This window comes from Microcaecilia unicolor, chromosome 8, assembly GCF_901765095.1.
Source record: "Microcaecilia unicolor chromosome 8, aMicUni1.1, whole genome shotgun sequence".
Lineage (NCBI taxonomy): Eukaryota > Metazoa > Chordata > Amphibia > Gymnophiona > Siphonopidae > Microcaecilia > Microcaecilia unicolor.
In genome coordinates, this window is record NC_044038.1 from 87,704,606 (window position 1) to 88,281,321 (window position 576,716).

General features: G+C 45.5%; 2 protein-coding genes across 9 annotated transcripts; one reads left to right on the forward strand and one right to left on the reverse strand.

Moving 5' to 3' along the window:
• The first annotated feature begins 180,272 nt into the window (after nt 1-180,272).
• LOC115476569 (sialoadhesin-like) lies at nt 180,273-356,338 on the forward strand. 8 transcript variants are annotated; one of them, XM_030213002.1, is made up of 10 exons: nt 180,273-180,435; nt 233,809-233,873; nt 233,947-234,288; nt 243,008-243,268; nt 258,446-258,718; nt 260,100-260,196; nt 299,579-299,651; nt 304,579-304,697; nt 334,468-334,549; nt 355,978-356,219. In XM_030213002.1, exons 1-10 carry the CDS (start codon nt 180,395-180,397, stop codon nt 356,125-356,127), a joined length of 1,503 nt encoding a protein of 500 aa, XP_030068862.1. In that variant the 5' UTR covers nt 180,273-180,394; the 3' UTR covers nt 356,128-356,219. The 8 variants fall into 8 exon arrangements, with proteins under 8 accessions (XP_030068862.1, XP_030068863.1, XP_030068864.1 ...); XM_030213003.1 differs by lacking the exon at nt 180,273-180,435 and adding an exon at nt 198,117-198,169; XM_030212999.1 differs by lacking the exon at nt 180,273-180,435 and adding an exon at nt 208,173-208,283 and having other exon boundaries at nt 334,471-334,549.
• Nucleotides 356,339-367,147: 10,809 nt separating this feature from the next.
• LOC115476643 (myelin-associated glycoprotein-like) lies at nt 367,148-483,713 on the reverse strand. The gene is made up of 10 exons (XM_030213118.1): nt 483,504-483,713; nt 440,757-440,845; nt 421,148-421,516; nt 411,124-411,420; nt 407,261-407,518; nt 400,573-400,833; nt 398,338-398,625; nt 397,547-397,643; nt 396,411-396,510; nt 367,148-369,285 (listed from the first exon to the last, which is right to left on the reverse strand). The coding sequence occupies exons 2-10, from the start codon at nt 440,824-440,826 to the stop codon at nt 369,121-369,123; spliced, it is 1,905 nt and encodes a 634-aa protein (XP_030068978.1). The 5' UTR covers nt 440,827-440,845; nt 483,504-483,713; the 3' UTR covers nt 367,148-369,120.
• Nucleotides 483,714-576,716: the final 93,003 nt, after the last annotated feature.

A 576,716-nucleotide genomic window follows, 5' to 3' on the forward strand; every position in this document is an offset into this window, starting at 1 on the left:
GGTGCGTTTTATATAGAGAGATGTGCCACCCCAAGCCCTCATGCTCAACCTTTGCCCTGTTGCAGCATGACTGACGCCACATGAGCTAATTGTCCAATAGAAACTAATTTCCAGTATTCCATGCACTGATCTATGATTTGGCACGCTATTCTCCTTCCCTTCACCACAAGAGCGGGAACAGTAGCCATCTTTGTTCCACAGACTCTTTCCGGCACTTTCTCCAGGTACTCACAGTACAGATGACACTTTTTTCCAGTTCAGTTCCAACAGTGGCTTCCACTAGATCCACACTTCTTCAATACCAGGAGAAAACTTGCAGTGTCATGCTCCTTTCTCATACAGTCTCTCCAGCTCAAACCCCATCACTCCACGTTATGGACACCATTTGTGTAACCCTAGTCTCATCAGTCCAGGCACCAGCTAGCTCATCACAAGTCAGATGCACCCGAGACCAGGGCCACAAAGAAGAAACACACACACATTTTTTTCTAGTCACACAGCTGGGCGCAGGCCAGGGCACCTTAGATTGTAAATCCCGTGGGTACAGGGAAATAACTATTGCACCTGAATTGGCCTGTTACTCAATTAAGTAGCGGTCGTAAATTGGCCATGTACACAATTTAATACACGCTACTTGCTGTGCCTTAAATAGAATCTGCTTCTTTTTACATGTATTCTAAAAAGAGGTGCGTGTAAATTCCAACACCCGTTGCTGAAAAGTCGGCATGGCCATGGGAGGAATGTAGTCATGTCAGGGGTGCCCATCACATTTACACGCATTGTTATATAATTTGGGGGAACACACATACATTTAGGTGCGGGCATTTACACAAGGTTTTCAGTGGCATAAATGGCCACACCTAAATGTACCTGCATTCCCCTTCTCTATGCACTAATCTATAAACCATGTCTTACTGTACATAAAGTTTATAGAATAGTGCTACACATGTTATTCCAACGCATCTATATTTTGGATGCCATATACAGCATCTGGCCCTACGTGCTTTTGTTGTCTGGGGGCATGGCATGGACAGGCATGAAAGGTATTTGACATTTAACACACTGTACTTACTGTGCGCTAACTGCGTAATGCAGAGTTAACACGGGACCACTTACCACCTGCTAAATAGGAAGCAATAAGTGCTCTCACATTAACACTTGGTAGGTACTGTATGCTAATGCTAACATTAACACACAGTCTGCAAAACAATAATGGACATGCCCCCAAAAGGTGTCACATAAAATTTACAGCTACCATATGATAAAATACATTAAGCTGCAGTAGCTGCCAGTTTTACCGTGTTTTAATAGAAGGGCCTCAGAATATTAATTCCCCAAAGCTGGAAAGGATCTTATAAAAACTCAAACTTGTAGACTAGTTTCTTTATTAAATATCAATTATAAAATACTAATTAAAATAATTAAATAAAAAGATTGAATAAAGTTTTAGATAAAGTAATTCATAAAAAACAAACTGGATTTATGAAAAATCGATTCATAGTAAGACTATTTTATGATCTCAATTATATTGCTAGTGAACAAAATGAGTCAACAGTGACATTTTAATGGTATAGAATATCCTTATTTATATAAAGTTATGGAATGGTTTAATTTAGGTTAGAACTTTATCAAATGGATTAAAATTTTAGGTCACACCCCAACCCCCAGATTAATTATTAACAACAACTGTAGGGAATGGTGATCCCTTAAGCGGGAGGTTTTATTGCCTTTGGGGAAGGATACTAATAATTGAAAATGCTCAGGAGCCATTCCATTTAGAATTTTGAAAATGATTAAATATCTTGGCATCATTCTCAGTTTAGATAACCATGTAGACTATAAATGTAACTTCACTGATGTCATAGGGAAAATTAAAACATTATAAGTACATAAGTAATGCCACACTGGGAAAAAAACAAGGGTCCATCGAGCCCAGCATCCTGTCCATGATAGCGGCCAATCCAGGCCAAGGGCACCTGGCAAGCTTCCCAAACGTACAAACATTCTATACATGTTATTCCAGGAATTATGGATTTTTCCCAAGTCTATGTAATAGATGGTACCATAATATGTAATAGATCTATGTAATAGATGGTAAAACCTCCCTTCATCTTTAATGGGCTGTGTAGCCACTGTTCCCTCTAAGCTGAGCAGGAGTCATCCACCTATATGGTCTTGCCAGTGGGGGGTGCTGTTTCACTATCTTATTTTCAATAGTGAGAGACAGGCAAGCTCTGCAGGACGCCAGGGAACCTGCCTGTCCCTTGTGATTGAAAACACAATATTGAAGCACTGCCCCCCCCCCCCCCCCGGCAGCAATGCAGTTGGAAGACTTCCACTCAACTTAGAGGAAACAGTGCGTATAGGACTAGTACAGATGGTATTGATTCAAAAGCTCCTATACCCCCTACAAATGATGCCTATTTGAGTATCACAAAAGGAGGAACATCAATTCCATTCTATTATAAGAACCTTCATTTGAAATTTCAAATCAGCTAGAATCAGTTACACCAAACTATCCACGCCCAAGCTTCAAGGGGCCCTAGGCCTACCAGATTTATGCCATTATAATATAGCTGCCCTCATGCAATGGATCCATGAAGCAACCACAGGCCTCTTTATCTCGCGTCACCTCCATCTGCTCGCCATAACAGAAACCTGGCTCTGCCCTGATGACTCTGCTTCAGTCGCAGCCCTGTGCCATGGCGGTTATCTATTTTCACATATTCCTCGCCCTGCTGGCCGTGGGGGCGGTGTTGGACTACTTCTCTCTCCCTCCTCCAGATTTCAACCCCTTCTTCCACCTCAATCTCACTGTTTTTCCTCCTTTGAAGTCCACTCTATCCGCCTTTTCTCTCCTCTGCCTCTTCGAATAGCGGTCATTTATCGTCCCCCTGATAAGTCCCTTTCATCCTTTCTCAGTGACTTTGACGCCTGGCTTGCCTTCTTCCATGATCCTTCCTCCCCCTCTCTCATCCTTGGTGACTTTAATATTCCTGCTAATGATCCTTCCAACTCTTATATTTCCAAGTTACTTGCTTTAACGTTCTCCTTTAATCTCCAACTATGCTCCACCTCCCCCACTCATCAAAATGGTCACTGTCTTGATCTCATCTTCTCCTCCAACTGTTCACCCTCTAGTTTCCTTGCCTCTGATCTTCCCTCCTCTGATCACCATCTTATAACTTTCACACTTAAATCTCCTCCCTCCCAGTCCCGTCCTATCTTATCTAATTTATCTAGGAATCTTCACGATATTGACCCTTCATCTCTATCCTCCCATGTTTCAAACCTCCTCTCTACTGTGGCACCATCCACGTCTGTCAACGAGGCTGTTTCTTCTTACAACAATACTCTATCCTCTGCCTTAGACACTCTTGCACCTTTGATGACCCGCCCTGTAAGGCGTACAAAACCCCAAACTTGGCTGACTTCTAATATCCGCTACCTACGTTCCTGTACCCGCTCCGCCGAACGCCTCTGGCGGAAATCTCGGGCCCTTGCTGATTTCTTACACTTTAAGTTCATGCTGACCTCCTTCCAATCTGCTCTTTTACGTGCCAAACAGGATTATTATATCCAACTGACCAACTCTCTTAGCTCTAATCCTCGACTTCTCTTCACCACATTGAACTCTCTCCTCAAGGTGCCCCCTCCCCCAACTCCCCCTTCATTATCTCCTCAGACCCTTGTTGAATTCTTTCACAACAAGGTTCAAAAGATAAACCTTGCTTTCTCTACCTCACCACCTCTCCCTCCACTAGTCCGTTCCCCTCTCTCTCCTTCCCCTCATTCCCTTTCCTCTTTTCCTGAAGTTACTATTGAGGAAACTACACTTCTCCTTTCTTCCTCAAAATGTACCACCTGTTCCTCTGATCCCATTCCCACCCACCTTCTTAATGCCATCTCTCCTGCTCTTATTCCTTTTATCTGTCACATTCTCAACCTCTCACTTTCCACTGCGACTGTCCCTGCTGCCTTTAAACATGCTGTGGTCACACCTCTCCTTAAGAAGCCTTCACTCGACCCTACTTGTCCCTCTAATTACCGACCCATCTCCCTCCTCCCTTTTCTCTCCAAATTACTTGAGCGTGCTGTTCACCACCGCTGCCTTGATTTTCTCTCCTCACATGCTATTCTTGACCCACTACAATCTGGTTTTCGCCCTCTGCACTCAACCGAAACTGCGCTTACTAAAGTCTCCAATGGCCTATTACTGGCTAAATCCAGAAGTCAATATTCCATCCTCATTCTTCTTGATCTTTCCGCTGCTTTTGACACTGTCGATCACAGCATACTTCTCGATACCCTGTCCTCACTTGGATTCCAGGGCTCTGTCCTGTCCTTTCCTGGTTCTCTTCCTACATCTCCCTCCGCACCTTTAGTGTTCACTCTGGTGGATCCTCTTCTACTTCTATCCCTCTGCCTGTCGGCGTACCTCAGGGTTCTGTTCTTGGTCCCCTCCTCTTTTCTATCTACACTTCTTCCCTTGGTTCATTAATCTCATCCCATGGCTTTTCCTACCATCTCTATGCTGATGACTCCCAAATCTACCTTTCTACCCCTGATATCTCACCTTGCATCCAAACCAAAGTTTCAGCGTGCTTGTCTGACATTGCTGTCTGGATGTCTCAACGCCACCTGAAATTAAATATGACCAAAACCGAGCTTCTCATTTTCCCCCCCAAACCCACCTCCCCGCTCCCCCCGTTTTCTATTTCTGTTGATGGCTCTCTCATTCCCCCTGTCTCCTCAGCTCGAAACCTTGGGGTCATCTTTGACTCTTCTCTCTCCTTCTCTGCTCATATCCAGCAGATTGCCAAGACCTGTCGTTTCTTTCTTTACAACATCCGTAAAATCCGCCCCTTTCTTTCCAAGCACTCTACCAAAACCCTCATCCACACCCTTGTCACCTCTCGTTTAGACTACTGCAATCTGCTTCTTGCTGGCCTCCCACTTAGTCACCTCTCCCCTCTCCAGTCGGTTCAAAACTCTGCTGCCCGTCTCATCTTCCACCAGGGTCGCTTTACTCATACTACCCCTCTCCTCAAGACCCTTCACTGGCTCCCTATCCATTTTCGCATCCTGTTCAAACTTCTTCTACTAACCTATAAATGTACTCACTCTGCTGCTCCCCAGTATCTCTCCACACTCGTCCTTCCCTACACCCCACACCCCTTCCCGTGCACTCCGCTCCAGATAAATCCTTCTTATCTGTTCCCTTCTCCACTACTGCCAACTCCAGACTTTGCGCCTTCTGTCTCGCTGCACCCTACGCCTGGAATAAATTTCCTGAGCCCCTACGTCTTGCCCCATCCTTGGCCACATTTAAATCTAGACTGAAAGCCCACTTCTTTAACATTGCTTTTGACTCGTAACCACTTGTAACCACTCGCCTCCACCTACCCTCCTCTCTTCCTTCCCGTTCACATTAATTGATTTGATTTGCTTACTTTATTTATTTTTTGTCTATTAGATTGTAAGCTCTTTGAGCAGGGACTGTCTTTCTTCTATGTTTGTGCAGCGCTGCGTACGCCTTGTAGCGCTATAGAAATGCTAAATAGTAGTAGTAGTACTGGTGATACTTTCCTAATGGTCTTTTGGATGGTTGCCCCAATCCATCTTCTTTTCTTAATTACATTAAATGGGCCGGGGGCGACAGACACAACTCCACTTTTGCAACCCTTCAGAAGAGCCTGGAAGTGGTGGGAAACCTGAGAATCTAAGAAAGCTTGTGCATCTCCTTTCTTAATAATAACACATAGCCCAGACTTTCTCCCAGGCATAGATAGTAATCTATTTGCCATCTGGGAGGAATCAAGGACAATCACACTGAGGGAGCCACTACACTTTAGGGGAGGTCAATTCCCTTCCTTCCCTCAACCGCAAAGTGGCATATCCCTACTATCCATTTTTTTACACTATTTGCAATTACACCATTATTTCAATAGGTTAAATGCTCAGTTCGCCTTCTTAGCCGCCGCAGCACATTGAGCTGAAGATTTCAACGTCCTGTCCACAATGACTCCCAGATCCCTTTCTTGGTCCATAACTCCTAAAGCGGAACCTTGCATAACATAGCTGTAATTCGGGTTCCTCCTTCCCACATGAATCACTTTGCACTTGTCAACCATGAACTTCATCTGCCATTTGGACGCCCAATCCCCCAGTCTCATGAGGTCTTCTTGTAATCTTTCACACTCCTCCTGCGACGAGACGACCCTGGATAATTTTGTGTCATCTGCGAATTTAATTACCTCACTAGTTACTCCCATCTCAAGGTCATTTATAAATATGTTAAAAAGCAGCGGTCCCAGCACAGACCCTTGAGGGACCCCACTAACTACTCTTCTCCATCGAGAATAATGACCATTCAACCCTACTCTCTGCTTCCTATCTTTTAACCAGCTCTTAATCCATAATAATACACTGCCTCCGACCCATGACTCTCCAGTTTCCTTTGGAGTCTTTCATGAGGCACTTTGTCAAATGCCTTCTGAAAATCTAGATATTCAACATCCACAGATTCCCCTTTGTCCACATGTTTGTTCACCCCCTCGAAAAAATGCAGTAGATTTGTGAGGCAAGACTTCCCTTCACTAAATCCCTGCTGACTTTGTCTCAGTAGCCCATGCTTTTGTATGTGCTCTGTTATTTTATTCTTAATAATAGCCTCCACCATTTTTCCCGGCACCGACGTCAGACTCACCGGTCTATAATTTCCCGGATCTCTTCTGGAACCCTTTTTAAAAATCGGCGTTACATTGGCCACTCTTCAATCTTCCAGTACCACACCTGTTTTTAGGGATAAATTGCATATTACTAACAGTAGCTCCCCAAGTTCATTTTTCAGCTCTATTAATACTCTGGGATGAATACCATCCGGTCCTGGTGATTTACTACTTTTCAGTTTGCAGAACTGCCCCATTACATCCTCCAAGTTTACAGAGAGATCATTTAGTCTTTCTGACTCGTCTGCTTCAAATACCTTTTCTGGCACCGGTATCCCTCCCAAATCCTCCTTGGTGAAGACCAAAGCAAAGAATTCCGCTACGGCTTTGTCTTCTCTGATCGCCCCTTTAACACCACAGTCGTCCAGCGGCCCTACCGATTCTTTAGCCGGTTTCCTGCTTTTAATATACCTAAAAAAATTTTTGCTATGTGTTTTTGCTTCTAATGCTAACTTTTTTTCAAAGTCCTTTTAGCCCTCCTTATCTCCTTTTTGCATTTGGCTTGACATTCCTTACGTTTTATCTTACTGTCTTCAGTCGGTTCCCTTCTCCATTTTCTGAAGGATTGTTTTTTGGCTCTAATAGCTTCCTTTACCTTACCGTTTAGCCATGCCGGCTGACGTTTGGTCTTTTTTCCTCTTTTTTCTAATACGCGGAATATATTTGTCCTGTACTTCTAGGATGGTGTTTTTGAACAGCATCCACGCCTGATTCAAGTTTTTTACCCTTTCAGCTGCTCCCTTCAGTCTTTTTTTCACCGTTCTTCTCATTTTATTGTAATCTCCTTTACTAAAGTTAAATGCTAGTGTATTTAATTTCCTGAGTTCACTTACTTCATAGCCAATATCAAAACTGATCATATTATGATCACAGTTATCAAGTGGCCCTCGCACCGTTACCCCCCGCACCAGATCATGAGCTCCACTAATGATTAAGTCTAGTAATTTTCCTTCTCTTGTCGGCTCCTGAACCAGCTGTTCCATGAAGCCGTCCTTGACTTCATCAAGAAATTTCACCTCCCTTGCGTGTACCAATGTTTCATTAACCCGGATATCCAGTTTTTACCACATCTGCAAAAAAGGGTTTTTTTTTTTTAAAATGGGACGGGAAAAGGGCATGCAGTAAAACTGAAGCCAGCATGCGCCTAAAACTGGCCTGAGCCCTTAACACCACCCAGTGATCTAGCAGTAAGGGCTCACGTGCTACACATGCAGTGACCAGTCAGCGTGCACCAACTGCCGATTACCGCCGGAAGTGCTGTGCATGGGAGGAAATAAAGAAATAAATCATCCAGGCATTATAGGCATGCGGCAAATCTGAAATTACCGCCAGGGGGCATGGTAGCCTGGAGGCAGTCTCATTTTGGTGCATGCTGCACGTGCATAGAGCCTAACACACCTTTGTAAAAGGGCCCTTAAATAAAAGCACTTAAATACCATAGTATCAGTTATGCTCCAAAGATCTGTCACTAGACATAACTATAACTGCAAAATATATACAGAATCAGTTTCAGGGACTATATGAAAAGGTAAAATATGAAAACCTGCAGGAAATTCAGTTTAAATAATTACACAAGAAGTACCTAACCAAACAAAAAGGGGCAAGATGGTTTTATGGGCAGACAACAACTGCATCAGATGTCAATCTGCTAATGGCACATTGCTACACACCTTTTTGGAGTTTCCCAAGCTGACAAAATGGAACAGAATTTTTACTACACTAGAGGTAATCAATAGAAATCAAAAAAAATAAAACATGGAAAAGAAAATAAGATGATACCTTTTTTCTTGGACATAACTTAATACTACTACTACTACTATTCAACATTTCTAAAGCGCTACCAGACTTACGCAGCGCTGTACAGTCAAACATGAAGAGAGAGACAGTCCCTGCTCAAAAGAGCTTACAATCTAAAGGACATAACAACAGAGACAATCAAATTTGGACAGCATAGCACATCTGATTACACAATAGTTCATAGGGACAGACTAATAGATCTAAACAGCTAAAGACAATTAAGGTATGCAAATGCATAATACAGACAGATTGGTAGTGGTATTGAATAGAAGAGTAATGGTAAGGTTAAGTGCCAAAAGCAGAGTCGAAAAGATGGGCTTTGAGCAAGGATTTGAAGATGGGTAGGGATGGGGCCTGACGTATCAGTTCAGGAAGTCTATTCCAGGCAAAGGGTGAAGCGAGGCAGAAAGGGCGGAGTCTGGAGTTAGTGGAGGTGGAGAAGGGAGCAGAAAGGAGGGATTTGTCCAGTGAGTGGCGGTTCCGGTAGGAATGTAGGGGGAGATGAGGGTGGAGAGGTAAGGAGGGGCAGCAGAGTGAGAGCATTTGTAGGTTAGTAGGAGAAGCTTGAATTGTATGCAGTATCGGATTGGAAGCCAGTGAAGTGACTTCAGGAGAGGGCTGATGTGAGCATATCGGCTCTGGCAGAAAATAAGACGTGCTGCGGAATTCTGAACAGATTGAAGGGGGGATAGATGGCTAAGTGGGAGGCCAGTGAGAAGCAGGTTGCAGTAATCTAGGCGAGAGGTAATAAGAGTGTGGATGAGGGTGCGTGTGGTGTGCTCTGAGAGGAAAGGGCGAATTTTGTTGATGTTAAAGAGAAAGAAGCGACAGGTTTTGGCCATCTGCTGGATATGAGCGGAGAAGGAGAGGGAGGAATCAAAGATGACCCCTAGGTTGTGAGCAGATGAGACAGGGAGGATGAGGGTGCCATCTACTGAAATAGAGAATGGAACATCAAAGCATTTCAGAGATATACTCCAGGAGGATGAATTACTGAAAGAGATATTCCCATCCCCACCAGTACTGGCCTTCCGACAGCCACCCAACTTAAAACACAAGCTAATCAGAAGTAAACTTCCATCACAGACTGAAAAGGAACAGAAGGGCACACGTCCCTGTAATTTATCCAGTTGCAAACTATGGCAAAATATTTCACAGGACCCCACAGTTATCCACAAAGGAAAGATATTCAACATAAAGGGATCTTTCACTTGCTCATCTTCCAATGTGGTATATATCATTCAGTGTAAAAAATGTAACGAAGGATACTATATTGGAGAAACAGGCCAGATGCTTAAGACAAGATTCAATTTACATAGACATCACATGAACAATACAGCCAGTAAGGCCCCCACCCCGGTGAGACAGCACTTCACAGAACCAGGACACTGTACCAGTGATTTCACAGTGAGAATACTGAAAGGTAACTTTAAAACCATACAAGAACGTAAGACCTTTGAAGTCAGAATGATTGAATATTTTAACACCCAACAGAAAGGACTTAACAAGGATCTGGGGTTCCTAGCCCATTATAAACCATAAAGCTGTATGTCTCTGTTGATCACCCCACCCCTCACCTAGCCACACCCATCCTGTTAGAATATCAATGATATGCTTTGATGTCCCCATGCATACCTCCGACCCACCCCCATCCTCCCACCCTGTCAGACTGTCATAGTAATGCTTGAATGTTTTCACTTATATACACTGTCAGCTAGCACATTTGCTTATTTCCGATCTGACGAAGAAGGGCAACCTTCGAAAGCTAATCAAGAAATGTATTAAGTTATGTCCAATAAAAAAGGTATCATCTTATTTTCTTTTCCATGTTTTATTTTGTTTGATTTCTATTGATAACCTTAAGAGTGGACTAACACGGCTACCACACTCCTCTACTTAGAGATATCTCTGAAATGCTTTGATGTTCCCATGCATACCTCCTACCCATCCCCACCCTGTTAGACTGTCAATGAAATGCTTCGATGTTTTACTTATCTATACTGTCATCTACCACATTTGCTTATTTCCGACCTGACGAAGAAGGGCAACCTTTGAAAGCTAATCAAGAAATGTATTAAGTTATGTCCAATAAAAAAAGGTATCATCTTATTTTCTTTTCCATGTTTTATTTTGTTTGATTTCTATTGATTATCTTTAAAACTGGACTACCACACCTCTCTGCTACACTAGAGGAAATCTTACAAATATTAGAATGGAACTACCAGGCCCTCCTGATGGGGGATAACCAGATTTTCATTGATCAAGGTCTCCCTAAAGAGATTTTAAAATTTTCTTTATATAGCAATCTCCACTGCCAGTCTTCAGGAGGAGATCTTAGGGTACTTTTCCCTGCTGTGGCCCAGAATACCAATGTAGATTATTTTCTAAAATCTACATTGATTTTAATTTCAGCCAACTTTTTTCATTCTTAACTGCAGTCACCTGTTTATTTATGGTGTCTCTTTCAGAACCTTCCTCGTTCCATCTGACATACTGTGTCTATTGATGCTGTACTACTTTCTTAGCTTCCAAGGTTTTCCTCAAATGTACAAGAGCATCAAGTTTAAAAGTGCCTTCAACTGGAAATCATAAAGGTGGGTTATCTCTTGTGAAAAATGCCAATTAAATGGCAGACCCCAAAAGTGGGTCAATACTACCCATGTTAGATTCAGGGGGTGAAGCCTCTGATAGCCTGTGCCTCTATGCCCTTTACCGAAGGACACATCTCCTGGCCCCAGCCACCGGGAGCCTACCTGATCCCAACACCTCTGGAGTATATTCAGAGTGGAGCCCACTCACTCCTATAATCAGGATGTATCTGCCCATACGTATCAGATTCTATATTTGGTATGGGTCTGCCCATGTCCACCGTATCCTGCCCAGAGTGGGTCTAATCCACTTCTGTCAGATTTGGTCTACCTTTGGTCTCATAAGCTAGAAAGCCACATGAGAATCTGCTGCTTGAGTCTGCTCAATCATTACTTAGAGTCTGTCCTAAGCATAGGGACTCTTTTTTAAAGGCCCAAGCAATCAGAGTCCCATACCACAGCTTAACTGTATTTAGCCCAATGTTCCAAATAGATAGTACACTTGGAGGGGCATAATCGAAAGGGGCGCCCAAGTTTTCCTGAGGACGTCCTCACAGGACGTCCCAGCGAAGGGGCATGGAAACCCGTATTATTGAAACAAGATGGGCGTCCATCTTTCATTTCAATAATACAGTTGGGGATACCCAAATCTCAACATTTAGGTCGACCTTAGAGGTGTCGTCCTTAGAGATGGTTATTCCCAGTTTTCGGCGATAATGGAAACCGAGGACGCTCATCTCAGAAACGACCAAATCCAAGCCATTTGGTCATGGGAGGAGCCAGCAGTCATAGTGCACTGGTCCCCCTGACATGCCAGGACACCAACCGGGCACCCTAGGGGGCACTGCAGTGGACTTCAGAAATTGCTCCCAGGTGCATAGCTCCCTTACCTTGTGTGCTGAGCCCCCCGACCCCCCCCCCAACCCACTCCCCACAACTGTACAACACTGCCATAGCCCTAAGGGGTGAAGGGGGGCACCTACATGTGGGTACAGTGGATTTCGGGTGCGTTTTGAAGGGCTCACATTTACCACCACAAGTGTAACAGAGGGGGATGGGCCTGGGTCCGCCTGCCTGAAGTGCACTGCACCCACTAAAGCTGCTCCAGGGACCTGCATACTGCTGCAATGGACCTGAGTATGACATTTGAGGCTGGTAAAAAATATTTGTAAAGTTTTTTTTTTAGTGTGAGAGGGGGTTAGTGACCACTGGGGGAATAAGGGGAGGTCATTCCCAATTCCCTCCAGTGGTTATCTGGTCATTTCGGGATGCTCTTCTTTATTCCATTATCGGCCGAGGACGCCCATGTTTTAAGCACGTCCCAGTCCCGCATTCGTTATGCTTCCGACACGCCCCAGGGAACTTTGAGCATCCCTGCGACGGAAACCAGTTGAGGATGCCCAAAATCAGCTTTCGATTATGCCGATTTGGTTGACCCTGGGAGAAGGACACCCATCTCCCGATTTGAGTCGAAAGATGGGCGCCCTTCTCTTTCGAAAATAAGCTTGAAAGTAAATAAAACCAATCAAAGAACCTTTAACTAGGCTGCCAATTACAATTTGGTTGAATTTTTGTGCCAGTGAGAAACTTAACAAATAAGGTAAAATTATGTATCATACCTGATAATTTTCTTTCCATTAATCATAGCTGATCAATCCATAGACTGGTGGGTTGTGTCCATCTACCAGCAGGTGGAGATAGAGAGCAAACTTTTGCCTCCCTATATGTGGTCATGTGCTGCCGGAAACTCCTCAGTATGTCGATATCAAAGCTCCATCCGCAGGACTCAGCACTTAGAGAATTACACCCACGAAGGGACACTCTGCCCAGCTCACCACCGCCGAAACGGGGGAGGGGAATTAACCCAGCTCATCCCCACACAAGTGGGGGAGGGGAATCCGTCCAGCTCATCCCCGTGGAGCGGGGGAGGGACACCACACCCGCCGATGCGGGGGGATCTGGCTTATCCTGCAACCGCAACCACGGGAGGAGCTGACTGACCCTAACACCGCCGAAGCGGGAGGGGTACAAAGCTGCCCTACAGCCGCACGAAGCGGGAGGGAGTGCCGGCAGAATTTATGTCTCAATCCAGCCCCGTAAAACGGAGGGGAGAGGAATGCAGCAGCTCACTGTAACACAAACTCGTCTCAACTCTTGAAGAATCCAAGTGAAAAAACTTGAACACGAAGTCTTTCTGAAGTAACTGAAGACTAAACTTGAACCTGAAATACAACCAGAATAAAAACAGTACAGATATCTGGGAGGGGCTATGGATTGATCAGCTATGATTAATGGAAAGAAAATTATCAGGTATGATACATAATTTTACCTTCCATATCATCAAGCTGATCAATCCATAGACTGGTGGGATGTACCGAAGCAGTACTCACCCAGGGCGGGACATTGAAATCCCTGACCGCAACACTGAAGCTCCAAACCGGGCCTCCGCCCGAGCTGCCACAGTCAAGCGGTAATGCTTGGAGAATGTATGAGCCGCAGCCCAAGTTGCCGCCTTGCATATCTCTTCCAAGGAGACGGACCCGGCCTCTGCCATCGAGGCCGCCTGAGCTCTAGTGGAGTGAGCCTTCAGCTGGATAGGCGGCACCTTCCCCGCGGCCACATAAGTCGCTGCAATGGCTTCCTTGACCCATCTTGCCACTGTAGGCTTAGCAGCCTGCAGACCCCTACGAGGACCTGCAAACAGGACAAACAGATGATCCGATTTCCGGAACTCATTGGTCACTTCCAAGTATCTGATGATGACTCGTCTCACATCCAGATATTTAAGAGCAGAGTACTCCTCTGGGTAGTCCTCCCTACGAAAGGAAGGGAGACAGAGCTGCTGATTCACATGGAAGCGAGAAACAATCTTGGGCAGGAAGGAAGGCACTGTGCGAATATTCACTCCTGCCTCAGTGAACTGCAGAAAGGGCTCTCGACATGAGAGCGCCTGGAGCTCGGAAACTCTTCTGGCTGAAGTGATAGCCACCAAAAAGACTGCTTTCAACGTCAGGTCTTTCAGAGATGCCCTCGACAAGGGTTCAAAAGGCGGCTTCTGCAATGCTCTTAGCACCAGGTTGAGATTCCACGCAGGCACCACTGAGTGCAGAGGAGGGCGCAGGTGATTAACTCCCTTGAGAAAGCGCACCACATCTGGCTGCGAAGCCAGGGAAGCACCCTTCAGGCGGCCCCTGAAGCAAGCTAGAGCCGCTACCTGGACTTTAAGGGAACTGAGCGACAGTCCTTTCTCCAGACCTTCTTGCAGGAACGCCAACACTGAAGAAATTGGAGCAGTGAAGGGAGAAAGTGAGCCTGCTTCACACCACGCTGCAAATATACGCCAAACCCTGGCGTAAGCAGTAGAAGTAGAGCGCTTCCTCGCTCTTAGCATAGTGGCGATGACCTTGTCTGAGAAGCCCTTCTTTCTCAGACGCTGCCGCTCAATAGCCAGGCCGTAAGACCAAAGGGGGAGGGATCCTCCATCACCACGGGACCCTGATGTAACAGGCCCTGCTCCACTGGCAGCCGCAGAGGATCGTCGACTGAGAGCCTGATCAAGTCCGCATACCAGGGACGTCTGGGCCAATCCGGACCCACCAGGATTACCCTGCCGGGATGCTTTGCCACCCGGTCTAGCACCCTGCCCAACATGGGCCAGGGCGGGAACACATAGAGAAGCTCCTGTGTCGGCCACTGTTGGAGAAGAGCATCTACTCCCAGGGATCGAGGGTCCCGTCCTCTGCTGAAAAAGCGCGGCACTTGGCAATTGGCCGATGACGCCATCAGATCTAGGCTCGGCTGGCCCCAGCGCTTCGTGATGTCCAAGAACGCCTGCGCAGATAGCTGCCACTCTCCGGGCTCCAAGGTATGGCGACTGAGAAAGTCCGCCTTGACATTCATGACTCCGGCAATGTGGGCCGCTGACAGCTGCTCCAGGTTCGCTTCTGCCCACTGGCATAGATTCATAGCCTCCTTGGCTAGAGGGGCGCTCTTGGTACCTCCCTGGCGGTTGACATAGGCCACAGCCGTGGCATTGTCCGACAGGACCCGTACCGGCTTCAACACCAGTACCGGGATGAACTCCAAAAGCGCCAACCGAATGGCTCTGAGTTCCAGGAGGTTGATAGACCACTTTGCCTCTGCAGGAGACCAGAGCCCCTGCGCTGTCCTTCCCAAGCAGTGGGCTCCCCAGCCCGACAAAGAGGCGTCCGTCGTGACGACAATCCACTCCGGGGTCACCAGAGGCATTCCCGCAGACAACTTGTCTGTCTGCATCCACCAGCTCAGCGCCTTGCGCACTGCTGGGTCCAAGGGAAGGCGCACAGCATAATCCTCCGACATCGGAGTCCAGCGCTGCAGCAGAGATTGTTGTAGTGGTCTCATATGAGCCCTGGCCCAGGGCACTACTTCCATCGTGGCCGTCATAGAGCCCAACAGCTGCACATAGTCCCAAGCCCGAAGAGGAGAGGCTACTAGGAACTGGTCCACCTGAGCCTGAAGTTTGACAATCCGATTGTCTGGCAGGAACACTCTGCCCAATTGGGTGTCTAATCGAACTCCCAGATACTCCAGGGACTGAGTCGGGCGCAGCTGGCTTTTCTCCCAGTTGATGATCCATCCCAGGGAGCTCAAAAGAGCAACTACCCGGTCCACAGCTTTGCCGCACTCTGCATAAGAGGGGGTTCGGATCAACCAGTCGTCCAGATAAGGATGGACTTGTACTCCTTCCTTTCGCAGGAAGGCCGCGATGACCACCATTACTTTGGAAAAGGTCCGCAGGAGCAGTAGCCAACCCGAACGGGAGGGCTCTGAACTGGAAGTGTCGGCCCAGGACTGCAAAACGCAGAAAGCGTTGATGAGGAGGCCAGATGGGAATATGCAAGTATGCTTCCTTGATGTCCAAGGATGCCAGGTACTCCCCTGCCTTCACTGCCGCTATAACAGAGCGGAGAGTCTCCATGCGAAAGTGCCGCACTTTCAAGGCCCGATTGACCCCCTTGAGGTCGAGGATAGGCCGGACAGAACCTCCTTTCTTTGGTACCACAAAGTAAATGGAGTAACGCCCCTTGCCAAGCTGACTTTCTGGCACTGGAAACGACCGCACCCAGGCGGATCAGATTGTCCAAAGTCTGCTGCACTGCCACAGCTTTGACCGGAGACTTGCAGGGAGAGAGTACAAACCCGTCTCTTAAGGGTCGGCAGAACTCTAGCTTGTAGCCGTCTCTGATGACTTCCAGCACCCAAGCGTCTGAAGTTATTGTGGTCCACTCGCCCAGAAACGAGGACAGCCGTCCTCCAATCTGCACTGGGGCGTGGACCAAGACCCCGTCATTGGGTACGAGACCCTGGGGGAGGACCGGAGGGAGCACCTCCGGGACGGCGGTCTCTGCGAAAGGAATGCTGCTTGGGGGAGAAATTCCTCTTAAAGGAAGAGGGGGCAGAAGAACCCGACCTGCCCGGGCGGTACCGACGGGCTTCCTGAAACCGTCCTCTGGAGGTACCGGGACGAGCACTAGCCCGAGCCCTGACCTCTGGTAACTTCTTGCCCTTAGACGTGCCGAGATCGGTCACGATTTTGTCCAGCTCGACCCCAAAGAGCAGCTTGCCTTTAAAAGGCAATCTAGCCAGGCGGGATTTAGAGGCGTGGTCAGCAGACCAATGTTTCAGCCAAAGCCACCGCCGCGCAGACACTGTCTGAGCCATGCCTTTAGCTGAGGCTCTCAAGACATCATACAGCAAGTCTGCCAAATAGGCTAAGCCCGATTCCAGGGCCGGCCAATCATCCCTCAAGGAATGATCCGAGGGGGAAGCCCGCTGTACCATAGTCAGGCACGCCCTGGCCACATAGGAGCCGCAAACTGAGGCCTGCAAACTTAAAGCAGCCGCCTCAAAGGACGACCTTAAGGCCGCCTCCAATCTTCTGTCTTGGGCGTCCTTTAGGGCCGTGCCACCTTCCACCGGCAACGCCGTTTTCTTAGTCACCGCAGTGATTAAAGAATCCACGGTAGGCCACAGATAGGCCTCACGTTCACTTTCAGTCAAAGGATAGAGGCGGGACATAGCCCTAGCCACTTTAAGGCTCGCTTCAGGGACATCCCATTGAGCCGAAATTAAGGTGTGCATGGCATCATGCACGTGGAAGGTTCTAGGCGGGCGCTTCGTCCCCAGCATAATGGCAGAGCCAACAGGGGCTGAGGGAGAGACGTCCTCCGGAGAGGAAATCTTCAAAGTGTCCATGGCCTGTAACAACAGGTTGGGCAAATCCTCTGAGCTAAAAAGCCGCGCTGCAGAGGGGTCATCCACTCCATCCGAGCGGGGATCCGTCTCCTCCAAGGAATCCGCAAAGGACCGTTGGGAGAACTCAGATACGCTGCCCTCATCTACATCGGAGGAGACAAAGTCCTCCAAGGCCTGTGAATCAACCCGAGGGCGTTTACCTCTGGGAACCTCAACCTCTTTACCAGACGAGGGAGCAGGGGCAGCGTTTTGCATAAGGAAGGCCTGATGCAGCAGCAAAACAAACTCGGGGGAGAAACCCCCCAGACTGTGCACTTCCGCAGCCTGGGCTACAGCCCTAGACGCACCCTCAACCGGCGCTCGCAAGAGCGGGGGAGAGACATGCTGCGCATCCAAAATGGCGTCCGGCGCGACACTCCGCGAAGGAGCCGCGCGGGAAGAACGGTGCTTAACTTTAGCCGCTTTTGTGCCGTCGCCCAAATTAAGGGCGTTCATGGCATTAATGTCTCCAACCTCAAGGGCGGCCCAAGAAGAAGCCGTCCGAGCCGCGTGGCCGGCCAAGATGGCGGAGGCGAGGAGCGGGGGATGGGCGTTTATGGCGGGAAAAACCGCCACGCCGGAGGAAGGACCGGGACATTCATCGGTCACGAAACTGACACCCAACAAGGGCGAATCAGGCTTTAAGACCCCCGCATCCCCTCTAGAAGCGCTCAAGCAATCCGGGGAGCGACTCTTTGCGCCCTCGCCCTCCGACGCCATGTGCCACGAGGAGAAGAATCGGGGAACCCCCTGCCCGCTATAAAAAGGTAAAAATTACCTGCTGTCCGCTCCGAGCTGTAACGACCTGGTGTCCCAGTGAGTAGCTGCAATAAACGTTTAAATAAACGTCGAAATAAACGCCTTTAAGGACGTTCAAAATTTTTTTTTTTTTTTTTTTTAACGGAGCCAGCGGGAGGGGGGAGAAAAGGAGGGACCTGGCACCACCAGGTTTGCACTTGCTCAAAAGAGCCCTCAACCCCAGGCACTCAACAAAACCTAAGAATTAGGCTTGGAGGCCTAGCCAGAGCTGCTGCTGTGTGTGACCACCACCTGCTGAGATAGAGAACATACTGAGGAGTTTCCGGCAGCACATGACCACATATAGGGAGGCAAAAGTTTGCTCTCTATCTCCACCTGCTGGTAGATGGACACAACCCACCAGTCTATGGATTGATCAGCTTGATGATATGGAAGCCAATGTTTTTGTATAGACAAACCTCCTTGGAAGACAGTGATTTCACAGCAAATAGGTAACGTGCATTAACTCTTTTTCAGAATCATTAACATTGACAACTAAAACACTAATTGGTGGCAAAAGACACAGAATCTCCATAGGTGGGCTGGGAATATCAAGCATGTAACAATCATTATCTGTATGTGAAAGAAAATCTGTAATACATGGAATTTTAATCAACAAGTTTGGTTTATTCTACAATTTAAAAATTCAGTCTGGTCACAAGGCAGTGTTGTATAAATAATGCAGACAGCAATAAGAATTTTAAGCAGCATGGTTTAGTTACATAGAAATAAACATGACAGACACAAATAGTACGGCTCGGGCAAAATAATGGAAACTATTGTAAAGAATAAAATCATAGAACACAGACAAACATGGTTTAATGGGACAGAGTCAGCACGGATTCCGCCAAGGGAGGTCTTGCCTCACCAATTTGCTTCATTTCTTTGAAGGCGTGAATAAACGAGGATAAAGGTGAGATGGTTGATATAGAGTATCTAGGTTTTCCGAAAGCTTTTGTCAAAGGTACCTCATGAGAGACTCCTGAGAAAATTAAAGAGACATGGGATAGGAGACAATGTTCTTCTGTGGATTAAAAATTGGTTATTGGAGAGAAAACAGAGGGAAGGGTTAAATGACCATTTTTCTCAGTGGAGAAGGGTGAATAGTGGAGTGCTGCAGGGATCTATACTGGGACCGGTACTATTTAATATATTTATAAATGATCTGGAAATTGGAAAAACGAGTAAAGTGATTTAATTTGCAGATGACATGAAACGATTCAGTTGACAAAACGCATGCGGATTATGAAAATTTGCAGAAAGACCTTAGGAAACTGGAAAACTGGGCATCAAAATGGCAGATGAAATTTAATATAAACAAATGCAAAGTGATGCACATTGGGAAGAATAATCCAAGTCATAGTTATCTGATGCTAGGGTCCACTTTAGGAGTCAGCATTCAAGAAAAACACCTAGGTGTCATTGTAGACAATACGCTGAAATCTTCTGCCCAGTGTGCGGCGACGGCCAAAAAACCAAACAGGATGCTAGAAATCATAACGAGAGGGATGCAAAATGAGACCAAAAGTATTATTATGCCTCTGTATTGCTCCATGGTGCGCTCTCACCCTGAGTATTGTGTTCATTTCTGGTTGCTGTATCTCAAAAAACATATAGCGGAATTAGAAAAGGTTCAAAGAAGAGCAACCAAAATGATAAAGGGGATGGAACTGCTCCCATATGAGGAAAGGCTAAAGAAGTTAGGGCTCTTCAGCTTGGAAAAGAGATGGCAGAGGGATGATATGATTGAGGTCTACAAAATTTTGAGTGGTGTGGAGCAGGTAGAAGTGAATTGATTTTTCACTCATTCAAAAAGTACAAAGACCAGGGGGACACCCAATGAAGTTGCACGGGAATACTTGTAAAACAAATAGGAGGAAATATTTTTTTTCACTCAACGAATAGTTAAGCTATGGAACTCATTCCAGGAGGATGTGGTAACAGCAGTTAGTGTATCTGGGTTTAAAAAAGGTTTGGACAAGTTCCTGGAGGAAAGGTCCATAGTCTGTTAATGAGATGAACATGGGGGAAGCCATTGCTTTCCCTGGGATTGGTAGCATGAAATGTTGCTACTAATTGGGTTTCTGCCAGATACTTGTGACCTGGATTGGCCACGGCTGGAAGCAGAATACTGGGCTAGATGAACCATTGGTCTGACCCAGTATGTCTATTCTTATGTTCTTATAAACAGAATCTCAGAATTTATGGACAGGATGCACTTACACAGAACAAGTTAGGAACTCCCCATTCTACACAATAATAAACTAATGTACCACTGACATGTCACAGCAATATGAAAAGAAAATTTGGTTCAATTCATGCACTGTAAGCTACATACCAGCTGCACTGCCTCCCAGTAACATATCAAAGTAACATTAAAGCAAGATATATGCTTACCATGATCCATGAGCTGCAAACAAGGTGGTAGTCAGTGGAAGTGGTCCTCGAAACAACAGAATTTAGTAGATTCCCAGCCAACACACCAATTTGTCGATACCTAAGCAGTGATGCTGTCAAACAACGAATTAGTCTAACAAGTTATCAGTATGCAGTATGTTTATTCATCATAGTGTTCAATGTTATTGCCAGGCAAGGAAAAAGATCTGAACACAGAAAGAAAGACCTAGGCAAACCCATTAAGGGGAGGCCGAACACAAATGGGCTGAAGGCTAATGAAGACAGGAAAGGGGGGGGGGGGGGGGGGGGGTTGGTCAGTGAGGGAGATGAGAGCATGGCAAATGGCATAGCAATCAAGGGGAGGAAAGGGTTAAAGAAATAAGGAGGAGCCCAAAGGAGGAGTAAAAAGCAAAAGAGAAAGTGGGGGAGGGGGGAGGTGGCAGTTGGAGAGAGGAGAGAACAAAGAGAGCAGTGCTGACCCAGCCCACCCACCCTATAGGCAGAGCGGTAGTAGTCATGGTCCATATGTATCACTGTTTTTTTACGTTTCTCTGCTACACATGTTGAAACTCCTCCCATGGAAATGCATTGGGCCTTTTTGGAGAAGGTTTTTTTTTTTCTGGAACACAATCCTGCTTATTTTCGAAAGAGAAAAACGCCTATATTGCGACCCAAATCGGGAGATAGACGTTTATCTGTTAAAAACAAATAAATCGGTATAATCGAAACAAAACTGTCAGTGCGTCCATATCGCTCGTACGCTCAGCTACAGACACCCAAACAAGGGGCATGGTAGGGGCGGTGTTACGAGGTGGTCGTGTACAACGTATAACGGATAGCGAAATGGTTTTGGTTGGGCAGGAACATGGGCGTCACTGGTTAGACCCAAAATAAAAGCGACCAGAGCAAGGGGGAAATCGTCTTTAGACCCATTAGCGATTGTGTGGAGTTGGAGAGTGGCGAGATCGTTGTTGGGAGAGCTGAATTGTTGGTTGCAGAGAAAGCTGAGTGTGTTGAGTACCTGTTACGTTCGTCGGTGTGCCCTAGTCTGAACGTTTTCACCCTCACCTGCCTCTTGTGTGTCTTACCTTTTGACCTTTCCCTACTCCTACTCCTTGCTCTATCAGCCCCTTCCCCATCCCTCTCCATTCACTGTTCCCACGTGTATATTGTATTCCCTGACCTCTGTTTGTCTCTGTGTTCTCTGTACTGTTTGGCGAGTGAGTGGCTAGAGGGTGTGGTGGGAGTAAGTGTGCTGCTGTTGTTTCAGTACTACTACTAATACTTGCACTGGTGGGGAAATGGATGCACTAAATTAATTGGCGGCTTGCATGTTAGAGGAAGAGGCCACACACCGCAGGAGGTATTCACGGCCCCGAGTGTTCAAGGCCCGCACCACCTTCCTAGACCTCACTGACCAGCAGTGTCTCACAAGGTACAGATTTGATAGGCGACCATTCAGCAGCTTTGTGAGCAGCTGCAACCCCTCCTTCAGCCCCGGACCCGTAGGAATAACCCCATCCCTGTGCACCTCAAAGTCACTGCCTCTCTCTCTGTCCTGGCCACTGGGAGTTTCCAATCTGTATTAGCTGTTAACACAGGTCTCACCCAGGCTTCTATTTCACAGTCTCACCCAGTTCCTGGATGCTTTTGTAACTCACACCTCTCACTACATCACTTCCCCCCCCCCCCCCCCCAAGCCCTGCACAGCAACATGGCTGCCTTCTATGCTGTAGCTCACTTCCCCTCAATCATAGGTGTGATTGATTGCACACATGTTGCATTGAGACCACCCCCCCCGGGCATGAGAGGCCACATACAGAAACCGCAAAGCATATCACTCCATGAATATGCAAGTGGTGTGTGACGCCCAGCGGGAGATCATAGATGTGTGTGCCCGCTACCCTGGCTCCACGTATGATGCGTATATCCTGCAGCACTCGGGCATCTTCCAGAGGTTTGAGCGAGGGGAGTTCACTGGTGGATAGCTACTAGGTAAGTGCAACATGGATGTACCCAAACTATACCTCGTCCACTGGGCACTAGGCAACCCTCCGCACTGTCTTCCTCCAGCTCACTCCACAACCCACTATCCTAACCCCCCCCCCAATTTACCAGCTCCAAGCAATACACACTCATCTATCTCATTCTGCTTTTCCCCAAAGGTGACCAAGGCTACCCGCAGAGGACGTGGCTCATGACCCCCGTGGTGCACCCACAACTAGGGCCAGAAGAAACATACAACAGGAGACATTTGGAGCTCCCGTGGGATCATTGAGCGGACCTTTGGCTTGTTGAAAAACCATTTCCGCTGTCTGGACCGGTCTGGAGGGGAGCTCCTCTACAGCCCCCAAAAGGTGGCCAAGATCTTCGTGGCCTGCTGCATGTTGCACAATTTGGCCCAGCGCAAAGGACAGGCCCTCCCAGAGGAGCCACAGCCACCAGAGGCATAAGAGCCGACTCTGTGGGTGCTTGAGCACCCCAATATTGAGAAAATTGCTTGAATGTGTCCATGGAAGGATTGTTTCCATTAGGCTTAGCACCCCCAATAATTCTGAAAAGTTGGCTCCTATGACCAAAGGAGGTAGCCCCAGATGAGCAAGAAGAGGAGCCCCCTCCACCCCCTGCCCACAGAGCAGAGCTCACTGCTTACCAGCTTGGCGTCAGAGCCAGACAAAGCCTCATCAAAACAAGTTTTCTCTGAAAGTAAGTGCACATTTATTTCTATTAATGACATAAGTATTAACATAACACCCACCACCACCCCCTCCCACCAACCCTCACCCTCCAGCTTGTCCCATCACTTTCCCCATCCCCTCTTACCCCTCCCACGGAGTTCCTTTGCAGCTGGTGCTGCAGGGGAAGTCTGTTCAGACTCCTCTGATGGGCTGCTCCCACTGTCCTCCTCCGTATCCAAACAGCAGCCTGCTGCTTCAGCTGCCCTGTGGAAGTCCGGCCACCTTGTTGGCTGTAGCCTGGGCACAGGTCCCAGAAGGGGAGCTGGTGTGGTGGGTGCTGCAGTAGTGGCTGCGGAGGCAGATGATCTCAACGCCCACCTCTTAGCTGGTGGTTGCTGCCCAGTGGAGGAAGTGGATGGCAGGTCTTGCTGCAGCAGCATGGCTGGAGTAGGTGCTGTGACCTGAGGGCGCAGGCCCTCGATGCTATGCTCCAGGCGTTGGAGTTGCTGTAGCATAGCATGTTGGGCCTGGAGCACCTCCTGGTGGGCTTCCCTCTGAGCCTGGAGCACCTCCTTGTGGGCTTCCCTCTGAGCCTGGAGCAGGTCCTGGTGGGCTTGGCGCTGCGCCTCCAGTGCTTCCCGCTGCAGCTGTAATTTTTGCTGCCGGTACTCCTCCAAGTGCACATTGTGCCGCAGCAAATCAGTGGCCATCCGCAGTAGTTGCCTCCTCTGGCTGGATGGCCTCTGGCGAGGAGCTGCCCCCCCTATCTGCATCCTCCTCATCAGCAAAGTTTACCGGTGCTGGAGGTACAGGCTCTGCTGGTGCTGCTGGTGGAGGTTGAGCCTCTACTGCTGGTTCTGCTGCTGTAGGTGGTGGAGGTACAGCCTCTACTGCTGGTGCCGCAGGTGGTAGAGGTAGGGGCTGTACTGCTGGTGCTGCAGGTGGTGGAGGTAGAGGCTGTACTGCTGCTGCAGGTGGTGGAGGTAGAGGCTGTACTGCTGCTGCAGGCGGTGGAGGTTGAGGCTGTCCTGCTGGTGTACTCCTTTGTTGGGACTGAAGGCCACTAGGGCAACTCTCATCAGAGTCATCACCTGTATAGCACAAGGGTGAGGAAGCGTGTTGGTGAAAATAACCCACTTTTGTCTTTCAGCATTCATATACATTGCCCCACACTTGATGACCCAGCAAAGAGATGATGAGGAGGAATGGGTTTGACACCGATGTGAAAGAGAGCCCCACAGGCAGCTGGGTAGAGGTGGTGGATGGACAGCCAAGAGAAAGACACCACTCGCAACTTTGTGGACAAGCTGTTTGTTGTATGTTTGTTAAAGTGAAGGACATTTGAGCAATGTCTTGTGTTACTACTGACTTGCTAGGCTGCCTAGAACTGCTTTATGACCCAGATTACAGGCTCCTTAAGTTTCATGCATGTGGCCCACACTGACTAGAGCACAGAGGTGACAGAAGGAAATATGCACAGTTTGGTGATAGGAAAATAGGACGGAGTAGGGAAGGGCCCCAAAGATGTCCCACAGTAGTAACCTACACACACCCATAGGAGCCAAATGTAAACTATTATTGGGGGTGCTAAGTCCAGTGCAAATAACCCTTCCCTGGACACCTACATGATATGTTCTTAATATTGGGGGTGCTCAAACACCCACAGCACCCACAGAGTCTGCTCCTATGACACACATGACTACTACCACTAATCAAATAGAGCTTACAATGTAATTAAGATGCACAGTCAGGACAAGTAAGAGGGAAGCGAATGACTAAGGTAGGGATAGTGAGTAAGGGTACTGATCAAGTGAGTAGGAGTTAGGAGGTCAAGACAGCATCATAAAGGTGGCCTATTAGCAGGGCCAGTCTTAGCAAGTGCGGGGCCCTATGCAGACCAATTTGATGGGGCCCCACCCTAGCCCTGCCCCCATCCTAACTCCGCCCCCACCTAGCTCCACCCCCACCCTAGCTCCAGGGCCGGCCACCCTTCCCTCCGAGCTCCCGGGCCGCTCCTTCCGAGCTCCAATCCCCCACCTCCAGGGCTTCCCCCCTAGGGCTCCCAGCTCAAAGGCCCCCCCCCCCTCCCTCCTTCCCGGTCATTTTTTAACACTCCCCTCCAAAATCCAGTACTAGGCATACCAAGAATACAAAACACTCAGGACCTATAGAGCAATTCTACCATACCATAAGCAGTCATTTCTACGAATCATACAAAGAAAAGGAAAACATCTTAAAACACTACAGTGAGCACTAGAACATCAATTCACCTATTGTAAAATGAAACCAGACAGAATAGTACAGATCGTCGATCCTGCACAGTCAATGCCAACTGAAAGCCATGTCTTTTTCACAAACACAGATACACCCTAATCCACTATAGAATAAGTAGTAATATTTAAACTTTCTATTTAGACAAAAATTAAACTGAACCCCCAAGATGCCAGACTCTGCATACAATGCAACACCAAAGAAACAGAAAATGTCCCCTAGTACTGTACAAAATATAAAGACTGCAGATGTAAATTTGAAAAAAACTAACAAATACCAATCACCACTTTGCAAATTAAGAAATAGAAATAAAACAAATATAGAACATAAAATAATACCATTTTATTGGACTAATAGATTTAGCTTTCAGAGGCCAAAACATCCTTCCTCAGGTCAATATAGTATAGTACTGTTACAGTATCCTATCCTGACCTGAAGAAGGGGGTTTTGTTCTCCGAAAGTTAGCCAAAATGTATTAAAATTAGTCCAATAAAAAGACTACCTTGTTTACATGTTCTATTATAAACATTTATTAACACATCTACAATACTACTTTATCCTAGAGCAAAAAAATAAAAACATATATTTTATTTACAGTTCGTTGTCTCTGGTTACTGCTTTCCTCATCTTCTTTTCACTGTCTTCCTTCCATCCAGCATCTGTCTTCGGTCTCTCTCTGCCATCCAGTGTCTGCCCTCTCTGCTGTGTCCTCCATCCAATGTCTGCCCTCTCTCCCTGCCCCTTCCATCCACATCTGCCCTCTATCTCTGCCCCTTCCATGATCCATCCACCATCTGCCCCTGTCTGCCCTCTCTCTCTGCCCCATCCATTCACTGTCTGCCTGCCCTTTCTCTCTGCCCCTTCAATCCACAATTTGCCCTCCCGCTCCCATCCATCCAGGGTTTGCCCTCCCTCTCGCTCCCCCATCCAGGATCTGCCCCTCTCGCCGCCCCTTTTTTCAGCCCCCAGTTCCAGTCCCCACTATCCCACCAGTCCCCCATTTCAGCCCCAGCCCTTTTCTCCCACCAGTCCCGAGCTTCAGCCCCCCAGCCCCCCAGCCCCCCAGCCACTTCTCCCTGTCCCCTTTTCAGCCCCCAGTCCCCAGTTTCAGCCCCTGCCCCTTTTCAGCCTCCAGTCCCAGTACTAGCCCCCTTATCCCACCTACCCTCCTTTTCAGCCCCCAGTTCCAGCCCCATTCATCCACATGCCTTGTATTAGGGCCCCCCTTTTCAGAACCATTCTCCCACCTGACCCACGCATGCCCCATTTTCCCACCAGCCCCAGGCATGGCCCCCATTTTCCCATATTGCCCCTTCTCAGACCCCAGTGCCAGTCCCCTTCTCCCATCCGAGAACCCCCTCCCCAATCCCCTTCTCCCATCCAAGAACACCAGTCCCCTCCCCACCCGTCCCCTTCAACCATCCAAGAACCCCCACCCCACCCCCTTCTCCCATCCATGAACCCCCTCCCCAACTAAGTCCCCTTCTCCCACCCAAGAACCCCAGTCCCCTCCCCACCCGTCCCCTTCTCCCATCCGAGAATCCCCTCCCCAACCCCAGTCCCCTTCAACCATCCAAGAACCCCCTCCCCACCCCCTTCTCCCATCCGTGAACCCCCTCCCCAGTCCCCTTCTCCCATCCAAGAACCCCAGTCCCCTCCCCACTGTCCCCTTCAACCATCCAAGAACCCCCTCCCCACCCTTTCTCCCATCCGTGAACCCCCTCCCCACCTCAGTCCTCTTCTCCCATTTCAGAACCCCAGTCCCCTCCCCACCCGTCCCCTTCTCACCCATCCCCTTCTCCCATCCGAGAACCCCCTCCCCAACCCCAGTCCCCTTCAACCATCCGTGAACCCCCTCCCCACCTCAGTCTCCTTCCTATTTGAGAACCCCCACCCCACACCCTTCTCCCATCTGAGTCCCTCCCCCCCCCACCCGACCCACCTACAAGCTCCGTTCTCCTGCCGCCCAGCACCCTCACTGCCTTTAAAAAAAAACAATTTCAAAGCGCCGGAGTGACAGGCAGTGCCTCCCGTCTGCCCTGCTACTAAAAATCTCTTCGATGTCGTGACGTTGGGCCTTCCCACATTGAATCTCGCCCGCCCTCGCGGTAATTGGAAGTTACCTCAGAGGAGAGCGAGACTCAATGTGGTTAGGCCCAACGTCGTGACGTCAAAGAGATTTTTAGTAGCAGGGCAGACGGGAGGCACTGCTGTCACTCCGGCGCTTCCAAATTGTTTTTTTAAAGGTAGGACAGGGTGGGAGCAGCGGGAGCGGAGCACCCCCCACCTGCTGACATATGGGGCGGACCGCCCCCACCAAGCCGCTGTCACGCACGCGCACCGGTCGGAGGGAGGGAGGACTGCATCTCGGGCGGTCGGGGTGGGGCGACCTCAGGCGCGCCGCGCCGCGCGGGGCCCCCCTGAGCGAGAGGCCCTATGCGGCCGCCTCGGTCGCCTCGCCTTAAGACCAGCCCTGCCTATTAGTCTACATAGGAAGACAGCCAGAGACACACACTGCTGAAACTCCTCCCCCCACCTCCCTCCTCCTGCCCCCCACTCCCCACCTCTCTCCTCCTGCCCCCAACTTGTGTAACACAGTGTAGTGCAGCACAACAGATACCCCAGCTTCATAATGGTCAACCTACCTGAGCCCTCAGGTTGTGCCGAGGTGTCAAGGGATCCGATCCCGTGGATGCCCTCCTGGGGTAGGAGGGCGTGAACCATGCGCTCCATTGGGGTGAGGTTGGCGGTGTCATGTGCTGCAGGATTGGCCCCAGCCTTCCTCCTCACATCCCGCCTCAGCTTGTGCCACTTGCGCTTGCAGTCCTCCAGGTCCCTTGCACAATGGAAGACTGCATTCAGCCGGTCATGTACCTCCTCCCATTCCCGCTGCTTTGTCATTGCAGCCAGTCTCTGCCCTGTGGGAGCAAACAGATTGGCGTGTCGTTGCTCGATCTCCTGGACCAGGAGCTCCACTTCTCCGTTGCTGAAATTACCCTTCCGGGTTAGGGGCTGGCGTGGCGGCATTGTACCAATGGGATTTTGAAAATACGGAGTGGGCGTCTAAATAGTCACCAGGAATGCCCATGTTGGAACGGGATAGGCATGCCGGATATGTACGCATTAATTTTGATTATACACACAATTCCTAAACGTCTCCAGCTGAGGTAGCAATTTGGGGCGCGTGATTTCGATTATGGGTAGATAACTATGGGTGTCCCCACCTGCCTTCCTGTTCTTGATTGCCATTTAAACCACGATTTTCTGTGCTGGGACTTTTGCACTTTTGATTAACATTAGTTTACAGTGTTTTACCATCACTTATATCAACCTTTGTGTTTGGCAATGTATGCTTCGGTACATTTTGGGGAGTTGTTATTTGTGGTTGCCCTCAGCCAACAACGCTTCCGTTTCCAGTCTACCACATCCTTTGAGCCTCCCTTACTGTCTCCCATTCTCTCTGCCTGGTTGTAGCAGGCAGTCTGTGGGAGCGAAGAGATTGGTAGAATGCCACCAAATCAAGCACCCATCGGTAAGGGTCATTTCACTGAGGCAGACATTGAGCTAATGGTCCAGAAGATAGAAGCCGCACTACACATTCTTGAAACACAAGCTCATGGTAAGCTCATACTTCTCAGCCACCTCTTCTCTTTCTGCTCATGATCAAGGACTGTCCATTCACTGTATGTACTCTGCATTCAACTCATACCTCTATTTTCACCAGGTTCCTGTGCACTGGTTGGAGCCCATCAGCGCTGTACTGTGTGGTTTTGCCATAGGTCCACTATGCTGTGGGGTAGCTCTTGGAGCTGCTGTATTGCTTCCTGGTAGGTTCCATCCTTCTTTATGTGTTGAACCCCAGTCTCCATTTATGAAGTGCCCACCCATTCTCAAGTTTGCTGGGAGGGGGAGGGAGGAATAATATATGCAATGATTGTCTTCACCACATTATCAAACACAGTCCTACAATCCTCCATAGTTATGCAACAAGAACATTTCTAACATGTAGGCTGCACACTAGTTTCAGAGTGGCCACAGGTACAGCCTACTGAGCCCTGAAGTCATGGTGAGGGAGAGGGTTTGTTGTTACAAGTCCCAACCCACATTACTTGCAGGTGGCTACAGCCTGGTGGCTGCAGTGGCCTAGTGGTCCGAGCACCAGCCTTGTAATCCAAAGGTTACCAGTTCAACTCCCACTGCTGCTCCTTCTGATCTTGGCCAAGTCACTTAACCCTTCATTAGTACATAAGTAATGTCACACTGGGAAAAGACCAAGGGTCCATCAAGCCCAGCATCCTGTCCACAACAGCAGCCAATCCAGGCCGGGCACCTGGCAAGCTTCCCAAACATACAAATATTCTATACATGTTATTCCTGGAATTGTGGATTTTTCCCAAGTCCATTTAGTAGTGGTTTATGGACTTGTCCTTTAGGAAACTGTCTAACCCCCTTTTAAACTCTGCCAAGCTAACCACCTTCACCACGTTCTCCAGCAACAAATTCCAGAGTTTAATTACGCGTTGGGTGAAGAAATATTTTCTCCGATTTGTTTTAAATTTACTATACTGTAGTTTCATCACATGCCCCCTAGTCCTAGTATTTTTGGAAAGCGTGAACAGACGCTTCACATCCACCTGTTCCACTCCACTCATTATTTTATATACCTCTATCATGTCTCCCCTCAGCTGTCTCTTCTCCAAGCTGAAAAGCCCTAGCTTCCTTAGTCTTTCTTCATAGGGAAGTCGTCCCATCCCCGCTATCATTTTTGTTGCCCTTCGCTGCACCTTTTCCAATTCCACTATATGTTTCTTGAGATGCGGCGACCACAATTGAACACAATACTCAAGGTGCGGTTGCACCATGGAGCAATATAACGGCATTATAACATCCTCACACCTGTTTTCCATACCTTTCCTAATAATACCCAACATTCTTTTCACTTTCCGAGCCACAGCAGCACACTGAGCAGAAGGTTTCAGTGTATTATCGACGACGAGACCCAGATCCCTTTCTTGGTCCGTAACTCCTAACGTGGAACCTTGCATGACGTAGCTATAATTCGGGTTCTTTTTTCCCACATGCATCACCTTGCACTTGCTCACATTAAACGTCATCTGCCATTTAACCACCCAGTCTCCCTGTCACGAGTTAACGACTTTGAATAACTTTGTGTCATCAGCAAATGTAATTACTTCGCTAGTTACTCCCATCTCTAAATCATTTATAAATATATTAAAAAGCAGCGGTCCTAGCACAGACCCCTGAGGAACCCCACTTACTACCCTTCTCCATTGTGAATATTGCCCATTTAACCCCACTCTCTGTTTCCTATCCTTCAACCAGTTTTTAATCCACAATAGGACTTTTCCTTCTATCCCATGACCCTCCAATTTCCTCTGTAGCCTTTCATGAGGTACCTTGTCAAACACCTTTTGAAAATCCAGATACACAATATCAACCGGCTCCCCTTTATCCACATGTTTGTTAATCCTTCAAAGAATTGAAGTAAATTGGTCAGGCATTGCCTCAGGTACAAACTTAGAGTCATCCTGAGACAGAGAAATACCCAGAGTACATGAATGTAACTCACCGTGAGCTACTACAGAAAAGAGTGTGAGCAAAATCCAAATAATTAAACACATATTTATATGCCCTTCTGTAACTTTTGTATTATATTGCAATTGTGATGCAGTAAGCATCCATCTAATGGTTTTCCCATTGTTTTGCCTTTTCTACTCAGCACTATATACCATTGCTGATGCATAGAATGTGAAAAGATGAGCCAGCTGTTTGTAGCTCCTTCGTGTGCCCCCACCAAGGTGCTATGGTTGTGGGTAAGGGTGTGTGGTGATCACAGAGCAAACATCGTGTATGCGCTACCTAGGGTTATGTGGAAGGTTCTACTTGGCAGATCACAAGTGCTAGACAACAAATCTATTATTATTTTTTTTTTTTAGTAAACTTTTATTGGTGACAACTTCAATGAACAATACAAGCCATATCATAGTAAACACAACATTTTCTTAATATCAGTATAGTTCCCATTTCACTTCATCACACATTTTGTTATTTTCTCCCCCCCTCCCCTCCATGCCTCCCCCTCCCCCTAAGCTAATCCCCCTCCTCCCCTCTCCCATCCTATCCTACCCACCTGCCCGTCTTCCCCAGGTAGTATTTTGAAAATATGTTTATGTTTAACCATTGAGTACTCTACTCCGTGCTAACGGTGTTAAAGTGTCTAGGAACGGTTGCAAACATTGGAAGAATTTGTCGCCCTTCGGAGATGCTAAATCAGGTAAGTCTTTCCGTTCCATGGCACAAAGTGAGATCATATAAGCCCGCCATAACTGGATCAAGGGCCTCTCCTCTTTTAGCCACAGTTTGAGTATAGATTTCTTCCCTATCATCACCGCTCTCTGTATAAAGGCTCTGTGGCCTGCTTTCTTTCTTCCTCTGGTCGAATATATCTCAAACAACAGACCAGGGTGTCGGTTCCACGAAACACCCCACATCTTTGACACTTGTGTACATAATAAGGACCAAAAGGCTAATACCGGTGGACAGTGCCAAAACATATGGTCTAGATGTGCTCCCTGCCCTGTGCATCCTGGGCAGTCATCACTTTGCCGCAAAGTTGCTTTATAGGCTCTATGGGGTGAGACATATGGAGGGGCATAATCGAACGAAAACATCTATCTCCATGGGCGTTTATCTCCGAGAACGGGTCCGTGAAGGGGCGGACCGAACCGTATTTTCGCAAAAAATAGACGTCCATGTTTTATTCAACAATTTGTGAGCTGGGCGTTTTTGTTTTTCAGCGATAATGGAAAATGAAAGCGCCCAGCTCAAAAACGAATAAATCCAAAGCATTTGTTCGTGGGAGGGGCCAGGATTCATAGTGCACTGGTCCCCCTCACATGCCAGGACACCAACCGGGCACCCTAGGGGGCACTTTTACAATAACAAAAAAAAAGGTCAAAGAGCTCACAGGTGCATAGCACCCTTCCCTTGTGTGTTGAGCCCCCCAAATCCCCCTTGAAACCCAATGCCCACAAGTCTACACCATTACTATAGCCCTAAGGGGTGAAGGGGGGCACCTACATGTGGGTACAGTGGGTTTGGGGGGGTTGGACGACTAATAAGCATTAAGCAGCACAATTGTAACAGGTAGGGGGGGATGGGCCTGGGTCCACCTGTCTGAAGTCCACTGCACCCCCTAACAACTGCTTCAGGGACCTGCATACTGCTGCCAGGGAGGTGGGTATGACATTTGATGGTGAAAATAAAAAGTTGTGAAACATCATTTTTTTGTGGTGGGAGGGGGTTAGTGACCACTGGGGGAGTCAGGGGAGGTCATCCCCGATTCCCTCCGATGGTCATCTGGTCATTTAGAGCACTTTTTTGGGACCTGTTCGTGTGAAGAAAGGGTCCAACAAAAGTGGCCTAAATGTTCGCTAAAAACGCCTTTATTTTTTCGATTATCGCCCTAATGCGTACATCTCTCCTCGGCCGATAACCACGCCCCAGTTCCACCTTCGCCACACCTCTGACACGCCCCCATCAACTTTGTCCGCATCCGCGACGGAGTGCAGTTGAAAATGTCCAAAATCGGCTTTTGATTATACCGATTTATTCGTTTTTGTGAGATAAACGTCTATCTCCCGATTTGGGTTGAAATCTAGGCGTTTTTCTCTTTCGATTATAAGCTGGATGGTCTCATCAAAAATTTATTCTGGGTTTCTCTAATATCTGCATTCCTAAATTCTTTATAGCATGTCCGTAGGCAAGACTGTATATTTATGTCCCCCATGCGCAATCCCAGTTCCAGTGACCATGCCTGCGCCAATTTAGTATATTGTACTGGCAACTGTGCGTCTTCAATCTGCGCGTGATAATATTTAAGGGGGACTGCCCTCTGTGCCTCTAAATCATAGATTTCTGTCAGCTGACTGCGCACTTTGGAGGCAAGTGACAACTATGGGAGTGAGTTTATGTAATGTTTTAGCTGAGTGTATGAGAGGAAGTCCTGGCACGTTAGTCCCTGGCGGCTGTATAATTCCTCCTTAGGCCTTAGTGTGCCGTCCTTCTTCAGGACTTGGAACGAAAAGAATATTCCCTTTGTTCTCCAGGTCACAAAGGTGGCTGAGGAGTCACCCACTGGAAACTCTTTGTTTCCCCCCCAAAGGTAAGAATGGTGTCACCTTTGGATTTAACCGGAATAGTTTGCAGAACCATTTCCATGCTCTTTTCATGGGTCTAAATAGTGTCAATATATTTTTTGGTTTTTCCCCTTTTCCCAGTTCCACATGCAACCAATAACTGAAATGTGTGGCTCCCAACAACGTGCACTCCGTTTCTGGGAAGGAGAAGTGTGATGTGCCCTTAAACCAGTCTGCTATGTGCCTCATACATCCCGCCACAGACATCCACCTCACACTCAACACACCCAGTCCCCCCTTGTCTTTAGGTAGGTAAGTTTGTTTAAGTGACACTCGGGCCCTACGTCCGTCCCACAAGAATCGCTTGAGCATCCTATGAAGATCTGCCTCATCTTTGTGAGTAAGGAATAATGACAAGACCTGTACCATGTATGCCCACTTAGGTACTAGAATCATGTTGTATAACGCTACCCGCCCCCACAATGAGAGAGGCAGTTTTTGCCACATCAATAGGGCTGTCTTTGTGGTATCCCACAGCGGTTGTAAGTTAAGTGAGTGTATCTGATTCAACTGGGTTGGGATGTAAATTCCCAAGTATTTAATTGCCTTTGTGCCCCATTGCAGCGGGAAGTGGCCCTCCCACTGTGTTTTTATTGCTGTCTTGGTTGGCAGAGCTACTGATTTTTGCTTATTTAATTTGAATCCCGAGTAGTATCCGAATTCCTCAACTGTTTCTAACAACCCTGTTAGGGAGCTTTGTGGATCAGTGAGTGTGAGCAGGACGTCATCTGCAAAAGCTAACACCTTAATTTCAGCCTGTGGCATTGTTACTCCAACAATCTCCTTATTCTTGCTCACCGAGCGCAGCAGAGGCTCTAAATACAATAAGAAGAGAAGGGGCGAGAAAGGACAGCCCTGCCGCGTTCCTCTTTGTATTGGGAAGGCTGCAGAGGTCATGTTATTTACTATGACGCGCGCAGTGGGTGTTGCATACAGTGTTAAGATTGCTCTTAAGTACCATCCCTCCAGTCCCACATATTTCAATACCTCAAAAAGGTAGCCCCAGTTAACCCTGTCAAACGCTTTCTCCGCGTCTAGGCTCACTAGTAGGAGCGGGTCGTCTTGTTCCTGGCTCTGCGCTAGCGCTAACAAAGCTCGCCGGACATTAAGCCCCGGATGTCTCCCTTTCACAAAACCAACTTGGTGGTCCCCTATCAGCGATGGCAAATGCTTTGCTAACCTATCTGCCAGTAATATTGCCAATATTTTGAGATCTACATTTAGTAAGGAGATTGGTCTATATGCTTCTAAAGCTTCTGGGGGTTTACCCGGTTTGGGTATCTGAGTTATTAGGGCTTCATTCACTCTAGAGGGCCAAGCTCCACTCTCCACTGTGTCCTCAAAATATAATGTAAGGGGCCCACTCACCGTATGCCCCATGAGTTTATAATATTCCGTAGAAAATCCATCTATCCCTGGGCTTGTGCCCCCTGTAAGAGACTTGATCACCTGCTGCACTTCCTGGGCTCTTATTGGTTCTTGGGGGAGACGTGGCATTCCAGAGTCTTCTAGATAGTCCTTTGGCTCTGGTCCTATTGCTTCTGAGCCTGCCCCGTACATCTCTGTAAAATAATCTGTGAAGAGTTGTAAGATTTCTGCAGGTTTGTGTTTCTGTGTGCCATCTGGCGCATTTAATGTATGAATAAGTTTTTTGTTCATCCATGTTTTTACCATTTTTGCCAATAACTTCCCATTTCTATTGCCAAATTTAAAGTAATGAAATCGCTTATTGAATAGTAATTTCTTTGTACGTTCGTGTATCAGCGTATTAAGGCCCGCCAGATTTGCCATCATTTGCTCGTAGGTAGCATTGGTTGGGTGTTTCTGATGTCTACGTTTGGCTTGCATATATTGGCGCTCTAGCTGAATAATACCTTGTGCTATTCTCTTGTTCCGGGCAGCCACATAACTAATGATCTCCCCCCTCATCACCGCCTTGGATGTCTCCCAGAATAGTTTGGGTGTGTCCTGGTGCAGTGCATTGGTCTCGACATAAGAGTCCCACTTCTGCTCTAAGTGTGATTTGAATTCTGGATCCCCCGCCAAGTATGCCGGAAATCTCCATCGCCTATTTGTTCAATAGGTGGCCCCATCTTCATATCCACCCAAATTAGCTTATGATCGGAGACGGCCATCGGTCCCACCTCCGCGGAGTGCACTGTCGAGAATAGGGGGGCTGATAGTAGAATATAGTCAATGCAGGACCAAGTCCGGTGAACTTTTGAGAGGTGGGTATAATCCCTTTGAGTGGGGTTCAACAGCCACCAGGGGTCGACCAAGTCTAGTGTTGTACATAAGTAGTCCAGGCCTCTACCCTTGCCCATCGCCCCCCAAGCCGTGGATGATGACCGATCCAGCTCTGGATTTAAGACTTGATTAAAGTTTCCCATTATTATCCATGGGGCCACATCATATTTTAGCCCTAATTTTACTAATGTTAGAAAGAAACTTGGGTCGCGTATATTGGGCCCATAGATACCACAAAGGTAGTATTCCTGGCTCATATAATTCATGTGTATCAAAATAAATCTGTCCTCTTTGTCTTTTTCCACTAAATGGGACTCGCAAGGGAGACCTCTCTTTGTAAGGATTGCCACTCCTCCTCTACGGCCTGCAGCCGATGAGTAGTAGCATTCTCCCACCCATTGTTGTTTCAATTTTTGATGTTCCTCATCTGTCAACTTAGTCTCCTGAAGACATGCAATAGAGACCTGGTGGTGTTTTAAGCATGTTAATATCTTGGTCCGCTTCACCGGGGAGCTTGTCCCCAAAACATTCCAAGAGATCAGGCGTATAGTAGGGGTCCTAGTCATTAGCCTTTTGTAGATGTCCCCAATACAATGAGCTTAGCTTAATTCTGTGCCCCAGGTCTCCCAGCCCCGACCTGGCGCCTCTTACAGTAAAAATCAATCGTGTTACCGTTCCATACCCTCTACATGTAGTACTCATGTTCTTCCTACCTGGCGAAGACTGCTTACCCCCCAGTCCCCTCTTTCCCTCCCCTTTATTCCCCTCCCCCCGCTCCTCCCCCCTCCACTTCCTCCCATGCCCCTTGTCCCTTCTCTAACCTCCCTTATCTTCTCCCTCATGCCATGAATATCTGGCATATGGGTCTGTTTGATGCACCTGGAATCCCCCCACCAAACCGGTTCAACTTGTATACATTTCCCTTTGTGCTCTCTCTATTTAACGCTACACATTAACTTTACAAAATCAATCCCCTTATACAGTCTTTTACGGGTAGGAAGCAGTTCCTTCTATTTTCTCTATCGTGTAGATTCCCACCCACAGACATCTTCACTGACAGCAACTGGTTATCTGTTATACTTCCATCTTCAAGTCTCTCAAGTAAACAGCCGTCTGTTTTTTTTTTTTATTCCACTGTAGTTCTTGGGTTCTAGGTCGCAGCCTTCTACTATCTCACTTCGGTCACTTGGGTAGACGCTCTATCCATGCCAAGGCTGACTCCGGTGTCTGAAACAATTTCCAGCCACTAGCCGTTTGCACCCTCAGTGTGGCCGGGTATTGCAGAGTAAATCTTTGCTACTTTTCCACCAGCTTCGAGCACACCGGCGTGAACGCCCTTTGCCTTGTCGTAAGGGATGCAGAGTAGTCTTGAAATACTTTTATTAGGCCGCCTTTCATACTTCGCTTCTTCTTTGTTAGCTTTATAGAGGCGGAGTACTGCAGCTTTCTTTGAATAATCATGGAATTTTGCTATGACCACCCGGGGACGAGTTTTGCGCTGCTGCTTCTGGCCAATCCTATGTGCTCTGTCTAAATGGATGGTGTTCCTCAACAGTAATGACCATACAGGCTCCCCGCCCCCCCCCCCTGCACATATGGCCATGTAGGTTGGAAGGAACAGGTGGCCATCTGTATGGCCACAATTATCACAGACACGCATCACATTTCTCATTCACACTTCACATTTCATGCAAAGCATATTGCTGCCTCCTCTCACATCAACACCAGCATTTGATAGGCTGTAATGCACAAGGTACAGACACACACACCCTGTTATATGAACTATAAAAAAATATATTTTTTTACAAATGCCCACACATTTCCCCCACCCCCACCCCTACAAATCCCCCCCAACCCTACAAACCCCCACCAACCCTACAAATCGCCCCCCACCCCCAAACCCAACAATTCCTCACCAACCCTACAAACTCCCCCCCCCCCCAAACCACCAGAGTCTGTCAAGGGTGGCCACGCCCTCTTACTAAAGCCCTCTGTAGCAGGGTAATGAACAGCAACAGCAGCACCCTCAGTGGGCCGTGGAGCTGCTCATTACCATGCCTTATGGCTGCCAGCTCCTGCAGCACCTGGTTCTGCCCATCTACCAGCTGCTGCAGGAGGCGCAGGGCTGGAGCTGGCCCAGGGGATGGAGCTGGCTTAGGGGCTGGAGCTGGCCCAGGGGATGGAGCTGGCTCAGGGGCTGGAGATGGCCCAGGGCTTGGAAATGGCCCAGGGGATGGAGATGGCCCAGGGGATGGACATGGCTCAGGGGATGGAGCTGCAGGTGGGGAGGGGTCCTCCATAATGTCCTCATCGATGATGAGGACCCCCTCCTCCTCGTCCTCCTCCTCCTCCTCGTGGCCCTCCTCGGATGCCACCTCCTCCTCCTGGTGGCCCTCCTCGGCTGCCTCCTCCTCCTCCTCCAGCTGCCCCTCCTCGGCTGCCTCCTGCTCCTGCTACTGCTGAAGCCCTGTGTATGTAAAAGGATTGTGGTTGAGATCAGCACATGCAACATGGCTTGCAAAGTGCAGTAGCTGAGTGGCCTGAAGCGGGGGATGGGGAAAGATGTGGTGAGGCGTGGCCCATAGGTGGTCGGTGGCCCAACTGTTTGGGGAGGCTAAAGGGGCAGGGTTAGGGGGTGGGGCCAGGGGTGGAGCTTAAATCCATAATTGTCTGATAACACACAGAAAAATAAATAAATAAAAAGTCACAATTAATTCCTTTTATTAAATTTAGATATTAGATATGTATCATATGTCAAAGAATAAAGTGGTTGCTCAAAGCATATACTAACCACAATCGTAACTACAAAACACTATGCACAACTTTGTGCAAAAACACACTCAGAACCTTACTGTACCATAAATATTACACTGGGCAGAACCTAATACACCAATATACCACCCATATGGAAAATGCAGACCGTCAACAATATGAAACAAGGATCATAATATCACAATTCTCATGTAGAGCCACAAAACATCCTAATTCATGTTTAATGAGGGATAAAATGCCATACATAAGTAAATAAATATAAACATTGAATGTTGAGCACCTGATTCTCAAAGTGGACATCTTCCAAACACTATAATGAAAATAAAATTATCTTTTCTACCTTTGTTGTCTGGGGACTTTGTTTTTCTGATCATGCTGGCCCAGTATCCAATTCTGCTGCTATCTGTCCTCTTAACTCCGTTTCCAGGGCTTCCTTTCCATTTATTTCTTTACTTTCTGCCTTTCTTCTTCATTTCTTGTCCTCGCTCCTCTGCCCCCCTCCAGCCATCCATACCCACCCATTGATTCTCTCCTCTCCCCTGCCCCCCCTCCAGTCATCCACACCCACCCCACCCATTGATTCTCTCCTCTCCTCTCTGTTCCCGGGCAGATTTTCTAACAGGAGCTGCTAATCTAATCAGAGAGCTCTATTTGAATGCAGATTAAAATACAGACACTCTAATGGGAATTTTTAGTCAAAAACACTAGCTAAACCCTTCATTTTTGGATCAAAGTTCACATTTTTGATCAGAGCCATGCCCCAACATTAAGGCTGTAAGCATTTCCAACAATTTTTACCCATAAATATGCAAATGAGAACCTCCCAAAAACGGACTAATTTGCATATATGGCTTGAGCAAATTTGAGTACATAGCATACCAATCCCACTTCCTAGCACCTAAATTCTGCAATTAGATTTAATGCAAATACTTTTAAAACTTATTTTTAGCACCTTTAAAATTTCAGGGGTCAGTGCAAGTCTCTGGTGCGAATTGCTCATATGCAGCCAGGAATTCATGATACTAGTTAAATATCTCCCTGGCAACCCAGGACACCTCCAGCCAACCCCCCTCCCCTGCTCTGCTCTCCCATCAGTAAGATGATAAAATTACAACTGGTTATACACAAGGCTAGAGACAGCTTTCACTGCAGCTGCTGCTATCCCAGAGCAGCAGGACTTGCAGGAGAACTACTACTAATACTATTTAGCATTTCTATAGAAACAGCTGATCCATCCATCCCAAGCCTCTTATACCGGGCGCCTATGGTGTGGCCTATACCCATGGGGACTGAGATGTGTCATATGACATGACAGGGACCCTGGAAGCTGCTCTGACACAGAACACACAGGACATGTTGGCAGACCACGCTCATTGGTGACCAGCATGTTTGCATTCTGATATGTGACGACGGTTTGCTGAACTGTTTTTGTTCTTTGTATTGTTGGGTGGGGGGGGGAAGGGGGTTTAGCACATAACTTTTATATGAGGCAATGACATCCACTTAAAGTAGGACCTCAGGCAGGACTACCAGGAAACAGTATCCAGCCACCCCAGAAAGGGGGATACTAAAGTGAGACATGTCATCTCATTCATCTCGGGGGGAGGGTCGTTGGAAGTTGCAGCCACACTCATGGGAGGGCACCTGCAACCTGAGACCTTGATCTGGGACATAGGTGTTATGACTTACTAGTTGCCTATTATGCACATGGAACCTGATATTGTACAGTACATTTGCATTATCCAATAAATACATTTACAAATGAGTACAGGTGTCCTGTTTGCAGTGCTTTTTTTGTGCCGGTACGCAATGGTACGGCGTACCGGCACCTTTTTTTGCCTGCCCCGCCCCCCGCGACACTCCGGGCGAGTCCTGCACTTAGTTTTTTTTTTTAAGACTCAGAACGCGCGAACGATGCAGCCGGCAGCGATTGAAAGAGGCTGTCTGGGCTGGCGTCTGCGTCGGAGCTTCCCTCACCCTCTGCGAGTCCCGCCTTTGTTGTTACAACTTCCTGTTTCGCAGGACTCGCAGAGGGTGAGGGAAGCTCCGACGCAGACGCCAGCCCAGACAGCCTCTTTCAATCGCTGCCGGCTGCATCGTTCGCAAGTTCTGAGTCTTAAAAAAAAAAAACTAAGTGCAGGACTCGCCCGGAGTGTCGCGGGGGGGGGGGGGGAAGGATTGGGGGAAGAGAGAGGGAAACCAACAGAGGGAAGGATTGGGGAGAGAGAGAAAGAGGGAAACCAACAGAGGGAGGGATTGGGGAGAGAGGGAAAGAGGGAAACCAACAGAGGGAAGGATTGGGGAGAGAGGAAAAGAGGGAAACCAACAGAGGGAAGGATTGGGGAAAGAGGGAAACCAACAGAGGGAAGGATTGGGGAGAGAGGGAAAGAGGGAAACCAACAGAGGGAAGGATTGGGGAGAGAGAGAAAGAGGGAAACCAACAGAGGGAAGGATTGGGGAGAGAGAGAAAGAGGGAAACCAACAGAGGGAAGGATTGGGGAGAGAGAGAAAGAGGGAAACCAACAGAGGGAAGGATTGGGGAGAGAGGGAAAGAGGGAAACCAACAGAGGGAAGGATTGGGGAAAGAGGGAAACCAACAGAGGGAAGGATTGGGGAGAGAGGGAAAGAGGGAAACCAACAGAGGGAAGGATTGGGGAGAGAGAGAAAGAGGGAAACCAACAGAGGCAAGGATTGGGGAGAGAGGGAAAGAGGGAAACCAACAGAGGGAAGGATTGGGGAAAGAGGGAAACCAACAGAGGGAAGGATTGGGGAGAGAGGGAAAGAGGGAAACCAACAGAGGGAAGGATTGGGGAGAGAGGGAAAGAGGGAAACCAACAGAGGGAAGGATTGGGGAGAGAGGGAAAGAGGGAAACCAACAGAGGGAAGGATTGGGGAGAGAGGGAAAGAGGGAAACCAACAGAGGGAAGGATGGGGAGAGTGAGGGAAAAACAGATGGAAGGATTGGGGAGAGAGGGGAAAAACAGATGGAAGGATTGGGGAGAGGGGAAAACAGATGGAAGGATGGGGAGAGAGGGGAAAAACAGATGGAAGGTTGGGGAGAGAGAGGGAAAACACAGATGGAAGGATTGGGGAGAGAGGGAAAAACAGATGGAAGGATGGGGAGAGAGAGGGGGAAAAACAGATGGAAGGATGGGGAGAGAGAGGGGGAAAACAGATGGAAGGATGGGGAGAGAGAGAGGGAAAACGGAAGGATGGGGAGAGAAAGAGGGAAGACGCTGGATGGAAGAATGCAGAAAGAAATAGGGGAGACACTGGAAGGATGGGGAGAGAAAGCAGAGCTGCTGGATGGAAAAGGGGAATAGAGAAAGACTGGAGAATAAGAGAAAGGGGCATGGGGAGAACAAGGGTGAGGAAAAGATGAAAAGCCACAGGTAGATGAAGGAAATTAAAGAATGGATAGTAAGAATGAATTAAATCTGGACAGAGAGAGAGCCTGAAAAATATTGAAGAAAGCAAAGAAAAAGGAGACAAAAATGACAAATGGCACAGAAGAGTTAAGCGAAAACAAAGGAAAGCAGAATCACATACTAGGACCAATATGGAAAAAAAAAACAGTCACCAGACAACAAAGGTAGAAAAAAATCATTTTATTTTCATTTTAGTGTTTGTAATATGTCCAATTTGAGAATTTACATTGGCTGTCTTATTTTGCACTGGGTATACTGGAGCTGTAAGAGCTTACAGAGATTATTTATCATGAAAAAAAATCACGTTATTTTTTTCTCCTATAGTACTATAATATTTTCAATGATGTCTGTTTATATGCGCCATGGCTGGTATAGGGGGTGTGATTAATGTGGTGTGGTTATCATAGGGGTGGAGCCATATGTGGTGACCCTGCCCACAATGAGTACCGGCACCTTTTTTTCTACAAAAAAAGCACTGCCTGTTTGTAATACTTACGTCGAGCCCTCAGGTGCCGTCGCACTGCCCTGATGATGTCATGGATCTCGCGGCGTACGCACCTGAACCTCCTGCGCAGGGACTCAAGGTCCCTGTGAATCCCGAACCGTCTGTAAAATATAAGTTTGTACAGCAGGAGTCAGGGGATGGTCCTTCTTGCCTTCTGCACACACATCCATTTGTAAATCAAATAGCAGAGAGGCTCAACACTGTTGGAGGGGGGTTGAACATTCCACAGCACCCACAAAGTTGGCTCCTATGCAGATGATGTCATAGAGGTGGCCATGAGGCCAGGAAGTACCGTTTGTATGCATTATGGTAGGGATGTGGGAATTATCCTTGCATGCACACTCCAGTTACTGCTTACATTGATGACGGAGCTGTTATATGTGTAGGTACAGGAGGGGGCCTGATGGGGGGGGGGGCAAACACTTACCTTTCCAGCTTGTTCCTTATGCAGGACCAGGCTCTCATTGCCTGTATCCTGGGGGGCAGGTGGTGGTGGTGTATGAACAGCTGATGCCGGTGCCTAAGGCACAGCCGCACCAGCAGCAGGCTCTCGGCCTCACTAAAATTGGGCTCTCGTCGGAGGTGCTCCATATTTCTCAGTGAATACGCGTTGGAAAACAAGCACCTTATATGGACGCCCTTGCGTGATGGATGTCCTTTTGTGCACAGCTCCATATATGGATTACCATCCCATATATGGCCCTATCAGCACATGAACGCCGTCGTAATCATAGCCGTCCCTGACATGAATGAATGGTTGTTATGCGTGCGGGCCCTTGATGCGTGCGTAGCTTGCCTTATATAGATCAGTATGAAGCATGCGAACCTTTTCACATATACACAACATGCATATAGCTGCATGTTCCGTAGGTACCGTGCATGCAGTTCTGGACATCCAGATACGGCACATATGAGGAAAATTTGGTGGTGCAGCATGGTCCTTCTGTATTTTACGCTTATGAACATTCCTCATATTTCCCGTACCTGGATGTCCAGAGCAGCATGCACTGTACTTGCGGAACAACTATGTACATTCTTTTACTATACTTTCTGATTTGGTCGTTTTCACCTGCGATAATCAAATGTGTAAGGGCGCCCTGTTTACTAACCTTTATGCGCCCCTCATTTAGTCATTTGGAACAGGGATAATCGAATGTCGAAGAACGTCTATAGTATTTTTCGATTATACCTGCCTGATTTTGGACGATTTCGTAAGGACGTCCTAATTCGTACTTGGATGACCTTTCGATTATGCCCCTCAATGTGGTTTTTTTTTTTCACTGGTTTTCCTCACATGCAAGTTTCATCTCATTCTGCTACATTTTCTGAAAATGATTTTGCCCCTGGACAAACAGACAGACAGATGGAGAGTCTTTTTCGACCCCTTTTATATAATTATTTGCAACTTCCACTAGGATGGAAAGGAAAAAAGTACAAAGGATCTCAAAAAGAGGAACACAGGCAGGACCATCAGTTATAGCTGACAGAAAAGATTGCTAAAGATGTAAAGTGAGATGTCCAAACGGTAAAAGGATGGAAACCAAGCACTAGCTGCTTTATCTCAAAAGAGGAATGTGACAGAACAGTGTTTTTTAAGCCTATAAATGCCTTAAATAATTCTAAAGTGTATTTCTCTAGTTTGGCTAGCAAATGTTGTATCTTTGTGTTTTGAAGCTGCTGCAGAACCAAGGCTATTTGCTTTATTTAAGTCTTTTGGAAAGGCAGTCTGCAGTATACTTTTAAACTTGATGTTCTGGGCTCTGATTGGCCCAGGAGCTCATTTTCATTAGGATTTTACTGACTTTTTCCCCAGTCTTAGTCAGGAAGAAAAGAGAGTAAGATCTCTTTGCTGGGGCCCTGTAAAATAGTTATATGTGATAACCTGTGAGTAGCTATCCAGCTTATTTTTGAACAAGATTGCTGGCCATCTTCCGACACAAATTGGGAGATGGCCGGCCATCTCACAAACCCGGCCAAATCGGTATAATTGAAAGCCGATTTTGGCCGGCTCCAACTGCTTTCCATTGCGGAGCCGGCGAAAGTTCAAGGGGGCGTGTTGGCAGGCTAGCAAAGGCGGGACGGGGACATGGGGAAGAGATGGCCAGCTCTGCCAGATAATGGAAAAAAGAAAGCCGGCCCCGACGAGCATTTGGCCGGCGCTACTTAGTCCAATATTTTTCAGGACCAAGCCTCAAAAATGTGCCTCAAATGACCACATGACCACCGGAGGGAATGGGAGATGACCTCCCCTTACTCCCCCAGTGGTCACCAACCCCCTCCCACCCTAAAAAAATATATTTTTAAAACTTTTTTTGCCAGCCTCTATGCCAGCCTGAAATGTCATACCCAGCTCCATGACAGCAGTATGCAGGTCCCTGGAGCAGTTTTTAGTAGGTGCAGTGCACTTCAGGCAGGCGGACCCAGGTCCATACCCCCCCCCCCTATCTGTTACACTTGTGGTGATAAATGGGAGTCCTCCAACCCCCCCCCCCAAAACCCACTGTACCCACATGTAGGTGCCCCCCCTTTACCCTTTAAGGGATATGGTAGTGTTGCACAGTTGTGGGCAGTGGGTTTTGGGGGGGGTTTGGGGGACTCAGCACCCAAGGTAAGGGAGCTATGCACCTGGGATCAATTTTTGAAGTCCACTGCAGTGCCCCCTAGGGTGCCCGGTTGGTGTCCTGGCATATCAGGGGGACCAGTGCACTACAAATGCTGGCCCCTCCCACGACCAAATGCCTTGGATTTGGCCGGGTCTGAGATGGCCGGCCTCGGTTTCCATTATCACTGAAAACTGATGCCGGTCATCTCAAACCTGGCCATCTCTGACGTTTGGCCGGCCCCAACCGTATTATCGAAACAAAAGATGGCCAGCCATCTTTTTTGATAATACGGTTTGGGACCGCTGTTTGCGGCGCCGACCAAATAGATGGCCATCGCCATTCAATTATGCCCCTCTATATGTCCTATCTTCCCAGGTACTGTTTAGACAGTATACAAATGTTTAGTTAGTTTTCTAATTGATCCATTTTCAGTTACTTGTTACTGTTTGCTGATTGCACCTTTTCTGTTCATTGTTCTAATTTTTTGCATGATCATAAACAATCTTAGTTTGTTGCCTCTGCTTGATAAAGAATCCTGGTGGTTTGTGTGTTGGGTCTGTGAGTGCTTTCTGGGAACTGTGGGACCACTGGGAGTGTGGCCCCAATAACGTAGAAATCACTGGGGATAATTTGAGAGTGGGAGACTCACCCAGAGGCAATTGGGACCCACTCGGTTGGAGGAGGTGTAGAGCACAAGCAGCAAGTCCAGGCAGACCTGACCTGTGCTGGGGATAGACTCTCTAAGTGGCAGCGGGGTAACCCCAGGCAGGTGGCTACGCATTTCGTGAAAAGGAGTGAAACAACTTTTATGATCTTCTAAGAAGATGGGAAGAGGGTAACCTGTACAAAATAGCAGTTTTAACCAGTGCTTTTTTTGTGCCGGTACGCGACGGTACGGCGTACCGGCACCTTTTTTCTGGGGCTCACCTGCTCGCTCCCTGCTGTTTGCACCCGGCCGATCCCTGCCTCGTAAAACTTTTATTTTTTTGCGAACTGGCAGACTGAAGAAAGAAAACAAACAGCAGACAGGCTTACCTCCTTACATCGTGTCGGCCGCTTCGTTTCCCTGCATTCTTAGTGCGTCCCGCCCTCCTGTGATGTCATTTCCTTTCCTCGAGGGCGGGACGCACTGAGAATGCAGGGAAACAAAGCGGCCAACGCGATGGAAGGAGGCAAGCCTGTCTGCTGTTTGTTTTCTTTCTTCAGTCTGCCGGTTCGCGAAAACATAAAAGTTTTACGAGGCATGGATCGGCCGGGTGCAAACAGCAGGGAGCGAGCAGGGGAGGGTGAGCAAGTGGGGCTGGGGGGGTGTGTGGGCAAGTGAGGCTGGGGGGCTGGGCAAATGGGGCTGGGGTTTGAATGATCTCGGGGGCAGGTGGAGGCTGGGGCGAGTCACTGGACATTGAATGGAGGGGGAGGATAGGAGGCAAAAGAGAATCGCTGGACATGGAGGGGATGGGATAGTAGGGCAGGGGAGAGAGGAGAATGGAGAATTGCTGGACATGGATGGAAGGGGAAGGCAGGGAAGAGAGAATTGCTGGACTTGGATAGGAGAGGAGGGCAGGGGAGAGAGGAGACATGCTGGACATGGATGGAGGGGAGGGAAGATAGGAAGGAGATCCACATGGATGGGATGGCAGGGGAGGAAGGAGAAATGCTGGAAATGGATGGAGAGGAGAGCAGAGCAGGAGATAGAGGAGAATTGCTGGACATGGATGGATGGAGGGGTTGGCGGGGAGAGAGGAGAAATGCTGGACATGGAAGAAGAAAGGAGGAAAGTAAAGAAATAAATGGAAAGGAAGCCCTGGAAACGGAGTTAAGAGAACAGATAGAGAGCAGCAGAATCAGACACTTGGACCAGTATGGATAGAAAACCGTCACCAGACAACAAAGGTAGAAAAAAATTATTTTATTTTCATTTTAGTGTTTGGAATTTGTCCAATTTGAGAATTTACATCTGTTTTCTTATTTTGCACTGGATATACTGGAGCTGTAACATCTTACAGAAATGATTTATAATGAAAAAAAATCACAAGTTATTGTTTTTCTCCTATACTAGTATATTTTCAATGATGTCTGTTTATATGCGCCATGGCTGACATAAGGGGTGTGGCTAATGTGGGTGTGGCTATCATAGGGGTGGAGCCATATGTGGTGACCCCCGCCCATAATGAGTACCGGCACCTTTTTTTCTACAAAAAATGCACTGGTTTTAACCTTAATTGAAGGTATGGGGGTAACGTGTATGGAACAGCAGTTACATCCCTAAGCACCTTACTGAGCAGACAAAGGGCCCCTTTTACAAAGCGGCAGTAAGCCCAATGCAAGCTTACTGCTCCCTAAAAAGAAAGTACCGCTGGGCTATGCATCATATCTGGTGCTACAAAAATATTTTTGTAGCACTGGTGTGTACACAGAGGTAATCGGGCAGTGCTGCATGCTATCCGGTTACCGCAGGGTTAGCGCGGGAGCCTTTACTGCCACCTCAATGAGCGATGGTATGGGTTCCCCCCCACCCCACCGAAATGGCTGTATGGCAAGTGAAAACCTACCTTTTACTTGCTATGGTAAAAGGGGGCCTCGGTGTGCGTCAAAATGCCAACACCACAACACTTTTGTCACAGCTTCATAAAAGAGGCCCTAAATGAGCCATTTTAGTCTTTATCTGCCAACCTCACTATCCCACAAACACATTCTCATGATAACAGCACTATCCAAGCCCACCTCCACCACTGCATAGTTTTGCAACTGTTTCTCCTTGGCTTTGTGATTGTAAATGATTTATAGTTATTAGGGTGGTTTTATGAAGTCACTTTTGCATGTGTATGGCCATATATGCATGTAAAAGATCTCACGAAACACCAACTGATGTAAAAGTATATGCTTTGACCTGATGGTGTGTACATTGCCAGTAGGTTTGTGCAGGGGTGAAATGTGAATGGAGTGTGGGCAGAATCCACTGGTAAGCACATAGATTATAAATTATACTAATTTATATGTGTACTTGTATAATCTAAGTGTAAACATGTATACCTCCTCTTGAGCAGGTGTAAATGTCCACATCTACAAGGTGGGTACAATTTCTACTACTACTACTATTTAACATTTCTAAAGCGCTACCAGGGTTACGCAGCGCTGTACAATCTAACAAAGAAGGACAGTCCCTGCTCAAAGCAGCTTACAATCTAAAGGACAAAAAAGTGCAGTCAATCAAATTGGGGGCAGTCTAGATTTCCTGGATAGAAGTACAATGGTTAGGTGCCGAAAGCGACATTGAAGAGGTGGGCTTTGAGCAAGGATTTGAAGATGGGCAGGGAGGGGGCTTGGCGTATGAGCTCAGGGAGTTTATTCCAAGCATAGGGTGAGGCGAGGTAGAAAGGGCGGAGCCTGGAGTTGGCGATGGTGGAGAAGGGAGGCCAGTGAGGAGTAGGTTGCAGTAGTCAAGGCGAGAGGTGATGAGAGAGTGGATGAGAGTTCGGGTGGTGTGCTCGGAGAGGAAGGGGCGAATTTTTCTGATGTTATAGAGAAAGAAGCGACAGGTCTTGGCTGTCTGCTGGATATGGGTAGAGAAGGAGAGGGAGGAGTCGAAGATGACTCCGAGGTTGCGGGCAGATGCGATGGGGAGGATGAGGGTGTTGTCGACTGAAATAGAGAGTGGAGGGAGAGGAGAAGTGGGTTTGGGTGGAAAGACAATGAGCTCGGTCTTGGCCATGTTCAGTTTCAGGTGGCGGTTGGACATCCAGGCAGCAATGTCGGATAAGCAGGCTGATACTTTGGCCTGGGTTTCCACAGTGATTTCTGGTGTGGAGAGGTAAAGCTGGGTGTTGTCAGCATAAAGATGGTATTGGAAACCATGAAATGAGATCAGATAGCCCAGGAAAGAGGTGTAGATTGAAAAAAGAAGGGGTCCAAGGACAGATCCCTGAGGAACTCCAACAGAGAGCGGGATGGGGGTGGAGGAAGATCCATGAGAATGTACTCTGAAGGTATGGTGGGAGAGAAGAGGAGAACCAGGAGAGGACAGAGCCCTGGAACCCAAATGAGGATAGTTCAGCAAGAAGTAAATTATGATTGACAGTGTCAAAAGCGGCGGATAGGTCGAGGAGGATGAGGATGGAGTAGTGACCTTTGGATTTGGCAAGGAACAGGTCATTACAGACTTTAGTGAGTGCTGTTTCTGTTGAGTGTAGAGGGCGAAAACAGTATTGAAGCGGATCGAGGATGGCATGAGAGGAGAGAAAATCAAGGCAGCGGCTGTGAACGGCGCGTTCAAGTATCTTGGAGAGAAAGGGTAGGAGGGAGATGGGGGCGGTAGTTGGAAGGACAGGTAGGGTCTAGTGATGGTTTTTTGAGAAGTGGTGTGACTACAGCATGCTTGAAGGTGTCAGGGACAGTTGCAGTGGAGAGAGAGAGGTTGAGGATATGACAGATGGGGGGGGGGGGTGATAGTAGGAGAGATGGTGTTTAGTAAGTTGGTGGGGATGGGATCAGAGGAACAGGTGGTGCATTTTGAGGAGGAAAGAAGGTGGGCGGTTTCCTCCTCGGTGATATCAGGAAAAGAGGAGAAGGAGGCCTGGGTTGGTTGGTTGAGGGAGTGGGTTAAAGGGTGAAGAGGAGGAGGTGGCTTGGTAGTGAATTTGAGGTTGATCTTCTGCACCTTGTCACGAAAGTAGTCAGCTAGTGATTGAGGAGAGAGTGAGGGTGGGTGAGAGCAGAGGGCACTTTGAGGAGGGAGTTAAGGGTGGCGAAGAGACGACGAGGGTTGGAGCCGAGAGAATTAGTAAATTGGGTGTAATAGTCCTGTTTGGCAAAGAAGAGGGAGGACTGGAAGGAGGATAGCATGAATTTGTAATGAATGAAGTCGGTATGGGTGCGAAATTTCCTCCAGAGGCGTTCGGCAAATCGGGCGCAGGAGCGAAGGTATTGGATGCAAGGGGTCAGCCAGGACTGGGGATTAGTACGCCTTGTGGGACAGGAGATGGATGGTGCAAGTGTGTCCAGAGCAGTGGAGAGAGTGGCACTGTAAGCAGAGACAGCCTTGTCGACAGACTCGGAGGACATGATGGAAGGGAGGAGATTAGAGATACAAGAGGATAAGAATGAGGGACGGAGATGAGGGTTCAAGAAAAACAGAGAGCCAGGCATCGAAGTCGGTAAGGAAGGAAGGGAGGGACTTATCGGGGGGCGGTAAATGACTGCAACTGAGTGGCAGCAGGTAGAATAGACGGATGGAGTGAACTTCAAAGGATGAGAAGCAGTGAGACTGTGGTAGGAGGAGGGGTTGAAAACTACAGGAGGGCGAAAGTAGAAACCCGACTCCTCCTTCGCGGCCAACTGGGCAGGGAGTGTAGGAGAAAAGATAACCTCCATGGCACAGGGCCGCGACTGAGGCAGAGTCGTCGGGGGTGAGCCAGGTTTCAGTTAGGGCGAGCAGTTGGAGAGAACGGGAGATGAAGAGATCGTGGGTAAAGGAAAGTTTGTTGCAGACTGAGCGGGCATTCCACAGGGGCACACGAGAAGGGGAGGGAAGAGGGGGGGAGGAGGGGAATAGAGATGAGATTGGAGACGTCCCGGAATCGTTTGCATGGATAGGATGAGGACAGGTGTGGGGGACCTGGATTGGGATTGATGTCTCCCGCGGATAGCAGGATAAGAAGCAAGAGAGTGCGGAGGAGGGTGGGGGAAGTAGGGCGACGAAAGCAGGATGCGCTTTGGAGGAATGGGGATGGGTTAATGGCAGGAAGGAAGTGATGAAGGTTGAGAGCTAGGAAGGAGGAGGGGGATAGGAGAGATGGTGAGGTGGTGAGGGACGGGGGTGGGTAGGGTATTGTAGTAGTGAGCAGGATGGGAGAGAACATGGATGGGCAGTGAGTTCCTGCAGTAGACAGCGGTAGGGGGAGGAGGAAAAGATTAGGAAAGGACAGGGCAAGGAAAAGAATGTGTATAGGGGCCATGAGTAGTGACTGAGGTGTTAAGCAACTGAGAGTAACTGGGAGAAAAGTAGATGTAAAGAGAAAAATGCCCTGCGCGCCGTTAGGCACGCGGCACCTAGAGCGGAGGCCCTGAGTGGATCGGAGTGGACTGGGAGTCACCCCAGAGAAGGCTGAAAGGATATGCAGATGAGCTGCAAGTCCTCTACAGCACCTGAAGGGCAGCCGGTGGTAGAGCTGGGCACCTCTCAGCTGAGGAAAAGGCTTACCAGGGGTAAGGCCGAAGCCAGCATTCCTCCCCCTGAGGGTCGCCTGATCCTAGCCAAAAAGCACCTGGAAACACAGGGCACTTGGAGTGAGGGCCCTGGGAAGATTGGGGTGGACCTGGGAGTCACCCCGGATACAGCTGTGAGGAAAAGCAGAAGGGCTGCAAGTCCTCCACAGCACCTGGCGGGAGCGCTAGGCACCTAGAGCGGAGGCCCTGAGTGGATCGGAGCGGACCTGGGAGTCACCCCGGAGAAGGCTGAAAGGATATGCAGATGAGCTGCAAGTCCTCTACCACACCTGAAAGGCAGCCAGTGGTAGAGGGGCACCTCTCAGCTGAGGAAAAGGCTTACCAGGGGTTAGGCCGAAGCCAGCATTCCTCCCCCTGAGGGTCTGCCACTTACCCTAGTATTTTATAAAGAGGCATAGACACTTATGTGTCTAACCTTACCTTCTCTCAAGTTAGCTCATCATGAAACAACTAGAAAAGCAGCTTTTTATTTCTTGGCATTGAAACTGTAGAATGATATATCTCCTATTATTAGATCTGCATTTTCTTAATTTGCTTTCAAATTTTGTAAAAATCTTTTTTTTTTTCAATTAGCTTATAATGCTTCTCCAACTAGGTAACATTCAATTGTATATTGCCCATTCTGTAGTACAGATATCCAGTGCCCAGTGCTATTCAGATTGTATGGTAATTGTGCCTGTTTACAGCACAGCTGCACAGAGCCTAATTTTTTGGTTTTAACCTATTGTCTTTGTCTGGGTGAATGTGACTCCTATCTTTTGATATGACTGTTCTTTACTATCCCAATGGAATTTCTTTCTTACTTATATTTTTGTAATTTTAAAACTGTACACTGCCTTGACATTCAACAAAGAAAAGGTGGTATATCAAGTTCCGATTAAATGTAAACTTTGTAAAATAGCACCTACTTTCCCTCTTAAACTAGGTGCCCCTTTATAAAATTATCTCAGCATATCTGCCCAAGGATGCAATAGAACAGTGGCTCCCAAACTTTTTCAGTTCACAGCACCCTTAGTGTCCAAGAAATTTTTGCCCCCCCCCCCAGCCACACAGGTCTCTACCACCCCCCCACCCCCGCTACGCATCATGTCCAATATTTCTCCCTCTCCCCCATGCACCATCCCTCCCTTCCCTCCATCCCTATGTCCAACATTCTTTCTCTCTAGCCCCTCTCCCCTCTCCATGCAGCATCTTCCCTTCCCCTTGACCCCCATATTCAAGATTTCACCCCTTCCTTCCCCTCCAACTCATGTCCAATACTTATGCCCCTCATTCCTCCAGCAGCATCTCTTCTTCCCTCCCCCACCCCACCCACAATTCTCCCTCTACATGAACAGGTCCCCAGCAGCGACAGCGATTCCCACATGGTGCCCGTCGCTAGCCCAGGAGCCTCCCCTTGGTTTCATGATTTTTTAACTTGCCATTCTTACAGGGTCAGGATTAATTGTTCTTACTTTTGTTTATCTCTTTCTCTCTGCCAGCTGCATACAAAATCTCTCTCACTGACGGAGAACCGCTGTTTTCCTGCCACATATGGCTGGGGCACGCTATTGATCACAGCTCAGCTGTGATTGGTCACGGAACCTGTCTGTTGCCTAAAAGGGTGATCCTGATTTGGAAACAAAGAGCCTCACCCCTTGCTTCCCAATTAGGATTGCCCTTTTAGGAGCCAGACAGGCTCTGTGACCAATCACAGCTGAGCTGTGATCGGTAGCTTGCCCCAGCCATGGTGTATGTAGGTTTCCTGGAACTCTATACAACTTTGTTTAAATATGTTGAAATTAAGCGGTATCCTGGCGCTTGGCTATGAACCTCCCATCTGCCCTGCGGCACCCCTGTGAGTTTGCTGAGGCGCACTGGGGTGCCACAGTGCATAGTTTGGGAAACGCAATAGATTTTTTTTCACTTTCCCCTAGATTACTACATAGAGAGAGCTGTTAAGCTATTGGAAGTAGATTGGACTGATGGACCTGTGCTGGGCTCATATTCAGATCTTCTCTTTATTAACCTAACAGGCTCCTCCTCTGCTTTCAGATCATCAGCTTTCCCTGGAATGGGTTTGTTCCCCTTCTTGTTGGCTCCCCTACTTTTCATGAAAGGTAAACCTGTGGTTACTTATAGCAATAAAATTAATAAGAAGAAGGAAACACAGTTTTCATATTTTTTGTGTTTACTGTTATAGGTGTCCTGGGTCAGGAATGGAAAGTGCGGTATGACTTTGATCCGACTGCTAAGTTGTACTCTGACATATTGCTGAATTGTTCATTCAGTCATCGAAAGGACCAACAAGTTAGAGACATAACGTGGTTCAAAAACTCTGTAATTATATATAACATAAATGAAAAGGTGGTAGAGCGTCCCTACAGGGAACGAGCCCACTATCTTGGGGACAAAAACAGCAACTGCACCTTGCTGTTAACTAATGTCCAGATGGAAGATAAGGGTTCTTACCGATTCACTGCTCTGATTAATGAGACATTTTACAGAGGACCATCGGTGCGGCTCACGGTCATCGGTAAGTCTATATCCCAAGAAATGGTTGAGCCAGTTCTGGTTTTACACCTAGAACATCATTTAATTCATAATTTAAAATGCTCAGGATTAGTGGTTTCCACATTCTTCTAGAGTCACCACACAAATAAAATCCCATCTGGTTTGAACAAAGTGGAGTATGTGCTGTTCAATATTTTTTGTATTGTGTGTTGTAAGAGGGATAGCTCTATTAATGGGGAATACGAAATTTATGATACAGAACTGGAAGTGCCGAATTTATACTAAGATTCTGTCAAATCCTATAGAGAATCCAGACTCCACTCCCACATATAAGAATTGGTTGAATAATGGGTTCAATTATAATGGTTCTTTTACTGGGTAGTTGAAACGGGATGGAGTGGGAGAGTTTCTTTATGCATAGAAGGTTGTGGTTTGTTATACTGCTAATTTACAAGTGGGGAGAAAGATGGATATGATGTGCAGAAATGTCGCCTTTTTTTAAGGGGGAAGGGGGAAAGGAGATGGGATTTGATATACAGCCTTTCTGTGGTTATAATCAAAGTGGTTATATATTATATACATGTACTTACTTTTGTACTTGGGACAATGCAGGGTTAAGTGACTTGTCCAGAGTCACGAGGAGCTGCAGTGGGAACTGAACCTGGTTCCCCTGATTCTCAGGCCACTGCACTAACTGTTAGGATAATCCTTCACTCCACTTTGGCTTACCACCCCTATACCTAGTTTGCCCTCCTGTTGCCACCCTAAATATATCTACCTAGAGATGCCATGCCACTGCTTCCATTCCCTTCCACCCTGAAGCTGCCAGACTATTTATGCAAAGCTACAGTATCTGGCATCTCTCACTCCACTCCCCCTCTCCACCCCCCCCCCCCCCCCCCCCCCCCCCCCCCCCCGCTCTGATGTGAACTGCATGCAGTGTGTGGTTTCTGGGTGCTTCAGATAGATTTTTGTCTGCATATTTCTATTTTTGTTTTGTGGTCATTTATATTTTATTGGGTGAAGGTCAAACTGTGTTCTGTGTGCAACCAAAACTGGATATTCTGTTAACATGGAGTTTCTGTGTAAGAATGTGTAGTAATCTGTCTTGTTTCAGGGTTCTGTTAGGTGTACTGATGTTATAGGGTTCACTGTAGTATTTACGGTCAAACACTAACTGGTAAGAATGGATATTCAGATGTATTTTGTGAAAGGAGGAAACAAATCTGTTTGTATTTCTCTAGTATTGTACTGCATGCAGTGTCTGGCTTCTTGGATTTTCAGTTAAATTTTGTCTGCATATTTCTATTTTTACTTATTTTTTTATTTGGTAAGGCCAGGGTCTATCTGTGTTCTGTGTGTAACCCATTAAAAATTGGGTTTTGATAGAATATAATCTCATTATATTTGTATTAACCTTATTTGTATTCAAGCTGGCATTTTGATCTGTGTCATTTTTCTGTCAGTCCTGACGATATGTTTGTGAGTCAAAGCAGGCTATCAGTGAATGTATTGGTTTGTGTTCTGCATGGCAGCTGAGGCTGACGAAGAGGGGGAGGAGTTTCTGAGGAGGGAAGCATCAGTGGATGTTTCTTTGTTCTAGGAGGTAGTTGTGGGAAGCTAACAGGAACCAAAGGGACGTAGAGGATGACAAAATGACGACCCAACAGGGAGATAAGTCTTAGAAGTTCTTTATTAAGGGGCCTTTTTACAGAGCGGTGATAAGCCCAACGCGGGTATATCACTCACTCTTCTGGGACTACCCCCAGCCCAACGTGACTGCTGGTGGTAGTTCCGCCCTGAGTGAGCACCATTTCCAGGGGAAAAAGAAAAACTCGGAAATGGCTTGCGTGGTGGTAACTCGGCAGTAATTGGGCATCACCGCATGCTACCCAGTTATTGCTGGGTTAGCACGGGAGCCCTTATCGCCACCTCAATGTTATCCTCTACTTCCCTTGGTTCCTGTTGGATTCTCATAGAGGCTTCTTTTCCTGTTTGTGTGGTGAGTTCTCGGAAGCTGTCGGAGTGGACAGAGCATAGTAATGAGTGAGAGATATGACAGAGTTGAATTCACTGAGGTGTTTGTAGTTGACCTGAGGGAAAGGGAGGGGCATCTACCCATTAATACCAGTGTTGCCAGGTGGGCGGTTTTCCCGCTCAATTCGGCGGTTTTCCGCGACCCGCCGTGGGAAATTTTTGCCCGCGACAGGTTGCAGTTTTTTGGGCTTGTTTTGGGGTCTTTCGGCGGTTTTTTTTTTGCGGTTTTTTGGGCCGCGGGGGGCGGGGCTAGTGGCGTTTTGGGCGGGGTTAGTGACATTTTGGGCGGGGTTAGTGACGTTCTGGGTGGGGCCGATGATGGGGAGGCGGGGCGGTGGCGGAAGAGGCGGGGCCGATGACGGCGGAGGCGGGGTTGATGATGGCGGGGATGGGGTGTCAGGGGCGGGGTTTGACTTTGGGCGGGTTTTGGGCTGGTTTTGGGCTCGTTTGGGTGGGAAAAAAAATTTCCACCTGGCAACCCTAAATTAATACTCTTTATCGTTAGGTAAAGGCATCAGGGCACCAGACATATATAAAAAAGGGGGGATGACAGAATTATCCCAGGGGCACATTTTAGGCAACAACCCCCCCACCCCCTCCCCATACAGGGAACATTCCAGAGGGGGTGTTACATACGTTTGTGGAGGCTTACAACTGGGAAAAGAAAACAGCAGAGGTGGTTAAGAGAGGTGAAAGGAAACTAAACTAGAGGGTAAAAGGGAGAATGAGGGGTAAAAATCATTTCTAGGTGGATATTGGTGAGGAGAAAAGAAACATAAAAAAGAAAGATCAGTGCGAGATGATTATAGAGAAGGACAAGAGAAGAAATGGAAAGGCAGACCTGGAAAAGAATTTAGAAGAAGGCCGACACAAAAAGTGGAACAGATTGGGACCACCCAATTAGAAAAATACCCAGACAACAAAGGTAGAAAAAAACTATTATTTATGTCATGATCTCAGGGAAGGTGTGCCCTTGGGCTACCGCTGGATACCGGCTAGCGGCAGGCGAACCGCCCGAGCAGGACAGAGCACCACAGCAAAAACCAGGCAAGACAGCATTGGAGCTGGAGACAAGCAGAACTGGGCTGGAGACAGGCAAAACTGGAGCTGGAGGCAGGCAGGGCAGAAACTACAGCTGAAAACAAGTATGGCTGGGACTAGAGCTGAAGACAGGAAAAGTAGGTCAAACCCAATCAGGAGAAACACAATACCAGGCACACACAACTAGGCAGGAACCTTGTTGTGAAAGCAATGCATGACAGTCCCAAGGTTCCTTATAAAGGCCCCCACTAATGATGTTGCAACCTCTGGTGCCCTGTAATAAGGCTTGGAACACATCTTAGAACACAGCAAGGGCACCAGAGAGAGGCTAAGATACTGGGACATCAGACTGAGGCTTGGATAGTCTCTACAATAAGGATAGGAAAACAGGGAGACAGGCAGCAGAGGTATCAGTGCAGGGAGGAAGCAGTCTGGAGAACCCTTGGATCCTGACCACCGGAAGAAAGGTGAGTCTGGATGTGGGGGCACAGCCATGGCCGTGACAATTTAATTCTTTTTAATGATTGGAATATGTCTGTTTCGAGAAATGTACATCTTATCAATTTTTGTATTGTAGCAGAGTACAGGAGAAAATGCGTATCTGTTTCTTTTACCAGATTGCAGTGCTTATAGAGTCTGACTTTCTTTGGCAGAGAGGAAGGGAGTCTCCATTTCAGTTTTTGTCTGCGTGTTTTTTGTGGTCCCCTATTTTGTATGAGGTGAAGGTCTGAAATACACAAAACTAACCCATCTGACAATTACTCTGGAAGGTATGAAACTACTTGCTATCACTGTCTGTAATTTTGCCGCCCCAATATTGCATTTCTACATCTAGAGCCTGTGTATTTCAAAGGTCCACATTAGAGGGAGGAGGGAAGTGCTGGGCTTTGGAGAAGGAGAAAAGGCAAAGGTGGTGGTATCACCCAGGTCTCACCTGTGCGCTAGCTCCGGCCCCAGGCCACAAAAGAAAATCCTTACACAAGCCTCACAGTCTTCGCTCACTCTCAGACTCTCAGGCCACTCTTACTACACACCTCCTCATTTCCAGTTCACTTACAGTTGAGCTGGGGTGGGTCAATGGTCTGGAATAGCGATCTGGGGGTTTGAGAGACACTTTTCCAATTCCAGGTTTCCCTCAGCTCTACAGTCCAGGAACTACATAGCACTCTGAAGGATTTATTAACAAACAAAACTTTATTGTAACTTCTCAACAGGCAGACACTTACTTTAGTTATTCTTACCTCAGTCAATTGTATAAACTCTCCTATAGCTCACCTTCAGGCTTCTATCTTTCCTTGCGGAGCACCTTTACCACTATACTTCTCTGGGATATTTACAGGGTATTTTTCTTCCAGTGGTTATTTACATATATACCGTTTCTCCAGGTCATACCTGTCCTGTGAGTTAGTGTTAAATCCCAAAGGCTGTTTTCTCCTCTTTCTCAATCAAATTATCTCCAGCGAGCTCAGAGTCCTCACTCTCTGACCCTTCACCAGCAGTGATCTCTTTCCAGATCCACCCTGGACCTGGGATTCAGCTCTCTCCAGCTCCAATCTCACTGCTCCCAGGCTGGGACCTTTCTGTGCCCACCCATAGCACTGTTAATCCTCTGGGTGCCACTTTGTGGTGTAGCCTCCCCTCTTTTGCAGCCAGTGGTTACACTCCTTCCAACAAGACTCTCTTCTCTCCTCCTGATCTATTGGCGGGGACTTTCAGGCAACTAAAGACTCACCTAAAGGGTAAGCACTTTATCTCCTCCTAGTCTCTCCCCCCCCCCCCCCACCCCCGTCACTCTTCAGAACTAGGGCACTATTTCTCTGCATTTTGTTTGAAACTACTCTCCATGGGCTGGGCTTCCTCCCACCCAGGGACTTCCCAGTCACTCCCCCCCAGTGACTCTTTACGGGGACTCTATCTCTTAGTAAGCCCTATATAATAGGGGATTAGATAGATAGATAGATTAAAATTGTATCTATCTATCTATCTACCCATCTTCATTGTTTTGATATATTGACTTCCTATTCAATTTGTCTTTTGTTTTAGAATAACCATAATGAATATGTGAGGTGCATGTATGCAAATGAATATGCTAATATGCCACACCGTACCCTTTGCACCCCCAAAATGCAACAGTGAAACTATGCCCATGCTCCCTCCTCTCCCCCCAGATGATCAGGGGTCTCACCTCCACTCCCCCAACCCCCAGTTCTTCACTGACAGTGAGCAGAGACTTGTACCCACAGCTCGCACCAGCCCTGAGCCTTTCTTCTGATGCAAGTAAAGCAAATTCTGACCTTTTAAATTCCAAACTTCTCAACTTTCTGGCTATAGGTGAGATACCTGATATTCTCTTTAATTTAATGCTTATTGCTTAATTAATTAATTTTGCCCTGTGAAACCTCTTATTTTCTTTCTTTCTCTTCCTACCAAGCTCTGATAGAGAGGGAGGCTGCATTGCATTGTATTGAGGCTCTAAAGTGCATTTTACATTGTTGAAACTGATATAATTATTGGGAATATCTGGATTTATATTACAACAAGGAAAGGTTTTTATATTCTAGGGCAATTTTGAAAGTTAAATCATTTGAAAATTCTTTGACCAGACTGTACCATTTCTGGTCCCATCCAGAGAATTGCCTTGATAACAGCATTTAGCTGACCCATTGGGACTTATAATCCCACCCACCCCAGGGTTTTCCACTCATTTATAGACAAACCAAACCTCATTAACTTTACTTAATCATACACAGGCAGTCTTACAGACTGTTAACCCCAACTAAGTACACCTGTTCATACCCATTTCAACCAATCAGGATGACTTTTATTCTCTGCAATAATTGTGGTGCTTTAGTTTCAAGGCCAATCAACTGGAGACTTAAAGCTTGCCCTATCTGTCTTCAGCTATCTAGTTTTAAACAAGAGCTCAGTAAAGTAATGCAAGAATTGGAAACAATTAAAGCAGCTTCTAGGACTGCACAGAAAAATAGCTTCTCACCACTCCCTCAAAGAATAAAACCACGTAAGAACAGATGGTTCACAGTAGGCTCAGGCAGACTTCGTCATGTGACACAGAAGCATCCGCCCGCACAAGTGTTGCCACTAAAGAATTCTTTTGCTCCATTACAGCACTGTAATGCTCCTGAAAATAGAACTGAGGCAGAGGAAAAAGCAATAGAGTTGGAACAAAAAGACATGAAGGTACCCAAAGTTAAAAGACACCCCCAAATCACTAATGTTGAAACACATACCAAGAAATATAGATGGAAAGTGATGGCCACAAATGCTCGTAGTCTAAGCAATAAAATTCATGACCTTCAAGCCCTGATGTTGGAGGCAGACTTAGATGTTGTTGCAATCACAGAGACGTGGCTCAACGGTTCCCACAAATGGGATGCAAGCATACCAGGCTATAATCTATTTAGGAAGGATAGAGAGGGTCGTAAAGGTGGAGGAGTAGCTCTGTATGTGAGGAATGATATCATGGCGACTGAAATGACAGGGACCTGGGGAAAAGAAGAAGCGATATGGATCACCTTAAAAAGAGAGGATAGAACCTCTGTCCACGTGGGTGTTGTCTACAGACCCCCGACACAATTAGAGGAACTAGATAAAGATCTGATCGCAGATATTCAAAAATTAGGAAAGAAAAAAGAGGTTCTGTTGGTGGGAGATTTCAATCTGCCGGATGTAGATTGGAAGGTTTCGTCTGCCAAATCGGAAAGAAGTAGAGAGATCATGGATGCTTTCCAAAGTACTCTGCTCAGACAGATGGTGACGGAACCCACGAGGGAGGGAGCGATGCTGGATCTGGTGCTCACAAACGAGGATAGTGTGTCAAATGTCCGAGTGGGTGCACACCTGGGAAGCAGTGACCATCAAACGGTTTGGTTTGATATAACGGCTGAAGTGGAGGGCGGCCACTCTAAACTCAAAGTCCTGGATTTCAAGCGTGCTGACTTTAGTAAAATGGGGGAATACCTGAGGAAGGAGATGATGGGCTGGGAGGACGTACATGAAGTGGAAGGGCAGTGGTCCAGCTGAAAGAAGTAATAAATAGGGCCACAGACCTTTATGTAAGGAGAGTAAATAAAAGCAAGAGAAAAAGGAAACCGATATGGTTGTCCAAGCAAGTGGCTGAGAAAATAAAGGCTAAAGAGTTAGCGTTCCAGAAATTTAGAAAATCTCAAGAAGAGGAACACATGGAGGAATACCGGATGAAACTGAAAGAAGCCAAGAGAGAGGTACGTCTGGCGAAGGCACAAGCGGAAGAACAAATGGCTAGAAATGTAAGGAGGGGCGACAAAAATTTCTTCAGGTATATTAGTGAAAGGAGAATGACTAAAAAGGGAATTGTGAGACTAAAAGATACAGCGAACCGCTATGTAGATAATGATGAAGAAAAAGCCAATTTGCTAAATAGATACTTTTGTTCGATTTTCACTGAAGAAAATCCTGGAGAAGGACCGCGAGGGACTGGCAAAAGTACACCTGAGAATGGAATGGATATAGCACCGTTCACGGAAGAGAGTGTGTATCAACAACTTGGAAAGCTAAAGGTGGACAAAGCCATGGGAAAGGACGGGATCCACCCCAGAATATTGAGGGAGCTCAGAGAGGTTCTGGCGGGTCCTCTTAAAGATTTGTTTAATAAATCCTTGGAGACGGGAGAGGTTCCGAGGGACTGGAGAACGGTGGAGGTGGTCCCTCTTCACAAAAGTGGTGATAGGGAAGAAGCTGGAAACTACAGGCCAGTAAGCCTCACTTCGGTTATTGGAAAAGTAATGGAAGCCATGCTGAAGGAAAGGATAGTGAATTTCCTAGAAGCCAATAAGTTGCAAGATCCAAGACAACATGGTTTTACCAGAGGAAAATCGTGCCAAACGAATCTCATTGAATTCTTTGATTGGGTAACTGGAGAATTGAATCATCGACGTGCTAAAGACGTAATCTACTTAGATTTTAGCAAAGCTTTTGACATGGTTCTCCACAGGAGGCTCTTAAATAAACTAGATGGGCTGAAGATAGGTCCCGAAGTGGTGAACTGGATTAGGAACTGGTTGACGGACAGACGACAGAGGGTGGTGGTAAATGGAATTCGCTCGGAGGAGGGAAAGGTGAGTAGTGGAGTGCCTCAGGGATCGGTGCTGGGGCCGATTCTGTTCAATATATTTGTGAGTGACATTGCCGAAGGGTTAGAAGGTAAAGTTTGCCTATTTGCGGATGATACTAAGATTTGCAACAGAGTGGACACCCAGGAGGGAGTGGAAAGCATGAAAAGGGATCTGAGGAAGCTAGAAGAATGGTCTAAGGTTTGGCATTTAAAATTCAATGCGAAGAAATGCAAAGTGATGCATTTAGGGAGTAGAAACCCACGAGAGACTTATGTGTTAGGTGGTGAGAGTCTGATAGGTACTGAGGGGGAGAGGGATCTTGGGGTGATAGTATCCGAGGATCTGAAGGCGACGAAACAGTGTGACAAGGCGGTGGCCGTAGCGAGAAGGTTGCTAGGCTGTATAGAGAGAGGTGTGATCAGCAGAAGAAAGGAAGTGTTGATGCCCCTGTACAAGTCGTTGGTGAGGCCCCACCTGGAGTATTGTGTTCAGTTTTGGAGGCCGTACCTTGCGAAGGATGTTTAAAAAATGGAGACGGTGCAAAGAAAAGCTACGAGAATGGTATGGGATTTGGGTTCCAAGACGTATGAGCAGAGACTTGCCGACCTGAACATGTATACCCTGGAGGAAAGGAGGAACAGGGGTGATATGATACAGACGTTCAAATACTTGAAAGGTATTAATCCGCAAAAAAATCTTTTCCGGAGATGGGAAGGCGGTAGAACGAGAGGACATGAAATGAGATTGAAGGGGGGTAGACTCAAAAAAGATGTCAGGAAGTATTTTTTCACGGAGAGGGTGGTGGATGCTTGGAATGCCCTCCCGCGGGAGGTGGTGGAGATGAAAACGGTAACGGAATTCAAACATGCGTGGGATATGCATAAAGGAATCCTGTGCAGTAGGAATGGATCCTCAGAAGCTTAGCCAAAATTGGGTGGCGGAGCAGGTGGGGGAAGAGAGGTTGGTGGTTGGGAGGCAAGGATAGTGGAGGGCAGACTTATACGGTCTGTGCCAGAGCCGGTGATGGGAGGCAGGACTGGTGGTTGGGAGGCGGGAAATACTGCTGGGCAGACTTGTATGGTCTGTGCCCTGAAAAAGGCAGGTACAAATCAAGGTAAGGTATACACATATGAGTTTATCTTGTTGGGCAGACTGGATGGACCATGCAGGTCTTTTTCTGCCATCATCTACTATGTTACTAAGTACTTCCTGCTGAGGGGACCAGGAAGTTGTATCAGAGAGTAGGCTCAGGGCCGATGTGAGCAGCAGGTATGAGTTGCGGCATTCTGCCAGCAAACAACTGAAGAATTTTAAAGGTATTGGGGAGTGGAGTTAAAATACACCCCCTCCCGATTGCCTAGGGAAAGGGAGGGAGAGATGCCGGGTGGGGTGGGTTTCTCGTGCCCAACCACTTTGGGCTCAGAGGTGTAGGCTAAAATTGGGTGTCTGGCTACACCCCTTCAGGGCAGAAATAACCAGGAAACTAGAACTACTAAAATTACCAGAAATACAGGACTCAGCTAGGAATCGGCTGACTACAGCCACATCTTAAGAGGTAGAATAGCTGTTTCTGGAAGATAGGTACTATCTAACACAAAGGTCACTGGTTCAACACTGGCTTATGCCTGGCTACTAATAACAATAGTAGAAAATAAACTTAACCATGCTGGAAAAAAATGATATTTTGGAAAATGAGAAGGATGTGCATTTCAAATAAATGCATATCCCTATTATTTTAAACTCAGAGTTTAGTGGCAATATATGAGTAGCTGAATAGCAGGGTTTACCTTGGCTGCTGGCATTTATCTGGATACCTAGATAGGCAATCCAATAAGCTAGCCCTGCCTTTATGCTGTCCTGACTATAACCAGGCAGTTACCCGGTATGGGCCCAATTCTATTTATGGCACCTGAAAAATCAGTGCTGAAAAGATTTCCGCCTAGGCATATTCTTTAAACTGCACCGAAATCTAGACATGGTTTATAGAATACGACTAAAGGGTTTATAGGGACTAGTGGCCATGACGGCACCTACCTCTAGGCATGGCCATTTCAACCAAGTTTTACTTGGCGTAAATACCAGCGCCTAAGTTAGGCATGGAGCAGGTGTATTCTATGACCCGGTATGTAGTTTTTCAGAACACCCACAATCCATCCATTCCATAGCCATGCCCCTTTTTGGCAGTTCATATTAGAATTTACATGGACCACTTTACAATACGCTTAGCGAGTAGTGCATATTAATTCTAATTAATGCCAATTAGTGCTGATAATTGCTTGTTAACATCCAAATTATCAGGGCTGATTAGCTTGTTAACTAATTAAGTTATGCACATTGCTATGGAATATGTTTCAATATCTGCACAGAACTCTCAGAGAGATATATAGAATCCAGAGGTTAAATGTATTGATAACTGCTGTGGTTCCACCTCAGTCACCCCTGCACTAGCCAGAAGCATTATGTCTGGATTTTTAACAGCATTATCTGGATAATGCCACTGGGTATGGACCTGCTGAGCAGTACTTATTGGGGTAAGAGTCACTTCTACATGGATATCAGCCTTTTTCTTTCTAGCTCTTCCCTATTGGGAAAGAGAAATGGGACTTGATAAACCACCTTTCTGTGGTTTTTGCAACTACATTCAAAGCAGTTTACATAGTATACACAGGTACTTATTTGTACCTGGGGCAATGGAGGGTTAAATGACCTGCTCAGAGTCACAAGGAACTGTAGTGGGAATTGAACCCAATTCTCCAAAATCAAGGTCCGCGGCACTAACCACTAGGCTACTCCTCCACTCTAGTTTAGTCTGGAAAATAATTTTAATTCTAGTTTTTATTCATTTGCTGAACATGCATTTTTTATTTTTATTTTATTCTAGTTCTTGGAGACAGTGATAATTTTAGTTTTTATTCAGTTCTCTCCCCCAAATTTTAGTTGTTATTCAGTTCAGGAATCTTCCTTTTTTTTTTTTTTTTTAAATTGAGAACAGAACAGACACATCAACAGCCTTCAGAATATCACATGGACATAAAACTGTGTGAATTTAGAACAATTTAGGTCGGCACTTCAGCAGGATCAGGCACACAGACAACAAATTGAGTGAATCCAAGTGGACCAGCAAGCATGCACTCGGCAGGACTGGGTGGGCCAACAGGAGCAGGCACACAGTCGGCACTTGTGCCCGGGTGAACTAGCTGGCATGCAGCAGCAGCAGCAGATTGGGTGGGCCAACACTGCATGCAGATGGCAGATTTGGTGGGCCTGGGAAGGCCAGCAGGCATGCGGTCTGCAGATCATAGCTCTGCAGTCTGCTCTCTGCTGCATCTCTGACCTGTGCCAACACTGTTAACTGAGCATATGTGTGGTTGCCAGCGTTGGAGGTCAAAGGGAGATGCAGTAGACTGCAGAGCAAAAGAGTGTTTTGTCAGCAGCAGGCACACATGGTTTGGGTAGGAGGGGAAGACACTGTGGACAGCACTATGCACTGATAATTTTTATTCTACTGTAAGGAATTTTCGTTAAGGAGAATTCATAATTTTAATTTTTAATCTAGTCAGGACTATAAATATTTGTTCTTATCCAGTTTTTGTTCTTGCAAAAATTTATAATTTTCATTCTAGTTTTCCAGATGTTGGCAAAAAAAGTTTTTAAAGTTGTTTTTTTGAGGGTGGGAGTGGGTTAGTGACCACTGGGGGAGTCATGGGAGGTTATCCCCGATTCCCTCTGGTGGTCATCTGGTCAGTTCGGGCACCTTTTTGAGGCTTGGTCGTAAAAACAAATGGACCAAGTAAAGTCGGCCAAGTGTTCATCAGGGACGCCCTTCTTTTTTCCATTATCAGCCGAGGATGCCCACCTGTTAAGCAGGCCCCCATCCCGCCTTCGGTACGCTGACGACACACCCCCATGAACTTTGGTCGTCCCCGTGACGGAAAGTAGTTGAGGACGCCCAAAATCGGCTTTCGATTATGCTGATTTGGGTGACCTTGGGAGAAGGATGCCCATCTCCCGATTTGTGTCGGAAGATGGGCACACTTCTCTTTCGAAAATAAGCCTGATTGGCATCTGTTTTCTGTGCTTAAATATAAGCTTTTCAAGTGAATGACACTTTTGAAAAGCTTATATTCAAGGAGCAGAAGAACAGCGTTGATGTGTGCCTGCACTTCCGGGTTTGAATGGGCATGTGCTCAAGAGCTTTGTTTACCATAAAACTCTTGTGCACATGCACCAGGCACGTTCCTCCCCCTTGCACAGCACATATATAATTTGCATGCTGTTAACGTTGTGGATTGGGAAGTTATTTTTGTACGCTGGTTCCGCAGTATTTTCTGACACTGTTCCGTATAATATCGGAGTTCTGAGCATTAGCCCACTAGGTTCTAACCACCAACTGTATAATATTTGATTATGCAGGGCTTCAGAACTTGAAGGAGTAGCCTAATAGTTAGAGCAGTGAGATGAGAACCAGAGAAGCCCCATTCAAATCCGACTGTGGCGTCTTGAGATCTTAGGCAAGTCACTTTTCTTCCACTGCCTCAGAAAAAAACTTAGGGGTCCTTTTACTAAGGCATGTTAACAGATTTAATGCGCACTAATGATTAGTGTGCGCTAAATGCTAAGATGACCATTATGGGGGAGATTCTATACATGGTGCCCAAAAAAATCGGCACTGAAATCAGACTACATAAGCGTATTCTGGCGCCGATTATGGCATGCGCTTAGTTGATATTTCAGCATCTAAATCTGCGCACATCCATTTACACCAATGAAAATATGAAGTAAATCTCAGCACTTAGATTTAGGCACACTGGACCATATTTTATAACTAGGCGTGTAAATTTTGGAACGCCCATGAAATGCCCTGTTATGTTTCTGCTAAACAGGCTAGGAGAGGTTGTAACCCTCTCTGCTAAGGTAGCTGGGTGGGACTTGCATGTTATTGGTCAGCTGGGTGGGAGCTGACGTCAGTAGCCTGGATCTATTTTTACCTGCAGTTTCAGGTAAGTGCTGCTTTAGCGTTAGGGTTTCCCTGCTGTAGCCTCTTATCTCTTTTCTCCTGAGAGCTGTTGCTCTATATGCTGGAGGAGTTTGTTTCCTCCTACTTTGTGTTTGTCTTGGTGCTGGTTTGCCGGTGTTTGCTCTATGTTCCGTCCTAGTATTTGTCTGTCTCAGCATGTGGTTAATTAGTTTCCTCTGCAGCTGGGCTGGGTTCCCTGTTTGTCAGGTTAGTGTTTGCTTTCTGTATGGTTGCAGTTTGTTTTTTTTGCTGTCTGTTGTAGTCCTCTCCTCTTCTGGGGTTTGTGTGCTGTGTTAACCTCTCGGTTTCTGTGTCTGGCTGTGTGGGCTGTTTGTGCCTAGTAGTCCTGGCTCTGGCCAGTACTCCCTTTTTGTTTTTCCCTTCCCCTGTAGTGCTGGGTCCTGGCCGGTCTGGTTTGCCTGTTAGTGTGGTTCAGCTTTGCCTTCTATAATTTCTGTCTCCGCTGGTTGCCAAGTCCAGCTGGCTGCCTGCACCCAGGGGCTCAACCCCTGGGGAATGGTGGCCAAGCGCAGGTGAAGTCCAGTGAAGCTGTTCCGGTATTTTTTCCCTGTTTTACCTTGTGGGGTATCTGTTGCTGCCAGCCAGTTCCTGTGGCTCCACTCCCGGTATTTGGGTCCACCTAGCTTGTTGCTGCAGGCTGTATATGCTGAAGTTCCCTTACCTTTGAGGAGTTCTGCGCCTATCCTTGGGAGCCTGGAGTTCTGGGTGAGTACCCTGTGTTCTATTATTTGTACTTGTTGCGGTTCGGTCTATCCCAGGCCTGTCCTAGATTTCCCTTTCTGTCTGCAGCCTGGACTCAAGGGCTCACGATTCGTGAACACAAGTAACAGAACACTAAAGCCATGAGCTCGACTGAACCCTCTGCCATGGAGTTACTCCAACACCTGTATGTTCAGGTACAACAAGTTGTGGGAGTTGTTGTGGCATTAAACCAACAGGTGGACCTTCTTACTGACCCTAGGACTGGTAGGGACTTCCCAGCCTTGCGGTCCCAGGAAGCCATGAGTGAGGGTCTTGGGGCTCGAGTAGCCCAGCCCCCTCGTTACGATGGTGATAGTAGGACTTGTCGGGGTTTTATAAATCAGTGCCAGATAGTGTTCGAGCTGCAAGCCTGGGACTTCACTTCAGATCAGGTGAAGGTAGCATACATCATCTCCCTGCTTTCGGGACCAGTCCTCGTTTGGGCCTCCCTGCTTTGGGAGAAGAAAGATTCCATGCTGGATAATTTAACAGAGTTCCTGAAGCAGTTTTGTCTTATCTTCGAGGAATCTGGGAAAGCCTCCTCAGCGGCTTCTCAACTCCTGAACTTGCACCAGGGTCAGCTCTCTCTGGGCGAGTATGCCATTCAATTTCAGACCCTGTCAGCGGAATTAGGCTGGAACAATCAGAGCCTTGCGGCTGTCTTCTGGCACGGAGTATCCCCTATTATTAAAGATGAGCTTACGGGTCGGGAGATTCCCTCTGATCTGGACAATCTCATTCGTCTTTGTACCCAAGTGGATATCCGCTTCAGGGAGTGGGCCTGTGAGTGTCGCATCAGTCACCAGTTGGGAAAACCGGACTCGAAGATTTTCTCTAAGAACCCTTCAGGCTGCTTGCAGGTTTCCCAAGATGGGCCAGAACCCATGCAAGTTGACCGGGTGGTCACATCCGCACAAGATAAACAACATAGATGTGCTGAAGGATTATGTTTATACTGTGGAGCCAAGGGACACTTCGTACGGGGATGCCCAAAACCGCAGGAAGGCGGGAAACCAGCAGCCCTGATTCCAGCCAGGGGTCAAGGTCTTTTTCTCCCGGGACGCAAGTTTTGGTTCCAGTTCTGTTTTCAACTCAGGGAACCCCTTGTCTCGAGGCGTTACTTGATTCTGGTGCTGGGGGCAATTTCATCAGTGAGAACCTGGTCAGAACCCATCGGATTCCTACGGAAGAGTTACCTCACCCTATCTCCTTGTCTGCGGCGGTGGGCCTAATCCAGGGGGAACTGCGGCTTCGGACTGTGCCTATGATGATACGGGTGGGAGTTCTTCATAAAGAAATGATTTCCTTTTTTGTCCTTCCATCTGCCACTGAATCTATTATATTAGGAATGCCATGGCTCAGTTTGCATAATCCCCGCATTGACTGGGAGCGGGGTCAGTTGGAGGCTTGGGGCCCAGCTTGCCATAAGATCTGTCTAGACAAGGTCTCCCCAGTTTCAATGCTACTTCCCTTAGCTCAAGTCAAGTTAATGCTGCCCACTATGTACCAGCCTTTTAAGGATGTCTTCTCCAAACGTCGAGCGGAGACATTACCACCTCACCGCCCCTATGACTGTGCCATAGAACTAGTACCTGAAGCTGAAATTCCACGGGGCTGCGTGTACCCTTTGTCTCGTCCCAAAACCGAGGCCATGACCCACTATATACAAGATAACCTTGCTCTAAGGTTCATTCGTCTGTCCAAGTCCCCAGTGGGGGCTGGATTTTTTTTTGTGGAAAAGAAAGATGGGGGGGGGGGGGGGGGGGTTATGCCCGTGTATTGACTATAGGGGCCTCAATGCGATGACTCGGAAGGACAAATACCCCTTACCCCTGATCTCAGAAATGTTTGATCGTCTTCAAGGAGCCCAGATACTTACCAAACTGGATCTCAGAGGGGCTTACAACCTGGTGCGGATCCGAGAGGGCGATGAATGGAAGACTGCATTTAATACTCGCGATGAGCAATATGAATATCTGGTGATGCCCTTCGGCCTTGCTAATGCCCCAGCAGTCTTCCAGTCGTTCATGAATGACATCTTTAGAGACCTTCTATATAAGTTTGTGATGGTATACCTGAATGATATCCTTATATTCTCCATGTCAGTGGAGTAACATCATGAACATGTTAAGATCGTGTTACAACGTTTGAAAGAGAATCAACTATATGTAAAGTTGAAAAAGTGTGAGTTCCATCAGGCTGAACTACCCTTCTTGGGGTATATCATCTCCAACCAAGGACTATGAATGGATCCCAGTAAAGTAACCACATTCTTGCGGTGGCAACAGCCTTTGGGGCGTAAGGCGCTGCAACGTTTTTTGGGCTTCGCAAATTATTATAGGCAGTTCATTCTAAATTACTCATCTCTGTCTGCCCCTCTGACGGCTTTGACAAAGAAAGGAGCGGATGCTCGTAACTGGCCACTGGAAGCAGGTAGAGCATTTGAGAACCTGAAGCAGGCCTTTGTCAGGGCACCTGTGTTACGACACCCCGACCCGACTGAGAAGTTTTTTGTGCAAGTGGATGCCTCATCGGTGGGCACAAGGGCTGTGTTGTCACAAGCCCCCTCGGGTGGAAAACTCCTTCCCTGCGCCTTCTTTTCGAAGAAGTACACTCCAGCTGAGAAGAATTATGCTATAGGAGACCAAGAATTACTGGCCATTAAACTTGCTTTGGAGGAATGGCGGCATCTCTTGGAAGGGGCGCAAGAACCCTTCACAGTTTTTACGGACCACAAAAATCTGGTTTACTTGCGTGAAGCAAAGAGACTGAACCCCCGACAAGCTCGCTGGGCACTATTCTTTTCCGGCTTCAATTTCACCTTGACCTATCATCCAGCCAAGAAAAATACTAAAGCAGATGCACTTTCCAGGTCAATGGAGTCTGATCTGGAGGAAGAACCCTTGCAACATGTAATCGAACCTGCTGTCATCATTTCAGCTATGATACTTGCTGTACCTCCGGGTATGACCTTTGTATCCTCCCGGACGGAAAGGATACTTCAGTGGGGCCATGCTTCTCGTATGGCAGGACATCCTGGTGTTCAGGGAACTAAGTGCTTCATTGTGCAGAAGTACTGGTAGCCGACGCTGGACCATGATGTACAAGAATTTGTCACTGCCTGTCCGGAATGTGCTCAGCATAAATCTGATTGCCGGAAACCCCAGGGTCTTCTCATGCCATTACTGATTCCCGAGAAACCTTGGACTCATATAACCATGGATTTTATCACTGATCTCTCTGATTCGGAGGGGCATACGGCCATTTGGGTTGTGGTAGATCATTTCTAAGATGGCTTATTTCGTGCCCTTACCTGAACTTCCCTCGGCTGTGAAATTAGCCCAGAATTTTATCCAGTTTATTTTTTGGCTGCACGGCTTACAAGAATCCATCATGTCTGACTGTGGAGTACAATTTGTGTCCAAATTCTGGCGAGCTCTGAATCGGCTCTAGGGGTAAAACTAAATTTCTCTTCTGGTTATCATCCTCAATCCAACGGCCAAACTGAGCGTACCAATCAATGTCTGAAGCAGTTCCTTAGGCTGTATGTTACCGACCATCAGGATGACTGGAGTCAATTGCTCCCTTAGGCGGAATTTGCTCATAACTACAAGGAGAGTTCAGCCACAGGAACTTCTCCGTTCTACATAGTCTATGGAAGAACTCCTCGTATACCTTTTCCGTTGAAGATTATTTCCGATGTTCCTGCAGCTACCACAGCAGTTGCTTCCTTCCGGTCTATTTGGTCAGAGGTCCAGAAGACCCTTCAGTTAACTTCTATGCATATGAAACATCAAGCGGACAAGCACCGGAGACTGGATCATCAGTTTCAACCAGGCGATCTAGTTTGGTAGTCCACTCGTAATCTTCGCTTGAAGACCCCTTTGTCTCAGTTTGCGCCTCGATTTGTGGGTCCTTACCCCATTTTAAGGTGAATTAATCTAGTGTGCTAACAGTTGAAACTACTACCCACTATTCAAGTGCATAACGCCTTCCATGTTTCCTTGCTGAAGCCGGTGGTTCTTAGGAAAGGATTATTGCCAATTCTTCACTCTTCCCCTGCAGTCCCCCTTTCTCAGGAAGAATATGAGGTCCAAAAGATTCTAGATGCCCGGCGCGTCAAGGGACGCCTCCAGTACCTTATTGCATGGAGGGGCTTTGGTCTGGCAGAAAATTCCTGGGAGGACGCTGTTCACGTACATGCCCCGGTGCTGATGAATCACTTTCACCGTTTTTATCCTCATTAGCCTAGATCCCAGTCCCGAGGGAGGGGGGGTCCGTGAAGGGGAGGTGATGTTATGTTTCTGCTAAACAGACTAGAAGAGGTTGGAACCCTCTCTGCTAGGGTAGCTGGGTGGGACTTGCATGTTATTGGTTAGCTGGGTGGGAGCTGACGTCAGTAGCTTGGATCTATTTTTACCTGCAGTTTCAGGTAAGTGCTGCTTTAGCGTTAGGGTTTCCCTGCTGTAGCCTCTTATCTCTTTTCTCCTGAGAGCTGTTGCTCTATTCGCTGGAGGAGTTTGTTTCCTCCTACTTTGTGTTTGTCTTGGTGATGGTTTGCCGGCGTTTGCTCTATGTTCCGTCCTAGTATTTGTCTGTCTCAGCGTGTGGTTAATTAGTTTCCTCTGCAGCTGGGCTGGGTTCCCTGTTTGTCAGGTTAGTGTTTGTTTTCTGTATGGTTGCAGTTTGTTTGTTTTGCTGTCTGTTGTATTCCTGTCCTCGTTTGGGCTTCGTGTGCTGTGTTAACCCCTCGTTTTTTGTGTCTGGCTGTGTGGGCTGTTTGTGCCTAGTAGTCCTGGCTCTGGCCAGTACTCCCTTTTGTTTTCCCTTCCCCTGTAGTGCTGGGTCCTGGCCGGTCTGGTTTGCCTGTTAGTGTGGTTCAGCTTTGCCTTCTACAATTTCTGTCTCCGCTGGTTGCCAAGTCCAGCCGGCTGCCTGCACCCAGGGGCTCAACCCCTGGGGAACGGTGGCCAAGCGCAGGTGAAGTCCAGTGAAGCTGTTCCGGTATTTTTTCCCTGTTTTACCTTGTGGAGTATCTGTTGCTGCCAGCCGGTTCCTGTGGCTCCACTCCCGGTATTTGGGTCCACCTAGCTTGTTGCTGCAGGCTGTATATGCCGAAGTTCCCTTACCTTTGAGGAGTTCTGCGCCTATCCTTGGGAGCCTGGAGTTCTGAGTGAGTACCCTGTGTTCTATTATTTGTACTTGTTGCGGTTCGGTCTATCCCAGGCCTGTCCTAGATTTCCCTTTCTGTCTGCAGCCTGGGCTTAAGGGCTCACGATTCGTGAACACAAGTAACATGCCTATTTCCCCACCCATAACCATGCCCCTTTTTGTCAGCATGTGTTAGAGGTTTTGTACACATTGTTACAGAATACGCTTAGCGAGTTGTGTGCCTAAATTCTAATTAATGCTCATTATTGCTTGTTAAGTGCTGTTATCAATGCTCATTAACTTGTTAAGCTTGTTAAGGTATGTGCATTGTTATAGAATCCGCTTGGATTTTGATGCAGATCTCTAGGTACACTACATAGAATCTGGGGGTATATTCCTATAGGCGTCTTTTTAGTTAGCATTCCCTAATCGTTTGCGTACGTTAAATCTGTTAGCATGCCTTAGTGAAAGGACCCTTTAGATTGTGAGCCTTCTGGAGACAGAAAAATGTTTACTACACCTCAGTGTAACACACCTTGAGCTACAACAACTAAATCTACAAAGCTTGTTTTCCTTTTTGCTTTTATTGTGAATACTTTTTGCATTTGTTTACCTGAGACACTAGTTCTATGTCATCAAGAGCAGATAATCTGTCACTCAGGGAGAATCATAAATTTGCCTCCTACTTGTTTTACAGAGGATCTATGTTGGGTATCAATAAAGTCTCCTAATGTGTCGCTAGTAGGAAAGGAGGTAACAGTGACCTGCTCTGTACGGCAATCCAGTGGAAAAATTCCATATTGGTATGACAGCAACCTCACCTATATAGAATGGCAAACTGTTAACCAGTCTGACAGTAATACTACCCTGAAATTAATCCCTTCCGTACAGGACCACGGCAGAGTGCTGCTATGTTGGCGAACTGGATGTCCACCTGAAGAGCTAAAGCTGAATGTATGGCGTGAGTCCTTGGGCCTTTTACTCTTTAATTACAGAACTAGAGGCTGAATGAATTTCAGTTTTGGATTCAGCACTGAAACCAGCCCAAAATCTGGGTTTGGGTTTCGGCTGAAAATGCCAGTGCATTTTTGGCTAAAACCAAAACTTTCCCCCACCTCCACTCATGATCATTCTCCACCCCTCCCCCTCCTCGGACTGCCCAACAAACTGTAGGCCCTACCTGGACCTAGCTTAAAACCCCCTCTTTGGGGGCAGGATCAAACCCCACTCCTTCATGCCCGGAATGACTGCCAAGACTGCCGCGGCAAGTCCTAGCAACTGTTTTGAGATTGGAATTTTCATAAGCAGGAGCAATCTCCAGCCTCTACTGCTTATGCTAGTTCCAATCTCAAAATAGCCGCTGGGACCTCCCGTGGTAGTCACAGCCATTTTGAGATTGCTACTGCTTTTGCCAGTCCCAGTCTCCAGTCACTCCTGCTTTTGCTGATTCCAATCTCAAAATGTCTGCCAGGATCTCCCATGGCAGCCTCACAAGGCTGTCGCAGTAAGTCTCAGCATCTATTTTGAATGAGCAGCAATAGGCAAGAATAAGTGGGGTTCATTCCTGCCCACAAAGAGGCCACTAGACCACTAGGGCTTTATAAGGTAGGCCCAGGGAGGGCCTATGGGTGATCATAGGGTAGGGGCACCAGGTCTCTACCAGAGGGAAATAGCAGTGACCCAGAGGTACCTGTCTTCTTCCTGGGGGTGGGGGGGGGGGGGCATGATGGTTTCAGTTTTGGCTTTGGTTCCGGCCAAAAACAAGTAGTGGATTTCAGCAGCGGATATGGTTTTGGTCGAAACCAAAACAACTGGTTTCAATTGGCCTCTATACAGAACAAACTATGAGAAGATCTTTGATGAATTGGTCCTAGACCCAGTACTGATCAGTGCAGTGTTTCATAACTTATGTGAATTATTTTGGAGGGGAGGAGGAGGTAAGAGAGGGCTTGCTAATACTTTCTGATTGCCAATGGAAATCTGACACCCTCCTTTCAAATGGGAGAGGTCCTAGATTAATCCCCATTAATTTGTGTTTACTCTGCTTCTCAAATTGAGAGAACCCCAGATCACTATAAATCAGTGCATATCGATCTTTTTGTTGCCATGCTCCCATGATAGCAGCTCCTCCCCATGAGGTGCAGAATAATCATGTACCTATGGAGAGTCCACCCGGGTCATGACTACAAATGTGGCTTTGTGACCACATTTGGGGTCCTGACCCACAGTTTGTGAAACTCTGCTAAAGATCTAGTAGACAGGAGGCAGGTATGAAAAGGAGCAAATATCTACCTGTGGTACAGGGACACGGACAGAGCTATGATCAAGGCCCTGGGAGATGGATTCTACATGTCTAGAAAGTGTGAAAGATCCATCCCTCCCTCCGGGGTCAGCGAGAGCTTGCCTCTGCCTTGGACAATCCAGCTACAAACTAGGATTCATGTCCCAACCTCCTAGCCCACTGTAGTCCACAAGGCAGGGCTTGCAGAAATCAAACTCAAAAGAAAATCAGCAAGTCTCTTTATTTTCCTTATGGGATTCACAGTCCAGCAGTTTCAACACAAAAATAAAGCAGGCATCCAAAACACAATCCCCTTTGTTTCTCCCAGGGCACTAGCACAACAGGGGTAAACCCAACTCCACTTCACTGTTTCCAGAACTCAGTTTGTTCCACCTTAAGCAGTCTACAGCCCCATGCTCTCCTTCTTCCCCTCCCCTTAGAAAAAGGGGAAGAATGTCCGTGAAAGGCAATAAAAAAAAAACACAAGAAAAGGAAAGAAACTGCTCCCGGTTTCTTCCTGGTGCTTTGGCAAACAGTCCCAATAAACAGTTCCTCATAAACCACTTCTTCAGGCTGGAGCAAACACTTTCCCACAACCAGCTTCCTCCCGCTGTGAACAGTTCACACAGGGGGAGTCAATAATCCCTCTTCAAATAGCACCTTTAACACACAGTTCATAACAGCCTGAACTTGCTTTGGGAAGAAAAAAGATCCCACCCTTTCTTGGGTCACTCTCTCAATACACTGACCCTTCTCCCTCATGACCCTTTCTCTTTCCCCTTGCAACCCAGCTGCCATACCACGAGTTCACCTGCTTTTTCAGCTTTTTTCCTAAGGAATGAGCCCAGGCTGTGAGGTCCATCGGCTCCTCTGGGTTCTCCTCTCTCCCACTCTCCTCAGCCTCTTGCCATTCCACGGGTTCCTCGTCCCACCCACTTTTCAGCTGTTCCTTGTTCACCTGATTACCCTCCAGAGGCCCCTCCCTTGCCTTGTCAGAGTTCTCCCCTGTGACCTGCTGGGGAAGGTAATCTCTGTACCAGGGCTTGCGCCGGGGCTGCTGGGTAGTGTAGTCTTTTTCTCTCCTCCATTTTTCAGGGGGCACTACCCTTTCTCTTCTCTCTCTCTGGGGAAGTAGTAAAGGCAAGGCTTTATTCTGTCTCCTTTTGCTCTTGAACCTCCTCACTCCTTCCCCTTCCACTTCCATCTGCTCCACCCCTTCACAAAAGCTTATGCTGCTGATGCACAGAAAAGGATCAAACCTCTCCCCTCCATTAACACTGAATATTCTGTGTAAGTAAATCACCTGAGAGTACTGGGCCAATATTCAAAGTAATTTAAGTGGGCTGGAGAGGCACCTGCCCTCGAACGTTGGCTATAACTGGCCAACAAAAAAGTAGGTAGGTCAGGGGAAGTACAGGGGGCAGAGCTAGGGAGGAGCCAGCAGTTATGTGGATGCCAGCAATATTCAATGCTACTACTACAAATCATTTCTATTGCGCTACCAGTCGTACGCAGCACTTCACAATTGAACATGAAGAAAAGACAGTCCCTGCTCAAAAGAGCTTACAATCTAAATCAGGACAGACAGACAGGACAAATAAGGGAAAGGGTAGGACAGACAGATAGGATACATAGGGAACGCTGATGCCCAAATAGCTACATGGGTAAATTTCAGTGTGTTTTTTTAGCAAAAAAGGTGTTGGTACTCAAATGCTAGGCCACCTTTCAGGAGTGGGGTGATCACTGAGGGACCCACCCCATAATAGCCAGTGCCCCCTGCAACCAGTCACAGAATCTATGACAAGGCAGAATTGGTGTGTAGAGCCAGAGTTCTATCATTAAAACTTGGGTTCCATGGGTTAATTTTAGCAGACAGTGGAAAAGGTGCCGGTACTCAGTACCCCCAAGTACCACCTCAAAAAAAGCCTTGGTAATTTTAGTTAGTCCCATGAGGCTGCTGTGAGAGATTGCGGCACCATTTTGGAAGGACAGCCACCAGGGACAGGAGGGCTTGGGGCCAGCGTGAGCAGCAGGTTATAAGTCACTTCACTGGTGACAAAGAACTAAAGTATTTAAAAAGTACAAAGGGGTTGGTGGAGTGGAATTAAGAGACTCCCCGATTGCCTGAAGGAGAGAGAAAGATGCCAGAAGTCTTCAGCTGGCAGGGTTTGAGGATGTACCACTGTGCTGCTGCTAGGTGGGCCTGAGTTCAAAGTGTATGCCCACTCAGGCCCACCTGTGGCTACACCATTGGCGAGTGAGCTTTACTTCTGACCCCACTAACCACCCCCCCCCCCCCCCGTACCACCAGGGATTGCAGGTAGACCCAGGGGACCTATCCTGCATGGGGGAAGGTTACATGGGTGGGGGCAGGGCAGGGAGTATCAGGATAGTATGACAGGGGAATGGGAGATCGGTCCTGGGATCAGAGGAGTGAGATTGGGCCTGGGGGGAGGGGGAATCAGAGGATCTTTGAAATTTAGTTTGTTAGGAGGTAGGATCCAAGATGGCAATCGTGTCTACCTCCTAGATTGCCAACCTGCAGCTGCTCTCCAGATCACTCCAGTCTATTCCTCTCGGAGAGGGAAGGTTAGGGAGTTTCCCTCGGTTACTGTTGCAGTTCCAGCGATGAGGCAGACAACACTGGATTGTTTTGGAGCACGTGCGGGCACTCCGAAAACTTCATCTCCTTCTGCTGAACTGATTCTTTGGCATCAGTCAGTAGTGTGGACAGGCAGTCTCGGAGTCCCGTCGAGTTTGCGGCTTCCCCGCAGCTGTGGAGTGGAATTGCTGTCGGCATCTCTGCACCCAGGGAAGCAGAGGCTGAAGAACTGAGTCTGCAGAGAGGGAAGGCACCGTCAGAAAGGAGAATCTGGGTGAGATACTCTTATTCAGTTAGCTTTAAAGATATTGCCTCCAGAAACTGTGAGTACTCTCTCAGGTGAAAAGTACCTCCTTCTGCTATACCATCTTGGGTGATTATTAAACCAGCCATAGTGACTTTGGAGTCACTTTGGGACATTGTTTATGACATCTATTATAAGTACATAAGTACATAAGTACATAAGTAGTGCCATACTGGGAAAGACCAAAGGTCCATCTAGCCCAGCATCCTGTCACCGACAGTGGCCAATCCAGGTCAAGGGCACCTGGCACGCTCCCCAAACGTAAAAACATTCCAGACAAGTTATACCTAAAAATGAGGAATTTTTCCAGTCCATTTAATAGCGGTCTATGGACTTGTCCTTTAGGAATCTATCTAACCCCTTTTTAAACTCCGTCAAGCTAACCGCCCGTACCACGTTCTCCGGCAATGAATTCCAGAGTCTAATTACACGTTGGGTGAAGAAAAATTTTCTCCGATTCGTTTTAAATTTACCACACTGTAGCTTCAACTCATGCCCTCTAGTCCTAGTATTTTTGGATAGCGTGAACAGTCGCTTCACATCCACCCGATCCATTCCACTCATTATTTTATACACTTCTATCATATCTCCCCTCAGCCGTCTCTTCTCCAAGCTGAAAAGCCCTAGCCTTCTCAGCCTCTCTTCATAGGAAAGTCGTCCCATCCCCACTATCATTTTCGTCGCCCTTCGCTGTACCTTTTCCAATTCTACTATATCTTTTTTGAGATACGGAGACCAGTACTGAACACAATACTCCAGGTGCGGTCGCACCATGGAGCGATACAACGGCATTATAACATCCGCACACCTGGACTCCATACCCTTCTTAATAACACCCAACATTCTATTCGCTTTCCTAGCCGCAGCAGCACACTGAGCAGAAGGTTTCAGCGTATCGTCGACGACGACACCCAGATCCCTTTCTTGATCCGTAACTCCTAACGCGGAACCTTGCAAGACGTAGCTATAATTCGGGTTCCTCTTACCCACATGCATCACTTTGCACTTGTCAACATTGAACTTCATCTGCCACTTGCACGCCCATTCTCCCAGTCTCGCAAGGTCCTCCTGTAATCGTTCACATTCCTCCTGCGACTTGACGACCCTGAATAATTTTGTGTCATCGGCGAATTTAATTACCTCACTAGTTATTCCCATCTCTAGGTCATTTATAAATACATTAAAAAGCAACGGACCCAGCACAGACCCCTGCGGAACCCCACTAACTACCCTCCTCCACTGAGAATACTGGCCACGCAATCCTACTCTCTGCTTCCTATCTTTCAACCAGTTCTTAATCCATAATAATACCCTACCTCCGATTCCATGACTCTGCAATTTCTTCAGGAGTCTTTCGTGCGGCACTTTGTCAAACGCCTTCTGAAAATCCAGATATACAATATCAACCGGCTCCCCATTGTCCACATGTTTGCTTACCCCCTCAAAAAAATGCATTAGATTGGTGAGGCAAGACTTCCCTTCACTAAATCCGTGCTGACTTTGTCTCATCAGTCCATGTTTTTGTATATGCTCTGCAATTTTATTCTTAATAATAGCCTCCACCATCTTGCCCGGCACCGACGTCAGACTCACCGGTCTATAATTTCCCGGATCTCCTCTGGAACCTTTCTTAAAAATCGGAGTAACATTGGCTACCCTCCAGTCTTCCGGTATTACACTCGATTTTAGGGACAGATTGCATATTTCTAACAGTAGCTCCGCAAGTTCATTTTTTAGTTCTATTAATACTCTGGGATGAATACCATCAGGTCCCGGTGATTTACTACTCTTCAGCTTGCTGAACTGTCCCATTACATCCTCCAAGGTTACAGAGAATTTGTTTAGTTTCTCCGACTCCCCCGCTTCAAATATTCTTTCCGGCACCGGTGTCCCCCCCAAATCCTCCTCGGTGAAGACCGAAGCAAAGAATTCATTTAATTTCTCCGCTACGGCTTTGTCCTCCTTGATCGCCCCTTTAACACCATTTTCGTCCAGCGGCCCAACCGACTCTTTGGCCGGTTTCCTGCTTTTAATGTATCTAAAAAAATTTTTACTATGTATTTTTGCTTCCAACGCTAATTTCTTCTCAAAGTCCTTTTTTGCCCTCCTTATCTCCGCTTTGCATTTGGCTTGGCATTCCTTATGATCTATCCTGTTACTTTCAGTTGGTTCTCTTCTCCACTTTCTGAAGGATTGTTTTTTGGCTCTAATGATTTCCTTTATCTTACTGTTTAGCCACGCCGGCTGACGTTTAGTCTTTTTTCCCTTTTTTCTAATACGTGGAATATATTTGTCCTGAACCTCCAGGATGGTGTTTTTAAACAGCATCCACGCCTGATGCAAGTTTTTTACTCTGCGAGCTGCTCCTTTCAGTCTTTTTTTCACCATTTTTCTCATTTTGTCGTAATCACCCTTTCTATAGTTAAACGCTAGCGTACTTGATTTCCTAGTTTCACTTCCTTCAATGCCAATATCAAAACCGATCATATTATGATCACTGTTATCAAGCGGCCCTCGTATCGTTACCCCCTGCACTAGATCATGAGCACCACTAAGGACTAAGTCTAGTATTTTTCCTTCTCTTGTCGGCTCCTGAACTAGCTGTTCCATGAAGCTGTCCTTGATTTCATCAAGAAATCTTATGTCCCTTGCGTGTACAGATGTTACATTACCCCAGTCTATATGCGGGTAATTGAAATCCCCCATTATTATTGTGTTGCCCAGTTTGTTTGCGTCCCTGATTTCCTTTAACATTTCCGCATCCGTCTGTTCGTCCTGGCCAGGCGGACGGTAGTACACTCCTATCACTATCCTTTTCCCCTTTGCACATGGAATTTCAATCCACAGTGATTCCAAGGAGTGTTTTGCTTCCTGCAGAATTTTCAATCTATTTGATTCAAGGCTCTCGTTAATATACAATGCTACCCCTCCACCAATCCGATTCACCCTATCACTACGATATAATTTGTACCCCGGTATGACAGTGTCCCACTGGTTATCCTCCTTCCACCAGGTCTCAGAGATGCCTATTATATCTAATTTTTCATTTAGTGCAATATATTCTAACTCCCCCATCTTATTTCTTAGGCTCCTGGCATTCGCATATAGACATTTCAAACTATGTTTGTTGTTCCTAAGTACATCATGCTTAGTACTTGACAGTATTAATTGGCAATCTTTTGTCTGATTTTTATTGTTATTTAAAGATACCCGATCTACTACAATCTCTTTTGCAACCTCACTATCAGGATACTCTATCTTCCCTGTTATGGTGATATCTTTGAAAGATACCTTATCCCGAACCATGCTCTTTTGAGCGACTGTCGGCCTTCCCCCCATTTCTAGTTTAAAAGCTGCTCTATCTCCTTCTTAAACGCCGATGCCAGCAGCCTGGTCCCACTCTGGTTAAGATGGAGCCCATCCTTTCGGAATAGGCTCCCCCTTCCCCAGAATGTTGCCCAGTTCCTAACAAATCTAAAGCCCTCCTCCCTGCACCATCGTCTCATCCACGCATTGAGACTCTGGAGCTCTTTACAATCCTTGGTAATGGGGAACTCTAAAGATATTAAGGTTATTTCTGAGGCGGTCTTGATTCGGGCGCAGGTAACTGCCCAGCAGTCGTCGAAGGTTGAATGTTTGGAATCAAAAATTCAGACTTTGGAGAATTTGGGGACTGTCTCAATTAAGGATAATTGTATGTACATTGACAACTGGAATACCTGGAAAACCAGGTTAGAAGATATAATTTGAGATTCTTCAATTTCCCCAAATCACCTTTGATTTCTCTACTGGATATGGTCAAGAAATATTTAATTGAGGTCCTGGGGATGGCTGGTGATTCATTACCTCCCATTACACGAGCTCAATATATTTAGAGCTCAGTAAGATCTATGGGAGATTCCTCTCAAAGACGAGAAGCGGACAATCTAAATTTTACCTCCTTTTTGGAATCCTCTTTGGATGTAATTACACAGAGAACTACTATGGTGGTTACTTTTGCCTTGGAACTGGATCGAAACGCAGTTTTGAAACTTTCTTTAGACATTTGGAGACACTTTTTTTGGGATCAAAAGTTTGTATATTTCCAGATCTCTCAAGAGAGACACAGATGAGACGTAAGGCTTTCTTGGCCTTACGGCCTAGAATATTAGCTTTAGGTGCCAATTTTGTATTACGATTTCCTTGTTTATGTTTTGTACTTTATGAGAGTAATCAATTTAAATTTTTTGACCCAAAACAGCTAATTGATTTTTTAGAAGCTAAAGAGGAACTGAATGTCATACAATAATCCTGAATGCATCCTATTAGAGGCAGGCTAGAGATAGTACTCAGAGGGAGCACCTACCTGTAAGACAAGACATAAGCATCGCCATGCTGGGACAGACCAAGGGTCCATCGAGCCCAGCACCCTGTCTCCGACAGTGGCCAAAAGAACAAACAATTTGTCCCGCCCATCCCAGAAATAGTGAATTGTTCCCACGTCCATTCAATAACATTCTATGGCCTTTTCCTCCAGGAAGCCGTCCAACCCCTTTTTAAACTCTACTAAGTTAACCACCTTAACCACTTTTTCCGGCAACGAATTCCAGAGTCTAACTACGCATTGAGTGAAGAAAAATTTCCTCCGATTCGTATTAGGAATTATACTTTTTTTCCTTGAACGAATATATTTCTTATATCTTGGGTTCTTATTTTCCTGACTTGTGGATGAAAGATTAATGTTTATTTTCTTAAAATAATTGAGTGTGGTTTTTTTTCTATGTTTTCTGGTTATCTCTGAAATTTCTGAGATATGTATTTGCAACTGAATAAATAAAAAATAATAAAAAGAAATTTAGTTTGTTATATGCGTCCCAGCCGATATTCAGTTGGGGCCCACATATCTGTCTTATGCTCCATCAATGGAAAGTTAGCTCTGGATATTCAGTACTGCTGCTCGCAAATGGCTTGTAACTAAATATCTGGGGCCAACTTAGCTGACCATGGTCAGTGTTTTTAAACACTGACCGTCGCCAGCTGAATATTGGCCCATAGGTTTCTCATAACACTTTTTAAGATAAGTTCTACAGTCTCTTTCTGTCATGGCACAAGGATTTAGGAGTAACAAGCATCAGCATTTCAGCTTTGTATTTATCACACCAATGAACAGATTTGAGGAACAGGCAAAAACAAGTGGAAAAAGCTGCAGGTCTGTTTGCAGTTTTGAAATAAAACAATTTCTTAAAGGATTTTACTCCCTGCAGTGTCAGGAAGGGAGGAATCAGAGAAATAATTTGTGCTACACGATTTTTGCCTTGGCTCTGAATTTAAAATTCACATGAAGTGCCTCATAAGTACATAACTGGAGGAGTGGCCTAGTTGTTAGTGTGGTGGACTTTGGTCCTGGGGAACTGGGTTCAATTCCCACTGCAAGCACAGGCAGCTCCTTGTGACTCTGGGCAAGTCACTTAACCCTCCATTGCCCCAGGTACAAATAAGTACCTGTATATAATATGTAAGCCACATTGAACCTGCTATGAGTGGGAAAGCACGGGGTACAAATGTAACAAAAAAAAAGTATTGCCATACTGGGAAAGACCAAAGGTCCATCAAGCCCAGCATCCTGTTTCCAACAGCAGCCAATCAAGGTCACAAATACCTGGCAAGATCCCAAAAATGTACAAAACATTTTATAATGCTTATCCCAGAAATAGTGGATTTTCCCCAGTCCATTTAATAACGGTCTATGGACTTTTCCTTTAGGAAACCGTCCAAACCGTTTTTAAACTCCGCTAAACTAACCGCCTTTACCACATTCTCTGGCAACGAATTCCAGAGTTTAATTACATATTGAGTTCTCTGATTCGTTTTAAATTTACTACATTGTAGCTTCATCACATGCCCCCTAGTCCTAGTATTTTTGGAAAGCGTGAACAGATGCTTCACATCTAACCTTTCAACTCCACTCATTATATTATAGACCTCTATCATATCTCCCCTCAGCCACCTTTTCTCCAAGCTGAAGAGCCCTAGCCGCTTTAGCCTTTCCTCATAGGGAAGTCGTCCCATCCCCTTTATCATTTTTGTCGCCCTTCTCTGCACCTTTTCTAATTCCACTATATCTTTTTTGAGATGCGACGACCAGAATTGAACACAATATTCAAGGTGCGGTCGCACCATGGAGCGATACAAGGGCCGCAGCAGTACATTGAGCAGAAGTTTTCAACGTATCATCAACGACGACACCTAGATCCCTTTCTTGGTCCATGACGCCTAATGTGGAACCTTGCCTGACATAGCTATAATTCAGATAACTCTTTCCCACATGCATCACTTTGCACTTGCTCACATTAAACGTCATCTGCCATTTAGACGCCCAGTCTCCCAGTCTCGTAAGGTCCTCTTGTAATTTTTCACATTCCTCCCACGATTTAACGACTTTGAATAACTTTGTGTCATCAGCAAATTTAATTACCTCACTAGTTACTCCCATCTCTAGGTCATTTATAAATATGTTAAAAAGCAGCGGTCCCAGCACAGAGCCCTGGGGAACCCTACTAACTACCCTTCTCCATTGAGAATACTGACCATTTAACCCTACTCTCTGTTTTCTATCTTTTAACCAGTTTTTAATCCACAATAGAACACTACCTCCTATCCCATGACTCTCCAATTTCCTCTGGAGTCTTTCATGAGGTATTTTGTCAAACGTCTTCTGAAAATCCAGATACACAATATCAACCGGGTCACCTTTATCCACATGTTTGTTCACCCCTTCAAAGAAATGTAGTAGAGTGGTGAGGCAAGATTTCCCTTCACTAAATCCATGTTGACTTTGTCTCATTAATCCATGCTTTTGAAAATTCTCTGTAATTTTATTCTTTATAATAGTCTCTACCATTTTGTCCAGCACCGACATCAGACTTACCGGTCTATAATTTCCCGGATCTCCTCTGGAACCTTTTTTAAAAATCGGCGTTACATTAGCCACCCTCCAATCTTCCGGTACCACGCTCGTTTTTAAGGATAAATTACATATTTCTAGCAATAGCTCCGCAAGCTCATTTTTCAGTTCTATCAGTACTCTGGGATGAATACCATCCATTCCAGGAGATCTGCTACTCTTCAGTTTGTAGAACTGCCCCATTACATCCTCCAGGTTTACAGAGAATTCATTAAGTTTCTCCGACTCGTCAGCTTCGAATACCATTTCCGGCACCGGTATCCCACCCAAATCTTCCTCGGTGAAGACCAAAGCAAAGAATTCATTTAATCTCTCCGCTACAGCTTTGTCTTCCCTGATCGCCCCTTTTACTCCTCGGTCATCTAGCGGTCCAACCGATTCTTTTGCCGGCTTCCTGCTTTTAATATACCTAAAAAAAAATTTTACTATTTGTTTTTGCCTCCAACGCTCTTGGCTTTCCTTATCAGCGCTTTGCATTTGACTTGATATTCCTTTTGCTGTTTCTTATTATTTTCAGTCGGTTTCTTCTTCCATTTTCTGAAAGATTTTCTTTTAGCTCTAATAGCTTCCTTCACCTCACTTTTTAACCACACCGACTGCCGTTTGGTCTTCCGTCCTCCTTTTTTAATACACGGAATAAATTTGGCCTGGGCTTCCAGGATGGTGTTTTTGAACAGCATCCATGCCTGATGTAAATTTTTGACCCTCGCAGTTGCTCCTCTAAGTTTTTTTTTTCACCGTTCTTCTCATTTTATCTTAGTCTCCTTTTTTAAAGTTAAACGCTGACGTATTTGATTTCCTATGTATACTTACTTCAAAGCTAATATCAAATCTGATCATATTATGATCACTGTTATCAAGCGGCCCCAGCACCATTACCTCCCACACCAGATCATGCACTCCACTAAGGACTAGGTCTAGAATTTTTCCTTCTCTCGTTGGCTCCTGTACCAGCTACTCCATAAGGCTGTCCTTCATTTCATCAAGGAATTTTACCTCCCTAGCATGCCCCAATTTTACATTTACCCAGTCAATATCGGGGTGCTTTTGAGCGACTGTAGGCCTTCCCCCCATTTCTAGTTTAAAAGCTGCTCTATCTCCTTTTTAAATGCCTCAGTGGCTGATTTAGACCTCATATAAAATCTCAGCTGAAAATTGGAAATCTAAGAGGCCTATATACTAACCCAGGATAAAATAGTGCATTTGTGCATAATTTTATCACAGGACAATATACCGCAGGAATCACTAACTCACAGTACTTCAGTACCGTAGATTACTGAATCCCTTGGTAAATCTGATTTTGTGTAGCTGCAGTGGGGAATATTGCACATTCCCAACTGCAGCAACACAAAATTAGCAAGGCTCAGGTTGAGCTCAGTGAACTAAAAAAACACCCCTCACAAATTCTATCCTTAATAAAATTTCAAAACCCCACACTTCGCACACCCTCGATCTTATGATGATTTTAAACTTTTCAAAATCCTAACTCTTCCCCTTCAAGCCCCTACCACAGTCTCTCTCATAGGTAGTGGGATAGACAGATGTCACCCTGGCCCCAAGAGCTCACTCTGTACAAAAGTCAACCATTGACCCCAGCAATAATCTTACTGTTATAAATTGCCCCCAGATAACCTGAGAACCTATACAAAAATAGGAATCAGATTGATGAACCAAAGCTTAATTAAGCAATTTATTATTCAAATCATCCTTGCAAGAATGGGTGTGTATTCCGTCAGCTCTAACTCGGAGCTTGCTCTATACACACACACAGATTTCTATAAGATTCCACAGATTTTATAGTTACATATAAGTGTCTGCCCCTAAGTTTTTCTCATTGGCCGATGGTCCCCTCCCTGTCTGCTAGGGTTCTGTGTAGCAACAGCTGGAACTTCTCCCCCCTCTAATTTCCCCCTCCCTTTTGCTTTCTTTGTTTCATTGTTATCTCAGGCCTAGTGTGGCCTTGAGCTGGTAAGCTTGTCTGCCTGCAGTATGTGTGGACTTCTTACCAGGATTGCCAGGTTGAAAAAATTTTCCCCGCCCAAAACCAGCCCAAAACCCGCACAAAGTTATACCCTGCCCCCAGGCCCGTGCCAAGGGTCTATGCCGCCCCCCCCCCCCCCCCCCCCCCGCAGACGAACTGTTGGCACCCCCCCCCCCCGCAGAAGAACAGTTGGCGCCCCCCCGCAGAAGAACAGCTGGCGCGCACGCGCCCCTCTCCCCCCCCCCGTGAAGATGATCGCTGCACACCCTGGGGGCCTTTAAATCTTTTACTTGCAGTCGCAGCAGCGTCTGTGAAAGCGGAGCACTGCCGACGTCTCCCTTCCCTTCGCGCTCTTGGTTCCCTCAGTGTCCACCTTCTTCTGACGTCAGAAGAAGGCGGGACACTGAGGGAACCAACGAGTGCAAGGGAAGGGAGACGTCGGCAGCGCTCCGTTTTCACAGATGCTGCTGCGACTGCAAGTAAAAGATTTAAAGGCCTCGGCGGCGCGGGGCGAGGGTAAGCACTGTGGCGGCGCCCTCCAGAGGTGGGCACCCTCCTGCGGTGCTTACCCCGCTTACCGCATCGGCACGGCCCTGCCTGCCCCTGACATCATCAACCCTGCCCCTGACATCATCAACCCCGCCTCTGATGTATTTAACACCACCCCGACGTACCCTTTGACGTCACTAACCCTGCCCCCGATGTAGCCTCCGACGTCACTAACCCCAACCCCGACATCATTAACCCCGCCTCTACAGGGCTTCTATTGGACCAAATTGGACCAATAGAAGCCCCAGAAAAGAGCCCAAACCCGCACCGCGGCTTTTTAAAAGCCGCCCAATTTCCCGCAGCCCGCAGCCGGCAAAAAATGCCCGCAACCGGTCACGGAAAGCCACCCAATTGTGCGGGAAACCCGCAGATCTGGCAACACTGCTTCTTACCCCCCTTTTCCTCCCCCTTCTCCTGTTCCTGCTTCTTACAGATTCCTTTATGCAATGATTCAAACAGCTAAGGTACAGTAAAATGCTTCCTTTCAGAGACAGCTAGGGCCTGTTATATATATATATATATATATATATATATATATATATATATATATATATATATATATATATATATATATATATAAAATGAAAATGTCATATCTTTATACATTTCTTACATTACTGTACTATCACAAGAAGTCAGTCGCTGACAAGTGTACAGAGGGTGTCACAGGGCAAGAGAAAGTGGGGTTGCTTCTGCCCTCACTCCCCCTCCCCCACCATAAAGGATCAGGATTAGGGATGGGATCAAGTTTGTTTGTTTTTTTAAATACCAAGCAGATACCTTTGACAGTATTCCCAGAAGCATTAGCTTATGTTAACAACACCTCTTGAGGTGTTAACGTCCAGTGAATAAAAGTTTATAAAGATTTACACAAGCTGCATTATTCATTTTGCATAATGAGCTGCTTTGCATGCTTCGTAGCTCATTTTTATTTAACCTATGTTTATTTAAATATAGGAATGTGAGGAACAGGGCCGGCCTTAGCAATTGCGGGGCCCTCTGCGAACAGTTCTGATGTTCCCCTTCCCCCAAGAAGCACAGAATCAGAGGGCAAGGGGGAGTGAGAGAGAGAAATGTAAGAGCTGGCTTGTGTGGTGGGAGGTGTATAGAGTGACAGTCCTGAGGAATATGACTACCAAGGGAGAAGGAGATGGGATTGAAGCTTTAACGTTTGGTCAGCAGTCAGTTTCAAAACTAACTCAGTTAAGCGTAGGGCCCTTAGAAGCATGTTGGAGCCCTGCTTAAGGTTGGCCCTGGTAAGGAACAGCTTAGAGTTGCTTGTAGTCCCTTTTGTTTATTAGGACCCAGAAGGTTATTTGGGACAGAGAACACTCAAAGTAGGCAGTACTGAAATACAGAATCCATGGTTCTGTTCTTTTGCTTCTCTGTTTTAATATTTTTATGAGCCCTGTTATCTCTCTAGTTAATCCAGCATTTTTCAACTGGTGTGCCGGGGGGATATCATGAGGATCCCCTCTACAGAGATATGCTGCATCTTCCACTCGTACCACATGCCCCCCGCCCAAAACCAGCATCTTTCAACCCGTGACCCCCCTCCACCGAGGTCCGCAAACTTTTTCTTCCTTTCCTCTTCCTCCAACACTCTTCCAACCTTCTCATTCATTACCAGCAGTATCAGTGATCAAGGCAGACTGATCCTGGAAGCTTTCTTGCTGCAGCTCCCACCTCCTCTGATATAACTTGTTGTCCCCCTATAGGCGGGAGCTGCAGAAAAAGCTTCAGGGAGCGACCCACCTGGATCACCAATGCTGATAACACTGAATGAGAAGGTTGGAAGAGCATCAGGGACAGGAAGAGAGGCATAAAAATAGTTACTGGACCTTGAAGGGGGGTGCGGGTGGAAGATGCCAGTTCGCGGGGGGGGGGGGCAGTAGCAGGTGGAAAATGCCAGTTCTGGGGGAGTACGGGTGTGGATGAAAGATGCAGGCTGAGGGAGGGAAGGGGGAAAGGGAGGACGTTGCTGGTTCAGGGGGGTGCGGGCGTGGGAGGAATATGCCGGTTCGGGGGGGGGGGGCATTGGTGTGGGTGGAAGATGCTAGGGATTGGAGAGGGAAAAGATGGAAGATGCTGGTTCTGGGGAGCGGGCTGGGCGGGTGGAAGATTCCTGAACCTAGGGGGGGGGGGGAGGAGAAAAATGTTGCCTATCAGCAGAGCAGAACAGAGCAGTACAAGGTGGGCAGGGAAACAAAGATGCCTGACCACAATGCAAGGAGGGAGAGAGATGCTAGGGAGGGAGAGGTGACCTGGAGATAAAAAAAGAGATTTGGATAAAGTAGTGAGAAAGAGAGTGAGAAAGAGGCTAGAGTAATGGAGGGAAGAAGAGAGAGAGAGAGATGCTGAGGGGGGGAGGCAGGTGAGCAGAGGGAAGAGTGGGATGGTCTCTGGACCCAAAGATGGAAAGAGAAAAATCAAGAGAGATGCCTGCCCTTGGATGAGGGGAAAGAGCTGGGCAATATAAGGGGCAGGGATAGAGGGGGAGGGGTGGGAACACAGTGGGCAGGTGCTAGAAAGAACAGGACGCAGAGGGAATGATGGTGAAAATGGAGAGAGAAGAAATGTCAAATGGACTGGAGACCCTGGAAAGAACAGAAGATGGGACTCAAGGCTAGGGAATCAGAGCAGATGACTGGGAATTAGGGATTGAGTTGAGGAGTGTTTTGGGGGGGGGGGGACTATAGATGGGAGAGATGGAGAAAGACTTTTGAGGGAATAGTGAAGATCTGGTATAATTGATAAGAGTGAGGTTGTGTTGATGGGTTGGGAGAATGAGTGAGGGTGTGAAATGGGAGGGGGTAAGAGAGAGAGGATGAACTGTGGGGGGGGGGGGGGAGGCTGAGACGTAAATGACCTGGTAGACTGGAGAGAGGATGAGAGGCATTGAAAAGGGATGGGGGGAGGTGGTGGTCCTCAAGAGAAATATTGGAAGAAGGGGATGATGGGTCGCTGAAAGGGTTGAGTGGGGGTGGAAATGGAGTTAAAAATGTGATGAAAAAGAGGCAATATGAGTGGAGTAGAGAGTAAGAAATTAAAAGCATAGCGTGGAAGCAAGAGAAGAACGGAGAGACAGGGATGGAGCTGGGACTGATGAGGGGATGAGATGCAGTGCAGAGTAGGTGAGGGTTGAGAGGGAATGTAGAGGATATTGAGCAGACTGGATGGACTGTTCAGGTCTTTATCTGCTGACATCCACTATGTTACTATGAAATAGAGAACTAGGCAGAGAGACTAAGGGAGCAAGGGGAATGCTGGAGAGGGGATGAGAGGAAGATGGAAAAAAATGGTAGGCAGATGAGAGGTAAAAAGGAGGAGACTAAAAAGAGGGTGACAGAAAGAGAGAATTAGGGTAAAATCAAATAGGTATATATAAAGGCAGAGAAGAGAAAAGTGGAAAAAAACAGATCAGTGGCAGACAGATTTAGAGAAGGAAAAGAAGACAAGAGAAGAGAGAAGAAATGGCAAAGCAAACCTGGAAAATAATTTTGAAGACTGACACAAGGGGTCAAGGAGGGAGAGAGGTTCTGCATCGGGGGGGGGGGGGGACAAGGAGGGAGAGAGGTTTTGGGCAGGGAGGTCAGTTAGAGAAGAGAGAGAGATCCAATGAGTTGGGTGAAGAGAGGGGGCATGGAGAGGGAAAGAAGTGCTGGACTTGGGGGCAGGGAGGAGAGATCTTCCAGGACCTGCAGGGAAAGAAGGAGGAGGAGACAATACCACAGTGGAAAATGAGTGAAATGTTGCACATATATGGAAGGGAAGAGGGGAGACATGCTACACATAAAGGGAAGAGGGGAGACATGCTGCACATAAGGGAAGAGGGAAAGGGAAATGGGACTTGATATACTGCCTTTCTGAGGTTTTTGCAACTACATTCAAAGTGGTTTACATATATTCAGGTATTTATTTTGTACCACGAGCAATGGAGGGTTAAGTGACTTGCTCAGAGTCACAAGGAACTGCAGTAGGAATTGAATTCAGTTCCCCAGGATCAAAGTCCACTTCACTAACCACTAGGCTACTCCTCCACATAAAGGAAGGGAAGAGGGAAGAGCAGCTGAACATGAAGGGAAGATGGGAGTCAGGCTGCACATGAAGGGAAATGAAAGGGAAAACAAGATAGATTTGAGAAGGAGGCAGAGAAATTGATGAAAGCTGAACTTGAAAGATCAGTGCAGTGCGAAACAGTCATAGGGCAAGAGGTGAGAAAAGAAATTGCAAATGGAAAGGAGGCCCTGGAAACAGAGTTAAGAGCACAGACAAAGGAAAGCAGAACCAAAGATTGAGAACAAGATGATAGGAATAATAAAATCACCAAACAAAGGTAAGAAAAATGATTTTATTTTCACTTAGTGATTGAATTATGCAAGTGTTGAGAATTTACATCTTTCTGCTTTATTTTGCACGGTACAGGAGGACATGTACTTCTTTCTCTGGTGTTGCATGACATGTAGAGTCCAGTATCTCTGCTTTCAGTTTTTGTCTGCATGTTTTTTGTGGTTCCCTATTTTGTATCAGGTGAGAATCATGTTTGCATCTGCAACTGAGGTGAAGGATTCTGCTGGTATGTGGAGTCTGTGTAGGAACTTATAACAGTCCATCCAGCTCCAGTTTCCCAGTAGCAGGTATATTGGTGCTCTAATGTATTTCAGTAGCATAATTAAATGAAATAACTATTGCTGAAGGTTGAAGGTATGGGTGGGGATGGAGGAGATTAGTTGCAAGGATGGAATGGATCTTAGCAGGGACAGGCGGTATGGGTTAAATCCCAGTGGTGTGCCTTGACAATTTTTGTGCCTTGTAAGCGTGCCGTGAGATGAAAAAGGTTGAAAACCACTGGGTTAATCGGTTTGACATGTATTTGCTGAGGACATCTAGATTAAGGCCCACGTATCTCTTGATGATCAGGAGACTTAAGTCAAACTCAATGACTGTCTGGATGCTTTGGCAAGTTGTTTTGAAGCCCATGAAAAGATAATTCTGAAGGTTTATGGATGGTCCTAAGGGCCAGAAATTGTCAGTAGAGCCTACTGTCAGAGGTGTTCTGTTTAAACTCGATTCAGAAGTATAAAGGTTATGGATTTATCTAGATTCTAATAAGGAATTTGATAAGCAAATCTCTTCTGAGGTTGTTCATGCTTTACCAATATGCTTTTGTTGAAATGGCATAGACTTTTCTGCAGTTGAAGGATTTAACATTAAGGGACAATTTTCTAACAGAAGGCCTAGATTTAGGTGCCTGGAAAACACCTTATGTGAGCCTATTCTATACTAGTAAAAAAGGCCCGTTTCGGTATGAAATGAAATGGGCGCTAGCAAGGTTATCCCTCCCTCCCTCCTTCGCTCTCTCCCTCTGTCCCCTCCAAGTCCCACAGCCCTCTTTCTTCCCTTCCGATTTCCAGGCCCTCCCTCTCTCTCCCTCCCTCTCTCTCCTTCCCTCTGTCCCTCCCCCGAGTTCCAGTCCCCCCTCCTCTCTGTCTCACAGACACGTCCTTGCGATGCCTCCACCCGTGGCCCTCCCCTCCCTGACACTGGCCCCGCCCATCCCCCTATGTGCACGTCGCCCCCCTCCAAAATCACCAACCCTCCTCTGCTACCCTCCCCTCCCCCCCTCTTACCAGGGTCCCGGCGGCAGCAGTGAAGAGCCTCGCGAGTCTGCTGCCTTCCCTTCTCTTCGCTGTCAGCTCTGACTCTGATCCCGCCCTTGCGGAAACAGGAAATGAGGGTGGGATCAGAGTCAGAGCTGAGAGTGAAGAGAAGGGAAGGCAGCAGACTCTCGAGGCTCTTCACTGCTGCTGCCGGGACCCCGGTAAGAGGGGGGGAGGGGAGGGTAGCAGGGGGGGGCGACGTGCACGTAGGGACGTCTCTGTCCGCTCCTGCTGTTCTTCAATGCGCGTATCTCACTGGGATCGTAACGCCCTGCTGACGTCAGTAAAGCAGGGTTCTACTGCTGGCCAGTGACGTCAGCAGGTGGTTACGATCCCAGTGAGACACTTTAGAACGTTCACATAGCAAATTATTATATTAGATAGGAAAAAGCACCTACTTTCCTTTATAGAATGCCAGCTTATCAGGTTAAATACATATGTTGAATTTAGGCACGAGTTGTGTGCCTAAATGCAGCAGATACGAGCATATCTCATAGAATTCTATAAGACACTTGCATAGTTGTGATACCTGCCCACATTCTGCCCAGGCTCCACACATATCAACATCCACATTGAGACTATGTACTACACAAGATACAATAGTATATATAGAATAACATGAGAGGAGTGGCCTAGTGGTTAGTGTGGTGGACTTTGGTCCTGGGGAACTGGGTTCAATTCCCACTACAGGCACAGGCAGCTCCTTGTGACTCTGGGCAAGTCACTTAACCTGCCATTGCCCCAGGTACAAATAAGTGCCTGTATATAATATGTAAGCTGCATTGAACCTGCTATGAGTGGGAAAGCACAAGGTACAAATGTAACAAAAATAAAAATTTAGTGTATTTGTGTGCTCGTGCTCATGCATCGCGTCTTATTCTCTAATATGCATATGTATCTGGCATCTAAATATGGGTGACCTCTTTATAGAATTGCCCCCTAATTGTGCATATACTTGTTATAAGCATATTAGATTACTGCAACTGCCTCTATAATGTTTTTCTCTCAGAACCAACTACTGTAATTCAGAATGGCAGTACTACATTATTCCTGACTGGCAGGAATTCTATTGATTATATCTCCCCACTTTTGTGATCCTTCCACTGGTTGCCAGTTGAATACTGGGCTCAGTTCAAAGCTTCTTCTTGATTTGGCCTGCGGGGCACCTTGGGATTCCCAGTTCTTTGCCTCTGTTGCCTCTTCTATGCCCCCAAGATATATATTTTTATTTTTTTATTTATAAAGTTATATTCTTTACAAGCATTGAAAACTTGAATAGGAACAAAAAGCAGACAGGTAAAATGTATTACAAGCAAATAATGATAGCATATTATTTATACATCTTATATTAGACCACCTAAAGCAAGGGGGTAGGAGCCATAATTACTCAGGAGAGGAGTATTATATCAAAAATTATTTTCATAGAAAGGCTTAATACAAAATCCACCAAATTTTGTTTTTTTTAAATGTTTCTTTTCTTAGATCATAACCCAGACGTTCCTGCTGGTTTCAAAACCTTTTTTTGTTCTATGAATTGTCTTAGATCTTCAGGCATGAAAAAAAACATATTTTGTACCCATATATTTAACATTACATTTGCAAGGGAGTTCAAATTAAATAGTGCTCCAAGTGCTATTGTTTCTGCTCTTAAAGCCAAGAATGCCTTTCTTCTCTCTTGTGTTTGTTTATTAACATCGGGGAACACCCACACTTTCCCTCCATAGAATGGAGTTTGTAAATTTTGCAAAGCAATTCTTCTTACAGACTCCAAGTCTTGTTGAAATACAAAAGAAACCAATAAGGTTTGCCTCTCAGTTACTGCGGTCAAAGATGTTTCAAGAATATCTGAGATGTTCAATTCTTCTTGTGGCTGTTGCAAAACCTGATTATTATCGCTTGCTCTTTTTGTTGGTAGGTAATATATCTTGTTCACTGGGGGAATAGTTTCTGCGGTAAACTTTAAATTCTCAATAAGGTAACATTTGAATATATCTAAAGGAACATATACAGGTAAACGAAGGAAATTGAGCAACCGAAGATTCAATCTGCGATTATAATTCTCAAATTGTTCAAGTTTCCGATGTATCATAGTATTATCTTTTATCAATTGTACTGAGATGTCTTTAACTTTATCAATTTCAATCTTCATAGAACCCAATTTTTCATTTACCTCCGTTTTCATAGCTGTAAATTCTGAAGATAAATTTTGTATAGTACTCACAAGTGTCTCTATGGAGCCTGCAGTTTTCATCGTGGTATGATCCAAGTGCTGGAGTTTATCCCAGATAGACTCCAGAGTAACCGCTGCAACTGTAGGCTTAGTTGTTCGCCCATGCCAAGAAGTCAAAGTTCCTTGAATCACCGCCGAAGTTTCACTTTCAGGTCCCCGTCGTGGTTCACCTCCGTCTTCTGCTTGGGTGGAAGTTCCGCCCCTCTGAGCGAACTCGGCTGGATGTGGTGGTTGGAAACAAGTTGGGGGGGACAATGATACATCCAATCCCAAGGTCTCGGCTTCTCCTTGATCCTGAGACTCCGCGGGATTCTCACCGACTTCAAGAATAGTGGATAATAAATCACTCTATAGTTTGTTGCATGGGCAATGAAGTTCTGGCTGGTGGGGTACCGGCCTTCACGGAGCCCTTACGTTTTGTATGGGGCATTATTATGAAGAAAAAGTTATTTTTTAAACGCAACAAATTAGACGCGATCCTTCACAAGGAGCTCAAGGTGCCGCCATCTTCCGCCCCCAAGATATTTTTGATTTTCCCACCTGATCACCAAATTATCTAAAACTACAAAACCAAAGCAGATTGCATTTGCATATTCTGATCTCCACAGAATGCTCTCTGTCAATTTGGTCATAATTAGATTTTCTACAATTGTATAAAATGAGCAAAACTTTAGGAGGTTGTAGCAGTGTGAGAAAGGCGGGGCTGAAGCCTTAATAAACATAGTCACACAGAGGTTTAAATATGAAATAAACCAATTTATTTGTGTTCAGGGAAATGGGTGACCTGTTCTCTTCACAGGCCATGAGTAAATAAACCCCCAAATCAGTCCTTGCATTCATAAGTTTCTCTCCTGTGACCGCTCCTGCAGGGCCACGGCATGTACTACTCATGTCGCTCAAAAGGCACCACAAACAGCTTGTCTCTGGCCTAGGATCTGTTTTTTTTTTTTTTAGGGTGTATTTATCCCTCCCACTATAGTGGACCACCCATTCATACTTAGGGAGGAATAAATCATCCAAAGCTGCGATTGAGAAAGCAATTAGATACTTTTATTTCTTTTTTTTATTATTTATGAATTTTAAATTTTACATTCATGTAATACATAAACATACAGGAATCCAGAAATATCATTACTTAATCTGTCATAAGAAAAAACATATTAATTATAAGTAGATAAGTACATAAGTAATGCCATACTGGGAAAAGACCAAGGGTCCATCGAGCCCAGCATCCTGTCCACGACAGCGGCCAATCCACGATCCAAGAGCTAAGTAAATTAACTTCAAGTAAAATAAAAAGAAAAACAGAAGGGTCTCCTCAAAAAGTGCAGCCAATACATAGTATATCAAACAGAAAGTCTTATTCTACTCCCTAGTCGAGATAAGTTCTAATAATTTACTAGGCTCAAGGAATATATAATTAGAGGAATTTAGTGAGACTACACATCTACAAGGATACATGAGAAGAAAAGTTCCACCTATATTAAGCAATCTTGATTTCAATTGTAAAAATTCCTTCCTTCTCTTTTGCATATCCCTCGATAGGTCCAGAAAAATTTGAATTCTTGCTCCTAGAAAATTATCTTTGATGTGGCTGCAAAATAGTTTGAGTATATTATTACAATCCAATTTGAGGGCAAATGTCACTATCATAGTGGTCCTTTCTGTTATAACCTCCAGTGACGTCTCAAGGATTTCAGTTAGATTTAAATTTGGTAAAACAGGATTTTCTACATTTCGAATTCCAGAAATATACTGAATCCTAGTAATAGGCGGAATATTCTCAGAAGGAATATGCAAAATGTCCATAAGATATCTTTTGAACATCTCCAACGCAGATATTAATGGGGATTTAGGAAAATTTAAAAGTCTCAAATTGTTTTTCCTTATCTGGTTTTCAAGCTATTCAATCTTCTGCATTTGAAAATTTTTATCTTTGGAGACACTAGAAGCAACATTTTTTAAAGTTAGTATATCATTTTCAAGTACCTCTATTTTAGTGGTGTGAGTCTCGAGCTGGGCTGAAAACATTTCCTGGGTTTGCTTAATTTCAGCCACCTCTCCACGAGTAGTATTTGAAATCTGCTGAAGAGTAGCGTTCAGACCCTGTATTGCATCCCATAGAGTTTTGAGGGTTACTACAGCCGGTCTTTGTCCACCGAAGGCTCCAGAGAGATTCTCGTGTGACTGAGAGGAAAGGGGATGTACATCCTGTCCTCGAGATGTTCCCATAAGTGAAGAAGTTGCAACGGGGCCTCCTCCTGCAGCAGCTGGAGGTCCTCTATTTTCGGATACACCAAGCTGTTGCTCCTCCGGGGCAGCTATCACATTTCTGGGTCTTGGGGGGGGGGGGGCTGTAATCGAGAGAGGACTCAATGTGACTCCCTCGATACTATGTTCCCGTTGTTCTGCTTGGTTTACCTAAGCACTCGTTGAGATCCCCGGCATTCGGGTCACCATCTCGTCTAGGGTTGCCTGTCTCATGGTAGAGGACTTGGAACGGCTTGTGGAGGTGAGCACGTTGACTTTTGCTTTCCTTTTCCCCATAATCAACTTAGGGGAAAAACCACGGTCAGGGAATCCAACTAGCGATCAGGAGAGACTGTAGCGCACGTTCGTTAGAAACGCCATCTTGGATCCTCCGATACTTTTATTTCTTAACCACCAAGCAACTTACAATTAGTGCAATTTACAGACTATCATTTTATTTATCAGGTACAAGTTCAATCAGTAGTTCTCATTTATGAGAAATCCGCCATAAAGATGCTAATTACAATCAGATCCCAGAGTTAACGTCATTCAAAATCCAGCACAAGTGGGCCAGGCTTGCCCTGAGTTACAAAGTTACAAATTCAGTAGGGTTCCTAGGTAAACGGTCTACCAGAGTAGAGCTTCAGCAGCTTACATTTCTGTGGTGGAGGCATAAGGTGGAGGGCTTCTTTCCTCTGGACCTCCCTGACTGAGCTGTGCTGAGGGTTATAGCTTGCCTTATCCATGCCCTCCCCATGCCCTGCTGAGTCATCTCTTCCCTGCTCTGTACCCTGATTTTTAAGGTGGCTCGTGACTGTGAGGGAGTGCTGTTAAGGGGGAGATGTAACTTCCTACACAGTCCTTCATATGCCCTCCCACTCAGCTAAACCCTACTTGGTTGAGCATCCGAAGCATCAGGTTCCACCTCCCAAGATCGGAAATCAGTGTTGGCATGATCTTCACCCACCCAGTATTGCACTTCAAAACTGAAGGGTGGATGACTAAGTAGGGTTACCATATGTCTGGATTTACCTGGACATGTCCTCTTTTTGAGGACATGTCCGGGCAACCGGGCGGGTTTTGCCAATCTGCCCGTTTGTCCGGATATCTGGACAAACGGGCAGGCTGGTGGGCGGGCCGTCCTATAGGACAAACGGGCAGATTGCTAGCCTCCCCTCTCCTTACTTACTACTGCCCTGGTGGTCTAGTGACCTCTTCCGCCTTCGGGGCAGGAAAGAGCCCCCTCTTTCCTGCCCAGAGCGCTGCCCTGCATGCATCCTTCCTGTTGCTGATCTTGGCGCCGATTCAAAATGGCCACCGAGAGTTGAAGTGACCTTGCGAGACTTCAACTCTCGGTGGCCATTTTGAATCGGCACCGAGATCAGCAACAGGAAGGATACATGCAGGGCAGTGCTCTGGGCAGGAAAGAGGGGGCTCTTTCCTGCCCGAAGAGGTCACTAGACCACCAGGGCAGTAGTAGGGTAAGGGGAGGGGGTGATGGGGTGTATGACAGGGGGGAGGGGACAATGTGACAGGGGGCGGAGTGAGGGCGTGAAAGGGGGCAGGGCGGGGTGTGAAAGGGGGCGGAGTGGTGTGTGGGGGTGGGGCATGTGTCCTCCTTTTTGGGGGACAAAATATGGTAACCCTATGACTAAGTAACGTGAAGGGGCATAATCGAACGGAAACGTCTATCTCCATGGGCGTTTATCTCCGAGAACGGGTCCGTGAAGGGGCAGACCGAACTGTATTTTCGCAAAAAATAGACGTCCATGTTTTATTCGACAATTTGTGAGGTGGGCGTTTTTGTTTTTCAGCGATAACGGAAAATGAAAGCGCCCAGCTCAAAAACGAATAACTCCAAGACATCTATTCGTGGGAGGGGCCAGGATTCGTAGTGCACTGGTCCCCCTCACATGCCAGGACACCAACCGGGCACCCTAGGGGGCACTTCTACAAAAACAAAAAAAAAGGTAAAAGAGCTCCCAGGTGCATAGCACCCTTCCCTTGTGTATTGAGCCCCCCAAATCCCCCTCAAAACCCACTGCCCACAAGTCTACACCATTACTATAGCCCTAAGGGGTGAAGGGGGGCACCTACATGTGGGTACAGTGGGTTTGGGGGGGCGGTTTGGAGGGCTCCCATTTACCAGCACAAGTGTAACAGGTGGGGGGGGGATGGGCCTGGGTCCACCTGCCTGAAGTCCACTGCACCCCCTAATAACTGCTCCAGTGACCTGCATACTGCTGCCAGGGAGGTGGGTATGACATTTGAGGGTGAAAATAAAAAGTTGTGAAATGGCATATTTTGTGGTGGGAGGGGGTTTGTGACCACTGGGGGAGTCAGGGGAGGTCATCCCTGATTCCCTCCAGTGGTCATTTGGTCATTTAGGGCACTTATTGGGCCTTATTCGTGGAAACACAGGGTCCAGGAAAAGTGCCCTAAATTCTCGCTACAAACGCATATTTTTTTTCCATTATCGGCGAAAGGCGCCCATCTCTGATCGGCCGATAACCACGCCCCAGTTCTGGCTTCACCACGCCTTCGACACGCCCCCATCAACTTTGTCCGCATCCGCGACGGAGTGCAGTTGAAAACGTCCAAATTCGGCTTTCAATTATACCGCTTTATTCATTTTTGTGAGATAAACGTCTATCTCCCGATTTGGGTCACAATATAGGCGTTTTTCTATTTCGATTATAAGCAGGATAGTAACATAGTAACATAGTAGATGATGGCAGAAAAAGACCTGCACGGTCCATCTAGTCTGCCCACGATAAACTCGTATGTGTATACCTTACCTTGATTTGTACCTGTCTTTTTCAGGGCACAGACCGTATAAGTCTGTGCAGCAGTATTTCCCGCCTCCCAACCACCAGTCCCGCCTCCCATCACCGGCTCTGGCACAGACCCCGTATAAGTCTGCCCTCCCCCATCCTAGCCTCTCAACCACCAACCCCTCTTCCCCCCGCCACCCAATTTCAGCTAAGCTTCTGTGGATCCATTCCTTCTGCACAGGATTCCTTTATGCCTGTCCCACGCATGCTTGAATTCCGTTACCGTTTTCATCTCCACCACCTCCCGCGGGAGGGCATTCCAAGCGTTCACCACCCTCTCCGTGAAGAAATACTTCCTGACATCTTTCCTGAGTCTGCCCCCCTTCAATCTCATTTCATGTCCTCTCGTTCTACCGCCTTCCCATCTCCGGAAAAGATTCGTTTGCGGATTAATACCTTTCAAATATTTGAACGTCTGTATCATATCGCCCCTGTTCCTCCTTTCCTCCAGAGTATACATGTTCAGGTCAGCAAGTCTCTCTTCATACGTCTTGGAACGCAACTCCCATACCATCCTCGTAGCTTTTCTTTGCACCGCTTCCATTTTTTTAACATCCTTCGCAAGGTACGGCCTCCAAAACTGAACACAATACTCCAGGTGGGGCCTCACCAACGTCTTATACAGGGGCATTAAAACCTCCTTTTTTCTGCTGGTCACACCTCTCTCTATACAGCCTAGCAACCTTCTCGCTACGGCCACCGCCTTGTCGCACTGTTTCATCGCCTTTAGGTCCTCAGATACTATCACCCCAAGATCCCTCTCCCCGTCCGTGTCTAACACATACGCCTCCCTTGGATTTCTACTCCCTAAGTGCATCACTTTGCATTTCTTCGCATTGAATTTTAATTGCCAAACGTTAGACCATTTTTCCAGCTTCTTCAGATCTTTTTTCATGTTTTCCACTCCCTCCGGGGTGTCCACTCTGTTGCAAATCTTGGTGTCATCCGCAAAAAGGCAAACTTTACCTCGTAACCCTTCGGCAATGTCACTCACAAATATATTGAACAGAATGGGCCCCAGCACCGATCCCTGAGGCACTCCACTACTCACCTTTCCCTCCTCCGAGCAAACTCCATTCACTACCACCCACTGGCATCTGCCCGTCAACCAGTTCCTAATCCAGTTCACCACTTCGGGTCCTATCTTCAGCCCTTCTAGTTTATTCAAGAGCCTCCTGTGGGGAACCGTGTCAAAAGCCTTGCTGAAATCTAAGTAGATGACGTCCATAGCATGTCCTTGATTTAATTCTCCCATCACCCAGTCAAAGAATTCAATGAGATTTGTTTGGCACGACTTCCCTTTGGTGAAACCATGTTGTCTCGGATCTTGCAACTTATTTGCTTCCAGGAAATTCACTATCCTTTCCTTCAGCATGGCTTCCATTACTTTTCCAATAACCGAAGTGAGGCTTACCGGCCTGTAGTTTCCAGCTTCTTCCCTATCCCCACTTTTGTGAAGAGGGACCACCTCCGCCATTCTCCAATCCCTCGGAACCTCTCCCGTCTCCAAGGATTTATTAAACAAATCTTTAAGAGGACCCGCCAGAACCTCTCTGAGTTCCCTCAGTATTCTGGGGTGGATCCCGTCCGGCCCCATGGCTTTGTCCACCTTTAGCTTTCCAAGTTGTTCATATACACTCTCTTCCGTGAATGGTGCTCTATCCACTTCGTTTTCAGGTGTACTTTTGCCAGTCCCTCTTGGTCCTTCCCCAGGATTTTCTTCAGTAAAAACAGAACAAAAGTATCTATTTAGCAAATTGGCTTTTTCTTCATCATTTTCTACATAGTGTTTTGCTGTATCTTTTAGTCTCACAATCCCCTTTTTAGTCTTCCTCCTTTCACTAATATACCTGAAGAAGTTTTTGTCTCCCCTCCGTACATTTCTAGCCATTTGTTCTTCCGCTTGCGCCTTCGCCAGACGTACCTCTCTCTTGGCTTCTTTCAGTTTCATCAGGTATTCCTCCCTGTGTTCCTCTACTTGAGATTTTTTGTATTTCTGGAACGCTAACTCTTTAGCCTTTATTTTCTCAGCCACTTGCTTTGAAAACCATATCGGTTTCCTTTTTCTCTTGCTTTTATTTACCCTCCTTACATAAAGGTCTGTGGCCCTGTTTATTACTTCTTTTAGCCTGGACCACTGTCCTTCCACTTCTCGTATGTCCTCCCAGCCCATCAGCTCCTTCCTCAGGTATTCTTCCATTTTGTTAAAGTCAGCTCGCTTGAAATCCAGGACTTTGAGTTTAGAGTGGCTGCCATCCACATGAGCCGTTACATCAAAACAAACCATTTGATGGTCACTGTTTCCCAGGTGTGCAGCCACTCAGACATTTGACACACTATCCCTATTCGTGAGCACCAGATCCAACGTGGCTCCCTCCCTCGTGGGTTCGTTCACCATTTGTCTGAGCAGAGCACTTTGGAAAGCATCCACAATCTCTCTACTTCTTTCCGATTTTGCAGACGGAACCTTCCAATCTACATCCGGCAGATTAAAATCTCCCAACAGCAGCACCTCTCTTTTCTTCCCCAACTTTTGAATATCAGCGATCAGATCTTTATCTAGTTCTTCCAATTGTGTCGGGGGTCTATAGACAACACCCACGTGGACCAAGGTTCTATCCTCTCTTTTTAAGGTGATCCATATTGCTTCTTCCTTTCCCCACTTCCCTGTCATTTCAGTTGCTGCGATATCATCTCTCACATACAGAGCTACTCCTCCACCTTTACGTCCCTCTCTATCCTTCCTAAAAAGATTATAGCCTGGTATGTTTACATCCCATTCATGGGAACCATGGAGCCATGTCTCTGTGACTGCAACTATGTCCAAGTCAGTCTCCAACATCAGGGCTTGAAAGTCATGAATTTTATTGCTTAGACTGTGAGCATTTGTGGTCATTGCTTTCCAACTACATTTCTTAGTATGTGTTTTGGGTTTAGTGATTTGTGAGTGTCTTTTGTCTTTGGGTACCTTCTCCTCTTTTTGTTCCCTCTTCCTTGCTTTTTCTTTTTTTTCTGCTTCAATTTTAGTTTCAGGAACATCACAGTGCTGTAGTGGAGCAAAAGAATTTTGTAGTGGCAACACTTGTGCGGGTGGATGCTTCTGTGTCACATGAAGCATTCTGCCTGAGCCTACTGTGAGCCATCTGTTCCTTTGTGGTTTTATTCTCTGAGGCAGTGGTGAGAAGTTATGATTCTGCACAGTCCTATAAGTTGGTTTAATTGTATCTAATTCTTGCATTACTTTATAGAGCTCTTGTTTTAAAGTAGATAGCTGAAGACAGATAGGACAAGCTTTAAGTTTCCAGATGATTTGCCTTGAAACTAAAGCAGCACAATTATTGCAGAGAATAAAAGTCATCCTGATTGGTTGAAATGGGTATGAACAGGTGTACTATGTTGGAGTATCAGCCTGCAAGACTGCCTGTGTATGACTGAGGAGTAAAGTTAATGAGGTTTGGTTTGTCTATAAATGTGTGGGATTATAAGTCCCTAAGTGTCAGCGAAGTGCTGCTATCAGGGGAATTCTCTAGCTTAATGGACCCAAATGGTAGTGTCTGATCAAGGACCTTACAGTTTATTAAACTTTTAAAACTACCCTAGATATTAATAACTTTCCTTTTGAATAAATCTAGATATTGCCAATAATTCTAGCAGTTTCAGCTATGTAAAAATGCTCCTCCCCTTTATCAGAGCTTGGCAGGAACAGAAAGAAAGCAAGAAAGACAGAAAGAGAGGTTTCCCAGTGCTAATTAAATTGATTAAGCAACAAGCCTTAAAAATTTAGGACAAAATATCAGGTAGTTTCTCACCTAAGCCAGTCAATTTGAGAAGTGAGGGATTTAGGGGTCAGAATAAACCTGTCCTTTTTGCAGGAGCTTGGTTCAGTAGTCCCAGCCACCTGGAAGTTAGAAGTAAAAGTAGTATGTCCTTTAGTTTGAGGCCAACCCTGCTTGCCCCCAGCTGTGGGGGTGCTTAAGTCCCTAAGTGTCAGCGAAGTGCTGCTATCAGGGGAATTCTCTAGCTTAATGGACCCAAATGGTAGTGTCTGATCAAGGACCTTACAGTTTATTAAACTTTTAAAACTACCCTAGATATTAATAACTTTCCTTTTGAATAAATCTAGATATTGCCAATAATTCTAGCAGTTTCAGCTATGTAAAAATGCCCCTCCCCTTTATCAGAGCTTGGCAGGAACAGAAAGAAAGCAAGAAAGACAGAAAGAGAGGTTTCCCAGTGCTAATTAAATTGATTAAGCAACAAGTCTTAAAAATTTAGGACAAAATATCAGGTAGTTTCTCACCTAAGCCAGTCAATTTGAGAAGTGAGGGATTTAGGGGTCAGAATAAACCTGTCCTTTTTGCAGGAGCTTGGTTCAGTAGTCCCAGCCACCTGGAAGTTAGAAGTAAAAGTAACATAAAAGATAGTAACATAGTAACATAGTAGATGACGGCAGAAAAAGACCTGCACGGTCCATCCAGTCTGCCCAACAAGATAACTCATATTTGCTACTTTTTGTGTATACCCTACTTTGATTTGTACCTGTGCTCTTCAGGGCACAGACTGTATAAGTCTGCCCAGCACTATCCTCGCCTCCCAACCACCAGCCCTGACTCCCAACCACCGGCTCTGGCACAGACTGTACAAGTCTGCCCAGCACTATCCCCACCTCCCAACCACCAGTCCCGCTTCCCTCCACCGGCTCTGGCACAGACCGTATAAGTCTGCCCTCCACTATCCCCACCTCCCAACCACCAGCCCCGCCTCCCGATATTGACTAACCTCCTAAGGAGCCATTCTTTGGCACAGGATTCCTTTATGATTATCCCACGCATGTTTGAATTCTGTTACCATTTTCATTTCCACCACCTCCCGCGGGAGGGCATTCCAAGCATCCACTACTCTCTCCGTGAAAAAATACTTCCTGACATTTTTCTTGAGTCTGCCCCCCTTCAATCTCATTTCATGTCCTCTCGTTCTGCCATCTTCCCATCTCTGGAAAAGGTTCGTTTGCGGATTAATACCTTTCAAATATTTGAACGTCTGTATCATATCATCCCTGTTTCTCCTTTCCTCCAGAGTATACATGTTTAGTTCAGCAAGTCTCTCCTCATACGTCTTGTAACGCAAATCCCATACCATTCTCGTAGCTTTTCTTTGCACCGCTTCAATTCTTTTTACATCCTTAACAAGATACGGCCTCCAAAACTGAACACAGTACTCCAGGTGGGGCCTCACCAACGACTTATACAGGGGCATCAACACCCCCTTTCTTCTGCTGGTCACACCTCTCTCTATACAGCCTAACAACCTTCTAGCTACGGCCACCGCCTTGTCACACTGTTTCGTCGCCTTCAAATCCTCAGATACTATCACCCCAAGATCCCTCTCTCCGCCCGTACCTATCAGACTCTCCCCGCCTAACACATACGTCTCCCATGGATTTCTATTCCCTAAGTGCATCACTTTGCATTTCTTCGCATTGAATTTTAATTGCCAAACCTTAGACCATTCTTCTAGCTTCCATAGGTCCTTTTTCATGTTTTCCACTCCCTCCTGGGTGTCCACTCTGTTACAGATCTTAGTATCATCCGCAAATAGGCAAACTTTACCTTCTAACCCTTCGGCAATGTCACTCACAAATATATTGAACAGAATCGGCCCCAGCACCGATCTCTGAGGCACTCCACTACTCACCTTTCCCTCCTCCGAGCGAATTCCATTCACCACCACCCTCTGGCGTCTGTCCGTCAACCAGTTCCTAATCCAGTTCACCACTTCAGGTCTTATCTTCAGCCCATCCAGTTTATTTAAGAGCCTCCTGTGGGGAACCGTGTCAAAAGCTTTGCTGAAATCTAAGTAGATTACGTCCATAGCTCGTCCCTGATTCAATTCTCCTGTCACCCAATCAAAGAACTCAATGAGATTCATTTGGCACGATTTCCCTTTGGTAAAACCATGTTGTCTCGGATCTTGCAACTTATTGGCTTCCAGGAAATTCACTATCCTTTCCTTCAGCATCGCTTCCATTACTTTTCCAATAACCGAAGTGAGGCTTACCGGCCTGTAGTTTCCAGCTTCTTCCCTATCACCACTTTTGTGAAGAGGGACCACCTCTGCCGTTCTCCAATCCCTCGGAACCTTTCCCGTCTGCAAGGATATATTAAACAAATCTTTAAGAGGACCCGCCAAAACCTCTCTGAGCTCCCTCAATATCCTGGGGTGGATCCCGTCCGGTCCCATGGCTTTGTCCACCTTTAGCTTTTCAAGTTGTTGATACACACTTTCTTCCGTGAACTGTGCTCTATCCACTTCATTCTCATTTGTACTATTTCCAGTCTATCGCGGTCCTTCTCCAGGATTTTCTTCTGTGAAAACAGAACAAAAGTATCTAATTAGCAAATTTGCTTTTTCTTCATCATTTTCTACGTAGTGGTTTGCAGTATCTTTTAGTCTCACAATTCCCTTTTTAGTCATTCTCCTTTCACTAATATACCTGAAGAAATGTTTGTCACCCCTCCTTACATTTCTAGCCATTTGTTCTTCCGCTTGCGCTTTTGCCAGTCGTATCTCTCTCTTGGCTTCTTTCAGTTTCATCCGGTATTCCTACATGTGTTCCTTTTCTTGAGTTTTTCTGTATTTCTGGAACGCCAACTCTTTAGCCTTTATTTTCTCAACCACTTGTTTGGAGAACCATATCAGTTTCCTTTTTCTCTTGCTTTTATTTACTTTCCTTACATAAAGGTTTGTGGCCCTATTTATAGCTTCTTTCAGCCTGGACCACTGTCCTTCCACTTCTTGTACTTCCTCCCAGCCCATCATCTCATTCCTCAGGTATTCCCCCATTTTACTAAAGTCAGCATGCTTGAAATCCAGGACTTTGAGTTTTGAGTGGCCGCTCTCCACTTTAGCTGTTATATCAAACCAAACCGTTTGATTGTCACTGCTGCCTAGGTGGGCACCCACTCGGATATTTGACACGCTATCCCCATTTGTGAGCACCAGATCCAGTGTCGCTCCCTCCCTCATGGGTTCCATCACCATTTGTCTGAGCAAAACACTTTGGAAAGCATCCATGATCCCTCTACTTCTTTCCGATTCCGCAGACGGAACCTTCCAATCTACATCTGGCAGATTGAAATCTCCCAGCAACAGCACCTCTCTCTTGCTTCCCAACTTTTGAATATCTGCGATCAGGTCTTTATCTAATTCCTCCAATTGTGTCGGAGGTCACTGCATGATGTATGCATTGGACTTCTTATGGCGAGTCATCCACTTGAGAGGTTTGTGGGCTGTGATTATCAGAAAGTGACATTCCAGCAAATAATACTGGAATGTTTTCAATGCTTATTTGACCTGGGGAACAGCTTCCGGCTAATGAAGGCCACAGAGTGTTCTTCTTCCTCTACCTCTTGGGCCAGGACCGCTCTAAGTTCAATGTCCAACACATCTGTCGGTACCACAAAAGGCCAGCTGAAGTCAGGTCTCCCAAAGACCAGCTTTGAGAAAAGAGCATTCTTCAGAGTCCAGAAGACTGTATCCAACTCTAACGTCCATCAGAAGAAAAGAGGCACTGATACCCCTGTACAAGTCATTGGTGAGGCCCCACTTGGAGTGGCCGTATCATTCTAAGGATGTAAAAAGACTTGAAGCAGTCCAGAGGTTGGCAACAAAAGTGGTATGGGGCTTGTCCCAAAAGACATATGAGAAGAGACTGGAAGACCTGAGTATGTATAACCTAGAGGAGAGGAGAGACAGGGTAGATATGATACAGACGGTTGTTCTGGCAGGCAAGCCAGCTCCCAGGGGCGGCGCAACCTGGCGGTAAGTGAGGTAAGCATGGCAGGAGAGCACCACGAAGCCATGCTTACCTCACCTCCCGCCGCTCTGGGGGGTTTATATCGTTGATTTACCTCCGTCGGAGCAGCTGCAGTGAAAGCCTGTCTCTAGTCTTCCCTTCATTCCTGTCAGTGTCTCGCCTTCTTCTGACATCATTTCCTCTTTCTGCAAGGGCGGGACACTGACAGGAAATGAAGGGAAGGCTAGAGACTGGCTTTCACTGCGGCTGCTGCGACGGAGGTAAATCAACGATTTAAACCTCTCAGGACGGCAGGAGCAAAAAGAGGGATGTTGGGGGAAGAAGAGGGTGGGCAGGTGGACATTGGAGCGGGAGGGCAGGGGAGAGAGGAGCATCGAAGCCATCGATGGATATGGATGGGAAGGCAGGGCCCAGGGAGAGAGGAGAAATTGCTGGACATGGAGGGGAGAGGAGGGCAGGGGAGAGAGGACAGCTCCTGGATATGGATGGATGGAGGGGGCAGGGAAGAGAGGAGAATCACTGGGTATGGATGGCTGGAGGGGGGCAGGGCAGTATGGATGACTGGAGGGGGCAGGGGAAAGAAGAGAATCGCTGGGTATGGATGGCTGGAGGGGGAGCAGGGGAGAGAAGAGAATCGCTGGGTATGGATGGATAGAGGAGGGCAGGGGAGAGAAGAGAATTGCTGGATATGGATGGATGGATGAGGGCAAGGGATAGGACAGTTGCTGGACATGGGTGGATGGAAGGGAGGGCAGGGGAAAGGAAAGTTGTTGGACATAGGTGGATGGAAGGAAGGGGAACACAATATTTTATGTAGTAGGGCCAAAGTTCTGGAATACTCTTCCTTTAGAAGTAAGATCTATGAAGAATATGTCTGAGTTAAAAAAAAAGCTTTAAAAACTGTTTTATTTCAAAGGCCATTTTCAGCTCTTTAATGTAGGATTTCTATATTAAAAATGTTATTTATGACTGCTTCTGGATATGGTTGATGTGTATTTGTTATGTGCTTATGTTATTTTGTGTTTATGTTTTATGTTTATAATTATGGTTGTATTTTGCTACCCACTCAGATTTGTAGATGATGCAGGCTAGAAATTATATTAATTAATTAATTAATTAAGGTTGTCAAAACACATACAGATTGTGAAAAATTGCAGGAAGACCTCAGGAAAATGGATGACTGGGCATCCAGATGGAATTTAATGTGAACAAATGCAAAGTAATGCACATTGGGAAGAAAAATCCAAATCATAGCTACCTGATGCTAAGGTCCAGCACTCAAGAAAAAGATCTAGGTATCATTATAGACATTATACTGAAATCTTCTGCCCAGTGTGCAGCAGCAGCCAAAAAAGCAAACAGGGTGCTAGGAATTATTAGGAAAGGGATGCAAAATAAGACCAAGAATATTATCATACCTCTGTATCGCTCCACGATGCGACCTCACCTTGAGTATTACATTTGATTCTGGTCGCCGTATCTCAAAAAAGATATAGCGGAATTAGAAAAGGTTCAAAGAAAAATGACCAAAATGATAAAAGGGATGGAACTCCTCCTATATGAGGAAAGGCTAAAAGAGGTTAGCGCTGTTCACCATGGAAAAGAGATGGATGAGGAGGGATATGATTGAGGTCTATAAAACCCTGAATGTTTAGAACAGGTAAAAGTGAATCGATTTTTCACTCTTTCAAAAAGTACAAAGACTAGGGGATACTCAATGAAATAACATGGAAATACTTTTAAAACAAATAGGATTACATATTTTTTCACTCAAAGAATAATTAGCTCTGGAACTTGCTACTGGAGGATGTGGTAACAGTGGTCAGCGTATCTGGGTTTAAAAAAGGTTTGGACAAGTTCCTGGAGGAAACATCCATAGTATGTTATTCAGATGGGCATGGGAGAAGCCACTGCTTGCCCCAAGATTGGTAATATAGAATGTTACTACTTTTTGGGTTTCTGTCAGGTACTTGTGACCTGGATTGGCCATTGTTGGAAGCAGGATACTGGGCTAGAAGGACCATTGGTCTGACTCAGTATGGCTATTCTTATGTTCTTAAAGGGAGATAACCCCATCAAACTCTTTGAATACCTCACTAGTGGCAAACAACACATAAGGAAGGAGAGGGTCCCAGTTCTTCCCATCTTAATCCACACATTTTTTCAACATCTGTTTCAGTGTTTTCAAACAACCCATCTGTCTGGGGTGGTAAACAGAAGTTATGAGAGCAAATTAAGCTAAGTGCTTTTTTGATTTGGATTGCTGCTTTTGGTGATATGTATTTTATAGATTAGTGCTTTTTTGATTTGGATCACTGCTCTTGCTTTTGGAAAGGGACTTGATATACCACCTTTCTGTGGTTTTTGCAACTACTTTCAAAGCAGTTTACATACTATATACAGGTACTTAATTGTACATGGGTCAATGGAGGGTTAAGTGACTTTCCCAGAGTCACAAGGAGCTGCAGTAGGAATTGAACCCAGTACCCTAGGATCAAAGTCTGCTGCACTAACCACTAGGCTACTCCTCCACTGTACATTAAGTTAATAAAAATTTACATTTTGATGTTTTTCAAGCTGTGGCGAGTAAACAGTTAAGGAACAGTGACATTTGGGGTTGGAGAGCTTGGAATGGGTGCCCCATAAGAGGCTCCATAATCCAGTGATCTGTCTGTACTGTGTAAGTACTTTGGTATTCTCTTGCTTGTTAGACATCTCTATTTTTTGTTCAAGATACTGTTCCCATTTTTGTATTTTTGTGAATTACAATACAGTTCAGGCACTAACAATTACTCCACCTCTTCCGCTTCTACAGATCCCTTGGCTACCCTGTATAACAAGTAGTGTTTCAGTATAAAATATGGGGGAGCTACCTTAGAGGGATCCTGATTACCCACTGGTTTCCCATCTACTATCACCACCCAGGCTTGTTCCTCTCTAAGGGACCCAACTTATAACTGAGCCCTCTTAAAATTCCCTGGATTGTCCTTTCTGCATATTCTCTAAAGGAATCGGGGGTTTTCTGTGTGTCTTTGCCTGCACCTGGGTCCCATCCACTGTTGTTCCTAAATTTGTAGTGCAGCTTAGCTTTTCCAGGCAATGCTGTCGGTGGGTTTTGGGTAATTTTGAATTCTTCACATATAAATCTAGATCATACAAGGGAAAATCTTGGGGAAGAACTCTTCCTTCTTCTCTGGGCCAGCAGTTAGCTGTGCCTATAGAGCCTCAACCTTTGGAAAATCCAGGCCTAGGATGACTGGGTAAGATAGCCAAAACAAAATGATCTTGCTTCCAAACGGGCTTCTCCGACCGGTATTTTGAAGGAGACTTGAACAGTCGTGTATTCTCTCTGATCACCATGCACACAAGACAAAGTCACTGTCCGCTCATACAGTGGGGGAAATAAGTATTTGATCCCTTGCTGATTTTGTAAGTTTGCCCACTGACAAAGACATGAGCAGCCCATAATTGAAGGGTAGGTTATTGGTAACAGTGAGAGATAGCACATCACAAATTAAATCCGGAAAATCACATTGTGGAAAGTATATGAATTTATTTGCATTCTGCAGAGGGAAATAAGTATTTGATCCCCCACCAACCAGTAAGAGATCTGGCCCCTACAGACCAGGTAGATGCTCCAAATCAACTCGTTACCTGCATGACAGACAGCTGTCGGCAATGGTCACCTGTATGAAAGACACCTGTCCACAGACTCAGTGAATCAGTCAGACTCTAACCTCTACAAAATGGCCAAGAGCAAGGAGCTGTCTAAGGATGTCAGGGACAAGATCATACACCTGCACAAGGCTGGAATGGGCTACAAAACCATCAGTAAGACGCTGGGCAAGAAGGAGACAACTGTTGGTGCCATAGTAAGAAAATGGAAGAAGTACAAAATGACTGTCAATCGACAAAGATCTGGGGCTCCACGCAAAATCTCACCTCGTGGGGTATCCTTGATCATGAGGAAGGTTAGAAATCAGCCTACAACTACAAGGGGGGAACTTGTCAATGATCTCAAGGCAGCTGGGACCACTGTCACCACGAAAACCATTGGTAACACATTACGACATAACGGATTGCAATCCTGCAGTGCCCGCAAGGTCCCCCTGCTCCGGAAGGCACATGTGACGGCCCGTCTGAAGTTTGCCAGTGAACACCTGGATGATGCCGAGAGTGATTGGGAGAAGGTGCTGTGGTCAGATGAGACAAAAATTGAGCTCTTTGGCATGAACTCAACTTGCCGTGTTTGGAGGAAGAGAAATGCTGCCTATGACCCAAAGAACCGTCCCCACTGTCAAGCATGGAGGCGGAAATGTTATGTTTTGGGGGTGTTTCTCTGCTAAGGGCACAGGACTACTTCACCGCATCAATGGGAGAATGGATGGGGCCATGTACCGTACAATTCTGAGTGACAACCTCCTTCCCTCCGCCAGGGCCTTAAAAATGGGTCGTGGCTGGGTCTTCCAGCACGACAATGGCCCAAAACATACAGCCAAGGCAACAAAGGAGTGGCTCAGGAAGAAGCACATTAGGGTCATGGAGTGGCCTAGCCAGTCACCAGACCTTAATCCCATTGAAAACTTATGGAGGGAGCTGAAGCTGCGAGTTGCCAAGCGACAGCCCAGAACTCTTAATGATTTAGAGATGATCTGCAAAGAGGAGTGGACCAAAATTCCTCCTGACATGTGTGCAAACCTCATCATCAACTACAGAAGACGTATGACCGCTGTGCTTGCCAACAAGGGTTTTGCCACCAAGTATTAGGTCTTGTTTGCCAGAGGGATCAAATACTTATTTCCCTCTGCAGAATGCAAATAAATTCATATACTTTCCACAATGTGATTTTCCAGATTTAATTTGTGATGTGCTATCTCTCACTGTTACCAATAACCTACCCTTCAATTATGGGCTGCTCATGTCTTTGTCAGTGGGCAAACTTACAAAATCAGCAAGGGATCAAATACTTATTTCCCCCACTGTAAGTCACTTAAGTCGGGTGAGGATTCCTCTTCAGGTGAGGATTTTCTTACTGCCAGAGTCCACCAGTGCCTGGTATGGGCTCCCCTCCAGTTCAACTTGGAGCACAAAGTTCCTGAATCCTGGATGGAAGGCCTCCACAAAGTTACAGCAGTGTGGATCTGCAATATTCACATCCATAGGTTCTTTGCTAAGCCTGGGGCAGTCTCTTGCCCATTGTCCCTAATCCCACATTTTAAGCAAGTGATGGAATCCCATTCCCATACTGAGCTGGCATGTGAGTCCAGGCTCTGGGTGAGAACAGCCTCCATTGCTCCGACCTCCCCCCAAGCATTTGGGCTGGAAGGTGGATTTCTATTGTTGGGGCACTCAACCACTGCCTTTTCTTTTTGCCTTCTGGGGCTCCCACCTGGCCTTTTCTCCTTACCTGATTCAGGGACCAGTTGTGCTCAGTGAAATACTCCCAACACTTCCAAGGCAGTATTCAGTGACAACTTGGGGTGTTGCCTTACCCATTGTCTCATAGACTGGGGCAGCCCACCTAGAAATTGCTCAAGGAGAACAATTCTTGCTATTTCCATGCTGAATTTTCTTTCTGGTTTCAGTCACCTTCATGCAATCTCCTTCAATCTGTAGGAAAACTACGGAGACTTTCTTTTCCACTGAGAATGCTTTTCCTGAACCATTGCCTACAGGTTTCTGGGGTGCACTCTGTCCACTCCAAGATGGCTGCCTTAACATCCTTGTAGATGGCCTGGCCATCAGGGTTGGCACTTTGCAATGCAGTTTAGTTGTTGCTAGTCAACAAGTTTCCCAAATATGTAGTCCATGTGGCCTCCGACCAGATAGCCATGTAAGTAGTCCTCTCAAAATTCACCAGAAAATTATCTGTGTCATCCTCCAGAGCCATTTTAGGCAACACAGAGATAGGTACATTCTCATGAGATGCTAGTCTCTGTAGTGTCAGGGTCATCTGGGCTAGAGAGCTCTGTTGTAGCTCTACCAGCTTCTGTAAAGCTTGTTGCTGCTCATAGTATACCTGCATAAATTGTTGCTGTTGCTGTTGCTATTTGTGACAGGATCTAGGTCCCAGTCCACAAGAAACATCCGGCCTGGGAGGATGATGAAGGTGGGGACCAAAACCAAAGAACCAGCTTCAGTCCTGCAAGAGAAAATAGAGCTCAGCAGCCATGTGAACCACAAGATCAAAGAAACAGCTAGAACAAGGAGATCACATGACAGTCTAAGTGAAGTCCTCTGGCCCTTCCAATAGAATCTATGGATCAGCAGGGTCTCCAATCAAGCTGGGGTGGTGGTGCATAAGGGAAGAGTCTACTGCCCTATAAAAAAAGAGAAGTGAGAGCAGAACTCAGACTCCCTGTGAGGAGGTCAAGGAGAAGGATACCAAAGTCTAGTCTGAAGCCTGCTATGCTGACATAAGATACAGGACTCTCTTGTTTGTTTTACCTATGTGGGGTATTTATCTCTGTTGGATTTGTATTTTTATTTCCCTACAAAGTGCCTTGTTTTTGAAGTTGTTTTGGAAACCCAAGTTCTGTTTTTCCTACCAGCAAGAGGTTGTAGCCACAAGTGGAGCTACATGGGTGGTGGCAGGTGAGCAGGCGCCAAAGCCAGGCCTAGTCCTAACCTGAGACCTAACCTGAGACCTTTTTGTCTTGGTTATATGTTTGAGCTAATAGTGCACTTGCTATGAACATTTTTTTTTCCTTTTTGTTTTTGATACTCAAGCCACTAATTGTTTGGACTTATGCTGATGAATGAGGTTTGATTTAGACCGTTTTGGGATCTGAAAACAAACTGGAGACTCAACCCACTAGGATGACTGGGCAGCGGAGTGAGTGTGAACTGTTGCTGCTGCTGTTACTGTTGTCATTTCGGTTCATTCTGTACCTGCATAAACTGCTGTTGTTGCACTTGCATGAATTGCTGCTGCTGTTGCTGATCCTCCACTAGGACCTGGAGCAGTTTCTCCATCTTTTCCCTACAGCCATTATGCACATTGAGTAAAGAGGGGAAAAATCCTGCCTGTCCAACAATTGCTAGAACTCCTTCCAGTCCCTATCTAGGGCAGGCTGGTTCCTTTAGCTGAAATTCTGTTTGGTACTGGTTACGAGGCCCAGAACCCTGGAAACTAAGGATTCTGGCTTCTTCTACCCAGAGAAGCTCAGATCGCACCACAAGATCCATATGTAGCAGCATGAGCAAGGGCCTGGGGCCTGGAGCCTTGATAAACACAGTTAAACAGAGGTTTAAATGTGAAATAAACCAATTTATTCATGTTTAGGGAAATGGGTGACCTGTTCTCTTCACATGTCAAGAGTAAACCCCCAAATCAGTCCTTGTATTCATAAAGTTCTCTCCTGCGCCTGCTCCAGCAGGACCACACTTGTACTAGTGTCTCTCAAAAAGCAACACAAAATAGCTTGTCTCTGGCCTGGAGACCCAGAGATAAAGATCACTTTCAAAATCCACCACAAGTGGGCCAAGCTTGGCTCTGAGTTCCAAAGTTACAAATTCAGCAGGGTTGCTAGATAAACTTGGCCTACCTGAGTAAGCTTCTGCAGCTTACACGTCTGTGGTGGAGGCATAAAGTGGAGAGTTTGTTTTCTCTCCTCTGGGCCTCCCTGACCAAGCTGTACTGAGGAATGTTATCCTGCCTTGACCATGCCCTCCCTGATCTGCTCCTGCTGAGTCATTTCTTTCCTGCTCTGTAGTCTGACTTTTAAAGTGACTCTGTGAGTGTGAGGGAGTACTGTTAAGGGGGAGCAGTAATTTCCTATAAACTCCCTCACTCAGGGCTTAATAAATTAGTTGAACAAATTATTAAGGCATGTTGGAAAAAAAACTAATAAAGATAAGACAAGAGACTGTAGAGGTTTGGGGTCTGGGCAAAGGTAGAGAGAGGGCACAGAAGTCTTTTCTTAAGTTTCTTTTAACAGTTGAGGAAGAGGTAATAGTGTGGGAACTGAAGGTGTTTGTAAGTGGCATGGAATAAAGGTTGCAGCTATAACCATAATTTCCTGTAATTTTGATTCCCCGTACATTTTTATCTTGCTAGTGTGTTTCATTTTACTTAAGCAGAAGTAATTAATCTGTGTATCACTTAATGTTATTATGTAGATAAACCAAATGGTGTCCAACTGAGCAGCACTGCAAATATACAGAACTCCTTGGATGAAGGGCAGAATATGACCCTGATATGTGAAATGTCCAGCAGTAACCCACCAGTGATCCAATACAGCTGGTATAAGAATGGCATAGAGCTGGTGACACCTTCACAGGATCATCTTCTCTTTGAGAACATCACAACCTCTGACTCTGGGACTTACCGCTGTGCTGCACAAAATAAGATGGGATTCTCAGCATCCCCACTAGTCTCCATCCATGTGGTTTGTGAGTTCTTCCTGTCCCCTGAGCTCTCCTCTGATCATCCCTCAGCTCCATGAGGAAAATCCACCTGTGTTAGTTTAACAATTTTCATTCAAAGGGATCCCAGGATACAGGAAAGGCAGAAGGTTTCATATCAGACTCCAGCTTCGTGCAGAGTTTTTAGCCTGTTAGAATCAATGATTCCACTATGCTGTGGTTCAGCAGACCTTCTCAGACAGTACTAGTATTTGCATGTCCAGCTAAGAAAGTCGTGGATTGTGAGCTTTCCACAAAAGTGCTGGGTCAATCCATGAGCCCAGATCTAGTCCTACTTTTCTGATACCTAGACATCATTTTTTGTAACTGTAACAGTACCCTGTACAAAAGCATACAGCTTTGATACCTAGATATGAAACATCACTGTTCGTAACTGTACAGTGTATGGTACATTGATGGCATGCTATAAATAATACACTGTTGTGTGAGAGCTTGCCAATACGGGCTTTATAAAAACAACTTTTTTTTGCTTTTTTACATGCACACAGCATGGGGAAAGTTCTTTTTGAATTAGGCCCCTTTTCACCCAGTTGTTGCCTACTACTCCTTTTCATTCCCAGCTCACTTGGAAACAGGGCTGGGATGTGGCATCATATGTCTTAATTTGTAACTAGTTTTATATCCATTCCCAAGTCCCAATTCTTTTTGTCCAGCCATATTGCAGTGATGACCTTCAACTTTGATGTTTTCTCTGGCTCATTTCAGGTTCTTCCTGTCCATTTGCTTTCCTGACTCGCTCTGCTGTTCTTGGAGCTGTGGCTGTGCTCTTTGTACTCCTGACCATAGGGATCCGCACTTTCTTTTATATCAGGTACACAAATCAACTTTATTTGTGTATTCATTTATGTTTGATTTATCTATTTTTAATTGTAGAACTTCAAAGTAAACTACAGTAAAAAGAATAATATTTTAGCTATATCTAACAAAAGTCCAACACTCTGAGGAGCATAATCAAAAGGGAGGCCCAAGTTTTGCTGAGGACGTCCTCGCAAAACATCCCGGTGGAGGGGCGGGGAAACCCGTATTATCGAAACAAGATAGACGTCCATCTTTCGTTTCGATAATACGGTCGGGGACGCCCAAATCTGGAAATTTAGGTCGTCCTTAGAGATGGTCGTCCCTAGACTTGGTCGTTTCTGATTTTCGACGATAATGGAAACCAAGGACACCCATCTCAGAAATGACCAAATGCAAGCCCTTTGGTCGTGGGAGGAGCCAGCATTCATAGTGCACTGGTCCACCTGACATGCCAGGACACCAACCGGGCACCCTAGGGGGCACTGCAGTGGACTTCATAAATTGCTCCCAGGTACATAACTCCCTTAGCTTGTATGTTGAGCCCCCCAAACCCCCTCCAAAACCCACTCCCCACAACTGTACACCACTAACATAGCCCTTACAGGTGAAGGGGGGCACCTAGATGTGGGTACAGTGGGTTTGTGGTGGGTTTTGGAGGGCTCACATTTACCACCACAAATGTAATAGGTAGGGGGGGATGGGCCTGGGTCCGCCTGCCTGAAGTGCACTGCACCCACTAAAACTTCTCCAGGGACCTGCATATTGCTGTGATGGACCTGAGTATGACATTTCAGGCTGGCATAGAAGCTGGCACAAAATATTTTGAAAGCTGTTTTTTGAGGGTGGGAGAGGGTTAGTGACCACTGGGGTAGTAAGGAGAGGTCATCCCCGATTCCCTCCGGTGGTCATCTGGTCAGTTTGGGCACCTTTTTGTGCATTGGTCGTAAGAAAAACAGGACCAGGTAAAGTCGTTCCAGTTCTCATCAGGGACACCCTTTTTTTTTCCATTATGGGTCGAGGACGCCCGTGTGTTAGGTACGCCCAAGTCCCACCTTCGCTACGCCTCTGACACACCCCCATGAACTTTGGTCGTCCCTGCGACAGAAAGCAGTTGGGAACGCCCAAAATCGGCTTTCGATTATACCGATTTGGGCGACCCTGTGAGAAGGACGCCCATCTTCCGATTTGTTTCGAAAGATGGGCATCCTTCTCTTTCAAAAATGAGCCTGTCTGTGTACTCAAAAGACTGTTAATTGTGTACAGCCGGTAGTATTGGATATTTATTACCCTTCTGATTTATTGGACCTCAGGGTATTTCAATATCACCAGAGCCAACTTGCTCACAGTTCACCTGCTTCTTCATTGTTCCATTTTGTGCTTTATTCTTTTTTCAAATTTTTAATTTAGTTAAAAGTTCATTTAACTTGAGCATGAGTAGTGCTACGACTGCTCGCCAACATGCGGCGTGTTTCGCATAAGCTGCATCAGGGTTTAGTACGTGAGTCACGTTTCTTATCACGATTATGTTTCACATAAGCTGTGTCAGGGTTCGGAATGCCAGTCATGTTTCTTATTTAAATTTCCTTTAAATGTGATAAGGAAATTTAAATAAGAGACATGACTGGCAGACCGAACCCTGACGCAGCTTATGCAAAACATGCTGCATGTCAGCGAGCGGTCCTAGCAGCACTCATGCTCAAATTAAGTGAACTTAACTAAATAAAAATTTGAAAAAACAGGACAAAATTATATGGAAATGTGGAATTAAAAAGATTAAAATGACCAATGAAGAAGCAGGTGAAATATGAGTGAGTTGACTCTGGTGATATTGAAATGCCCTGAGGTCCAATAAATCAATAGGGTAATAAATATCCAATACTAGCTGCTGTATACAGTTAACAGTCTTTTGAGTACACAGGGCATTGACCTTTTGTTAGATTTTTTTTCTGTGTTGCCCCTGCTATTTCTGAAGATAATTGGGTCAGACAAATAGGATTTAACATAATAAGTACATAAGTATTGCCATACTGGGACAGACCAAAGGTCCATCAAGCACAGAATCCTGTTTCCAACAGTGGCCAATCCAGGTCATAAATACCTGGCAAGATCCCTAAAAAGTACAAAACATTCTATACTGCTTATCCCAGAAATAGTAGCTTTTCCCCAATTCCATTTAATAATGGTCTATGGACTTTTCCTTTAGGAAGCCATCCAAACCTTTTTTAAACTCCACTAAACTAACTGCCTTTACCACAGTCTCTGGCAACTATTTCCAGAGTTTAATTACACATTGAGTGAAGAAAAATTTTCTCCGATTCGTTTTAAATTTACTACATTGTAGCTTCATCGCATGCCCCCTAGTCCTAGTATTTTTGGAAAGCGTAAACAGACACTTCACATCCACCCGTTCAACTCCACTCATTATTTTATAGAACTCTATCATATCTCCTCTCAGCCGCCTTTTCTCCAAGCTGAAGAACCCTAGCCACTTTAACCTTTCCTCATAGGGAAGTCATCTCATCCCCTTTATCATTTTCGTTGCCCTTCTCTGTACCTTTTCTAATTCCACTATCCTGCTTATAATCGAAAGAGAAAAACGCCTATATTGCGACCCAAATTGGGAGATGGGCGTCTTTCTCCCGTGGGCGCCCAAATCGGTATAATTGAAAGCCGATTTTGGGCGTTTCCAATTGCAATCCGTCTCGGAAACGGGTAAAGTTGACAGGGGCGTGTCGGAGGCATGGTGAAGGTGGAACTGGGGCGTGGTTATCGGCTGAGGAGATATGGGCGTCTTTAGCTGATCGAAAAAAAAAGGCGTTTTTACCGCGATTTTGGGTCACTTTTTGTGGACCCTTTTTTTTTCACAAACAAGTCCCAAAAAAGTGCCCCAACTGACCAGATGACCACTGGAGGGAATCAGGGATGACCTCCCCGGACTCCCCCAGTGGTCACTAACCCCCTCCCACCAAAAAACCCCACTTTAAAAACTTTTTTTCCAGCCTCTATGCCAGCCTCAAATGCCATACCCACCTCCATGACAGCAGAATGTGTTCTATCCTGTGACAGCCTTTCCCTTGTTCTGATGTGGCTCTCGGGTGAGTGTAACACCTTTTCTGTTATGCGCACTGCAGAGTCACATCAGCAATGCATTGTGGTGGGTGTAGGGTATTGGGCTCCGTGATTCCACTAGCTTGTGGCAAATGCTCACGATGTTGGTAGTTGGTAGGCTCTACTCCCATGGTGCTTTTCCCCCTGCTTACTGGGTCAGAGTGTGCCCTGTTTTGTTTCCGGTAATCCATGAGGTAGTGGCCATTTTTGTAAGCCAGTTTTAGATCCCTTTCACGTGTTAGCCACGTTACAGAACTTAGTTCTTACCTTGAATGTGGCTGAAAGAGGGCATTGTACACCATTCTGCCAGCTCTGACCTACTGCTACCCTGTTTCCCCGAAAGTAAGACATCCCCTGAAAATAAGACCTAGTAGAGGTTTTCCTGAATTGGTAGATATAAGGCCTCCCCCGAAAGTAAGACCTAGCAAATTTTTTTTTTTTATTTGCAAAAAACTTTTATTAGCAACTCAAGATAACAAAATCAGAGAGTCTTAGCCTCTTGTAATATACAAAAGATGTAACATCAACATATAAACTCCCCCTTGATCTGATTTTTCCTTTTATTTCCCCCCTTCCCCATCCCCTCACTTTATCCCCCCCCCCTGTCATTCCCAACCTCCCCCTCCTCCCTCCCACAGTGTTCCTCATGTAGCTGCATCCTTAGTCCCTTGTCCATCCCCTCCCAAAACCCTTTCTAGGTGTAGCCATTCTTCTGCCTTTGGATTATATTGTCCCCGGCGTCTATCAGTTAGTTTTTCTAAACCCATCAACATATGCAGTTTTGATTTCCAGTCGTGACCTGTGGGACCCTGCTTCTGCTTCCATTTCACTGCTATGGTTGATTTTGCTGCTGCTAGGCATAATCGTTTGAGTCTACATTGCCATTTCTTCCCTTTCCTATTCTCGTAACCCAGTAAACAACACTTGGGATCGTGTAAAAACTGAACCCCTGTTGCTAAGGTTATATGTTCTGAGACCAATTTCCAAAACTCCTGTATTTTCTGGCACTCCCACCATATGTGATAGTATGTCCCCCTCCCTCCCTCACAGCACCAGCAGGTATCTAGCGTTCCTGGGTACATAGCTCTTATTCTGTCTGGGGTATAGTACCATCTGCTCATGACCTTATAAGCATTTTCTTTGACTAGTACACATACTGATACTTTTTTAACCTCCAGGCACATTTTCTTCCACTCCCCCTCACTGAACTCTGTGTTAAGATCTTGCTCCCAGGCTTTCATATAAGACACCTTTACAAATTCAGTTCCTCTGATGTGCTCATACAGTTTGGAGATTCCTTTACTTCCCCAGATTATGCTCTCCCAAAAATTCTCAAATTTTTCATTCTCTAGCCAATTACCTTTATGCCAACTGGCCTTCACCATATAGCTTTTGGCTTGGAGGTAAGCATACCGGTCAGTTTCAGGTAAATTGTATTCCTGCCTAAGTACTTCAAATGTTTTAAGTTGTCCCTCTGTTGTTAGTTCCCGAAATCTGATCAGACCCTTATCAAACCATGATTTAAATATCTTATTCTCTCGCCCCCCTGAGAACCCGGGCTCTTGTGTTAACCATGCGTAAGTAGATTTATGTTGTGACCCCCTTAATTTCTGCTTGAGTCTCCCCCATAGTAAGAGCAAGTGAGAGAGGAATGGGTTTAGTGTCAAGTTCTTATAATCGTTTTCTAGGTAGGCGCCCCATAGTAATGCATCTAATCTCCCTTTTTGAACAAAAATCTGCTCAAGTCTGGTCGCGGGAGAGAGGTCAACCTTACTCCAGACTCCAATTTGCCTAAGTTGAGCCGCCCAGTAATACCATAAAATGTTAGGCATTCCTCTCCCTCCCTGCTCCACTTTCCCCCACATTATTTTCCGGGACAATCGGGCCTGCTTTCCTCCCCAAATAAATTCCCCCAATTCTGTCTGTATTTTCTGCAGCTCCCCCTTAGGGACGTTAATTGGCAATGTCTGAAAGAGAAACAACAATCGAGGTAGTATGTTCATTTTGACTGCCGCTATGCAGCCCCACCACGATAGCCACCCTGTTTTCCACTTGCTAAGATCCTTCCGGATTGCTGCTATAAGTGGGACATAATTTAGCTGATATAATGTGTCAAGGTCTCTCGGGATCTGTATGCCCAGATAGCGGAAACTGGAGTCTGTCCATCTGAAAACAGTTCTCCCCCTCAAGTGTTCTGCCTCCTGATCCGTTACTGTTATGCCCATGAGCTCAGATTTATCAAAATTCACTCTAAATCCAGACATTTTCCCAAAGAAATTTAGTTCCTGAATAAGCATCGGTAAGGTTGTCAGGGGTGATCCTATATAAAACAATAAGTCATCGGCAAACAAGGCAATTTTATGCTCTCTCCCTCCCATTTTGACTCCTTTCACCTCTCCTAAGTCTCTAATTCGCTGTGCTAGGGGTTCGATGGATATGGCAAACAGTAACAGGGATAGGGGACACCCCTGTCTCATTCCCCGCTGAATATTAAGTGTATTAGACCATCCCCCATTAACCTTTATCCTTGCCACTGGCTTTTCATATAACCCTTTCACCCAAGTTATAAAAGGCCGCCCCAATCCCATTTCCATCATGACTTCCCATAAATACTCCCATTCTACTCTATCAAACACCTTTTCAGCGTCTATCGTCAAGAGCGTCATAGAGTCCCCTCGTCTCTGGGCCCCCCACATCAGGTTTAAAGTCCGCCTAATATTATCTGCCACTTGCCTATTTTGGATAAAGCCCGATTGGTCTTCATGTATGAGTGATGGCAAAATCCCACTTAACCTATCCGCCATAACTTTGGCTAATATTTTCACATCTACATTCAGCAAGGATATCGGGCGATAAGAGCCACATAAGGTAGGATCTCTCCCCGGTTTTAATAGTACTGTAATCCCTGCTTCTTGCATACTAGATGGGAGTCCCCTATCAGCAAAACAAGCATTGCCCAACCTGACTAATAGCGGGCCCAATTCTTGTTGAAAGATTTTATAATATTTGGCTGTATAACCATCTACTCCTGGTGATTTCCCCCCTTTCAAGCCTTTGATAACTGCTACTACTTCCTTCAGCGTTATAGGGGCTTCCAACGTCTCTCTCTGTGAAACAGAAACACGTTTTAGGCCTAGGTTCTGTAGATGTGCTCTAATCTCCTCTACAGGAGCTGTTGATTCCTTTGTGTACAGGGTCCTGTAGAAACTCATAAGTTGTTCCCTAATTTCCCCGTCTTGATGGAATAACAAATCTTTTGGTCCTTTTATTTTGGTAATTGTGCTTGCTATCCTTCTTTCTCGGAGCCCCCTAGCTAATAGGTTACCTGCCTTATTGCTGAACTCAAAAAATTTCTGTTGCATTAATTGTCTATGATACTCCATTGTTTTCATTTGGATCTCTTGTAATTTTGCTCTCCACTGTTTGAGCTCTATTAGATGTTGCGACTTCCCTTCCCTTTGATGTAATGCTTCTAATCTAGCCAACTGTCTCCGCACTTCGAGTTCATGGGCTGCTCTTTTCTTTTTCTTATAGGCTCCTTTCCTAATAAGCACCCCCCTCACTACCGCCTTCAAAGCATCCCACAATATCCCCTCGGTTACATCACCTGTGTCATTCAATAGAAGATATTCTTTGATAGTGTCCTGCACCTCCTCACAATCTGCCTTCACATCTAAAAGCGACTCATTAAGTCTCCATAGGTGTCCCCTCCTTTGTTTACCTAGCCCATCTAATTGGACCCATACAGCTGCGTGATCGGAGGCATGTATATTTTCAATCTCTGCCTCCCTTATTTCCCCCCACATCTGCACCAGATTGCATCTATTCTTGCATATGTTCCCTGTACGTGTGCATAGTGTGTGTATTGCCTCTGGCCCGGATGCTTCATTCTCCATATGCCTATCAGGTCAAGCTCTCGCATCATTCTGAGATATTGTCGCCCACCGTATCTATCCCCTCTCCCCTGACTTGCTGAATGATCGAGTGATCCCATCGGTTGGTTGAAGTCACCCCCCATTATCACCACTCCCTCTACAAAAGATATTAATCTCTTTCGGATCGTGTCAAAATATTTTTCCTGACCAGTGTTTGGGGCATACACATTTATAAGAGTAATGTTGCGATTATTCATTTGTCCGTTAATTGCAAGACATCTCCCCTCCTTATCCTGGTATACAGCCATTTTTTTGAAACTGCAAGTGTTCTTTCACATATATCACCAACCCTCCAGTTTTATTCCCCCTGGAGTCGGCCAATGCGGTCCCTTCGCCCAATCCTTTATTCAGGATTAGAGACTCATCCTGTTTTCTAATATGGGTCTCTTGCAGCATAACAATATCACATTTCATTTTACGAATCTCCCGAAAAATTATACTTCTTTTACCCGGGTTGTTTAATCCATTGACATTCCATGACCCAATTCTTAAACCTCCTGCCCCCCCCCTTCCCTGAATCCCCCCTCCCCCCCATTCTGCTCCCCCCCTCTACTCCCCACACCAACTGGCTGACTAATGTGCTTGCCAGTTTAATCTAGAAGGAAGCTTGTCACCCCCAGAGCAATGACATCCCATCTCACAACTATAAGACCAAAACTCTCCCCCAGTATCAACTTTAACAACAACATGTACTCCCTTAGGTTCGATTTCCCTTTGAACCCAACTCTTTTTGCACTTCAACAATCTACTCGCTTAGTGCAAAGAATACTCAATTTAAGTCCATACTCAGTTCTTCGCTGCTTCAAGTACCATCGTCCTCTCCCATTTCATCTCTCTCTGCACAGGGTGATAGGCGACTTTTCCTCCCTTCTACCGTCTGCCAGCCGCTCGTCTCCTTCCTCCGTGGACTGCGCTGGGATTGATGTTTTGCCTCTTCAGTTCTTGGGATGTCTGCGCAGCCCATCTCTCTTAATATTTTCCACGCACCCTGGTGTGTTTGAAGGCGACGAGTATTGTTTCCCACTGTAATTTGTAATCCAAACGGGTAAAGCCATCGATATCTCAGTCCGGCTTTCTGAAGATATGCAGTGACTTCCTTGAAGTCTCTCCGTCTTTGCAGCGTTTTCCGTGCTAAATCCTGGAAAATCTTAATTTTCATCGTTTTCCAATTGATCTCTCCCATCTCTCGCGCTCTCTTCCAGACTTTCTCTTTGGTGGTAAATTTGTGAAAGCAGGCCACTATGTCCCGTGGAAGCCCTCCTTTTGGCGATCCTAAGCTTCTATGTGCCCGCTCCAGTTCAACCGGGGCCTGCACCTGGCCCTCTGTTATATTGGGATCTTGCTGTAGTGAAAAGGCACAAATCTCTTTTACTACTTGCCCAGAGTTCTGATATTGCTCTTCTTCTGGAATGCCTCGGAAGCGCAGATTACACCTTCTTGTGCGGTTCTCCAGGTCTTCCAGCATTAATTCTAAATTTGCCTTGGATTGCTGCTCTGCTTTAAAGGAGCCTTGGAGTTCCCGCACTTCTGACGAGAGCGTCTCAGTCCTCTCTTCGTTCTCCGCCAGTCGGGTGCCTATTTCTTTAATTTCATCATGCAGTTCTGCTACAGCAGATTGAATGCTCCGGCGAGTGGACACCATTTCCGCCTTCAGATCCTTAAACCATCTTGTAAAGTCCCTTTTGCTGAGCTCATTTTCATTTTCCAGCTGCTCCTCAGGGTCTATGTCCGACTCGCTCTCTTCAGCCGCCATCTTTGCTCTGCGTGTCCTTAGACCCGCTCCGGCGTTAGCGGTCGTCTTTTCAGCTGCGAATTTAAATTTTGCCAGTTTTTTCTTCGCTGCCATTGTAAGCGCTAGCGTTATGTTGCGTTAGAGAGTAATTTACGCTCAATTAGATGAGGGAAAGCTCGTTTTTGCTCTCGAGATAGCGGAGCTCACCGATTAGGCTGCCATCTCCACGGCTGACGTCACTTCCTCCTCCGACCTAGCAAATTTTTGTTTGAAAGCAGGGCCACCGAGAGCCGGACAAGGCCGCCCCCCCCCACCCGAGGTCGCCGGGCCCCCACCCACCCACCCTCCGTCGCTCACGAAACTAACCTTAAACGCCTCCTTTCACCTTCGCAGCAAGCAGCAGCAGGGCAGACCTCTCCTTCCTTCCATGCCCCGCCCTCGCGGATGTTACATCAGGCGAGGGCAGGACACGGAAGGAAGGAGTGGCCTGCCCTGCTGCTGCTTGCTGTGAAGGTGAAAGGAGGCGTTTAAGGTTAGTTCCGGGAGCGACGGAGGGCGCGCGGGCCAACCTCAATCCAACCCTGATGTTTCCCCGAAAAATAAGACAGCCCCTGAAAATAAGACCTAGCGCATTTTGGGGGGCAAAAATTAATATAAGACAGTGTCTTATTTTCAGGGAAACATGGTAATCTCAGTACCAGGGAGACTCGTTGCCAGTGGGGCACAACCTCTGATCTGCAGTTAACTGTGAGTAAGCGTGCTTATTCCAATAAAGGACGTTTTCGGAGAGATTAGTCTTCAGGTGTCAACTGGTGTGCCAATGTTATATAGCAGCAACAAGTCCTAGAGGCCTGCGTGTATGCAGGTCCCTGGAGCACTTTTAGTGGGTACTGCAGTGCACTTCAGCCAGGTGGACCCAGGCCCATCCCCCATACCTGTAACACTTGTGCTGGTAAATGGGAGGCCTCCAAAACCCACTGTACCCACATGTAGGTGCCCCCTTCACCACTAAGAGCTATGGTTGTGTTGTACATTTGTGGGTAGTGGGTTTTGGGGGAGGGGGGGTTAGGTGCTCAGCACCCGTGGTAAGGGAGCTATGCATGTGGGAGCATTGTCTGATGTCCACCGCACTGACCTCTAGGGTGCCCAGTTGGTGTCCTGGCATGTCAGGGGGGCAAGTGTACTACGAATCGTGGCCCCTCCCATGACCAAATGGCTCGGATAAGGACGTTTTTGAGCTGGGCGTTTTTAGTTTCCATTATCGCTAAAAAAAACAAACGCCCAGCTGAAAACGTCCATTTTTTCAAAAATACGGTCTGTCCCGCCTCTTCACGTACCCGTTTTCGGACATAGACGCCCATGGAGAAAGGCGTTCGCGTTCGATTATGCCCCTCCACATCTTTCTTGAGATGCGGCGACCAGAATTGAACACAATATTCGAGGTGCGGTCGCACCATGGAGCGATACAAAGGCATTAAACTTCCTCATTTTTGTTTTCCATTCCTTTCCTAATAATACCTAACATTCTATTTGTTTTCTTAGCCACATCAGCACAATGAGCAGAAGGTTTCAACGTACCATCAACGACAACACCTAGATCCCTTTCTTGGTCTGTGACTCCTAATGTGAAACCTTGCATGACGTAGCTATAATTCGTGTTCCTCTTCCCCACATGCATCACTTTGCACTTGCTCACATTAAACGCCATCTGCCATTTAGACGCCTAGTCTCCCAGTCTCTTAAGGTCCTCTTGTAATTTTTCACAATCCTCCTGCGATTTAACTACTTTGAATAACTTTGTATCAACAGCAAATTTAATTACCTCACTAGTTACTCCCATCTGTTGGTCATTTATAAATATGTTAAAAAGCAGCGGTCCCAGCACAGACCTCTGGGGAACCCCACTAACTACCCTTCTCCATTGAGAATATTGACCATTTAACCCTACTCTCTGTTTTCTATCTTTTAACCAGTTTATAATCCACAATAGAACACTACCTCCTATCCCATGACTCTCCAATTTCCTCTGAAGTCTTTCATGAGGTATTTTGTCAAACGCCTTCTGAAAATCTAGATATACAATATCAACCAGCTCACCATTATCCACATGTTTGTTCACCCCTTCAAAGAAATAAAGTAGATTGGTGAGGCAAAATTTCCCTTCACTAAATCCATGTTGACTGTCTCATTAATCCATGCTTTTGAATATGCTCTGTAATTTTGTTCTTTATAATAGTCTCTACCATTTTGCCTGGCACTGACGTCATATTCACTGGTCTCCTCTGGAACCTTTTTAAAAAATCGGCGTTACATTGGCCACCCTCCAATCTTCCAGTACCACGCTCGATTTTAAGGATAAATTACATATTTCTAACAATAGTTCCGCAAGTTCATTTTTCAGTTCTATCAGTACTCTGGAATGAATATCATCTGGTCCAGGAGATTTGCTACTCTTCAGTTTGTAGAACTGCCCCATTACATCCTCCAGGTTTACAGAGAATTCATTAAGTTTCTCCGACTTGTCAGCTTCGAATACCATTTCTGGCACTGGTATCCCACCCAAATCTTCCTCTGTGAAGACCGAAGCAAAGAATTCATTTAATCTTTTCGCTTTGTCTTCCCTGATCACCCCTTTTACTCCTCGTTCATCTAGTGGTCCAACCAATTCTTCTTCCGGCTTCCTGCTTTTAATAATCCTACAAAAAGTTTTACTATGTGTGTTTGCCTCCAACGCAATCTTTTTTTTTTTTTAAGTCCCTCTTAGCCTTCCTTATCAGCGTTTTGCATTTGACTTGACATTCCTTATGCTGTTCCCTATTATTTTTAATTGGTTCCTTCTTCCATTTTCTGAAGGATATTCTTTTAGCTCTAATAGCTTTCTTCCCCTCACTTTTTAACCATTCCAGCTGTCATTTGGTTTTCCGTTCTCCCTTTTTTAATACGAGGAATATATTTGGCTTGGGCCTCCAGGATAGTGTTTTTGAACAGCATCCATGCCTGATGTAAATTTTTGACCCTCGCAGCCGCAACTTTATGTTTTTTTTCACCATTCTTCTCATTTTATCATAGTCTCCTTTTTTAAAGTTAAATGCTAACATATTTGATTTCCTATGTATACCTACTTCAAAGCTAATATCAAATCCGATCATATTATGATCACTGTTATCAAGTGGCCCCAGCACCATTACCTCCCGCACCAGATCATGCACTCCACTAAGGACTAGGTTTAGAATTTTTCCTTCTCTCGTCTGCTCCTGTACCGTGTGCTCCATAAAGAAGTCCTTGATTTCATCAAGGAATTTTACCTCCCTAGCGTGCCCCGATGTTACATTTACCCAGTCAATATCGAGGTAATTGAAATCACCCATTATTATTGTGTTGCCCAGTGTGTCCCTAATTTCCTTTAACATTTCTGCATCCATCTGTTCACTTTGACCAGGCGGACGGTAGTACACTCCTGTCACTATCCTTTTCCCCTTTACACATGGAATTTCAATCCACAGTGATTCCAAGAAGTGTTTTGTTTCCTGCAGAATTCTCAATCTATTTGATTCAAGGCTGTCATTAATATACAATCCTACCTTTCCACCAATTCGATCCACCCTATCACTACGATATAATTTGTACCCCGGTATGAGAATGTCCCACTGGTTATCCTCCTTCCACCAGGTCTCAGAGATGCCTATTATATCTAATTTTTCATTTAGTGCAATATATTCTAACTCATCTTATTTCTTAGGCTCCTGGCATTTGCATATAGACATTTCAAACTATGTTTGTTGTTCCTGTTTACATCAGGCACAGTACTTGACAGTATTAATTTGTAATCTTTTGTCCGATTTTTATTTTATTTAAGGACACCTGATCTACTATGGTCTCTTTTGCAGCCTCACTATCAGGATACCCTATCTTCCTTGTTTTGGTGATATCTTTGAAAGATACTTTATCCCAAACCATGCACTTTTGAGCAACTGTCGGCCTCCCCCCCCCCCTTTCTAGTTTAAAAGCTGCTCTATCTCCTTTTTAAATGCCGATGCCAGCAGCCTGGTCCCACCCTGGTTAAGGTGGAGCCCATCCTTTCAGAATAGGCTCCCCCTTCCCCAGAATGTTGCCCAGTTCCTAAAAAATCTAAAACCCTCCTCCCTGCATCATTGTCTCATCCACGCATTGAGACTCCGGAGTTCTGCCTGTCTCTTGGGCCCTGCACGTAGAATGGGTAGCATTTCAGAAAATGCTACCCTAGAGGTTATGGATTTGAGCTTTCTGCCTAAGAGCCTAAATTTGGCTTCCTGAACCTCTCTCCCACATTTTCCTATGTCATTGGTACCCACATGTACCAAGACAGCCGGCTCCTCCCCAGCACTATCTAAAATCCTATCTAGGTGACACGTGAGGTCCGCCACCTTCACACTAGGCAGGCAAGTCACCAGGCAATCCTCACATCCAGCAACCACCCAACTATCTATATGCCTAATGATTGAATCACCAACTACAATAGCTGTCCTAACCCTTCCCTCCTGGACAGCACTTAAAGACATATCCTCGGTGCGAGAGGATAGTACATCCCCTAGTGGGCAGGTCCTGGCTACAGGAGTACTTCCTACTTCACCAGGGTGATGCTCTCCTTCTAGGGGACCTCCCTCTTCCAAGGTATCACAGGGGCTGCAAGAATGGAGGTGGGACTTCTCTACAACATCCCTGTAGGTCTCCTCTATGTATTTCTCTGTCTCCCTCAGCTCCACCAAGTCTGCTAATTTAGCCTCAAGAGAACGGACCCATTCTCTGAGAGCTAGGAGCTCTTTGCATCAGGCATACACATATGACATCTCACCAACTGGGAGATAATCATACATGTGACACTCAATGCAAAAGACTGGATAGCACCCCTCTCGCTGCTGGACTGCTGACTCCATCTTAGTGTTTTTGAGTTTTTCAATCATTTAAAACTTGCTACAAGACTAGGGATATTAGCCTGATATTAAAATGTATTTTAGTTTATATAGTATATTGTATGATTTATTTAGTGTTTCCTTCTTAAATAGTAATGAAATGTATTTAAAACTCTGTAAGAGCACTCCTTGCTTGTTACCCTAATTACAATAACTTACTATAAATGAAGAGTTGTCCTAGGGGTGGGAAGACTAAACTACATCCTGCAGTGCCTGCTAGAGTCTATCTGTTAATGCTGTGGTACAAAGTTCAAGTTTCTTAAACTAAGGGGAAAAGACTATGGAGATTAGTTGATAAAATTTGCTTTTTTATATTTTTATTTTGTCTTTCACTAACCTACAATTCCTCCTTTAAACCCCAATCTTTAAGTTCCCAAAGCACAAAGCAAAATAGTGTTCACTTACCAGAGAAATGTCCTCTTCTCTCAGAACTTCTCAGAAGGAAAGTTTAGTGGGACCTTTTCTCTTTATATAGTTTTGAATCTAAGGGGCCTTTTTTAAACGGGCTCTTTGAAGCTAACTCAGCAACCTATGCAAATATTATACTTCCCCACACCTTAGTTAACACCTAATTGAGGTCGCTGGACGTGCTACCTCGCCAGCAGCCAAAGAACAGAAAATAACTGCCTTTTAGAACAAGATTTTTTGGTTGTTAAGTTTCTACCTCTAGAAAAGGTTTCAGTTTAAAACTATGGGAAAAATGCCTATTTCTAGAGAAAATTTCAATTTATGGGAAAAGGGTTGTACACTATCCAGCTTATTTTTAAAACAGAAAGACGCCCATATTTCGACCCAAATCAGGAGATGGGCGCCTTTCTCCCGTGGGCGCCCAAATCGGTATAATCGAAAGCCGATTTTGGGCGCCTCTAACTGCAGTCTGTTGCGGGAATGAACAAAGTTGACGGGGGGTGTCGGAGGCGTGGTGAAGGCGGGACTGGGACGTGTTTATTGGCCGAGGAGAGGTGGGCGCGCTCGGCCGATAATGGAAAAAAGAAGGGCGCCAGAAGCGAGAATTTGGGTCACTTTTTCTGGACCCTTTTTTTCACAAACAAGTCCCCAAAAAGTGCTCCAACTGCCCAGATGACCACCGGAGGGAATCAGGGATGACCTCCCCTGACTCCCCCAGTGGTCACTAACCCCCTCCCACCAAAAAAAAAAGAACTTTAAAAACTTTTTTCCAGCCTGTATGCCAGCCTGAAATGTCATACCCAGCTCCATCACAGCAGTATCCAGGTCCCTGGAGCAGTTGTTAGTGGGTGCAGTGGACTTCAGGCAGGTGGACCCAGGCCCATCCCCCCCTACCTGTTACACTTGTGCTGGTAAATGTGAGCCCTCCAAACTGCCCACAAAATCCACTGTACCCACATCTAGGTGCCCCCCTTCAGCTATAAGTGCTATGGTAATGGTGTAGAGTTGTGGGGAGTGGGTTTTGGGGGGGATTTGGGAGGCTCAGCACCCAAGGTAAGGGAGCTATGGACTTGGGAGGTATTTTAATATTTTTTTGTTACAAGTGCCTCCTAGGGTGCCCAGTTGGTGTCCTGGCATGTGAGGGGGACCAGTGCACTACGAATCCTGGCCCCTCCCATGACCAAATGCCTTGGATTTGTTCGTTTTTCAGCTGGGCGCTTTTGGTTTCCATTATTGCTGAAAACTGATACCGCCCAGCTCAAATCCACCCAAATCCGATGCATTTGCCCGGCACCAACCATATTATTGAAACAAAAGATGGACGCCCATCTTTTTCGAAAATACGGTCTGTCCCGCCCCTTCGCATATCCATCCTCGGAGATAGGCGCCCATGGAGATGGGCGTTCGCGTTTGATTATGCCCCTCCACGGCAACTAGTTAATAATGCTTGCTTTTCTCTCTCTCTCTTTTTACTCCCCTCTTAATACTAAACTAGGTCCTGCTTGCTTTTCCCTCTCTCTCTCTCTCATTGTATTCCCCCCTTAATACTAAATTAGATCCTGCAGTGCCTGCTAGAGTCTGTTAATGCTGTGGTACAAAGATCAAGATTTTAAAATTAAGGGGAAAAGACTATGGAGATTAGTTGATAAAATTTGTTTTTTTATATTTTTAATTTGCCTATCACTAACCTAAATTTCCTCCTTTAAACTCCAATCTTTAAGTTCTCATAGCACAAAGCAAAATAGTGTTCATTTACCAGAGAACTGTCCTCTTCTCTCAGAACTTCTCAGAAAGAGGAAGCTATCCAAACCTTTTTTATACTGCTGATTTAGCATAGTATCTCAGCAGTTTATTAGTATAAAAATGTACTGCTGATTTACCATGGCATGCCAGCAGTTGACAGTTCTAATAAAAGATATAAATATAAAGCAAAATGATTAAATAATGGAAAGTAAAACAAAATAGAAAAATTAATTATACTGTACCAGTAAATCATAAAGAGAGAAAGATGTAGAAAGATGAATCCAAAATACACCCCCCCCCCCCCCGACCTTCACTACCAAGTTCTCGATGAAGGGGTAGTATTAGGTTTCATAAGCCTTTTGAAAAAGATAATAGTAGTATATATCACCTGCTTTTGTTAAACTAATAGATTTTGAAAGGTGCCACATCCTGGTTTTCAGCTAATCTGGACACACCCAAGCCAACCCTGCCCCCTCCCAATCCCCGTCTCCTTGAATTACATCATGGGATATGATGTCCTAGCTCCTCCCAAGCCCAACCCATTTTGCATGACCCCACCTCTTATCCCACTTTATTTGCATAGCCACACAGAAACCCTGCTTCCTTTTACATAACCCTACCCCAAATGCCACCTCTTTTGGTGATAAAGCTGGAGTGACCTCATAGCCATGCCCCTTTACCAAGATGGCAGTGAGCACTATATACATCCTCTGCTAGCCTCCATCTTGGATGGGGTCATATGATGGGAATCAAATGTCCCTGACACTGCTCCCTACAGCCATGGAGGAATGTGTTCTCACAGGAAAGAAAATAGGAATTTTTAGCCTCTGGACTCACTGTTTTTCTTTTCTTTTTCTTTGAAAAGGAGATCCTCAGGGATCTGTCCTTGGACCCCTTCTTTTTTCAATCTACACCTCTTCCCTGGGCTCGCTGATCTCATCTCATGGTTTCCAATATCACCTTTATGCTGACGACACCCAGCTTTATCTCTCTACACCAGACATCACTGCAGAAACCCAGGCCAAAGTACATAAGTACATAAGTAGTGCCATACTGGGAAAGACCAAAGGTCCATCTAGCCCAGCATCCTGTCACCGACAGTGGCCAATCCAGGTCAAGGGCACCTGGCACGCTCCCCAAACGTAAAAACATTCCAGACAAGTTATACCTAAAAATGTGGAATTTTTCCAAGTCCATTTAATAGCGGTCTATGGACTTGTCCTTTAGGAATCTATCTAACCCCTTTTTAAACTCCGTCAAGCTAACCGCCCGTACCACGTTCTCCGGCAACGAATTCCAGAGTCTAATTACACGTTGGGTGAAGAAAAATTTTCTCCGATTCGTTTTAAATTTACCACACTGTAGCTTCAACTCATGCCCTCTAGTCCTAGTATTTTTGGATAGCGTGAACAGTCGCTTCACATCCACCCGATCCATTCCACTCATTATTTTATACACTTCTATCATATCTCCCCTCAGCCGTCTCTTCTCCAAGCTAAAAAGCCCTAGCCTTCTCAGCCTCTCTTCATAGGAAAGTCGTCCCATCCCCACTATCATTTTCGTCGCCCTTCGCTGTATCGGCCTGCTTATCCGACATTGCTGCCTGATGTCCACCCGCCACCTGAAACTGAACATGGTCAAGACCGAGCTCATTGTCTTTCCACCCAAACCCACTTCTCCTCTCCCACCTTTCTCTATTTCAGTCGACAACACCCTCATCCTCCCCGTCTCATCTGCCCGCAACCTTGGATTCATCTTCGACTCCTCCCTCTCCTTCTCTGCCCATATCCAGCAGACAGCCAAGACCTGTCGCTTCTTTCTCTATAACATCAGCAAAATTCGCCCTTTCCTCTCTGAGCACACCACCCGAATTCTCATCCACTCTCTCATTACCTCTCGCCTTGACTACTGCAACCTACTCCTCACTGGCCTCCCACTTAACCATCTATCCCCCCTTCAATCCGTTCAGAACTCTGCTGCGCATCTTATCTTCCACCTAGACCGATATGCTCATATCACCCCTCTCCTCAAGTCACTTCACTGGCTTCCGATCAGGTACAGAAAGACCAAACTAAAATCACAGATGTAAAAAAGCCAAATTCATTTATTAAGACCCTACACGGTCCGTGTTTCGGCCAAAGAGGCCTTCTTCAGGGATCTAAAACAAAACAAAAATACAACACATATATCATAAAAACATATATCATGCTTGATACAAAGGATAATATGCAAAAGTAAGATAAAAATGATAAGACATTTGCATTGTCGCAAGCAATTTTTACACATACATCGTAAATACACAAATATGTATGTTTAAAAATAAAAATAAGAAGGATAAAATGTTAAACTAAACCGCAATAAAACTTATACCAATAAAAGTGTTGTACCTACAAAAACAGTATGCAATAATAATGGTGAAAATTTTAAACATATATATGCACAAAAAATGTAAATTATCTTGTGAAAGCTAGGGTTGAAAAACATGAATAATAAAGGTAATAATACACTTAAAAAATAAACAAGGCAATAACATTACATTGTTACGCCGACAAACTGGCATGCATTGATAATATTTTGAATATTAATATGCAAATATAAATACAACCATGCTTAAATGATAAAAACGGAAGATAAAAAATATGTATATATAACGACAAACACAATGGACTTACATAGGTATAGTTTAAGTAAGATACAACATACCTATGGATTGGCATATATAGATATTCTTCCAAAGGTTCACTCAAATTAAGACAAATCTGGACAAAAACTTATGTAAATATATAAAAAACAAAAAGGAGTAAATGAATGACAATTTTGAAAAAAGTGTAATTGTTAAAACGCAGGATGTGACTGGAAAAAAATAAAAGTAAAAATAAATGACTGTAAACAAAATGTAATCAAAAGATAATATGTGATCAAAAATAAAATGACAATGAAAAACATAAAACCCTACTGACTTATGAAATAAAATAAAATGATGTACCACCACGCATATTTATGAGAAAACTGAAAAATAAAAATAATAATGAAATTGATAATAATGAATGACATAGACCCTACAGAAACACAAACACTGGCTAGCTTAAAAATGGTGTATGTTATATCTTTGGAAAAATCACAGTACCAAGCATATGATTGCCACAGTTACTTAAGCAAAATGCACTATAAACATTTTTATTTTTTGAAAAAAGGGAATTAAAATATCAGTTCGTACAAGGACTGAACCGCTAAAAAGGTTAACATTCAGATTGTTTTAAAGTTGCCGGTTAGTCCAAAAGAAGTGATAACCAGAAGCATAGTGCCTACTTAACTGAGAAATACAGCCAGATTTGTAAAACGAAAGCAATGATGAGAACTAAAGAGTAAAAAAAACCATTAGAATGCAAATCTGTCAATGTGCACTTATATATGGTACGTGTTATGAAAAAGCTTGCCTGCAATGGTAAACAGAAGCACAACTGGGTTTCTGCAGTGATGTCTGGTGTAGAGAGATAAAGCTGGGTGTCGTCACTGTGAACTATTGTGTATCACAACAGACAGTGACAAGATCCTCTATTGACTACTTGTGATCACCATTGCATATTTTTCTTACACCACCATTGTAAAGACTTGCCTTGTGAAAATATTTTACAATTATATTCTGAGTCTCCTCTAAAAAATGATGAAATGGTGATACAGTTTGTGAAAAATAACAAAGAAAGCATTGTGCCTGTAGATCTTTTCAAGTTCTGTAACTTACAGAGATGTGTTTCCTATAAAGAGTGCCATACGGCATGTAAATAAAACTCTGAAAAGGAATCAAGGGTCTGGCGTCATGTGTCTGTATACAAAGTGTTTTTATTAAAACTGTACATATTATATGTAAGTTGTTTCATATAGGGGACTTTGACATTTTTCACAGGTTTCTTTTTTTAAGGGGAGGAGTTTCTTCAGTTTTCTCAGGGGTGGTGAATTTCACAAAGATTTCTGTGTGCTTTTCTTTAAGAAGTTCAAGTAAATGTCTGTTGCTTGCATTGCCAACTACCATTGAGGGTATATTGAGTTTGGCCGGGGACCGCATGAACTCTTCTCAACCTCTGGATTTCCTTTGTTGGGAAAGAGCATGTGTCTGCTTAGCCCCGCAAACAAGGTCAAGCAGATTAGACCCACTGACGGGGTATTCCTTGTATTCAAAAGTCCCATCAGCACTCCAGGTCACCACATCCTTGTTGCCTGGATAGCTTATTGAGCAACAGTTTGACGTTTTTCCTATAACGTGCACCAATTCCTTTTAACACTTCCTGAATAACAGAGTTAGGCTGGCCATCATTATCTAGCAACACCTTCATTTGCTTAGGACTTTGTTCAGGGAGATACAAGTTTATTTTGTCTCTTACTTTTTTGCCCTATCTGGCAAATGACAGGTTGCACTTTTATGACTGAATAACATTTGGCCTTTTCGTAGTCAGTTAGTCCGGAACTTTGAAGAATACCACTCGTTTTTTCATCAAGCCTTTGAACGGCATCAGTTCTAATATTTTCAAGGTGTCCTGGAGGACCTCTTAAATGATCAAGCTGCTGGCTAGAGACCAAGTACATCTTTTCCGTGTACTGCATTGCCAATAAGGCAGTGGCAAGGCGAAGCTTAACAAGGGTTCAGTAAAACCCCCAGACTGCATCACCAGCTTCTTCTTAGATTTAAGAGGTATCCTTTTGTCTCTGAGACTCTTTATTGCATGTCTTTGTCTTTTCAGGATGCTGATTTGATGTTGTGATAACTGTATGTTGCCTTTCAGAATTCCCTATTTACTAAGCCGTGCTGGCGGCTGCTGCTGCGCTAATGCTGGCACAGCCTCTTCACTTTGAATGGGCTGTGTCAGCATTGCTGTATGGCATATTAAACAAGGGGAAGAGTGTTTAGGGCTATCTCTGCTATAGCCACTATTAAATCATCCGAAGTGAAGCAGAAGATGGCCTTTCTCTTCCTTAGCAAACCTGAACTAAAAGTTTTAAAAGCTCCATGTTCCTCTTCAGATGGCTAGACATATTGTTGTCTGTGAGAGTGCAATTACCATGTGTGGAAAAAGCAGGAGTTTGTCACTTCTGTTTATAGGCACTTTCTGTTTTCTCACCATATATGGCCGTCAGAGCTGGGGGAAAGATGTCCATCCTCGATCTGTAAGCCTCATGCATCAACGTGTTCAAATCCACAGTGAGATAACCATACAGTTTTCTGGTAGTGTCTTCGAAGGCCTCGAGAAAGAAATGTGTCTTGCCTGGATACATTTGTGTGGTGAGAACAGCTATCTGTTGCTTCTCTTGGATTTTTAAACAACATCATATATTTTGTATTTAAGGTGATAGTGCAGCTTGTTCTGACTTGACAAAAATTGGTCTGGACAATATATATAATGCTTAAATTTCTGGGTGTGGATATTTGATAAAGGCTTTTTCAATCTCATAATTTTTACAAGCAGACTCCATAAAATCATCGATGATGAACAGATTTACTTTATGGAGCGGAAACAACAGGTCATCTTTAAACATCACCGGTAGCGAATCCATAAAATATATAAATAGGTACTATTTTGACAATTCTTCATACATAGGTTGCCAACAGGTGTAACACCATCCTGGAAGCCCAGGCCAAATATATTCTGCGTATTAAAAAAGGAGGACAGGAGACCAAACGACAGCTGGCGTGGTTAAATAGTGAGGTGAAGGAAGCTATTAGAGCTAAAAGAAATCCTTCAGAAAATGGAAGAAGGAACCGACTGAAAATAATAAGAAACGGCATAAGGAATGTCAAGTGAAATGCAAAGCGCTGATAAGGAACGCTAAGAGGGACTTCGAAAAAAAGATTGCGTTGGAGGCAAAAAAACATATAGTAAAATTTTTTTAGGTATATTAAAAGCAGGAAGCCGGCAAAAGAATCAGTTGGACCGCTAGATGACCGAGCAGTAAAAGGGGCGATCAGGGAAGACAAAGCCATAGCGGAGAGATTAAATTAATTCTTTGCTTCGGTCTTCACCGAGGAAGATTTGGGTGGGATACCGGTGCCGGAAATGGTATTTGAAGCTGACGAGTCAGAGAAACTTAATGAATTCTCTGTAAACCTGGAGGATGTAATGGGGCAGTTCTACAAACTGAAGAGTAGCAAATCTCCTGGACTGGATGGTATTCATCCAAGAGTACTGATAGAACTGAAAAATGAGCTTGCGGAGCTATTGTTAGAAATATGTAATTTATCCTTAAAATCGAGCGTGGTACCGGAAGATTGGAGGGTGGCAAATGTAACGCCGATTTTTAAAAAAGGTTCCAGAGGAGATCTGGGAAATTATAGACCAGTGAGTCTGACGTCAGTGCCGGGCAAAATGGTAGAGACTATTATTAAGAACAAAATTACAGAGCATATTCAAAAGCATGGATTAATGAGACAAAGTCAACATGGATTTAGTGAAGGGAAATCTTGCCTCACCAATTTACTACATTTCTGTGAAGGGGTGAACAAACATGTGGATAAAGGTGAGCCGGTTGATATTGTGTATCTGGATTTTCAGAAGGCGTTTGATAAAGTACCTCATGAAAGACTCCAGAGGAAATTGGTGAGTCATGGGATAGGAGGTAGTGTTCTATTGTGGATTAAAAACTGGTTAAAAGATAGAAAACAGAGAGTAGAGTTACATGGTCAGTATTCTCAATGGAGAAGGGTAGTTAGTGGGGTTCCCCGGGGGGTCTGTGCTCGGACCGCTGCTTTTTAACATATTTATAAATGACCTAGAGATGGGAGTAACTAGTGAGGTAATTAAATTTGCTGATGACACAAAGTTATTCAAAGTCGTTAAATCACGGGAGGATTGTGAAAAATTATAAGCGGACCTTACGAGTCTGGGAGACTGGGCATCTAAATGGCAGATGATGTTTAATGTGAGCAAGTGCAAAGTGATGCATGTGGGAAAGAGGAACCCGAATTATAGCTATGTCATGCAAGGTTCCACGTTAGGAGTCACGGACCAAGAAAGGGATCTAGGCGTCATCTTTGATGATACGTTGAAACCTTCTGCTCATTGTGCTGCTGTGGCTAAGAAAGCAAATAGAATGTTAGGTATTATTAGGAAAGGAATGAAAAACAAAAATGAGGATGCTATATTGCCTTTGTATCGCTCCATGGTGCGACCGCACCTTGAATAATGTGTTCAATTCTGGTGGCCGCATCTCAAAAAAGATATAGTGGAATTAGAAAAGGTGCAGAGAAGGGCGACGAAAATGATAAAGGGGATGGGACGACTTCCCTATGAGGAAAGGCTAAAGTGGCTAGGGTTCTTCAACTTGGAGAAAAGGCGGCTGAGGGGAGATATGATAGAGGTCTATAAAATCATGAGTGGTGTTGAACAGGTAGATGTGAAGCGTCTGTTCATGCTTTTCAAAAATACTAGGTCTAGGGGGCATACGATGAAGCTACAATGTAGTAAATTTAAAATGATTCGGAGAACATTTTTCTTCACTCAGCTCTGGAATTAAAATCTGGAATTCGTTGCCAGAAAATATGGTAAAGGCGGTTAGCTTAGCGGAGTTTAAAAAAGGTTTGGACGGCTTCCTAAAGGAACAGTCCTTAGACCGTTATTAAATGGACGTGGGGAAAATCCACTATTTCTGGGATAAGCAGTATAAAATGTTTTGTACATTTTTGGGATCTTGCCAGGTTTTTGTGACCTGGATTGGCCACTGTTAGAAACAGGATGCTGGGTTCGATGGACCTTTGGTCTTTCCCAGTATGGCAATACTTATGTACTTATGTATCATATGATTTGATCAGGTTTCACACTGAACCTGAGATCAACATGTTCTAACAATTTTGTAATAAAGAAACTTTTACCACAGTTGGAGGGCCCTGCTATGATGCATGAAAAAGGATGGCGCAAGCATGCATCAAACTCATCAGTAGCCATAGAGAAAATGTAAACTCCTGTCCACCTCCGGGTCAAAGTAAATTCTGCTTAGGATTTTTTTGTACATGACTTTATAATGTGGTGCTCATTTCAACACTAGCGTTTCACCATAAAAAAGAGGATGTTTTATTTTTTAAAGTCCTTGGTGCTGTAGGTAAGGGAGAATGGGGGAGGAGGCATATGTTTAGCCAGACCTTGCAGCTCTCTATGTACAGAGGCCTAATGAGGAGGAAAAATGACCTGTATATAATTCACTTTGATTGTAATCATAGAAAGACGGTATATCAAATTCCACCCCCTTTCCCTTTCTTTTGTTCATTGTTGCACAGGACAGAGGCAATCAAACCAAGTAGCCAGCCTGGCATCTGGAAGTACATGAGTAAAGTGGGTGAGAATTGGGTTAAGCTGCATTGTGTGCTCAAAAATGTATTTGCATGTGCTTTACATAATTTTTTTTTAATTGTATGCTTCTTAGGTGAACACTGCCAAAGGAAACTAAAGCATGGTTCTGCCACTATTTCATTTAAAAAGAAAAAAAAGTTTGCTTATCTGTAACTTTTCCCAGTTATCCTGTTACATTGTTATTCACATATAGCTCTGGAGTTTTCTCATTCACTGTCTTGGGAGCGAATGCAAGATGATTGATGTGAAGAGCTCTGCAGGCTGTTTGCAGAAAAGGGTGGGGGACGGCAGGGTGGGGGGGTATGAGAAGGAATGTGAATTCTTACACAGAAAGCTGCACATCGCCTCATCTTTGTTATAAAATTCTATATTAACCATTCACACTAGTTCTTTTGAATATATGCCTAAGAGGTAGTAAATAATGCCTTTTTTCTTTCCTGAAAGAAAAAACATCTGACTGAAATTGGGAGCCAGATGCTTTAAAAAAATGTTAGAGCCCTTCCCTTACCGATTCCCTTAGCGAATCGGTAAGGGAAAGGCAGGCATCAAGGAATAGGAATGCAAATGCGCTGCTCGTTGTAGCTCATTTGCATTCTCAATTTCCGATGGTAAACAGTCGGCCGGTGGAGCCCCCGGGAACACGATCTGCCCTGCTACATGCCTCCTCTGGACGCTGCAACATAATAATAATAACAGCAACAACAACAATAATAACAACAACAATGCATCTGCTCCAGTTCCCGGGTCCCCCCATTCAGCAGAAGAGGACGCCAGGCCACGTCCTTGATTGTTTGTTATTATTTAGGGCTTGTGATCCTGACTGCTGGAGGGGGAGGGTAAGGGGGAGAAGACAGGGCCGCCCCAATCTCCCGTTTGGGGGTGAAGAGCAGTCCACATTCCACATGTCCCTCTCATGATTGGGGGGGGGGGGGGGGGTCGGGACACCCATCCTGCCAGTGGGCTGCCTGCAGCAGCTGCTTAACTTGATCCGCCGCACACCCCGCCGCCAGCACAAAGTGGTTGATCATGACCTGTTGCCGCAATTCCTCCACATTCACCGACATGGCGAAAAGACAGGGGAACGTAACCGACCAGAGAGGCTGCAAACAACAAACAAGAGGAGGCAAGCGGCGGCCACCGAACCGATCAACACCGGAGGCTGAGTGGGAGGAGGGGAGGGGGAGCGGGCGGGGGATGGAGAAGGGGAACCCAAGACACCAGCGTGAAGAGGAGGAGGAAATGATCCGAACGCACGACGGCTCCACTTGAAAAAAGACACCAGCGTGAAGAGGAGGAGGAAATGATCCGAATGCACGACGGCTCCGCTTGAAAAAAGATGTCCATTCAATAATAAAAACTTCCTTGATTGGCTCAGAGACTTCCGGGTCTCTCAGCTGAGTGAAGCATGGCAAAAAAAGGCGTTTTTTATTATTGCAGAGGTGAATGACAGCGAAAACGGACGGCTTTTCTTGATGGCCGGACTCAACTGCACTTTTGTTTTTATTATTGCAGCGGGGGGGGGGGGGGGCGGAATGACTTTTATAGCGGTTTTTCATCAGTTTTCAATCCCGTGCAGCCCCAACAAGAGGTACAGACCTTTCGTTAGAGTTTCCACCATTAAGGCAATCGGAAAAGCATAGTGCATCTCATTACAATAGGGTTTCTACACAATTTGCTTATCTGCATTCCGTTTTCGTTAGCTGCTACCATTGACGTAAAATGGCTTTTAGTGCATGTCAGGGTTACTACTTGCTTGTTAATGGCCCATTAATGGCTCATTATTGGCTCGTTAGGTTTAGTGCATCTGGCCCTGGGTCCCAGGAGAAGGAGGGGAGGATCTGGGATTGAGCTTTTTTTTTTTTCTTTGCAGTTTACAAGTCAGTGCATATTGAAAGCCTGATGAGTTCGACCCCCCTATGGTTTCTTGTGAAAGTTAATCTTAAAATGGCTTTGCATCTGCTGTCTGATACCTCCTGTTGTGAAAAAATTGGAGGGGGTGAAAAGCCAATGGAACTAACTTGATCCATCTTAAAACAAATACAAGATATCGTTTCCAAAGAAAAATAAAAATAAAACAGTGAGTCGAGAGGATAAAAATGCTAATTTTCTTTCCTATGAGAAAAAAGGCTAAGCTGCACACATTCCTCCACAGCTGTTGGGGGCTGTGTCGGGGGCATTTGAAATCATTTGCCATCACGTGACCCCATTGGTGTAATATACAGGTCACCTTCACAGTCAGAAGAATCGGACGGAGACTTAATTGAAGATATCCATAAGATAACTAGAAAAGGGGAAGTACTACTGATGGGTGATTTTAATATGACGGACATTGATTGGAGCATCCCTGCTGCGAGGTTGTCTAGAAGCAAAGGGATTTTGTATTCTCTACAGGAGGAATTGCTTCAGCAGTGGGTGATGGAACCGATGCGGGATGGAGCTATTCTAGTCCTGGTGCTTACAAACGGGGACAGTGTTTCTGATGTTACGGTGGGAGATCATTTGACATCTAGTGATCTCCGAATGGTGTGGTTCAACATTAAGACAAAGGAATAGAGAGTTTTCTCAAGACTGAAGAGCCTAGATTTTAAAAGAACTAACTGCCGAGAGTTAGTTGAATGAGAACAGCTGAAGGAAGTAGATCAGCAATGGGCAAAACTGAAAGGAGCCATTTTAAAGGCAACAAACCTATATGCTAAAAAATTACATAAAAGAAAGAGAAAAAGAAGACCACTCTGGTTTTCTAATGTGGTTGCTGAAAAGATAAGGGGGGAAAAGTTAGTCTTTGTACGATATAAGACAACTCAGAAAGAGGAAAACAGGCAAAAATACCTGGAAAAGTTAAGTGAAGCTATAAAAGCTATCAGGGAAGCTAAGAGGCAAATGGAGGAAAAGATAGTCGATACGGTAAAATTGGGGAACAAGACTTTTTCAGATATGGGGATGGATGGTAGTCCTGGTAGACCTGGACCAATTCTCAGAAGACTGTGTTCGTGAGGAGCTAGCTAAACTAAAAGTAGACAAAGCGATGGGGCCTGATGGAATACATCCGAAGTACTCAAGGAACTAGGAGATGTCCTGGCGGATACGCTGTCTGACCTTTTCAGTGATTCCCTAGAGCCTAGTGTGGTCCCGGAAAACTGGAAAAGGGTAGATGTGGTCCATCTGCACAAGAGTGGAAGTAAGGAGGAGGTTGGGAATTACAGACCTGTCAGTCTAACCTCGATGGTAAGTAAACTAATGGAAATGCTTCTAAAGCGGAGGTTCATGAGGTTTCTGAAATCGAATGGCCTGCAGGACCCAAGGCAGCATGGCTTCACTAGAGTCAGGTTGTGTCAGACGAATCTGACTGATTTTTGACTGAGTGACCAAACAGTTGGACATGGGAGGGGCACTAGATGTGGAGTATTTGGATTTTAGCAAAGCCCTTGACACTGTTCCACACAGGCAACTGATTAATAAAGTTAGTGCCCTCAATATTGGAACTTGTCACAGAACCCGGGATGGTGAGCCCTTGGGCTGCAGCCAGGCTGCAGCAGACAAGTCCTCTGGGGAGGCGCAGAGCAGAGGTGAACCAGGCACTGAATACACACAGGATACCAGACATGGCAAATAGACAGAACACGCAAGACAAGCAACAAGCACCACCAGAAAAGGGAGATAGACCACTCAGGCGGGCCTCACGGCCGATCTGGAACCCACTCATACAGAGTCCAAGCGTATGGGCCTCACAGCTAAACTGGAACCAAATCATACCAGAAGGAAGGGAAAGAAACAGAACGGAATCTCTTGAGCAAGTACTACTCAAGCAGTGCACACACACTGCACTAAACAGAACCACAAACAAGGGGTCTAAAGACCCTACACACGGGCACAAAGAAACTGAAGGGGGAAAGACAACCCCTCTAGACTCACATGGTAGAAACCACAAGTAAAAGATAAGAAAACCACACAGGGAGGCAGCACAGGGCTGGGCTTAGAACCACAGTTATAAACGAATAGTCGTAACCAAGTCAAACAGACATCACACAGAGAGGTAACTCAAGGCTGAGCTAGTAGTCCCAGCTAAACATAAGAACTGTCCACCAGGCACTCAAGGGAAAAAGGGAAGCCACTCATAGGAATACACAAGGCTGTGCCACATGGCACCTAAGGATAAGGGAAGCCACTCATGAAGGAACAATCTAGCTGTACCATACAGCATGCAGGAAAACTTTGAGTGGCTTCCCTTTTTCCTGCATGCTGTATGGTACAGCTAGATTGTTCCTTCATGAGTGGCTTCCCTTATCCTTAGGTGCCATGTGGCACAGCCTTGTGTATTCCTATGAGTGGCTTCCCTTTTTCCCTTGAGTGCCTGGTGGACAGTTCTTATGTTTAGCTGGGACTACTAGCTCAGCCTTGAGTTACCTCTCTGTGTGATGTCTGTTTGACTTGGTTACGACTATTCGTTTATAACTGTGGTTCTAAGCCCAGCCCTGTGCTGCCTCCCTGTGTGGTTTTCTTATCTTTTACTTGTGGTTTCTACCATGTGAGTCTAGAGGGGTTGTCTTTCCCCCTTCAGTTTCTTTGTGCCCGTGTGTAGGGTCTTTAGACCCCTTGTTTGTGGTTCTGTTTAGTGCAGTGTGTGTGCACTGCTTGAGTAGTACTTGCTCAAGAGATTCCGTTCTGTTTCTTTCCCTTCCTTCTGGTATGATTTGGTTCCAGTTTAGCTGTGAGGCCCATACGCTTGGACTCTGTATGAGTGGGTTCCAGATCGGCCGTGAGGCCCGCCTGAGTGGTCTATCTCCCTTTTCTGGTGGTGCTTATTGCTTGTCTTGCGTGTTCTGTCACCCTTGAGTACTACTTAGTACTCAAGGGTGTGCCACCAGACACTCAAGGGAAAAAGGGAAGCCACTCATAGGAATACACAAGGCTGTGCCACATGGCACCTAAGGATAAGGGAAGCCACTCATGAAGGAACAATCTAGCTGTACCATACAGCACGCAGGAAAAAGGGAAGCCACTCAAAGTAGTACTCAAGGGTGTGCCACCAGACACTCAAGGGAAAAAGGGAAGCCACTCATAGGAATACACAAGGCTGTGCCACACAGCACTCAAGGGAAAATGGAAGCCACTCATTGGAACACTCTAGGCTGTACCATATAACACTCAAGGGTAAAGGGAAGCCACTTATAGAAATACACAAGGCTGTGCCACACAGCACTCAAGGATAAAGGGAAGCCACTTATAGGAATGCACAAGGCTGTGCCACAGAGTCAAATAACAGACACTAGAGACAAAGGGAAAGCAAACAGGGAAAGCTGCCTTTACATACACAAATCAGATAAGGAGCAATGCTCACAAGAATCAGGAGACAGGCACAGCAGACAAAGAATTAAAGCAGGCTAAAGGGAAAGCCTGCTTCTAAAACACAAGTCAGCAAGAAGCAGGGCTTACACTGCAGTCAAAGGTTTAAAGCAAACAAAGGGAAAAACAATGTTCTTACCAAAACCCAGCCAGCACACAGCCAGGTAAGGAAAGAAAAGGAAGGCAGAGACAGAGCACACCCAGCTGCACGGGAGCAAGATAATCAAGGAAAGCAGCTGGGCTGGCAACAACCGGCTCTCTGAACAGTGAAAGGTAACAAGGGAAACCACACAAGGAAACAGAACAGGCTTATGCTGGAGAGCCTAGGTAACAAGAAAGGAATCTATTTAGGTTCAAACCAGAACCACACACAGAAAAACAGGGCTTTGCTTGGAAGCAAAGTTAACAGGCTAGTAATCCATACAGGTTTAAAGCAGAACAACACACACAGAGAAACAGAAGAGGGCTTTAAGCAGAACAACACACACAGAGAAACAGAAGAGGGCTTGTCTTTCTTCTATGTTTGTGCAGCGCTGCGTACGCCTTGTAGCGCTATAGAAATGCTAAATAGTAGTAGTAGGGCTTTGCTTGAGAGCAAACCTAACAGGGAAGTAATCCATACAGATTCAAACCAAAACCACTCACACAGGGCTCAAAGCTGTGCCCAAAGGCACAGTATAACAAGAAGACCAGTTCCCTCAGAATCAAACAGTACAAGAAAAAGGAAAAAATGGACCTGTTGCAAAGGCAATTCAGGAAAGCTCCCTGGGTCCTTATAAAGGAGTATGCTGATGATGTCACAAGTAGGAAATGAAGCAGAAGCAGGGAGACCTGCGGGCTCATTTTCAAAGCACTTAGCCTCCCAAAGTTCCATAGAAACCTATGGAACTTAGCCTCCCAAAGTGCTTTGAAAATATGCCTCCAGGTACACCAAAGCGAGACTTAGCTAACAGGAAGAACAACAACAGGAAAAAAGGTAGACTGGAGAGGTCACAGAGCTAGATACATAGAAACAGTAGGTCTGGACATAAGGGCACGGCCACAACCATGACAGAAAAGTGACTGCCTGGGTTAGAAACTGGTTAAATGGGAGGAGACAGTGGTAACTGGAGGATAAGGGTGTTATCAGTAGCAGGGGCATAGCCACGGGTGGGCCTAGATGGGCGCAGGCCCAGCCACTTTTGCTCCAGGCCCGCCCACCCTAACTAGCCCCAACCCAACAACATCCAAAACTCATTTTACTAACCTGACTGAAGTCGTGACTGCAGAAACAGAGTACAGCCGGCTCAGCCTTCCCCTTCTCTCTCAGCTGTGGTCCCGCCCTCATTTCCTGTTTACGCAAGGGCAGGACGCTGAGAGAGCAGGGGAAGGCTGAGCCGGCTGTACTCTGCTTCTGCAGTCACGACTTCAGTCAGGTTAGTAAAATGAGTTTTAAGCTATGGCTGGGCAGCAGGAAAGCAAGGAGGGCTGGTGAGGGAGAACAGGTCGGGCAGGGGGGGTTGGAACTGGAACTCAGGGGGGCAGGTGGGGTTTGGGGTGTCACTGGACATGGAGGGGAGGGCAAAGGAGCATCGCTGGACATGGAGGGGAGGGAAGGGGAGAGAGGAGAAATCGCTGGACATGGAGGGGAGGGCAGAGGAGAATCGCTGGACATGGATGGGAGGGAGGGGAGAGGAGAAATCGCTAGACATGGAGGGGAGGGCAGGGGAGAGAGGAGAATTGCTGAATATGGATGGGGGAGAGGGCAGGGGAGAGAGGACAGTTGCATGACAACAATGGATGGAGGGGAGGGCAGGGGAGAGAGGACATTTGCTGGACAAAGATGGGTGAGGGCAGGGAAGAGAGGACAGTTGCTGGACATGGATGCAGGGGAGGGCAGGAGAAATGCTGGACATGGATGGAGGGGAGGGAAAACAGGAGGAGATGCACATGGATGGAGGGGAGAGAGGAGAAATGCTGGACATGGATGGAGGGGAGGGAAGAGAGGAACATGGATGGCGGGGCGGAGAGAGAGAGAGGAAAAATGGTGGACATGGATGGAGGAGAGAGAAGAGAGAGAGAGAGAGGAAGGAGATGCATATGGATGGAGGGGAGTAAAGAAAAAGGAAGGAGATGCACACTGACAGAGATGAGGGAAAGGGAAAAGAGGAGAAAAACTACATATGGATGGAGAAAATAGACGCTGGATGGAAAGAGGGAAGATAGGGGGCAAACGCTGGATGGAAAGGGGAGAGAGAGGGAGTAGACGCTGGATGGAAAGGGGAAAGAGAGGGGGCAGATGCTGGAAGGAAAGGGAAGAGAGGGGGGTAGACACTGGATGGGGGGTTAGACTGTTCACCGCCTAGGGCAAAAAAAAAGATGTATTTAGTCATTAAATATATCTCTTTTGCCCTGGCCTAGGCAATGAGGAGCCCATCCCCACCCAGTGAGTATGTGGTTTATGTTGATGCAGGGCAGTTGTTGGGTAGAATACTTAGGAATCCGTCATAAAGTGCATTCTAAGGCATTATTTTGTAGTATCCCAAGAAACACTACTGATATATATATACCACCCATATTAGCTCTGGGCCCAGCCAAAATGTCAGGTCTGGCTACGCCACTGATCAATAGTGTACCACAGGGATCAGTCATTAGGCTTTTTAACATCTTTGTGAGTGATATTGCAGAAGGGCTGTCTGGTAAGTTTTATCTCTTTGCGGGTGATACCAAACTCTATAATAGGGTGGATACCCTGGAGGGTGTGGATAACATGAGTAAAGATCTGGGAAAATTTGAAGAATGGTCTGATAATTGACAACTAAAATTTAATGCTAAGAAATGCAATGTCATGCACTTGTGTTACAAGAATCCAAGGGCATAGTACAATATCAGGGGTGAAGTGCTTCTATGTATGAAGGAAGAGCGGGACTTGGGGGAGATTGTGTCTGATTACCTTAAAGTGGCCAAACAGGTAGAACAGGAGATGGTCAAAGCCAGAAGGATGCTTGGCTGCAAAAGGAGAGGGATGACCAGCAGGAAAAAAAAAAGAGGTGATAGTGCCCCTGTATAAGTCTCTGGTGAGGTCCCATTTAGAGTACTACATGCAATTCTGGAGACCGCACCTACGGAAAGATATAAACAGTATGGAGTTGGTCCAGAGGGCGGCTACAAAACTGGTAAGAGGTCTCCATCATAAAACATATGGGGACAGGCTTATGAACCTCAACATGTATACGCTGGAAGAGAGGTGAGAGAAAGGGGATATGATAGAGACGTTTAAATACCTCAGTTGCATCAGTATACAGGAGGTGAGCCTTGTTCAAATGAAGGAAAACCTTGGAATGAGAGGGCATAGGAAGAAGAGAGGACATACACTTAGGATGAATCTAAGAAAATACTCCTTCACGGAAAGGGTGGCGGATGTTAGGAATGGTCTCCTGCTGGAGGTAGTGGAAATGAAGACTGTGTCCGAATTTAAGGAAGCATGGGAAAGGCATGTAGGATCCCTTAGGAAAAGGAGGAGTTAGTGTTTACTGAGGAAGGGCAGACTGGATGGGCCATTTGGCCCTTATCTGCCATCGTGTTTCTGTGTTTCTATAATGGGTTAACAGTAATGAAAGACAAATAAATACACTCTTTATCACATACAAAACCACATCAAGGGAATGGCTAGTAATATGAGCTTTTGACTCTTTCAACTGAGAAAGTCCATGATCCTGCAAAAGGCCAAAAATTTAATGATTAGGCTTTCTCAGCCAAAATATAGAGCCACTGTTTGGGATGATAAATTGGGAACAGATAGCATATAATAAACCAAGACTAATAATAATTTCTAGGGTGTAGAAATCCACGGGAAATGTATGTGTTAAACGGGGAGAGTCTGATATGTATGGACAGGGAGAGGGATCTTGGGGTGATAGTAGCTGAGGATCTGAAGGCGACAAAACAGTGTGACAAGGCGGTGGTCGTAGCTAGAAGGTTGCTAGGATGTATAGAGAGAGGTGTGACCAGCAGAAGAAAAGAGGTTTTGATGCCCCTGTATAAGTCGTTGGTGAGGCCCCACCTGGAGTATTATGTTCAGTTTTGGAGGCCGTATCTTGCTAAGGATGTAAAAAGAATTGAAGCGGTGCAAAGAAAAGCTACGAAAATGGTATGGGATTTGCGTTACAAGACGTATGAGGAGAGACTTGCGCACCTGAACATGTATACCCTGGAGGAAAGGAGAAACGGGCGATACGATAAAGACGTTCAAATATTTGAAAGCTATAAATCCACAAACGAACCATTTCCGGAGATGGGAAGGCGGTAAAACAAGAGGACATGAAATGAGATTGAAGGGCGGCAGACTCAAGAAAAAGTCAGGAAGTATTTTTTCAGAGATAGAGTGGTGGATACTTGGAATGCCCTCCCGCGGGAGGTGGTGGAGATGAAAACGGTAACGGAATTCAAACATGCGTGGGATAAACATAAAGGAATCCTGTTCGGAAGGAATGGATCCTCAGAAGCTTAGTCGAGATTGGGTGGCAGATCTGGTGGGGGGAGGCGGGGCTGGTGGTTCGGAGGTTGGCCTTGTTTCTGGGCGGCCTTCTACGGTCTGTGCCCTGAAAATGGCAGAAACAAATCAAGGTCAGGTATACACACAAAGTAGCACATATGAGTTTAAATTGTTGGGCAGACTAGATGGACCGTGCAGGTCTTTTTCTGCCGTCATCTACTATGTTACTATCCAGCTCATTTTCGAAAGTGATCGCCGGCCATCTTCCCACACAAATCGGGAGATGGCCGGCGATCTCGCAACGGCAGCCAAATCGGTATAATCGAAAGCCGCTATTTTGACACCATCGCCGCATTCCCATCGCAGACCCGCCGAAAGTTCAAGGGGGCATGTTGGCAGCGATGCAAAGGCGGGACATGGGCGGGCATGGGCGGGGTTACGAAATGGCGGCTTTAGCCCATAATGGAAAAAAAAAGGCGGCGATGAAGAGCATTTGGCCGCTTTTACTTGGTCCCTTTTTTTCAGGTCCAAGCTTCAAAAAGGTGCCCGAACTGACCACATGACCACTGGAAGGAAGCGGAGATGACCTCCCCGTACTCCCTCAGTGGTCACTAATCCCCTCCCACCAAAAAAAACCCCACTTTAAACACTTTTTTTTCCAGCCTGTATGCCAGCCTCAAATGCCGTACCCACCTCCATGACAGCAGAATGTGTTCTGTCCTCCGACAGCCTTTTCCTGCTTGTGATGTGGCTCTGGGGTGAGTGTGACACCTTTTCTGTTATTTGCACTGCAGAGTCACATCAGCAATGCATTGTGGTGGGTGTAGGTATTGGTAGTTGGTAGGCTCTACTCCCCTGGTGCTTTCCCCCTGCTTACTGGGTCAGAGTGTGCCCTGTTTTGTTTCCTGTTGTAGTCCATGCGGTAGTGGCCAATTTTGTAAGCCAGTTTTAGTTCCCTTTCCTGTGTTACCCACGTTAGAGAACGTAGTTCTTACCTTGAATGGTGCTGAAAGAGGGCATTGTACACCATTGTGCCAGCTCTGACCTACTGCTCATCTTAGTACCAGGGGACTCTTTGCCAACCTCTGATCTGCAGTTAACTGTGAGTAAACGTGGTTATTTCAAGAAAGGACTTTTTCAGAGAGATTAGTCTTCAGGTCTGAACTGGTGTGCCAAAGTTATACAGCAGCAATAAGTCCTAGAGGCTGTATGCAGTTCCCTGGAGCAGTTTTAGTGGGTGCAGTACATTTGTGGGTAGTGGGTTTGGGGGCTCAGCTCCCAAAGTAAGGAAGCTATGCACGTGGGAGCTTTTCTGAAGTCCACCGCAGTGATCCCTAGGGAGCCCGGTTGGTGTCCTGGCATGTCAGGGGGGCCAGTGCACTAAAAATGCTGGCTCCTCCCACGGCCAAATGTCTTGAATTTGGCCGGGGTTTGAGATGGCAGACATAACTTTCCAAGGCATTTGGCTGGCCGGAACCGTATTATCGAAACAAAAGATGGCCGGCCATCTTTTTCGAAAATACGGGTCTGGCCAGCTGTTTGTGGCACCGCCAAAATACATCGCCGGCCATGTATTTCGCCGGCGCCATTCGATTATTCCCCTCAATGTTACTGTGTCCATTTTAAGACTGAACATTTAGTTCTGAGAATGTATCTAATAGATATGAATTCTAGATTCAGGAATTCCTGAAAGATGATGGCTGTACCCACCCCACCTCTGCCAAAAGTCCTGAGATTCTGTGGGATAGGTACCTACTACCCAATATCGGTGATAAACTCATTCTGTCTCCTCTACCGAAGTCCTTGTATTACGTAAAAGATATAGTCCATTCTCCTCAATTAAATCATAAATTAAGTGTATCTAATTGTTCACAGATCATGTGTTAATTAATCCTATTTTAACCTCAAAACAACTATCCTTCTCCTCCTCCCCACAACAGTTAGATATAAGTACATAAGTAGATAAGTACTTAAGTATTGCCATACTGGGACAGACCGAAGGTCCATCAAGCCCAGCATCCTGTTCCCAACAGTGGCCAATCCAGCTTACAAGTATTTATTTATTTATTGCATTTGTATCCCACCTTTTCCCACCTATTTGCAGGCTCAAAATGGCTTACATAGTTTTGTTAACACAATTAGTCCTGGATGTCAGGTACAATTATTGTTGTACCTGGCAAGATCCCAAAACAGTACAATACATTTTATGCTGCTTGTTCTAGAAATAAGCAGTGGATTTTCCCCAAGTCCATTTTAATAATGGCTTATGGATTTTTCCTTTAGGAAGCCATCCAAACCTTTTTTAATCCCCACTAAGTTAACTGCTTTTACTACATTCTCTGGCAACGAACTCCACAGTTTAATTACACATTCATTGAAGAAATATTTTCTCCAATTCGTTTTAAACTTACTACTTTGTAGCTTTATTGCGTGTCCCCTAGACCTAGTATTTTCGGAAACAGTAAACAAGCGATTCACAAGAAACAAGCGAGCCCTAGCCGCTTTAGCCTTTCCTCATAGGGAAGTCGTCCCATCCCCGTTATCATTTTCATGGTCTTTCTCTGTACCTTTTCTAATTCCACTATATCTTTTTGAGATGTGGTGATCAGCATTGAACATAATATTCGAGGTGTGGTCACACCATTGAGCGATACAAAGGCATTATAACGTCCTCATTTTTGTTTTCCATTCCTTTCCTAATAATACCTAACATTCTATTTGCATTCTTAGCCACCGCTGCACATGGAACAGAGGGTTTCAACCTATCATCAACGATGACACCTAGATCCCTTTCCTGGTCAGTGACTCCTAATATGGAACCTTGCATTACATAACTATAATTCAGGTTCCTCTTTCCCACATGCATCACTTTGCTCTTTCTCACATTAAATGTCATCTGTCATTTAGATGCCCAGTCTCGTAAGGTCCTCTTGTAATTTTTCACAATCCTCCCGTGATTTAACTACTTTGAATAACTATGTGTCATCAGCAAATTTAATTACCTCACTAGTTACCCCCATGTCTAAGTCATTTATAAATATGTTAAAAAGCAGGAGTCCCAGCACAGACCCCTGGGGAACTCCACTAACTACCCTTCTCCATTGAGAATACTGACCATTTAACCCTACTCTCTGTTTTCTATCTTTTAATCAGTTTTTAATCCACAATAGGACACTACCTCCTATCCCATATCTCTCCAATTTCCTTTGGAGTCTTTCATGAGGTACTTTGTCAAACGCCTTTTGAAAATCCAGATACATAATATTGACCGGCTCACCTTTATCCACATGTTTGTTCACCCCTTCAAAGAAATGTAATAGATTGGTAAGGCAAGATTTCCCTTCACTATTTCCATGTAAGTACTGAGTACTAGCAGACTCTATATTTAAATCTATCTTACCCAGTGGCGTACCAAGGGGGGGGGGGCAGTGGGGGCGGTCCGGCCCGGGTGTCAGTGGGTGGGGGGGTGCTCCGTCGGCACTGCAGGCAGCCCGCGTCTCCTGCCTCCAACCTGCTGTGCCTTGAAGAAAAACCTGAAAAGCAGCATGGCAGGCATGCTTCGTGTCTGCCCTGCCTGCTTGTAAAAGAAAGCGCCGGCAAACCTCCTCGTCGACGTCACGACGTTGCGTTGGGTTTTCCCTCACTGGGTCCCGCCCTCGTGGAGGGCGGGACCCAGTGAGGGAAGACCCGACGCAACATTGCGACGTCGACGAGGAGAGATTTGCCGCTTTCTTTTACAAGCAGGCAGGGAAGACACGAAGCATGCCTGCCATGCCGCTTTTCAGGTTTTTCTTTAAGGCATAGCAGGATGGAGGCAGGAGACAAGGGCTGTCGTCTCTCCACGAAGGTGGCAGGTGGGTCGAGTTGGGGGGGCTTAGATGGGAGAGGAGGACTGGGGAGGGGGTTTTCAAATGGGAGAAGGGAACTGGGGAGGGGGGCCTCAGATTGGAGAAGGGGACTGGGGAGGGGGGTCTCAGATGGGACAAGGGGACTGGGGTGGGGAGGGGGGTCTCAGATGGGAGAAGAGGGGAGAAGGGGACTGGGGTGGGGAGGGGAGGGGGATCTCAGATGGGAAAAGGGGGGGTGGGGGGTCTCAGATGGGAGGAGGGGAGAAGGGGAGTGGGGAGAAGGGGGTGGGGGGTCTCAGATGGGAGAAGGGGATGTGGGGAGGGGAGTCTCAGATGGGAGAAGGGGACTGGGGTGAGGAGGGGGTCTCAGATGGGAGAAGAGGGGAGAAGGGGACTGGGGTGGGGAGGGGGATCTCAGATGGGAGAAGAGGAGAGAAGGGGACAGGTGGGGGGAAGGGGCCATGCGAGAAAATGGGAGCCATGCCTGGGGCTGGTGGGAAAATGGGTCTGGGGCTGAAAAGGAGGGTAGGTGGGATAAGGGGGCTAGTACTGGAACTGGGGGCTTAAAGGGTGCAGGGGCAGAAACTGGGGGGACTGGGGGCTGAAAAGGGGACAGGGAGAAGTGGCTGGGGCTGAAGCTCAGGACTGGTGAGAGAAAAGGGCTGGGGCTGAAACTGCGGACTGGTGGGATAGTGGGGCTGAAAAAGGGGGGCAAGTGGGAGATGTGGGCTGGGGCTAGAACTAGGGGCAGGTGGGATAAGAGGGCTGGAACTGGGGGCTGAAAAAAGGGGCAGAGAGAGAGAGGGGGGACAGACGATGGATGGATGGATGGGGGGGTGAGGGAGGGCAGACCCTGGATGGATGGGGGAAGAGGGGAGGGCAGGCCCTGGATGGATGGAAGGGGGTGAGGGAGGGCAGACCCTGGATGGATGGGGGGGAGAGGGAAGGCAGACAGTGAATGGAAAGGGCAGGGAGAGAGGGCAGACATTGGATGGCGGGGACAGCAGAGAGGGCAGACACTGGATGTCAGAGAAAGAATGAAGACGGATGCTGGATGGAAGGAAGACAGTGAAAAGAAGATGAGGAAAGCAGAAACCAGAGACAACAAACTAAATAAAATATATATTTTTATTTTTTTTTGCTTTAGGATAAAGTAGTATTGTAGCTGTGTTAATAAATGTTTATAATAGAACATGTAAATAAGGTAATCTTTTTATTGGACTAATTTTAATAAATTTTGACTAACTTTTGGAGAACAAAACCCCCTTCCTCAGGTCAGGTTAGGACACTGTAACACACTATACTGTATTGACCTGAGGAAGAAGGTTTTGGCCTCTGACAGCTAAATGTATTAGTCCAATAAAATGGTATTTTATTTTCTATGTTTTATTTCTATTTGTTAATTTGTAAAGTGGTGATTGGTATTTGTTAGTTTTTTTTCAAATTTACATCTGCTGTCTTTATATTTTGCACAGTACTAGGGGACATTTTCTGTTTCTGTGGCATTGCATTGTATGCAGAGTCTGGCATCTTGGGGTTCAGTTTAATTTTTGTCTAAATAGAAAGTTTATGATTACTTATTTTATAGTGGATTAGGGTGTATAAAAGACATGGCTTTCAGTTGGCATTGACTGTGCAGGATCGACGATCTGTACTATTCTGTCTGGTTTCATTTTACAATAGGTGAATTGATGTTCTAGTGCTCACTGTAGTGTTTAAGATGCTTTCCTTTTCCTTGTGTGACTCATAGAAATGACTGCTTATGGTATGGTAGAATTGCTCTATAGGTCCTGAGTGTTTTGTATTCTTGGTATGCCTAGTACTGGATTTTGGAGGGGGGTGTTAAAAAATGACCGGCCCCGGGTGTCAACTACCCTAGGTACGCCACTGATCTTACCTCTTATTCTTTTATATAGCATTAGAAATAGATACTTTCTGCTTTATTGCTATCACCTACAGCAAATTCTGGGAGGCTCATGTCAACCCATACCACAGGAATATCATGCTCAGCCCAGAAGAAACATAATTATACTCCAATGCCTCTAAGCATACAAACTGGTACTAGCTCCCACAGTTGTCTCAAGTGACTCTATCTAATAAGAAAAAAAACTTACAGCTCCTCAAGTGCAATGTAGCATAAAAGATGCAAATGAAGGAGCATACAAAGGAGCAGGTCCCTTTGGTATTTCTTTGCTCATGACAGTATTTTCTACTCCCCTGTCTGCATCCCCAAGGCAGGAATCATTGCTCTAGATCTCTCATTCATCCTCTTACTATGTAACTGTTATTTATTATTCTGCATAGTTGTATTTTCTTTGTAACAAAACTTTTCTGGTTGCATTTCAGAAGCAGAAAGAGAAGAAAAACACTTAGTTCTGCAAGTATTGGCACCAGTATTGGTAATAACATTACTACATAGTAGTAAGTCATAAAAAATGTTAAATAAATCTGAGTCAGAGTCCTAGGGAGCAGATCCCTTCAGTCTGTGATAGATTCTCTATACTCTTTTGTCCCATGAGGGAATCTCAAAGCATGCCAATCTCCTTTTACAATTAGATGAGGGGATCTCCTGACCCCAGCAGACTTTTCTCCTCATGGGCCTCAGAAAGGGGATCTACAGGCACTCCCTTCTCTTCAGGTCTGGTGGGAGGGGCTCCACTGATCCTGCAGTGACCACATAACAGGAGCCTGACTGCATGGTGCATTGGCTGTTTTTACTGTGGTTCACAGAACAGCCATTATGCACCCCTTTTTTTATGTTCTTTTCACTGATCTTCAGTTCATGTACAAAAGTACTTAGGAGCTGATTCAATCTATCCATCAAGAGGCCGCATGTATGCAAAAATCCATTGATCATTGCTAATTTTGGATGGATTGTGTCATTTTTCTGTCTCCCTCTGACTTCTTCACTTCCTCCAATACATCCATCTCCAAAATTGATATTTTCTTTCAGAATTCTTCCATTTATGTTTCTGCCTCTTTGTCCAAATTTCATTAATTCTTACTATCCAATCATTTTCTTCTCCTTACTGCATCTACCTACAGCATGCCATTTCCCTTACCCCAGTTCTCCCATTCCCCTTCCTCTTATTCCCCAGTCTTTTGCTAACTCTATCCTCTCTCCCTTCCATCTAGCCTCTCCCTTTTTCTATCCTACTTCCATCCAGAATCCCCACCTTCTATCCAGCATCATATTCCTCTCTCTATCTGTACCTCCCTTCCATCCAGTGTCTCTTTTCTCCCCTTCCCTATCCACTTCTGGCATCTTCTCTCCCATCTAGCATCTGCCCTCTCTCTCCCTCTTCCATCCAGAATTTTCTCCTCTCTCCTCCTTCCATCCAGCAGCAGCTTCTCTCTCTCTCTTTCTTCTTCCATCCAGCATCTCCCCCTCTCTTCCCCTTCCATCCGGCATCTCCCCTCTCTCGTTCTCTTCCTCCTCCTTCCCCTTCCATCCATTAGCTACCCTCTCTCTCCCTCTGCTCTTCTGTCCAGCATCTGCCCGTTTCTTATTCTCTCCCCTCTTCTATCCAGCATCTGCCCTCTTTCCTCTGTTTTTATAATGCAGTATCTCCACTCCTTCTGCCTACTCTTTCCATCCAGAGTGTCTCTTCTCTTCCCTCCCCTATCCTTCCCCAGCACCCCGACCATTGCTGCTTCTCAGTACCAACAGTAGCTTTTAAAAGAAAAAGGTACAGAGCATCGCTGTCCATGTGCACAGCTGATAGCTCTACTGGTCCTGTCTCCTCTACAACAAGAAGTTGTCATCAGAGAGGGTGAGACCAGAAGAGCTGGTAGCTGCCTGTATAGAGGTTATGGGCCCACCCTAGATTTGTGTTTGCCGCTGCAGCTCCTAATCTTGAGAAGCAGCAGCAGCAATGTTGGTAGCAGCAAGAAGGAGGTGGAAAAGGAAATGGTTGGGGCTGCCGGATGGCACTTTTGAAAATGCTGTTGCTTTAAAAATATTTTTGTGTGTTTTGTTTTGTTTTATTAAGTTTATTTTGTAAGGTCTGGTATTCAAAAAATGCTGAGCTCCTAAATTTCTGCACCTAAGGGGCCCTTTTACTAAGCTGCGCTAAAAAGTGGTCGGCGCTATCACTAGCACAGGACTTTCCCATGTGCTGAGACCACTTTTAACGAGGCTGTAAAATAGCTGCATTTTCCATTTTTGCATTAAGAGCCACATGCTAATTTTCCCATGACCACACAGCCATCAGCACGTGAGCCCTTAACTACATCTATTTTCTAGGCAGGAAGGGATCCTATGCTAACCACATACTAATAGGTTATCCGTCGCGTCAACACCCCCCCCCCCCCCCCGGCACATCAACTCCCCCCTCGGTGCATCAAACACCCCCCCCCCCCCCGGAGCATCAACTCCCCCCTTGGCACATCAAACACCCCCCCCCCCCGGTACATCAACTCCCCCCCTTGGCGCATCAACACTCCCCCCCCCCAGGGGAGCCACGCCTGTCGGCTCCGCTGGCCCTGCTCCCTCTGCCTCGGAACAGGAAGTAACCTGTTCCAAGGCAGAGAGAGCAGGGAACCAGCGGAGTCAACAGGCACGCGGCACCCCCCCAGCAGCGTGCACCCAGGGCGGATGGCCCCCCCCCCTTGGTACGCCACTGGCACACACACATGCAAAAACTACCATGGGGTGCCTGAGCATGCCCTGAGGTAGTACATCTTAACCTGTGGTAAGCACCCGCTAGTGCGTACCACAGCTTAGTAAAAGGGCCCCTGAGTTATGCTCCTAAATTTGTGCCCTATTTTCAGCCAAACTTATGAACATCCTGTAAGTTATCACCTGAAAATTCATTTTAAAATAGGGGCCCTTTTATGAAGCTGCAGTAAAGGAGCCCTATGCTAGCAGCAGTGCGTGTTTTTGCCACACGCAGAGTCCCCTTTTACCGCGCAGGTAAAAAGATGGAAAAAAAAGAAATGGCCATGCAGTAAATTTGCATTTGTCATGAGGTCATTTTGGGGGGAGCATTTACCGCCACCCATTGAGGTAGCGGTTAAGTCTCCTGCACTAACCTGGTGGTAACCAGGCAGCACCGCTGGGTAACTGCTGTGATAAAAAAAAATACAGAACAATTTTCTGTAGCACAGGAAATGGTGTGTACTGGGTGTGGAACTACCGCCAGCACCTGCGTTGGGCCATCGGTAGTTCTGGGTTGCCACATGGTAACCCTTTAGTATAAGGGCCCCTTAGGAACTTAAAAGATGCACTTATAAAGTTAGACCTGCCATTCATTGGCCTAGATTTATGAGTCTATTTTTTGAGCCCAGTGCTGAAAATCAGTGCTGAGCTCCTAACTTTGTTTTCCTCTCCCTAAATGGACCCATGTTGCCACCCACTTTTTATGTTCCTAAGTTATATTAATGCTCAAGAGTAGTGAAATTTTGAGTATAATTTATTTATTTATTTATTTGTTGCATTTGTATCCCACATTTTCCCACCTATTTGCAGGCTCAATGTGGCTTACAGTGTTCCGTTATGGCCTTCGCCATTCCAGGCACTCAGCCCTAGTAAATTTTCAGAGAGGCCGGTTTAGAAGTATAACCTCTCTACTACTGCTACAACCACTTATCATTTCTATTATTATTATTTATTGCATTTGTATCCCATATTTTTCCTCCTATTTGCAGGCTCAATGTGGCTTACATAATACTGTGATGGCGATCACCAATTCCAGTATGAGAAATACAGAGTGGTATTGCGTTAAAGTTCAAGAGTGACAGAGTAAATTAGGTAGTCAAGGAAGAAGAGTTTTGTCCAGTTCTGGTATAAGTTTCGTTGTGTTGCAGGGTTCAAGTGTTTAAGTTGGATCGTTATGGTATGCCTTTTTGAACAAGTTGGTTTTTAATGATTTCCGGATAGCACCACTGGATGAATAAATCTTTTGAATATCAGACCGGTAATGTTTAAATAGAAATAAAAGGAGAAGGATGTTGTAGAGACTGAGTAGCCAGAGATCCAGACTGGATTTGCCAACAAACTCCATGCCATCATGGACAGGCTTTTTGCCAGTCCTGTTATTTTTTGTGGATTTGTGGTTCCATTTTCTCTGAGAAGGAAATGAATTACAGGTCCCATCGATGAATCTGACATAAAACTAGGAATGCATCAGCCTGCTCATAGGACATGGAGCTGGTCAGCAACCTTTATCCTAACCATCATTGTAATATAGCTGCAAATGAGCTGGAAGCTCAGTAGCCCTTCTATATGTCAACAGATTAGTATTTTGGCAATATTTTCATTAAAGTGCAATGGACCTGCTTTAATATCTTTATTTTCCAGACTCAGACTCAGACTTCTCCTGACTCTCAGAAATAAGAGGTCCAGGTCCCAGAAAAAATGGAATAATCCACAATCCCACATGTTGCACAGCCAGCAAAGAAGCCATGGATACCTCAAGAGGACAGTATGCAAAGATGAAGATCTAGGAGAACCTTTATTCCATGGATGTACCAAAATCCTCTTACTGCAGACATGGCATCATATTAAAAGACTGAAAGCCAAAGAGCTACCACTACTCCACAAGCAGTTTCCTGATATAAAGAGTTGAAGGACAAACCATATCTTTATAATAACTCTCTCTTCTATAGTTTGAAGTCCTCATAGGAAATAGCGGGAAATAAAACTGGCAGTGAGACTTTCATCCTAGTGGTAGCCACTTATGTGTTTTTTGAAGTTCTAGTTTATAAGTGCATTGGTGTACAATTTGGATTAAAGGCACTACATATATTCAATTAATTCCAACTTGCAGCAGATCCACGCAGCAGCATCTCATATATAAAGATGCCTTACAATTTTCAAAGTGAATGGCAGTCTGACTAGCCACCTCCTACAGTAGAGCTTTCCAAACCAGATATGCTCCTGCTAGGTGATAAGAATACTGTCCTTCTACCTTAGATCTTACCTGAACCACAAGGATTGTGGACAGGGTGCCTGGTTGTGCATAAAAAGGAAGCTCAGTTATCTCCTTCTCCTTTCCTGTAATTATCTGGGCTGCAAAGGTTCCCTGATTGCTCTGCCAGCTTTCCAGGTTCTGGTTCTTTCACTTTCCTATCACTTCATTGTCTTTGTTTTTGCAAGTCTGGGTGACTAAGCAAGGCTTCTAATTACTTTCTGAGTCCTACATTGCTCAGGCTTAGCAAGAAAGTTTGCCATTACAGACTAAGGGTCTGAGACAGAAGATTTAAACCTAAGACACTTTTACAAGGAGGGTTTCTGCTGCCACCAGAACCATCCTACCAATTGCCAACCTCATGTCATACTCAGGTCCATGACAGCAGTATGCAGGTCCCTGGAGCAGTTTTAGTGGGTACTGCAGTGCACTTCAGACAGGCGGACCCAGGCCCATACCCCCCTCCTACCTGTTACATTTGTGGAGGAAACAGCGAGCTCTCCAAAACCCACCTCAAACCCACTGTACCCATATATAGGTGCCCCCCTTCATCCGTAAGGGCTATGGTAGTGGTGTACAGTTGTGGGTAGTGGGTTTTTGGGGCTTCACCACACAAGGTAAGGGAGTTATGTTCCTGGAAGTATTTTATGAAGTCCACTGCAGTGCCCCCTAGGGTGCCCGGTTTGTGTCCTGGCATTTCAGGGGGACTAGGGCACTATAAATGCTGGCTCCTCCCACGCCTAAATGGCTTGCATTTGGACGTTTTTGACATGGACGTCTTTGGTTTGGAAAATCGTCAAAAGTCAGAAACGTCCAGGTCTAGGGACGTCCAAATCTAGGGACGTCCAAATTTAAGGATTTGGACATCCCTGACGGCATTTTCGAAATGAAAGATGGACGTCCATCTTGTTTCAAAAATATGGGTTTCCCCACCCCTGGATTTCGCTGTTTTGCAAGGACGTCCAAATCGGAACTTGGACGTTCCTTTCGAAAATGCCTCTCCATATGAACAGAGCTCTAAAGGGATAATGGCAACAGCACTGAGGTTTCAGTCAACCTCATCACTGCTGGATTCCTCATGCTGTTGTACAATGCTGTTTCCTAGTCACAGATGCTTTCCCCATAGTCACGGGAACCATATAAACCTTCAACATTATCCAGATCCAGGAGAAACTGTAGAAGGCAGTCCAGGATTTCATTGTACCGTATCATAATCTCTAATGGGACCTGTAGCACTGATGTTTTGCAATATAGCAAGTGGTATATAGCAAGATATACCACTTATCTGTGAGATATAAGATTATCACTAGGACAGGCAACATATGCTGCCCTCCAGCACCTGACCAGTGTGGAAGCAGTGTGAGATGATTGTCTACTACACAGGCTAATGGCTACCTACCACCTAACTAACATGTTATGCCATCCTGCAGTACAAAGCCCATGATCATGGGATCCCTGAGTAGTGAAATGGGATCCTGACAGTAAAATCATATGGCAGTGTTGTATAGTAACTAAGTAAATGTAACTAGTTATTGTACTTACCTAAAAGTTTTATTTACTTTTACTTGTAAAGAAGTACAGGATAACGTGTTACTTTTACTGAAGTAATAATTTTGTCAGTTTTTACTAATTTTACTCAGTTACATCTGATGCTTGCTGTTAAAAGTAAAAAAAGCAGAAGGGAGATGTAAATGATGGTTCCTCAGTAAACCAAATGAAACAGCAAAACTGGGAACAGAATTTTGCTGTTGCAAACCTTGTCACACAAACAGTAGATCATCACATCTTATGCTGTTCAGTGAATATAACCTATAAGAAGAGTAGAGTTTCCTGTGTTTGTTGAACTGGTTAGTGGCCTCCAGTCAAACAGAACAGTGATAAGTTGGGTCAATTTAAAGTGGAGATAAAGCTGAAACTGGTAGCAATTCTTGGTGAACAGACATATTTCTGTACCACAACAGACTGCGTGTCATCCCATGGGAAATTTTATATTGGGGCAACTGTCCACTGGATTGATAAGAGTCTTTAGGGAGGAAGTATGCTTGTGTGGCCTTAAGAGTGAAGGGTTCCCACACATTTGATGTTCTTACATCAATTTTTGAAGTTATTCAAACGGAGTTCGCCATCAGATGAAAATTTGTTAGAACAACAGACAATGATTCCAATGTTGTGAAAGCCTTCTTTGTAATTGGACAGCATGATGATGATAATGAAAATGCAAGTGATGAATTGGACAACACTACTTCTAATGCAGATGATAATGACAATAATGATGATAAAGTAATCTTTGCTATATGGAAGTCAAGTGTTTCAGACATTCCCTTGATCATAACCTACAGACCCAGTCAGAAGACATCACTAATAATGCAATTTGGCCTGGTTTGAAGGAACTTTTTATCAATCTGAACAATCCACTTTCTGCTAGTGTAGTTGTTGAACCTTTTTACCTATGCTGGATTAATGACTCAGAAGCACACTCACATAAGTGACAGTCATTTTCAAAAATTTTGTTTTACTAAAAGCAAAGTGAATTGAATTATAGAGCAATAAAGTTGTTGAGTAAAAACATTAATAATAGTTGAATTCATTGTAGTTGTGGTTCTTTTACTTTTTACTCAAAAAGGTAAAATTATGTATCATACCTGATAATTTTCTTTCCATTAATCATAGCAGATCAATCCATAGACTGGTGGGTTGTGTCCATCTACCAGCAGGTGGAGATAGAGAGCAATCTTTTGCCTCCCTATATGTGGTCATGTGCTGCCGGAAACTCCTCAGTATGTCGATATCAAAGCTCCATCCGCAGGACTCAGCACTTAGAGAATTACACCCACAAAGGGACACTCTGCCCAGCTCACCACTGCCGAAGCGGGGGAGGGGAATCCGTCCAGCTCATCCCCGTGAAGCGGGGGAGGGACACCACACCCGCTTATGCGGGGGGATCTGGCTTATCCTGCTACCGCAACCGCGGGAGGAGCTGGCTTACCCCAACACCGCCGAAGCGGGAGGGATACAAAGCTACCCTACTGCCGCAGGAAGCAGGAGGGAGCGCCGGCATAATTTAGTTATCAATCCAGCCACCGCTGAAACGGGGGGAGAGGAATGCAGCAGCTCACTGTAACACAAAATCGTTTCTACTCAAGGAAAATCAAGTTGGAGGAACTTGAACACGAAGTCTTCTTGAACAGGAACCGAAGATTAAACTGGAACCTGAAATATAACCAGAACAAAAAACAATACAGATGTCCGGGCGGGGCTATGGATTGATCTGCTATGATTAATGGAAAGAAAATTATCAGGTATGATACATAATTTTACCTTCCATTTCATCAAGCAGATCAATCCATAGACTGGTGGGATGTACCGAAGCAGTACTCACCCAGGGCGGGACCTCGAAATCCCTGAACACAACACTGAAGCTCCAAAGTGGGCCTCGGCCCGAGCAGCCACATCCAGGCGGTAATGTCGTGAGAAGGTATGAGCCGACTCTCTATCTCCACCTGCTGGTAGTTGGACACAACCCACCAGTCTATGGATTGATCTGCTTGATGAAATGGAAGTACTATATGGTAAAATTATGTATCATACCTGATAATTTTCTTTCCATTAATCATAGCTGATCAATCCATAGACTGGTGGGTTGTGTCCATCTACCAGCAGGTGGAGATAGAGAGCAAACTTTTGCCTCCCTATATGTGGTCATGTGCTGCCGGAAACTCCTCAGTATGTCGATATCAAAGCTCCATCCGCAGGACTCAGCACTTAGAGAATTACACCCACAAAGGGACACTCTGCCCAGCTCACCACCGCCGAAATGGGTGAGGGGAATTAACCCAGCTCATCCCCACACAAGTGGGGGAGGGGAATCCGTCCAGCTCATCCCCGTGGAGCGGGGGAGGGACACCACCCCGCCGATGCGGGGGGATCTGGCTTATCCTGCAACCGCAACCGCGGGAGGAGCTGACTGACCCTAACACCGCCGAAGCGGGAGGGGTACAAAGCTGCCCTACAGCCGCACGAAGCGGGAGGGAGCCCGGCAGAATTTAAGTCTCAATCCAGCCCCGTAAAACGGAGGGGAGAGGAATGCAGCAGCTCACTGTAACACAAACTCGTCTTAACTCTTGAAGGATCCAAGTGAAAAAACTTGAACACGAAGTCCTCCTGAAGTAACTGAAGACTAAACTTGAACCTAAAATTCAACCAGAATATAAACAGTACAGATATCGGGGAGGGGCTATGGATTGATCAGCTATGATTAATGGAAAGAAAATTATCAGGTATGATACATAATTTTACCTTCCATATCATCATGCTGATCAATCCATAGACTGGTGGGATGTACCGAAGCAGTACTCACCCAGGGCGGGACATTGAAATCCCTGACCTCAACACTGAGGCTCCAAACCGGGCCTCCGCCCGAGCAGCCACAGTCAAGCGGTAATGCTTGGAGAATGTATGGGCCGATGCCCAAGTTGCCGCTTTGCATATCTCTTCCAAGGAGACGGACCCGGCCTCTGCCATCGAGGCCGCCTGAGCTCTTGTGGAGTGAGCCTTCAGCTGGATAGGCGGCACCTTCCCCGCGGCCACATAAGCCGCTGCAATGGCTTCCTTGACCCATCTTGCCACTGTAGGCTTAGCAGCCTGCAGACCCTTACGAGGACCTGCAAACAGGACAAACAGATGATCCGATTTCCGGAAATCATTGGTCACTTCCAAGTATCTGATGATGACACGTCTCACATCCAGATATTTGAGAGCAGAGTATTCCTCTGGTTAGTCCTCCCTACGAAAGGAAGGGAGACAGAGCTGCTGATTCACATGGAAGCGAGAAACAATCTTGGGCAGGAAGGAAGGCACTATGCGAATAGTCACTCCTGCCTCAGTGAACTGCAGAAAAGGCTCTCGACATGAGAGTGCCTGGAGCTCGGAAACTCTTCTGGCTGAAGTGATAGCCACCAAAAAGACTGCTTTCAACGTCAGGTCTTTCAGAGATGCCCTCGACAAGGGTTCAAAAGGCGGCTTCTGCAATGCTCTTAGCACCAGGTTGAGATTCCACGCAGGCACCACAGAGTGCAGAGGAGGGCGCAGGTGATTAACTCCCTTGAGAAAGCGCACCACATCTGGCTGTGAAGCCAGGGAAACACCCTTCAGTCGGCCCCTGAAGCAAGTCAGTGCCGCTACCTGGACTTTAAGGGAACTGAGCGACAGGCCTTTCTCCAGACCTTCTTGCAGGAACGCCAACACTGAAGAAATTGGAGCAGTGAAGGGAGAAAGTGAGCCTGCTTCACACCACTTTGCAAAGATACGCCAAACCCTGGCGCAAGCAGTAGAAGTAGAGCGCTTCCTCGCTCTCAGCATAGTGGCGATGACCTTGTCTGAGAAGCCCTTCTTTCTCAGACGCTGCCGCTCAATAGCCAGGCCGTAAGACCAAAGGGGGAGGGATCCTCCATCACCACGGGACCCTGATGCAACAGGCCCTGCTCCACTGGCAGCCGCAGAGGATCGTCGACTGAGAGCCTGATCAAGTCCGCATACCAGGGACGTCTGGGCCAATCCGGACCCACCAGGATTATCCGGCCCGGATGCTTTGCCACCCGGTCTAACACCCTGCCCAACATGGGCCAGGGCGGGAACACATAGAGAAGCTCTTGTGTTGGCCACTGTTGGAGAAGAGCATCTACTCCCAGGGATCGAGGGTCCCGTCCTCTGCTGAAAAAGCGCGGCACTTGGCAATAGGCCGATGACGCCATCAGATCTAGGCTCGGCTGGCCCCAGCGCTTCGTGATGTCCAAGAACGCCTGAGCAGATAGCTGCCACTCTCCGGGCTCCAAGGTATGGCGACTGAGAAAGTCCGCTTTCACATTCATGACTCCGGCAATGTGGGCCGCTGACAGCTGTTCCAGGTTCGCTTCCGCCCACTGGCATAGATTCATGGCCTCCTTGGCTAGAGGGGCGTTCTTGGTACCTCCCTGGCGGTTGACATAGGCCACAGCCGTGGCATTGTCCGACAGGACCCGTACTGGCTTCAACGCCAGTACCGGGATGAACTCCAAAAGCGCCAACCGAATGGCTCTGAGTTCCAGGAGGTTGATAGACCACTTTGCCTCTGCAGGAGACCAGAGCCCCTGCGCTGTCCTTCCCAAGCAGTGGGCTCCCCAGCCCGACAAAGAGGCGTCCGTCGTGACAACAATCCACTCCGGGGTCACCAGAGGTATTCCCGCAGACAACTTGTCTGTCTGCATCCACCAGCTCAGTGCCTTGCGCACTGCTGGGTCCAAGGGAAGGCGCACAGCATAATCCTCCGACATCGGAGTCCAGCGCTGCAGCAGAGAGTGTTGTAGTGGTCTCATATGAGCCCTGGCCCAGGGCACTACTTCCATCGTGGCCGTCATAGAGCCCAACAGCTGCACATAGTCCCAAGCCCGAAGAGGAGAGGCTACTAGGAACTGGTCCACCTGAGCCTGAAGCTTGACAATCCGATTGTCTGGCAGGACACTCTGCCCACTTGGGTGTCGAATCGAACTCCCAGATACTCCAGGGACTGAGTCGGGCGCAGCTGGCTCTTCTCCCAGTTGATGATCCACCCCAGGGAGCTCAAAAGAGCAACCACCCGGTCCACAGCTTTGCCGCACTCTGCATAAGAGGGGGCTCGGATCAACCAGTCGTCCAGATAAGGATGGACCTGTACTCCTTCCTTCCTCAGGAAGGCCGCGATGACCACCATTACTTTGGAGAAGGTCCGCGGAGCAGTAGCCAACCCGAACGGGAGGGCTCTGAAATGGAAGTGTCGGCCCAGGACTGCAAAACGCAGAAAGCATTGATGAGGAGGCCAGATGGGAATATGCAAGTACGCTTCCTTGATGTCCAAGGATGCCAGGTACTCCCCTGCCTTCACTGCCGCTATAACAGAGCGGAGAGTCTCCATGCGAAAGTGCCGAACTTTCAAGGCCCAATTGACCCCTTTGAGGTCGAGGATAGGCCGTACAGAACCTCCTTTCTTTGGTACCACAAAGTAAATGGAGTAACGCCCCTTGCCAAGCTGATTTTCTGGCACCGGAACGACCGCACCCAGGCGGATCAGATTGTCCAAGGTCTGCTGCACTGCCACAGCTTTGACCGGAGACTTGCAGGGAGAGAGTACAAACCCGTCTCTTAAGGGTCGGCAGAACTCTAGCTTGTAGCCGTCTCTGATGACTTCCAGCACCCAAGCGTCTGAAGTTATTGTGGTCCACTCGCCCAGAAACGAGGACAGCCGTCCTCCAAGCTGCACTGGGGCGTGGACCAAGTCCCCGTCATTGGGTACGAGACCCTGGGGGAGGACAGGAGGGAGCACCTCCGGGACGGCGGTCTCTGCGAAAGGAATGCTGCTTGGGGGAGAAGTTCCTCTTGAAGGAAGAGGGGGCAGAGGAGCCCGACCTGCCCGGGCGGTACCGACGGGCTTCCTGAAACCGTCCTCTGGAGGTACCGGGGCGAGTACTAGCCCGAGCCCTGACCTCTGGTAACTTCTTGCCCTTAGACGTGCCGAGATCGGTCACGATTTTGTCCAGCTCAACCCCAAAGAGCAGCTTGCCTTTAAGAGGCAATCTAGCCAGGCGGGATTCAGAGGCGTGGTCAGCAGACCAATGCTTCAGCCAAAGCCACCGCCGCGCAGAGATTGTCTGAGCCATGCCTTTAGCTGAGGCCCTCAAGACATCATACAGCAAGTCTGCCAAGTAGGCTAAGCCCGATTCCAGGGCCGGCCAATCAGCCCTCAAGGAAGGATCCGAGGGGGAAGCCCGCTGCACCATAGTCAGGCACGCCCTGGCCACATAGGAGCCGCAAACTGAGGCCTGCAAACTTAAAGCAGCCGCCTCAAAGGACGACCTTAAGGCCGCCTCCAATCTTCTGTCTTGGGCGTCCTTTAGGGCCGTGCCACCTTCCACCGGCAACGCCGTTTTCTTAGTCACCGCAGTGATTAAAGAATCCACGGTAGGCCACAGATAGGCCTCACGTTCACTTTCAGGCAAAGGATAGAGGCGGGACATAGCCCTAGCCACTTTAAGGCTCGCTTCCGGGACATCCCATTGAGCCGAAATTAAGGTGTGCATGGCATCATGCACGTGGAAGGTTCTAGGCGGGCGCTTCGTCCCCATCATAATGGCAGAGCCAACAGGGGCTGAGGGAGAGACGTCCTCCGGAGAGGAAATCTTCAAAATGCCCATGGCCTGCACTAACAGGTTGGGCAAATCCTCGGAGCTAAAGAGCCGCGCTGCAGAGGGGTCATCCGCTCCATCCGAGCGGGGATCCGTCTCCTCCAAGGAATCCGCAAAGGACCGTTGGGAGAACTCAGATACGCTGCCCTCATCAACATCGGAGGAGACAAAGTCCTCCAAGGCCTGGGAATCAACCCGAGGGCGTTTACCTCCGGGGGCCTCAACCTCTTTACCAGACGAGGGAGCAGGGGCAGCGTTTTGCATAAGGAAGGCCTGATGCAGCAGCAAAACAAACTCGGGGGAGAAACCCCCCAGACTGTGCACTTCCGCAGCCTGGGCTACAGCCCTAGACGCACCCTCAACCGGCGCTCGCAAGAGCGGGGGAGAGACATGCTGCGCATCCAAGATGGCGTCCGGCGCGACACTCCGCGAAGGAGCCGCGCGGGAAGAACGGCGCTTAACTTTAGCCGCTTTTGTGCCGTCGCCCAAATTAAGGGCATTCATGGCATTAATGTCTCCTACCTCAAGGGCGGCCCAAGAAGAAGCCATCCGAGCCGCGTGGCCGGCCAAGATGGCGGAGGCGAGCAGCGGGGGATGGGCGTTTATGGCGGGAAAAACCGCCACACCGGAGGAAGGACCGGGACACTCATCGGTCACGAAACTGTCACCCAACAAGGGCGAATCAGACTTTAAGACCCCCGCATCCCCTCTAGAAGCGCCCAAGCGATCCGGGGAGCGACTTTGCGCCCTCGCCCTCCGACGCCATAGGCCACGTGGAGATCAATCGGGGAACCCCCTGCCCGCTATAAAAAGGTAAAAATTACCTGCTTTCCGCTCCGAGATGCAACGACCTGGTGTCCCAGTGAGTAGCTGCAATAAACGTTCAAATAAACGTCGAAATAAACGCCTTTAAGGACGTTTAAAATTTTTTTTTTTTTTTTAAACGGAGCCAGCGGGAGGGGGGAGAAAAGGAGGGACCTGGCACCACCAGGTTTGCACTTGCTCAAAAAGAGCCCTCGACCCCAGGCACTCAACAAAACCTAAAAATTAGGCTTGGAGGCCTAGCCAGAGATGCTGCTGTGTGTGACCACCACCTGCTGAGATAGAGAACATACTGAGGAGTTTCCGGCAGCACATGACCACATATAGGGAGGCAAAAGTTTGCTCTCTATCTCCACCTGCTGGTAGATGGACACAACCCACCAGTCTATGGATTGATCAGCATGATGATATGGAATAGGCAATAACTTTTTTACTATTAAGTAAATTTTTTAATGTGTTCATTGTACGTTTTACTTTTATTTAAGTATTAAAATATATATTTATATACTAGGGATACGCGGGGTCTTATTTCTTGTTTATATGCTTATCAGCGTGGTAAGAAGCAACCTCCTGCTGAGCATCATTTGCTTTGGCATCAGAAATTGGGGTTGACATTGGGTGATGATGCTTGGACAAGTATGGAAAATGCATTATCAAGAATTTCTGTTTCTATTCCTTTTCTTGAAAATGCTGTAAAAATCATGTATAGATGGCAAAGTTGCTAGTAATGCACAAAGTTTGACCCAACTGGAAAAGAGTATTAAAATTACACAAGGGACACAAAAAGGGTATTTTAAAGTTCCAGCCATCTTAATAAAATAAATTTTTATTCCAGTAAACTGTCACTCCTGGTCAGACAGGGTACAGTAAGAATTGATGCTAACCCTGGTAGCAAGAGAGAGAGTATCTAGAAAAGGAAAAAATATATATTTTGGTACATTCAAGTGGTACGTTGTTGGTTCATTTTAATTGTAATAGTTCTCATAGGAGCCGACTCTGTGGGTGCTGTGGGTGCTTGAGCACCCCCAATATTGAGAAAATTCCTTGTTTGTGTCCAAGGAAGGGTTATTTTCACTGGGCTTAGCACCCCCAATAATTTTGAAAAGTTGGCTCCTATGATAGTATTTGGTAACAAGAGTTAACCCTGGAAAGGGTAGCACTATGAGAGAGCTCTACTTACTCACAAGGGGTTGTATGGCTGAAAGTGTAAAGGGAAAAGAAATTTAACTAAAATACTGGGTGGACTAAATGGAAGAAAAATAATTATGCTTTTGATGTACAGATAGCTAGATAGAGAAAGTAAATCCTACTTGAAAAACTGTCTCTTACTAATGGTTAGGTTTTGGGATTAGGAGTTGTTAAAGCTAGGGAGTAAGTGGCAAGAGAAGAAGGAGAACCATGAATGAGAAAATCCTAGGCCCCAATATAAGGAAGAAGTTTTAAAAGAAACTAGAAGAATTGGTGAGCTGAGTGGCCTTCATTTAAAGATAAAACAAGAAAGATGGAAAAGTTAAAAGAACAGGCAGAACATAAGAACATACGTATTGCCATACTGGGACAGACTAAAGGTCCATCAAGTCCAGCATCCTGTGTCCAACAGTAGCCAATCAAGGCTACAAGTACCTGGCAAGATCCCAAAACAGTAAACCAAAAGAAAAAAAGCAGATCAAAAAAGACAAAAAAATGGAACAGGAGGGTAACAGAAGAAGTGGTTTATTGCAAGGTTACCCAACGTGGCCATGTTTTGCCCTCGGGCTGTGTCAGGGGTACAAAAAAACTACAAAATAAAAATACATAATGAATAAAACAAACATCACATCGTATATTTTATAATAAAACGTATCTAAAAACACAATCAAATCATTTAAGATAAAAACAGATCAAATCTAAAAACATAATACAATAAAATATAATATCAAATCAATATCAGTTAAAAACATTCAGATTAAATATGCATGCAATAAAATAATAATTTTAATACAAGACATGATATCAACAAAAAATAATATCATCACAAAATATATATCAACAGAACTGCATAAGACAGATAGGTGGAGATATAAAACACTAAAATACAACCACCTAAAAAATACAAAATAAATAAATAAAATAAAATCACACAATGCTTGGCTTCAGTTGCTGTCTCTTGTGCACATTCAATGATCTAAAACCATTGAAATTAATATTCACTTTATATTTAGTAATTTTTTGTTAAAAGTAAGAATCAGTGAAACATACCTATTAGATGGGTTTCCATGTTCTAATAGATAGCAACTCAAATCAATAGAAATTAATAGAAATTAACTTTAGTGTAAACACTACCTAAAAACATCACACTGTTCTTTGACAATCACATTTACCCTGATGATGACATTAAAAAGAACTACACAGTGACTATGAAAAAAAAAACGATTCAGAAGCAGTAATCACAACTCACAGGCAACCCAGCACTCACAACTCGGGCAATCGGCACATACTCAGACATAACTTCTTGTGTCAAACATTAATACACTGGAGTCTGCTTTCGACAGAATTTTGAATTTATTTGGTCACAGCTATGAACATCTAACATTATATTTCTAAATTTAATACATATATATTCATATTCCATTACTTGACATCATGGCTTTTAACATTTCTTATGCCTGGGTACACAGCTTCTTTTATTGTCCTACAGGTTGTGCCATTGAAGCACCCTGTTGCCTCTCTGTGCTGCCTCTCGTAGCATCCATTGTCTCTCCGGTGTATCCAGTAGAAGGATGTAGCTACGATCTTTCCTAATCTGATGATCTAGGCCTCTAGGCCGTCAAAGCCAGGAGACAAGCTGTGAATCAGCTACGATGCAGGCATATGATTCTTTGCTTACATTTCAACTTTACAATCAACTGTTTTCAAATAACGATTTTCCACATCACTTATAACTTTTATCTGTTAATCTGCTGTGTACCCGTCGCTGTTACTATATAACAGCTGTAGCCTGATGCCACCGCCCGCGGTAACGACTCCTCGTTTGCTGCGGGCTCCCCCTAATCCTGACTGCGGCCATTCCAGAAAGTTATTGCCTCAATGTAAACCTGAAAGTCTGAACTGAAAATGTCTAGGCCTACATCTGATAAATGCACCCCGTCTGCTCGGTACATACCCTCACAAGATTCTGTTATTAGATCATGCTTGATAACATGGCCTTTTATGTTGTGCATAAATTCTTCCATCCATCTATTGACCTTTTTTCTGGTCTTATCTACAGACCGGTGTGATCTCTCACCCCTCCATACCCGCCGGGGGATGATATTGGACCACGCTAAGCGGAACCTTGGTGGTAGGCAAGGTGTGATACGCTGTTGACCTGTGCCAGATCATTGCCTCCCAATTATATCCGGAGGTGGTAGGGTCTGCAACTTCCATAATAAGGTCGGCATTAGCTGTGGCCATGTCATCCCTCTAATACCTATCCAAGTGATTGATACCTTTTTTGCATGCATACCGAAGTTCTCCCCGGCCGGTCTGAGAGCTGCCTTTCTATGTGCCCAGTGAACGTACGAGTGTCCGCATATCCAAATTCGCCTCTGCTCGTCTTGGCGACCTGTAAGTCATGTGGAGTGGGATGTTATCAAGCTATAAAGGAATAGTGCAACCAGGAACATCGGGTCCACCCCATTTAATTAATTAGCAATCGTTGTGTTGTCGAGTTGCCCAATTAGTGGGTCTAATGTAACGTTTATATACATTAGATTTCCATCATCCTAGCTTCTTGATTCGCTCCTTGGGCAATCCCTGGGCTGCCGCTGCGGTAGCTGCCCCAATTCTAAATGAGTGCGTGTTGTATGTACTTACCTGCATGCCTGCTCGCTGGACACAAAGGTGTAGCACCCTGGAAAATTGAAATCGGGTTAATGGGGTATTGTTTTCATGAATCAGTAGCCAACCGGGTGCCTGTGGCCTCTCCCTCAAATATGCTTTTAGGTTGCTGACGGGGAGTGAGGTCCTCCGCATTCTGACTTAGCAGGATGTGGGTTCCTTTGGCCAATTGATCCGTTTTGGATTTCTGAATGAATAAGTCAATTGATGTGCCTTTTAAGGCCACATCTCGGAGTAGCAAACCCACGTTTAGGCAGGCTGCTTTTGATTTTGCGACCAATTTGCTAATTCACAGGGCCCCATGGAATGCCAAGGAGAAAGCACATTTGAATAGGCGGGTCTCGTAAGCGCTGGTACATACTTCACTGATTGTACCAAATAGGTGAGTCAGTTCATTTAGCGTAATGGGGTGTCTGCTATCTGGCTGTGTCCCCATTGCCCTGTTCCATCCCTTCATCATTCAATGGTAAATTTCCTCGTCAGGTTATCTATACCTACTGTTTTTGTGAAGAAACTGATGCCGGCTATCGTGGTTGTTATACGTGCTCTACTAATTCCTGCTCTATGGGACGTAAGAATAAAGTGGACTAGGGCATTGACATTGAATATGTCCGCGTAACCCTGCTCCTCCATGTGATGGAGGAATGATAGGAATGCTGCCATGTATCTTCTGCATGTTGAGTCTGACAAGGATTGTAGCACCAAGTCCCAAACCTCTATGGGCCAAACTGCCAAACGCTGTCTGGAACTGGAGTCTGCTTCTCGTCCGCCATTGGGGCGCGGGCCTTGAACTCTGAGAACTTAAAACGAGAGAGAGCGCCTGCTATAGAATTCTCTTTTCCCCGGATATGCTTAGCTCTAATAATAACGTTGAGGACTAGACACTGTAACACTATCTCTCTGAGCAGGTTAATCATTGGGAGTTTGTTGGCTGACAATTTATTAAGGGCTTCTACCACAGCCGTGTTGTCGGAATAGAAGATGATTGTCCTGTCTGCTAAGCGTTGGCCCCGGGCGTGGAAAACTGCCATTATAGGAAACAACTCCAAGAATGTAATATCTCTCGTGGTCCCTGCGTCAATCCAAGTCTGAGGCCAGCGAGCCACACATCAGGCCCCCTGGAAATATATACCGAAACCCTCTCCCCTGGCTGTGTCCGTATATAATTGTAGAGCATTCGCTTCTATTGGGGCGTCCTGCCAAAACGATATTCCGTTAAATGCCCTGAGGAACTGTGCTCATACAAGATCCTCTTTAATGTCTTTTGTAACTCTGATGTGATAGTGTGGTTTTCTTATTCCCGTGGTTGTTAACGCTAACTTCCTCGCAAAGATACGCCCCATGGGAATGACTCTGGTGGTGAAGCTGAGGAGACCCAGGAGTTCCTGAAATTGTTTTCAGGTCGCCTTCTTCCTCTGTAACATCTGACTGACAGCTAGGGTGATCCTGTATATTTTTGTCTTGTGGGAGGCTGGAGTATTGCTTAGTAACATCCAGCTCTATACCCAGAAAAGTAATAATGTTGCATGGGACAACTGTTTTTTTCTGTTGCTAGTGGAATGCCAAATTCACTAGCCACCTGCGTGAAGCTTTTCAGCATGGCTGCACATTCGTGAGCATTCCACCCTATCAACAGAAAGTCATCGAGGTAGTGGACCAGCGCTCCGAACGGTGCCACCTGCTCAACTACCCAGTGAACAAAGGAACTAAACTGCTTGAAGTACGCACAAGAGATCACGCAGCCCATGGGGATGCATTTGTCAAAATAAAAGTGTTCCTGGAACCTAAAACCTAATAATGGAAATGAGTCCAGATGGACTGGTAGGAGGCGGAATGCAGACTCGACATCGGCTTTTGCCAGTTTTGCATGTGCGCCGTGATTTCATATGATTTTTATAGCCTGATCAAATGATGCATATTGCACTGAACAGATGGGGGGGGGGGGGTCTATGTAGTCATTCACAGACTTTCCCGCTGGGTAGGAAAGATTGTGAATGAGACGGAATTTTCCCGGTTCCTTCTTTGGAACTATACCAATTGGGGAAATAATCATCGGCGTAAATGGTGGCTCTGTAAATGGACCCGCTATTCTCCGAAGTCGCAATTCTTTGTTAATCTTTTCCCCTGCTTCCTGGTGATGTATGTGAATAGAAGTTGCATTCCTTGGATAGTTCATTGCATCGTGTTGTGGCCCTTTGTATGGAATAAGGTAACCGGTTTTGAAACCCGCAGCGATGGATCCTGCAGCTAATCTATCCGGGTACCTCGCTAACCACCGTGCTATGGCTTCAGACTTGATGGGAGAGGGAGCTAACTCCTTCAGAACCATGTCCTGCCTGAAAGTTTTCCTGTCTCTTATCCCTGGGGATTCTACAGTGAACTGCAGGGTGTCCTCCACCGCACACTGAGCAGGATTGGCGAAACTTGCAAGGGTGCCATGTGCACTGGCCCTGGTTGTATTGCAGCATGGTCTTCTCCCTGTCTGTGACCCATGGTGCCTGTAACCTGGCGTTGCTGTCAGAAAGGATTGCCCCTGTCTGTGCCCTGTTGTGTCTATATGATTATAACCCCTTTCTTGCATGAAAGGCCGGTGAACCGACATGTCGTCCAGCCATAAATCTACTACCCTATGTTTCCATGAAATGGATGGGTCATCCGCCATACTCTTTCTGAATCTGATGTCATAATTAAACCATGCCCACCCCCATACAGCTTATGCGCTCTAATAATGGAGTCCATGTACCTGACCAGATAAGGACTCATTTCTGGTTCTTTCTCAACTATGACTGTCATGAAGATGTGGAATGCAGATATCCAATTTGTAATGGATTTAAATATTCTGGGCTTTCTGTCCCGATCAAATGGTGACAAAATTTTGTCCCTCGGGTTGCTGTCATGGTCCTTCTCCCATAAGAGGAGTGAAAATACGTCTATAAATTCTTTTTTTCCAAATTTTTTCCTTCATGGCCTTTGACACGCAACTAGAGAGCGTGGATACCCCACATAGTACATCACTTCTGGGGTAACGTACTCCTTCGGGATTTCCCGAGCTGATTCCTAGCTGTGCATCTACATTAAATGTCTGCATTGGTGTACTTAGTGGCACCTTATCTGCTTGTCTTGTAGTAGAGCTTGCAGCTTGCCTCAACTCATAATCATGCAGTGCATTCCTAATTACCACAGCTAAAGAGGTGTCCTGGCTCTGTGTAGTAGGACATGCTATCTGTGAAGTGGTCGTGGCTGTATCAGTCAACTTACCCTCTTCCGGCACATGGGTAGCAAAGGATGCCCTTGGAACTGGTCCCAGGGTTGCATTGGGTAGCTGTGGAGCAGTCATCGCCACTATGCATCCCATGGATTGAAGCTGTTGAGTTACTGATGGCACGCCATGCTGCTCAATCTGCTTCCTTAGCTCCGCCATAAGAGAATCGATGTCCTGTTGTCCGCTGTAGGCTTTGTTACCTGTCTTGTGGCCCTGGCCGCTGGCGGTTGTTTCTTGGAGCATTGGGGTGGCATTCCTACAAAGGAGACACTAAAAGAATTGATCATTAATAAAGCCTATATCCATTACCCACATGTGGGAGGCACTACAAGGCAGCTAGTACTGCCAAGCACTTCTGTTTATCAATCACCCAGGAGAGCCTATAACTATAATTATAAGAGGCTATATCACGCTATGCGGCCCGGCACCCTCGCTAAATGACGTTAAAGTCATTTTTTAATGTAATATTATTATTATTTATTTATATATTTTTTAAAAAATTTGGGGGGGGGGGGGTGGAACCACAACATGTGTATCCATGAGTAAATATATATTCCTTTTCGTTGTTTAGGAGTAACAAATTTTTTTTTTAAAAGCTGTACTGCCATCTGCAGACTGAAGGTAGACACAGCGACTGCATGATCACCAATTGCTTTTTGCAGTGTTATACTATGCTGCCATCTGCAGGATATTAGTAAGAACTACAACTCTAGCTGCAGAAAGCATGAGGTCAGGGTGTAGCCAGCCCGGGGAGGGGGGTGTTAAAATGATTGACATTGGCTTGTCACTTGATGCCGGCAAGGCTGCCGTGCCTGATCGTGCTAAAACGCGCCATGCTTGTTTCTCTCTCTCTGCTTTCCTCTAAACCCCGTTTTTTTGTTTTGTTTTTTTATATTAAGTACTACTTGCACCTGTGGCTTGCACCCCCCAGCGAGACCCCGGGCACTGGAACCACTCGGCCGCATGCACTCCAGGTGGCCAATTGGCTGCAGAGAGATTCCTGCCTATGCCGGCATGTTTTAACTCTAAACCACTTTGTGACCCGCAATGTACATGACCGGGACGAGCAAAGAAGAGGGCCCAAAGCGACGCTCGCTCCCCCGCCGCTCCCTGTTCCCTGGGAGACCTCAGCTAGCCAAACTCGTGTCGCAAGCACAGCCAACGTGCAGCAGCTGCACTGCATAGGCGCCCGGTATAAGAGGCTTGGGGAGGCTTAGCCACAAGCCCCAAGCAAGCCGCGTCCCTCACGCGGGTTGGCGAGCGCGGTTCTCTACGATTGGCTGCAGCGTGCTGAGGCTTCACGTCAGACTCGAAGATGTTTGGCGCTTGGGGCTGCTGCGCCTCGTGTGGCGTGTGTAGGCTGGTTTCGGCCTACAACATCAGGCTCGTCTGGCTGGCTCCGCCTCCTAGGGTCTGGATTGGCTCCTCAGGTTCTGGACTCCTCCTGCCTTGTGATCAGGAGCCTATCAGGAGCGTTTCCTGCCAGCTGATTCTTTGCTGCTCCTGCATTTAACAAGGAAGCTTTCCCTCGCCTCAGCCGCGTGTCACCCGCGCTCCTCTGACCTACTTCCAATCCTCTTGTTCCCGCAGGGGTGGCACGTGGCAGATGGAAGGCTGCAGGCAGACCAGGCGTTAAACACTGCTGCCAGCATGGATGAGGAGCGAGAAGAAGAAAGAAGAAACCAAGGACTTCAGGTCATATCAAATTTCCTTGGAAAAAACTCTGGACCAGGAGGGGGGGGGGGAGGGGGAAAAAGTTGGTGCCATGGTATAGGGGGAACAAACAACTGGAGAGATGCTGCACCACAACAGAGAGCGCTACAGAGGGCGCAGTGAGAGAGGCACAGATGCTGGATACGGGGGGCGAGAGATGAAAGAGACAAAGATTTTTTTTTGGGGGGGGGGATAGGAAAAATTTTGGACATAAGGAGACGGGAGAGTTGCTGGATATGTTAGAGCATAAGAATAGGGACATGGAGGAAGGATATGGTTAGAGAGAGAATATTGGAGATGGGCATATGAACATAGGGAGCGAGCACAGGGTAAGGATACTGAAGATGCCATGGAGGGGTGGTTGCTAGGAACAAGGATACACAGGGATGATACTGGACAATGGAAGGGTTTGAGACAGAGGGGTGATATAGGGAAAGGGATGATGTTAGACATGTAGAGAAGGATATAGACATAGACTATGCAGGACAAGGAAAGATAGGGACACCGAAAGGGGAGATGATGTATCTCTGAAGATAAAGATACAGAAAAGGGAGATGCTGAATTTGGGGGCAAGATAGACGCAGAGTGGCATAGCTAGGTGGGGTGCAGGGGGAGTGGTCGCTCCCCTAAACAGCTCGTGGCAATAAATATTTTTTTCTGCTCCCTTCCTCCCGAATCCTCTTCTGCCCGTCTCTCCCCTCCCGTCCGTGTGGTCACTTTTTACTTCCCTGAATCCTTCTCCCCCTCCTGCGCAGCACCGGCGATTCAATTCACAGTCAGCCTTCTGCCAGCGTCGGGGTCTCTCTCTCCTCAGGCGCATCCCACCTCTGCGGAAAACAGGACGTTGCAATAGAGTAGGCGGGACGCGCCTGAGGAGAGAAAGGCCCCGACGCTGGCAGAAGGCTGACTGTGAATCGAATTGCCGAAGGCTTCAGGGATGTAAAAAGTGACCACGCGGATGGGACGGGAGAGACACGGGGACCAAAGCTAAGAGAAAAACTAAATGCTCAGACAGCAAAGGTAGAAAACATTTTTTTATTCAGAATTTATTAATTGGGATATGTCAGCATCTGTGATATTTTGCATGTAAGTTTCAATTTTTCTAGTATTGCTGCATGCTGAGTCTGACTTCTTGAGGTAACTTTCCAGTTCAGTATTTTGCCTTCATATCTGTTGTGTCATGTGTTTTTCATGTGTGATCAAGATGCAGTATTCTGCTAGCGTGTAGTATTTGCGGCCCTTTTTGTTTCACTAGGTTGTGTACTGGTGTTTTAGAGCCCGGTGTAATTATAGTGCTGCCTTTCCACACATAAGGTTGCATCTTGTCTTGTCCTTGGAATTAGTGCTGTTATGGTTTGGAAAGGTTATGAGTGTGTTTTTGCACAAGTTTGTGTATAGTGTTTTGCAGTGGAGAGATTGTGTGTTGGCCTTACTGAGGTGGCACCAAAACGTCAGAAAGGGTGTAGAGCCTAAATCATGACACACTACTCTTCAAGGATCTACATATGGTCGTTAATAAAGGGAGCTCATTGTGAACACTATCCACCGTAAAAGGGTGTTTTGTGGCTCTACATGAGAATTGTGATATTATGATTCCTTGTTTCATATTGTTGACGGTCTGCATTTTCCGTATGGGTGGTATATTGGTGTATTAGGTCTGCCCAGTGTAATATTTATGGTACAGTAAGATTCTGAGTGTGTTTTTGCACAAAGTTGTGCATAGTGTCTTGCAGTTGAGCGATTGTGGTTAGTATATGCTTTAAGCAACCACTTTATTCTTTGACATATGATACCTATCTAATATCTAAATTTAATAAAAGGTATTAATTGTGATTATTTTATTTTTACTTATTTTTTTTTCTGTGTTGTCAGACAATTATGGATGTAAGCCCTGCCCCTGGCCCCACCCCTAACCCCACCCCCTTTAGCCTCCCCAAACAGTTGGGCCACCGACCGCCTATGACTGCATCCGACCCAGTGCCACCGAAAAACACACTCCCCATGTCGCACAGCGCTGCACCGGGCCACACGAGACCACCGACCCCTGCCCACAGCGAACCCGAGCAATGTGACTACTTGGCCGCATGACTTGGCTGCCGAGGGACTCATCATGCCACAACAACAATAGATTTTTAAAAAAGGAAACACACGACATCCTCGCATGTCTGAGCCAGCCAGCTAATCGTCCGAGCCGCGGACAATGCGCCTCTTGCCACGCCGCTCCGAGAGCCCGCCAAGTCCCGGGGAAACTTGCCCCTCACCACATAGCGACTCGGACCCAATCCTTCGTCGCTCCAAATGCAGCCAGGAGCCACCTTTAAAACCCGGCGACACCCCCTCCCCTCTCTGTGTGTGCGTTGTTGTTGGGGTTTTTTTGTACATACCCTGGGTTGCAATCAGCAAGCTTGGAAATGGTCACTGCGAGTCTGGGCACTATATCTCCTGCTTGCCTATGCCGCACGGGTGCTCGTAGGGAGTGAATGCTGCATGGATGGGACACCAATTGGCTGAAAAAAAGGGGGCAACCGAAAGAAGTCTGCGCTGCTCTACCTGGCCCCGATGCCGGAATGTGCCTTCTCTAAAGGTGAGTGCCGCGTGGCCATTCAGGAGCATGGAATCAGCGCTGCTTCTCCCGTGCTGGTTGGCACAAAAAGATTTTCTGCTTCTTTACCTGTGTCTTTTGTGTCTGTCGCCCCTCCCTCCCTCCCCTTTTATTCCTTAACTCTTTCCCTACCTCCTCCCTTGTAACTACTCTTTGTCCCTAGTCTTTCCCATACCCCTCATCCCCTCCCCCCTTGTCTTCGCTAGCCTTTGGCCTGTTTGTGGGTGGCATCCCCCTACTGGGTCTGCCTCTTTCTTTACTGCTGTTTGAATGGGTGGATATACAAACAACAATTGAAATAGTTACTGTTGCAGTGTACCAGACTTGCTTACTGTTCTGTAACAAGCACATTTACCCTGATGATTGTACCATTAGAAAAAACTTTGTGGTGGATGTAGCAATACTGATTCAGAAGCACTCAGCAAAACTCACAGGCAATCCAGCGCTCTATGCTGCTGGTTGAATGGATGGATATACATACATCTATTTAAATCATTGCTGTTGTAACCACATATACCCTGATGATTGTATCATTAGAAAGAACTTAGCAATCCCAATTGAGAAACACTCAGCACAACTGGCATGTAATCCAGTGCTCTTTACTGATACTTGAATAGGTAGATATACAATCACCTATTTCAATCATAACTGTTGCAACATACCAAACCCCCTTTAAATATTAAAGCTAACAACATTAGGCTGATCTGAATACACAAATTTCAATCAGACATGGAGCTTAGAGCAACTGGCTTAGAAAAAGTAACTGACTTAGAAATTGCACAGATAAAACAGTTGTGCTGAGTGTTTCTCAATTGGGATTGCTAAATTCTTTCTAATGATACAATCATCAGGGTATATGTGGTTGCAACAGTAATGATTTAAATAGATGTATGTATATCCACCCATTCAAACAGCAGTAATGAGTGCTGGATGGCCTGTGAGTTGTGATTAGTGCTTCTGAATCAGTTTTTTTCATGGTCACTGTGTAGTTCTTTTTAATGATATCATCAGGGTAAATGTAATTGTCACAGAACAGTATGATGTTTTTAGGTAGTGTTTACATTAAAGTTAATTTCTATTAATTTGAGTTACTATCTATTAGAACAAGGAAACCCATCTAATAGGCATGTTTCACTGATTCTTTTAACAAAAAATTACTAAATATAAAGTGAATATTAATTTCAATGTTTTTAGATCATTGAATGTGCATAAGAGACAGTGATTGAGGCCAAGCATTGTGAGATTTTATTTATTTATTTTATTTTATTTTGTATTTGTTAGGTGGTTGTATGACTACTTTTAGGAGTTCACTTTGCTTTTTACCTACTACTACTTACTACTACTTAACATTTCTAGAGCGCTACTAGGGTTACGCAGCGCTGTACAAATTAACAAAGAAGGACGGTCCCTGTTCAAAGAAGCTTACAATCTAAAGGACAAAATGTCAAGTTGGGGCAGTCTAGATTTCCTGAGTAGAGGTGTAGTGGTTAGGTGCCGAAGGCGACATTGAAGAGGTGGGCTTTGAGCAATGATTTGAAGATGGGCAGGGAGGGGTCCTGGCTTATGGGCTCAGGGAGTTTGTTCCAAGCATGGGGTGAGGTGAGGCAGAAACGGCAGAGCCTGGAGTTGGCGGTGGTGGAGAAGGGTACTGAAAGGAGGGATTTGTCTTGAGAGTGGAGGTTACGGGTAGGAACGTAAGGGGAGATGAGGGTAGAGAGGTAAGGAGGGGCTGCAGATAGAGTGCATTTGTAGGTTAGTAGGAGAAGCTTGAACTGTGTGCGGTACCTGATCGGAAGCCAGTGAAGTGACTTGAGGAGAGGGGTGATATGAGTATATCAGTCGAGGCGGAAGATAAGACGTGCAGCAGAGTTCTGAATGGACTGAAGGGGGGATAGATGGCTAAGTGGGAGGCCAGTGAGGAGTAGGTTGCAGTAGTCAAGGCGAGAGGTAATGAGAGAGTGGATGAGAGTTCGGGTGGTGTGCTCAGAGAGGAAGGGCGAATTTTGCTAATGTTATAGAGGAAGAAGCGACAGGTCTTGGCTATCTGCTGGATATGCGCAGAGAAGGAGAGGGAGGAGTCGAAGATGACACCGAGGTTGCGGGCAGATGAGACAGGGGCGATGAGGGTGTTATCAACTGAGATAGAGAGTGGAGGGAGAGGAGAAGTGGGTTTGGGTGGGAAGACAATAAGTTTGGTCTTGGCCATGTTCAGTTTCAGGTGGCGGTTGGATATCCAGGCAGCAATGTCGGATAAGCACGCCGATATTTTGGCCTAGGTTTCCGCAGTGATGTCTGGTGTGGAGAGATAAAGATGGGTGTCGTCAGCATAAAGATGATAGTGGAAACCATGAGATGAGATCAGGGAGCCTAGGGAAGAGGTGTAGATTGAGAAAAGAAGGGGTCCAAGGACAGATCGCTGAGGAACTCCAACAGAGAGCGGGATACGGGTGGAGGACGAACCATGAGAGTGTACTCTGAAGGTACGATGGGAGAGATAAGAGGAGAACCAGGAGAGGACAGAGCCCTGGAACCCAAAAGAGGACAGTGTGTCAAGAAGTAAGTTGTGATTGACAGTGTCAAAAGCGGCGGATAGGTCGAGGAAGATGAGGATGGAGTAGTGACCTTTGGATTTGGCGAGGAACAGGTCATTGCAGACTTTAGATAGTGCCGTTTCTGTCGAGTGTAGGGGGCGAAAGCCGAATTGAAGCGGATCGAGGATGGCATGAGAGGAGAGAAAATCAAGGCAACGGCTGTGAATGGCACGTTCAAGTATCTTGGAGAGGAAGGGTAGGAGGGAAATGGGGCAGTAGTTGGAGGGACAGGTAAGGTCAAGTGATGTTTTTTTGAGGAGTGGTGTGACTACAGCATGCTTGAAGGTGTCCGGGACAGTTGCAGTGGAGAGAGAGAGGTTGAGGATATGACAGATGGGGGGGGGTGATAGTAGGAGAGATGGTGTTAAGTAAGTTGCTGGGGATGGGGTCTGAGGAACAGGTGGTGCATTTCGAGGAGGAGAGGAGATGGGCAGTTTCCTCTTCGGTGATATCAGGAAAAGAGGAGAAGGAGGCCTGGGTTGGTTGGTTGATTGAGGGTGTGGGTTATAGGATGAAGAGGAGGAGAGGGGTTGGTGGTGAATTCGAGGTTGATCTTCTGGACCTTGTCGCGGAAGTAGTCAGCCAGAGATTGAGGAGAGAGTGAAAAGGGGTGGGAGCGGAGGGCACTTTGAGGAGGGACTTGAAGGTGGCGAAGAGACGACGAGGGTTAGAGCTGAGGGAAGTAGTCAATTGGGTGTAATAGTCCTGTTTGGCGAGGAATAGGGAGGACTGGAAGGAGGATAGCATGAATTTGTAGTGAATGAAATCAGTATGTGTACGAGATTTCTTCCAGAGGTGTTCAGCCAATCGGGCGCAGGAGCGAAGGTAACGAGTGCTAGGGGTCAGCCAGGGCTGGGGATTGGTACGCCTTGTGGGATGGGAGATGGACGGTGCAAGGGTGTCTAGAGCAGAGGAGAGAGTGGCATTGTAAGTGGAGACAGCCTTGTCGACAGACTCGGAGGACATGATGGAAGGGAGCAGATCAGAGATACTAGAGGATAAGGTGGGGGGGGGGGGGGGGGTCAACAGCCTGGAGATTCCTGGAAGTAGTGGTTAGTGTTGGGCGAGACTGAGGGGGAAGGTGATGAAGTGTGAATGTGATCAGGTGATGGTCAGAGAGAGGAGGAGCTGATGCGCGGAAATTGGAGGACGAGCAGGTAGAAGAGAGGACGAGATCAAGACAGTGGCCAGATTGGTGAGTAGGGGTGGTGAAGCTCAGTTGGAGGTTGAAGGAGGAGGTTAGAGTGAGGAACTGAGAAGCGTATGGGTTATCAGTGTGTATGTTGAAGTCACCGAGAATGAGGGATGGGGATAAGGGCTCAAGAAAAACGGAGAGCCAGGCATCAAAGTCGGTAAGGAAGGAAGGGAGGGACTTATCAGGGGGGCGGTAAATGACTGCAACTCTGAGTGGCAGCGGGTAGAATAGACGGATGGAGTGGACTTCAAAGGATGAGAAGCAGTGAGACTGTGGTAGGAGGAGAGGCTGAAAACTGCAGGAGGGCGAAAGTAGAAGCCTAACGCCGCCACCGCGGCCAACTGGTGGGGCGAATGAGAGAAAAGATATCCTCCGTGGCATAGGGCCGCAACTGAGGCAGAGTCGTCAGGGGTGAGCCAGGTTTCGGTTAGGGCGAGCAGTTGAAGGGAATGGGAGATGAAGAGATCGTGGGTGAAGGAAAGTTTATTGCAGACCGAGCAGGCATTCCACAGGGCACACGAGAAGGGGAGGGAGGAGGGGGGAGGAGGGGAATAGAGATGAGATTGGAGATATCACGGAAACGGTTGCATAGATGAGACGAGGACGAGGACAGGTGTGGGGGACCTGGGTTGGGATTGATGTCTCCTGCGGATAGCAGGAGGAGCAAGAGAGTGCGGAGAAGGGTGGGGGAGGTAGGGCGACGAAGGCGACGAAGACGGGATGCGCTTAGGAGGAATGGGGAAGGGTTCATGGCAGGAAGGAGGTGTTGAAGGTTGAGAGCTAGGAAGGAGGAGGAGGACAATAGGGATGGTGAGGTGGTGGGGGACAGGGGTGGGTAGGGTATTGCAGTAGTGAGCAGGACGGGAGTGGACATGGATGGGCAGTGAGTTCATGTGGTATACAGCGGTGGGAGGGGGAAAAGATTAGGGAGGGACAGGGCAAGGAATAGAATGTGAATGGGGGCCATAAGTAGTAACTGATGTGTTCACGGGGGCAGGTAGAAGGGCTGGGAGACAGGCAGGTGAGGGTGAGCAGTCGGGCAGGAGAGTGATGAGCTGGCAGGAAGATGGACTGGGAGGCAGGCAGGTTTCAGGGTGAGCAGTCAGTCAGGAGGGTGAAGGGCTGGTAAAGTGGCAGGTTGTTGATGGGCAGACAGGCAGGCAAGTTGAAGGGCTGACAAGCGGCAGGCTGATCGATTGGCTAGCAGGCAGGCGGGCAGGAAGAGGTGATTGGCTAGAAGGCAGGTTGATTGGCTGGCAGGAACAGGTGATTGGGCAGCAGGCAGGCAGGAACAGGTAAGTGCGGTGGAGAGCACAGCAGCAGGACTGGAAAAAGCTGGAATGGTTTGGAGCAGAAGAGAGCAGAGCAGTAGGATTGGAGCAGGCTGGAACAGGCAGGAGCTGGCGGACTAGAATGAGCTGGATCAGGCGGATTGGAACAAGCTGGAGCAGACGGACTGGAACAAGCTGGATTAGGCGGGCTGGAACAAGCTGGATCAGGCGGACTGAAGGACTGGAGCAAGCAGGGAGAAGCTGGATCAGGCGGACTGGAACAAGCTGGAGCAGAATGACTGGAGCAAGCAGGGAGAAGCTGGATCAGGCGGGCTGGAACAAGCTGGATCAGGCGGACTGGAACAAGCTGGAGCAGATGGACTGGACAAGCAGGGAGAAGCTGGATTAGGCGGACTGGAACAAGCTGGAGCAGATGACTGGAACAAGTAGGGAGAAGCTGGATCAGGCAGACTGGAACAAGCAGGAAGAAGCTGGATTAGTGTAATATATGGTAACATATATTAAATGTTTTTTTCTGGGGCTCTGGGGGGGGGGGGCTGTTCCAGGGTGCTGGTGGATGCTGCTGGCTGGAAAAGGTTTAAAGTTTAGTTTGGGAATTGTTAATGGAGTTAGCTGAAGAAAGTGTGAGATGTTTCTTAAATGTGGTTTTATTTTTCAAGAAATAAACCATGATTAGGTGGGGATTGTACTTTAAAATGTTCCTTTCTGTTTTGGGTACAAGTCAGGTTAAAATTGACTTTGAAATTCTCTGTATAGGAAGTTTTGCATTTACTTCAGTGTTGCCAGGTGGAAAATTTTTTTCCCACCCAATCCAGCACAAAAACCGCCCAAAACCCGCCCAAACTCAAACCCCGCCCCTGACACCCCCACCCCCGCGTCATCACCCCCGCCCCCGCCGTCATTAACCCCGCCCCCGCCGTCATTAACCCCGCCCCCGCCGTCATCGGCCCCGCCTCCTACGTCACTAACCCCGCCCCCCGCGGCCGAAAAAGCCGCACAAAAAACCGCCCTGAAGCCCAAAAAACAGCCCAAAAAACCGCAACCCGCCGCGGGCAAAAATTTCCCACGGCGGGTCGCGGAAAACCACCCAATTGGGCGGTAAAACCGCCCACCTGGCAACACTGATTTACTTCTATGGGGGAGGGAGATTCTAAACAGATCAGAGGGAAAAAACAGTCTTTAGCTGACAAGCTGATTGGTTGAGTGATGTCAGGTGTTCCTCTAGTGGGGGTGAGTTGCCAGGGAGACTGCTGAGCAGATAGAGCAGGGAATGACTGTGATAGAAACGTATGGTGTGTGTCTGTGTAAAGTAAGAGGAATAAAAGTATATTTTATGAGTTTAAAGTGAAATGTGACATTGAAAAAGGGTACTTTGATATTGAAAGTGAGTGAAGGTGAGCCTTGGTACTGAGAATGAGATGATTTGAGCTTAGAAGTGAGTACTTAAATAAACAGACTGCCTTTCTCATGGTTGTATTGCTGAATACATGTGGGGAAAACTGGTGTGTTTCAGGTGAGTGAGAACTGTACTTATAGAAAGCTGTGAGAAATTTTAAACCACATTTAGTTTGGTTTGGAGTGAAACAGAGGTATGTCCCTGCATGCAGTGAATGGAATGGTTAAGTTTTAAGGGAATTTAAGGTCATGGAAGGTGGAATGAGCGTCTGTATGCAAAGGTACTAAGAGGACACATGGCTGCCTAGCCTGGTAAGAGTGAGAGAGGTTGTGCTTTGTGCTGGGAATTGTACTAAATGAGAAAGCCTATAAGGGAGTCAGGAAATAGTGTATAAGGATTTAAGGTTGAAGGTGAATTTGATATTTGGAATACAGGGTTTGGAATCTGACTGCAGATTACAGAAAATCCTACACTGCTTCTGTATGAGTGTGCTGCATTTTCAAAACAGATCTGATAGCTGTGCAGGGAAATGTTATGTTTAGATGTGAAGTCTGTGAGATGCAATGTTGAATCACCATTTGAATATGGAATGGGTTACTGTGTGAGATCTCTGAATGCAGTGTGAAGCCTGCTGGATTTTAGAACAGGGAATCAACAGTGAGAAATAGGTTTTGTAGTGAGAAGCAGGGAGTTTTAAGGGCTTTACCTCCATTTATTTTCTTTATAAGTGAGGTTTTAGGAAGAAGAATTCTGTAGATCATCCGCTGAAGGATTTCCAGATGAGCTCCAACGCAAGAAAGACATCATCTAAGTAAATTCAACTACAGCTAAGTGACATTGCCAAGGGTGTTGAACAGAATATATGATTTTTTTCACAACATTTTAAGGGAAAACAAAGGAACAGACCATCAGATATTAAAAATCCATGAGATCCCTGCAAAAACACCAATAGTGCACACAAAGAGACCAATTTTTACATCAGGAAAGAGAATAACTACAAATATCTGATTTTGATAAAAGACAATTTAAATACTTATCTGAAAAGGTTCTTTTCTGCCTTTTTAGGTGAAACAGACAAAGTTAAGGGTATACATCTAGTTCTACATTTGAATGTTGAATATGTTATTGCAGTTCTATTAAGCCTCACACTAATTGTGAATTTGAGTTTATTTGAATGAAAATTTGCTTGCATTTGTATTCAATAAAGAAAAGGATAATTTGTAAATCTGAAGGTGCGGTTCTTCCAGTTCAGGAACAAATCCTAAATTTAGCTTCTTTTCCTCCTTTATTCTTTGAGAGTAAAGGACGAGGTTAGTTTATTTGTTCCACTCCCTCGGCTGTGAGTGTGTGTTCCCTGGATATTCGCCACGGCTACAACCATCAGGTATCTGGGAGCACATCACTACAGTCCAGCCGATAGGGGTGGTAACATTAGGCGGGCTGGAACAAGCTGGAGCAGATGGACTGGACTAAGCAGGGAGAAGCTGGATCAGGCGGGCTAGAACAAGCTGGAGCAGATTGCTGGAACAAGCTGGAGCAGATGGATTGGAACAGGCAGATGGATTGGAACAGGGAGAAGCTGGCTCAGGCAGACTGGAACAGCAGGGAGAAACTGGGTCGGGTGGACTGGAACAAGCTGGAACAGATGGACTGGAACAGGCAGATGGATTAGAACAGGCAGAGAAAAGCTGGGTCGGCAGACTGGAACAAGCTGGTGCTAATGGACTCTGCCTCCTCACGGTCTCTGTCCCTGCCCCCGTCGGCCCGGTCACACAGGTCACTGGATCGGCGGGCTGGAACAAGCTGGTGCTGATGGACTCTGCCTCCTCACGATCTCTGTCCCTGCCCCCGTTGGCCCGGTCGCACAGGTCGCTGGATCGGCAGGCTGGAACAAGCTGGTGCTGATGGACTCTGCCTCCTCTCGGTTCTTGTCCCGCCCCCGTCGGCCCGGACGCACAGGTCACACCCCGACTCCACCGCAGGATGGATCCCGGTCTCGTGGTCTGCAATCCGTGCCCAGGCCGTTCCGGCCAGGGAGTGTGGCGGCAGCACACAGGACCTCGGGGCATGACCAGCGCGGCAGGCTGCAGTCCGCCCGATCTCTCACACAGGAACCCCGAGCCCGGGATCCTCCGGAGTGCACGGGCAAGGCAGAGAGGCCGCGGGAGCCCCAAGCAGTCGGACGACAATGAAGGGGACAGGCCGCAGCCACGCGGCAGGCAGACAGCCACGATCAGCCCCGGGCCGCTCACCCGCGCAGGAGACCAGAGAAGCCGTCGCGGTCCAGCAGTCCACCGACTGGGTCCGACACAATTCCGGTCCAGTCCGGTCCAGCAAAGGAAGGCCCAGGATGGTTCAGGTGGGTCTGGTACTTCGGGGCTTCAGAAGCTTGCCACGGAGCTCCTTACTTGTCGGCCATCTTAGTCTCCCCTATTAGGTAGGTGATATTTAGTATGTACGGTCATTCAGTTATTTTAGTGTTATATATCTCCACTTATCTGTCTTATGCAGTTCTGTTGATATATATTTTGTGTTGATATTATTTTTTGTTGCTATCTTATGTCTTGTATTAAAATTATTATTTTATTGCATGCATATTTAATCTGAATGGTTTAACTGATTGATTTGATATTATATTTTATTGTATTACGTTTTTAGATTTGATCTGTTTTTATCTTGTAGGATTTGATTGTGTTTTTCGATATGTTTTATTATAAAATATACTTTGTGATGTCTATGCTTTATTCATTATGTATTTTTATTTTGTAGTTTTTTTGTACCCCTGACGGCGCCTGAGAGTGAAACGTGGCCACCTTGGGTAACCTTGCAATAAACCACTTCTTTTGTTACCCTCCTGTTCCATTTTTTTGTCTTTTTTTATCTGCTTTTTTTCTTTTGGTTTGCTGTTTCTGTGGCAGATCTGTGCCTTTTTTTGTTTCTGTCAAGATCCCAAAACAGTACAATTCATTTTATGCTGCTTATCCTAGAAATAAGCAGTGGATTTTCCCCGTCCATTTTAATAATGGCTTATGAACTTTTCTTTTAGGAAGCTATCCAAACCTTTTTTAAACCCCACTAAGCTAACTGCTTTTACTACATTCTCTGGCAATGAATTCCAGAGTTTAATTACACTTTGCTTGAAGAAATATTTTCCCCGATTCATTTTAAATGTACTACTTTGTAGCTTCATTGCATGCCCCCCAGTCCTAGTATTTTTGGAAAGAGTAAACAAGCGATTCACGTCTACCCATTCCATTCCACTCATTATTTTATAGACCTCAATCATATCTGCTCTCAGCCGTTTTTTCTTTTAGCCTTTCCTCATAGGTAAGTCGTCCCATCCACTTTATCATTCTCTGTACCTTTTCTAATTCTAAGCAAAAAAATGGAGCCAAAAGACCATCTGAGAGAGGTCTTTTGGCTCCATTTTTTCGCTTGGTATTTGACCTTCAGTGGAGCGGCTACCTTCTGTTGGCATTGACCTTTTCTAATTCCACCATATCTTTTTTAAAATGTGGTGACCAGAATTGCACGCAGTGTTCGAGGTGCAATTGCACCATGGAGCAATACAAAGGCATTATAATATCCTCATTTTTGTTTTCCATTCCTTTCATAATAATCCCCAACATTCTATATGCTTTCTTAGCCGCCACCACCACCAAACACTGAGCAGAGGGTTTCAATATATTATCAACGATGACACCTAGATCCCTTTCCTGGTCAGTGACTCCTAATGTGGAACCTTGCATTACATAGCTATAGTTTGGGTTCCTCTTTCCCACATGTATCACTTTGCACTTGCTCACATTAAATGTCATCAGCCATTTGGATGCCCAGTCTCCCAGTCTCGTAAGGTCTTCTTGTAATTTTTCACAATCCTCTTGCGATTTAACAACTTTGAATAACTTTGTGTTGTCAGCAAATTTAATTACTCCCATCTCTAGATCATTTATAAATATGTTAAAAAGCAGTGGTCCCAACACAGACTCCTGGGGAACCCTACTATCGACTCTTCTCCATTGAGAATACTGACCATATAACCCTTCTCTCTGTTTTCTACCTTTTAACCACTTTTAATTCACAATAGGACAGTACCTCCTATCCTACGACTTTCTAATTTCCTCAGGAGTCTTTTATGAGGTACTTTTTCAAATGCCTTTTGAAAATCCAGGTACACAATATCAACAAGCTCACCTTTATTCACATGCTTCTTCACCCCTTCAAAGAAATGTAGTAGATTTCCCTTAATTAAATCCATATTGGCTTTGTCTCATTAATCTATGCTTATGAATATGCTCTGTAATTTTGTTCTTTATAATAGTCTCTACCATTTTGCCCGGCACCAACATCAGGCTCACTTATCTATAATTTTGCAGATCACCTTTGGAACCCTTTTTAAAAATTGGCGTTACACTGGCCACCCTCCAATCTTCCGGTAAAGGAAAAGAAATACTTAACTGTATCCTGGGTTCCCTAATGTCTGCAGCTCCTGAAAGACAAAAATATACACAAGGATCATTTTCTTATAAGTTAGAAAGGCAATATGATGTTTCTAGTTATTAGATAATAAGATTGAAAATACTTATCTGATACATTTCATGTTCCATTCAAATTTGTAAACTGGATCCAATTAGGGCTAAACAAACAAAAATAGTACTATTACTACTATTACTGCTAATAATTTCTATAGCGCTACTAAATGTATGCAGCACTGTACACATTATATGCAGGTACTTTCTCTGGCCCTAAAGGGTTCACAATCTAAGTTTTTTGGTAGAAGACATTAAGGGGTCCTTTTACAAAGGCACGCTGAAAAATGGCTTGCAGTAGTGTAGGCACGGGTTTTGGGCACACACTGATCCATTTTTCAGCACGCCCGTGAAAGAGCCTTTTTAAAATTTTTGCCGAAAATGGACGTGCGGCAAAATCAAAATTGATGCGCGTCCATTTTGAGTCTGAGACCTTACCGCCAGCCATTGACCTAACAGTAAAGACTCATGTGGTAACTGGGCGGTAATGACCTAGGTGCATCAAATGCCACTTGACGTGTGTCCAATACGTGTGTCCAAAAATAAAAAAAATGTTTGGATGCGTGTATCAGATGTGCGCCAAAGATGAAATTACCACAAGAGCCACGCAGTAGCCGGGAGGTAACTCCATTTTGGCACGCATTGGGCGCCTATAGACACTTACGTGACTTAGTAAAAAGACCCCTAAGAAAAGAAACTGTCTCTTACTACATTCTCACTTTTATTTTACTTTATTACATTTTAGTGGACTAAATACATTTTTCAATTAGCTTTCAAAGGCCAAAACCTCTTTGCTCAGGTCAGGACAGTTAGAGGGGTGGAGGATACAGGGCCGTGCAAAAGAGGTACGTGACGGCTTTGTTGATGCGCCGAGCAGGGGGGGGGAGGCTGTTGCGCCACCCGCTGCCACTTGCTCTGAAGTGGCAGGGAGCGGCGCAGTGACAGCTGTTTCCCAGGCAGGGGGAGGAGTAGGGAAACACGCTCTGTGTGTTTCCCTACTCCTCCCCTTGCCTTGGAATCAGCTGAGAATGTGGGCAGAGCTATTATGATGCCTACGAACACCTCAGGCTTCAGGCTTTACTGCAAGGCTGCTGGCTTCAGAACATTGGAGGTGCTTTTTATGGAATCAGCTGAGATTGTGGGCGGAGCTATTATGATGCCTACGAACACCTCAGGCTTCAGGCTTCACTGCAAGGCTGCTGGCTTCAGAATGTTGGAGGTGCTTTTTATTATATAAGATATGTTTTTTTTCAATTTGTGTGCACACAATAATGTTACTGGTGTGTCAAATCTTCACTAGCATCACTGCTCTCTTGCGTTGGGTACCTTGGTCTTCTCCACATCCACGTCTCCTCGGTTGGCGAGGTCAGCTCACCGGTTCAGGAACTCCAGGATACCTACTGCTCTGACTCAAAGAACTCAAAAAATGAAAATCCTGACTCCCTGTGCTTGTTGTGTGTGCTAACCTACTACTACTACTCAGTGCAATTTTTCTAGCAAAAAAGGTGCCGGTACTCAAATGCCAGGCCACCCTTCAGGGGTGGGGTGATCACTGAGGGAATCACCCCACAATAGCCAGGCCCCCTGCAGCCAGTCACAGAATCTATGACAAGGCAGAACTGGTGTGGTCCATGGGTCAATTTTAGCAGACACTGGAAAAGGTGCCGGTACTCAGTACCCCCGAGTACCCCCTCAAAAAAAACCCTGCTACTACTTAGCATTTCTAAAGTGCTACTAGGGTTATGCAGCGCTGTACAATTTCACAAAGAAGGACAGTCCCTGCTCAAAGGAGCTTACAATCTAAAGGACAAAAATGTGCAATCAATCAGTATTTTCTTTGGCAAGGGACCTTGTGGGCTAACTAAATTCAAATAAAAAGATAAGCAAGGAATATTCCTATCTAGCCCGCTCAAAACATGACCCCTTTTCTTTTATTTTGTTATACACCCTCTACTGAAACTGATGGACTGCTAAACTAAACTTCCTAGAGGCAGGCCCTTAACTGCAGGCACTCACAGGGCTTGAGGCTTAGGCTGGGAAGCTCCTTCCCCAGGGCAGGCTCACTTAGGTGTGGACACTCAAACCAGCAGACTTCTGTGCTGGATCCTCCTGAGGCAGACACTCACACTGGCAGACACTCTAAAAAAAAGTTCCTTTGGAGTCTGGGCACTCAGTGTGGGAGGGGGGTGTCTCTCTGTCTCTCTCTTTGTGGGGCGTCTTCCCTTTCCAGATAGGCCTCTTCTTTACAGGACAGGCAGTCACACGGCTGGCTTTCTCCTCTCTGGACAGGCAAGCACACACATGGAGGGATGCACTGGGTGGACTTCTCTGGGATTCAGGGACCTTGCCATGCTGCTCTCTATTCAGCTCTGCACTGCTCTCAACACGTCTCAGCTCCCCAGTGTGGTCCCTCTTCCTCCTCTGCTTCTCTCTCTGCCTGAAGAATGGCCTCTGTAGCTACTACTACAGCTCCTCTTCTTGGCCCCAGCTCTCCTGTTCCTCTGCAACTCAGCTCCTCTTTTACCCCCTTCTCCTCCTCCTTTGTTCCTGTCTGCTTTGGTGTCCTGCCCCTTACAGGACTCACCAGTTCTCTGTTCATCTGGGGCTCGTCAGTGGGTCCTTCTCTTCCAGCCTGCAGCTCACTCCTGCTTGGGTTTGATCTTCTTCTCCTCCAGCCTGAGCATGCCCTCCTCTGCCCCAGCTTGCACACTCCTGCCTGGATCTGATCTTCCACTCTCAGAGCATGCTTTCACCCTCCTCTCTTTGCCCGGGCTTGCTTCTCTTTCTCCCAGTTTGCCTCTGGGCTGCTATTCTTTTTCTTTGTTCCACCCCTCCTGTCCCCTGGATTGGACTGAAATGTGCGCCAATCTATGGGTCAGGCTGCCTCCTGCCACCTCATTGGTCCAAATTCATGCCCTTTAGCAGATCCTGGCTCCTATTGGCTGCCTTCCACACTGCCCCTCAAGATTGCCTTACATGCCCCTCAAGCTCCCAGCTCTCCCTGGGGTCTCAGACAGCCAATCAGAAGCCTTGTAACAGACTTCACTGCACATCCCCAGTGTTGCCAGGTGGGCGGTTTTACCGCCCAATTGGGCGGTTTTCCGCGACCCGCCGCGGGAAATTTTTGCCCACGGCGGGTTGCGGTTTTTTGGGCTGTTTTTGGGCTTCAGGGCGGTTTTTTCGGCCGCGGGGGGCGTGGTTAGTGACGTTTGTGGGCGGGGTTAGTGACGTTTTGGGCGGGGTTAGTGACGTGGGAGGCGGGGCCGATGACGGGGAGGCGGGGCCGGTGACGGCGGGGGTGGGGGTGTCAGGGGCGGGGTTTGTGTTTGGGCGGGTTTTGGGCTGTTTTTTGGGCTGGATTGGGCTGGAAAAAATTTTTCCACCTGGCAACCCTGCACATCCCCCCACAGTTACAAACTCATAAAATTTAAACACACCTCTGGCATCTATGGGCACCTGAGTTCTTAGTTTTATAACAGTGCTGGAGCATTTTAAACACTTTAAACATTTTACCTACAAGGTGTCAGTGCTGTTTCTGGGCTGCCCTGGGACCTCTGTACCTCCCTGTCCTCTGCAAGATGCCCCCCTCTCAGGGAAAAGGGGGGGGGGCAAGGTAAAGGCTTCTTTTTTATATATATTTACACTGGTATATCTATTTAATCTATATATTAGTCTAACAGCTGTGTTCTGTATGATCTGCAGTTTTTCTGATCTTGACACTTAATGCCAAGAAATAGACCATTACAGTAATCCAAGAGAGGTAGGACTAACATTCGGACTACTAGGCAAAGGCTTTTTGATTGAAGAATGATCTGACTAGATGTAGGTGTCTCATTTTGAACAGTGTTTTTTTTTTCCATAGCTGGTTACTATGGGATGAGAAGGTGAATGAAGAATTGAGCAAGACCCCTAGTACTCTGGTTTCAGACAACTGTAAAGCTTTGACCATTGGACAAAGATATTGATGATGGGACCTCAACATGATTTCGGAACCATAGGACCTTGGTTTTTTGCGCATTCAATTTCAACTTATTGGTCAGAGCCCAGGTGCTGATAGCAGTCATGCCATTGTCTACCGACTAAGTTGGGTCTTTGTTTGATGCTGTCACTGGTAAGAGAAGCAGGATGTCACCCACGTAGGATAATAGTAGTTCATTAAGACCCAGGTGTATTGAGGCAAGGGATGACATAAAGAGATTGAACAGGGCAGGTGAGAGGGGAGATCCTTTTTGGAGATCAGTAGTTGGAAAGTTGATTGTTTTGCTTGACAGAATAGCTTTGATTTGATAGGAATTCACAGAACCATTTGAGCACAGTCCCTGTTACTCCTATCTGATCCAAGCATTTGAATAGCAATGTGTGATCTCCCACATCGAACGCGGCCAATATATCGAATTGGAGAAGAATTACTTGGTTGCCTTTGCATAGGTTTTATTTGACATATGTAGTTAGAACTAGCAGCAATATTTCCATACTATGTGACGATCTGAAGCCAAATTGACCAGTGTAAAATAGAAATTGTTTCCAGAAATAAAGAGAGTTGTGTACTAATGTAGGATTCTAGTACTTTAGTAAAAAGGAGTATGCTTGCCACTGGATGGTAGTTTTCAGGTGAAGTTGCATCTGGCTCCGATCCCTTAGCAGTGGAGTGAGAACAATTTTGCCCATATCAGGAGGAAGAGAGCCAGTATTTAACAGTTTATTGAGAACATCAAGAGAGGCATAATCGAACGAAAACTCCTATCTCCATGGGCGTTTATCTCCGAGAATGGGTCCGTGAAGGGGGCGGGCCAAAACGTATTTTCGAAAAAATGGACGTTTTTGAGCTGGGCGTTTGGTTTTTTTAGCGATAATGGAAACTAAAAACGCTCAGCTCAAAAACATCCTAATCCAAGCCATTTGGTCGTGGGAGGGACCACGATTCGTAGTACACTCGCCCCCATGACATGCCAGGACACCAACTGGGCACCCTAGAGGTCAGTGCGGTGGACTTCAGACAATGCTCCCACATGCATAGCTTCCTTACCGCGGGTGCTGAGCCCCCAATCCCCCTCTCCCACACCCACTACCCACAAATGAACAACACTACCATAGCTCTTAGGGGTGAAGGGGGCACCTACATGTGGGTACAGTGGGTTTTGGAGGCCTCCCATTTACGACCACAATTGTTACAGGTAGGGGGTATGGGCCTGGGTCCACCTGGCTGAAGTGCACTGCGGTACCCACTAAAAGTGCTCCAGGGACCTGCATACATGCAGGCCTCTAGGACTTGTTGCTGCTGTATAACATTGGCACACCAGTTGACGTAATCTCTCCGAAAACGTCCTTTATTGGAATAACCGCGTTTACTCACAGTTAACTGCAGATCAGAGGTTGTGCCCCACTGGCAACGAGTCTCCCTGGTACTGAGATTAGCAGTAGGTCAGAGCTGGCAGAATGGTGTACAATGCCCTCTTTCAGCCACATTCAAGGTAAGAACTAAGTTCTGTAACGTGGCTAACACAGGAAAGGGAACTAAAACTGGCTTACAAAAATGGCCACTACCGCATGGACTACAACAGGAAACACAACAGGGCACACTCTGACCCAGTAGGCAGGGGGAAAAGCACCATGGGAGAAGAGCCTACCAACTACCAACATCGTGAGACTGTAACACAAGCTAATGAAATCACGGAGCCCAATACCCTACACCCACCACAATGCAATGCTGATGTGACCCTGTACTGCACCCGATAGCCACATCTGACCCAGGGAAAGGCTGTGAGAGGATAGAACACATTCTGCTGTCATGGAGGTGGGTACGGCATTTGAGGCTGGCATAGATGCTGGAAAAAAAGTTTTTCAAGTGGTTTTTTTTTGTGGGAGGGGGTTAGTGACCACTGGGGGAGTCCGGGGAGGTGATCCCCGATTCCCTCCAGTGGTCATCTGGTCAGTTGGGGCACTTTTTTGGGAACTGTTCGTGAAAAAAAAGGGTGCAAAAAAGTGACCCAAAATCGCGGTAAAAACGCCTTTTTTTCGATTATCAGCTGAAGACGCCCATCTCTCCTCGGCCGATAACCACGCCCCAGTTCCGCCTTCACCACACCTCCAACACGCCCCCATCAACTTTACCCGTTTCCGCGACAGATTGCAGTTGGAAACGCCCAAAATCGGCTTTCGATTATACCGATTTGGGCGCCCATGGGAGAAAGACGCCCATCTCCCGATTTGGGTGAAATCCAGTTAGAAGTGGTCAGATCATGGTACTGGCTTCCATTTGAATGAACTAATCAAGCTATTAGGATAGGAAGTCATAAAGTCTAATATATGGCCTTTTTCATGAGTTGCACCTTCGGAGAACGTAGTTAGTTCACAGTCCTTCAGAAATGATTTGAAGTTGTGGATATTGGTATCTGCATCATTTTCCAAGTGTATGTTTAACTCTCCCAGGAAGATAATTCTTGAAAATTGTGGCATGGTAGAGGAAGTAACCTCTACAAGTAGGTGTTCTACCTTGGACCAAGCTTCTGGAGGATGGTAAATGAGGAGTAGGTAAAACCCCAGAACTAACTAAAGATAAGTGGAAAAAGCTCTTAAAGATCAGAGCAAGTCCGCCTCCTTTTTTACCCTGTCTTGGAGAATGAAGAATACCATAATCAGGTGGATAGATGTGGGATAGTGTCAGTCTATCAACTTCTGTGAGCCATGTCTCTGAGATAAACAGAAAACCCAGATCTGAAGATTCTAGCAGGTTCCTGAGCATAGACGCCCCGTATAAGAGGCTTGGGGAGGCTAAGCCTCCCCAGCCCACCTGTGACCTTCCCCGCCTGCCTTCTCCTCAAATGTAGTCCCAGTACAGCCAAGAACAAATTGTATCTTCTGCCTCCGCCCCCCCTGCTGAGCCCGCCCTCAACTCCCCGACAGCCCTCCATTCCGTTCCTGCCGCAGCTGCCCTGCATTTAAACCTGTTATATTAAGTTGCAGCGGCAGCTCGCCTCCAGCCTTTCCCTTCCCGCTCAATGTCCCACCCTCGTGGAAACAGGAAATACCTCATCAGAGAAAGGCAGGACACTGAACGGGAAGGGAAAGGCTGGAGGTGAGCCGCCGCTGTGACTTAAAATAACAGGTTTAAACGCAAGGCGGCTGCGGGAGGAACGGAATGGAGGGGAGCTGAGGACAGGCAGGTGGGGCTGGGTTAAGCCTCGAACTTGGAGGCTGAAAAGGGGGGCTGGGGCAAGTCACCGGACATGGATGGGAGGGGAGGACAGTGCTGGGGCAAAGGAGAATCATTGGACATGGATGGGAGGGGAGAGCAGAGGAGAATCACTGGACATGGGATAGGAGGGGAGGACAGGGGAGAGAAGAGAAATCACTGGACATGGAGGGGAGGGCATGGGAGAGAGGAGAATTGCTAGATATGGATGGATGGAGGGGTCGGGGAGAGAGGAGAGTTGCTGGACATGATGGATGAATGGAGGGGAGAGCAGGGGAGAGGGGAGAGTTGCTGGGCATAGATGGATGGAGGGGAGGGAAGACAGGAAGGAGATGCACATGGAACATGGATGGAGGGGAGGAAAGAGAGGAGAAATGCTGGAAATGGATGGAGGGGAAACTGCTGAATTTAAGGGCTGGATCAGAATACTTTGATGGCAGATGCTGCAACTGGAGGAAGGACAGGGACAGGGCTACAGATGGTAGACAGAACACATAAGGACACAGGAGGATGGTGGACATGATGAGTGAAAAAATATCAAATGGAAAGAAGACGCTGTAAAACAGAAGACACTGGGACCAAAGCGAATAGAAAAACTAAATGCTCAGACAACAAAGGTAGAAAAAAGTATTTTATTCAGAATTTATTAATTGGAATATGTCAGCTTTTGGAAATGTGCATCTGTGATATTTTGCACGTAAGTTTCAATTTCTCTAGTATTGCAGCATGCCAAGTCTGACTTCTTGAGGTAACTTTCCAGTTCAGTATTTTGCCTTCATATCTTTTGATTTCTAGTTCCTTGTGTCATATCTGTTGCCATGTGTTTTTCATGTGTAATCAAGGTACAGTATTCTGCTAGCATATAGTATTTGCAGCCCTTTTGGTTTTGTTTTTTTCACTAGGTAGTGTATTGGTGTTTTAGAGCCTTGCGTAATTACAATGCTGCCTTTCCACGCATAAGGTTGTAGCTCGTCCTGTCCTTGAAATTAGTGCTGTTATGGTTTGGTAAGGTTCTGAGTGTCTTTTTGCACAAGTTTGTGTATAGTGTTTTGCAGTGGAGAGATTGTGTGTTGGCCTTACTAAGGTGACACCAACACTTTAAATTAATTTTAGTTTGTTTGTCATAACATCAGACATGGTTTTATAATATTTTGGAGGATCTGATGTTGAATTGTTAAAGGTATTAATTGTGACTATTTTACTTTTATTTATTTTTTTTTTCTGTGTGTTGTCAGACAATTATGAATGTAAGCCCCACCCATGGCACCACCCTTAATCCCGCCCCCTTTAGCCTCCCCAAACAGTGTCCCTGAGTTTGAGAGCCTTGTTTCTCGCAGATCAGGCATTGATATAGATGGCGGACACTGGAGTGAGTTGAGTGTTGTGTTCCAAAGGGGAGAACTGTTTAGGTATTTGAAAAAAGTAGTGAGTTTTTTTAGGCAGTCAAATGTTAGCCGTTTGGTTCTGGTCTGTAGCCATAGTAGTGTTCTGATGGTATGTATTGGCATTGTCTAGCAGGTATCTGACTTTACAATTAGGGTGTTTCTTAGTACAGAGTTTTGTAGACGGATTAAATATTACAGGGATAGGGTTAGGCACTGAGTTATCTGGTAGGTTGCCGCCTGACGTGCTCATAAGGGTTAAGCAAATCCATGTGAGCTACTTCATGGTGATAGCTTTTGGAACTAGTTTACGTCAGTCAGGTTTTTTAGCACTATTTGTCAGTCCTAAATGTGTACTTAAGCCCTCCTTGGGTTCCTCTTTCCAGCTGCCATTATTCCATAGTCAGTCGTGCAGCTTTCAAAGGGGAGTGGAGCAACAGACCACAGTGTAGCTCTCATGGTTACTAATCAGATAATTCTCTTATTCAGTTGCAGGCTTGGAATTGCTGCAGGACATGGGGAAAGGAAGAGGTGGTGATCTGACCCATTCAGTCCTATCTTTGTCTGATTTTGCTTAGGTGGTTAAGTGCTGAATATCACACATAACCAGAGAAAAGACAGCCAGCCACATAAACCTGGATGTTCAATGCCGATTCTTGGACATGGCTCAACATTGAAAATCTGGGCATAACACTAGCGGTGGCTTTAAAAAAAAAGGCACCACCACTGGCTGAATATTTACCTCAGTGTCGTTACCTTAATGTAAATGGGGTAATAAAATGTGCCTTGCTGTTTTGGGTACAAGTCAGGTTAAAGTTGACTTTGAAACTCTCTATATAGGAAGTTTTGCAGTAACTTCTATGGGGGAGGGAGAGCAGCCAAGATTCTAAACTAGTGTTGCCAGTTACCCGGTCCCCAAACCCGCCCAAAAAGTTCACACCCCCGCCCCCGCCATCATCAACCCCGCCTCCAATGTAATCAGATCCGCCCCCGCCGTCATCAGCTCCACCCCCGCCGTCATCAACCCAGCCTCCTCCGTCATCAACCCCGCCTCCTCCATCATCAACCCCGCCCAAAACGTCATCAAACCCCGCCTAAAATGTCATTAGCCCCGCCCCCGCGGCCCAAAAAAACCACACAAAAAACAGTGGAAAAACCCAAAAAATAGCCCAAAAAAACCACGACCCGCAGCAGACAAAAATTTCCCGTAGCAGGCCGCGGAAATCCTCCCAATTGGGCGGGAAAACCGCCCACCTGGCAACCGTGTTCTAAACAGACCAGAGGAAAAAAAAAACCTGTCTTTCTCTGATGAGCTGATTGGTTGAGTGATGTCAGATGTTCCTCTAGGGGGAGGGTGAGTTGCCAGGGAGACTGCTGAGTGAACTGAAGACGAGAGCAGGGAATGACTGGGAGAGTAAAATGTATGCTGTGTGTCTGTGTAATGTAAGAGAAAAGTATGGATTTTATGAGTTTTAAAGTGAAAGGTGACATTGAAAAAGGGTACTTTGATATTGAAATTGAGCTGAGGTGATTGTGAATGTTCCAGTGTAGCACTGAATTTCAAGGGATAAACAGTGATTTACCATTTTAGGGTGAGAGAGGCTTTGATTTGTGGTGGGAATTGTAGTACATGAGAAGAGCTTGTGACTCTGAGTGAGACAGACCTGTGTGCTGAGGGTGCTGCAGGCGTGTGGAGAATTGGGTGTTGGACTGTGAGAGAAGCTGCAGATGTGGGTAATGTAAGGGAGTGAGAGAGGATCCAGACACTGGAGGGAAGTGTATGGTTTGGAGAGTGAGTGAAACTGGCTGTGAAGGAGCAATTACAAACCAACAATAGCCTTCTCATTAGTAGTGAGGGAAAACCAGTGAGTCTAGGGTAGAGAAAGGGAATAATAATTATTTATTGTTTAAAATTAGAGAGTTGGCCACCAGTTTTGTGTAAAATTCCCAGAATTTCTGTATATGTTTGTTAAGGAGGTAGGTTTTTTTCCCCTCTTATTTAATTATAGTTCAGGTACCGTCCACCCTGCAAACATCCCGACTGAAAGAGCTCCAACGCAAGAAAGGGGAGAAGCTGAAGAGGTTTTGCAGCAGATTTGCAGCTAAGTACTTACCTGCTTGAGTTTTGGACTGAAATTTTAATTAACTTAAAAGAAATAAACTGAAATACTGTATACTTACTGTACCTTCGGATTCTTGATGGTGAGACCTGGAGGAAAAGAAAACAACACAAAGAATCAGTTCTTCACATAGGAAAACAATTCTAACATTATTAAGTGTTGGTTGAGAGTTAAAATTGTTGAATATTTATCTGACACAGGTGTTAGATTAATTTGCTAGGATTGCTTGCTGTTAAAGAAAAGAAATAGACATTAGTAGATCTGTTAATACATAAGTAGAGGAGTGGGGTAGCCATGTTAGTCCACTCTTAAGGTTATCAATAGAAATCAAACAAAATAAAACATGGAAAAGAAAATAAGATGATACCTTTTTTTATTGGACATAACTTAATACATTTCTTGATTAGCTTTCGAAGATTGCCCTTCTTCATCAGATCGGAAATAAGCAAATGTTAATACATGAAATTATACAAGAGTTGAAAGTTATTGTGAGCTGAACTTATTTGTTACTAGTAAAAAAGGCCCGTTTCTGGCTGAAATGAAACGGGCGCTAGCAAGGTTTTGCGCGGAGTGTGTATGTTTGAGAGAGTGACTGTGTGAGAGTGAGAATGTGCAAGTGTGTGTGTGTGACAGAGAGTGAGTGTGAGTGTGTCTGTGAGAGAGCGTGTGTGTATGTGAGAATGAGTGTGTGCGAGTGCATATGTGAGACAGTGAGTGTCCTTCCCTGCCCCCCCCTGTCAGGTGTCAGGACTGTGGACAGTCATGAAGGCAGCCCCTACCAAAATAATGAAAGCAAGACCATTTGTATAATAATCAGTGCATTCTAGAGAACAAAATGGAGTAAGTTCCCACATGCTATCTTTTGCTTTCTGTATTCAGTAGCTGACAGGCTTGCTAGACTGACCTAAGTGGCTGCAGCTGCAATAGCCCAAAAAACCGCAACCCGCCGCGGGCAAAAATTTCCCGCGGCGGGTCGCGGAAAACCGCCCAATTGGGCGGTAAAACCGCCCACCTGGCAACACTGACTGAAAAGAAAGCAAGGAAACCTATGAGACGTAGATACGGCCGTCCCCTTGGCCTCTGACGCTCCTCCCTTCTTCTATTTGACTTCCCTCTGATAGGTCCGTCATTCGGTGTGACGCTCCTCCCTTTTCCTGTTTCAGTTCCCTTTGATAGGTCAGAGCGGTGCAGCTGTGACACTCCTCCCTTCTCTGATAGGTCAGGGCGGGGCAGAGATGTAGTGTGCTTAAAAATGGTTACAGAGCTTCGAACATAGGAACTGTTGAAGCCTCAGAGCGCTTTAGAACGTTGAGGGTGCTTTTTATGTGCAGATGGGGCGTGGCCTATGACCCAGATGGGCGTGGCTGAGACTGAGGGTGAGTAGTCCGAATAGCCTAGCCTACCAGGAGGACAGGAGTTCAGGACAGATGGAGTGAGCTTCAGAACGTCTGAGGGGGGATTTTATTTATATAGATTCTCAAACATTCATTGCACCTTAAAACCATCTTGTGCAATAAATTATTTAAATCTAACATTTAGTGTGCAAAATTGTCATCATTAAAATTTTGTAACATCTAGGGAAATTCACTTAACATCTTGAATTGCACACTGTATAATATACAGAATTTCCCCATCTTTCTTTGTACCTTCCCTAAGTGGTGAGTGTTCAGCGTGGGACCCTACACCGTGATTTTATTATTGTACCACCCTCTTTTATGAACCTCACCCATAGGGGATCTACATTAAGTTACTCTGCTTATTTAGCAAAGGCAGTTTAGGGAATAGTTCAACATGTAAAGTCTCTGTTAGAGTTTCATATAATAGCTACTTAAAGGTGTTGTTTATCATTTAAAGTTGCTGTTGTAGAAGTTTACCATCAGTGTAGAGCAAAGCTTGCAGTTAAAGGAAGCCTCTGTTTACAGTTGAATTTGATCTTTAATTTATAGGCTTTTAACCCAATTGCGAGGCTAGATGTTTTACGCCCCCTGTTTACAAAGCCATGCTAGCGGCTGGTGGTGCACTAGTGCTGACAAAGCCCATTCACTTTGAATGGGCTCTGTTGGCATTGCCGTATGGCAGCTGCTAGCATGGCTTTGTAAACAGAGGCCTTAAATAGGTATCTTCAGGAGCCAGTAATTAGCTCTTAGAATTACAGTCTTTTCAAGTCTATGAGAACTTTAAAAATAAAGTAAATATTAGCATAGCTTAGCACATAACTAGCAATCTTACAGGACTCAGTGTGGATCAGAAATAAGTAGAAAAGCAATTTTACCCCAACACAACCCAAGCTCAGCTAATCTACAACCCTGTGCACACATTGAGGAAATTCTCCCAAGCAGGAATTAACTACAATATTGAGAAAAAAAGAGTTGCTGGTGGTTAAATAGCCTTTTGAAAAATGGTGAATCCTCCTGAAGGGCACTCAACACAATGTGTCAGTATATACAGACCTTAAGAATTTAGAATATACACAATCATCTCAGGGACTAAGCCCTTGCCAAGCTAGATGGGCATTGTACTTCACCAGATTTAGATCTGTGATTACATGTTACCAAGGGGCATATAATGATAAAGCAGCTGCCTTTTCCAGCATCTTTACCATAGCCACCTTGGAGACACATGAAAATGAGACCATTATACCTAAGATCATGATTGTGGCAGCATTGATAATGAAACTTGCTACAGAACTACAATAGAGCCAGGTATTGGCACCTGGTAACGCTACTATCCATCAACTTTGTGTCTCCAGTGCCTTATGTCAATCAGTACTGTCTGAGATGTATGACAACAAACAGGCAGGGCACCCTGGGGTAGATAAGATGTTAACTTCTGTTAAGCCATTCTGTGTTAAAGGATGTTAAGATTTACATATCATCTTGTGCAATCTGTGCTCAAGCTGAGATTTCTTATTCCCAAACACCTGAGTTACTTCAACCCCTGCCTGAGTCTTTGTACCCGGGTCCTGCATCTCAATTGACTATATTATAGATTTGCCTCTATCGAATGAAAATACAGTTATCTGGATGGTGGTGAATAAATTCAGCAAAATGGCCCAAATTATATCTCTACTTAACCTACCTACATCACCCAAATTAGCTACTCTCTTCCTGAAACATACTTTTCAGAATAATCTGTGATAGGGGGACTCAATTCATCTCCAAATTCTGGAGACCTTTTTGCAAATAATTAGGGGTAAACTTGTCATTCTCCTAAGAATACCACACATGGAACAATTTCTGCATTGTTATATCTCAGATCATGAAAACAGTTGGAGAATTGGGCAGAGTTTGCATATAACAATGCCATATAATCATCAACTATTACCCCCCTTTCAACCAGGCAGGTTGGCAATGACAGTGCAATTTGAAAATGCTGAGTCGTGTCATGCGCCTTGAAGAGGAAATGAGCAACCGAGAGCAGAGCTTCCTGCTAAAAACTGACTCTTTGAAAAAGGAACCTCTTCAATGAGATGACAGGTCTGGCACTTTCACCCTCTCACTGCATTTGGATTCTGTTTGTCAGAAGAAGCAGGTACAACAATTCCTTTTTTAATGAGTATCAGTTCTAATTTTTCTTTATTTGGTGTAGAAATCTGGTAAATGATTTTGGAGATTCAGCTGGTCAGAGGTGTACAGTAGATAAATGAATTCTTCCTTTAGTGTCTGTCTGATGTGTGGAAGGTATTTGTGTGCTCTGGAAAGCTCATGTGGTTTCTTTCTCTGTTAGTCCAATAAAATAAGATAACAATCAGTGAGTAGGATCTGTCTCTTTTCCAAGCTGAACAGACCTAACCTATTTAGCCTTTCCTCATAGGGGAGGAGTTCCATCCCCTTTATAATTTTGGTCGTTCTTCTTTGAACCTTTTCTAATTCCGATATATCTTATTTGAGATACAGCGACCAAGAATTGAATGCAATACTCGGAGTGGCCTAGTGGTTAGGGTGGTGGACTTTGGTCCTGAGGAACTGAGTTCGATTCCCCGCACAGGCAGCTCCTTGTGATTCTGGGCAAGTCACTTAACCCTCCATTCCATATCATCATGCTGATCAATCCATAGATAGAGAGCAAACTTTTGCCTCCCTATATGTGGTCATGTGCTGCCAGAAACTCCTCAGTATGTTCTCTATCTCAGCAGGTGGTGGTCACACACAGCAGCAGCTCTGGCTAGGCCTCCAAGCCTAATTTTTAGGTTTTGTTGAGTGCCTGGGGTTGAGGGCTCTTCTTGAGCAAGTGCAAACCTGGTGGCGCCAGGTCCCTCCTTTTCTCCCCCCTCCCGCTGGCTCCGTTAAAAAAAAAATAAAATTTTGGAACGTCCTTAAAGGCGTTTATTTCGACGTTTATTTAAACGTTTATTGCAGCTACTCACTGGGACACCAGGTCGTTACAGCTTGGAGCGGAAAGCAGGTAATTTTTACCTTTTTATAGCGGGCAGGGGGTTCCCCGATTGATCTCCACGTGGCATATGGCGTCGGAGGGCGAGGGCGCACAGAGTCGCTCCCCGGATCGCTTGGGCGCTTCTAGAGGGGATGCGGGGGTCTTAAAGTCTGATTCGCCCTTGTTGGGTGACAGTTTCGTGACCGATGAGTGTCCCGGTCCTTCCTCCAGCGTGGCGGTTTTTCCCGCCATAAACGCCCATCCCCCGCTGCTCGCCTCCGCCATCTTGGCCGGCCACGCAGCTCGGACGGCTTCTTCTTGGGCCGCCCTTGAGGTAGGAGACATTAATGCCATGAACGCCCTTAATTTGGGCGACGGCACAAAAGCGGCTAAAGTTAAGCGCCGTTCTTCCCGCGCGGCTCCTTCGCGGAGTGTCGCGCCGGACGCCATCTTGGATGCGCAGCATGTCTCTCCCCCGCTCTTGTGAGCGCCGGTTGAGGGTGCGTCTAGGGCTGTAGCTCAGGCTGCGGAAGTGCACAGTCTGGGGGGTTTCTCCCCCGAGTTTGTTTTGCTGCTGCATCAGGCCTTCCTTATGCAAAACGCTGCCCCTGCTCCCTCGTCTGGTAAAGAGGTTGAGGTCCCCGGAGGTAAACGCCCTCGGGTTGATTCCCAGGCCTTGGAGGACTTTGTCTCCTCCGATGTAGATGAGGGCAGCGTATCTGAGTTCTCCCAACGGTCCTTTGCGGATTCCTTGGAGGAGACGGATCCCCGCTCGGTTGGAGCGGATGACCCCTCTGCAGCGCGGCTTTTTAGCTCAGAGGATTTGCCCAACCTGTTAGTGCAGGCCATGGGCATTTTGAAGATTTCCTCTCCGGAGGACGTCTCTCCCTCAGCCCCTATTGGCTCTGCCATTATGCTGGGGACGAAGCGCCCGCCTAGAACCTTCCACGTGCATGATGCCATGCACACCTTAATTTCGGCTCAATGGGATGTCCCGGAAGCGAGCCTTAAAGTGGCTAGGGCTATGTCCCGCCTCTATCCTTTGCCTGAAAGTGAACGTGAGGCCTATCTGTGGCCTACCGTGGATTCTTTAATCACTGCGGTGACTAAGAAAACGGCGTTGCCGGTGGAAGGTGGCACAGCCCTAAAGGACGCCCAAGACAGAAGATTGGAGGCGGCCTTAAGGTCGTCCTTTGAGGCGGCTGCTTTAAGTTTGCAGGCCTCAGTTTGCGGCTCCTATGTGGCCAGGGCGTGCCTGACTATGGTGCAGCGGGCTTCCCCCTCGGATCATTCCTTGAGGGCTGATTGGCCGGCCCTGGAATCGGGCTTAGCCTATTTGGCAGACTTGCTGTATGATGTCTTGAGGGCCTCAGCTAAAGGCATGGCTCAGACAATCTCTGCGCGGCGGTGGCTTTGGCTGAAGCATTGGTCTGCTGACCACGCCTCTAAATCCCGCCTGGCTAGATTGCCTTTTAAAGGCAAGCTGCTCTTTGGGGTCGAGCTGGACAAAATCGTGACCGATCTCGGCACGTCTAAGGGCAAGAAGTTACCAGAGGTCAGGGCTCGGGCTAGTACTCGCCCCGGTACCTCCAGAGGACGGTTTCAGGAAGCCCGTCGGTACCGCCCGGGCAGGTCGGGCTCCTCTGCCCCCTCTTCCTTCAAGAGGAATTTCTCCCCCAAGCAGCATTCCTTTCGCAGAGACCGCCGTCCCGGAGGTGCTCCCTCCGGTCCTCCCCCAGGGTCTCGTACCCAATGACGGGGCCTTGGTCCACGCCCCAGTGCAGATTGGAGGACGGCTGTCCTCGTTTCTGGGCGAGTGGACCACAATAACTTCAGACGCTTGGGTGCTGGAAGTCATCAGAGACGGCTACAAGCTAGAGTTCTGCCGACCCTTAAGAGACGGGTTTGTACTCTCTCCCTGCAAGTCTCCGGTCAAAGCTGTGGCAGTGCAGCAGACCTTGGACAACCTGATCCGCCTGGGTGCGGTTGTTCCGGTGTCAGAAAATCAGATTGGCAAGGGACGTTACTCCATTTACTTTGTGGTACCAAAGAAAGGAGGTTCTGTCCGGCCTATCCTCGACCTCAAAGGGGTCAATCGGGCCTTGAAAGTGCGGCACTTTCGCATGGAGACTCTCCGCTCTGTTATAGCGGCAGTGAAGGCAGGAGAGTTCTTGGCTTCCTTGGACATCAAGGAAGCGTACCTGCATATTCCCATCTGGCCTCCTCATCAACGCTTTCTGCATTTTGCAGTCCTGGGACGACACTTCCAGTTCAGAGCCCTCCCTTTCGGGTTGGCTACTGCTCCGCGGACCTTTTCCAAAGTAATGGTGGTCATAGCGGCCTTCCTGCGAAAGGAAGGAGTACAAGTCCATCCTTATCTGGACGACTGGTTGATCCGAGCCCCCTCTTATGCAGAGTGCGGCAAAGCTGTGGACCGGGTAGTTGCTCTTTTGAGCTCCCTGGGATGGATCATCAACTGGGAGAAGAGCCAGCTGCGCCCGACTCAGTCCCTGGAGTATCTGGGAGTTCGATTCGACACCCAAGTGGGCAGAGTGTTCCTGCCAGACAATCGGATTGTCAAACTTCAGGCTCAGGTGGACCAGTTCCTAGTAGCCGCTCCTCTTCGGGCTTGGGACTATGTGCAGCTGTTGGGCTCTATGACGGCCACGATGGAAGTAGTGCCCTGGGCCAGGGCTCATATGAGACCACTACAACACTCTCTGCTGCAGCGCTGGACTCCGATGTCGGAGGATTATGCTGTGCGCCTTCCCTTGGACCCAGCAGTGCGCAAGGCGCTGAGCTGGTGGATGCAGACAGACAAGTTGTCTGCGGGAATGCCTCTGGTGACCCCGGAGTGGATTGTCGTCACGACGGACGCCCCTTTGTCGGGCTGGGGAGCCCACTGCTTGGGAAGGACAGCGCAGGGGCTCTGGTCTCCTGCGGAGGCAAAGTGGTCTATCAACCTCCTGGAACTCAGAGCCATTCGGTTGGCGCTTTTGGAGTTCATCCCGGTACTGGCGTTGAAGCCAGTACGGGTCCTGTCGGACAATGCCACGGCTGTGGCCTATGTCAACCGCCAGGGAGGTACCAAGAGCGCCCCTCTAGCCAAAGAGGCCATGAATCTATGCCAGTGGGCGGAAGCGAACCTGGAACAGCTGTCAGCGGCCCACATTGCCGGAGTCATGAATGTCAAGGCGGACTTTCTCAGTCGCCATACCTTGGAGCCCGGAGAGTGGCAGCTATCTGCTCAGGCGTTCTTGGACATCACGAAGCGCTGGGGCCAGCCGAGCCTAGATCTGATGGCGTCATCGGCCAATTGCCAAGTGCCGCGCTTTTTCAGCAGAGGACGGGACCCTCGATCCCTGGGAGTAGATGCTCTTCTCCAACAGTGGCCGACACAAGAGCTTCTCTATGTGTTCCCGCCCTGGCCCATGCTGGGCAGGGTGCTAGACCGGGTGGCAAAGCATCCGGGCCGGATAATCCTGGTGGGTCCGGATTGGCCCAGACGTCCCTGGTATGCGGACTTGATCAGGCTCTCAGTCGACGTTCCTCTGCGGCTGCCAGTGGAGCAGGGCCTGTTACATCAGGTTCCCGTGGTGATGGAGGATCCCTCCCCCTTTGGTCTTACGGCCTGGCTATTGAGCGGCAGCATCTGAGGAAGAAGGGCTTCTCAGACAAGGTCATCGCCACTATGCTGAGAGCGAGGAAGCGCTCTACTTCTACTGCTTACGCCAGGGTTTGGCGTATCTTTGCAGCGTGGTGTGAAGCAGGCTCACTTTCTCCCTTCACTGCTCCAATTTCTTCAGTGTTGGCGTTCCTGCAAGAAGGTCTGGAGAAAGGCCTGTCGCTCAGTTCCCTTAAAGTCCAGGTAGCGGCTCTGGCTTGCTTCAGGGGTCGCCTGAAGGGTGTTTCCCTGGCTTCGCAGCCAGATGTGGTGCGCTTTCTCAAGGGAGTTAATCACCTGCGCCCTCCTCTGCACTCAGTGGTGCCTGCGTGGAATCTCAACCTGGTGCTAAGAGCATTGCAGAAGCCGCCTTTTGAACCCTTGTCGAGGACATCTCTGAAAGACCTGACGTTGAAAGCAGTCTTTTTGGTGGCTATCACTTCAGCCAGAAGAGTTTCCGAGCTCCAGGCACTCTCATGTCGAGAGCCTTTTCTGCAGTTCACTGAGGCAGGAGTGACTATTCGCACAGTGCCTTCCTTCCTGCCCAAGATTGTTTCTCGCTTCCATGTGAATCAGCAGCTCTGTCTCCCTTCCTTTCGGAGGGAGGACTACCCAGAGGAATATTCTGCTCTCAAATATCTGGATGTGAGACGTGTCATCATCAGATACTTGGAAGTGACCAATGATTTCCGGAAATCGGATCATCTGTTTGTCCTGTTTACAGATCCTCGTAAGGGTCTGCAGGCTGCTAAGCCTACAGTGGCAAGATGGGTCAAGGAAGCCATTGCAGCGGCTTATGTGGCCGCGGGGAAGGTGCCGCCTATCCAGCTGAAGGCTCACTCCACTAGAGCTCAGGCGGCCTCGATGGCAGAGGCCGGGTCTGTCTCCTTGGAAGAGATTTGCAAGGCGGCAACTTGGGCTTCGGCCCATACCTTTTCCAGGCATTACCGCTTGACTGTGGCTGCTCGGGCGGAGGCCCGGTTTGGAGCTTCAGTGTTGCGGTCAGGGATTTCTATGTCCCGCCCTGGGTGAGTACTGCTTCGGTACATCCCACCAGTCTATGGATTGATCAGCATGATGATATGGAAGGTAAAATTATGTATCATACCTGATAATTTTCTTTCCATTAATCATAGCTGATCAATCCATAGCCCCTCCCAGATATCTGTACTGTTTATATTCTGGTTGAATTTTAGGTTCAAGTTTAGTCTTCAGTTACTTCAGGAGGACTTCGTGTTCAAGTTCTATTTTCACTTGGATTCTTCAAGAGTTGAGACGAGTTTGTGTTACAGTGAGCTGCTGCATTCCTCTCCCCTCCGTTTTACGGGGCTGGATTGAGATTTAAATTCTGCCGGCACTCCCTCCCGCTTCGTGCGGCTGTAGGGCAGCTTTGTACCCCTCTCGCTTCGGCGGTGTTGGGGTCAGTCAGCTCCTCCCGCGATTGCGGTTGCAGGATAAGCCAGATCCCCCTGCATCGGCGGGGTGGTGTCCCTCCCCCGCTCCGCGGGGATGAGCTGGACGGATTCCCCTCCCCCACTTGTGTGGGGATGAGCTGGGTTAATTCCCCTCCCCCATTTCGGCGGTGGTGAGCTGGGCAGAGTGTCCCTTTGTGGGTGTAATTCTCTAAGTGCTGAGTCCTGCGGATGGAGCTTTGATATCGACATACTGAGGAGTTTCCGGCAGCACATGACCACATATAGGGAGGCAAAAGTTTGCTCTCTATCTCCACCTGCTGGTAGATGAACACAACCCACCAGTCTATGGATTGATCAGCTATGATTAATGGAAAGAAAATTATCAGGTATGATACATAATTTTACCTTGCCTGCCGCATTGAGCCTGCCATGAGTGGGAAAGCGCGGGGTACAAATGTAACAAAAAATAAATAAATACTCAAGCAGAGGTCACACCATGGAATAATATAGTGGTCTTATTTACCATCCCTTCCCTATTAATTCATAGCATCCTATTTGCATGTTAAAGACTTAAATGCTTTTCTATAATGGCATACAAAAGTGCTATGATGCCCAAGTGCAAAGGGGGTGCAGATGGGAGGAAATGGATGTCTTCCAGTTACCCATATGATTTATAGGTACTATAAGTTATGTGTGTCATTATCGCATTTAGGCATGCTCAGTTATACCAGGTCTATGGCTCTTCTGATTTTAACTTAAAAACACCTATAAAACATCCCAGAGGATAAAAAATTTAAAAGAAGTGCTCTCGTGTATTCCCCACTCAGGTTTTGTGTCTTTTGTGCACTGACTCCTAAGTGGCACAACTGCACATATTTGATTCTACTGAAAAAAAGTATCTAGCGGTAGTACTAATATTTTGTACCCTCAAGGAACTCCCAATTAGCTGGAAAACATATAAATTTACAGAAGCAGAAAATTTGCTATGCTTAGCAGCTGAGAGAAATCTGGCAATTATCATAAGATTCTGGAAGATCTCCAGTAGGTTTGTGTGCAGCCTTTTGATTATTATTATTATTTAATTTCAATTTTGTTTTTTTATTTCCTTGTTTCTTATTTAATTTTGTTTTGTTAATCTAAACAACCAAAGTGAAACAATTCACCTTCTCTTGTGCTTGACAAAAGAGTTCTATTCTATTTTGATGTTTAATTGCAAAGAAAAAAAAGAGAAAAAACAGAGGTTTTTGACCCATGATTGAGCTGTGTATCTATTTAGTGCTTGAAATTGTCTGTGCTGTGGCACTGAGCATGATGGGCTTCTGAGGTCTTTTTTCCTCCTAATGAAAAAACTTAAAACCCTTGAAACAGAAGAGAAAAAAATTTTGGGAATATTTATCGTGCTAGCACTATAACAGTATATATATGATATAGTGCACAGTGTGTGGTTGGAATTTTATTCTTTATACCTGTGCTACAGTTTTTGTATGAAGTGTTCATGGGCTAATGTTGCCATTAGCATGCAGCATGTGACCACTTACCACCACCCAGTTTGTAGGTGGTAAGGGCTATTAACCATAGTAACATAGTAAGTGGTAAATGATGGCAGATAAAAACCTGAATGGTCCATCCATTCTGCCCAACAGTCATATTCATTATCTATTCAAGATTAAATCAATAATGAACATGATATTTTATACTTTATCATAATCTTTCTTTGGTGTTTCTGGGACATTGACCAAAGAAGTCCGCCCAGCTCTGTCCTCAAGTTTCAATTTTTGGAGTTGCTGTAAAAGCCTACTCTAGCCTATCCGAATCCCTCTTGTCATTTCCGGGACACAGACCGTAAAATTGCCCAGCAGGGTCCTCACGTTCCAAATTACTGGAGTCTCCATCGAAGCCCTCTCCAGCCCATCCTAAACCAGATCACTAGCAGCGGCATAATTGAAAAAGGACACCCATCTTCTGACACAAATCGGGAGATGGGCGTCCTTCTCTCAGGGTCATAGTAACGTGGAGGGGCATAATCGAACGAGGGTGCCCAAGGGGATGGACGCCCATCTTTCATGTCGATAATGCGGTCCGGGAGTGCCCAAATCCCGTCATTTAGACCAACCTTAGAGATGGGCGCTCTCGGTTTTCACCTATAATGGGAACTGAGGGCAGCCATCTCAAAAACTGCCAAATCCAAGGCATTTGGTCGTGGGAGGAGCCAGCATTTGTAATGCACTGGTCCCCCTCACATGCCAGGACACCAACCGGGCACCCTAGGGGGCACTACAGTGGACTTCAGAAATTGCTTCCAGGTACATAGCTACTACTACTACTACTACTATTATTTAGCATTTCTATAGCGCTACAAGGCATAAGCAGCGCTGCACAAACATAGCTAAATTTATCTTGTATGCCGAGCCCCCCAAATCCCCCCCCAAAAACAACTCCCCACAACTGTACACCACTACCATAGCCCTTAGGGATGAAGGGTGGCACCTACATGTGGGTACAGTGGGTTTGGGGGGGGGGGGGTGGAAGGCTCCTATTTACCACCAGAAGTGTAACAGGTGGGGGGCCTGGGTCCGCCTGCCTGAAGTGCACTGCACCCACTAAAAACTGCTCCAGGGACCTGCATACTGCTGTGATGGAGTTGGGTATGACATTTGAGGCTGCATAGAGGCTGGAAAAAAATGTTTTTTAATTTTTTTTTTTGGTGGGAGGGGGTTGGTGACCACTGGGGGAGTAAGGGTAGGTCAACCCTGATTCAATCCGGTGGTCATCTGGTCAGTTGGGGCACCTCTTCAAGGCTTGGTCGTGAAAAAATTTGGACCAAGTAAAGTCATCCAAATGCTTGTCAGGGACACCCTTCTTTTTTCCATTATCGGCCGAAGCCGGCCATCTCTTACCCATGCCCCCATCCCGCCTTCGGTACGCTGCCAACACGCCCCCAGGAACTTTGGCCGGATCCGCGACGGGAAGCAGTTAAGGGCTGCCCAAATTGGCTTTCGATTATGCCGATTTGGCCGCCTCTGAGAGAAGGGCAGCCATCTCCCGATTTGTGTCCAAAGATGGCCGCCCTTCTACTTCGAAAATAAGCAGGATAGTAACATAGTAGATGACGGCAGAGAAAGACCTTCACGGTCCATCCAGCCTGCCCAACAAGATAAACTCATATGTGCTACTTTTTGTGTATACCTGACCTTGATTTGTATCTGCCATTTTCAGGGCTCAGCACTAGCTCAGCACTAGCCCCGCCTCCCAATCACTAACCCCACCACCACCACCACCACCGGCTCTGCCACCCAATCTCTGCTAAGCTTCTGACGATGAAACTACAGTGTAGTAAATTTAAAACAAATCGGAGAAAATTTTTCTTCGCCCAACGTATAATTAAACTCTGGAATTCGTTGCCGGAGAAAGTGGTGAAGGCGGTTAGCTTAGCAGAGTTTAAAAAGGGGTTGGACGGTTTCCTAAAGGACAAGTCCATAAACCGCTACTAAATGGACTTGGGAAAAATCCACAATTCCAGGAATAACATGTATAGAATGTTTGTACGTTTGGGAAGCTTGCCTGGTGCTCTTGGCCTGGATTGGCCGCTGTTGTGGACAGGATGCTGGGCTCGATGGACCCTTGGTCTTTTCCCAGTATGGCATTACTTATGTACTTATGTACTTATCCATTCCTTCTGAACAGGATTCCTTTATGTTTATCCCACACATTTTTGAATTCCGTTACTGTTTTCATCTCCACCACCTCCCACGGGAGGGCATTCCAAGTATCCACCACTCTCTCTGTGAAAAAATACTTCCTGACATTTTTCTTGAGTCTGTCCCCCTTCAATCTCATTTCATGTCCTCTAGTTCTACCGCCTTCCCATCTCCGGAAAAGGTTCGTTTGCAGATTAAAACCTTTCAAATATTTGAACGTCTGTATCATATCACCCCTGTTTCTCCTTTCCTCCAGGGTATACATGTTCAGGTCAGCAAGTCTCTCTTCATACGTCTTGTAATGCAAATCTCATACCATTCTCGTAGCTTTTCTTTGCACCGCTTCAATTCTTTTACATCCTTAGCAAGATACGGCCTCCAAAACTGAACAGAATACTCCAGGTGGGGCCTCACCAACGACTTATACAGGGGCATCAACACCTCCTTTCTTCTGCTGGTCACACCTCTCTCTATACAGCCTAGCAACCTTCTAGCTATGGCCACCGCCTTGTCACATTGTTTCATCGCCGTCAGATCCTCAGATACTATCACCCAAAGATCCCTCTCCCAATCCGTACATATCAGACTCTCACCGCCTAACACATACGTCTCCCGTGGATTTCTACTCCCTAAGTGCATTACTTTACATTTCTTCACATTGAATTTTAATTGCCAAACCTTAGACCAGTGATGGGCAACCTTTTGAGCTTGGTGTGTCAAAATTCGCCAAAAAACCGAGCATAACTCGGGTGGTGTGTCACTTCGATAAAAAAAACCATAATTTCACGATACTTATAGTTTAAATAACAAAAATGTATAATTGTAATATATAACTGTATTTAATAAACCAAAAACTAATTATTTAACTTACCTGCTTAGTGACTTCTTTGTTCATCTGTCAATCGGTTTCTTTTGTTGGTCTTGGTATTATTTAACTTGTGTGGGGTGCCGTGAACTAAGATAAGTGAGGGGGAGGGGGAATTCTTTAACTAATCTGCCTATTAGTGACTTTTTTGTTGCTGAATTTCATTGGCTAAATCTTCAATTGAAGGTTGGTATTTTGTACACTTCAAGCCCAAGCATGCGCTACTAACTTCATCTTTCAATCTGTTTCTTTTGTTGGTTTTGATATTATTTAACACTGAGAATAAGGTTTCACAAAAGTACGTAGAGGGAAAAATTGTGAGTAAAGCCATTGCTATATTTTTCAGGGTGCTAAAAGTGTCTGGTAATCGGATCCAGGCACTCCAAATTTCCTGGTAACTCAGATATTCTCTTAATAATTGCATCTTTATTCTGCATATCGTGAAATAGAACTGGTGCACATCTTAGGAGAGTTTCTTTAATAAATCCTCCCTCACTGAGTGCTTTTCCATGCTGAGCTATGGAGTGAGCAATGCTCAAACTTGCAGATGTTAAATTTGTAGAACCTTTTACAAATGTAAGGATGGAATTAGATTGGCTCTTATAAAAGTGTAGCTGCCTGGAAATGTATTCCTTCCTTTCATCCTCACTTTTTTTCAGGAGCTGGGAATGATTAGTTTCAAAATGTCTATTTATATTCCACGTTCTGCTTACTACCGTTTCAGTACATAGAACGCAAAATGATCTGCCATTTTTTTCTATAATGCCATACATCTCGGTCCATGTCTCTTGAAAGGGTCGGCAACTGCTACTACCACTTCCTTTACTTAACCTTGTTTTTTTATTTTTTGGGTTCTCCATCAGGGGGGCAGTGACAGAAGATAGAATTATAGATAGCCTGTTAGCCCTGCAGGCAATTAGGGGTTAACTAGCCTAACTGACCACCTTATGTAAATTAAGATGGCTGCCGCTATTTCTAATGGCGGGAAACGGCACCCATAGCACATGCCCTTGCCTCTCCCAGCCTCCCCCTCACCTATCTCAGTAATGATGGTCAATTAGAAATCCACGACACCCCAGAACAGTAGATTGGATGATGGTTGCTGTGGTTATGTGGTTGCTGGTAATGGCGATCACAGGGCCCTCAGAGATGCATCCCCCACGGCATTCCACTGCTCTCTGCTCCGCCGGCCGGAAGTGAGGTCAAACGGCCGTGCAGGAGCCGGGGCAGAGGGAGCAGCAGGGAGGGAACGAGCGGAGGACTCGGAGGGAGCCAATAGGAGCGCACACGGGTAAACATGCACCGGGGGGGGGGGGGGGGGTCGCGCTGCACCTTGGGGGGGGGGCGCATCGGCGATCCGCCCGGGTGTCAGCAAGGAACGCCGCTGCTTCTCTGTATGCGGCCACATGCGGCCGCGTGTCATCGAAAATGGCTACGCGTGTCAGTACTGACACGCGTGTCATAGGTTCGCCATCAGGGCCTTAGACCATTCTTCTAACTTCCGCAGATCCTTTTTCATGTTTTTCACGCCATTCCGGGTGTCCACTCTGTTACAAATCTTAGTATCGTCCCCAAAAAGGCAAACTTACCTTCTAACCCTTCTGCAATGTCACTCACAAATATATTGAACAGAATTGGCCCCAGCACTGATCCCTGAGGCACTCCACTACTCACCTTTCCCTCATCCGAGCAAATTCCATTAACCACCACCCTCTGGCGTCTGTCCGTCAACCAGTTCCTAATCCACTTCACCACGTCAGGTCCTATCTTCAGCCTGTACAGTTTATTTAAGAGCCTCCTGTGGGGAATCGTGTCTAAAGATTTGCTGAAATCTAAGTAGATTATGTCTATAGCATGTCCCTGATTCACTTCTCTGGTCACCCAGTCAAAGAATTCAATGAGATTTGTTTGGCACGATTTCCCTTTGATAAAACCATGTTGTCTCGGATCTTGTAACTTATTGGCTTCCAGGAAATTCACTATCCTTTCCTTCAGCATCGCTTCCATTACTTTTCCAGTAACCGAAGTGAGGCTTACTGGCCTGTAGTTTCCAGCTTCTTCCCTATCACCACTTTTGAGAAGAGAGACCACCTCTGCCGTTCTCCAATCCCACGGACCCTCTCCCGTATCCAAGGATTTATTAAACAAATCTTTAAGAGGACCCGCCAGAACCTTTCTGAGCTGAGGTAGCCCAAATCGGCATAATCGAAAGCCGATTTTGGGCATCCTCAACTGCTTTCCGTCACAGGGATGACCAAAGTTCACGGGGGGGGGGGGGGGGGGGGTGTCGGCAGTGTACCGAAGGCAGGACGGTGTCGTGGTTAAGAGATGGGCGTCCTCGGCCGATAATGGAAAAAAGAAGGGCGTCCCTGACGAGCATTTGACCAAGTTTACTTGGTCCAATTTTTTTCACGACCAAGCCTCGAAAAGGTGCCCAAAATGACCAGATGACCACCGGAGGGAATGGGGGATGACCTCCCCTTACTCCCCCAGTGGTCAAGTGGTCACCAACCCCCTTCCACCAAAAAAAAAAAATTAAAAACATTTTTTTCCAGTCTCTATGCCAGACTCTATGCCAGTCTTCAGCTAGGCGGACCCAGGCCCATCCCCCCTACCTGTTACACTTGTGGTGGTAAATGGGAGCCCTCCAAAACCCACCCGAAACCCACTGTACCCACATGTAGGTGCCCCCCCTTCACCCCTTAGGGCTATGGTAGTGGTGTACAGTTGTGGGGACTGGGTTTTGGGGGGGGGTGTTGGGGGGCTCAGCACCAAAGGTAAGTGAGCTATGCACCTGGGAGCAATTTCTGAAGTCCACTGCAGTGCCCCCTAGGGTGCCCGGTTGGTGTCCTGGCATGTGAGGGGGACCAGTGCAACACAAATGCTGGCTCCTCCCATGACCAAAGGGCTTGCATTTGGTCGTTTTTGAGATGGGCGTCCTCGGTTTCCATTATTGGTGAAAACCGAAGTCGTCTATCTCTAAGGTCGACCATCTCAACATTTAGGTCGACCATCTCTTAGGTCGACCTAAATGTTGAGATTTGGGTGTCCACGACTGTATTATCGAAACGAAAGATGGACGCCCATCTTGTTTCGATAATACGGGATTGCTGCCCCTTTGCGGGGACGTCCTCAGAGATGGACATCCTCAGAGATGGGCGTCCCCATTCGAAAATGCCCCTCCACATGCGGAACTCAGACCGTACAAGCCAGCCCAGCACCAGCCTTAATTGATACAGCCGGAGTCGCCATCTAAGCACATCTTGACACGTAAACATATATGCAACCCTTAAAGTTTTGTTTTTTTACACCATTCATTTTCTAATTAGAGATCCTCTATGTTCATCCCACTCCATTTTGAATTCCCACCATCTCCCTCAGGAGGTCATTCCAGGCATCCACCACCCTCTCCATGAAAAATAATTTTCTGACATTACTCCTACCACCCCACAACCTCAATTCATGCCCTCTAGTTTTACCATTTTCTCTTCTCTGGAAAATATTTGTTTCTATATTAATACCTTTCAAATATTTAAATGTCTGTATCATATCTCCCCTGACCCTCCTGTCTCTTCTCATTTGTCTTTTGGTGCAAGCCCCATGTCATTTTTGTCGCCTTCCTCTGGACTGCTTCAAGTCTTCTTACATCTTTAACAACATACAGCCTCCAAAACTGAACCAGTTAGCTTAGGCTAGCACTGGAATGCCCACGCTCTGCCCCTGATATGCCCCTTGAAAAAAGAAAAAGAATAATTTGTTAGTGCACAGTTAGCACACACAGATTTCAGGATTACCAAGTAGCATTTCTCGTGGTACTCCATTTTGTGCTGCTAGGTGCATTATTAGCACTTAATGTAGCTTAGTAAAAGGGCCCCATAAAGATCAAAGGGTCGATATTGAGACCGTGGGAGGGAACCCAGCTCTCTCCCTTGATTGGTGACAAACCTGGAAATATCAGTGCTGGGGCAATATCAGGCCACCGGCATTGAATTTCGGGGGGTTTTTTTTACCACTAAAAAAATAGCCGGTTAAGCCAATTTTCATCAGCTGACCAGCTAAGTTATAGTGACTAAAGATAGACCTGCTATTTATGTGGGTCTATCTGTCCACTAAACTTAGGTCAGCCAATGAAAATTGGTGCTAATCGACTATGTTGGGCTAGCTGCCAAGCAGTAATATTCAGCCTAGATAACTGGCTTTCTCGCACTAAATATTAGCACTTAGCCGGCTTTAGGCTATTTAACCATGTCAGGAGCCACTCCTGGCTGGTTAAATAGTTTTAAATATTGGCCAACTAGTGTTTTCGCTGTAGCTCCTTTTAATTTAGCCCACTATTCTTCCATTTTGCCTGTCTACATAAGATACTTTATATTTTACCAAAATCAATAGTTTAGAAATTCAGTACGTTGAGCTTCCTGTACTTTTTCTCTGGTTTAGCCATTCATACTCAGATCAGCATCTATCCAGACGTAAACACCAGTTCCAGTGCCGTCCCTTCCCTCATAGTTTCCATCATAATTTGTCTGAGAGTCCAAGATCTATGTCTGCTGATGGGATACTCTAGGACACATCTAGCAAATTCAAATCTCCCACCAACATCACCACCCACTCCTCCTTCATTCCTACCATTTTGATATGTTTGGCCAGTTCTCTGTCTTGTTCCAAGTTGAGCTTTTGTTGATTGATTGATTGATTGATTGATTTCATTGATTAATTTTATTTGCAGGCAGTTGATAGTCCGCCCTTCAAACTGCATTGACCATTTATCACTCAAGTATAAATGGAAGTGAAATCTCTTTTCAAGAAAGTCACAATACTGTCTCCTTTCCCCACAACTCCTACATTTCACTTGCTTTGATATTTAATATAAAGAGCTATTTATCTCTCTTTTTTGCTGTTCCTCTCCTTCCTAAATAGATTATAGCCTGGAATGATTTTATAATGGGACTCATTGAACCATGTGTCTAATGTCTATCCCAGACAACAGTGATAAGACAGTATGGTTTGGTAGAAAAGCAAAGGTGGAGCACTGATTAATTAAGCTCAAAGTCTAGTATTTCAAAAAGGAGGAGGTAGAAGGGTGAGAGAAGATGAAGGAAGTAGAAAAACTATGGGCCAAACTGAAAGGAACACCACCCTTCAATATTCTCTCACAGATCATCTTCCCCTTCCCCTCCATGCACAGACCCTTATCCCACTCAATTCTTCTTCACCCCATGTGACATGCTTCCTTACCCAATCTCCACCAGGTCATCTGCCCTCATCACTTGTCCCTGTACGCTATCTCCCCCAGCTCATTTCTGTTTCCACACATGTCCCTTTACCCTCTATTTTCCCCAGCTCTCCCCTTCCCCTACACATACATCCTCTATTCCCATCTCCTCCAGCTCATCTCCCCTTCATAAAGTTGCCCTATTTGCAGAGATAAAAGAGGGAAGTAAAAATGAAAATGGTTGTTACCTGTGCTAAAGAAATTCTTAATTGTAGCAAATGTGAAAATGGCTTTTAGTTAATGAACACACATCAAGCAGTGACTGATTTACAGTACAGCAGTAGACAATAATCTACTTTTCAAAAACTTCCAGAGTTGAGCTTGATTGAGTCTGAGTCTAACCAGCTTATTTTCGAAAGAGATCGCCGGCCATCTTCCGACACAAATCAGGAGATGGCCGGCCATCTCCTAAAAAAACGGCCAAATTTGTATAATCGAAAGCCGATTTTGGCCGCCTTTAACTGCACTCCGTTGCGGAAACGGGCAAAGTTGACGGGGGCGTGTCAGAGGCGTGGTGAAGGCCGGGACTGGGGCGTGGTTATCAGCCGAACAGAAATGGCCGGCTTTCGCCGATAATCGAAAAAAAATAGCCGTTTTTAGCGAGCATTTAGGTCACTTTTTTTGGACCCTTTTTTTCACGACCAAGTCCCAAAAAAGTGCCCTAAATGAGCAGATGACCACCGGAGGGAATCGGGGATGACCTCCCCGTACTCCCCCAGTGGTCACTAACCCCCTCCCACACTAAAAAAATAAAAATAAAGCACTTTTTTGCCAGCCTCAAATGTCAAAGGGCTATGGTAATGGTGTAGAATTGTGGAGAGTGGGTTTTGGGGGGCTCAGCACCCAAGGGAAGGGAGCCATGCACCTGGGAGGTATTGTTAATTTTTTTCTTACTTTTTAGAAGTGCCCCCTAGGGTGCCCAGTTGGTGTCCTGGCATGTCAGGGGAACGAGTGCACAACAAATGTTGGCTCCTTCCACGACCAAATACCTTGCATTTGGCTGGGTTTGAGATTGCCGGCATTAGTTTCCATTATCGGCGGAAATCAATGCCGGCCATATCTAAAACCGGCCAAAATGCTGAGATTTGGCTGGGTCCCGGTGTATTATCGAAATGAAAGATGGCCAGCCATCTCGTTTCAAAAATACGGTTTGCTCCTCCGTTCGCGGCACCAGCCATAGCGATGGCCGGCCATCTATTTGGCCGGCGCCATTCGATTATGCCCCTCCACGTGTACTTATCTGAAGAGTTGATATCCCTCAACAACCAACTTCTGAGATGCTTGTAAAAGTCATTGCATGACATATGCTTAAAGTTGTGCTGCATATACAAAATTCTTTTGACAGATTCAACCAGCAGGGAAACAGAGGAGATTAGCAATGCATTTCTCTCTCTTTAGCACCCCCATATGTCCAGACTGACTAATAGGCCAGAGCTGGTTTCTCTCATTATGTGGGTACGTGTGTTGGTCTTAGGCACATAAAAGAAAAAGAGGATATTTTCCTAAAAATTAAAAACTTGGAGGACACAGCTGAAGAAGTCCAAAATGAGGACATATCCTCTTAAAAGAGGACCCTACTCTTCCTCATTTATTTATTTGGATTTGCTCACACCTTTCTCAGTAGTAGCTGAAGGTGAGTTACATTCAGGTACACTAGGTAGTTCCCTGTTCCGGGAGGGCTCACAATCTAAGTTTGTACCTGAGGCAATGGAGGGATAAGTGACTTGCCCAAGATTACAAGGAGCAGAAGTGGGATTTGAACTGGTGCTCTAACCACTAGGCTACTCCACTCTACCTACATATCCTTTTCTCTCTGTTTTCCTCAATCCCCCCTCCCCCCCCCCACACACATGTCCCCCAACCCTTGTTTCCAGCTCTTCTCCCATCCCCACATCCCCTACCACCATCTCTTCCAGTTCAACTCCCTTTCCACACTAGTTTCTTTATTCTTGGTTGTTCCTAATTCTCTCCCCAACACCACACACACACATACATACATAAGTACATAAGTAATGCTACACTGGGAAAAGACGAAGGGCCCATCGAGCCCAGCGTCCTGTCCATGACAGCAGCCAATCCAGGCCAAGAGCACCTGGCAAGCTTCCCAAACGTACAAACATTCTATACATGTTTTTCCCGGAATTGTGGATTTTTCCCAAGTCCATTTAGTAGCGGTTTATGGACTTGCCCTTTAGGAAACCGTCTAACCCCCTTCTAAACTCTGCCAAGCTAACCGTCTTCACCACGTTCTCCAGCAACGAATTCCAGAGTTTAATTACGCGTTGGTCGAAGAAACATTTTCTCCGATATGTTTTAAATTTACTACACTGTAGTTTCATCGCATGCCCCCTAGTCCTAGTATTTTAGGAAAGCGTGAACAGACGCGTCACATCCACCTGTTCCACTCCACTCATTTTATATACCTGTATCATGTCTCCCCTCAGCCGTCTCTTCTCCAAGCTGAAAAGCCCTAGCCTCCTTAGTCTTTCTTCATAGGAAAGTCGTCCCATCCCCGCTATCATTTTAGTCGCCGTTCGCTTCACCTTTTCCAATTCCACTATATCTTTCTTGAGATGCGGCGACCAGAATTGAACACAATACTCAAGGTGCGGTCGCACCATGGAGTCATATAACGGCATTATAACATCCTCACACCTGTTTTCCATACCTTTCCTAATAATACCCAACATTCTATTCGCTCTCCAAGCCGCAGCAGCACACTGAGCAGAAGGTTTCAGTGTATTATCGACGACGACACCCAGATCCTTTTCTTGGTCCGTAACTCCTAACGTGGAATTTGCATGACGTAGCTATAATTCGGGTTCTTTTTTCCCACATGCATCACCTTGCACTTGCTCACATTAAACGTCATCTGCCATTTAGCCGCCCAGTCTCCCAGTCTCGTAAGGTTCTTCTGTAATTTTTCACAATCCTGTCGCGAGTTAACGACTTTGAATAACTTTGTGTCATCAGCAAATTTAATTACCTCGCTAGTTACTCCCATCTCTAAATCATTTATAAATATATTAAAAAGCAGCAGTCCTAGCACAGACCCTTGCGGAACCCCACTAACTACCCTTCTCCATTGTGAATACTGCCCATTTAACCCCACTCTCTGTTTCCTATCCTTCTACCAGTTTTTAATCCACAATAGGACTTTTCCTCCTATCCCATGACCCTCCAATTTCCTCTGTAGCTTTTCATGAGGTACCTTGTCAAACGCCTTTTGAAAATCCAGATACACAATATCAACCGGCTCCCCTTTGTCCACATGTTTGTTTACTCCTTCAAAGAATTGAAGTAAATTGGTCAGGCAAGATTTCCCCACACAAAAGCCATGCTGACTCGGTCTCAGTAATCCATGTCCTCGGATATGCTCTGTAATTTTGTTTTTAATAATAGCCTCTACCATTTTCCCCGGCACCGACGTCAGACTCATCAGTCTATAATTTCCCGGATCTTCCCTGGAACCTTTTTAAAAAATGGGCGTTATGTTGGCCGTCCTCCAATCTACCGGTACCACGCTCGATTTTAAGGATAAATTGCATATCACTAGCAGTAGCTCCACAAGCTCATTTTTCAGTTCTATCAGTACTCTAGGATGAATACCATCCGGTCCTGGAGATTTGCTACTCTTCAGTTTGCTGAACTGCCCCATTACGTCCTTCAGGTTTACCATGAAGTCAGTAAGTTTCTCCGACTCGTCCGCTTGAAATATCGTTTCCGACACCGGTATCTCACCCAAATCTTCCTCAGTGAAGACCGAAGCAAAGAATTCATTCAATCTTTCCGCTACGTCTTTGTCTTCCTTGATCGCCCCTTTTACCCCTCGGTCATCCAGCGGCCCAACTGATTCTTTTGCCGGCTTCCTGCTTTAATATATTGAAAAAAAATTTTACTATGCTTTTTTGCCTCTAATGCTATCTTTTTTTCGTAATCCCTCTTGGCCTTCTTTATCTGCGCCTTGAATTTGCTTTGACACTGTTTATGCTGCTTCTTGTTATTTTCAGATGGTTCCTTCTTCCATTTTCTGAAGGCACTTCTTTTAGCTCTAATAGCTTCCTTCACCTCACTTTTCAACCAGGCCAGCTGTCTTTTGGAGTTCCGTCTTTCTTTTCTAATTTGTGGAATATGTTTGGCCTGGGCCTCCAGGATGGTATTTTTGAACAGCGTCCATGCCTGTTCTACAGTTTTTACCCTCTCAGTTGTCCCCCTAAGTTTTTTTTCCACTGTTCTTCTCATTTTATCATAGTCTCCTTTTTTAAAGTTAAACGCTAACGTACTTGACTTCCTGTGTATAGTTACTTCAAGGTTGATATCAACTAAGGACCAAGTCTAGAATTTTTCCTTCTCTCATCGGCTCCTGCACCAGCTGCTCCATAAAGCTGTCCTTGATTTCATCAAGGAATTGTACCTCTCTAGCGTGTCCCGATGTATAGACATTTACCCAGTCTATATTTGGATAATTGAAGTCGCCCATTATTATCACATTGCCCATTTTGTTTGTGTCTCTGATTTCTTTTATCATTTCTGCGTCTACCTGCTCATCCTGGCGAGGCGGACGGTCGTACACTCCTATCACCGTCCTTTTCCCTTTTATACATGGAATTTCAACCCACAATGATTCAAGGGTGTGATTTGTGTCCTGCTGAATTTGTAATCTGAGTCAAGGCTCTTGTTAATATACAATGCTACCCCTCCACCAGTCCGGTCCACCCTATCACTACGATATACTTTGTACCCCGGTATGACAGTGTCCCACTGGTTATCCTCCTTCCACCAGGTCTCAGTAATGTCTATTATATCCAATTTTTGATTTAGTGCAATATATTCCAACTCTCCCATCTTATTTCTTAGGCTCCTAGCATTTACATATAGACATTTCAAAGTATGTTTGTTGTTCCTATTTGCATGATGCTTAGTACTGGACACTACTGATTTGCCATCTTTTGTCTGATCTTTAGTTGTATTTAAGGGCACCTGGCCTACCACGGTCTGTTGCGCAACCTCACTATCCAAAAACCCTATCTTCCCTGTTTGTGAGGTATCTTTGCAAGATACCTTATCCCGAACCATGCGCTTTTGAGTGACTGTTGGCCTTCCCCCCATTTCTAGTTTAAAAGCTGCTCTGTGTGTGCATGTATATGTATATACTAGTAAAAAAGGCCCGTTTCCGTAACAAATGAAACGGGCACTAGCATATGGTTTAGGTTATTATTTTTTTGTTTTTCCTGTTTGATATTAAGGGATATAAGTGTTTGTTCAGATTTTTTTTTTGGGTGGGGGTTTGAGGGACGTGGTGTGCTTTTGTTTATCGGGGGGGGGGGGGGGGGGTTTGTGGAGGCTTTTTTTCAGAAATGTAAATGTGTGTCTTGGGGTTATCCTTTCCTGATTGTTGGATAAGTTTTTTTTTCTTTGTTTTGCTGAAGAGCTTTGTTGTTTTATATTTTTTGAAGGAAGAGGAGCATGTTATTTTGTGTCGGGTAAGGCAGGAAGAGAGAAGTGCTTTGCTTCTGGAAGGTTTTTTGGCATCCTGGATTAGTGAAATGATTTTCCCGAGGTGGAAGGGAGAGGAGCACATTGTTGGGGCTTTTGGGGGGGGTGGTGTGAACCGGAACGTCTTCTGGAAGGTTTGAGGGCATCCTGGATTTTTTTGACGATTTCCCCGGGGTGGAATGGAGAGGAGCATAGGCGGTCGGTGGCCAAACTGTTTGGGGAGGCTAAAGGGGGCGGCGTTAGGGGTGGGGCCAGGGGTGGAGCTTAAATCCATAATTGTCTGATAACACACAGAAAAAAAAAAAAAAAAAATAAGTCACAATTAATACCTTTTATTAAATTTAGATATTAGCTATGTATCATATGTCAAAGAATAAAGTGGTTGCTCAAAGCATATACTAACCACAATCGCTCAACTGCAAAACACTATTCACAACTTTGTGCAAAAACACACTCAGAACCTTACTGTACCATAAATATTACACTGGGCAGAACCTAATACACCAATATACCACCCATATGGAAAATGCAGACCGTCAACAATATGAAACAAGGATCATAATATCATGATACGTGTAGAGCCACAAAACACCCTAATTCATGTTTAATGTGGGATAAAATGCCATAAATAAGTAAATAAATACAAACTTTTAATGTTGAGCACCTAATTCTGAAAGTGGACATATTCCAAACACTATAATGAAAATAAAATTATCTTTTCTACCTTTGTTGTCTGGTGACTTTGTTTTTCTGATCATGCTGGCCCAGTATCCAATTCTGCTGCTATCTGTCCTCTTAACTCCATTTCCAGGGCTTCCTTTCCATTTATTTCTTCACTTTCCGCCTTTCTTCTTCATTTCTTGCCCTACATCCGTAAGTAAAAGCTGGGTCCTGCGCAGACTTGACTGTCCAGTGGATCCAACTTCTGCCTATTTTCTTCCTCCATGTGCAGTTTTTCTCTCTTCCTTTTCCCTCATCTCATCTCCTTCCTCACTCTTCCCTCCCCTCCATCCATGTCCAGCAATCCTCCTCTTCCCTCCATCCACCCATGTCCAACAACCTTCCTTATGTACAGTGCAAAATATACAGATAGCAGATTTTAATTCCCAAATCTGACAAATTTCAATCAATAAATGGAAAATAAAATTATTTTTCTACCTTTATGCCTGGTATTTTTCTAAGCATAGTAGTCTCATTCTCTCTCTGTATCCCTTAGATCACTGTCCAGGGCCTCCTGTTCATTTGCCATGTTATATTTTCTCAATTTCTTCCACTCAGACATTGATTTTTTTTTGTTCATGCTCATCTTCCCCCAATACATTTTTTGCCTCTCAAACTTTATCCCTCTTTCTCATCCTCCAGTCTTCCAGCTCCCTCTTTTTACTGCTTCTATCTAGCTCTGCATCTCTTTCCCCACCCATTTCTAACATCTCCCCTCTCTCCTCTTTCCTTTCCATTGATGCCAAGCATCTCTCCTTTCTTCCCTTCCTTCTTGCCCAGCATCTTTTCCTGGTTTTCTCTTCCCCCTTCCTTCTTGCCCAGCATCTCTTCCTGGTTTTCTCTTCCACCTTCCTTCCTAACCAGCAAAGCCAGCATCTCCCTGATTTCTCTTTCCACCTTCCCTCCTCTCCAGCACCACCCCCTGATCTTTCCTCCCACCTTCACTCCTCTGTGCCCAGCATGTCACCCTAATCACCCTTTTTCTACCCCCATTTCCTTTCTCACATTTCTCCATGCCCAGCATGTCCCACAATCTCCATTTCCTTCTTCCTTTTTCCCAATCTTTCCTCCCACCTTCCTCTGTATCCAGAATCTCACTCTGATCTCCCATTTCCACTTTCCTCCTTGCCCACATGCCCAGTTAATCTCCCTTTCCACCTTTCTCCATGGCAGCACAGCATGTCCCTCGATCTCGCTTCTACAGTCCTCCAGCTCTGAGCTTGCAGCGACTCTTATCTCCCCTGCCATCCGTGGCTTTTGCTCCCCCCCCATCCGCCCCTTGTTATTAAAGCCTGAGGCTGAGGCGTTCTCCTCCGATGGGGGAATGCACATAGCCAGCCTGATTCTGCCTGCGTCAGAGCCTCTCTCGCTCAGACGCATCCCGCCTCTGCGTACAACAGGAAGTTGAATTCGAGGAGGCGGGACGCGTCTGAGAAAGAGAGGCTCCGACGCAGGCAGCAGAATCAGGCTGGCTATGTGCATCGCCGGCATCAGAGGGAGAACGCCTCAGGCCAACCGGAGATGGAGTGACCACGCCAGGCGAATGGATGGGTGAGTGAGAGCGGGAGGGGGTGTGTGGAGGTGCAAGACTCGCGCGGGAGGGGGGAGGAGGCAGACGGCGCCGGTCACTGCAGCATTTTGACGCTTAGGCGCCATCTCTTTTAAAGAGCAGCCAAGGGAAGTCCACGATTGGGCTGGGGAGGCTTAGCCTCCCCAAGCCTCTTATACGGGGCGCCTATGGAGAGGAGCACGTTGTTGGGGCGTTGGGGGGGGGGGGGGGGGAGTGAACCGGAACGTCTTCTGGAAGGTTTGTGGGCATCCTGGATTTTTTTGACGATTTCCCCAGGTGAGAAGGGAGAGGAGCACGTTGTTGGGGCGTTGGGGGATGAACCGGAACATTTTGTCCTTTGCAGTCCGCTGGAGGGAAACGCTTGAAGGGGGGTGCGTCGGTGTGGGAATTGGGGGGGGGGGGGTGCGTCGGTGTGGGGTTGGTTTTGCAGGTTTGCAGCCAGTCTCCAGTGATTCCGAGGCAGGGGAGGAGTAGGGAAACATACTCCTCCCCGTGTCGGTCGCTGTTTGCTACTGGCTGGCTCATGGCTAATCATTCCAGCTGGGCAACCGGTTTCTGTTAGCGGCAGCTTTTTGTGGGCGGCAATGTCCCTGATGGTGAGGGGCATGCTTTTGTTTTTCGGCTCCACCTAGTCCACGTGAATGGAACGCAAGTATTTCGCACATACCCACAGGTAGCGGTGGTCCTCTATTCTCTGTTCTGATCCGCTCTTCAATGCCCACAGTAGGAATATTGTGCTATCGTTCTAGCGTTGCTCCTCTGTTCTCTGTGCTGCACAATAATGTGGCGTTCTGCTGTTGAATGCTCTTCCCTTCTTGCCTTGTACTTTCCTGTGATTGGTCCGCCTAATGTCGCATTGCGTTGCCTGGTAACGGTTCACATTGTGTGTGGTATTTTCTGATTGGTCCTTCATGCCTCCTACGTGATTACCATTGCCTGGCAACGTGAATGTTTTCTTCCATCGACGTTTGACGCGAGGGCGGGGCATAGGCTGGCTGGTTTCACCACTATGAATCCACGAACCCTTCAGGGAGTGATTGAATGACTTCAGAACGTTGTCTTCAGAACGTTGAGGGTGAGTTTTATTATAGTAGATAATACATCTCCTACCCTGCGCAATGTAGAATTTGTGCATAATTTCTCCCTCCACAGACTGCATAGAATTCTTCTGCGGTTGCAGTGCAGCGCGGCATGACACAGGTCGGCCCGGCTTCCCTTCCTGCCTCTCCCCTCCCTACTGTTTTCAAGAAGGAGGTGCTTAGCTGTACATAAAGCCACTTCATCTTTCTCTGCTACATTGGTCCCCTGCTGTTCATTTAAGCTGTGTAGCTGTACAGAGATCTGTACGTCCCAAAGGAACAGTTGGGCCCAGGATGGCAGAGGAGGAAAAAAACTGCCCAGTGTGCAGCTGTGTAACTCCTCCACCGGAAGTTCCATCAGGGAGAGGGACAGTGATTTAGGAAATATGGACAGGGTGGTATGTGTCTTGGAAGTCAGCTGGAGAAAGGTGAATGAGATAATGTGTGTGTGCACTGGGGGTGGGATATTCCATAGGAAGGCTGGCTGATGAAAGGTGAATAGAGTAGGATATGCCATGGGGGGGGGGGGGGGGCTGGAGAAAGGTGGATGTGTGGGGGTATGCTATGGGAGAGGAGTGGCGGGCTGCAGGACATTGGATGGGGGGGCTGGAGCAAGGTAGATGGGTTGGTGTATGTCATGGGGTAGGCTGGAGAAAAGTGGATGGGTATGTATGTGTTGTGCCCCTTTATAAAAAATTTCCCTCCACATGTCTGCCTGAGAATGCAATAGGGTTTTGTTGTTGTTGTTTTGTTTTGGGGTTTTTTTTTTTTTTGCTTTCCCTTAGATTACTACATAGAGAGAACTGTTAAGCTATTGGAAGTAGATTGGACTGATGGACCTGTGCTGGGCTCACATTATGATTTTCTCTATATTAACCTAACAGGCTCCTCTTCTGCTTTCAGATCATCAGCTTTCCCTGGAATGGGCTTGTTCCCCTTCTTGTTGGCTTCCCTACTTCTCATGAAAGGTAAACCTGTGGCTACTTATAGCAATAAAAGAAGGAAACACAGTTTTTATGTTCTTTGTGTTTACTGTTACAGGTGCCCTTGGTCAGGAATGGGGAGTGTGGTACAATAACGATGATCTGACTGCTCAGGAGGATTCGAACATATCAATACCTTGTTCATACCGTTATCCAAACAGACAACAAGTTAGCAAAACAATGTGGTACAAATACAATAATATCATTGTGTATCACTCAGATGCACAACAGATACATTCTTTCTATAAAGCACGAACCTGGTATCATGAGGATAAGAACAGAGACTGCACCTTGCAGATAACTAATCTCCGGATGGAAGATAGTGGCTGGTACTATTTCAGGTTTTGGACTAATAATGACTACTATTACAGCGGATCATTTGTGAAACTCACAGTCACTGGTAAGTAAAGAGGTGCAGAAATTAAAGGGACTAAAAATGGCTCCATATCCTAAGGACATGTTGAGCCAGTTCTGATTTAACACCCAACACATTAGTTGATTCTTAATTTCTGCTTTTATCAAAGAAATCAGAATCATATATGTAATGGGCAAAATCAGGTCCGGATAACTCTATGTTTTGTGACATGGAGCCATCTGGTCACCACACTCTGAATGAGGAGCTCCCACACCTGTCTGAGTGACCCCACGGTCAGATTTTAAAGATATCCACAGCACAGGGCATAGTGGAGCAGCTGCTCCAGCCTCAGGGATTTAGCTAGGTGCTCCAAGGCCCTGATGTACATGCACCTCACCCTCTTCTTCTACATTCCCCTCCCCTCCCCTCTCCTCTCCCAGGCCACCCACAATGTGCATGCTTCTCCCCCTTCTCATGGCTGCAGTAGAACCAGTATTCTGTTACATTGGCTGGCAGGGATCTCAGCTTCTTTTCCTTGCTTCCTTCCAGAAGCGTAGCTAGGTGAGGCGCAGGGGGAGCGGTCACTCCCCCAAACAGATTTTTGAAAAAATGGCACCTATGCGCCAAGTGCCAGTAACTTTGCCTGCCACCTGGTGTTGCATTTTTCTCCCTGTTTCTTCTGCTGCCTGCTGTCTCCCGTCGTCATTTTTACTGCCCTGAAGAGTTCTCCCTCAGCACCTGCGATTTCACAGTCAGCCTACTGCCAGCGTCGGGGCTTTCTCTTCAGGCGCGTCTCACTCCTACCTCTGCGGAAAAGAGGAAGTTGCGTTAAAGTAGGCTGGACTCGGGAGTCCGGGATGCGCCTGAGGAGAAGCCCCGATGCTGGCAGAAGGCTGACTGAATTGCCGGTGCTGAGAGAGAACTCTTCAGGGCAGTAAAAATGACGACGGGAGACAGCAGGCAGCAGAAGAAACAGGAAGAAAGATGCAAGACTCCGGAGGGAGAGCTGCCCAAGGAGGTTTAATAGACCAGTGGAAGTGAGCCTTTCTAGTCCAGCAAGGAAGCCAACTTGGTTAATGTGTTTCCCCTCCCCCGCGTAGCCATCACCCCAAACAAAAACAAGTAAACTTATGAACTGCTGCATCCACTTTGTCGTTCTTTATTGTTGATCTGTAACAAGGCTAAAGCTGTTTCTGTTAATAGGCAGTGCATTAAAAGCTGGAAGAGAAAAGAAATAAAACGGCTTCAAAAATTATTGCAGCTAGTAGAAAAAGCAATTATAAACTCTGTAGTGTGTGCTCATTTATCTTCACTGTTCTTCTATAGAATATATATGACCAAGATTTAAGTGAGGATATCCTGTTTCTTGATGAGTTTATCCAGTGGTGTGCTGGTAAATTTTTAACAACAGGCTCTCTCCCCGGTCCACCTCGGCGCCCCCATCCACCACTGCGCCCCCCCATCCACCTCTGCGCCCCCCCCCCCCAAAATTGCAGAGCTGGCTATAGCCGGGGGGGGGGGGGGGGCAATGAATTACTCTCTCCAGGAAAAAAAAATTAAATGATCCCAGGTTCCAATCTAATTCATGTTTAATATGGGATAAAATGCCATAAATAAATAAGAAAATAAATATAAACTTTTAACGTTCAGCACCTGATTCTCAAAGTGGACATATTCCAAACACTGTAATGAAAATAAAATTATTTTTTTCTACCTTTGTTGTCTGGTGACTTTGATCATGCTGGCCCGGTATCTGATTCTGCTGCTCCCTATCTGTTCCCTTGACTCCGTTTCCAGGGGTTTCTTTCCATTTATTTCTTTTCTTTCCTCCTTTCTTCTTCATTTCTGGTCCTCCGCAGACTTGACTGTACAGTGGATCCAGCTTCTGCCTATTTTCTCCATCCATGTGCAGTTTCTCTCCTCACTTCCTTTTCCCTCATCTAATCTCCTTCCTCTATCTTCTCTCCATGTCTAGCATTTCTTCTCTCTCTCTCCCTTCCCTCCCCTCCATCCATGTCCTGAAACTCAATTCTCTCCCCTGCCTCCCTCTCCCCATCCATGTCCAGCAATTCTCTCCCCTGCCCGCCTCTGCCCATCCATGCCCAGCAGTTCTCTCCCCTGCCTCCCTCTGCCCATCCATGCCCAGCAGTTCTCTCCCCTGCCCCCCTCTGCCCATCCATGCCCAGCAATTCTCTTCCCTGCCTCCCTCTGCCCATCCATGCCCAGCAATTCTTCTCCCTCCCCTCACGCTCCCATCCATGTCTAGCGATGTCCTTCGCCCCCACCCTCCCCTGCCACTCCCATTGTCAGTTTCAATTACATCCCTCGAAGCCCTGCATTATTTAAGGCCCTGCTGCCCGTCTCCAGCTGCCTTCCCTGCCTGCTTCTGAGGCGTTCGCGCCCTTAGTCCCGCCGCGGAAAAAGGAAATGACATCAGAATGACTTCAGAAGGCAGGACTAAGGGCGCGAATGCCTCAGAAGCAGGCAGGGAAGGCAGCTGGAGATGGGCAGCAGGGCTTTAAATAAGGCGGCGCTTCGAGGAAGGTAATTGAAAGTGACAGATGGGAGCAGCAGGGGAGGGTGGGGGCGAAGGACATCGCTAGACATGGATGGGAGGGGAGGTAAGCATGGCACCCTCCTGCCATGCTTACCTCGTGCAATGGAGCCGGCTCGCCCCGAACAACAACCGGCTCGCAAGAGCTGTCAAAATTTAACAAGCGGCTCTTGCGAGCCGGTGCGAGCCGGCTCCAGCACACCCCTGAGTTTATCTTAACTGTTGTTGTACTGTGCCTTGGGAAGCTGGTGTTATAAAGATGATAGAATATGTTGAAAAATGGAAGTAGAATTAAACTCCTTTCATTGGGGCACATGGAATCACATTTTAACGTCATCTCATTTGTAGAAATTTACATTTTAGATACACAAATGGATTATTCTGTTTTTAGGCATGTTTCAGGGACAAGTGGTTTTATAGGTCAAAATAAAAATAAATATTTTTTAATGCAGATCTCTTTTGTTTAAACATAACTAAATGGGCTATAAGCCCTTAATGCAGTCCATTGGCTTTCTTTTATTTATTTATTTATTTATTTATTTATTTATTTATTTATTTATTTATAACAATTGTATACCACATTTTCCCACCTATTTGCAGGCTCAGTGTGGCTTACATATTCTATTTTAGTGGCCTTTACCAGGAGAAAAAAATCTCTGCACGAATATAACACGTGCTAGAGTGCCTCTATAACTAGCCCCTCCAAATGACACACTTATTACAATTTACAACAAATTACTACTCTACCTATATTCCGTTCCGTTATTATACTTTTTCTGTGTACATCCTTATACTGCACAAATTGGCATGTTTGAAAATATAAGTGAGATTAAATACAAATGCTACCAACAATAAAAAGTGACAACATGGATGCAGCAGCTCTTAGGTTTGCTTGCTTTGTTTTGAGAGTATGGCGATGACGGCTTCACTGGGAAGGGAAAACTGAGATTGGATATGGACATAAAGGGGCACTACTGGAAAGGGGGGAGGAGATAGGGACAGAGAGGGCACTATTGGAAAGGGGAGGAGGAGATAGGGACACAGAGAGGGCACTATTGGAAAGGGGAGGAGGCGATAGGGACATGAAAAAGGGATGAGAATGGGGACAAAGAGGTAATTTTGGAAAAGGGGAAAGATGGTAACACAGATCAGTGCCAAACAGATGTAGAGAAGGAAAGGAAGAAGACAAGAGGAGAGAGAAGAAATGGAAAGGCCAGCCTGGAAAAGAATTTGTAAGACTGACTCATGGAACATAGAAAAAAAGACTGGAACCAGCCAAATTCCCAAACAACAAAGGTAGAAAAAACATTATTTTTATTTAATACTTTGTAAGGACTGAGATGTACCTGCTTTGTAAAATGTATATTTTTCTATGTTTATTTTGTGAAATACAGGAGAAAATGCTTTTCTGTTTTGTTTTGGTTTTTTTTACCAGTATTCCACTGTTTATAGAGTCTGGTTTTCTTGGGCAGAGAGGAGGTGGTCTCTATTTCAATTTTTGTTGTTGTTGGGGTTTTTTTTTTGTGGCTCCCTATTCTGTATTAGATTGGTAGGATGGAATGTTGTCACAGTTTGGATTTCTGCTTGTGCTTGTGACCTGGGTTGGCCACTGTTGGAAGCTGGATACTGGGCTAGATGGACCTTTGGTCTGACCCAGTATGGCTACTCATGTTATATAATCCATAACCAAGTTGTAACAAATTGTATTTCCATCATTTATATCATATTGTAAGCCACACTGAACCCGCAAAAAGGTGGGAAAATGTGAGATACAAATGCAATAAATAAATAAATATAGATGAGGGTCTGTTCATGTTCTGCATGTGCGAATGAGGTGAAGAATTCTGCTAGCATGTAGTGTCTGTGTAGGAATGTGTAACAGTGCAGCTTGTTCCAGTTTCCTAATAGTAGGTATATTGGTGCTTGAGAACCCAATCTAATATATATTGCATTGTCTTTTCATAGGTGGGTTAGGGCTGTTATGGGGTGGTAAGTTTTGTGTTCTAGGGCAGCATTTCCCAAGTTGGTCCTGGAGTACCCCTTTGCCAGTCAGGTTTTCAGGATATCCATATTAAATATGCATGAAATTGATTTGCATATACTGCCTCCATTACATGCAAATCTTTTTCATGCAGATTCATTGTGGATAGCCTGAAAACCTGAATGGCAAAAGTGTCTAGCCCTATTTGAAAGTGGGCTCAGCCACTCTGGGGCAAGGGCCGCCTTTGGTGGTCCTTGTCAACCAAAATAAAAATCCTGAAGACTAGTGATCTCCACATCCTGTAGAGTCACCACACAAACAAAAGCCCATCTGATTTAAACAAGGTGTCTAGCAGTGGAAGGAATGTGTGTGCTATTCCTGAGGTGATGGTCAGGATTTGAATATTTTTACTTTGTAGTTAAGAAGACAGTTTGCCTGCTCTGGCCAGTACAGGGACCTCTTCTACGTCCTGCCTCCTGATGTAACTTACTGTTTCCTTGTAGGCAGGACGCAACAGAGACAGCCTGTATTAATCAGTGCCCGCCACAGTCCTTGAGCAACAACACAGACACTGCTGTCTAGCTGACACCAACCGGCGCCTATTTTATAAAAGTCTGCTCCCCCTGAGATCAAAACCTGGCTACGCCTCTGCTTCCTTCCCCACTATCCTGCAGACTTTATTTTACTGGAAACTTCTTTTAAATACTAAATGAATGAACTTCTCCAGACCCTCGCTGGTCTGTTATCTCCAAACTGTTTTCACTCTGTTAGGCCATAGATACAGGGAGCTCCTCTCAGAGCAGCACCCCCCCCCCCCCCCCATACACACACATATACATACACAAACACATACACACCTTAAACCTCTCTTCCACCGCTCCCCCCCCCAAAAAAAAAAAAAAAAAATCTCTAGCTCCTGGTCTCTAACCACCAACTTTATTTACTTTTACTTATTTATTTATTTATGCATTCTTGTATCCCACTGTCATCCAAAAATAAGTTTCAGTTCAAAGTGGCTTACAATTTACATTTCATTACATTGCAATTTACATTTTGGTGAAGTTACTATAGGGTTGTCCAATGTGGAGAGGGCATTTAAAGTTCATGTTGCTATTCAAGGAGTTTTTGGAGAGTTAAATTGAAATGAAGGCGGCTTTTGTATTTAGTTGTGGAGGTCTGGTGATTTTTCATATGGATTTAGAAGTCAATTTGGAGTGGAAAGTGGTGGTCACTTTCAGGCTCATTTTCAAAAGAGATGGAAGTCCAAAAAGTGACATAAATCGGCACTTGGAAGTCCACCTCACAGAAACGTCGAAATCGGTATAATTGAAACCGCATTTTGGACGTTTTTCTCAAGGGGGCGTATCAGAGGTGTGTTCAAGGCGGGACTTGGGCGTTCCTAAGACTTGGACGTCTTTGAGCCATAATGGAACAAAGCAAAAACATCCAGCACTAAAACATGGACGTTTTGAGCCAGACCTGTTTTTATAACAAGGCACAAAAAGGTGCCCCAAATGACCAGATGACCACTGGAGGGAATCAGGGATGACCTCCCCTTACTCCCCCAGTGGTCACTAACCCCCTCTCACCCCCCAATAGTGTGGTGAAGAACATTACTTGCCAGCCTCTATGCCAGCCTCAGATGTCATATTCAGGTCCATGACAGCAGCATGCAGGTCCCTGGAGTAGTTTAGTGGACTTCAGATAGGTGGACCCAGGCCCATCCCCCCCTACCTGTTACAATTGTGCAGGAAACTGTGAGCCCTCCAAAACCCATCAGAAACCCAAGGTACCCACATATAGGTAAGGGCTATGGTAGTGGTGTACAGTTGGGGGTAGTGGGTTTAGGGGAGGGGAATTTGGGGGGGCTCAGCACACAAGGTAAGGGAGCTGTGTACCTGAGAGCATTTTATGAAGTTCAATGCAGTGCCCCCTAGGGTGCCCGATTGCTGTCCTGACATGTCAGGGGGACCAGTCTACTAAAAATGCTGGCTCCTCCCATGTCCAAATGGCATGACTTTGGATGTTTTAGAGTTGAACGTCTTTGTTTTGAAAATGGCCGAAAATCAAACATGTCCAAATCCAAGGACATCCATGGTATTTTCGAACACAAAAGTTGGACGTCCATCTTTTTCGAAAATGACCTTCTCCCCACCTCAGAATCTGGACGTCTTTGTAAAACATCCAAATTCCGATTTAAACGTTTCTTTCGAAAATGCCCCTCCACATGTTTAGTTGTAGAATTTTTTCAAGAAGTAGGTTTTCATTTCTTTTCTGAATTGGAGGAGGAGATTTATGATGTTTCCTATGGTTTTTTGTATCGAGTTCCACCATTTGGAACCCAGGTAGCTGAAGCCTGCTGTGTAGATGGTTTTTGTAGATAGTGGTTTTTGCAGTTAGGAAGACATAAGAGTGGGTAGTTTCTATTTTCTGGATTTGCATTCCTTGTGGATAGTTCAATTAAGTCAAGCATATATTCGGGTGCCATTCCAAATAGTATCTTGAAGATTAGTGTGCACGCCTTGAAACGTAGTCTTGCCTTGATGGGTAGCCAATGGTAGTGTTTCAAGCAGTGGGGTTGCCCTTTTGTATTTCAATTTCTTGAAAATCAGTCTTGCTGCTCTATTTTGCACTTTGCAGTGATTTCAGTGTATTTTCCTTGCACCCTATGTATGCTGCGTTGCAGTAGTCTAGTTGTGATAATATTGTTGATTGGACCAGTGTTTGGAATGATTGTCTGAGGAAATAGTCTCTTATCCTTCTTAGTTTCCACAGTGTTTTGAAGCACTTTGATTTTACTGCTGATATTTGATTGTCAGGACCTTAGCCACCGATTATTAAAGTCTCAGCTGTCACCAATGCACTAGTCCACTCATCCAATATTTGTAATACAATGCACACCCATGAGTAGCAAGGGAACCCTCAGATGATTTTGCCACTTCTCATGCAGTCAAGCATACTGCTCTGAAATGGTATAGCGTTTCTTTCATCGGGTATCCCTGCAGTGAGTTCGGAAGACTTTTTTTCTTTTTTTCTATATTATTGCTTCCCGACACCACTGTGCTACAATTTTTCAATCTTTTTAAACCAAATGTGCAAAGTAATGGACTAAATACTTTAAACTTTCAATCTTTTAAAACAAATGTGCAAGGTGAAAAGCTGAGTACTTATCCAGTCTCGTGGGAATTCTTCCACTTTATTCCTCTTTATTCCACACTGCCTTCTCCTGAAACCGCCCGACTCTGCAGGTTTCAATTGCTTGCTTCAGGGACGAGGGTTAAGGCATGAAAAACAAAAGAACTCCTTCCTCTAGCTCAAATTAAAACGAGTCTGGTTTTAATTTGAGCTAGAGGAAGGAGTTCTTTTGTTTTTCATGCCTTAACCCTCGTCCCTGAAGCAAGCAATTGAAACCTGCAGAGTCGGGCGGTTTCAGGGGAAGGCAGTGTGGAATAAAGAGGAATAAAGTGGAAGAATTCCCACGAGACTGGATAAGTACTCAGCTTTTCACCTTGCACATTTGTTTTAAAAGATTGAAAAATTGTAGCACAGTGGTGTCGGGAAGTAGTGGGTACTGGTTAGAGCAACGGGCTGAGAATCAAAGCAGCCTGGTTCAAATCTCACTGCTGCTTCTTCTGATCTTGGGCAACTCACCTAACCCTCCATTGCTTCAAGTACACACATAGGGGGCAATTCTAGAACTGGGTGTCACAATTTGAACACTAATTCTATAATGGCATCTGTGCCCCCAGATGCTTTTATTGAATGCTAGCATGTCTGCACTGGCGCTCCAAAATGTAGCTATAAACAGTTACAGCTAAGCCTCCCCAGACCCAAGCATTATCTTCCCCTCCCTGATGCCACTTGCTTACCTGCCAGACCACTGCCTTCCTGAGTATGCGGCGGCAACAGGAAATAGAAACTGTGATCTTCCCCTGCCACCCACCTGCTCATACACTCGCTCTCCCTCCCAATTCAGTGGCTGCAAACAATCAGAATAAAAGGCACAGGACCATAGCCCTGTGCATGTTGCAGTTGGCTTGCTGGCCCCGCCCCTCTGAAACAGGAAATTACATTATAGGGGGCTATGTTCAAAATTGCTCCACTGTCTCTTTACTGCTGACACAGGTGTTACCTCCCCAAGGATTTAAACTTGGACCATCACGCCATATCCCACTTTAGCCTGCCCAATCATCTGAGTCACCTGAATCTGTCTCCTATTTGTTTTACAGAGAATCCATGTTGGGCATCAATAAACTCTCCTAATATATTTGAAGAAGAAAAGATGGTGACAGTGATCTGTTCTGTACGGAAATCCTCTAATGTTCCATATTGGTCTTACAACAGTACTGACATTTCAGAGCAAACTTATAGCCCGCCTTACTACATAAACATTATCCTGAGACTAATCCCTTCCAGACATGATCACGGCAGAGTGCTGTTTTGTCGGCGACCTGGATGCCTGGACAAAGAGCTCAAGCTGAACATATGGTGTGAGTCCTTGGGCCTTTTACTCTTTAATTATAGAACAAACAGTGAGAGGAAGGTTTTTCATGAACTGGTCCAGAGCAGGGGGTCCATCCCAGCATAGCACCCTGGAAGGGGAGTTGCTAATATCTTATGATTCCTAATCAGAATCTACTTTGACCAATATATTTAAAAGCCTTTCTTAAAGCATTTTGAAGATTGTATAACATTTTTTTGTAGTGGAGTTTTTCTGCACTAAAATCCTGCATTCCAGTAAAAACTTGATCTAAAACAGCTCCTTCTCTTGTCGGTTCCGGGACCAGTTGCACCAAGAAGCAGTCATTTATTTCATCAAGGAATTTTACCTCCCTAGTATTTCCTGACATGACATTTATCCTCAGTAAAAAAATATATGGGTTTCAATCAAATCAACATGGTGTGGGTAAATCGATAATTTCCAACAATTCCACCAGCTTAAATGATATATAACTCAGCTACAAAACTTTTTTTTATATTTTTAATTTGCAGTGCTCAGTAGTGCTGTAGTGTCCTTTAAACCAACTGTCTCTGGTTCAGAACTGCAGCCGTCTCACATCATAGAACAAGCCCTCCCTACCTTCCAGTTCTCACAGGGTTAAACAATAAACACTCCCTGCCAAGAGAACAAAAGATGTAATACTATAAACACTTATCTTAGCTGTTTGTGGGCCAGTGCTTGGTCTGCAGTGCCTCCAGAGTAGAGAGTTGCACGGGGACAGAAATCCAACCCATCCCCGCCTGTCCCTGCTGGAATCTTACCCGTCCCCACCCATCCCCACTGGAATCTTACCCATCCCCACCCATCCCCGCAAGAATTTAACCCATCCCCACCCATCCCCGTAAGAATTTAACCCATCCCCGTAAGAATTTAATAGTACATAAAAGAAAGTTCCAGTCAGCTCCCTCAGTCTCTTTCTGGATTTGAGCCACAGCACTGTAGGCAAGGAAGGAATGGAAGTTGGAACTTGGAACACTCTGGTGCGCACATGTAAGATTTGTCTCTGATTCACTGGCAGTGTGTGCTGAGAGGCCGCCACATGCACGCGCCAGTAGGTCAGGTGACATCTGATTCTCGTGCCTGTGTCAGAGCTGAGGTCTGTGTACCAGCCTTGGAGCAAAGAGGATTAATAGTAACATAGTAAGTGACAGCAAATAGACCTGAACGGTCCATCCACTCTGCCCAATAGTCACACTCATGATCAATTCATCATTAAATCAACGAGTGTGATATTATATACTTGATTATGGTCTTTCTTTCGTGTTTCTGGAACAAAGACCACAGGAGTCTATCTGGCCCCATCCTTATGTTCCAACTGCTGGAGTTGCCATCGAAGCCCACTCCAGCCTATTCATGTTCTCATTTGTGGGACACAGACCATAAAAGTCTGTCCAGCACTGTCCTCATGTTCCAGCCACTGAAGTTGCTGTCTAAGCCCTTTCCAGCCCATCCTACACCAGATTGCCATGTATGAGACTCAGACCATACAAGTCTGCCAGGTATCAGCTCTAGTTCATCACAGCCAGAGTCGCCATCTAAGTGTCAGTTGACATAGCCACACACATGCAGCCATTTAAGGTTAGCTTTTATATAACTTCCATTTTCTAATTAGAGATCCTCTGTGTTCATCCCACGCCTTTTTGAATTCCGTCATCATTTGTGACTCTACTACCTCCTTAATGGAAGACTTTTCACATTTATGCTGTTAAAGCAAGGAAGAAGAGGAGGAGAAGGAGGAGACAGCACTCAAATAAATTGGTATTCGGTATATGAGAGGCTGGTGCAGGTGCAGCTTACACTTCCACGGGAAGCCCACAGAACTGGTTCCATCCCGAACTGCCTCTGTCCCCGCGGGAACCCCGCAGAACTGCTTCCATCCCCGCGGGATCCCCGCAGGAACTGCCCCCGTCCCCGCGGGAATCCCGCGGGATTCCCGCGGGGACGGAAGCCGTGCAGCTCTCTACTCCAGAGCACCCCTGATTGGTGTTTGATGTGATTAAAACAACCGTCTCTCTGTCTCTATCCCCAACCTGGAGCCACGTTTCACATTTTCAAGCTTTTTCAAGGGGATGTATGTACAATCTGTTGAATAAAACTACAGACATACTAATGAATACTTTTAAATTCTTAACTTACTTAAAGTTGCAAGTATTTCTTTAAAATTTAAACTATAAATTACAAATTACAATTCTTGGCTTACTGGGAGAGATTACTCTGCACGCTCCTCCCTGCTGCTACTACCCAGGAACCCACCCTGTGTTTATATTCCCTCAACACCTGGTCCGCCCTACAAGGTCACCTTCTACTGCTACTAACTTAAAGGGCCAACCACTCAATCTCTTTGTTAAGCCCATATGGGTGTACTGTGTTCCAGGTATATATGAACCTCTGTTCCTTCTGTGTCAGTATGGAAGTAATATCCCCTCCCCATCTAAGCTGTACTTGTGTCAAAACTACATATAGTAAATCTGCTTCTGTGTGTTTGTAAGTGCTCTAATGATTCACCAACGGAGCTTCTACTTTATGAATCCGAATATTACTCAAGTGCTCACCTATACGGAGTTTAATTTTTCTGCGAGTATGACAAGGGCAACAAATCGCATACACAACTTGAGACGTGTTACAATCAGTTTTAAATCGCAGATGAAATAATTTACTCGTAGCTGGATTTATAACACTGTTCACTGTCATGGCATAACTGCAATATCTACAATTATGGCAATGGCTATGTCCCGGCTCCTCTGATACATTTCCAAAACCTCTAAATATAGATAACACTTCACCCATATTTTTACTTCTTTTGTAGGCAATCTGAGGTCTGTTTCTCAACTGTGGATGTAACTGTAAAATTGACCAATGTTTCTGTATACTTTTAGATATAGCTACATCTATGGGGGGAAAAGGGTAAAACACACTGTAATTTACTATGAGATTTATGGGCTACCCACCGTGGATTAATCAGCCAATCTCTATTAACATTGGCTGCTCTCTTGCGAGCATGCTTAATTACTTTGTTGGGATAGCCTCTTTGTTTAAATTTATTCACCATCCGGTTGGCATAAAAATTAAACGATTGTTTGTCTGTACAAAGGCGCTTGACTCTGAGGAACTGGCCCACTGGAATCCCATCCTTTAATGGTATTGGATGATGACTAGAATAGTGAAGGATGGTGTTTCTATCCGTGGGTTTTTTTAATATTGTGGTAATAAACTTATCTTGATGAAGTTCAATATGAATGTCCAAAAAATCAGCTGCATAATGACTAATGGTAGAAGTGAATTTAATATTAGGATCACTGCTGTTAAGCTCTTCAACAAACACATTCAATTCCTGTTGATTCCCAGATCATACTAATAAAATGTCGTCAATATTGCGACGCCATAATATAACCTTATGGTAAAAATTGGATGTATACACACAACATTTTTCAAACTGAGCCATGTATAAACAAGCCACGGTAGGAGCCACCGTGGCCCCCATGGCTACTCCTTTCATCTGCAAACAAAAAGTATCTTCCATAGAAAAATAATTGCAACAAAGCACCTGTTCTGCAATAATGTTCAAAAATTGCTTCTTCTCATAAGAAATTTGTAAGTCCTGAATATACAAGTCCAAAATCTGAAGAGCTGCAGCCTGGGGAATGTTGGAATAAAGGGATTGAATGTCCAGTGTTACATCATATTTGAGTCCAGCCAGAGATTATATGATGGTAACACTGGACATTCAATCCCTTTATTCCAACATTCCCCAGGCTGCAGCTCTTCAGATTTTGGACTTGTATATTCAGGACTTACAAATGTGTAGAGCAAAAGTTTGCAGGTGCTGTTGTTCGTCTTGTGGCTTTCTTCAGTGTTCCAGAATCATATCGGAGGTGGTTCAAGTACTTTTATGTACAAGTTCAAAATCTAGGTAGTTCACTTCTGCTGCTAGAGAATGTGGGTGGCCAGTCATTGCAAGTCCATAGACTCATGTAGGCACATTTTCGCATCATGGTGCAAATGTTTAGCTTCATGCATATGCATGCAGCAAACTAAAAGGTGGTACAGTTGATACAGAACATGTGATAAGCTTCCTGAATTTCGCCAGCATTTACATCCTTGTAACTATATGAAAGTATTGTGGTGATTAGTTGAATGTGCAAATTTAAAGCAGCCTACATGTTAAAAAGATTAGGGTAACAGCAGCTGAGTGGTTTGTTACACAAATGGTGTTAACTTAGTTCCCAGTGCTTAGGTGTCTGTCAGTGGAAAAACGAAACAGTCACAAATTTGACATTGGAATCATAGGCTGACCATACTGACCCAATTTCTTTTCTGTTACTGGTACCTTTGCAATTCTATGGTTTAGCACAACATGTGAATGTGACAATTGTTTCAATGCTCTCTTCTTTTTTCTTTGTTGGGTTGGGGAGGTTTGTTTCAGCATTTCTGTGCTGTTGAAATTTTTGTTTCTTTACTACTTTATAATTTTCATAGAGAACTTTGTTTTGAAATTTGTACCCTCCCCCCCCCCCCCCCCCCCTAGGGATCAGTTCAGTGACCTATATGTGTATTAGTTATTATGTATTCTCCAAGGACAAGCAGGCTGCTTGTTCTCACTGATGGGTGACGTCCACGGCAGCCCCTCCAATCGGAATCTTCACTAGCAAAGGCCTTTGCTAGTCCTCGCGCGCCGATGCGCACCGCGCATGCGCGGCCGTCTTCCCGCCCGAAACCGGCTTGTGCCGGCCAGTCTTCTTTTCTCCGCGCTCGGTACGGTTGTGTTTTACCGTGCGTGCCCCGAAAAGTCGACCTCGCGCGTCGTTTTCGACTCGTTTCTGTGAGAAACTCCTAAAATTGTTTGGATTAACCTCTTTTGGGTTTTTCCTTCGAGTTTTTTCGCCCCGTTAAGTTTTCTTTCGTCGTCGGGGTAGGCCTTACTTAGGCCCCGGTCGAAATTTCCTATTTTGCTGGTGCCAAATTTCGCCATTTCGTCTTTCGATTTCGCCGGCGTGATTTTTCCGCCCATGACATCGAAGCCTTCCAGCGGCTTCAAGAAGTGCACCCAGTGCGCCCGGGTAATCTCGCTCACTGACAGGCACGCGTCGTGTCTTCAGTGTCTGGGGGCTGGGCACCGCCCTCAGGCCTGTAGTCTGTGTTCCCTTTTGCAAAGGCGGACTCAGGTAGCGAGGTTAGCCCAGTGGAACATTTTGTTCTCGGGCTCTTCGTCGGCATCGGCACCGGGGGTATCGAGTGCATCGACGTCTTCAGCGTCCAGACCTTCATCCTCGGCGGCCAGTGCATCGAGTGCATCGAGGCATCGGCCCTCTGCATCGGCGCTGAGACATCGGACAGCTGCATCGACGTTGGTGGTACCGGGACCTCGTCTGCTGATGTCGTCGGACAGTGGTGCTTCGTCTGGAGTGCAGGTGAGGGCTGTCCATTCCGCTGCTGGTGGCGGTGAGCCTTCGGGTGGGTCTCCCCCTACCCTGAGGGCTCCTGCGGTACAGCCCCCCCGAGACCGACCTCCTTCGGTCTCGGCCCCGAGGAAGCGACGGCTGGATTCTACGTCCTCCTCGTCGGTGCCTGGAAGCTCCGGTGACATGCTTCGTCCCAAGAAGTCGAAGAAGCATCGTCACCGGTCCCCTTCCCATGTCGGTACCGAGAGCTCTGGGTCGCCGAAGGAGTCAGCACCCAGCAGGCATCGGCGCCGAGAGGACCGCTCACCCTCTGTTCAGGAGGTGTCGATGCGCTCCACTCTGGACAGCCCGGAACAGCCTCCACGCCCGGAACAGGTTCTGACGTCGACGCCTGCATCGACCTCCATGCCTTTCTCTGCAGCCGCTCTGAACGAGAGCCTCCGGGCCGTTCTCCCAGAGATTCTGGGAGAGCTGTTGCGCCCTACCCCTCCGGTACCGGCGGTGCTTGCGCCACCGGTACCGTCGAGTGTGGCGCCAGCTGGCCCATCGCCCGAGGTGAGGTCTCCGGCGTCGGCTGCCGTCGCCTCCCAGGAAGGCTCCCCGACTACGTCGGCGGAGGGAGCTTCGCCGATGCGGGCGAGGGAGTCTACCTCTCGGCGCCCTCATCGTGGACGTGGCTCCACGGAGTCGAGTCGGGCACGGTTGCAGACACAGGTCCGTGAACTTGTGTCTGACACCGAGGGTGAGACCTCGTGGGAAGAGGAAGAAGACCCCAGATATTTCTCTGACGAGGAGTCTGAGGGTCTTCCTTCCGATCCCACTCCCTCTCCTGAAAGACAGCTTTCCCCTCCTGAGAGTCTGTCTTTTGCTTCCTTTGTCCGGGAGATGTCTACGGCTATCCCCTTCCCGGTGGTTGTGGAGGACGAGCCCAGGGCTGAAATGTTTGAGCTCCTGGACTATCCTTCTCCACCTAAGGAAGCGTCCACTGTTCCCTTGCACCATGTCCTAAAAAAGACATTGCTTGCGAACTGGACCAAGCCTTTAACTAATCCCCACATCCCCAAGAAGATCGAGTCCCAGTACCGGATCCATGGGGACCCAGATCTGATGCGCACTCAGTTGCCTCATGATTCTGGAGTTGTGGATCTGGCCCTAAAGAAGGCTAAGAGTTCTAGGGAGCATGCTTCGGCGCCCCTGGGCAAGGACTCTAGAACCTTAGACTCCTTTGGGAGGAAGGCCTACCATTCTTCTATGCTCGTGGCCAAAATTCAGTCTTACCAGCTCTACACGAGCATACACATGCGGAACAATGTGCGGCAGTTGGCGGGCTTGGTTGATGCGCTCCCCCCTGAGCAAGCCAAGCCATTTCAGGAGGTGGACAGGCAGCTGAAGGCGTGCAGAAAATTCCTGGCCAGAGGGGTGTATGACACCTTTGATGTTGCGTCCAGGGCCGCTGCTCAAGGTGTGGTGATGTGCAGGCTCTCATGGCTGCGTGCCTCCGACCTGGAGAATAGAATCCAGCAGCGGATTGCGGACTCGCCTTGCCGTGCGGATAACATTTTTGGAGAGAAAGTCGAACAGGTGGTAGAGCAGCTCCACCAGCGGGACACCACATTCGACAAGTTCTCCCGCCGGCAGCCTTCAGCCTCTACCTCTACAGGTAGAAGATTTTTGGGGGGAAGGAAGACTGTTCCCTACTCTTCTGGCAAGCGTAGGTACAATCCTCCTTCTCGACAGCCTGCGGCCCAGGCTAAGCCCCAGCGCGCTCGCTCTCATCAGCAGCGTGCGCCTCAGCAAGGCCCCTTGGCTCCCCAGCAAAAGCAAGGGACGAGCTTTTGACTGGCTCCAGCAGAGCATAGCCGACATCCAAGTGTCAGTGCCGGGCGACCTGCCAGTCGGAGGGAGGTTGAAAGCTTTTCACCAAAGGTGGCCTCTCATAACCTCCGATCAGTGGGTTCTCCAAATAGTCCGGCAAGGATACACCCTCAATTTGGCCTCAAAACCTCCAAATTGTCCACCGGGAGCTCAGTCTTACAGCTTCCAGCACAAGCAGGTACTTGCAGAGGAACTCTCCGCCCTTCTCAGCGCCAATGCGGTCGAGCCCGTGCCATCCGGGCAAGAAGGGCTGGGATTCTATTCCAGGTACTTCCTTGTGGAAAAGAAAACAGGGGGGATGCGTCCCATCCTAGACCTAAGGGCCCTGAACAAATATCTGGTCAAAGAAAAGTTCAGGATGCTTTCCCTGGGCACCCTCCTTCCCATGATTCAGGAAAACGATTGGCTATGCTCTCTGGACTTGAAGGATGCCTACACACACATCCCGATACTGCCAGCTCACAGACAGTATCTGCGATTTCAGCTGGGCACACGTCACTTCCAGTACTGTGTGCTACCCTTTGGGCTCGCCTCTGCGCCCAGGGTGTTCACAAAGTGCTTGGCTGTAGTAGCAGCGGCACTTCGCAGGCTGGGGGTGCACGTGTTCCCATATCTCGACGATTGGCTGGTGAAGAACACGTCCGAGGCAGGAGCCCTGCAGTCCATGCAGATGACTGTTCGCCTCCTGGAGCTACTGGGGTTTGTGATAAATTATCCAAAGTCCCATCTTCTCCCAGTGCAGAGACTCGAATTCATAGGAGCTCTGCTGGATTCTCGGACGGCTCGCGCCTATCTCCCAGAGACGAGAGCCAACAACTTGTTGTCCCTCGTCTCGCGGGTGCGAGCGTCCCAGCAGATCACAGCTCGGCAGATGTTGAGATTGCTAGGCCACATGGCCTCCACAGTCCATGTGACTCCCATGGCCCGCCTTCACATGAGATCTGCTCAATGGACCCTAGCTTCCCAGTGGTTCCAGGCTGCTGGGGATCTAGAAGACGTAATCCACCTGTCCACGAGTTTTCTCGAATCCCTGTATTGGTGGACGATTTGGTCCAATTTGACTCTGGGACGTCCTTTCCAAATTCCTCAGCCACAAAAAGTGCTGACCACGGATGCGTCTCTCCTGGGGTGGGGAGCTCATGTCGATGGGCTTCACACCCAAGGAAGCTGGTCCCTCCAGGAACGCGATCTGCAGATCAATCTTCTGGAGTTGCGAGCGATCTGGAACGCTCTGAAGGCTTTCAGAGATCGGCTGTCCCACCAAATTATCCAAATTCAGACAGACAACCAGGTTGCCATGTACTACGTCAACAAGCAGGGGGGCACCGGATCTCGCCCCCTGTGTCAGGAAGCCATCAGCATGTGGCTCTGGGCTCGCCGTCACGGCATGGTGCTCCAAGCCACATATCTGGCAGGCGTAAACAACAGTCTGGCCGACAGGTTGAGCAGGATTATGCAACCTCACGAGTGGTCGCTCAATTCCCGTGTAGTGCGACAGATCTTCCAGGTGTGGGGCACCCCCTTGGTAGACCTCTTCGCATCTCGAGCCAACCACAAAGTCCCTCAGTTCTGTTCCAGGCTTCAGGCCCACGGCAGACTGGCATCGGATGCCTTCCTCCTGGATTGGGGGGAGGGTCTGCTGTATGCTTATCCTCCCATACCTCTGGTGGGGAAGACTTTGTTGAAACTCAAGCAAGACCGAGGCACCATGATTCTGATTGCTCCTTTTTGGCCGCGTCAGATCTGGTTCCCTCTTCTTCTGGAGTTGTCCTCCGAAGAACCGTGGAGATTGGAGTGTTTTCCGACCCTAATCACGCAGGACGAAGGGGCGCTTCTGCATCCCAACCTCCGGTCCCTGGCTCTCACGGCCTGGATGTTGAGAGCGTAGACTTTGCCTCTTTGGGTCTGTCAGAGGGTGTCTCCCGTATCCTGCTTGCTTCCAGGAAAGATTCCACCAAGAGGAGTTACTTCTTTCTGTGGAGGAGGTTTGCCATCTGGTGTGACAGCAAGGCCCTAGATCCTCGCTCTTGTCCTACACAGACCCTGCTTGAATACCTTCTGCACTTGTCTGAGTCTGGTCTCAAGACCAACTCTGTAAGGGTTCACCTTAGTGCGATTAGTGCATACCATTACCGTGTGGAAGGTAAGCCGATCTCAGGACAGCCTTTAGTTGTTCGCTTCATGAGAGGTTTGCTTTTGTCAAAGCCCCCTGTCAAGCCTCCTACAGTGTCATGGGATCTCAATGTCGTTCTCACCCAGCTGATGAAACCTCCTTTTGAGCCACTGAATTCCTGCCATCTGAAGTACTTGACCTGGAAGGTCATTTTCTTGGTGGCAGTTACTTCAGCTCGTAGAGTCAGTGAGCTTCAGGCCCTGGTAGCCCAGGCCCCTTACACCAAATTTCATCATAACAGAATAGTCCTCCGCACTCACCCTAAGTTCTTGCCAAAGGTCGTGTCGGAGTTCCATCTGAACCAGTCAATTGTCTTGCCAACATTCTTTCCCCGTCCTCATTCCTGCCCTGCTGAACGTCAGCTGCACACATTGGACTGCAAGAGAGCATTGGCCTTCTACCTGGAGCGGACACAGCCCAACAGACAGTCCGCCCAATTGTTTGTTTGTTTTGATCCCAATAGGAGGGGAGTGGCTGTGGGGAAACGCACCATATCCAATTGGCTAGCAGATTGCATTTCCTTCACTTACGCCCAGGCGGGGCTGGCTCTTGAGGGTCATGTCACGGCTCATAATGTTAGAGCCATGGCTGCGTCGGTAGCCCACTTGAAGTCAGCCTCTATTGAAGAAATTTGCAAAGCTGCGACGTGGTCATCTGTCCACACATTCACATCTCATTACTGCCTGCAGCAGGATACCCGACGCGACAGTCGGTTCGGGCAGTCAGTTCTTCAGAACCTGTTTGGGCTTTAGGATCCAATTCCACCCCCCGAGGGCCCTGTTTGTTCTGTTCCAGGCTGCACTCTCAGTTAGTTGGTACATTTTTTAGGTCAATCTCAGTTATGTCCTCGCCGTTGCGAGGCCCAATTGACCATGGTTGTTGTTTTGAGTGAGCCTGGGGGCTAGGGATACCCCATCAGTGAGAACAAGCAGCCTGCTTGTCCTCGGAGAAAGCGAATGCTACATACCTGTAGAAGGTATTCTCCGAGGACAGCAGGCTGATTGTTCTCACAAACCCGCCCGCCTCCCCTTTGGAGTTGTGTCTTCCCTTCTCTTTGTTTTGCTACATATGAGACTGGCCGGCACAAGCTGGTTTCGGGCGGGAAGACGGCCGCGCATGCGCGGTGCGCATCGGCGCGCGAGGACTAGCAAAGGCCTTTGCTAGTGAAGATTCCGATTGGAGGGGCTGCCGTGGACGTCACCCATCAGTGAGAACAATCAGCCTGCTGTCCTCGGAGAATACCTTCTACAGGTATGTAGCATTCGCTTTATGCTTTGTTATGGAAATTCTTTAGTTGATGCAAAAGACTGTGCTCAAAATAACATCAGTTATTAATGCTGAAGTAAGTGCTGTCTTATAGGAGCTGTCTATCTTTGAATCGGCTCTTTGGTATACTTCATTATATCTGGTCCAGTCTAATAGACTGAAACAACTGATGCTAGCATCACCATTTCAAAAGACAAATTGAAATCAGAAGATTTTTATCTATTCCCAGTACTTGAAGTAAAAATATAGAACTCTCTACCTATTCCTATCAGAACAGAAAACAACTACCCCAACTTCAGGAAGAGGCTAAAAACCTTTCTCTTCCCAAAGACTGCTTCATAATAATCTATAGTGACTTCTGCTTCCTAGTATCATCCATTATCCTTTCCTTTAATGTTTTTAGTCTCATGCATTTGGTCTATCTGCTTTTGTCTCGCCTAGAATGTAAACTGCACTGAAAGGGGATATTATTGGTATTCTCCTTTGTTATGAGAATTTAAACTACTAATTGTAGTGGACTTGAACTGAATAATTTCTGGGGAGGGGAGGTTTCATGATAGCATTCTGCTTATTATTTCAATCAGTTTTTTTGTACAAGTTTAGCTTCATTTGTCTTTATTTGAAATTTCATAAATAAAAAAAAATTCTAAAAATGGAATAATCTTATGAATGGGGCGGAGCTAGGGTGGGGCAGGGCTAGGATGGGGCCCTACCAAATTGGTCTGTACAGGGCCCCGCACTTGCTAAGACCGGCCCTGGTTGCAGGGGTGATCCGGGAAATTACAGACCGGTAAGCCTAACTTCACTGCTGGGCAAAATAGTGGAAACTATTATAAAGAATAAAATTATGAAACACATAGACAAACATGGTTTAATGGGACAGAGTCAGCATGAGTTCAGCCAAGGGAAGTCTTGCCTCACCAATTTGCTTCATTTCTTTGAAGTTGTAAATAAACCATGTGGATAAAGGTGAGCCAGTTCATGCAGTGTATCTAGATTTTCAGAAAGCGTTTGATAAAGTTCTTTATGAGAGCCTCCTGAGAAAATTAAAAAGTCATGGGATAAGAAAGTGCCCTTCTATGGATTAGGAATTGATTATTCGACAGAAAACAAAGGGTAGGGTTAAAAGGCCATTTTTCTCAATGAGGGAAGGTGAATAGTGGAGTGGTGCAGGGATCTGTACTAGGACCGATGCTGTTTAATATATTTATAAATGATCTGGAAATTGGACCAACAAGTGAGGTGATTAAATTTGCAGATGATACAAAACTATTCAAAGATGTAAAACCACATGCAGATTGTGAAAAATTGCAGGAAGATCTGAGGAAACTGGAAGGCTAGATATCCAAATGGCAGATTAAATGTAATATGGACAAATGCAAAGTGATGCACATTGGAAAGAATATTCTGAAATATAGTTACCTGATGCTAGGGTCCACCTTAGGAATCAGCACTCGACAAGATCTAGTGTTATTGTAGACAATATGCTGAAATCTTCTGCCCACTGTGCGGCGGCAACCAAAAATTCAACAGGATGCTAAGAATTATTAGGAAAGGGATGCAAAATAAGACCAAAAATATTATAATGCCTCTTTATTGCCCCATGGTGCGATTTCAGCTTGAATATTACATTCAATTCTGGTCGCCATAGCTAAAAAAAGATATCGTGGAATTAGAAAAGGTTCAAAGAGCGACCAAAATGTTAAAGGGGATGGATCTCCTCCCATGTGAGGAACGGCTAATGAGGTTAGAGCTCTTCAGCTTGGAAAAGAGATGGCTGAGGGGGAATATGATTGAGGTCCATAAAATCCTGAGTGATGTATAACGGGTAAAAGTGAATCAATTTTCCACTCTTTGAAAAAGGACAAAGACTAGGGAATACTCAAGGAAATTACATGGAAATACTTTTAAACAAATAGGAGGAAATATTTTTTTACACAGTTAAGCTCTGGAACTCGCTACCAGAAGATGAGGTAACAGTGATTAGCATATCTGGGTTTTAAAAAGGTTTGGACAAGTTCCTGGAAGAAAAATCTATAATCCACTATTGAACTATATATGAAGGAAGCCAATGGGGTTTGGTAGCATGTAATGTTGCTGCTATTTGGGTTTCTTCCAGGTACTTGTGACCTGGATTGGCTACTACTGGAAGCAGGATTCTAGACTAGATGGATCATTGGTCTGACCCACCACGGCTATTCTTATGTTTTTTTGTTGTCATTATGAGTATGATAATCATTCAAGTTATTGTTGGAATCAAGAAAAGGGGAAGAGGGAGTTTCAGAAATTCACAGTATTATGTTTGTAACCTCTATGTGGTTGCATGATATTCTGTAGACACTGGTTCTTGTTATAGCATTGTTAAATTGCTATTTTGGCTATGAATCAATAAAAAATAATTGAGCATAATCTGGAAATGGGTAAGATGAGTGAGGTGATTTGCAGATGACACAAAACTATTCACAGTTGTTAAACACATGCAGACTGTGAAAAATTGCAGGAAGACCTTAGGAAACTGAAAGACTGAGCATCCAAATGACAGATGAAATGTAATGTGGACAAGTACAAAGTGATGCATTTTGGGAAGAATAATCCAAATCATAGTTACTCGATGATAGGGTTGCACATTAGAATCACCAAATAAGAAAAAGGTCTAGGTGTCATCATGGACAATACATGGAAATCTTCTGCTCAGTATGTGGCAGTGGCCGAAAAAACAAACAAAATACTAGGAATTATTAGGAAAGTGATAAATAATAAGATAAAAAATATTATAATGTTCTGTATCGCTGCATAGTGTGACCACACCTTGAGTATTATGTGCAATTCTAGAAGCCATATCTCAAAATGATAAAGGGGATGGAACTCCTCTTATATGAGGAAAGGCTTAAGAGGTTAGGGCTTTTCAGCTTGGAGAAGAGGAGGCTGAAAGGGGACCTGATAGAGATCTACATAATGCTGAATGGAAAGAATGAGTAAGTGTAAGTTAATTGTTTACTCTTTCAAAAAGTACAAAGACTAGGAGACATGCAGGTTTATTTTCGAAAGAGAAGGGTGCCCATCTTTCGCCACAAATCGCAAGATGGACGTCCTCACAGGGTCGCCCAAATCAGCATAATCGAAAGCCGATTGTGGGTGTCCTCAACAGCTTTCCGTCGCAGGGACGACTAAAGTTCACTGGGGCGTGTCGGAGGCGTGGCAAAGGCGGGACTGGGGCGTGCCTAACACATGGGCGTCCTCGGCCGATAATGGAAAAAAGAAGGGCGTCCCTGACGAACACTTGGACGACTTCCTTTTTTTTCTTATGACCAAGCAACAAAAATGTGCCCTAAATGACCAAATGACCACCAGAGGGAATCGGGGATGACCTCCCCTTACTCCCCCAGTGGTCACTAACCCCCTCCCACCCTCAAAAAAAATGTTTTAAAATATTTTCCAGCCTCTATGCCAGCCTCAGATATCATACCCAGCTCCATGACAGCAGTATGCAGGTCCCTGGAGCAGTTTTAGTGGGTGCAGTGCACTTCAGCCAGGGGGACCCAGGCCCACCCCCCCACACCTGTTACACTTGTGGTGGTAAATGTGAGCCCTTCAAAACCCACCTGAAACCCACTGTACACACATGTAGGTGCCCCCCGTCACCCCTTATGGCTATGGTAGTGGTGTACAATTGTGGGGAGTGGATTTTGGGGGGCTCAGCATACAAGGTAAGGGAGCTATGTACCTGGGAGCAATTTCTGAAGTCCACTGCAGTGCCCCCTAGGGTGCCCGGTCGGTGTCTTGGCATGTGAGGGGGACCAGTGCACTACGAATGCTGGCTCCTCCCATGACCAAAGGGCTTGGATTTGGTCATTTCTGAGATGGGCGTCCTCGGTTTCCATTATGGCCGAAAATTGGGGACGACCATCTCTAAGGATGACCATCTCTAAGGTCGACCTAAATTTTGCGATTTGGGCGTCTCCGACCGTATTATCGAAACAAAAGATGGACGCCCATCTTTTTTCGATAATATGGGTTTCCCCGCCCCTTCGCCGGGACGTCCTGCGAGGAAGTCCTCAGGAAAACTTGGGCACCCCTTTTGATTATGCCCCCCATGGTAATACATTTAAAATATATAGAGGAAAATATATTTTTTAAATTCAACTAATAAGCTTTGAAACTCGTTACCAGAGGATGTGGTAACAGCAGTTAGCATATCTGGGTTTAAAAGTTAGTGGAGGAAAAGTTCATAATCTGCTATTAAGATAGACATAGGGGAAACCTCTAATCATCCCTGGGATCTGTAGCATTAAATCTTGCTACTGTTTGGGATTCTGACAGGTATTTGTGACATGAATTGGGCACTGTTGAAAACAGGACACTGGGCTAGATGACCAAGTGTTGATATTCGTATGCTTTATTGTATATAAAGCAGAAGTAATTAAGCCATATATTTCTTGATGTTATTATGTAGATAGTCCAGATGGTGTCCAACTGTACAGTTCCTCAAACATACAGAGCCCCGTGGATGCAGGACAAAATGTGACCCTGAGATGTGAAGTGTCCAGCAGTAACCCACCAGTGACCCGATACAGCTGGTATAAGAATGGTACAGAGCTCGTGACGTCTGCACAGAATCTTCTTCTCTTTGAAAGCATCAAAGCCTCTGACTCTGGGATATACCACTGTGTGGTGCACAATGAGATCGGAAACTCATCATCACAACCAATCTCAATCAATGTGGCTTGTGAGTTCTTCCAGTACTTCTTTGAGTCTTTTCTGATAATCCCTCAGCTCCATGAGAAAAATCTGTCTTAATTTAACACTTTTCATTCAAAGGGATCACAGGATGCTGGGTAGACAGAACGCTTCATATATCAGACTCCAGGTTTCTTTAGAGCTTTCAGCCTGTTAGAATCAATGCTTCAGTTCAGCAGACCTTCTCAGTTGATAACGGTACTTACAAGCCCAGTTCTGAAATACTTGGACTGTGAGTTGTCTAATGGAGAGCTGGGTCAATCAGCGAGCCTCTACTAGAGATGAGCATTCATTTGAAATGGCATTTCCCTTGTTTTGTAATATTATTTCTAACCTGAAACAACAGGAATAACCCCTGAAAAATACAGATTTCTATCCAGCATCAATAAATTTCAACCTTTGTTTTCTTCGGGATTAATAACTATCAAGCTCTAGCCAGCCTTGAACCTGTGACTTTTGGGTTGGAAAATGGAAGGAGCTTTCTGTCTCTTGAGAGTCTGCTATAGCTAGCCCTTACCAACCTATGTCTTGTATTTCTGGTAGAGCCGCATTTCGATTAAAATTTTAATCACACAGTGGGGAAAAAAATAAATAACATCTTTAATCACAATTACAAATTTTAATCGAAATGCAGCACTAAAAAAATTAAAGAATAAAAAGTAATTAAAAAAAATAAGAAACACAAAATACAAATTGAAAAATTACAAATTAAAGAATCTAATACAGCATGCACAATAGCTATGAACAGCCATACAGTTTTCACAGCCTACTTCAGGAAAGCAAGCCTATTTCTGGTAATTCTTATTCGCCCAGCAGGAACCAGCTCAATGCAGCCTTGAGCATTTCTGCCCTGTCCCAGGTTTGTTTCCTGTTCCTTCAAAATTGTTCTTGTCCAGTTCAGCTGAAAAACATTTTTATAAAAATAAAATGAAACAAGATGAAAATTTATAGAAACAAAAATAAAATTTAAGCCTGCAAACGGCACAGGAAACTAATCAAAACAAAAGATTTTGGCCTGTACATCCCTATTCTGACCTAGTATCAAAAGCATAGAACTACAATACCTAGAGATGGCATGGCATAAATAATAATCACTATTGTGTGAGAGCTTTCAGAATATGAACTTTATTCAGAAATAGTTTTTTTATATGCATGGAGCATAGGGAAAGTCATTTTGAATGAATGAGGTCTCTTTTTGACCTAGCTTTTTCCTTCTGCTCCTTTGCATTCCCAGCTCAGTTGAAACCAGGGCTAGGGTGTGACATCATGTCTTAGTTTGTAACTAATTTTATATTCATTCCCAATTTATTTTTGTCCAGTCATAATATGGTGACAGCCATCAGCTGTGTAATTTCTCTGGCTCATTTCAGGCTCTTCCTGTGTAGCTGTATTCCCTGCTGCACTTGGAGCTGTGGCTGTGCTCCTTGTACTCCTGACCATAGGGATCGGCACTTTATTTTACATGAGGTACACAAATCAACTTTATGTATGTATGTATGTGTATGTATCTATATTTGATTTATCTGCTTTTAATTATAAACCTTTTTGACAAGCTTTTTCATTTAGCTTTTGGATATCTTTTGAACCCCCTCTGTTTGTGTCTCTGGTTTCATTGTTTTAGGGTAACTATTGTGCAATTTCAATTCCATGCCTTTTGTGTTCATTTATATTTATTTTTTATTTTTGTTAGTTTCTGTATTATATTCAGGTTATACTATATACTATAAACCACCTTGAAGGTGTGTTGAACGGCAGTATATCAATATACATAATATTTTAGTAATATAACACGATTACAGTTCTCATCATTAAAACACCCTCCCCAGCTTTCAGACCCATGTAGCAATACTTATCAACTCTATAGCCACAATCTCATTAAACAATACACCATCCCCAAAGTAATCCACAACGCCGATAAGATCACTATCACCACTAAAATAACAGCAGTTATTCTGAGGTAACACAAACCAGCACTACAAATCAAGAACTCTTTGAGGGGCATAATCGAACGGGGCGCCCAAGTTTTCGGCGTCTTCGCAGGACAGCCCCGCGGAGGAAGCGGGGAAACCAGTATTATCAAAATAAGATGGGCGTCCATCTTTCATTTCGATGATACGGTCATGGACGCCCAAATCTCAGCATTTAGGTTGACCTTAGAGATGGTCGACCTAAATGTTGAGATGGTCGACCTTAGAGATGGTCGTCCCCGGTTTTCGGCCATAATGGAAACCGAGGACGCCCATCTCAAAAACGACCAAATCCAAGTCCTTTGATCATGGAAGGAGCCAGAATTCGTAGTGCACTGGTACCCCTGACATTACAGGACACCGACCAGGCACCCTAGGGGGCAATACAGTGGACTTCAGAAATTGCTCCCAGGTACATAGTTCCCTTACCTTGGGTGCTGAGACCCCCAAAACCCACTTCCCACAAGTCCCCTGCCCCCCTCTCCCCATCCATGCCCAGCAAGTCTCTCCCCTGCCCCCTCTCCCCATCCATGCCCAGCAAGTCTCTCCCCTGCCCCAGAATGACATCAGATGGCGGGACTAAGGGCGCAAACATCACCGAAGGAAGCAGGGGAAGCCAGGAGAGATGGCCAGCACGCAGCAGGGCTTTAAATCGCGTGCGCTTTCGACGGAGGTAATTAAAAAAAGACGGATGGGAGCGGGATGGGAGGGTGGGGGCGAAGGACATCGTTGGACATGCTTCGGAGCGGCAGGGGAGGTAAGCATGGCCTGTGATGGCGCCTTCCTGCCATGCTTACCTCCCTAATGGAGCCGGCTCGCCCCAACAACAACCGGCTCGCAAGAGCTGTCAAAATTTAACAAGCGGCTCTTGCGAGCCAGACAGAACCGGCTCCAGCACACCACTGTATAAGATGCTCTTTACTTTCTGGCTCTTCTATGAGGTGTTCAGCCATGTTTTGTAGCAGCAATGGAGTCAATATTCAGCCAGCAGCCGTGAATGTTCTGCTGACTAGCACTGACATTCTTTACAGATATTAAGCCACATTGAGCCTGCAAACATGTGGGAAAATGTGGGATACAAATGCAGCAAATAAATAAATAAATAAAATATTCAATGCCAAGCTATATCCGGGCTACAGCATTGAATTTTCGATTTATGCAGAACCAGCTAACGCATAGCTGGTTAACTCGATATTCAGAACTTAAGGAGCTATGGGTTGCAGCATAACGATAGGAATGTACCCTAACCAGTTAAGTGCTGAATATCAGTGTTGATAGGACATTTACAAAGCATTTGTAAATGGAGAAAATGTGCACAATTCTCTACAAAGTGGAGGGAGACAAAGCTCAGGACCTAAACCGGAATTAAACTAAAAGACAAAAAAGTCAAAGAAGATCAAGGCAACAATTTTTAAGTAAAACACCTTTATTAGGTGATCCCCAAGAACAAACTATGTACAGTCTTTCAAAGCCAGTAAAGAAAAAAACCTCACAGGTATGGAAAAATATTCAAAGTGGTTCAAAATCCTTTGGACCCAAAGCTCTTCTCAGTGTTATTTCTTCTTATTGTCCTGCTCACCCCCTTTTACTCACTCTTGGGTGGGGTACTTTTCTCCATACACCTTATAATTCATCCCTCTTAGATAAGAGACCACAAAATATACATCCAGATATCAAAGTCTCAGTTAAACCTCTATCAATTAAACACTCTCAGTATAATCACTCCCTGGACACAAAGCTCTAAAAACTCCCTCCCAGTTTCTCAAACCACAGAGGGATGTATTCCCAAGCTGGGAATGACTTTTAGGGGATCTATCCCTCTCCTCCTCAAGAATACAGGCCAAACAGCAGCCAAAAGGTCAAACCAACTCTTCCACTGTGATGTCAAGGATGTACCTGGCAGCAGGTCCCTTCCACATAGTATCAAATCCTCTAAAGTGGTCAGTAGAGATGTACCTAGGTGACAAGTCTGTCTTATGTTCTATGCTGTTTCTCTTCTCTCCCAGCAGAAGAATGAGTGGTTACCTTCTACCTGGTTCCCTTGCTTATCTGTTTTTCTATACCTTATTTATTTATTTATTTATTTATTAGATTTTGCTCACACCTTTTCAGTAGTAGCTCAAGGTGAGTTACATTCAGGTACTCTGGATATTTCTTTGTCCCAGGAGGGCTCACAATCTAAGTTTGTACTGAGGCAATGGAGGGTTAAGTGACTTGCCCAAGATCACAAGGAGCAGCAGTGGGATTTGAACCAGCCACCTCTGGATTGCTCTAACCAGTAGGCCACTCCTCCGCTCCTTATTTGTATGCACCTCATCCTTCTGAATAGATCTCCTCTGCCTGTGTACTCCATACTCCCTTGTGTTCACGGCTAGCTGCTTGCTCAAATGTACTTGTTTTATGGGTCTACTATCCTCTAGTTGGAGGCTGATTGGTCACATAGGTAACAGTGCCCTGCTTCTCCTTACTCCCTGAACTACTATGAAGGAACAGATCAGGTGTTCACTCACCAGGCCCTTTATACTTCTCTCCAAAATATGAAAGTGACTCCTTCTATCTCACTGACTGACATGGAAAGTCACCCCCCTTTGCATCATGTTATACTGGGTATTAGCTTAGGAGCAATAACTCCAGAATGATCCTCATCTGTAAAAAAACAGAGGACATGTAATGGGGACCTGCTACACATATTAATAAACTAAATATAGAACTAAAACTGGGCTGGGTTGTGCAGGCTGGGTTCACATCGGGCTCCTGCAACTTACATAAGTAATGCCACACTGGGAAAGACCAAGGGTCCATCGAGCCCAGCATCCTGTCCACGACAGCGGCCAATCCAGGCCAAGGGCACCTGGCAAGCTTCCCAAATGTACAAACATTCTATATACATGTTATTCTTGGAATTATGGATTTTTCCCAAGTCCATTTAGTAGCGGTTTATGGACTTGTCCTTTAGGAAACCGTCTAACCCCTTTTTAAACTCTGCCAAGCTAACCGCCTTCACCACGTTCTCCGGCAACGAATTCCAGAGTTTAATTACGCGTTGGGTGAAGAAACATTTTCTCCAATTTGTTTTAAATTTGCTACACTGTAGTTTCATCGCAAGCCCCCTAGTCCTAGTATTTTTGGAAAGCGTGAACAGACGTTTCACATCCACCTGTTCCACTCCACTTATTATTTTATATACCTCTATCATGTCTCTCCTCAGCCATCTCTTCTCCAAGCTGAAAAGCCCTAGCCTCCTTAGTCTTTCTTCATAAGGAAGTCGTCCCATCCCCACTATCATTTTAATCGCCCTTCGCTGCACCTTTTCCAATTCCACTATATCTTTCTTGAGATGCGGCGACTAGAATTGAACACAATACTCAAGGTGCGGTCGCACCATGGAGTGATATAACAGCATTATAACATCCTCACACCTGTTTTCCATATTTTTCCTAATAATACCCAACATTCTATTTGCTTTCCGAGCTGCAGCAGCACACTGAGCAGAAGGTTTCAGTGTATTATCGACGACAACACCCAGATCCCTTTCTTGGTCCATAACTCGTAACGTGGAACCTTGCATGACATAGCTATAATTCGGGTTCTTTTTTCCCACATGCATCACCTTGCACTTGCTCACATTAAACGTTCATCTGCCATCTTACCGCCCAGTCTCCCAGTCTTGTAAGGTCCTTCTGTAATTTTTCACAATCCTGTCGCGAGTTAACAACTTTGAATAACGTTGTGTCATCAGCAAATTTAATTACCTCGCTGGTTACTCTCATCTCTAAATCATTTATAAATACATTAAAAAGCAGCGGTCCTAGCACAGACCCTTGAGGAACCGCACTAACTACCCTTCTCCATTGTGAATACTGCCCATTTAACCCCACTCTATGTTTCCTATCCTTCAACCAGTTTTTAATCCACAATAGGATTTTTCCTCCTATCCCATGACCCTCCAATTTCCTCTGTAGCCTTTCATTAGGTACCTTGTCAAACGCCTTTTGAAAATCCAGATACACAATATCAGCCGGCTCCCCTTTGTCCACATGTTTGTTTACTCCTTCAAAGAATTGAAGTAAATTGGTCAGGCAAGATTTCCCCACTAGTATGGGGAAGCATTTTATAAAATTCCCCGGACAGACCATCTGGTCCTGGCGCAGAATACAGACTTAATTTATGAATAACCTCTTGTACTTCTTTGCCTTCCAGGGGTCGGGCCAATTCTTGTTGTTCCCAGTCTGTCAATTGAGGCATCCCTATTTTCATCAGATACGTGCGCAGAGCCTGCGAGTCTATTGGTCTTCGCGGGTTATAAAGAGCAGTAAAAAATTTCTTAAATATACTCACAATTTCCTCGTTTTTATGTTTAAGGTCTCCCTTGTCATCTCTCATCTCTGTGATCACTCTATGGGGTTCCCATGGTTTAATCAGTCTCATCAGCAACGGACCCGAGCGGTACCAAACCGTTGTAATTTATACTTATGATAATAAATCGATCTTCTTGCACGCTCATGTAACAAGGTATTTAGTGCTGTTGTGTTGCTGTTAAATTCTCCCTGTTTCTTATTGTGGGTTCTTTATGATATCTGTTCTTAAGTTTTCTTAATTGCGTTTCTAAGTTTAGTATAGCTGCTGATTGTTTTTTTATGTCTTCGGCTAAGGTACGCTATTACGTCCCCTCGTAACACTGCTTTGGCCGTTGACCAATATAGAATAGGGTGATCTCTATGCCCGCCATTATGTGTCTGGTACTCCTCCCATTTCTGCTGCACATAGATGCAGAAGTCTGCATTATTGTACAGGTAGGCTGGAAATCTCCAACCGGACTGATTTTGAATATAAAACTCTGGTTCTCCAGATCCATCACACCATGGCATGGTCCGAGATTCCTCTGGGCCCACACAGGCTGCAGCTACCCAGGGGAAAGCTCTAGCATCTAATAAAATGTAATCTAAATGAGAAGATGTACCGTGCGCTCGTGATGTATGCAGCGCGCGCCATACGTCTACCAAGTGTAAGGATCTCATAAGAGATGGGAGCACCCTTGCTCTGCCCCCCCCCCCCCCCCCCCCCCTGTGAGCAGTTCTCGGTTCCGTGCAGTCCAAGGTAGGGTCAGATACTAAATTGAAGTCTCCCATTAGTATTAATTTAAGGGATCGATAGGGCTGACACTTCTGGATAATCTTCTGATAAAATTGTGCATCACAAGTATTTGGCCCATAAATGTTAACCAGCAAATATTCTCTATTTTGCAGCCATAAATGCACTATAACATAACGTCCCTGTTCATCTTTCGACACAAGTTCTACCTTAGCTGCTAATCCTTTTTTTATTAAAATTGCTACTCCTCCCCTCCGCTCTGAGGAGGATGCAGAAAACACCTCCCCCACCCACATTCTTTTTAATTTACGGTGTTCCTCCTCAATTAATCTAGTCTCCTGCACACCGGGGATATCAACATTATGCCTCTTCAGAGCTGTCAGGATCTTAGTCCGTTTCACTGGAGTGACAATCCCTCCCACATTCCATGTTCCTATTCTTAAGGTTTTACCCATCCTGTACAGAGGTATTATATTCTGACTGCTCATTTAGCCTCAAGCAGCCCTCCAGGTGCCCGGCTTCACCCCTGGGGCTGCCAGTACTCTCCTCTTGAGTCCTTTCATTAGCCCTAACTCTTATCTACCATCCCTCAGTTAAGTCTTTATACCCTTGGTTCTGCAATTCCCTTCAAGACACTTCCCTTCCCCTCCCCTCCCTTTGTGATCCCCATACCCCTCCCACATCTACCCTCCTTCCTCTCTCCAACATGAGAGAGAACGATTTGGGCTTCCAAGCGTGTAAGACCCCTTCCCCCCCCCCCCCCCCCCCCCCCCCCCCCCCCCCCCCCCCCCCGCCTCATTAACTTAATCACATTCAGCTATCAATGCCCAGACTGTGTATGTAAATGTTGTTTTAAGCTGTAAAACTAATCTGTAACCGATTAACTTCCCCCTATTTAGTGCATAGGGTTTTCTTAAACTCTTTATGGTAACTTATCTGCGCTTCTCAGGTCAGGATTTTCCGGTCTCTTATAAATGCTTGTGCTGCTTCAGGTGTTCCGAAAGCATGCCAATCTCCTTCATGCACGATCTTGAACGTGGCTGGGTATAGAAGTGTGAATCTCTTCTTCGCTGTCGCGAGGGATTGGCAAATCGGGTTAAAAGCTCTTTCTAGGCACAGAGGTCCAATACTGTCTGATAGAGCAAACTCCTTTGTTAACCACTGCTCTAGCAGATGCTGCAGGGACGAGTCTGGGATCGTCTCTGGTAAGCCGACAATCCATAAATTATCTCTTCATGAGCGATTCTCCAGCTCATCAATTTGCTGCGCCTGTAATGCCATAGTTTTTTCCATGTCTTTTAGTTGAGTTGCCATACTGCCTTCTTTATCTTCAATCGCGGAGACTCACAACTCCAGCTCACTCGTGCGTTTTTGAGTATCTTCCAGGTAACCTTCTAAAACAGCCATCTGTTCTGATAGTTGTGTAAATTGAGGCTCCAACGCTGCTTTCACCGCCATTGTGAGCTGATCTAACTGCGAGGCTGAGAAATTTGCCGGAGGTAGAGGCTGAGCCGGGCTCGTCGCCATCTTGGGATCACAGGCTTCGCGGGTTTTCTCTGCTTCTTTTTTTACTCCTTTGCTAGGCATAGCCGTTCCAGCTCTTGTAACAAAAGCTTCCATGCAAGTCGGTAATACTGTCTGGGGTTTGTTATCGTTGTCTTAGTTATAATTTCGTCTGTTTAAATCAAGCGGAAGGGTCGGGGCCCGGGAGGATTAGCAGCTCACGTCTGCTCTCCTCAACACATCATGTGGTCCCTCGTAATTTTGTTTTTAATAATAGCCTCTACCATTTTCCCCGGCACCGACGTCAGACTCACCGGTCTATAATTTCCCGGATCTCCCCTGGAACCTTTTTTTAAAAATGGGCGTTACATTGGCCACCCTCCAATCTTCCGGTACCATGCTTGATTTTAAGGATAAATTGCATATCACTAGCAGTAGCTCCACAAGCTCCTTTTTCAGTTCTATCAGTACTCTAGGTTGAATACCATCCGGTCCCGGAGATTTGCTACTCTTCAGTTTGCTGAACTGCCCCATTACGTCCTCCAGGTTTACCGTGAAGTCAGTAAGTTTCTCCGACTCGTCCACTTGAAATATCATTTCCGACACCGGTATCCCACCCAATTCTTCCTTGGTGAAGACCGAAGCAAAGAATTCATTCAATCTTTCTGCTACGTCTTTGTCTTCCTTGATTGCCCCTTTTACCTCTCGGTCATCCAGCGGCCCAACCGATTCTTTTGCCGGCTTCCTGCTTTTAATATAGCGAAAAAAGTTTTACTTTTTTTTTTTTTTTTGCCTCTAATACTATCTTTTTTTCGTAATCCCTCTTGGCCTTCTTTATCTGCGCCTTGCATTTGCTTTGACACTCTTTATGAGGCTTCTTTTTGTTTTCAGATGGTTCCTTCTTCCATTTTCTGAAGGCATTTCTTTTAGCCCTAATAGCTTCCTTCACCTCACTTTTCAACCAGACCGGCTGTCTTTTGGAGTTCCGTCTTTCTTTTCTAATTAGTGGAATATGTTTGGCCTGGGCCTCCAGGATGGTATTTTTGAACAGCGTCCATGCCTGCTGTACAGTTTTTACCCTCTCAGTTGTCCCCCTAAGTTTTTTTTCCACCGTTCTCATTTTATCATAGTCTCCTTTTTTAAAGTTAAACGCTAACGTACTTGACTTCCTGTGTATAGTTACTTCAAGGTTGATATTAAAGCTGATCATATTATGATCACTGTTATCAAGCGGCCCCAGTACCATAACGTCCCTCACCAGATCATGCACTCCACTAAGGACCACGGCAGCCAGACTAATTTTTGGTAAATCAAGATTTGAAAGTGCAACACCACTCCGCGAAAAGCTACACTGGCTCCCCATCAAAGAGCGAATAAATTTGAAAATACACACACTGATCCACAAGATCCTCCATGGAGAATCTCCAAGCTACAAGACCAAATTAATTGACCTCCCAAACAGAAACAGGACCAAATCCTCTCGAACATATCTCAATCTTCATCTTCCGAGTTGCAAAGGCGTCAAATACAAAACCTACTACGCTTCCAACTTTTCCGTGATAGGCAGTCAACTCTGGAACGCCATACCAAGACTCATTAGAACAACCAACGAACTTCTACCCTTCTGAAAGTTGCTGAAAACATACCTTTTCAAACGAGCCTATTCGAACGACCCAACTTAATCTAATTACCTAAACCACATCTCTAAACCAAACCACTAGCATTAACCATACCTTATCCTGCCCCCATATTCCTTCATCTTCTCATTCTCTATACAATTTGTATCTCTGTAAAATGATGTATCCATATCTTTTATTATCTCTGATACACCTTATTCCCATTTATTGTAAGCCGCACTGAGCCTATGTCATCTCTGTCACACTTTGTTCCCATTTATTGTAAGCCACACTAAGCCTGCTATCGAGTGGGAAAGAGCGGGATATAAATTCTACAAATAAATAAGTCTAGAATTTTTCCTTCTCTCGTCGGCTCCTGCACCAGCTGCTCCATAAAGCTGTCCTTGATTTCATCAAAGAATTGTACCTCTCTAGCGTGTCCCGATGTTACATTTACCCAGTCTATATATTTGGATAATTGAAGTCACCCATTATTATCACATTGCCCATTTTGTTTACGTCTCTGATTTCTTTTATCATTTCTGCATCTACCTGCTCATCCTGGTGAGGTGAGCGGTAGTACACTCCTACCACCGTCCTTTTCCCTTTTATACATGGAATTTCAACCCACAATGATTCAAGGGTGTGATTTGTGTCCTGCTGAATTTGTAATCTATCTGAGTCAAGGCTCTTGTTAATATACAATGCTACCCTGCCACCAGTCCGGCCCACCCTATCACTACGATATACTTTGTACCCCGGTATGACAGTGTCCCACTGGTTATCCTCCTTCCACCAGGTCTCAGTAATGCCTATTATATCCAATTTTTGATTTAGTGCAATATATTCCAACTCTCCCATCTTATTTCTTAGACTCCAAGCATTTACATATAGACATTTCAGAGTATGTTTGTTGTTCCTATTTGCATGATGCTTAGTACTGGACACTACTGATTTGCCATCTTTTGTCTGATCTTTAGTTGTATTTAAGGGCACCTGGCCTACCACGGTCTGTTGTGCAACCTCACTATCCAGAAACCCTATCTTCCCTGTTTGTGAGGTATCTTTGCAAGATACCTTATCCCGAACCATGCGCTTTTGAGCGACTGTCGGCCTTCCCCCCATTTTTAGTTTAAAAGCTGCTCTATCTCCTTTTTAAATGCCAACGCCAGCAGCCTGGTCCCACCCTGATTAAGGTGGAGCCCATCCTTTTGGAATAGGCTCCCCCTTCCCCAGAATGTTGCCCAGTTCCTAACAAATCTAAAACCTTCCTCCCTGCACCATCGTCTCATCCACTCATTGAGACTCCGGAACTCTGCCTGTCTCTTGGGCCCTAAGCATGGAACAGGTAGCATTTCAGAAATGCTACCCTAGAGGATCTGGATTTGAGCTTTCTACCTAAGAGCCTAAATTTGGCTTCCAGAACCCCTCTCCCACATTTTCCTATGTCATTGGTACCCACATGTACCAAGATAGCGGACTCCTCCCCAGCACTATCTAGAATCCTATCTAGGTGATGCATGAGGTCCGCCACCTTCGCAGCAGGCAGGAGAGTCACCAGGGGATCCTCACGTCCACCAGTCACCCAGCTATCTATATGCCTAATGATCGAATCACCAACTACAACAGCTGTCCTAACCTTTCCCTCCCGGGCAGCACTTAGAGACATATCCTCGGAGCGAGAGGATAGTACATCCCCTGGTGGGCAGGTCCTGGCTACAGGAGTACTTCCTACTTCACCAGGGTGATGCTCTCCTTCTAGGAGACCTCTCTCCTCCAGGGTACCACAAGGGCTACCAGACTGGAGGTGGGACTTATCTACAACATCCCTGTAGGCAGTGGTGTGCTGGTAAATTTTTAACAACAGGCTCTGTCCCTGGTCCACCTCGGCGCCCCCCCCCCCCCATCCACCTCGGAACCCCCCACATCCACTTCTGCGCCCCTTGTCCACCACTGCGCCCCCCCACCCACCTCTGCTCCCACCCCCCAAAAAAAATTGCAGAGTTGGCTATACCCCGGGGGGGGGGGGGGGGGGGGGAGGGCGCCAACACATTACTCTCTCCAGGAAAAAAAATTTAAATTATCCCAGGTTCCAATCTAATTCATGTTTAATATGGGATAAAATGCCATAAATAAGTAAATAAATATAAACTTTTAACGTTCAGCGCCTGATTCTCAAAGTGGACATATTCCAAACACTATAATAAAAATAAAATTATTTTTTTTCTACCTTTGGTGACTTTGTTTCTCTGATCATGCTGGTCCAGTATCTGATTCTGCTGCTCTCTATCTGTTCCCTTGACTCCATTTCCAGGGCTTCCTTTCCATTTATTTCTTTTCTTTCCTCCTTTCTTCTTCATTTCTGGTCCTCCGCATACTTGACTGTACAGTGGATCCAGCTTCTGCCTATTTTCTCCATTCATGTGCAGTTTCTCTCCTCACTTCCTTTTCCCTCATCTAAACTCCTTCCTCTATCTTCCCTCCATGTCCAACATTTCTTCTCTCTCCCTTCCCTCCCCTCCATCCATGTCCAGAATTTCTCTTGCTCTCCCCTCCATCCATGTCCTGAAACTCTCCTCTCTCCCCAGCCCCCCTCTACGCACCCATGCCCAGCAAGTCTCTCCCCTGCCCCCCTCTACCCATCCAGCAATTCTCCTCCCTCCCCTGCCGCTCCGAAGCATGTCCAAAGATGTCCTTCGCCCCCACCCTGCCCTCCGTCTTTTTTTAATTACCTCCATCGAAGCTCGCGCCATTTAAAGCCCTGTTGCATGCTGGCCGTCTCCAGGCTTCCCCTGCTTGCTTTGGATGATGTTCGTGCCCTAGTCCCGCCTTTGCAAAAAAAGGAAATGACGTCAGAATGAAGGCGGGACTAAGGCACGAACATCATCCGAAGCAAACAGGGGAAGCCTGGAGACGGCCAGCACGCAGCAGGGCTTTAAATGGCACGCGCTTCAACGGAGGTAATTAAAAAAAGACAGAGGGGAGCGGGAGGGGAGGGTGGGAGCGAAGGACAAGGTTGGATATGCTTTGGAGCGGCAGGGGTGGTAAGCATGGCCTGTGATGGCGCCCTCCTGCCATGCTTACCTCCCGCAATGGAGCCGGCTCGCCCCCAACAACAACCGGCTCGCAAGAGCTGTCAAAATTTAACAAGCGGCTCTTGCGAGCCAGTGCGAACCGGCTTCAGCACACCACTGCCTGTAGGTCTCCTCTATGTACCTCTCTGTCTCCCTCAGCTCCACCAAGTCTGCTACTCTAGCCTCAAGAGAACAAACACGTTCTCTAAGAGCTAGGAGCTCTTTGCATCGGGCACACACATATGACATCTCACCAACTGGGAGATAATCATACATGTGACACTCAATGCAAAAGATTGGATAGCACCCCTCTCGCTGCTGGACTGCTGACTCCATCTTAGTGTTTTTGAGTTTTTCAATAATTTTAAACTTGCTACAGTATTAAGGATATTAGCCTAATATAAAAGTGTCTTTTAGTTTATGTGGAGGGGCATAATCGAACGAAAACGTCTATCTCCATGGGCGTTTATCTCCGAGAACGGGTCCATGAAGGGGCGGACCGAACCGTATTTTCGCAAAAAAATAGACGTCCATGTTTTATTCGACAATTTGTGAGCTGGGCGTTTTTGTTTTTCAGCGATAATGGAAAATGAAAGCGCCCAGCTCAAAAATGAATAAATCCAAGGCATTTGTTCGTGGGAGGGGCCAGGATTCGTAGTGCACTGGTCCCCCTCACATGCCAGGACACCAACCGGGCACCCTAGGGGGCACTTTTACAAAAACAAAAAAAGGTTAAAAGAGCTCCCAGGTGCATAGCACCCTTCCCTTGTGTGTTGAGCCCCCCAAATCCCCCTCAAAACCCACTGCCCACAAGTCTACACCATTACTATATCCCTAAGGGGTGAAGGGGGGCACCTACATGTGGGTGCAGTGGGTTTGGGGGGGTTGGACGACTAAGCATAAGCAGCACAATTGTAACAGGTAGGGGGGGGATGGGCCTGGGTCCACCTGCCTGAAGTCCACTGCACCCCCTAACAACTGCTCCAGGGACCTGCATACTGCTGCCAGGGAGGTGGGTATGACATTTGAGGGTGAAAATAAAAAGTTGTGAAACATCATTTTTTGTGGTGGGAGGGGGTTAGTGACCACTGGGGGAGTCAGGGGAGGTCATCCCCGATTCCCTCTGGGGGTAATCTGGTCATTTAGGGCACTTTTTGGGGCCTTATTCGTGAAAAAACAGGGTCCAGGAAAAGTGCCCTAAATTCTAGCTACAAACGCATACTTTTTTTCCATTATTGGCGAAAGGCGCCCATCTCTGTTCGGGTGATAACCATGCCCCAGTCCCGCCTTCACCACGCCTCCAACACGCCCCCGTCAATTTTGTACGCTTCCGCGATGGAGTGCAGTTGAAAACGTCCAAGTTCGGCTTTCGATTATACCGCATTATTTGTTTTTGTGAGATAAACGTCCATCTCCCGATTTAGGTCGGAACGTGGGCGTTTTTCTCATTCGATTATAAGCAGGATAGTATATTTTATGATTTATTTAGTGTTTCCTTCTTAGATGGTAATGAAATGTATTTAAAACTCTGTAAGAGCACTCCTTGCTTGTTACTCTAATTACAATAACTGACTATAAATGAAGAGTTGCCCTAGGGGTGGGTGGGTGTTGGGGAGGGTGCGTGGGTGGGAATACTAAATTAGATCCTCCAGTGCCTGTTAGATTCTATCTATTAATGCTGTGGTACAAAGCTTTTAAAACTAAATGGGAAAGACTATGGAAATTAGTTGTTAAAATTTGCTTTTTGTATTTTTATTTTTGCCTAACACTAACCTACAATTCCTCCTTTAAACCCCAATCTTTAAGTTCCCAAAGCACAAAGCAAAGTAGCGTTCACTTACCAGAGAAATGTCCTCTTTTCTCAGAACTTCTCAGAAAGATTAAATAATACACTCTTTGTTTATTTACAACTCAAATTTTTACAGACTTTTGTTAAATCTATGTTGAGATACCAGTCCTCAATTTTACTTTGACCTTCTTTCAACTATTTTTATCTGGAGAAAGGAAAATTTTACCTTCCCTTCATATTACAAACAACTCTCCTCATCTCCTGTGATCTGAGCTGGATCTATATTTATATCGAACCTTCCTCCTGGACAACAAAAGAAAAAGCCTACAGCAACCAGCATCAACTGGACCATCCAAGGACATTAAAACCAGAAACTGCAAAGTGAATAATTGCAATCTGTGAATTGAAATTTTATTTTAACTACATAACTATTTTTAAGCTCCTGATTCGATTTAAACTAAAGTTCCTCGATGCCCTCTGCATTAACTCTCCAAAGAAGTTAACACAGAAGTGCAAAATAGTCATTTGATTCCTTGTTACTGGAAACCTTTGATTTCACACGCCTTGTCTGACTTTACAACTTTAAAAGCTGATCACGCTACCACAAAAAAATGCAAACGTGAAGACAAGAAATGATCTAACCCTGCTTTACCCAAACTGTAAGAAAGTTGTATACAAATCAGTCCACTCAACAAGATTTTCTTACATAAGCACCAAATGGTGGAACACCCTTCCCAGAGACCTGAGAAGCGTGAACCACTACTTGAACTTTCGCAAATATCTTAAAGCCTACCTTTTCAAAAACATTTTCCCGAATTACAGCACTCAACAATCAAGCTAATAGAATTCCCATTCCTGCCCTCAATGCACGTCTACTCTTCGTGACATAACACTACTGATGCTAAAAAAAAAAAAAATGTTTTCACTGTAAATTTGTAAGCCACTTTGAGCCAGTTTTGGAAAATACTATTATAAATAAAATAAATAAATATAAAATAAAAGATCTATTCACTCTGGTAAGCCTCACTCTGGTATCTGATAAGCCTCACTCTGGTCATTGGAAAAGTAATGGAAGCACTGCTGAAGGAAAGGATAGTGAAGTTCCTGGAATCCAATGGATTACAAGATGCAAGGCAACATTGAATTCTTTGACTGGCGACCAGAGAATTGGATTGAGGATGTGCTCTAGATATAATCTACTTGGATTTCAGCAAAGCCTTTGACAGGGTTCCACATAGGATGCTTTTAAATAAACTTGACAGACTGAAGTTAGGACCCAAAGTGGTGAACTGGAGACAAATGCCAGAGGGTGGTGGTTAATGGAATTCACTTGGAGGAAAGAAATGTGGGTAGTGGAGTGCTTCAAGGATCAGTGTGTGGGCTGATTCTGTTCAATATATTTGTGAGTGACATTGCCGAAGGGTTAAAATGTAAGGTTTGCCTTTTTTGTGGATGATACCAAGGTTTGTAACAGAGTGGACATTACGGAGGGAGTGGGCAACACGAAAAGGGATCTGCAAAACTTAGAAGAATGGCCTAATGTTTGAAATGCATAGAAGTACAGAATGATGCACTAGGGAAGTAGAAATCCATGGGAGCTGTATGTGCTAGGAGGTGAGAGGCTGATGTGAACAGACAGGGAGAGGGACCTTGGTGTGATAGTGTCTGAGATTCTGAGGGCAGCAAAACAATGTAACATAGTAAATGACGGCAGAAAAGGACCTGCATGGTCCATCCAGTCTGCCCAACAAGATAAACTCATATGTGCTACTTTTTGTGTATACCTTACCTTGATTTGTTCCTGTCCTTTTCAGGGTACAGACCATGTAAGTCTGCCCAGCACTATCCCCGCCTTCCAACCACCAGCCCCGCCTCCCACCACCGGCTCTGGCACAGACCGTATAAGTCTCCCCAGCACTATGCCCGCCTCCCGCCACCGGCTCTGCCACCCAATCTCGGCTAAGCTCCTTAAGATCCATTCCTTCTGAACAGGATTCCTTATGTTTATCCCACGCGTGTTTGAATTCTGTTACCGTTTTCATTTCCAAACAAAAAAAAACAGCACCACGGGCCTTTAAAAATGGAACACAGTTCTTTAATGAATGAGCCTTGACAAAAAGACCCGACACGGGCCGTGTTTCGGTGACTAGCACCTGCGTCAGGGGTCCCCACGTCTCATGTAGTAAAAGCTACAAAGCACCAAGGCACTTTCACTTTCTGTATCCATTTCCACCACCTCCCGCGGGAGGGCATTCCAAGCATCCACTACTCTCTCCGTGAAAAAATACTTCCTGACATTTTTCTTGAGTCTGCCCCCCTTCAATCTCATTTCATGTCCTCTCGTTCTACCGCCTTCGCACCTCCGGAAAAGGTTCGTTTGCGGATTAATACTTTTCAAATATTTGAACGTCTGTGTCATATCACCCCTGTTTCTCCTTTCTTCCAGAGTATACATGTTCAGGTCATCAAGTCTCTCCTCATACGTCTTGTAATGCAAATCCCTTACCATTCTTGTAGCTTTTCTTTGCACCGCTTCAATTCTTTTTACATCCTTCGCAAGGTACAGCCTCCAAAACTGAACACAGTACTCTAGGTGGGGCCTCACCAACGACTTATACAGGGGCATTAACACCTCCTTTCTTCTGCTGGTCACAACTCTCTCTATACAGCCTAACAACCTTCTAACTACGGCCACCGCCTTGTCACACTGTTTCGTCACCTTCAGATCCTCAGATACTATCACCCCAAGATCCCTCTCCCCGTCCGTATCTATCAGATTCTCCCCGCCTAACACATACGTCTCCCGAGGATTTCTATTCCCTAAGTGCATCACTTTGCAATTCTTCACATTGAATTTTAATTGCCAAACCTTAGACCATTCTTCTAGCTTCCTCAGATCCTTTTTCATGTTTTCCACTCCCTCCCGGGTGTCCACTCTGTTACAGATCTTAGTATCATCCGCAAATAGGCAAACTTTACCTTCTAACCCTTCGGCAATGTCACTCACAAATATATTGAACAGAATCGGTCCCAGCACCGATCCTTGAGGCACACCACTACTCACCTTTCCCTCCTCCGAGCGAATTCCATTCACCACCACCCTCTGGCTTCTGTCCGTCAACCAGTTCCTAATCCAGTTCACCACTTCGGGTCCTATCTTCAGCCAGTTTATTTAAGAACCTCCTGTGGGGAACCGTGTCAAAAGCTTTGCTGAAATCTAAGTAGATTACGTCCATAGCTCGTCCCTGATTCAATTCTCCTGTCACCCAATCAAAGAACTCAATGAGATTCGTTTGGCACGATTTCCCTTTGGTAAAACCATGTTGTCTCAGATCTTGCAACTTATTGGCTTCCAGGAAATTCACTATCCTTTCCTTCAGCATCGCTTCCATTATTTTTCCAATAATCGAAGTGAGGCTTACCGGCCTGTAGTTTCCAGCTTCTTCCCTATCACCACTTTTGTGACGAGGGACCACCTCCGCCGTTCTCAAATCCCTTGGAACCTCTCGCGTCTGCAAGGATATATTAAACAAATCTTTAAGAGGACCCGCCAGAATGTGGCAAAGCAGTAGCTGTAGCCAGAAAGATGCTAGAGGGAGGTATAACCAGCAGAAGAAAGGAAGTGTTGATTCCCCTGTACAAGTCATTGGTGAGGCCCCACGTGGAGTATTATGTTCAGTTTTGGAGGCTGTATCTTGCTAAGGATACAAAAAGACTAGAAGTCGTCCAGAGGAAGGCGGCAAAAATGGTATGGTGTTTGTTCCAAAAGACATATTTGAAGAGACTGGAAGATATGAATATGTATACCCTAGAGGAAAGGAGGGATAGGGGAGATATTACAGATGTTTAAATATTTGAAAGGTATTAATATAGAAACAAATCTTTTTCAGGAAAGCAAAAACCTAAAACTAGAGGACATGAATTGAGGTTGCGGGGTGGTAGATCTAGGAGTAATACAGAAGCACAAAGAGACAGCGATCGCCAAACAGTAGTCAGCACCATAGGTGGTCGGTGGCCCAACTGTTTGGGGAGGCTGAAGGGGCGGGGTTATGGGTGGGGCCAGGGGCGGGGCTTACATCCATAATTGTCTGACAACACACAGAAAAAAAATAAGTAAAAATAAAATAATCACAATTAATACCTTTTATTAAATTTAGATATTAGATATGTATCATATGTCAAAGAATAAAGTGGTTGCTCAAAGCATATACTAACCACAATCGCTCAACTGCAAAACACTATGCACAACTTTGTGCAAAAACACACTCATATCCTTACTGTACCATAAATATTACACTGGGCAGACCTAATACACAAATATACCACCATACAGAAAATGCAGACCGTCAACAATATGAAACAAGGGATCATAATATCACAATTCTCATGTAGAGCCACAAAACACCCTTTTACGGTGGATAGTGTTCACAATGAGCTCCCTTTATTAACGACCATATGTAGATCCTTGAAGAGGTAGTGTGTCATGATTTAGGCTCTACACCCTTTCTGATGTTTTGGTGCCACCTTAGTAAGGCCAACACACAATCTCTCCACTGCAAAACATAACCTTACCAAACCATAACAGCACTAATTCCAAGGATAGGATGAGCTACAACCTTATGCGTGGAAAGGCAGCACTATAATTACACCTGGCTTTAAAACACCAGTACACAACCTAGTGAAACAAAACAAAAAGGGCTGCAAATACTACACGCTAGCAGAATACTGCATCTTGATCACACATGAAAAAAAAACATGATACAACAGATATGAAGGCAAAATACTGAACTGGAAAGTTACCTCAAGAAGTCAGACTCAGCATGCAGCAATACTAAAAAAATTGAAACTTGAATGCAAAATATCACAGATGCACATTTCCAAAAGCTGACATATTCCAATTAATAAATTCTGAATTAAAAACATGTTTTCTACCTTTGCTGTCTGAGCATTTAGTTTTTCTATTAGCTTTGGTCCCAGTGTCTTCTGTTTTATGCAGTGTCTTCTTTCTATTTGATATTTTTTCTCTCACCATGTCCACCATTCTTCTGTTCCCTTTATGCGTCCTGTCTACCATCTGTAGCCCTGTCCCTACCCTTTCTCCAGTTTCAGCATCTGCCTTCAAAGTGTTCCAATCCAGCCCTTAAATTTAGCAATTTACCCTCCATCCATATCCAGCATTTGTCCTCACTCCACTCCCCTCTATCCATGTCCAGCATTTCTCCTCTCTCCCTTCCACTCCATCCGTGTGCATTTTTCCTTTATCATTCCTTCCCTCCATCCTTCTCCAACATTTCTTCTTTCTTCCCTGCCCTCCATTCCATCCATATCCAATAACTCTCCATTCTCCCCTGCCCTCTCCTCCATCCATCCATCCATATCCATCAAATTTCCTCTCTCCCCTGCCCCCATTCATCCATCCATGTCCAGCAATTCTCCTCTTCCCTGTCCTCCCCTCCATCCATGTCCAGCAACTCTCCATTCTCCCCTGCCCCTCCTCCATCCATCTCCAGCAATTCTCCTCTCTCTCCTGCCCTCCCCTCCCCTCCATCCACCCATGTCCAGCAATTCTCCCTTGTTTCTCCCATTGCAGTATCTATCCCTCTCTCTCTTTCCCTCCCAAATGCAGTGTCTATCCCTCTCCCTCGTCCCCCCCGATGCAGCATCTATCCCTCTCCCTCGTTCCCCCCTCCTGATGCAGCGTCTATCCCTCCCCAACTGCAAGCCCCAAGCGTCTCTCTCTCATCCCCCCCCGATGCAGCGTCCATCTATCCCTCTCACTCCCTCCCTGCAGTGCAGTCCCTCTAATTCAGATCGCCGCTACTGGCAGGCTCTCTCTCATCCCGCCACCCCCACCCCAATGCAGCGTCTATCCTCCCTCTCCCTCCCTCCTCTAATTTGATTTAGATCGCCCATCACTGCAGGTAGTGGCACGCCAACAACATTGGACAACAGCTTGCTTCGGCCTGACGGCATGACGTGCCCCACTTCCTCTGACCAAACTTCCTGCTTCCGCAAGGGTTGGACGCATCATAAGGAAGGATGGTCAGAGAGAGGAGGCGGGGCACGTCACGCTGTCAGGCCGAAGCAAGCTGTAGTCCGATGTTGGTGTGCCACTACCTGCAGCGATGGGCGATCTAAATCAAATTAGAGGAGGGAGGGAGTGAGAGGGAGGATAGACGCTGCATCGGGGTGGGGGTGGCGGGATGAGAGAGAGCCTGCCAGCGGCGATCTGAATTAGAGAGACTGCACTGCAGGGAGGGAGTGAGAGGGATAGATGGACGCTGCATCGGGGGGGGGGGGGGGGGATGAGAGAGAGAGAGAGAGAGAGACGCTTGGGGCTTGCAGCTGGGGAGGCTTAGCCTCCCCAAGCCTCTTATACCGGGTGCCTATGGTTAGCACACATGGTTAGCACACAAACAAAGCAGACCAGAAGTGTAAGAGTAAGAAGTTTATTAAGCACAAGCACTTGATGTGGCCACATTTCTCCTTAAAAAGCCAGGGTTTTTTCCTCAACTACCTAATGGAGGAGAAGTGCTGCTCTGGATACGTGGAGGGGCATTTTCGATATCACGTCTAAGTTGGACTTTGGAGATTTTGTGCTAAATGTCTCAAATCCGAGTAGCAAATGTAACCATTTTCAAAAAAGTAAAACATCTATATTTTTTTGTTGTTGTTTCGAAAATACTGTTTGGAACAAGGTTTTGTGCTCTGTATGTTTATCTTTTCAGGCCATTTAAAATAAAATTGCACAAGTGCAAAATGTAGAAATCAAGCAATTGAGATGTAGAAGGGGCTAACATTTTTAACAGACTGGTCCCCCAGACATCCCAAGAGAGCAGTGGGGCACCCTAGGGGATACTGCTGTGGACTTCATATAAATGCTCCCAGGTACACATGTCACCACTGCTCCCTTATTTTGTCTGCTGAACCCTCAAAACCTATTCAAAACCCACAACCCCAACTGTACACAACTATAATAGCCCTTATGGGTGAAGGGGGCTCCTATAAGTAGTGGGTACCAGTACTACACTACTGTGGGGAGCTGTATGCTATGCGAATGGACCTGGCTATAACATCCAAGGATGTCATAGAGGCTGGTGAGTACTATTTTTATTCATATTTTTCGGAGGGTGGGAGGAGGTCAGTGACCACTGGGGGAGTAAGGAGGGGGTCATTCCTGAATCCTTCTAGTGGTCATTTAGAGTCATTTTTTGTGTCTTATTCCTTAGAAAAAAAAGTCTAGGCCAAGCCATCCAAGTGTTAGGCACACCCTGAGCCTACCCTAATTCTGCCTTGGCAACATCCCTGACACACGCCCCCTTGTGATTTGGATGCACTGCAGACAAAATACCGATTTGGAGGTTTTGTGAAGAAATCCATCCAAATGGTGCTTTATTACACTTTTTGGACATTTTTCTCTTTCTAAAATGAGCCCCAGAATATGGTAAATGCTTGTAGATAGATTTATACCACAAGGGGAAGGTGTGTTTTTTAAGGTGAAATGTGGCCACATCATGTGGTTCTGCTTAATAAATTTTATACTCCTACACCGGTCTGCTCCATTTGTGAGCTGTCTTAAAAGTAATGTCAGGAAATTCTTTTTCACAGAGAGGGTAGTCAATGCATGGAATGCCCTCCTGAGGGAGGTGGTGGAAAGAAAAACAGTGATTGAATTCAAAAAGGCATGGGATGAATACAGAGGATCTTTAATTTGAAAATAGATGGTATAAAAGACAAAACTGCAGTAATTTTGCTGCATACTTTGCCAACAAAATTAAGACTCCATCAAGATTTACAGGTAGTCTCATCAGTCTCCATTCAGCTAACCAGGAGCGCACAAACTTGCCCCTTCCTAACACAGACATATGGGATTCTTTTAACCCAATACCAAAGGATGGTCTTGACATAATCCTAAGAGGCCTTCGACCAACTACCTGCTCCCTCGACCCCCAGCCATCAAAGATAGTGCAGCAGGCAAGCAGGGGCCTCATAGAAGGTGCCACAAAAATCGTGAACTCCTTTCTTTCTAATGGGCAACAACCAACAGCATTAAAAAGGGCAGTGGTGCATCATAAGAACATAAGCATTGCCATACTGGGACAGACTGAAGGTCCATCAGGCTTTCCTGTTTCCAACAGTGGCCAATCCAGGTCACAAGTACCTGGCAAGATCCCAGAACAACAAAACAGATTTCATACTGCTTATCCTAGAATATGCAGTGGGTTTCCCCAAATCCATCTTAATAATGACTTTTATGGATTTTTCTTTTAGGAAATTATCCAAACCGTTTTTAAACCCCGCTGAGCTAACTGCTTTTAACACATTCTCTGGTAACGAATTCCAAGGTTTAATTACTCATTGAGTGAAGAAATATTTTCTCCAAGTCATTTTCAATGTACTACTAATAGCCTCTTTGCGTGCCCCCTAGTCCTAGTATTGTTGAAAAGAGTAAACAATCAATTTATGTCAACCCATTCCATTCCTCTTATTATTTTATAGACCTCTATCATACCTCCCCTCAGCCATTTCTTCTCCAAGCTGAAGAGCCCTAGCCACATTAGCCTTTCCTCATAGGGAATTCGTCCCATCCCCTTAATCATTTTCATCACCCTTCTCTATACCTTTTCTAATTCCACTAACCTGCTTATAATCGAAAGAGAAAAATGCCTATATTGCGACCCAAATCGGGAGATGGGCGTCTTTTTCCCGTGGGTGCCCAAATCGGTATAATCAAAAGCCGATTTTGGGCGTTTCCAACTGCAATCCATTGCAGAAATGGGTAAAGTTGACGGGGGCGTGTCAGAGGTGTGGTGAAGGCGGGACTGGGGCGTGGGTATCAGCCGAGGAGAGATGGGCGTCTTTAGCTGATAATAAAAAAAAAGGCGTTTTTACCGTGATTTTAGGTCATTTTTTTTTACCCTTTTTTCACGAACAAGTCCCAAAAAAGTGCCCCAACTGACCAGATGACCACTGGAGGAAATCGGGGATGACCTCCCTGGACTCCCCCAGTGGTCATTAACCCCCCCCCCCCCACCAAAAAAAACCCACTTTAAAAACTTTTTTGCCAGTCTCAAATGCCGTACCGACCTCCATGACAGCAGAATGTGTTCTATCCTCTGACAGCCTTTCCCTGGTTCTGATGTGGCTCTCGGGTGAGTGTGACACCTTTTCTGTTATGCGCACTGCAGAGTCACATCAGCAATGCATTGTGGTGGGTGTAGGGTATTGGGCTCCGTAATTCCACTAGCTTGTGGCAAATGCTCACGATGTTGGTAGTTGGTAGGCTGTACTCCCATGGTTCTTTTCCCCCTGCTAACTGGGTCAGAGGGTGTCCAGCTTTGTTTCCGGTAGTCCGTGAGGTAGTGGCCATTTTTGTAAGCCAGTATTAGATCCCTTTCATGTGTTAGCCACGTTAGAGGCCTTAGTTATTACCTTGAATGTAGCTGAAAGAGGGCATTGTACACCAATCTGCCAGCTCTGACCTACTGCTAATCTCAGTACCAGGGAGACTCTTTACCAGTGGGGCACAACCTCTGATCTGCAGTTAACTGTGAGTAAATGTGCTTATTCAAATAAAGGACTTTTTCAAAGAGATTAGTCTTCAGGTGTCAACTGGTGTGCCAATGTTATACAGCAGCAACAAGTCCTAGAGGCCTGCATGTATGCAGGTCCCTGGAGCACTTTTAGTGGGTACCGCAGTGCACTTCAGGCAGGCGGACCCAGGCCCATCCCCTTCCCACCTGTAACACTTGTGCTGGTAAATGGTAGCCTTCCAAAACCCACTGTACCCACATGTATGTGCCCCTTCACCCCTAAGAGCTATGGTAGTGTTGTATATTTGTGGGTAGTGGGTTTTGGGGGAGGGGGGTTGGGGGGTTGGGGGCTCTGCACCCGTGGTAAGGGAGCTATGCATGTGGGAGCTTTTTCTGAAGTCCACTGCACTGACCTCTAGGGTGCCCAGTTGGTGTCCTGGCATATCAGGGGGGCCAGTGTACTACATATCCTCGCCTCTCCCATGACCAAATGGCTTGGATTAGGACATTTTTGAGCTAGGCGTTTTTAGTTTCCATTATCGCTAAAAAAAAACAAACACCCAGCTCAAAAACGTCCATTTTTTCGAAAATACGGTCTGTCTCGCCTCTTCACGTACCCGTTTTCGGACATAGACGCCCATGGAGATAGGCGTTTGCGTTCGATTATGCCCCTCCACATCTTTTGTAAGATGCGGCGACCAGTTTTCGAGATGGAGTCACACTATGGAGTGATACAAAGGCATTATAACATCCTCAGTTTTGTTTTTCATTCATTTCCTAACAATTCCTAAGATCCTTTGCTTAAGAAAATTAACCTTGACCAAGACAAGCTTGAAAGTTATCGGACGGTATCTAACATCCCATTTCTAGGAAAACTTATAGAACCATCCCATGAATCTGGTCCAAGATGGCGGCTTAGAGCGGACGTGCGCTCGGAGTGCTCCTCTGCCCAAGTTTAGGATTGGAAGTTTGGCGCGTTCCCCATAGCAATATGTGGAAAAGAAAGAGCAAAACTGGAGCCCCAACCTCCTCGGGCCCGGCGGTAAACCCCACCATACACCAACCTACCTTAGAGGCATTCGGTATCCAAGCGCCGGCGACTTTAGCGGTAACTTCGGAAGTAATCGCAACTCCAACGGCAAACAGCAGTTTGGAGGGAGTGTCTCTCAGCCCTCCTACGGGGTAACCCTGTCGTGACCCGGAAGCTCGGTCGAGTTGGTGTGCAGGGCCCTGGAGACGTCCGAAGTGGACGTCCGAAGTGGAGGAGGTCAACTCGTGGATAATCCCTCTGGAGGTACATCTACTGGAGGTGGGTTGGTGACATCAACGCCCACATTGACCAGAGGGACTGCTCCCGGTGAACAAGGCGGCCCGGTAAGACCTCAAATAGTCACGCTTGACAATCTTTGGGACGCTATCCAGGGGCTTAACTCATCCCTACTACAAATTACAGCCTTCCTTCGAGGGGAGACAGTGGAATTGAAAAATAACATTGTACAATTGTCCAACAAGATGGAGGAACATACAAAAGGGATTGAGACTTTTGAAACTGAGGTTAAAATGGTGGTTGATTCAGTAGTTTAAGACAATGCTGCTAAAACCAGGAAAATGGAATACGTTGAAAATCAGCTCAGAAGGAAAATTTGAGATTTTTGAACTTTCCTGTTTCACCATTTATCTCTCCACAAGAGCTATTAAAGAAATATTTCCAGGATATTTTAGGATTAGCAGTAGAAAATCACCCACCAGTGACAAACGCCTATTATATAAAAGGAAAAGTGAGAATTACTGATCAACCACCTAAGGAGGATGTGAATCTTACAGAAGTTTTGGAAACTTCTGTTGAGAAGGAATGTGCAACTTTACTGGTTTCTTTCATTCTTGAATTGGACAAAATAAATGTGTTGCGGTTATATTTTCGTCATATAAATGACTCTTTCATGGGGGAGAAAGTCAGTATTTTTCCAGACTTGGCTAAGGAAACTCAATTGAGAAGGAAGGAGCTCTTGACATTTCGGTCAAGGGTTTTAGCCCTAGGGGCTACCTTCTTCATAAAGTTTCCTAGCAGATGTTGTATTTCCTTTGATTCTAATAATTATATTTTCTCTGACCCCAAGAAATTGCAAGAATTTGTGGTTAGTAGGGAACAGATGAAAAGCCCCGTTGGTGTAGCTGCCCAAATTAGAACTGCTGCCTGATTGTTACTGCTAAAGGAACTTCTGCCCTTGATTTAATTATGTAATGTATGTTATGACTTTAGATATTGTAGTTCCTAGATCCTGGACCCGGTATTGTGGGTGGAGAATGAAAGTATAATTTCTTGATAGTATTTTGTAAATTTATTTTTTTGGTTGAAAATTTCTAAGATTTCTGTAATGTTTCTATATGGTTTTTTAAAATATGGAAATAAATAAAGAAAATTTAAACAAGAATAGAACCATCCCATTTCTAGGAAAACTTATAGAACAAATAGTCTGTGTTCAACTCAGCAATTGTCTAGAAGAAAGAACCTGTCTATATCCATGTTAGTCTGGATTGAGACCTGGTTATGGAACAGAAATGGTCCTTGTATCTCTACTAGATGGTATTCACAGAAACTGAGAGAGGGGATTTGCCTCAGTGTTAGTACTGATAGATTTCTCAGCAGCTTTTAACACTGTGGATCACGATATCATGCTAGCACAACTGGCAGAAACAGCTATCAATGGAAAGGTACTTGCTTGATTCTGATCCTATTTATCAGATAGGCAACAGTCCATTCTGTTCACACGATCTCATCACCACCATGGGCACTGACCTGCTGGGTACCACAAAGATCAATTCTGTCACCTACTCTGTTCAATATCTACCTCAAGCCACTAGATGAGCTGATTTGGTTGATGAACACTCAGTTCTACATCTACACGGATATCGTGCAGCTACTCAAATCCATTGAACCTGACATGCTTGAAAGGCTTTGCATAACAGAAGACTTTCTCTACTTCAGGAAGCAGGTGAAAGCTTGGCTTTTCACTCAGGCCTTTTAATGGAAGAACTAACTTGCTAGTCACAAATACACAAGGTATGACACTGACTGCACATACTGTAGCAGGACTTGCTTACCTACTTCTGTCCTAGGTGAGATTATATTCATGCACCTTTCTGACTTCACTTGCAACTTTCTTTAAATTAGTCCCCTTATTTTCCAGCTCCTATTATTCTATCTTATCTGTCTATATGTTTCATATGTGCTTACACCCTATGCGGTCTTTTAAAATGTTTTATTGCATGTTGTGTTGACATTGTAATGTAGCATACTATGCCATACCTTGAATTGTTATTTAAATATTTTTACTGCTGTAATTGTCTATTGCCTATGTTTGACTTATTCTTGCTGTACTCTGCCTTGAGTAAATTCCTTCAAAAACGCAGTAAACAAATCCTAATAAATAAAAAAATATTTCCTTTTTGCATCCCTTACTTTTACTTTATAGGATTTAGCTTACATCTTGAAAAATGCAAAATTTCAAAGATTATATTTCATATATCTATACTTATTCTATTACAGGCGCCTAAAGCTAGGTGCCAGTTGTTCACATTTGTCATAGAAAACAGGTTCTCAATACGAGGTACATGTACCCCAAGGGGTACATGGGATCTCTGTAGGGGGTACACGGGCATCATGGGAACCTATGCAGTTCCTTCCTCACCTCCCTTCTACTACCACACCCACCACCACTGTTGTTTCCCCAGCTTACAGCAGTCATACAGCTATAGTCGTCAAGTGCATATTGTCAGCCCTGCTGGTTCCCTGCCCCAGAACAGGAATTTGATGTCAGAGGGAGCAGAGGACCAGCAGAGCTGACAGTGTGCACTTGAAGATTGGGGCTGTGTGATGCTATAAGTTGTGCTGCTGCCACCACTGCTGCTGCTGCTGGTCTGGAGAAGCAACAGCAGCCGAGGGAGGACAAAAGTGCAAGGGAAGAGAAAATACACTGGATGGAAGGAGGAAAGAGATGCTAGATGGAAGGGTGGGGTGAAAGAGGGGAGACGTTGGATGGGAAGAGACAAGGGAAATACTGGATGGAAGGGGGGAACAGAGGGAATATGCTAGATGGGAGGATGGTGAGGTAGTAAAAAAGAGAAGAAAAGAACAAAGCCTTTTGTACAAAATCCAAGACACTTTTATCCCTACTCTTTTTTGCTATTAGGGTGGAGAGAGGAACAATGGACATGCTGAAAGGAAGAGGGAAGATGCTGGATGGAAGAGGAGGAGACAGAGGGAAGATGCTGGATGGAAGGATGGGGAGAAAAAAGGGAAATGGATGGAAGAGAAGAAAAGGAAGACTCTAGATGGAAGGATGGGGAGAGAAAGAGGGGAAATGCTAAATGGAAGAGGGAGAGACAGGGGAAATGTTGGATGGAAGAGGGAGCTAAAGAGGGAGGATGCTGGATAGAAGAGGGAGAGAAAGAGAGGAGACAATGGATTGAAGGATGGGGAAAGAAAGTGGAAATTCTGAATGGAAGTGGAAGAGAAAATGAGGAAATGTTGGATAGAAGAGGGAGAATGCTGCATGGATGGGGGAGACAAAGGGAGAAGACACTGGGATTGAAGGATAGGAAGAGAAAGCGGAAATGCTGAATGAAAGAGAGAGAGTAAAAAGGAGAAATTCTAAATGTAAGGGGATAGACAAAGGGGGAAAACAATGGATGGATGGATGGATGGATGGGGAGAAAAAGAGTGAGAGAAAGAAGAGAGATGCCCCTTATGACTCTAGGCAACTCACCTAATCCTCCATTGTCCCAGATAAAAATAAGTACCTGTACACAATATGTAAACCACTTTGTAACCACAGAAAAGTAGTATATCAAATCCCATTCCCTTTCCTTTTCACTTTGAATCAAAACATGATCTGACCAAGATTATTGGTTAACAGTAGTGAGACTCAAAGAGCTTCAAGGGGTCATACCCATATACAGCCTTCTTTAATGGCTGAAACAATTCATCATCAACATAAAAAACCTTCCTCCGCCAGTTTAATAAGTTTAGTAAATGTCTCATACAAACTGTCTCTTATAAACAAAATCATGCCATAATGCTGAAAAATCTTTTACTTAGATTTATACTACTGTGCTGCTAATTAGTTGTTTATCCATACCACAGGAATATCATGCACAGCCTTGAAAAAGCACATAATTATACTCCAATGCACCTAACTATACAAACTGCTAATAGCACCCACAGTCAGCCCAACTGACTCTAAGAGAAAAACAGAACTTGCACATGAGGAGCTGTAATGTAGCATAAAAATGTAAATGAAGGAACATACAAAAGGACAGGTCTCTTTGGTACTTCCCTTCTGCAGTGTCCTGCCTGCTGACATTCCACCAAATATGCCATGTCATGAAAAATATATTTCTTCTCCAACTGCTCACCATCCAATTTCCTTGCCTCAACTCTCCCCCTTTCTGACCATCATCTTATAACTTTCACACTTCAACACCCTCCTCCCCAGTCCTGTCCTATTCTAATCAACACATTTAGGAATCTACAGGCTATTAACCCTTCTACCCTGTCCTCCAACATCTCAAATCTCTTCTCTACTGCTATGTCAACCAAGTCCGTCAATGAGGCTGTCTCTTCCTATAATACTATTCTGTCATCTGCTCTGGACACTCTCCCTCCTCCTGTGTCTCGTCCTGTTAAACGTACCAAACCTCAACCTTGGCTGACCCCTACAATCTGTCACCTATGCTTTTGTGCCCGCTCTGCTGAATGCCTCCGGCTTAAATCTCATGCCCATGCTGACTTCATACACTTCAAATTCTTGCTGACCTCCTTCCAGTCTGCTCTCCAACTTGCCAAGCAGGACTACTACATCCAATTGACTAACTCTATTGGTTCAAACCCTAAATGTCTTTGCCACGCTTAACTCTCTCCTCAAAGCGCTTTCTCCTCCAACTCCCCCTTCACTTTCTCCCCAGACTTTGCCTGATTACTTTCACGATAAGGTTCACAAGATAAAACTTGAATACACAACCAGCTCTCCTCCACCCCTTCTTCCCTTAGTCCACTCTCCCAACCCTCTTACCCCTACCTCCTTTTCTTCCTTTTCCAAAATCACTGAAGAAGAAACTTTACTTCTTCAATCCTCAAAACTAACCACCTGCTCCTCTGACCCTATTCCCACTCACCTACTCAACACTATCTCTCCTGCTGTCACCCAGTTTCATCTGTCATATCCTCAATCTGTCACTTTCCACTGCGACTGTCCCTGATGCCTTTAAGCATGCTGTAGTCACCCCACTCCTCAAAAAACCTTCTCTGGATCCTACTTCTCCTTCCAACTATCGCCCCATCTCCCTCCTTCCTTTCTTATCCAAGTTACTAGAACGTGCTGTCCACTGTCGCTGCCACGACTTTCTTTCTTCTCAACCTATTCTTGATCCACTCCAATCTGGCTTTCGTCCCATTCATTCGACTGAAACAGCACTTACTGCAGTCTCCGATGATCTATTCCTGGCTAAATCCAAAGGGCTCTATTCTATCCTCCTCCTTCTTGATCTTTCTGCTGCCTTTGATACTGTTGATCACAGCCTACTCCTTGACACGCTGTCCTCAGTTGGATTTCGGAATTCTGCTCTCTCCTGGTTCTCTTCTTATCTCTCACAGTGTACTTTTAGTGTATACTCTGGTGGTTCCTCCTCTTCCTCTATCCCGCTGTCAGTGGGTGTACCTCAAGGATCTGTTCTAGGACCTCTCCTTTTCTCCATCTATACTTCCTCCCTTGATGCTTTGATATCATTACACGGCTTTCAGTATCACCTTTACACTGATGACTCCCAGATCTACCTGTCCACACCAGTAATCTCGGCAGAAATCCAGTCCAAGGTATCTGCCTGCCTCTCTGACATTGCCACCTGGATGTTTCATTGCCACCTGAAACTCAATATATCCATCACTGAACTCCTTATCTTTCCTCCTAAACCAACCTCTCCCCTTCCCCCATTCTCTATTTCTGTCGACAACATGCTCATTCTTCCTGTCTCGTCTGCTCACAACCTTGGGGTCATCTTTGACTCCTCCCTCTCCTTCTCTGCCCATATTCAACAGATTGCTAAAACCTGTCGTTTCTTCCTTTATAACATCGCCAGAATTCACCCTTTCCTTTCTGAACACGCTATCAGAACCCTCAGCCACACTCTCGCTTAGACTACTGCAACTTGCTTCTCTCAGGTCTTCCACTCAGCCATCTCTCTCCTCTTCAATCTGTTCAAAACTCTGCCGCACAACTAGTATTTCGCCAAAGTCATTATACCCATATCAGCCCTCTCCTGAAATCACTTCACTGGCTCCCTATCCATTTCCTTATACAATTCAAGCTCCTCTTGTTGACCTATAAGTGCATTCACTCTGCAGCCCCTCACTACCTCTCCACCCTCATCTCTCCCTACACTCCTTCCCAGGAACTCCATTCACTAGGCAAATCTCTCCTAATTGCACCCTTCTCCTCCATCACTAACTCCAGACTCCGTTCCTTCTATCTCGCCACACCTTATGCCTGGAATAGGCTTCCTGAGCCATTACGTCTAGCTCCATCCCTGGCTGCCTTCAAATCCGGGCTAAAGGCCTACCTGTTTGATGCTGCTTTCGACTCCTGACTTGTAACTTTTATCTTATCCTTATGTGTCCTTCTGTCTGTCCTTCCCTTATCCTTTTTGGTCCTGTCTGTTTGTCCTGATTTAGATTGTAAGCTCTTTTGAGCAGGGACTGTCTTCTTCATGTTCAATTGTAAAGCGCTGCGTACGACTGGTAGCGCTATACATAGTAACATAGTAACATAGTAAATGACGGCAGAAAAAGACCTGCATGGTCCATCCAGTCTGCCCAACAAGACAAACTCATATGTGCTACTTTTTGTGTATACCCTACTTTGATTTGTACCTGTCCTCTTCAGGGCACAGACCGTATAAGTCTGCCCAGCACTATCCCCGCCTCCCAACCACCAGCCCCACCTCCCACCACTGGCTCTGGCACAGACCATATAAGTCTGCCCAGCACTATCCTCACCTCCCACCACCGGTTGGCTCTGCCACCCAATCTCGGCAAAGCTCCTTAGGATCCATTCCTTCTGAACAGGATTCAGAAGTGATTTATAGTAGTAGTAGTAGTAGTATTAGAAAGATCTTCAAGTTCAAGTTCTAGCTTTCGAATGCGTAGGTCAGTCTTTTCCTGCAACTGCGCCATGTTTAGTGCAGATTCATCAGCACGTGTCTCCAGGTTCTCGATTCTGTTCTGAAACGCCTATAAAGAAGCAGTGAGAGCCTGCAATTCCGATTTTAGGTCAAACGTGGTTTGATAATGTTTGGTGGTGAGATCTTTCAAAGCCTGAATTTCTTCCATCAAGATTTCGGTAGTCGAGGACGGAAGTTTCAACGGAGCAGCTTTTCCTGGCATCAATGGGTCAGTCTTGGATCTTTTTGATCCTGATTGTAAGAGATTCGAAGAAGAGTCTGACTTCGTTGATTTAGAGAGAGACATTGTAGTTGTGGGACAAATAAAGGCAAATAAGAACGAAAAAAAAACAGTTTAAGTAGTTTGAAACGATTATCTTGTAGAAAATGCAGGGGAGGAAGTCTCTAAGCATCTGCTCTCATCAGTGGCTCAACAGCGCCCCATGAAAAATATATTTATTTATATATTTATTTATTTGTTACATTTGTATCCCACATTTTCCCACCTATTTGTAGGCTCAATGTGGCTTACATAGTACCGGAAGGCGTTTGCAGACTCCGGTGAGAACAAATACAAAGTGAAGTTGTGGTAAGAAAGAGATCATGTGGCATAGCCACATTAGGGAATTGTACATCGAAAGGGTTAAGTTTTGTTCATTACGTACTTTGGTTTTGTTGTGTTGCAGGGATCAGGCATTTAAGTAGGATTGGTGGGGTATGCCTTTTTGAACAGGTTGGTTTTTACTGATTTCCGGAAGTTTAGGTGGTTGTACGTCGTTTTCAAGGCTTTTGGTAATGCGTTCCACAGTTGTGTGCTTATGTAGGAAAAGCTGGATGCGTAAGTTGATTTGTATTCAAGCCCTTTGCAGCTTGGGTAGTGTAGATTTAGGTATGATCGTGTTGATTCTGTTGTGTTTCTAGTTGGTAGGTCGATTAGGTCTGTCATGTATCCCGGGGCTTCACCGAAGATAATTTTGTGGACCAAGTTGCAGATTTTGAAGGTAATGCGTTCTTTGATTGGGAGCCAGTGTAGTTTTTTGTGGAGGGGTTTTGCACTTTCAAATCGTGTTTTTCCAAATATAAGCCTAGCTGCCATGTTTTGAGTGGTTTGGAGTTTCTTTAAGGTTTGTTCTTTGCATCCTGCATAAATTCCGCTGCAGTAGTCTACGTGGCTTAGCATAATTGATTGTATCAGGTTGTGAAATGTTTCCCTTGGGAAGAATTGTCTCAGGCGTTTGAGTTTCCACATTGAGTGAAACATTTTTTTTGTTGTGGACGCCGCTTGACTCTCTAATGTTAGGTTGCGGTCTATTGTAATGCCAAGGATTTTCAGGCTGTCTGATATAGGAAGGGTGTAGTCTGGGGTGTTGATATTTGTGGGGTTGTCCGCGTTGTGTTGGGATGAGTTTTTTCTTTATTGAGTTTTAGTTGAAATACATTTGCCCAGGAGTCCATGATGTTCAAGCTGAGCTTGATTTCATTGGTGATTTCAGTCAGTTTGGTATTATACGGAATGTATATTATGACATTGTCTGCATATATGGAAGGGTTAAGACCTTGGTTGGATAAGGACTTGGCTAGTGGGGTCATCATTAGGTTGAAGAGTATCTGTGATAGCTGTGATCCTTGCGATACTCCGCAGTCTGCTTTCCACGGTGGTGATATGCTTGAGTTTGATTTTACTTGGTATGTTCTTGTGGTTAGGAAGCCTTTGATCCAGCTAAGTATATTTCCACCAATCCCGAATTTATCTAGTAATCTTATTAATATATTATGGTTTACCATGTTGAATGCGCTGGACATATCGAATTGGAGGAGAAGGATGTTTTTGCCTATTGCTATTTCCTGTTTCAACTTGGCTAGGAGAGTGATTAGTACTGTTTCAGTACTGTGGAGGGGTCAAAAACCTGACTGTGATTGATATAGTATAGAGTGTTTGTTTATGTACTCTGTAAGTTGTTTGGTTACCATGCTTTCCATCAGTTTGACTGCCAACGGGATTGATGCTACTGGACGATAGTTAGTGATTTCATTTGTTTTTTTCTTAGTATCTTTTGATATTGGTGTGAGTAGGATATTGCCATTTTCCTTAGGGAAGAGACCTTGATGGAGCATGTAGTTTAGGTGGGATGTGAGATCTCCTATGAAACGGTCGGGGGTGGATGTCAGTAGGTAGCTGGGACAGATATCTAGTTTACAGTATGTGTTGGAGAACCTGCTAATCGCCTGGGTAACTGTTTCGACGGTAAGGAAGGTAAAGTTTGACCAAGTCCCGTCAGCCAGGTATTCTCCAGTGGTTGGGTCCAGCTCATTAAGGAAGTTTTCAATGTCAATGGTGTCCTGAGGTAGCGTGTTACGTAGGTTTACAATTTTTTCATTGAAATACTTAGCAAGGTCATCCGCAGATGGGATGTCTTTATTCGTTGTAGTGACCAGGTTGGTGTCTAGGAGTTTGTTCACCAGATCTTTTGGTCTGTCTTATTGCGTATTTGTATTTTCTTTGTATTTGTTTCCATGTGTTAAGTGTATGTTCATCTTTTGTTTTTTTCCATGCTCGTTCGAGTTTCCTGATGTGTGTTTTTAGTTTTTTCAGTTCATCGTTGAACCATGGTATCGATTTATGCTTGCGTGAGGTTCTAGTTCGTACTGGTGCTATTTTGTCTAGTATGCTTTTGCATCTCTTGTCCCATTCTATGAGGTAGTAAATGGAGTCTGTTTGAGTTGACAATTCGTTATTGTATATCAGTTGCCAGAATGTTTTCATGTCTACATGACCTCTTGTGCTGTAGAATGTGTGTGCTTGTGTTCATTGTGAACCCTTCTTCCGCCAATGCAGGGACAAGTTTAGTTTGTAGTGGTCTGTCCATGGTGTTTCTGTCCATTTGATAGCAATTATTATTAAGTTTTGGTCTGTTGAAAGTTTGTGAGAGATGAGATCGAGTGTGTGCCCGCATTCACTCTGCAGCTCCTCAATACCTCTCCACTCTCATCTCTCCCTACACTCCTCCCCGGGAACTCCACTCACTGAGCAAATCTCTCTTATCTGCACCCTTCTCCTCCACCGCTAACTCCAGACTCCGTTCCTTCTATCTTGCTGCACCGTATGCCTGGAATAAACTTCCTGAGCCGATATGCCAAGCCTCATCTCTGGCCATCTTCAAATCTAGGCTAAAAACCCACCTCTTCAATTTTGCTTTTAACTCCTAAACCTAAACCTTCAACTGTCCCCTATCCCTGATATGTCCTGTCTGTCCTAACCCTTATCCCTTACTTGTCCTGTCTGTCATAATTAGATTGTAAGCTCTATTGAGCAGGGACTGTCTCTCCATGTTCAAGTGTGAAGCGCTGCGTACGTCCGGTAGCGCTATAGAAATGATAAGTAGTAGTAGTTTTCGTGGGTTGCTTGCATTTGTGGCCATTTGAGATCCCATAAGCGGAGGAATTCCTTATATTCTCGAGCGTTGATAGAGTGTGGGTCTTCTAAGTGAAGGTTGATGTCTCCTAATGAGGCAGTGAGCAAAAGAAATTGAATAATTCTGAGAAATCATATGAAGGGTTAATTTTGTTTAAAGGTGCTCAGATATTATTTTAAATTCTCAGTTCTGCTAGCAAGTGAAGGAATGTTATCTGGTTTAGGTTATTTACGTTTGCCGGGCTGGGTTAGAAAGGTCAGAGACAGGAATTCCTTTCACCCTTGTGAGCAAACACATGTATTCTATTATGAGCCGGTATATAGCAGGCTGTTTGTTTAGGATTAGTTTAAAATGCTTAGAAGAAATACTGTTTAGAGAGAGGCAATAGATTAGTATTTACAAGTTTTTGATATTTAGAATATGTCTTATAAGAAATACTGATTCTGTGTAGTTAAATGTAGAATACCTTTTTAAACCTAATGTTACTCTCTGCTGTATTTTTCTAAGCAAGGACTGCAGTGGAGAGGTCAAACATGTGTTTTGACTTATCTGCAGTTCTGGCTGGTTCAATGTATAAGCTGATAGGTGAACGAGGTCAGGGCTAGTTAGCTCTCTTCTCCTTGATTAATTATAAGCTAAGTGTAGGACTGGCCTCTTGGAAGAAATGACAGACCATAGCCGTATGCTATTAAATAAGATTAGCTTTTGACCCCTTTAATGAATGCCAGAGTCCAGTAAGCAATTTAAGCTATAGATGAGAAATCAATCATGATGAGAAGATAAGAGTTCTAGTGCCATATTGTCTGGCTTGAGGGGCCCCAGGCTAGAGGTCAGTTTGAGGAATACCAAACCTATGTAACTGATATTTCAAAAGTAATGATTGGTTGAGGCAAGGTGACCAATCTATTCCTTAACCAATTGGGAGTAAAGGGGGCTAGGCTAGGAGGAGGGCTTAGGACCCTATTTAAGTAGGAGCAGAAGCAGTTTATGTCAGAAGGAGCTCAGAAGAGAAGAAGAAAGCTGGAAGACAACAGGAGAGACAGCAGAAGAGAAGCAGCTGAGGAAAAAGCCATAATATACAGAGAGCTGAGACAGAGGAGAAGAGAGCTAGAACTGATGTCCTGCTTTGTTTGCTGGCAAATAAAGAAGATTACTCTCTCATTCTGGTGTGTGCTGTCTGACTCCTGAAGTATCACAAATTCCTATCTCAATTCCTGCAACACTAATACTAGTGTAATATATGGTAACATATATTAAATGTTTTTTCCTGGGGCTCTGGGGGGGGGGGGGGGGGGCTGTTCCAGGGTTTTGGTGGATGCTGCTGTCTTGAAAAGGTTTAGTTTGGAAATTATTAATGGAGTTAGGTGAAGTGTGAGATGTTTTATTTTTCAAGGAATAAACCATGATTAAGTGGGGATTGTACTATAAAATGTTCCCTGCTGTTTTAAGTTAAAATTTGACTTTAAAATGCTCTATATAGGATGTTTTGCAGTAACTTTTATGGGGGGCAGGGTTGCCAGGTAGAAATTTTTTTTCCAGCCCAATCCGGGCCAGAAACCAGCCCAAAACCCGCCCAAACACAAACCCCGCCCCTGACACCCCCACCCCCGCGTCACCGGCCCCGCCCCCGCCGTCACCGGCCCCGCCTCCCACGTCATCGGGCCCGCCTCCCCATCATCAGCCCCGCCTCCCACGTCATCGGGCCCGCCTCCCCGTCATCAGCCCCGCCTCCCCGTCATCGGCCCCGCCTCCCACGTCATCGGCCCCGCCTCCCACGTCATCGGCCCCGCCCAAAACGTCACTAACCCCGCCCAAAAACGTCACTAACCCCGCCCCCCGCGGCCGAAAAAAATCAAAAAGCCGCCCAAAAAGCCGCCCGGAAGCCTAAAAAACCGCCCAAAAAACCGCAACCCGCCGCGGGCAAAAATTTCCCGCGGCGGGGCGCGGAAAACCGCCCAATTGGGCGGTAAAACCGCCCACCTGGCAACACTGATGGGGGGAAGGGACAGCCTAGATTCTAAACCAAACAGATAAGAAAAAAAAAGCCAGTCTTTAGCTGACAAGCTGATTGGTTGAGAGATGTCAGATGTTCCTCTAGGGGGGGTGAGTTGCCAGGGAGACTGCTGAGTGAACTGAGTGAAGACAGAGCAGGGAATGACTGGGAGAGAAACGTGTGCTGAGTGTGTGAAATATAAGAAATAAAAGTATATTTTATGAGTTTAAAGTGAAAAATGTGACACTGAAAAAGGGTACTTTGATATTGAAAGTGAGCTGAGATGAGTGTGAAGCGTGTTTCAGAGATAGAACTGGGTTCCAAGAGATAAAAAGTGAGTTACAATTTTGTGGAATGAGAGTCTGTATGCTAAGGTATTAAGTGGACACATGGCTGCCTACTCTTGTTAGAATAGGGAAAAACAGTTAAGACACAGGAGACTGTGATTTCTGCTGGTAGTTATACTAAGTGAAAGAAACTATAAGGGTGTCAGGGAAAGAAATGTGCTAGAATTTAAAGGGTGATTTAAGGGGAGATTGGAGGTGAGACTGTTTTTTGGAGAAAGAAACTTTTAGGCTGTGTTTGTGGGAAAAGGTGTGTTGTTTGTGAGAGTTCTGAGTTCAGTGCAGGGTTTGGAAGCAGACTGCAGATTAAAGAAAATCCAACACTGCTTTTGTATGAGTGTGCTGTATGCTCCAGATTGATCTGATAGCTATGCAGAGTAATGTTATGTATTTGAGTGGGGTTTGTGAGATGAAATGTTGAAACATCATTGGAACATGGAATGGGTTACTGATGGTGAAGCCTGCTGGATTTTAGACTAGGGAAACAACAGTGAGAAATAGGTTTTGTAGTGAGAAAACCTTTAACTTATTTCATTTCAATTAGAGAGTGTGGCCACAGTATTGAGAACTGATTAATTGTCACCAGAGTGGAGTCAGTTCCTGGACAAGCAGGGAGTTTTAAGGTTTTGCACCCAGTTATTTTCTTTATAAGTGAGGTTTAGGGAGAAGAGATCGGTGAATTATCCTCTGCCGGATTTCCAGCTAAGCTCCAACGCAAGAAAGACCTCACCTAAATCAATTCAAACACAGCTAAGTGACATTTGCAAAGGGTGTTGAAGGACATATAGTTTTTTTGGTTTACAACATTTTAAGGGAAAACTAAAGAACAGAACAACATCGAATATAAAAAAATCCATGTTTCCTGACTTGCCTAAGTGTTCTGGGTTCAAGTGAGATCCTTGCACAAACATCCATCATACCCATAAAGACTCAAATTCTGACATCAATAGCAAGGAAAGAGTATAGAAACAAATATTGGATTTGGATAAAAAGACAATTTAAATATTTATCTGAAAAGGTTCTTTTCTGCCTTTTTAGGTGATTTTGTTGAAAGAAACAGAAAAAGTTAAGGGTATACATGTAAAACTACATTTGAATGTTGAATATGTTATTGCAGTTCTATTAAGCCACACACTAATTGTGAATTTGAGTTTATTTGAATGAAAATTTGCGTGCATTTGTATTCAATAAAGAAAAAGATAATTTGCATATCCGAAGGTGCGGTTCTTCCAGTTCAGGAACAAATCCTAAATTTAGCTTCTTTTCTTCCTTTATTCTTTGAGAGTAAAGGACGAGGTTAGTTTATTTGTTCCACTCCCTCGGCTGTGAGTGTGTGTTCCCTGGATATTCGCCACGACTACAACAATCAGGTATCTGGGAGCACATCACTACAGTCCAGCCGAGAGGGGTGGTAACACTAGTATGTTGGAGTTGGTTACACATGTGTTTGAGATGAAGTCCATGCAGTTAGTCTGGCCTTTGTTCCAGTTACCTGGAGGTCTGTAAAACAGGACACAGTTCAGGTGATTGTGCAGGGTTTTGTTGTGGATTCTAATTGAGGCAATTTCTAGTTGAGGAGTTATGGATTTGGCAGTTGTTTTGGTGGTAAAATGGGATTGATAGATCAGTGCTATGCCTCCGCCTCTTTTTTCTTTTCTGGTCCAGTGTGTGATTTTGTAACCTGGGGAGCATTGGTCTAGGATTATAGGGTCCTTTTGGTCATGGATCCAGGTTTCACTAATGATGAGAAGGTCAAGGTTTCCTGACATGATCCAGTCTGTTAGTATTGCTGTTTTATTTACAGCAGATTTGGCGTTGATGTAGCCCACTTGGATTGTTTGGTATGGGTCTTCTGTGTTTGGTGATGTGTGGACTTTTAATAGTTGACGTTTCTTTGTTAAGGTGAGTTTGTTTGGACCCTTCGTTCCCTTTTGTTGTGATTTACCGTGTGTTAGTGTTTCTCTCTTGTTCAAGTTGTTGTCAGTTTGATGAGGTGTAGTGTATCTGATTAATCTTTGATGATTGTGTAGTATGGGTATGCTATTACTTTCTGCAAGTGGGGTGGTCAGTGTTAGGTGGATCAGTGTTAAGGAGTATGTTATTAGGAGTAGTTTAGGGGTATTTATTTTGGTTTCTTTCCTGTGAATACTAGTAAGACCGTGTTCTGATGATTGGATGCGAGATAGGACTTTGTTGCTCATGTCAGTATTTTCTACTTCCCCGTCTGTCTGTCATTCACTCACTAACTCTTATTTACAAATCTGCATGATTATATTTTCTCTGTAACAAACCCTTTTCTGGTTGCATTTCAGAAGCAGAAAGAGAAGAGAAGCAGTAAGATCTGCAAGTATCAGCACCCATATCTATGATAACGTTACTATCCTAGTAAGTCATAAAAAATGTTCAATAAATCTGTGTCAGAGGGCCCCAGGGAGCAGATCCTTCCAAACTGTGGTAGCTTCTGTATACTCTTGTGTCCCACGCAGGAGGATCACAAAGCTCATCCATTTTTTTTTCTTGTTTAAAGTTTAGATGAGGGGATCCCCAGACTCCAGCAGACTTTTCTCCTCTTGGGCCTCAGAGAGGGGATCCCCAGGCACTCCCATCTCCTTTCAGCCCTGGTGGGAGGGCGCCACTAACCCTAAATAGACCAGATAACACAGGATCCTGAGTGAAACAAGCATTGGGTATTTTTATTGTGGCTTTTGCAGCAGCCATTACATACCCCTTTTTATTGTTCTTTTCAGTGCTCTTCAGTTCATATACAAAAGCACTTAGTGGCTAATTCAATTTGTCTATCCAGAGACAGGATTAGTTCTGCAAAAATTAATCAATCATTGCTAATTTTGGAGGGACTGTTAAGCACAGATCTAGAAACTATAAACTGTGCTGAAAATGACCTCAATCAAATGTAACCCTTTTCACAAAGACTCAGAGATATTCCTGAGAGATGCGGGCAGTGGCGTTCCTAGGGGGGGGCGGTAGGTGCTGTCCGCCCCGGGTGCACGCCGCTGGGGGAGGTGCCGCGCACGCCTGTCCTCCATTATTCCATGCTTCTTCTCTGCCCCGGAACAGGTTACTTTCTGTTCCGGGGCAGAGAAGAAGCATGGAAAAACGGAGGACAGGCGCGCGCGGCACCCCCCCCAGCAGCGTGCACCCGGGGGGGTCCTTCGTGGGGGGGGGTCCTTTCACCGGGGGGGGGGCGCTGCACCAGGGGGGCGGGGCGCATCGGCGATCCGCCCCGGGTGTCAGCCCCCCTAGGAACGCCGCTGGATGCGGGGATATATTTTCCCTCAAGAGCTCTGAGGTCAGAGTTTTATTTTAAACAGCAGCTGTGGTGTTCAAATATCACCTATTTTCTGTCCCTCTATACTGATTGTGAGCAGTGTTGAATATATGTGCAGTGCAATGACTGCTAGAGCTGTCTATATAGCGGTGATAGTCTGCTCTCCAGATAATTATCTGGGCAATGTTAGGACTACTTTTTTGCTGCCCTAAAGTAATCCAAATAGTCATCTGGATAGCAGGCTGAATATCACCACTATCTAGATAACCTGCCACTCCACCCATGCACCACCCTGGTGCTCTATAAGGATGTTCAGCTGCACTATCTGGATAGAGCCACTGCATATCAATGGATAGTGTCATTTAGGAGAATTCTCTAGTCTCGATGAAATTATGTCTTATCTGATAATTTCTTTTCCTTTAGTCAGCTGCAATGTTCTGAACATGTGGGTGTTATCTCCTCCTACCAGCAGATGAAGGTACAGAAAAGGCTAGACTTTTCCTGAACTTACCAATATAAGCTTCTGGTGATCTCGGAGAGTTCCAATATGCATCTGTCAAAGCAGCACAAGGTTCCTTTGTAATGCACACCAATGCCCCAACAACCACTGCAGCTGCAAAGAACACAAACAAGCATAGCACTGCAGAGTGGCATTTGCTACCCTGCATCTTCAAGGATTGCCTCATTGCTTCTCACATTATTCTGTCTCTTATCTATTTTTTTTTCTCACTGAAAGAGAAAGAGTAGAGTTCACTTCTTGGGCTATAGTTTTCCAAGGGCAGGCTTCAGAGCAGTGCAGCCCAACTAAAGGAAAAAAAATAATCAGGTAAGAGATAATTTCACCTTCCTAGTCATCTGAGGCCGCATTGTTCTGAACGTGTGGGATGTACCCAAGCAGAACTACTGGAAGACAAAGCCCCACTGCCAAAGTCTGAGTGAGCCCTGATAAGCTCACCCAACCTGTAATGCTTCACAAAGGAATGCAGGGACAACCATATCGCCGCCCTACAGATTTCCTCTAGAGCAACCTTCTAGGCCTCTGCCCAAGAAGTTGCCTTGGCCCTTGTTGAGTGAGCTTTCAAACCAAGAGGCACCAATTCCTAGAAATACAGGTGGCCTCTATGGCTGCCTCAATCCACAGCATGATTGTGGCAGAGACTGCCTGACCCTTACAAGTGCCATGGAAAAGAACAAAAAGATGATCAGACAAACAAAACTCATTGGGTTTCTTACAGGTAACGAAGCAAAGTTCTCTGGACATCCAACGTGTAATTTCTGAGTAGAGGGATTGTACCCGTCCTCTGAAAAGGAAGGCAAACAGACCTTCTGGTTCACGTGGAACGCCGAGACCACCTTGGGCAGAAGAGGGAACTGTGTGGATCGACAGATCCCAACAGGATAACACGTGCCCCACCACAGGAGCAGCCACAAACCAGGGGGAGAGGTGAACCAAATCATAATGAACATTTGCTAGGAAGGTAGCACCAGACTTCAGATGAGAGATTCTGGCAACTGCTTCGGCCAACGCAGTATGGCACTGGCTACATAACCACCATAAATAGTAGCCTGAATACCAGATGCTCCACAAGTAAACACAAGACGAAACTGCTGCTCCATCTGCTTCTCAAGAAGCTTTCAGAAAGCCAAACCCCCCTGAACAGGGACAGCCATCTTCTTGGTGACCACCTTGACCAGTGCATCCAACTTGGGGAAGAAACAGTACCTCTCCAAATCCTCGGGATGTGAAGGCATACAGAGGCTCCAGAGCCCTGGCCTCCTTGAGAGTCCCATCAGGTGACTCCTATTCCACCAGCATCAAGGGAGAAAGAGCCTTGTGGAGAGGAAAATGCTTCAGGGGCCCTGTGAAGCCCTCCAACTGGGGATCCCCTTCAAAGGAAACACAGCAGGAGCCTTGAGCATCCCTAAAGCTGTCATGACCTCGTCAATTAAATGAGAAAGCTCCTCTCGACAGAAGAGCTGAATCACATGGGAATGCTACTGTTCCTCCTCCTCCTTTGGCATTGTGAGTCTGAGGAGGACTAGGTGTCCAAGAGACCCTCCTGATCCTCAGGGATCAAAGCAGAAGCACTTTTCAGGGCCTCTGTTTGCAGGGCCTGCTTAACCAATTGGGCTAAGTTCTGGAACCAAAAACAGCTTGAGGTTCCTAGAGGTCTCCATTGCCCCCCCCCCCCCCCCCCCAAGCAGGTCAGTGGAAAAGATATGCCCTCACTCCTCCATGCCCCAGTGGGGGCATCAAGCTGTCCTGCTGCAATAAAGCCTGAGGGGAAAAGTGAAAGTATGCAAAATGGCCGCCGTTCCTGCCAAAGATGTCATTACATGGAAATACTTTTAAAACAAATAGGAGGAATCCTCTGGAACTCATTGCCAGAGGATGTGGTAACTGTGGTTAATGTATCTGGGTTTAAAAAAGGTTTGGACAAGTTCCTGAAGGAAAAGTCCATAGTCTGCTATTGAGATTATCCCACATGCGTGGGATAAACATAAAAGAATCCTGTTCAGAAGGAATGGATCCTCAGGAGCATAACAGAGATTGGGTGGCAGAGCCGGTGCTGGGAGGCAGGGCTGGTGGTTGGGAGGTGGGGATAGTGCTGAGCAGACTTATACGCTCTGTGCCAGAGCCGGTGGTGGGAGGCAGGGATAGTGCTGGGCAGACTTATACGGTCTTTGCCAGAGCCAGTGGTGGGAGGCGGGGCTGGTGGTTGGGAGGCGGGGCTAGTGCTGGGCAGACTTGTACAGTCTGTGCCCTGACAATGGCAGATGCAAATCAAGGTAAGGTATACACAAAAAGTAGCACACGTGAAATTATCTTGTTGGGCAGACTGGATGGACCGTGCAGGTCTTTTTCTGCCATCATCTACTATGTTACTATGAGATAGACATGGGGAAGTCACTGCTTTCCCTGGAATTGATAGCATGGAATGTTGTTACTATTTGGGTTTCTGCCAGCCACTGTTTGAAATAGGATACCCAGCTAGATGAACATTTTGTCAGACCTGCCTCCCTGCACCGGCCAACTTTGTGTCAGCCATTCCACTGCTTTCAGCAAGTGTGCTCTCAATTTTTTTTTTTTTTTTTTTGTAAGGCAAACAAGCCTTTTTTTTTTTACGCAGTTTTATTCCCATGAAAAGAAGAATAAAGCTAGCCAGGCAGAACCATTGGATTTTTTTTTAAATGTACCTGAGAGCACAGGGAAGGAACATCCAGAGTGTATGAGTTACGAAGGGCAGGGGGATGGGGACCTATGACCCTCACGCAGGGTCCTGCAGGACAGAGCCACAAACCTTGCCCAGTGGGTACTAAAAAGCACGATTGGGGGCAATGGAGCAAGTCTCAACCAGCTCCTATCCAGAGATCAGGTAACTTGGGAGTGGCAATTAGGCTCAACCTCGCGGCCTTGGCCAGTAGAGCGGGGAATTAGGCCAAGGACCAGGAGTACCAGCCTGAACAATACACTATCTGTTAGAGGTAGAGAAAAATACTGGAACTTTCCCAGAGCACCAGCAGATTATACAAGTGAGTTCACTGGAAAAGCCTAGCTTTTTCTATACCTCCATCTGTAGTAGGAGGAGATAACACCCACATGTTCAGAATGGTGCACCGTCAGACAAGGAATGGCTGCTTTTACTGGACAAATCCTTTGGAATACTGGGCCTCTAGACTATTTTTATATTTAAGATTATATTTTTATATTTGTAAATCACCCAGATCTGCCAGCCAGCTAGGGTGGTATAGAAAGCTGTAATAAACATAATCACAAACAAACATATTACACAGGTAGAAAGAAGCACACCTTTAACTCTCTTCTCAAAGTAAAATTAGGCTCATGACTCACCTCTGCTAGTAAACTACACCAGTGGACAAGAGCAGTAGTGGAAAAAGCTCTAACTCTTATACCTGCTAAGATGTATAGGGATGAGGACTGGAGGGAGGGCAGGAGGGAGGAGGGCTGTGCTGAGACTCTTCCTAACTTCTCATTGATTCATCACTTGTGTCTGCCCTCTGCAGCCAGAGAGGAATCAAGAAGAGAAAAATGAGCACATTTCCAGAAACTCCCCCAATCTGGGAGCTCAGGACCCTCAGGAGTATTTCACCCACATCTCCAGCCATCACTCAGGCACTGAAAGGTAACAGCAGGTTACTACTACTACTATTTAGCATTTCTATAGCACTACAAGGCGTACACAGCGCTGCACAAACATAGAAGAAAGACAGTTCCTGCTCAAAGAGCTTACAATCTAATAGACAAAAAATAAATAAATAAAGTAAGCAAATCAAATCAATTAATGTGAACGGGAAGGAAGAGAGGAGGGTAGGTGGAGGCGAGTGGTTACAAGTGGTTACGAGTCAAAAGCAATGTTAAAGAGGTGGGCTTTCAGTCTAGATTTAAAGGTGGCCAAGGATGGGGCAAGACGTAGGGGCTCAGGAAGTTTATTCCAGGCGTAGGGTGCAGCGAGACAGAAGGCGCAAAGTCTGGAGTTGGCAGTAGTGGAGAAGGGAACAGATAAGAAGGATTTATCCATGGAGCGGAGTGCACGGGAAGGGGTGTAGGGAAGGACGAGTGTGGAGAGATACTGGGGAGCAGCAGAGTGAGTACATTTATAGGTTAGTAGAAGAAGTTTGAACAGGATGCGAAAACGGATAGGGAGCCAGTGAAGGGTCTTGAGGAGAGGGGTAGTATGAGTAAAGCGACCCTGGCGGAAGACGAGACGGGCAGCAGAGTTTTGAACCGACTGGAGAGGGGAGAGGTGACTAAGTGGGAGGCCAGGAAGAAGCAGATTGCAGTAGTCTAAACGAGAGGTGACAAGGGTGTGGATGAGGGTTTTGGTAGAGTGCTCGGAAAGAAAGGGGCGGATTTTACGGATGTTGTAAAGAAAGAAACGACAGGTCTTGGCAATCTGCTGGATATGAGCAGAGAAGGAGAGAGAAGAGTCAAAGATGACCCCAAGGTTTCGAGCTGAGGAGACAGGGAGAATGAGAGAGCCATCAACAGAAATAGAAAACGGGGGGAGCGGGGAGGTGGGTTTGGGGGGGTTCTAGTGTTACATATTACCAGTTAATTACAAACTATATCATCATCGTGAAACATTGCCTTAAAAATCCTGAATGCTCCCATGTTTAAGCACTACTGTAACCCTAGGGTTAAAATTATATATTTAAAATTTATCTGAGTCCCAAGGTGAAGGGGGCTGGCTCGGGCCATTTTCTGTGTTGGTAGTCAGTGGGAGACCTTTTTCCTGGGTTTGAATCACTCCAGAGGTCATCGGGCATCCAGTTGCAGCAGGTATGAAGAATTAACATAGTAGCCAAAGAGTGGCAGGAATGTGGCCTGTCTGAGGCCTGGCAGCCGGAGCTCCAGCATATGCACAGTGGTTAACGCATGCGCAATCAGAACTCAGGTAAGCCTAAATTGAAGCCGGGGCCTCAATTTTTCTCTGTACCTGGTAAGCTCCTGCATTGGATCGCAGGTGGCTCACGCTGGCACTAGAGGTCTGTCTGGAGCAGATTCAAGGATGGGGTCAGCCTGGAGAAGGCCCTGGGCCCAAGTAAGATGCCTCCTTTCCATTTAAATTTAAATTTTTTGGATGGTTTTAGGTCCACCAGTGTTGGGTTCTCAGGGACACTTAAAAAAATATATTTTTGGTGGTCGGGATCGTCAAGAAGTCTCAGAGAAGTGACTTATGGTGGCCTGATCCCTGGATGGGTTCATTTTGGGGCTAAAAGTGGGTATTTTGGTTGTAGAGAGCTTACATCCTTAAAAATGCACATTTTGAAACCTGTTGGTTGTGGCAATATTTATTGTAACTTTTAATGTCTGAGTGAAGGGGCTTTAGTGTAATTTTTGGTCATTTTTGGGTGAAAAGTATATGACACACAGGAATCTAACGTTATAGTGACTTTGGGATGGGTCTGAAGTGACTGTGTAATAAATTTAGTGATGTTTCACTTTAATCTGTATGACAAGGTGTGGAAAAGTTTGGTTATCTCATTCAAGTCTATAGGAATTTAGGTTTCTAAACTGGAGATGTCATGCTCAGCAGCCTTCCTTGGGACACAAGTCTTCTGCTGAGCTCTCCTGCCAACTTTGTGGGTTGCATCCTGTACCACCATGGTCAGCACCAGGAGTCTTAGGCACACACCTGTGCCGGGAATGCACTTAAAGGACCAGCTGTCGGAAGGCCAACGGGGCATCCACCGATGATGTCATGTCCCAGGACCCATATAAGGAAGCTGGGCTCTTCCTCACACTGCCTTTGTAACAGGAGTCTCAAGCCTTGTTCCTGTGCCTCCAGCGTTGTTCCAGTAGTCTCCAGCCTTGTTCCTATGCTTCTAGTCTCCAGCACCAGTACATCTTCTAGTCTTCAGTTCCAGATTCTCCCAGTCTCCAGCTGTAGTATGTCTCAGTCTTCAGTTCCAGCTTCCTCAAGTCTCTAGCTCCAGTATGTCTTCTAGTCTTCAGCTGTAGCTTCCTCCAGTCTCCAGCTCCAGTCCAATTTTGGCCAGTCCAGTCCCAGCAGCGGTTTATGACCTAGCAGCCCTTCCTAGATATGACGGGAGTCCCAAAACCTGTAGAAGATTCATTAACCAATGTCAGAGAGTTTATGAACTCCAAGTGAGGGTCTTCTCAGATAGGGCCCATGTGGCTACCTCATTTCCCTCCTGATGGGCCAAGCCCTTGCATGGGCTTCTCCACTCTGGGAATGGAACAACCCAGTACTCAACAATCTTAACAGCTTCCTTGAGAAATTTTGGAGGGTCTTCAAAGAACTAGGGAAGGCTTCTTCTGCAGCTTATGAACTCCTGAGGCTGAAACAGGGGTCGCAGACCCTAGGGACTTACACCATACAGTTCTTCACCTTGGTCTTGGAGTTAAATTGGAATAATGAGTGTCTTGTAGCAGTCTTCTAGCAAGGTTTGGCACCCCAAATTAAAGACAAGCTGGTAGGATGGGATCTCCCTGCTACTTTGGATGACCTCAGCTGCCTTTGTAACTGAGTGAATATCTGGATCCAAGCATGAGCCCAGGAACAACAAACCTCCCACAGGATGGTCCACCTGGCACCTAGCTTCCAGCAAGCTATGCGTCTTCCTGAAAGGGAGGTTTCTCCTCTGGATCCTGTGGAACTTATGCAAGTGGATCATTCTCCTGTTTCAGAACAAGAAAAGCAAAGATGCAAGACTCTGAACTTGTGTCTGTACTGTGCTCAGAAAGGACATTACACCCTTAAATGTCCTAAGAAGTCAGGAAACTTTCAGGCCTAGCTCTGGCTGGGGAAACAGCACTACAGCCATCTTCCAGGATTCCCCATAGCCCAATTTCTAGTTCCAGCTTTGCTGGATCTAGATCAAGAAATAAAATTCACCAAGGCCTTTATTGACTCTAGGGCAGGAGGCAACTTTATTGATGAGGCTCTCATTCAACATTATAAAATTCCCATCCAAGATCTGATCAAGGCCATTCTGGTCTCCTCAGTATATGGAAACATCCAGGGTCACCTAAAGGCTAGAACTGTACCCCTAGGCCTGAAAATAGGGGCTCTCCACAGGGAGGCTATCATCTTCTACACCTTCCTGAGATCTGTAAATCCGATTATCCTGGGTTTACCCTGGCTACAGAAGCATAATTTTTAAGTGGACTGGAAGAACAGCAAGATTACTGCCTGGAGCAATGCCTGTCGTCAACATTGTTTGAACTCCATAATGCCCATTGTTACTCTAGCCACTGCAGACATAAATATTCCAGATGGGTTACCTTGGGCCTATGCAGTCTTTCCTGATGTATTTTCCAAGAAGCAAGTGGAGACACTTACCCCTCACTGGGAGTACGACTGTCCCATTGACCTCCTGCCAGGTAAGATGCCATCACAGGGAAGGGTTTACCCTCTTTCCATACCTGAGATCCGGGCCATGTTGGACTGTATTGCAGAAAGCTTCATTCCTCCATCCACCTCTCTGGTGGGGGTTGGTTTCTTTTGTGTGGGGAAAAAAGATTGCATCCTACGCCCCTGCATTGATTACAGAGGATTGAATGCTATCACAGTCAAGAACAAATATCTGCTTCTTTTTATATCCAAGCTGTATGACTGTCTTCAAAGTGCTCATATCTTCACTAAGTTGAATCTTAGGGAAGCTTACAACCTGATTTGCATTTGCGCAGAAGATGAATGGAAAACGGCATTTAACACAAGAGATGGACATTACGAGTACTTGGTCATGCCTTTCAGGCTCTTGAATGCCCCAGGTGTCTTCCAAAATTTTGTGAACAATGTCTTCCAGGACCTGTTACAGAGCCGAATACTGGTTCATCTAGATGATATATTGATCTATTCCAAGACACTATCTCAACAACGGGAACAAGTAAAACAGGTCCTCCAATGTCTTTGTGAAAATCACCTTTACACTAAACTAGAGAAGTGCACCTTTGAACAAAATGAGTTACCTTTATTAGACTATATCATATCTGATCAAGGTCTGAAGATGGATCCCACAAAGCTGTCTGCTATCTGAACTTGGCCTTTCCCTGTGGGGCAACGAGCCTTGCAACATTTTCTAGACTTTGTGAGTTACTATTGACAATTTATTCATGGTTATTCAACCATTGCCGCCCCTTTCTCAGCCTTAACTTGAAAGGAAGCTAACAGCTGAGATTGGCCAGAAGAAGCTTTATGGGCCTTTTGAAACAGGTCAGATAGCAATCAATCACGAGACTGAAGGCAAACAGATCCAAACCAAGCAAACTTTATTTGGCAGCCAAGACGCAGCTCTGAGTAACCTCAGGAAGACTGCGTGCCCTGTGTCACCTGACACTTACATTTATATCAGCTACAGCGAGCCTGCGCTTTAGGCACATATCACATCATTCAAGCATGCGCAATACACATCAGTAAGTTTCACAGCTTAGGCATACGGCATTCCAGAGAACTGCTACTTTAAAAGAGAATGATACTTATCTGGCAACCTCAGCTACACACACACACACACAGCATTGTTTCTTTGCATAAACCACAGGAATGTACTGATAAGGCTCAGGTCTGCAGAACTAGGGCGACAACGCCCTTGCTGGGTCTTCAAGCTTTAGCAACTGTGTGGCATAACTGTCATCTAATAACATCTGCATCCTGTTTAAGCAAACTACTTGTTCTACAGCTCTTATAGTCCTTTAAGTCATCCACAGCAGTTAAAGAGTCCATCATATGTGTAAGGTAGACAAGACAGTCCTTTAGTCATATTTTGACTGTGGCTTGCAGCAGTAATCGTAGAAAGGCACTTGAGCCGCAAAGCGGGTGTTCTACAGGTTCTGCCCTGGGGTCTCCTCCCTCACATTCCCCCCTTTGATGCTCGAGTCCGACAGGAACAAGGAGGGCGAGAAGCATCACAAAAGGCATTTCTTTTGATAACCTGCGGGTCAAAAGAAAAGGAAAACATTAGTAGTCGCAGAGGGATCCCGGGGCCCTAGTACCCTCCCCAGCCGTTGGTCTTCACCGGGTTCGAGACGAGAGGTCCCTATTGGAGCCTCCCCCCTTTGTAGCCGGACTGCGCTGTGAGAGGGCTGGCGGCCCGGATCATGGAAAATAACATGGGCAATAACATGGGCTAGTCAGAGCACCCGTCGCCGTCACAAGGGTCTTCAGCTTGAGAGAGGCGCTCATAAACTTGTAGGGACATAATCTGGGCCGCTGCCCTGCGGTCCGCGATGGACTCCATAGTAGACTGAAGACACCTGAAAAACAAAGGGAGAGATAAGGGAATTAGTAAGCATGACAAGAGGAGAAGGCCACCCATGGCCAGCAGTCCTTTGATGCTCCCAGAGGTGGGAAACCAGTTGCCCAAGGCAGAGGTCCATTCCCATGCACTGTTCCAAGTCTGCACGGGGACTTGGGCGAGTTTCACCATACGGTCGGTGATCTCCTTGATCACCTGACTCTGGTCATCAATCTGTAGGCAACAATTCGTAAGGTTAAACTTGCCACACACACCCCCTTCCTGGGCCAACAGATAGTCCAAAGCGAGGCGATTCTGATAGACCGCAGTAATGAGCTTGGTGTTTTGTTTGGCTAGGATATTGAGGGCCATAGCCGAATCGTTTGTAAGCATCTCTAGCACTGCTTGCAGGCGGATGATACGATTGAGCATATAAATAGGAGTCCGGTATCCATAAGTACCGTCCTCCGCCCACGTTGCAGGACCATAATACTGGACGATTCGCTCAGGTGGCCATTCAGTGTCCTTCCAGTCACCTATCTTAACCTTTGAGGTCGCCCCTGAGCGTTTCTTCCGGCGCTCGTCTCCTTTTTCCAAATACACGGGGATCCCAAGAGTCTCACCCATTCGCAGGGGTAAGAGGAAGAAACTGGGTCGAACGGTGCCCAGAAAATAAGTGCCGGCCCAACGGGGGGGGTAGTTGTTCGTATGCCCTCCGCCCGCAGATGTAATAGTATCCCTCGGGTACGACCCAAGGAACAGAAACATTGGAGGCACGTTGCCAAGTGTGGTTCAGAATAGGGTCGGTCCAAGAAGGAAGTAGTTGGGTCTCCTGTTCAGCGTTCCACCATTCAGTGGATCCGTTCGGGTAGGAAGTGAGAATCCCAGTACAGGGGGCATCCCCAACAGGAATGGTGAACTTTTTCCCGATAGGTCGCGAGACACAATGGGAGCCAACAACGTTGGTGCGTAGAGCCCACTCATATGGTTTTGGCCGATGCGGGAACGTCAGGTTAGTAGTATTGAGGGCATCCCACATGCTCTGGGTGATCTCCTTCGCTTCCCATGGTCACTGCTCACCCATGTCAGTGCCACTGCAGACAAAACAGTTAGTGACTCCAAGGGAGAGAGCTATGTTCTCTGCAAGATTCAGGAACATGTTCTTCGCTTCAGTGGAGAGTGGGAATTTGGCAACAACAGCCTGGGCCTTAGCAATCTCGTCGTAGACATTTTGGTAGCCCATGACGGTGGTCTGGTAATGCGTGGGAGGCTTAGCATCGAGGCTCTGACGTATGGTGACATAAGTAAGCGGATCCGTTCCGGACCCATCAATACCGAGGCCCCAGGTTTCTTTCCAAGGGACCCCGTGTCCTCTGATAGGCCAGTCCAGGAGGACGGTGTTACCGGGACCCTTGCGGAATTCACCCAGGCCGGTACATCCGGGGTATCCTCCTCCTGTGTAGGCACATACCCTCTGCCATCCCGAGGCCCGGGTGTCTGCTGCACATGGTAGCCAAAGCCAAGGAGAACCATATCTCCAATCTAGAGTAAGGGGACAAACATACTTGTGGTCATTGGCATAGGCCTTTCGCCAAGCTTGGCTGCCGCACTTGTGGGACAAGGGATGTTTGTCCATAGCTGCACAAACGTCAAAGGTGAGGGTGGCTACTGTTTGAGTACCATCTACAAGAATGAGGGTAGAGTTTACGTAATACAGGATGCCGTCTCCATTGATTCCTCCCTTGGACGTAATGGATCGCCCTGGAGGCCCTTGGACCTGGTACTGGGGAAGACCAACACTAAGGGTCACATTGTAATATCTGGGGGCGGAGGGAGAATGGCAGATGGTGCGATTCCCTGTAACGCAGCGGTGGAACTGCTGAGGGCCAAGGGCGGTGATAATAGAGCAGTGAGCCACAGGGCGGCAGGAATATTCAGGGGACTGGGATTGGTGAATCAGGGCGATGGTGATATTATACCCAGTCCCAGTCGGGTAGCGTACACTTTTCAAACATTCGGAACAATTGGGGCTCAGTCCGGTTGTGGGAGCCAGGCCTACGTGAGCCAGGAAGAGCAGGAGAGTCACGCTGTCCATCTCAGGCCTGTGGTCCCTTCACTTGCGTCTTAGGGTGAATCTGAGAGGGGCGTCAGAGTGGGAAACGACTGTCCACTGGTCGTATGGGCCTGGTGTTGCTGCAGGCTTCACCCTGGTCCAGTGTATCCAAGTCGGGTTCCCTGCAATTTTAACAGCAGTTGGGGTGGTTAGCAGAATAGGGGATGGCCCCTTCCATTTGGGTTTCAGACAGTCAGTTTCATTCCACTCCTTGACCCACACTTCGTCCCCCACTGAAAGCGATGTAAGGGAGTAGTCAGGATCAAGGGTCTTACACCCTCACTGTATTGCTGTATCTCCTGCACTGTTGCCCGTAGGCTGTTCATCTGTCTCACTAGGGAACTCTCTCCCTGTATCTGTAGTGACTCCGGGAACGAGGGTAAGGGCGGTGGCCGGGCGTACATCATCTCATAAGGTGTGAGGCCAGTTACTCGGGGGGTACATCGGAGATGTAAAAGAGCTAAAGGGAGGAGATCAGGCCACTTAAGTTTGGCTTCTTGACACAACTTAGCTAGTTGGTTCTTCAGGGTCCGGTTTGCTCTTTCGACCGCACCGCTGCTTTGGGGCCTCCACGCGCAGTGCAACTTCCATGTAAGGCCCAATCTGGTGCTGAGTTGTTGGGTCACTTCACTAGTAAAGGCGGGCCCAATATCGGAGTTAATCTGCTTGGGGAAGCCATATCTGGGCAAAATGACATGAATAAGCAGGGACGTGATCTCCTTAGCTGTTTCAGTTCTAGATGGCACAGCCTCAATCCATCCCGTGTAGGTGCATACTGCCACTAGTAAGGTTTTATACCCCTTAGCTGGGGACATGTGTGTGAAATCGATCTGGCAGACTTGGAAAGGGCTGGTTCCTCGGAGTATGTTTCCGGGGGCTGGACCAGGACCAGTGCGTGGGTTGTTTCGGGCACAGGTGGCACACCTGTGGGAGGCATGCATTGTCCATAAGGACATCTTGTTGACGTAGTATGTTTTTCCAAGCAGTCGGGCAAGGGCATCTCGGCCCAAGTGAGTCTGGTCATGAGCTCCCTTGACCACTGTCCAGGCCAGTGTTTCTGGTATCCAAACACGTCCATCCTGTAGTAGCCACCATCCATCACGTTGTTCCAAGCCATCGCGCTGGGCCCAGTCGTCCTCGTCTGGAGAGTATGTGGGTGTCTCGTCCGGTAGGTGGATGAGGAGTAAATTTGCAGGTTCAGGAAGGTCGAGTTCTTGACAGGCTTTCCTGGCTGCCTCGTCCGCCCGCCGGTTACCCCAGGCTATGGGATCTGTTCTTCCTGTGTGGGCCTTACAGTGCATCACAGCCACTCTACGAGGTTTCCACACAGCCTCGAGCAAGTGACAGATCTCTGTGGCATTTGCAAGCCCTCTTCCTTCTGCTGTCAAGAACCCTCTCTCCTTGTACAGAGCTCCATGAACCTGGAGCGTAAGGAAGGCATACTTGGAGTCAGTATAGATGTTCACTATCTTCCCTTCGGCCAGTTGTAAGGCTCGGGTGAGGGCTATCAGTTCAGCTTTCTGGGCAGGTGTCCCAGGAGGGAGGGATCATACTTCTAGGACGTGATCTTCCGAGACGATGGCATAGGCTGCTCTTCTGACTCCCTGTATTACTTGGCTGCTTCCATCAGTAAACAGGGTAATTCCGTTATGCCACGGTTGATCTTTCAAATCAGGCCTGCTGGAATGGACCATCCCCATCACTTCCTCACAATCATGGTGCCCAGGCTCAGGTGCCAGTAAGAGCGTAGCTGGGTTCAGGTTTGCGGTATCCTGGATCTGCACCTCCGGGTTCTCACACAGGAGAGCTTGATACTTAACTAATCTGGAATTGGTCATCCATCTGGGGCCATGGCTCTCAAGCAAGCCTTGAACAGTGTGGGGAGTAGTCACGAGAAGAGTTTGAGCAAAAGTGAGCTTGTTGGCTTCTTGAATCAATAGACAAGCGGCTGCTATGCTCCTGAGACATCCGGGCCAGCCTCTTGCCACATTGTCCATACTTTTGGACAGGTACGCCACTGGCCGTTGCCATGTCCCAAAGGTCTGGGTTAATACCCCTAATGCCAGGCCTTTCTTCTCATCCACAAAAAGGTGGAATGGCTTGGTAACATCCGGTAGTCCCAGTGCTGGTGGTGACGAGAGGGCTTCTTTCAGGTCTGCTAAGGCCTTAAGTTCGTGCTTTGTCCACGAGAAGGTCTGGGACTCAAGTTCGGGCCCTTTTAGTTTGGCATACAAGTCTTGGGCTAAAACGGCAAAGTTTATGATCCAAATCCGGCAGTAGCTGGCAGTGCCCAACAGTGCCCGCAGTTCCTTTTTGTTGGTCGGGGTGGGCTGATTACAAATGGCCTGGGTACGAGGTGTGCTGAGCCTTCGAGTTCCATCGCGAAGACGAAATCCCAAGTATTCAACTTCGATTTCACATATCTGTGCTTTCTTTTGGCTCGCCCGGTACCCCTTGGCTGCCAGGGTTTGTAGGAGATGTTGAGTGGCCACTGCACATTCTTGATAGGTTTCTCTGGCTACTAGCAGGTCGTCGACATATTGAACAACTGGGCCATATTCTGTTTGGAACATTTCCAAGTCCCTGGCGAGTTGCTCCCCGAACAAGGTCGGGGAATTCTTGAATCCTTGAGGTAACCGGGTCCACGCTAGTTGTTGCTTGATTCCGGTGTTCATGTCTTCCCATGTGAAGGCAAAGAACTGCTGACAATCTCTGGCAAGAGGTATGGCAAAGAAAGCATCCTTTAAATCAATAACACTGTACCACTTGGCCTGCGCCTGCACCTGAGCCAGGATGGAATACGGGTTGGGTACCAGAGCCACAATGTCCATCACCTGGTTGTTAACTTTTCTTACATCTTGGACTGGTCGGTAATCAGTTGTGCCCGGTTTCTTTACTGGTAGCAAAGGGGTGTTCCAAGGGGATCTGGTTGGCTTCAGAACATTTTGGTGGAGGAGCTTTTGCAGGTGCTCTTGCATACTCTGGCTGCATAAGGTATGCTGTATTGGGGTTGATTGACGACTTGGGCGTTAGGCTTCAGTTCTATCCAGACAGGGAGGGCATCTACGGCTAATCCTCCGGGATTCAACTCCGCCCATACGCCAGGTACTTCAGCCATGAGATCTCTCCGTTGCCGGGCGAAAACGGTGTCTTGGGAGTATCGACTACCAGCGGATCCTGGGACCAAGGGGGCATGTAGTCTCCATTCTTCTTGTACGGGGCAGATGAGTGTGACTGGTTGGGTTGCAAAGGTGGCCTCCACTTCACCGGTTGGGTTAAATTTCAGCACAGCTTGTAACTTGCAGAGCAAGTCACGTCCGATAAGGGGAATTGGGCATTCAGGCACGTGTATGAACTGGTGGGATACAGATTTCCCTCCGATCAGGATCTGACGTTCTTTTAGCAGCGGAGCCATGATGGACTTCCCAGAGGCCCCAACAATTGGGATTGTCTCTTTGGTGTGTGGGGCTATGGCAGTAGTAATAACGGACTGTTGGGCCCCAGAATCCAGTAATGCCTTCATACGTCGTGTCCCCACGTGAATTTCCACCAGAGGGTCGGTGGGGACTCCACCCTCCCGGTTCCTTCATGCTTCATAACCTTCAGTGTGTTGGGCGGCCATCTGCCAGTCATCCCGCTCAGACCGTCTTTGGTCACCACCTCGGGACCCTCCTCCTCTGGGAGTACGCAAGGCCTGGGGGTCGTCGTCGTTCTGCTCACCGGGTCCTGGTCGTCTACCATTCCGTTGTCTTTCTTCACATTCTGCTTTGCAATGTGTCTCTTGTTTACAATATGCACACTGATTCCTCCCCAGGGGCGGGAACCCGCCCCTTCTTCCTCTGTATCCTCCCCGTCTAGGCATTCCCAGAGCGGGAATCCTCCAGCGCTGCGGCGAGTAAGGTGGCTTTTTCTGTCATCCTTCTCCCAACCTCTTTCTTCTCTTCTTCCTCCCGATTGCTATAAACTCTATCAGCCATAGCTTTTAGCTGGCTGAGACTCATGCCCTCAAACCCGTCCGTCTTCTGTAGTTTCCTCCGGATGTCTGCAGCTGACTGGGTGACAAAACTCATGACTATCATCTGCCTATTATTCTCGTTCTCCGGATCGAATGGGCTGTGCTTCAGGAAAGCATCCATCAGCCTTTCCAGGAAGTCCCCAGGACACTCGCCCTTTCCTTGTTTGATGTCATGAATTCGGTTCATATTGGTGACCTTTCTTTTTCCTTTCTATAGGGCGTCCAAATAGGCCTTCTGGTAGGCAGCAATGCTGGTTCGGCCTTCAGGTGTGCAATGGTCCCACTTGGGGTCGATTGTAGGGGCCACATTCCTAACATGTTGGTCCGCTTCCATTCCGTTGGGGGGATGTTGCCTGGCGGCGTCCTCCATGTTCTGTTGTACTTGGCGGCGTTCCTCCGTCGTGAGGAGGACAGCTCCCAGTTGTCGCATATCCACCCAATTCGGGTTATGGCTGGTAATGAGGCCCGTCAACATATCAATCATTTGATCAGGTTTCTGCTCATACGAGGGGCCATGGAACTTTCAATTAAGGAGGTCGGAACTGCTGAAGGGGATGTGGGTGTAAACTGTTCTTTCCAGCGGCTCACTTGGGCCCTGCACGGTAGGGGGCTGGGGAACGAAAGTAGTGGTCTGTCTGATCGGATAGGCACCCACTGGTGATGGTCCGGGCGCATGGCTGTCCGGGCTATCCGGCGGCAACTTGGTGACAACTTTTTTCTTTGGAATTTTAGACGTCTTCTGCTTCAATGGTGTTTTGCTGTCCCAAGGAATGCCAGGAACATAGGCCTTACTATGGGTGTAAATTCCTGGGCCTGCATCGGACGGTGCTACGGCCCCCAGGGGTTCGGTGGGTCCGGTTGAGTCTGGGAGATCCCGTACTAGTTCCTCTGGCTCCTCCTCCCCTTCCGACTCTGATGTGTCTGGCTCCCCTCGTTGCTGGGCCTGGAACGGTGGAGTGGTGAGGTGGGTGAGGTCTGGATATATGGGACTATACGGAGGAGGAGGAATTATTATGTCGTCCTCCTCCTCTGCGGGTAGTATTGGCTTTACTGGCTTTGGCGATGGCTTTGCTGAGGACATTGTACGGGGACCCTCCTTATGTGTGGTTGCAGTGTTTTTTCGGGGTTCCTCCATGATGGGCATGGTAATAGCGGGCAGATTGGGCCTAATTCTCTCTTTTAAGGACCTGGGCTTGGGTCTGGTATTGTTACGGCCAGTTTTCTTTATCTGTGTCATCATGATCAGGGCGGCCGTTTCAACTGCTTTCTTTGCCCATCCCGGGGGATCCCTAATAACTGCCAACCAGGCATCTATGTAGGGTGTGTCCTCGGGGCATCCGGGGTTGCCTGTAACTATTACTACATCTTTCACCGCTGCTGCTCGGCTATATTCGAACGACCCTTCCTCTGGCCAATCAACAAATCTACCAAGTCCCGGCCACATAAACTGACACTTCTGAATCATCCCTGCTTTTGTGCACTGTTTCTGGTTGAACACTTCTTTAAAATGTTCTGTCATAAGATCTAGAGGTGTAGACCCACCCCCTCCCATCCTGCCTGAGTGCCAAAGAACAGTAGACAGACAAAAAGTGGGAAGGGAAGACGGAGGGGTAAGGGGTCCCGTTCCGTCAGATACAAAAGGGTCACACTCGCCCCGACCAGAATGCGGTCGCCCGGTCTGGAAATGTGAGGCCACACACACTCTTTCACGCACAACAGGAAACCCGTCCTAACGATTTCCTTCCCTGGCACGGGTGTGTTTCGGGAACCACTAGTCCGTCACGGACCTAGCCCCTACTCGACACCCGGAAGGGGTTGATCAAGCCCCTCTACGGCCCTTTACTGAGCCGGTCTACTACCCTGAATATACTCGCCTGGCTTCTAGTGGAGGACGCTGCTGGACTGGCTGGTCTCGAGATTCAGGATGCAGGATACTCCGGAGATAAAAGTTTGTTATGGCCGGATCCCCACAGCCTTGAGTCCGTCCGTCAGATTTGGGCGGCCCCGCCGCGAGATGACCAGTCACTGAAATCAGTGGTGCACACTCACCAGTCACCTAAAGGGGGGGTCGGCCGTCCCAGCACGACTGGGCCACAAGGGGGAGGAAAACCCAGTTTTAACCTCGAGCTCTCCTGGCTGGCTCGCCACTGAAACAGGTCAGATAGCAATCAATCACGAGACTGAAGGCAAACAGATCCAAACCAAGCAAACTTTATTTGGCAGCCAAGACGCAGCTCTGAGTAACCTCAGGAAGACTGCGTGCCCTGTGTCACCTGACACTTACATTTATATCAGCTACAGCGAGCCTGCGCTTTAGGCACATACCACATCATTCAAGCATGCGCAATACACATCAGTAAGTTTCACAGCTTAGGCATACGGAATTCCAGAGAACTGCTACTTTAAAAGAGAATGATACTTATCTGGCAACCTCAGCTACACACACACACACAGCATTGTTTCTTTGCACAAACCACAGGAATGTACTGATAAGGCTCAGGTCTGCAGAACTAGGGCGACAACGCCCTTGCTGGGTCTTCAAGCTTTAGCAACTGTGTGGCATAACTGTCATCTAATAACATCTGCATCCTGTTTAAGCAAACTACTTGTTCTACAGCTCTTATAGTCCTTTAAGTCATCCACAGCAGTTAAAGAGTCCATCATATGTGTAAGGTAGACAAGACAGTCCTTTAGTCATATTTTGACTGTGGCTTGCAGCAGTAATCGTAGAAAGGCACTTGAGCCGCAAAGCGGGTGTTCTACAGGTTCTGCCCTGGGGTCTCCTCCCTCACACTTTGACCTCTTGAAACAAGTCTTAACCTCCAACCTGGTGCTCCAACACCCCAGTTCAGAGAAGCCTTTCTTTGTTGAGGTCTATTCTTCCTCCATAGGGACTGGTGTCGTCCTTTCCCAATTCAACACCAAGGGTAACCTGTTACCTTATGCCTTCTTTTCCAAGAAGGTTTCCTGTGGAGAGGAATTATACTATTGGAGACCGAAAATTGCTAGCCATTAAGATGGCATTGGAAGAATAGCACCACCTTCTTGAGGGAGCTAAGCATCCATTCACAGTGACCACTGATCATAAGAACCTCCTATATCTGAGGGAGGCTCGAAGACTCAACCCCAGTAGGCGTGATAGTCATTATTTTCTTTTTCATTTTGATTTCCAGGTAGTCTTCCACCCAACTGAAAAGAACATACGCACTGATGTGCTCTCCCAATCCTTCAAGCTTACCGATGAGAATCCTGATTTACAGATGAACCTCACTTGTATACATAAGAACAATCAGAATATAAGCATTGCCATACTGAGACAGACTGAAGGTCCATCAAGCCCAATATCCTGTTTCCAGCAGTGGTTAATCCAAGTCACAATTAACATGGTAACATAGAGGGGCATTTTTGAATGGGGGAGCCCATCTCTAAGGGTGCCCATCTCTGAGGACGTCCCTGCGAAGGGGCGGGGCATCCTGTATTATTGAAACAAGATGAACGTCCATCTTTCGTTTCAATAATACGGTTGGGGACGCCCAAATCTCAACATTTAGGTCGACCTTAGAGATGGTCGACCTAAATGTTGAGATGGTCGACCTTAGAGATGGGCGACCTCGGTTTTCACCGATAATGAAAACCGAGGATGCCCATCTCAAAAATGACCAAATGCAAGCCCTTTGGTCATGGGAGAAGCCAGCATTCGAGGTGCACTGGTCCCCCTGACATGCCAGGACACCAACCAGGCACCCTAGGGGGCACTGCAGTGGACTTCACAAATTGCTCCCAGGTGCATAGCTCCCTTACCTTGGGTGCTGAGCCCCCCCACCCCCCCAAAACCCACTCCCCACAACTGTACACCACTACCATAGCCCTAAGGGGTGAAGGGTGGCACCTACATGTGGGTACAGTGGGTTTGTGGTGGGTTTTGGAGGGCTCACATTTACCACCACAAGTGTAACAGGTAGGGGGGAGGGCCTGGGTCCATCTGCCTGAAGTGCATTGCACCCACTAAAAACTGCTCCAGGGACCTGCATACTGCTGTCATGGAGCTGGGTATGACATTTGAGACTGGCATAGAGGCTGGAAAAAAATGTGTTTTAATTTTTTTTTCGGTGGGAGGGGTTGGTGACCACTGGGGGAGTAAGGGGAGGTCATCCCCGATTCCCTCCAGTGGTCATCTGGTCAGTTCAGGCACCTTTTCGAGGGTTGGTCGTGAAAAAAATTGGACCAAGTAAAGTCGGCCAAATGCTCGTCAGGGACGCCCTTCTTTTTCCATTATCGGACGAGGATAGCCATCTCTTAACCATGCCTCCATCCCGCCTTCGGTACACTGCCGACACGCCCCCTTGAACTTTGGTCGTCCCCACGACGGAAAGCAGTTGAGGACGCCCAAAATCGGCTTTCGATTATGCCGATTTCGGTGACCCTGAGTGAAGGACGCCGATCTCCCGACTTGTGTCGGAAGATGGGCGTCCTTCTCTTTCGATTATGCCCCTGATAGTAACATAGTAGACGACGGCAGAGAAAGACCTGCACTGTCCATCCAGTCTGCCCACAAGATAAACTCATATGTTCTACTTTATGTGTATACCTGACCTTGATTTGTATCTGCCATTTTCAGGGCACAGACCGTAGAAGTCTGCCCAGCACTACCCCCACCTCCCAACCACCAGCCCCGCCTCCCACCACTGGCTCTGCCACCCAATCTCGGCTAAGATTCTGAGGATCCATTCCTTCTGAACAGGATTCCTCTATGTTTATCCCACGCATGTTTGAACTCTGTTACCGTTTTCTTCTCCACCACCTCCCGCGGGAGGGCATTCCAAGTATCCACCACTCTCTCCGTGAAAAAATGCTTCCTGACATTTTTCTTGAGTCTGCCCCACTTCGATCTTATTTCATGTCCTCTAGTTCTACTGCCTTCCCATCTACGGAAAAGGTTTGTTTGCGGATTAATACCTTTCAAATATTTGAACGTCTGTATCATATCACCCCTGTTTCTCCTTTCCTCCAGGGTATACATGTTCAGGTCAGCAATTCTTTCCTCATACGTCTTGTAACACAAATCCCATACCATTTTTGTAGCTTTTCTTTGCACCGTTTCAATTCTTTTTACATCCTTAGCAAGATACGGCCTCCCAAACTGAACACAATGCTCCAGGTGGGGCCTCACCAACGACTTATACAGGGGCATCAACACCCCCTTTCTTCTGCTGGTCACACCTCTCTCTATACAGCCTAACAACCTTCTAGTTACGGCCACCGCCTTGTCACACTGTTTCGTCACCTTCAGATCCTTAGATACTATCACCCCAAGATCCCTCTCCCCATCTGTACATATCAGACTCTCACCACCTAACACATACGTCTCCCGTGGATTTCTACTCCCTGAGTGCATCACTTCACATTTCTTCACATTGAATTTTAATTGCCAAACCTTAGACCATTCTTCTAGCTTTTTCAGATCCTTTTTCATGTTTTCCACTCCCTCCTGGGTGTCCATGCTGTTACAAATCTTAGTATCATCCGCAAAAAGGCAAACTTTACCTCCTAACCCTTCGGCAATGTCACTCACAAATATATTGAACAGAATCGGCCACAGCACCGATCCCTGAGGCACTCCACTACTCACCTTTCCCTCATTCGAGCAAATTCCATTAACCACGACCCTCTGGCGTCTGTCCGTCAACCAGTTCCTAATCCAGTTCACCACGAAGGGTCCTATCTTCAGCCTGTCGAGTTTATTCAAGAGCCTCATGTGTGGAACTGTGTCAAAAGCTTTGCTGAAATCTAAGTAGATTACGTCTATAGCACGTCCCTGATTCAATTCTCCAGTCACCCAGTCAAAGAATTCAATGAGATTCGTTTGGCACGATTTACCTTTGGTAAAACCATGTTGTCTAGGATCTTGCAACTTATTGGCTTACAGGAAATTCACTATCCTTTCCTTCAGCATCGCTTCCATTACTTTTCCAATAATCGAAGTGAGGCTTACTGGCCTGTAGTTTCCAGCTTCTTCCCTATCACCACTTTTGTGAAGAGAGACCACATCCGCTGATCTCCAATCCCATGGAACCTCTCCCATCTCCAAGGATTTCGTAAACAAATCTTTAAGAGGACCCACCAGAACCTCTCTGAGCTCCCTCAATATTCTGGAGTGGATCCTGTCCGGTCCCATGGCTTTGTCCACCTTTAGTTTTTCAAGTTGTTCATACACACTTTCTTCCGTGAACGGTGCTGTATCCACTTCATTCTCAATTGTACTATTTCCAGTCCATCGCGGTCCTTCTCCAGGATTTTCCTCTGTGAAAACAGAACAAAAGTATCTATTTAGCAAATTTGCTTTTTCTTCATCATTTTCCACATAGCGGTTCGCAGTATCTTTTAGTCTCACAATTCCCTTTTTAGTCATTCTCCTTTCACTAATATACCTGAAGAAATTTTTGTCACCCCTCCTTACATTTCTAGCCATTTGTTCTTCCGCTTGCGCTTTCGCCAGACGTATCTCTCTCTCTTGGCTTCTTTCAGTTTCATCCAGTATTCCTCTCTGTGTTCCTCTTCTTGAGTTTTTCTGTATTTCAGGAGCGCCAACTCTTTAGCCTTTATTTTCTCAGCCACTTGCTTGGAGAACCATATCGGTTTCCTTTTTCTATTGCTTTTATTTACTCTCCTTACATAAAGGTTTGTGGCCATATTTATAGCTTCTTTCAGCCTGGACCACTGTCCTTCCACTTCTTGTACATCCTCCCAGCCCATCAGCTCCTTCCTCAGGTATTCCCCCATTTTAATAATGTCAGCATGCTTGAAATCCAGGACTTTGAGTTTTGAGTGGCCGCCCTCCTCTTCAGCTGTCATATCAAACCAAACTGTTTGATGGTCACTGCTGCCCAGGTGGGCACCCACTCGGACATTTGACACGCTATCCCCATTTGTGAGCACCAGATCCAGCATTGCTCCCTCCCTCGTGCGTTCCGTCACCATTTGTCTGAGCAGAGCACTTTGAAAAGCATCCACGACCTCTCAACTTCTTTCCAATTCCGCAGATGGCACCTTCCAAACTACATCCGGCAGATTGAAAGCTCCCAGCAACAGCACCTCTCTCTTCTTTCCCAACTTTTGAATATCTGCGATCAGATCTTTATCTAGTTCCTCCAATTGTGTCGGAGGTCTGTACACAACACCCATGTGGACAGAGGTTCTATCATCTCTTTTTAAGGTGATCCATATCGCTTCTTCCTTTCCCCAGGTCCCTGTCATTTCAGTGGCTGCGATATCATTTCTCACATACAGAGCTACTCCTCCACCTTTACGACCATCTCTATCCTTCCTAAGTAGATTATAGCCTGGTATGTTTTCATCCCATTCATGGGAACCATTGAGCTATGTCTCCGTGATTGCAACAACGTCTAAGTCTGCCTCCAACATCAGGGCTTGAAGGTTATGAATTTTATTGCTTAGACTGCGAGCATTTGTGGTCATCACTTTCCATCTACATTGCCGTGGAATTTTTATCTTATGTTTAGTTTCTTGTTTAGTCTCACTTCCTGCTGTGTTGGTAAGAAGTGATTTGCTAAGATTGTTGTTTTCATTGCTTTCTTTTCTACTGATGCATCTTGTCTTTAGCTTTAGCTGTGGGTGACCATTTGAAGTGAACTGCCTCCATATGCCACCCCCACCTTCTAGTTTAAATGTCTAGAAATATATTGTCTGAATTCCTCCTCAAGGATTCTTTTTCCTACCACAGTGAGATGCAGCCCATCGTTACAGTATAGTCTTTTGTTTTTCCATTTATTGCCCCATCCTCCTATGTACCTAAATCCTTCTTGGTCCGTGGCCTATCAGCTGAAGCTATAGTCTGCGGGTCCGTAATATCTTCCATGTATCCCTACTCAATCCTCTGATATTGAATGGGAAAAGAATGAAACTGCCCATACCCTCTACTATGGCTGTAGACCCAGACCATGAGTATGAAGTCCAAGACATCCTTGACTCAAGGAGGCTACTAGGCAATCTTCAGTACCTAATTGCATGGAAAGAATATGGTCCTGAAGAAAACTCCTGGGAGCCATTGGCTCATATCTATGCTTCCCTGCTCATTAGGCAGTTCCACATATGTTTCCTCATAGACCCAAGTCTGTACCCAGAAGGGGAGGATCATTGAAAGGGAGGTACAGTCATGGCCCCCACCATGCCCTTCCCTCCTGGCTCATCTGCAGTCAGTGCTGGGCATTGGGACGGAGCTCAGCGGCCTTCTTTGGGGCGCACGTCTTCTGCCAAGCTCTCCCATTAGCTTTGCGGGCTGCCCCTTGTACCACCATGGCCAGTGCCAGGACCCTTAAGACTATGCATGCACCAGGAATGCAACTTAAAGAGCCAGCTACTGGAAGATCAATGGGGCATCCTTCAATGATGTCATATTCCAGGGCACGAAGGAGAGGGAATCCAAAAATGCACAAGCAGAAGCGAGTAGCCAGAGAAACACAAGGAGCCTTCAAGAGTGATGTCATCACAACTGTAGTTTATTAATCAGACACGACATGGTCCATGCATCAGGGGTATGGTTCAGGAAGCCACTTGAGTCCTGCAGCATTCCATGCCTAAGAACCTTGTGACTCTTAGGCTGACAGTCGCTCAAAATCACATGGTTCAGAATAAGATAGCTTTTAAAGATATCACCAAAACAGGGAAGATAGAGTATCCCAATAGTGAGGTTGCAAAAGAGACCATAGTAGATCAGGTGTCCTTAAAAATAAAAATCAGACAAAAGATTTCAAATTAGTACTGTCAAGTACTGAGAATGATGTAAATAAGAACAACAAACATAGTTTGAAATGTCTATATGTGAATGCCAGAAGCCTAAGAAATCAGATGGGAGAGTTAGAATATATTGCACTAAATGAAAAATTAAATATAATAGGCATCTCAGAGACCTGGTGGAAGGAGGATAACCAGTGGGACACTGTCATACCGGGGTTGGATCGAATTGGTGGAGGGGTATCATTGTATGTTAAAGAGGCCTTGAATCAAACTAATTTTGAAAATTCTGCAGGAGACAAAACACATCTTGGAATCTCTATGGATTGAAATTCCATGTGTAAAGGGGGGAAAGGATAGTGATAGGAGTGTACTACCATATGCCTGGCAAAGATGAACAGATGGATGTAGAAATGTTATTGGAAATTAGGGGGGAAAGGATAGTGATAGGAGTGTACTACCATATGCCTGGCAAAGATGAACAGATGGATGTAGAAATGTTATTGGAAATTAGGGAGGCTAACAAACTGGGCAACACAATAATAATGTGTGATTTCAATTACCCTGATAACATGCCTTGCAATCTGGATTCCGATCTCACCACAGTACCGAGACAGTGCTGGTTACTCTTCTGTCCAACTTTCGGAAGGAATTGTCTTTTGGGAAAAACATCTTGCTCCTACAATTTGATTTTTCAAGTGCGTTCGACATGGTTGACCACAATCTCCTCCTTACGCTGCTAATTGAATTTGGAGTTGGAGGCACCGTCTTGAATTGGTTTCGGGAATTTCTATCTTGCCGATCCTACCGGGTCAAAGTCCAATCCACTATATCTCCTTCCTGGAAGTCGCAATGTGGAGTTCCTCAAGGCTCACCCCTTTCGCCTACCCTCTTTAACATCATGATGACCCCACTGGCGACAGCCCTTTTCAACCATGGCCTGAATCTCTTCATCTATGCTGATGATGTAACCATTTACATTCCTTTCCAAACTTCCTTAGCCGAAATCACAGCGGACATTCAGAACTGTCTCGACATTATGGTCAACTGGGCTAGTACATTTAAGTTTAAGCTAAATAAGGAAAAAACACATTGCCTCATTCTCTCCTCCCCGTTCAAACAGTCTATCCAGGGCACGATTGCTGCGCTTGGCTTCTCCATCCCTATCTCAACAAGTTTGAAGCTTCTCGGGGTCACTCTGGATTCCAACTTGACTCTCGACCTCCAAGTATCATCAATTGTGAAGTGTATGTTCCTCTCCATGAGGTCTCTTAAGCGTATCTAGCAGTTCCTGCCGTTCAACCTCTTCAGGACCCTACTCTATTCCCTCGTCCTGAGCCATTTCGACTACTGCAATGGAATTTACACTGGCTGCAAAGAACTTACCCTTAGGAAACTCCAGACTGCGCAGAACACGGCGGCGAGGCTTCTATTTGGCAAATCTCGGTTTGCAGCACCAAAACCCCTTTGTGAACAGCTGCACTGGCTCACAATTAAAGAACGTATCGAATTTAAACTCTGTGCTCTTACGCACAAGATAGTTTATGGGGACGCTCCTGCTTATATGTATAGCCTGATTGACCTTCCTCCATGAAATTCCATGAGGTCGTCCCGCACCTATCTCAATCTTCACTTTCCAAACTGCAGAAACTTGAGATACAAGCTACTTTTTGGATCCTCTTTTAGCTTTGAGTCCCCGTTATTGGAACGCATTACCACTATCATTAAGAGAGATATCCGATCACAGCCTGTGCAAGAAGTGCCTAAAGACATAACTATGTGATTGATCATACTCCTCTGCTGCTTGACCTCCTGCAACTCCTTATCCCTTTATCCTTTTGTTTCCCTTCCTTCCCCTCTTCTGCCTTATTCTCTGTTGCTCTAGCGTTACTATGTTACTACTTTACTTGAATGTTGTAAGCCACATGGAGCCTGCCTCAGTGGGATTTTGTGGGATATAAGTGTTCACAAATAAATAAATAAATGTAACATCAGGACATGCTAGGGAATGATCCTAAAGGGTGTATGCCGGTCTTCACGTTATCACCCTTTAGGATCATTCAGTTTGTGCTGTTTTTTACCTTATATTTGAGAAGATCCATGTTCTCAGTTTCCTGTACATTCATTTCCATTAGTACATATGTCTACAGTTATTGACAACTAAGGATCAATGTGTAGCCCCTGATGCAGCCCTGCTGGGCGAAACACGGCTTGTGTCAGGCTCCTTATATCATTTGGTTTTCATTCGATAAATTTGTGTTTATCTCCTACTGATCTGCTTCGTTGATTTCCACCATGGATGGAGGGGACGGCAGGAGAAATGCTGGACATGGATGGAAGTGAGGGAAGACAGGAAGGAGATTCACATGGATGGAGGGGAGAGAAGAAATTCTGGATACAGATGGAGAAGAGGGGAGAGTTGAAATGCTGGATATGGATGGAGGAGAGGGAAGAGAGAGGACATGAGATGAAGTGAGATGAACATTGATGGAGGGGAGGAGAGAGAGGAGAAATGCTGGACATGGATGGAGGAGAGGGAAGAGAGAGGAAGGAGATGCATACTGACAGAGATGAGGAAAAGGGAAAAGAGGAGAAAAACTGCACATGGCTGGAGAAAATAGGCAAAAGCTGGCTCCACTCTATACTTCCTCCAGTCAAGTCCGCGGAGGACCCAGCTTTTACCTATGGATGTAGGGCAAGAAATGACGAAGAAAGGAAGAAAGTAAAGAAATAAATGGAAAGGAAGCCCTGGAAGTGGAGTTAAGGGAGCAGATAGAGAGCAGCAGAATCAGAGACTGGGACCAACATGATCAGAAAAACAAAGTCACAAGACAACAAAGGTAGAAAAAAATCATTTTATTTTCATTTTAGTGTTTGGAATATGTCCAATTTGAGAATTTACAACTGCTGTCTTATTTTGCAATGTATAGCAATGTTCTGTTTTTCTGGTATTGTGCTGCATGCAGAATCTGTATGCTAATTTGGTTTGTGTCATTTTGGGTATACTGGAGCTGTAACAGCTTACAGAAATTATTTATAATGAAAATACCCCAAGTTATTTTTCTTCTCCTGTACTGGTGTAATATTTTCAATGATTACTGTTTATATGCGCCATGGCTGGTAAACGGGTGTGGCTAAATGTGCCAACATTGTCCAGTTCAGCACATTATTAGCAGCCAAGTTCATACAAAGTTAATTATGTTCAGTGGAAAATAAATCTGTTGGCTCAGGCTGCTTGCTATCTGAATATTCAATCACTGTTTCATTATTGCTACCAAGTATTACATATTAAGGGGATTCATTTTAATTCATTTATCTAGTCCTTACATGCACATGGTTTTGCTTTTTAAACCCAAAGGTTTCCTAGTATAGCATTTTTCATGTTTGAATTAGTTTTTGTATACAAGTTTTGCTTGATTTGCCTTTATTTGAAATAAAAGAAAATGTTTAAAACATATCTTGTCAACAAGGGGCAGGGCTGGGTAGGGCGGGCTAGGGGGACTGGGGGGGGGGGGGCAGTGAACTGGTCTGCACAGGGCCCTGCAGTTGCTAAGACCGGCCCTGCAGAGGATTGACTTCTCTTTCTTTTATTTGGCACACAGATAATAGGAAGTGCCTTGCGGTGATGTAACCAGTTTTTAGTTGAAACTTGACTATTCAGGGCTCTGATTGGCCTGGAGTTTTGAAATTAACCAGCAGATGCTGGTTGTTGCTTCAGTTTCAGCTTGGGAGAAGGAGAGAGAGATCTTTTTAGCTGAAGCTCTGTGAACTGTGGAACAAAATAGTGCAATTGGCAAACAATAACAGGTAACTGAAATAAGGATCAATCATAACTCTAACTAAACACTTGCATATTTCCTAGAAAGTACCTGGGGAGATCATGATACTTTCTAGGAAGTATGCAAGTGTTTAGTTAGAGTTATGATTGATCCTTATTTCAGCGCTATAGAAATGCTAAATAGTAGTAGTAGTAGTTACCTGTTATTGTTTGCCAATTGCACTATTTTGTTCCACTGTTCAATATTTTTTAAGAGAATAAACATAATTGTTTGTTCACCCTGTTTGTCTGGACTGATAAAGAATCCTGGTGGTTTGTGTGTTGGGTCTGTGACTGCTTTCTGGGAACTGTGGAACCACTGAGTGTGTGGTTCCAGTAACCTAGAAATCACCGGGGATAATTGGAGAGTGGGAGACTCGCCCAGAGGCAGTTGTGACCCAGTCAGTGGGAGGATGGTGCTAGTGTAGAGCACAAGCATCAGGTGCAGATGGACCTGAGCTATGCTGGGGATAGACCCTCTAAGTGGCTGCGGGATAACCCCAAGTGGGTGGCTAGGCGTTCCATACACCTTGTATGGACCTTTGAGCGTGTCTACATGTTTAGAGTCCTATGTGATGAGATCTGAAGGGCTTGATTGGAAATTCCTTTACTTTTGGGGGGTTTGAGTAAAACCTATTTAATTTAAACCATATTTGTGCTAAAAAGTGGTTAAATCTAGTTGTAGGCCTCTGGTCTGTTGATGGAAAGTGACCTGAGAGCCATTAGTGTATGGATCTGAGCTAAACCCTTTATATAAATGCTGTGAATGTGCTGATCCTGGAGTGGGTGCTAATCCTGGTGCTCCTCTGTAGAATAGGGTTCAGTGATCAGTATAGGATTCATAATTAGGGAGCTTGAATTTAGATTTCTTTTGATTAGCTAGAAAGGCCATTTATAATTCATTGTATCCCAGAGTAGGGTACTTTGTGAATAAAGTGACAGGAAGACAAGGTTACTCTCATTTGAGTTTGTTAAAGAATAGGGTAGTAGCTTCCTAAAGCCTGAAGAGATCAACACTGGACACTGGAAATGGGCTCCACTGCAAGAGAGAACAAAAACTGAGCCAAGACAGATTGTAGCAAAGTGACTGAAAAATTCATCACATACCAACATCTGTGAGACTTTAATTTAGAGTAAAACTGTTTCAGAGGGAGAGTGGGGGCTGCCATAGTATGGGGGTGTTTATACTGTAGAAATATGAGCATCTTGTGGTCAGGCAAGTTTGAAGTAAACAAGTTTAACATTGAAGTCTATGGAAGCCCATTGATTTGAATGCAGCCAGAAGGGTATAAAAGTAACAGCAAATTTGGGTGGGGTTGGAGAACTCCCAGATGCCATACAGAGATGCTGTCAGTCTGTGAATCTACTTGCCTTGTATTGCTTTGGTGAGTTGGAAAATAAAGCCTAATATCTTTGCAGCTTATCCTCACTCTCTTTCTTATACCATAATCAAAGGAGTAATTTAATCTTTTGGGTGAAGATGGGCATGAGAAGGTGTTTATATTTCCTTACACCCACAAGGAGTCAGATGATTGAGGGTACTACTGATAGCCTTCTGGAAGACCTCTCTGGTATGCAGGCAATTGACCAGCCTACCAGAGGGGACCCATAGGACAGTTTTCCCCATAAAATTCAATACTGAAGTAATGCTTACTTGAAGGAATCTGATCCTAGAGTTCAGGTGTCACAAGTGAATCTGCAAAAGAGAAAATAAATATTCAGAAAGACTCGTTTCTTAGGAAATAGTTTGGTGTTTATCACAAAGTAAAGAGTATTTGGAAAGAGTATTCAATATTACTTATCTGACTGTGTTTCTGAAGTTTGAAGTCTTGTTTGGTGTCTTAAAGAACCCATCGGTTCTATTAAAGAAGGGGGGGAACAACAGTTTAAAGTTTGCTATATGTAAATTTTGGAAATTTGATTATTCTGAAGATATATGTAAGAACATGTACACCTGTGTTTAGTAAATGCTCCCAGCTGCATCTGAACATCAGTCCACATTTATAATAAAGAACTTGCTTATTCATCACAGTTTGCTCTTTGTCTATGGAAAATTCTGTACTCTAGTTATTATTTTTCCTGCATTCAATTCATAGAAACATAGAAAAATGTAGGCAGATAAAGACCATATGGCATATCCAGTCTGTCCATCCATGTCATCTACTCTCCCTATCACTCCCTTAGAGATCCTATATACTTGTCCCAAGCTGTCTTGAATTCAGATACTATTTTTATCTCCACCACTTCCAGCGGGAGGTCTTTCCATGAATTCATCACCTTTCTGTGAAGAAGCATTTCCTCAGATTACTTCTGAGTCTACCAAGTTACGTGTAAGAGGTTCATGGAACTGAATACACTCCTCCAAGTTGGTGAGAAGCTTGAAGTAAGGGTCATAACTACTAACATCCAGTAAAGTACAGCTTGATCACTCTTGGAGCTGATATATTACAGTTTTTAGTGTAGTCTGCAGGTTTTTCCTCTCAAAGATACTCTAAATGTGGTGTCATATTCCTAGCAGGAACTCTGGGTTTGAGTTGATAAATTGAAACATCATTTAAAATTTCAATTGATGATGGAGGGAAAATAAAAATAAATTTTCTGTGAGTCTGTGTACCTTATTTTGGTGGGGTAATTGGTGTGCCTTATTTTGGTGGGATGCAAAGCATACCTGGAGAAGAAGGTGATGAATTCTGAGAGAAGCAATGGATACACCTAGAGAAGCTGTGATAAACAGGTTTCTTCTCTTCAGGCAATCTCAACTTCAAATGTTAAAGATTCATATTCTTTTCATAGGAAATTGGAGATGATTGAGAACGCTAATAGAGCTAGGAATCTGCGTTTCTTAAAGTTTCCTTGTATTTATTTGTTGTCACCTGAGATTCTCCTTAGGAAGCATTTTAAGGAGATTCTTGAATTAGCTGTTCCTCATACTCTCTCTATTCCTAATTGTTATTATTTACCTGGTAAAAGAAAACTTCAGGGGGACCAGCAAGAGGCAGGTCAATTGGTTTCTTCTGAAATTGATTTGACTGCCTTCCTGGAAGATACTCAAGGTGTAATCACCACTCAAGATGTGATCACCAATGTTATATCTACCCTTCTGGTCACTCTGGCCTCTGATTTAGATAAAAATTTGATATTGAGGAAATATTGTACAAAAAAAGGATGTTCAATTCTGTGGTGCAAAAATATGATTTTTTTCCTGATGTATCTAGAACAATACATCTTATGTGCAAGGCTTTTTAGCATTGAAGCCTAGAGTTCCAGCTTTAGGTGCTACTTTTTTCCTGAAATTCCCATGTAAATATATTCTTTCTCTTCAGGGTAAAGATTTTGTTTTTTTGGAACTCATTACAATTAAGCAATCTTTAAGAGGACATGAGAAATAATTCTATTAGGGCACTGAGGGGCCCTTTTATTAAGCTGCATAGGCGCTTACGCATGCTCAACATGCACTAATTTGGAGTTATCACCTGGCTACCACATGGCCTTTGCAGTAATTTCATTTTTGACACGCATCCGCTACACATGTCCGAAAAATAACTTTTATTTTCTGACGCGTCGGTTACATGCATCAAGTGGCATTCTACACGCATAGGTCATTACCGCCTGGTTAAAATGTGACACCTGACCACTAATTCAATTGCTGGTGGTAAGGTCTCAGACTCAAAATGGACGTGCGTCAATTTTTATTTTGCCGCACATCCATATTTGGCAAAAAATTTAAAAATGCATTTTTTTACAGGCGTGCTGAAAAATGGATCTGCGCATGCCCAAAACCCATGCCTACACTACCGCAGGCCATGTTTCAGCACACCTTAGTAAAAGGACCCCTCTGAGTACTTAGAATAGTTTTGGTACTGATTAGCGTTAGGGCTAACCTAATTTATGTTTCCTGAATATTTCATATTTGTTTAGGTAATTTGCTCCTCCCTTAACATCAGCTTGTTGGTTTTCTTTTTAGAATTTAAATGTTATATTTTGATTCCATTTTCTTGTACACTTGCTGGAATTGTACATATAGCTAATTATTATTTTTTTTTTAGTTAAACCTCCTTACTGCTGAATTCGTCATGCTGCTATACTATAGTGAGCAACTGCAAAGGGAGTGTGCATTTGGGGCAGATGATGGGTGTGCCTAGCACTTTTGCATTAACCTTATAGAATACTGCCAAGTGTGCAACTGCTTCATTTAGTCGCATGCATTTATGCCTCCCCTAGAACTGGCATAAGTGGTTGCACCTAAATTTGAGCTCATATGTGGATTATTATAATTTCATATATGTTGGTGCTTCAAAGCAAATTATTCAAAAATTGCAGACTGTCCAGAACACTGCAATGAGATTGATTTTGTTCTTACAGAACTATGATAAAATTTTCAGGGGGCTGATATTCAGACCACTGGAATTAGACCATCTAATTCCCACGGTTAGTGCTCAGCCCAGATATTCAGTTCCAGGCCATGTACGGTGGCCAGCATTGAATATCTGGTTTATTTTTGGCTGTTTAAAAATAATCACCTAAGTCAATATTCAGTCTTAGCCGGTTATCTTTAAACCAGCCAAAGATATCCCATGTGTTCATGCAGCTAAACTGGCTTTAAAAATTGGCAGATAGCTGGTTATATTGGGTGATATAACTGGCTATCTGCTAGCTGCTAACCAGGGATATTCATTGGGGGATAGCCGGTTATCCCCCGCTGAACATTGGCGGATAACCATTTAAGCGCTATTTAACTGATCAGCAGCCATTCTGGCAGTTACATAGCATTGAATATTGGATTATATGTGTTTTGTACAGTGCCATTGACTACCTGTAGAAGCAAGGATTTTGTTTACATTTTCATGTGTATTGTATAGGATCAAAAATGTTGAATGCCCAGAGTATTTATTACATCATTTGTTGTTCACAACTTCTATTAGATCTAGAAGAGCATTACATAATTCTCCCTTTGCTTTTCCTATTTCAAGAGGTGTTAAAAGACTTAAATTGTATGAGAAATTGCTTGTTTATCAGGCTTCCAGAATTTGGAAAGAATTTTAGCCATGTTTTAATATTTTGTTTAATTTCCCTTTATTTAGGAGAAATTTGAAGACAATGCTTTTTAAAAAGTTTTGTTTCACTGTGATTCCCAAGTGTTTCACTTGGTTACTCTTTTTAGTTTTGTAAACCACTCTGAACTTTACTACTACTACTACTCGAAATTTCTAAAGCGCTACTAGGGTTACGCAGCGCTGTACAATTAATACTTTACAGTATTAACAGTGTAGAAATAAAATATAATGTAATGCGCATTTATGCACATAATTTTTATTAGAGGATTCACACTTAGCATACACACTTTAGACAACCTTCTGAAAATTACCCCCATATACATTTCATCAGAATTAGCAACTTATCTGATGATCTAGGAGGTTCATTTCTTGAGCAGAATGTGACATTACAATAATAAACCAGAGCCCAAGAGCAAAAAATAACTCTGAAATGTGTTTGTTCCAGAAGTTCCGAAGGATTAAATTCTGGCACAGAAGATCCCGGGGTCATTTACAGCCAGGTACAGAAACAAAGCAGAAAATCCAAGGTAAGAAATACACCCCTGCTTTTTTTTTCTCCATCACCTGTCCCTGCTGGGAATATGCATTTCATTTTTTCATTCTCGTTCCTAATTAGGGGTGTACATAGAAATTTTTATTCTTTCCAATTCAACAGAGGTTGAAAAAAATCATACATAAGGCATCAAAAAATGTCTCTGTCTGTTTCTGTTTCTCTGTGGAAAAATAACTGAAAATTTAAAGAAACAAAATCTGAGATACACCAGTGAAAAATATTCAATACTATGTAACCAACCAGGAACGGCTCCTGGCCGGTTAAATAGCATTTTTCACCTAACTACGGATATACAATGGGAGATAACCAGTTACCTCTGCTGAATATTCATGGTTAGTGGCTAGCCACCAGCTGGCTATATCGTATGACATAGCCGATTAAGTGTGGATATTCAGCGTCGAACCGGCTATGTTAAGCAGTTAAAATAGGCCACATAAATAGCAGGCCTATCTTTAACCATTAAGCACATAACCGGTTAGGCTGAATATCACCTAGTTAAGTCGCCACAGTCAAAAGTGAAACCGGATATTCAATGCCAGTCACCAGGTATGGGCCGGCATTGAATATCTAGTCTGAGTGCCGGCGTCGGGCAGTCACTGCGCAGCCCAATGCTGGCTGAATATCGGGGGAACTGAGTTTGAAAATGGACCAGACCAGACTGGGAATTTTAGAGTAATAATCTCACCCATAATGGTCCAATATATTTCTATGGGGAAATCAGCTCCAACTTCTACTTCATAGAAAATAGGATAAAGTGAAACAGTGAAGTTAGCGAATTCCTCCTTTCAAATTACCTACCTGCCTGCAGCTGCCCTCCCCTCCAAAAAACCTAACCCCATCTACCCTTCAACTATCCCCACTCACCAAAATTAACCACACAAATTAACCCATCACCTCCAAACTACCCCTATTTTCCAAAAACCGTACCCCTACAACTAACCCATCACCCTCTAACTACCCCACTGCCAAAGTCATCCCCAAACTATCCCATTGCCCTCAAAACTATCTTCACAACTTACTGCTACTCCAACTTCCCTACACTCTAAATTACTCCCACTATTACCCTCCCCCCATACATACTTTCCTACTACCACCCATAACTACTATATCACCCTCCAACTTCCACCTCCCCCAAAATTACCTCCCCATAATCACTCCCCAGAAAGAGACAATCACCCCCTAACTACTACCACTCCTCTACCACATGAACTAAGATCATTTTCAACATTGTTTATTTTTTTATAAGGATCTTTAAGCATGCTTATTCAGACAGAGTTTTGTTGATGACGATTGACAGCACCACATTTTTTTATTAGTCTTAAAGCACATGTCTAAGTGAGATTTTTTAAAATATTTTTTTATTGAGAAATTGCCATCACAGGTACAACAGAACATCAAAAAGAGTCAGTATGATTAACCAAAAAATGCAATGAAGATTGTCTAGGTTCCATAAAGGTTTCCCCTAACCCCCCATTATCCCCCTCACTTATAGTGCTGTCAAAGAAATGCAATCAGGGTCACCCATGTGGACTCTTCAAGGCGCCCCCAAGAGACTAACACACAAAATGCTTATACCTCCTACCCATATCAACTCCTCCACCCAGTCCCACATCCAACCCAACCCCCCTACCCTCCCTCTATCCTCACCCTCCCCTCCAGTCTGGATGCTCCAGTCAAACCATCCAACCCAACCCCCCTACCCTCCCTCTATCCTCACCCTCCCCTCCAGTCTGGATGCTCCAGTCAAACCACGTTACATATTGAACAAATAACTATGGGCTTTAGGAGAAAGACCCTCCCAAATGGGGAGCCAAGTTTGCTGAAACGTTCTCCAAGCTTTAGAACTATCATCTCTTTGCAGCTAATTGCTCCATTTTAAAGAGATGATACAGTTCATTTCTCCATTCAGTCAAAGAAGGAGAATGGGTCTGCCTCCAATTCCTCAGAATAAATTTTTGAGCTAAAACACAAGCTTTCTTCAATAATGAGTTTTCTCCTTTTCACAATCCGAGATTTACTGAATTAGAAAACAATTGTATGTCAGCCCTCATTGTTATACAACAGAGTATAAATAGTCCATTATGTGGCACCAAAAAAATCGTATCACCTCACAAGTCCTAAACATATGAGTAAAGGTGGCTGGGCTGGCAAAACATCTGGGACATTGTGCATTCTGTGCAAGTTCAACTCTAAATGCCCTATTTGGAGCAAAATGCATCCACATCAGAAACTTGTACTGCTGTTCCTGTAAAGACACTGAGCAAGCTAGCAAAGTAACCTGCTTTATCAACACATGTAAGCCATCGCCCACCACTTACTCCCAAGGAGGCAATTTTGCATTCCAAGCACTGGCCAAAACTTCATAGTCCCATATCACACACAGCACACCCAAGCTGATTTGATAAAAATATACACTAGCCCTAGTCTGTCTGGTAAGAGTAAGCGTCTCAGTCACAACATCAGCCATATCTTCTGTCAAAGTTTGTTTGTCTAAAGAGCTGATATAATGATGAACTTGGTCGTATGTATATCAGTTCCGGGGAGACAACAGACCTTCCGCTTGTAGTGCAGCAAAACTTTTTATAGTACCAGAATCAGTAACCACATCTATGACATACTGTAATCCCTTGGTATACCAACGTTTTAAATAGGCCTTTGAAGTATCAGGATCAAGGTCTTTATTCCCCCACAATGGAAGCAAGACAGTAGAACAGAGGGATATCTTTATCTTTGTACATAGCCAGTGCCATGCCTGCCACATGGACCGCAACAGTGGATGGTGTCGAATAGGAAAAAATGGCATGAGGGTGACGAAGATGTAAACAGAACATGAAAAACACAGGTGCCAGTAATTGCTGTTCAACATGCACTGGAGTTTAATATTGAGTCCCCTTTATCTAGTTCACAAGATGTCTCATTAAACATGCCACATTGTTTTTCCTAAGATCTGGAAGAGTCAGGCCACCACATCTCAAAGGCAGGAAGAGCTGCTCCAAAGTAGCACGAAGTTTCTTGCTCTGCCAAAGAAACTTCCTCAAAGCTTGGTGAAAAATATTAAGATCCTTATTAGTAGGGGGCACTAGAGAGCAGCTACAGAATGGCAGCATGATTAAGGAGCTCCTCACCTCCATGGACTAACAACATTAGTTGCAAGGAACACTTCCATAATCCATTACATTTGATGGCTACTAGCAAACAATCCAAAATTGAAACGGCATTTGTAATGGGTTCTAGCTCCAAAAGATCGAAACCAGACCTGCCATCTCGAGACAAACCTGATAACGCCGCCTCACTTGCATTGATCACGGAACAATTAATCTCCATAACTGGTATGCTTTCTGAGAATTCTTCTGATGTAAAATGTATAAAATTGGAAGTAGAACATATTATCTACATTAGCAAAATTCGCCTCTTCCTCTCTGAATACGCTACCAGAACCCTTATCCAAACCCTTGTCACCTCTCGCTTGGATTATTGCAATTTGCTTCTCACTGGTCTTCCGCTCAGCCATCTCTCTCCTCTCCAGTCTTCCAAAATTCTGCGGCACAACTTATTTTCTGCCAAAATCGTTTTACCCACACTAGCCCACTCCTCAAGTGAGAGTGGGAGTGGAGGAGTGGCCTAGTGGTTAGGGTGGTGGACTTTGGTCCTGGGGAACTGAGGAACTGAGTTCGATTCCTGGCACAGGCAGCTCCTTGTGACTCTGGGCAAGTCACTTAACCCTCCATTGCCCCATGTAAGCCACATTGAGCCTGCCATGAGTGGGAAAGCACGGGGTACAAATGTAACAAAAAAAAAAAAGTCACTTCACTGGCTCCCTGTCCGCTTCCGCGTACAGTTCAAACTTCTCTTACTGACCTTTAAATGCATCCATTCTGCAGCCCCCCATTACCTCTCCTCTCTCATCTCTCCCTACATTCCTCCCCGTAATCTCCGCTCACTGGACAAATCTCTCTTGTCGTCCCCCTTCTCCTCCACTGCTAATTCCAGGCTTCGTTCCTTTTCCCTTGTGGCACCTTATGCCTGGAATGGACTTCCTGAGCCTGTACGCCTAGCTCCATCTCTACCTGTTTTCAAATCTATGCTGAAAACCCACCTTTTCACCACTGCTATTGGCTCCTAACCACTACTCAATTCCCCTATCCTCGTTCCTTCTCACCCAGTACTTTCCTCGCCCTTAATTGTCTTGTCTGTCTGTATTTTTAGATTATAAGCTCTATCGAGCAGGGACTGTCTCTCTGTGTCAGGTGCAGTGCTGCGTGCGTCTGGTAGCGCTATACAAATGTTAATAATAATAATTATTAATGCTCATCTCGAAATGTTTGAAGGACTAATCAAGCAGTTGGAGCAGCGAGTCAGCCATATGGAAGACCAGGCCCTTGTTTTTCAGTGCACTTCTAAAATGGTGCAGGACATTCAATTAGTCATGGCTGATGCAGGGAATCGGCAATATCAGAACAATATTCATTTACTTGGTCTCCCAGAAAAATTAGAAGGGGAAAACCCTATTAAATTTCTTGAAGAATTTATTCCTAAGCTTTTGAAGCTCTCATTTCAATATCCTTTTGAAATAGAACTGTCCTAATCTTGACTGTCCCCAATTTTTCAAGGATTTATCTCATCAGATTTCACTTCTCAATGTAGAATATATTATAGTAGGTGGTGATATGAATATTCCCATTGATCATGTTCTTGATAGGAAATCTACAGTTAAATATAAAATTACCAATTCTTATAAAGCACTTCATGATCTATTAGCCATTATGGTCTAGTTGATGCTTGTAGACTGCTTCATCCAGACACGTTGGACTATACCTTTTTCTCCAGTCCTCATAAATCATATTCCACACTGGTTTATTGGTTTCTTTCTAAATCCCTTATTGACAATTTATTAAATTCATCGATTGAACCAATGCATATTTCAGATCATGCTGCTGTCACAATTTCTATGGACATTAATTCTGGAATGCAGGAGGCCAAATTGTGGCGTTTCAACTCATCCTTATTGCAAGAGGAAGCATTTCTAAAAAATAATTACTGAAAGTACTGCATCATTCTTTCAGTTGAATAATACTCCAGATGTCTCTCCTTTAACTATATGGGACTCCTACAAGGCATGTATTCGAGGAATCATTATTGCTCACTCAGCGTATATTCATAAACAACGTAAACAAGAACTAGTCCAACTTGAAAAAGAAATTTGTGCGCTTGAACACAAATATATGTTAACTGGTATGGTGGAAGACCTCACTAGTCTCCAGAAGCTTAAATTCAATTATAACAAAATACTAAGCTTAAAAGCTGGCATTCAACTTTCTCCTCAATCTGCAGTATATTATTCTGGAATGAATAGAATTGGCAGAATTCTTGCCAACTATTTAAAGGGTGCAAAGAAAAAAACTATGATTCATGCTATTAGCCATCAAGGTACTGTATTGACTAAGCAAAAAGATATACTCAAGCATTTTTTGGACTTTTATAAAGATATCTACTCTTCTCACCATAATGCATCTCCTGATCAAATGATCTCTTTTTTACACTCTCTGCAGTGTCTAAGGGTGGATTCACAACTCCTTTCACATTTAGATGCTAAAATGGAAACAGGGGTGATATGATACAGACGTTCAAATATTTGAAAAGTATTAATCTGCAAACAAATCTTTTCTGGAGATGGGAAGGCAGTAGAACTAGAGGACATGAAATGAGGTTGAAGGGGGGCAGACTCAAGAAAAATGTCAGGAAATATTTTTTCACAGAGAGAGTGGTGGATACTTGGAATGCCCTCCCGCGTGAGGTGATGGAGATGAAAACTGTAACCGAATTCAAAAATGCGTGGGATAAACATAAAGGAATCCTGTTCAGAAGGAATGGATCCTCAGAAGCTTAGCAGAGATTGGGTGGCAGCACTGGTAGTTGGGAAGCGGGCCAAGTACTGGGCAGACTTCTACGGTCTATGCCCTGAAAATGGCAAGGATAAATCAAGGGCAGGTATGCATATAATGTAGCACATATGAGTTTATCTTGTTGGGCAGACTGGATGGACCGTACAGGTCTTTATCTGCCATCATCTACTATGTTACTCATGTTACTGTATTTCCATATCTGAGATCAAAAAAGCTATTTCATCACTGAAATCCAGAAAATCTCCTGAAAGTGATGGTTTCACTATAGAATACTACCAAAAATTTGCTTCTACACTAATGCCTCGGTTATTACACTTATATAACTACTGTATAACTAGCAAAAAATGTTCTTCTTCTATGTCAGAAGCAATTATTCCATATCATCATGCTGATCAATCCATAGACTGGTGGGTTGTGTCCATCTACCAGCAGGTGGAGATAGAGAGCAAACTTTTGCCTCCCTATATGTGGTCATGTGCTGCCGGAAACTCCTCAGTATGTTCTCTATCTCAGCAGGTGGTGGTCACACACAGCAGCAGCTCTGGCTAGGCCTCCAAGCCTAATTTTTAGGTTTTGTTGAGTGCCTGGGGTTGAGGGCTCTTCTTGAGCAAGTGCAAACCTGGTGGCGCCAGGTCCCTCCTTTTCTCCCCCCTCCTGCTGGCTCCGTTAAAAAAAAAAAAATTTTTGAACGTCCTTAAAGGCGTTTATTTCGACGTTTATTTAAACGTTTATTGCAGCTACTCACTGGGACACCAGGTCGTTACAGCTCGGAGCGGAAAGCAGGTAATTTTTACCTTTTTATAGCGGGCAGGGGGTTCCCCGATTGATCTCCACGTGGCATATGGCGTCGGAGGGCGAGGGCGCACAGAGTCGCTCCCCGGATCGCATGGGCGCTTCTAGAGGGGATGCGGGGGTCTTAAAGTCTGATTCGCCCTTGTTGGGTGACAGTTTCGTGACCGATGAGTGTCCCGGTCCTTCCTCCGGCGTGGCGGTTTTTCCCGCCATAAACGCCCATCCCCCGCTGCTCGCCTCCGCCATCTTGGCCGGCCACGCGGCTCGGACGGCTTCTTCTTGGGCCGCCCTTGAGGTAGGAGACATTAATGCCATGAACGCCCTTAATTTGGGCGACGGCACAAAAGCGGCTAAAGTTAAGCGCCGTTCTTCCCGCGCGGCTCCTTCGCGGAGTGTCGCGCCGGACGCCATCTTGGATGCGCAGCATGTCTCTCCCCCGCTCTTGCGAGCGCCGGTTGAGGGTGCGTCTAGGGCTGTAGCCCAGGCTGCGGAAGTGCACAGTCTGGGGGGTTTCTCCCCCGAGTTTGTTTTGCTGCTGCATCAGGCCTTCCTTATGCAAAACGCTGCCCCTGCTCCCTCGTCTGGTAAAGAGGTTGAGGTCCCCGGAGGTAAACGCCCTCGGGTTGATTCCCAGGCCTTGGAGGACTTTGTCTCCTCCGATGTAGATGAGGGCAGCGTATCTGAGTTCTCCCAACGGTCCTTTGCGGATTCCTTGGAGGAGACGGATCCCCGCTCGGTTGGAGCGGATGACCCCTCTGCAGCGCGGCTTTTTAGCTCAGAGGATTTGCCCAACCTGTTAGTGCAGGCCATGGGCATTTTGAAGATTTCCTCTCCGGAGGACGTCTCTCCCTCAGCCCCTATTGGCTCTGCCATTATGCTGGGGACGAAGCGCCCGCCTAGAACCTTCCACGTGCATGATGCCATGCACACCTTAATTTCGGCTCAATGGGATGTCCCGGAAGCGAGCCTTAAAGTGGCTAGGGCTATGTCCCGCCTCTATCCTTTGCCTGAAAGTGAACGTGAGGCCTATCTGTGGCCTACCGTGGATTCTTTAATCACTGCGGTGACTAAGAAAACGGCGTTGCCGGTGGAAGGTGGCACGGCCCTAAAGGACGCCCAAGACAGAAGATTGGAGGCGGCCTTAAGGTCGTCCTTTGAGGCGGCTGCTTTAAGTTTGCAGACCTCAGTTTGCGGCTCCTATGTGGCCAGGGCGTGCCTGACTATGGTGCAGCGGGCTTCCCCCTCGGATCATTCCTTGAGGGCTGATTGGCCGGCCCTGGAATCGGGCTTAGCCTATTTGGCAGACTTGCTGTATGATGTCTTGAGGGCCTCAGCTAAAGGCATGGCTCAGACAATCTCTGCACGGCGGTGGCTTTGGCTGAAGCATTGGTCTGCTGACCACGCCTCTAAATCCCGCCTGGCTAGATTGCCTTTTAAAGGCAAGCTGCTCTTTGGGGTCGAGCTGGACAAAATCGTGACCGATCTCGGCACGTCTAAGGGCAAGAAGTTACCAGAGGTCAGGGCTCGGGCTAGTACTCGCCCCGGTACCTCCAGAGGACGGTTTCAGGAAGCCCGTCGGTACTGCCCGGGCAGGTCGGGCTCCTCTGCCCCCTCTTCCTTCAAGAGGAATTTCTCCCCCAAGCAGCATTCCTTTCGCAGAGACCGCCGTCCCGGAGGTGCTCCCTCCGGTCCTCCCCCAGGGTCTCGTACCCAATGACGGGGCCTTGGTCCACGCCCCAGTGCAGATTGGAGGACGGCTGTCCTCGTTTCTGGGCGAGTGGACCACAATAACTTCAGACGCTTGGGTGCTGGAAGTCATCAGAGACGGCTACAAGCTAGAGTTCTGCCGACCCTTAAGAGACTGGTTTGTACTCTCTCCCTGCAAGTCTCCGGTCAAAGCTGTGGCAGTGCAGCAGACCTTGGACAACCTGATCCGCCTGGGTGCGGTCGTTCCGGTGCCAGAAAATCAGATTGGCAAGGGACGTTACTCCATTTACTTTGTGGTACCAAAGAAAGGAGGTTCTGTCCGGCCTATCCTCGACCTCAAAGGGGTCAATCGGGCCTTGAAAGTGCGGCACTTTCGCATGGAGACTCTCCGCTCTGTTATAGCAGCAGTGAAGGCAGGAGAGTTCTTGGCTTCCTTGGACATCAAGGAAGCGTACCTGCATATTCCCATCTGGCCTCCTCATCAACGCTTTCTGCGTTTTGCAGTCCTGGGACGACACTTCTAGTTCAGAGCCCTCCCTTTCGGGTTGGCTACTGCTCCGCGGACCTTTTCCAAAGTAATGGTGGTCATAGCGGCCTTCCTGCGAAAGGAAGGAGTACAAGTCCATCCTTATCTGGATGACTGGTTGATCCGAGCCCCCTCTTATGCAGAGTGCGGCAAAGCTATGGACTGGGTAGTTGCTCTTTTGAGCTCCCTGGGATGGATCATCAACTGGGAGAAGAGCCAGCTGCGCCCGACTCAGTCCCTGGAGTATCTGGGAGTTCGATTCGACACCCAAGTGGGCAGAGTGTTCCTGCCAGACAATCGGATTGTCAAACTTCAGGCTCAGGTGGACCAGTTCCTAGTAGCCTCTCCTCTTCGGGCTTGGGACTATGTGCAGCTGTTGGGCTCTATGACGGCCACGATGGAAGTAGTGCCCTGGGCCAGGGCTCATATGAGACCACTACAACACTCTCTGCTGCAGCGCTGGACTCCGATGTCGGAGGATTATGCTGTGCGCCTTCCCTTGGACCCAGCAGTGCGCAAGGCGCTGAGCTGGTGGATGCAGACAGACAAGTTGTCTGCGGGAATGCCTCTGGTGACCCCGGAGTGGATTGTCGTAACGACGGACGCCTCTTTGTCGGGCTGGGGAGCCCACTGCTTGGGAAGGACAGCGCAGGGGCTCTGGTCTCCTGCGGAGGCAAAGTGGTCTATCAACCTCCTGGAACTCAGAGCCATTCGGTTGGCGCTTTTGGAGTTCATCCCGGTACTGGCGTTGAAGCCAGTACGGGTCCTGTCGGACAATGCCACGGCTGTGGCCTATGTCAACCGCCAGGGAGGTACCAAGAGCGCCCCTCTAGCCAAGGAGGCCATGAATCTATGCCAGTGGGCGGAAGCGAACCTGGAACAGCTGTCAGCGGCCCACATTGCCGGAGTCATGAATGTCAAGGCGGACTTTCTCAGTTGCCATACCTTGGAGCCCGGAGAGTGGCAGCTATCTGCTCAGGCGTTCTTGGACATCACGAAGCGCTGGGGCCAGCCGAGCCTAGATCTGATGGCGTCATCGGCCAATTGCCAAGTGCCGCGCTTTTTCAGCAGAGGACGGGACCCTCGATCCCTGGGAGTAGATGCTCTTCTCCAACAGTGGCCGACACAAGAGCTTCTCTATGTGTTCCCGCCCTGGCCCATGCTGGGCAGGGTGCTAGACCGGGTGGCAAATCATCCGGGCCGGATAATCCTGGTGGGTCCGGATTGGCCCAGACGTCCCTGGTATGCGGACTTGATCAGGCTCTCAGTCGACGTTCCTCTGCGGCTGCCAGTGGAGCAGGGCCTGTTACATCAGGGTCCTGTGGTGATGGAGGATCCCTCCCCCTTTGGTCTTACGGCCTGGCTATTGAGCGGCAGCGTCTGAGGAAGAAGGGCTTCTCAGACAAGGTCATCGCCACTATGCTGAGAGCGAGGAAGCGCTCTACTTCTACTGCTTACGCCAGGGTTTGGCGTATCTTTGCAGCGTGGTGTGAAGCAGGCTCCCTTTCTCCCTTCACTGCTCCAATTTCTTCAGTGTTGGCGTTCCTGCAAGAAGGTCTGGAGAAAGGCCTGTCGCTCAGTTCCCTTAAAGTCCAGGTAGCGGCTCTGGCTTGCTTCAGGGGTCGCCTGAAGGGTGTTTCCCTAGCTTCGCAGCCAGATGTGGTGCGCTTTCTCAAGGGAGTTAATCACCTGCGCCCTCCTCTGCACTCAGTGGTGCCTGCGTGGAATCTCAACCTGGTGCTAAGAGCATTGCAGAAGCCGCCTTTTGAACCCTTGTCGAGGGCATCTCTGAAAGACCTGACGTTGAAAGCAGTCTTTTTGGTGGCTATCACTTCAGCCAGAAGAGTTTCCGAGCTCCAGGCACTCTCATGTCGAGAGCCTTTTCTGCAGTTCACTGAGGCAGGAGTGACTATTCGCACAGTGCCTTCCTTCCTGCCCAAGATTGTTTCTCGCTTCCATGTGAATCAGCAGCTCTGTCTCCCTTCCTTTCGGAGGGAGGACTACCCAGAGGAATACTCTGCTCTCAAATATCTGGATGTGAGACGAGTCATCATCAGATACTTGGAAGTGACCAATGATTTCCGGAAATCGGATCATCTGTTTGTCCTGTTTACAGGTCCTCGGAAGGGTCTGCAGGCTGCTAAGCCTACAGTGGCAAGATGGGTCAAGGAAGCCATTGCAGCGGCTTATGTGGCCGCGGGGAAGGTGCCGCCTATCCAGCTGAAGGCTCACTCCACTAGAGCTCAGGCGGCCTCGATGGCAGAGGCCGGGTCCGTCTCCTTGGAAAAGATTTGCAAGGCGGCAACTTGGGCTTCGGCCCATACCTTTTCCAGGCATTACCGCTTGACTGTGGCTGCTCGGGCGGAGGCCCGGTTTGGAGCTTCAGTGTTGCGGTCAGGGATTTCTATGTCCCGCCCTGGGTGAGTACTGCTTCGGTACATCCCACCAGTCTATGGATTGATCAGCATGATGATATGGAAGGTAAAATTATGTATCATACCTGATAATTTTCTTTCCATTAATCATAGCTGATCAATCCATAGCCCCTCCCAGATATCTGTACTGTTTATATTCTGGTTGAATTTTAGGTTCAAGTTTAGTCTTCAGTTACTTCAGGAGGACTTCGTATTCAAGTTCTTTTTTCACTTGGATTCTTCAAGAGTTGAGACGAGTTTGTGTTACAGTGAGCTGCTGCATTCCTCTCCCCTCCGTTTTACGGGGCTGGATTGAGATTTAAATTCTGCCGGCACTCCCTCCCGCTTCGTGCGGCTGTAGGGCAGCTTTGTACCCCTCCCGCTTCGGCGGTCAGTCAGCTCCTCCCGCGGTTGCGGTTGTAGGATAAGCCAGATCCCCCCGCATCGGCGGGGTGGTGTCCCTCCCCCGCTCCGCGGGGATGAGCTGGACAGATTCCCCTCCCCCACTTGTGTGGGGATGAGCTGGGTTAATTCCCCTCCCCCGTTTCGGCGGTGGTGAGCTGGGCAGAGTGTCCCTTTGTGGGTGTAATTCTCTAAGTGCTGAGTCCTGCGGATGGAGCTTTGATATCGACATACTGAGGAGTTTCCGGCAGCACATGACCACATATAGGGAGGCAAAAGTTTGCTCTCTATCTCCACCTGCTGGTAGATGGACACAACCCACCAGTCTATGGATTGATCAGCTATGATTAATGGAAAGAAAATTATCAGGTATGATACATAATTTTACCTTATTCTCTTAGAAAAACCTGGTAGTGATCCTCTTTTGGCTGGCAATTATCACCCTATATAGCATATTTTCAAAGCACTTTGGGAGGCTAAGTTCCATATGTTTCTATGGAACTTTGGGAGGCTAAGTGCTTTGAAAATAAGCCTCCTTATCTCTGTTAAATTACGACTGTAAGATTTTTGCAAAAGTTTTGGCAGATAGGTTAGCACTAATTGGTCATTTAATTGCCCCTGAACAAAATGGTTTTGTCCCTAGTCGATATGGTTCAGATAACTCTAGAGTGTTTAGCCATGTCTTACATCTTTCTAAGCCACAACAAAAAATGGAGATGAAAACCCTCACGATACTGTGAGATATGAAACAAAAAGTGAGGAAAATGAATGAGGATACCAAAAAATGCTTTATTATATAATAAAATGCTGTATTGTATAAAAAAATTACGAGACACGGCCGTGTTTCGGCCCAAAGGCCTGCCTCAGGGGTCTTGAACAACCTCTGATGATATGCTGTAAGACGTACACTTGAAAATATGCTGCGACAAAAGCTTCTTTGGTCTCCTCTCTTCCAAAAAAGATAAAACATCAATGCCAGGAACAAGCCTGTTCTGCGTCTCTCCTAAGGGAACGTGTGTACAATTACCAACTGATATCAGGCATATTTTCAACAGTGTACGTCTTACACCATATCATCAGAGGTTGTTCAAGACCCCTGAGGCAGGCCTTTGGGCCAAAACACGGCTGTGTCAGGTCGTTTTTTATACAATACAGCATTTTATTATATAATAAAGCATTTTTTGTATCCTCATTCGTTTTCCTCACTTTTTGTTTCATATCTTACATCTTTCTAAACAACTTAATATTCCAACTTGTGTAATTTCTTTAGATGCTGAAAAGGCATTTGACTATGTTGAATGGCCTTTTTTATTTCAGGTTTTAAAATGGTTTAATTTTGGTACTCAATTTATTGATATGATTTCTGTTTTATACTCAGCACCAACTGCTAAACTTTTGACTAATTCCTCACAGACTCGTTTCCACTGCATCAAGGCACTCGACAAGGTTGCCCTTTGTCACCTTTACTTTTTTTCTTGTATTAGAACCTCTCCTTATAGCTATCAAAAATCACCCAGACATTCAAGAGATTCCTACTGAGAGTTCCTCTATTAAGCTTTATGCCTATGCAGATGATATTTTTCTTTATATCACTTATCCGGATAGCTCTCTCCCTTCTTTGTCCACCATATTACACCATTATGGCTTTCTCTCTGGCTATAAAATTAATTGGTCAAAAACTGAATGAATGCCTTTAAATGTTCATGGTAACAAATCCTAAATAATATCAATCGCTATAAGATGGTGCCCAACTCAAATTAAATATCTTGGTATTTATTTTGGGACCTCATGTGAGGATACAATTAAAATTAATACTGATTTACTCCTGAAAAACACTCAAGACACATGTAACTCTTGGCCCCCTTACATCTTAGTTGGTGGGAGAGAATTGAAACTATTAAAATGGTTATCGCCCCACGTATTATATATGTAATGAGTATGTTACCTTTTCAATTTCCTAAATCTTTTTTTCGAGATTTGGATACTATTATCTCCTCCTTGTATGGAAAAAAGAGCCTGCCAGAATTTTATTATCTAAATTATGAATGCCCAGACATTCAGGTGGTCTGAAATTACCAGATTTGTTTCTTTATAAACAAGCATTTCTGTTAAGAGGAGCAGTGGTTTGGTTAAATTGCCATAGCTTAGCTGCTCCCACATGGCTCTTTATTTAAAAAAAATTATGGCTCACCCTTTTCCTTTAGACAAATTGCCTTTATTGACATCACAGGCAATAACTACAACCTGACCAATTATATATGATACTCTCAAAGCTGTTTTTATTTTAGATTCCACTTATAAGTTCTCCATGTCTTTTTCTAGGCAGGCTTCAATTTGGAGTCATTCTCATATAAAGATTGGCTCTTCTCCTTTTATTTGGAAGGCTTGGATATCTTGTGGTATCTATTGTTTAACAGATATATGCTCTTCGAATACTATCCTACCTTTCAAGGATCTAGTTAATAAATTTCACCTTCCTGGCAATCAATATTTTAAATATTTACAATTAAAATCTGCATTCACCAAGTGGTGAATAAACAATATACCACACATCAAACTTCAGATAATCTCCATATATTTGATTCTATTTCTAAAACAAAGGGAATAGCCTCACAATTTTATTCTGCATTATTACCATCTAACCACTCAAAAATTGTGGCCCTTCAAAATATTTGATTAATGGACACTAACCACTTCATGTCTGATAAATTATGGGAATGGTTTTGGACTAAGTCCATGAAACCTATTGCTTCGGCCCCCATATTACAATCTCTTTTCCTATTGACCCATAAAGCATTATGGACCCCAGTTAAACAACATAAAATAGATTCTTCATTATCAAATCTGTGCTGGTCCTATAATAGTGGTATAGATACCCTAGAACATATGTGTTTCACTTGTCCCGACCTCCAATCATTTTGGTCAGCAGTTGTGGAAAGATTGTGTACTATTCTTCATATGGGGTCTCCTCATTTCACCTTATAAATTTTTGTTCTGCAGGGTTGAAACAAACAGCTCTTAAATGTAAATATAAATTATTTGACACATTATTGGCTGTAGCACTTTCTACTATTATTAGTAACTCGAAAAACCACAAACTAGTCTCCTTTTGTTTTTGGTGCGCTATTGTGTGTACAATTCTTAAATACGAAAAAATCCTAGCTGAACGTAACAACTCTATGCATTTGTTTCATAAAACATGGGACCCGGTAATTAAATTTTGTGAACATTAAGAAGATGGCATTGATGTATGGTTTACGTTGAGACTTCTCCTTTTGTATGACTTTCTTTCAAGTGAACCTTTGCATTATTCTTTTTAGCTATATGAGTTTGCACGGATTTTCACAATGACATTGCAATGTATGGAATATCTATATATCATGTCTATGATTGTTGTTGGGTTATTTGTTTACCTGATTATACTTTTTAAAAATCTAATAAACATATTTGAACAGAAAAAAAAGATCCTTATTAGTCATAGGAAAAGTCTGGAGTACATATAACCCTTTGGGGAATAATACCATTTTATAAAATGCTATACGACCCCTCATAGGAATGCCCTTGAAATACCCCCTAAACATGCCACCAAAAAATATGCATCCTAGGATTTACACACAGATCATTATACAATACGATGTGTGCGTAACTCTAAATTAAGACCAATTAATGCTAATAATTGGTTGTTAGAGGAAACACAAACAAGAGTCAACACTCCACACAATGCAAACAAGCAAGAAGAAAACAGCGGAGATGACAAAAATGGCAGGATTTCTTTAATAATTCTTCAAGTGTTTGGTGGGTGTATCGCTTGATGTGATCTCGGGTGCTCTGCAATATCTGCAGTTTTGTAGCGCTATAGAAGTGATAAGTAGTAGTAGTAGTAGTTTCTTACAAGCTTACATAGAACACTGTTTACCACTCGTGTTCACAGGTGACGTAGATCTAATTGTTTTCTAGACTTTTTGTCCATGCACATTTCTGCTGACTCCTGACACAGGCCTTGTTACCAAAACACAGTCCGTGTGGAGTCATTTTGAAGAATTGCTAGTTAAAGAAATCCTGCCATTTTCATCATCTCTGCTGTTTTCTTCTTACTAATAATTGGTTGCTAGCAGCCAATTATTAGCACTGATTGACTCAATAATCAATTAAATTGTGCGTGCAAATCGGCAGTGCGTGCTGCAGGGGCGTAGCTACGGGTGGGCCCAGGCCCACCCAATCTCAGCACAGGCCCGCCCAGTCTCTCTGACCCGCCAATCGGTACCTGTCTTTTTAGGCGTCAGCAGCTCACTCTCAGTTTCCTTGTCCGGGTCTCATTATTCCATGGGGCTCTCCCTGAGTCAATCGCTTCTCCAGTTGTTGTTTATATTGCTACTCTGACTCCGGGCACTGACTGAAACACCAGGGAGGGAGGGATCTGAGGTGACTGAATGCCCATAACCCAGCTGCGATTGAACCAGCCTATCTGCCTACTGTCTCCCTGCTGAGTTTATCTGCACTGATTACATCTAACTAGGGAGAAATCTGAGGCGATTGAACAGCCTAACAGTCTCCTGTCTCCCTGCTAAGTTTATATAGGGGCTCATTATTTGCTTTCTGTCAGGATGTTTTTAAATCCTGCTGAGCTCTTTGCAGGTCTCCTCCAGAGCTTTTCTCTTCTTTTAATATTCAGGTAAGGGTGCTTCTTCCCCTGCAGTACTTGGCTCTGCTTTTTTTTTCTTCTCCTTTGGCTAGACCCACAGTTGTTCTTCTCTTGCAATCACAGGTTCATATGATGTTTGTTTATTCCACATATACCACCTTTATGCCCTGCCCTTCTCACGCTTCCTGTCCTCCTATTGTATTTTGCCTTTAGTTTTAATTTTAAACAATTATCTTCTCTCATTATTTTAAAATTATTTCTAGCTCCCATTTTATTTATTTCTAAAATGTGTTCATATTAGTTGAATTTAGGTCACCCGTTATGTGTCTCCTCTTCTTACTCCCCCTTTGTTTTTATTATTTTTGTGCCGTCTAGATATGTTATTTTACACGAAATTAATGGTGAATTGTGAATTTGAACTGCCTGCAGTGCAGACTAGAATAAAACTTTTTCTCTTTCCCCCTCATCTCCGGTTTCTCAGAAACGGGCCGAAATAAGTGTGTGTGTGTGGGGGGGGGGGGGGGGGGGGGGGGGGGGATGGGAGTGTAAGGGTCGCTTTAGGCTCAAAATTACCATATGTGGCTTACAGGGGAAAGGATGGGGCGATTTCTGGCTGCACATAGAATACATCTTGGTTTATGTGATAATTGGAGATGAATAGCTTCAGTAATTTGGATCCTGGCACCAGTTAGGCTGCACAGCAACATGCAGCCATTCAGAAGCCTTCCTGCCTGCTTTTTTAACATTCTTGCTGCTATGCTTGGGGAATCGGGCCTAGAACCTGGAATCCCACGTGCACACCCATTAGGACCTCATCGGGGGCAATAGATCTCTATAGGAAGCTCAAGACCAGGTAACAAAAATGTTTTAATTTGTATAATACCAGGTTTAAACAAAAATGTTGTGTATTTAATGTGGGCTCTGTAGTGCCAAGGACGTTAAAAAAATGTTCATATATAAGACTTTTTTTTAAAAACTTGGGCACTGCAGACAGAGACCACCCCCTACCGAGAAACCCATCAACATTAAATATAAATAGTGGGTTTTATATTTAATGCTGGTGTGCATCAGGGTGGGGGGGGGGGTAGAGATTGGGAAGGGTAGGGGAGATGGCTACTACTACTATTAAACATTTCTATAGCGCTACTAGACTTACGCAGCACTGTACAAATTAACATGAAAAGATGGCTACAGGGATGATGTGATGGGGGGAAGGGTAGGGCTGATGCTGGGCTACAGGGATGGATGGGGTTAGGGAAGGGCAGGGCTGATGCCAGGCTACAGAGAGGGATGGGGGTTGGGAAGGGCAAGGCTGATACTGAGCTACAGGCCAATTTCAAAATTTGGTCCTCTATTCTCAATTGATGAGGGTTAATCTGTGTTCTGCAAGTGACCCAGGTGAGAGATTCTGCTGGCATATGGTTTGTATGGAATCTGTTTCAGTCTGACTTGTCTGTTTTGTTCCAATGGAACACATTGCTGTTGTGTATATTATTTTATTTATTGCATTTGTATCCCACATTTTACCACCTCTTTCCCGGCTCAATGTGGCTTACAATACATCATGAATAGTGGAAATAAGAAGAGAATAGACGTTTGGTATTACAGAAGGATTTTAGGTTACATGATAATGAAAAACATAAAGGTGCTGTTATTGGTATTTGTGTGTTCAGAACTGGTGGTGTTAAAGTTTGCAACATAGGTTCCAAGTATGTATGTGGTTTATGTTGATGCAGGACAACTGCTGGGCAGACTGTTTATTAAAAATCTGTCATCAAGTGCACTCTAAGGCATTATTTAAGAGTGTCCCAAGAAACACTACTCACACCCATATACATAGTGCCCACCCATATTAGCTCTGGGTAGGGTTACCATATGGCTCCAGAAAAAGGAGGACGGATTGAGCCAGCCGGGTTTTACTTCCATTGCTTTCAATGGAAGTAATTGAGCCAGCCGGGTTTTACTTCCATTGCTTTCAATGGAAGTAAAACCCGGCTGGCTCAATCCGTCCTCCTTTTTCTGGCGCCATATGGTAACCCTAGCCCTCTGGGCCCACCCAAAATGTTAGGTCTGGCTACACCACTGGCGCGCTGACTTGCATGTACAACTTTAGTTGCCATATATAGAATACCCGTGAAAAATGAAACAAAACAGCAGATTTTGTTAAAATTTCCTGTTCCATTTCAAATCATTTTATTGTGCCAAACTCTGGGGATTCTGAGTTAATTATAATTTAAAAATATAAAACAAAAAAACACAAGTTAGCAGATGCTGCTGGCCAGTGAGGGATGTCTCTTATATGTCACCTCAATCACAACCCTGGATTGATTATCCATAAGAATTATTAACACAGATGTCATAAAACCACAACTGTTAAAAAGTAAACATGAAACTGCTGGCAGCAACATATCCAGGAATTTTTCACATGGATTGTGTCTCTCACCTCCAGTGCCCCTGTGCTCCTTCCCCAACTATACGTTCAAATCAGCTCCACTCCAGTCTTGCCTGGGCAGTGGTACTCATAGGCTGCCTGTGCCTACACCATGACCAGTGTTGCCAGGTGGGCTGTTTTACCGCCCAATTGGGCGGTTTTCCGCGACCAGCCGCTGGTAATTTTTGCCCGCGGCGGGTCGCGTTTTTTTGGGCTTCTTTTTTTTCTTTTCCGCGGTTTTTCGGGTGGTTTTTTCGGCCGCGGGGTCGGGGTTAGTGACGTTTTGGGCGGGGTTAGTGACGTTCTGGGCGGGGCCGATGACGGGGGAGGCGGGGCCGATGACGGGGGAGGCAGGGCCGGTGACGGGGGAGGCGGGGACGATGACGGCGGGGGCGGGGTTGATGACGGCGGGGGTGATGACGCGGGGGTGGGGGTGTCAGGGGCGGGGTTTGAGTTTGGGCGGGTTTTGGGCTGTTTTTAGGCTGGATTGGGTGGGAAAAAAATTTTCCACCTGGCAACCCTGACCATGACTTTCTCTCACTCTGAATTGTCCTGCCCTTCACAAAATAGGAAGTCTATGTCAGAAGGGGTGGGACAGTTCAGAGTGAGAAAAAGTCCCTGTGCAGGCGCAGGCAGCCTATAAGTGTCACTGCTGCTGCCTGAGCAAAGAAGGAGAAGGGGGTGGGAATTTCAGAGCTTTGCAGGGAAGGGAATTGAGAGATATCAGACAGTTTATCTGTATTCGCCCTCCTTCCTTCCATTACAGAGGGCAGGAGAGATAGTGCAGATAAACTGTCTAACAGGGGATGTGTATGCAACACATGCACCTCCTTGAATAGATATACCACTGACTGCTGGTGAAACTGGGCCTATGAACAGACAGGTAAAGATAAAAGAATTTATTAAAAGATTGAAAAATATAAAATGTCCAAGATGGCAACTCACAAGGAGATTGTCTAGTTCTCAGCTCCAAGCTCCCCACTGCAGATTTGAGGGGTTTTATACATTTAACTTTGCAATAGGTACCCGCAATGGGAAGGATTGGGAGATTCCTTCTTGTTCTTTTCATGGCATTTCGCCTTGGATGTGTCCCTATTGTGAGCTGTGAACTATTTTTGTGCTCCTTAAATTGCTGGTCTGGCACTTTTGAAAATGTTGCTTTAAAAATCTTTTTTTGCATGTTTTGCTTTATTAAGTTTATTTTTGTAGGGTCCAATATTAAGAAGTTGCTGAGCTCCTAAATTTATGGTCCTAAATTTGTGTCCCACTTTTAGCCAAACTTATGAGCAGTTTGTAAGTTTTCAGCTGCTTATAAATTTAGGCCTTCTATTCATTTGCCTAGATTTGTGAATCAAATTTATGAGCCCAGGGCTAAAAATCAGTGCTGAGCTCCTAACTTTTTTTTCCTCTCCCTAAATCTACCCCTGTCGCCACCCTAAATGTAGTGAAATTAATGCTTCTAAGTTTAGTGAAATTTTGAGTATAAATTTAGGCACTTCTCCCGGATTATATATAGCGTGCCTAGCATTATGTGCCGAAATCCAAGCATATTCTATAACAACGTGCATAACTTAATTAGCTTAGCAAGCCAATCATCGTTGTTAACAGCACTTAACAAGCAATAATGAGCACTAATTGACAATAACTAGAATGTATGTGCATAAATTGCTAAGCATATTCTGTAATGCAGAGCGTCTACATTTTAATGTGCACAGGCAAAAAGGGGCATGGTTATAGGTGGGAAATGGGCATTTCATGGGCATTTCAAAATTTACACACACTGTAATAGAATATGACCCTCTGCACCTAAATCTGCGCACTAGGATTTACGCCATGTTTTCATTGATGTAAATGGAGTCATGTAGATTTAGGCGCTAGGATATCAAGTAAGCATATCCTATATACTGCACCTAAATCTAGGCACTGCTTATAGAATGTGCTTACGCGGAAATGTTTTCCGTGCAGATTTTTTAGGTGCCATATATAGAATCTGGCCCCAAGCATAAATGGGCATCTTAGCATTTACTGTGTGTTAATTTCAATTAACATGCGTCATGCGTTAAAGCATTGATGAATTTCCCCCCTTAGCCCTGTAAATTTTCAGAGAGGCCAACTTAGGAGCATACCTCTCTACTACTGCTACAACCACTTATCATTTTTATAGTGCCACTAGATGCATGAATCATTTGAATATCAGACCCATAATGTTTAAATAGAAATAAAAGAAGAAAGATGCTGTAGAGGCTGAATAGACAATGATCCAGACTGGATTTGCCAACAAATTCCATGCCATCATGGACAGGCCGAGCCAGTCCTAGTTTTCTTCAATTGCAGCTATGGACTTGTGGTTCCATTTTCTCTAAAAAGAAAAAGAATTACAGGTCCCATTGATGAATCTGAGGTAAAACTAGGAATGGATCAGCCTGCTTATAGGGAATGGGCAACCCTTATCCTAACCATCATTGTAACACAACTGCAAATGAACTGGAAGCTTGGTAGCCCTTGTACATTTCAGTGGATTAGCATTTTGGTGATATTTTCATTAAAGTGGAATGAACCTGCCTTTTACCATCTCTATTTTCCAGACTCTGACTCTTCCTGGCTGTCAGAGACAGGAGGTCCAGGCCCCAGAAGAAGTGCATTACTCTACAATCCAACATGGTGCACGGCCAGCAAAGGCACTGCAGACACCTCAGGAGGACAGTGGCACTGTATATGCAAACATGATGATCTAAGAGAACTTTTATTCTGTGGATGCATCAAAATCATCTTACTGCAAAACACAGCATCACATTCAAATATTGACATGGCAGAATGCTATCACTGTCCCACAACCTGTTGCCTGATATAAGGAATTAAAGGACAAGCTATATCTTTATAACTCTGCCTTCTTTAGTTTGAAGTCCTCATATAAAGAGCTGGAATTAAAACTGGCAGTGAAACTTTCATCCTAGTTGTGGCCACTTATATATTTTCTTAGGTGTTAGTTTATCAGCACATTGGTGTCCAATTTGGGTGAAAAGCACTGCATAAATTCAATTCAATCCAGTTTGCAGCAGATCCAAGTGGCATCATGTCACAAGTGATTTTGTCTTACAATTGAATAGAAGTCTGACTCAGCCACATCCTACAACAGAGCTTTCCAAACCCACAGCCAATCATGATTTCACGATATCTATAATGAATACCCGTGAGATAAAGCTGTAGACATTGAAAGCCACTATAAGGGTCAGAACAAAGGTCCAACAAGCCCACTATCCTGTTTCCAACAGTGGTCAAAACTATTCAATACTATTCATCACAAGAATAAGCAGTGGATTTTCTACAAGTAGTAGCATACCAAGGGCGGGGTAGTGGAAGCGGTCTGCCTTGGGTGCAGGCACCAAGGGGGTGGGTGGGGCAGGCGCGCATTTATCAGCTCTGCCGGTCCCCTGTCCCTCTGACGTTACTTCCTGTTCTGAGGTAGGGGAAAGGCAGAGCCGACAGCCACGCACCTTCTCCGCACACCCCTGTTCTATGAGGAAAGGTGGTGGGATGATGCGCTTCAATGGGTGCGGTGCACCTTGGAGGCACAGCAGTGTCTCCAACCATTGTTTCCAAGAATTGTCCAGGTCACTAGTACCTGGCTGAATCCCAAAGCAATGCAAGTTACATGTTCAGTGGCAGCCAGTGAAAATATAAGTTGCTTATCTTTGGCTTTTCAGCCACTATGGGGGTCACTCTATAATCTAGGTACAAACATTTATATGTGCGTTAAATGTGTAAACATTTACAATACTAGTGCTTTTTCACATATGTGCACAATTCCTTCCTTGCACCCTTGCTCACTATCATCCAACAGCCCACCTGTACACCATTTTGCTATTGCGGATGATGTGGAGGGGCATTTTCGAATGGGTACGTCCATCTCTAAGGGCGCCCATCTTTGAGGACGTCCCTGTGAAGGGGCGGGGCATCCCGTATTATTGAAACAAGATGGGCATTCATCATTTGTTTCAATAATACGGTCGGAGACGCCCAAATCTCAACATTTAGGTCAACCTAAGAGATGGTCGACCTAAATGTTGAGATGGTCGACCTTAGAGATGGACGACCTCGGTTTTCGCAGATAATGGAAACCAAGGATGCCCATCTCAAAAATGACCAAATGCAAGCCCTTTGGTCGTGGGAGGAGCCAGCATTCGTAGTGCACTGGTCCCCCTCACATGCCAGGACATCAACCAGGCACCCTAGGGAGCACTGCAGTGGACTTCACAAATTGCTCCCAGGTGCATAGCTCCCTTACCTTTGGTGCTGAGCCCCCCCAACCCCCCTCCCAAACCCACTCCCCACAACTGTACACCACTACCATAGCCCTAAGGGGTGAAGGGGGGCACCTACATGTGGGTACAGTGGGTTTCGGGTGGGTTTTGGAGGGCTCACATTTACCAACACAAATGTAACAGGTAGGGGGGATGGGCCTGGGTCCGCCTGCCTGAAGTGCACTGCACCCACTAAAAACTGCTCCAGGGACCTACATACTGCTGTCATGGAGCTGGCATGACATTTGAGGCTGGCATAGAGGCTGGTAAAAAATGTTTTTTAAATTTTTTTTGGGGGGGGGGGAGGGGGTTGGTGACCACTGGGGGAGTAAGGGGAGGTCATCCCCAATTCCCTCTGGTGGTCATCTGGTCAGTTCGGGCACCTTTTCAAGGCTTTGTCGTGCAAAAAATTGAACCAAGTCGGCCAAATGCTCGTCAGGGACGCCCTTCTTTTTTCCATTATCAGTCGAGGATGCCCATCTCTTAACCACGCCCCTGTCCCACCTTCAGTACACTGCCGACACGCCCCTGTGAACTTTGGTTGTCCCCGCGATGGAAAGCAGTTGAGGACGCCCAAAATCGGTTTTCGATTATGCCGATTTGGGTGACCCTGAGAGAAGGACGCCAATCTCCCGATTTGTGTCAGAAGATGGGTGTCCTTCTCTTTCGATTATGCCACTGCTAGTAACATAGTAAGTGACGGCAGATAAAGACCTGAAAAGTCCATCCAGTCTGTCCAACAGTCACATTCATTATTAATTCATGATTAAATCAACAATGAATGTGATTTTATATACTTGATCATGGTCTTCCTTTGGTGTTTCTGGGCCATAGACCATAGAAGTCCATCCAGCTCTGTCCTTATTCTCCAACTACTGGAGTTGCTGTCAAAGCCCACTCCAGCCTAACCGAACCCATGCGGGACACAGACTGTAAAATTTGCCTGGCACTGTCCTCATGTTCCAACTTACTGGAGTTTTTGTCAAAGCCCTCTCCAGCCCATCCTAAACTGGATTGCCATATGCGGGACATAGACCGTACAAGCTTGCCCAACACCAGCCTTAGTTTTTACAGCCAGAGTTGCCATCTAAGCACCACCTAACATGCAAAAACATATGCAACCCTTTAAGTTTTATTTTTTATACCATTAGTTTTCTAATTAGAGATCCTCTGTGTTCATCCCATGCCTTTTTGAATTCTGCCACCATTTCTTTCTCCACCACCTCCCTTGGGAGAACATTCCAGGCATCAACCACCCTCTCTGTGAAAAAGAATTTCCTGACATTACTCCTAAGTCTACCACCCCGCAACCTCAATTCATATCCTCTAGTTTTACCATTTTCCCTTCTCTGGAAAAGAGTTCTTTCTATATTAATACCTTTCAAGTATTTAAACATCTGTATCATATCTTCCCTGTCCCTCCTCTCCTCTAGGGTATATATATTCAGGTCTACCAGTCTCTTCTCATATGTCTTTTTGCCCAAGCCCCATACCTTTGTCTGGACCGCTTCAAGTCTTCTTACATGTTTAGCAAGATACGGCCTCCAAAACTGAACACAATACTCCACAAGGGGCCTCACCAATGACTTGTACAGGGGCATCAGCACCTCCTTTCTTCTGCTGATTATGCCTCTCTCTACACAGCCTATCATCCTTCTTGCTACGGCCACCACCTTATCACACTGTTTTGTCACCTTCAGATCCTCAGATACTATCACCCCAAGGTCCCTCTCCCTGTCTATGCATATCAGCCTCTAACTGCCTAACACATACGGCTCCCTTGGATTTCTCCTCCCTAAGGCTCTGATGATCAAATCCTACATGCAGTTCTGAACAGTGCTGGAAAATTAGCACTGGAACAGTGCAGGGGATTAAAGTCTTCATGATGAAAGCTAATAGCATGCAAATTTATGAGTGCTATTAGTTTTTATCACCGAGGGACTTCTGTGGAAGGATTATGCCTCCCACATGGACCTCCAGCTCCCCTAACCCTCCCCCCGGACAAATTTCTCTGGTGGCCCAGTGGCCTTCTTACTTCCTCATGACCCTGCCCCCCAACAGAACGGTACAGGGGGCTTGACGTCCAGTAGACTTCTAGTTCCCCTAACCTCCCCCCAACACCAAAAACAAAACAGTCTCTGGTGGCCCAGTGGGCAACTTAACCTCCACCCTCCACCTGCCTTGATGGCCTAGTGCCCCCCAACCCCCCCATACCTTTCAAAGGGGGGAGGGAGTAGCACTCTCTCCTTCCAGCGCCGCCTCCAAAATGGCAATGCCTTGCCCTGCCCTATGGGCGTCTCAGCATTTAGCACTAGCTGATTTTTAGTTTAAACTAAAAGCACTAGCACATGTTAGTAAAAGACCTCCTTAATCCCTTGTATAAATCCCTGGATAAATGAACAGTTTTCAAAAATCTGTGCGTGACTCTGAGCTGGTGCAAAAGCCAATGGAGAAATGTTGTTTTTTTTTTTAAATAGGCATAATTTCCCATCCAAGCATGCCTAAATCAAGATGTATGAAATCTCTGCATCTTTCTGAAACTAGCATTGATATGTGCTTGTGATCTACATTTTTAAATCCTGCTATTTACACATAGAGATCTTTTTTTTAATAACCTCCTTTATCTTTTCGGAGATGCAGCAACCTGAATTGCACACATACCATGGAGCGATACATTATGGTATTCCTAACATTCTCTTGGCTTTTTTGTCCACTACCACACAGTGATCTAAGGATTTCAATATATTTTCCACAATGAGGCCTGGATATTGTTTTGGGTTGTGACTCCTAATGTGGAGCTTAGCATCATATAGTTGTGGTTTCAATTTTCTGATGACAACAGCACTTCTAAAATTTCAAAACAATGAGTTGCTTGTGATACTATTATTTCATAACTTTCCTTCCCATTTCCCACTAATTCTGTATATGTTTCTTTTCTACTACTGACTCAATTGTTCCTATTTTTGGCTAGGACTTGCTGTTCTGGGCTTGAGTCTTTGCGGTGGTCCTGTCAAGCTATGCATTGATTTCATTCATTAGGAAGGTAAGTGCCACTTCTGCTGGTGGTTGTAGAGCTGTAATATCAGCATCTCATCCTGCTTAGGTTGGGCATATGAACTTCTGTGATGACTTGTGATCATTATAATACAAAAAAAGAAGGAAGAATGCTCCACAAATGCGATGAGCCACAAAACAAAAAAAAAAGGATTGCAGTCCAAAAACATGTATAGGACAAAGGAACTTTTTATTTTACCAGCATCCAAATGAGACCTGGCACAGCTGTGTTTCGGCATAAAAATATATCTGTATCAGGGGTCACAGAACAAACTTTTCTTTCCAATATCAAGAAAAGAAGGGCTGGTAAATTAATCCTGTTCCATTTAGTGCTAAATCCACCGTCTGAAATGAAGCGCCCAAATTAGAATGGAGGAGTAGCCTGGAGCTTAGATCTGTGGCTTGAAAGCAAAGGAAGCCAGCTTCAAATCTCACTGCTTCTCCTTGTGATCTTGGGCAAGTCACTTACCGTCCATTGCCTCAGGTACAAACTTAGGGCCAGATTCAGTAAATGGCGTCTAAAAATGTAGGTGCATCAAAATAACGCATGTAGCACTATTCTACAAACTGTATCTATGGTAAGACACAGTTTATAGAATAGCATATAAGCTGAAGGAACGTGTACATTTAGGCGCAGCCATTATGCCACTGAAAACCTGGTGTAAATACCTGCACCTAAATGTATATGTGTTCCCTCGAATTCTATTACAACATGTGTAAATTTGATTGATGCCCCGACACACCTAAACTCCTCCCATGGCCATACTTCCTTTTCGGCTACACGCATTGGAATTTATGCACAACTCTTTTTAGAATATGCCTAAAATGCATGCATAAATTCCAATTATTGCAATTTAGTGATAATTGGTTGTAATCCAATTTTCATCACTAATTGGCTAATTACTTGATCGATTAGTGTGCGTAAATTGGCCATTCTAACCAAACATGTGCTACTCACCATGCCTCATATAGAATCTCTTAGACTGTAAGACCTCTTGGGATAGGGAAATACCTACTGTAGCTGAATGTAACTCACCTTGAGCTAATAACTGAAAAAAGATATGAGATAAATTTTAAAAAGAAAAATATTACAAAACTAGTGACCTGGAAGCCCTATTAAATGAAACTTAAAGATCTAAAAATATATACCCTAGAGGAGGGAGAATGAGCATATTCTAGAGATATTTAAATACCACAAAGGTGAAAATAGCACACAAAAGACATTATTTGATAAAAAGAAGTTCTAGAATATGATGTCAGAAGCTGAAGCTGGAACAGCCTCCTATACCAGTGTTTCTCAAGTTGGTCCTGGAGTACCCCCTTGCCAGTCAGATTTTCAGAATATCTGCAATGAATATGCATGAAAGAGAGGCAGTATATGCAAATCAATCTCTTGCATATTCATTGCGGATATCCTGAAAACCTGACTGGCAAGGGGGTACTCCAGGACTGACTTGGGAAACACTGTCCTATACTAGAAAACAATTTCAATATTTTGGGCCAAGCACAGAGGATCTTCCACTGGAGAATAAGGACAAAGCCAGAGATGAAATAGGCAGTTAGCTTAGTGGGGTTTAAAAAAAGGTTTGGACAGCATCCAAAGTCCATAGACCATTATTAAAATGGACTAGTGCTTATTTCTGGGATAAGCAACATAACATGTTTTGTACTTTTTGGGGGATCTTGCCAGGTATTTGTGACCTGGACTGGCCACTGTTGGAAACAGGATGCTGGGCTTGATGGACCTTTGGTCTGTCCCAGTATGGCAATACTTATGTACTTATATTTTTCCATAGGAAGGGAGATGCTGGAATAACCAAGGTGAACTTGGTGTTTGGGGGCAATGAAATCCAGTAATCAAGTTTATATACCTTCTACAGCACCATACAGTCAAAACTATATAAATAATATATAATTAAGAAAGATCTTTGATTTTTCATGTCCTGGTCCATCAAAAACAATGCTGCTTTAAGGAAATTATTTAAACCAGACAAAAGAGAAACTTTGTAAAATACAGTTTCTATTGCATTGAAATAGAAAGTTGTTAATTACATTGAGATCTCAGAACACAAAACACAGCTTTTGTGATGAACAGCAGTCACTGTTATGTCCCATAGTCCCTTTCTTCCCAAGCTGCCAGTCCTCTGTCACAGCCTTCCTTCCAGAGACTGGTTCAATAAGGCTGTCAAAGTCATCCCATCTTTCAGTAGTGGTGATGGAGGGCACTATGGACCTAGGCACCACGTTCTGCCATAGTTGAGATGACTGACCAATGTGGTTGCTTACCACAATAGGCCTGGTTGACCCTTGTATGATAAGTGCTATAACCAATGTGTGACATTGATTGACCATGCTATGTGAAAGTTGTGGCTATGCTTGATGATCATAACTGGAAATAACTGACTGTAGTTCTACAAAGACTATGGTTGTGACCACAGTGGGAATTATGATGAGCAAACACAGCTAGACAATAGTCAATCAGCACACTTTTAATAACAATGTTAATTTGATTTTCCATAGTTCATATAGAATCCTGAAAGGCTTTGAGGTGGGTGTCACAGCATCTTGTATCAATGCTACAGGCTGCTTGAAACCTGCTTTTTAATTCAGCAATTAATGTGATGTAGGCAACTAGAGACAACCATGGTTGATGCTACTGGTAATTCTCAATCCATGATCAACCATTCTCAAGAGAAATCCAAAAGGGACAGTTTCATGCCTTTGTGTTGTTTTGTGGTTTAGTCTGTGTATTGCTACAGTCAGAAACACAATAATATGTTCTAATACATTAGATTCTGTGGTCAAATCTGATCAGAAAACGCGACACACAAAATTCTGGAAATCATCTGTGCAAACATTTTACAAACTGCAAAGATGGAGTCAGTGTGCTAATTACTTTTAAATAAACATTTTAACTATTGTTAAAGGCAGAGAAAGCAAGTTTTATGATCCTGGATAATTATAAGGATATATAACATGACTCAGAATAAGAAATACTATATTGTGCAACCTTGGCATGAGGTGGCTGAGGAGCGCAATCATGGGCAACCATAGAAAGAAACAGAATCTGGAGAAAACCATGGCAAGAGCGAAATGATTTATGACTGCAAAAAACCATTAGCCATGCTACGAAGAAAAAAGGATGTCCAGAGTCTATCAAACGGTTCCTATACATGTTATAGAAATGACAACCTGACAGTAAAGAGCCAATTAACATACTTTCATTCAAGAATATGCATAAGTATATATGGTATCTCAATCAAAATAAATTAACAACTTAGTATAAATAAACCGAAAAATGAACTTTCATCAATAAATTTAACATCAATATTTTCTTAACAATATTAATAAAGTTACAGATAAAATGATGGTGCTTTATATGCCCTTTTGGAACAGTCAGACTTCACCTAGTGTACAGTACAATGCTATTAAGTCAGAGCAAATAAATTCTTTACAAGAATAAATCTGGACCCTTGTCTCCAAAAATGAGTCAGTTATACAGGGGGGAAAGAAAAAACATAAATGTACTCACCTCATGTTACAATACAAATACCTCTTACTGGACTAACATAAGGCATATCCAAAAATATCAATGTACATGAGCCTTTAAAATGGCATGGACCCTATCCAGATGCATCCTCGTTCTTGAGGTGCATGTTGGAAGAAAGACTCTGAATGCTTTTGAAAGCTTAAGTACATCACCTTTGAAGAATTCTTATGTTGATCTAATGAATGTATCACAGCCTGCATTGAACTCAGGTTTTTCTTAAAGACCTAAATGACTATTAGAAAATTTTCTATGTTGTGAGCAGTATCTGTCAACTGTAGCCCCTGGGAGGGGGGGGGGGGGGGTTAAAAAGTCCCATCAATTGTGAAATCAGTTGATGATCATTGCCCTCAAAGTCAATCACCATCAATAAATTATCCCTAAGAAGAGAATATCATAAAACTAAGGAACATGCTCATCTGGGCCAGCAAAACATCTGTGGCTACATGATATACATCTATCTGATGTTCTCTTGGGTCTCCAATATATTGAAAAAATACTGGGCTTAGATTTTATGCTTAAGAGCCTCAATGTGAGAGTGAATGCAGTTTCTATGTACAACTAAAATCCTTGCTTATTGATATTCAGCTATATACTGTGTTAATATCCTTCTTACAATTTACATCTTAGACATAACATAAATATTTTCTGTATATGATATTTGCCTAACTGCATACAATACTCAAATATTTCTCTTTTTACTTAAATGATAATTTGAATGCTTGAAATACCAGTGACCAAGACATTGACCACATTAAGATGAAGATGATCAGACAAAATGGGATTACGGTTGATTGAAACATAGTAAAATATGGAACCCCTATTCAGAACGCATTTAGGGCAGTGCCATCTTCCTAGCTATAAAGCAATGGTGGATAGATGCAAGCTAAAGAGAATGAAAAGAGGTAGAGAGATGTCTCTTCTAGACTCAGCCCTTGCCATGCTTTCTTGTTACTACAGTACATATCATTTTCTATAGTGCTGCTAGATGTACACAGCATGATATGAGTCACTATCCACATTCAGCAGAGCAAAGAACATTTTAACTAGGGCAATTAAGCACTGGAACAAGTTGCAAAAAGGATTGGGGGTTCTTATGAATGGACCAGGCAAACATCAATCTGCAATGGTTTAGGTACAGTAAAAGGACTAGATGACCTGAAGAGGTCCTTTTCAGACCTGTCTTTCCATGATTCTATCTGCTGCTGGAAGTTAATTATATTTATTAGATGATTAAAAAAGATGTTACAAAATAATGCTTCTTCTGGGATCTTGCCTGATACTTCTCGGATCTTGCCAGGTACTTGTGATCTGGATTGACCATTGTTGGAAACAGGATACTGGGCTTGATGAACCTTTGGTCTGTCCCAGTATAGAAGTGCTTATGTTCTTATGTTCTAATACATAATTAAAATTACATGTTAGTATATAGGGGGAGATATCAGGATTGGGAGGTGAGCTAAATAAGTTAATCAAGTTGTCAGCAATATTTAAGTAGATCTTACTCTCAGAATCTTGTTGATACCCATGGTCCAAATGATTCATGGCCCCAGGGAACAAATTTAAATCTGTTCTTCAAAACATAATTGAGCAATCTGTATGTGCCAGTTCAGATTCCATATTTAAGACTGCATTCACAAGGAAAGGGCAAAGCAGAGCTCTGGAGTCTGACATAAAGATGATGAGGCTTGGTCCATTCTCATCTTCAAAAACATTATCTAAGGAAAAAGCACACTAAATAGCCACCTGAGCATAATATCTAAATCACCCCCCTTTTTCCCCCTCTCCTCCTAGTTTTGGTTTTTTTTCTTCCAAATTACTATTCATTTTCATATAACTTCCATTAAAGTGTATATAAACTTATTTATCTGTATACTTGTTGTGTATTCACTCAATTCAAGCTTTTGAACTACATTATTATTTAATTTTTATCCAGTTAAATGTCTGTTATCATTTAGTTTCTCTTATGGAATGGAAGTTATAAAACATTGTATTTTGTATTGAATTTGGATGTTTGGTACCCTTAAAATCTAATAAAAATTTACTAAATACAGGAAAAAGTACAGCGATATAGATAGTGGATGAAAACAAAAGGTCTATGCTCCTAATGCAGCAACACTAAATGTGTTCAGTTTTGGAGGCCATATCTTGGTAAAGATATAAAAAGGCTAGAAGCAGTGCAAAGAAAAGCTACAAAAATGATATGGGATTTGCATTGCAAACCATAGAAGGAGAGACTTGCTGACCTGAACATGTATACTTTGAAGGAAAGGAGAAACAGGGGTGGCATGATGCAGACGTTCAAATATTTGAAAGGTATTAATCCACAAACAAACCTTTTCCGGAGACAGGAAGATGGTAGAACTAGAGGACATGAATTGAGGTTGAAGGGGGGCAGACTCAGGAGTAATGTCAGGAAGTATTTTTTCACAGAGAGGGTGGTGGATACATGGAATGCCCTCCCGCGAGAGGTAGTGATGAAAACGGTAATGGAATTCAAACACGCGTGGGATAAACACAAAGGAATCCTGTTTAGAAGAAATGGATCCAAGGAGTCTTAGTGGAGATTGGGTGGCAACACCGGTAATTGGGAAGCAAAACCAGGGGTGGGCAGACCTCTACGGTCTTCACCCTGATCGTGACTGAATAGATATCGATGGGCTGGACTGTAAATTTTAAGGAGCTTTGACGTTAACTTCAGAAATTTTAGTACAAGAGTGCTGGGCAGACTTCTACGATCTGTGCCCTGAAAATGGCAAGGACAAATCAAACTCAGGTATGCATATAAAGTATTGCATACCATGTATAATGAGTTTATCTTGTTGGGCAGATTGGATGGACCATACCGGTTTTTATCTGCCATCATTTAGTATTTTACTGTGTTACCAAGTGGCTCAGTGGCAGTGCATTGCATTTTCATGTGGGAGTTCCAAGTTCAGTTCCTGAACTCCGCTTCAGCTCCTCAGGGATGCTGCAGAGATAAGATACAATCTATGGAACAGGGTGTCCCACCCATTACGCAACAACAGCAGTTAGTAGCTAGATTCAAAGTACATGCGAACTGGGTTCCAGAAGGAGCTGTGATGTGTTGCACCTGGCCGAGATGTGACACTGTGATGACTGCGCTATGAAATGAGGATTTTAAAAAATGGAGTAAAGACCTTGAGTAATTGTAAATGAAGGCTTATGATGCTATAGACCCAACAGGGACTGTTTCTAGTTAAGGTGGAAAGTTGGAGGACCACAGCTGCCTCTGTCCCCCACCAAAAATATGTCAAGTGACCTGATTATGTTTCCTATTGCAAGTCAGGTTGCTCTTATTCCTAGGTCTTCCTTTTTCCATGTCCAAGCCTATCTTGTTTCCTAGACTCTAATATTTTGGATACAAAGGATGTGAAGTTTTTTCTGTTACAACTACACTCATCTGGAATTTTTTTGGTTTTGTTATTTCTTTTCTGAGGGTCACCAGGTCTATCGGGATGGTAATAATGAAGAATTTACTTTGATGCTCAGCTCAGCAGTGCTCTGATTTGGGTGAGGAACTGGAAAGTCGGAGGCTTTGAAATCTGATTCCCTATTTGAGTGCCACCAGCCACTGCCACTCCTGCCAGTGGTCTTACATTAAACCAAAGCAGACTGAGAAAGGCACAAGCTAAATCTAAAATCCCTTCCAGAACTCTGCAAAATGCAGCTGCAATCTCAGTTTAGTAATTTAATGTGAGACTATATGGATAGCATTACTATACAATAGTCCATGTATTTTTCTTTGGGGGAAAAAAAGATTCTTTAATCAACTGGTACTGTGTTCTTGTGGTGCAGTATTTTTCATCACTATTGGCCAATTGACAGTGACATGTACAGAGCATTAGCAAAGAGCTATGTCATGACAAGGTTTCCATTCCATTCAGCCTGCTCCTCAGCAGCTACAGTTGTACTGGGGGAAAATAACAATCCCAACCACAAACATCCTTTGTAAACTAAAGAAAAAGTTAGTGTTGATTCCCACTGTCATGGTGGGCTGAAACACAAGGCTCTAATTCCATGAAATGTCCAATCCACAGGTATTAACTGTTATGAATCTAAAAATGTTACGGAATACAGTGATGAAATTTCAGCTTATAATAACAGCAATAATGCTGTCTGGAGAGGTCACTTACCATCAGTTAATGTCCTGACTGAGTTATCCCAGTGTTGCCCTATCCAGATAGGACATTAATTCCTCTACCACTCACTCTAACATCTCTCCACTTCCTCCTCCTCCTTCTCCTCTTCATCCCCTTACAGCAAGAAAGTTTTAGGAGAACAACAGAAGGAAGAGCCATAAAAACCTAAGAGTTTACCTCCCTGATATTTGCATATTGAAAGCTCCCTGGCTAGATTTTAATCTGGTTTTTAACCTTTTTATTTTTCATGTGCTTTGGGGGATTAACCCTTGATAAGTGATGGAGTGAGGGGGAGTGGAGTCCCTCAGAAATCCTACTCTACCTCTTACCTTTCTAACTTCTCTTTTATTAGTTGTTTGTAAACCAATGTGATATTTCACAAATGGCAGTATAAGAAGACTTATAATAAACATAGAGTTCTACTGACTTTCAGAGGAGGCATAGGAAAATGGGCCAAAAAGCCAAGTGGTTTAGCCTTCCAAATTCATGATGGCACAAGATGGGAAAAGACACTGACAGCCAACAACAGTAACCTTTCATACATTTTAACTAAAACATCAGTAGTGTATTTGGATTTTGCTCCGAGCTGTTCCTCCCAAAGGAGGTCTCCAGGAAGAGTAAGAGAGGCTTTTCAGCTATGCCTGGCCACAGCATCACCAATTCTCACTTTACTCGGATTTCGGCATATTCTGCTAGTTCCTCCGTGGAGGTGTAGCTATCCTTCATACACAGCTTGCTGAAGTCAATGTTGGCATAGTTCACATCCAAATCTGAAAGCCGCTCCTTCTGGTTCAATAGCATCTTGTCAGAAATGCTGTGGAACTCATTCTGCAGAAATGGAATGCAATCAGATTTCAGAATGAACATACTAGAAAATATGTGAGGTCCCTAGCATATTGCTAACTTAGGTGCTTATTTTAGAAGCTCTATTCATGTTCTTAGATGTCTGAAATCCAGAATGTTGACATCTATATTGCATGGACATCCAAATACCAATTTTATAAAGCCAGAATATGGATGTCTAACCCTGCAGTATGTCTATATGGCAAGGGGAAGTGGTGTGGGTATGTTTTGGGTGAGACTAAGGAGGGGCCAAAAGATGGACATCCAGCTCAAATTGCAGAAGTCCATGTTCAAAAAAATGGACGTCCATATTTAGATCTGGTACTTGGCACATCCAGGCTTCCAAAAGGTTCTCTGATTGAGCAGTTCTCCACTGAATAGACATAAAGCGAAGTTACTTACCTGTAGCAGGTATTCTCCGAGGACAGCAGACTGATTGTTCTCACTGATGGGTGATGTCCAACGGCAGCCCCAGGATCGGAGATCTTCCTAGCAACAAAGTTTGCTAGCCCTCGCGCGCACATGCGCGCAATGCACATGCACGACCGTCTTCCCGCCCGTAATGCGAGCGTGCTCCTAAGTCAAGTAGAAAGCAAAGACGAGGGAAGACACAACTCCAAAGGGGAGGTGGGCGGGTTTGTGAGAACAATCAGCCTGCTGTCCTCGGAGAATACCTGCTACAGATAAGTAACTTCGCTTTCTCCGAGGACAAGCAGGCTGCTTGTTCTCACTGATGGGGTATCCCTAGCCCCCAGGCTCACTCAAAACCACAAACATTGGTCAATTGGGCCTCGCAACGGCGAGGACATAACTGAGATTGACCTAAACAGAAACAAGTAACTGAGAGTGCAGCCTGGAACAGAATAAAAATGGGCCTAGGGGGGTGGAGTTGGATTCTAAACCCCAAACAGATTCTGCAGCACTGACTGCCCGAACTGACTGTCGCGTCGGGTATCCTGCTGGCGGCAGTAATGAAATGTGAATGTGTGGACAGATGACCACGTCGCAGCCTTGCAAATCTCTTCAATAGTGGCTGACTTCAAGTGGGCCACTGACGCTGCCATGGCTCGAACACTATGAGCCGTGACGTGACCCTCAAGAGTCAGCCCAGCTTGGGAGTAAGTGAAGGAAATGCAATCTGCTAGCCAATTTGAGATGGTGTGTTTTCCGACAGCCACTCCCCTTCTATTGGGGTCAAAAGAAACAAACGTTTGGGCTGACTGTCTGAAGGGGCTTGTCCGCTCCACATAGAAGGCCAATGCTCGCTTGCAGTCCAATGTATGCAACTGACATTCAGCAGGGTATGAGGACGGGGAAAGAATGTTGGCAAGACAATTGACTGGTTAAGATGGAACTTCGACACCACCTTCGACAAGAACTTAGGGTGAGTTTGGAGGACTACTCTGTTAAGATGAAATTTAGTATAAGGAGCATGAGCTACCAAGGCTTGAAGCTCACTGACTCTATGAGCTGAAGTGACTGCCACCAAGAAAATGGCCTTCCAGGTCAAGTACTTCAGATGGCAGGAATTCAGTGGCTCAAAAGGAGGTTTCATCAGCTGGGTGAGAACGACATTGAGATTCCATGACACTGTAGGAGGCTTGATGGGGGCTTTGACAAAAGCAAACCTCTCATGAAGCGAACAACTAAAGGTTGTCCTGAGATAGGCTTACCCTCTACACGATAATGAAAAGCACTAATTGCGCTAAGGTGAACCCTTACAGAGTTGGTCTTGAGACCAGACTCTGACAAGTGCAGAAGGTATTCAAGCAGGGTCTGTGTAGGACAAGAACGAGGATCTAGGGCCTTGCTGTCACACCAGACGGCAAACCTCTTCCATTTGAAAGAATGACACCTCTTCGTGGAATCTTTTCTGGAAGCAAGCAAGACTCGGGAGACACCCTCAGAAAGACCCAAGGAGGCAAAGTCTAGGCTCTCAACATCCAGGCCGTGAGAGCCAGGGACTGGAGGTTGGGATGCAGAAGCGCCCCCTCGTTCTGAGTGATGAGGGTTGGAAAACATTCCAATCTCCACGGTTCTTCTGAGGACAACTCCAGAAGAAGAGGAAACCAGATCTGACGTGGCCAGAAGGAAGCGATCAGAATCATGGTTCCACGATCCTGCTTGAGTTTCAGCAAAGTCTTCCCTGCCAAGGGTATGAGAGTATACACATACAGGAGGCCCTTCCCCCAATAAAGGAGAAAGGCATCTGACGCTAGTCTGCAGTGGGCCTGAAGTCTGGAACAGAACTGAGGGACCTTGTGATTGATCTGAGTGGCAAAAAGATCTACCAAGGGGGTGCCCCACACTTGGAAGATCTTGCGTACTACTCTCAAGTTGATAAACCACTCGTGAGGTTGCATTATCCTGCTCAACCTGTCGGCCAGACTGTTGTTTATGCCTGCCAGATACGTGGCTTGGAGAAACATGCCGTGTTGGTGAGCCCAAAGCCACATCCTGACGGCTTCCTGACACAGGGGGCGAGATCCGGTGCCCCACTGCTTGTTGATGTAGTACATAGCAACCTAATTGTCTGTCTGAATTTGAATAATTTGATAGGACAGCCGATCTCTAAAAGCCTTTAGCGCGTTCCAGACCACTCGTAACTCCAGGAGATTGATCTGAAAACCTGCTTCCTGGAGGGACCAACATCCTTGGGTGTGAAGCCCATCAACATGATCTCCCCACCCCAGGAGAGACACATCCGTAGTCAGCACTTTTTGCGGCTGAGGAATTTGAAAGGGACGTCCCAAGGTCAAATTGGAGCGAACTGTCCACCAATGTAGGGATTTAAGAAAAACTATGGACAGTTGGATCACGTCCTCTAGATCCCCCGCAGCTTGAAACCACTGGGAAACTAGGGTCCATTGAGCTGATCTCATGTGAAGATGGGCCATGGGAGTCACATGAACTGTGGAGGCCATGTGGCCTAGCAATCTCAACATCTGCCGAGCTGTGATCTGCTGAGATGCTTGTATCCAGGAAACAAGGGACAGGAGATTGTCTGTCCTCGCCTCGGGGAGGTAGGCTGGGAGTCTAGCAGAGCTCCTATGAATTCTAGTCGTTGAATTGGAAAAAGGTGGGACTTTGGATAATTTATCACAAACCCTAGTAGCTCCAGGAGTCGAATAGTCATCCGCATGGACTATAAAGCTCCTGCCTCCAAGGTGTTCTTCACCAGCCAATCGTCGAGATAAGGAAACACATGCACTCCCAGTCTGCGTAGAGACGCCGCCACAACTGCCAGGCATTTTGTGAACACTCTGGGTGCAGAGGCGAGACCAAAGGGTAGCACGCAATACTGAAAATGCTGTGTTCCCAGACGGAATCGAAGATACTGCCTGTGAGCTGGTAGTATCAGGATTTGATTATAAGCATCCTTTAAGTCCAGAGAGCATAGCCAATCGTGTTTCTGAATCATGGGAAGAAGGGTGCCCAGGGAAAGCATCCTGAACTTTTCTCGGACCAGATATTTGTTCAGGGTCCTTAGGTCTAGGATGGGACGCATGCCCCCTATTTTCTTTTCCACAAGGAAGTACCTGGAATAGAATCTCAGCCTTTCCTGCCCCGGTGGCACGGGCTCGACCGCATTGGCGCTGAGAAGGGCAGAGAGTTCCTCTGCAAGTACCTGCCTGTGCTGGAAGCTGAAGGACTGAGCTCCCGGTGGGCAATTTGGAGGGTTGGAGATCAAATTGAGGGAGTATCCTAGCCGGACTATTTGGAGAACCCACCGGTCGGAGGTTACAAGAGGCCACCTTTGGTGAAAAAACTTTAACCTCCCTCCTACCGGCAGATCGTCCGGCATGGACACTTTTATATCGGCTATGCTCGCCTGGAGCCAGTCAAAAACCCATCCCTTGCTTTTGCTGGGGAGCTGTAGGGGCCTGTTGGGGCGCACGCTGTTGACGTGAACGAGCGCGCTGGGGTTTAGCCTGAGCAGGCTGGCGGGCAGGTGGATTGTACCTACGCTTATTATAAGCGTAGGGAGCATTCTCCGTCCCCCATAAAAACGTCTACCTGTTGAGGTAGATGCTGAAGGCGTCCGGTGGGAGAGTTTGTCGAAGGCGGTGTCCCGCTGGTGGAGCTTCTCTACCACCTGTTCGACCTTCTCGCCAAAAATGTTATCCCCCCCCCCCCCCCCCCCGGCAAGGAGCATCCGCAGGCCATGAGAGTCTGCGCATCACTATACCTTGAGCAGCGGCCCTGGACGCAACATCAAAAGTGTCGTAAGCACCCCTGGACAGGAATTTGCGACATGCCTTCAGCTGCCTGACCACCTCCTGAAAAGGCTTGGCCTGCTCCGACGGGAGCTTATCGACCAAGTCCGTCAGTTGCCGCACATTGTTCCACAAGTGGATGCTCGTGTAGAGCTGGTACGACTGGATCTTGGACATGAGCATAGCAGAATGGTAGGCCTTCCTCCCAAAAGAGTCCATAGTCCTAGACTCCCACCCCGGGGGCGCCGAGGCGTAATCCCTAGTACTCTTGGCTCTCTTGAGAGCCGAATCCACAACTCCAGAGTCTTGAGGCAACTGGGTCTTCATCAACTCTGGGTCCCCGTGGATCCGATACTGGGACTCAATCTTTTTGGGAATAGAGGGGTTACTTAATGGTTTCGTCCAGTTCGCCAGCAATGTCTGTTTCAGGACATTATGCAGGGGAACAGTGGACGACTCCTTAGGTGGCGAAGGATAGTCCAGGGCCTCGAACATCTCAGCCCTGGGCTCATCCTCAGTAACCTCTGGGAAGGGAATGGCCGTAGACATTTCCCGGACAAACGAAGAGAAAGACAGACTCTCAGGGGGAGAAAGCCTTCTCTCTGGGGAAGGAGTAGGATCAGAAGGAAGACCACAAGACTCCTCATCAGAGAAATATCTGGGGTCTTCCTCTGCCTCCCACGAGGCCTCCCCTTCGGTATCGGACACAAGTTCTCTGACTTCAGTCCGAAGCCGAGCCCGTCTCGATGCCGAGGAACTAAGTCCTCTATGGCGATGCCAAGAAGAAGACTCCCTTGCCCCCGGTGACGAAGCTCCCTCCAGCGACGTCAACGGGGAGTCAACTTGGGTGGCAGCGGAGGCCGATGCCGCAAGCGGTACCGGTGTCGCAGTCCTCACCACAGGCAGAGAGTCAACCGCCGCATCTCTTGACGGTACCGACGGCGCAAGCACCGGCGGTACCGGAACAGATGGTCGCAACAGCCCTTCCAGAATCCCTGGAAGAATGGCTCGGAGGCATTCGTCTAGAGTGTCTGTCGAGCAAGGCAGTGTGGCCGGTACAGGCGACTGACTCAGAATCTGCCTGGGGCGAGGAGGCAGTACCGGGCTGTCCAGAGAAGAGCGCATCGACACCTCCTGTATAGAGGGTGAGCAGTCCTCCCGGCGTCGACGCTTCACGGGTGCCGAATCCTTTGGCGCCCCGGAGCTCTTGGTACCGTGACAGGAAGGTGACCGATGACGGTGCTTCTTCACCTTTGCTCAAAGTACGTCACCAGTACCTCCCGGTACCGACGAGGAAGACGTGGAATCCACACGTCTCCTCGTGGCCGGGTGCGAAAGAGGTCGGTCCCTGGGGGCCTGTACCGCAGGAGCCCTCGAGGCAGGTGGAGACCCACTCGATGGCTCACTGGTACCAGCGTGGGAGGGTCTGTGGACAGCCATCACCTGCACTCCTGACGTCGATGCAGTCTCTGATGCTGACATGGATACCGACGATGACCTCGGTACCACTAGCGCCATCGACGTCGAAGTACTGGACGGGGCTCCGAACAAAAGGTTCCACTGAGCCAATCTCGCCGTCTGGGTCCTCTTGTTCAGCTGAAGACACAAAGTGCAGGCGTCGGGGCGATGACCAGCGCCCAGACACTGAAGACACGAAATGTGCCTATCAGTGAGCGAGATCATCCGGCTGCACCGCGTGCACTTCTTGAAGCTGCTGGTAGGCTTCGAGGACATGGGCAGAAAAATCACGCTGGCGAAATCAAAATTCATGATGATGCCGAAAAAAGGCACCAAAACTGGAAAAAAACCCAAAATGGCCACACACGACGACGAAAGGAAACTTATGTGGAACAAAACTAAGGAAACTACAGGAAAGTAAAACAAAGAGACGAGTGAACTATCTCAGAAAACACTCCGAAGAGTGGCGAAAAGCGGTGAAAAACACTGCGAGGGCTCTCCTGAGGTGCAGAACAACCGAAAACAGCCATCCTGAGCCACGGAAAAAAAGAGACTGAGGAGCACGCTCATGTTACGAGCGGGAAGACGGTCGCACATGCGCGGTGCGCGCATGTGTGCGCGAGGGCTAGCAAACTTTGTTGCTAGGAAAATCTCCGATCCTGGGGCTGCTGTCGGACATCACCCATCAGTAAGAACAAGCAGCCAGCTTGTCCTCCGAGAAAGGAAGTCACAATAGGTTTTTTTTTTGTCCCTGGAATGTTCACAATTTAGAAAAAAAAAAATAAGATGCAGGGGGCAACCTGACTGGGCAACCTCCGGCTCTCTACTCTGGCTCACAGCTAGCTGCTTTAATCAATAGGCTATTCCTCCCTACAGGTGTCCATGTGGAGGTGTAGCTTAATGGTTAGTGTAGTGGCCTGAGAACCAGCCAGAACTGAGTTCAATTCCCACTGCAGCTCCTTGTGGTCATAAGCAAGTCACTCTCTATTACCCCAAGTACAAAATAAGTACCTGCATATAATAGGTAAACCATTTGATTGTAACACAGAAAGGCAGTATAATCAAATCCCATCTCCTTTGTCATTTTATAATATAGATGTTCCTCTGCTGCCATGCAAATGTCTATGTCCCCCTCGTAATTTGAATGTATCCGTTTGTAAAATGGTTATTTATGCTGGACATTTCCAGCACATGGACATCCATCTCACATGCATTATAGAACAGGCTGTATCCTGTTGTAAAATACATGTGAGATTGATGTCCATTTTGACTTACTGATTGAAACATCCACATTCTGAGTTGGACGTCCTTTCTAAAATGCCCCTCTTAACTTTTCCATTTACCATTTTTAGCAAGCATGAATTTTTCACAGAGTATACTGTATTAGACCAATTTATGAGTGATATGTAAAGAGATCTTCCGGTCTAAAAAACTCACATATGATACCATCTTTGGAGAATTATCTCGATTCAATGAAAGGTGTCATAAACCTACACAGAATGCCTACTCATAAAATCTGTGAAAATAGATGCATGTGGTCCACTTTCGCCTAGAGTCACTGATTTGCGTGCTTTTCACTGGATTAACCGTAAAACTTCACTGAACTTCTTGTAGCTTTGATGAACTGATTTGCAAATGTTTTTTTAATGTCACATATCTGTAATAGGTTGGAAGCCAAAACCAAGAAGTCAGCAGCATTGGTTAACTACAAGAAAATAAACTTTGTGTGAAAGAATATCAGTTTTAGTAAAAACATGTGCAACCACGCTATCCCATACTAACACAATTAATATTCCATAGGCCACATTTTATACAAAGAAACCTAGAACCCTGTTTACTAAACAGTGTTATAGGCGCGTTAACATTTCTAACATGCATTAACCATGTACGCACGTTAACCATGTACGTGCCTACAATATCCCTATATGCCCACACATTGCGCGCATGCTAAGTGTAGGCACGCTAAAAACACTAACGCACCTTAGTACTAGTTACTAATAATATATTTAATGACATTAGCATATGCTAATGTGATGCTGTACATTAGTAAATATACCTGTGTACCTTTTGCAGGTATTTATTTCATACAAAGTTGACATTACAGTACTTCTTTTTCATGAAAAAGAAATATACACAGAACATGATTAATGACAGAGAATATCAGGACCTGAAAAAGTTATCTTTAAGAATATATATGAAGCAACAGAATTTCTGCACACAACAGGTACACAAAATGGAGCATTTAAGAAAAGGATAAAAATGTATTAAGTGTGGATCCAAATGCCAGAGACTGCACAAACAGTTTTGACATGCTAAGTACCACTACAACACAGTTATCTATCCACATGGACACAGACAGGACACTGCAGCTGATAAAATTACTAAAGGAGACAAAGCAGCATCCACTTCAAATGCACAGATTTCCCCGACTTGGGTTGACAGCTGGCTCCATGTTCCAGAGCAGGTCAGTCAACAACTTGTTTTAATCCCACTGAATGCATGGACTTGGACTTGTTGTTTGGCTCATCTTAGAGGATCAGAGCTGCAAGTCACTTATATACTGAGGCCAAAGTGGGACCAGATCAACCCAGCCTGCAGAAAACAGAATCATAAACATTGATCCTTACCCTCGTCTTCCAGTACCCCTTAACCAGTCTGGTTTTCAGGATATTTGTAATGAATATACATGAAATATATTTGCATACAGTGGAGCAAGTCATATAAATCTATCTCACACACATTCATTGTGGCTAGCCTGAAATCCAGAATGGCAAAAAGGTATTTGAGGACTGGATTGACAGCCACTTCTATATCAGAACCATACATCTGATTGATGCCTGAGAGCTCACCCACCATTATTGCGGGTTACAAGAAATTCATGGAGATTCCGTTCCCTGTGATCACTGTTGCTGGTGAAATTCCATGGGTACCCTTACCTTTTGAAATGGATGGTGCTACCGAAAGCAACACACAATTCAGAATCCAAGGACAAGACTGACAATGCAAGGCTGGAAAGCTCGGAAGATGTGGAAGCCACTGTCTGCTGTTAATCGAGAAGTAGTCTACTTATTATGGGGTACATATCATCCTGCCTTAGCCATCCAGTTTGGCCAGTGTGATTTAGGCTGAGTTTCAGCTGAAAATTATCCTAAGTTATTTTAGGTTTTAAAGATTGGACTGGTCATGTGGTCACAGAGGAGACAATTCTATAAAAGGTGGTAAAATTAGGTGTCCAAATTCTGTGCACTAAGATAGTATTATATAAGCATCTGGGCAGCCAGATTCCATTATCCTATATAATAAAAAGCAACCACAACATTATGAAGCTGACTCCGTTGGCTTCAGTGAAGGGTATGTAACATCCGAAGCTCAGGCTCCATCTCTGTATGCTCCGCCCTTGCGTCACAACGTGATGACATCGAGGGCAGGAAAAACGGAAAGAACAGATCACGAAGCGCGCTTGCACACAAGCGTATGACTTAAAACAAACCCAACACTCCCGTGCACACACCAAGCGCACCTACGAGGCGCATACCCTGACTCACGCTGCCACTGTCATGCACGCCAAAACACTCACGTGCCCACATCAAGTGCGCCTCCGCACCGCATACCCTGTCTCTCAAAGACACTGACTCTCGCGCAAAACGACTCACATGCAAACAACAAGTGAGCCTGCGCATCACCTACGCTCACTGTGTCTCCCCGCTCGTGCACAGCACCAGCTGTGATTTCACACTGACAGGCAATTTGGTGCTGAAAAATGGACCAAATCCTTTCAACAGACGAACAAATTAACCAGGTGAGTGGCCAGACTCTGCCACACAGATGCTGAAAAACTCTCCAGCACCCACCCCCAAACATCATACACAAACTCTGACAACCTCCACACACACACTCCCACCACCACCACCACCCACTCACATCATAAAAAAAACTCACAAAAGTAAAAACAGCATGTTTCTGACTGACACACAAACAGACAAAAATTCCTTCAACACTCCCCCTTCCCGAAACCATCAAACACACACTGTGCTATCGAGAAACAGCATTTCTCTCTCTCTCTCTCACACTCACACACACTTCCCTACCACCACACTTAATACACAAACTCTAAAACAAAAAAACATCTCTCTCACTCACTCAGACACACACACTACCCCCCAACTACACCCACAACAACATACAAAAACTCTGCCATGGCGAAACTACATCTCTGTCTCTCACTCACACCCACACACTCCCCCCCCCCCCCCCCCACACACACACACACAAAATACATACACAAGCTGTACCCTGGAAAATCAACATCTCTCACTCACACACACAAGCAAAATCCTCCCCCCCCCCCCCCCCCCCACAACACAGAACAACAAAAACACACTCTGCCATGGAGAGACAGCAACTAGCTCTCACACTCACAAAAAACCCACCCCCCTTAATACACAAACTCTAAGACAGGGCCTTGCCTAGGGTCTCTGGTGCCCCCCTGCAGACTATCAGTTGGCGCCCCCCCTCTCCCCCCCCCCCCCCCCCCGTGAAAATGATCGCTCACCACTTGCCACACTGACAGGAATTGACAGCAATATTCTTAGAAACAAATTGCTATACATTGCAAAATAAGATAGCAGATGTAAATTCTCAAAGTGGACATATTGTCACGTCTGTGGCCGTGACCCCTCTCAGACTCACCTTATTTCCTGTGGTCAGCTTCTGAGCTGGCTTCTGTCTGTTCTTTGTGAGTTAGTTCTGTCTCTGTCTCTGTGTGCTGGCTGTATTAGATTGTCGGTGTGCTGTCACCCGTTCCAGATTTCAGCTCAGTCCAGTCCGGATCTTCCAGGCTGCCCGACCCTTAGTTGCCTGGTGATTGTTGCAACTGAGTCTGAGCTGCCTGCTGGGCTTATTAGCCATTTGGAACCTCTCTGCCTTTGCCTTTGCATTGCGTCTAAGGCCCTGATATGTTGGTGCTTGTTGCACTTCTGCTAGTCCGGTTGTTTGCCTGAGATTCTTGCCTGTTTCTAGTTAGCCTGTGTTTAGTTTAGGTTTGCTTGCTTTCCTTGCCTGATTTCTTGTTTGTATTCTGTGTTTAGTTTCTGTTTGTCTGTGTTCTGGCTTTGGGGCTGCTTGCAGCTCTTAGTTCTGTGTTTTGTTAGTCAGTGTGTGCTCCCTGTTTAGTGGCTGTTCTGCAGCTTTCTGTTCTGCCCTTTAGCTTTCCTGTCCTTGACCAGTCTCCTGCCTTGCTGCCCATGTTCCTCCCTTTCCCCTCTGACCCTCAGTCCCTGTGCTGCCTTGCTGTTATCCAGTCCTGCCCAGTCCAGCAAGTCCTGTCGGCCAACTGAAGCCCAGAGCTCAACTCTGGGTGAAAAGTGGCCAAGTGCAGGTGAAGTTTAAGGGTGCCTGCTCTGCTTAAGTCCTGCCTGTTTGCCTCTGCTGCAACTCCAGTCCGGAGTTCTGTTCTGCCTAGTCTCTGGTGTGGGGTGGTTTTGCCTGCCACTGCCACTCCTTGGCAGTGGCCCAAGGGCTCACAAACCTAGTTTCTAGTTGTGAAAACGTGACACATATTCCAAACACTAAAATGAAAATAAAATGATTTTTTTCTACCTTTGTTGTCTGGTGACTTTCTTTTTCTGATCATGCTGGCCCAGTATCTGATTCAGCTGCTATCTGTCCTCTTATCTCCGTTTCCAGGGCTTCCTTTCCATTTATTTATTTCCTTTCCTCCTTTCTTCTTCATTTCTGGTCCTCAGCGTCTGCCTATTTTCTTCATCCATGTGCAGTTTTTCTCCTCTCTTCCTTTTCCCTCATTTGATCTCCATCTCTCTTCCCTCCCCTCTATGTCCAGCAATTTCTCCTCTCTCCCTGAGCCCTGCCCTCCCATTCATGACCATCCATGCTCCTCTGTCCCCTGCACCCTCCATTCATCCCTATCCAGCAATTCCCCTCTCTCCCTGAGCCCTGCCCACCCATCCATGCTCCTCTGTCCCCTGCCCCCTCCATTCATCCCTATCCAGCAATTCCCCTCTCTCACTGAGCCTTGTCCTCCCATCCATGCTCCTCTGTCCCCTCCATTCATCCCTATCCAGCAATTCCCCTCTCTCCCTGAGCCCTGCCCTCCCATCCATGCTCCTCTGTCCCCTGCCCCCTCCATTCATCCCTATCCAGCAATTCCCCTCTCTCCATGAGCCCTGCCCTCCCATCCATGCTCCTCTGTCCCCTGCCCCCTCCATTCATCCCTATCCAGCAATTCTCCTCTCTCCCTGAGCCCTGACCTGCAATCCATATCCATCCATGCCCATCTGTCTCCCCTGCCCCCTCCATTCATCCCTATCCAGCAATTCCCCTCTCTCCCTGAGCCCTGCCCTCCCATCCATGCTCCTCTGTCCCCTGCCCCCTCCATTCATCCCTATCCAGCAATTCCCCTCTCTCCCTTCCACGAACCCTGCCCTCGCATCCATGCTCCTCTCTCCCCTGCCCTCCCACTCCCATGTCTCAACTGCCTGCCCTCTTCTCCCCCCCCCCCAAAAAAAACCAACATCCCTTTCCTTTTTTTTTTCTTTTAAATTTACCTCCGTCCGGCAGCGCAAGGGCAGCATCAGTGAAGGAGACGCTGCTCCCGACGTGTCTAGCTTTCCCTTCGCTCAGTGTTCCACCTTCTTCTGACATCATTTCCTTGATGTCAGAAGAAGGCGGAACACTGAGCGAAGGGAAGGCTAGACACATCGGGAGCACCGCCTCCTTCACTGATGCTGAGCTGCCAGACAGAGGTAAATTTAAAAGGAGAAAAAAAGGAAATGGATCTTGCGGGACAGAAGAGGGCGGGCAGTTGGGCAATGGGAGCGGGAGGGCGAGGTAAGCATGGTGTGGCGCCGCCCCCAGAGGATGGCGCCCCCTGCCGTGCTTACCCCGCTTACCGTGTTGGCATGGCCCTGCCAAGGACATTCAACATCTGTCTAAAACACACACACAGCCCCCCCCCCCACCCCACAGATGCCGCTACACTCTCCACCCCCCCCCAACATCATACACAAACTCTGACAACCTCCACACACACACCCCCAACCACCACCACCACCCACTCACATCATACAAAAACTCTCAAAAGGAAAAACAGCATGATTCACACTGACACACAAACAGACAGACATAAATTCCTTCAAGCACCCCCCCCCCCCCTTCCCCAAAGCATCAAGCAAACACTGTGCTATGGAGAAACAGCATCTCTCTCTCTCACTCACACACACACACACTCCCCTACCACCCTACTTAATACACAAACTCAAAAACAAAAAAACAACATCTCTCTCTCTCACTCACTCAGACACACACACACTACCCCCAACCACCCCCACAACAACATACAAAAACTCTGCTCTCTCACTCACTCAGACACACACACACACACTACCCACAACCACACCCACAACAACATACAAAAACTCTGCCACGGTGAAACTACATCTCAGACACTCACTCACACCCACACACTCCCCCCCCCCCCCCCCCCCACACACAAAATACATACAAAAGCTCTACCCTGGAAAATCAACATCTCTCACTCACACACACAAGCAAAATCCCCCCCCCCCCCCCACAACACACAACACACAACAACAAAAACACACTCTGCCATGGAGAGACAGCATCTAGCTCTCACACTCACAAAAAAACCCACCCCCCCCCTTAATACACAAACTCTAACAAGGACATTCAACATCTATCTGTCTAAAACACACACACAGCTCCCCCCCCACCCCACAGATGCCGCTACACTCTCCTCCCCCCCACATCATACACAAACTCTGACAACCTCCACACACACACACACACCCCACCACCACCACCCACTCACATCATACAAAAACTCTCAAAAGGAAAAACAGCATGTTTCAGACTGACACAGACTTAAATTCCTTCAACCACCACCCCCCCCCCCCCCTTTCCCAAAGCATCAAACAAACACTGTGCTATGGAGAAACAGCATCTCTCTCTCTCTCTCTCACTCACACACACACACACTCCCCTACCACCCCACTTAATACACAAACTCAAAAACGGAAAAACAACATCTCTCTCTCACTCACTCAGACACACACACACTACCCCCAACCACCCCCACAACAACATACAAAAACTCTGCCACGGTGAATCTACATCTCTGTCTCTCACTGACACCCACACACTCCCCCCCCAAACACAAAATACATACACAATCTCTACCCTGGAAAAACAACATCTCTCACTCATATACACAAGCAAACTCCCCCCACCACCCCACACAACAACAAAAACACACACTGCCACTACAAAAAAAACACACTACAAAAAAACAAAAATTACAAAATGAAATTGCACATAAAACAAATCTCAATTATTCATTACCAACAAAACACAATTATAATAAACATCAATTACAAAACATTCAAAGCAGAAAACAAATACCATGCTAGCGCCCGTTTCATTTGTTTCAGAAATGGGCCTTTTTTACTAGTAGAATAGATAAAAACAAGAGGCAGACCTTGTAAGAAGCAAACAGTTGTTATTGAAATCCAAACGCTCCCAAAGATTCAGACATCTGTGCCCGACATGGCCATGTTTTGCCTGAGAAACAGCTGTGTCAGGGGCAGAATTTCGAGCTGGTGGTAACAATCTTTGGGAACTTTTGGATTTCAATAACAACTGTTTGCTTCTTACAAGGACATTGTCTGTTAGTTTTTGTCACCTTCACTGTGTTTGGTTCATTTGTGAGACTGCGAGGGATCCTGTTCTTCTGTTTTATTGCCAAAATATAGACTTTACCACGTCTGGTCCAACAGATAAGAACATAAAGGGCACTAAATTGTAAAAAAGAATGTCCACCACTTTAGATGCCAACATATACCCGGTTTAATTCTATATATGACGCTCAAAATTGTGTGCAGAAATTTGGGCCCGTGTCCAGTTTCTATATGCAATTTAATTGAATAACAAGTCAATTACTGCTGATAACTGGGCGCTCATAATCAATTATCAGCACTAATTGGCATCAATTTAAATTTATTCTCACATTTTTAGGTGCTGGGATCCACACGTACATGTTATATGTGGATCCAAAAAGGGGTGTGGCCATGGGAGGGGTATGGGTAGATCGGGAGTGTTCCTGGAATTTATGCACAGTTTTATAGAATAAGGGAGATCTGTGTGTAACTTAAGCATGAGAATTTGCACCAGATTTGTGATGGGTTCAGGTAAGGTGAGCACTTGTGCAGTTCTCAGAGCAGGAGAATTCTGTTCCAGGAAGAGCAGCCGGAAAGGCATGGTTCTTCGCCTGTGATGACCGCCGTTCCCCAGTGGTTGAGCCCCTGGGTGCTGGCGGCCAACAGGACTCGATGACACTGGAGCAGGAGACAGACACTGACTAGGCTGTAGCAGGAACAGGAGACAGGAACAGAACAAGGACAAGCAGAAACGGATATCAACAACAGAATTGGCTTGGCAGGGGCAGGAGTCAGGAACAGGTTTGGCTGTAGCAGAAGCAGGGACCAAGAACAGACTGGGCTTGGCAGGAACAGGAATTAGGAACAGACATGGCTTGACAGGAACAGGAGACAAGTTCAGGCTTCAGGTCCAGGCAGGCGGATAGCAAGGCAAGATCACGTTCAGGCTTCAGGTCCAGGCAGGCAGCTAGCAAGGCAAAGTCAGGTTTAGGCTTCATGTCCAGGTAGGCAGTTAGCAAGGCAACCAAAGAACAAGATCAAAAATGCACCAACAGGAGGAAAAAGTAGCTGAGGCACAGAGTCAGGATCCAGGCCCTCCTTAAGAGGTGAAGGCATCTTGACATCAGCAGCCCTCACCCAAGAGGAACCCAGCAGGGGAGGAGCCAGTGCCATCAATGCCGTGCCAGCCAGCTGCGCTGCCGCAGGGAGCCTTAGGACGATACCGACGATGAGGGGAGAAAGGAGGAGTCAAGCGCTGCCGTGGCCACCCACGTCAACACACAGGGGCAAAATCCAAGCGCCGCGCTGCCGCCCGCACCTCTGAACCGGACCCGGGCACTGGAGATGTGAGTCATGACAAGATTTTACTTGCTGTAAATCCTCGCACCTAAAATTGGCACAGATCCTGGCACCAAACACTATTCTATAAGCAGCACCCAACTCTGAGTGCCATTTATAGAATAGCGCTTATCGCAAAACTTATATCAGTACCGATTTTTTGGCCCCATGTGTAGAATTTTGCCCAACATGTAAAAGACAGGTGTAAATGTTAGCGCTTAAATGTTGGCATCTAATGTTAGATGCTCAAATGCCAGCTTAGGCGCTAGTTTATAATGGAATCTAGTCACCCAGATGCTATTATAGAATACTATCTTAATGCACAGATTTGGGGCACCTAATTTTCACACTCTTTATAGAAATGCCCCCTCAATGGCCATATGACCAGTCCACTCTTAGGCACACTACAAGTACATAGAATTAGAGGGTGAGTAAGTTACTGAAAAAATTCTTTTTGGAGTTCTCCCTTCAACCCAGTACCTTTACAGTACTTTCAAACCATCCCATATAATCCTATGATCTCATGTCCTCTGCCATCTCCAAAGCTATGGGTTCAGGTGGGAGGCTTTTCCACTGCTCTTGCTGCCAAGGTTGGGAACAAGGGGATGATTGTTGGGAACCGAAGGCTCCATCATTATGAATTAGGGTTTGAGTCCGGAGTAAGAGACCATAGTACTGATATTGGGGTTTGAGTCCAGGGCAGGGTTGTCTTTATTTTCCTATGGGAGATTCAAGGAGGCTCTGGGGAAGCAAATATATACATCCAAGGTTTACAAGATGAGTGGGAAAGATATGGGAGCTCTAAAGGAGGATTGGTGAACACCCATCAGCCAGATTTAAGCCTGCTATTTAAGGACTAAATTTAGAATGCCCTTAGGTATCTATTGTTGAAAATGAGTCCTAGCTAGCTAATTTTGCTCCCACATATTAAACTCTCTCCTAATTTTGACCAGTTTTTTAAAACCAGATTCAGCAATCCAGTGAAACTAAAACCTATCTTTAGCTGCTAAGAGGAGGACATTTTCAAAAGGAGAGGATTACCGCTTATCCCCAGAAATTCTCCAGACAAACCCTTTGAAATCTGCCTCCTTCTTCCCCCCACCTTCAGCATTTTTGCCTCAGCCCTTGCTCTATAGGTATTTTTATCAAATGTGTTGAACATCCATCACTCCAGCCATTGATGGATATCTCAGGAGCAAATTTGCAGGAGGTAAGCTGTCTCTTGCTGGGCAGAGAATGGGTTGAAGTAATTTTTGGTGCTGAAAACACCAAGAAATCCATCTGACAGTTATCACTTAAGTTTTACCCCATTCCTACAGCAGTGAGGTTCCCCAGTTCCGAGCATTCTTTCTATGCATGAATTTAATGTTATAATACATACTGGCAAGCCTCTATACTCACCTGCTCCATCACTTGTCCTCCAGTGAGCAGATCTCATTGGACTGGTGGAGAAGGAAGACCAGACAGTGATGCAGGGCTCAGATCAGAATATATACTTCTGGAAATAGACTCTAGTACTATTAGCCTACAGCTTACCAAACCTGGCCTGGTGACCTTACTCTAAGTCAGTCCTCAATGAACATGCCTGGGGTATATTTACACAGAAAATCCACTTTATGTAAATTTATCCCATCATATTCTGTGGATAGCCTAAATACTCAGCGATCATGGTCACTAGGCCAGGTTTGAGAAGCCCTGCTTTAGCCAGACTTATGTATCTAAATCTCCCTCTCTAAATATTCCACAATGTGCCTTGTTTTTGTCAATATAAACCTAGAGTGGTTAAAAATATATACAAGTCTGGTCATAACTTAAAGCATGTAGTTCCTCTTTGCAGGAGGAAGTAGCATTGCCAGTTCTTTCTGTGTCCTCTGGAGAGGGTGAGTCAGTCCTGTTTGCCTTCATTGTCTCTCTTGAAATTCTACTTCCAGTTTCTCTAGAAAAGCAAGAACTACAAGTCCACAGAAGAACAAACCTAGTAGCAGTATCTCTTATCTAGATGATCTGACACAATTATTACTTCTGTTACAGCTTAGTATATTTATAAGGAAAGAAACTGTACTCTTATGAGCACACAGTTTTTCCTTATGCAAAGTTTCCCTCTCATGTAGAGTGTTTCTAAGTTTTTGTTAAAGACGTTCTATATTTTTGTGAATATTTCCATAAGGCTTATTTAGTTTAGTCGGAGGTTTTGATGATTATTAAATAGAATTACCTTTCTCTATATGCTATTAATGTCACTGAGAAACAGCACACTATATAATATAAATGCGTGGGATAAACATAAAGGAATCCTGTTCAGAAGGAATGGATCCTCAGAAGCTTAGCAGAGATTGGGTGGCAGCACCAGTGGTTGGGAGGCAGGGCTAGTACTGGGCAGACTTCTATGGTCTGTGCCTTGAAAATGGTAGATACAAATCAAGGTCAGGTATACATATAAAGTAGCGCATATGAGTTTATCTTGTTGGGCAGACTGGATGGACAGTACAGGTCTTTTTCTGCAGTCACCTACTATGTTGCCATGTTACTATGTTACTATAATATGCCTGTGTATTAGAACCACAATTGCTATGGAGATAGTTTGGGGATGTAGAAATTACCAGTTTCTTCCAGCAGATGGCAACATTGTGGAATATAAAAAGGAAAGGATGAAGAAGAAAGGGATGGATGGCAGGTAAATGCAATGAGTGGCTAAGCAGAGGCTCCAGAAAGAACAGTTTTCCTGGGACCTTTTCTTCTGAAAGAAGGAGGTGGGAGGATTCTCAGGTGACAGACCATGTTGGATAGTATTTGGGCATGTTTTCTACAACAGCTAAAGTGGAAGATGATTGTATTATAGTGTTTGGTGAATTGGTTGTTTTATTTTGTTTGTTATTTTTGTTGTTGTGAGATGCTCTGTTCTATTTTTGATTGAAAGAGAAGGTTATAAGTATTTTTATTAAATTAAATTAGACTTATTCCAGAAGACCCAGGAAGTGGAGATGAGCCATTACCACCAAAATGGAGCTTATGAGGTTGAGACTGAGCGTACCACTATCTCAGGGACATCAGTAGAACAGAAGGTACCATTAGGGGAAAATAATAGTCTAGTAGTGCCCTTATCTCCCTCTGAACTCCATCAAACAATCTGTAGCACAAGGGAGTCTGTCCCCAAAGACTGGTGAAATTATGCAGGGGAGACATGTTATACTGAACCAGCAGGACTCTTCAAGTAAGGGAATTGGAACAACAAATCCCATGTCCTGGGTTTAATTGGGGTGATTTAGAACAATTTGGTGTCACTGGAAGGCCCAACAGAGTGTCCCCTCAGAGAGAACCTGTGGGGATGCAAATTCATTTTACATGACTGTGCAGCCAAGGGTTTATTATTTTTATTCTTTTTGTGTGTGTGAGTGTGTGTGTGTGTGTGTGAGAGAGAGAGAGAGAGAGAGAGAGAGAGAGAGAGAGCATGTCAAAAGGGGTGTTGAAAGAGAGCTAACTGAAATCCTGTGATGGATACATCTCATCACCTCTGTGAAATGACTTGAGACCCTCTTCCCCCCCCCCCCCCCCCCCCCCCCCCCCCGTTTACAAAGCCACACTAGCGGCTGCCGGTGCAGTAATGCCAACACAGCCCATTAACTCTGGTTGGGCTGTGTCTATCTAAAACCTTTATACATTCATTTTGTGTTTTCATCAAACCTTGTCAGACCCTGCAATCATCCTCTCAGGGGTTGTTTTCAATACTGTCTGCATATGAGCATCATAAAATTGAAACTCGAGCTCGGACTATTTCATTTGCCAGGCCACACTTTTGGAATACTTTACCTGAGGCAGGAGCAGAATTGTCTTCCACTATGTAAAAAAAAATAAAGGTGCTCCTTAATGAAAAGGACTTCCCTTTAACAATATTACGATTTATTGTTTTTTAGCAATTAATTTTACAGGAAGTTGTTCTGTCAGGTTATGCTTATTGTTATTGGAAGGTAGTTTTATTTGATGTTTTTATGTGTTTGGTATGAGTATGTTTTATGCTTAAAGTGATGTTGCTAGATGGCATAGAGATGGTTTTAAATAAATAAATAAAACAAACCAGGGAGCTGCACTCTAGTCCTGAACTAATGAAAGAAACACAGGAATAGAGAAAATGATGGCAGATTAAAAAAGGCAATGTTATCAGCTGGTGCTTACATTTAGGTGCCAATAGTGCAGCCAGCTTATGGAACAATAGTTCCTACATGCATGATTGGTGCCAATAATTGACAGGCATGTAAGTGGTAAGCGTTAATCTATAAACATTGGGGCCGATATTCAGGAGTTAGCCAAGCTGTCAGCACTCAGTCCAGATATTCAATACCAGGCCGTTTCCAGTGATCGGCATTGAATATCCAGTTTATTTTTGGCCAGTTTAAACATAACCGATACTCAGCACTGGCCAATTAAGTTTAAATTGGCCAAAGATAGGCCTGGTTTTCAGTGATCTAATTTAGCCATCAAACTTAGCTGGTGATACGCTGAATATCGGCAGATAGCCAGTTACATTGTACAGTATAACCAGTTATCTGCTAAGCACTAACTGGCAATATTCAGTGGGAGATAACCAGCTATCTCCCACTGAACTGTAAATATCAGGGGAATTGTGACTAAATCGTTTAGCATGTAATTATAAGAGAGGGCATACACATGGGTGGACAATGGGCATGTCATGAGCATGGCAACAAGAAGCACATGCAATGTATAGAATGCCACCAGTTTCTCACATTGCATGGCACTTGTAGGCAGGCCCTCTTATGCAAGCCATTGACTTGTCATAAGTGGGTACAGCTAACTTTTGCCACATCAATGCAGTGTTGCACTAGTATTTCTATAGCAGTTTAGGTGAGCTCTTAGGCCATTACAGAATTGGTGCTGAGCATGCTCAATTGTGACAGGTGTAGACCTTCGTGCCAATTTATTGAATTGCCATCAAAAAACAGTCTGCCCATCTATGCCATCTACGATCCCTTCCTCTTCCCTAGAGATCATATGTACTTGTCTCAAGCTTCAAGTACAGAAAACAGTGGTTGAATAAGCCAATACAATCAGAACAATAACAATAATTACCATCCTGGTAATTCAATAATTCAGTAATATCATTCAATAATGATATATGTGATGAACAATGAGCATGAATAATGACATGATTAGAAAAATAAATAGTAAACCAAATGGAAAAAAGAAAATAGTGAAGGATAAAATGATGCCAATAACAAAAACATCAATGATGGAATATTCATATTCTGATTTCTAAACAGTGTTCCAGAGACTTTCATATACTGTAGATTTTATCTTATGGACCTGTTAGTTTTTTCTGATGCTTTAATTTTGTATTTATATAAAAGGCATAAGGTATGCCACCCAAATGTTTACTAACGTGGAGGGGCATAATCGAACGTCGCCAGCCAAATAGGTCGCCGGAGATCTATTGTGGCGGCGGCGCTACAGCTGGCCGGAACCGTATTATCGAAAAAGATGGCTGGCCATTTTTTTCGATAATACGGTTTAGCCTGGCCAAATGGCTTGGATTTCGCCGGGTTTGAGATGGCCGGGTTTGTTTTTCAGCGATAATGGAAAAAAATACCGGCGATCTCCAACCCGGCGAAATCCAAGCCATTTGGTCGTGGGAGGAGCCAGCATTTGTAGCGCACTGGTCCTCCTGACATGCTAGGACACCAACTGGGCACCCTAGACATGTGGGTACAGTGGGTTTTGGAGGGCTCCCATTACCAGCACAAGTGTTACAGGTAGGGGGGGATGGGTCTGGGTTCGCCTGCCTTAAGTGCACTGCGGTACCCACTAAAAGTGCTCCAGGGACAGGACTTGTTGCTGCTGTATAAGCTTGCCACACCAGTTGACACCTGAAGACTAATCTCTTTGAAAAAGTCCTTTATTTGAATAAGCACGTTTACTCACAGTTAACTGCAGATCAGAGGTTGTGCCCCACTGGCAACGAGTCTCCCTGGTACTGAGATTAGAAGTAGGTCAGAGCTGGCAGAATGCTGTACAATGCCCTCTTTCAGCCACATTCAAGGTAAGAACTAAGTTCTCTGACGTGGCTAACACATGAAAGGGATCTAAAACTGGCTTACAAACATGGCCACTACCTCATGGACTAATGGAAGTAAAACAGGGCACACTCTGACCCAGTTAGCAGGGGGAAAAGCAGCATGGGAGTACAGCCCAGTACCCTACACCCACCACAATGCATTGCTGATGTGACTCTGCAGTGCACCTAACAGAAAAGGTGTCACACTCACCCGAGAGCCACATTACAACCAGGGAAAGGCTGTCAGAGGATAGAACACATTCTGCTGTCATGGAGGTGGGTACAGCATTTGAGGCTGGCATACAGGCTGGCAAAAAAGGTTTTTAATTTTATTTTTTTAGTGTGGGAGGGGGTTGGTGACCACTGGGGGAGTATGGGGAGGTCATCCCCCATTCCATCTGGTGGTCATCTGGTCAGTTGGGGCACCTTTTTGAGGCTTGGTCGTGAAAATAAAAGGACCAAGCAAACTCGGCAAAATACTGCTTATTGCCAGGTTTTTTTTTTTTCATTATCGGCGAAAGCCGGCCATCTGGTAGCCACGCCAATGCCCGCCCATGTCCCGCCTTCGCTTAGCCGGCGACACGCCCCTTTGAACTTTCGCCGGCGAGGCGACGGGAAAGCGGCGATGCTGTCAAAAACGCAGCTTTCGATTATACCGATTTCACCGCTTTTCCGAGATCGCCGGCCATCTCTCGATTTATGTCGGGAAATGGCCGGCGATCACTTTCGATTATAAGCTGGATAGTAACATAGTAGATGATGGCAGAAAAAGACCTGCATGGTCCATCCATTCTGCCCAACAAGACTCATATGTGCTAGTTTTTGTGTATATCTTACCTTGATTTGTAACTGTCATTTTCAGGGCACAGACCGTACAAGTCTGCCCAGCACTATCCCCGCCTCCCAACCACCAGCCCCGCCTCCCACCACCGGCTCTGGCACAGACCGTATAAGTCTGCCCAGCACTATCCCGCCTCCCAACCACCAGCCTCGCCTCCCACCACCAGCTCTGCCACCCAATCTCGGCTAAGCTCCTGAGGATCCATTTCTTCTGAACAGGATTCCTTTATGTTTATCCCACGCATGTTTGAATTCCGTTACCATTTTCCTCTCCACCACCTCCCGCAGGAGGGCATTCCAAGCATCTTTTACAAAACCATGTAAGCAATTCCCATGCAGCAAATGAGAGGAAGCCTATTCAATTCCTATGGGCTTCCTCTCATTTGCTGTGCAGGAACTGCTAGTGCAGCTTTGTGAAAGAAGCCCTAAATTGGTAAACTTTTTGTGGAAAAATAAAGTACACAGGATTGCTCTTACAACTCTTAAAGCCTTCAAAGAAAAAGGTGGTGTTAACTTTGCTGTTTTTCTACATACCACCGAGCCTCACTGGCACATTTATTTATTTATTTATTTATTGCATTTGTATCCTGCATTTTCCCACCTATTGGTAGGTTAAATGTGGCTTACATAGAAGAAAGGGAGGCGGTTACAAAGTATTGAGTGGGGTAGTTCGAGAGAGGCACTGTGTAGAGCTCTCTCCCGAAGTGCTGAACCAGGTTAGGACCTTAGGAGGTTCAATGGGGTTTAAGTGGTTCATTGTTAGAAAATACAGAAAGAGTCAAATAAGGTCACAACATAGTTGAATAAGGTTACAGTATTGATCAGGTAGGATTACAGTTCAGGTGGACAGTGGGTACATAGTAAAATGCAAAATCTACATAATACGTAGTAATGGGTCCTGGTTGTGGATGTTTAAGGGGGTCAGGGTAGTTTGCGTTATAAGTTTTGGAAAGGTGTATTAAGTTATGGATTCTGTTGGTTATCTGATGCTGATGTAGATTGTGATGCAATTTGGTTACAACAGGAATGAAACATACTGTTCCCTATCCCTATACAGCTTATTACTTCTTGTATTATTCCATCACAAAATACTGATTTTAAATTATATTTAGATACTCATTCTACCTTGTTGTTTATTGACAATTATATGGATAAAAATAGATGGCAGTCATCTCTTTATTCACTGGATCATCTTCTGTACAATCAATTTTATAACTTTGATGAACTGTCTCAAACACAAGTTGCCTTATTCACAATATTTCAACTTTGCGACTTATCCAGATGGTCAAAAGAGCTCAATAGAAATAAATACACTACGTGATACATCTTCTATACATGTCCTTAGTACAAAGCTGATGACCGAAGGAAAAATTATCTAATTTATCTACTCAGACAATAGATTGATTTCCTATTGGAATACAGAACTGAATTTAACAACATATTCCATAGCATGGGAATACTTTTGGACCTGAATTTCCAGACCAATACAATCAGCCAGCTTGCTCCAATCTATGTACTTCATAGCTCATAGAGCTTTATGGACCCCAGAATGGAAATAAAAAGCAAAGTTATATGTTAATAATCTCTGCTGGCATTGTAACTCTTCAGATGGAACTTTACAACATATGTTCTGACTGTCTCATCATACATGGCTTTTGGTTCTCTATTTGGAAAACTATACAAAAGATTCTGAATATTGACATACCAGTCTCATTTTCTGTAATAATTCTTTGATCACTGCATCCTAATCTTAACATAGATGATCACAGTATTTTACTGAACTTACTTCTTTCAATTGTTCTTCATATGATTTTAGGATCATGGAAAAACACAACCATTTTAAATTAAACATTTTGGTGGCAGATTGTATGCCTTGTATATAAATATGAAAGCATCATCAAAAACCGACAGGGTCCATAAGATAACATCTATATGGAAATTAGAGTATGAATATTCCACCATTAGGTTCTTTGTCATTGTTACCATTTTATCCTTCACTTTTTCTCTTTTCTATTTGGTTTCATTTAGTTTACTTTTTATTTTCAAACTCAGTGTTCATCATATATGTTACTATTGAATTGACATGGTTAATTGTTATTTCCAGGATGGTAATTATTGTTATTGTTCTGATTGTATAGGCTAATTCAGCCACTGTTTTCTTTATTTGAAAATTCAATAAAAATTGTTTGAACTGAATATCAACCCCTTGGAAATCAACAAAAGTGAGTTTTCCTTTTCAAACGTTGGTCCACTCTCTTGTATTCTCCCAAATTGATTACTGCATCTCATTGTACAAAGGTCTTAGGCACCGCATTCAATTAATTCAAAATACTTCTATCACTTATAGGATCCTTCTTCTGGTCTTCAAAATAAGGGATACATGCTCCCTACTCTTTTTGACACATCTCCTGATACTTCATTCTCTCATCCCAACAGCACCTTTTAGTTCTATCCACATTCAGGAAAATTGAATATGACACCACCTGGCACTCTATCTTCTCAGTCATCAGCCTTACTCTATGGAGTGCTCTACCTCTTCATCTAAGACTGCAGACTTCTTTAGAGAACTTTAAATCAAACTTGAAAACACTTCTTTTTGAAGACACATGTCTAAACTTGAGACTGCTGTTGGGGTGGGCCTGCCGGACACCTCAGACAAGCCTCATAGGTTTCCCCGCTGTTGACTTCTACTACCTAATCTTTCCTGTCATTTATTGTAACTCCAGTTCCTCTCTCCCTTTCCTGTCTATCCATTTTCTCTCTCTCTCTCTCTCTCTCTCTCCTATCTTCCTTTTCAGGATTGTAAAACCACTCAGATATGCTTGAGACTGAGACTAGGCGTCTAAATGCCTGATGACGTTTAATGTGAGCAAGTGCAAAGTGATGCATGTGGGAAAGAGGAACCCGAATTATAGCTACGTAATGCAAGGTTCCACGTCAGGAGTCACAGACCAAGAAAGGGATCTAGGTGTCATCGTTGATGATACATTGAAACCCTCTGCTCAGTGTGCTGCGGCGGCTAAGAAAGCAAATAGAATGTTAGGTATTATTAGGAAAGGAATGGAAAATAAAAATGAGAACGTTATAATGCCTTTGTATCACACCACAGTGCAACTGCGCCTTGAATACTGTGTTCAATTCTGGTCACCGCATCTCAAAACAGATATTGTGGAATTAGAAAAGGTACAGAGAAGGACAACGAAAATGATAAAGGGAATGAGACAACTTCCCTATGAGGAAAGGCTAAAGCGGCTAGAGCTGTTCAGCTTGGAGAAAAGATGGCTGAGGGGAGATATGATAGAGATCTATAAAATAATGAGTGGAGTGGAAAGGGTAGACGTGAAGAGTCTGTTTACTCCTTCCAAAAATACTAGGACTAGGGGGCATTCAATGAATCTACAAAGTAGTAAATTTAAAACAGCGAAAAATTTTCTTCACGCAACGTGTAATTAAACTCTGGAATTCATTGCCAGAGACTGTGGTAAAGGCGGTTAGCTTAGCGGGGTTTAAAAAAAAGGTTTGGACGGCTTCCTAAAGGAAAAGTTCATAGACCATTATTAAAATGGACAGGGAAAATCCACTGCTTATTTCTGGGATAAGCAGCATAAAATGTTTTGTACTTTTGGGGGATCTTGCCAGATATTTGTGACCTGGATTGGCCACTGTTGAAAATAGAATGCTGGACTTGATGGACCTTGGGTCTGTCCCAGAAGGGCACTACTTATGTACTTATAATCTAACTGAAGAAGACGGGGCACAACACTGCTAGAGTTCAAGGTTTGCGATACTCAAATCTTGCCAGCCTCAGTAGAGGCTTATGGTCATATCTGGTGATGGGGTGAGTTGAGGAGGCAAAATAGAGTGTTCTCCCCTCCCCTACTGCTGTGGGAGACCCTCTGCAACATTTTGCTTGGGGGCCCAGAGTCTAAACTTCTACCACTACCATGTGTACAGTATGACCAAACTAGGACTGGCCCAGCCTGTTCCTGATGACCTGAAGTCATTTGATAAACCTAAGCTAGTTCCATGTCACCAGTAGTTCTACATCCAGTCTGGATCTTATATCTTAAGTCTCTAAGCAGTTTGGCTGTTTGGTCCAGCAAGCTGCATGGGCTGGGGAGAAGGGGAAGTTAGAAACCCAGGACCAAATCAAAGTCTTACAATGGTCAAGAATTAGATTCCAACACTGCCAGCTTCACCCTGCCATTGCCTAGTGATCAGCTTGTCAAAGAGGAGTGAAACAAGGAAAGCAAATGCTTTAGGTAGTAGATGCCATCCTGTCTAGCACCAGTGTCCTACTGATAAGATCAGGGCTTCCCAACCCTCTCCTGGGGACCCCACAACAGTCAAGTTTTTGAGTTGTCTACAATAAATATTCATGAGATAACTCTGTATAGGTCAGGCCTCCAATTTATGCAAATTTATCTCATTCATATTCATTGTAGATATCCTAAAAACTCCACTGGTTGTGGATATGAGAGAAATCAGAAAGGGTGCAGTTACCTCCGACTTCTCCAGATTCTTCTGTGTTTTGTAATCACTGCAGTAAGCCACTGGAGGGTTCTCTGGCTGAATGAAACTGGAACTCTCATTCATGGTGTCCCTACCAAGGAACAAAAAAATCCCCCAGTAAATTAAGTTAATGAGCAAAACCCTCGCACACTATAAACAGTTAAAAAACAGATGTATAAGAATGTATGGCATTGTCATGAACCTGGAAAGTTTTTAGAAGAGCAGAAACAAAAGGGTCTGGGCTGGGTCTAATGTCAAGCAGGAACCAAGTCACCGTCGATGTTCAATGATTACAGCAGTATCAGATGGAGAAGACCACAATCATGCAGCAGTTGTCAATGAATAGGGTCAGACTGGACAGTAGGGGGTAATTCTATAAAGGTCGCCTAAAGTTAGATGCTGGGATGATGTGTGCTAAGCCTTATTTGTACAACGGCAATTGTGCATAGAATTGCCATTATAGAATAGGGCATAAGTCCACATTTACACACCTACCTTTATGCTAGCTCAACGGCTGAAGTAAATGCTCATGCTTAATTAGTTTAAATGCTAGTATTCTATAACCTGCGCACCAAACTGCCTGACACACTGCCGACCTGCCCATGTCCCTCCCAGGAACATGCCTCCGTTGAAGTTGCATGCTCTAGAATTTGAGCGTGCAACATATAGAATGCTGACTAAGTGCAGTTATGCACATAACTGCTTATCTGTGCTAATTATAGCCTCATTATTAACACCAATTAGCAGCTCATTATTAAATTAGGTTATGCATGCAATTGCCCTTACTCTATAATTTCTTCAAGCAAATTTGCACGCTAGTTGTGAATGACCAGAATATCAGCATATACATGTGTAAGTGTACACATATACACATAAATATCAATAATCCAGCAATGAGCTGTTCCACAAAATGGCGCCCAAATGCAATGACACCTACTTTGAAAGTGAGCATAGTACACACGGATGGAGCAAGGATGAGCACTCGATTATGAGCATAAATTATAGAATGCTTTTGTAATGATCCTTTCAGGGCACCTGTATTCAGTACCATACCAAGTCAGAGTAGAGAGGAAGTGTATACTATCTTGTTATAGTATCCCCCTTTGAGTGGCTGCAGTGGTACTTACTTCTTTCTGGACTTGATCATGTAGCCCCCGACAGCAATAAGAATAACAAATGCAAAAACAGCCCCCACTGGTCCAAACTTTGCCCACAGCTGGCTGCCTAAAACAGTACAGATGCACAGCAAAGTCAGCAGAAAAATCAGTATCAGAATGTAATCGTTCAAGTAGTTAACCATTTACACTCTGCAATTACACAAGCTAAGGTTACAAACACAGACATCCAGCCAAAGAGGTAAAGGTTCTATACCCCTGTGCCCATCCCTTGAGACCTCCAGTCCTAGAGGTGACAGATTGTGTATGCCTGTGTCCATCCCCTGAGTTATTCAGTCCTAGAGGTGATAGGCTCTGTATTACTGGGCCCATCCCCTGAGCTCTCCAATCCTAGAGGTGATGTGCTCTATATGTCTGTACCCATCCCCTGAACTCTGTAGTCCTGGATGTGACAAGCTCTGTATCTCAGTGCCCATCCCCTGAGCTATTGAGTCCTAGAGGTGACAGGCTCTATACCTCTGTGCCCATCCCCTGAGCCATCCAGTCCTAGAGGTGACAGGCTCTGTGTCCCTGTGCCTATCCCCTGAGCTATTCAGTCCTAGAGGTGACAGGCTCTGTATCCCTGTTCCCATCCCCTGAGCCCTCCAGTCCTAGAGGTGACAGTTTTTGTATCCCTGTGCTCATCCCCTCAACATTCCAGTCCTAAATGTGAACAGCTATATTACTATCTGCCTACTGGGTCCTCCAGTCTCCTCTCCCTTTGTCCAGCTTTTAGCATCCTGGCACCAGAGCACAACACTCACTGGGGGTCTGAAATGGCAGCTCCTTCATCTTTGTGCCATAGAGGTTGGTTGCAGAGCAAAAGATGAGAATCTCTGAGTCCATCTCTCCCCTCAAGGACAGGACGCTGCTAATGGTATATCCATTCCTCTGGGAGTACACAAAGCCCCGGTCAGTCTCATTTATGGTAAGGTTCCTATTTGGCAGCTCAAATACAATGGTGGACTCCGGGTTGGACTTCACAACACAGATGCACTGAATAGTATCCCGGCCTCCTGTGCACTTGGAATCCGGTAGGACAATGGGTGCAACTATTAATGGAGGGAAGAAGCAACAGCATTATGAATGTGTTGGCAATTTAGCCAGTCATTCCTTTGAGTAATGGGAGGCTCTAGATTCAGTAGGTCTGTGTCCCAGAACTATGGTCCTAATGATTTGGTACTGGTTCCTGCCACAGGCTCAAGAAGCAGTTGAAATTATCACTGCTTGCCCTGGGATTGATAGCATGGAATGTTGCTACTATCTGGGTTTCTACCAGGTACTTGTGGCCTGGATTGGCCACTGTTGGAAACAGGATACTGGGCTAGATGCACCATTGGTCTGACCCAGTATGGCTATTTTTATGTTATTATGATCATTTGATTAGGGTGAGGAGTATCTACACAGGTGGAATTTAGGGAGCTATGAGGGGGGTCAATGCTCCCATCTCAAAAGCTACAGGCAGAGGCTGAGGAGGCAGCAAAAGTAACAGCATGGGTTGAAAAGTAAACATCAGCACAGGCTGTTGGGTCTTGGAGCATACACAGTACTGCTGATCCCATGGCCCCTCCTCCCTCTACCCTCACGTTTCCTCTTTCAAAGCCCTGGGAGATCTGTGGGATCAGCAGGACTAAGCATGCTCTTGACTCCATGGCTCGCACTGGCATGTTTACCATTACTTTTGCTTCATCCTCAGCCCATACTGTGAAGTGAGAGGAAGAAGGGAGGAAAGGTGGAAGGGAGAGATGGGAAAAGGCAAGAGGAGAAACAGGGTGATGAAAGGGAGAAAAGGAGAGAAGAGTGAGAAGGGGTGAAAGTGAAGGAGAAAAATAAAGAAGAAGAAGGGTGGTGTGTAGGAAGAGATGGGAAAGGTGAGAGGAGACAGATGAAAGGCAAATAGGAAGGTGCAGCAGTACAGAGAGGGAACAAAGAGGGATAAAGAAAGGAGTGAAGAGAGAGAAGGAAGGAGAATGTGTGAGAGGAAGAAAGGAGTAAACAGAATGTAAGAGGGAACAGAAGTGGAGGATAAAAAGAATGAAAGGGGAGAGGCAGCATAAGGAGAAACATATTTGAAAAAGAAAGGCAATGGCCCTAGGACCTAGGAATGAAATAACCTAAAGAAAGATAACAGGAAAAGAATAGAATGGGAAATAGAATAAAGAAACTTAGAAATCAGAGAGGACATGGGAATAGGAAACAATGAATTAATAATGAAGGCTATAGAGAAATTAAATACATTGAAATAAAAACATAAAACAAGCAAGAAACTGAAGGATTAAGAAAGGAACACAGAGACGATAAGGGCAACAAAAGATCAAGAAATCAAAGGTTTGAAAATATTTTATTGACTCACCCTGTTGCAGAAATAACTGGAAGAAGGGGTTGAGCCTGGTGGGGTCAGGTATGGGGAGGGGGGACATACAGTAAAAGAATCCATGCCAATCTGAGATGGGAGAGAAAGTTCATTTTCTACACAATCTGCCAATCTGACCTCCCCATCTCTAGTCCCCACACAAAGCAGGCAATCAACACCTATGAGTACCTATAAAGCAAGTTTTGGAGCTACATTGATGGTTGGCTTATTATCTTGATCCAAGTACTTTGTTGATTTCTTTTCAACAGAGCAATTATTCTCTTTCAGAGATATTTTCCAGTCATTTTATATTCTTTATCTGAGAACATCACTGCTCGATAAAGTTTTTGCTTTTTTTGTATGTGGTCAGTGTGTATGCATGCAGGGGTTGTCATCCTCAGGATTACTGCAAACTGACAACAGATAACTGCACTGACAGAGCTAGAAAGGTGGATTCACCATAGCTTTCATAATCCCTTGAAGTCTTTCCTAGCCTGAATTTTCCATAATTCTTCATAATCTCTTGAAGTCCCTCCCAACCACTATCTTTCTGTGATTCTAGATTACTTTTGGAAGTCCCTCAGTTTCATCTTTTTTTGATACCATGATTTCTCCTTTTCACTTAAGTTCTGCTAGCAATACTTACACTCAACGGTGAGGTTGAATGAACTGTTGCTATAACCATACTGGTTTTCAGCTGTGCACCAGTACTCTCCATCATCCTCATTATTTACCACGGGAATCTCTAGTAGGATCTCACTCTCATAGACCACTCTCTTGAGCACCACCTGATCCTTCATAATGGACATAATGGGCTCAGGGTTCCCTTGCGAACTGCAGAAGATCGTGAGATAGTCACCTTCTACCACCAAAGCAGATGAGTTCATGGTAGGCTTCCATGGAGCATCTGCAAAGCCACAAAGCAGCATAGCTGATGAGATTAGCCATTCAATCTGAGCCCTCTTAATAAGCTGTTGATTTCAGAATATATGAGTTAAGCAAAGAGGATCCCTAATTATGAAGAAAAGGAAAACCAGAGATCAACTGAAGTTCATAGCATTGTACCAGAAATGAAACTAGGCAGATTATATGCTTGTCTCATGTTTTCTTGAATTCTATTACTGTTTTTGTTTCCACCCTCCACTCTGACTCCAATCCATGCACCCATCTTTCCATGAAGAAGTATTTTCTGATGTTGCTCTTGAGTCTACTTCTGGTAGAACATGGGTGCTCAGACCAGTCTTTGGGAAACACTAACCACTCAGATTTCCAGGAATCCATAATGACCATGACCATAAAATAGATTTGCATACAATGGAGGCGGCGGATGCAAATTAATATCATGCATATACATGGCAAGGTGTATTCCGAGGGCTGAGAAACTCTATTCTAGTTCATTCCTCTCAAAAAAATGTTTGCTTCGTATACCAGATATATACCTTTGAGGCATTTGGATGTCTCTATCATATTCCTCCTTTCTTCTCATCTAGGTATACATGTTTAGGTCTTTAAGTCTCATCTCATATGGCATTTGAACCATTTTGGTAGCCCTCCCATAGATCAACTCTTACCAGTTTATATCTTTCTGGAGGTACAGCCTTCAAAATTGAATACACTGATTGATATTTTCAGAACTCTTTTCCTTCTACCACCTGTGTAACTTGCGGGCCTACAGGCATCTTGTACCCAAAGTCCACAATTCAATTTACATAAGGACTCCCCCACCCCCACCCAGGGAGTTACCCTTTGAAAATCCCCTAGCAGCCAGATGTGCAAGGATTTCTTTATCCCATGCATTTCTTTGCAATACATAGAGATGTTAACATGAAATCCCCTTATATGCTTCAGCTGGCCTGCTCCAATCTCACCCCTTGTACCTCCTGTTTTTCCTGTAGAAGGGGAAATTTTCAAAGGGGTATTTTCTTCTGGTAACCCCCTAGAAATCAGTTTGGAAGTTGTTTCCAATGTTGTAGGTAAGGTTTCATCAAAAGCCTGTGCCAAGACTTAATCTGAATTAAAAAAAAAAAAGAAAGGCATGACAGCACAGAGGATCTCTTGAAAGGAAACACAACAAAATACCATTCATGTTTCTTTTCACTTTATTTGCTTTGGGCTGCCATTTTTTAATAGGGCTACCTGATATCTGCCCCTCTCTCTCCCCCAGTGCTGCTGTTTTCTGTGCTAGTTATAAAAATAAAGTTTCCCAGACCCTCTTTGGGTCCCCGTACTACCCCATAGATCCACTTCTTACTCCTTGTCCTATTTAGGAGGCGTAAGGGCTCCTGCACTAATCGGGTAACACATGGTAATGTGCCTGCTCTTCCAGATTAGCGCAGGCATGTCTACTCTCCACCCATGGGCACACCTCCTGCACTGGAAAATAAAAGATATCTTGCAGAGTGGGATTAGCGTATGCTGAGCAGGAAACTACTGCAGGATGCCATAGCACGTCCCAAGGTAGTGCTCTTTTACCACACGGTAGGCCTGTGTTAGGCCTACCATGTCTAAGTAAAAGGACCCCTTAGAGAGCAATCCCAGGCTTGCTTCTTTAGCTGTTATCATGGTTTTTCAGCTGTCCAGATGGTGCCACATCCAATTTTGTTTGACTGACATTTCAACCATCTTGCTGTGGCTCTCTTCAGGGGATTGGACTGCCGGGGGAGGTGGTTCACAGGGTGCTATAAGCGAGGGCCTTGAGGGTGGATTATGCTTTTGTGGAGGAGGGTGTGCCACATTAGTGGACCTCAGGGGTGGTTTATGCTGCCGGGGGGGGGGGGGGCAAGTAATATGACCAGGGATGTGCCATTGAGGGGGGGGATCAGGAGGGGGAGATGCTGGCACTGGGACCTTAGCAGAGGGATCAGCAATTTTATAAAATTATTCCCACGTCTATTTGGGGGAGATATTTATGTTTTTTACCCCCAACATGCAGCTTTCTAAAATCACTGCTCCCGCTGGATGTGGTGAGGTTGATACAAGTAGCCCTGTTCCTAATTTTCAAGAGGCTTTACATTTGGCAGAACCTTTTCTAAAATAGTCTGGGAATTCTGCACGTCCAGACTTGGACACCTGAATTCTCCTCTCTAAAATTTGCCTCTTCGTTTTCAAATCTCCATGCCTGATTTTCACAGATTTAACCACATCTTGAAATATACCTTTCAGTACAAGCCGCCCAGTGGGTGCCTGGCAATACTTTAGCACAGAATTCTGTTAATGACACATCCCAAAACAATCCAGGGTCTAGTCCTCAATACCTAGAGGGATTAGCCCATTTCAGGACAGATTCACCACAGATTGGTGTGTAGCTGAAGCTGGTCGAATCCCATCGTTGTCAGACATTGTTATTTGATATCTGCCTTCTTTTCTCTCTGGCCTTAATGAGGAAGGAGTTTTTGCTCCCTAACACTAGTCAAAAAAATCTATTATGTTAGTCCAATAAAAGTTATCATATTATATATTTCTTTTATTAGTTCTTATTTGTGTGCATTCGTGGACTAACATGGCAATCACACTACTTTATCCTTTCCAATTAGAAGGATAAAGCATAGGGCCTCCTACATTCTTTACACACCAACTGGTACATAGATGTCGCACTGGTTTACATCATGACCCCCTCTCCCAGACATCTGTAGCATGTCTTGTGATGATGTGTGGTGAACATCTGCCTATACTGCAGGCAAAATTTGAAGTCACTGGTCTTCTACAACTACTACTACTTAACATTTCTATAGCACTACTAGGATTACGCAGCGCTGTACAGTTTAACAAAGAAGGACAGTCCCTGCTCAAAGGAGCTTACAATCTAAAGGACGAAATGTCAAGTTTGGACAGTCTAGATTTCCTAAATAGAGGTATGGTGGTTAAGTGCCGAAGGCGACATTGAAGAGGTGGGCTTTGAGCAAGGATTTGAAGATGGGCAGGGAGGAGGCCTGGCGAATGGGCTCAGGGAGTTTATTTCAAGCATGGGGTGAGGCGAGGCAGAAAGGGCGGAGCCTGGAGTTGGCGGTGGTGGAGAAGGGTACTGAAAGTAGGGAATTTTCTTGAGAATGGAGGTTATGGGTAGGAACTTAGGGGGAGATGAGGATAGAGAGGTAGGGAGGGGCTGCAGATCGAGTGCATTTGTAGGTTAGTAGGAGACGCTTGAACTGTATGCGGTACCTAATCAGAAGCCAGTGAAGTGACTTGAGGAGAGGGGTGATATGAGTATATCGGTCCAGGCGGAAGATAAGACGTGCAGCAGAGTTCTGAACGGACTGAAGAGGGGATAGATGGCTAAGTGGGAGGCCAGAGAGGAGTAGGTTGCAGTAGTCAAGGCAAGAGGTAATGAGAGAGTGGATGAGAGTTCGGGTGGTGTGCTCAGAGAGGAAAGAGCGAATTTTGCTAATGTTATAGAGGAAGAAGCAACAGGTCTTGGCTATCTGCTGGATATGCGCAGAGAAGGAGAGGGAGGAGTCGAAGATGACTCCGAGGTTGCGGGCAGATGAGACGGGGAGGATGAGGGTGTTATCAACTGAGATAGAGAGTGGGGGGAGAGGAGAAGTGGGTTTGGGTGGAAAGACAATAAGCTTGGTCTTGGCCATGTTCAGTTTCAGGTGGCGGTTGGACATCCAGGCAGCAATGTCGGATAAGCAGGCCGATACCTTGGCCTGGGTTTCCGCAGTGATGTCTGGTGTGGAGAGATAAAGCTGGGTGTCGTCGGCATAAAGATGATATTGGAAACCATGAGATGAGATCAGGGAGCCCAGGGAAGAGGTGTAGATTGAAAAAAGGAGGGGTCCAAGGACGGATCCCTGAGGAACTCCAACAGAGAGCGGGATGGGGGTGGAGGAAGAACCATGAGAATGTACTCTGAAGGTACAGTGGGAGAGATAAGAGGAGAACCAGGAGAAGACAGAGCCCTGGAACCCAAATGAGGACAGTGTGGCAAGAAGTAAATTGTGATTGACAGTATCAAAAGCGGCGGATAGGTCGAGGAGGATGAGGATGGAGTAGTGGCCTTTGGATTTGGCAAGGAACAGGTCATTGCAGACTTTAGATAGTGCCGTTTCTGTCGAGTGTAGGGGACGAAAGCCGGATTGAAGCGGATCGAGGATGGCATGAGAGGAGAGAAAATCAAGGCAACAGCTATGAACGGCGCGTTCAAGTATCTTGGAGAGGAAGGGTAGGAGGGAAATTGGGCAGTAGTTGGAGGGACAGGTAGGGTCAAGTGATGGTTTTTTGAGGAGTGGTGTGACTACAGCATGCTTGAAGATGTCAGGGACAGTTGCAGTGGAGAGAGAGAGGTTGAGGATATGACAGATGGGGGGGTGACAGAAGGAGAGAGGGTGTTGAGTAAGTTGGTGGGGATGGGGTCAGAGTAAAAGGTGGTGCATTTCAAGGAGGAAAGAAGATGGGCGGTTTCCTCTTCGGTGATATCAGGAAAAGAGGAGAAGGAGGCCTGGGTTGGTTGGTTGAGGGAGTGGGTTAAAGGGTGAAGAGGAGGAGATGGTTTGGTGGTGAATTCGAGGTTGAACTTCTGAACCTTGTTGCGAAAGTAATCAGCCAGTGATTGAGGAGAGAGTGAGGGGGGGTGGGAGCGGAGGGCACTTTGAGGAGGGAGTTAAGGGTGGCAAAGAGACGACGAGGGTTAGAGCTGAGGGAATTAGTCAATTGGGTGTAATAGTCCTGTTTGGCGAGGAATAGGGTGGACTGGAAGGAGGATAGCATGAATTTGTAATGAATGAAATCAGTATGGGTGCAAGATTTCCTCCAGAGGCGTTCAGCCAATCGGGCACAGGAGCAAAGGTATCGGGTGCAAGGGGTCAGCCAGGGCTGGGGACGGGAGATGGATGGTGCAAGGATGTCCAGTGCAGAGGAGAGATTGGCATGTAAGTGGAGACAGCCTTGTCGACGGACTCAGAGGACATGATGGAAGGGAGGAGATTAGAGATACTAGAGGATAAGGTGGGAGGGTCGACAGCCTGGAGATTCCTGGAAGTAGTGGTTAGTGTTGGGCGGGACTGAGGGGGAGGATGATGAAGTGTGAAGGTGATCAGGTGATGGTCAGAGAGAGGAAGAGCTGAGGAGCAGAAATTGGAGGGTGAGCAGGTAGAGGAGAGGACGAGGTCAAGACAGTGCCCAGATTGGTGAGTAGGGGTGGTGGAGCTCAGTTGGAGGTTGAAGGAGGCAGTTAGAGTGAGGAACTGAGAAGCATAAGAGTCGGATGGGTCATCAGTGTGTATGTTAAAGTCTCCAAGAATGAGGGATGGGGATGAGGACTCAAGAAAAACGGAGAGCTAGGCATCGAAGTCGGTAAGGAAGGAAGAGAGGGACTTATCAGGGGGGGCGGTAAATGACTGCAACTTTGAGTGGCAGCGGGTGGAATAGACGGATGGAGTGAACTTCAAAGGATGAGAAGCAGTGACATCTCCCTCCTGCAAATTCCAACCTCTTCTTCCACCCTGTGACCTCCGCTCGCTGGACAAATCTCTCTTGTCATCCCCGTCTCCTCCACTGCTAACTTCAGGCTTCATTCCTTTTCTCTCGCGGCTCCTTATGCCTGGAATAAACTTCCTGAGCCTGTACGTCTAGCTCCATCTCTACCTGTTTTCAAATCTATGCTGAAAACCCACCTTTTCACTGCTGCTTTTGGCTCCTAGCCATTACTCATTTGCCTCCCCCTTGTTCCTTCTTACCCAGTACTTCCCTCCCCTTATTGTCTTGTCTGTCTGTATTATTTTTAGATTGTAAGCTCTATGTTAAATTGTACAGCGCTGCGTAACCCTAGTAGCGCTTTAGAAATGTTAAGTAGTAGTAGAAGGAGGAGGACTGTCTCTATGTCAGGTGTTCAGCGCTGCATGCGTCTGGTAGCGCTATACAAATGCTAATAATAATCATCATCATCATCATCATCAGAAAAAATGAGGAAGCAAAATGAAAATAAAGGGATATTTTGAAGGAATAGATGATCCAAAGAGCAAAAAATGGGCCTACTTAAAGGGATGTCAAACTATTGAAGAAAAATCTAAAGTAACAAAAACCACTACTGGAACTAGGATTCTAGAAAGAAGAATGCTTTTCAAAGGAAAAATAATCAAAGGCAAAGCTCTGAGGAAACGTATAGCAGGAAAAAAAACACTGGGGTGGGACACACATCTTTTAGGTAGATAGAATAATGGCTGCATGGACACAGGAATGTGAGAGCTGCCATCCATGCTCAGATGTAAATTTTGGTTCTTAACAGAAAGATCTGGACAGGACTTCCATAATTAGGCACGATCAGTGATATCATCTATCACTGTAACTGGTGATTCAATTTTCTTCAAAGAGAAACAGAATATATTACATATACTTACACATAACAGCTAGTCCCAAGGACTTATTGACTTTTCCATACTCATTCTCGGCCACACAGGTATAAATCCCATCATGAGAGTTGGACACATTATCCAGCTCCAGGGTTAGATTTCCAGAGGCTTCTTGCTTCAGGATGGTCTCGTATTTCAGCCAGGTGACCTGGGATATAGGGTTACTCTCCACCACACAGACCAGAACCACATGAGCACCTTCTGTGGTTTCCAGAGAGGAGTTAACATCCACTATTTTGGGCGCATCTGAAAGAGAGGAGGAGCATGAGCCACAGAATGTGTCAATTGAAAATTTAAAAATGGTGGCAACATATTTATTTTTGGCCACTGAGGAATGGCTACATCTCTTCCCCCTTATCCTTGATTTCTGCTTCAAAGCCAGCTAACTGAGTTTTGAAGAGCATTGCACCCAGTCCTGACCCTTCTACCTTCAGCACTACCACCCTAGGGACTCAGGCAGTATAGAGGGCACCTAATTCAGAGAATATCCATAGGGTCCTAAAGGGAAAGGGGATGGGATTTGATATACTGCCTTTCTGTGGTTGCAATGAAAGCAGTTTACATATTATATTCATGTACTTTTATACCTAAAGCAATAGAGGGTTAAGTGACTTGCCCAGAGTCACAAGGAGCTGAAGTGGGAATCTAATCCAGTTCTCCTGATTCTCAGACCACTGCACTAAAGAGTGGTCTTTTTAAAATTTGGTGATGTCATGTATATGAACCAATCAGATGATAGTGTGTGAGAGATCATCTGCAAAATTGTTCCAAAGGGGCAGCTTCTAGGGGAGGAGAAAGACTGTCAGGTGGGATTGTTGGAATAGAAAGACAATTGGCACTTCTGCTTCCTATGAAGCTTGAAAACCAAGGGGACCACTTGGGTGGGCAAGGCAAAATATGAGAAAAACATTGTAAAAATTATGAAGGAATAATGTGCTGATATAGAATGAGTTCTGGCACAAGGTGCATGTACGTGTCAAGGATTACACAGTTACTCCAGGAAGGACTACTGTTAATATGTTAAATAACGAACTGTATATCTAGTGCTTCATCAACATAAAATCAGTGTAGCTTAGATAGTGTATTTGAGTAATCAATGTGTAATCAACACAGAAAAACATCTGATGGACATTTAAAGGAACAGAGAAGGCCTCTAGTAAGGGACTTGGGATTAATTGTCAATGTTCAGCAGGAATGCAATTTCACAGCTGTGCACACAATTTCATGGTATTTATACAACACACATACTAATGGTCTTTGAGAAACAGGGATGATATGATACAGGCATTCAAATATTTGAAAGGTATTAATCCACAAACCAGTGGCGTAGTCAGACCTGACATTTTCGGTGGGCCCAGAGCTAATATGGGTGGACACTATGTATGTATAGGTGTGAGTATTGTTTCTTGTGATACTCCTAAATAATCCACTTTGATGATGGATTTTTAATATACAGTCTGGCCAACAGCTGTCCGACATCAACATAAACCTCATACATATTCGGAACCTATGTTGCAAATCTTAACACCACCAATTCTGAACACTCATATACCAATAACTGCACCTTTAAAAAGGCAGCAGTGAATATACAAAATAGCAATACATGTCTCATTGAAAAGCCAGACAAGTCAGAGTCAGACTAATATAGATCCCCAAGCACACCACATGCCAGCAGAATCTCTTACCTCAGTCACAGGCAGAACGCAGATCAACCATCATTAATTGTAGAATAAAGGACCAAGAATTTGAAATTGTCCTATAGCCCAGCATCAGCCGTTCCCTTTCTATCTCCCCAATCAGAAATCTGCCCTACACTTCCCTACCCCCCACTCCTCCCAGTGGCCTAGCATCAGCCCTGCCCCTACCTATACCCCCTAGTCTGGCATCTGCCCTGTCCTTCCCAATCTCTCTCTCCCCCCATCCTGATGTACACCAGCATTAAATATAAAACCTTTTTATTTTATAAACACATCCTGGGTACTACAGAACCCACCCCCATCCAGAAACCCACCAGCATTTATATTTAATGTTGGTGGATTTCTGGGTGGGGGTGAGCTCTGTACTGCCCAGGTAAAAGAAAAAAAAAGTTTTATATTTAAATATTTTTTTAAACCTGGGTAGTGCAGCCCACCCCACCCAGCAACCCAACGGCAATACACATACTAAAAAAATTTGTCTATTACCTGGTCTTGAGCTTCTACTGCCCCGATGATTGTGCGCGTGGGAGTCCGGGTTCTAGGAGCACACTCCTCGGTGCACTGTGTGTCTGCCTGGTATGGGGGAGACCCGAGCCATGGCAGACCAGTGTGTACAGGCTGCAGGGGGGGAGGGGGACAGACAGTGTGCGCGCGGACCAAGACAGGCAGTGTGTGTGCTTGGGCTGTGGGGAGACACAGGCGCTGTGTGCATGGCCCCGGAGGACCAGGTGCTGTGTGCGCAGGCTGCAGAGGGGAGACAGGCGCTGTGTGCGCTGGCCGGGGAGATCAGGCGCTGTGTGTATGGACTGGGGGAGGGGGCCAGGCGTTTTGTGCACGGGCCGCGGGTCTGGGAGCAGGCTCCAGCTAGCAGCATGCAGCAGCAGATACAGCTGCATACCAGAGCAGGTCCTGGTAACCGATTTCCCGAACACTGCAGCAACAATATAAAAGGTTGGCAGGAAGGCTTCTCTTTACTTGCTGTCACAGCGCTGGAGGCTTCCATGTGGCTGCATGCTGCTGTGCAGCCTAACCGGTGCTTAAGAAGACAGATACCGATTCGCGGATCAGAGAGACAGGTACCGATTGGCAGGTCAGAGAGACAAGACAGGTACCGATTGGTGGGTCAAAGAGACTGGGTGGACCTGAGCTGAGATTGGGTGGGCCTGGCCCACCCGTAGCTATGCCCCTGCCACAAACCTTTTCCAGAGATGGAAAGGTGGTAGAATTAGAGGACATAAATTGAGGTTGAAGGGGAGCCAACTCAGGAATAATTTCAAGAAGTACTTCTTCACCGAGAGGGTGGTAGATACCTGGAATGCCCTTCCAAGAGAGGTGGTGCAGATGAAAAAGGTAATGAAATTCAAAAATGTTTGGGATAAGCACAAAGGAATCTTGTATAGAAAGCGTGGCAACACCAGTAATTGGGAAGCAAAGCCAGTGCTGGGCAGACTTCTATGGTCTGTGCCCTGAAAATGGCAAGGACAAATCAACATCAAGTATACATATGTAGTATAACATCATAGTTTATGCTATGAGTTTATCTTCTTGGGCAGACTGGATGGACCTTACAGGTCTTTATCTGCCGTCATCTACTATCATGTTATTATGAGAGACAGCTCTGATTTAAGAGTTGTTCTTTCCCTGGCAATTAATTGCAATAAAGTTCTGTTTCCTGTTCCCTGGACTCTGCTTTTTCACAGCTACTTGGAGTTCCTTATAGAGGCTCCCTCAGGACCACTGAGTTACTGTAGGTAAGAAACATATGTTTAACTAAAGATTCCCCAACTCTCTGTGCCTCTTGGACTCAATATCTTCTATTTCAGGCACGTCAAACATGCATCCCACGAGGAAATTCTGTGCATCTCATATCATAGAGCATTCTAATTTAACATCTGGTTAATTACATAATGTAAATTTGGCTCCTAAATAATTATAATGGGGAGAATTGGGAGGGCAATATTGTAGTGCAGCCTATCAATAAAGGTGCAGCTGCCATAGTTGTCCATCATTAGTCATGAGTTTGACACACCTGCTCTAGTCAAACTAAGTCAACAAAAGGGCTTGAGAGTTAAGTAGTTGTGTACAGTGATGAAGGAATGCCCTTGTTATGCAGGTGATTGCTGACAGTGGTTCATTCATGGTGTCAGGACTTACGCTTCACATCCAGTGTGAGGAACCTGTGGTACTCCAGCACCGTGTCAGGGTAGCTGACCTTGCAGCCCACTCTGTGTCCGTTGTTCTTCTCGGAAGGCAGAAACCTCAGCAGAGATAAGACAGTCCAAGTACCATCATCCTCCTCTAGGCGTCCAAAGATGGAATGCTGCCGTAGACCCTCAACTCCGAGCCAGCTCAGGGAAGGCTTCATGGTGGGGCAGTTGTCTGGTACCAGGCATGTTAACTCAATTTCTGAATCCACCAGGATTTCTGTGGGGGACAGGACTGAGGGCTTGTCTGAGGAAAGCAAAAGATGTCAGGTTTATATGATTGCATCATTAAAGGTTTATATGATTTTCCTCTGTGGTGGCATAATTACAGTTATAGAGTTACTGTTTGTCTTTATGCAATTCATAGCTGGTTAGGCTAAAAGAAGACCAGAGGTCCATTGAATCTAATCTTCTTCTCATTACATGATGTTTCTCTGGAGTAGACCAGGGATAGAGTTAAAACACCGTGTATGTTATCAATTCTATAGCAATATCATAAATTTCTTCCTGATCCCAAACCTGTCAACTTTAAATTGGTGGATCAATACATTTCCTTAGAGTCTAACTTCATTATCACATCCACTGAAACCCCTTCTACTAAACACTTGTTGAACTTTTGAAGCTATTTAGGGTTGTAGCTATGCCCAACTTACACTGATAGACATATCACACAGACACTGAGAAATGGACAGACTGTGATACTGTGTGAAAGAGATACTATAGCATAAATACAGAGATATGATATTTAGAGAGGGATAGAATCGGAGTTAGGGTGCAGCACAGTTCATCTCTGAGTTATTAGAAGTCATAATCATCCTAACATTCATCAAAGTCAAACCTGGATATACTGAACATATCCTTTCATCCCACCAGCAATGGCCAGTGAAGGCAGTAACAATTGTTCCAGCATGTCGCTAGGAAATTTTCCTGCTGTCTGCACAGCTGCAAAGTCTGTGGCTACTTTTTATGCATGGACTTTACACCATTTCTCAAAAGTGCCCACAGACACTGTCATTTGATTTTCTGATTTAAATAACAGGTGCAGTTTTGAAGATACAAAAGGAGGCAAGGTGTTGCAACCTTCCCCCACCCCAGGGGTGCACTACTGCTCAATGGGGCTAAAAGTACACACAGGAGGCAAATCTAACAGGGCACCAAAATTTAGAAGACATCTGCCAGATTCTATACAGCATGCCTAGAGATCCATGGGGAAATCCAGACATAGTCCATAACAACGGGTGTAACTTAATTGGCTTAACAAACTAATCAGCATTGATAACAGCACTTAACCAGCAGTAATGAGCACTAATTGGCAATAATTAGAATTTACACGCGCAACTCGCTGAGCGTATTCTGTAATAAACTGTGTCTAAATTCTAATACGCACAGCTCAAAAGGGGTGTGACTATGGGTGTGGAAATGAGAGTTTCATGGGCATTCCAAAATTTATGTACATAGTTATAGAATATGGCCCAGTGCGCGTAAATCTACATGGAGAGATTTACACTGCGTTTTCTTTGGTGTAAATGGACACACGTAGTTATAGGTGCTGGGATATCAACTAAGCAAATTTTATATACCACGCCTAAATCTAGGTGCCGCTTATAGAATATGCTTAGGTGGAAATGTTTACTGCACAGATTTTTTTAGGTGCCTTATATAGAATCTGGTTCCATATTTCCATAGGCAGTGAACTTATTCTATAAGAACTCTTACGCACATTAAAAGATGAATTCTATATATAGTGCTTAAAAAATTAGCGCTGATAATAGCGCTATTCTATAAGCCACATTTAAAGTTAGGTGCAGTTTACAGAATAGTACTTACTTTAAGCACAGCCATTTGCACCAACTGTAAAGAGGTGCAAATGTACACACCTAAATTAGGCACGATTCCACCTTATTCTATAATAACACGTGTAAATGCTAGGAATGCCCCCTGTTCCATCCATGACACTTCCATTTCAATGCCCCCCTTTTTTTACTCAAATGTAAAATTTAAACGTGAATCCCGTGCCTAAATTAACACGTGAAAATTCCAATTAAATCTAATTAGTTCCAATAATTGTTAAAAAGCCAATTGTTGGTGCTAACTAGTTTGTTATTTAATTAAATTGTGCATGCAACCAAATTTGCACATGCAATTTAAGGCAACTTTTACAGAATTAGGGTGTAAGTGTTCTTTTAGACTGTTAGTGCTAGCAAATATTAATGCGCCAAAATGTAGGTGCACACATCTATGACAGATATATGCACCATGTAAATTTTAGCACCTAAATGCAACATTTCCATGCATAACATACGGTATTCTGTAAGCAACCCACTTAAATGTCGGCCCTGCTTAAGTCCCTCCCATGTTCCTCCCCTAGGAATGCCCCTCTGACAATTATAGGCTAAACCATTTTACATAATTATAGAATAGCGCTTAGGCACACAACCAGGGCCGTGCCGATGCGGTAAGCGGGGTAAGCGCCGCAGGGGGGCGCCCACCTCTGGAGGGCGCCGCCGCGGTGCTTACTCTCGCCCCGCGCCGCCGAGGCCTTTAAATCTTTTACCTGGTCGCAGCAGCGTCAGTGAAAGCGCTGCCGACGTCTCCCTTCCCTTGCACTCATTGGTTCCCTCAGTGTCCCGCCTTCTACAAGAAGGCGGACACTGAGGGAACCAAGAGCGCGAAGGGAGATGTCGGCAGCGCTCCGCTTTCACTGACGCTGCTGCGACCGGAAGTAAAAGATTTAAAGGCCCCAGGGTGCGGAGGAAAGAGCAGAGGCATAGGCGCCCCGTATAAGAGGCTTGGGGAGGCTAAGCCTCCCCAGCCCAACCATGACCTTTAAAACCGGCTCCGGTCCCCACCTGGCAGTGTTGACGGCGTCCCCTGTGCCTTTGAGCAGCTTACCGGCACACGCAGCACTTCTCTTGTTTCTCCTCTTCGTTGCCGTCGCGTCGTCCCACCCCCCCACCCCCCCTTCACGCGATTTGCGAACCGCGCTGCCGCTTAGCACTGCTTAAAAAAAAATTTACACGTCAGCAGGAACAGGCTGCTTCAGCCAATCCCAGGAGCCTTCCTTCAGCCCTTGGGCGGAACACGCTGAAGGAAGGCCCCTGGGATTGGCTGAAGCAGCCTGTTCCTGCTGATGTGTAATTTTTTTTTTAAGCAGTGCTAAGCGGTTCGCGAATCGCGTGAAGGGAGAGGACAATTTGCTGGAAATGGAGGGGAAGGGAGAGAGAGGAGGATTGCTGGTTATGGATGGAGGAGGGAAGGGCAGAGAGGGACAAGGATGGACATGGGGGCCCACGGAGAGGACAATTTGCTGGAAATGGAGGGGAGGGGAGAGAGGAGGATTGCTGGCTATGGATGGAGGAGGGAAGGGCAGAGGGGGACAAGGATAGACATGGGGGCCCAGGGAGAGGACAATTTGCTGGAAATGGAGGGGAGGGGAGAGAGGAGGATTGCTGGCTATGGATGGAGGAGGGAAGGGCAGAGGGGGACAAGGATGGACATGGGGGCCCAGGGAGAGGACAATTTGCTGGAAATGGAGGGGAGGGGAGAGAGGAGGATTGCTGGCTATGGATGGAGGAGGGAAGGGCAGAGAGGGACAAGGATGGACATGGGGGCCCAAGGAGAGGACAAATTGCTGAAAATGGAGGGGAGGGGAGGAGGATTGCTGGCTATGGATGGAGGAGGGAAGGGCAGAGAGGGACAAGGATGGACATGGGGGCCCAGGGAGAGGACAATTTGCTGGAAATGGAGGGGAGGGGAGAGAGGAGGATTGCTGGCTATGGATGGAGGAGGGAAGGGCAGAGAGGGACAAGGATGGACATGGGGGCCCAAGGAGAGGACAAATTGCTGGAAATGGAGGGGAGGGGGAGGAGGATTGCTGGCTATGGATGGAGGAGGGAAGGGCAGAGAGGGACAAGGATGGACATGGGGGCCCAAGGAGAGGACAAATTGCTGGAAATGGAGGGGAGGGGAGGAGGATTGCTGGCTATGGATGGAGGAGGGAAGGGCAGAGAGGGACAAGGATGGACATGGGGGCCCAGGGAGAGGACAATTTGCTGGAAATGGAGGGGAGGGGAGAGAGGAGGATTGCTGGCTATGGATGGAGGAGGGAAGGGCAGAGGGGGACAAGGATGGACATGGGGGCCCAGGGAGAGGACAATTTGCTGGAAATGGAGGGGAGAGGAGAGAGGAGGATTGCTGGCTATGGATGGAGGAGGGAAGGGCAGAGAGGGACAAGGATGGACATGGATGGGAGGACAGGACCCAGGGAGAGAGAAGAAATTGCTGGAAATGGATCTAGAGCAAGAAATGAAGAAGAAAGGAGGAAAGTAAAGAAATAAATGGAAAGGAAGCCCTGGAAATGGAGTTAAGAGGACAGATAGCAGCAGACTCAGATACTGGGCCAGCATGATCGGAAAAAGAAAGTCACCAGACAACAAAGGTAGAAAAAAATCATTTTATTTTCATTTTAGCGTTTGGAATATGTCTACTTTGAGAATTTACATCTGCTATCTTATTTTGCAATGTATAGCAATTTGTTTCTAAGAATATTGCTGACAATTCCTGTCAGTGTAGCAAGTGGTGAGCGATCATTTTCACCGGGGGGGGGGGGGGGCGCCAACTGATAGTCTGCAGGGGGGCGCCAGAGACCCTAGGCACGGCCCTGCACCAGGGGCGTATCTGAACTGCGGCGGTAGGGGGGGCCAGGGCCAGAGAGGGGGGGCACATTATAGCCCCCCCCCCGCCGCCGCCGCCGCCGCCGCCGCCATTGCCGATCCCCCTCCCCCCAGCCGCTGCCATTGCTAACCCTCCCCCTCCGTTGCTCGCCTACCTTCGCTGGCGGGGGACCCCAACCCCCGCCAGCCGAGGTCCGCGTCCTCCTGCCGCTGCCGGCTGCCTTTGGTCCTTTCATTCTTCCATTGAAGCTGGCGCCGACGAAAAAGTTTCTTTTGAATCTGACGTCGCTGCACGTTGCACGTTGTACGTGCAGGACGTCAGGACTCAGACCGTACAAGTCAGCCCAGCACTGGCCTTAGTTGATACAGCCAGATTTTCCATCTAAGCACCACTTGACATACAAACACATAAGCAACCCTTTAAGTTTTGTTTTTCTATAGCATTCATTTTCTAATTAGAGATCCTCTGTATTCATCCCATGCATATTTGAATTCTGTCACAGTTTTTTTTCTCCACCTCCTTCCTCAGGAGGGCATTCCAGGCATCCACCACCTTCTCTGTGAAAAAGAATTTTCTGACATTACTCCTGAGCCTAATACCCCGCAACCACAATTCATGTCCTCTAGTTTTACCATTATCCATTCTCTGGAACATATTTGTTTCTATATTAATACCTTTCAAGTATTTAAATGTCTCTATCATATCTCCCCTGTCCCTCCTCTCCTCTAGGGTATACGTATTCAAGTCTTCCAGTCTCTTCTCATATCTCTTTTGGCGCAAGTCCCATATAATTGTCACCTTCCTCTGGACTGCATCAAATCTTCTTACATCTTTAGCAAGATACGGCCTCTAAAACTGAACACAATACTCCAGGTGGGCCTCACCAATGACTTGTACAGGTGCATCAAAACCTCCTATCTTCTGCTGGTTACATCTCTCCCTATACAACCTAGCATCCTTCTGGCTATGGCTGCCACCTTGTCACACTGTTTTGTCACATTCAGATCCTCAGATACTATCACCCCAAGATCCCTCTCCCTGTCTGTATATATCAGCCTCTCACCACCTAATGTATATGTCTCCCTTAGATTTCTACTCCCTAAGTGCATCACTTTGCACTTCTTAGCACTGAATTTTAATTGTCAAACATTAAATCATTCTTCTAACTTTTGCAGATCTGTTTTCATGTTTTCCACTCCCTCCGGAATGTTCACTCTGTTACAAATCTTGGTATCATCCGCAAAAAGGCAAATCTTACCTTCTAACCCTTCGGCAATGTCACTCACAAATATATTAAACAGAATTGGCCCCAGCACCGATCCCTGAGGCACTCCACTACTCACCTTTCCTTCCTCCAAGTGAATTCCATTAACCACCACCCTGTGGCATCTGTCAACCAGTTTCTAATCCAGTTCACCACTTTGGGTCCTAACTTCAGTTTATTCAAGAGTTCCTATGAGGAACTGTGTCAAAGACTTTCCTGAAATCTAAGTAGATTACATCTAGAACACATCCTTGATCCAGTTCTCTGGCCACCCTGTCAAAGGATTCAATCAGATTTATTTGGCACGATTTATCTTTGGTAAAACCATATTATCTCGGATCTTGTAACCTATTGGATTCCAGGAAATTCACTACCCTTTCCTTCAGCATCGCTTCCATTACTTTTCCAATAACTGAAGTGAGGCTTATGGGTCTATAATTTCCAACTTCTTCTCTGTCATCACTTTTGTGAAGAGGGACCACAACTGCTCTTCTCCAATCCCATGGAATCACTCCTGTCTCTAAGGATTTATTAAACAAATCTTTAAGAAGACCTGCCAGAACCTTTCTGAGTTCCCTCAATATCCTGGAATGGATCCCATCTGGTCCCATGGTTTTTTCCACCTTCAAATTTTCAAGTTGTTCATCGACACTTTCTTACATGAATGGTGCTATATCCGCTCCATTTGCATAAGTACCTTTGCCAGTCAATCATGCTCCTTCTCCAGGATTTTCTTCCGTGAACACAGAGCAGAAGAATTTGTTTAGCACATTTGCGTTTTCCTAACCATTATCCACATAGCAGTTCATAGCATCTTTCAGTCTCACAATTCCATTTTTAATCTTCCTCCTTTCACTAATATACCTGAAAAAATTCTTGTCACCGCTCCTTACATTTCTAGCCATTTGTTCTTCCACATGCACTTTTGCCAGATGTATATCTCTCTTGGCTTCTTTCAGTTTCATCCAGTACTCCTCTCTGTGTTCCTCTTCTTGAGTTTTTTTGTTTCATGAGTTTTTCTGTATTCTATGAATTTAAGATGGAAGGACAAAAAAAGCAGATCAATCAAAGAAAATAGTTTATTGAATGACAACCAAATAGACAAATCAGCCCGACACTGGCCGTGTTTCGCCCAACAGGGCTGCGTCAGGGGAGTTATGGAAGTCTAAAATCATGAATCTTCCAAAATGCAGTAAAAAACAGCATGAACCAAATGAATCATAAAAGATAGTGACATGAATACCGTCCTGAACCTTCACAATTCTAGAATGCTTTTTCAGCATTCTAAAATTGTGAAGGTTCAGGCCTGCATTTTGGAATATTCATGATTTTAGACTTCCATAACTCCCCTGACGCAGCCCTGTTGGACGAAACACGGCCAATGTCGGGCTGATTGGTCTATTTGGTTGTCATTCAATTTCTTTGATTGATCTGCTTTTTTTGTCCTTCCATCTTGGAGTTTGCAGATCGTTTGCCTTGCTGTTTTCTATGAATTTAAGCACATAAAGCGGAGTAATGCTCTATAGATTCCGATATCTTGGATTTTGTTTTGATTTGCAACTTTCTTTTACTAAATATATTTCAGAAGTGATTAGATTAGGCTTCACTTTCTACCTACTATTTACTCTGGGGCCCTTTAACTAAAGGGTTGCCATGCGGCAACAGACTTGCCGTGCGGCAACCCAGAGCTATTACCGACCCAACACGGCCACCAGTGGCAGTTCCACCTCGAGTGTGTGCCATTTCCAGTGCTACAGAAAATAATTCCATAATTTCTAGTGCAGTGCTAACCCAGTAGTGCTGCCCGATTACCGCTGGGTTACCGCAGGAGCCCTTGTGGCGGTAAGTGCTCCCCCTCCCCCCGCATGGCCACACGGTAAGAATGATCTTACTGCATGACTATGCCTTTTTTAGGGGCTGAAATCAGTGCCAACTAAGCATATTCTACAATCAGCGCCTAGATTTAGGCACGGATTATAGAATACACTTAGTTCATTTCTCAGCGCCTAAAACTATACGCATCCATTTACACCATCGAAATGTGGTGTAAATCCCAGTGCATAGATGTATGCGCACAGGGCCATATTCTATAACTGCATATGAACATTTCAGAATGCCCACGAAAACACCCATTTCCCCACCCATAACCATGCCCCTTTTTGCCTGCATGCATTAGAAGTTTGGCACACTTTGTTACAGAATACGCTTAGCGAGTTGTGCGCATAAATTCTAATTAGTGCCAATTAGTGCTCATTATTGCTTGTTAAGTGCTGTTATCAGTGCTCATTAGCTTGCTAAGCTTGTTAAGTTACATGCATTATTATACAATCCGCTTGGATTTCAGCACAGTTATCTAGAATCTGGGGGTAAGGGCCTTATTCTACAAAGTTTAATCTCCTATATTTAAGCTCCTAAAATTTACACTCCTAAATTTATGAGTATAAATTATGCTCCTAAAATTATGCTGATAAATTCAGGAGTGTAATTTATGCTCCTAAATTTATGTAGGAACATAGATTACTCGCAATGTACAAGCATAAATTTAGGAGTATAAACTGTGTAGAATAAGGCCCTAAGGGGTGAATTCTATAAATCACACCTAAAAAATCAGTGCTGAAAAAAACACTTAGGCACAGTTTATAGAATAGCACTCAAGTGCAGGGTTCGCACATAAATTTAGGTGGGCCTTTTACAGAGGTGCTCTAGTGTTTTTAGCGCACGCTTAAAATAAGCATGCGCTGAACACTAGAGACACCCATATATTCCTATGTGCGTCTCTAATGTTTAGCATACACTAATCATTAGTGCACGCTAAAAATGCTACCATGCCTTTGTAAAAGACACCATTGGTGCATCCATTTGCACCAACAAAAACATGGTGCAAATGCCCCACCTAAATTTATGCACAAAACCCCTAATTCTATAATTCCACGCATAACTCAAATCCATGCCCATATTCTGCCCCGAAACGCCCATGACCCTCCCATTCCCACTCTCCCTTTTCTGGGACATATGTGCATACATGTTAATTGATTTCAATTAGTGCCAATAATTGGTTATTAAAAAGCCAAATATTGGCACTAATTGCTTTTTGGCTCATTATTCAATTAAATTGCACATACAAATTAGGTATGTGCCCAAATTTGCACTCAAACTTTCTGGTGACTTTTATAGAATTATAGGGTAAGTGTAAAACTGTGCATGCAAGTTTATAGAATTAGGGAGGAAAGTACCTAAATTTCAGTGACCTGTTATAGAATGAGGCAGACATTGTGCAGCTATGCAGATAGTTTTATTTCCATACCAGGAGGGTGATTTTCAAGCCCATTTCTGGAGGTATAGGGTTGTCAAGTAGCTCTAGATTTTCAAAAAAGGTTAATCCAGTCCTGGTTTTACCCCATGACTTATATGGACTTGTAATTCTTCCCTAAGAAAGGCAAAACTACAAGTACCTGTGTGCAGCAAGGTAAAACCAAGACTGGATCAGGTTATCCTAGAAAAGCTCTAGTTGTTGGCAACTCTGCACAGCTAAAACACTTTCCACCTGTTGTGTTATGTTCTATGATTCTTCTGTTCTACAATGAATTATAATAGTTCTATGCGGATCACATAATCAATAAAAAAGAAGAAACGGCTCCTGGCCAGTTAAATGTCACTTAACCGGCTATCTGACAATACTCAGCAGGAGATCGCCGGTTATCTCCCGCTGAATATTGCCAGATAGCGCTTAGCGGATAACCGGTTATATTGCACAATATAACTGGCTATCCACTAATATTGAGCACATCGCCAGCTAAGTTTGGTGGCCAACTTAGGCCACTGAAATAGCAAGTATATCTTTGGCCAGCGCTGAATATCGGCTTAGCAAATAAACCAGATATTCAATGTCGGTCATCGGAAATGGCCCGGCATTGAATATCCGGGCTCAGCACCAAACGCAGGAGATAGCCTGGCTAACTCCCACAGTCTGAATATCGAGCCCTTTGGAAATTACCCTGATAATGTAAAGAGATGCATTAAAAGCCCGTCTCCATACCCATTATTTCCAGGATGCTGTGCTCAGAGTAGGTGTACTGGTTGTAGCCACCCAGGTCTGCACGGAAGTAGTATTTGCCCTGAATGTCAGCGGTAATCCTGTCAATCTGTAGGGAACAGTTTTTCTGCTGCAGCTCCCCCAGGAACTTGGTGCGCCCTTGGTAAGTCTCATGGGTTGTGCTTGTCTTGGACTTCAAGACCACCGGGGGATGATTCTTAGGGTAGGGGCTATTGAAGTACCAGATGCCATGGACTGAGGATGGCCGGAGCTCCTCTGGGTAGTCAAACTTGCATGGGATGGCCACACAGGTTTCCTGTAGAGCAGAGATGGTCTGGGGCATCCAGGCTGCCCACTGCCCACATAAAACTCCTGAAAGGAGAACAGAGAGTGAAACAGAAATATAGAGAACCACAAGTCAGACATATCACTACATGGGCATTTTCAACATTACAGGAGACTTTACCTTGCCACAAATCTGAAATGGCTGTATTAGCAGGAAATAACATTGCTGACAGATGCTGGCGCTGACACAAGTACAGATAACTGACTTTATTGTTTGAAAACGTTTTTTTTTAAGTGACATTATTAATTTCATATAATTTGTTCAGTTTCAATATGAGGAATGAGAGCACATGAGCACTTTTAAGTTGTATTGTGGATAAAAAAAAAACGAGGATCCTATGAAAGATAGCTCCACTCTGTCGCTCTAAACAAGACCCACTTTCATAAAGGGTCAACCTTTGGGTGAGAATATTATCTGAGGGTTCCTCTTTAGCCACATATATATATATTGTTTCAAGTTAGTATTGGTTGGCTAATTATACTGCCCTATGGGGTTTTTATCTATATACACAGATCCTTTGGAAAGAAAGCACAAAGGTAAAGGAAACGAGAGACTGAGGGACAGACGAGCAGTCTACTGATTAGAGATGTGCATTTGTTGCTGCTGAAGTTCATCAGTAAGCCTTAAAAAATGTGAAGGGCAATTCTTTGAGGCGCCCCTAAAGTTAGGCACCAATAACACACACATATTCTCTGCATAGAACATGTAAACCACTTTAGTTGTAGTCCCCTTGATATTCAGCGCTATTTAACCAGTCAGAAATGGTTGCTGACCGATTAAATAGCATTTCAGTGCCTAACCACTAAAATTTAGCGCAATATAACCGTTTTTCTCTGCTGAATATTGCTGATTAGCACCAAAAGATAACCGTTATATCACATGATAACCAGCAATATTCAGCACTGACCAGGTAAGTCTAGCAGCCAAATCGGACCACATAAATAGCAGTCCTATCTTTGGCCTCTATAAACTTAGCCGGCCAGTGCTGAATATTAACATAGCTGGTTAAGTTCGAGCTGGCCAAAAAAACCCCCAGATATTCAATGCTGATTACTGGAAACAGCCCGGCATTAAATATCCAGGGTCAGCACCGATTGTCACTTATGAGGGCTACCTCCTGTGAGCTGAATATCTACCTCAGTATCAGAAATGGAGCCAGGATGAGGCAAGTTGATGGTGTGGGGGGAGCGAGAGCGGACTTCTGCCGGCGCACATTTTCACTGCAACAGGACGAAAGAAAATAGGCACCGGCAGAACTCCATTTGGGGGAGCGGCCGCTCCCCTGGCACCCCACCTAGCTATGCCACTGCTCAGTATATCAAGTCCATGACCCTTTACCCTTATGCTCATGATTGGAGCCACTAATTGGCAGTTAGACGCTTAAGCACTAGGCACTATTATATCAAGTGTGTGCTTAAGTCCCTTAACACGCAACTGCATGGGGGCATCAACATGGATGGAGCATAGGCATGAACAATACAATTAAAATGTATTACTTAAAATATGTGTAAGACTAATATAAAATCAATGCTCAAAAAACAAAATATATAAAAAATAAGTACAAAATAAAATACTGTCAAGGCTCAAGACTTGACACAGCACCGTGTTTTAGCATGTAACATGCCTGCCTCAGGAGTCTACAATAAAAGCAAAACAATATGTTAAACAGTGATAAAAACATGTATATACATGAGCATCCATTATGTCTTTCAGGTGAGAACACCCAGAACCAGTCTCTAGAACAGGTACTTAGCTGTGCACAGAAGTGCAGACTTATCTTTACTTTGGTCTTTCTTGGAGCTTCTTTCTTCTCCTTGCTTGAACATTGGAGTTCAGGTTCTTTTCTTCCAGTTCAGGAACCTACTACCTCACACTTTAAAGAAAATCAACAAAAAAGACTTCCTTCCTGTCTAATACCGGGAACAGCCCTAGCTGATGTACAGGGATAACTGAGGCTTTCTAAATGACAAAATAAATAATAATTTTGCAACCTTAAATAATTGTTCTATTCTTTACTATATACCCACAGCGCAACTTGGTCTTTCCAAAAGCATGCAATCTCCCACACTAGCACACCAGCAGATCATACAGAACACACAAGCTGCAATACCCTAGGCCCAGCCTTAAGCCTTGGAGACCAGTTTTCCTAATGGCTTAACTGGGATTAATCCACTTAAACAAACTTGTTTCACACAGTCATGCATTTTGGTCTCTCTCCCTCAGTCTTAACTGCAAAACTTTCAAACAGCACATAAGTAACAAAAAAAAAAAAACAGTTTTAGATTTTTTTGTTCTGTTCAAATCCAACACCTTTCACTTCCAGCTCACTTCACTTTCACTTAGCACTCAGGCACTTGCAGAAAAACTACCTTTCATCCACTTTCTGGCTCAGAAATCCTATCCAGTGTTGCCGATTACCCAGTCCCCAAACCCGCCCAAAAAGTTCACACCCCCGCCCCCGCCGTCATCGACCCCACCCCCACTGTCATCAGTTCCACCCCCGCCCCTGGCGTCATCAGCTCCACCCCTGCTGTCACCAGCCCCGCCCCTGATGTCACCAGCCCCGTCCCCAACATCACTAACCACTCCCCCATCACTAACCACCCCTCCGATGTCACTAACCACGCCCCCTGCAGTGCGAAAAACCGCAGCCAGCGGAGGAAAAAAACCGCCTGTCAAAAAAAAAATAGCCCAAAAAACTGCAACCCGCAGCGGTCAGAACTTTCCCGCAGCGGGTCGCAGAAAACCGCCCAATTGGGCGGGAAAACTGCCCATCTGGCAACCATACAGTCAGAGCTCCCTCACACACATCCACACTCTTCGGTTTCTTCAGCCCCTCTCCCCACTCCCAAACAAACTGTTGCTAAGGGGGATGGTGACTCTGAGTCACCAGCTGACCTCTACTAGCCAATCAGGTCTCAGAACACAGGATGTTTGCAGCATGGACCCTAATTAGCATTTTTCACTGTCTCCATTTTGAAAAAGAATGTCTCCATAGAAAAGAATTAAAAAGTTGAATTTTTAGAAAAAATATCATAAAAAATACTATGCAATTTGATCAAAATATCCTATAACTTATTAGTGCTGTCAAACTACACATACAGTAAACATTTCATAAATTTAAGCACACATTTAACAATGCTTACATATTTTTGTCATAAATCTCTATCAAAACTCCTATAAAACCAGAGACGTTCACTCTAATAAAATTCTGCATCGCTGCACATACACACAAATCCAAAGCTCAGAAGTGTCCCAAACTAAAACCTTCAAATTTAACCCCAAAAGTATTTTTACAAAACGTTTGAAAGTACTACGCCACCTAAAGAGGTTCTCAGAGACCCAAAACTACCATTAGAATCCCTCAAAAATTAACCCCTTAAACACCAGCCCAATGGGACAAAAAATACATTTTAAAAATAAATTAAGCAATTTTTGGGGACACCAGACCCCTTACCTGGTCCCCAGAATGGTCCTCTCTCAACCTCCTCTACTGGTCCAGGTCCCGGAGGTCCCTCCATGGCTGGGCAAACCACTGCGATTTACCTTGGTAGCCGCGGAACTCCTGCCAGGGCACCTCAAAAATTGAGGACCCAGCTTCATTTCAGGCCTAGTGCCAGTCCGGGAGTGCTAACATGCATGCACGGAAAGACGTGCATGCAAACAGCCTTCTCTACAGGCCAACAGCAGCCATACTCTCCATCACACCTGGCTGGGAAACAATGCTCCTCGGCCAGGCAGCATCGCAGCAAGTCGTGGACAGCGCATCTCTGCTCTGGAGGCCCTGAAAATGCCTCCAGAGCTACAGCACTGCCCACCAATGCTGCCAATGGGCTACTGGAAGCCCGGAGCCTCCCCCGGACCTCAGGTAAAAAAAACTCTAACCCACTGGGTTACAAGAGGAAATAGATGTACAGAGAGACCAAGAGAGAGGTGGAGACCTCACTTCCTACAAAGGAAGTAGTGTTTTGCTCAGACAAATGGTGATGGAACCCACGAGGGAGGGAGCGACACTGGATCTGGTGCTCACAAATGGGGATAGCGTGTCAAATATCCGAGTGGGTGCCCACCTGGGCAGCAGTGACCATCAAACGGTTTGGTTTGATATAACTGCTAAAGTGGAGAGCAGCCACTCAAAACTCAAAGTCCTGGATTTCAAGCGTGCTGACTTTAGTAAAATGGGGGAATACCTGAGGAAGGAGATGATGGGCTGGGAGGAAGTACGAGAAATGGAACGACAGTGGTCCAGGCTGAAAGAAGCTATAAATAGGGCCACGAACCTTTTTGTAAGGAAAGTAAATAAAAGCAAGAGAAAAAGGAAACCGATATGGTTCTCCAAGCAAGTGGTTGAGAAAATAAAGGCTAAAGAGTTGGCGTTCCAGAAATACAGAAAAACTCAAGAAAAGGAACACATGGAGGAATACCGGATGAAAATGAAAGAAGCCAAGAGAGAGATACGACTGGCAAAAGCGCAAGCGGAAGAACAAATGGCTAGAAATGTAAGGAGGGGTGACAAAAATTTCTTCAGGTATATTAGTGAAAGGAGAATGACTAAAAAGGGAATTGTGAGACTAAAAGATACTGCGAACCGCTATGTGGAAAATGATGAAGAAAAAGCAAATTTGCTAAATAGATACTTTTGTTCTGTTTTCACAGAGGAAAATCCTGGAGAAGGACCGCGATGGACTGGAAATAGTACAATTGAGAATGAAGTGGATACAGCACCGTTCACGGAAGAAAGTGTGTATCAACAACTTGAAAAGCTAAAGGTGGACAAAGCCATGGGACCGGACGGGATCCACCCCAGGATATTGAGGGAGCTCAGAGAGGTTTTGGCGGGTCCTCTTAAAGATTTGTTTAATATATCCTTGCAGACGGGAAAGGTTCCGAGGGATTGGAGAACGGCAGAGGTGGTCCCTCTTCACAAAAGTGGTGATAGGGAAGAAACTGGAAACTACAGGCCGGTAAGCCTCACTTCGGTTATTGGAAAAGTAATGGAAGCGATGCTGAAGGAAAGGATAGTGAATTTCCTGGAAGCCAATAAGTTGCAAGATCCGAGACAACATGGTTTTACCAAAGGGAAATTGTGCCAAACGAATCTCATTGAGTTCTTTGATTGGGTGACAGGAGAATTGAATCAGGGACGAGCTATGGACGTATTCTACTTGGATTTCAGCAAAGCTTTTGACACGGTTCCCCACAGGAGGCTCTTAAATAAACTGGAGGGGCTGAAGATAGGACCTGAAGTGGTGAACTGGATTAGGAACTGGTTGACAGACAGACGCCAGAGGGTGGTGGTGAATGGAATTCGCTCGGAGGAGGGAAAGGTGAGTAGTGGAGTGCCTCAGGGATCGGTGCTGGGACCGATTCTGTTCAATATATTTGTGAGTGACATTGCCGAAGGGTTAGAAGGTAAAGTTTGCCTATTTGTGGATGATACTAAGATCTGTAACAGAGTGGACACCAGGGAGGGAGTGGAAGCTAGAACAATAGTCTAAGATTTGGCAATTAAAATTCAATGCGAAGAAATGCAAAGTGATGCACTTAGGGAATAGAAATCCACGGGAGACGTATGTGTTAGGCGGGGAGAGTCTGATAGGTACGGGTGGAGAGAGGGATCTTGGGGTGATAGTATCTGAGGATTTGAAGGCGACGAAACAGTGTGACAAGGCGATGGCCGTAGCTAGAAGGTTGTTAGGCTGTATAGAGAGAGGTGTGACCAGCAGAAGAAAGGGGGTGTTGATGCCCCTGTATAAATCGTTGGTGAGGCCCCACCTGGAGTATTGTGTTCAGTTTTGGAGGCCGTATCTTGTTAAGGATGTAAAAAGAATTGAAGCGGTGCAAAGAAAAGCTACGAGGATGGTATGGGATTTGCGTTACAAGACGTATGAGGAGAGACTTGCTGAACTAAACGTATACTCTGGAGGAAAGGAGAAACAGGGGTGAAATGATACAGATGTTCAAATATTTGAAAGGTATTAATCCACAAAAGAACCTTTTCCGGAGATGGGAAGATGGTAGAAAGAGAGGACATGAAATGAGATTGAAGGGGGGCAGACTCAAGAAAAATGTCAGAAAGTATTTTTTCATGGAGAGAGTAGTGGATGCTTGGAATGCCCTCCCGCGGGAGGTGGTGGAAATGAAAACGGTAACGGAATTCAAACATGCGTGGGATAAGCATAAAGGAATCCTGTGCCGAAGGAATGGATCCTCAGGAGATTAGTCAATATCGGGAGGCGGGGCTGGTGGTTGGGAGGCGGGGATAGTGCTGGGCAGACTTATACGGTCTGTGCCAGAGCCGGTGGTGGGAAGCGTGACTGGTGGTTGGGAGGCAGGGATAGTGCTGGACAGACTTGTATGGTCTGTGCCAGAGCCGGTGGTTGGGAAGAGGGGCTGGTGGTTGGGAGGCGGGGATAGTGCTGGGCAGACTTATACGGTCTGTGCCCAGAAGAGCACAGGTACAAATCAAAGTAGGGTATACACAAAAAGCAGCAAATATGATTTATCTTGTTGGGCAGACTGGATGGACCATGCAGGTCTTTTTCTGCCGTCATCTACTATGTTACTATGTAACTTTGAAAGGAAAATAAGAGCTGGAGAGAGTCAGTAACAGGGAAAGAGCAAGAGACCAGGGCGCACACCTGATGGAGGGAATGTGAATAAATATTAGGGATGGGCAGGCCAAAACCTTTTTGTTTCATTTTGTTTTCCATGTAGTTTCAGCATTGTTTGTTTAGTGTGCTTTTAGTCTCCATTTTCACTGTGGGACCAATGTGATTATGAGTGCATACTGTCCATGCATGTGGGGACAGTTCACATTTATCGTTTATTGTTTATTAATTTCAAATACTGCCTGCTTTGCAAACAAATCAAGGCAGTTTACATAAACAAAATCCAAAAAATAGAAGGAACGTCATTATTGCAGTGCTCTGTTTGTTGAGTGCTGTCAGTACCAGCCTGATCTTAATATCAGCGCTGAACACCTGACACAGAGAGACAGTCCCTGCTCAATAGAGCTTACAATCTAAAATAACACAGACAGATAAGACAATTAAGGGAGAGGGAAGTACTGGGTGAGAAGGAACAAGGGGGGGGGGGGGGGGTCGAATGAGTAGTGGCTAGGAGCCAAAAGCAGTAGTGAAAAGGTGAGTTTTCAGCATAGATTTGAAAACAGGTAGAGATGGAGCTAGATGTACAGGCTCAGGAATAGTGCCCAGTGTCCTGCCTATCACCACTAGTGCCCACCCAGTGAACAGAGCAGGGATCACCTGTCTACTAAATGTTCTCCTTCTGGGCACTTTGTAACTTGGGGCTAACAAATAGAGCAGCTGCCTAAACCCCACATTCTCCACTGGTCATCCAAAGCAATCATTTTACCTATGTACTGTGTAACAATTTTGGATGCAGCCTGCCCCTTGGCACAAAACAGGGCAGTAGGATACCATCCCATTTGCTCCATTGTAGCTTGCCTCTATATCTGAGACGTAGGGCCTGCATTGTAACAGCAGGCAAGGGTTGGGGATGTGAGTTAACAGAGTGACTGATACCAGACCCTTCATTTTTCTCCTGTTCTATTCCTGCTTCATCCCTCTGACTTAAAGGACTTCCACCCTTCCTGAAAGCAACAGAGCTTTATGTTGCATTTCTAAAGTGGTGCTTCATAGAAGAGCTGGAAAGATGGCCAATTATTGTTCCCCAGCCCATATACTTGCTGTAGTGCAGACTGGTGGTTAGTGTGTCAGACGATACTGGTGTACTAGTAGTAGCATTAGTAATACTATGGCTAGTATTTGAATCTGCAATAGTAGGAGTCTCCTCCTCATCAGACGCTGGGCTGCTAATCTCCTCATCTACCACAGATGAGATATCACCAAAACTTTCCATTTCTAATTCTTCCATATCATCATCATCTGATTCAAAGATTTTGTCTAACACAGACCGGGAATCTAAGAAAAGAGAATGATGCACTGGCTTTGTCTGCTGCTGTTCTGCTCCTCTACTAGTGTCAAGCTGAACCTCTTCTCTGTCTGATAACATATGCTTACTTCTGACTGGGGGACTAATACTGCCCAGGGCTGCCGAGAGACAAAGCCGGGCCTGGGGCAAGCACCCCCTCCCCCACCCCTTCTCCGGACGGGCCTGCACCCCCTGTCCAGGCCCGCCCCACCCCACTTTGCTTCCTTGTCCTGCTCCGTCCTCTCAGTGTGCACAGTAGACTTCTCCAGGGCCCAGCGCTAGCATTGCTCTCCTGTTCCTGTGCATGGCAGCGCCACAGAGCAGAGTCCTTCCTTCTTTCCTGCTGCATCCAAAGAGGCAGTTTGGATGCGTCAGGAAGGAAGTACTCTGCTCTGCAGTACTGCCATGCATGGGAACGGGAGAGTAATGCTAGCGCTGAGCAGGCCCCCCCTGGATGCCGGGCACTGGGAAAGTTTGCCCTCCCCTGCCCCCCCCCCCTCAGCGGCCCTGATACTGCCACATAGTACAGCTATAGTTTTCCTTCCCTCCATCTCTTGCCTTTTGTCACCTGTATGTTTCCTCCCTCTTGATATAGGTTTGATTGATGCACTTGCCCCTGAATGAGTTGAACTGTGCTGAGATACACATGCCACAGTGGGCACTGTTATGTGTAACTTCCACTGCTTGAAGCACACAACTACCGATAAAGTTGTACTGTTCTGACAATCCTGATGGCTTTCTGGTTTCTTCTATATGTGGTTCTGAGGTCCTGCTCCTATAAGTGAGTACACACAGTGGGCACTGCTGTGTCTGACTGAATGATGTTTTTTTGTAGTGTTATAGGTGAAGTAAAGCCAAACCTTTATCCAAGGCTATTGAAGTATTCTGATTTGATTTTGAGAGCCCACAGAACGTATGGAAGTTTGGCATTTGATTAAATTATGATGAGCAATTCAGGAAAAGTTTGGCAAAAAGTGATTAAATACTTGAGAGTATAGGGATATGGATATTTGGTTAGCAGAAATGACTCCTGTTCATGGTGGAGTACTTAGGGTGGGGGTTGAGCAATCCATTGGTGGTTTCAGTAGGCAGGCTGTTGCTTGCAAAGGGAGTGCAATACCATCCACCAGTGGTGTATTTCCTCTGTATTTCCCTGATAATGGGAGTTCAGGTTTATCTGCTCCACTGAAAGTAGGAGGGCAGCCCAATTTTTGTGTTCATTTTAATTCAGGTCATTGTGACAAGCCTGTAGAAGATTGTAGGTCTTCAATATCCAGTGTTAGTTTTGTTTCAAAAATACTTGGTTTTGATGATTCCAGTGGCGTAGCAAGGGCGGGGCGGTGGGAGCGGTCCGCCCCGGGTGTCAATGGGTGGGGGGGTGCATCCGTCCACCCCACCCCCCCACCCCCGGCGCAGCGCTTCCCCCCTGACACAGTCCCCACCTGACTACGAGCTCCATCCATCTGCAGCGCTGCTGTAATGAAGAAATCGCTTCGTCGGCCCTTCCCTCACTCACTGTGTCCCGCCCTCTGACGTAACTTCCTATTTCCTCAAGGGCGGGACACAGTGAGTGAGGGAAGGGCCGACGAAGCGATTTCTTCTTTACAGCAGCGTTGCAGATGGATGGAGCTCGTAGGCAGGTGGGGACCGTGTCAGGGGGGGGGGGGGTGCTATGCCGGGGGGGTCCACGCCGGTGGGGGGGGGGTGCCATCTTCGTCTGCAGATGGACGGAGCTCGTAGGCAGGTGAGGACTGTGTCAATGGGGTGGCGCTGCCCCGGGGGTGGTGCCATGTTGGTCTGCACCCTAGGGGGGTGCAGCAGCGATTTGCCCCAGGTGGCAGCCGCCCCCACTACGCCACTGGATGATTCATGCAGGTTTTGTTAGAAATTTTAAAAATGAACATAGGAGGTTGCCCAGACAACCTATTTCTCCAGAGTTAATGGTGCAATGCCGTGGCCAGAAGGATGCTAGGCTGCATAGAGAGGGGTATAACCAGCAGAAGAAAGGAGGTGTTGATGCCCCTCTACAGTTCTTGGTGAGGCCCCACTTGGAGTATTGTGTTCAGTTTTGGAGGCTGTATCTTGCTAAAGATGTAAAAAGACTGGAAGCGGTGCAAAGAAAAGCTACAAAAATGGTATGGGATTTGCGGTACAAACCGTACGAGGAGAGACTTGCCGACCTGAACATGTATATCTTGGAGTAAAGGAGAAACAGGGATGACATGATACAGAGGTTCAAATAATTGAAAGGTGTTAATCCGCAAACACACCTTTTTCGGAGACAGGAAGGAGGTAGAACTAGAGGACATGAATTGAGGTTGAAGGGGGCAGACTCATGTCAGGAAATATTTTTTCACAGAGAGGGTGGTGGATATGTGGAATGCCATCCCGCGGAAGGTGGTGGAGATGAAAACGGTAATGGAATTCAAATGTGTGTGGGATAAACATAAAGGAATCCTGTTTAGAAGGAATGGATCCACGAACTCTTAGCGGAAATTAGGTGGCGACGCCGGTAATTGGGAAGCGAAACCGGTGCTGGGCAGACTTTACGGTCTACACCCTGATCGGGACTGAATAGATATGAATGGGCTGGAGTGAAAATTTTAAGGGGTTTCGACGTTAGCTTCAGAACGTAGTACAAGAACAGTGCTGGGCAGACTTCTACGGTCTATGCCCTGAGAATGGCAAGGACAAATCAAACTCGGGTATAAAGTATCACATACCATGTAAAATGAGTTTAGCTTGTTGGGCAGACTGGATGGACCGTACAGGTCTTTATCTGCTGTCATTTGCTATGTTACTATGTTTAATATACTGTCAGTCGTGTGTGCTTCTGCTTATGAGGTTGCATTATTTAAAGTTGCCTTATCATTTGCATTTTGTAGAGCTTTAAGAATAAGTGAGCTGGTTTCATCTTCAAAAACAGCAAACAGTTAGTGGAAGCACTACAGACAGACCTCATCCAGCCAGCCCCAGTGCCTTTCTTCTGCTGCTTTCCCACCCACTGAAAGTTGCACCAGAGGATGTGGGAAACAGCAGAGGAAAGGCACCAGGTTCAGCCAGAGGAGGACTGTCTTTAGCACTTCCACTGCCAGTGATTCTCCTAGTTGTACTGCTCTCTGCCAGGCCTGATACATCTCTCTGGTTATGTGGCTCACTGAGTGCCTGCCTCTATGAATTTCTCCATTATATGGAAGTTACACCTCACCCCTTGCATCCCATGATGCACCTAGCAGGACAGAGCACTGCCATGTTGAGGTGGCACATGACGAGGAGGAGGGAGTGCTAGTTCCTCTTCCTCCAACGTCAAATGTACAGGCAAGAGGGTTGGGTTGGGGGGGTTCCCTCCATCACTAGCCCACCAGGGAAAACATTTCAGTGGAGAGGGAACAAGTCAGGCCCCCTGTCGTGGGTCACACTGGATCCACAGTGGGGGCAGGGGGAAGTGAGAACAGGGGTCTCACTGGACCACCAGGCTGATTATTTTTTGGGGGGTGCAGGGTGTGGGGGTAGGGTGGTCCACCAGAACCCTGGGGCCTTGCCGATGGGGGGGGGGGGTGGGGGGTCCACACCTGGGCTGACACTGACAGCCCCATGTCCTGGGCATGCATTCAAAAGTTGTGGTTAACGCACAAATTTTGAACCGCATGCACCAGGCGCCATCCTGTTTTGCTTCCTCATGATAAAACCTAATAGCGAGCATATCATTTGCATACTATTAGGTTTGATCATGAAGGAGTTAGGTCAGGGTGCTGCTGTGATGGTAAAACTCTGGAACTGTTCCATGAGTGAGTAGCACTAGCTCTGTGCTACTGAGACACACACATAGCATTGTGGGAAGCCTAGGTGTGTAACTGGCTTTGCCTCAAACACACAACTAATTTGCACTACTCTGAGCTGGGAGAGCTGCCTGCTCTTATATGGTTTTGTTTTGGGGTTTTTTTTAATTTGGATTTGCTCACACCTTTTTCAGTAGTAGCTCAAGGTGAGTTATATTCAGGTACACTGTCCCAGGAGGGCTCACAATCTAAGTTTGTACCTGAGGCGATAGAGAGTTAAGTGACTTGCCCAAGATCACAAGGAGCAGCAGTGGGATTTGAACAGGGCACTTCTAGATGTCAAGACCAGTGCTCTAACCACTAGGCCTCTCCTCCACTCATATGATGTTTCTTCCATGTCCGCTTACCAAAAAAATAAAAGCCTACACGCTAATTAGCAGATTCACTTTGCAAGTTGAAAGTATGCATGCATGCACTGTGAAACCATTCCTTGCAATGAACACCTCAGGAAAAAGGATTTCCAGTAGCAGCATGCTTGCAAACTACCAAACTTCTGCATTCATAGGAGTCAGCTCTGTGGGTACCAGTAGGTGCTGAGCATCCCCAATATTGAGCAAGTTCATTCATTGTGTTTAAGGAAAAGTACAGTTTGTATTCTGCTTGGCATCCCCCATAGGCGCCCGGTATAAGATGCATGGGGAGGTTAATGTCAGGCTTTCAAGGCAGAAACTAGGTTCATGAGCCCTTGGGCCACTGCCGAGGAGCGGCAGTGGCAGGCAAAACCACCCCACACCAGAGACAAGGCAGAACTACTACTACTACTATAAATCACTTCTATAGCGCTACCAGTCGTACGCAGCGCTTTACAATTGAACATGAAGAAGACAGAAACAGCTAGACTTCACCTGCGCTTGACTGCCCTTCCCCAGGAGTTGAGCTCCTGGGTGCAGGCGGCCGGCAGGACTTACCGGACAGGGCAGGTACTGGATACCAACTAGGATGAACAGGGACTGAGGGTCAGAAGGGAAAGGAATATACATGGGCAGCAAGGCAGGAAACTGGGCTAGGACTCACAAACAGACAATACTACACAAAGCAGGAAATGGACAAGCTAAAGGACAGGAACTGAAAGCTGCCACTCAGCCACAGAAACAGGGTACAAATACTGACAGACAAGAGACAGGACTGAAAGGTACAGAGCAGCCACTAAAACAGGGTACAAATAGTGACAGACAAGAGACAGGACTGAAAGCTGCAGAGCAGCCACTAAAACAGGGTACAAATACTGACAGACAAGAGACAGGACTGAAAGCTGCAGAGCAGCCACTAAGCAAGAGACACAGACAAACAGAAACTAGACAAGGAATACAGACCAGAAACAAGACTAGGGAAATAAGCAAATAAACCTAAGATAAAATACACACAGACTAACTAGAATCAAACAAGGAACAATACAAGAAACCAGACTAGGCAGAAGTGCAACAAAGCACCAACAAACCAGGGACCTTAGACGATGCAAAGACAAACTCAGAAGGTTCCAGGTGGTAATAAACCCATCCACAGCTGAAACTCACTGCAGGAAACATGAGGCAGCTACGGGTGAGGCTAGCTGCCAAACTTCAAACCAAGTCTGGAGGGCTGGAATATCTGGACTGGACTGGACCAGAAAGAAAGTCTGGAAAGACTATGGCAGCCACCGGTTCTGGCCACCAGAGGGCAAGAGGAACACAAACCAAGACACAGGCAGAAAGCATACTGAAGCACAGAGAGGCTTAACACACACAGTTGCAGTATAGTGGAGTAATCAGAGCCATGCTGGAAGCAGCCAGCACACAGAGACAGAACTAACTCAGGAAGAACAGACAGAAGCCAGCTCAGAAGCTGACCGCCGGAAATAAGGTGAGTCTGAGAGGGGTCACGACCACAATCGTGACAGTTAAGCCTCCCCAGCCACAAGTTCAGCTAGCCTTCACATAACAAAAACTGCCGGCAGTCCACCCAGCAACAAACAACAGAGGATCTGATCTGAGAGGCCCTTCTTTGCAGCAGTTTCTCCTCTTCCTCCTCCTCTCTTCTTTGCAGTGGTTTCTCCTCTCCTCCCCCCCCACCCCCCCACGATTCTCAGTTCAGGGCTGGCATCTCTCCTGCTTCCTTGATCACTACCAGTAGCAGTACTGTAGCGATTACAGCAATCTGCCTTGGCACCGCGGCCTTCCCTACCATGGGTCCCACCTCCTCTGATGCAAATTCCTGTTCCACAAAGGCAAGAGCGCAGGACCCATCATGGTAGGGAAGGCTAAGGTGCTGAGGCAGATTGCTATGATCCCTACAGTACTGCTACTGGTAGCATCGGTGGTCAAGGTAAGTGGAACTTGCAAGGGATCATTGGACCGTGGGGAGGGAGGGAAAGGGAAAGATGCTAGAACCACGATGGGGCGGGGAGGGTAGAGACACAGAACCTGGCTGCAGGAACGATGGAGGGAGAGAGGTGTAGGTGTTGCTCTGCTGGACCTTGAGGGGAGGGGGATGGACAGAGAAAAAGAAGTGCTGGAGGGGAGGAGCATAATAGATGTCAACCAGCTGGTGGGAGGGAGAGAGAGCATGTGAGTGAGTGAGTGTATGAGTGAGGAGAAGAAGAAAAGAAGGGGAGAGACACTGAACCATGAAGAGATGGTGGGAATTCAGGCATAGGAACAGGTACACAAAGGGGAAATACTGGACAGAGAGGGATAAGGACACACAAGGACAATGTTGGGACACACAGGGAATGGGATAGGGACATGGGGCAATGTTGAGCATGGGGGAGGGGAGCAGATAGGGACACCAAGGCAATGCTGAGCACCGGAGGGGGTGGATAGGGACACAGGGACAATACTGCAATACTGTGCACAGAAGGGAGGGGATAGGGACACAGGGAAAATGCGGAACACAGGGGCAATGCTGAGGATAGGGGATAAGGACGCAGGGGCAGTGCTGATCTTGGAGGAGGGGGATAGGGACATGGAGCAATGATGATCATGGGGGGGACAGGGACATAGTAGTAATGCTGATCACGGAGGTGAGGGATAGGGACATAGGGACAATGATGATCACATGGGGAGGATGAGGGACACAGAGGGGAGATGCAGGATAGGTCAAGGTAGGAACATAGAGGGGAAATGCTGAATATAGGGGAGGATAGGGACACAGAGAGCAGAAACTGAACATAGAGAAAGGGATAGGGATAGAGACAAAGAGGGGAGATGTGGACAGGATGGAGAGGGACTCAGAGAAAACATGGACAGTGGACATGGATAGAGAGGAAGTGTCAAAGAGAAAGCAGAAAAGAGATACTGAAACCAAAGCGAACAGAAAATTAAAATGCTCAGACAACAAAGGTAGAAAAAGTATTTGAATTTGAATTTCTTAATTGGAATATGTTAGTTTTTGGAAATGTGCATCTCTGATAATTTGTATTTAAGTTTCTCTTTCTGTGTTACTGATGTGTGTAGAGTCTGACCTCGAGGTTTCCAGTTCATTTTTTTATTTTTGCCTTCATATCTTTATTATTGATCTGTGGTCCCCTGTTTCTTATTTGTTAAGGGTCTGTCTATGTTTTGTGTGTGTGTGACCAAGGAGCATAAGTACACAATTATTGCGATACTGGGAAAAACCAAAGGTCCATCAAGCCCAGCATCCTGTTCCAACAGTGGGCAATCCAGGTCACAAATACCTGGTAAGATCCCAAAAAAGTATAATAGCAGTATTCTGCTATCATGTAGGATCTATGTAGAGATCCTGTTCCAGTCCTGTTTGTTTTGTTTTGTTTCTTTTCCCCACTAGGTAATGCATTGGTGTTTTAGGGTCTGGTGTAATATTTACAGTATTGCCTTTTCATGTATAATGTTGCTATTTCAGTCCTAGGAGTTAGTGCTGTTATGGTATGGTATGATTCTGAGTGTATTTTTGCACAGAATTTGTGTATAGCATTTTGCAGTGGAGGGATTATGTGATGGGCCTTACTGAGGTGACATCAGAACTTTAATATATTTTTAGTTTGTCATAACATCAGATAGGATGATGTTATGACAAACTAAAAATAGATGTGTAAGAGATTAGAGAAGTAGACTGCCTGCAGGCCTCAGCATCATCTATGAACACGTTTTTCAATCTACTTTAATTAAATTGCCTAAAAGACATATATATATATGTATATATATATATAGTGCGTTTTTTCTAGCAAAAAAGGTGCCGGTACTCAAATGCTAGGACACCCTTTAAGGATGGGGTGATCACTGAGGAACCCAACCCACAATAGCCAGGCCCCCTGCAACCAGTCACAGAACCTATGACAAGGCAGAATTGTCATGTTCCCTGTTTACGCAAGGTATGGGCATCTGAGGATATGGTGGCCATCTTGGATTTGGGCATCTCCAGGATAGGGCAACCATCTCAGAGGTGGGCGCCTTAGGTTGAGGCGGCCATCTTGGAGCTGGGCAGCCTCAGGAAGGAAACCCATATTTGGGCTTGAGGGTGTCTCCGGTGGGGGCAGCCATCTTGAAGACAGCTGTGCATGTTTGGGCTTAATTCTTGTCCTATTTAAAGCCCTGCCTCCAGTCCTTCCACACTTCGGCTTCTATTCAGTTTCCTGGGTAGTTGCAGTGCTTCTGGTTTTGCTACTATTTGCTGCCTGGTTTTGACCTCTGCCTGATCCTGGACTTGCTACTGTTTGCTGCCTGGTATTGACCTCTGCCTGATCCTGGACTTGCTACTGTTTGCTGCCTGGTACTGACCTCTGCCTGATTCTGGATTTGCTACTGTTTGCTGCCTGGTACTGACCTCTGCCTGTTCCTGACTCTTCTGTTGCCTGCTGCCTGGTCTTGACCTCTGCCTGATCCGGGATTCGCTATTGTCTGCTGCCTGGTACTGACTTCTGCCTGTTCCTGTCTCCTCTGCTGTCTGCTTCTGGTCCTCATTTCTCCCGTGGCTAGGCCGGGCCCCGTGGACTTTGTTCTGGACTCAGTTCTTCATGCTGTTGGCTTCCTGCACCTAGGGGCTGAACCCCTGAGGAACAGAGGGTGACACAGGGGGAACTCGGGGTTGCCCTACATCTGTTTGGCACTGATTTTTTATGTTCAGCTTTTTTTCATTTTTCTGCCTAAAATTTATCTAGTTTTCCATCTCCCCTTCTATCTATGTGCAGCATTTTCACTTCCCTTCCTGTGCAGCATCCCCCCATCTTCCCTTCTCTTCATCTGCAGCATTACCCTCCCCCCACCCTCTTCCCTTCCCTTCCTTTCATGTGCAGCATTTCTCCTCTCTGGTAATGGGGCAATTTGAGAAATTGAAGAGTAGCAAATTGCCTGGACCAGATGGTAAACATCTGGAGTACTGACAGAATTGAAAAATTAACTTGCTGAGCTATTGTTAGTAATATATAACTTGTCTTTAAATTAAGCATGGTACCAGAAGATTAGAGGGTGGCCAATGTAATGCCAATTTTTAAAAAGGGTTCCAGACATGATCTGGGAATTTAAGGACCAGTGAGTCTGACGTCAGTGCTGGACAAAATGGTGGAGACTATTATAAAGAACAAAATTACAGAGCATATTCAAAAGCATGGATTAATGAGACAAAGACAACATGGATTTAGTCAAGGGTGATCTTTTCTCACCAATTTACCAAATTTCTTTGAAGTGGTGAATAAACATGTGGCTAAAGGTGAACCTGCCAATATTGTGTATCTGGATTTTCAAAAGGCATTTGACAAAGTACCTCATGAAAGACTCTTGAAGAAATTAGGAAGTCATGGGATAGGAGGCCATGTCCTATTGTGGATTAAAAACTGGTTAAAAGAGAGAACACGGAGTAGGGTTAATTGGTCAGTATTCTCAATGGAGAAGAGTAGATAGTGGGGTTCCCCAGGGGTCTGTGCAGGGACAGATGCTTTTTAACATATTTATAAATGATCTAGAGATCTAGCCCCGTCTTTAGCCGTTTTCAAGTCCAAACTCAAAACCCACCTCTTTACCACTGCTTTTGACTCCTGACTCACTTGCCCTGTCCTTTATCCTCACCTCTTTATTCCCTTACCCTTAATTGTTCTGTCTGTCTACCTGTCTTATCTAGATTGTAAGCTCTTTGAGCAGGGACTGTCTTTTGTGTATGGTGTACAGCGCTGCGTATGCCTTGTAGCGTTATAGAAATGATAAGTAGTAGTAGTAGTAGTAGTCGGGGAGGAACCCTCCTCCATCGAGCACAAGGGTTCACGTTCCTTCTCAGCGGGCCTGACAGAATTGCTGTGTAGAGCCTGAGCTTTTTCATTAAAACTTGGGGCCCATGGATCAATTTTAGCAGACAATGGAAAAGGTGTCGGTACTCAGTACCCCCAAGTACCCCCTCAAAAAAGCCCTATATATATATATATATATATATATATATATATATATATATATATATATATATATATATACTGAATTTTGCAGTTTAATTTTATTGCCACTTTATTTTTTGGCACTTGATACATATCTAATATCTACATTTTTAAAAAGGTGTTACTTGCAACTACTTTGCTGACCCTCCTTTCTGCACATATGGACTCAGGCCTCACCCTGGCCCTGCTCCAGCCCCACTCACTTTAGCCTCCCCAAACAGCTGAGCCACTGACCACCTATGACATTCCCAATCATTTGGAAATCTTGATGCCTATGCCTATACTTAGAAAGAAAAAAAAAGCCTTCATTCAGCACGAGGAAAGACCTGGCAGGGGTTAGGCAAACTGTAGGGATGGGGATGGAAAAAAGGCAAAGGGCCATGAGTTATGGTAGTGTACACTGTTTGATGAATGCACATTCATCCTATATAATAATTTGCACCTCCAACGTTTCATCACTGTCTGGCTGCCTGGGTTCGTAACATTTCATGACGTCAGCCAGCCTCCAGCATTCTATTCCCCCTCACTGTCCCACTCTCACATCAAAATGTAATGATGTCAGAGGGCAGAACAGTGAGAGGGAAGGGAGTGCTGGAGGCGAGCTGACATCAGGATATTACCAATGGAAGGGAAGCCAGCCAGGCCAGCCAGAAAACGATGAGGTACAAAGGAAGAGAGAATCGCGGCACATCGAGGGAAGGGTAGGGCAGAGCAGAGCAGAATCGATGGACATGGATGGGATGGGAGGAGAGGACAGGAGAGAAGAGAATCGCGGGGCACGGATGGGAGGGTAGGGAAGAGGAGAGTGGCTGGACATGGAGGGGAGGGCAGGGGGGAGACAAAAAAAATCGCTTACAAGAGAGCCTTCCTAGGGCCCATTTCATTGTTGAGGAAATGGGCTGGGTTCCACTAGTATCTCATAGGGTGCACTCATATCAAATAATGCACATTCATATCCGAAGGCGACATGGGATGAAGTTTTGGATCTCTCCTGGCCATTTTTAGTTTCTGATGGGTTATGGTGTTGACCATGCTCATGTTGTTTCTAATGACAAACTATCCCTAATACATGTATGATTAAATTTCAGACTGTGCAAATAGAAAGGAGAATCAGAATACCTTTGATGAATAACCAGAGAAAGAGAGTCGTCTGTAGGTTCATCATTACTTGTGTCTTCAGAACAAGCATAAGGAGACCTTGTGACTGCCTTTAAAAGAAATATAAATTATGAGTCATCTATGGGCAAAAATAGACATTGTCATTATATATAAACACACATCAAGACTCACTGATTATACAGAAAGACTTAGATTTTGGTCTTTTTATTATTACACTCTACAGAGGGTACCCTGTTTCTTTTAAAATTTACAGTAACATCTGCCATGGCATAGATCAGGGTTCAGCAACCGCTGCCAAGTGCATACATTTGTAAAATTCATTGTCCAGCCGTGCTAATTTCTCAATGTATGGGATCAGAACAGCCAGCACACCAATTCTGAAAAGGCTTTTGGTGAAAGCTTCCACATCAGTTCCAAACTAATATGCCAGAAAGGTGGCAGAATTCTCCCTAGGAGCATTTTCTTTTTTTCACTTTTTATTGGAGAGCAAAGAAGGAAATTTCCCCACAGTAGTCTTTTTATTCAGAGAGGACCCTGATATATTATCTATTTTGGGCACTCTTCCAATAAACTAGGTTTGATCCCAACCTATGGCATAACTACCTTAGGAAAATGATCAGTTAACATAGATCATTTAGGGGGGAATTAATCAAGCAACGTTAGGGCCTTCACATTTACATTTTACAGTCTACATTTAAATTGGCACTTATACCCCACAAGATCCCACAGGAGCTCACTGCAGTTTACAATAAGAGAGAAATACAAGGCACTACTTGGGAACTACAAAAGTTAAGGTACATTATGTTACTTATTAAGGGGGTCTTTTAGAAAGTGGCGGTAAGCCCAACACAGACTTTTTGATGGTCTGTTTTCCTTTCAGTCTATTAAATGGTGGAACTCTTTACCTTTGAATATTAGAACATTAGGTCAGATTAAATGGTTTAAGAAAGCTCTAAAAACGTATCTTTTCCAATTATTGAGGGGCCCTGCAGTAGCGGTGAGGGTCGTTTTTCCAGTGTCCCAGGGCCCTTTTTACTGCAGTGGGTAAAATGCTCCAACATAAATGGCCACATGGTAAGATAACCTTTACCACGTGGCCATGTGGTGGGAGGTGGCGGTAAGGGCTACCGTAGTAACCCAGCAGTAACCGGATAGTACGCAGTGATGCCCGTTTACCACCAGGTTAGCTCCATACTACAGAAAAAAAATTTCCAGAGCACTGGAAATGGCACACACTCCAGCCCCTGGGCTGGCAGTAGTTCCGGATTAGCGAGTAGTGACTTCATGGTAAGAGGGAAGTTTAAAACAATACAGGAACGTAAGACCTTTGAAGTCAGAATGATTAAATATTTTGACACCCACCAGGCAGGACTTAACAAAGATCTGGGTTTTCTAGCACATTATAAACCATAAAATTGTACTGCTTTGTCACCCTCCTGTCTCCATGCATATCCCCCTGTCCCTCTTCCTGTCTCTCACCTATCCACCCTCATCCTGTTAGACTGTCACTGGAATGCTTTGATGTTTCACTTATATATACTGTCATCTACCAACATTTGCTTATTTCCGATCTGACGAAGAAGAAATGTGGACCGTCGGGCCTTCTCTCGCTCTGTCTGTCCCGCCCTTGCGGAAATAGGAAGTTGCGTCAGCGGAGGGCGGGACAGATAGAGCGAAGGAAGGCTCGACGGTCCACATTTCTTTTACATGCCGGGCAGGCACGAGGCGCTGCGCCTCGCCTCTGATTCCGATATTCTTTTTAAAGGTAGGGTGCGGGAGCTGGTCAGGGGGTGTCGATGCGCCGAGGGGGGGGAGCTGGAAGAGAGCACCCCCCCCTGAGCTGACACCCGGGGCGGACCACCCCTCCCCCTCTTGCTACGCCACTGGTTTGAGTGATGTCAGATGTTCCTCTGGGGGGGGGGGGTTGAGTTGCTAGGGAGACTGGGTGAGCTGAAGACGAGGGCTGTGAACATGGAGAGTGAGAAAGAATAAAACGTTTGCTGGGTGTGTGAAACCTAAGGAATAAAAGTATATTTTATGAGTTTAAAGTGAAATGTGACATTGAAAAAAAGTACTTTGATATTGGAAGTGAGTGAAGGTGAGCCTTGGTACTGAGAATGAGATGATTTGAGCTTATAAGTGAGTACTTAAATAAACAGACTGCCTTTCTCATGGTTATATTGCTGAATACCTTTGTGGAAAACTGGTGTGGTTCAGGTGAGTGAGAGCTGTACTAATAGAAAGCTGTGAGAAATTTTAAACCAAATTAGTTTGGTTTGGAGTGGAACAGAGGTATGTCCCTGCATGCAGTGCATGGAATGGTTAAGTTCTAAGGGAATTAAAGGTCATGGAAGGTGGAATGAGAGTCTGTATGCAAAAGTACTAAGAGGACACATGGCTGCCTACCCTGGTAAGAGTGAGGGAGGCTGTGCTTTGTGTTTGGAATTTTACTAAGTGAGAGAAACTATAAGGGTGTCAGGGAAAGAAATGTGCTAGAATTTAAAGGGGGATTAAGGGGAAATTGAAGGTGAATCTGTTATTTGGAGAAATAAACTTTTAGGCTGTGTCTGTGGAAAAGGTGTGTTGTTTGTGAGTGCTCTGAGTTCAGTACAAGGTTGGTCAGGTGGCAGATTAAGCACTGCTTTTGTATGAGTGTACTGTATGCTCCAGATTGATCTGATAGCTATGCAGAGTCATGTTATGTATTTGAATGGGGCTTGTGAGATGAAATGTTGAAACATCATTGGAATAGGGACTGTGTACTGTGTGATGGTTCTGAATGTAGTGCTGAAGCCTGCTGGAGCGTTTAGAACAGGGAATCAACAGTGAAAAATAGGTTTTGTAGTGAGAAAACCTTTAACTTATTTTATTTCAATTAGAGAGTGTGGCCACAGTATTGAGAACTGATTAATTGTCACCAGAGTGGAGTCAGTTCCTGGACAAGCAGGGAGTTTAAGATTTTGTTTCCCTGATTATTTTCTTTATAAGTGAGGTTTAGGGAGAAGAGATCGGTGAATTATCCTCTGAAGGGTTCCGGCTGAGCTCCAAGAAAGACCTCACCTAAATACATTCAACCACAGCTAAGTGACATTGGCAAAGGGTGTTGAAGGACATATAGTTTTTTTTTGTTTACAACATTTTAAGGGAAAACTAAAGAACAGAATAACATCAAATATAAAAAATCCATGTTTTCCTGACTTGCCTAAGTGTTCTGGGTTCAAGTGAGATCTCTGCACAAACATCCATAATACCATAAAGACTCAAATTCTGACATCAGTAGCAAGGAAAGAGTATTAAAACAAATATCTGATTTTGATAAAAAAGACAATTTAAATATTGATCTGAAAAGGTTCTTTTCTGCCTTTTTAGGTGATTTTGTTGAAAGAAACAGACAAAGTTAAGGGTATACATGTAGTTCTACATTTGAATGTTGCATATGTTATTGCAATTCTATTAAGCCACACACTAATTGTGAATTTGAGTTTATTTGAATGAAAATTTGCTTGCATTTGTATTCAATAAAGAAAAAGATAATTTGCAAATCTGAAAGTTTGGTCCTTCCATTTCAGGAACAAATCCTAAATTTAGCTTCTTTTCCTCATTTATTCTTTGAGAGTAAAGGACGAGGTTAATTTATTTGTTCCACTCCCTCGGTTGTGAGTGTGTGTTCCCTGGATATTCGCCACGACTACAAACATCAGGTATCTGGGAGCACATCACTACAGTCCAGCCAAGAGGGGTGGTAACATTAGCTTAGCAGAGTTTTTAAAAGGTTTGGACGGCTTCCTAAAGGAAAAGTCCATAGACCATTATTAAATGGGCTTGCGGAAAATTCACTATTTCTGGGATAAGCAGTATAAAATGTTTTGTACTTTTTTGGGATCTTGCCAGGTATTTGTGACCTGGATTGGCCACTGTTGGAAACAGGATGCTGGGCTTGATGGACCTTTGGTCTTTCCCAGTATGGCAATACCTATGTACTTATGAAACAAGGGACCACACATCAGTAATAGAGGTATGAAGACAAAAACCTGAACTGGAAACCACAAGAAGTCAGACTCTGTACACAACAATAATAGAGAAATAGAAACTGAAATACAAAAAAGCAGAGATATGCATTCCAAAAGCTGACATATTTCAATTAATAAATTCAGAATAAATTACTTTTTTCTAACTTTGTGGTCTGAGTATTTTATTTTTCTATTTGCCTTGGTCCAGGTGTCTCTTTTCTGCTTTTCAGGGGGGGGGGGGGGGGCTATCTTTGCAGGGTCTTCTGTCCATTTGACTTTTCTTCTCTCTCCATGTCCACCATCCATCTTCCCTCTGTGTTCCTATCTATCCTGTCCAGCATTTCCTCCACTGTATCTCTATCCCTCCCCCTCTTAATGTTCAGCACCTGCCCTCTCAGTGACATTATCATCCCCTATTTTTAGCATCTCTCCTCTGTGTCCCTATCTTGACCTGTACTGCAGTCCCATTCTGAGTCCGTGTCACTTACCCCATGATCAGCACCTCCTCGTGTCCAAAATTTCCCCTGTGTCCCTATTTCCTATCTGTCTAGCATTGCTCTTCTGTGTTCCTATTCTCCCTCTGTGCCCAATATCTCTTCTCTGTCCCTCCTCTCTCTTTTCCCTTCCTCCCACAACCCACACCCCCTAGCCTGGGGCCAGTATCTCTCTCCTTCTCTTTTCCTCCCCCCCCCCCCCAGCCTACTATATCTCCCTTTTGGGTTGAGTGTCTTTCCCCCTCTTTCCCTCCTGGGTCCAGTGTCTATCCCCCTCTCAGTCTCTCTCTCCTTCCCTTCTACTCCCACAATTGGTCCAGCATCCCTCCCTTTCCCTTCAATTCCTGGGTCCAGCACCTCTTCCTGTCTGTCCCTCCCTCCCTCTCTCCCCCCTGGTCGAGTAGAGCAGCACCTCCTTCATCTCTCTATCCCTGAGTCCAGCACCTCTCTTTCCCCCTCCATCTCACAGTTCCAGTGTCTGCCCCCCTTTCCTCTTATTTATTTATTTATTTATTTGCTGCATTTGTATCCCACATTTTCCCACCTATTTGCAGGCTCAATGTGGCTTACATTATGTCACAATGACGATCACCATTAACAGAATAAGAAGTTTGGCATATTATTACAATTAAGGTGCAAAGAATATCAGGTAAATTAGGGTAAATAAATAAATAATACATTACATATAAGTAAGAGCAGGATAAGATATAATGTTCAATAATGATGATGTGATTAAAGTAATCAAATTATAAGAGATCAATATTGGTTGGCTCTTACTCTCGGTTTCAGCATATGTCCCATTTCCTTCCTCCCCCCTTCCTGATTGCAGTTTTCCTCCCCTTTCTCCTTCCACCCTCTCCAGGTTCCATCATCTGTCCCCTTTCCTTCCCTGTCTCCTTCCCAGTTGCAGGGTCTTTCCCTTTTCTACTTCCAACCTCTCCTGGTTCCAGCATCCTTCCCCTTTCTCCTTCCACACTCTCCCTCCCTTTCCGCTGTGGTGGTCTTTCCCTGTGTCTCACTCTTGGTAGGCCTGAGGCCTTGTTGGTTAGTTAGTTAGTTAGTTAGTTAGTTAGTTAGTTAGTTAGTTTAAACACTTCTAACCCACCTATAAACTAGGTGGTTTCTATAAAAACATGCATAGCAATGTAAAACATAACTTTATCAATTAACAGATATATAACATAAAATACTACTAACATAATCCAAAACATAAAGTGTTGCTGTCATAACTTCCAAAACTGCACTATATCAATAGAATGCTTGAACAAAAAGCTGTGTTTTTAATAATTTCTTAAATTGCTGGAAACTAGTAGTTAAGCGAAGCTGACCTGGCCCTGAACCATCTTTTCTGCAAGAAAAACATGGATTCTGCATTCTTCCTGGCCCAGTTGTGCTAGTGACTTGATTCAAGGACATGTTGTTTACTCATTCTTGCCTTCCAGTTTATCTCCTGGGAAGTTGTGGAGGAGTGAGCTTCACAGAAACAGTGTCTCCTGTATCTGGTGTGAATCACAGAGGAGAGTTTGCACTGCCAGCCATGAATGAGGGCATGCTTGTTGTTTACCTCCGTGGCATAACGACTACAAGCCCAAGAGGCCCCTCATTGTGATGAACATATGTAACCTGCTGAACAGAGAGATACTGTTCCTGATAGGTCCCTGATTGTCATCAGGGGACCCAGAGAGCAGTGCCAAGGCTGGATTTGTAAAAAAGAAAAGAAAGAAAAAGGGCAGAAGGAAGGAAAATCAGATGGTGTGTGCATCTCTCTGAGGGGGGACTGAATTGTCCGAACACATGTGAACTGTAATTCTTGCTGTGCTGGGTTCAGCACAAGGAAGGATTCCGGAGCTGATATACGGCTTCCCACAGACTGAGTAACCAGCTGCTTTACCAAGCAAGGACATCGGACTAAAACCTGACATAAGGAGGGACTCGCAGGGAATTCTGCCTGAACAGGAAGAACCAAGTCTTCCCACAGCTGGAGCTGGCACTGCGGATCACTACGGGTGAGAACAGGGCTTTCTTCTACAGTCAGGGGCTTAGTTAATGACCTGCATTGTTACTGATGAAGGATTGGTTACTGCAGGCACATGGTCATTAGTCTATAGCTGCTAAGTTGTTAGTTTCTTCTCATGATAATACTGTAGAGGTGCAGCCAACTATATATTCATATACATATATTCATATACCTATTGGTGTAATCATCAGTATTTGTGCTAAGTATATTTTTGTATCTTGCTTTGCCATATTGCTATTTTTACTTATATAATAAATAATATTTTTCCACATTGGCATTAGTCTTTCATTGTGGACAGACTAGCTAGGACCTCCAGGGGCCAAATTTAGGTACTTTGGTATCTTTAACCAAATATATCCAGAGCAATTGCTTTCTGAGTGATTACCTGTCTATTATCTGTCTATTTTTGCCTATACCACTGTCCTTCTCACTTTTTTCCCTCACCACCTGTAGCAGCACTGCTTCAATTAAATCAGCTGCCCCAGGGCTTCAGGCCTTCCCTATGATGCGGTCACACATCCCACACTCACTGACACAACTTCCTGCTTCCACGAGGGCTGGATGCATCATAGGGAAGGCCCAAAGTTCTGAGGCAGGCTGATTTAATTGAAGTAATGCTGCTACCGGTGGTGAAGGGCAAAGAGGGACCATGGGGAGGGAGAAGGACAGATTCTGGAAACGGGATGGAGGGGGAAAGAGGTGCTTGACCAAGGGAGAACAATTTATTTATTTTATTTATTTGTTACATTTGTATCCCACATTTCCCCACCTATTTGTAGGCTCAATGTGGCTTACATAGTGCCGGAGAGCTGTTTGCAGACTCCAGAGTAAACAAATACAAGGTGATGTTGTGGTAGGATAAGGTTCATGTGGTAGGACCACATAAAGGAATCTGCAGGCACCTGGAGCAGCTCAGTGGGAGTCGGGGGCTTGAGGTTGAGGAGGCCTAGCCTTCCCAAGCCTCTTATACTGGGTACCTATGCATAGGGATGAAGGAAAGTAGTGACTCAGATTTAAGCATAGCTTCTAGGACTGAGTTGAAGACCAAGGAAAGGCAGTCTCTAAGATTGGCTGAATATTGAGAGCATAAGTGGGGACTCGGACATTAGGTGTGGGGATAATGGTGATTAGGTGATTGGATGAGCAGTGGCAGACCTACTATTAGGCCACCTGAGATGGGGACCTCAGGTGGCAGTCTTCTGGGAGCGGCATATCCCCCCACACCAGCCATGTTCTGGCATCTCCCCCCTTCCTTCTTCAGTCCCCTTCCCTGAGGCTACCTTAGTTTATTAAAAGACAGCAGCATTGGCAATTCCCATTGGCTACCTTATCACCAGCACCAGCCTCCTCTCTAGTGCAGCTCAGCTCTGACATAACTTCCTGTTTCATCAGAGATGGGCACACTAGAGAGAAGAGGCTGGGGTAGGCGACAGGGCAGCCTATGAGAATTGCTGCCGCCACCCTCTTTTGGAAAGGCTCAGGGAATGGGGTTGAAGAAGGAAGAGGGGAAATGCCAAACCATGCAGATTGTCTTGGGCTGCCCCTGTGAATGAGGGTATGACTAAATGGAGAAAATGGGGAGGGGAAACAAGGACCTGGAGGGGTTGGGAGACAGTTGAATGGGAAAGAGAGCTACAGAAAGGGCAAGAGACAAAGGAAGGGGACTAGTCTTTAAATGAAGAGAGAGAGGGTAGAAATGAAGGATGTAAAAGGGGAGAACAGTGGTAAGACATAGGAAAGGAACTGGAGGTGGAAAGAGGTTGAGTGACGTGGAAGTAGCTGGGGCTGGTAAGGGGAAGGTACATGAGGCTGGAGATGGTGGAAATGGGGAACTAGAAAGTGGGTGAAAGTTGAGAGGAGATAGAAGACTGAGAAAAGAATGAGAAACAGTAGGAAATGGAAAGCTGGTAAGTAGGTGAAAAGAGGGAGACTGCAGACTAGAGGGAGGACAAAGAAAAATGAAATCTAGCTGTAGGTAGATAAAAGGCAGATGAGAGAAACAGAGAAAAAAGGTGAAATTGAATGATCAGTCGCAGAGATAGATGTAAAGGATGCAGGGAAGAAGATAGGGAGCAGGTAGAAACAGAACAAAACGAGGAAGTAAAAAAAAGGAACCAAGACCAACCCAACTGGAACAATATAATGGTCAGACAATAGAGATGCCTTCTGGTGTGGGACCATTCTCATGGTTTGTGCACTGCTATCTGCACAGTTCATACCACAAGATTAGCACCAAGGTGGGGGCACAAAAGCAAAAGTTGGCTCAGGGTGCCACAACTCCTTGAGACAGCCCTGAGGGAGACAGAGGAGAGTTGTTAGATTTGGAGAGAGAGGCAAGGGGAAGAGACAAGGAAGCTGACACTGACAAATAATAGGGTGGGAGAAGGAGGCTGATGGGCAGATGCTGGGGCTTGAATTGGGAGAAAGAGGCTGATACTGGAGTTGGAAGAAGGGGGCAAAGGGCTGGCACATGGCCAGGGGATTGAGTTGAGAAAAGTGAATTTGGGGAGAAGGGGAAAGATGCTGGCAGATGGCAGTGGGAGAAGAGGGTTGATGCTGAGGAGTGAGAAAGAAGAAGAAGATAAACAGTATGGTAGGGGCAAAGCAAGAGCATATGTAGCAGAAGGTGGATCTGAAAAAGCAAAGGGACGGATGCTGGGGCAAATAGAAAAAGCAGGGTGAATGAATATTGAAGGAAGAGGTAAGTGGGCAAATGCTGAGGAAGGGCGTATGAGAAAGAGATGGGGGAAATGGATGCTATGGATGGGGGGAAAGATGAGGCAATGGATGCGGGGGAAAGGGAGAAAGAGGTAGAGGGCCATGGAAAGAGTGAGAGACAAAGGAAGGGGACAAGTCTTTGAAGGAGATGAGAGAAGGTAGATATGGAATTAAAAAGGGGAATGGGAGCCTGGATAAGGCAGTAAGATATAAGAAATAGTCTGGAGGTGGAGTGGGAATGAGTGACAGAGAAGGAACGGGAAGGAACGGGGTTGGTGAGGGGATGAGAGGCAGATAGAGTATGAATACAGAGAGTTGAAATGGGGAACTAGAAGGTTTCTGAAAGATTGGAATGAGAGACGTATACATATTTTTGTTACTTTATTTTAAAAAAATATTAATAAAAAAGATTTTAACTCAGAAACGGAAGGAATAGAGAAGTAACCATATCAAGTAGAGAGATGTGGTGCTGGAGGGGGGAAGGGAGGAATAAAAATCCAGCTATAAGATAAAAAGGCATATAAGAGAAATGGGAGGAAAAGATGAAACAGAAGGATCAGTCTCAGAGAGAGCTGAAGGGAAAAAGATGGGAGAAGAGAAAAAAACTAAAAATGGATGTCAGATCCTGGAAAAGCACTTAAGCAAAAATAAAAGAAAGTGCTAAAGATAGATCAGGCCCAGCCCAACTGGAAAAATAAAATGATCAGACAAAGGTACAAAATATTTATTTTTCAATTTTTATTGAATGAAAAATGTCATGTTTAAAAATGTACATTACTTATATCACGTTCTGTACAGGAGGAGATGCATTTCTGTTTTTCTTTCTTCAGTGTTCAACTGTTAATAGAGTCTGGAATTTCTTGGGGTTTCCATTTAATTTTCAACTACATATTTGTTTCTAATTTGCAGTCTCTTTTTTTCACTAGTCTGTGTTTTCTGTTTACAACTGGAGGTGATGGGTTTTGTTAACATGTAGGTAGTGTGTAAGAATCTGTAAGAGTCCAGCTTGTCCTCTTTATCCCAATCAAGGTGTATTGCTGACTTACCATACATAGGGCTGATGCATTTTGAGTTCTTGGTCTTGGTATGGTATGGTAAACTGAGTGCCCATTTGCAGGATTTTGTGTTACTACACAGCGGCGTAGCTAGGTGGGGCACCAGGGGAGTGGCCGTTCCCCCAAGCGGAGTTCTGCTGGCTCTGGCGCCTATTTTTTTCTCATCGTGTTGCACTGAAAATGTGCGCCCGAAGAAGTCCGCTCTCGCTTCCCCCGCCCCATCAACCAGGCTCAATCTGGCTCTACTTCTGTTACTACACACAGTGTTTAGCAGTTGAGAGAGAAAAAGGAGAGTGTGCTGGAGAGGGAAAAGGAGGGAGTACATAGGCAGCAGAATGGGGTGGTCCACAGGGACCACAGACATACCAATTTTTTTGCTGCACATTGCGTCAGCATAGGGGGGAGGGAGCAGGGCCACAGAGAGCCACAGCCGGGCCCAGAGCAGTACCGGGCCTGAGGCAGGACAGGACCATGGCGTGCCACCCCCCCATTTGCCGCTGCTCCCTCTGACCCACCCGCCCTCTACCTTTCTGTCTTTGCCTCCAAGGGTGAGCCCGGGCCTGCAAGCCTCTTCCTGCCTGTCTGCTCCCACAGTCGGTCCTATCCTGCTCCTGTCTGTACCAGGAGTCAGGACCTGGATGATTGCATTAACGTGATATCATGCTAATGCAATCATCCAGGTCCCTGGGCGGCATGCAGTAGCAGGAGCAGGAGAGCACAGACCCAGAAGCAGGCAGGCAGGAAGAAGCTTGCCGGCACCAGGCCCGCCCCCCCCTTGGAGGTCAGGCACAGAGAAGTTTGCCCCCCCCCCCCCCCATTCCGGCAGCCCTGGGAAGGAAAAAGGAACAGGGCTTGTCTGTTAGGCAATCGTAGAGGTCTTCTCAAAGACCTGATGTGCTAAGCCACATGGTCTGACATGCACTGAAGGCAATTGCCGTTGCTCAAACCATTGTATCGTAGTCATCATACTTTGAGTATATTAGGTGATAGAATGATTCTTGAAGGCTGAGATGGAAAAACTGCTCTTGCTGAGATGAAGGTGATTGATATTATTCATTCAGTTGCCGATGAATGGCATGGTGATAGTGTAAAGTCTGCAGCTGATGTGTCACTTGTCTTTAGGTAGGCAGATATTATTATTGCAATTTTATATCTCTGCTGTCTTTGATGCAGTAGACCACGGTCTACAGTTAGAAAGACTGAGGGCCCTGTTTACTAAGCTGCACTGTAGGCACACTAGCGTTTTTAGTGCACACTATTGCTGGAGACATCTATTGGGCTCATTTTCGAAAGAGAAGGGTGCCCATCTTTCAACACAAATCGGGAGATGGGCATCCTTCTCCCAGGTTCATCCAAATCGGCATAATCGAAAGCCGATTTTGGGCGCTCTCAACTGCTTTCCGTCACGGGGACGACCAAAGTTCCCGGGGGCATGTCAGAAGCATAGTGAAGGTGGGACCGGGGCGTGCCTAACACATGGGCGTCCTCGGCCGATAATCGAAAAAAGAAGAGCGTCCCTGACGAGCACTTGGCCGACTTTACTTGGTCCATTTTTTCTTGCGACCAAGCCTCAAAAAGGTGTCCGAACTGACCAAATGACCACCGGAGGGTATTGGAGATGACCTCCCCTTATTCCCACAGTGGTCACTAACCCCCTCCCACCCTAAAAAAACCTTTAAAAATAGATTTTGCCAGCCTCAAATGTCATACCCAGCTCCATGACAGCAGTATGCAGGTCCCTGGAGCAGTTTTAGTGGGTACTGCAGTGCATTTCAGGCAGGCGGACCCAGGCCCATCCCCCCCTACCTGTTACACTTGTGGTGGTAAATGTGAGCCCTTCAAAACCCACCAGAAACCTACTGTACCCACATATAGGTCCCCCTTCACCCTTTAGGGCTATAGTAGTGTTGTACAGTTGTGGGGAGTGGGTTTTGGGGGGGTTGAGGGGCTCAGCACCCAAGGTAAGGGAGCTATGCACCTGGGAGCAATTTGTGAAGTCCACTGCAGTGCCCCCTAGGATGCCCAGTTGGTGTCCTGGCATGTGAGGGGGACTAGTGCACTATGAATGCTGGCTCCTCCCATGACCAAAAGGCTTGGATTTGGTCATTTCTGAGATGGGCGTTCTCAGTTTCCATTATCGCCAAAAACCAGGGACGACCATCTCTAAGGACAACCATGTCTAAGGTTGACCTAAATGTTGAGATTTGGGTGTCCCCGACCGTATTATTGAAATGAAAGATGGCCGCCCATCTTGTTTCGATAATATGGGTTTCCCCGCCCCTTCACCGGGACATCCTGCGAGGACGTCCTCAGGAAAACTTGGGTGCCCCGTTCGATTATGCCCCTCCACATATTCCTATGGGTGTCTCTAGCATTAGCGTGTGCTAAAAATACTAACACACCTTAGTAAACAGGGCCCTGAGTGAGACTGGGTTGTCTGGATTTGTCTTTAATTGTTTCTGAGATTTTCTATCCAACCAAAGCTATTGTGTTCGTAACAATAATGTAATGTCTCAATCTGGGGTTCCGGTTTGAGAGTGCCTCAGTACTCTCCACTTTCCCTGCTTCTTTTTAATTTGTTCATGTCTCTCTTGGATCTATTAGGATGGGGAAAGATTAACTATTACTTTCATACACAGCCAATATCTTTATGTTAACACCAGTTTGGGATGATTTGTCTGAGACTGCTATAAGGTTATCTTCTTGTCTAAATTGAATTCAAAACTGGGCCATTGGTAATATGTTAAAGTTGAATGCAAATAAAGCAAACTTATTATGGTTTCACAATTCTAACATTGCTGCTCCTGAAATGATAGTCTTGCCTTCTGGTTTGCCTTTCCCTGTAGAAAATAAATCCAGGGTATTGGTTATTACCTGGATTCATCCTTGACCTTTGAATTCCAAATTAATCATTTGTGGCAGAAAACTTTCTTTAAACTTAGGCAATTACGCTTGGTAAGAGCTTACTTTGATCAGTCAATCTTTGGTTTATTAGCTCAAATGTTAATTCTTTCTCACATGGATTATTGCAATGTTTTGTATTTAGGACTATAAGCTAAGTTGATGGCCAAGCTTCAATTTATTCAAAATACCGCTGCTCGACTAATCTTTAGGTTAAAGAAATTTGACAGGGTCTCTTCGTGTTTGCTGTCACTGCATTGGCTCCCCATACACAAGCGGGTATTATTCAAATCTGCTTGTTTGTTATTCCAAGTTTATATATGGGCTTTCCTGGGAGTTGGTGGTTAACATTTTTAACAATTTTTTATTTGGTTATTCGGTATGATTACAACAATCTTTAAGTACTCTGTCCTTCAAGTTCTAAAGGTGTTTATGTCTTTAAACATTTTAATTCTCTGTTTTCATTTATTATAGTCCCATTGTGGAATTCTTTACCCTCCCTAGTATGTCTGGAATCATCCTATTTTGCTTTTAGGAAGAAATTGAAAACTTTTTATTTGATAATTGATGTTATATTACATGCATGTCTTATTTCACTTTAATATTTCATTTGTACTTTATTTGATGTTTGTTTTTTCTTGACTTGTAAACTGTGGTGAACCCTTCTGGGGAAACAGTGGTATGTAAATAATAAATTCATATTGGTATTGATATTTAACACAGCGATTTGGTATATCCCCTTCCCCATAGTGTCTAGGTTTTTTTTGCTCTTTTCTGGGAGAGGCATGTGTATGATCGAAAGTCAGTTCAAGGAGGTTTACAGACGCTAAGAAAGCAATCAATAACCAGTTGGTGTAAATTCCTAGCAAACTTATATTTTGGGGAACGGGGTGAATTTAATTGAAACAGAAATACGAAAGTTTAATAAAAAGTAATTGGTCCAAGAAAGAGAAATACCTTTATTTTATTTTTTTTTTAAACAGGTCTAAGCAGTGTCCTGCTGAATGAGTCAGATCAGTTGAGAGAAGATGTAAATCAGTCAGCAGCGCGAGAAAATACTTTTCTGATCTTGATTCTGTTTGGTCCATCTGAAATTTCCCATCCGCAGGTAAAAAGGAACCTCCTGCCCTACATAGGGCCCTGTTTACTAAGGTGCGCTAGCATTCTTAGCATATGCTAAAAATTAGCACACACTAACTGTGTAGGCGCCCATAGGAATATTATGGGCATCTACATGGTTAGTACGCGCTAATGCTTAGCATGCACTAAAAATGCTAGCTTGCCTCTACTGCAGCTTAGTAAACAGGGCCCTTAGTCAGCACTTCAAAATGGTACCATTCTCATGTCAACTGACACCATTTTGAAGTATGGACCTGGCTGCTCCTGAAGAAGGGTTAAGAAGCACAGGAGCAGACTTGCTTTTTAAACTTTCCTAGCAAGGAGGGACCCAATGTTTTCTGAATTATGATTTTTAATAAAATAAAAGGAAATCAATCATATATAATAACAAAAAGAATAACAAGAAAAATAATATATAAAGAAAAAATAACATATTTGGTCATGATCAGTCCAGCCCTCATTACAAATGAAAGAGAAGAAGCAAAATATAATAGTATCAATACAAGAAAGAAATAGGAAATTTTTCTATTAATACAGATTGCACAACCTTTATACTAACCAGAACCAGATGTCATCATTACCCAATTTTTACAGTTTCTCCTTATCAATCAGAAACTTCTCTCAGAAGGGTGACTCAACATTTTTAAAATTTAATATTGGATTTCATTCCTTTTTATTCTTTCAAACTCAGCCGAACTTGGAAAAATTATAGAGAATGGGTCGAGAAACATCTGCCTATCTATCTGTCTGGGGGAAAAATAACATTTTCTGTTTCTTGTCATTTTCTATATTTCTCTGAAGGGATAATGTATGGTATGGATGAGAGACTGGATAGGCCATATGGTCTTTATCTGCCATCATTTTCTATGATTCTATGTCTCCATGTAACTCTCTGAAAATTAAATGGAATGAGATAAAATGGTAAAAAGATGCATCATGTTTAAAAATGGGCCAAATTGGCCTAGGGTTCCAGAGAAATAAGCACCCCCCCCCCCAAAAAAAAAAATATATATATATATATTGCTCAGTGCATTTCTATACAAGAAGCAGTTCCAGCATCTGCAGCATAAAAACTTAAATAAGGTGAAACATGGCAGGTAAGGAATTCCTCCTTTCAAACTGCTTCACCCCTGTTCTCAACTCTCCCCAACCCCCAAACTACCCTGCCCCTGAAAATTATCCTTCTACATCTGCCCCCAACACTGAAAAGTCTTCCCCTGCAACTGCCCTCAAACTGCCCCACCCCTCAAAATAACTCCCCTATCCCCTCAAAACTGTTCCCAACCCCCAATACTTCCTTCCACTACTGCCTCAGCCCTCCATAACTACCCTTCAACTGCCCTAACCTCTAAAGCAGTCCCACTTTCCTAAACTACCCCTAAAATCACTTCCCTAAACTACCGCTAAAACTGCTCCATCCCCCTAAACTACTCAGCAACTATTCCTGCCTCCCCAAACTACTCCTTAAAACTGCCCTACCAACTGTCAAATTGCCTCACCTCCTAAACTATCCCTCACAGTTCCCTCACCATCTCAGAACTGCTCCTGCAGAGACATACATACACCCACATACCTATGTATTTGGGACCAGAAAGAATTCCATGAGCTATGCACTGCATGCTTTCCACACTTTTTTTGAACTGAATCAAACAAAATGGAAAAACAAACAGAAAAAAAAGAAAAAATAATAATTTCAGTTTACTGCCACAACGGAATCAGTTATTCAATACACAGAGCTGCCAAGTTACCCATTTCTACAAAGGAGATTTTAGACCAGTTCTGCATTTGTGACATCTTTGTCCTGGTGCATTATGGGACCTGTTGCACTGATTTCAATGGGCAGAATTAGAGACTACATATACCACACTGCTTTAGGATGTTAGGCAAAAACCAGCACTAGCCAAAAAGATTCACTATGAGAACCAGATAAAGTGGCAGCTCTAATATAAGCTAAACTGTACACACCCCCCAAAAAAGGGAATTTTAATTAGTATATCAAAGACTCCAGAGCAGGTGTTTATGTATTTCATCATCACACTTGATATACTGCTGGTTCTCCACCCAGTCCTTGGGAAACACCCAGGTTTCAAGATATCAACAATGGCTTTAGTACTCTGTATAGATGGATTAGATACTTTCCTTTATGCTTCTGGAATTACAATCTTTATTTGGATCTTGCTCAAGGTGAGTTACATTCAGGCATAGTAGGTGTTTCTTTGTCCCTGGAGGGCTCACAAGAGACAAAGGACGATTAGGTGACTTGCCCAAGATCAAAAGGAGCAGCAATAGAGTTTGAACCAGACATCCCTTGTTATCAAGCCCAGTGCTCTAACCACTAGGCTACTGCTCCACTTAATTTATATGCTTTTATTATTGTACTCCACTGAGACCGACAAAAGCCAAGCAGTACAATATATCATATTTTAATGAACATAAACATAATATGCATAAGATAAATCTGCATGCACTACCTCCATTGTAGACAAATCTATCTCATACATATTCATTATGGGTATCCTGAAAACCTGATTGCCTAGATGTGTTCCAAGTACTGAGTTGAGAAACCCTGCTCTTAAGTAAAACAGCAAAAGATGCACAAGACAATCCTTTATGGTTACATCTGTGCAATGAGAAAGCTCAGGAGAGACTGCTTGAACCCACGACTAGAGAAAAGGATGCAGGCCGAGCCAAAATCTGAGTCAATGTGACGGGACTATGAGGAGGAGGAAGAGTGGGAGGAAGCTTTATCTGCAGCTGCTCTTCTCATGGCTATGTCATTCCAAGACTGTGAAGTTCAAAGCAGCACTGCATGAAATTTCAGGATATTGCTAAAGTGGTTAGTAATTGGTTATGGTTGCACAGTGCACACAGACAGAAGTAGAGATGCAGTGACTCAACCCCAGGTCACACAGTCAGAGATACAGCCAGACACCGTGATTCACCTCAGTGCAGCGGCAAACTTGACAGTGATCTGGGCCCCTGGACAAGAGGGATCATTGGGGCACCCCCATCCTATCCAGGACCGGGATGCCTTCTCTCTCTCCCCCTCCCTGTGCTCCCATCTCTGAAACCTCCCCAACCGCAACCCCAGAAGCAAAAAAAAAAGTTTCCAATCCAAGTGAGAAGGAGAAGATCCTGAGGCCTGGTCCTCTGACTCCAGAACTTTCCTCTGCCGTGGCATGCCCTTACGGAAGAAGGAAGTTACATCAGTAGGGGGGCAGACCGCAGCAGAAAGAAGTTCTGGCATCAGCTGACCAAGCCTCAGGTTAGTAAGTACAGACTCAACTTCTCCTTCCTGCTTGGTGGGGGAGGAGGGGTTCGGAGATGGGAGCACGGGAGGGAGAGAGGGAGGGGGCGTCCCGGTCCTGGAGAGAATGTCAGGCACATGGGAAGGAAGTACTCCCCCCCCTCCCCCCCCCCCCCCACTGCCCTGGGCCCTCAGGCACTGCCTGGTTGCCCAAATGCTCAATCCGCCCCTGCTTCAGTGTCACACACAGACAGGCACAGAGACACATACCCCCTGATTCTATAAACTTGCTAGTACATTTAGATGCTTAGAGTGCAAAGCTGCACACAGGTTATAGAATAGTAAAGTACCAGTTATGCACCCAACTTAATTGTTATATTAGCTACTAATTGGCATTAACCAATAATTGCCTATAATTGGTGTAAATTGACTCCAATTTGCAGTTATGTGTGTAACTAGTGTGCAAAATCCATAGCATGCAGCTGCAAGGAGGTGTGGAGCTGAGAAGGTAATGGGAGAGTCAGGGGCATGCCTAGCACTTACACAAGCAAGGTTCTCTAGATAGCATTGCTTCCTGGGTACAGGCCAATCGCTGAGTTCTGAATGAAGACAACACTATGGTTTGTTAGATTACTAATCATTCTCCACCGCCCACTATGATGCCAGTTCTTTTTGGGAAACAATTTTTGCCAGTTGACTCATTTCTCTACCAGGGGGTTATTATAAATACTCATTTGGCTTTTACCAGTGTGTTTTTTCCAGCGACAAAGGTGCCGGTACTCAAATGCCAGGCCACCCTTCAAGGGTGGGGTGATCACTGAGGGACCCACCCCACAATAGCCAGGACCCCTAGAACCAGTCACAGAATCTATGACAAAGCAGGATTTGTGTGTCGAGCCTGCGATCATTCATTAAAACTTGGGGACCATGGGTCAATTTTAGCAGACAATGGAAAAGGTGCCGGTACTCAGTACCCCCAAGTACCCCCTCAAAAAAAGCCCTGACTTTTACACAACAGATTTCCATATTTATTAAGTCAAGCCTCCATGCTCTTCATCAGCTCTGTTCGATCCGTCAGTTGTTGGACATGAAAGTATTGCAAACTCTTCATCGTGGATATGCAAGTTCTCATTTGGATTACTACAATGCAATTTACTCAGGCATTACACAATATGAAAAAACTACAGTCTCTACAAAATACAGCAGCTAGATTTCTATGTACAGCCTCTCGCAGGCATCATGTCATGCCTTTATCTGTAAGCTTCACTGGCTTCCAATTCAGTTCTGTATTCATTTTAAAATTCTTACGCTAGCATTTAAGGCAATGCATGAAGGTATTCCAGATTATTTTGCAAATTTAACAGTTCCATATCTGCCACCCCGTTTACTTTGTTCAGTTAATGATCATAAGCTGGTCATACCGAGTCTCAATAGAGCTAAGTTAGAATCAACCTGACATAGTGTTACAATCAACCAGACATAGTGCTTATTTCTTTCTGGCACCTAGTTTATGGAACAACCTTCCTCTTTCAGTTCAATCAGAGTCATCCTATAAACAATTCAGAGTTAATCCGAAAACCCTGTTTTTTTTAACGTAGCTTTTGATGGTGCAGGAGCATAGGGAAGCAGACAGCAGTAGCATTGCAGTATATTGTCAGCATGATTGTTCTTGTTAGAATTTATTCTACCTTTTCTGACATACCTGCTTCTTTCTATCTTTCACAGGAGTTCTCATTTCACTTCTGTTTTTTTTAATTATGTATATCCCCTCGATTTGGCCTTGGCCAAGATTGGCGATTTATCAAGTTTTAAATAAACATAAGCATAAAGACATCATCAAATAGTAGCAGTTATACCAGCCACTGAGCTAGAGACGGGAAGGTGGTGGAACTACAATGAATTGAGGTTGCGGGGGGGGGGGGGGGGGGGGGGGGGCTGACTCACGAACAATGTCAGGAAGTACTTTATCACAGAGAGGGTGGTACATACCTGGAATGCCCTCCCACAGGAGGTGGTAGAGATGAAAATGGTAATAGAATTCAAAAATAAATGGTATAAACACAAACGAAATCTGTATCGAAGGCATGAAACCAAACAAGCTTAGCAGTGATTAGATGGCAACACCAGTAATTGGGAAGCGAAGCCAGTGCTGGGCAGACTTCTACAGTCTGTACCCTAATTGTAGCTGGACAGAGAGTAACCTAGTAAATGATGGCAGATAAAGTCCTGAACAGTCCATCCAGTGTGCCCAACAAGATAAACTCATTTTACATGGTATGCGATACTTTATATGTATACCCGAGTTTGATTTGTTCTTGCCATTCTCAGGGCACAGACTGTAGAAGTCTGCCCAGCACTGTTCTTGTACTAAAGGTTCTGAAGCTAACATTGAAACCCATTAAAATTACACTCCAGCCCATCCGTATCTATTCAGTCACACTGGGGGGTGGGGTGGGTACCTGGTATCTCTTGAGGACAAGCCTGTGCTGAAGGCCCACCTCACTGTGGGAATGGGAGGAGGTAGGCTGACAGATTCAGCTTTAGTAACTGGAGACCAAAGCCAGTGCCAGACAGACTTCTAGGGTCTGTGCCCTGAAAATGGCAAGGACAAATCAACCTCAAGTATATATAAGTAGCATCACATCATACCTTATGCTATGAGTCTATCTTGTTGGGCAGACTGGATGGATCATATAGGTCTTTATCTGTTGTCATGTACTATGTTACTATATGCTCATGAATAACTGCGGACTTATGCTAGCATTCTACAATGGCCATTAAATGTGTACCTAGTAATATAGACTTTGCACTTAGTACACATCATCCCAGTACCTAGCTTTACATGACCTGTAAAATTACCCCCACACCCCCGGATTCTATATAGTGCGCCTAGAGATTCGCACTGAAATTCAAGCATATTCTGTAACAACACACATAATTTAATTGCCTTAACAAGCCAATCAGTGTATTTAATAGCACTTAACAAGCAATAATGAGCACTAATTGGCAATAATTAGATTTTAGGCACACAACTCGCTAAGCATATTCTGTAATGTAGTGCGCCAAAATTCTAACGTGTGCAGACAAAAAGGGGCGTGGTTATAGGCATGGAAATGGACATTTTGTGGGCATTCCAAAATTTACATACGTAATTATAAAATATGGCCCTCTACGTCTAAATCTACACTCCAGAATTCACACCACATTTTTGCTGGTGTAAATGGAAGTGCGTAGTTTTAGGCACTGAGATATCAACTAAATATATTCTATATACTGTGCCTAAATCTAGGCACCGCTTATAGAATAAGCTTAGCGAATATTGATTTCCGCTTCGATTTTTTAGGCACCATATATAGAATCTCCCCCATAGTGGCTTGCTCCTGAGGTCACACACAGAGAGGCTGATGTGGAGGGGCATAATCGAATGAAAACGTCTATCTCCATGGGCGTTTATCTCCGAGAACGGGTCCGTGAAGGGGCGGACTGAACCGTATTTTCGCAAAAAATAGACGTCCATGTTTTATTCGACAATTTGTGAGCTGGGCGTTTTTGTTTTTCAGCAATAATGGAAAATGAAAGCGCCCAGCTCAAAAACGAATAAATCCAAGGCATTTGTTCGTGGGAGGGGCCAGGATTCGTAGTGCACTGGTCCCCCTCACATGCCAGGACACCAACCGGGCACCCTAGGGGGCACTTTTACAAAAACAAAAAAAAAGGTAAAAGAGCTCCCAGGTGCATAGCACCCTTCCCTTGTGTGTTGAGCCCCCCAAATCCCCCTCAAAACCCACTGCCCACAAGTCTACACCATTACTATAGCCCTAAGGAGTGAAGGGGGGCACCTACATGTGGGTACAGTGGGTTTGGGGGGGTTGGATGACTAAGCATTAAGCAGCACAATTGTAACAGGTAGGGGGGGGATGGGCCTGGGTCCACCTGCCTGAAGTCCACTGCACCCCCTAACAACTGCTCCAGGGACCTGCATACTGCTGCCAGGGAGGTGGGTATGACATTTGACGGTGAAAATAAAAAGTTGTGTAACATCATTTTTTGTGGTGGGAGGGAGTTAGTGACCACTGGGAGAGTCAGGGGAGGTCATCCCCGATTCCCTCTGGGGGTAATCTGGTCATTTAGGGCACTTTTTGGGGCCTTATTCGTGAAAAAACAGGGTCCAGGAACAGTTGTGAGAAGGAAGAGGCTGTCCTACCCTGGTTAGGCCCCTAGAGGGCGTTGTTCCCCTAAAATGTCCAGGGAGAAGGGCTGGGTGAGTCACTAAAGGGAGCCGGTAAGGGGTGTATAGCAGGAGGTCGCTAGGACCGAGGAGAGTCCTGGGGATAGAAACAGGTGCAGCAGGTTATGGGCTGGGTCCTGTTTGGCCATTAACCACTTAATACCCGACCTGAGTGGTGAGGGAAAGGAGAGCTAGCTGCTGCAGAAGAGAGCTGGTAGCTGAAGCAGAAGGATCCCCATGAGAAGTACTGGCTGTGCCCTAAAGACTGTGTGTCTAGAATAAGAACTGTGTGTTCAAAGAGGTACTGTGTGTCCAGGATGAAAAGACTGGGTGTCTAGAACAGTGAAGAGGGACTGTGTGTCCAAGATAAAAAGACTGTGTGTCTAGAGCTGGGTGCTACAAGGAGGGACTGTGTGTCCAGGACTGAGTTAGTACTGAGCCCAAATGCCGGTGTAAGAGGGCTCAGGGGGAAGAAATCTGTTGGGTTTGAACTGTGCAAGAAGAAGTGTTTTAAGCTAAAAGAAGTGTGCCCCAGAGGCGGGAATAAAGATTTGTATGAGAAAAATCCTGTTGATAAGACCTGACTATGTTTGCCTTTTTGAGAACCAGGTCACCCCGAGTAGAAAGGGGTAGGATACTAATTTGCATAAAATCTGCATACTGAGAACCAGCTCACCCTGAGTGAAAGAGGGACCTGGGATCCTGAGGTGGGAGCTTCATCTTCACAGTAGCCTCATCATTTTCACACAGTGCCCTAAATTCTAGCTACAAATGCATACTTTTTTTCCATTATCGGCGAAAGGCGCCCATCTCTGTTCGGGTGATAACCATGCCCCAGACCTGCCTTCACCACGCCTCTAACACGCCCCCGTCAACTTTGTACACTTCCGCGATGGAGTGCAGTTGAAAATGTCCAAGTTCGACTTTCGATTATACCGCGTTATTTGTTTTTGTGAGATAAACGTCCATCTCCCGATTTAGGTCGGAACTTGGGCATTTTTCTCGTTCGATTATAAGCAGGATTGTAACCTTACATTAGAGCCATGCACAAAGCTGGAAGATTGTGAAAAACTACAAGAGGACCTTACTAGACTGGGCGTCTAAATGGCAGATGACGTTTAATGTGAACAAGTGCAAAGTGATGAATGTGGGAAAGAGGAACCCAAACTATAACTATGTCATGCAAGGTTCAGCGTTGGGAGGTGTCATCGTTGATGATACGTTGAAAACTTCTGCTCAATGTGCTGCTGCGGCTAGGAAAGCATATAGAATGTTGGGTATCATTAGGAAAGGGATTGAAAACAAAAATAAGGTTATTATTCTGCTGTTGTATCGCTCCATGGTGCGACCGCACCTCGAATATTGTGTTCAATTTTGGTCGCCGCACCTCAAAAAACACATAGTGGAATTGGAAAAGGTGCAGAGAAGGCCGACAAAGATGATACAGGGGATGGGATGACTTCCCTATCAGGATAGGCTGAAGAGGCTGGGGCTCTTCAGCTTGCAGAAAAGGCGGCTGAGGAGAGAGATGATAGAGGTCTATAAGATAATGAGTGGAATGGAACGGGTCGATGTGGAGCATCTGTTTATGCTTTCCAAAAATACTAGGACAAGGGGGCATGCAATGAAGCAGCAGTGTGGTAAATTTAAAACGAATCGGAGGAAATTTTTCTTCACTCAATGCGTAGTTAAACTCTGGAATTCGCTGCCGGAAAAGGTGGTTAAGGCGGTTAACTTAGTGGACTTCAAAAAAGGGTTGGACGGCTTCCTGGAGGAAAAAGCCATAGAATGTTATTGAATGGACGAGGGAATAATACAGTATTTCTAGGATGGGCGGGACAAATTGCTTGTTCTTTTGGCCGCTGTCGGTGACAGGGTGCTGGGCTCGATGGACCCTTGGTCTGTCCCAGCATGGCGATGCTTATGTACTTATGTACTTAATGCAAGGTTTTCTAACACAAGCGTAGAGAAAACATTTTCCTCCCCAATGTATTAGGCAAATACAATGCAAATAACTGTACAACAGGCATGGATGCTTTTCAAAAATATCATCCTGGAGGCCCAGGCCAAACATATTCCACAAATTAGAAAAGAAAGACGGAACTCCAGGACAGCCGGCCTGGTTGAAAAGTGAGGTTAAGGAAGCTATTAGGGCTAAAAGAAATGCCTTCAGAAAATGGAAGAAGAAACCGTCTGAAAATAACAAGAAGCAGCATACGGAGTGCAAGGCGCAGATAAAGAAGGCCAAGAGGGATTACGAAAAAAAGATAGCATTAGAGGCAAAAAAGCATAGTAAAAAAGTTTTTCGGTATATTAAAAGCAGGAAGCCGGCAAAAGAATCGGTTGGGCCGCTGGATGACCGAAGGGTAAATGGAGTGATCAAGGAAGACAAAGACGTAGCGGAGAGATTGAATGAATTCTTTGCTTCGGTCTTCACCGAGGAAGATTTGGGTGGGATACCGGTGTCGGAAATGATATTTCAAGCGGATGAGTTGGAGAAACTTACTGACTTCACGGTAAACCTGGAGGACATAATGGGGCAGTTCAGCAAACTGAAGAGTAGCAAATCTCCTGGACTGGATGGTATTCATCCTAGAGTACTGATAGAACTGAAAAATGAGCTTGTGGAGCTACTGCTAGTGATATGCAATTTATCCTTAAAATCGAGCGTGGTACCGGAAGATTGGAGGGTGGCCAATGTAACGCCCATTTTTAAAAAAGGTTCCAGGGGAGATCCGGGAAATTATAGACCGGTGAGTCTGACGTCGGTGCCGGGGAAAATGGTAGAGGCTATTATTAAAAACAAAATTACAGAGCACATCCGAGGACATGGATTACTGAGACTGAGTCAGCACGGCTTTTGTGTGGGGAAATCTTGCCTGACCAATTTACTTCAATTCTTTGAAGGAGTAAACAAACATGTGGACAAAGGGGAGCCGGTTGATATTGTGTATCTGGATTTTCAAAAGGCGTTTGACAAGGTACCTCATGAAAGGCTACAGAGGAAATTGGAGGGTCATGGGATAGGAGAAAAAGTCCTATTGTGGATTAAAAACTGGTTGAAGGATAGGAAACAGAGAGTGGGGTTAAATGGGCAGTATTCACAATGGAGAAGGGTAGTTAGTGGGGTTCCTCAGGGGTCTGTGCTAGGACCGCTGCGTTTTAATATATTTATAAATGATATAGAGATGGGAGTAACTAGCGAGGTAATTACATTTGCTGATGACACAAAGTTATTCAAAGTCGTTAACTTGCGACAGGATTGTGAAAAATTACAGAAGGATCTTACGAGACTGGGAGACTGGGCGGCTAAATGGAAGATGACGTTCAATGTGAGCAAGTGCAAGGTGATGCATGTGGGAAAAAAGAACCCGAATTATAGCTACGTCATGCAAGGTTCCACGTTAGGAGTTACGGACCAAGAAAGGGATCTGGGTGTCGTCGTCAATAATACATGGAAACCTTCTGCTCAGTGTGCTGCTGCGGCTCGGAAAGCGAATAGAATGTTGGGTATTATTAGGAAAGGTATGGAAAACAGGTGTGAGGATGTTATTATGTCGTTATATCACTCCATGGTGCGACCGCACTTTGAGTATTGTGTTCAATTCTGGTCGCCGCATCTCAAGAAAGATATAGTGGAATTGGAAAAGGTGCAGCGAAGGGCGACTAAAATGATAGCGGGGATGGGACGACTTCCTATGAAGAAAGACTAAGGAGGCTAGGGCTTTTCAGCTTGGAGAAGAGACGGCTGAGGGGAGACATGTTAGAGGTATATAAAATAATGAGTGGAGTGGAACAGGTGGATGTGACGCATCTGTTCACGCTTTCCAAAAATACTAGGACTAGGGGGCATGCGATGAAACTACAGTGTAGTAAATTTAAAACAAATCGGAGAAAATTTTTCTTCACCCAATGCGTAATTAAACTCTGGAATTCGTTGCCGGAGAACATGGTGAAGGCGGTTAGCTTGGCAGAGTTTAAAAAGGGGTTAGACGGTTTCCTAAAGGACAATTCCATAAACCGCTACTAAATGGACTTGGGAAAAATCCACAATTCCAGGAATAACATGTATAGAATGTTTGTACGTTTGGGAAGCTTGCCAGGTGCCCTTGGCCTGGATTGGCCGCTGTCGTGGACAGGATGCTGGGCTCGATGGACCCTTGGTCTTTTCCCAGTGTGGCATTACTTATGTACTTATGTAAGAAATGTGTGCCAACATGTGAGAGTGGAAGCATGTAGTAGCAGTAGCTAGATTTTGTGCACACAAAAAAATTGTCTTGGCATTTAGACTTGCATGCACACACATATTGGCATGTGCCAGAATGTTATTCTGCTCAGAAATATTATGGTATTGTGTTGTAATGTCAGCAGTCCAGCACTTTACTGTTTGCTCCAGCACATCTCCCCCTCAGCATTTCATTTCCTGCCCCCCTTTTTTAACCAAGGCCAGTCCTGCCACTTGGTGGACTAGGTATCCACTTAGGGAGGCAGAATTTGAGGGGGGAGTGAGGGTGGTGGTAACACACGTCCCACATGGCAGGATAGCAGCACATTAATGCTACTCTCAGCACCACAAGGGACCTTCTTGCACAGGAAGTCTGCTTCGGAGAGGGGGGGCCCGGGGGGTATCTGATATTTCTTGAGGACAAGCCTGTGCTGAAGGCCATCTCACTGTGGGCATGGGAGGAGTTAGGCTGACAGCATTAGGCCCAGCAGACGGAGATGCTGGACCGGGGGGGGGGGGGGGGGGGGGGTAAGGGAAGGGGAGATGAGATTCTGGAGGGTAGGGAAAGAGAAATTAGATAGTGGAAAGGGTAGGGAGGGGAAGGGGAGATATTGGCTACCTGGGATAGGAAAAGGAGGGGATGCCTGATCATGGGGGGGAAAGGCAGGGCCCTGAGCTGCTGCTGGGATGGCATATGGCTTAAGGATCATCTAGGGCATTAGATAACCATGTGCCAGCCCTGACATAGCCAGAAAAAAAAGATGTGGTTTCTTCATGCTTAGTAAAATAATGTTCAGAAGTACACTAAGCTGGACTTCCGGTGACATCATCGCCTTGATGGCAGCCTAAGCTTGCAGCTCCCGATTAACCCCGCTAATAAAGCGAACATTAGCGAATTTTCTTACCTGAATTCCTCTTATTTCGCATGCTGGTGGTGTATAGTAACCAGAGCGTTATCTGATGTCTCAAAAATTGAAAAATATAACGGCTAAAGGGGGAGCCCGGAGCAGCCAGCGTGTTTCCAAGACGGGAATGCGCCATGTGTCCCCGCAGCGTGGAGAGGCCTCCGATTCTGAATCGGTGCGTTCGGAGGAAGAATGTGGTGGCGAACAGGAAGAGTGTTTTACCAAAATATTGAAAGATTTGCGGAAAGACTTTGCCCATATGAAAGCGGACATTGTGGAACGCATTGACCACTTGAGAGGAGAGCTAAAGTAGGTGGGGGCCCATATTGACGACCTCGAGGTTCGCGTCGAGGAACAGGGTGAAGCGATGTCCCAATTACGTCGGAAGGACGAGGAATTTGAAAATCAACTGGCAGATTTGCAATATAAGGTAGACGATATGGAGAATCGGGGACGTCGGAACAACCTGCGTTTTCGAGGTGTTCCGGAAGCGGGGGAACAACAAAAAGATGTTAAAACAATTGTACAAGAACTGTGTAAGCAGCTTCAGGCAGAAACGCCGGATAGCCCCATGCCGGAAATTGAGCGGGCTCATAGAGCTCTGGGGGCACCTCCACCAAATAAACCTAGAGATATTGTTGTGAGATTTCTGAAGTACACAGACAAGGAGCAGCTTTTTACGTTAGCAAGACAATGCAAGGATTTACAGTTTAATGATACCCCTGTGCATATGTATCAAGACTTGTCAGCCTTTACATTACAACAGCGGAAGCTTATGAAACCTATATTGGAAGCGCTAGGCCGACAGAATGTGAAATACCGTTGGGCTTTCCCTGTTTGCCCTGTGTTTTACTATCGCTGGAAAACATCATAAGGTGCGTACACTGGAGCATGCACAGAATACCCTACAAAAGGCGGGAATCATGGTGCCTGAGAGTGAGTCACCTATGGAGCTGACTGCAGCCCAGGATAAAGTGTGACAGTGGCAACAAGTCTTTAATAAAGCAAAGAAGCCGCGGTTGAACAACTGACTTTTGGGATTGCAGAAACTGATGTGTTTAGCAACTAACAGGACACAGAGTTCGGTATGAGTGTTGCATGAGGATACACGGAAGATATGTGTGCTTGATTTAAGGAAGGGGTTGGGGTTGTTTGCTGTTGGGTGCTATAGGGTAGGGTGAGATGTTCACATCTGGGGGTCTTGCGGGGGGTGGGGGGAAGGATCCCTCTGTCACTTACGCAAAGAATGTTAGATGGGTAGAGGGGAGGGGGAGGGGGAGGGGGGGTTGGGCTGTTAGAGTTTCTCCCAGGGATGATTGTTCTGTACGAGAGAGCGTTATGTGGATGTGTGATTGCCATTAATAAATGACTTCCCAAATGAGGATTGTAACCTTTAATGTGAAAGGACTTAATGTGCCAAGAAAGAGACAATTGATCTGGCAAGAAATACTCAGACTGAAACCCCAGGTTGTGATGCTACAAGAGACGCATTTGAAGCGGGTTCATGAGAAACTGTTTCGACATGCTTCCTATTCCAAGAGTTTTTTTTGCATCTGATACTTCAAATAAGAAACAGCGAGGAGTTGCGTTGCTTTTTCATTCAGACTTCCCACTACAAATACAACAGGTGAAGAGAGACCCGAAGGGCTGCTATGTGCTGGTTAGAGGATCTGTGGAGAATAAGGAGATAACTTGGGGGGGGGGGGGGGGGGTGTATGCTCCCAACACGGGGCAATCCTCCTTTTTCATGTCATTACAAAAACAAATAAACTTATTAGCTGGGGTCCAGCTTATCCTGGGAGGTGACTTTAACGCTACCATGAATCCTGTTGTGGATAAATCTGGTCTGGTATCTAAGGGGGATACAATTCTCGCTAAAGTGTTGAACAGGGTTACTGGTGAATTGGGTTTGTTTGATTCCTGGAGGGATTGCCATACTACAGAGAGATATTACACCTTCTATTCCTCTGTGCATGATATCTATACTCGTATTGATTATCTTTTTGTGGATAAGACTCTGGGGGGAGTGATTCAGGATACCAAGATTGGTAATATAACAGTATCTGATCATGCCCCCTGCTGGGTGGATATTCAGTGGACCATGGAGAGCTCTACTGGGGGTAGATGGACTTTTAATAATACTTTGTTAACACAAAAGGGGTTCGGTACGGAGTATATTGAGGTGCTTAAAGAATACTTGCATTTTAATGTAGATTTGGGGCCATCTATAGCAGTGGTATGGGATGCCCTTAAAGCAGTTTCATGAGGCCATTTTATGAGGGTGGCGGGGAGGCTAAAAAGAGAGAGGGAAAAAGGAAAAGCAATATTGGAGGGGTCAGATCAGATAGTTGGAATTTAAGCATAAGCATACTGGTTCCCATAGGACATATAAATCTCTACAGATGGCTAGATTACAGTTAGACACCCTGCTTTCTAGGGATCTTGAGTTTATTAATGATAAGTTGCGACTCCATGGATATACCACTCGCAACCTTGGAACACAGGGCTCGATTGGAGGCTCCGATTGAGGTGAAGGAAGTGATCCAAGCCATTAAAACCTTGAAATCTGGAAAGTCGCCAGGTGTAGATGGCTATACTGGCGAATTTTATAAAGCATTTGCATCTCAATTAGCACCAGTGCTTGCTGAAGTATTTAATTTTATTCGTGAGGGGGGCCCCCTTCCATCTACAATGGCACAGGCTTGGATAGCTGTTGTTCCTAAACCTAATAAAGATGTGACCGAATGCGCATCATACCGACCTATATCTGTATTGAATGTAGATGTGAGAATAATGGCTAAGGTTCTGGCTGTTAGGCTTAATGTGGTTTTACAGACTCTCATTCATCCAGATCAAGTAGGTTTTGTTCTGAATAGGCAGGCCTCGGATAACATCAGGCGTACTCTTGACATTATGTATGTAGCGAAACAACGAAGGACACCCTATTGCTTGCTAAGTATCGATGCAGAGAAAGCATTCGATCGTGTTCATTGGCAGTTTCTTTATCAGGTCTTAGAGAGATATGGATTTGGGTCCAAATTTCAGAGCTGGATTCGTGCACTTTACGAGTCTCCCAGGGCATGTGTCCGGATTAATGGACAGGTTTCCCCATTTTTTGACTTACAACGGGGTACCCGGCAGGGGTGTCCCCTGTCGCCTCTTCTTTTTGCCCTTGCAATGGAACCTTTGGCCGTTACTATTAGAGATAACCTCAGGATACGGGGGATTGTGGTTGGCCAACTGGAATCTAAAATTGCACTTTTTGCAGATGATATTCTCCTGACCCTCTCTTCCCCCGTGGAATCAATGTCGGAGGTCTTTCAAGAGATAGAGCATTTCGGTCAGGTGTCAGGGTTTAAAATTAATGTTACTAAGACGGAGGCCATGGCAATGGGGTTGACTGCAGAAGAGTATGGTAGATGTAAACAAAAGTATCCACTAGCTTGGGTGACGGAGAGTATGAACTACTTAGGGATCCGCCTTACAAAGAGCTTTGAATGTTTGAGTGATGCTAACTATGTCCCATTATTGAATAGGATTAGGATTGACCTGGACCATTGGGAACACCTGTCCCTATCGTGGTTTGGTCGCATAGCCACTATTAAAATGAATGTTCTCCCTCGCTTACTCTATCTTTTTCAAGCTCTACCCATACCAATTAAGGGACAATTAATCCAGTCGATGCAGAATCGCTTACATAAATTTATTTGGCAGGGAAGCAAACCTAGACTTCCCCGGGCTATTATGTATAGGGCACGTAAGACAAAGGAGGGACTGGGTGTTCCTAAATTGGATCTTTACCATCTGGCTGCAAAAGCCAAAGCTGCTGTAGAGTGGTTCCAGGAGCCATTGCATAAGTTATGGGTACAGATGGAACAAAGTTTGGTTAGAAGCCCCTTGAAACTTGGACACTTGATTTGGCTGGCCCCTGAGCGACGATATCTGGGATCTACTCTGCCTCCTATTATTCAGTACACATTCACATGCTGGGATAAATTGGAACGTAAAAAGGGTTTTTTTTAATTCTCGATTGTCCCCTATAGCATATCACTCAGCTTTTCCACCAGGATGTGTTCCCTCTGCCTTCACTAGATGGAGGCGACAAGGATTAGATTTATGGGGGCAATTAGTGGAGGGTACTGAATTTGTTCAGTTTGCTGACCTGGCGGATACTGGCGGATCAATATGCTTATAACCAACTTTTGCATTTCCTACACTCTCCTGGTATCAGGGAGAAATTATTCACGGAAGTGACCTTTTTAGAAAAAATTTGTGTTCGGCATGAAGGCTCTAGGGGGTTGATAACTTTGTTGTATGGATACTTGAGGGATTCTCTGCCTGAGACTAGTCATTACCGTACTAGATGAGAAAAGGAATTAGGCGTGTGCTATGAGGAAGCCGAATGGCAGAAAATGGAGAGAGCAACCGTTAATTGTTCCCCAGCAGTTAATATTCCAGATAATAGTACTAAAGTCTTATATCGTTGGTACCTCACACCATCCCGTTTGAGTCACATGTTTCGGGGGGTTTCGTCCCTTTGTTGGCGGAACTGTGGCCAAAGGGGCACTCATGGTCATATTTGGTGGTCATGTCGGAAGGTGCAGGCTTACTGGAAGGCGATTCAGTGGAAGGTGCAGGTGTGGGTGGCCCACCCTATTCCTTGGGATCCAGCTATATTTCTGTTTAACAAACATGTTCCTGGGGTGCTGGGAGGGAAACAGATCCTGGATAAACATTGCTTTAGTGCAGGTCGGTTGGTGATTGCTCGATCATGGAAGCAACCTGGGTGTCCTTCAGTGAGTAAGTGGAAGGCTCTTCTTGAGTACATTGCTGAGAGAGAGCGACTGTGGGCTAAAGAGAAGAACACTTTGGCTAAATGGAAACAGGTATGGGCAGTTATGGGTATTTCTTAGGTTGTTTTTGATATGAGGACTGGCAGGGTATAAATGTGGGGAGATCCCTGGGAGGAAGAGTTGGGGGGTAGGGATTAGGGAATTTTATTTTGGCTGAGGTTTTGGTGTTGATAATTTTGTTATAAAATGTTAAAATGTAACTGGGAATGGCTTTGTATTAAGAAGGTGTTCTGTGACAGCAGAGACCTTCGGAGAAAGCGAATGCTACATACCTGTAGAAGGTATTCTCCGAGGACAGCAGGCTGATTGTTCTCACTGATGGGTGACGTCCACGGCAGCCCCTCCAATCGGAAACTTCACTAGCAAAGTCCTTTGCTAGCCCTCGCGCGCCCGCGCGCACCGCGCATGCGCGGCCGTCTTCCCGCCCGAAACCGGCTCGAGCCGGCCAGTCCAGTATGTAGCAAGACAATACACTTCAAGGGAAGACACAACTCCAAAGGGGAGGCGGGCGGGTTGGTGAGAACAATCAGCCTGCTGTCCTCGGAGAATACCTTCTACAGGTATGTAGCATTCGCTTTCTCCGAGGACAAGCAGGCTGCTTGTTCTCACTGATGGGGTATCCCTAGCCCCCAGGCTCACTCAAAACAACAACCATGGTCAATTGGGCCTCGCAACGGCGAGGACATAACTGAGATTGACCTAAAAAATTTACCAACTAACTGAGAGTGCAGCCTGAAACAGAACAAACAGGGCCCTCGGGGGGTGGAGTTGGATCCTAAAGCCCAAACAGGTTCTGAAGAACTGACTGCCCGAACCGACTGTCGCGTCGGGTATCCTGCTGCAGGCAGTAATGAGATGTGAATGTGTGGACAGATGACCACGTCGCAGCTTTGCAAATTTCTTCAATGGAGGCTGACTTCAAGTGGGCTACCGACGCAGCCATGGCTCTAACATTATGAGCCGTGACATGACCCTCAAGAGCCAGCCCCGCCTGGGCGTAAGTGAAGGAAATGCAATCTGCTAGCCAATTGGATATGGTGCGTTTCCCTACAGCCACTCCCCTCCTATTGGGGTCAAAAGAAACAAACAATTGGGCGGACTGTCTGGTGGGCTGTGTCCGCTCCAGGTAGAAGGCCAATGCTCTCTTGCAGTCCAATGTGTGCAGCTGACGTTCAGCAGGGCAGGAATGAGGACGGGGAAAGAATGTTGGCAAGACAATTGACTGGTTCAGATGGAACTCCGACACGACCTTTGGCAGAAACTTAGGGTGAGTGCGGAGGACTACTCTGTTGTGATGAAATTTGGTGTAAGGGGCCTGGGCTACCAGGGCCTGAAGCTCACTGACTCTACGAGCCGAAGTAACTGCCACCAAGAAAATGACCTTCCAGGTCAAGTACTTCGGATGGCAGGAATTCAGTGGCTCAAAAGGAGGTTTCATCAGCTGGGTGAGAACGACATTGAGATCCCATGACACTGTAGGAGGCTTGACAGGGGGCTTTGACAAAAGCGAACCTCTCATGAAGCGAACAACTAAAGGCTGTCCTGAGATCGGCTTACCTTCCACTTGGTAATGGTATGCACTGATTGCACTAAGGTGAACCCTTACGGAGTTGGTCTTCAGACCAGACTCAGACAAGTGCAGAAGGTATTCAAGCAGGGTCTGTGTAGGACAAGAGCGAGGATCTAGGGCCTTGCTGTCACACCAGACGGCAAACCTCCTCCAATGAAAGAAGTAACTTCTCTTAGTGGAGTCTTTCCTGGAAGCAAGCAAGATGCGGGAGACACCCTCTGGCAGACCCAAAGAGGCAAAGTCTACGCCCTCAACATCCAGGCCGTGAGAGCCAGGGACTGGAGGTTGGGATGCAGAAGAGCCCCGTCGTCCTGCGTGATGAGGGTCGGAAAACACTCCAATCTCCACGGTTCTTCGGAGGATAACTCCAGAAGAAGAGGGAACCAGATCTGACGCGGCCAAAAGGGAGCAATCAGAATCATGGTGCCTCGGTCTTGCTTGAGTTTCAACAAAGTCTTCCCCACCAGAGGTATGGGAGGATAAGCATACAGCAGACCTTCCCCCCAATCCAGGAGGAAGGCATCCGACGCCAGTCTGCCGTGGGCCTGAAGCCTGGAACAGAACTGAGGGACCTTGTGGTTCACTTGAGATGCGAAGAGATCCACCAGGGGGGTGCCCCACGCCTGAAAGATCTGTCGCACCACACGGGAATTGAGCGACCACTCGTGAGGTTGCATAATCCTGCTCAACCTGTCGGCCAGACTGTTGTTTACGCCTGCCAGATATGTGGCTTGGAGCACCATGCCCTGACGGCGAGCCCAGAGCCACATGCTGACGGCTTCCTGACACAGGGGGCGAGATCCGGTGCCCCCTGCTTGTTGACATAGTACATGGCAACCTGATTGTCTGTCTGAATTTGGATAATTTGGTGGGACAGCCGATCTCTGAAAGCCTTCAGAGCGTTCCAGATCGCTCGCAACTCCAGAAGATTGATCTGTAGATCGCGTTCTTGGAGGGACCAACTTCCTTGGGTGTGAAGCCCATCGACATGAGCTCCCCATCCCAGGAGAGACGCATCCGTGGTCAGCATTTTTTGTGGCTGAGGAATTTGGAAGGGACGTCCCAGAGTCAAATTGGAGCAAATCGTCCACCAAAACAGGGATTCGAGAAAACTCGTGGACAGGTGGATCACGTCCTCTAGACCCCCAGCGGCCTGATACCACTGGGAGGCTAGGGTCCATTGAGCAGATCTCATGTGAAGGCGGGCCATGGGAGTCACATGAACTGTGGAGGCCATGTGGCCCAGCAATCTCAACATCTGCCGAGCTGTGATCTGCTGGGACGCTCGCACCCGCGAGACGAGGGACAACAAGTTGTTGGCTCTCGTCTCTGGGAGATAGGCGCGAGCCGTCCGAGAATCCAGCAGGGCTCCGATGAATTCGAGTTTCTGCACTGGGAGAAGATGGGACTTTGGGTAATTTATCACAAACCCCAGTAGCTCCAGGAGGCGAATAGTCATCTGCATGGACTGCAGGGCTCCTGCCTCGGATGTGTTCTTCACCAGCCAATCGTCGAGATATGGGAACACGTGCACCCCCAGCCTGCGAAGCGCCGCTGCTACCACAGCTAGGCACTTTGTGAACACCCTGGGCGCAGAGGCGAGCCCAAAGGGTAGCACACAGTACTGGAAGTGGCGTGTGCCCAGCTGAAATCGCAGATACTGTCTGTGAGCTGGCAGTATCGGGATGTGTGTATAGGCATCCTTCAAGTCCAGAGAGCATAGCCAATCGTTTTGCTGAATCATGGGGAGAAGGGTGCCCAGGGAAAGCATCCTGAACTTTTCTTTTACGAGATACTTGTTCAGGGCCCTTAGGTCTAGGATGGGACGCATCCCCCCTGTTTTCTTTTCCACAAGGAAGTACCTGGAATAGAATCCCAGCCCTTCTTGCCCGGATGGCACGGGCTCGACCGCATTGGCGCTGAGAAGGGCGGAGAGTTCCTCTGCAAGTACCTGCTTGTGCTGGAAGCTGTAAGACTGAGCTCCCGGTGGACAATTTGGAGGTTTTGATGCCAAATTGAGGGTGTATCCCTGCCGGACTATTTGGAGAACCCACTGATCGGAGGTTATGAGAGGCCACCTTTGGTGAAAAGCTTTCAACCTCCCCCCGACTGGCAGGTCGCCCGGCACTGACACTTGGATGTCGGCTATGCTCTGCTGGAGCCAGTCAAAAGCTCGCCCCTTGCTTTTGCTGGGGAGCCGCGGGGCCTTGCTGAGGCGCACGCTGCTGACGAGAGCGAGCGCGCTGGGGCTTAGCCTGGGCCGCAGGCTGTCGGAAGGAGGATTGTACCTACGCTTGCCAGACGTATAGGGAACAGTCTTCCTTCCCCCGAAAAATCGTCTACCTGTAGAGGTAGAAGCTGAAGGCTGCCGGCGGGCGAATTTGTCGAATGCGGTGTCCCGCTGGTGGAGAGACTCTACCACCTGTTCGACTTTTTCGCCAAAAATGTTATCCGCACGGCAAGGCGAGTCCGCAATCCGCTGCTGGAGTCTATTCTCCAGGTCGGCGGCACGCAGCCATGAGAGCCTGCGCATCACCACACCTTGAGCAGCGGCCCTGGACGCAACATCAAAAGTGTCATAAACTCCTCTGGCCAGGAATTTTCTGCACGCCTTCAGCTGCCTGACCACCTCCTGAAAAGGCTTGGCTTGCTCAGGGGGAAGAGCATCAACCAAGCCCGCCAACTGCCGCACATTATTCCGCATGTGTATGCTCGTGTAGAGCTGGTAAGACTGAATTTTGGCCACGAGCATAGAGGAATGGTAGGCCTTCCTCCCAAAGGAGTCTAAGGTTCTAGAGTCTTTGCCCGGGGGCGCCGAAGCATGCTCTCTAGAACTCTTAGCCTTCTTTAGGGCCAGATCCACAACTCCAGAGTCGTGAGGCAACTGGGTGCGCATCAGCTCTGGGTCCCCATGGATCCGGTATTGGGACTCGATCTTCTTGGGGATGTGGGGATTAGTTAGAGGTTTCGTCCAGTTCGCAAGCAATGTCTTTTTTAGGACATGATGCAAGGGAACAGTGGATGCTTCCTTAGGTGGAGAAGGATAGTCCAGGAGCTCAAACATTTCAGCCCTGGGCTCGTCCTCCACAACCACCGGGAAGGGGATGGCCGTAGACATCTCCCGGACAAAGGAAGCAAAAGACAGACTCTCGGGAGGAGAAAGCTGTCTTTCAGGAGAGGGAGTGGGATCAGAAGGAAGACCCTCAGACTCCTCGTCAGAGAAATATCTGGGATCTTCTTCTTCTTCCCACGAGGCCTCACCCTCGGTGTCAGACACAAGTTCACGGACCTGCGTCTGCAACTGGGCCCGGCTCGACTCCGTGGAGCCACGTCCACGATGGGGGCGTCGAGAGGTAGACTCCCTCGCCCGCATCGGCGAAGCTCCCTCCGCCGACGTAGTCGGGGAGCCCTCCTGGGAGGTGGCCGCAGTCGGCACCGCACGCGGTACCAACGTCGGGGACCTCACCCCGGGCGATGGGCCAGCCGGCGCCACGCTCGACGGTACCGGAGGCGCAAGCACCGCCGGTACCGGAGGGGTAGGGCGCAACAGCTCCCCCAGAATCTCTGGGAGAACGGCCCGGAGGCTCTCGTTCAGAGCGGCTGCAGAGAAAGGCATGGAGGTCGATGCAGGCGTCGACGTCAGTACCTGTTCCGGGCGTGGAGGCTGTTCCGGGCTGTCCAGAGCGGAGCGCATCGACACCTCCTGAACAGAGGGTGAGCGGTCCTCTCGGTGCCGATGCCTGCTGGGTGCCGACTCCCTCGGCGACCCAGAGCTCTCGGTGCCGACGCGGGGAGGGGGACCGGTGTCGATGCTTCTTCGACTTCTTCCGAAGCATGTCACCGGAGCTCCCCGGCACCGACGAGGAGGACGTCGAATCCACCCGTCGCTTCCTCGGGGCCGAGACCGAAGAGGGTCGATCTCGGGGGGGCTGTACCGCAGGAGCCCTCAGGGTAGGAGGAGACCCACCCGAGGGCTCACCGCCACCAGCAGGGGAATGGACAGCCCTCACCTGCACTCCACCCGATGCACCACCGTCCGACGACATCAGCAGACGAGGTCCTGGTACCACCGACGTCGATGCAGCTATCCGATGTCTCGGCGCCGATGCAGAGGCCCGATGCCTCGATGCACTCGATGCAAGGGCGGCCGAGGAAGATGGTCTGGACGCTGACGACGTCGATGCACTCGAAGATCCCGGTGCCGATGCCGACGAAGAGCCCGAGAACAACACGTTCCACTGGGCTAGTCTCACTACCTGAGTCCGCCTTTGAAGCAGGGAACACAGACTGCAGTTCTGAGGGCGGTGCTCGGCCCCCAGACACTGAAGACACGACGAGTGTCGATCAGTGAGCGAGATAACCCGGGCGCACTGGGTGCACTTCTTGAAGCCGCTGGAAGGCTTCGATGTCATGGGCGGAAAAATCACGCCGGCGAAATCAAAAGCCGAAATGGCGAAAATTGAAGCACCAAAATTTAGAGGGAGAAAAATCTCGACCGAGGCCAAAAAGAGGCCTACCCCGACGACGAAAGAAAACTTACCGGGGCAAAAAGCTGGAAGTACGGGGAGGATTGACACGAAACCCGGTGGAGGGTTTCCGGAGCACTTCCCGACTTTAGAAAAGCTTTTCCGAAGAAAAAAACACGCTCAAAAAACAATTTGGACGCGCGAGGTCAACTTTCCGGGGCCCGACACGGCGAAACACGACCGTACCGAGTGCGGACAAAAGAAGACTGGCCGGCTCGAGCCGGTTTCGGGCGGGAAGACGGCCGCGCATGCGCGGTGCGCGCGGGCGCGCGAGGGCTAGCAAAGGACTTTGCTAGTGAAGTTTCCGATTGGAGGGGCTGCCGTGGACGTCACCCATCAGTGAGAACAAGCAGCCTGCTTGTCCTCGGAGAATTGACTTTGTCTACTGGAAATGATTAGCTGTGTTTATGTCATAATGTATGTGTGATAAAGTCTTTCAATAAAGCTCCTGGTTAAAAATTAAAAAAAAAAAAAAGAAGTACACTAAGCTGTGCTCAAAGTCTAATGAACTTTATTACATCAGCCCCAGAATCAGAGCGACAGAGGGATACAATAATGTGTTTTAAAAGGCTTGTCAGGACACAGTTGCAAGCTATGACTTGTTTTTATTCTTTCCAACTCAAAAATGTTATAAAAAGTATATAAATGGGGTCGACAATGACTGTCCATCTTTCTGGAGGCAAAAGAATTCTGAAAGATTTACAGAATAGGATGGCCTGAGGGAAAAATCAGTAAAAAGACACAAAACTTTGGCCAAATTGGACTGGGGTTTCCAGAAATATAAGCCTTATCTCCCCCCAAAAATGGCCCAATGCATTGGGAGGATTTCTGGTTTCTGTAGCATAGAAAATTGAACAGAATGGGATGAAACTTGGTATGTGGGAAAACCTAGTAAATAAGTTAAAAAAGGTCCACATCAAACAGGAGGTTCCAGAGAAATGAGATTCCCCTAAAAATGTCCCAATACATTTGTATAAGAGGAGTTCCATTTTCTGTAGCATAGGTATTTACTAATGATAAATGTAGTAGTTAGAGAATTCCTTCTTTCAAACTGCCTCTCCCCAGTCTCTATTCTTCTAACCCCCTAAACTAACCCATCCCAACACATATCGCCCTGCTCAAACTGTCCCATCCCCTTAAACTAACATCCTACAACTTCCTTGCTACCTTACAAACTGTCCCCACACCCAAAATACCTCAACAGCTACCCTAACACCCCACAAAGTGCTGCCACCCCCGAAAACTACCACTGCAATTGCCATTGCCCTACCACCTCACAAGCTGCCCCATTCTCTACTTTACCTACTCCTGCCCCAACCCCTCACCCACCCCCAAATATTATCCCTTCCAAATCCCCCAGGACCCTGCAAACTACCTCACTCCCAAAACTATCCCTCTACATGTAACTGCCCACCCCAAAAAACTTTCCCACAACTTCCCCCACCTTGCAAACTACTAAACCATGCCCCAAACCCCACAAATTGCTTCCTGCAACTTTACCACTGTCTTACAAACTGCCCCCCACTAATGTCACATCACCCTTCAAACTGCCCACATCCAAAATCTATCCCTTGCAATTTCCATACCACCCTGCAAACAGCCCCACTCACAAAAAATACCACGCAACTGCTTCACTACCCTCAAACTACCTCATAAATATCCCCCACAATTACTCTGCCACCCTGCAAATTACACCATCTGAAAAAGTACCCTGCCACTACACTACCCTACCACCCAACAAACTGCTGCACCCACAGGATTAGCCTCCCTCAGCTGCACTACCATTCTGACAAGTGTCCCTGTACTCCGCAAACTGTCCCACCACCTTACTAACTGCCACACATCCAAAAACTAATCCCCCCTGCTAATTGCCTCCACCCCCCTTAAATTTCCTCCACAAAATTGCCCTTGGCCCACAATTTCACCACCACCTGAAAAGTACCCTATTTCCCAAAACTATCCTACAACTGCCCCACCACCCCGCAAACTGCTCATCCTCAAAAACAAAGTACCCCAACCCCCAAAACTACCCCAAGCAACTGCCCCACCGCCCCACAAAGTGCCGTTACCTCTAAAAAATACCCCTTGCAATCTGCACCATCACCCCAGCTATCCCCAACAAACACAACACATGCAATGCGCACACAAAACACACAACAGTGATACATACACAAACACACACACAGAGGGGTTAGAAAGAATATCATGAGCCATGCTGTAGCTGCTTTCCGGCTTGTTATTATTTCAGAAAGAGTTTGAGCTCTGTCGTGTTTTCAGCCTACCCTCCTTCCTCCACACCCTTCCCCCCCTCCCCCCACAAACAAAACAAGTTTTGCAAGACCTCAGAAACATTACACAATGTTTTAGGTGATTTTGCATGTCTAAAGTTTTTTCAGATTTCTCAGTTCCTCAACCCCATAAATCTTAAACAACAAATAGATCGTGCTCATTTCTTATGGAGCTGTCAGCTTGACCATAGCCTGCATGATCACAACAAGCAAATGACAGTCACAACAAACTACTTTGTGCCTCGAAAGTGTGAAGTACCTGCTTCATACCCTAAGCCAGTGGTTCTCAGCCCAGTCTTTGAGGCACTCAGTCGAGTTTTCAGGATATCCACAATGAATACATATGAGAGAGATCTGCATGTACTGTCTCCTTGGTATTCAAATCTATCTTATACATATGCATTGCAGATATCCTGAAACCTGGCAGAGATGCCAAGTTACCCAGTTCCAGACTGGAAATTTTGGAACAGTCCTGGTCTTCTGGCCACTCCATCTATTGTGGTACTTGCAGCACTGATTTCAATGGGTAGGATCAGACACTGCAAATCCCACACTGCTTTGGGATGTAAGTTCAAAACCAGGACTATCCCAAAATATGAAGCCTGGAACTGGGTAACTTGGAATCTCTGGACTGACTGGGTGTGCCCAGAGGACTGGGTGAAAGGCACTGCCCAAAGTTGCAACACACATCAAGGACACCTCAGAGTGTAGGAGCAACAGCAGGTCCTGAGAAGGACCAGCCAAAAAGTCTCCCTCCTGGAATGGGTAACTTGGCAGCTCTGTTACACCACTGCATGGCTGGACACCTATTTCAATCCTTACTAAGAAAAGGCAGGAACTACAAGAGTATAGATTTCACTGGGTTAAAACTGGGAGCTGACTGCACTGGTCTGGTGAGTTGGAGTCATCTAGGGACCTTACCATTGCAGCCGTGTTCCATATTTATTTATTTTTATTTATTTATTGGGATTTATTAACCACCTTTATGAAAACATTCACCCAAGGCGGTGTACAGCAAGTACAATTTAACATAAAACTTACAACTTTGTTAACACCATAACAACAGGAAAATAACCAAGAATAAACATAAATACAATCGATGAGGTAAACTTGAAAGCAGTAAACTGAAACCTAATAATAGAAATACTGTGAAACAGTATCAAAAATATACACATTTAGTATAACACTGGAATTCAAATACCAGAGATATAATACAATGTTAGCATAATACTAATGATACACCTAATAAGCATAACATTCAACTCTGGCTCTGCTGGAATTAATTTTTTAAGGGAATTTAGACCAGTGAGCTGCTGTTTTTCTGGTCTTGGTATACTGGGGAGGAGGGTTTCAGTTGTTGAAGAAGACTGAGGTTTTAAGCATTAAATCCCCTCTCATCAATCCTAAATTAAGTGCAGAAAGACACGATTTTTCTATTCCATCTGGTGAGAAAAATAAAAACAAGCAAAGTAGCTTTAGAGTGAGGTCACCAGGAGACTCCAGATCAGAGTTTTTCAACCCAACCCTTGGGGCACACCCAGCCATTCGGGATTTTAAACCACAACTGGCTGGGTGTACCCCGAGGAGTAGGTTGAAAACCTCTGCTCCAGATCATCAAGAACCCACTGTTCTAGACTTCCCTTTTCCTCCAATGCAAGCAAAGACTTATGGGTTTTGCTTTTTGTAGGACAATGGTTCGAAAACCTGTACTAGGGGGACCACCAGCCAGACAGATTTTCAGGGTATCCACAATAAATATGCATGAGAGAGATTTGCATGCCTACTACTTCCATTATATGCAAACCTGTCTCATGCATATTTATTGTGGATATCCTGAAAACCAACTGGCTGGTGGTCCCCCCAGGATCAGAAACGCTGCCTCAGATAAGTGAAAGCACAAGTCCACATATGAAATGGGATAAGACCAGGACTAACTCAGCCTGATGACCTGGACAGCTCCTTTCCGTGGTTATTGAACTCTGGTTAAAGCACAGCTACAGGAATAGCAAAAAAGGAGCAGGGGATGGGAAAGGGGAAAGAAACCTATTATTGAGCCAGAAGTGCAAAGACATGATGCTTTCTACATGTGACTTCATTTCCCAGCTCTGATGCTGACCCTCTGGGTGACCTTAGTCAGGTCATTTCATCCCCCTGTCACCAATAAAACAGTTCCACACAGTCCAGACCCCAAAAATGGATTGTGAGGCCTTCCACCCTGGAAGTGGCTGCATGTATGACCTGTAGCATCACACTCTAGAACACTCTGGGCTCCATGCTCTGTAACCATCCCCGGGACACACCCAGCTAGTCTGGTGTTCAGAATATCCATAATGAATATGAATGACAAAGATCTGCATAGAATGGAGGTAGTGCATGCAAATCTATCTCATTCATATTCATTGTGGATATCCTGAAAATCAGACTGGCCAGGTGTGTCTCAAGGATTGGGATGAGAACCTCTGCTCTATATCGATTAAACAACGCAGACCTATTTTTCATCAGTGGTAGTAGGAGGAAACTTGCATGAGCTGACTGCTGAAGAAGACACTGGAAGCACACGTGTATCAGAAAGCAAGAAGGATGCATCTTACCTTTCAACTTCCCTATCCCCACGGCAGGCAGCTCGGGCTGTAAAATCACTGGCCCTAGATAAAGACAGAAACACTTCAGTAGGGACTGACTCAGCCCATGAGCAAGATGTTCTTCTCCGCTTCCTTCCAGAAAGGCTTTTCCTCCCACTTGTGGAGTTTTTACGCTCCCTTAGATTGGGCTTCTGAAATGCAGCAGGCTCGGGTTGTGTTGCTGCGGCTGCCACCGTGCTACACACTCTTTCCTAGCTGTGGGAGTTCTGCAATGTGCTTTCTATGTTTTCAGACGCAGGGAAGGAGCCCACACAGACATTCCAGTGGCTGTGCAGGCTTCGATGACAGTAAGCTCTCAACCAGCTGCCATGAGGCTGGCAGGCTGCTAAGCACTCTGCTTGATGTCTGAGTTTGCTGCTTGGTAGGTGTGCGAGTGGGTGGGCAATCTGTGCCTAACCAAGCAGTGCCTCACAGTTTTGGCAAGAGGACGGAGCAATTTAATAACTTACTGCACATTAGGGTAGTTTCAGCTGTGCTGTGGATAAGAGCAAGCTCCAGGTGATGTTCCCTTCTCTAAAGTAAGAAAGATAGAGCCTGCAGACCAGTCCAGTTTGGATCTCATAATCCCATCCCAGGGAGACACTGATATCCCTGCTTTGTTGTACATCCTTGCCCCCATGCCATCCTCCCCAAAATGGAAACCCGCCCTTTTTATGCAAATTTGTCAAAAAGAAAAAGGCAGCTGCACAACAGCATAACTTTGAGGTTAGAGCTCAATACTGTGAAATCTGGAGAAATCCTGTTCCAGTTCCACTTTTGCTACTAAATCTTGATATGATCATAAGTAAGACGCTTATCCCCCAATATTCAAAACCATTTTACCAGCCAGGAACAGCACCTGGCCGTTTAGATGGCATTTAACCGCCTATCCAGCTATATTTAGCAGATATTCCCAGTTAGTGCCTAGGAGATAACTGGATGTATCGGGCAATATAGCCAACAATCCCCGAATATTCAATCCATATCCAGCTATTTGTAAGCGGGCACATTGGGCCACTTACACAGCTGATAAATCTTTAGTCGGTTTAAAGTTAACCGGCAATCTTTGAATATTAACTTAGCTGGGTAACTTTAAACCGGCTAAAAATAAACCAGATATTCACTGCCAGTCACCAGATATGGCCCAGCATAGAATTTCTGGGCTGACAACCAATCGCAGGAGTTAGCCGAGATCCCTCCCACAGTCTGAATATCGGCCCCCAAGCCTTCCTTTTCTCAACCAACAACTGCAGGGCCAGAGTTAACCATGCTGGGATCCAGGGCAGAAACTTGGGAGAAAGCCCACCTGCATTCTGCATTTCTTTCAGCTTTTAGCTGGCTTAGGGGCTTCCTATATTGTGGAGGCCCAGGGCTATTGCCCTGTTTGCACTCTGCTAACACTGGCCCTGATCAATCATAAACTGTAAAGAATAAGGTCTTATCATAACCCTTGTGGCCTCCTAGAATCATGTTCAGCCAGACTGGAAATAGTGCTCATTAGTCTTTGTCCATGGAACCTTGCTGCCATATGTAGCTTCATGGTTTGTCCTCTCATTCCCCCACCACCACAACAATTCAGACTTGCACTGCTATAACACCTGCCCCTCAACTCTGTGTGTCTCCCCACACTCCCACTGTGCACCTTTATACCACCCTTCTCCTCCAACAAAGCAGTGTAATTCTGAGCCCCATTGCATTTAGCATACAGCCAGGGGGTACAGGGCACAGGGCAGTTCAGCAGGAGCAGACCCCTCAACCTCCCCCTCCCCCCCCCCCCGAAGACTGAAGAGTGGGGAGAATCCCCCTCCTCCTAACTTATCAAGGAGCAAGAAGGAAGGGTCACACACCTTCTGGTCCAGTGGCAATATCTCCACTGTGTGGCACACTGATGCTTCCAAGTGATTTCAGATGTGAGGAACAGAGAATGCAGAAGCACAGGGCCTAGGGTGATAGTTCAAATTTGCTCCCCTTCTCCCCCCCCCCCCCCCCCAAGGATGGTCCTTCCTGATTCCCTCTCTGAGCTTAGGGATGAGGTTCATATTGTGGGCTCAATTCCTGTAGCAACCTCACTTCCTCCCATGAAAATTTCCATTTCAAGTAGTGGACACGTTTTTGGAGGGTGTGGGGAATGCTTTGAGACATTGAAGGGGTGCTTGAAGGCAGCAAAATGATATTTGGAGGGAGCAGAAGTATATAGGGGTAAAATGGCAGTGGGAAGAAAAGCAGAATCACTGAAGGTGATGGGGATGTTTTTGATATCCCCTTCCTCCCTCAGCTTTCAAATTTCAGAAACCATATTAATCCCAGTGACCATGCTATGACAGTACTTTAGCTGTGGAGGGGGTGTTAGAGAGCATCTAACGGATAAACATGTGACAGATTTGCATGGAGGAACGAGCCAAAATCTAATTAACCCCACAAGTAAAACTGCTATCTCTTCCAATTACTGGCCCATGGCTTTCATAGTGTCACATAGATCCAAACAGGACCCTCCATTACCAGTGCTGCTGGCAAGAAAAGTAAAACTGCCCCCCCCCCCCCAGAACCAAGCTCATTATTGAGCTGCAGTCCTTAAAAGTACTAGTGGCAGAGATTACTGCTGCAACTAAAGAAATTATAACAGAGCTGGCTTCTTACAGCACAATTGTCTTTCAAAAGAAGGTAAATGAACTGGAGGAAAGGACCCCTTGTTGGAAGATACTGTGACATTCAAGGCTTAATTTTTTAGGGGAATGGGCTTGAATGTAGTTCCACCATTTCTTTTCAGACTCTACAGCAGCAGGTTCTGCTCCAGCCCCTCCCTTCCAGTCAGCCTGCAGAGAAGAGGAGAGGAGGGGATGAGAGAGGAACAGAACAGAGAATACTCCCTAAATCTAGCCGTTACGGAATATTTATTTATTTTATTTATGGTTCATTTGTATCCCACATTTTCCCACGCATGCAGGCACAATGAATACTAGTGTAAGTTTGCATTTCAGCGCCTAACTTTAGCTGCAAAAAACTTACAGCATGTCAAAGGTTGGTGTAAATGCTTGCGTCTAACTGCTGTTAGTTACGTGCACAACTAATAATAGTTTATTTTTATTTATAGCTCTTGATACACCGGGAATGGAACCATCAATGACAACTATGTAGTTTACAGCAAATAGCCAAAAAAGCACAAGGAGCCTTCAAGAAAGGGATATCTCAGTTTTATTTTATTGATCAGACCTGATACAATCCATATTTCTGCTACAAATGCCTGCATCAGGGGTCTAATGATGGTGTATGATTCCAAAAATATCAATCATCCATTGTAGGGAAACATCCTTGTCTTAAAAAATACAAGTGTACTTAAACTGACGCCAAACAGACAATGCGGGAGCCGGTAAAATATTCAAACTTAAGCTTCCTGCACTGAACTATACAAAGCTGCCGTGTGTTGGCAAACTAAACATTCAAACAGAAAGCCACAATTAAAAGAAAAAAAAAAGGAAGTGAGCAGAAAGAACCGAAACAGAGGAGCGAGAGAGACATCAGAAAGGACAAAGGATCAGGGGATAGGGACCTGAAGGCCTCTACAAAGAGATGAGTTTTTCAGGAGAGCTTTGAAAGTGGGAAAGGTGCCAACCGATTAGAGGGATGAGAGTTCCACAACTTAGGACCAAGGAGGAAGTTTTGGGCATCCATGCCCCTCCCACGTTCACTACTCCCTAGCAGTTGTATGCTAAAGGAATTATGAGTTAATGCTACAGAGTACCAACTAAGGACAGTTATGTGCATAACTCCTAAATGGTCCCAATTACCACCAATTACCTCCAATGATTGACAAATATTAGTTGCTATTACCAATTAGCATCTAATTTAACTATTAAATTACACACAACTGCCATTATTCTAGAACCTGTGCACACAATTTTACAAGCTAAGTGAACAAATGTGCATGCAAGATTATAAAATTAAGTAGTTAGAAGATTCCAGAAAGAATTGAAGGTGGTAATCTAGCAAAATTTATGAAGACATTTGTGCCAAAGGTACTGGAAATTGAAACTAAAAAATACATGAAGTGTTTTCTCATAATACTAACAAAAAACTAACTGAGACTGAGGCCAGTAGTGATTCGTATCTTATGATATCCACAGACTATTGGAAATCCTGAAAAAGTCAATATGCAGGCAACTGTACTGTAGGATGGAAATAAACATTTAATAATCACAGATCTAAATAAACTCACAGCCAGAAAAGGAAGACATTGCTGGTAATAATATGAGAGTAACCAAGAAATATGAAAACATAGTTTGGATTACTTTATCCAGAAAGACTGAAAGTCTCTGAGATTAATGACCAAAATATTTAAGGTGAAAGAGGCTAATATAAATACTGGCAGGTTAGAAGTAAAACTAATAAAAATGTTTGCAGGTGCATTTGAAGCAAAATACCTGTGAGGGAGTCAGATGGACCTCTAGATGACCAAAGGATGAAAAAAGCACTCAGAAAAGACAAGGCCACACCAAAAATACTAAATGAAATCTTTATTTCAGTCTTTACTGAGGAAGACATTGGGGAGATACTCACACTGAAAACACTCTTTGAGATACTGAAGCATATTACAGTGAACCTGGAAAATGTAATGGAGCAAACTGACAAACTAAACAGTAACAAATCACTATGACTGGATGGTATATGTGTACACCCCAGAGTTCTGAAAAACTGAAAATTGAAACTCCAGACCTATTACTAGTACTCTGTAAATAATCATTAAAATCAGCTATGACTGGAGAATAAGTAATGTAGTACTACATAGACTTTAGAAAGAACTCCAGTATTGACTCAAGATACCATAGACCAGTAAGTCCGTTGTTGGTACAAGGGCAAAATGTTGAAACTAAATGCTTAAAACAAAATTAGTGGCCCTATGGATAAACATGGCTTAATGGGACAAAGCCACCATGAATTTAAGAATGGGAAGTCTTGCCTTACCAATCTATTGGATTTTCTTTTAAGGTGTTAATAAACATGTGGATAAGGATGAGCCACTGGATACCGTGTATCTGGATTATGAGAAAGTATTTGATAAAGATCCTCACCCACTGGAACACATCCCCCAACCCCCCCCCCCCCTTCAAATGACACCTCAGGGGTGAGGAACTGGATTGGAGGGGGGGAGATCAGAGGCTAAATTGTGGGGGGAATGTGCTAGGGGACAGAGGTTGCAGCCTGGAGCATCGGACTGTGGCTTGGCAGCCTGATGCTCCAGATCATTAGAATAACACTGCTTGCAGGGTGAATGCAAGCAGCATTACTCTTTTACTACGGGATTCAGCAATCTACAGGACTGTTACACCACAGGTTGCTGCATTCCCTGGGAAACTGAGGTGAAGTCAAATATCACCTTTTAAAGCACCATGATAACTTCCTCTCTAAATCTTTAAAAAGATACATTAAAAGCTTTGGCCTGACCAAGTATGGCAGATCTTTTGATCTTATGAGCTACCAATGAAAATGACGGAGCAACAATTTAAAAACGACAATGTGGAGCAGCAGCTGCTAGGTTTGTTTGGTTTAGAGTGTATGGCAATGACAGCAGCGTGGGTGAGTGGAAACAGAGATTAACCAATGGGCTTCTTTACTTACAGTGGACTTGATTGGCTCATTTCCACTCTTGTCTATTGATCTTTGTGCAGCATGTCATAGGTTGGCTTGGGGGGGGGGGAAGCTAAATGAAAAGAAAACAACCTGATAATTTTTGGCCTGTGCACATCCCTACCAATTGGTGTTGTGGAGCTTGGATGCTGTTTCCTTTCTTATCATCACTTGCTCAGCTGGCTTTGGAGCAAAATGTGGCATTATGTATGCTAATTTATATGCGCTTTTTGTGAGCTGCAAAGCCATAAAGAAAATGTTTTTCTCAATGTGGAAACTCAAATGCGTAAAACCATTCTTCCCGAGGGAAATATTTCATAACCTGGTACAGTCCATGGTACTAAGCCACGCAGATTACTGTAATGGAATCTATGCGGGATGCAAGGATCAACTCATAAAGAAACTTCAGACCGCCCAAAACACAGCAGCCAGGCTTATATTTGGAAAAACACGTTTTGACGCCAAACTACTCAGAGAAAAATTGCACTGGCTACCAATCAAAGAACGTATCACTTTCAAAATCTGCATGACTGTTCATAAATTATTTACGGCGAGGCACCGGGATACATGACAGACCTCATCGACCTGCCAACCAGAAACACCACAAATCTGCACGATCATACCTAAACCTCCACTACTCAGGCAGCAAAAGACTGAAATACAAATCCACCTATGCAACCAGCTTTTCCTACCTAAACGCACAACTATGGAACGCATTACCAAAAGCAGTAAAAACTACGCTTGACCACCTATATTTTCGGAAAGCACTAAAGACAGTCCTGTTCAAAAGAGCATACCCTACCGACCCAACATAAAAATACCTGGTCACATGTGACACAATGTAACCAAAGACTGTAACGGACATTATCTGACTCTCCTTCCCCCTTTCCCTCTCTAACTTTCCCCCAACCGCACCTACCATACATGTAACTACCTTACATGTACCTCATTCTACTACAATATCACTTTGTATTCATTCATACCATGTATTTGTTCAGACCGTAATCGGCTAACGCCGTTAACGGTTATATGTAAGCCACATTGAGCCTGCAAAAGGTGGGAAAATGTGGGATACAAATGTAACAAATAATAATAATAATTGTACGAACCAGATATCTGACACACCCGGAACTGAATACTGAACTAAGTCTGTGGATCAGCTTTTGGGTAGCTTTTTTTTTTTTTTATTGATGAGCAACTACAACAACCCCTGACGCAGGCATATTTGCAGAAACATTGCCCATGTCAAGTCTGGAAATAAAGATCTAGTTGCTGTCCTCAGTTCTGAAGGCCCTTGTGCTTTTTTGTTTGCTGTTTGTGTTTTGTGCTTTGGTTTCCTTCTCTTCATGCTCTTTCTTAATTTACATGTAAGCCATTTAAATAAATATTTATTCACATTCTAAAAAGAATAAAATAAAATAAAGCTATTATTATTTGAAGAATTTTGGAGAAAGTGACTTTTAAATAAGAGTCGATACCTCTGTATTCCATTTCTCTCATCCTTATTAAGATAGACAGAAAAACAAACAGTGTTGTGATGGGATTCCTGCTATTCTGATACGTGCTATGTCAGGCTGAAATTCAAATCCTTCCAATTACATCTGGAGTATTAGTAACTCCGATGTCATTTAGGGGCCCTTTAATTAAAAGGTTATCGTGCAGCAACAGGCTTGCCACATGGCCACCTGGAACTACCACTGACCCAATGCAGGTGCTGGTGGTAGTTCCATCTCCAGCATGCACCATTTCTGGTGCTACAGAAAATGAAGTCTGATTTCTTTCACAGGGATTAACTGGTGGTAATTGGTTACCACTAGGTTAGCTCAGGAGCCCTTAAAGCCACCTCAATGGGTGGCAGCAAGTGCTCCCCCAAAATGGCCCTAAAGCACGACAAACACGGCCGCTGATGCTAGCGCAGGTCCCCTTCTGCCACAGCTTAGCAAAGGGGTCCCTTAGTGATGATAATGGCAAACATATTGATTAACATTTCTTTCTTAATGATTAGGTTATGCATTGTTCAGACAAGTGATACTGTATTTAATCAATGAAATCACTTTAAAAAATGTAATGTCAACATGAATTATTATCATTATCTTTATTATCAATTGTGTAATTGATTCAGGGCCCCCCTCATGTAAGGGGGGGCATACTTTAGATCTTGTGTTATCTTGGTTGGACAACCCATTTTTAACAATCTCATTTTTTTTGTGCCTCTCTCTCTTGGTCAGACCATCTTGCCATGAGCTTTCAGGTACATTATCACAGAATTCAGTACGATAATGCAGTCAACAACGGGATCTTATTTGAGTAGACAGCTCTCTGGTATTGATCCCTAGGAACTGCCCCCTCTTCTTGCCCACTTCCTGGAGGACATTGGAGAATGTCTCTTGGAGGCTAGAGCAGAGATGTGGTATTTGGTGTTGGGAAAGGTACTGGATGAAGTTGCCCACCTAAGGGAGGTTTGCATTTCCTCTCGAAGATTTAACCAATGGTACCATATGGGGTTGGTTCTTATAATGTCAAATGCAGTGAGCGGAACAACAGTGGGTGAGGCATGTAATTTTTGGTGGCTTTACAGAATTAGGGTGATAATATGCAGTTTCCTCCAGAATCTATATAGTGTGCCTAGAGTTCCACATGGTTCTGCATGTAAATCTAGGCATAGTCTATAACTACACGCATAGATTAATTGTTTTAACAAGCTGTTAAGTGTTACTTCCCCTGTAGCTTAGGGGTTGCTAAGACTCAAGCCTTCTTGTGCAACACTGCAAAGGTTGTGGAAAAAAGCCACACTAGTCAAGTCTTTTGCCCTGACAATGGGAAGGACAAATTAAATTCGGGTATACATATAAAGCATCGCATACCATGTAAAATGAGTTTATCTTGTTGGGCAAACTGGATGGACCGTACAGGTCTTTATCTGCTGTCATTTACTATGTTACTATGTTAACAGCGCTTAACAAGCAATAACGATCACTAATGGGCAAAAATTAGAATTTACACGTGTATATTTTAAGTGTATTCTGTAATGTACTGCACCTAAATTCTAACACGCACAGGCAAAAAAGGGTGTGCGTAGAAGCGTGGAAATGGGCATTTTGTGGGCATTCCAAAATCTTTACATGTTGTTATATAATAAGGGCCAGTGTGCGTAAATCTATGCGCAAGAATTTACATGAGCTTTTCATTGGTGTAAATGGACGCGTGTAGATTTAGTCACATGAGCTATGCCTAAGCGTATTCTAAATACGTGTAGATTTATGCGCTATATTTAGAATATGCTTAGGCGTAATTGCCTAATATGCGTTAATTTTAGATGCCATATATAGAATCGGGCCCTTAGCGCACAGCAACAGGCTACAGCATAAACACATTAGTGCATTAGTTTGCTGGTTACTGTGCTTTAAACCATACATTACTGCATTTTTCTCTGAGGTGTCGTGCTATAGGTAGAGAGTGAGTCTAGCACATTAGCGCAAACTAGGGACCAGATTCTACATACGGCACCTAAAAAATCCACGCGGTAAACATTTCTGCCTAAGCATATTCTCTAAGCAGCGCCTAAATTTAGGCACGGTATATAGAATACATTTCATTGATACCCCAGCGCCTACAAACTATGCACATCCATTTACACCAACAAAAATGTGGCATAAATCCCCGCACATAGATTTACATGCACTGGGCCATATTCTTTAACTATGCATGTAAATTTGGGAACGCCTACAGAACGCCCATTTCCCCACCCATAACCACGCCCCCTTTGAACTGAGTATATTAGAATTTAGGCGCAGTTCATTACAGAATACGCTTAGTAAGTTGTGCAGGTAAATTCTAATTATTGTCAATTAGTGCTCATTATTGCTTGTTAAATGCTGATATCAATGCTGATTAGCTTGTTAAGCCAATTAAGTTACACACATTGTTATAGAATACGCCTGGATTTCGGCACCGGTCTCTAGGTGCGATACATAGAATCCATCAGTAACTAGCTCATGCAGAATTAATACAGGAGCACTAAGGAAGTGGTAAGTGGTCCCACATTAAAGTCCCGCAGGTTCTGCTCACTTATGATAATATTAGCACATGGCCTGTGATAAAAAATAGAGGGAATGCTCCCAAAAGGTGCCACATTAAATCTGGGCATAGTGTGGTCCTTTTACCAAGCTGTGATAAAAAGGGCCCTGCGCTAGCAGCAGGGGTTATTTTTGCCACGCTCTGAGGCCCTTTTTACTGCAGCAGGTAAAAAAGGCTGCAAATAGCCATGGTCATGCAGTAAGATTGCTTTTACCAAGTGGCCGTGCAAAGGGGAGCACTTACTGCCACCCACTGAGGTAGAAGTAATGGCTCCCGTGCTAACCCAGTGGTAACCAGGTAGCGCATGGCGCTGCCCAATTACCGCCGGGTTAGTGCCATGTTAAAAACTATGGGCCAAGGAATGGTTGGGGAGGGTGGGAAGGTCAAGAGATTGGGAGAGGAGAAAATTAAAAAATGTCTATTTTGACACTCAATCGATTTTCTATAAGACTTGATCCTGTTTACCAAATAACGGCTTAGTTAAGATTGGCATCACTTAAGTTGTAATGTGCATTTAGTGTTAATAAACATGATTGAAAAAAAAATATATGGGTCAATTTTCCCTAGCATGGGAAATAGCTTGTGTGGTGTGGTGTGCTGTGGCTGGAACTACCGCCATTGCCCACATTGGGCTTACCACCAGATTAGCACTTGGTAAGCCCGCTTTGGGCTTACCACCTCTGTTTAAAAAGACCCCAATGTGCAGTAAAATCCTGCTTTACAGTGCGTTAAGCCCAGATTTTAGCACACTTTAGTAAAGGTCCCCTTAGTGATTTCTGTGTGCATTAAAAGGAGAAAGGTGGGGGAACTTGCATTTAGCTCATACCTTTAGTAGTTCAGGGCAACTTATGGTAGTTATTTCCCTGTCCTCAGAGAGCTTACAATCTAAGGAGCCCTTTTACTAAAGTGTCTTAGATTTTGCACTTAATATGATATGATGTAGGAAATTAATGTGCGGCAGGTGCAAAACTAAGATGCTACCTAGTGGGGAGGGGGGGGGGGAGAGGGGGGTATGTAACCTGCAGTTACTACCTTAAAATATCCATTAGCACTCATTACTCAGCTTGCAGTTAGTGCAGAGCATTCAAGGCCGAATTCAGTAAACGAAAATTAGGCGCCAGAAGGATGCACACTGAAATCATATTCTACAAAGGATGCTCCAATTCCCACAACAAACTTTGGATGCACAGACTCACACCAAGTGAAACCCGCTGTAAATCCTGGCGTGCACATTGTTGAACGCACAACCCAGGAATTCTATAACATCATGACTGAATTATAGGAACACCTCTGACTCATCCATGCCCCTCCCATGGCCATGCCCCCTTCTGGGTTGCGTGTGAGACACTTTTGACAGACAACTTTATAGAACAGTGTGCAGGCAGAACAAATTACTACTACTACTACTACTACTACTACTACTATTTAGCATTTCTATAGCGCTACAAGGCGTACGCAGCGCTGCACAAACATAGAAGAAAGACAGTCCCTGCTCAAAGAGCTTACAATCTAATAGACAAAAAATAAAGTAAGCAAATCAAATCAATTAATGTGTACAGGAAGGAGGAGAGGAGGGTAGGTGGAGGCGAGTGGTTACAAGTGGTTACAAGTCAAAAGCAATGTTAAAGAGGTGGGTTTTCAGTCTAGATTTAAAGGTGGCCAAGGATGGGGCAAGACAAATCCAAATAATTGCCTTTAATTGATTTGTTAAGTAGTTATGTTGCGTGTGGGTCTCAGGATCATGCTCAGAATCTGGCACACAAGATTTGGCGAACTTTATAGGATCAAGAGATTAGTGTCTCCTGTTTAAGAGGCGATATGGTCCTGCACTGTGTGTTAGTGTATGGTAAATGCAGCATGTTAATTGCCAAACACTATTCATACTTATTCTACACCCATGCCCTACCCAGTTCTATCCCCGTCCAATAAATGATCCTGTACAGCTTATCACATGCTAACTGTAAATATACCACGCAGGACCTAATGTACTTTAGTGAAAGGGCTCCTAAGTTTATACCTTAGGCAATGGGATGTTAAGTAACTTGCCCAGTATCACAAGATATGGCACTGGAGTTTGAACCCTGGCTTCCTAGGTTCTTAGGGACCAATATTCCGCAGTCGACGATGATGCCAGATATTCAATGCCAGGCCGTTACAATGACTAGCACTAAATATCCAAGTTTTTTTGGGCTGCTATAAACATAACCAGCTACAGTAAGTTAACATTCAGCGCTGGCTGGTTACATTTATAGCGGCCAAAGATAAGTCTTCTAATTTGACGGTCCAATTTGACAGCTTAATTTGGCCAGCAAAGCACTGAATATTCACGGATAGCTGGTTATCTCGTGCCATATAACTAGTTAGCCACTAACCGCTCACCATGAATATTCTGCTGGAGATACCTGGCTATCTTCCACTAAATATTCATGGATAGCCAGTTAAGTGCTATTTAGCCAGGTGTGGCTGGCTAAATAACGCTGAATAAAGCAAGAAGTGCTGTATTAAATAGGTTCTCAAGTGTTTCCTAAGACAATAAAGTTTGGTAAAAAGGTTACTTTGGGGTTCTTTGTCTGGGTGGAGATAGGGAGGGGGATAGGAAAGTAGATGTTATCATTCCAATGATGGCCTGGGGTCATAAGAGTCCAGACAACGGGTCATCTCTGTTGTAGCTAAAAGTAATGGTTACAGTAGGATGGGAATGGGTTGTGTTTCAGTAAATCAGACCTCAATGATATTTTTATATGTTCATTATTCTGTATCAATTTGATACCTTTACTTGACCAAGTCGTTTAATTGTTTGTTGTTGGGTTTTTTGATCCAGCTACAGATTTATAATCTTCAAAATCTTGAAATATGTTGAATATGAAAGGTGAGGTAGGAGGTGGGAAATTTGGGTTAGATGTGAAAAACTGTAAAATATTGAACAACATGTGTCTCTGTTTGAATTCTTGTATTTTATTCTTTTGTTCAATGAAAAATTGTTTACAGTTAAATAGCCCTGAATGTTAGCCAGTCAGTCTCTAACCATTAGGCTACTCCACTAAGGCTGTGCTGGAGCTAGGTGAAAAGTGATCTGTTTTTAAGCAGCAATATTCAGTCACTAATCTGATACCTTATTCGTTCAAGGGGGGGGGGGCACAAAGAGGGTATAACTCTAAATGGTTACCTTTATTTATTTAAAGCTACAGTATGTAGTGACCATCAGACTGAAAATAAGCTCCACAGTATTTGGGGGGAAACCTGTAGATTATTACACCTGTCTTTTATGATAGAAAAATGGTAACTTCCAAAAGAAGTTAATTTTTTAAAAGCCTAACATTCATTAATGTTGTTATTCTCCTCAAATTTCAGTAATTGGGAGGATTCCATATAAACAAGCAACTGTTCTTCATTAGGCATTTGATATATTCAGAACATTAAGGCTAGCTAACTCTTTAATGGAATAGTTTCCATTCATTCCCAACAAAATGTCAAAACTTGCATTTACAATAAGGGTGTTTCCTCTAAAGTTAAATAAAGAAATGCACATAATGAGTGGGAAGATGAAAATATTCTACAGAAAACATAAAACTCTTACAGAGACTTGAAACATGAAATAAAATGGTGGAGATAATTTATCATTTATAAAAAGAGCCAGACCGTGCCCCACAAGAACAGAACAGACAGCAGTGTGCTAATTTCCCTCACACCCACTGCCTGATGGGAAGGCAAGATGTCTGCTATCTTGGGAGATGAGAGGGATGCTGGAGGAAGTAAGAAAGTTACAATTGGACCATTTGAGATTTTGTTTAAGGAAACAAGTTCAAGATTCTGGCTCTGACATTCTTCAGAGCTACAAGGAAGGAACCCCCCACCTGGCATTGCTCAACAAGAAACTTTAGATCCAGTCCAGAGGCCCTCTTTAGGTCACTATCATTGGGTAAAATCTAAGTGCATCTCTGAAATGAAGATCCTATGCTGAAGTTTCCCCTCAGATCTGGAATGGTATGCACTTAGATATGAGAAGAGAACAATACTATGTAGGTTTTAGGACGAAAAATATAAGAGCTTGCCTATTTAAAGAATTAGTAGCTTGAATTTATTTACAAGGTTCTCTGAAAGATGGCTGCTGGCCCTGTATAATGTGATGTAGACTAATAAGTACAGTCTATTTGTAGATATTAATGGAAACTGGTTATCTAACATAAGAGGACAGTGTTATAAGGAGTGCAACCAAGGCAATTATGTTTATGTTTGTTTTATTTATGTTTTTTAACATTTGCCATTCTGCCCTTTCTGAGCAAACAGGTTGGGGTGGTTTACGAAGAAAGCTAAAACAAATTTTAAAAAAACAAAGAAAAGAGAATTCCATTATGATAGGAAAGAGAACACACAAACCAAAATCATTCAGCACTTACAAATAAATAATAACAGGTGGAACCCTAGTAAAGAAAAATATCACTGCTGAGATAGTCCAAAAGCAACAGAAAAATAATGAGATTTGAGTAGAGATTTAAATTTCTTAAAAGACGGTTCAGAACAGATAAAAGGAGGTAAATCATTCCAGAGCTTGGAACCAAGAAAGTAAAAAGCAGTGTGTAGTGTAGATTCCAGGTGGGCCAATTTGGGTGCAGGAAGAACTAAACAGTGAGAATCAAGGGAATGTAAGCATCTTGTAGGAGTGTAAGTAATGATCAAAGAAGAAAGAAAGGAAGGGAGACCAGTATGGTAAGTTTCATGAACCATAGAATCTTAAAGAAAGACCTATAAGGAAAAGGCAACCAGTGAAGTCAAAAAAACAAAGGGGTGACATGATCACATCACTTAGCTCTACAAAGAAAGAGGACAGCAGAGTTATGAAGTATCCTAAGTTATTTTAAATTTAGAATTAGGGAGACCTGCAAAGATAGAATTACAGTAGTCAAGTTTAGAGATAATAAAAGTGTGCACCGGAGTATGTAAAGAAGCAAAGTCAAAATAAAAACGGATAGAACGGAGCCTACGAAGAAAACAAAACCTAATTTAAGAACAGAGGAAATATGTTGAACAAAAGCAGGCTCCCATATTCAAGAAGCTATTCCATGGTGGTCAAATCCATCCCTTGAAAGAACCATGAGCTACATGCCTCACTCTTTGGTGCCCCAGGGAAGGGAGGCTCAGATATTGGAGTCTTTTGAGAGGAAGATGTTTCAGAATGCTATGCTCATTTCCCGCGTACTCTCTTACCAGTTCTTAATGATCATGCACTTGCAGAACTTAGTGAGCAGTGTGATGGAATTCACAGACACTCTGCCCAAAGAGAAGGCCAACTTGTAGCCAAGCAGTATGAATGTAGAAAGCATATTTTTCAGGTAATCTATGAGGCTTATGATGTGGAGTCCAGGGCCTCCGGGTGTAGGTACTGGTATTCCTGGAATTTTGGAGTTTTCCGTTAGTAGCGGTTTATGGACTTGTCCTTTAGGAAACCGTCCAACCCCTTTTTAAACTCTGCTAAGCTAACCGCCTTCACCACTTTCTCCGGCAACGAATTCCAGAGTTTAATTACACGTTGGGTGAAGAAAAATTTTCTCTGATTTGTTTTAATTTACTACACTGTAGTTTCATCGCATGCCCCCTAGTCCTAGTATTTTTGGAAAGCGTGAACAGACGCTTCACATCCACCTGTTCCACTCCACTCATTATTTTATATACCTCTATCATGTCTCCCCTTAGCCGTCTCTTCTCCAAGCTGTATAGCCCTAGCCTCCTTAGTCTTTCTTCATAGGGAAGTCGTCCCATCCCCGCTATCATTTTAGTCGCCCTTCGCTGCACCTTTTCCAATTCTACTATATCTTTCTTGAGATGCGGCGACCAGAATTGAACACAATACTCAAGGTGCGGTCGCACCATGGAGCGATACAACGGCATTAGTTACAGTTCCATGGTATTACAGATTTATCCACTCCATCGTGGGTTACATCTAGGCGATTTACAGACTAAAATAAAATAGAGGCGAAGGGGAGACAAGACTTGAATAGAAGGATGAGGAGTGGAACTACAATATTGATTGGATGAAGGAGACATTGTTCAGAACCACCTCTGAGAAGAGAGAGCCTTAACTGTAGGCATCTTGAAAGAGAAAAGTTTTAAGATCTGTTTTAACATTTTGAAGTGATTTTTGTTCATGGAGGGATTGTAGCAATTCATTCCAGTTTTCAGGACCTTGTACTGAGAAAATAGCAGCCCGTGTATGCTCATGAAAAATTCCCCTAAATAAAGAAACCACAAGACAGTGATGAGTAGAAGACCTTAATGTTCTTTGAGGGGTGTATGGAGTCAGTAAACAGGAGAGATATTGAGGTTCCCCATACATAAGAACTTTATGTACCAGGATCAGTGAGACAGCCTTTTTGGTGACAAAGTAAGGAGATTGCTGACCTCTTCAAGAAGTGTACTGATACCATCACATCATTGTCCCGGTGCATTCTTGACCCAACCTCCTCTTCTAGGAGGTACTCTGGCAGAGGGCAAAGAAAGGTTTACTATTCTCAAAGGCATAGGTTTCCTTCACCCTCTTGTCCACCCCAGACTACCCAGATCTCTTGCTCCTGCCCGTGGTCTTGTTTTTAGTGGCAGTGACTTCAGCACATATGGTTAATGAACTCCAGGCTCTGGAAGCTGATCCACCTTACACAAAATTTTAGTTCTATGTACGCATCCCAAGTTCTTTCCTAAGGTAGTGTCAGAGTTCCATCTTAATCAGCCAGTTGTTCTGTCAACATTTTTCTGAAGACCATATGCCCATCAAAGTGAAAGCGTACTTCACTCTTTGGACAGCACGAGAGCTTTGGCCTTCTACATGAAGCGGACTAAAGCCCATAGAAAGTTCACCCAGCTTTTTGTTTCTTTTGATCCCAACAGGATGGGGGCTGCCATCAGTAAATACACACTATCCAATTGGTTAGCAGACTGCATTTCCTTCACATCCCCAAGCTGGGCTGACTCTGGAGGGTCAAGTCACAGCTCATAATGTTATAGCCATAGCTATGTCGATAGCCCACCTGAGATCAGCATCTATAGAGGAGATTTTCAGAGCTGCAACATGGTCATAAATCCACACTTTCACATCTTACTACTGCCTAGAGCAGGACGCCCTACAGCCAGTTTGGTCAGGCAGTCCTTTAGAATTTATTTGGGGTCTAGAATCCAACTCCACCCCCTAGACCCTTTTCCTTCTATTTCAGACTGTCTGAAAAAAAAAATTAGTTATTTATTATGCCTTGCTCATTGCAGGCCTTCATTCCCCCCCCCCCCCTTTTTTTTTTAATCAGACAGCCTGGTAGCTTGGGATTCAGATCAGTGTAGTTAACTTATCCTGCTTGTTGTCAGAGAAAGCAAAGTTACTCACCTGTAGCAGATACTCTTTGAGGACACAGGATGAATATTCATGCTGCCCCACCCACTTCCCCTTGGAGCTGAATTCTATCAGTTTTAGTATTAGACTGGCTTGGTCCCGTGCAACAACAGTGGGCAGGAAGATGCGCACATGCGAGGTCAGGTGCTTCCAAAAGTTTCTGGAAAAGAACTCTGGGGAGCACATCCACACCAGGGCTCCATCAATGACATCATTCATCAGTGTGGATATTCATCCTACTGTCTTTGGAGAACACCTGCTACAGGTGAACAACTTTGCTTTATAATTTGTAAAGAACTACAGTAGTTCTTGTGGGGTAGCATATACACTGTAATTTACTGTAATTCTCTGAGTCTGGTAACAGTGCCATCTAGTGTCCTGCAAATAGATTACATCCCCCATCTTTTCAAGAAAACAAAATTTGTATTTGAAACTATTGAACATCATATACAAGCAATAAGCATGTTTTATTTCTAGCTTAAATACAGACACTGACAGCTTTACTATGTAACTATGTATGTGGGGGGAGGGGGAGGAAGTAGCTTGTGTATCACTGATGTTCTGGTGTCTGGCCTTGATATTCACAGCTGGTATCAGGATATCAGTGCCCATTGCTGGTTGCACAGAACTGTTGTGTATCACTGTATTCTGTAGAGTGGAAATATTTTATTCTATCAGCTTGTGTTTTCTGAATTCTTCAGAAATAACCATGGAAATTGTAGCGTACTAAAACTGGAACTGAATTATCCTTTTTCATCCAAATTCTGCCTCTCAGTCTCTATGTAATTGTCCTGTAGAACTGGTAGTTGTTTGGTTCAGTGACAGCTCATTAGCGGTGGTACAGGTGACCCCCTTGCCCTTAGTGGGTCTTTCGGTATTTCTATATGGTAATATATTAGCCTGTCCTATTTATCTCATCCATCCCTATCCAGAGCCTTCTAAAAGCTGGAACTTTCACAATCTGTTGTCCATCTAATTGGCCAGTGTGAACCCAATGCTTTGTGCTGGAATCCATGGCTTCCTGTAAAGTGCGTGAACTCTTTAGTGCTGTACTAAGGATAGTTGTCTAACCATGCGGTTGTGTGCATTGACCCCTTAGTGCAAAAACTTTGGGCTAACAGGTCAGAGCACATCAGATGTGTGCACACACAGGTCTTTTGCTACTGTTGACTGGAGGTTTTCTGTAGTTGACACTAGTGCAGACTCCCCAATCCCCTCCCCTGAACATATCCACATCCCTGGTAGCCCACGTGGGTCATTCTGGACCCGTTCCCAAAACCCAAAGCATCCTGGTGGCCCATGGGCCCTAGACCTTCAACCCTTAAAACACCCCTGGTGGCCCAAATGGGTCTTCTGGACTTCCCAGCCCCCAACCCCACAAATGACCCTGGTAGTCCAAGTGGTCCTCTCCTCCTAGATCTCCTGAAACCCCACCCTCTCCCTTTACACCTCTAAAAGTTGGGAGGCAGGAGTAATGCCCACTTTCACCTGCTTCTGTTCCATCCTCTTGAAAAATGGTGGTATCTGACCTCTCGTGGTGCAACCTGACACACACAGTGTGGGGTCAGGTACTACTGTTTTTCAAGTGAGCCTTGCTCCTACCTCCCAACTTTTAAAGATGCATAAGAAAGGGTCCGGGAGTCTGGGATGGTTTTGAGAGTAAGGTTGGGAGAATCCTCTGCTCCTGTACTGCCTCTTTACACCAGCCTTGAACTGGCATAAAAATTCAGTGCTACAAAATGTGCAAAAAAAACTGTGCTAGATTTTAGTGCATTTTTAACATCAGAGAGCAATTTCATATTTGGCTGGCTGCATGCATTTTGCATGCCCACTGCATGACCCTTTAGTGCAGTGATTTTACACTGATTTTCCCATTCTAATTTTTCTTTCTGCATCAGGAATAAGATTAGCACAGAAAAATCAAGCATAAATGCTGCACTTTGTCTTGAGCTCTTGCTATTTTCTGCATTCTTGTAATTTCAGATTTCTTAGGAGCCAGTGGAGGCGGTTAGCTTGGCAGAGTTTAAAAAGGGGTTAGACGGTTTCCTAAAGGACAAGTCCATAAACCGCTACTAAATGGACTTGGGAAAAATCCACAATTCCGGGAATAACATGTATAGAATGTTTGTACATTTGGGAAGCTTGCCAGGTGCCCTTGGCCTGGATTGGCCGCTGTCGTGGGCAGTATGCTGGGCTCGATGGACCCTTGGTCTTTTCCCAGTGTGGCATTACTTATGTACTTATGTAGAGCTAGTAGGAATGTATGTGGGAGATAAGCATAGTGCCTTGATAAAACTTTCCTCCCAAAACACTCCTGGGTTTAAGCGCCCTTTCCTTGAGGCACCGAGGCATGGGTTACGGAACTTCTGACCCTTTTGATGGTGGATTCAGCCACCACAGAATGGAGAAGAAACAGCATCCTCAAGAATCCAGGAGCATTTTGGACAGGCTGCACAGTGAGAGATATCTCCTAGTTCTTTATCTGTGCTGCTTTAAGGATGCTATCCACAGGCATGGTCACAGCCTCCTTGAGAGAGGATTCCTAATCGGGGACATCCAACATCTCAGCCTTGGGCTCATCCTCATCTCCAACAAATGGGGCAATCTCAGCCATCTCCCTCAAAAAGCTAAGAAAGAACAGCTCCTCTTGGGGAGACTTTCTCCTTTCTTGTTGTGGGGAGGGGTCTGATGGCAGACCAAGAGACTCCTCCTAGTCAGACACCCAAGAACAATCCATATCAGACTCAGTAAAGTACTTCTCACGAATCGTACGAGTCTGCACCCGCCTTGAACCACTGAATTCATAGCCAGTGTCATGGTTGCCCCGACATTCCCTTACCTCCACGTTGGGGTCCCATGTGACACGCTCTGCTGTCCTCTGTGTATCTCTCCTGCCCTTCACCCTCTGCATGTCCAACTTTCCTGTCCCCTCCCCCACAAATCCATCTCCCCTGCCCAGCCCCGCAGCCCTTCAACCCTGTCTCCTTGCTCCCTCCTCGAATGCGAGTCTGCAGCTCTCCCAACATCCTCCCCCCCAATGAGTCCAAACTACTTTCCCACTTCTTCCCATGCCCTGTGGAGCTTTAAATCTGTCTCTTTGGTGCAGCAGTGATCAACACATGGTGTCTGCAGTCGGCCCTGGAACCTTTCCTCTGCAGTAAAATGGAAATTGCATCAGCAGGGGCCGGACTTAACAGAGGAGGGAGAAATGCAGCACGAGGGGAGGAAAGAAAAGAGATGCGGCTGCAAACGACAAAAAATAAAATAAAATCAGGTGTCACCATCTGCAAACCTGAGGCACCAGGTCTGATTTTAGTTGCCACGTGACCTGGCAAATGGAGTTTGCTGAACTCTAGCTTAAAGTAAGCAGTACTACTGATCTCGCTGATCTTTCATTTAGTGGAATCACCCATGTGGGCATACCTGGGAAAAACATTGCAATGTATTTTGAAGAATTTGAATATTAAGGATCAGAACATTTTATATACTAGAGCATTAGAGGGTGAATAGTCACAGCCAAATTTGACGGTGTTCTGCATGTCACCTTTTTAAAAAGGCACACAACCTATAGTAGACATTATCCAGTCATCTGTTTTTGTTGGTTACATGATACGTGTTCTATTAGGTTCTTAAAAATCAAGTATTAACTACTGTTTATCTTCAGTACTAGATTAGATGAAATCCAATGGGATGTTCCATACACAGAATACTTTTGTATCGGATCACTGGACTACAGGAGGGTTAGGATGAAGACAATGATAGGTAATTAGGTAATACCATAAAGGGGCCCCTCAAATATTTAGTAGTCTGTTAGGTCAAGAAGGAATAGAATCCTGAATGAACTGTAAGCATCAACAAATTTGAAACAGCTTAAGACATTTATAGAACACTTGTTTGGTTATACCGACAATGAAGCTCAGCCCAACATTCGCCCAGCCGCCACTTATTCCATTCATCCAGCCATGCTAACGCCACCCAATCCTGACACAAAACTGGTAGCTTAAATGAATAGTGGCCACTACATTACATTATTAAATGAATAGTGGCCACTACATTACCTTAAAGAACCGATGCAAACACCGATGCAAACATCTATAAGAGTTCAGTGTGGATCACAAAAAGAAGAAATGGGTAAATCCTGTGAATTCACAAATAGTCAAATAATTACGTTAAAGAAAGCAGCATAGTCTAACATAAAAATTTCTTTAAAAGAACAGTTTTCAAAGCTTTTCGAAAAATAGCAAAATTCTGCATTTTACTTAATTGTACAGGAAGAGACTTCAAAATACCTTTTGGGATGTATGAACACCCCCTAAAATCACAGGTCAGGAATCTTGGGATACTGCTAGACTCATCACTCACTCTGATTCCGCAAATTCAAACAGCCTTCAAAAATTATCTCCATCATTTACGGCAGCTACGAAATCTCCCTCCATATACTGAAAAGACAAATCTGACCACAGTGGTCCATGCCATGACAACATCATGACTAGACTACTATAATGCCCTGTACAATGGCCAAACCAAAAGGAGTATGTATCAGCTCCAACTAATTCAGAATGCTGCAGAATGATTGATAGAAGGCTGCAAGTGGTGTGACCACATCACACCCTTCATGCAAAAGCTACACTGGCTACCAGTACGTTACATGGCTAAATTTAAAATTCTATGTTTGATTTTCTAGGTCCTCAGACAAAATGGGCCAAAGTACTTAAAAGAATAAGTTAGCCCTTTACACACCTTTAAGACCTCTAAGGTCCTCTCAGAGATCATCACTATCTGTACCTTCGTCAAAAGATATTGTACGACGTGATACCCACCAACAAGCCTTCTCAGGAGTAGCCCCCAAGCTCTGGAATTTACTCCTGGAGGGATTACGTATAACTCGAGACTACCTCTACTGCAGGAAGCAGTCACATAGGGTGACTGACTACACACTCATTCTGCATGTGGACTAGCTTGCTACACACACTGTAACTTAGATCAATTCCTTATCTGTTGCTTAACTATACAATGAACTTGCCTTGAATTTAACTAACCATCAAATTATCCCAACTGACTCCATGCCCCGCATCTTGTTCCCATCATATATCTTCTCTTGGTTCCGCAGCTATATGGTAAGCTGTATTGTAGAAAATCTTTAGCATCATATCTATGTTAGTCGAATGTTCTACTGCATGCTTATTAGGTGTATCATTAATATCAAAAAGGTGGTAAATAAATCCTAATAAATAAATAAAATATTATGCTAACATGGTATTATATCTCTGATATTTGAATTCAAGTGCTGTTAAATGTGTATATTTTTGATACTGTTTCATGGTAGTTCTATTATTAGGTTTCAATTTACTGCTTTCAAGTTTACCTCATTTATTGTATTTATGTTTATTCTTGGTTATTTTACTATTGTTATGCTGTTAACAAAATTATAAGTTCTGTGTTTAAACTATACCTACTGTACACCGCTTTGGGTGAATCTCTTCATAAAGGTGGTTAATAAATCCCAATAAATGAATAAATAAATAAATATTTGTGGAATAAATAAATATTTGTGGAGCTTGAAACATAAGACTTGCCAAATAAATGGTTTTACTTTTCAGTTTGGCAGGACTAGGATAATGGAGTAAAAAGTTATCTCGAAAATCTTTAGTACAAGTTGACTTTCGGACCCAACCAACCATATTTTCAAGAGACTGTCCAAAAAAGAACTTTGTTTACTATAATATAGACTTTAAATTTAGTTCGGGCCTCCACTGGTAACTAGTGGAGTTCCTCAATAGTGGAGAAACTCTGTCATATTTGTGAGCAGAAAAAAATCAAACATATTCTAAATTGTCTGAATCTTCCTCAAAAGATCTTTACGGCAGCCTGCATAAATAACATTTTAATAATCCAAGTTGGATAACAACAGACTTTGTGCGATCAATCTAAAAGTGTGAAAATCAAAACAATTACGTATTCTTCTGAGTTTTCTCATTAATAAGAATGATTTCTTAATAAGCAAATTTACCTGAGAATCCGGAGTACCTGTGATAGTAACACCTAATATTTTAATATTTTCTTTGAAAGTGAAATGTGATCCAGCTGACCTCGATATACTATCAGTCCATTCATTAGATGGTTGTACTAATAAGAGAAATTTTGTCTTATCCTTATTGAGCTTCAAACCATGAGCGTTAATCCATGACTCAAGTAGATGGATGTAATCTCTTACCCTAACTGCAGTATTGTTAGCTGTCTGAGAAACAGGGAGTAATATTATATCATCTGCATTGCTAAACATTTTAAAGCTTGCAGAGCTTAAAATTTGACCTAAGGATGACATTAATACAGTGAACAAAGTTGGCAACAAAGGGGAATCTTGTGGAACACCACAAGTAGCCTGCCATTTCTCAGAATGGTATTCATTAAATTTTACTTTATATGCACTAGATCACTGTTTCCCAAGTCCACTCCTGGAGTACCCTTTGCCAGTCAGGTTTTCAGGATATCCACAATGAATATACATGAACTTGATATGCATACACTGCCTATATTATATGCAAATCTCTTTCATACATATTCATTGTGGATATCCTGAAAATTTGACTGGCAAGGAGTACTCCAGGACTGGACCTGGGAAACACTGCCCTAGATGTAAGCAAACCCTTTAGCAATGATAAGGAGGAAATGGACAATCTGAGGGAAGCACATTTAGGAGAAAGCTAGTGCCCTGGGAGGACACGGGGCTTTGAATATATCTTGATAGATGTATTGAGTTGTCCATTTGTCTGTAATTTTGTAGAAGCTGTCTAGCACGTCAGTCTTTCTATGAAACCGGGGGGGGGGGGGGGGGGGGGGGGGGATAAGTGTTGGAGAGAGTCTGCACACAAGCAAAAGCTTATGAATGAAGTTTTTGGCTTCTTGCTCTTACTTCATGCTGATGTCACAGCCTGATCACACTCTGTGTCATTCTTTCACCTTCTACGGGCGACCAACATGTCCAGACTAAATATTTTATCTGGAAACATGGTTAATGTATCTTTAAATGTGGAACGTATTCCACACCTCGTTGCTGGGACAGTCCCAACTGCCTTCTTACACACAAATTAAGGCTATTCATTCACTGCTATATGACCTTTGAGGCTGACTTTCTGAAATTCAAAATTACATTTATACAGCCCTCCTGAATAACTGTTCTCCATGGACTCCTCTGTGGCATCCAAATGGGTAACTTGGGCCCATAGTACTGTCAGGTCAAGGTTGCAATGTTAGAGTCCACAGCAAGTTCACAGTGAGCTAGTGGAAGTAGTGGGACTGGGCCACAGTTATTCAGGGTCCACCTCTGTTCTTCTTTAACCCCTCTGCTACCACTTGCATACAAAGACACATGTACATGCTGTCCAGAAAATCAGAACCCCTTATATAGCTTCAAAATACTTTGAAATTGTTTAAACATATAATATGACCTTTGAAATTACATTAGCCCAACCTTCATTAGGAAACTCCCTTAGCAAACGCTTTGCACCATATGCCTTATTTTGTCATAATATTTTAATGTCAACTTTATCATCTTCGTTAAATGTCATTTTGCTAAAATGGATCTGAATGATCACTTCGTGAAGGATGGTGAAGTGAGCCACAGATGGAACAACACAGTGGAGTCAACAGTAGAAGAAAGCAAATTTTATTGAAGGACCAGATACGGCCCATGTTTCAACAATTGTTTACCTCAAAAGTCTCTTTCTCTGTACAGGACCTTGGCTGTCTGTCACTAATGGGAACCTCTTTGCCGCGGCCAACCCTTATAGAAGCAGGAAGTTAGGTCAGAAAGGGACAAGCCACAGCAGAGAGAAGCTTTTGGTCAGTGGCAAACAGCTTGGGCCTGATACAGAGAATGAGACTTTGGAGGTAAATGAGGGGGGGGGGGGGGATGTGAGAGGGGGAGTGCTGGAGCCTGGGACGGAGGGGGAGTGACGGACCCAAGGACAAAGGGGAGAGAGATGTCAGACATGTGGAGAGGAGTTACTGGGCCCTCCAACTCTACTGGGCCCTCAGGCACTGCCTTGTTGCCCAAATGGTCAGTCCGCCCCTGATATACAACATTTCTAGTTCGCCTATAACCTAGGTGGATTACAAAACACACACATAATAAAAACACATTAAAACCAAATACAGTAACTGTCAGTCCTTCTTGCCTGCTGCACAAACTAAATGAAGACTTGCAGAGAAATACATTTTCAACTGCCTCTTAAATGGTGCATGGCCTAAGTGGCTGCACCTGAATTTTAGCTCATAGATGCCAACTTATGCTAGTATTTCATAATGGAATCTGGGCACCCACATGCCATTATAAAATTAGCATTCAACACGCTACATCTAAGCACCAAACCTTTAGTGCCCAGTTATTGAATTGCCCCCAAAACTTTAAAACATTTCTTGTATTACCTTCTAAAGTAGAAATGCAAGCTGCTGAATCTATTAACCTCTTGCATGACTGTGTAAAATTCTAACTCCTGACCTTTACATTTCAGTTCATGGAGCTGCTGGGCTCAAATCAGCTCTTACTCTTCAACAGACTCTTATTATATACCGAGAAGGATTCTTTACATGCCGAGCTTGGCCTTCCTGACACTCTTCCCCCACACTGCCCATCACATTGCTGTGTGTGCAACACACCTCCTCCTGACAGGATCCCCCAGATATACTATAAACACACAAAGGAGAACTGTTATATCCCATGCCTCAGAGAATCAGGTCAGGGCTGCTGCCTGGAAACTTCTGTGGGACAAGATGAGGGAGACTCTCGCACACCTTACTGCTTCTGATCAAGAGGTTGGGGTGGAGGGACAACAATGGGACCAAGTCACCCTTCAGTAGGATGGAGCTGTAATTATTAATGCTGGGAGTATGAGTCCTCTGCTCTGTTCTACAGCACAAACACCAGCAAAAAGACACGGATCAGTTCTCTGATAAGAACCTCCAGCACCATCCAGCCCCTGCCAGTTTTCCCTTTCTCCTGGATCTCTGTCGGATAACCAAAGTTTTGTGTATTAACTCCCCCTGTATACAACAGTTATGGCCTGAAGTTTCCAAGGACAGAATTGCTGAATTCCAGCTGCCGAGTCCTTGCCCAGTTTTCGAAGCTCTTCTGTGTCTGCATGATAGGATTCCAGCGATCCCAGCCTTTGCTCTCAGCTCTTGTGCTCAATAGGTCTTTCTGTAGAAGTATGATGCAGCACCCAGCACAGCACTGCACAGAAGTCACTGCACCAGGGCAGAGATTGGTGACACCAGCCTGATGGAGAAAAAGAATGGGCCTATTGTATATAGGACAGCAGAGAGAGAGAGAGAGAGAGTGTGTATGTGCATGTATGTGTGCATGCATGTGTACATGTGTGCACGTGTGTGTATGTGTGTGCTGTAACTGTGCACATTACACATACAAGTTAACGCTCCATTGGTGCTGGTACTGAGAGGCAAATAGGTCACAGCCCCCTATTTTTTTCATTTATAAAAATGTCATTATAAAATCTACCCCTTCTCTGATCCCCACCCTGTGGGCCTCTTTTCTGCTCAAGTGTGAGGAAGATACTGGGGCTTAGATTGGGTCAAATCATTTGAGACATTCACAATCTTTTGATCAGTTTAAAACTGCTCTCAAAAACATTTCTTTTTCAAGATGCCTATTCCACTAATCCGTAATCCCTATACTCTTAATCTTGAAGCTCAGTAACACAGCTGTAGGGCTGGAAGGCAAAGTAGGATACTTTCTATTTTTTACCTATCCCTGCTTTACTATATAAAATGACATTCTCCCCTCTTTCCTAATGTGTATAATATGTTTTGTCCGGAATTGTCTACCCCTTTTTAAATTTTAGATTGTACACCACCTAGACAGAATTTCCTATGGACAGGATAAAAATTTTAATAAACTTGAACTTGTAACATCAGTGTGCATTCAGGCCTCATCTTCCACACCAAAAATCAGAGGAGCCATGGCCAGTGGCTCAGTCAGAGATGCCAAGTTACCCAGTTACAGGAAGGAAAATGTAGGCCAGTTCTAAATTTCTGACAATCCCAAAATGATGCTGATTTTGGTGAGTAGAACCAGGGACTACAAGCACAACAAAACCAGGACTGACCAGAAAATATCCCTGCTGGAACTGGAAACTTGGCAGCATTTCTATATTCATTCTTTGATGCTGCCAAGCCCAACTCCCACATGCTCCCTGAACTTCTGGGGAAATCCATGGGGGAGGGAAGGGAGAGGGGGGGAGAGATGAGGTCTGTACCAGAGCTGCCAAGTTTTGCATTCCAGGAGGGAGACTTTTTGGCTGGTTCTGGATTTCTGTGAACCTCATCCTGGTGCATTATGGAACCTGCAGCACTGATTTCAATGGACAGAATCATGGACTACAAACACTACACTGAATTTGGAATGTAAGTTTAAATCCAGGACTGGTCAAAAAGTCTCCCTCCTGGAATGGGTAACTTGGCAGCTCTGTCTGTACTGGGGGTAGGATGGAAGACGAGAAGGGAGAGATAAGGATCAGGGTACTGGGTAGAGGATGTCTCAGGGAATTCCCCTATATTTGGGGGGAATTCCCTGTGACATCCTCCACCCAGCACCAGGATTTTTCCAAGACTCTGCCATCCTTGATTCTTTCATTCACACACATACAGCGGCATTCAATTCAACACAAATGTGTTTCCTCCTGTACTGTGCCAAACACAAAGATATTAGAGTTGCTCACTGCTCAAAGCCGACAGAGTAAATCAAACACTTCCCACAAAAGATTGACTAAGAAAAACTTGCCTTTATCATTTTGTGTTATACTCTGGCAGTGCAGTTACAAACTGTTGTGCCAAGAAAATATCTTGAATCTGAGTCCTCAGTCTGCTTTTCTGTTGCTTTGTCCTCATATGTTTCTTTGAAGATCCAAGAAACTTCCTTGGCATAACAGTTTATGCAGGTGTAGCCTGAAAGAAAGAATCACAAGATATAAAGGAAGAATAAGGAAGACATGTCCCAGGTTTCCAGTGATATTCAGGGAGATATTCGGCCTCTATATCAGTCATTCCCAACCCTGTCCTTGGGGCACACTTAGTCCCATCGGCTTTTCAGGATATCCACAAGGAATATGAGATAGATTAGCATTCACTTCCTCAATTGCATGCAAATCTAACTCATGAATATTCATTATGGATATCCTGAAAACCTGATGGGACTAAGGTTGGGAATGACTGCTCTATATAATACTTATGTAGTTCCTTAGGCCTACTGAAAAGCAATCTTTAAATATACCTTCTGCTATACAGAGAAGGGCTATTACCAGCAGTCAACACAGAAACACAGAAAAATGTAGTCCAATAAAGACCATCAGGCTTATTTTCAAAAGAGAAGGGCGCTCATCTTTCGACACAAATCAGGAGATGGGTGTCCTTCTCCCAGGGTCGCCCAAATCGGCATAATCAAAAGCCGATTTTGGGCGTCCTCAACTGCTTTCTGTCACGGGGTTGTGTTGAAAGCATAGCGAAGGCAGAACTGGGGTGTGCTTAACACATGGGCGTCCTTGGCCGATAATGGAAACAAGAAGGGTGTCCCTGACGAACACTTGGCCGACTTTACTTGGTCCTTTTGTTTTTACGACCAAGTCACAAAAATGTGCCCTAAATGACCAGATGACCACCGGAGGGAATCAGGGATGACCTCCCCTTACTCCCCCAGTGGTCACTAACCCCCTCCCACCCTAAAAAACTTTTTAAAAAATATTTTTCCAGCCTCTATGCCAGCCTCAAATATCATACCCAGCTCCATGACCGCAATATGCAGGTCCCTGGAGCAGTTTTAGTGGGTACTGCAGTGCACTTCAGGCAGGCGGACCCAGGCCCATACCCCCCTACCTGTTATACTTGTGGTGGTAAATGTGAGCCCTCCAAAACCAACCACAAACCCACTGTACCCATATCTAGGTGCCCCCCTTCATCCCTTAGGGCTATGGTAGTGGTGTACAGTTGTGAGGAGTGGGTTTTGGGGGGCTCATCACACAATGTAAGGGAGCTATGCTCCTGGGAGCTTTTTCTGAAGTCCACTGCAGTGCCCCCTAGGGTGCCCGGTTGGTGTCCTGGCATGTCAGGGGGACCAGTGTACTACGAATGCTGGCTCCTCCCACAAGCAAATGGCTTGGTCGTTTCTGAGATGGGCGTCCTCGGTTTCCATTATAGTCAAAAGTTGGAGACGACCATCTCTAGGGACAACCATCTCTAAGGTCGACCTAAATGTTGAGATTTGGGCGTCCCCAACTGTATTATCGAAACAAAAGATAGCCGCCCATCTTGTTTCGATAATACAGGTTTCCCTGTCCCTTCGCCGGGACGTCCTGCGAGGACGTCCTCAGGAAAACATGGGCGCCCCGTTTGATTATGCCCCTCCACATGGCCTATTCAGTGTGCCCATCCATGCAATCTATTCTTTCTTTCACTCCCTGAGAGATCCTATGTACTTGTCCCAAGGTCTCTTGAATTCAGATACTGTTCTTGTCTCCACCACTTCCACCGGGAGGCCATTCCACAAATTCATCACCTTTTCTGTAAAGAAGTATTTCCTCAGGTTACTTCTGAGTCTATCCCCTTTCACCTTTATCCTATGCCCCCTCATTCCAGAGCTTCCTTTCAATTGAATGAGACTCATCTCCTGTGCATTTATGCTGCACAGGTATTTAAATGGCTCTATCATATCTCCCCTCTCCAGCCTTTCTTCCAACGTATACACATTGAGATTTTTGAGTCTGTTTCCACGTGCTTTATGATGAAGACCACTGACCATTTTTGTAGCCGCCCTCTGGACCGACTCCATCCTGTATATACATTTTTGAAGATGCAGTCTCCAAAATTATACACAATATTATAAATGAGGTCTCACCACATTCTTATACAGGGGCATCATCACCTCCTTTTTCTTACTGGCCATTCCTCTCCCTATGCACCCAAGCATCCTTCTAGCTTTTGCCATTGCCTTATCTACCTGTTTGGCCACCTTAAGATCATCACATATGATAACACCCAAGTCCAGCTTCTCTTTCGTGCTCAAATGTTCTTCACCCCTTACACTATACCATTTCCCCACAATGCATGACCCTGCTGTCACGATTGTGGTCATGACCCCGCTCAGACTCACCTTATTTCCGGTGGTCAGTTTCCGAGCTGGCTTCTGTCTGTTCTTCCTGAGTTAGCTCTGTCTCTGTCTCTGTGTGCTGGCTGCTTCCAGCATGGCTCTAGTTGCTCCACTATACTGCACCTGTCAGAGCCAGTCTTAGCAAGTGTGGGGCCCTATGCAGACCAATTTGGTAGGGCCCCATCCTAGCCCTGCTCCCACCCTAGCTCCGCCCCCACTCTAGCTCCACCCCATTGATAAGATTATTCCATTTTTAGAACATTTTTTTATTTATGAAATTTCAAATAAAGACAAATGAAGCTAAACTTGTACAAAAAACCTGATTGAAATAATAAGCACAATGCTATCATGAAACCTCCCCTCCCCAGAAATCATTCAGTTCAAGTCCACTACAATTAGTAGTTCCAATTCTCATAACAAAGGAGAATAAAGGAAAAATATTAAGAAAAGATCCAGTACTTTCAAATTCCCCTATTACTCTGTAACCCATCAAACCAGAGAGGCAAGTAGCCACATCAGTTACTAAATAGTTTGAACTGATTGTACCTACTTTATATCAGATTTTGCTACTTCATGATTTCCATTCTCAGATTTTAGCTTAGTAATCTTTTCTTCCTGTGATTGCAGTCTAGCTTCCAAATGATTAATTCGAGGTGTCATATCATTAATTACTGGAAGCAGTGTTTTAGCTAAATCTGCTATTGCCATCCAAATTTTTATCAGGAGAAATATCTGCAGATCTATGTGAAAATAACCCAGATATGTTAGAAACAGCCTCTTCCAAGCCAGAAGATCTTACTTGCTCAGCTTCTCCAGCAACTAATTTTGTTGGGCCAAATTCCTTTCAGGGAGGCAGATATTTCCAACCCTTGCACCGTCCGCAAGCGTCGTTAGATGAGAGAGACACTTCTCCTGATCTCCTGCCTGCATGGAATCCGATTTCGATTTGGCATAAGTGCACAACTGTTGGCGTCAGCAACGATGGCTCACCTCACGTCCTTACCACCTCCAACCAGGCTCCAGCTTTTCCTGCTCAGTGACTCCCGCCCTCATGTCCGGAAACAGGAAATACATCAGAAGGCAGGACATTGAGCGGGAAGCTGGAGCCTGGAGGTGAGCTGTTGCGCTGCAACTGTCTGTCGTCGCCTTTGGGGGCGGGGCCATCGCTGCCTGGGCTGGCTCGCTGGCATCGTTCAGTTAGTCGCCGGGGTCTGGGGACTCGGGAGCCGACAGCGGGCTCAGCGGGCCCAAGCCGGGGGTGGGCGCCGCGCCGGTTGTGGCGGGAGCGGAGCGGCAGAGCCACGGGAATGGGGATCATCTCAGGCGACTAAGGCGAGCCGCGGCGGAGGTCGGAGCGGAGGCACCAGTGAGGCAGAGTTGAGGCGCGCTGCGCGGGGCCCCCTTAGACGGGGGGCCCTATGTGGTCGCCTTGGTCGCCTCTGCCTAAGACTGGCCCTGGCACCTGTGTGTGTTTAGTCTCTCTGTGCTTCAGTATGCTTTCTGCCTGTGTCCGGTAGTTGTGACATCATCAGTCAGGTCCTTGATAAGGAAGTGGTGTTCTTCCATTCAGGGCCTTTGCATCTCCAAAGGTCGAGGGTAGTTTGTATGCAGTTTGCATTTCTGCCTTGTTTCTAGTTGTTTCTAGTGGCTGTGGCACTTCTGTTTGCTCTTGTCTAGAGTTCTGTTCTGTTCTTTGTCTGTGTTTGTCAGCTACTGGAGCTTCAGCCATTGCTCTGTTCCCTGTCTGTGTTTGTCAGCTACTGCAGCTTCAGCCATTGCTCTGTTCTCTGTCTGTGTTTGTCAGCTACTGGAGCTTCAGCCATTGCTCTGTTCTTTGTCTGTGTTGGTCAGCTACTTGCACTTCAGCCTTGTCTTGTCTGCGTGCCTGTGGGCACCTCTGTCTTGATTCCAACCCTGTCTGCTTTTGGCTTCCTTTCTCTCCTGTCTGAATACCCTAATCCTGAACTCTGTTTCAGTCAAACTTGTTTCTGTATCCAATACCCTGAGTCTCCTGAATCCAGAACCCTGTTTTAGTCAAGCTTGTTTAGAGTCCTGTGGCTGGTGTGAGAATCCTGTTGGTCCAGTCTGTCTGCAGGCTCAGTCCAGTAAGTCCTGCCGGCTGCCTGCACCTGGGGGCTCAACCCCTGGGGAACGGTGGTCAAGCACAGGCGAAGACCAGCTTCTCTGTCCTGCTTATTCCCTGCTTGCCTACTGCTGCAGTTCCAGTCCTGTGGTTTCAGTTTGGTTGTTCCAGCTTTGCCAGTCTACAGCTTCTCCTGCCTTGCTTGTTACCCAGTCCTGGTTGGGGTCTTGCCTACTGCTGCCGCTTGTCGGCAGTGATCCAAGGGTTCACGTTGCTCCAGTGTCCAAGAGCCTGAGACCATGACACCTGCATTTTTTAGAATTAAATCTAAACTGCCAAATTCTAAACTATTCCTTTTGCTTTACTAGGTCCTTCCTCATGTTATCCACACGATTAGAGGTGTCTATCTTATTGAAGATTTTGTTATCATCCGCAAAAAGGCAAACCTTACCAGACAGCCCTTCAGCAATATCACTCATAAAAATGTCAAAAAGGACCAGCCCAAGAACCAAACCTTGCGGCACAAAACTGGCACACAGACAAAAGAGTAGGGTAAGTAAACTCTTCCAAATACACAAGGGAGACATGGAGGAACATAATTGAACGGGGTGCCCAAGTTTTCATGAGGGCATCCTCGCAGGACGGTACCACGAAGGGGCGGGGAAACCTGTATTATTGAAACAAGATGGGCGTCCATCTTTCGTTTTGATAATACAGTCGGGGACGTCCAAATCTCAACATTTAGGTCAACCTTAGAGATGGTCGACCTTATTGTTGAGATGGTCGACCTTAGAGATGGTCATCCCCGGTTTTCAGCCATAATGGAAACCGAGGACACCCATCTCAAAAATGACCAAATCTAAGCCCTTTGGTCATAGGAGGAACCAGAATTCGAAGTGCATTGGTCTCCCTGACATGCCAGGACACCAACCGGGCACCCTAGGGGGCACTGCAGTGGACTTCACAAATTGCTCCCAGGTGCATAGCTCCCTTACCTTGGGTGCTGAGCCCCCCAATACCCACTCCCCACAACTGTATACCACTACCATAGCCCTAAGGGGTGAAGGGGGGCACCTACATGTGGGTACAGTGGGTTTCGGGTGCGTTTTGGAGGGCTCACATTTACCACCACAAGTGTAACAGGTAGGGGGGATGGGCCTGGGTCGGTCTGCCTGAAGTGCACTGCACCCACTAAAACTGCTCCAGGGACCTGCTGCTTTCATGGAGCTGGGTATGACATTTGAGGCTGGCATAAAGGCTAGCGAAAAAAAAAAATTAAGTTTTTTTTTAGGGTGGGAGGGGGTTGGTGACCACTGGGGGAGTAAGGGGAGGTCATCCTCGATACCCTCCAGTTGTCATCTGGTCAGTTCGGGCACCTTTTCATAGCTTGGTTGCAAGAAAAAATGTACCAAGTAAAGTCAGCCAAGTGCTCATCAGGGACGCCCTTCTTTCTTCCATTATCGGTTGAGGATGCCCATCTCTTAATCATGCCCCAGTCCCGCCTTCGTTATGGTGCCCAAAATCAGCTTTCGATTATGCCTATTTGGGCGACCCTGAGAGAAGGATGCCCATCTCCCGATTTGTGTCAGAAGATGGGCGCCCTTCTCTTTCGAAAGTAAGCCTGACAATGATTCTGTACGTAATGTTTCATGGGCGTAGACTGGGGGGGGCGAGGGGGGGCAATGCCCCCCAAACACAGGGCCGGCACCAGGCAGCTCTTCCTTCGCCCCGCCCTCTCCCCGTTCCTTCTCCTCCCTCCCTCCGGATCCGTCCCTCACCGACCTGATTTTCGAATCCTTTGTCTGCCCGGCACGCTAGCGCTCTCTCCCCTGCTGGTTCGCGCTTTAAAAATGGCCGCCGAGACTTCCAGAGGCGGCCTCGCGAGACTTAGTCTCGGCGGCCATTTTGAAGCGTGAACCGGCAGGGGAGAGTCAGCGCTAGCGGGCAGGCAAAGAATTCGAAGATCAAGTTGGTGAGGGATGGATCCGGAGGGAGGGAGGAGAACTGGCTCGCTGCGGGGGGGGGGGGGGGGGGGGGGGGAGAAGGAACAGGGAGAGGGTGGGATGAAGAGAGGGCAGGGGAGAGGAGGGTCACTGCTGGACTGGGTGGATAGAGGGAAGGGGAAAGGAGGGCCACTGGGTATGGGGACAGGGGAGAGGAGGGTCACTGCTGGACTGAGTGGATGGAGGGAAGGGGAAAGGAGGGCCACTGGGCATGGGGGCAGGGGAGAGGAGGGTCACTGCTGGACTGAGTGGATGGAGGGCAGGGGAAAGGAGGGGCATGGGGACAGGGGAGAGGAGGGTCACTGCTGGACTGGGTGGATAGAGGGAAGGGGAAAGGAGGGCCACTGGGTATGGGGACAGGGGAGAGGAGGGTCACTGCTGGACTGAGTGGATGGAGGGAAGGGGAAAGGAGGGCCACTGGGCATGGGGGCAGGGGAGAGGAGGGTCACTGCTGGACTGAGTGGATGGAGGGCAGGGGAAAGGAGGGGCATGGGGACAGGGGAGAGGAGGGTCACTGCTGGACTGGGTGGATAGAGGGAAGGGGAAAGGAGGGCCACTGGGTATGGGGACAGGGGAGAGGAGGGTGGATGGGTGGAATGCTGGACTGGGTGGATGGAGGGCAGGAGGGCAGGGGAAAGGAGGGCCACTGGGCATGGGGACAGGGCCACTGGGCATGGGGACAGGGGAGAGGAGGGTCATTGCTGGACTGGGTGGATGGAGGGCAGGGCAAAGGAGGGCCACTGGGTATGGGGACAGGGGAGGGGAGGGTCGCTGGGTATGGGTGCTTGCAGGGCAAAGGGAGAGAAGGGTCACTGCTGGACATGGGTGGATGGAGGGCAGGGGAGAGAAAAGAAATGCTGGACATGGATGGAGGGGAGGAAAGAGTGAGGAAGGAGATGAGATGAGGGAAAAGGAAGAGAGGAGAAAAACTGCACATGGATGAAGAAAATAGGCAGAAGCTGAGGACCAGAAATGAAGAAGAAAGGAGGAAAGGAAAGAAATAAATGGAAAGGAAGCACTGGAAACTGAGTTAAGAGGACAGATAGCAGCAGAATCAGATACTGGACCAGCATGATCAGAAAAACAGTCACCAGACAACAAAGGTAGAAAAAAATTATTTTATTTTCATTATAGTGTTTGGAATATGTTCACTTTGAGAATCAGGTGCTCAACATTAAAAGTTTATATTTACTTATTTATACTCCCCCCCCCCCCCAGGCTCTCTCCCTGGCTAAAGCCAGCTCTGCAATTTGGGGGGGGGGGGGGGGCGCAGAGGGGGACCGGGGGGGAGAGTCTGTTGTTAAACATTTACCAGCACACCACTGCCTGCCGCAAAACCCGCTGCCTCTCCGATTCAGTGGCTATCCATCGTCAAACGAACACGGGTTATTCCCAAAAAAGCCAGTTCTTGCTCCCTTCCTTCCTCCATATTAGCATAATTTGCATATACATATATGCAAATGAATATGCTAAAATGCCCTGCCCCTTCCTTTGCCCCCCCAAATGAAACAGTCAAACTACGCCTATGGTAATGTTTTATTTACAAATACACCAAGACTCAACACATCAGCTATGTTTCAGCACATAGATGCCTGCCTCAGAAGTCTGAGAGTACAGTGTATATTAAATACATACTGTTCCAATCCTACACATGGGGTAATGGACACTGTTTACGTTTCAGCTTAGTCTGCTGGTTATTCTTTGTGATTTTAATTGAGAATTGAAGCTTCTTCTGCTTTGTATACCATTGTTTGGCAACAGTGTCCATTTTCCCGTGGGCAGAATGAGAAGAATAGTATGCATTTACAAAAATGCCCTGGGCATTATGGGAAGCAGCAGGCAGGGCATGTGTACCATGTAAGGGATTATTAGGTAGAGAGGCCCCACCCAGATTTCTGCTGTAACTTTAACATGGCATTAATTTGCATGCTCATTACTTTAAGCATGCTGTGGTAACTTTTCTGCACTAGTTTTCTGGTAGTTTCACTCTACCGCAAACCTGTGAGCATCGGCCTCTTAGATAGTTGCAAATGATGGCTCACAACAGCTGAGCTTCAAGGCCCAGAAATGAGCAACAAGGAATGCTGCTGACCACAAATAAACACAAAAAACCCACAGGTGTGATTTTCTTAAGCAGTTAATATATGCTTATGATGAGCCTGGCTGCTTTTCCAGACACATACCTCATTCCTTATCACCAGCAGCCTGCTGAGTAATTGTTCATACAAAACAGGACCTGCCTCATCACAGTCCTGGGAAGGCTATGGCTAAGGTGCTACACAATCAGACTTGGATTAATGCTTGCCACTTGGTGACAAAGCTGCATCCAGGAAGCATACATGCAGGAGTGTTCTCTCTTCCCAGAGTACTGCAGCGGGAGAAGATCTGCTGTGTACTGCACTGGCTGTAACTTGTCTGTTAATTGCGGGTTACTAAACACTGCAGGGCATCAGCAACAAGCTGAGCCGGTCCTGATTTTTGCAGAGTAACATAGTAGGCCACCATAACTAAAGAGCATCCAGTCTGCCCAGTTTTCTCTTATCTACACAACTCAGAATTTATCCTAGCAACAGAACTTGGATGGTTTCTAGGCTATCATTTCTTTGCTAAAGCCAGGTTTTTTTTTTCTCTACCATCCTGGCTAACAGAGGAGCTCAGACAGTCCCGTATCCTACAGTTACTGAAAACACAGAAGAAATGCCAAGTGTGAGAAACAAACATTTGAGCAGAGGTGGCTAATGAAAAGAATAAAATACAGGAGAAAGGTGAAAGAGGACATTTACAAGCACTCAGAGAAGGGGACAATCTCTCAGCTCCCGGCTGTCTCATTCTGATTTCATGCCCCGTAGGTAAGCGAGACTATTACTCATCCCATAGGAGCCAGCTCTGTGGGGTGATGAGCAACCCCAATGTTGAACAAATTACCCAGAAATGTATAATTTGCATCATGTTTGGTACCCCAAATCATTTTGAAATGTTGTTGGCCCCTATGACCCACCGACATGTAATCTAGCACTGTGCCCTTCCACCTCCTGTGTCAATCTAGAAGCTTTGTAATAATCTCCACTAGAATCAGGTGTGTACCCGTGGCCATTACGGATTACATCTGGCCATTAGACAACTTGTAGCCTTCAGTGTCACTAATCACCCCATCCTTGACCCATACCCAGACCTTGTTCTCTCTGCATCTCTCTTGCCTTTCCTCCTGAATAGTAAACATGGGTTAGTAGCCTAAGTGTATGGTTACCATGGGAGAGGGGGGAGGGTACACGCATGTTACTGGCCTCACAATGCAGAGAGGGGTACAGCAAAGGACTAACCGTGACACCATGACCTTGCCCCGGTATTTCATATCTAAATATGATAATCACACAGACACTTCGAATTAAAGAGGCAACAACTTGGCCGCAGGTTTATTCTAGACAAATTATCATGCAACAAATATTCATAAAAATTAGGGTACCCGACCCAACTGTGAGCTCAAATAGCGGTGCTTTTCCAATATAGATCTGCGTTCCACTCATCAGGCTGTGAGAGGTTATTTGGTCTACCCTTTCTGTTGCTTGTTTTTTTCAGCTTCAAATACCTAACATAAACATATTCCAGTCCGCCACCATAAGCAAGACTCCATAACAAAAACTCCAGACCCCCCCAACCTCCCCCCCCCCCACCACCACCATCACCACCCAGCAAGGGGTGTTCAACTCAAGGTGCAACTATCTCAGCAGCAAGCTACATTAACAAACCAGGCTTGGGTACACCCACCCAACAAAAGCCCTGAGGTCATCTGAGATCACCACTCCTGCATCCCTTTCTCGGTTAACATTTCCAGGTCTTGTTCTTCTAAGAAAAACATGGCTAATGGATTCAGGATATCACACTTAGAGGGACTTTTTCAATATAACATCTTCGATATGATGTCTAAGTCCGACTTTGTACGTTTTGCACAAACCGTCCAAAATCTGAATAGGAGAGAAGGTCATTTTGAAAAAGAAAAATGTCTATTTTTTTTTTAATACTGTTCCAAACAAGGTTTTATGCTTTGGACAATTTTTTTTTGGTCCATCTTTGAAAAAAACAAAACAAAAAACAAAATAAGTGCAAAACGTAAAAAATCAAGTCATTGGGATGTAGGAGGAACCAGCATTTTTAGCAGACTGGTCCCCCAGACATCCTAGCAGAGCAATGGGGCACCCTAGAGGGCACTTCTGTGCACATTATAAAAAATGCTCTCAGGTATATATACTACTACTACTACTACTACTTAACATTTCTAGAGCGCTACTAGGGTTACGCAGTGCTGTACAAATTAACAAAGAAGGACGGTCCCTGCTCAAAGGAGCTTACAATCTAAAGGATGAAATGTCAAGTGGGGTAGTCTAGATTTCCAGAGTAGAGGTGTAGTGGTTAGGTGCCGAAGGCGACATTGAAGAGGTGGGCTTTGAGCAATGATTTGAAGATGGGCAGGGAGGGGGCCTGGCATATGGGCTCAGGGAGTTTGTTCCAAGCATGGGGTGAGGCGAGGCAGAAAGGGCGGAGCCTGGAGTTGGCAGTGGTGGAGAAGGGTACTGAAAGGAGGGATTTGTCTTGAGAGCGGAGGTTACGCTGGATATCTGCTGGATATGCACAGAGGAGAGGGAGGAGTCGAAGATGACACAGAGGTTGCGGGCAGATGAGATGGGGACGATGAGGGTGTTATCAACTGAGATAGAGAGTGAAGGGAGAGGAGAAGTGGGCTTGGGTGGGAAGACAATAAGTTCGGTCTTGGCCATGTTCAGTTTCAGGTGGCGGTTGGACATCCAGGCAGCAATGTCGGATAAGCAGGCCAATACTTTGGCCTGGGTTTCCGCAGTGATGTCTGGTGTGGAGAGATAAAGCTGGGTGTCGTCAGCATAAAGATGATAGTGGAAACCATGAGATGAGATCAGGGAGCCCAGGGAAGAGGTGTAGATTGAAAAGGGAAGGGGTCCAAGGACAGATCCCTGAGGAACTCCAACAGAGAGTGGGATAGGGGTGGAGGACGAACCATGAGAGTCAGGGCCGTGCCAACATGGTAAGCGAGGTAAGCATGGCAGGGGGGCGCTTCCCTCTGGGGGGTGCCGCCGCACCATGCTCACCTCGCTCGCCCTCCTGCTCCCATTGTTCAACTGCCCGCCCTCTTCTCCCCCCCCCCCCCAACATCCCTTTTCTTTTTTTTTCCTGTTTAAATTTACCTCCGTGGCGGTTCCGGCAGCGCAGCGTCAGTGAAGGAGGCGGCGCTCCCGATGTCTCTAGCCTTCCCTTCGCTGTGTTCCACCTTCTTCTGACGTCATTTCCTTGACGTCAGAAGAAGGCGGAACACAGCGAAGGGAAGGCTAGAGACGTTGGGAGCGCAGCACCACCTCCTTCACTGATGCTGCGCTGCCAGAACCGCCACGGAGGTAAATTTAAAAAGAAAAAAAAAAAGAAAAGGGATGTTGGGGGGAGAGAAGAGGGCGGGCAGTTGAACAATGGGAGCGGGAGGGCAGGGGAGAGACGAGAGCATGGATGCGAGGGGGGGTCATGGAAGGGAGAGAGGGGAATTGCTGGAAAAGGATGAATGGAGGGGGCAGGGGACAGAGGAGCATGGATGGGCATGGATTGGGAGGGCAGGGCTCAGGGAGAGAGGGGAATTGCTGGAAAAGGATGAATGGAGGGGGCAGGGGACAGAGGAGCATGGATGGGCATGGAATTGGGAGGGCAGGGCTCAGGGAGAGAGGGGAATTGCTGGAAAAGGATGAATGGAGGGGGTAGGGGACAGAGGAGCATGGATGGGCATGGATTGGGAGGGCAGGGCTCAGGGAGAGAGGAGAAATTGCTGGACATAGAGGGGAGAGAAGAAAGATGAAGGAGATGAAATGAGGGAAAAGGAAGAGAGGAGAAAAACTGCACATGGATGAAGAAAATAGGCAGAAGCTGAGGACCAGAAATGAAGAAGAAAGGAGGAAAGGAAAGAAATAAATGGAAAGGAAGCCCTGGAAACGGAGTTAAGAGGACAGATTGCAGCAGAATCAGATACTGGGCCAGCATGATCAGAAAAAGAAAGTCACCAGACAACAAAGGTAGAAAAAAATCATTTTATTTTCATTTTAGTGTTTGGAATATGTCCACTTTGAGAATTTACATCTGCTATCTTATTTTGCAATGTATAGCAATTTGTTTCTAAGAATATTGCTGACAATTCCTGTCAGTGTGGCAAGTGGCGAGCGATCATTTTCACGGGGGGGGGGGGGAGGGCCGCCACCGCCGCCAACTGATAGTCTGCAGGGGGGGGGGGGCGCCAACTGATAGTCTGCAGGGGGGCGCCAGAGACCCTAGGCACGGCCCTGATGAGAGTGTACTCTAAAGGTACGATGGGAGAGATAAGAGGAGAACCAGGAGAGGACAGAGCCCTGGAACCCAAAAGAGGACAGTGTGTCAAGAAGTAGGTTGTGATTGACAGTGTAAAAAGCGGCGGATAGGTCGAGGAGGATGAGGATGGAGAAGTGACCTTTGGATTTGGCGAGGAACAGGTCATTGCAGACTTTAGATAGTGCCGTTTCTGTCGAGTGTAGGGGGCGAAAGCCGGATTGAAGCGGATCGAGGATGGCATGAGAGGAGAGAAAATCAAGGCAGCGGCTGTGAACGGCGCGTTCAAGTATCTTGGAGAGGAAGGGTAGGAGGGAAATGGGGCGGCAGTTGGAGGGACAGGTAGGGTCAAGTGATGGTTTTTATCTTGTCCCCTGAGCCTCCAAAACCCACCCAAAACCTACTGCCCCCCACTGTATACCACTATAGTAGCCTTTATGGGAGAAGGGGGCACCTATATGTGGGTACAGTAGGGTTTTGGTGACTTTGGGAGGGGTCACAGTTTCCACCACAAGTGTGAAAGGGAGAGGGAGATCTGTATGCTGCTCTAATAGACCTGGTTATAACATCTGAGGCTGTCATTTATGTATTTTATTTATTTATTTGTTTGTTTGTTATGTTTGTATCCCACATTTTCCCACCTATTTGCAGGCCCAATGTGGCTTACATAGTACCGTAAAGGCGTTCACCAATTCCAGTATGAACAAATACAGTCATAGAGATGTATAAACAAAATAACAGAATATTACAGGAACATCCATATATGATCACAAGTTAGTTTAGGAGAAATCACATGATTTAGGAAAAACTAAACTTACAACAGTATATATGTGATAACTAAGAGAGATGTGCTGAGCAGACTTTGTTATTCAGTCTTTACATCTGGCTTTTTCTGTGTGACAACCTGCTCCAGAGAGAACAATTATTTTGTATTGGCTTAGTGAGATACCAATAAAGATTTTTACTGGTTGCGTCTATATCTAAGTCTGATTGTGTCTCTTATTTCCAGCCCCTAGGTCTGCAGTGTCCTCTCCTCCTAGGGGGCAAGGGACTGAGGGGACAATACAGAGGCTAGTAAGTCATACTTTTATTCACATTTTTGGGGGGGTGAAAGGGGGTCAGTTACCACTGGGGGAGTATTGGGGGGGTCATCCTTGATTCCCTCCAGTGGTCATCTGGTTATATAGGGCACCTTTTTGTGTCTTATTTGTTATAAAAACAGGTCTAGCTCAAAACATCTTAGTTTTAGTTTTGTTTTGTTCCATTATGCCTGAAAAACATCTAAGGAACGCCCAAATCCCATCCTTCACATGCTCCCAACACACCCTCTTGAGATTTGGATGCACTGCAGATGAACAGCATAGAAAGGTGTTGAAAATACTGATTTGGACGTTTTTGTGAAAAAAAATGTCCAAATGCTGCTTTATGCCACTTTTTAGACATTTTCCTCTTTCAAAAATGAGCCCCGTGGTCATATTGAAACTCATTTTCCAAATCAATGACCATTTTTTCAGTTCTTTCAAGTTCCCTTTTCTTAATGTTTATGTCAGTGTTTCCCAAACTGTGTGCTGCGGCGAACTCACAGGGGTGCTGTGGAGAGAGATGGGAGATGCTGGCACCAAGTGCATGCTGCCACTACACAGCCGGTCTTGTAGTGAGAGAAGGAGCCACAGTCAATCCCAGGCCCCACCATCACCAGAGGGTGAGGAGCAGCAGTAGAAAGGTTCCTGGCAATGGTAGCGATTTCTACACACTGCCTGCTGCTAACCCGGGGGCAGGACGCAGCAGAGGGGAAATTTTCAGGTTAGCAGCAAGTAGCGTGTGGGAATCACTGCCATTGCTGGGGACCTGTTAAAGGAGAGGGAAAGTTGTGGTTGGGTTGGGGAAGGGAAGGGAAGGAGAAATGTTGCATGAGGGAGAGGGGAAGAATCGTTGGGTTGGCAGAGGAGGAAGGGATACAGCAAAGGGGTGGTGAGGGGGGCGAGAAAGGGAAAAATCTTTTATATATTGGGGTGGAGAAGATGGAGAGATGCTGCATGGACAAGAGGGGTGAGAGAGGGAGAAATGTTGGCATAGGAGTGTAAGGGAGGGAGAGATGGTGCATGATGGAGGAGGGGAGAGAATAGAGAAAGAGAGAGAGAGATGTTGGGCCCTGGGCACATAGGAGGGAGAGAGATGGTGCACAGTGGGATAGAGGCAGATATGTTGAACATGGTAGTGGAAGGGAGAGAATGCTGCATGGGGGGAAGGGGCCAGACACAGAGGAGGAGGCTTGCTTGGCTGTCAGTGGAGCCGCAAGGAAAGTGAGATGCTCTGTCCCCAGACAAGATAGGACTCCATGCTGCCTCCAGGGGGAGGGGGGAGAGACCTATGAGGAAATGTGTGGCTGGAGTAGGTTGGGGGGGTGACCTGAAAGGAAATATCTGGCAGGGGGAGGAGGAGACCTGAGAGCCTGAGAGGAAATGTGTGGTTAGGTGGGAGGGAGAAAGAAATGTGTGGCTGGGGGCAGTGCCGTAGCGAGGGCGGCTGACACCCAGGGCGGGTCGCAGCTACGCACCCCCCCCTGGGTGCAGCTACGCACCCCCCTCGGCGCGCACCCTCCCCCCGGGAGCACATTGTTACTTACTTTAGAAGCGAGGAGCGGCCGGGAGGGCTGATCCGCCCCCGAGTCCACGTCGCTGGGAGCTGCGTCGGCTCCATTGGTTCCTTGCTCTCTCTGCCCCGGAACAGGAAGTAACCTGTTCCGGGGCAGAGGGAGCAAGGAACCAACGGAGATGACACCCCCCCAGCGGCGTGCACCTGGGGCGGACCGCCCCACTTCCTACACCACTGACTGGGGGGAAGGCATGAAAAATTACCTGGACACTAAGGGCTCCATGAACTGAAAAAAATTGGGAACCACTGGTTTATGTTTATTTAATACTTGTTATACCACCTATTCTGACAAGCAGATCTAGGTGGTATAGAATCTAAAAAGAAGATAAACAGGAAAAGAACACCATTCCAAACAGGATAAAAGTTAAAGTAAGAAAGCAATTACTCTCTGATGCCCTGATGCTCAGAACTCCTGCAGTAAGCCAAAAGCGCAGAAACGATACCGCTGGAACAGCGCAGAAAATTAGCTCACCAATGCTCAAAGCAAATGATATGCAAATCATATGCACCCTGTTAAAGCGAAAGCAAAGAGAGGGACATGCTTGGCGCATGCACAGAAGAGTTTCGCAGTAAGCTCAGCTACTGTGCACATGCACCAGGCAAACCCTGAACGTGAAGCACACATTGGCATCTGTTCTCTGTGCCTTTAAATATAGGTTTTTTAATTTATTTTTTTTTACTTGGAAGACTTGTATTTAAACACAGGAAACAAGCTCCAACATTTGCTTCACTTTTGGGTTTTCTTGGACTCACGCACATTTATTTCTCATTATTGGCACTTAGGGGCTTACACAGGCTTCCTTCTGCTTAAAAATGAAAGACTACTGACAGATTTTAAGGACAGAATCATGAGAAATCCTCTCTTCAAACACCCTAATGCCTGCTCTGAGCGGGCGTTATTTTTTTCAGTGGTAAGTGGCTTTGTTTTGTGCGCTGTCCTCTGAGCATTGCAAAGGAATAAGAAATGACCTCGTTAACATCCATTTGACTATATTAGCATGCTATTTGTGGTAATCTTTGGCATGCTCCTTGTTTCCGGTTCTAGAGCCTCACTAATGCAGGTAATAGTCCAACGCTAATGGCCTCTAGCACCCGTGTTTGCTTTTGCTTCTGAGCATCAGGCCTGAGAGGTCAATCTCTCAATGCTTAAGTGTCAAAAGCAGGAGCTAAGAGGGTCTTAATTAACATTTTGAACCTAGTAAATGACTGTTTGCTGTGAATGGGGGAAGGAGGTCATTCCAAAGTTCTGGATTCAGAAAGAGGAAAGCTGAATGCCTGGTGGTCTCCTAAGGATGTGAATCGAGGGAGCTCTGGAATCATGTGGGGGTATAGGGAATTGTCAAGGAAGATAAATATGATGGAACCCCCAGATGGCAAGCCTTATGTGTCAAAGTAGTTGAAGGAGAACATTAAATCTAACAAGAAGCCTTGCTATTCTCTTTCCAGAATGTTTAACTCTATCACCGATGTTTTAACCATCTGACTCCCATTTACCTCCTCTGCATCTGTGCCACATGGAATGACCCAAGTTTGAGTCATGTCTTCTGCTTCCTAGGTCAGCAGAGGCTGCAGAAATATGAGAGCAGTTCCTCAAGTCATTCCTGGAGTACCCCACAGCTGGTCTGATTTCCAGGATATTCATAATGAATATGCATGAGGCAGATTTGCATGCACTGCCTCCACTGCATGCAAATCTCTCCCATGCATATTGATAGTGGATATCCTGAAACTCCTACTGGCTGTGGGGTATTTCGGAACAGCTTGAGAAACACTGCGATTAGAGGCGGTGTTTCTCCTTGTGGGGATGGGAAGGGAATCAGGGTTATTGCTCAAGGCTGACAGCTGGTGGCCAGATTTAGGGCTCACGATTGTAGGATTCTGGAGAGAGCCCTGAGATGTGACCAGAACATTGTTGCTGGAATGACCAGACTAAAGGTGGGGGAAGAGGCAAGGACTTTAAAACAGGGGTAAAATTCCTAGGTAGCGGTGAATGAAGGCTGATGGCACCTAATCCCAGACCTGGTTCTGACTGAGCTGGAAATCCAAAGGAATTGGGGGGAAAAAGAAAGGAACTGCAAGTCCAACTCGGCCACTGTTTAGGAAGCATTTTTTCCTGACACAAAATGGGAGAAATCCTTAGATAAACAGACCCATCAGTCTGCTCCTGGTGACCTGGGACCATCTGGTAGTCCCTCCATAATTTTCCCTCCCAGCAAAATATTTAGCCAGTGTTCTGCCAAACCCATGGGCTATGCAAACACATAAACATCTGAAGCCATTTAGCTTGAGACAATTTTTCTCATAGTACAAAAGAAAGCATTGGGTTCAGCTTAAAGGATATTCAACTCCGTCCCACAGAGAACTATTCCAGTGCATCATTTTGTTCACCCATGCAAATAAGCTGTACTAGAATTTTCACATTTTTGTGTGGAACACATACATTTTGCATTTAGTGGAATCTCCTCCAGTACTTCCACCCTCCCAGCACAATCAGCATCTGAAAATCCCTGTATCACTTCCGTCCTGAGCTAAATCAGCAGATAGCCAGAAGAAAATCACCCCAAACCTCCAGCACAGTCCTGAAAGTTCTGGGAGGGTTTAGGGTTCCAATTCTACCTCTGCCACTCAAAACATTACAGCAACTGTAAGATGCATCATCGCTGGAAGATATATTCTGTTTCAATTATTCTTTAAAAATAAGGGGGGAAACTTACCAAAATTCAGGATGGATTTTCTACTATTTATCTTTTCTTCTGCTTGTAGATGAACTGTCCCTAGAAATAATTTGTGATTTTTTTTCCTGCCTTCTTGCTAGCAGTACCAGGAGCCACCAGCCTCTGCATGGAAATGATTAGAGGGAGCTGAGGAGCTAAGGACTGTTCACAAGAGTCAGCCCCCTCTCTGTTGTTTACAAAGGCCACTTTGTTTGTTCAGTATGGGTCACCCCAGTCAAGAACACAATTGTGTAAAAAGAAATAAAGAGATGACAAAAAAGACACACAGCTGGGTCAAAGGAAGAGTACAGCAGAGAAAGACAAGGGGAAAAATTATAGCTACTGCAAAACACATCCAGAGCTTTAGATTCTGTTGTCACTCTGCAGTAATCAAATATATATTTTAAAGTCATTTTTATTCAGTAATCTGAGATAAATCTGAGCTGCAGCTTTTAGAGCATTAAAACCATGACATTTATAATTGTAGACTTATTCAAAACTTATGTCATCAAGCATTGCTAAAACTGTATTCTGTTTGTTTTTTTCCAGTAACAGGTACTAGGGACATATGTTACAAGATGTGAGGCTTGGCTGGTGGACAAATTCTGTTTCCACCAGGCACCAGTCACAGTTGAAGCTTGTTGGAGACTGAAACTGACAGAGGAGGTGGGAGTCAGAGAGAGAGAGGGGGGGGGGGGGGGGGGGGGGGAGGGCAGGAGAGAGGTGGGAAAGTGAAAATAAAGTGAAAAAGGCCAGAAGGCAGAGTGTTAGGAACCACTGAGGAAAGAGACAAAAAACAAATTTCATTTTTCTAATAGCATCAGTGCCTTTTACAGCAGGTATTCTTGTGACATATCAGTACTTAACTATTATTAGCTGATTGAGCAGACCATCGACACTGGCAATAATCTCAGCTAATACTTGTTCTTCTCATATGGGAACACACAAAGCACAGCAGCATATAAGGACCACATTCTGGGGTCCTTTTACTAAGCCACGGTAAAAAGTGACCTGTGGTAGTGTGGGCACATGTTTTTGGCACACGCTGGGCCATTTTTTACTCTGGCTGGGAAAAACGGCTTTTTTTAATGGGCCAGTTAAATGGCCGTGCACTAGAATTAAACGTAGCAAGCTATTTACTCTCTGAGCCCTTACTGCCACCCAATGACCTAGCAGAAAGGGCTTATGCGCTACATGCGCGGTACTCATGCAGCATATGCCAATGTGGCCATCAGGGGTGTAGCCACGGGTGGGCCCAGGCCCACCCACTTTCTGTCCAGGGCCACCCGCCCACGTAGCTCGCTGAAATTCGTTGTCCTCCCTGCCAGCGCTGCATTCTTTTCTTCGATCGTCGCCGCCAGCACTGCCATTCACACAGGCAGCTCCGCCCCCCTTTGCCGCGTCCATCTGGCACTACGTAAACAGGAAGTGCATCAGAGTGGGCCGGATGGACGCGGCAGAAGGGAGCGAAGCTGCCTGTGTGAATGGCAGTGCTGCCGGCGACGATCGAAGAAAAAAATGCAGGGACCGAAGCTGCCTTCTCTCTTCTGCTGCACCGGTTCAAAGGGTTGCTGCCAGCGTGTAAGAATCACTGCTGCTGGCTGAGTCTGACCTGAAATCCTTCCCTCTGCCATGTCTTCCCCCCAACTATGATGTAATTTCCTGGGAGGAACGCGCAGCAGAGGGAAGGCTTCTGGGTCATCAGCAGCAGTGCAGCAATTCTCTCTTACATGCTGCCAGCAACCCTTTGAAACGTGCTGCGGTGCCATGATGCTCCTGATGCTGCATGGAGGGGGGGTTGTTGGGCTGCTTGGGCATGGGAGTGGAGGGGAGGGAAAGAAAAGAGATGCTACACAGGGGGTGTAGGAGTGAGGGAAATTGTTAGGGAGGGGAGGGAGAGATGCAGGGGGGTGTAGGAGAGGGAGACATGCATGGGAGAGTAGAAGAAAGGGCATCATTATTGGGATATGGGGGGAGAGAGAGGGATAATTGCTGGATGTAGGGTAGGGTGGGGAGGGAAGGAGGGGTGAATGACAAAAGAAGGAGAAATGTTGGACCTGGGAGGAAGGGGAGGAAAAGGTACTGCACAGGGGAGAGAGGGATGAAGGAGAAATGTTACATGGTGGTGGAAGAGATGCTGCAAGGGGGAAACAGATGTTAGACTTGGGATGCAAGGGTGAGAGAGAAGAGGAAAAGAGGGAACAATGTTGAACATGAGGGCGGAGGACGGGGAAGGAGGGAGATGTAGGATCCAGGGGTAGAAGACAGTGAGGGAGAAATGCTGGAATGTGGGTGGGAGGAAAGAGGGGGAGAAATGCTGGCCCTTTGGGGGAAGGGGCAAGAGGAAAGAGAGAAAGGACAGGAAGATGCTAGGAGGGGATAGAGGGTGGAGAGAGGAGAAAGAGGGAGCAGATGCTGGGCTAGAAGGGTTGGAAGGAGGCAGACACTGGGATGGTGGAACCATGTGGAAGGCCAAGGGGGTGGTAAGGAAATGAACGAGAGGATGATAGTGATTACGGGGAGTAGATTGAAGATGGAAGGCTGGAGAAGGAGTGAGATGGGGAATAGGAGAGCTAGTGGGTGAAAGAAGGAGATGGAAATCAGATAGGTATCTGAAAAGTAAAAAGGAAAAGGATTAGAAGATGAAATTTGAGTGGACAGAGAGCAGGAAAGAAAGAAAAAAGATAGGAAAGAGCTAAAATGAAACAAACATCAATATGTCAGTGTAGTGAGGGAATGGAATGAGAGTGGAGAAAAGACAAATGAATAGCAGCTGCTTGAAGAAGAATTAACAGAAAGACAGGAAAGTGGAAAAGAGAAACTTGAACCAACATAATGGAAAAAATAAAATGACCAGACAACAAAGGTAGGAAAGACATTTTATTTTGAATGTATTAACTGAAATTTGTTAGCTTGAGAAATGTGCACAGCGGATATCATTTTATTGTGTTCAGCAGAAAAAAAGAAATATATTTCTGATTTTATTTCTCCACTGTAACATGCCGAGGTTCCAAGTCCAATTTTTGTCTACATATTTTTATTTCTAATTTGTGATCCCTTGTTCTGTATTTGGTAAGAGTCTGGGCCCTAGCATGTCTAACACTAGTCCCGACCCTTGCTGTAGCTGGTGGGGATCCCCAACCTACATCAGCTGAGGACCTCCTCTAAAAGCAGCTAAAACTCCCTTCTACTAAGCTTGGCAGATGGCGGCAACATCCTTGAGCCACCGATAACTAAGCATGCATGGGGTGCCAGCATCGGTGACAAGGCATTGTTGCTATTGCTGCCTGCCAAGCTTGGTAAAATGGATTTGTGGCTGTCTTCGAAGGAAGTTTTCAGCTGACAGAGCTTGGGGATCTTTATGAGCTAAAGTATATTTTGAATTGGGAGGTGCCAGGGGAGATGTGGAGAGTGCGGGGAGGAAGGGGGCAGAGACAGAGAGAAAATTTTGTGCCCACCCACTTTGGGCTCAGGCCCACCCAAAATTGGCTGTCTGGCTACGCCACTGGTGGCCATGCTACCGATTACAGCTGGGAACGCCCCCCACTGTAGAAAAAAAAATATTTTCTACCATGGGAAACAGCGTGCGCCAACTTCAAATTACTGTTGGATGGGCGCACTAACTGGGAGGTAGTGTCGACTTGGCATGTGCTACATGTGCAGTAGCCCTACCGCCACTTTGTAAAAGGGCCCCTCTATAAATAGTGCCAAAAAATAAATCCATAATAAGTGCTATTCTATACATGGCACGGAAAATTAAGTGCCATTTATAGAATACACTTAGCACTTAACTTTAGATGTGAGGATTTGCAACAAGTAAACCCTGGTGTAAATCCTCGCATCTAAATTAGGCACAGATCCTCCTTATTCTATAACAGCACACATAAGTTGTAAGAACACCCCTGATCCGCCCTTGACACTCCCATGACCACACCCCCTTTTTGGAATCACATGTAAAATTTACACATGGATCCCCATGACTAAAAATGCATACGTAAATTTTAATTAATGCCAATTAGTATGGATAACTGATTATTAGCACACAATTATTGGTGCTAATTGGCTTATTATTCAATTAAATTGTGTGCGCAAATTGGGTATGCACCCAAATTTGCACACACAATTTTAAGCGCCATTTGTAGAATTTCAGGGATAGAGTGCTGCAGTCTGACAGCTTCACTGGTTGGGGAAACTCAGCATTCTAGTCAGAACTTAACTTCATTTTTATCATATAGCGGCTAAAGAAAGTCTGCACCCCCTTCCAAAATGTCCATTTCTTGTTGCTGCCTAACCTCAAAGTAAAATTTCATTAAAACTCTGTCTCACAAGTCCCATCATATGTCTGCTCTTGATCCCTCAGCCATATGGTAAGTCATATTGTAGAAAATCTTTGCATCATATCTATGTTAGTTGAATGTTTTAATGCATGCTTATTAGGTGTATCATTACTATTATGCTAACATTGTATGATATTGCTGGTATTTAAATTTCAGTGCTGTTAAATGTGTATATTTTGGATTCTGTTTCACGGTAGTTCTATTATTAGGTTTCAATTTACTGTTTTCAAGTTTACCTCATTTATTGTACTTGTGTTTATTCTTGGTTGTTTTACTATTGTTATGCTGTTAACAAAATTGTAAGTTTTATGTTAAACTGTACCTGCTGTATACCACCTTGGGTGAATCTCTTCATAAAGGCAGTTAATAAATCCCAATAAGTAAATAAATAAAAAATATAATAGCCAATGAAAAATATATTCCAAAAATCCTTATAGAAAAGGAAGTTGAAACCACCTCATGAAATAGCTTACTTAGATGGGTCCCCCTCCCTCCCCCCCCACCCCCCCACCCCTGATACCTGAACACTAATCCTAAATACTTTAAGCTCTGGTATAACATAAGTACATAAGTATTGCCATACTGGGACAGACCAAAGGTCCATCAAGCCCAGCATCCTGTTTCCAACAGTGGCCAATCCAGGTCACAAATACCTGGCAAGATCCCAAAAAAGTTCAATACATTTTATGCTGCTTATCCCAGAAATAGTGGATTTTCCCCACGTTCAATTTAATAATAGTCTAACCAAATTGCCTTCAAAGCACATACCAGCTCTGAACATTCGGCGGGAGCAAATGCGGGCGCTAGTCCAGCGCTAATGGCCTCTAGCGCCCGCATTTGCTTCTGAGTATTGAGGCCCTAGTGAATTAGCCATTCTGTGTGAAATTGTACTGATTCACGTAGTGACAGTACAGGTTAAGCTCAGGAAATCCTGCTGGCACTCTCTGCTGGGTAGTACCTTTCAGGGACGTAGCCACGGGTGGGCCTGGACGGGCCCAGGCCCAGCCACTTTTGCTCCAGGCCCGCCCAGCCTCTTCTGCCCACTCTCCCCGTCCACGTGGTCTGCTCACTTTTACTGCCCTGAAGCGCCGTTCTCCCTCCAGCGCCTACTCTGCAATTTCCTGCGTCCACCTTTGTGGAAAACAGGAAGTTGCAGAATAGGCGGGACATGCCTGAAAAGAGGCTCCGACAACGCGTGCTGGCACAAGGCTGGCTATGGGAATCACCGGTGCTGGAGGGAGAACGGCTTCAGGTCAGTAAAAATGACCAGAACTGACCATGTGCAGGGGGCTGTCGCGGGGGGTGGGGGGGTAGCGGATGGAGAGGAAATGCGAGGCCTGTGCCCACCCAGTCCACCGCCAGGCCCATCAAAAAATTAAACTCTGGCTACGCTACTGGTACATTTCAAAGTCAAGACTCAACCATGAGCACCAAACTGCTGGCAGAACTCCAGGCCAAAGCTGTAAAAAGGCACAGGTCAGGGTATGGGTGAGGCAGCCATGGCATAATTATATATATATAAGAAATCATATGAAGGGTTAATTCTGTTAAAAGCTTGGTATTTGAATTGAATTCTTATTTCAAATTTCAACTTTTACTTTGCAACTAAAGTGAAGGTATGCCAGATGGTTCATATTATTTCAATGTCTAGCTTGGCCGAGCTAAGGTTAGGAAAGGTCAGTGAGAAATGAAACTCTGTCCCTTGTGAATTGCCAATGCTAGCTGGCACAGCTGTAAACTATTATGAATGAATAAAGGAATGAGCCAGACATATGATTAATTGTAGTTTAAAATGCTTAGATAGAAAATACTATTTAGAAAGAGAGAGGCAATAGATTAGTATTTACAAGTTTTTGATATTTAGAATATGTCTTATAAGAAATACTGATTCTGTGTAAATTAATAAGGTTTGTGTCTGTGTAGAATATCTGTTAAATTCTGTATTACTCTTTGTCTGCTGTTTAAGACTGCAGTTGAGGAGATCAACATGTGGTTTGACTTAGCCATAGTTCTGGCTGGTTCAATGTATAAGCTGATAGGTGAAAAAGGTCAGAACTAGTCAGCTCTCTTCTCCTTGATTAATTATAGCTAAGTGTAGGACTGGCCTCCTGGAAGTAATAACCTGATATGTATGCTATTAAGTAAGATTGGCTTTTGACCCCTTTAATGAATGCCAGAGTTTAGTTAGCAGTTAGTACTAGGAATATGAGAAATCAATCATAATAACATGTAAGAGACTGGAGACCAAATGTCTGGCTTAAGGGGCCCCAGGTCAGAGGTCAGTTTAGGATGTCTGGAACCTATGTAACTGATATTTCAAAAGTAATGATTGGTTGAGGCAAGGTAGCCAATCAATTTCTTAACCAATTGGGAGTAAAGGGGGCTAGGCTAGGAGGAGGGCTTAGGACCATATTTAAGTAGGAGCAGAAGCAGTTTACGTCAGAAGGAGCTCAGAAGAAAGAGAAGGACAGAAGGAACAGACAGAAGAAGGAGAAGACAGCATAAGAAGAGAAGCAGCTGAGACAGAAGCCACAAAGACACAGAGAGCTGAGAGAGAGACAAAGAGAGCTGAGAAAGAGAAGAAGAGACTTAATGCTGATGTTCTACTTTGTTTGCTGGCAAATAAAGAAGATTACTCTCTCATTCTGGTGTGCTGTCTGACTCCTGAAGTATCACAAATTCCTATCTCAATTCCTGCAACAATTCTTGGTGGCAGCGGTGGGATGAATCCTGCATTAATCCCAGCACCCAACTGACTGAAGAACATTCGCCGGGTATGTATTCTGTATTATAATTCTAGCTAGAAAGTTGTAAACCAGCCCCTCAAAAATTGGGGGAAGGAGAGCCTGATCAACTCTCAGCGAAGGCCCTAGTACCTTCTAGTCTAGTGGGGACTAGAAGCGAAACCGCTTGAGCTTATCTGTATCTGAGAAATCTGAAATTGTTGGGTGGGATTTTTTGTGCAGAATGTGTGATGCGTGAATGTTAAAAGAGTGGGGACCCCTTACCGTAAATCCAAAAAAATTCCCCCCCCTCTTTGTGTGTTGTAACTGTAAGCATTATGGGAGGGAAATCGTCTAGACAAATTGCTACCCCCCTAGATTGTATGCTTAAGAATTTTAAAAAAGGCTTTTTAATTAATGACTATGGACAGACTTTAAGCTCAGGTACTTTAAGAACCTTGTGTGAAGTTGAGTGGCCATCTATGGGAGTGGGGTGGCCCCCTAGTGGCAGCTTAGATATTGAAGTAATCCGGAAGGTCTACAGCATAGTTGTAGGAGAACCAGAATATTCTGAACAACTCCCTTATATAGATTCCTGGGACAGCCTTGTGACTGACCCTCCCTCCTGGTTGAAAACTTATATGGGATCCCCAGTAAAATTCATGTTAGGCCGTGTTCAAAGAAAGATTAGAAAATCTAAACTAGAAGAGGGAAAGAGCCCTAGGAAGCTTACCACCCAATCGGTGGCTTCCGCCCCTACCCTGTCTGAGAAACCCATACTCTCTGATGACCCCTCAGATCTTGAGCCACCACCTTATGGCCCATTGTTGGGGTTCCGTGCTACCCCCAGAGATCCACGCCGCCCAGTTCAAGCCTCTCCAGTACAGGCTTCTCCGGATAGTTCCTCTTCTGTGCGAACCCCACCACATCCTAGGTTGGACTTTTCACCTGGCCTCTACCCTTCTGTGCCAAATCCTCTCCTGTTAACCTCTGAAGACCCGTTTTGGGTTCCACTCCCTGACTCCTCAACTCCTGACAGCCCAGCCTCTCCTTCTAATACCCCTACCCACTCATCAGGGGCCCGGCATCCCTTTCAATGGACTGACTCACCTGTGACCACCTCTCAGTCTATGAGTACCCCTCCCCATCCCTCAGGGGTTCAACATACCTCCACTGAATGGGTTAGACCTGCTGCAATCACCTTTGAGCATGATAGGAGGGTAGCTCCTAGCTCTACCTCAGGTTCCATTCCCACCTCCTCGAGAGTTCTGCCCCTCCGCCAGGTAACTACCACTCGACCGGATCCTAATAATCAGGGTCAGGTTATACAGGCACAGGCCTATCAGTATGTACCCTTCACAACCACCGATCTCCTGAATTGGAAGACGCATTACCCCTCTTATACTGAAAAGCCTCAGGCAGTGGTGGACCTAGTGGCTAGCATTATGGCCACCCATAACCCAACCTGGACTGATTGTCAACAACTTCTCCTGACCCTCTTCACAACTGAGGAGAGGCGGAAGATTTTGCAAAATGCTGAGGCCATCACGCGAGAGCGTGTCCCCGGGGGGACACAGGACCCAGAGGGATGGGTTAAAGCTCGGTTTCCTCGCGCAGCTCCAGTTTGGGATCCAAATGATGGGCAGCACTATGAACTGTTGTCTGGCTATTGCCGGGACTTACTGGAAGGTATGAGGAAAGGCATAAAGAGGCCCATTAATCTGGCAAAGGTCTCTGAAATTCTCCAAGGGGCAACTGAATCCCCTGGGGCCTTTTTAGAGCGACTAATTGAAGCCTACAGAACATACACCCCATTTGACCCTGAAGCCCAAGAAAATCAGAGAATGGTGAATAGTGCATTGGTGGCCCAGAGTATGCCAGATATCCGGAAGAAGTTGCAGCGTCAGGAGGGATTCGCAGGGATGAATACCACCCAGCTCATTGAGATCGCAACCAAGGTTTTCATTAATAGAGATCAGGAGGTGCGCCGAGAGGCTGACCGGAAGATGCAGAAGAAGGCCGACCTTTTAGCGGCAGCCATTACTAATTCCACCCTTAATCGAGGTCGACCTCTAGCTAATGGGAAGCCAAAGTGGGACCCCGGACCGCCAGCCAGGCCCCGAGATTCCTTCAATCAATCCCGGCCAAGGGGGGAGAATTCCAGACCAAGATTGGAGAGGGATCAGTGTGCCTATTGTAAGGAAAGAGGGCACTGGAAAGATGAATGCCCCCAGAGGCGCCAGGGACTGAGAAGGGGACCAGGAGATCGAGGAAGCCGAGGCCGAGTTCGAGAGGGAAGATATGAGCCTCCTGAATCTGACATCATCGGGATAGCCGAGATGGCAGAATGGGACGAATAGGACAGACCGGGTTCCTACAAACTGGGCTCCCAGGAACCTATGGTCAAGCTAACTATAGGGAGCCGCTCAATTCCATTCATGATTGATACAGGAGCTGAACATTCTGTTGTAACGGAGCGATTAGCGCCTGTGTCTGGAAAAAACTGTCCGAGTGGTGGGAGCCACGGGGGTGCAGAACCGGAGGCCTTTCCTGACAACCCGTAGATGCCAATTAGGCTCACACATAGTCACTCATGAATTCCTGTATATGCCAGACTGTCCAATCCCTTTGTTAGGCCGAGACCTGCTGTCCAAGCTTAGGGCCCAAATTTCCTTTGACTCTGATGGCCAGACTTCAGTCTCCTTTCGGCCCCCGATATCCAGCCCTAAGGGTATATTGAGTTTTTGCTGCCCCCTTGAAGAAGAATGGCGGCTGCATCAGTCACAGGGCCAAGTTGACCTACCCCTGGCAGACAGCTTTCAGGTCAGAGGGGTATGGGCAGAAGATAATCCCCCAGGGTTGGCCCGAAATATTCCTCCTGTACATGTAGACTTACTTCCAAATGCCCGGCCAATCCATCTTCGCCAATACCCAATTCCCAGAAAGGCTCTGGAAGGGATTCAAGCACATTTGAATCGTCTGTTATCCCATGGAATTATTCGTCCTTGCCAGTCTCCATGGAATACGCCACTATTGCCAGTTCAGAAGCCAGGGACTGAGGACTACCGGCCAGTCCAAGACTTACGAGTGGTTAACAAATCCACTATTTCATTACACCCTGTAGTGCCTAATCCATATGTCCTGTTAGGATTGATACCTTCTGGAGCTACCCATTTCACGACACTAGACCTAAAAGATGCCTTCTTTTGTATTCGGGTGGCCCCCGCCAGTCAGCTGCTTTTTGCCTTTCAATGGGAAAACCCAGTAACAGGAAGGAAGCTTCAGTATACATGGACCCGCCTGCCACAGGGGTTCAAGAATTCCCCCACCATTTTTGGGACAGCCCTAGGGCAAGACCTTAAGACTTTTAAATCTGAGCCTTCCAGGCGAGTTTTACTCCAGTATGTAGATGACCTCCTGATTGCAGCAGTGACCCAGGAAGAGTGTTTTGAGGCTACCAGAGAATTGCTGGAGCTACTCTTGGATGCAGGCTATAAGGTCTCACGCTCAAAGGCCCAACTTTGTCAGTCAGAAGTGAAGTATCTGGGCTTTTGCATTTCCCAGGGAAGTCGGAGAATGGATGCTAGTAGGAAGCAAGCGGTAGCTGCAATTCCCCAACCCAAGTCCAGAAGAGAAGTTAGGGAATTCCTGGGAGCAGCTGGATTCTGCAGAATTTGGATTCCAAATTTTGCATTGATGGCGAAACCCCTTTACCAAGCCACAAAGGGGGGTGAAAAGGAACCATTTGAATGGGGACCTACTGCTCAACAATCCTTCATTGCCATAAAGAAAGCCCTACTCCAAGCCCCTGCGTTAGGCCTTCCTGATGTGGAGAAACCTTTCTCACTGTATGTCCATGAGCGACAGGGGGTTGCTCTGGGTGTGCTGACCCAGATGATGGGATCCTGGCAGAGGCCTGTTGCATACCTGTCTAAACAGCTGGATGGAGTGGCTAAAGGATGGCCAGCCTGCATGAGGGCCATTGCAGCAACAGCCTTACTGGTCCAGGAAGCTGATAAGTTGACCTTGGGGCAAGAACTGGTTGTTAAAGTCCCCCATGCAGTTCTCACCCTCATGGAGTATAAGGGCAACCACTGGTTTACAAATAACCGCATGGTTAAGTACCAAGCTAGCTTGTGTGAGAATCCACGGATACACCTGGAAACAGTGGCTACATTCAATCCCGCCACTCTTTTGCCAGCATCTGAGGGACCACCGGATCATGACTGTATCCAAACCATGGATGAAGTGTATTCCAGTCGACCAGATCTCAAAGATGTTCCGTGGAGGGACCCAGATGTAATTTATTTCACAGATGGAAGCAGTTATGTGGAGAACTCTAAGCGACTGGCAGGCTATGCTGTGGTGACAGAAGACAAGGTGATAGAAGCAAGAGCCCTGCCCCAAGGAACTTCAGCCCAGAAAGCAGAACTTGTGGCCCTCATACGAGCTCTGGAGTTAGCAGCAGGACTGGTAACCAACATTTATACTGATTCTAAGTATGCCTTCACAACCCTACATGCTCATGGAGCTTTGTATAAGGAAAAGGGACTCATTAATGCTGCAGGCCAACCTGTTAAGTATGGACCTGAAATACTTCAGCTGCTAGAGGCTGTGTGGGCCCCTAAGAAGGTAGCTGTTATTCACTGCAGGGGACACCAAAGAATAGATACTCCAGTGGCCCGAGGGAACCGCCATGCTGATCGGGTGGCCAAAGAAGCTGCTCGAGGACCCCCAGCAAGTACTGTGACTCCCCTGTTCCAAATTCGACTGCAAGAATGGACGCCTATGTATACCCAAACGGAAGAGAAATGGGCTCAAGAGGAAGGTGCAGTAAGGAGACCTGATGGCTGGTTACATCTCCCTGATACCAGAGTTCTGGTGCCACGCCACCTAGCTTGGCCTGTAGTGTCTCAAGCTCATGACCTAGCACACTTAGGGAAAACAGCACTAGCCCGCCTACTCAGTCGAGTAGTGGTGCTGGAAGGATTGGATAGTCTGGTTGCCACTGCCTCTGCCCGATGTACTCTCTGTGCCCAGAATAATGCTCGTCAGGGACCCCGTATTCCACCAGGAGTTCAGTCTAGGGGACTAACACCCTTTGAGTCTTTAGTTATAGACTTCACAGAAATGCCCAGGAGCGGTAGGCTCCGATACCTCTTGGTCATGGTCTGTACCTTTTCTGGGTGGGTGGAAGCATATCCTACAGTTACTGAGAAAGCCACAGAAGTAGCTCGAGCCCTCCTTAGGGATGTCATCCCCAGGTATGGACTGCCCCTTGCCATAGGTTCAGATAATGGTCCCGCCTTTGTTGAAGCTACACTTCAGGCCCTGTCCCGCGCATTGCGCATTACCTGGAAATTGCATTGTGCCTATCGTCCCCAGAGTTCAGGGCAGGTTGAGCGGGCAAACAGAACCTTGAAAAATAGCCTAGCAAAGATTTGTCAGGAAACCCAATTGAAATGGCCACAGGCATTGCCACTAGCCCTCTTCCGCCTCCGATGCACTCCAACTAAAGGAACAGCCCTTTCTCCCTTTGAAATTGTGTATGGGAAGCCCCCAGCCATTTTACAGGGAATTAAGGGAGACATAGGGATTATAGGGTCTGCCCAGGTGCAGGAGCAGGTAGCCCTCCTGGGTAAGATAATTTCTGAGCTTCAGTCTTATGTGAGAGAAATAAACCCTGTCCCCTTCCAGGCTCAGGTACATTCCTTCCTGCCAGGGGATAGAGTTTGGGTGAAAGACTGGAGGCTCCAGCCTTTGGGGCCCCGATGGAAAGGACCTTTTACTGTTTTGCTTTCTACCCCTACAGCTGTGAAGGTCGCAGGGATAACTCCATGGGTCCATTGGTCTCGAATTAAGTCTGCTGATCAGACTGAGCCCAGCACGGATCAGACGGAGCCTAAACAGTGGAGAGCAGAAAGTGATCCAGCGGAGCCATTGAAGTTGCGCCTGACCCGAACCAAAGAATCTATTAGCTGAAAAGAAGGGTCAACTGCATACTGCAGGAGCTGCTGAACTTCGGCTTCACACTGAGACTCTTTCTTGTCTAGATTCTGGCTTTCTTGGAATTTGAAAGCTTGATCCTTGTCAGTTGAGGGTTTATCCCAACTGGTATAAGAACTCAAAGACTGAGAACATTATATGAGAGTAATCTGTGATTAGCACAGACTGTTGAAATATTATTGCTTAATTAGTTTGCTGTATTTGTTTTAGATTAGGAAGAAAGAAAATGTTAGTAGTTTGGATGCTTTTGTTGTTTTCTACTCCTTGCCTCCTTGTTCCTAAAACCCCAACTCGTTCCAACCTTTGGTTACACTCTGTCCAGGAACTAATTAGCCAGGCAAAGATTACTTCCCCTTGTATTGTGTGTTCCCGATTTTCTCCTTATACTACAGATGTCCCAGCTGTACCTGTCCCTGTGCAACTCCCAGCTCTTATACCTCCCTACTTTTCGAGTTCAGGCCCTTGGAGCCAGGATTATACTTGGTGGTCCTTTTATAATGCTACTTCCCCCTCTGAATCTTCTCTAAGGCCAGTTTTTACGTCTCCCTATCCAGCCTCTGGAGTGTTTTGTTTAACAAGAAGCATCTCAACTGTTCTTCCCATTCCCTGTAACTATACTAATGTTCTCCCAGAAAAAGGAGAATCTGTGTGGGTAGTTTCTCCAGGTACTCCTATGTGCCCTGCTACCATACCTGTAGATTATGACCCAGGTGATTATCTGGCTCCTAAGCGTACCACTGAGAAGACTATAGTGTCCAAGCTTATTTTCTACTTTCATAAGTCCCCGGGGTATGAAGAGTTATTAACAAATGAGCAGCCTGTCACAATTGGGGATTGGCGCCTATGGTGTGCAAAGTCTCCATTTCGTCTTCGTTCCCCCTGGGATAGGGGCTCGCATTATGGGCACCCTAAGTACCCTGTCCAGCCTGAGCCAACATTTATTGGGAACTTTCCTCACCCTCTCCTTGGTCATTACTGGCTCTGTGATAATGTCCTCCACATGATTCTTCCCGCCACATATGATTTTTGTGTATTGGTAACCTTGAATTATTTTCCTAAAGTTATTCCTCTTAAGCCACTATCCCCGCACCGCTCTAAGCGAGAGGCTTTGTCCTTACCTTCCTCCGTTGCCACAGAGGATGAGGCGATTGAATTAGCCCTCCAGTATATCAATTCTACTTATCCTCTGACTAAAAAGAGACTTGTAGCCCTTTCTGCCACAGCCTGGATTCCAATTGGAGGCCCGGTAGCGGGTATTACTGAACTAGGTATGGCTACTCGGAGACTTCAGTCCCTACTCCATGTTTTAGTTCATGAGCTGAACGTGGTAGTCAATGCATTGCAGGATCAAATTAATGAATTAAGTATAGTTTCTCGGTATAATCGTATGGGCCTTGACTACCTCTTTGCAGCCCAGGGTGGTCTCTGCACAGTGCTAAATTCTTCAGAGTGCTGTACCATTGTCATAAATAGGACGCATGTAGTTAGGCATGCCATGGATAAAGTCCTACAGTTGGCCAGCCTTAATGTGGAGGATTACCGAGGAGGATTAGATCTTACCTCCTGGTGGTGGTCATTGACCTCCTGGATACGCCCCTTGTTCATTTCCCTAATAGTCTTAGTTTTAGCAGGGTTTTTGTTTTGTTTCCTGGCCTCATGTGCTTCGGCAGTATGCCGTCGAACCTTAACAAGTAGGGTAATGGTGATTCACAAGTCTATTCCTAATTAGGATCACTATAATCTCCAGAGTTTGAGTTGTGAGACTTATCTCTGCATAAGCTGATTTTAGTCTCAAAGGGGGGAATGAGGCAGCCATGGCATAATTATATATATATAAGAAATCATATGAAGGGTTAATTCTGTTAAAAGCTTGGTATTTGAATTGAATTCTTATTTCAAATTTCAACTTTTACTTTGCAACTAAAGTGAAGGTATGCCAGATGGTTCATATTATTTCAATGTCTAGCTTGGCCGAGCTAAGGTTAGGAAAGGTCAGTGAGAAATGAAACTCTGTCCCTTGTGAATTGCCAATGCTAGCTGGCACAGCTGTAAACTATTATGAATGAATAAAGGAATGAGCCAGACATATGATTAATTGTAGTTTAAAATGCTTAGATAGAAAATACTATTTAGAAAGAGAGAGGCAATAGATTAGTATTTACAAGTTTTTGATATTTAGAATATGTCTTATAAGAAATACTGATTCTGTGTAAATTAATAAGGTTTGTGTCTGTGTAGAATATCTGTTAAATTCTGTATTACTCTTTGTCTGCTGTTTAAGACTGCAGTTGAGGAGATCAACATGTGGTTTGACTTAGCCATAGTTCTGGCTGGTTCAATGTATAAGCTGATAGGTGAAAAAGGTCAGAACTAGTCAGCTCTCTTCTCCTTGATTAATTATAGCTAAGTGTAGGACTGGCCTCCTGGAAGTAATAACCTGATATGTATGCTATTAAGTAAGATTGGCTTTTGACCCCTTTAATGAATGCCAGAGTTTAGTTAGCAGTTAGTACTAGGAATATGAGAAATCAATCATAATAACATGTAAGAGACTGGAGACCAAATGTCTGGCTTAAGGGGCCCCAGGTCAGAGGTCAGTTTAGGATGTCTGGAACCTATGTAACTGATATTTCAAAAGTAATGATTGGTTGAGGCAAGGTAGCCAATCAATTTCTTAACCAATTGGGAGTAAAGGGGCTAGGCTAGGAGGAGGGCTTAGGACCCTATTTAAGTAGGAGCAGAAGCAGTTTACGTCAGAAGGAGCTCAGAAGAAAGAGAAGGACAGAAGGAACAGACAGAAGAAGGAGAAGACAGCATAAGAAGAGAAGCAGCTGAGACAGAAGCCACAAAGACACAGAGAGCTGAGAGAGAGACAAAGAGAGCTGAGAAAGAGAAGAAGAGACTTAATGCTGATGTTCTACTTTGTTTGCTGGCAAATAAAGAAGATTACTCTCTCATTCTGGTGTGCTGTCTGACTCCTGAAGTATCACAAATTCCTATCTCAATTCCTGCAACATGGGTACAAAAGAAATGCAAAGTCCTTGAATATCCCAAGAAGTGCAGTCAAGACCACTTATTAAGAAGTAGAAGCTGTATGATTCCTTGAAGATCCTGCCTAGATCGAGCCATCCTTCCACGTGAACACCATACAAGGAGACTGATCAGGGAACCAACCAAGAAGCCAATGGCATACTTGAAAGAGCTACAAGCATCCATGGCCATCACTGGTCCACATGTGCACATGAAAACACTATTCATAGCACCTCCACAAATCTTGGCCCCTACTCAAAGTCCAGCTTGAATCCCCTTTGATGTATAAAGGGATGCTCAGGGAATTCTATAGCCATGTGGCAAAACGTTTTGTGGTCTAAAACTAAAACAGAATTTTTGGAATGAATACATTATGTTTGGAGGAGTAGCCTAAGAACCAGGGTTCAATTCCCACTGCAGCTCCTTGTGACTCTGGGCAAGTCACTTAACCTTCCATTGCCCCAGGTACAAAATAAGTACCTGTATACAATATGTAAACCGTTTTGATTGCAACCACACTGCGATTACAATCAAAGACAATTGAAAGGTGATATATTAAATCCCATCCCCTTTCCCTTGCCACAAAATCCACACAGCACATCACCCAGAGATCACCATCTTAACGGAAAGCTTGGTGCAGAGCTGCCAAGTTACCCAATTGCAGAAGGGAGACTTTTCAGCCAGTCCTAGTTTTAAACTTACATCCCAAAACAGTGTGGTATTTGTAATTCCTGTTTCTACCCATTGGAATCAGTGCTGCAGGTCTCATAATGCATCATGATGAAATCCAAGACTTGCCTAAAACCTCCCTCTTGAAACTGCATAACTTGGAAACTCTGACAGTGGTAGCAGCATTGCATTAATGGGAAGTGTTCCCACTGGCAGAGATTGGAGTCTTTTCCACTTGTTGCATTTGGTATATTTTTTTATTTTTGTTACATTTGTACCCCGCGCTTTCCCACTCATGGCAGGCTCAATGCGGCTTACATGGGGCAATGGAGGGTCACAAGGAGCTGCCTGTGCCTGAAGTGGGAATCAAACTCAGTTCCTCAGTTCCCCAGGACCAAAGTCCACCACCCTAACCACTAGGCCGCTCCTCCACCAACAAGGTTTAATAGACAGGAGACCAAGTGATGTCAAAACGTTGAAACCAGTTAGGTCAGTCTCCATTTCCCCTTCCCCATGCAGCCGTCATCGTTGCACTTTCAAAACAAGCAAAGCAAGCAAACCTATGAGCTGCTGCATCCGCGTTGTCATTCTTTATTGTTGGTAGAATTTGTATTTAATCTCACTTATATTTTCAAATATGCCGGCTTGTGCAGCATACGGATGTACACAGAGGAAGTATAATAACAGAATAACTTTCATAGGTAGAGTAGTAATTTGTTATAAATCATAGTGTGTCATTTGGAGGAGCTAGTTATAGGGACACCCTACCATGTGTTATATTTGTGCAGAGATTTTTTTCTACTGGTAAAGGGTCACTAAAACAGACATCATATTATGAGAATCAGGTGCTCAACATTCAGAGTTTCTATCCATTTATTTATTTATGGAATGAAGGAATGAAATACAAACTAATGCATGCGTCAAACTTTACCTACCTGAGCACAGTTATGGAACGCACTACCGCGCAGCTTGAAATCGATCTACGAAAGAACGAACTTCCGCATATTACTGAAGACCCATCTCTTTAATAAAGCGTCCCACAAAGATCAACAAATGTGAATATACACAACTCGCTCATCTATATTCAGAACTGTTTTATAATATCTGCTTGTATACTATTACTCTATTGTTTTGTTTGTTTATTTCATCATGCTGACCAAGATCTTGCAATACTAAATGTTCAACTACTAGCATTCTTCCACTACTCATGATGTATTGTAAGCCACTTTGAGCCTGCAAAGAGGTTGGATAAGGTGGGATACAAATGCAACAAATAAATAAATAAATAAATAAATTAATTAATAATATTTATAACCCACAATAAACATGAATTAGGTCTTTTGTTTTGTGGATTGCAGAGGTATATTATAAAAATGCACTTGATATTTTTATTACTATTATTTAAAAGACAGATATTGAATAATGAGGGCAGAGCTACCTTAATTCAGAAGTCCAGAGTCAGTCTAAATGTGCCAACATTCTCCAGTTCAGCACATTATTAGCCACCAAGTTCATACAAAGTTAATTATGTTCAGTGGAAAATAAATCTGTTGGCTCAGGCTGCCTGTTATTTGAATATTTCATCATTGTTTCATTGTTGCTACCACATATTACATATAGGCATTTGCTTTAAACTTGTATTGTTTGGTATTTTTTTTATCATTTTACTTAATTACATTCACATTTATCACATAAATGTAAGGAAATTCAGAAATTAATATAAAAAGGAAAACATTTTCTCTCAACAATATATATTTACATAATTGTCCGCAATTGGAAGATCCAAGATCAGGAAAGCAATCTTAAAGAAAGTAAGAAAAACTCGAAATGGTTAATCTTACACTTGACATTTTCTGAGGGAGGAAGGTTAATCGGTTATTGCAGCCGGTACAGTGGTAACTGAAGGAAGTTGCTGCAGAGGATTCTTCATCTGTTTCCACAAACTCTTATAATTTCTTAGGTTCAAACAAATAAGTAATAAGGAAATAAAACACTTACAAGGGAATCGCGCTAGGAAGGTCCCACCTAGGGCAATGATTCCTGGCTTAAAAGCCAAGACCTCACACCTCCCAGTCTGCGATTCCCTTGATGTGTCAGGAAATATATGCATCTTTGAACCCAAAAAACTATCAACCATGTATCGGAAATACAATTTCAAAACATTGTTCCTATCTAAATCAAAGACGAAAGTCACTAATAATAACTCTATCTATAACTTCTGAATTTTCCAAAATGTCAGTTAAACAAACTTACATCTCTTTTCTCTGATAAAGAATATTTTAAAGGAAATATAATTTTAGTCACCAAAAGGTGGCTATCAGAAGGTATTAGCAAAGTATCAGAGAAATATTTCTTCAAGAATTCAGTAGCTGATATATATAGGATATTATAGGTAAATTTATCATTCTCAAGTTATTTTCCCTTAATTGGTTCTCCGGAAATTCCAATTTTTACAAGAAAGATAACTATTCTTCATTAACAAATTATCTGATTTTCATAGAGAAGCCATTTCCATAATCAAAGTCTCTATTTTTATATCTTGGACTTCCACTTTGTTAGATAAGTATTAATATAAATTCTTTAACTCACATAGTGAAAAATTTTAAACATCTGAAGAACAGAGTTATTCACATTCTGCTGCAGTTCCTATAGTACATCCATTATGACATTATTGGCTTCACCAAGTCCAATTTCTCCACAGAAACCGCTCCAGATATCTTTGGGGGGGGGGGGGGGGGGGGGGAAGAGCTCACTCTCCAATCCACCAGTTGGTTTATTATCTGAGTCGATGCTGTGCCAGGACCTCCTCGGGTCACATGAAAATCCTAACCCACTTCGGGCGTTTCCATTATTGACCTCCATAGTGAAGCATTACTATTTCCGGGTCTTGGAGGGGTCATGCCAACAGGGGAACTCAAAGTCACTCCCTCCACTGAGATTCGGCAATAAAGCCTTGCTGTTCCCTGAAGCAAGAACCGATATCCCCGACATTATGACCCCGAATCTCCAAAATAAACTGAGAAGTGGTGGGAACCCCAGCTGTGTTCGAGGAGGACAGCACCACGGCTTTGCCTTTTCTCTTCCCCATTCTCTGGGGAGCGCTCCCTCTTCTTCAGGCATTCTGGTGTAAAACGGGAACTCAACTAGCGTACGTCCTCCCTCAACGCCATCTTGGATCCTCCAGGTTGGGACACTCTTTGTCTGGTTTCTCCTCAGAGGCCTGTCTGATATGGGTAACCCTACAGCATAGCCCTCTGAGTCATTGAAACACGGAAGCCCCTCCACCACTTACAAGGCGGTGTCCCTTCGGAGGGGTATTGTTTTAATTTGTTTATCCAGACCTTGCATACACATTTTGCTTTTTAAACCCAAAGGTGAATCCTAAGCGTGCTGTTTCTGACTTTACTTGTTTTTGTGCTTTGGGTCCTGCTGATCTGTACATTTGCTGTCTGGAATTTTGGAAGATGGAAATAAGGAAATAAAAATTAAATTTTGAATGTACTCTGTAGAAGTTGTTGTTTACTTTTGCAATGTGATGGATGTCTGTTTTGGTGCATGTGATAATCTTTTAATAACTGCCTATACTTATGGCTACGATTTCTGAACATGTGGTATCATTAAAGGACAAACTTTTACATGCCCAGTTGGGTATATATGCTAATCTCAACTTTGTTAAATGTTTCAGACATATCCATCTATTTGTCCCCATGATATAACTGAATTCTATTATTTTGTCTCACTGTATTTTCAAATGTAAGCCACATTGAACCCGACTTTGCTTGGGATAATGTGTGATATAAATGTAAAAAAAAAAATCATTTATTCTCCATCTTTTAAGACACTGCCTACCTGCTAGATAGTGATGGCACATGGAAAGCAAGTTTGGTCCAGTGAAGACTAACTCAAAATAACCTGCTACTTAGCTGGGCCCTAGTATTTACCATAGTCAAAATGAGACCATACCATGCCTCTGTGGTTATGTTCCACTAATAAGTTAAATGAGTAACTGGATTTCTTGAAAGAATTATATAAACTTAGGATGCATGACTAGGGACACAAACATACACTTATTTATTCAATATCACAGTTCCTCATGTACATCCACAAAACAACCTTTTAGGATGGATAGTTCACAATGAGCTCTTTTTATTATCGACCAGATAGAGATAAGAGTTTTCAATTTTGGCATCACAAGAACAAAATATAAAAAAAACAATGATCATGCCTAGCATGTAGTCTGGTGACATGCCAAACAGTATTTTGAAGATGATTGTACTAGTTTTGAAAAATAGTCTGGCCTTGATCGGGAGCCAATGCAACATTATGAGTAGTGGAGTTGATCAATCATTTTTTGACTTTTTGAATATCAGTCTCGCTGCTGTGTTTTGGACAGTATGCAATGATCATAGTAGGTTTTCTTTGCAGCATATGTATCCTGCATTACAGTTGGGACAACATCAGTGTCTGTAATATAAGATGGAATAACCGTCTGGGGAGTTTCTGATTCCTCTCAGTTTCCATAGTGTTTTGAAGCTTTTTGACGTGGTTGCAGCAACTTGGTCTTCAAGGGTCTGATGTTTGTCGAGAATGATTCTTAGTATTTTGATTTGAGTTTCGATTGTATAAGATTGTTGATCTATTATGAGGTTTTGGTAAGTGGTGGGATTGCGCTGGATAGAACCAGGAGTTTAGTTTTGTCTCAGTTCAGTTTAAGTTTGACAGTTGTGGCCCAGTTTTCCATGAGGTCGAGTCCTTTTTTGGCCTTATCCAGTATCTCTGTGATGCTGTTGTTGAAAGGTATGTAGATGGTGACATCATCTGCGTATATGAATGGGTTTTAACCCATTTTTTCCAGTTTCTTGCCAAGTGGAGCCATCAGGACATTGAATTATATTGGTGATATCAGGGAACCCTGAGGGACCCCCGCATTCAGGGATCCAGGAGGCTGAAAACTCATTGGACATCTTGACAAGATAGGATCTAGTTCTTAGAAAACCGTTGAACCAGGCTGCTACTGATCCAGTTATTCCTATGTTGTAAAGCAGGGTCATTAGTATTGTGTGATCTACTAGGTTGAAGGAGCTTGACATATCGAATTGTAGTAGCAGTATTGACAATTTGGTTTGATATAATGGCTAGAGCGGAGGGCAGCCACTCAAAATTGGTTTTTGCCTCTGAAAGATAATTGACAAAATGTATTTAGTCCAATAAAATGGCATGTTAATATTTTCTTTTTTTTGTTTTATTTGTATTTGTTAATTTGTAATGAGGTGTTGCTTATTTTGATACGGTACAATGATAAGTACTAAATTTGATGTGTTTTTTGGCATGTGCATGTACAATACTTTGATTTGTATTCTCTAGCCCCCCCCCCCTCCCCTTTCCCTCTTCTTTTCCTCTTTCCTCCCTCTCTCTTGTTTTCACTTAATTTGATTCTGAATGTAGATTGCTGCTTCTTACATGTGAGCTCCGGTATTGCCTTACTTTGTAAAATGTTACTTACATAGTAACATAGTAAATGACGGCAGAAAAAGACCTGCACGGTCCATCCAGTCTGCCCAACAAGATAAACTCATATGTGCTACTTTTTGTGTATCTGTACCTGTCCTTTTCAGGGCACAGACCGTGTCAGTCTGCCCAGCACTATCCCCGCCTCCCGCCACCGGCTCTGCCACCCAATCTCGGCTAAGCTCCTTAGGATCCATTCCTTCTGAACAGGATTCCTTTATGTTTATCCCACGCGTGTTTGAATTCTGTTACCGTTTTCATTTCCACCACCTCCCGCGGGAGGGCATTCCAAGCATCCACTGCTCTCTCCGTGAAAAAAATACTTCCTGACATTTTCTTGAGTCTGCCCCCCTTCAATCTCATTTCATGTCCTCTCGTTCTACCGCCTTCGCACCTCCGGAAAAGGTTCGTTTGCGGATTTATACTTTTCAAATATTTGAACGTCTGTATCATATCACCCCTGTTTCTCCTTTCTTCCAGAGTATACATGTTCAGGTCATCAAGTCTCTCCTCATACGTCTTGTAACGCAAATCCATTACCATTCTCGTAGCTTTTCTTTGCACCGCTTCAATTCTTTTTACATCCTTCGCAAGGTACGGCCTCCAAAACTGAACACAATACTCTAGGTGGGGCCTCACTAACGACTTATACAGGGGCATCAACACCCCCTTTCTTCTGCTGGTCACACCTCTCTCTATACAGCCTAACAACCTTCTAGCTACGGCCACCGCCTTGTCACACTGTTTCGTCGCCTTCAGATCCTCAGATACTATCACCCCATAACTTGTTGGTATGTTGTGAGCTCTTGATGGTATATGTATCAAAAATCAATAAAAGAAATTAAACTTTAAATCTAATTTAAAGACTCAAAAAAAAAAGAATATGTCAGTTTTTGAAATTTGCTATCTTTATATTTTTCCCAGTACAGGGTCTCTTTCTCCAGTGTTGCACTGTGGCTTCTTGGGTGTTCAGTTTATGTCTACATATTTCTGTTTTTAATTTGTGGTTACTTATTCTGTACTGGGTTAGGGTCTATTTGTGGTCTATGTATGTGAAGATACATCGTTTTCTGTTAGCACTGACTGTGCAAGATCGATCTGTACTAATCTGCTTATTTAGTTTTCATATAGATTTACTGATGTTCTATAGTGCCAACTGCAGTGTTTGTGGTGCTGTCTTTTCCTAGTTAGGTTGTTAATTGTGTGACTCGTGTTTATATAGTATGGTAGAATTGCTCTGTAGGTCCTGAGTGACATTTGTAGTGTTTTGTGTTACTTCACAGTATGCCTGGTATTGGATTTGGATTTAGCTCACGCCTTTCTCAGTAATAGCTCAAGGCAATATTCAGGTACAGTAGGTATCTTTCTGTCCTTGGAGGGCTTACAAATTAAGGGGTCTTTTTACTAAGAAGCGCTAATGATTAGAGTGTGCTAAATGATAAGAAGCCCAAAGGAATATAATGGGTGTCTTATTATTTAGCGTGAACTAATCGTTAGGAAATGCTAAATCTGTTAGTGCACCCTAGTAAAAGGACCTCTAAGTTTTGTACCTGAGGCAATGGAGGGTTAAGTGACTTGTCCAAGTTATTGTGGAGCAGCAGTGGGATTTGAACCTTGGCTTCCCTAGTTCTCAGCCTAAGGGACAGTAGGGAAGGAGAGAAGTGCTGGAGACCATGAGGGAGGGGAGGAGAGAAGAGAAATGCTGGGCACCACGGTGGATGAAAGGAAGATGAGGAAAGAAATGTTGGCCACAATGGTGGTGGGTTCAGAGGTAGGGAAGGATGCTGGACACCATGGGGGGACAGGGGGACTATGGGATGGTAGGAAAGGGGATGTGCTGGAGTTGTGGGTAGACCTTGGGTGGAGTTGTGGCCGGTGCCTTGGCCCCTCCAAACAAAAAGGCGTTTCACTGCCCCTGCTAGCTCTGACAGTTCAGTTTGTTTCTAATATTCAGGCAGCAGTATAAAGAGTGGGCTGATAGCCAGGTTTAAATCCCACTGTAACTGCTTGTGACCTTGGGTAAGCCAAGTAAATAACTCACCTTGAACTACTATTGGAAAAGATAGGAACTAAATCCAAATCCTACCCATTTACTCATCTTCATTATTGTGATTTAACACTAGCAACTAGCCCCATCATTGTCCACAGAGACCACATATTAACTAAGTACAAGACTCTAATCAGGCACTTCCTATATCTGAATATAATACACCTGGAGCTACCAACGTGAAAACGTGAGCTAAATTTAAATAATGAACATGATTAATTGTAACTGGAAAGAAAATGATCAAAGTGGTGGTTTTTAAAAGTCACGTTTTCCTCCATTGATTATGGCTGCCGTTGAGGGTTTGTTCATACACATTAAGTTTTAGTTTTAGAAACCAAAATGTTACCCTGCTGAAGGAAGAATGTTGGCAAAGTTCCTGGCAGAAGAAAGATCTGTACAGTAGCATAGGAAGGACCTCAATGCCAGCAGCCAACCCTCAGAAGAGAATTCATGTAACAGTGCAGGAAGGATCCAAGGGTCAGTAGGGTCTCCCTATCCCAACCCACAGAAGATAGATCCCTGTTGCAGCACAGGAAGGGTTCCAGTTCCAGTGGGTTCTGAATCCCAGCTGGCCAGAGTACACAGGAAGGACCCCAGTATCTGCAGGGCTCCTAATACTAACCAGCAGAAGAGAAATCTGTGTGGTAGCACAGGAAGGATCCTAGTGCATATAGGGTTCCCAGTCTCAACAGAAAGGACCCCAGTTCTAGAGGGCTTCCCAGATCCCAGTCCTCACTGGTAGAAGAGGGACCTAGGGGAAGTGAAGTAATTGGGTAGGAAAGGAAAAGAAGGGAGGAGGAAGGGTGACTGAACATTATAGAAAAGGAGGTGAGAGAGGGAAAGGAGGGAAATAGGGAGGAGGAAGGTACATTTGGATTTTAGATGTAATTATATCCCTTTTGCAATTTCAAGCTCCAGCTGAGTTACAGTTCAGCTACTGTAGTCATTACCCTGCACAAGAGGGCTAACAATATACCCGAGGCAGCTATGGAAGAAGTAGAAGTTGAACCCTGGTTTCCTTGCAGTATTTTCTTAATTAAAAAAAAAAGGCTCCAGTTGCAAATGAATCTAAGTTCCCAGAAATTGCAACTTGGTGTCAAACTGTTCTGGATTGCTGACCTGGCACAAAGTCCCTGGCTCTCAGCCACTGCTCTGAACACCAGGCTACAGGAGAAAAGAGAGAGGAGAGGTGAGGATAAGGGTGGCTTTCCCACCCACTCAAAAACATTACTTACTACCCCTGCAGTCATGCACTCACACCCAATCCACACATTTATGGTTACCATTTGAATATCATAGACAAGATGCAGACAGCTATAAACACCCCTCCCCCACCCCGCCATCCTCTCACTCATGCATGCAACATACACACTCCATAAACATCTAATTTGTATACTTAGAGAAATATGCCTCTGTGTCTGACATTTCAACTGATTACTAAGTGGATTCAGATATAAACCTCAAAAAATCTGTATTTGCATTTTAGATTTATCACGTATCTGATCAGAAATGTGTGAATATATGTGCATATAGATTTTAATTTATTTATTAAAGCAATCCACAGACAAGCTGTGGAGTTGGATGACTGGCTCCATGTTCTTAGGATTGTTTGCACCCATGTCCTGATTATATCCCACCATCCCCACCCCATGCAGGAATTTGTTGACTTACTTTTCTCAAGTAATTAGAATTTCAAAGTTCTGCATGCAACATTTCCTGAAAGATTAAAGGCAATTGATGAGCCTGACCTCATCTTGCCTCCCTCCCTACTTGGTCTCTGGTTTAAACTGCTGAATTTTGGCTCCTGCTCTAAATATTGATGGTGATCCAAAGGTTGAAGGACTAGAAAGACAGAGATGGCAGGAGGCGATTGAGGCAGGTAGCTAAGGAGCAGACAGATACTGTGAGTAGCCAATACCTTAGAAGGCAGCTGTCTCCAAACAGCTGTACAGTCTTCAAAAGGAATCAGGAAGCTGGAAGGGCAATTCCCTGCGACAAACTATATAACATGGACAGCCACGACCTACCCTTAGCCCTGCTATTTCTTCTTTTACCTATCTCGTCTGCCTCAACAGGTAACGGATAGGCTCCCAGGAGAAATGATTAGCCACCCTATTGAACTGATAGTAAATATTAGGCCGCAGCTTTTATTAAATGCATCAACATGCCATTTCAAACAACTCAGTACCCGAGCCATCTGGTACCTTTGATCTAGACATCATGTAGGCCCACCATACTATCCAGCAAGGCCTTCTGTTTCATTTTGCATGGGGGGGGGGGGGGGGGGGGGGGGGTAGCACCAGCCATGAAGCAAGGTGGCCCCGTCCACCAACTCAAGTGTGAGCAGTCCATTATTCTAGGGGTACACCGGCCCTGTGTACAGGGCACCCCTCTGTAGTAATATCCTTCTCTTAGTCCATCGATTTCCTTTCTGGCTCGGGTACCCCCGCTGCTGCAACTGCTGCAGACCCCAAGTACGACTTACCAGAGGTGGGTATGCTGGGATGCTGCCGCACCTAGGAAGAGAGAGGGTGCACCTCCCGTCTGCACCCTCTCTCTTGTCGCATGTCTATGACGTGCTGGCTCCTTGTGGCTCCCATGATCCTTAGCAGCCACACGTGCCATGGGAGGGGGAAGGGCTAGGGGCAGGGCACCAGGTTATCACCAGCTGCCAGGCACCCTGGCCCGTGGCCTCCCCAACAAAGAAAGGAAGCAGAACAAATAGCAAGAACAGCTAGGAAGGAGAGAGCTGAGGCGCACAGGAAGCTGAGACAGAAATGATGGGGATAGGTAAAAGGGACAAACGGATAATAAGGACCACTGTCTGTGATAAGACTGATAATCCCTTATTTGTCCTGTTTGTCTGTCTTAAATAGATTGCAAGCTCCGTAGAGCAGGGACTGTCTCATGTGTTTTGTGCACAGTGCTGAGTATATTTAATAGCACAGAAATGATAAGTAGTAGTAGAAGTAATGCAAACTGGATACTTGATTAGATGAGAACAGGGAGATAGACTCTTAACATAGGACACTAGATCCCAGTTTAGAATTATCCTAGTATTTCCAGTTCAAACAGAAAACAATCAAACATTCTCGGTGCAGTAAGAGCTGCTGTGATGCACTAATTCTCTCCTCACAGAGTGTGCATATCTTCCTATGAATAATGCTACTTCGCCTGTGTCTCTGTGACTCACTGGGACCCATAATCGATGCCTTTGTCCGTGACACTCTGTTCTCCCAGAGGCACCCAGCGGTGACTGACACAGATGTCCCAAACCACTGCTCTGACAACCACAGGCAAGGAAGTGACATTCCTCACATTCAGCTCTGGGATCAGGCATATTACAAACCAGGGGGTGGGTGCAGTAAGCTTGCGTTAGAACCGTGCACTAACGCTTAACATGCAGCTTCCTAACACATGCCTAATGCCAAAGTTTGCTCCTCGATACAATAACAAATAGTATGAGGAAAGGCTAAAGAGGTCAGGGCTCTTCAGCTTGGAGAAGAGATGGCTGAGGGGAAATATGTTACAGGTCTATAAAATACATAGCAGAATGGAATGGGTAGAAGTGAATCCTTTGTTTACTCTTTCCAAACATAAAAGAACTAGGGGATACACAATGAAGCTACTAAGTAGTACATTTAAAACAAACCAGAGGAAATATTTCTTCATTCAACCTGTAATTAAACTCTGCAATTTGTTGCCAGAGAATGTGGTAAAAGCAGTCATCTTAGCAGGGTTTAAAAAAGGTTTGGATAATTTCCTGAAAGAAAAATCCATAAGCCATTATTAGGATGGATTTCGGAAAATCCACTGCTGATTCCTAGGATAAGCAGTTTAAAATCTGTTTTACTGTTCTCGGATCTTGCCAGGTACTTGTGGGAAACAGGATATTGGGCTTGATGGACCTTTGGTCTGTCCCAGTATGGCAGCGCTTATGTTCTTATTTATTCTTATGCAAATTGAGTAATGTTCTGGTGCAAAAAAATGTGTGCTAACATGGGAGAGTGCACCATATTCATACCCACTGGGCTTGAGCTAGTGTTAGAGATCTTGTGCAACACACCACTTATTGCATTGAGGCTGACATTTTAAAAACACTCTTCTTAGAGCAGAGCCAGCTGACACCTCGGGGGATGAGGGAAAGGAGCAGCTGCCAATTGGGTCACCCCCACCACAGGCTGCACACAAGACTCTACACTGCCCACAACTCCATTGGAACCACTCAGTGCCCTCCCTCCCCTTCTACGTCCCTCGGTTACTTTTTTATTTTGCCTTACTGTATCCTCCTAGTCCCCTTTTTCCTCTAACTCCCCTCTGTACCAGTGGCGTAGCCACAGGTGGGCCTGGGTGGGCCAGGGCCCACCCACTTAGAGCTCAGGCCCACCCAACAGTAGCACACGTTTAGCGGTAGCTGGTGGGGATCTCAAGCTCCGCCAGCTGAAGACTTTCCCCTGATGTTAACGAAAACACTACTCTCCATGATACCGGTACCTGCACATGCTCAGTTTTCAGTGCATGCCAACTTCAGACTGCCAAGGTGGAAAGAAGCATTTTCCTGCCAGCTGAGATATTTTTTTGGTGATGGTGGGGGGGGGAGAGAACACTTGGTGCCCACCCACTTATTGCCTTGGCCCACCCAAAATCTGTTGTTTGGCTACACCCCTGCTCTGTACAGGAGACGGAGAAGACTACAGTCTTATAGATGGAGGTAGTTCCCCCCCCCCCCCCCACACACACACACACACACAGATTCTGTGGTGCTGGAAGCTATACCTGCTCCTGAGCGGAGTCCCAAGGAAGGAGATGCAGCCTTATTAAAAGATCAGGAGTAGACCAGCAACACACTGTACAACATCCTGAGAGAGGTTGGGGGAGGGGGGAAAGAGGACACAGCATCTGGAAATGATGGACAATATCTTCAACTGTCTCACTGCAGCTGCGGAGAGCATTGCCCATCAACTCACAACTGTTGTGCCAACCTCCAAACCACATGCCTAGGACATGTCATCACCTCTCCTCCTCATTCCCCTGTACCCTTTATTTTTTTGTGATCTTTTTTCTCCTTTTTGCAAATATTAAGAATTTATTGTTCTATATATGGAAATAAGGGGTCAATAAAGTAGTTGTAGATGATACTTTTTTATTGGACTGACTCAAGGAATCCTCTCTTGAAGCAGGATTTGGAATGGTTTTATCATCACAGGTCAGATTACAAACATCTCATATTTCTTTGTGCAAACACTTGAAGAATTTTTTATTTTATAAAAATGTGGTTAAATCAATGGTTCCCAAACCAGATCCTGGAGGCACCCCAGCCAATCAGATTTTTCAGGATATCCACAATAAATATTCATGAGAGAGATTTGCATGCACTGCCTCCACTGCATGCAAATTTCTCTCATGAATATTCATTGTGGATATCCTAAACATCTGACTTGCTGGGGTGCCTCCAGGACCAGATTTGGGAACCACTAGGGTTAAATATTAGGAGCTTTAGTTTGTTCTTGGCATTTTTTGTTATAGTTCCTGGTTAAATTTTAATGTATCTTCTCTGTGCTTGTTTGCTTTTTGTAAACTGCCTTAGATTAGGTGAGCTATAAATGTTCAGGTTTGATTAGATTAGATTAAGGGTTCTCTCAACCCAATCCTTGGGCAGGGCCGTGCCGATGCGGTAAGTGGGGTAAGCGCCGCAGGAGGGCGCTCACCTCTGGAGGGCGCCGCCGCGGTGCTTACCCTCACCCCACGCCGCCGAGGCCTTTAAATCTTTTACCTGGTCGCAGCAGCGTCAGTGAAAGCGCTGCCGACGTCTCCCTTCCCTTGCACTCATTGGTTCCCTCAGTGTCCCGCCTTCTTCTGACGTCAGAAGAAGGCGGACACTGAGGGAACCAAGAGCGCGAAGGGAAGGGAGACGTCGGCAGCGCTCCGCTTTCACTGACGCTGCTGCGACCGGAAGTAAAAGATTTAAAGGCCCCAGGGCGCAGAGGAAAGAGCAGAGAGGCATGGATGGGAGGGCAGAGAGACAGGCATGGATGGGAGGGCATGGATGGGAGGGCAGAGAGGCATGGATGGGAGGGCAGCAGCAGGGCCCAGGGAGAGGACAAATTGCTGGAAGGGGAGGGGAGAGAGGAGGATTGCTAGCTATGGATGCAGCAGGGAAGGGCAGAGAGGGACAAGGATGGACATGGGGGCCCAGGGAGAGGACAATTTGCTGGAAATGGAGGGGAGGGGAGAGAGGAGGATTGCTGGCTATGGATGGAGGAGGGAAGGGCAGAGAGGGACAAGGATGGACATGGGAGCCCAGGGAGAGGACAAATTGCTGGAAATGGAGGGGAGGGGAGAGAGGAGGATTGCTGGCTATGGATGGAGGAGGGAAGGGCAGAGAGGGACAAGGATGGACATGGGGGCCCAGGGAGAGGACAAATTGCTGGAAATGGAGGGGAGGGGAGAGAGGAGGATTGCTGGCTATGGATGGAGGAGGGAAGGGCAGAGAGGGACAAGGATGGACATGGGGGCCCAGGGAGAGGACAATTTGCTGGAAATGGAGGGGAGGGGAGAGAGAAGGATTGCTGGCTATGGATGGAGGAGGGAAGGGCAGAGAGGGACAAGGATGGACATGGGGGCCCAGGGAGAGGACAATTTGCTGGAAATGGAGGGGAGGGGAGAGAGGAGGATTGCTGGCTATGGATGGAGGAGGGAAGGGCAGAGAGGGACAAGGATGGACGTGGATGGGAGGACAGGATCCAGGGAGAGAGAAGAAATTGCTGGAAATGGATATAGAGCAAGAAATGAAGAAGAAAGGAGGAAAGTAAAGAAATAAATGGAAAGGAAGCCCTGGAAATGGAGTTAAGAGGACAGATAGCAGCAGACTTAGATACTGGGCCAGCATGATCGGAAAAAGAAAGTCACCAGACAACAAAGGTAGAAAAAAATCATTTTATTTTCATTTTAGCGTTTGGAATATGTCCACTTTGAGAATTTACATCAGCTATCTTATTTTGCAATGTATAGCAATTTGTTTCTAAGAATATTGCTGACAATTCCTGTCAGTGTAGCAAGTGGTGAGCGATCATTTTCACCAGAGGGGGTGTGTGATCATTTTCATGGGGGGGGGGGGGGGGGGGGGGGCGCCAACTGATAGTCTGCAGGGGGGCGCCAGAGACCCTAGGCACGGCCCTGTCCTTGGGAAACACCTAGCCAGTCAGGTTTTCAGGATACCCACAATGAATATGTATGAGATAGATTTACATGCCCTACCTCCATTGTGTGCACATCTATCTCATGCATATTCATTGTGGGTATCCTGACTGGCTAGGTATGTCCTGAGAACTGGTTTGAAAACGCCTGGATTAGATTCATCAGGTCAATGGGAAAAAAAATGCTGATACACTGGGTTTTGAAAGTTTATGTTCCTGTGTGCTCCTGAAGTTTCCTGTAAGTACCTGTACTGTAAGGTGATTAAGGGAGTGATCTTCGAAAAATTTTCACCTACTGAGCTGTCGTTCTGAATCTTTTCTAATAGTTTATGTTATATCAGGGATGGGCAACCTCGGTCCTTGAGGGCCACAACCTAGTTGAGTTTTCAGGATTTCCTAAATGAATATGCATGAGATCTATTTGTATACAATGGAGGCAGTGCATATAAATAGATCCCATGCATAGTCATTGCTCTAATTATGTACTAATACTAGAAATTTAAACAATAACATATACCAATTCTTTATCAAATTCACACACTTGCACTCACTCATACAATCTACCGTTGTCTAGTTACAAATTCTTACTAACATTCTATTTATAATTCAAAATATTGCCATAAGAAGAAAGATTAACTTATGTGACAAGGCAAGCCCCAGAGATTCCCCAGTGAAGCAGTTGAGCCCAGAACTATGGGTCCCAGAAGTCCTTGCAAGAATGAGAGAAGAGAGTAGTCCTAAAATAATGGAATGGATTCCCAGCCCCAGCAGGGGAGCAATGGCTCGAGGCAGGGTGAGCCTATTACTCCCTTCCCCACTAGAGGGAGAGGGTAGGATGAAGCTCAGTTTCCCTGGCATCGCCATCAGTATATAATTCCCCCCAGCTGTGAGAAGGGGAGAGCAGATTTCCTGGAGGCTCTCAGTCACCAGGAGAGAGGGATTCCATAGAGTATGTGGAGGAAGGAAGTAGCCTACCACTAGAGCTACCTAAGGGAGAGGAGCCAGCTACCATGGAGTGGGAGAATTCAAAGGCTGCCCTACCCAGCACTTGAAGGCAGTGGAGGAGGCCACACCGGGCATGGTGCTGAGGGGTGGGAGAAACTGCCAACCTTGCTCCTTACAGGGTTCCATCTGTGCTGTGAAAAGGCAGGTGATTTGTGGTATTGGTTTGATGTGCAAAGACTGTCCATGAAGATTTGTTCTGAACTGTTGTGCTATATTGGAAGTGTGCTGAACTCTTACTCCCTTCTGAAGGAGGGGGAAGGGAAAGCTAATGCCCTAATAGAAGACCTGAGCGTTTTCTGAGGGATTTTGGAACCTGGACTGTACCTTTTTTTCTTTTGAAGATTATCTTATGAGGACTGTACCTTTTTCTTTTGAAGACTATATTATGATGTTTGGTATGAAATTGCCTTGATAATAAAATACTTTGGCCCTGAGTCCCAGTATCAGCAGCATTCTGTCCTGGAGCCCTGCAGGCTTGGTGGCTCTGTTGCAGGAATTGATGCAGGAATTACCACTATTGTTGGCAGAATCTGTGGTACTTCAGGAGTCAAACAGCACACACCAGAATGAGGGAGAAATCTTCTTTATTTGCCAGCAAACAAAGTAGAACATCAGCTCTAGCTCTCTTCTTCTCTTTCTCAGCTCTTTGTGTCTCGTGGCTTCTGTCTCAGCTCCTTCTCTTCTGCTGTCTCTCCCTCTTCTGTCTGTTCCTTCTGACGTAAGCTGCTTCTGCTCCCACCTATATACAGTTCTATCCCCCTCCTAGCCCCCCTTACTCTCCAGATGGTAAAGAATAGATTAATTACCCTGTCTGAACCAATCATCTCTATACATATATTTCCAAAATATCAGTTACATAGGTTTGAGATGTCCTAAACTGACCTATGACCTGGGGCCCCTCACATTAGACAATATGGCACCAGTCTCTTACATTTTATTATGATTAACTTAGGTTCATTGAGGGGCGAAGGGGCCAGTCTTACATTTTGCTATAATCCCAGTCATAGCTCAAACTGCTAACTGGACTCTGGCATTCATTAAGGGGTCAAGGGCCAATCTTACTTAATGGCATACATATCAGTTATTACTTTCAGAAAACCAGTCCTACATTTAGCTAATCAATCAAGGAGAAGGCTTTTCCTGACCTTTTTCACCTATTAGCTTCCTTCACAGAACTAGCTAGGACCGTAGTTAATTCAAACCAGATGCTGACCTCTTCAACTGCAGTCTTACTTATAAAGTAACACTGAGTTGAACAGACATTCTACACAGAAACAAAACTTATTCTTCAATAAACAGAAATCAGAATTCCTTATAACAAAATCTACATATCAAGAATATCTAGAATTATTTAAACAGCATTCAGCCTACTTTTAAACTACAGTATGTCTGGCTCATGCCTTGTTTATAATAGCACCCATATGTGTGGTAAGGTAATACCTTTGAACTAGCCTTAACCCTCCATCATTCACAAAGGGTCAAAGAAAGTTTCTCTCTCTGACCTTTCTAACCTTTAGCTTAGCCAAAGCTAGACTTTCTAAGTAATTAAATCCAGCTGGCATTCCTTCACTTGCAGGGTGAAAAGTTGAAATAAATTTTAAACACCAAACTCCAAACAGAATTAATTAATACAATTTCTTATATATCTATATAATTATGCCCATGCTGCCTCAGCTCCACCCAAGAGGAGGAAGCGGACCCCCCTTTACACTATATATTGAAGTTCCTTTAGGTTATAAACCAAGTCCCTCAGGCCTATCAAAAAAAGGGCCCGTTTAAATTACTGAAGGCAAAGTTCAATTATCATGGGCACAAACTGTGCAAAACTTTGTTTCTTCCAAGTACAGATGTTATTTCTCTCTTCATACAATTAGAAACAGTCACAATGTCCAATACAGACTTTAATATCTCCAAAGAATATTTTCTTCATTGGCAATAAAATTATAATATATCAACGAATCTTGATTAAAACCTCCATAAGAACTTGATAACTTTCACACATTCAAGATGATACTAATGGTCTCAACACGGATCCATGTTTCGCTTGCTGTGTCATCAGGAGACCAAAACTAAAACAAAAGAAAATCATGCTACAACCAGGAGCGTAGCCACGGGTGGGCCTGGACGGGCCCAGGCCCACCCACTTTCCCTCCAGGCCCGCCCAGACAACATGCTCATACCGAAGGGAGGGGCGGTCCGCATCAGCTCCTTCCACTGTCAGACGAGTTGACCCTCTTCTCCAGCACCCAGGCTTAAAAAAAAAAACAAAATCGGCGAAGTGCCTCGCGTTGGCTCTGCACTGTTGTACAGCAAAAATTGCCTCATCGCGTCGTCGGCCTTTCTTTCACTGTATCCCGCCCTCGCAGAAATAGGAAGTTACATCAGAGGGCGGGACACAGTGAAAGAAAGGCCGACGACGCGACGAGGCAATTTTTGCTGTACAACAGTGCAGGCGCCGATTTTTTTTTTTTAGGGCTGGGTGCTGGAAAAAAGGTTACATGTAGCTGCCCAAGATGCGGAGCAATTAGGAAAAGAAAGAACGAGTTTGGAAAAACAAGTCGGGGAGCTTCAAGCAAAGTGTTCAGATCTGGAAGAAGAGAGATATGAGGCTGTGGCAAGAGTGCAAGACAGCATGCAACTGGTGGAAGAAGCAAACTTACAAAAAGATCAAGTGAGATAATATCATTTATTCATAAAGGCTGAATACTGAGGGGCCTTTTTAGTACTCACTTTGGTATTAATACAGAATTAACATGCTTTACCATCTGTATGTTAACACTGATTCAGTCCGGTTTTTATATTTTAATAATACTGACTTCCTTGTTGAAATTTAAATAATTTGATTAATATTAATAAATATAGTGCATATCAGCTTTAAACATTGGCACAGCTTGGTTTAATGCAGAAATCTATGTTAACTTTTCACCTTCATGATTATTTTAACTGTACCTCCCTGTTTCAGAGTATTGGCACACTAATATGCATGCCAATACTAAGCCCTTCCTGCCTTCCTTCCTTCTTTCTTTCCTTCCTTCCTTCTGCTGTCATGCAAGGTTCCACGTTAGGAGTTACGGACCAAGAAAGAGATCTGGGTGTCGTCGTCGATAATACACTGAAACCTTCTGCTCAGTGTGCTGCTGCGGCTAGGAAAGCGAATAGAATGTTGGGTATTATTAGGAAGGGTATGGAAAACAGGTGTGAGGATGTTATAATGCTGTTGTATCGCTCCATGGTGCGACCGCACCTTGAGTATTGTGTTCAATTCTGGTCGCCGCATCTCAAGAAAGATATAGTAGAATTGGAAAAGGTGCAGAGAAGGGCGACTAAAATGACAGCGGGGATGGGACGACTTCCCTATGAAGAAAGATTAAGGAGGCCAGGGCTATTCAGCTTGGAGAAGAGACGGCTGAGGGGAGACATGATAGAGGTATATAAAATAATGAGTGGAGTGGAACAGGTGGATGTGAAGCGTCTGTTCACGCTTTCCAAAAATACTAGGACTGGGGGGCATGCGATGAAACTACAGTGTAGTAAATTTAAAACAAATCAGAGAAGATTTTTCTTCACCCAACATATAATTAAACTCTGGAATTCGTTGCCGGAGAACGTGGTGAAGGCGGTTAGCTTAGCAGAGTTTAAAAAGAGGTTGGACGGTTTCCTAAAGGATAAGTCCATAAACCGCTACTAAATGGACTTGGGAAAAATCCACAATTCCAGGAATAACATGTATAGAATGATCATATGTTTGGGAAGCTTGCCAGGTGCCCTTGGCCTGGATTGGCTGCTGTCGTGGACAGGATGCTGGGCTCGATGGACCCTTGGTCTTTTCCCAGTATGGCATTACTTATGTACTTATGTCCCTCCTCCCAGCAGTTTTCATAAGGGATTGCCAGGCAGCCCAATTATTGACAGGTCACCCCCCCCCCCCCCCCCCACACACACACACACACACCATGCAGACATCCCAAGGTTTAAAGAGACTTGGAGCCCTGATTTCTCTTCTTTTTTTTCACCAGAGCTTCAAGGGGAATTCCAGATCCTCTCTTTTAACTCCTTTTAAACTGCTTGTAACTCCTAACCTTTATTCACTTGTTCAGAACCCTTATTTTATAATCCTCACTTTAATATTCCCTTATCTCTTGTTTGTCCTGTTTGTCTGTCCTAATTAGATTATAGGCTCTTGTCGAGCAGGAACTGTCTCTTCATGTTCAAGTGTACAGCGCTGCGTACGTCTAGTAGCGCTATAGAAATGATAAGTAGTAGTAGAAGAGGGTCGTCTGACATTCGAAGGAGCTGGTAGGCAGGTGGGGACTATTTGGTGATTGGTATTTGCTAGGTTTTTTTTTTTTCAAATTTGCATCTGCTGTCTTTATATTTTGCACAGTACTAGGGGATATTTTCTGTTTCTATGGCGTTGCACTGAATGCAGAGTCTGGCATCTTGGGGGTTCAATTTAATTTTTGTCTAAATAGAAAGTTTATGATTACTTATTCTATAGTGGATTAGGGTGTATCTGTGTTTGTGAAAAAGACATGGCTTTCAGTTGGCATTGACTGTTCAGGATCGAGGATCTGTACTATTCTGTCTGGTTTCGTTTTACAATAGGTGAATTGATGTTCTAGTGCTCACTGTAGTGTTTAAGATGCTTTCCTTTTCCTTGTGTGACTTGTAGAAATGACTGCTTATGGTATGCTAGAATTGCGCTATAGGTCCTGAGTGTTTTGTATTCTTGGTATGCCTGGTACTGGATTTTGGAGGGGGGTGTTAAAAAATGACCAGCCCCAGGTGTCAACTACCTTAGGTACGCCACTGTTTTGATCGCTGTCGCTGCCTATTCTCTCGCGGCTGATGCCAAACTATGGGGGAGGGGGAAGGGCAGGGTTGATGCCAGGCTACAGTTCCAGGCTGGAGATTTAGGGACAGTCCTGCATTTCTGACCATCCCATTGATATGGGACTTGCAGCACTGATTTCCATGGGCAGAATCAGGCACTGCAAATCCCACACTGATTTGGGTTATAAAGTTTAAATCAGGACTGCACAAAATCTCAACCCTGGAACTGGGTAATTTGCCATCTCTGTGATTTCTAATTTTTTGTGTTTTATTCTGCAGTTTGTAAGGGGTGGTCTGTTCTGCATGTGACTGACGTAAAAGATTGTGTGTGCAAGTAGTTCGTGTGGGGATCTATATGAATCTGACTTCTCTGGCTTTTTAAATGGGAATGTCAGTTTCAGAATTTACCTGTTTTATGAATACAGCTTAATCAGGCATTTGCATTTGTTACAAAGCAAAGTTTGAAAGATATGTGCCATTGATATGTTTGCCTTATAACAGTCATATTTGGTCAAGTTTAAGATATGGGATAAAATCACTATATTTAAAAATGTCAGTGTTCCATGAACCAGGTATGTGGTTTGTGTTAATGCAGGAGAGCTGTTGCACAGACTGTTTACTTAGAAATCCATCATCAAGTGCATTCTAAGGCATTATTAAGGAGTATCCCAAGAAACACTACTCACACCTAGTGCCCACCCATATCAGCTCTGGGCCCACTCAAAATGTCAGGTCTGGCTACGCCACTGGCTACAACATTATACAAACTATATCAAAATTATCTTGCTACATATACCCAAAACCTATATGAAAAATTAAATGAAAAACATGTAGAACTCACTGTTCAACTGCTGTGTGATTCTAGACCCACTTCCCCTGCGTGGCGTTGGATCTCTAAAGACACCAATGCATGTACACTTCTTTATGCCCAAACTACTCATGATATCACTACTGGAAGTGAATCACTGCAAATCACAAAAAGGAGCATTTTCGATATGATGTCGAAGTCTAACTTTGGACGTTCTGTTAAAAACATCCAAAATTCAAGAGGGGAATATAGCTGTTTTCAAAACAGAAAAACATCTATCTTTTTCTTTTGAAAATGGCTATTTACTAGCTGTTTTAAACGTCCAAGTGAAAAACGCACAAAACCAAGCCATTGAGATGTAAGAGGAGCCAGCGTTCTTAGTAGACTGGCCACACAGACATCCCAGGAGAGCAATGGGGCACCCTAGTGGGGCACTGCAGTTGACTTCAAATAAATACTCACAGGTACACAACTCACTTGCTTCCTTATCTTGTCTGCTGAGCCCCACAAAACCCATCCAAAACTTACTACCTCCAACTGTACACCACTACAATAGCCCTTCTGGGTGAAGGGGGCACTTATATGTGGGTACAGTGGGTTTCTGGTGAGTTTTGGAGGGCTCACAGTTTCCACCACAAGTGTAGGGGCCTGGAGCCACCTGTCTGCGGTGTACCGAACCCACCACTATACTAATCCAGGGTCCTGCATGCTGCTCTAATGGACCTGAGTATTAACACTGAGGCTGGCATAGAGGATGATAATGTTTTTAAATCACATTTTTGGAGGGGGGGGGGGGGGGTCAGTGAACACTGGGAGAGTAAGGGGAGGTCATCCCTTATTTCCTCCAGTGGTCATTTAGGGATCTTTTTGTGCCTTTTTCGTTATAAAAACAGGTCTAGCTAAATACATCTTAGTTTTAGTCCTGGATGGTTTTGTTTTGTTTCATTATGGCTGAAAAACGTCCAAATGTTAGGAACGCCCAGAACTGCCCCGACACGCCCCCTTATGCTTTGAACTCATGTCTGATGGGCTTCATAGAAAAACATCTAAAAATTGGTTTTGAAAATATCAGTTTAGACGTTTTTGTGAGAAAAATGTCCAAATGCAAAGCTAATCATTTACTAGAATCCTTTATTCTTATAGCAGCGTGACAATGTTGATATAGTCATAAATGGGACTTGATACACCGCCTTTCTGAGGTTTTTTTGCAACTACATTCAAAGCGGTTTACATATATTCAGGTAATTATTTTGTACCAGGGGCAAAGGAGGGTTAAGTGACTTGCCCAGAGTCACAAGGAGCTGCAGTGGGAATCAAAACTCAGTTCCCCAGGGTCAAAGTCCACTGCACTAACCACTAGGCTAATCTTCCACTGGAGGAAAAGCCTCAAGTGTCGTGAAGTAACTCCAATCTTCACAGTTCAACTGTCTTTCACTTTACGGAGTACTCACTCTCATCATTGGCATAAAAACCTCCAAAAGTTCTTGACAACTCTTTTTTTTTTTTTATTGAGGTACAGGACATACACATTTCAACACATCTATGTACAGTGGTGGAAATAAGTATTTGATCCCTTGCTGATTTTGTAAGTGTGCCCACTGACAAAGACATGAGCAGCCCATAATTGAAGGGTAGGTTATTGGTAACAGTGAGAGATAGCACATCACAAATTAAATCCGGAAAATCAAATTGTGGAAAGTATATGAATTTATTTGCATTCTGCAGAGGGAAATAAGTATTTGATCCCCCACCAACCAGTAAGAGATCTGGCCCCTACAGACCAGGTAGATGCTCCAAATCAACTCGTTACCTGCATGACAGACAGCTGTCGGCAATGGTCACCTGTATGAAAGACACCTGTCCACAGACTCAGTGAATCAGTCAGACTCTAACCTCTACAAAATGGCCAAGAGCAAGGAGCTGTCTAAGGATGTCAGGGACAAGATCATACACCTGCACAAGGCTGGAATGGGCTACAAAACCATCAGTAAGACGCTGGGCGAGAAGGAGACAACTGTTGGTGCCATAGTAAGAAAATGGAAGAAGTACAAAATGACTGTCAATCGACAAAGATCTGGGGCTCCATGCAAAATCTCACCTCGTGGGGTATCCTTGATCATGAGGAAGGTTAGAAATCAGCCTACAACTACAAGGGGGGAACTTGTCAATGATCTCAAGGCAGCTGGGACCACTGTCACCACGAAAACCATTGGTAACACATTACGACATAACGGATTGCAATCCTGCAGTGCCCGCAAGGTCCCCCTGCTCCGGAAGGCACATGTGACGGCCCGTCTGAAGTTTGCCAGTGAACACCTGGATGATGCCGAGAGTGATTGGGAGAAGGTGCTGTGGTCAGATGAGACAAAAATTGAGCTCTTTGGCATGAACTCAACTCGCCGTGTTTGGAGGAAGAGAAATGCTGCCTATGACCCAAAGAACACCGTCCCCACTGTCAAGCATGGAGGTGGAAATGTTATGTTTTGGGGGTGTTTCTCTGCTAAGGGCACAGGACTACTTCACCGCATCAATGGGAGAATGGATGGGGCCATGTACCGTACAATTCTGAGTGACAACCTCCTTCCCTCCGCCAGGGCCTTAAAAATGGGTTGTGGCTGGGTCTTCCAGCATGACAATGACCCAAAACATACAGCCAAGGCAACAAAGGAGTGGCTCAGGAAGAAGCACATTAGGGTCATGGAGTGGCCTAGCCAGTCACCAGACCTTAATCCCATTGAAAACTTATGGAGGGAGCTGAAGCTGCGAGTTGCCAAGCGACAGCCCAGAACTCTTAATGATTTAGAGATGATCTGCAAAGAGGAGTGGACCAAAATTCCTCCTGACATGTGTGCAAACCTCATCATCAACTACAGAAGACGTCTGACCGCTGTGCTTGCCAACAAGGGTTTTGCCACCAAGTATTAGGTCTTGTTTGCCAGAGGGATTAAATACTTATTTCCCTCTGCAGAATGCAAATAAATTCATATACTTTCCACAATGTGATTTTCCGGATTTAATTTGTGATGTGCTATCTCTCACTGTTACCAATAACCTACCCTTCAATTATGGGCTGCTCATGTCTTTGTCAGTGGGCAAACTTACAAAATCAGCAAGGGATCAAATACTTATTTCCACCACTGTAGATCCATGGCAATGCAAAAATACAAAGTGTAATCGTACATCATATATCAAAACTGAAAAACCATAAATGGTCTGTTATATATGTCAGCTAGTAAAAAAGGCTCGTTTCTGACACAAATGAAACGGGCGCTAGCAAGGTTTTCTTCGGAGTGTGTATGTTTGAGAGAGTGTGTGTGAGAGTGACTGTGTGAGAGAGAGAGAGTGAATGTGCATGTGACAGAGAGAGAGTGACACTGGGTGCGAGTGTGTCTGTGAGAGAGAGAGTCTGTGTGTGAGCATGAGAGTGTGTGCCAGGCCCCCCCTCCCTCCCAGTTTCAGGGTCGTCGTCCCCCCTCCCTCCTTCCCTCCGAGTTCCAGGGTTGTTGTCCCCTCCCTCCCTCCCTGCCTCCGAATTCCAGGGTCGTCCCCTCCCTCCCTCCGAGTTTCAGGGTCCCTACCTCCCCTGCATTATGCTCTCTCCCCTGCATTCATCCATATGCAGGCAACGTCCTCTGTGCCCTGCCCCCTCCATCCATCCATGTGTAGCATCTTTCCCCTGCCCCCTCCACCTCCCTCCGAGTTCCAGGCCCCCCCTCCCTCCCTTCCATTTCCAGGGTCCCATAGAACTGGGAGGGGGGGACGGAGAACGTTGGAGGAGTGACGTCAGCAGGTAGTTACAATCCCAGTGACACACATTGGAACGTTAGAGGAGAACGTTGGAGGAGTGATGTCAGCAGGTGGTTACGATCCCAGTGAGACACATTGGAATGTTGAAGGAGCAAATTATTATATTGGAAAACCCCGCCGGGCAATTTATGCAAACAAAAACATAATCACATATCAGTGCACACGTCCTGTCCACCTTATTTTATTTTTAACCCCCTCCCCCAATCAGCCATCTCCTAGTCCACCCCCCCCCCCCCACCCATCCCTGGAGAAGGTTGAGGCCCTGCATAGAGCTGCCATAGAGCTCTATACGCCTGGCCACTCTTTGGCCCAGAGGACTGAAGTCGTTTCCTCTCCCAACGAGCCATCTGTATCATCTTTACTGTCCAACGATGCACTGTCCGTGGCTCTTGTGCTATCCAATTCACTAGTATAACTTTCCTAACCAACATTAATGCCACACACACACAACGCACCTGAGAGGAAGATAGCCCCTGCTCGCTCAAATGTGCCTCATCTCCAGTGGTGTGCTGGAGCCGGCTCGCACCGGCTCGCAAGAGCCGCTTGTTAAATTTACTGGCATCTTGCGAGCCGGTTGTTGGCCAGCGCGAGCCAGCTCGCCTCTGCACCCCCGCTGCCCCGGTCGTCCATCATCCGTCTTCCCTGTGCTCCCCGACAAACCTGGTTTCCTTCCTGCGCCGCTGCTTGCCTTTAAAAATTTTATTTTCCTTCGAGGCGCGCCGGCGTTGAAGGGAAGGCAGCAGGCTTAGCTCAGTTTCAGCCTTCCGTTCCCTTCCCTCGCATCATGGCTCCGCCCTCGCGCAAACAGGAAATACGTCAGAAGAGGGCGGAGCCATGATGCGAGGGAAGGGAACGGAAGGCTGAAACCGAGCTAAGCCTGCTGCCTTCCCTTCAACGCCGGCGCGCCTCGAAGGAAAATAAAATTTTTAAAGGCAAGCAGCGGCGCAGGAAGGAAACCAGGTTTGTCGGGGAGCACAGGGAAGACGGATGATAGACGACCGGTGCGGGGGGGGGGGGGGCTGGAAGAAGGCAGATGGAGGGGAGGAGGGCAGGGGGGAGACGAGGGTTGCTGGACATGGGTGGATGGAGGGGAGAGGAGGGTTGCTGGACATGGGTGGATGCAGTGGAGGGGGGAGAGGAGGGTCGTTGGACATGGGTGGATGGAGCATGGAGGGCAGGGAGGAGAGGAGGGTTGCTGGACATGGTGGATGGAGGGCAGGGGAGAGGAGGGTTGCTGGACATGGGTGGATGCAGGGCAGGGGGGAGAGGAGGGTCGCTGGACATGGGTGGATAGAGGGCAGGGGGGAGAGGAGGGTTGCTGGACATGGGTGGATCATGGAGGGTATGGCAGGGGGAGACGAGGGTTGCTGGACATGGGTAGATGGAGAGCAGGGGAGAGGAGGATTGCTGGACATGGATGGAGGAGAGGGAAGGGAGAGAGAAGAAATGCTGGACATGGATGGAAGGGAGGGAAGAGTGAGGAATGAGATGAGAAGAGGGAAAAGGAAGAGAGGATAATAACTGCACATGGATGGAGAAAATAGGCTGAAGCTGGATCCACTGGACAGTCAAGTCTGCGGAGGACCAGAAATGAAGAAGAAAGGAGGAAAGAAAAGAAATAAATGGAAAGGAAGCCCTGGAAACGGAGTTAAGAGGACAGATAGCAGCAGAATCGGATACTGGGCCAGCATGATCAGAAAAACAAAGTCACCAGACAACAAAGGTAGAAAAGATCATTTTATTTTCATTATAGTGTTTGGAATATGTCCACTTTGAGAATCAGGTGCTCAACATTAAAAGTTTATTTTTATTTACTTATTTATGGCATTTTATCCCACATTAAACATGAATTACATTGCCCCCCCCCCCAGGCTCTCTCCCCGGCTATAACCTGCTCTGCAATTTGGGGGGGGGGGGGGCGCAGAGGTGGACGAGGGGCGCAGAGGTGGACGGGGGGGGGGGGGGGGAGAGCGCAGAGGTGGACCGGGGAGAGCGCCTGTTGTTAAACATTTACCAGCACACCACTGCTCATCTCCCAGGAGCAACACCTTATAAGACCATTCAACTGGAACATCTAGCATGCGCTCTAGAACCCCCAATACTCCCAACCAAAAAGTATGAAGTTTCATGCATTTCAGAAAAGTATGGACAGGTGTTCCCACTCGTTGTTTACAACGCACACACTTGCTATCCTCCCAGAGCCCCATTTGCTTCTCCTTTTCCCTAGTTATAAAAGCACCATGCAGCAGCTTAAACTGCATTTCTTGTAGGTTAGCACTGGGAGTCACTTTGAATGCCCCCGTGAAATATTGTGACAGCATTTCCACGGTGATCTCCTCTCCCAGTTGCTCCTCCCACCACTTGGCTAGACCAACAAAAAAAAATCCTCCCTCTGCTCCCTGGCTATGGCATACCACACTGCTAGCTTATTGGCCTCCTTTGGAACCTGACAAAAAATCTTATATAATTGTCAGAAGGTCGGACCACATGTTCTCACGGAGGATAATGTCGCACAGTAGTGTCTCCATTGCAAAAAAGGGTAAGAAGTCTGCACTTACCAAACTCCAGGTCTCCTGCGCCTGCTCAAAAGTAGGAAAAGAGTCTCCCCCCCAGGGCCTGTGAAGGACCCCATATACTGACATCCTTTTCGCGTCCAAGCCTTAAAGCTCGTCACTCCCTGCCCCTCCGGGAACTGTGGCTTGTCAACCGCCACAAAAAATGGAGAAGGGCCAGACGCTCCCCCCAACCCTCCTCTCCACCAAACCCACGCTTGCCTCAGCGGACAAAGTAGGGGATGCAACCCCCCCCCCCCCCCCACGGCACCTGCAAAAGATTGAACACCGAATGTGGCAAAGACACCTCTTCCCATAGAGAAAGTGGCGCAAATAGCGCAGCTCCTGTATGCATCTCATGAATCCACCGAAGCAAGGCCGCCACATTATACAAATGGATATCTGGCAGCTGCAGCCCCCCCCCCCCCCCCCCCAGCTCTTGTCTCCGTAAGTTTGACATATCCAATTCTGGCCCTGCGACCCACCCATAGAAAGGTCCCTATGAACCCCTTGAAGTACAATTCATCCCTTTTCGTAATCCAGAGGGGCAACATCTGTAAAGGATATAACAACTTAGGCAGCATGTCCATTTTGACTAACGCCACTCTGCCGAGCAATGAGAGTGGTAATTCTCACCATTGATGGCATAGCGCTTTAAGGCTGTCTAATTTATCCTGTGTATTCCGGCGATATATCACTCTCAGGTCTCTATGAAGGTACACCCCCAGATACTTTAAAGTGCCCGAGGACCATGCAAGACGGAATGTTAGCATTTGCTGGCACGCGCATGGTGATGAGACAGGTAAGGCCTCCGATTTGTCAAAGTTAATTCGTAACCCCGAGAGAGACCCAAACTGCAAAAGCACGGTTATCAAATTAGGAATTGACGTGGTGGCCTTATCTAAGTAGATAAGCATATCATCGGCAAATAAATTAATTTTAAATTCATGGGATCCTATCATGATGCCCTTCACTTGATCGGTCTGTCGGATTTTAACAGCAAATGGTTCAAGCGATAATACAAATAGCATGGGCGAAAGTGGGCATCCCTGCCTCGTACCTCGCTCCAGCCTAAAAACCAGGGATAATACTCCATTAATCAGAATCTGAGCTGTGGGGTTATGATACAAAGCTCTAACACCTCCCAGAAATGCTCCCATGATCCCAAATTGAGGAAGCACCCAAAACAAATAGTCCCATATGATCTTATCGAAAGCTTTCTCCACGTCTAGGCTTGTAATGATAGCATCCCCTGGAATACCACCCAGCTTCTGCAAAACCATCAAAGCTCTAAGAACATTGGAAGAAGCATACCTGCCCGGCACAAAACCCGCTTGGTCAGCATGGATTAATGCAGGTAGCACTTTCCCCAGCCGATGAGCCAGAATATTCGCAAAAAGTTTTATGCCTTGGTTAAGAAGCAATATTGGCCGGTAAGACCCCAGCAACTCCTCATCTCTCCCGGGCTTGGGGAGTACCACTATGTGAGCATGCGTCATGCCTCGCCCGCAGCACACAAGTGATGACAGAGTTCCTGGAAGGGAAGACATATCTTCATACCTAAGATCTTATAAAACTCGGGCCCCAACCCATCGTGCCCAGGCGTCTTTGCTAGCTTCAAGCACTTAATCGCCTGACCTATTTCTACCCCCTTAACAGGAGCATTTAGAACATCTCACTGCTCCTGCGATAGCTGAGGAAGATGTATACTTTGGAAGAAGGATTCCTTCTGTCCCCTGTCCATCTTACCTTTGTCATATAGTATCTTATACCCTCCACTGTTGTTACCGCTCTACCCTCTGACGATTTGACCTTGGTTATGATCTTCTTTGCCCCCCCTGTTCCTGACTAAGGTGGCCAGTAACTTCCCTGCCTTATTTACCCCATCGATAGAGATTACCGTACATTTATACATGTGAATGTCCTGTGAATCCCTGACATTCAAGAGGTCATTAATCTGTCTGCGTATGGAATAGTATTCCCTTTTTGCACCCTCATCTCTGGTAGAAATATATTTCCCCCTCATTTGCTGTAGTTGATTCGACAAAGTAACCAGCTGTCGCTTTCTCTCCCTACGAATTTTCACTACATATGCCAGAATGTGTCCTCGTAATACTGCCTTACCCGCCTCCCAATAAGTGATGGGGTCCACCGATTCAGGATCATTGTCTAAGAGGTAATTTTCCCACATCTGCAAAAAAAAAGACCGGAACTCAAAATCCATATACAAAGTGGGGCTCATGTGCCACAACTGTGTTTCTCCTCTTTGCTGCCAACACACATCGACCCACACCAAGCAATGATCTGAAACTGCTCCATCTGTAACATCAGCCGCAACCACCCTTGAGAGGAGAGAGGGGTCTAAGAGTAAATAGTCAAGTCTTGCATGTACATTGTGCACCTGAGAGAAGAAGGTGTAAGCATGAGATTCTGGATGAAATATCCTCCAAATATCTAACAGCCCCAGCTCATGCATCAAAACATTCACCCCTCTATCTTCTGAAGCAGAAGGTCTTGGTTTGGCTGGTTTACAATCTATTAGAGGATCTGTGAGATGTTAAAATCCCCTCCCACTACTAGTTGGTATCCACTAATCGACACCAGCTGCGCAAGG

What these genes read in the sequence shown, in the direction of transcription:
- LOC115476569 (XM_030212998.1), top strand. Translation starts at nt 208,222, where the DNA reads ATGACAGGTCTGGCACTTTCACCCTCTCACTGCATTTGGATTCTGTTT. An exon ending in TTCCCTACTTCTCATGAAAG is followed by an intron (nt 233,874 to 233,946) that starts GTAAACCTGTGG and finishes TTACTGTTACAG; the next exon opens with GTGCCCTTGGTCAGGAATGG. An exon ending in CATCACTCAGGCACTGAAAG is followed by an intron (nt 304,698 to 334,467) that starts GTAACAGCAGGT and finishes TGTTTGTTCCAG; the next exon opens with AAGTTCCGAAGGATTAAATT.
- LOC115476643 (XM_030213118.1), bottom strand. Translation starts at nt 440,826, where the DNA reads ATGCTTGTTCTGAAGACACAAGTAATGATGAACCTACAGACGACTCTC. An exon ending in ATGATCAAGTCCAGAAAGAA is followed by an intron (nt 396,511 to 397,546) that starts GTAAGTACCACT and finishes GTTCCTTGGTAG; the next exon opens with GGACACCATGAATGAGAGTT. An exon ending in AGAATCTGGAGAAGTCGGAG is followed by an intron (nt 369,286 to 396,410) that starts GTAACTGCACCC and finishes CCATTTCTGCAG; the next exon opens with AATGAGTTCCACAGCATTTC.